Consider the following 576,716-nt stretch of genomic DNA (forward strand, 5'->3'; position numbering starts at 1 on the left):
TTTCTAACCTATAATGTTGAAAATAATAACTACTATCTTTTGGAAGTTGCTATACTTTATTTTTGTTGGTATAATATGAGGACTCAAATCCTCCCAAAGATTCTTAGGATATTATCTTTTGAGATTTCTTCTAACTATAGACTGACTTCTAAAGCTGAATGAGACATGAAATTTTACCTAACTCAATGGTCCTCAGATTGTGCCCCTGAGGAGCCCTGGGGCATCCTACCTGATATGTCAAGAGTGCCCAGGAATTGGTTAGATAAGGACCAAGAGAGAAATACTCAGGACTCTCCCAACTCTGGACCAAATTTAACAAGTTGAACTCCACATTTTCCGTTTCCATAATGGGCTTCCACATGTTTTGTTTTGGTTTTTAAGATTTACTTATTTATTAAAGAGAGTGAGGGAGCAAGCAGGGGGAGGGACAGAGAGGAGAGAGAGAATCCTGAAGCAGACTCCCTGCTGAGCACTGAGGCTGACAAGGGGTTCAGATCCAAGGACCTGAGATCATGACCTGAGCTGAAATCAAGAATCAGACACCCAACTCACTGAGCCACCCAGGTGCCCCTGGGTTTTATTTGAAGAAAGCATTCAACTCTTTAAAAATAAGAAATAGGGGTGCCTGGGTGGCTCAGTAAGTTAAGCGTCTGCCTTCAGCTCAGGTCATGATCCCAGACACCCCGGATCAAGCCCCGCATTGGACTCCCTGCTCAGGGGGGGAGTGTGCTTCTCCCTCTGCCCCTTACCCCGCTTGTGCTCTCTCTCTCTTTCTCAAATAAATAAATTTTTTAAAAAAGAAATATTTCTAAAAAATATTTTTAAATAATTTAAAAAATAAGAAATAATAAAAATTTTAAAGTAGACAACTTATCTGGTCCAGTATCCTCAAAACTGAAGATTTTACAAAAAGAAAAGTGGGGCCCAAACATATTAAGTGACTTGCTCCAGATCCCAGAGCCAGTCAGGGGCAGGACTGGAGCTGGACCTTTTGTTTACTGATTCTGGTTTGAACGGACTCTCCAAACCACCAAGGGCCCATCAGAGAGCTTCCACAGTTCTCAAAAAAGAGGGGTTTTGGAAATCTTAAGGGGAAACTAGCATCTGTTTATTTATCCATCCTTTATAAATTCTTCTATTTTCAGTGTCAAAGCCCTTGATACAGGGGCCATTTGCATTTTTTAAATAATGCATAGCATGCCACATGAAATAATACGGACAACAGAAACAAGGATGAGAGTCCACTGTTTACTCCAAAGTGCGATTTGCAAATGGAAAAAGAAATTAGCTGCTAAACATGTTACTCTGGTTATAGTCTGGAATCCTTCAACAGAGTAAAGCTGCCATGGGAACTGACTAGCTGATTTTAAAGCTTAAAACAGGCCTTTTACATTTACATATATATATACATATACATATACATATACATATACATATACATCAGGTTTTTTTTTTAAATATCAGGATGTTTGTTCAAAAATGCTATATAATTAGATGCCGGCCTTCTCTGTATCATGCCAGCTGTATTTTCTAAAGAGAATACACTGCAATTAATTTTTTTATCCAATTTGGTAGCTAACAGGTTAATTAAAGAGAGGCCCCTCTATTTTTAGCTGTTACTATAGCCAGACTCCCATTCAATCTAAAAACAGCCATGCCTTCTGCACCATTTTTAACCCTGCAAAGCTGAGACTCATGCTTATCCAAATTAAGGATAAGCTTAAATAGTCCATCCTCAGCCAAAACCATGGCAACCAGTACACAGTACACATCCTCCATCTTGCCCATCTTGCCTGGTAGTCCTTAACATTCTTTCATCACAAGACAGGAAATCTGTTTTGTTTGGTTGTCATTTAAGGACACATTTACACTCTAAGATGGCTAACCCTTTGCTTTTATTTAGGAAAGAAATGGATTGATGATGCTGTAAGCTTTACAATTAGGGAAGGACAGGAATAATTTTCATCATTTATTTATGTTTCTATATCCACCCCCTTATTTCAAAAAGAGACCTATGGTAACTCCCAAAACCTCCAAAAGGGAAGATGGCGAAAGTGAGAAAAATAACTAGAGTGTGGGCTTTCTATACTTAATGACCGTGTGCACAACTGGTTCTTACGTGAGGTTAAATAATAAAAATAAAATTGGATTCTGCGCAGTGACAATACCCAAGTATCCCGCAGGTACCCAAGGATCAAATATGGAGGGAGCCTTACTTTTCTAACTTGTTTCAAACTGAAAATAGCTTTCTGATTTTCTTCTGATAATAAGGTCAGTACATGTTCAAGTAGACAATCCACGCATTTGAGAAGGGTATTAAGAAGGAAGTAAAAATCAGCCCAGATCACCCAGAAGCAACAGTTACAATCGTGGTGACCATCCTCCCAACATCTCTCTGTACACAGACACATGCATGCTTTAATAAATGTATATAAATGCAGCCGTACTCCTACATAAGTACAGTGACCTGCTTTTCCCCTGCTTTTTCAACTCATTGTGAAAATCTTTCCATACCAATTAATATAGAATTGTTATACACTCTACTACGTAGAGGTACCGTAATTTATTTAATTAACCAACTATTTAGGAATAGTAAGAGTGTTTCGAGCATCTCGCTATTATGAACAACACTACAATGAAGATCCTTTTACAAACATATCTTTGTTTAATTGGTCAATTACCTCCACAGGATAAATTCCTAGATGTAAGATTGCTAAGTCAAAGGTGATATATTTTAAAATTTGGGGTCCATATCATCTGCACAGCACCCTGGAAAAGTTGAGTTAATCTAGATACATGCTTGTAGGAGATGTGAATAAAGTTTCTCCACACCCTCACCAATATTTGGCATCTCATTCTTTTTTAACTTTTTCTGTCAAGTAGACAAGTTGTCTATGTTTTGATGGTAGTAGGTCTTCTCCCATCAATTCATAACTCCAAGAAAAGGAGCAATATAATTAAATTAAATGAAATAGTTGAACTACATGATTTTGAAAGGCTCTTCCAGTTTCAACATTCTATAATTCTAGTAGTGCAATTGCTGGATCGTAGAGCATTTCTATTTTTAACTTCTTGAGGAACCTCTATACCGTTTTCCACAGTGGCTACACCAGTTTGCATTCCCACCAACAGTATAAGAGGGTTCCTCTTCCTCTGCATCCTCACCAGCATCTGTTTTTTCTGTTGTTTCCTGTGCTGTTAATTTTAACCATTCTGACTGGTGTGAGGTGATATCTTATTGTAGTTTTGATTTGTATTTCCTTGATGATGAGTGATGTTGAGCATCTTTTCATGTGTCTGTTGGCCATCTGTATGTCTTCTTTAGAATTTGAAGGGATACATGCACCCCGATGTTTATAGCAGCATTATCAACAATAGCCAAATTATGGAACTAGCCCAAGTGTCCATCAACTGATGAATGGATAAAGAAGATGTGGTATATATATACATAATGGAATATTATTTCACCACAAAAAAGAATGAGATCTTGCCGTTTGCAATGATGTCAATGGAACTAGAGAGTATTATGCTAAGCAAAATAATTCAATCAGTGAAAGACAAATACTGTATGATCTCACTCATATCTGGAATTTAAGAAACAAAATGACCATAGGTGGAAAAAAGGAGAGGAAAACCAAGAAACACTGCATGTTAACTAACTGGAATTAAATTTAAAAACTTAAAATAATACATACATACATATTACAATTAAAATTTTTAAAAAGATTATTATCATCATTAACATTATTGCTATCAATCACTAAACATAGGTAACTCATATTTTCTATGGTTCAATGTTGGTTTAAAATGGCACTTCTCAACTACTACTATTCTAGCTTAGTTACTGAGTCCTGAGAGCTAGTATATGGTATGAGCAAAAGCCTAGGACTCAAAAGTTACTGAGTTCTGATTGTTTGTGGTCAACAGGTCCAAATGTTGGTGCCGATGTGCATTCACAATATCCAGGATCTAGACTCGACATAACCACTCTTGAAAAGAAATCATATAAGGTGCATAATTTTATATTTCACATAGCTTTTTAATTTGACTTGTGTAAATATATGACAAGCTGCAATTCAACACTTTCTGTAGATGAAATATCTTCAAAAAAACAGCTGGAAAGACATGTACATTTACATTGTAAAATTCCTGTAAACCTCACCTTGTACATGAAGCTGGGCTAATGTCCATAATGACTAAGTATTTCAGGTGCTTTGGGTTAAGCTAAGAAAATGTTTATTTTTTCTTGTATTCAAACAATACATCTTTATTATCTTATGTCACAACTACAACTTTACATTTATTTTTTGAACTTTTTAAAAAAGATTTTATTTATTTATTTTTTTAAAGATTTTATTTATTTATTTGAGAGAGAGAGAATGAGAGAGACAGCACATGAGAGGGGGGAGGGTCAGAGGGAGAAGCAGACTCCCTGCCGAGCAGGGAGCCCCTTGTGGGACTCAATCCAGGGACTCCAGGATCATGACCTGAGCCAAAAGCAGTCGCTTAACCAACTGAGCCACCCAGGCGCCCTTATTTATTTATTTGACACAGAGAGAGAGAGTACAAGCAGGGGGGAGCGGCAGGGAGAAGGAAAAGTAGACTCTCTGCTGAGCAGAGAGCTCGACATGGGGCTCGATGCCAGGACCCTGGGATCATGACCTGAGCTGAAGGCAGACACTTAACCGACTGAGCCATCCAGGTGCCCCAACTTTTTTTTTTTAAGTAGGCTCCACACCCAGCATGGAGTCAAATGTGGGACTTGAATTTCCAATCCAGAGATCAAGACCTGAGCTGAGATCAGAAGTCAGACACCTAACTGACTGAGCCACCCGGGCGTCCCTACATTTAGTTTTATGACTTCATTATTAGACTACTGAAGTAGTGTTCTAACTACTCTTTTTGCCTCTGTGTTTTTAAAATACCTCCAATGCCACTACCAACAAAAATGAGAGCAGTAATAATAAAAATTATTAATAATTAGTGTTCATAATGTGCCAGATACTTTTCTAAGTGTTTTATAGAGATTATCCAAGTTGCTCTATACAGTGGCCTTATATGGTAGGTAATATTCATACACCACTTTATAATAAAAGAGATTGAGGCAAAGAGAGATAAAAGAACGTGTCTGAATCATCTATTTGGTAGATGGATGAACATCCAGTTCCCTGCAATAAAGAATTGTCTTCCTAAAATACAGCAAGAATATGTTTACTTTTATCAATGTCTATGGTTTTTCCAGGCTCTTGGATATGACAAGGCCTCACTGTGGCCTACCTCACTCTAAGACTAGCTTCTCTGTAGGAGAGACAATGGCCATGGGCAAGGACGTTTGGGCCTACAATGACAGCCCATTCTCAGGAAGAAGAGAATCATGCTCTTCCTTCTGATGTGCCATCTTTTTTTTGTTGTTTTCAAACAAATGTGTTATTGACAACAACAAAGGGCCTGACAAGATGCCACAGACCTCATACTACCTAGCTACATAAAGGCAGGAGATGATGAATGTTAAGTGCATTCTGGCTTGATTTGATTTAAAGAGATCACTTCCAAGAAACACTTGGAAACAGTACTTGAGGAATTAGAGATGTGCCCGACAGCTGGGGTTTATTGGAACAAGGGCGGCTTTGTTCTCTTTTATGTCTATTTGTTCACATGCATTTGTGGTCAGTAGCTGCTCATGCACAGGGCAGAGCAGAAGATGACACAACAGAGCACAGTAAAGAAGGGGGAGATTTTCTCCCACTAATGCTAAGAAGGAGGGATTGGCTGTCACGAGTCTATTTTTAGTAGTTGCAGCCATGGTGCTGAGTACTGAGTCCAGCCTGTCCCTGCAAATGACTTCATGTTTGGGTATCAACAGACATGTGTACAACCAAACCCATAACCTCTTTCTCTTGTGCACATAACTAGACTGTACTTCTCAACCTCCCTGGAGAATAGAGCTAATGGAATGCACGCAGAAGCGATGTGGGCCACTTCTGCCTCTGACCCATTAAGATTTCCATGGGTAGCTCTCCTCTTTCTTCCCTCATCTGCCAGCTGGATGTCCATGCCCAGGTCACCATGAAATCATGTTTGAAGAATGGAGGAGCCTCCATAGCCAGATCCTTGAATGATTGTGTGGAGCTAAGCTTGCCAGTACCAATACTCCTGTTGTTTGGAATTTATGAAAAGAAAATATAAACATCTAAATATCAGGCTCCTAAAATGTGGATGGGGAGCTGGGGGAGATTTGTCACAGCAGTTAGCCTACCCTGACCAACAGAGCATGCTAAGAGCCCAGGGAAAGAATGGACGACAGTCATTCTGAATGTGCTATAGTTCTGGCTGCCTTTCTCATCACCTCTCCTTTGACCTCCCCCTCTGCTTCCTCCCTGACAACTGACCCTGAGCTGGGGAATGATGAAGGAAAACACACTGGGTCATTACACACAAGCACGTGGTATGACTTTGGAAAAGACTCTGTAAAGATAGTGAAGAACCCACCCTCTTGAGGAAAGAAATGTTATCCCAACCAACGAGTGTTTGTTGGACATTTCCCCTAAAGAAATATTTTTCTAGGTGCTGGGAATACACAGGTGTCAAACTTCACCTCTACCTTGGAATTGAAACAAAACAAAAAAGATACAGTCCTATCCTTCAACAAGCTTGCAAACTGTCTGGGGAAGCATGATTCAAAAGATAGTTGAGGGGGAGGGCGCTTGGGTGGCACCGTCGGTTAAGCCTCCAACTCTTGGTTTCGGCTCAGGTTGTGATCTCAGGGTCCTGGCATGGAGCTCTGCATCGGGCTTCACACTCAGTGAGGAGTGTGCTTGAGATTCTCTCTCTCCCTCTACTTCTGCCCCTAACCCCCTTCACACTCTCTTTCTCTCCTCTCTCTCTAAAATAAATAAATAAATCTTTAAAAAAATAATAAATAAATAAAATCTACCTTCTTACTAGCTGTTTTCTATTTGTTTCATCGTTTGTCTCTTTTTTTCATTTTCTCTGTCTACTGTCAGTTTCATTGAGTATTTCTTAGAATCCCATTTGATCACTTCTATAGACATTACTTATATCATTTTTTAAAAATGTTTAGTGGAGGGGTGCCTTGCTGGCTCAGTTAATAGAGCATCTGACTCTTGATCTCAGGATTGTGAGTTCAAGCCCCACACTGGGCATGGAACCTACTTAAAAAATAAATAAATGAGGGGCGCCTGGGTGGCTCAGTCGTTAAGCGTCTGCCTTCGGCTCAGGTCATGGTCCCAGGGTCCTGGGATCGAGCCCCGCATCGGGCTCCCTGCTCCGCGGGAAGCCTGCTTCTCCCTCTCCCACTCCCCATGCTTGTGTTCCCTCTCGCTGTGTCTTTCTCTGTCAAATAAATAAATAAAAAATCTTTAAAAAAAAAAATAAATGAAATAGAATATTTCGTGGATGCCCTAGTTTTACAATATGCATCTTTAGTTAGTGAGAGTCTACCTGCAAATGTATTATACCACTTTACTTGTAGTATAAGGAACTTCTAACAGCTTATCCCTTGCTGTACCTGAGAATCACCAGAGGAGATGTGGAAAAATATACCAACGCCCAAGCTTAACCGAAAATAATTTTTTTAAGTGGGCTCTATGCCCAGCATGGAGCCCAGCACAGGGCCTGAACCCATGACCCTGAGATCAAGACCTGAGCCGAGACCAAGAGTTGGACACTCAACCGACTGAGCCACCCGGGCGTTCCCCTCACCCCAAAAATGAATTTAATCAGAATCTGTGGTGGGAGGTTGAGGGGGGAGTACAAGGCATCAGTGTTTTTCCCAAAATTCCCAGGAGATTCTTTTTTTTTTTTTTTTTTTTTAAAGATTTTATTTATTCATTTGAGACACAGAGATACACAGAGAGAGAGAGCATGAGCAGGGAGAGAGGCAGAGGGAGAGGGAGAAGCAGACTCCCCGCTGAGCCAGGAGCCCGATGCGGGGCTCGATCCCAGGACCCTGGGATCATGACCTGAGCCGAAGGCAGACGCTTAACCATCTGAGCCACCCAGGCGCCCCTCCCAGGAGATTCTTAATAAGCAGCCAGGTTGGACCACCAATCCCTAATGATCATGTGTTACCACCTACTGCTTATATGCGATGTATAGCCTGGGGATGAGTTTGATTATCTCTGTCATTGGAAAGGCAAAGTACATGAGCAGTGCTCACGCTTGGTAGCAGTACAATGACTGAGCACCTATTGTCCTCATACATTTATGTCAGCTGCCCACCGCCGGCAGGCTTTTGTGATCTCTGGTTTAGACTGTAACCATTAGAAGACACTGAATTATGGTGTAAGGAATGTGTAGAAGCATGTTTAATGGAAATGGGTAAAAGAAATTAATTTCTTATAAGTTTGGTATAACATGCCTCACTCCAATCCATCAAGGAAGGACCAGGCAGAATAATTTACTTCCTCACCCTGAAACTCTTCAATTTTTATAGATGGTAGTGTCAACAATCCGGGAGTCTGAAGGTGATTTAAGACCATGAATAATTTTCTAAGAACAAAATATCAGTGAAATCACTAACACTAAATCTGCCATTTTCCATAAGCAGCTTGATAGCATAAGTCCTAATATAAGTCCAAAGTTTAGAGGTTTGGCCTTTCTCAGAACACTAAGAAAAGGCTATCTTTAAAAAAACCCAGTTTTTCACAGAAGAAGGACTAGAAGCAACATTTATCGCATTTTGACCCTTTTATTTTAAAGGTTAGGAAACTGAGGGGCTCCCAGGTGGCTCAGTCGGTTAAGCACCGACTCTTGATTTCGGCTCAGGTCATGATTTCATGGGTGGTGAGATCAAGCCCCTGGTCGGGCTCCCGCTCAGCAGGGAATCTACTTAAGATTCTTTCCCTCTGCGCCCCCCCTTCCTTGTACTCATGCTCTATCTCTCAAATAAATAAATAAATAAATAAATAAATAAATAAATAAATAAAATCTTTCAAAAAATAAAGGTTAGGAAACAAGCTTGGAAAAGTGCTTTGTTAAAGTTCACACAACTAGTCAAGACCACGCAGCCCAAAGATTCTGATCTCATAAGTCTTCATTCTATAATATTTCCATGCTCTCATAAGATAAGCCTTCAGAATTGTTAGAACAGTTATTCTGGATAACCCCAGGAGTAGAGAATACAGTGGGGAAACAGTAACCTTTATATAAAATTTGTATATAGGTTTGATTTATTTCAAGTCAGTTCCCAAATTTCTCTGATTAGATTTTAGAAAATACCCATTTATAACAGTAAAAGTACTATTATATTTTTGTTCTGGACATTCTGGTAGGCATTTCTGAATTGACTGACTATTCCAAGTGGTCAATAAAGTTACTTTTAGGAGGATCCATTTCTGTAGTGTAGTTTGAGGACTATGAAAATCCTAACTACGATTGGTTAATACCATGTATAACACCGAATAATAGAAAACCCAAAGTTTAATTTTCTCTTTTACGGAAGTCTGACAGAAGATTGGTGTCTACCAGGTCAATTCCAGGATCTGTATGAAATCCAATAGTGTCAGAGACTCATGCTCCTTCTACCTTGTTACTATACTGAGCATTGCCTTCATTCCCAGGACCAGTTCATGGGCTGAGATAGCTGCTCCAGGTCCTGCCATCATATCCACATTCCAGCCAATAGGAAGAAGGAAAGGGGAAAAAGAAGGGCACACTCCCTCCTTTATGGACACATCCCTAATGTTGCATACATCTCTTCTATTTTACACGTTAACAAGAATGTTGTCACCCGTGAATGCTTCGTGCAAAGGAGGATGAGAAATGTTTTGATTCCCGATGGCCCAGCCAAAAATTGGGAGTGTAATTATTTTTTTAAGGGAAAATAGACATTGAGAGCAAGTAGTAGTCTCTATCATAACTTGTGAGAGAATCTTTTGTTTTCTATATATAAGTGAAAACCAACATTCTCAGTTGTTGAGAAAGCAAGATTTTTTTTTTTTAATGACCATGCTAGTGGTTAATGGTGATGTTCCTTTTTGGAACAGGATGGTGGTAAATGTTTAGTGGGATTTTTTTGCTGGGCTCCCTAAATTGTAATCAAGACCCAAAATCAAAACAAAAAGAGATGGGCACTTGCACTGTTATTTCTGAGAAATGCTTGTCTTGAACACAGTCCTTGAGAGACATCATTTCAGCAAAAAGGGTCCTACTCCACTGTATTAGTTTCCCAGGGCTGCTGTAACAAATTCTGGTAGTTGAAAACAACAAAAGTTTATTCTCTGACAGCTCAGGAGGCCTGAAGTCTGAAATCAATATCACTGGGCCAAAATCAAAATGTCATCAGGTCTTACTCCCTCTGGTAGTTCCAGTGGACAATCCATTCCTTGTCCCTTCTGGTTTCTGGTGGCTGCTGACGATCACTTGGCTTGTGACCACATACTCCAATCTCTGTTTCTATACTCACATCGTCTTCTCTTCCATCCCTGTGACCTCCCTCTGCTTCCCTCTTACAAGGACACTTATGATTGTATTTAAGGCCCACCCAGATAATCCAGGATCACTGTCCCATCTCAAGGCCCTTCATTTAACCACCTCTACAGAGACCCCTTTTCCTTATAAAATAATATTTATAGGATCCAAGGATTAGGGCCTGATATCTTTGAGTGGCCATCATTCAGCGTACTACATCTGCCAATAAGAAAATGTGAAGATGACTGGGAAAAATGAAGTCATCACCTTTTGGTGGAGGGCATTTCTTCTAAGGAGAAGTCATTTCCTGCCTCTCTTCTTTGTCATGGGGAAGAGGAGAGCCGCTTCCCCTCCTGGAAACTAAGGGAGGAAGATGCCAAGAGAATCATTCATTGGTGGATTCGTAGGTGCCTAGGAAAAGGGGAATTCAGGGGCACCTGGGTGGCTCAGTCGGTTAAGCGTCTGCCTTCGGCTCAGGTCATGGTCCCAGGGTCCTGGGATCAAGCCCCGCATCGGGCTCCCTGCTCAGCGGGAAGCCTGCTTCTCCCTCTCTCACTCCCCCTGCTTGTGTTCCCTCTCTTGCTGTGTCTCTCTCTGTCAAATAAATAAATAAAATCTTAAAAAAATAAATAAATAAAAGGGGGAATTCTGATTCCACTCCCTGGTTACATACATACCTATGCCTGCCAGTGGTTCTGCTCACCTGCCCCAGTGATCCAGGCTGAGGGGAATGATTAAGGAGACAATGCAAAGTAGAGGGTAGTCAGACAGAGAGGGGCCACTCCCCTTCCCTGCACCACTCCCATGGTTCTAGTTCCCAAAAAGCACAGAAAAGGATTCCCCACACACCTGCAAGTCAGTAAGTCCGGGGTCTACAGTCTGGTTGGGGATTGCTAATGCAGGGACCAGACAGGCAGGTACATTAAAGCCGTGGGGAGCAATGCAGGCAGTGGGGTTCATTTGGAGTCAAATATTGGAACATATTACCCACAACATCTGGGGAAGCCGCTTTTGGCACTGAGACGCCATCAGAAGGGCACTCTTCCACACTGAGTTCATAGACAAAGAGCTAGAAGAACAACGTGGACCACCCATGGAGAGATATGTAAAGGCATCAAATCAAATAAGGCGCTTGGTCTATCTTATTTCTTCTTCCTCTCCACCTTAGCAACAGAGTAGCCAGGACAAGGAGGTAAGGAGAGGGGGGGTGTGAAACCTGAGCCCAGGCACCTCCAATACCAGCCAGCAGAACCCGATAGTCTGACCAGTGCTACAGGAGGGAGAGAGAAGAGCTTTAGATCTGACAAAAGGTTACATTTTAAGATAAACAGAACTGAGTCTTAAAAACAACCGAAGGTGCTTTTAATTATGGAAAATGACCAAAAAACTAAAGAATCAGGCTGAAGTGTCCTTAAGAGCCCCTGTGACCCAGTGGGAGGGGGACTTCATTAGAGCACAGGTGAAAGCAGGGATCCGGAAAAATAAGTGTTCTATGTTTTTACCCCCCACTTGAAACTGAAACTTTCTAATAAACCCATTTTGTCTTTTAATCAAAATCACAACGGAGCATCAGCCTCTGCAAATCTGAGTGCGGCCTTGTCTACCAAGTCCCTCTTTTACTGTCCCCTGCCACCGCGTGGAAGCAATGATACTGTTATACTAAGCAGGTGATTTCCAAACTTTAGTCTTTTAAGTGTCATCTGCATGACATTTGCCATATTGTGATATCAGTAAACGTTATTGTTCCCTTTATAGCTTTCCTTTGAATTTGCTCACTTTTTAAATTAAACATTTTTAAAAGAAAAACTATGCCTCAATTATAACTGGAAGAATGGTCGTAATTGCCATAAGCACCACAAAGATAAAAAAGGATGTCCTCAAATACTATGGCCTGAGACTGAGCTTCAGCCTTTGTTTAAAAAGGAAGATTAGCAAAGGTGACGGGTCCTACAGCCATAGTAGGATCATAATGAGACTTCTTGTAATTAGGGGTGAAAGAATTGCAAAGGGAATAACTTTCTCACGGGGTAATCCGAAGTTATTCAACACTGTGACTGAGCAATAAGGTATGAAATGCCAAAACTTCAAATGAGAGGAAGGTTATTCCAGAATATAAAGATACCATCAGGGGCACCTGGGTGGTTCAGTCTGTTTGGCATCTGCCTTCCACTCAGGTCATGATCCTGGGGTCCCGGGATGGAGCCCCGCATGGGGTTCTCCCCTGCTTCTCCCTCTCCCTCTGCCCCCACCCCAGCTCGTGTTCTCTCTCTCTCCCTGAAATAAATAAATAAAATCTTAAAAAAAAAAAAATACCGTCAGTACATAGCTGCCTCCACCATCTTGCTAGCAGCTTTTACAACTACTTGGGAATTTACACTGGAAGGTGAGGTGTTAAAAGATGTCCTAGAATTTTAGAGCATGAAACGCTACAAATGTGCCCATTAGGACTCTTTCCTTGCAAGTGAGAGCAAAGAATTTATTGGTTCCTATAGCTGGTAGGTCTGGTTCAAATACTGCCCCCAGAGCTGCACTGGGGGACTCTCCTCTGTCTCCTTCCCTCTGCTTCCCTCTCCCTCCCATCCTCCCTTTCTCTCTCTCTTTCTCTCTCCCTCTGTTTCTGTGTCCCCTTACCTGTTGTACATGTGCTTTCCACAGAGAACAAGGTAGCTGTCAGCAGCACGGCAGAGCTGAGCAAACCCAGCAGAAAGAGTCAGTGCTAATAGCTCTAGCAGCTAGGTCCCAATGAGGATGCTGATAGGGCGGCATGCTGACTAGGTTTCTGTGCCCATCTTTGAATCGATCCCCATAGCCAGCTGGCTGGACACATTCTGGCCAGGCCAGAGTCACAGTCCCCCTTCCAGTGATAAAGGAGGGGCAGGAGAAGAGAGGGGACTGGGAAGATGGAGACTATCACCCGAAGGACGAGGGCTGTGTTTCCCACAGGAAGACAATGGAGAGGATGCTGGGCAGACAGAAATAACAGGTGTTCACAACAAACGCCTTCTCTGTGCCAGGTGTATGCAATTTGAAAAGAACCTAAAAGGTCACTTAATAATAATAACATTTAAAAATACAACGGGTAAATGTGTGTTGAATGGCTACTGTCTCCACGGGTGTGGACCCTGTCAATGCCCCTTCCTTGCATGCCAATCCCAACTTCCACACTGAGTCCCTGCACCTTATCGCCTAGAGCTTTCTCTGAATGCTGAAGCCCACTTCACCCGCCCATTGGGAATTAACCACCCACCCCCGGCAGCCCTTACACACGGTCTGATGGTAGGTGATGGATAAATACCCCAGCTCCCCAGCCTCAGGTAGGGGAGCTCCAGAGTTCCCTGGAGGGACTGAGCTCCAGTTGTGCACTAATTGATAGAACACTTTACAGCTTCCTTCCCTTCTCTGTCTCACTTATGTACTCCCTACTGGTGTTTCCTAGGATGACCTCCTTAATAAACAGCTTGTACTTGAATTTCTTGTCCCAGGGTCTGCTTCTGGGGAACCCAAACTATAGCAGCCAGGAGGCACTTAGATAAGCTATTTTTTTGTATTGCCTCTGAGCATTCTTACAACAATCACATGGACACTATTATTATGCTATGATATCTTACACACAAAGAAAGGGGGTCCTTGGTCAAGGCCATACAGGAAACAGCAAAGCCAGGATTCAAAAGTAAGTAGATTCCAACACACACTTAATGGCTATCCCATGCTACCTGAGAGTTTACAATATCTCTATAGCTGTCCAGCTTCCAGGATCACTGTAAATGAACCAGAGAAATTATGGTTATGTCCTGTAGAATCTGAAAGTAAAATGTGATGGGGCGCCTGGTTGGCTCAGTCGATTGGGCGTCTGCCTTTGGCTCCCCCCCCTCGTGTGCTCTCTCTCTCTCTCTCTCTCAAATGAATAAATAAAATCATAAAATAAATAAATAAATAAGTGGGAAATGTGAGCTGAAGAGTCATGGGTCTTGCACAGAGTAGTTGCTCATCAATGAGTTGGAATAACTCATTACTAAATTAATGGTTGAAATAACAGGTGGCAGTTTTCAGTTTACAGGACGTTATTAATGTTGTTCTTTTCTGCCATCCTTGAAAAAGAGAAGCTGCCCCTTCTCAAAATTAATTCTCCAGCATAAAATGTTCCTAAACTCAATGTCAGTGACAGTCTCTCTGGATTATGGTAAAGTAATCCTCTTCAGGGTGGGAGAAAAACCGGGCTCAACTGAGCTCTATTTCATTTTGGAAGAATAATACATGTTGGTCTTTTGGGGAAAAAAATATGACTTTAAAATATGCATACATTTATCTTAGACACTTAGACAGCTTAGGTTTGCCTAAGAAAAAGGATTTAAGTAAAGTCTCATTTACCCTTTCCATTTTATATGTCTATGATTGCACATGAAAATAATTTTTCCATCATTTTAGGTAGCACGTGCATAAAAGTGCAAACAAGCATAATGAAATGTCACTGAGATAATTGTCTATTTCCTGATTTAGCGGAATGAGCATTAAATCAAGAGTTGTAAAGCTGAGTTGTGGGAGCTACTTATTTATCTTTTCTGTGCTCCAGTAGTCTTTTCTGCAAGATGAGGGCTTTGGTTTAGGGATTACTGGCATCCTTCTAGCCCCAAAATTTTCTGACATGCAAGGAGAAATATTTGTTCACCGCCAGCCTTATTTAAGAAGTAAATTAAGGAGGCTTGGGGAATTACTCACTCTACCTTATTTGTCTATTTATCATACATAAGCATCTGCTTCACATGTTATAATTGACACAGAGGAAGTCCTTCTGTGCCCAGAGCACAACCAAAGTTTCTAGACAGTGTCCTCATTGTGGGAAATGCGTCCTGAATTTACTTCCTGACTCAGAATGTTTTTCTTTAATCTGAGGTTGCCCATAGGTATATACTTCAGTGGACATTTAATGTTACATGGCAAGAAGCTATTTTCATATTGTTGGTCAATTTAGATTTTGTTTAAAAACACGAAACACAATGAGCACTGAATAATTGTTTGCGGGCAAGGAAATGGAAGAACTCAAAAAGGGTAAGGGAAACCTCATATCTCAGCCAAGTCAAGTCAGAAATTGAGCATATCTGAGGGGGTCAGGAAACCCCCCACCCTTATTAGCTAAGCCTACTTGCTCGAATATCCTAAAGAAATAATTAATGAAGTCGAAATCTGCATCTAAGTTTCCAATGGTGCTCTCCAAACATTTTAAGTTATTAAGTCAAACCAAATGGCTCTCTCTCTTCTTTGGTGCTGCCTGCAGGGATGACAGCCATCTCCTACTCAGCATCAGACCTCTGGTGAAGCCCAAGATTGTTAAAAAGAGGACCAAGAAGTTCATTCCGGACCAGTCAGACTGATATGTCAAAATTAAGCGCAACTGGCGGAAACTCAGAAGCATTGACAATAGGGTGCTCAGAAGATTCATGGGCTAGATCTTGACGCCCAGCATTAGTTACTGGAGCAACAAGGAAACAAAGCACATGCTGCCCAGTGGCTTCTAGAAGTTCCTCGTCCACAACGTCAAGGAGCTTGAGGTGTCGCCGATGTGCAACAAATCTCACCGCGCAGAGATTGCTCACAGTGTCTCCTCCGAGAACCACAAAGCCACTGTGGAAAGAGCAGCCCAGTTGGCCATCAGAATCGCCGATCCCAATGCCAGGTTGTGCGGTGAAGAAAATGAATAGATAGCTTATGTGCATATCATATTTGTGTTCATAAAACCATAAAACTAAAAAAAAAAAGAAAAAGTGGCATTGTCTGTTTTTGACCACTTTTGATTTATAAAAGAGCAATTTTGTGTCATTCAGCCTAATAATTTAAAGTGTTTGAGGAGTATATTGAAGGCAGATATCCTAAAAGACAAAGCACTAAAGGATGCCTGGAGGGGAGATTGAATTCCTAAGGAAAACTAGATAGGGCATCAATAAAGGATGGTTTTCATTGGTGGCTTACAAAACCCAGTTGTGGTTGTTGTTGTTGTTTTAATTGATCTGTGCGTGGCAGTTTGTGAATCATAGATGTACTTATAAGAGCTTTACTGCAGCATCCCAGAAATCCATTAATTCTTAAAACTCCAAACTCTGCTTTTTTTTAAGTGAAACAAATATTACCAGGATAGACTAACAACTTGGTTATGTTTTTTTGGTTTTGTTTGTTTTTAATGGTGAAGCCACCTGTAAACAAAGAACACATTAGGTGGAGATTATCAAACCTTTAGGCTGAGCATTGCCCCTGATGTATTGTGGCAACTGATTGGCAGGGGAAGAACAGATAAAATGCTCTTCCTAAGCTATGGGGACAGGTTACCTAGTAACCATAGAATGATTAAATTCTGTTCACAGAGACTTGTTCTCTTAATTGGACAGAAAGATTTAAAGAACACAGCTGGAGAGCGACTGGAGCCATGGAGGACTGTGACAGGTGTCAGTGGGCCTCATATCAGCAGTTCTAGCAGCCTTCACTTAAGGGCCACAGTATGTGATTGAATCCTTTGTTAGTAATAAGCGGCTAAGCTGCCTACAGAGCCAGAATTCTGTGCTCTTCCCACCTATAGGAAAAATGAAGATAAGGTATGGAATGGAACACATTAAATGCAGTGCAAACTCCACGTGGCATTATAGTTCTGAGAGTGATCACTTTCTGTGTACAAGATTGTGTTTGTGCTCAGATATCAAAGTTCTATTCCTTACTAGAACGCAGAGTGGTCATTTGGGGTCAGTATATCCTGTTATCGCTCTCTTTTGTCTGTTAGGCACATCCTGCTTTATAGAGAATTATGGTCATTCCGTTCTCCCCTGCTTTGACAGTAAAATTAAGAAAAACCAAGTTCTAGGTTGACAATGATTAAGATTTTTTTTTTATCCATTAAGGACCTTTAGGTAACACAATCATTTTTTCCTGTGCTCAAAAAAGAACTCAACATGCATGTCACTAACTGTAATTGGAAAAGCTCTACCTGTGAGTCACTTTTAAAAATGTTTTCCATGGGGCACCTAGCTGGCTCAGTTGGTTGAGTGCCCGACTTTTGATTTCGGCTCAGGTCATGATCTTAGGGTTATGAGATTGAGCCCCAGATTGGGCTCTGCGCTAGGCGTGGAGCCTGCTTAAGATTCTCTCTCTCTCCCTCTGCCCCTCCCCTCCCCGCTTGTGCTCTCTCTCTAGGAAAAAAAAAAAAATGTTTTTCAGGTATACCTTATACTCCTTGAGTAAGATTTATAAGTTAATATTGCCTCGGTTTGGCAGCTTTCCTAACAGGGATGCAGCTTAAAATTTTCTTAAAGCCCCCCCCAGTGACAAACAACAAATTAATCCATAACATGCTAATACCTCCAAGCTGCAAGTTCTGTTTTCTCTTTTAGTATTAGATGAATCAATAGCTACAGTACTTTGATTGGAGAATGACTAAGAGATAGTCAATAGCTCACAGTCTCAAGTGCTCTTCAGTCACCAAAACCTAAGGGATTTTATTTTGAAACTGAAGTCAACACAAAGTGCACACCCATCCTGTAATTCTACTTCTCTTACTCTGCCCTGTTATCTATTTCTTTTAAAAAATTTTTTCCTAAATATTTGTTTTTGTCCTTCAGGGACTTTAGGGATTAAAATATGTTCATAAGAACCCAATGAATGGAAAAAGATTATCTTGGGCTTTTACATCTTGTTGCTTTTATTGCATTTATTGGATAATTTTCACTGTGGTGTTAAGCATGTCCCAACAGACAAACATGAGTTCCAGGAATCCTCTGAATTATGAAACTAAGGGTTATCTATAAATATATAGATTAAATGTATAAATAATAATATAATATGTTTTTAAAAATGTAAAATAAAATGCAATAAACAAACTATGTATTATATGTATTAGACTATATATTACGGTATGTGTGATATATAGTTTATTTTATTCATATCTCTAGTTCCAAAGGGTTTAGAGCTCCTCCAATAAAATATAGGTTTAATTGAGCCATTAAAAAAGCCACCTGCCTAAGAAAGGGAATTAGAGATAAATAGAAAAATAGGCTATGAATAATTATTGCAACTGAGCATAAATCTTAGTTTCAAGCTTCCTGTCAGCTAAGACAAAAAGGGAAACCCAATAATAAAAGTAAGCATGCCAATTCATTAGGGAAGAAAAAGATTTTCCATCTAAAATATATAAATTTCTAGATATCAATAAAAAATACATCATTGGAATAATTTAGTAACATGAAATTCATATTTAAATATACAATAAAAGGTCTTTAGGCATGCCAATTCTCCAAGTCTATTGCACCTGGTAGTGATCCCTCACCAATGGAAGGGTGTTTCTGGGAACTAACTCTACCATAAGCTCATACTGGCTGCACGCATCTGCCTATGATCACAATTGCCTCTTGGGAATAGCAACCAGAAAGGATCCTCTCTTGTTTATACACACTGAGTGAAAGCCAAAGACAAATTAAATTGAACTTATGATAATATGTTCGCTGCTAAAATTGGAGAGAAAAAAGTAAATTCTTGAAAGAATTGGAACAAAATACTTAAATAATGAAAGTAGATGGCTTCAGTTGAAGTTGGATACCAAGCAATGTTGTCTCCAGAGCACTCTCCCGGTCTTGGAGATTCTTTCCTATTCCAAAGCAGTATCTACTTTTCATCCTAAATTTTACTTTCATAAGAGTAGCTGGCATCACCTTTATGTGAATCAAGTCACGGTGTTACCTCTCCCAGGGGTGTTTGCCCTTTAAGCTTTCGCTCTAATTCGATTTAACAGATGCTTACTGGAGGCCTACTATATGCAAGCAAGGTACTTTCCAGATGCTAGTAGTGCAATAAAAGGCTTCATGTTCTTAGATAGGGATTTCAAGCATCAGTGAATAGGTAGGCAAGATAGTTTTCGTTCTCTGGGTAACATCTTACTCTCTGCCCCTGTATCCTTCTAAATGACCTTTGTTGTTGGGGCCACAGAGCCATCACACATACTTACACATTCCTCAAATTTTTAGTCTAATTTTCTCCTTTTCCTAATCTTAGAGAACCAGGAGTTCAGGTGTTAGTGTAGCTGAATTTCTGGCTTATTCCCCTTTCCTTGTCATAGGATTCCTGACTTACTCCCTTATGTCTGAATTTTTCTGATACCCCAGTTTTTCCTTAGAAGAGAGAAAAATATTATGTGTTGAAAACTTCATTTTAGGGGTGCCTGGGTGGCTCAGTTAGTGAAGCATCTGCCTTCGGCTCAGGTCATGATCCCAGGGTCCTGGGATCGAGCCCACATAGGGCTCCCTGCTCGGCAGGAAGCCTGCTTCTCCCTCTCCCACTCCCCCTGCCTGTGCTCTCTCTCTTGCTGTGTCTCTCTGTCTACCTCTGTCAATTAAATAAATAAATAAAATCTTTAAAAAAAGAAAAAGAAAACCTCGTTTTATTTTCCAGGCAGTGTACACAGTAATCCTTGCAACTACAATGTTAGTAGCGTCATTTACATTTAAAAAAGGAGGGCCTGAGGCTCAGAGAGGTTTCCAAACAAGGACCCAAGCTGGGAGGTGGCAGAAAAGTTCCACATATCTGACTCCAAAGCCAGTTCTTTTGCCATCACAGCAGCCGTTCTCAAAGGGGGTGCAATTTTGCCCTTCCCCCAAGGAAATTTGGCAATATCTGGAGACATTTTTGTCACAAACAGAGGTGGAGTGGTGGGTTACTACTGTCATCTAGTGGGTGGAGGCCATGGATGCTGCTAAACATCCTACTATGTACAGGGCACCTCCCACAACAAAGAATTATGCACCCAGCCCAAAATGTCCATGGTGCCACTAAGAGAAGCCAGTGCTACATTACAGAACGCTCCCTGCCCTATTCCGATCTCATTTCCAAGGATCCAAAGGTAGGTAACTGCTTCAAAATTAAACAAATTGTAGAAAGCGACAGACCAATCAACGCCTTGTTCATATTACAACTCTCTTCCAGAATAAAGAAAAACAGATTGGAGCCTTAAGATGAAAATGCTGGGTGTGCGGAGAGAAGAGGGGTAGAGCGCAGTAAGCAGAAAGGAAATGCAAACTAGTTTTTTAAACTGAGTTTAAAAATCAGGATGTAAATGTATAGATTTTTTTCATCCCCAGGATTTTCAATAATAATCCAAATGTTCACGCACTGCTTTGAAATTTAACTATTTGGACCTGGTTAAATTTACCCTGACCTCAACCAACATTTGCGTTCGATTTTTTTTCCGGGACCCAGGGGACGTGGATGCCAGATGAGGCCACCTTGTCTCCTCTTCCCGCAGGGACAAGACCTGCCAGGTGCTGGTGACTTGGCTCCTGACAAGAGCCCGCTCTGTGGACGGCTCGCAGGATCCCAGAGCCACAGACAGGCGTTTGGGACACTTTCCCAGCCCACGGCCCCCACCCTCAACTGCTCCCGCCCTCCCTCCGGGTACCCCCGGGGGCGGGGCTGCGGGAGAGCACGTCCTTGCGCCGTGACGTCAGAATCCCAGCGCCTTGGCCCCGGCCCTTAGCAACCGGCCTGGCGACGGTCTCCAGCAGCTGCGGCCCCGCGCCGGCTCCTGCGCGCCGATCGTGTGCTGCGGGGCCCGGCCCGGCCCGGCCCGGCCCGGGGAAGGACCGAAGGGGACCTAACGTGTCCCCACGGCGGCTGCAAGAGAATCTAAGCATGGATGGCAGCCGGAGAGGTAAAGGGAGCTCTCGCGGTGACGGCAGCCTCGCGCCGGCCCTCACTCCGGGCCTGGGATCCGGGATGCGGGTCGCGGGTGCGCGGGTCCAGGCAGCGCCCAGGGGGCTTCCGGTCGCCTGTTCAGTCGCCACTGTTGATCGAGGTGTTACCCCGCGCACAGGAGGAGGCCCTCCTTGCTCAGAATCTGTGGCCCTGACTGCTGGGACCCCGGTCGCCTGAACTCGGGAGCATGCAGCCTTTTTTACCTCGGTGGCTCCGAGGCAGAGGAACTAAATTTGTTCTTTGGAGTCAGACCTCCCAGAGCCCCAGATCAAGCCCCGCTGCTCTCCGCAAGGGTGACACCCAATTTCCTCATCTCTCGAATGTGGCAGTAAAACATCCATGTCAGAGTTCTTGAAAATTAAATGCAGATAATATAAATGCAGATAATAACTCCTGGCATATTTTAAGTAATCAGTAAATATGAAATCGTCCTTCTGTAATCACCTCCCTCCCCACAAAACAAGTAACCCAGGGTTTCTCTAACTTTAATGTGAATAGGAATCCTCTGGGAATCGTGTTAAAATGCAGATTATGGTTCAGTAAGTCTGGTGGGGGCTGAGATTTTGCATTTCTCATAAGCTGCCAAATAATACAGTGTTGCTGGCTACAGTTTTAGTGGCAAAGGACTAATCCATAATCACTGTGTACACCTGCACTTTCCTGAATACTCTCTGGGTCAAGTGGACATCACGGTGGAACTCTTGGGGCCATATAACTTTAAATCTCTGTGAATTGGCTCAATCCAAATAATTTGCATTTTCACATTTTCTCAGCAAGTAGAATTCTTGCCTCAAGCCAGATAAAGTAATCTCCAGATCCTCCCCCTCCCAATTATCACTTTTAAAAGTATCTTTAAACCAAGCTGCTGGATGGTTCCTTGCAATAAGTCTTGCTTTGAATATGAGCGTGCCTTTATTATGTAATCATTGGTCAAAATAAGTGCTGTTCTGAATATAGGAGATGACTATCCATTGATAGCAAACTGTATATTCTGACACTCTATCAACCTAAATTCCAGAAAAAGCAAACCAACATGCCTTTTTGGTTTTTAGAAATTTTGCAACATAAGCTACCCTTGCTGTGTACCAGAAATAATTCTCAAGCTATGTCTTGATAGGTATTATCCTCATTTCACAGCAAATAAACTAAGAGATCATAAATAACTTGCCAGGGTCACAGTAAGTGGCAGAACAAGCTTTATATCCAGATGAGGAGCGTGAACCCCTAAAGCCATTGTTTTTTGTTTACTATCCCATGGCAGAAGTGGGAGTATGAGAAAGGACGTATGTAAAATTTCAATTATACAGGCATACCTCGGAGATATTGCAGAATCTGTTCTGCTGCAATAAAGCAGGTATCTCAATAAAGTGAGTCAAATGAATATTTTGGTTTCCCAGTGTATATAAAAGTTGTGTTTACCCTACACTGTAGTCTATTAAGTATGCAGTAACATTATGTCTAAAAAAACAATGTACATGCCCTCATTTAAAAATACTTTATTGCTAAAAAATGCTAACCATTATCTGAGCTTTCAGCAAGTAGTAATCTTTTTGCTGCTGATGGGTCTTGCATTAATGTTGATGGCTGCTGACTGGTCAGGGTGGTGGTTGCTGACCATTGGGGTGACTGTGGCAATTTCTTAAAATGAAACAACATTGGGGGTGCCTGGCATGCTCAGTGGAGCATGTGACTCTTGATCTCTAGGTCATGAGTTTGAGCCCCACGCTGGGTGTAGAGATTACTTTTAAAAAATGAAATCTTTAAAAAAAAAAAAAAGAAGGAAGGAAAAAGAAGACAACATTGAAGTTTGCCATGTCGATTGACCCTTCCTTTCATGAATGATTTCTCTGTAGCATGTGGTATTGTTTGATAGCATTTTACCCACAGTAGAGCTTCTTTCAAAACTGGAGTTAATTCTGTCAGCTAAGTTTATGTAGTATTCTAAATCCTTTGTTGTCATTTCAACGATCTTCACAGCATCTTTACCAGGAATAGATTCCATCTCAAGAAACCACTTTCTTTGCTTGTCTTTAAGAAACAGCTCCTCATCTGTTAAAGTTTTATTGTGAGATTGCAGCAATTCAGTCACATCTTCAGGTTCTACTTCTAATTCTAGTTCTCTTGTTATTTCTGTCACATCTGCAGATACTTCCTCCGCTGAAGTCTTGAACCCCTCAGTCATCCATGAGGGTTGGAATCAATTTCTTCCAAATTCATATTAATGTTGATATTATTACTTCTTCGTACAAATCACAAATATTCTTAATGGCATCTAGAATGGTGAATCCTGTCCAGAAGGTTTTCAATTTACTTTGCCCCAATCCATCAGTGGAATGGCAGCTCTAGCCTTATGAAATGTATTTCTTAAATAATAAGACTTGAAAGTTGAAATTACTCCTTGATCCATGGGCTGCAGAGTGGATATTGTGTTAGCAGACATGAAAACATTAATCTCATTGTATATCTCCATCAGAGCTTTTGGGTGACCGGGTACATTGTCAATGAACTTAGTAATATTTTGAAAGGAATCTTTTTCTGAGCAGTAGGTCTGAACAGTAAGCCTAAAATATCCACTGAGGGGCGCCTGCGTGGCTCAGTTGGTTAAGCGACTACCTTCGGCTCAGGTCATGATCCCAGGGTCCTGGGATTGAGCCCCACATCGGACTCCCTGCTCAGCAGGAGCCTGCTTGTCCCTCTTCCTCTCCCCCTGCTTGTGCTCTCTCTCTCTCTCTCTCTTTCTGTCAAATAAATAAAAATAAAATCTTAAAAAAAAAGAATCCATTGAGCCCACCCAGAGACACCAAAAACAACAACAACAAAACACCCTATTCATTAAACTGTGTTATAAACAAATGTGCTGTTACGTGGGGATTGTTGTTCTATTTATAGAGCACTGACACAGCAGATGTAGCATAATTCTTAACGGCCCTAGGATTTTCAAAAATGGTAAATGAGCATTGGCTCCAACTTAAAGTCACCAGCTGCATTAACCCCTAACAAGAGAGTCGCCTGTCCTTTGAAGCATTAAAGCCAGGCGTGGACTTCTCCTCGGAGGCTATGAAAGTCCCGGATGGCATCTTCTTCCAATATAAATCTGTTTCATCTACATTGAAAATCTGTTTAGTGTAGCCACCTTTATTATCTTAGCTAGATCTTCTGGATAATTTGCTGCTTCACCTTATACTTTTATGTTATAGAGATGGCTTCTTTTCCTTAAACCTCATGAACTAACCCCTGCTAGCTTCAGACTTTTCTTCTGCAGCTTCCTTACCTCTCTCAGCCTTCATAGAAATAAAGAGAATTGGGGGCTTGCTCTGGATTGGGCTTTGCATTTTTTGTTTTTTGTTCTAGTTTTTGTTTTTTTGGATTAGGCTTTGGTTTAAGGGAATGTTGTAGCTGGTTTAGTCTTTTATCCAGACCACTAAAACTTTCTACATGTCAGCAATAAGGCTATTTCACTTTCTTATCATTTATGTGTTTCCTGGAACAGCACTTTTAATTTCCTTCAAGAACTTTTCTTTTGTATGTATAACTTGGCTAAGTGTTTGACACAAGGGACCTAGATTTGGCATATCTCAGCTTTGAACATGCCTCCCTCACTAAGCTTAATCATTTCTAACTTGATTTAAAGTGAGATGCATGCAACTGTTCCTTTCACTTGAACACTTAGAGGTCATTGTAGGGTTATTAATTGGCCTAATTTCAATATTGTTGTTTCTCAGGGAATAGAGAGGTCCAAGAAGGAAGAGATGTGGAGGAATGGCTGTTCGATAGAACAGTCAGTCAGAACATACAACATTTATCAAGTTCCCCTGGATTCAGATCCAAAATCTGAGTCTATTACACACAATTGTCGTGTAATCTTGGGCAAATTACATGCTTTACCTCTTTGTGCTTCACTGTAAAGTGGGGATAATGATAATACCTATCTCATAGGATTGTTGTAAGGATTAAATGAATTTATAGCTACCAAGTGCTGAGAACAGTACCTGCCTGGCACAGTTAGTATTCAGTATATTAGCTTTTGACTACAAGTGAAGAAACCCAATTCAAACTGGTTTAGAGATTTTTAGCTCCTGTAGAGAAACGTCTAGTAACGTCTAGTAATGTCAAACATGGTTAGATTCAGGGACTCAAATGAAATTACTGTCTTCCATTTCTCTCTGTTAGGCTTCATTCTCAGACAGGTTCCCTATACGGTACAAGACAGCCACTAGGAATGCCAGGCTTCTTTGTCTTACGCTGGGCTCCAGCCCAGTAGAGAGAGTATCTCTTTCCTGATAGTTCCAGTAAAAGTCCCAGGATTGTGTGTCATTGGCTGGACTTGGATCACATCCTTATTCCTGATTCACTGAACATAACTGGTCAGATTTGGGTTATATGCCCACCCCTGAGCTGTGGGATAAGCTCTACTTGAATTACTTGGGCTAAAAGTAAGGCAAGAGTGGTTCCCCAAGTGCAAGTTGAAGGTCCTATTTCCAGATAAAGGGACATGGGATTCTAGGCAGGCAGAATGTGAGACACTTTGTTTTCCCCCAGAGAAACAAGGTTTGCTGGAGAGGTTTTATTGGTCATTTTGCTTTCTTTGTGTGTTTAGGTCTCAGATCCCCTTCTTTCCTTGTAGAAACAAACTATGCTAATTTCATGACTGTCATTACCAACTCAAATGGTATCACCTTGACTTCTCTTGTTCTAAATAATAAGTTAATTTTTTTCCTTCCTGCCCTCTAGCCTGTGATAGAGAGGGATCTTCTCAGATAATCAGATCTCAAGTATTTTTTATTTTAGTCTGTTCTAGCAGGCTTTGTTCTCTGGTCCTGGATTTTAGTTCTATCTCGATACCTCTCTTTCCATTTTCAATCATCCATATTTCTTCCAGACTTTGTGTCCCTTCCACACCTTAGCTTATAGCAGCCCACCTGATAGCAGACTGACCATTTTACCATCTTAAAAACATATCTTAGGGATCCACTATTCTTATTTTGCGTGTTAAATTCCATTAAAATCTATAACTCAGCCTTCTTATCTTGAAGGTTACTCCTCAAAACACAATTCACTTTTAGGGGAGAGAAATTAATTTTGTGATGAGGTATATATCTAATTTTCTGACATTCCATCTTGTCTGAAAGATGAGACGCTGACTTTAGCGGAGATAGCAAGGATCCAAACAAGAGCGTAAGGGGTTGGACGAGATGAACCTTATATCTTTTAATAATTAAGTTCTGATTCTGACATTTTATACATATATTTTACATATAGTAACATTGTATAATTTCTAATTTACCAAACTACTTTGTGAGAGGATTACTTTCTTAAAATTATTTTTAAGAACAGACTTACTTATGATTAACTGAAATAGTTAATGTATATGTGTTAACTCAAAATCTCACTTCTATGTCTCAAAATCATTAAAAAATCTGGTGGGTCAGTGGTGTACAGAATAAAATTAATATATATCAAATAACATAAGTGAGGTATTTGTCATTTTATCCAGTGAAACTAAAGTCTCAGGGTACAGCTGTTCTGAGAACAACTTACTTTCTTAAAAGAGAAAGCCTTTTATCTTCTACAGCAATAGAATTTTTGTCTGTCTGATGTATCATTGCTGATTAGTATCATGATTGAATAAAATTTTAAACAATTCTGATAGCTAAAATCAAAGATACAGTTATTATTTTTAAATATTCAATATTGTTGTTTCTGTACAAGTTGTGTTTGATTTATCCTAATTTATATTTTTTTGTTAAAAGTCAGAGCAACCTCTGTCCTTCCCAGATACGGTCCACCATGCCTATTTAAAGGACACTTGAGCACCAAAAGTAATGGTAAGTGAGGTATTTAGTGGTAAAAGATTACGTGTGAAAAGGTTGACTGTTTCCTTTATTTGTAAAGTGTAGGACATGATGAAAAATTACTTCATTTAATCAGTATTGAACTTCATATTGTTAATTACAATTAAATATTATAGGAATTCTTGAGATGAGGGAATTTAGGAAGCCATCCTTTCAAAGTAGTGTTGTGCCCAGGATGTGGCCCTGGCCTCTGCCTGCTCCCTCCTGCGGCTCCAGCCCTGCTCTCCTCTGTGCCGGCAGACCTCCTGGCTTCCGGCACGCCTTCCTTGGTGAAGTGGTGATTAGGGGGTTAGTTAAAGACACTGGCACTAAAAAGGAAAAGTTGTGCAGAGAAAAAGAGCACTTGAAAAATACATTTTGTATCAGGAGTGAACACCTGTGATTTTACTTTTCCAACTGGATTTCTAGATTCTATGAGAAAGAAATCTGTATTTTCTGTATTTTCACATTTTAAAGCCTTTAAATTTTTAATGTGAACTTAAAATATATTTTTATAATGATAGATTCAAAATTTAAACTCTGGGTTTTTTAAGGCAAAATAGTTGAAAGTCTTTTTTTCCTTATTTACATGAAAAATCTTTGATACTGGTTCCTCTAAAAGTGAAAGAAGGATCACATTTTCAGTTAACTTATTTCTTGTAATAAAATATATGTACACATAGATCAGAGTCATCAATGTTGAAAAATTATTTTTAACTAAAAATTTAAAACTAGATGTAAAGAATACATACATTAGAAAAGCAGAAGGAACAACAATAAATAGTTGGCTAACTTTTTTTTTAAGAATATATATGCAACTACAAAAAAAAAAAAGAATATATGTGCAGAACTGGTACAGGTTTAGTGGATCTAAGTAGGAGGCTGCCTGGGTTCTCGTCAGCTGTGGGACCTTGAAGACCTTATTCACATCTCTCTACCTTAGTTTCCATTTCTATTAAATGGTGATAATAATGACTAAATGAGTGTTTACCTGTCAAGAGCTTAGAACAATGCATGCATGGTACCTATTCAGTAAATTTTAATAGTAGTAATAGTATCAAGCTTATCATTATTGTACATCCTTGTATTATGCATAGAATTTCCCTAGAAGGATGCATAAAAATAGTAGCAGAGTATACTTCTGGGAAGGGAAGGGAGGGGTCATGGCAGGAAGTTCACTTATTTTTCAATCTTTATATGCTGTTTTAGCTGTTGACTTTTTAAAACTATATGTATGTATTCTCAAAATCAGCTTTTAATGTTTAAAAGTTATGCCTACATTTATTTACATTTTATACATTTATACTTATATAAATTTCTAAGATTTCTTTTAAACAGTTTAGATGAGGTTGAGAAGTTTAATGTCATAGAATTTCTATGTGACTGTATTTGTCTTAAGATAGTCCTAATATTTCAAGAAGAGTGCGGTAAACTGATGGTGTTTTCAGGTGTAAAATTAGAAGTTGCCTCTCAGAAAAGAATCTTTGCATAGTTTTTGAGTTTCAAATTTGATTTATTCAACTATTAACAATGCTAACATTTTATAATCAGGCAAGTGGCTAAACATTTTTACGAGATTGAGGTCTGTCAATAAGAAACAGTTTTGTAAATACAATGATAGATTATATTCTAGAATCTCTTCCCAAACTCTCAGTCTTAGAAAGGTTTGAACCCAAGTAGTCAATAGCTTGTCAGTTATCGGTGCAAGATTAAGGCTAGGACATATTCAGCATCACAGATACGTCAGTATGTTCATGGTTAATTTTCAGAACATTTTATAAAAATGAGCTTAATAATCAGTATCTTGTTTATCTCATGATGATTTTTATATTCTAAATACATAATGATTAAATATGTTTTAATTTTTAGCTTTTTGCACTGACTCCTCCTCTCTCAGACTAAGTACTCTCCACCTGGTCAAGAATCACATGGCTGTTCACTATAATAAAATCCTTTCAGCCAAAGGTAAAAATGTGCAAATGTGAACTTTCTATACCCAGTTTAAACCTCAGCTTCCTTTCTAATTAGGGTAAATCTGTAGCAAAAATGAATATATATATAAATGGATTTGTGTTTGGTGTGGTGAGATATCAACTGTTAACTCTAACTTTTATACGTAGAAAATTCAGAATGCCATTTTTATTAACTATATTTGATATCTGTATAATAACTACATTATTACATTTTACCTGTGTTATCTGTAACACATTTTTGTGGTTAGATGTTGATCTTAATATAATAAGTTTGTAATCTGCTTTTTTGTTTTCAAATCTACTATAGAAATCGTACAAAGAGGATGCCAGCTATTACTTTTTTCTTTTTTGTTGCTTTATTGAGATAATAATATACAATAAAATGCACTAATTTTAAGTGTACAGTTAAGTGTTTTGGAACATATATACATTTGTATAATCACCACAACAGTCATCCTATAACAGGGATCAGCTAACTACAGCTCATAGGCCAAATTCTCCTGCCACTTATTTTTGTACAGCTCTTGAACTAAAAAATGATATTTATATTTATGTTATTAAATGGTCAGAAAAAATCAAAAGAACAATATTTCGGGGCACCTGGGTGGCTCAGTTGGTTAAGCAACTGCCTTTGGCTCAGATCATGATCCTGGAGTCCCTGGATCGAGTCCCGCATTGAGTCCCGCATTGCATCGGGCTCCCTGCTCAGCGGGGAGTCTGCTTCTCCCCCTGACCCTCCCCCATCGTGTGCTCTCTCTCATTCTCTCTCTCTCAAATAAATAAATAAAATCTTAAAAATATATATATTTCGTAACATGTGAAAGTCACATGAAATTCAAATTTCATTGTCCGTAAATAAACACAGTCATGTTCATTCTCGGATATATTGTCTGTGGTGGCTTTTGCTCTAACGAGCAGAGTGGACTAGTTGTGACAGAGGCCATAATCACTCTGTAAAGCCTGAAGAATTTACCATCTGTCCCTTTGCAGAAAACATTCACTGACCCCTGATACAGAACATTCCCATCACCCTAAAAAGTTCTCCCTAGTCCTTTGCAATCAATCTCTTCCCCCAATCCCTGGCAACCACTTATCTGCTTTCTATCACTATAGTTTTGCCTTTTCTAGAATTTCATATAAATGGAATCATACACTGTGTATCATTTTGTGTCTGGCTCCTTTCAATTAGCTAATGTTCTGGAGACTAATCCATGTTGGTATGTACATCTGTAATTCTTCCTTTTTATTGTTAAGTAGTTTTCCATTCAATGAATATACTACAATTTGCTTATGAATTCATCAGTTGGTGGGTATTTGGATTGTTTTGACTCAATTTTGGCCATTAGGAATAAAGCTGCTATAAGCATTCGCGTACAATCTTTGAACATGTGCTTCCTTTTCACGCTGATAAATGTATCACTACGAGTGGAATTGTGGGGTAAAATGGTAAGTATGTTTAACTTTATAAGAAACTGCCTGTTTTTCCAGAGTGAGTGCCATTGTGTGTTTCTGTCACTTCCGCATTCTCACCAGCACTTCCTTTGCCAGCCTTTGGCAGTCCTGCAGCCATTCTAGTTGAGATTTAGGTCGCTCATCAGGGCTTTAGCTTGTATTTCCCTAATGCCTAATGATGTTGAGCAACTTTTCTTGTGCTTATTTGCTATCTGTTCAGATCTTTTGCCCATTTTTAAAAATAAGTTGTTTCTTTTTTTAAAGATTTTATTTATTTGACAGAGAGAGAGCATAAGTAGTGGGAGCAGCATGCAGAGGGAGAGAGAGAAGCAGGCTCCTGCTGAGCAGGGAGCCCGACCTGGGGCTCGATCCCAGGTCCCCGGGATCATGACCTGAGCCAAAGGCAGACGCTTAACTGACTGAGCCACCCAGGCATCCCAAGTTGTTTGTTTCTTAATATTAAATTGTGAGAGTTCTTTGTATATTAAGTACAGATCCTGTATCAAATACATTTTCTCCCAGTCTGAGACTTATCTTTTCATTTTCTTTTTAAAATTTTTATAATGAAATAATTTTAGACTTCTAGAAAAGTTGTGAAAATAATATGGTGTCACAGAAACCCTTCACCCAGCTTTCCCTAATGTTAAAATCTTATATAACCACAGTACAGTTATTAAAACTAGCAAATGAATATTGATAGAATACTATTAAGTACAGATCTTATTTGAATTTCATCAGTTTTTCACTAAGGTCTTCCAAAAATTTTTGTTTTCTCATTTGAAGAGCTAAGTTTATAAATCTTAGTTCGCATTTTATGAAGTTTATATTTTTAAATGACTGAGAAATCTAAAGATAAATTGTATTTTGTGACATGTGAAATCAAGTTCAGCTTTTCAATTGCTTTAATAGTTTATACTTTCCATATCCTGTTTAAGAAATCTTTTCCTAACCTTAGGTCACTAAGATTTTCTTATGTGTTTTCTTCTAGAAGTGTAAGTTTTAGCTCCTACATTTAAGTTTGTGATCCATTTTGAGTGAGTTTTTATATAAAGTATCAGTTTTTTGCCTATGAATATCCAGATATTCCCAGTACCACTTGTTGAAGAGATTGTCCTTTCTGTGTTGAATTGCCTTTGCAGTTTTTGAAAGACAGCTGACCCATATTGGAGGGTAAATTTCTGGACTTCTCGGTTCTGTTCTAGATCTTATATGGGCACCTGGGTGGCTCAGTCGGTTAAGCGCCTGCCTTCAGCTCTGGTCGTGATCTCTAGGTCCTGGGATCAAGCCCCACATCAGGCTCCTTGATCAGTGGGGAGCCTGCTTCTCCCTCTGCCTGCCATTCCCCCTGCTTGTGCTTGCTCTCCCCCCAACCCGTATCAAATAAATAAATAAAATCTTTAAAAAAAAATACCATACTGCCTTAATTACTGTAGCATTACAATAAGTCTTGAAATCAAGTAGTGTAGAGCCTCTTATTTTGCCTTTTTGCGGAGGGCTTGTTTTGGGACTCCAATTACAGGTATGCTAAGTGCATGATAGAGGTAGGTTAGGTCACTGATGCTCTGTGCATTTATTTTCCAATCTTTATTTACTCTGTTTCATTTTAAGTAGTTTATATTGCTATGTTTTCCAGTTTTCTAATACTTCCTTCTACAGTACCCAGTGAGCTATTAATCCCAACCAGTGTATTTTTTATCAAGGGTATTATATTTCTTATCTCTAGAAGTACCATAAAGATCAAAACAAGGAACTGGAAATTCTGGAACTTTTTGTGCTTTTCACATCTGATATTTGTTCATTTATAACTATTAAGAATATTATTAAACAACTGATTTTTTTTCTTTCAGCTGCAGTAGACTGCTCGGTTCCATTAAGCATGAGTGCCAGCGTCAAATGTAAGTTATTTTTCACATCCTGACTTTTAAAAAACACTAATGGTTAGAGGAGTGATGGAGATGAAGGAGGGCACTTGTTGTGACGGGCGCTGCGTGTTATCTGTAAGTGATGAATCACTGAACTCTGCTCCTGAAAGCAGTATTTCACTGTAGGTTAAATAAACATTTAAATAAAACATTTTTAAAAACCTTGTGGTAAACTATACATAACATAGAATTTACCATTGTAACCATTTGGAAGTCTAACCATTTTAACCATTTCAGTGGCATTAGCTGTGTTCATACTATGGTACAACTGTCACCACTACCCATTTCTAGAACCCTTCTTATCTTGCAGAACTGAAACTCGTACCCATTAAACCGTAACTGCCTTGTAACTATCATTCTGTTTTCTGTCTCTGACTCTGACAACTCTGGTACCTCATGTAAGTGGAATCATCAGGTAGTTTTCCTTTTGTGACTGGCTTATTTTACCTAGCATAATGTGCTTGAATTTCATCCATGTTGTAACATATGTCAGAATCTCCTTCCTTTTTAAGGCTTTTTTGTTTATACAATCGTAAGTCAGTAGACACTTGGGTTGTTTCCACCTTTTGTTTGTTTTTAATAATTCTCCTGTGGACATGGATGTACAAATATCTCTTTGAGACCCTGCTTTCCGTTCTTTTGGGTATATGCCCAAAAATGGAATTGCTAGATCATACGGTAATTCTACTTTTAATTTTTGAGAAACCACCATAGTATTTTGTACAGCAGCTGCATCATTTTGCATTTCCACCAATAGTGTGCAAGGCCTCCAGTTTCTCCACATCCTCCCCAACACTTGTTATTTTCTGTGTTTTTGATTGTAGCCATCCTAGTAATGGATGTTGATATACTGCCTTTTGAGGAAGCATTTTCTAACTTTTAAAAATTATCCATAAATAAAAGAAGCTTGTATTTCTAAGTTTAAGAACTTAGAATTGAGCCCAGGCTTTGCCACTAAATTGCTGCGTAACTTTGGATAAATTATTTAACTTCTCTGGATTTCATTATTCCTACATATAAAAATTTGGATAGTACTAAAAGGCTTGCCAAGGTAAAGTTTTAGGATTCTGTGATTCTAACTTCCCTTGGTTTATTAAGGTTACTGAATGATTCATTAAAACTTCCATAACTGGCACTTTTCTTCAGATAAATACTGTCTACTGTTTGTATCCTAATAGCTTAACTGATAAACTTGATAGTATCTGAAAATCCATATATTGACCGAAGTTTTCTAAATAACCTCTACTAAGGAAATAATCAGACTCCGAAATTTGAAATTCCTATTTTAAAATGTTCTAAAAGATACCATTTGATGCCTTTGTTTGAGTTCAAGTCAGGAAATATATACTTAAAAATAGCAAAAGGACATAGATATCATAGCCTGAGAGAGGATTTCTATATTAGAAAGTAAGTATCAGCCCAACGTGTAGTGCGTGCTAAGTGGTGAATGAAAGAGAGAATAGGTAGAGAAATGCCCCTTAGGTGCAGTCTGGGAAAGATCAAAGACAGCAGGATCAGTTGAACCCGATCTCTTCTTATAGACCTTCTTAGTGGAAGAGCTAGGACTTTTAAGCTGAGCCAGTTGCCCCCAGCTGCCATTCAGTGAGCACGGTGTCCTCGTAGGCCCCATGCTTGGCACTTTGTATTCTTCCCCTTTTGTTCCTTTATTTGTAACAGGCCCTAGTGTGGGCTCTCATATCTGTGAAGGAATCTTGGAGGTCAAATAATTTTAGAAGAGGGGCAGAGGCATTTTAGGCAAGAGTCCAGACTTAAATATATATATTGAAAGACCAGATTGACCACAGCATAAAAGTTATGTGGGCAAGTCATTTTACCTCTTACCCTCCTTTCTTGTAAAATGAAAGGTAATTAGATAATCTCTAAGGATTCTTCCAGATTTTTAATTTCTGTGGTGTATTCTTTTTCTTCTGTATCATATTAATGATATTTTTATAGCACAAAAAACTGGTTCAGTGTTTACCAACTTAAAAAATCTGAACCATTTGGGGTGCCTGGCTGGTCCATCAGTAGAGCATGTGACTTATGATCTCAAGGTTCGTGAGTTCGAGCCCTATGTTGATTGTGGAGATTACTATAAACAAACAAACAATACATAAATAAACAATACATAAATTTAATCTTCAAAAAAAATCTGAATCATTTCAATTAAGATGTTTTTACCCTTTGCTGTTAGATTGTTTTGATAAGGAATAAAGGAATTCCTAACTAAAAAAAAAAAAATGTTTTTACCCAATTGTATTATCAGATAATCTTCTTTAACTAGGATCATGTCTAAATGGGAAAGTTTTGCTAAATTTTCACACTGATATTAATTTCCTGAACAATAAATATGTAAAATAAGATTATCTCTTTTTTTATTTAGATTGAGTAATAAAAAGCCTGCCTGAATGTATGTATTAATCCTCTTACTGAACCAAACCCTGGGATCTAAGATCCATGTTCACCAATTTAAAATAATCAGGCATTTTGCATAATATTTTGTTTAGTTCACTAGAGTTTATTCATTGATTAATTCAGCAAATATTAGGCACCTACTATGTGCTAGATACTGTTCCAAGGGCCCTTAGAACAAAAGGAGGTGGAGGTAAAAAAAGTACCTGCTTTTATAGAGCTTACATTCTAGTTGAAGGAGACAAATGATGAGAAAATACAAAAAAAATAAGTAAATACAGAATATGTCAGAGAGTGACAAATGCAATGGAAAAAAACCAAGCAGGATAAGGGAGATTGAGAGTCTTCTTGGAAGAGAAGGCCTCACTGAGAAAGTGAGCAGAAACCTGAAAGAATTAAGGGAGAGGCAAGTGGGTTAGATGGGGGAAGAAGGACAATCAAGACCAAGGAATAGCAAGTACAAAAGCCTTGGAATGGCATTGTGATTGGTGTGTTCAGGGAACAGCAAAGAAAGCTATCTAGCTGATGTGAAGTGGGCCAGCTGAAGAGTGTTAGGAGAAGAAGTTATTGAGGTGGGCCAGAGAGAACAGACTTGGTGGGCTGTAGCCAGTGCAAGTGCTTTGCCTTTCACTCTGCATGGAATTGGAAGCCACTGGAGGGTCTTGAGTAGAAGAGTAATAGAGCCAGTTTAACTTTTAAGAGCATCATCTCTGGCTACTGAGTTGAGAATAGCCTGTAAGAGGCAATGGTAGAAGCAGAATGACTAGTTAGGAGACAGGAATGCAGATAAGAAGTAATGGTGAGTTGGAGCACCCAGCTGACTCAGTCAGAGCATGTGGCTCTTGATCTTGGGGTTATGAGTTCAAGCCCCACTTTGGGCATATGTTACAGGATTTTTGTCCCCTTAGTGCCCACGGTTCTTGGTCCCGCCACTTTGAAGAATGAAGAGGTAGACCAGACAGAGTGGTGGGCTGGGCAGCAAAGCAAAGTTTACTGAACAATAGTAGTACAGAGCTCCCGAAGAGGGAGGGGTGCCCTTTGAGCTCCTAAGTGTAGGGGTTTTTATAAACTCATGAAATTATCGTAAGCATCCTGAATGTGGGCCCCTGTGCATTGGCTGCTTAGGTGTGCCAATCAGGGCTTTGATCATGCACCCATCCACCGAACAGGTTATTGTTCACGTGTTGGTGATCTTGTGGGCTGACATTTGGAGACGAAGTGATAGTGACCAATGTTTTATGGTGAATTGTTTTGTTTCAGGATGTTTTGCAAAAGCCATTTTTGCAAAAGCTGCTAGACAGTGTGCTCTTGTAGTCTTGTCTAAGCTGCAAAACAGGTGGTCTTGTCTAAGCTGCAAAACCGCAATAGTGCAGTTTTGTCTTAGCTGTCCTGGCTTTTTCCTTTCTTTTTGGGGACCCTGGCTCTGACTACCTAAGTGTCCAACTAACTCCTAACACATAGAGCTTACTTAAATTAAAAGAGGGAGGGAGGAAAGGAAGGAAGGAAGAAAGAAAGAGAGAGAGAGAGAAAAAGAAAGAAAGAAAGATTTGAGAATTGACAGCATATAGGTTGTATTTAAAGAATTGCTCCTATTTTTTGTTTTTGCAATTTAAATTTAGCTAGTGCTTATTTATCCAGGGTACTTTCTGCTTTCAGTCAGTTGAGACAAGAGGTTTTCTTTTTTTGCCATGTAAATGAAGAAAATCGTGATGGCTAGAAGAATTACAAAGATTGTTATCACCAAACTAAAGTGTAATTAATAATCATTATTCTTGTGTTATAGAGCTGATGTTCATTGTAATTAATATAACTAACTTAGAAACAGATTTTATAGACACTTAAAAAAAGAAATCTCTGGGTTTGAGCCATCTGTTTTTATAAGATACTCTCTTCTAACAGACTACTGACTCAATCATTTCAATCTTCATAGTATCTAAGCTAGAATAGCTCTACATAGTTTATTGAATTGTTTAAATAATCCCATATTCGAGGGGCACCTGTGTGGTTCAGTGGGTTAAGCATCTGACTCTTGGTTTCGGCTCAGGTCATGATCTCAGGGTCTTGGGATTGAGCTCCTGTTGGGCTCTGCGCTCAGCAAGGAGTCAGCTTGAGGATTCTCTCTTTCCCCCTGCCCCTCCCCCAGCTCGTGTGTGCCTGCTCGCTCACCCTCTCTCTCTAAAATAATCTTTTTTAAAAATCCCATATTCGAATGCATTAAAAGACTTTACTTTTTATAGCAGTTTTATTGACAAATGATTTGCATACCTCACTATTTTAGGGGCTTCTGGCTGGCTCACGTCGGTAGAGCATGTGACTCTTGATCTCAGGGTCATGAGTTCAAACCCCATTGGGCATAGAGCTTCCTTACTTAACTAACTAGATAAATAAGATTCACTGATTTTTACTAAGTTTAGAAGTTGTACAGAAATCATGACAAACCAATTTTAGAACATTTGTGTCAGCCCAGAAAGATCCCTTATAACCATTTGCAGCTGCTCTCTCTTCCCACCCCTGGCTTCAGGCAACTACTAATCTACCTTTTTTCTCTATAGATTTGCCTTTTCTGGACATAGACATAGTTGACACAGTTCGAGCCCCATGTTCATATAAACTGAATATGTGGTTTTTTGCATTACAGTTTTCACTTAGCATAATGTTTTTGAGATTCATCTGTGTCATAATTTGTCAGTACTTCATTCCTTTTAATTGCTAAATAGTATTACATTGTATGGATAATACTACATTTTGTCTATTCATCAATTGATGGATATTTGCATTATTTCTGGGTTTTTTGGCTATTATGAATAGTGCTGCTAAGAACATTCAGGTACTATCTTTTGTGTAGACATAAGTTTTCATTTCTTCTGGGTATATACCTGAGAATGGAACTGCTAAGTCTTATGGGAAAATTATATTTAATTTTTTGAGAAACTGCCAAAGTCTTTTCCAAAGGGGCTGTACCATTTTACCTTCTCACCTCCAACATATCCCTGCTAACACTTGTTATTAACTCCCTTTTTTTTTTTAGTTTATTTTTTTAGTAATCTCTACACCCAGTGTGGGGTTCAAAGTCCTGACCCTGAGATCAAGAGTTGCATGCTCTTCCAGCTAAGCCATCCAGGTGCCCCCCCATTGACTCCCGTTTTGATTTTAGCCATTCTAGTGGGTGTGAAGTGGTATCTCATTATGAATTCAATTTGCATTTTCCTCATGACTAATGATGTAGAGCATTTTTTCGTATGCTTATTGGCCATTTGCATGTTTTTGATAAATATTCAAGTCTTTTGTCCACATTTTTTAGAGGAGGTGGGGGCTGGCAAGAGGGAGAGGGAGAGAGAAAATCTTAAGCAGGCTCCACACCCAGCATGGAGCCCGATGTGGGGCTCAGTCCCACGACCCTGAGATCATGACCTGAGCAGACATCAAGTCGGACACTTAACTGACTGAGCCACCAGGCACCCCTGTCCATTTTTTAATTGGGTTGTCTTATTATTGAGTTGTGTATTATTTATATATTTTACATGGAATCCTTTATTAGCTATATGACTTGCAAGTATTTTTTTCCCCAGCTATGGCTTGCCTTTTTATTTTTTTAAGGATGTGTCTTTAGAAAAAGTTTAAAAGGCACCTGGCTGGCTCAGTCTGTAGAGCATGTGACTCTTGATCTCCGGGTTGTGAGTTCGAGCCCCATGTTCAGTGTAGAGATTACTTTAAAATAAAACCTTTTTAAAAAAGTATAAAATTTTTCATTTTAAGTCTAATTTTTTTTAATTGCTTGTACCTAAGAAACCTTTGCCTCACCCAAAGTCCTAAAGATTTACTCTTCTGTCTTTTTCTAAGAGTTTTATAGTTTAGGCTCTCACATTTAAGTCTGTGATACATTTAGAGTTGATTTTTGTGTATGGTATGAGGAGGCGTTACTTAAATGAACAGGTTGGACAGATTTGGTAATATGAAAGTATTTAAAAATTGATAGTCTTGAGGACTCTGTTGAGGATTTTTTTACTCACTTGTTTTACCTATAAGTAAGATAATAGATCTTTTTTTTTTAATAATTTTGTATTTTTCTACCATTATTTTTTTTTAAAAGATTTTATTTATTTGACAGAGAAACAGCAAGAGAGGGAACACAAAGAGGGGGAGTGGGAGTGGGAGAAGCAGACTTCCCGCCGAGCAGGGAGCCCAACGCGGGGCTTGATCCCAGGATCCTGGGACCACGACCTGAGCCAAAGGCAGACGCTTAACTGACTGAGCCACCCAGGCGCCCCAAGATAATAGATCTGACAGAGAAAATTCTATTTAATTCACTCCACAGATACTATCTGCAGTAATGTAGTTAATACATTAACAATAATTAATAATAATAATTAATATGTAATACTTTGTATTATATATTACATATATAATAGTTAATAACTAATCAGGCATTTGAGGATAGAATAAGCTGAAAGTAACACAGTTGACACAGTTGGGGCACCAACCCCCCCACATAGTCAGAAATCCCTGTATAACTTTTGACTCTCCAAAAACTTAACTACTAAGAGCCTACTGTTGACCTTACTGATAACATAGTCATGTAATACATGTCACACACAAAGTATGTATATATGTATATATTGTATTGTTACAATAAATTAAGCTAGAGAAAAAATGTTATTAAGAAAATCACAAGGGCGGCACCTGGCAAGCTCAGTTGGCAGAATATGGGACACTTGATCTTGGGGTTGTAAGTTAGAGTACCATGTTGGCTGTAGAGAATACTTAAAAATAAAAAATCTTTTTAAAAAAATGGCCAAGTTACTAATTAGGTTTAGAAAAAGAAAAAGAATCACAAGGGAGAGAAAATACATTTACAGTACAGTGTTGTAAAAAATCCACATATAAGTGGACCCATGCAGTTGTTCAAGAGTCATCTATATTCAGTCCACCTTTTAAAATAATAAATATATTTACTTTATCATGCTTATTTTTTAATAATTATAGTTCAAACTTTATTAGTTTGTTTTTTAAGCTTATAGTAATTTATATAAATTCTGATTCAAATCAAAGTGATTTGAAACTTAAAATTATCTTGTCCATTAAATTGGGATAAATTCCAATTTAAAAAGTATATGATAAATTTTTAATTTATATGAAAATACAAGTCATTTTGATTATGGTTAACCTTACATTTAACTTTGAAAATTTTTTTTTAATTTAATTTTATTTTATTATGTTATGTTAGTCACCATACATCACTAGTTTTTGATGTAGTGATCCACAATTCATTGTTTTCGTATAACACACAGTGCTCCATGCAGTATGTGCCCTCCTTAATACCCATCACCGAGCTAACCCATCCCCCAACCAACCTCCCCTCTAAAACCCTCAGTTTGTTTCTCACAGTCCATAGTCTCTCATGGTTCGTCTGTCCCTCCGATTCCCCCCCCTTCATTTTTCCCTTCCTTCTAATGTCCTCCATGCTATTCCTTATGTTCCACAAATAAGTGAAACCATAGGATAATTGACTTTCTCTGCTTGACTTATTTCACTTAGCATAATCTCCTCCAGTCCCATCCATGTTGATGTAAAAGTTGGGGATTCATCCTTTCTGATGGCTGAGTAATATTCCATTGTATATATGGACCACATCTTCTTTATCCATTAGTCTGTTGAAGGGCATCTCGGCTCTTTCATCCATTTTGAATTTATCTTTGTGTATGGTGTTAGAGAATGGTTGAGTTTCATTCTTCTGTATATAGCTGTCCAATTTTCCCAGCACCATTTATTGAAGAGACTGTCTTTTTTCCATTGCATGTTTTTTCCTACTTTGTCGAACATTATTTGACCATAGAGTTGAGGGTCCATATATGGGCTCTCTATTCTGTTCCATTGGTCTATATGTCTGTTTTTGTTCCAGTACCATGCTGTCTTGGTGATAACTGCTTTGTAATATAGCTTGAAATCAGACAGTGTGATGCCCCCAGCTTTGTTTTTCTTTTTCAACATTTCCTTGGCAATTTGGGGTCTTTTCTGATCCCATACAAATTTCAGGATTGTTTGTTCTAGCACTTTGAAAAAAGTCGTTGGAATTTTGATCGGGATGGCGTTGAAGGTATAGATTGCTCTGGGTAGCATAGACATTTTTAGCAATGTTTATTCTTCCGATCCATGAATGTCTTTCCATCTTTTTGTGTCTTCTTCAATTTCTTTCATGAGTGTTCTGTAGTTCCTAGAGTATAGATCCTTTACCTCTTTGGTTAGGTTTATTCCGAGGTATCTTATGGTTTTTGGTGCCATTATAAATGGAATCGTTTCTCTAATTTCTCTTTCTACAGTTGCATTATTAGTGGATAAGAAAGCAACTGATTTCTGTGCATTGATTTTGTATCCTGCCACATTACTGAATTGCTGTATGCGTTCTAGTAATTTGGGGGTGGAGTCTTTTGGATTTTCCACATAAAGTATCATGTCATCTGCGAAGAGAGTTTGACTTCTTTGCCAATTTGAATACCTTTTATTTCTTTTTGTTGTCTGATTGCTGTTACTAGGACTTCTAGTACTATGTTGAACAATAGTGGCTAGACTGGGCATCCTTGTCGTGTTCCTGATCTTAAGGGAAAGCCTCTCAGCTTTTCCCCATTGAGGATGGTATTCGCTGGGGGCTTTTCATAGATGGATTTTATGAACTTGAGGATTTTTCCCTCTATCCCTATACTCTGAAGAGTTTTAATCAGGAAAGGATGCTGTATTTTGTCAAATGCTTTTTCTGCATCAATTGAGAGGACCATATGGTTCTTCTCTCTCCTCTTATTAATGTGTTCTATCACATTGATTGATTTGCGAATGTTGAACCACCTTTGCATCCCAGGGATAAATCCCACTTGGTCGTGGTGGATGATCCTTTTAATGTATTGTTGTATCCTATTAGCTAGGATGTTGCTGAGAATTTTGGAATCCATATTTATCAGGGATATCAGTCTGAAATTCTCCTTTTTGATGGGGTCTTTGCCTGGTTTGGGGATTAAGGTAATGCTGGCCTCATAGAATGAGTCTGTAGGCTTTCCTTCTGTTTCTATTTTTTGAAACAGCTTCAGGAGAATAGGTATTATTTCTTCTTTGAATGTTTGGTAGAATTCCCCAGGGAATCCGTCAGGCCCTGGACTCTTGTTTTTTGGGAGGTTTTTGATCACTGCTTCAATCTCGTTACTGGTTATTGTCCTATTCAGGTTGTCCATTTCTTCCTGTTTCAGTCTTGGCAGTTTATAGGTTTCCAGGAAGGCATCCATTTCTTCCAGGTTGCTCAATTTATTGGCATATAGTTGTTGATATTAATTTCTAATAATTGTTTCTATTTCCTTGGTGTTAGTCGTGATCTCTCCCTTTTCATTCATAATTTTATTAATTTGGGTCCTTTCTCTTTTCTTTTGGATAAGTCTGGCCAGTGGTTTATCGATCTTATTAATTCTTTCAAAGAACCAGCTTTTAGTTTCGTTGATCTGATCTACTGTGTTTCTGGTTTCTAATTCATTGATCTCTGCTCTAATCTTAATTATTTCTCTTCTAATGCATGGCTTAGGCATTGCTTGTTGCTTTTTTTCTGGTTCTTTAAGGTGTAAAGTTAGTTGGTGAATTTGGGATTTTTCTATTTTTTTGAGTGAGGCTTGGATGGCTATGTATTTCCCCCTTAGGACCGCCTTTGCAGTATCCCATAGGTTTTGGACTGTTGTATTTTCTTTCTCATTCATTTCCATGAATTGTTTAAGTTCTTCTTTGATTTCTTGGTTGACCCAAACATTATTGAGCAGAGTGGTCTTTAGCTTCCAAGTATTTGAATTTCTTCCAAATTTTTTCTTGTGATTGGGTTTTAGTTTTAAAGCGTTACAGTCTGAGAATATGCAAGGAATAATCTCAGTCTTTTGGTATCAGTTGAGACCTGATTTGTGACCCAGTATGTGGTCTATTCTGGAGAAAGTTCCGTGTGTGCTCCAGAAGAATGAGTATTCTGTTGTTTTAGGGTGGAATGTTCTGTATATATCTATGAGGTCCATCTGGTCCAGTGTGTCATTCAGAGCTCTTGTTTCTTTGTTGATTTTCTGCTTAGATTGATCTGTCCATTGCTGAGAGTGGAGTATTGAGGTCTCCTACAACTAACGTATTGTTATCAATATGACTCTTCATTTTAGTTAACAGTTGGCTTATGTAGATGGCTGCTCCCATATTGGGGGCGTAGATATTTACAATTGTTAGATCTTCTCGTTGGATAGACCCTTTAAGAATGATATAGTGTCCTTCTGTGTCTCTAACTACAGTCTTTAGCTTAAAATCTAATTTGTCTGATATAAGAATTGCTACCCCAGCTTTCTTTTGAGGTCCATTGGCATGGAAGATTGATCTCCATCCCTTCACTTTCAGTCTGGATGTATATTTAGGTTCAAAATGAGTCTCTTGTAGACAGCATATGGATGGGTCCTGTCTTTTTATCCAACCTGTAACCCTGTGCTGTTTTATGGGAGCATTTACGCTGTTCACGTTGAGAGTGATTATTGAAAAATATGAATTTATTGTCATCATGTTGCCTGTGAAGACCTTGTTTTTATAGGTTGTCTCTGTAAATTTCTGTTCTATATCACTCTTGGGGTCTTTCTGCTTTTATAGAACCCCCCTTAATATTTCTTGCAGGGCCGGCTTAGTGGTCACATATTCTTTCCGTTTCTGCTGGTCTTGAAAGCTCTGCATCTCTCCATCCATCCTAAATGACAGCCTTGCCGGATAAAGTATTCTTGGCGGCATGTTCTTCTCGTTTAGTACCCTAAATATGTCTTGCCAGCCCTTTGTAGCTTGCCAGGTCTCTGTGGGTAGGTCTGACGTTATTCTGATGTTCATTCCTCTGTACGTAAGGAATCTCTTCCCCCTAACTGCCCTTAAGCTGGTTTCCTTGGTTCTAAGATTTGCAAGTTTTACTATTACATGCCGGGGCATTGGTCTGTTTTCCTTGATGTTGGAGGGGTCCTCTCTGCCTCTAGGACATGAATATTTGTTTCATTCCCCAGATTAGGGAAGTTCTCAGCTACGATTTGCTCAAATATATCTTCTAGTCCTCTCTCTCTTTCCACCCCCTCAGGGATCCCAATAATTCTGACATTGGAACGTTTCATAGTGTCACTTACTTTTCTGATTCTATTTTCATGGATTTTGAGTTGTTTTTCCCTGGCCTCCTCTTTTTCCTTCTTGTCTATTAATTGGTCTTCTAGATCACTAATTCCTTCTTCTGCCTTGCTTACCCTAGCTGTTAGATTATCTCGATTAGATTGGATCTCATTGATAGCATTTTTAAGTTCTGCCAGTTCAGCTTTCATTTCTGCCCTTAGAGACTATGTTGCCATTAATTGATTTCTCCATTCTAGCTATTGTCTTCACAGTTGCTACCCTGAATTCCATCTCTGACATCTTGGTTATCTCTGTATCCCTTTGTAAATCTGTGGCAAGAAGTCACAGAAGTCTTTGCTATTTTGGGGGTTCCTCCTCCTAGTCATTCTGTTGAGGGGTAGTTGAGGGAATGTAGAGTGTCCAAATTATTGACCAGAACCCAAGCAAGATGCACCTGTTTTCTAGGGACCTTAGGGTTGGTGGCCTCTCATTCTCCTAGCCTGTCTTCTGGGGGGAGGGGCCTGCCACGCTGTTACTCAGGCAACCCTGTTTGGGCAGAGTTGCCTTGCCCCCTGTGGCGGGGGATGGGCTCAGTGAAAACCAGTTTTTTGGGGCTTTTGTTCTCTGGTGGCTTTCCCTGGCGGCTTTCCAGGTCTTTTCCGAGAGTCAGAGCAGAAGAGATCGTTTCCAACCCTCTGCCTCAGAGCAGGGAGATCACACTCCATTCTTCAGTGAGCTCTCCAGGCCACACTATCTCCATTTCTGTCTGTGGTGCTATAAACTGCAGCGTCCTGGGTTGTGCGCCCCTCCGCAGCGCTCCCAGTCCTCGCCTCCAGGTCGGGCACGGGGGCTCATCTCTGCCCTTTGTGCTTCTAAAACTGCCAGCTGCCCCGAATTTGCTCCTGCAGCCCCGCAGCTCCAGGTTTCAGTCTGGGGGGTTGCCCTAAAGTCCTTTCCCCACGCTACCGGTCTGTGAGTCTGTGCCCTGTCCCCAACGCGGGAAGCTATCACTCACCGGCAGTGTAGGATCACCACGGCTCCCTCCCCCTTCCGTTTATCCTCTGATATCTGCCTGCAGGATCACGGCTTCCCGCTTCGTACCTCGAAACCAACCGCCTGTGATAGTCTGCTTGTAGGGATCCAGATCTGTCTTCTTAAATCTCAGGCTGATTTTGTGGGTTTTCAGAGTGGTCTGGTAGATATCCAGCTCAATTCTGGGGACCAGCTGGAATAGGGTCCCCTACTCCTCCACCATCTTTTCCTCTCCTCTTAACTTTGAAATTTGACTAGGTTTCATTTCACCATTTTTAGCCTTCATACAATGATAAATTTTTCATAACTCAATACCTGACCTAAAGCATTCTAAAGTGCAAAACCACTTTTTTCATTTACATTTCCAAATGAATAGCAGTTAAGAGAAGTAGAAATCAGTTATCCTAATTGAAAATGTTATCTTTTTAAAGTCTGTAAAACTTAAATTTGAATGACATGTGATGTTACTGACAATAATATTGCATTTGGGGGAGAGTGTATGGACTAATTCAGACTCTGCATTTGGTGATGACAGAGTCACAAAAAACACATCAAGCATTTCCCACCTTCAGTATCTCTGAATATGTGCTAGGAATTGCTTTCTTGAGCTCTTAGGCTTAGCCAATTTGTCACATCTTGTTTACGCTCTTTAAATAATGCACTTAAAGTTTCTGTAAATTAAATATTTGTTAGCTTCTCTTTATACAGAAAAGTACGTGGATTTTTATTTATATATCAATAGTGTAAACATTTTTAGCAAGAAAAAAAATGTGTTTTTTATTAGGCTTCCAAGACCAAAACCTTAATTTTTCTGTTTTCTTTATTTTAAAAGATTTGTTTTCCCCATCAGATGCAGACCAACAACGAAGAGAGAAACTCAAAAAGGAATTAGCACGAGGTGAAAGGGATTTGAAATTAAATAAAACAGCAATGCAGGCCAATTCTAAAAATAATTCCAAGTCACTATTTAACACTCTACAAAAGGTAAGATAGTATTTTTACCTGTTAAAAGCAGATGTTTTCTAAGATATTTCATTAGTGGCACAACCTGACTTTGTGGTAGAATGTTTACCATAGGTCAGAATCAGTAAACTTCTCGTTTAAAGAGCCAGGTAGTAAATATTTTAAGCTTTTCAGGCCCCACAGTCTCTCACAATTCTTGTGCCCTTGGGCAGGAGCCACAGACAAGATGTAAATGAATGGGCATAGCTGTGTTCCAGTAAAACTGTTAAGAAAGACAGTAGGCCAGATTGGCCTCCAGGCTATAGTTTACTGACCCCTGCTCTTGGTGTTTTGTGATACCCTTTAACATCTGATTGAGGACCTTCTCTTATTCCTAGTTCGCTGAGAGGATTTGTTTTTCCTTTCTCATGAATGGATGTGAATTTTATAAAATGCTTTTTCTGCATTTTTTTGAAAAGATGGTATCATTTTTCTTTTTAATCTGTGTATGTTGTGATTTATAGTCAAGTTTCTTTTTTTTTTTTTAAGTATTTTTTTTTAAAGATTTTATTTTTATTTATTTGAGAGAGAGAGAATGAGAGAGAACACATGAGAGGGGTTAGGGTCAGAGGGAGAAGCAGACTCCCTGCCGAACAGGGAGCCCAATGCGGGACTCGATCCAGGGACTCCAGGATCATGACCTGAGCCGAAAGCAGTCGCTTAACCAACTGAGCTACCCAGGTGCCCTATAGTCAAGTTCCTATGGTTAAAACAACTTTGCATTCCCAGTATAAACACAACCTTGTCATAATGCAATACCTTTTTTATACATTGCTGGATAAGTTACTAATACTTTGTTTAGGATTTTAGCATCTACTGCCATTATTGATATTGACCTGTCATTTTCCTTTTCCTCTACTCTGTGTATGGTTACACTAGCCTCATAAAATAAATTGGGTGCTGTTTACTCTTTTTCCATGCTCTGGAATAGTTTATATAAGTTTGGAATTATTTATTCCTTGAATTCGATGGCTCAACATTAAAATTATCTGGGCCTAGAGTTTTCTTTGTTAGAAGATTTTTGACTACTAATTCAATTTTTTGAATCATTATAGGACTATTTTTTAAAGTTATATTTATGTTGGAAGTTGTCCATTTCATCTAAATTTTCAAATTTTTGGCATAGATTTACTTAAATGTAATCTGTCTTAATCTCTCCTGAATGTGTATTATTTCCCCCTTTTTATTCCTCATGTTGTTTGTGCCTTTATTCTTCTTTCTTTGATTTTTTTTTTTAAAGATTTTATTTATTTATTTATTTATTTGAGAGAGAGAATGAGAGAGAGAGAGTACATGAGAGAGGGGAGGGTCAGAGGGAGAAGCAGACTCCCCACTGAGCAGGGAGCCTGATGTGGGACTCGATCCAGGGACTCCAGGATCATGACCTGAGCCGAAGGCAGTCGCCCAACCAACTGAGCCACCCAGGCGCCCCTCTTTGATTTTTTCCTCACCAGAGATTTGTCAGGTTTTTTTTTTTTAATCTTTTTAAAGAGCATTTTGTTTTACTTCATTAATTTTCTCTGTTGTATTTTGTTTTCTGTTTTTTAATGTCTGCTCTTATCTTTCTTTTCCCCTTTTGGTTTTCTTTGGGTTTATTTTGTCTTACTTTCCTACTTTTGCTTAGCTTATTTTCAGCCTCACTTCTGGACAGTATAAGCATATTTTAAGGTTATAAATTTTCCTCCACATGCTGCTTTAGCTGTATCCCACAAGATTTGTTATATGGTATTTTTATTATGATTCAATTCAGAGTATTTTCCATTATAATCTCTTTTTTAACCCAAGAGTCATTTAGAAGTATTTCTTAATATCTGTGTGTATTTTTTTCCCTAGGAGTTTTCTCTTGTTCCAGATTTCTAGCCTAATCATAGATTTATATGATGCTAATTTCTTGAAATTTGTTGAGAAATTTGTTTTATGGCCCAGTAGGTAGACAAATTTCTTAAAATGCACTGTGTCATTATGTGTTTGGAAAGAAAATATACTATAGTTGTTGTGTACAGTATTTAATACAGTGTATTCATTAGATTAAACTTCATATATATTCAAATCTTACTAATTTTTTTGTCTGATCAAGCTATCATTTATTAAGAGAAATCTTCCACATGATTATGTATTTAGCTATTTCTCTAAAAGTTAGTACTGCCAATTTTTGTTTTGTAGATTTTGAGTCTATATTATTATTTTATAAATACAGATTTAGAGATAATATATTTTCTTGGTGACTCAAACCTATTGTCACTGCTTTGAGATTCTTTATCTTAATGTTTTTTTGTATTAAAGTGTTTTCTGATAGTGATATAGTTAAACCAGTTTTCTTTTGATTAGTACTCCCTTGGTATATCTTTTTCCTTTTTTTAATCCTAATGTTTTAGGTAGGTCCTAAAGTTTGGGTTTTGTTTTGTTTTGTTTTTTAAGATTTTTTTTAAAGATTTTATTTATTTGTCAGAGAGAGAGAGAGAAAGAGAGCACACAAGGTGGGGGAGCGGCAGGCAGAGGGAGAAGCAGGCTCCCCGCTGAGCAAGGAGCCTGATGTGGGACTCGGTCCCAGGACCTGAAGCTAAAGGTAGATGCTTAACCAACTGAGCCACCCGGGTGTCCCTAAAGATTTTATTTATTTATTTATTTTTTTAAAGATTTTATTTATTTATTTGACAGAGAGAGAGAGCACAAGTAGGCAGAACAGCAGGGAGAGGGAGAGGAAGAAGCATGCTCTCCACTGAGCCTGACGTGGGGCTCGATCCCAGGACCCTGGGATCATGACCTGAGCTGAAGGCAGCCGCTTAACCAACTGAGCCACCCAGGCGCCCCTAAAGATTTTATTTTTAATGAATCTCTGTACCCAATGTGGGGCTCAAACTCACAATCCCAAGATCAAGACTCACATGCTATACCGACTAAGCCAGCCAGGTGCCCCGTAGTGATTATACTTTTTAACTGAAAGCTTAAAATATTTTTTTATCATAATATAAATTAATAATTATATTTGGGGATAAGAATGGAGTTTGTTAAAAATATATAATTAAATCTGTAAATGTAAGATGTTTTCTTTCATTTTTCCTTTAGCCACTGTAACCTATTCTGCCTCCATAAAGTAGTTCATTTATGTTTTATATGTATGTGTATTATATATTTTTTTAAACTTGCCTACATGTTTTATAAGCCTTGATGATAAATATTTATACAAATTCAGATTCAAGTTATTATTTTAGGTATATATCAATAATTAGGTTTTATGGTTAATAGTCACCTATCTTAATTATAATCTGCATTTACTGAAAACTTTGCTACAATTAAAAAGAAAATGCTAACTTGGGGCGCCTGGGTGGCTCAGTCGTTAGGCGTCTGCCTTCGGCTCAGGTCATAATCCCAGGGTCCTGGGATCGAGTCCCGCATCGGGCTCCCTGCTCAGCGGGAAGTCTGCCTCTCCCTCTCCCACTCCCCCTGCTTGTGTTCCCTCTCTGGCTGGCTTTCTCTCTGTCAAATAAATAAAATCTTAAAAAAAAAAAAAAAGAAAATGCTAACTTTAGGGGCACCTGGGTGACTCAGTTGGTTAAGCATCTGCCTTTAGCTTGGGTCATGATCCCAGGGTCCTGGGATCTAGCCCCATGTCAGGCTCTCTGCTTGGCGGGGAGTCTGCTTCTCTCTTCCTCTGCCTGCCGCTCCGCCTGCTTATGCTCTCTCTCTCTCTGCCAAATAAATAAATAAAATCTTAAAAAAAAAAAAAAAAGAAATGCTAACTTTAGCCTCTGAGCATATTAGCCTTTTATATACGTGAGATCATATAATCAAAAACCTTTTCTTATAATTGCCCATACACTCACGCTGTTCTTTCTCTCACACTTTGACTCATCTCAGGGGCCTCCAGTACCTTTCCAGTCTGAACCCTGTAACCTCCACACAATTATTCACTCACATCACTGGCACAGCACTTACTATATGCTATTAAGATTAATTGAATACGTGGATGTGACCCATATTCCTAATTAAATCTATGAAACATTTTTAAAGCAGTATAAAACCATGAAAAGCAAGAGCTACCAATTTCTTTTATAAAATATAATTTGAGGGCGCCTGGGTGGCTCAGTTGGTTAAGCGACTGCCTTCGGCTCAGGTCATGATCCTGGAGTCCCTGGATCGAGTCCCGCATCGGGCTCCCTGCTCGGCAGGGAGTCTGCTTCTCCCTCTGACCCTCCCCCCTCTCATGTGCTCTCTCTCATTCTCTCTCTCTCAAATAAATAAATAAAATCTTTAAAAAAAAAAAATATAATTTGAAACATTTTTGCAAAACAAGTGTTAATTGAATTTTTAAATAATTTGTACCCACCCTATTCTGCAATTGAATTGATTCCTCAGCTGCTTTAAAATCTGACAGTTGAAGGAGGTTCTGGTTGAGTGTCCTTTGGGCTCAGGCCATGGTCTCAGGGTCCTGGGATCAAGCCCTGTATGGGGCTCATGCTCTCTCTCAAATAAATAAATAAAATCCTTTAAAAATTAATTAATTAGTTAATTTTAAAAATCTGACAGTTGGAAAAATCTTTGTATATTATTTCTTCTGACATTATCCCTGAAAAAGATTTAGTACTCAGTTCTCTGATTATAAACTTTGATGTGTTCTTGACATGAAAACCTTATGAGTATATAAACTATGCAATCATTATCACTTTACATAAATTCTTAAATCACAGAAACAGTTCACAACAAATTGCATTGAACTGTAAAGCTGACTTAAGAAAGTGAAAGTGGTCAAATTACCACCAGAATTTTTGTTCCATTCACATGTAATTGATAAACCCTTTTCTGATTTTAGAACCTTACAGTTATCTGTTTTTCACATTTTGGTGAATTTACCAGTATGTTACATATTTTCTGTGAAAAATATATCCAAGCTTTCTGATATTCATAGCTATAGGAAACAATAATATAATCTCAAAAAAAGCAGATTGGTGCAATTGATTTCATACTATGTTCTACTGGTTTCCAAGGAAAGAAGTAGTATAGGATACAAGATAGGAATTATGAGACATAAAAATACAGGAAAGTTTCTTGCTTTTAGTCAATTCAAAAGCAATTTTTCCAGCCCATTTCAGACAGATGAGAGTATATTTCTGTCTTTAAAGACTTTGGTGTTTTATTTTGTTTATTAAATAACCATTACTGATAGGAATTTTCTTACAGGCAGTCTAATGCCTTGTGCGTTTCCGCCTGCTCTGATCTCAGCTTGTACTGTTCCTCTAAGTGTAAATAATTCCTGTGATTATTATTTAATAACCCTGTAGGATTTTTCAGATCCTACTTAGAAATTTTTCTCCCGGGAGCCAAACTTCTGTGGTATATAAGCTACGAGTCTTGTTTGGGAGCACTTTTTAAAACTAATATATTGAAATCATTAAAAAAGTGCCCTAGTGATTCAGAATTTAATGCCAAAATATTTCCTTGCCTTGAGTAATTTTGCCTTGTATTTGAGATCAGCTTAGAAAGTACTTGGAAAGGAAATGGTAGGTGACTTGACCTATTTTAGGCTTTAGTTACACTATGCAGTCTAAGTAAGTCATCTGCATTTTTCTTACTTAGATGAATCAGTACTTAGATTAGCTGACAGTTTCACCATCAGAAAAAGAGTTAAAATCAGTTTAAAATTCCTCATGGTGTAAAAAATCTAAAATACAGGGACACCTGGCTGGCTCAGTCAGTAGAGCATGTAGCTCTTGATCTTGGAGTCAAGTTTAAGCCCCACATTGGGGGTAGAGTTTACTTTTAAAAAAATCTAAAATATGTAATTTTCAGATGCGTCTTCATAATAGACGATATGATGTAATGAAGAGCATAGGCTCAGCCTGGTCTGACTCTGAGACCCTGCACCACCTGAGTTTCTTCATCTATGAAATAAAAGTAGTATTTGTATCACCACCCAAAAGTTGATGTGAGGATTAAATGAGTTATGCATGTAAATTACTTAGAACTATACCTTATACATAGCATAGTGACTTACTAGTAGCAGTGATAGAAGTTCTTAATTGTCCTCTTTTATCGTACTCAGTGGCAAGAACAGTACCTTTCATACAGGAAGCACTCAGCCATTCTCTTACTCAGCTTGTTCATCTTCCTCTTGTTTCTCTCCCCATGAGCTTGGAGGGCAGAGGTAACAGCTAACTCCTAGCCATGTCACCTCAGAATCTGTAACTTCCATGTAACTTCCCTCTACCTAATAAAGTGCCTCAAAGTCCTTTAAAGGATACACAGGTGTTTGGGACGCCTGGGTGGCTCCGTTCGTTAAGTGTCTGCCTTCAGCTCAGGTCATGATCCCAGGGTCCTGGGATCGAGCCCCGCATCGGGCTCCCTGCTCGGCAGGAAGCCCGCTTCTTCCTCTCCCACTCCCCCTACTTGTGTTCCCTCTCTCACTGTGTCTCTCTCTGTCAAATAAATAAATAAAATCTTTAAAAAAAAAAAAAAAGGATACACAGGTGTCCATAAAGTCTGGAATCATACTCATTGCATCTTGGGCATCTAATCTGTAAAAGAATAAAATATTATCTATGTTTTAAGACTTTGTGGATACCCTGTAGAAATGGCTCTTCCAAAATTAAACCAGAAAGAAATGGAGCAGTCCGAAACGTCTTCCCTTTCAGCTTTCCCCACTCATGAGGAGAAGTTGAGAAGTTCCTTTTCATTTCTTCAAAGCCTTGAAGTCCGAGGAACTGCTGACACTGGAGATTGCCATAAAGACATGATGGGAGGGGAAGGATGCCACCACCAACAGCATGATTGAGAAGGGTATTGCTGTTCACGAGTGGTTTGGAAATTTTCAGATAAAACTGAGATCTACCTGATCTCAGTACACAAGTTCAAGACCATAAATGTAGGTAGATGTTAGTAATTTTTTTTTTTTAGTTTCAGAAAGAAAAATGATTGCTGGGGCACCTAGGTGGCTTCAGCTCAGGTCGTGATCCCAGAGTGCTAGGATTGAGCCCCGCTTTGGGCTCCCTGCTCAGTGGGGAGTCTGCTTCTCTCTTTCCCTCGGCCCCTACCGCCCACTCGTGTTCTCTCCCACTTTTCTGTCTTACTCACTCTCTCAAATAAATAAAATCTTAAAAAAAAATGATTGCTATTACTTATATTTAGAATTATATTTTTATATATTAATAATTCAAAACCTTGAACAGAACTTCATATATAGTGCTAACATCTTCAGGAATATATGATCTCTAAACCCACTAAGGCAACTATTTTTTGGTGTATAATGTGGAGATTCCCAATTAGGTGAATTTGTAAACATAATTGATGACAATCAAACCAAATGTTCTTAGCCCTCAGGAGAACCACAAGATGAAGATGTGTTAATTGGAGAAGTGAATGGATTTCCATCCTTTACAAGGTCACCAAGGTCACCAGTAACTTCTTCAGAGAGACTACACCTAAATCTACCTAAATCTGATAAAGTCCTCACAAATGGTACCGAGAAGAACTCCAGTTCCTCCGTGTTCAACGTGGATTACACTGCCTCTGGGCCCAGGAGAGCATGCTCTGGAACTTCATACGGCAGAGGGCCCAAGAGCACATTCCCAAATACCCATCGGTTTCAGTTAGTTATTTCAAAAGCACCCAGTGGGGACCTTTTGGATAAACATTCTGAACTCTTTTCCAACAGACATTTGCCATTCACTCCACGCACTTTAAAAACAGAAGCAAAGTCTTTCCTGTCACATTATCGATACTATACGCCTGCCAAAAGAAAAAAGGATTTTACAGACCAGCGGATAGAAGCTGAAACCCAGACTGAATTAAGCAGGTATGGCACATTCACAGCCAGTAGTAAGTCCTTCAGGGTGTTGTAGAATTAAATAATATTTCTTATTTTATATCATGTACCTAATGTGTCAGACTTAAGGTCTGGTAGTGCCCTTTTGAATTGGATGAGATTAATGTGACTTTTCCTTTTGTATGTATCACTAGAACAATCTGAGTAATTGTTGAAAAGTAGTTATTAAACTTGCCAAGCTCCTTATAAACAGGAATATTACATATTTTAATTTATTGTTTCAAACATGGTATATGCTTTTAAATATACTTTCAGAGAATCCTTAAAATATGTCATCAACTAGTATTTGTGTAAATATGTCTATAGATTTGTGTGAAAAACGGCAAAACAATGGGCTGTCAAGGAAAAAAACACTGTTTCTCTGACTCTCCCTGGGTTCCCTTCCTGCAAATATTCAACCCCACTCTTACATAGCAACAACTCCCCAGGAATAATTTAGCCAAGTAGGATAATTTCTGGAAATTAAGTATAATTTGCCTCAATAATATTTTCATATTTGATGGTGCCTGACACATAATGAATATTAGGTAAAAGTTTGCCAAATGATTGAAGAAACAAACAAATCTTATAAAGTATTAAGTGTTAACTGATTTGTGATTGTTGTTCCTGGTGTTATTTAAACAACTATTTACCTGGTCCTACGTTTTAGTTATTTTTAAGAAAGCAAAAAAACAATTTAGGACTAGTATTCTTTTCTCTGGGTATAGATAAGAGGTACAGTAATATCAGATGAGTCTGCATTCATTTAATCCCAAGAATTAAGGAATGGGGAGAAGTAAGGAAAGCAAGCATATGGTATCCTTTTCTAATTGTATGTATGACAGCTTTTGAGGATTAATAGTTCCCATTTCCCTAGTCCCATTCTATCCAGTGGAAATCTAGCTGCTATTCAAAAAAAAAGGAAAAATAAGCTGTGTAATCCAAACCATGTCTATTTCCTGATTATAAAATTAGAAATTACACATTTTATAAGAATAGATGGATTTCATCTCTTATGTGTGAGAGGTTTTTTAAGACCGTAAACTTATCAGGGTGTTTGTATTTTGAAGGCTTGACAATTGCTCCTTTTTAAAATATTACAGCTTTAAATCTGATTTTGAGACAGTTGACACCAAGAACTTCACAGATGCAGAAGAGAACACAAAGCAGGTAATAAAAATGAGATCTCTTTGTGTGCCACATTGGAATTATAGCTGCTTTAACTTAATAAAATATATATAGCTGTTTGGACTTGAATAATCTTCTGGTGACACTTCTTGCAGATAATGTGGCCAGTATAGAGAAGGACTACCTATTTATACATGGCTGTAGCTCTGAGTGGCCAGATGGCTCCTGCCCAGTCTGGGAAATCATTTGATGCCAGCACTTTTTCTAGATGGTTGGTTGGCTGGCTAGAGAGATGAATAAATGAATAAAATACCTTAAATGTTGCTTTCAAAGATATAGACTTGGATCACTGAAGGAGCCAGAAAAACTATACAGAAGTTTTTAGTTTCTGTGCCTGTATTTTTTTTTTTTTTGATTTGCCACTGATTATTGGAAATTATATAAGAATAGATGGATATCATTCTCTTATATTTGCTTTTACTTTTTTCTAGACCATAAGGCTCTTTTTTTATAGTGTTTATGTTTTGAGTGGTTAGCAGTCATTTCTTTTAAAATATTACAGCTTTAAGTCTGATTTTCATATATTATTTTTATTTTGGGTGTATTAATCATACACTTGGGTCCTATTTTAAATTTATGGTTTATAAAAACAGTTTGTCTATTAAAATGTCAAACACAGGGGCACCTGGGTGGCTCATTTGGTTAAGCATCTGACTTCAGCTCAGGTCATGATCTCAGGGTCCTGGGATCGGGAGTCTGATTCTCCCTCTCCCTCTGCCTCACCCCCCACTCATGCACACTCTCTCCCTCCCTTTCTCTCTCTCTCATGAATAAATAAAACCTTTTAAAAAGAAGTATTTAATAAAATGTCAAACAGATTTCGGGGATAAAAGAATATAATCACACTGAACTTCTGTCTTCTCTTCTGAATATGGGTAGAGAATTGTCGGTTTCCATCTCGGCCATAAATACCTGTTTGACATGGGGCCCTGCCACTCAAAGCTCAAGGACAAATCGCTTATCCTCTGAGAGCTGAATTTTCACATCTAGAAAAACTACTTAACATGTAGGCTCATTGGAGGCATAGGCATAAAGTGCCTAGCCTGAGAAGGGCTCAGTAATGATGGCTGTGACTAGCTTGAGATTTAGGAAGACAGTTAGCTCTCTAGTTAACTAAATAAATTAAAGCAGAAGTCCATTTTCATGACATTGTGCTCCAGATGCTTATCCATAACCCTGTAAGACTCCGAAGGCAGTCACTTAACCAGCTGAGCCACCCAGGCGCCCTGTATCAGTCACTTTTTCCTATGGGATAACTCCACTCTGCTTCCTTGACTTTTTTGAAATTTGCTATTTTGCTTTATTTCTGCTTTCATAATGTATTTTTGAAGCAAAATAAAGATTGATTCTTCTCATTACATCCCCAGGCATCTAATTGTATGACATATGATATCAAAGGAAAAATAGCTCCTTTACCCTTACAAGGGCATGACTTACCGTGGGATGAGAATAAAGATGGCACTCTTCAGTGTTCCTCACCAAGGTAAGCAGGTTACAGAAGTCATTACACCTGTCTATTTAACTGCTTTCCTGTGTAACAGACATATAATATTTGCAACATAAGTACTACTCTAATTACACACACTGTAATCTATTTTAGTGTTACACAGTTCAGCGGCAGTGTTAGTTTTACTAAGGAAATTGTACAAAGTAGGTACTCAAGAAAAGTTTAAATGAATTCATTTTGCTAATTCATTAAGAAAGAAAAAGGCGATACTGGCTTGTATTATTTGCCATTGCTATTCATATGAAAAAGGATTTTCCTGGAGCACCTGGGTGGCTCGGTTGGTTAAGTGTCCAACTCTTGATTTCAACTCAGGTCATGATCCTGGGGTCATGAGATCAAGCCCCGCATTGGGCTCCATGCTGGGTGTGGAGCCTGCTTAATTAAGATTCTCTCTCTCTCCCTCTGCCCCCCGCCCCCTGTACACGTGCACACTCAGAAGGAAGGAAGGGAGGGAGGGAGGGAGGAAGGAGGAAGGAAGGAAGGGAGGGAGGGAGGGAGGAAGGAGGAAGGAAGGGAGGGAGGGAGGGAGGAAGGAAGGAGGGGAGGAAGGGAGGGACGGAGGAGGAAGGAAGGAAGGGGAAAAGAAGGAAGGAAGGGGAAAAGGATTTTCCTGAAGACAAAATCTGTGGCAGAAATAATACTGAGGAACCTCACGATTTGAGGATTCATAATTCATGATTTTGAATATTCACCATATGCTAGTGTTTTATCTGTCACTGCCGTGTACTGGCACTGTTTTTAAAAACTATGCATCATATTTAGTAATTATGGAATACTACACCTAGATAAAAATGATAGGTTAGCAAAAATGCCTCTGGTAGTTTCAGCTGTCAAATGTATGTCCAGTGTCAGAGATTGTATATGAGATGAAGGTGTAAATAAAGGACTAGAGATTAAAAAGAGGGCAAGAATGAGGTGTCATAGAGCAGACCAGAAGGCCAGCACACGTGATCCCTCAGAGCCTGCCCAGGTCCTCCCTCAGGCCCTTCCCAGGGAGACGGCACCTGGCAGGGCTGTGAGCAGTTCACTGCTAACCTCTCGTCTTGAAATTCATGACGCTTCAGTACTCATAACAAGATTTATAAGCTAACTCTTGAGCCACTCTGCAAATGAATATAAAGAATGGCCTAAAGAAAGGAATATTTATCTTTTCTAGTAGTTTCTATCTAAAAGAAGTAAAAATATTTATAATCGAGCATACCTGAATTAAAAGATTGGAATTAACTAATGATGACATAACTAAATATTGACAAAATTTATCATGATGACCAACTTAAAACAGTTTTTCATGGGGAAGTAATCTGTTTCCAGCATTATTTATATGTTAACCTTAGTCAAAGTGAAATTATGTGTACTAGGTAAGTGCTGTAGTCCAGTTTGGAAAAGGATTGTGGGAGCACCGAGGTGGCCCAGTCGGTTAAGCATCCCACTCTTGATCTCAGCTCAGTTCTTGATCACAGGGTGGTGAGTTCAAGCCCCACACTGGGCGTGGAGCCTAGTAAATACATACATACATACATACATACATACATACAGTGAATTTGTAGTCAGAAGACTAATTAAAAATATCTTTGCTACTTACTAACACCTGTCCTTGGCAAGTTACCCAACCATTCTGCCCCCTGGTGAACTCATCAGTCAGTGGAAAAAATAATACCTACCCAATATACCAGTCGGGGTTGTTCTGAATATTAGATCAGATCATGGATATGAAAGTACTTTAAAAATTCTAAAATACATTATTACTAATATATAATATTATTGAATACTTATTGCATGCCAGTCATTGTTTTGTTCAAAAATTGTAATTTTCTCTTTCCAGGGCAGTATGTCAGTATTCCCTGCAGCTTCCTCCAGAGAGAAAACTCCACTCTGAGTAAGATCTTTTTGACCTCTTCATTTTGCTTAGTGGAAATCAAGAATTAAGAATCACACAAACTATTATTAAATAAGTCAGGACTGAATACTGATTTCTCTTACAACTAGCTTTGGAGTTCAATCATATAATATACCCTAAATTTGAGAATGATCAGAATTTTCTGAAGTAGTCATCAATCACTTCATCTTTATGTCCAGGGGAAATTTGTCCCTAGGTTAATAATGCCTGCTGGTTGTTTTTTTTATATAATTAGTACCCATAAAAATAAATAAGAATAACAAGAGTTTTAGAGAAATGCAGACTTTGGATAGCTCAGGATACCCTTCCAGGAGTTTCTAACCACCAGGTCTTTACAGATAGCATACTTCTATGTTTTAATGTCGTTTTAGTTAAGGTACACTTTTTCAGGGAATATCATCTATTTTATAGAGTTTCATTTATTCTCAAACTTGCTGCTTAAATATTAGAGCCTGAAAATCAGTTTGAAAGTGTAACTTTTTATATAACATTTTAATCTTCTATTATCTAATTTTCTTAATTCCTCCCCTTACATTTACTTATTGAGTAATTGTGTGGTTACTTGCTGCTTACATTTCTATCAATTCACTGATTTCAGCTAATTAAAATCAAATTTATAATAATGTTCCATTTTCTTGTACTAGTTATTAAAATATGTTATAAGATAAAGAAATGTGCCCACATAATTAAAAATTATCACTATATTTATATACATAAATTTCTCTACTATCATATTTTTTTTCCTCTCCATACATTTTGAGAAAAAAAGAATAATTTTTTTCTGCTCAATAAATTTCCCAACCTTCAAACAAGATGCTCTTCTAGGAGCAGAAGAGGATTTCATACTTGAAGTTCTTGCTTCTCTGGATGAGTTTCGTCTTTCCCCTCCTCTAAGTGCCATGCACAGGGCTCACACCTCTGCTGCTTGACATGGTCAGGAGTCAGGACCTGTAAAATGCTTGTCAAGAACACACACCCCCAGTGGTTCACATTTGGTTGCCCTTTTGTCCTTGCTTGCTCTGTTTTGTTTTTTGTTTGTTTTGTGTGTGGGGTTTTTTTTAGTTTTTTTTTTATTGGTTTTTTGTTTGTTTGCTGTTTTAATTCCTGCTTGTCTGTTAGTACTGAATGGATGCTATACACATCTATGAAATTTTACTTGATTAGGGAACATTTTCTCATCTTTCTTTGCATAATTTAAGAATGTAGACATAAGGGTTTTTTTTATAACATTCCTCTTAAATGTGAGATAGCAGTATATTTGTCCTAGTAGTGGTAGATACTTCTAATTAGGTACTCGTGTTTCCTATAGTTTTCAGTGTAAGTAGGAAATAATTTTTATGCTGTACTGCTTTGTTTTCACAGTGAAGAAGAACTGTTATATCTGAGTTTCATTGAAGATGTAACAGATGAAATTTTGAAACTTGGTTTATTTTCAAACAGGTTAGATTTTTTAAATTATATTATGGTGGTTGAATAGTACATTAAATATTCTTCCTTATCATGTTAATTCCTTTAAGTTATTTCTACATATTAGGAAATGAAAAATTATATTGCTTTCTTGGGGAGGACATATTTAAAAAAAAAAAAGATTTATTGGGGCACCTGGGTGATTCAGTCGGTTGAGTGTCTGCCTTCGGCTCAGGTCATGATCCCAGCGTCCTGGGATCGAGCCCCACATCGGGCTCCCTGCTCATTGGAGAGCCTGCTTCTCCCTCTCCCTCTGCCTGCCACTCCCCCTGCTTGTGCACTGTCTCTGTCAAACAAATAAATAAAATATTTTTTAAAAATAAAAAATAAAAGATTTATTTATTTGAGAGAGAGAACGTGCAAGTGGGGGGAGGGGCAGAGGGAGAGGGAGACAAATAAACTTCTCACTGAGCATGGAGCCCGATGCGGGACTCAATCTCACGACCCTGAGATTGTGATCTGAGCCAAAACCAAAAGTCGGATGCTTAACTGAATGAGTCACCCAGGCGCCCCTTAGGGGGACATATTCTTATAATTGATAGCAAATTATAAAGAATGTTTAATTCTTACCGTATAAGGCAAGTTCACAGTTTGAGGGAGTTACAGAAAAGAACAGAGATTTTATTCATTTAAATACTGTTATTTCTCTTAGATGCAGAGAACAGATTGGTGGTTGCCAGTGGTGGGGGGTAGGCGAAATGGGCAAAGGTAGTCAAAGGGTAAAACTCTCAGTTATAAAATAAATAAGTCATGGGGATGTAACGTATAGCATGGCGACTATAGTTCATTGTACTCTGTTGCGTATTTGAAAGTACTTTGTGAGAGAGTAGATCTTTTTTTTTTTTTTTTAAAAAAAAGATTTTATTTATTTGACAGAGACACAGCGAGAGAGGGAACACAAGCAGGGGGAGTGGGAGAGGGAGAGGCAGGCTTCCTGCTGAGCAGGGAGCCCGATGTGGGGCTCGATCCCAGGACTCTGGGATCATGACCTGAGCCGAAGGCAGACGCTTAACGACTGAGCCACCCAGGCGCCCCTGTGAGAGAGTAGATCTTAAAAGTGCTCATCACAAAAAATTCTGTAACTGTGTGGTGATGGATGTTAACTAGACTTATTTTGGTGATTATTTTACAGTATAAACAAATATTGAATCATGTTGTATACCTTACACTAATATAATGTACATCACTTACACCTCAATTTAAAAAATCCATCACGGGGCGCCTCGGTGACACAGACAGCTGGGTGTCTGACTCTTGGCTTCAGTTCAGGTTGTGATATCAGGGTCGTGGAATCAAGCCCCGTATCAGGCTCCCCACTCGTCATGGAGTCTGCTTGAGATTCTCTGTCTGCCCCTCCAGCTCATGCTCTCTCTCTCTCTCTAAAAATTAAATAAATAAATCTTTAAAAATCTATCACAAAAAAAAGAAAAGAAGAAAATGAGGGATGCCTGGGTGGCTCAGTCAATCATCTGCCTTTGGCTCAGGTTATGATCCCAGGGTCCTGGGATCCAGCCCCACGTCGGGCTCCCTGCTCAGTGGGGAGTCTGCTTCTCCCTCTCCCTCCCTGCTCCCCCTGCTTGTGCTCTCTCTCTCTCTCTGGCAAATAAAGAAATAAAATCTTCAAAAAAAAAAAATAAGAAAATGATATCCATATTTGAAAGAAAGATGTAAAACTGTCTTTATTCACAGACATTACATCCATGTAAAAATCCCACAGAGTCTACAAAAAAAAAAAATTATAACTATGCAAAAACAAACACTATATCTCTTAGTTGTAATAGACTGGTGAACCAAATTTTTGCTTATTTGCAAAGATCCATCATCTCATTTTACTATTTGAAACTTGTCATGAGAATCAAAAGCAAGCATTTTTGTTAAAACTGTTACTAGTAAAGTGAGAACAAATTAAAAACTAGGTTTATACGCTGTAAGTGAAATGGGAAGTTTGCAAAACCAGATTAGCTTTGCATATCTTAAGGAAATTATGTGGTCCTGAATCAGCTTGAACATTATTTATCTAAAGTTCACTGGGCACAAAGGCGCACTTAACATTATGTATCATAGAACTCCATTATTTATACTACATGCTTTCCCTGTTGAAATATGTCAAGGACAACACTTCTAATGAATTATTTCTATTCTTATGTGAAGTTTTTTTAATTAAACATTTGTATTATTGCTGTAAAAAGATACACTAAAAGACCTAAGTTTATTATTTTTTGTTTTGTTTTATTTTTTAAAGATTTTTATTTATTTACTGAGAGAGATAATGATAGAGAGAGAGCATGAGAGGGGGGAGAGTCAGAGGGAGAAGCAGACACCCCGCTGAGCAGGGAGCCCGATACGGGACTCGATCCCGGGACTCCAGGATCATGACCTGAGCCGAAGGCAGTCGCTTAACCAACTGAGCCGCCCAGGCGCCCCTAAGTTTTTTTTTATAATAATTCTGTTTACTACTTTTGTTTAAAAAAGGTGGCTAAAAATGTTTTCATAATGGTTATAGAGTTTCAAATTTGCAAGATGAAAAAGTTCTATTGGTCTGTTTCATAACAATGTGAATATATTTAACACTACTGAACTATACATTTAAAAATGGTTAAATTGTAAATTTTATATTACCTGTTTTTTACCACCAGAACAAAAATATTAAGATTCCAACTGTAAATCAAAAAATAAAGCACAGGGTAGAAGCAAAACAAAAATAAAAACAAAAAACATTTGCATAGAACATGTGTTTATTATAGAAAAAAACTTAAATTTTTCTTTTAGATTATAAGGCTATTTATTGCAGCATTTGTGATAAAAGCACCAAAAAAATGGAACCAACCCATACATTGAATAGTAAAGGTTTGGTTGAATAAATTGTTGAATATTTACAAGAGCAAGTTCTGTTCAGGGACTTAAAATGATGTTTTAGAAGTGAATTTATTTATACAGAAAAATGTTCAAAATATAATGGTTGATGAGAAAAAACAAAATAGGTACCCAAACAGTATGTATTGTTTATAAAAGGTAGAATACAGATTTCTTGGGCTTTTAAAAAATTGCTAAGTTGGGGCACCTGGGTGGCCAGTTGGTTAAGCATCTGACTCTTGGTTTCAGCTCAGGTCATGATCTCATGGGTCATGATCTCATGGGTCATGAGATCGAGCCCTATGTCAGGCTCCCCATTCAGCAGGAAGTCTGCTTGAGATTCTCTCTCTCCCTCTGCTTCTGCCCCTACCCCCCCACTGTGCGTGTGCTCTCTCCTCTCTCTCTCTCTAAAACAAATATATAAATCCTTTTTAAAAATTGCTGAATAAAGCAGAACTACTAAATCTAAGATTGGCTTACTTCATTGGTAATAACAAATGGTAACAAAGGAGTTGTTTTTCAGCAAAGGTATTGATACATTCATGTGATGACAAGCATAGTGCAGTTGAAAAATAATTTCTCTGGAGCCAGACACATCTGGGTTAAATTCTCTTAATGGCTTGTGACCTTAGGAGAGAGGAAGTCATCATCTTAGATCATTTTCTCATCTTTAAAATGATCTTTACAATACCTTTCTCTCCAAATACTGGTCGTGATTAGAGGTATGAGTGTGTGTGTGGCACAAATGTCTGGCCCTTGGTGGTATGTGATGAGTGATAGCTTTTAGGTTATTATGTGGATTTACCATCAGTGGAATTTTTTTTCAAGTATAATTGAGGAAGCATTGTAAAATAACTATAAGAGAATTTCCTTTAGGGTTTGGTTTGGGGGGTTGTGTATGTGAAAGAGAAGGAGAAGGAGAGGCTTTTTGTGTTTGCATAGATGCGTGAGAGGGAAAACATGCTTTTTGGTGTGTGGCAGGGGTATTGTTGGACCTCTTTTAAAATATTTTCACAGAAATGTAAGTGTTATATAATCTTTCAGAAACAATGGCATCTGTTACAAAAGTTAAACAAAAACAAAAGCCATACTAGCTCCCAAATTGGAGAACTTGACAGAACAGGGAAGGATTAAGTGTTTAGCTTTGGAAAGAAAATACTCTTCAACCTTTAGTAGTTCTGTTATTGCATGGCTATTTTATATTTAATTGATTTTCTGATTTTGAGACATTAACATTTCTATTTATCATTTTTAGGTTTTTAGAACGCCTATTTGAGCGACACATAAAACAAAATAAACATCATTTGGAAGAGGTTTGTCTTTCTTTAGACATTCATTAGAAAAAATTATAATATGGAAAGAATTTTAAAGTTTTTCCATAGCCTCAAAGAATGCATTAAAAGCAAGTGCTGTTTTTCCCTTGTACCTTTTGTGTGTATGGTGGGGTGGGGGGGGTGGGTGATGAAAGAAGTATTAACCCTGCTGAGATGAGCAGCACTGCAGACAAAAGTAATTCGATTTGACGAGCCTAATTAATGTAATTATTCCCGTCTTGTCTTAATCCCAGGAAAAAATGCGCCGTCTGCTGCATGTGCTGAAGGTGGACTTGGGCTGCACATCCAGGGAAAACTCAGTAAAGCTGGATGATACTGATACGTTGAATTTACTTGATTTTGAACAGGCTGAGAATTCAGAAGAAAATGAAGATAAAAGTAAACATGATACCACAATTCAGCAGGAACGTCAAGAATACCAAAAAGCTTTGGATATGTTATTGTCTCTACCAAAGGATGAGAATGAGAGATTGTCTTCACCAAATGAATTTTTCCTACCCATCTATAAATCAAAGTACTCAGAAGGGGTTATAATTCAACAAGTGAATGATGAAACAAACCTTGGACCTTCAGTTTGGGATGACAAAAATCCGAGTGTCTCCGACAGCTTAACGGACCAAGAGACCTCTGTGAATGTCATTGAAGGGGATAGTGACACTGAAAAGGCAGAGACTTCAAATGAATTATGTTGTCTTAGCACAGAACTCTCCCCGGCTCTTCAGCTTCACAGTGTCCAAGGTGACAACAGTCATGACATGGCAGGACCGACTCTTAAAATCATGGAAATGAGCATTGAGGACTGACCTTTGGATGTGTGATCTTCATTAATAAATATCCCAAATGGCCAGTAATTCAATATTCCTTTTCCTCTGTTTTATTCTTTCATATATTAAGACTTCTGTATTTGCTTTCTATGCTCTATAATAAAGTACCTTAAATTAGCAGCTTAAAACTACACACATGTATTATTTATCCCACAATTTCTGTGTATCAGGAGTCTGGGCATAACTTAGATGTGTCTGCTCTGGGTCTCAAGGCTACAAGCCAGTGTCATTTGGGGCTATGGTCTCATCCGGAGACTTGACTGGGGCAAGAATCTGCTTCCAAACTCTTTGCAGGTTGTTGGTAGAATTCCTTTCCCTGAGCTGTAGCTCTGAGGGCTTTTTTTTGGCAGGCCATCGGCTGCCCTCAGCTTCTAGAGGCTGCCCACCATTCCCTACCACTTGGTAAGCAGCCACAGCATCACTGCTTGCTTCTTGAAGGCTAGTGAGATACTACATAATGTAATCACAGGAATGACTTTCCATCACCTTTGCTACCTTCTTTTAGTTAGAGGCAAGTCACAGGTCCTGCCCACACTTAAGGAGTAGAGATATTATACAAGGGTATGAATGCCAGAAGGTGAGAATCACGGGGTCCCCCTAGGATCTATTGGCCACGATCTCTAAAGTTGCTTTTCAGGGGACCATATTTTACCCAGACGTAAGTGATTTTGTATGCAATGGGAAATGGTTTATGATCTGGCATGGATCTTGAAACATTAAGCCTTATCTGTAGTATCTTTAATTTCTTCTTTCTCACTTTCCTGCAATATCTAAAGCTTTTGATCTAAGGCCTTTCTAGTTATCAGTGAGCTAGGCAGAGTGTCAGCTCTCCGAAAAATTGTCCCTTCTTAATGAGGGCAAACATTCTGTCAACCCAGTTTGATACTCTCTTGGCCCTGTAGTTCATGAGTGGGATGTTTACTCTTAAGATATGTCTCAGCAGGGGCACCGGGGTGGCTCAGTCGTTAAGCATCTGCCTTCGGCTCAGGTCATGGTCCCAGGGTCCTGGGATCGAGCCCCACATCAGGCTCCCTGCTCAGTGGGAAGCCTGCTTCTCCCTCTGCCCCTCCCCCTGCTTGTGTCCCCTCTCTCGCTGTGTCTCTCTCTGTCGACTAAATAAATAAAATCTTTAAAAAAAAAAAAAAGATATGTCTCAGAAGACTTACCTCTATTCATATTTTTTCAACTGCTTACGATAATGTAATTGAATATTCAAGTCCCAGTTTCATGCCTAGGGACTATGAAGGATAAAAAGATGAAACAAAATAATGATGATAACCCAGATGTTCTAGAAACTTAGCAATGGCCCCCAAGTATTCCAGTCTTCAACTCAGGCTTTTATCATCCCCTGCCCACACCACTGTTTCCACAAAGGTAGTGCATACCACTGGAGGTATTAGAGCTGATTTCTGGTGGTATATAGGTGAAGATCTATCTCACTCATGGGAAGCTGTCACCACTGTGTTCAGGATTCAGGCTCAGGGACAACCTGCAAAGTACAGTATAGGGGGGCTGAGCTCCCAACTCACTTCTCCCCCAATATCTTAGGCCCCAAGTCACCCTGCTGCAGCCCTTCCTCAGCCCCACCTACCCCTCAGCTCCCACCTGTGGAATTCTCCACCCCCCCCAACTTTCTGAGCAACCCCCTTCCTTTCCCATCCTACAATCCTCTTCAGTCTCCTAAAAGATCCTCAACCCTATGCTTGGCTCCCAGCCTGGGTCTCCCCATCAGTCACCCCTCTCTTTTTGGGCTCCATCCTTCTCTCAGACCCCAGGGCTCCTTTCTTCAATCCCAGCGTCACTCTTCCACAAACCCCTTACCCTATTATCCATGCAACTACCTCAGACTTACTGCCCTGGCTCCAATTTTCCTCCCTTTCCTGGAGCTGCCATCTTGCTTAAGGGGTTCTCAGTAACTGGCTTCTTGCTGGTTCTCCACACTTTGGGCTCAGCCTCAGACCCGCCATTTCCTGCTTTGCCATGTCTGGTCTCCAACCTCTAACTCTGGGTACAGCTTTTTGTCTCTAGGACCACGACCCATCCTCATTTTTGTACCTTTAGGGTATTTTGTTGTGGTGGTGGTGGTTGTCGTCGTCGTTGTCCTCAGGTTTCCCTTTAAAATTCAAGCATAGATGTGTTGGTTTAAAGAAATATCAAAAGTGGTTCTTGGTTCTGGCAAAAGTGCAAAGGTGGGAAGTGCATGTTAAGTTTGGGAAACACTGGCTTAGAGTCTTCCAGCAGCGTCTTAGTCTCTCCCTCTCCTCCCTCCTCCCGCAGTCCATCCTCCACTCTGCTCTCTGGAGGCGTGAGGAGTGAGCCTTTGAGACAGACTGCCTGGGTTTGATCCTTGCGAGCTGTGACCGGAAGCTGGGTCACCAGCCTCTGTGGGCGGCCTCGGTTGTTGAACGTGCGTAATTTTCAGAGCCTTCACTGCTGGGCTCTAAGAACTAAATAGGTTGTATGTGAATTAAATATTCACAGCTGCAATTCTAACGCAGATCATGTCACCACTCCCTTCAAAAACAACCACATTTGAGAGTTTCCTCTTGCTGACAAGATAAAGTCCAGGTCCCTTTCCATTCTTTATTAAGTCGTTCTCCTTCCCAGCTCATCTGCCATCCTCCCCCAAACATCCTAATTGTCTAGCACATCGAATTACTTGTTCCTTAAACATGGCAGAGGTCCTCTCTCCCTCTCTCTCTCTCTCTCCACCCCCCACCCCTTCGTACTTGCTACCAGCTCAGAATATCGTTTCCCCTGTATCGCCCTCTTGGGCCTTCGCTGACAGCCCAGATTGTAACACCATGAGACCTTGTCTGATTGCCCTAACGTTTGTCACACTTGCTCTGGGATCTGGGATCTCTCAGATCTATAGTATGAATTATAATATTGTTTATGTGCCTAGTTTCTCTCCGGTCTAGACTATGGGCTTCTTAAGATGAAAGACTTATTTCTCTTTGGATCCCAGGTCATTGTCTGCTTGAGAATGAATGCATTTGTTCACGGAGGGAGATAGTTGAAGCTCGAGGAGAGGCTTAGGCACAGGGGAGGTGAGGGGGAAAACACTCAAAGTGCAAATTCCCCCATGGAAGGGAGAATGTAGCAAACTGCTAAATTACAAGAAAATTTCCTCATTTGCTCACATTTTACATGGTATAAAATATAAATTAGCATCTTCCTGAGAAGCCTTACTTTTAAAACTCACATTTTTTTTTTCCCCAGTGAAGCCAACCAGAAAAGATCAGAGCGGCTTTTACAGGGCAAGACAGTTTGCCAAGTGGATCAATTAGTTGCGAGGTTGCCTGTGAATTAATTTACCCTGGGCCCTGGTTTAAGGGTTTGGACTAGATGATCCAAAGATTTTATTTTTTTTAAGATTTTATTTGAGAGAGGAGAGAATGAGCAAGAGAGCACAAGCAGGGGGAGCAGCAGAGGGAGAGAGAGAAGCAGAGCCCAACGTGGGGCTCGATGCCCTCACGGCCGGACCAGCGTATGAAGGGTAACCAGCTACTTCTAGATCTTCATTAGCTCAACGATAATTTCTAAAGCCCCTAGGAATTAAGCCAAGGCTAACTTTGGCATATTAAAACTAAAATCTTGGGACACCTGGATTGCTCAGTCGGTTGGGTGCCTGCCTTCGGCTCAGGTCATGATCTACCAGTCCCCCTGCTTGTGTTCCCTCTTCGCTGTGTCTCTCTCTGTCAAATAAACAAATAAAATCTTTTTCTGCAAAATCCCTTTTGCCACGTGAGGTGATGTTCACATCTGGCTGTGTAAGGAATCCCAACTTGAGATCTCTGGAACCCCTGTGGCTTTTTAAGTTACGGAAGCAGTGGTTCTCATGCTGAATGCACGTCAGAATCACCTGGAGAACTTGTGAAGGCCGATTTCTGGGCCTCCTCCCTGCTAGCTTTGGATTCGGAATTTTCAGACCTGGGACAACCCTGGAGAATTTGAATTTCTTTTTAAAAGTATTTTATTTATTTGAGAGAGAGAGAGAGAGAGCATGAGAGGGGAGAGGGTCAGAGGGAGAAGCAGGCTCCCCGCTCAGCGGGGAGCCCAATGTGGGGCTTGATCCCGGGACCCCGGGATCATGACCTGAGCGGAAGGCAGACGCTTAATCCCTGAGCCACCCAGGCGCCCCCAAGAGAATTTCAATTTCTAACAAGTTTCCAGTGCTGTTGTTGCTGGTCTAAAAAAAGCTCCACTCCAGGGCTGGGGGTGTGAGGAGTTCTCCTCTCCCCTCCCCTCCTCTCCTCCTCTCTGATTTTATTTATTTGACAGAGCGAGAGAGCACAAGCAGGGGGGAGGAGTAGAACGAGAGGGAGAAGCATGCTCCCCACGGGCTCGATCCCAGGACCCCAGCCGAGGGCAGACGCTTAACCATCTGAGACACCCAGGTGCCCCAGATTATTTAAAATAATCCAGCAGAGGGGATGCCTGGGCAGCTCAGTTGACTAAGCGCTCAACTCTTGATTTCAGCTCAGGTCATGATCCCAGGGTCGTGAGATGGGGCTCTGTGCTAGCAGCGGCGCCCTGCTTAACATTCTCTCTCTCCCTCTCCCTCTGCCCCTCCTCCCATGTGTGCACCCGGATGCTCGCACTCTCGCGCTCTCTCTCTCATAAATTAATTAATTAATATAAAGAATAATCCAGTGGGGAAATGGGACTAATTATATGCCTCCATGCAGTAAGATCTAGAGTGAAAAAAACACAAGAAAATAGCTTTAATTGTACTAATATATTCACACATGAGTTATATCTTCAATATTTATTTTTATGGCAAAAACTAATACATTCATTTCACATATATTACATACAGTCATTCAAACTTTTTTGCCCATTAAATGTACACAATTTTACAAACCAATGATGGTTTTTAGAAGAATTAAGTTCTTCTGATTATACATTTTTACATTATTAATCTTCAGACAGCACTTAAAATTGCTTTTTAAACTAGAAAATACTACTAGACAATTCTTTATACTAGCATGTTGAAAGGTAGAATTCCCAGTGCATTGCTTGAATTATAGGGCAACTTTCTAAGAAAATGTATTTCATATAAATTTTCTCCAAATTTTGGGTTTATTAGGCCTGTTAAATCATATCAACTTCTGTTGGAATTTTTACTTAAATAGACTTGCTATCTAGATGTTGATTTTTAAACTATGCTCTGCTAAATTCACTGTGGGTAGGGTTTGTATTGCTTCAGTTTTTAACCAGATCATACAACTCAGAAATATACAACAAATTTCTGGTTTGTTACAGTGTAATTATTCATCTGAGCCAAACTGCATCTTTATATCTCAGAATATTTCCTCCATTTAAGCACAATAGAATGAAACATTGAGGTGTTTTCATAGGAAAATATTCAACATTTGCATGATAAAAAATGTTTTATATCGTAATATAAAAAATTACATGAGAATACAGTAAAAAAGCAAAAATACATTCCAATGGCCCCGTGCCAATCAATCTGTTAAGGTAAATATCCAAGCTTTTAAAAAGGCTTGATATACTAATGAATATTTTTATTTTTCCCCTCATTTTGTGTTGCTTAGAAATTGCATATACTTATAATTGTGTAATAGCTCAATTCTATAAGAAATTAAGCTGCTTACTTTAATACAGAATTGAGAAACTCTAATATGGAAGGGTCCAAGCTGGTATTAACAGAAAAGTTTCAAAAGCATTAAGAATCATCCCTACACAATAACTACTGCTTCAATTTCTCTGTCCTGCCATAAAAAAACAAAACTATGCAACTAAAACCCATTAGAGCTCTACTGGCCTAAAACTTGTTACAAATTCTAGTTTGTTTGTTTTCTTTCAGCTTTTAACTCCTGAGGGTTAACCTGAATTTTGTACTATTTTTTAACCTTGTTTTAAAAAAATATGTTCTGGAAATAAGTTTGTCACCTCTGGAGAATATTTACTTTCTCAGGCTACTTGGGCTGAACCAGTATTTGCACTGGTTTTATTCCGGTAAAACCGCAAAACCATTAGATCCTTTGGGGATAGTTAACTCTAAGATCAAATTACATTTTGAAAAATAGCAGTATAAAATAAGGAAAAAGATCTTGTCTCATTCAGTGGTCCATTAATTTCAAGTGATTTCTAATAAACTTCTAGGACAGTCTCCCAGCACTTATGATCGCATAGGACCTATGACATTTGCATTCTTCTAAAAAAATGAGTGACTGAGCTTCTATCCCTCATTCATTTGTTCAGATTTTCTCAGCTGATGAGTGAGCAGGTTGAAACGGAAAGCCAGTCATCATTAATTCCGTACTAGTCTTATCAACCTACCCCCCAAATTGAGGCCAGATTCATGTTCTGGTTAACCCAGATAACCCGACCTTCTGAATTTCTTTGGCATAGACTTGCTCCTAGGAGTGAATACTGTAGATTTTTTTCCCCACAAGTTTTTAGAGTGTGAATTTAAAATACACATGCACACTTAAAATGCCCATCGTGTGGACATTTGACAACTTCTGTAGAGGACTGATACTTTTACACAGCTTAAAAACCAACCAGCTCGGTTAAAATTGTAGATTGATTACAGCAGCATCATGTTCTCCTATAGTGAGTGTGGAGACGCTGTATTATAGGTTCAAAGCCAGGGATTTTAGAGATTTTAAAAGTCTTTTTATATGACACGCCACAAAACTAAAGAAATAACTAAAGAATAATGATCGAGATTTATACAGCTAGTAATTTTCAGAAGGCAACATCCACACTGTTAGTTCCGGTTAGAAGTTCGAAGACAATTATTCCTTTCTTGTCATCCATCGGTACTTATCGATACTACTGAAGCATAATTTAAAATAAGTGGCTACTACCCCTTAATCCATCAACATATTGGGAGAAGTTTATGTTTACTCTAGATTTTTGAAAACTATGTTAATTTCCCAAATATGAGGGGTAATTTAAACATTTTGGAAACATGATGTGTAGCCAGACTGCACGTTCTGTACGTGTGATCTAGATACCCTCTGCGTGGGAACATTTGCCTTGGGCCTGCAAGGTACTGCGGACCTTGACCCTCCTTCTTGGCCCATCCCCTGCTTCCCATGTGATGCCAGTGCCAGGAAAGGGAGGGTAGTTCGGGGGCGACAGGAAAGGTAAGGAAGTTAGTGCCAATTCACCCTCCTTCACCCCGCCCTGCCTCACGGGTGCTTTCAGAGGTGGCATCCCCGCTCACGTCATCCCACGTCCCGATCCGTCCCCTGGCCTTCCTGAGCCGTTTCTGTAACACATGATGGGATCTCCCCTGATGTGGAGTTCTCTCAGCAAACGCTGATCTAGTTGACCAACTGCTTGCTGAGCCTCAGTCCCTCCCACCAGGCAGAGAATTCGTTCTCCCTCCTCACCACCAGGGTGCAGCAGAGAGAACATCTGCGTATTTTCCAGAGTTCAGATTACCGCGACTTGGTTCTATACCAAACAAGCTTTGGGAGGACAAACCAGGAGAGTTAACACCCACTTGGAATACTGTTTACACGGGGAAGTATTACTGTTTTCCTCAATAATTCCACACACATACATCTGAACTTTTAGAGCATAATTTTTATTTGGGAACTGCCTGTAATATACAGAAAACTATGCCACTTTAACCGCCCCAGAACCCCTTCAGCAGTTTCCTAAAATCCTCTATCCACTCATCCCCAACACATGCAAATTTTAAATAACTGGACTTTCGGATTTTTCCTCATTTCTCTATAATTGTAGATACTGGAACAGAGCCCTTATCTAGAGGAATATGAAAAACTCATGTTCTTTTGAGAAATGTTTTTCCAGGCAAATTCCTAATGTACCTATTCCTCTATTTTTGAAAGGTCTCTCAGCTCAATAAAGAGCTCCCTCCAATTTAGATCTCTTTTTTAAAATAAACTTTAAACTGGGGGGAAAAAAGATAGTTTTAGCTTGCTCCACATGAAATCTTGATGGGAGACAAGTTCCCTAAATTTATATCCTGAAGAGTTCCTTTAAAAAGTCCGATTTTAGGGGCACCTGACTGGCTCAGTCGAAGGAGCATGTGACTCCAGATCTCGGGGTCATGAATTTGAACCCCATGTTGAGTGCAGAGATTGCTTAAAATGAATAAATAAATTAAAACTTTAAAAGTCTGATTTTAAAAACAATTTACAACAAACAGCAATTCTTGCTTCCATTTGTTCATGCAAATCTCAAACCTGTTCCTACAGTGCAGCTGACCTCCAGTTGTACATTTTAAAACATGAGGTTTTATATTATATATATAGTATATACATATATATCTTCTAAATGTTGTGAATATTAACATATCAACCCATCCTAAAGGGGTTGTTTTCTTCTGACGATGAAAGCTTCACAGAGAAGTTGGCCTTGATTGCTGTCATCACTCAGTCCTCCCCACTGACACACTCTTCCTCTGTGTTTCTGCCTAGACCTTGCTCTTTCTGGAAGCTTCAAAGGAAGGACAGGTCCGTCCACCTTCTGTCTTAATTCTGCCAAAGGGTTTTGAAGGCTAAATACTAGGGTTTTCAGAATACTTCACAGTAGGTGTTCCAGAGGGAAGTAATTAATAATGACTGCACTTAACATTCTAAATGAACACTTTTCTGTGCTCAAAACTCTCAGCTAGAATATTTCATCAAAAGACCCCACTAATCAGGAAGACTGATGCCAGAGATGCCAAAATCAATCCATTGGAAAGCAGTGGTTTGTAACCTACTTTTTGTGAAAATGTACATTTTGGTAATTTTGCTATGAAATTTAGAATCTCAAGGAACTAAAAAGACACTGAGATAGTGAAGCATTGTATAACTTTGGCAGACAGCAACATTCTCCATTCGGTGGTGGTAAACCTATGAAGCCTAAATGTTGTACAGTTTGCTCTTGAAAATCACATTATTTCAAAGTCCAGTAATGTCGATTTTTATTCAGAAATACTTTCATATTCACTAACTGAAAAAGTTTAAATATTCAAAAGGGACAAAAAAATTACATGGGTCTTAGAAGCTGGTCAAACATGCGACATTTTAAGAATGACATTTAAATAGTGTAATTTAGCCCTCAGAAGTAATCTACTTATAATTATTACAACTGGAACACAAATATACCATATATTACTCTTTAGATTTTTGTTTTACAGTATGTTCTTGTCAATGGAACACTTCAAAATGTTTAAACCTGACAGAAAAGCATTTTTTAAAAAACGTACCATGGAAGAATAAAACCAAAACAAAACACTGAAAACACTCCCATCCTTTATTTGGTGTGGAGATGGGAAATATGATCATAAAAATCCTTAACCCATTCTTCTGGGAGCTCTTTCTCAATATTTACACTTGGGTCTACTGTTATTTAAACAGGACTCTTAAAACAATTTCAGGTTTAAAATTAACATCTTGTCCCTAAGTGAGCAATGTGCCCACTTCCAGTAGTCGTTTTCATTACTATCTCCTGAATGACCCTCTTAAGGGTTGGTTTCTGGGTAACCCGGAGATAGGCAGATCCACACCGTATGAAGCAAATCCTGTCTCCCAGCTGACAACGCACACTCAGCGGTCACATTCAACAGTGAGTTAAACTGCCTTCAGAGTGAACATGGGAGTCAGAGCCATCCCTTGGACACTGTCATTTGGGGAATAGCCCTGGATGTGGCATTTTGGAAGCTCTGCATTTTAGAGAAGCAGCCTCAGAAGAAAAATGAGATGGCTCCTCAGTGAAACGTACCCAGTAAGTCCTTACCTACTCAAGTCCCTCGTAGCCCTGACCCAAAGGCCACTCTCTCCCTCTCGAGCTCAGCCACCGGGATGCGATCGGTGCACGGGAACAGGGTGGGGGGCGGGGAGGAACCAAGAAGCTAACACTGACCTCAGGGGTGAAGTCAGGGGATCAGGGAGCTAGAACCCCAGCACCTCTTGAACAGCACAGCGATCTCTGGGGGCCCCACAAGTAGTCTGGGCTGCAGTTTTGGGAAATGAGGTGAAACTATTACTAACTCTTCCCTTCTTCCAATCAGAACAAAATAAAGCCTCTTCAAGGCTTCTTTTCATGGTAATATAAACCTGACTTTATTAGAAAAGAATAGAGGTTTAGGTATAAGAACTCTAAGGAAACAAAGTGAGTCACGGAGAGTGACGTGAACTTCCCGGGGGTACCTCCCCTCTGGGGGCTCAGCCGCCACCCCCGGGCCCCCTCTCTCCACCCCAGCCTCTCAGTCTGAGCCGAGTTAATACTGTACTTCTGTCAAAGGCATCCTGCGTTTGCCATCTTGCATTTCCACTGCACTTACTCTCGCCCTGACCACCCCACGTACACTTAGCCCTTATCTCTTCCAAACATTTCTGGATACTCACTGTTACCGTCTCATCTATCAAGCAACACATATACTAAAATTCAGATTTGTCTTTAACAACAAAGTGCTTAAAACCAACCTATACAATTGTTTTTCACTCCAGTTTCTACCAATAAGATCAAACTCGTTTAGGTTTACAAATAATACTGAAAAAAAATAGTGACTCTGAGTATTGTCTCACATTTCCAATAATGTGCCTTCATTCCCAACTTTCTCTTACAGTAACTCATTCATTTCAGTACCTTAATGAGCTGATCTCTTGTTTGGAAAATAGAAAAGGTACAAATATATAGAATATTTTAGGATAAAAAATTTTCTGAATATAAAAATGCTTCTATGTTTCAAAATAACACTTTTAGATTCTTCTTGTAGTTTTGCGTTTGGTAACTAAGCTGTTAGGGTTTTTTAAAAATAACAAGAGACAGTAGCATGGTTTTAAATACAAACTTACATAGGAACCAATCACACCTGTGGACCATCGCCATGGAAAGTTCAGTTTCTCAACAAGAAAACCCCAAATACTTTAGCCATAAAATAAAATTCCAAGATGTCCAAGATAGAAATCGATACGCCTTATTGATTGCCAGAGTTGCCCGGCACAGCTTCGGTACAACAGAGAACTGTCTGGAAAACAACCTCTACAAAGTGTGCAAGTGCTGCAAATTGGAGAGATGGGAGGGGGCCAGGCCCTGGGGACCGCGTGCGTCTCCTTCAGCCCTTCCCCGGCCCTGTGCTCTGCACGGCTCCCTGCGTGCGCCGCTGTCCAGGCGCCACTCGTGGCCGCGAGGAGGCACGAGTCAGGCGAGCGCTCTTGTCAGCTGTCAACATGTCCCACCATCGGGTCCCCATCACGAGCCGTGGGAGCTTATATGAGCCTCGAGCTCTTCAGGAACTGAATGAGAACTCGGTACACGAACGTGTACTGGCAGAGGGTCTGCACCATCATCATCCTCTGCTGCCGCAGCATGTCCAGCACCCGGGGGATGTCCAGCACCTGGATGGAGAGACGGCAATGAGCGGGACGCAGTCCCCCGCAGAGAGGGGAGCAGTCCCAGCAGAACTCCGGTCAAGACACAGACACTTTCCTACCTTAGCATCTTCTAGAAGAAGCCTCCGGGGAACTTGTTCAGAGAGAACTGGTAGGCCACCAGTTCCTTTCTTCCCCAGCCTCGTGCCCGGCCCGCTTCTCCCCCTGACCAACAAGGATCTCGTACCTCGTTGTGTTCCAGACAGGCGATCATGATCTCCGACAAAATGACGACGCCAGTCCTTCCCACCCCAGCACTGCAATGGACCAGCAACGGAGGGTTGGGGCTTCTTGGTTCACTGGTACTATTTGTATGGCGTCGAACAGACTGGATCTCCTCAAGGTATGCTGTGGAGTATCAATGAAACAGAAAATTATGCAGGGATTAAGGCCCATCAAAGTGATAATTTCCAGATTAGCATCACTGATTGGGAGGTCTCTGGATAAAGAGCCCTGGGTGCCAATTAACCCCCCCCAACCGCTAACCGACAGTGACAGTCACTGCCTCCGGCCCCTACAACATGAGGTGGAGCAGACAGTCTCTAAGGGTCCTTCTACTCTCCACCAAACCATACTCTAAAAACTTTTTTCTGTTAAGCCTCCTCTAAACACTTAAAGCCTTTACTTTAAAGCAAGTCCAGCGGCGCCTGGGTGGCTCAGTCAGTTGAGCGTCTGCCTTCAGCTCGGCTCATGATCCCAGGGTCCTGGGATCGAGCCCTGGATTGGGCTCCCTGCTCGGCGGGGAGCCTCCTTCTCCCTCTGCCTCTGCCGTGCCCCCCCAGCTCATGCTCTCAATCTCTCTCTCAAATAAATGAATAAAATCTTAAGAAAAAAAAAAATAAAGCAAGTCCAAAGCTTCTATGAGACATCATACAGGCAGTATTTTCAGGAGCCCAAGTCTTCCTCCGTGTGGGTGATTTAAGCAGAGGCTGCGCTGGCACGAAGGCACTTACATAAGAAGCCCGTGAGGCCCTCGGGACAGCCGTGCTCGGGCCAGTCTGTGTACTGGAGATGCCAGACCGTCCTCTCCTGCCCCGTGAGCAGGTGCTTCAGCTTCAGGCCCGTGGTGGCGTAGCAGCCGGAGTCGGTGCGGAACCGCGTTGTGATCTTAAACCTCCCGTAGGTGACGGTGTTGTGCCGGGAACCCAGCCGTGGCCAGTACCTGAAGCTCTTCTCCCTTCCGCCCTCCTGCGAAGGACGCGTGCGGTCAGAACACACACCAGACCCAGCCGCGGACGCCCTTTCACACAGAGCGCACGTCCGAAATGCCGGACCCCAACCCCACCCTGGCCCTCCTCCTTGAAAGGTCAGGAGCCCCCAGGACCAACACGAACTGTTCTCAGGCTGAGAAAAGCAGTTAAGGGAAATGAGCACTTACCTCTTCTGCGGTCACCATTGCTATGATGGCAATTCCCTGTTCCCACACCATCTGCCAAAAGTCCTGACAGGTACTCTGTAGTGGCCCCTGTGTGGCAATGTAATCCCACTCAATTCCACTGACAGAGACCTGCAATCAGAAAAGAGTTTTAAAAAAATTAATGTGCGGGGCATCTGGGTGGCTCAGCGGGTTGAGCGTCTGACTCTTGATTTCGGCTCAGGTCATGATCTCAGGGTTGTGAGATCGAGCCCCATGTTGGGGGCCGCGCTCAGTGGGGAGTCTGCTGGGGATTCTCTCTCTCTCCTTCTGCCTCTCCTCCCCCGCTCTCTCTAAATACTTTAAATATTAATTATTAATTAATGTGTATGTGTATATACGTATGTATGTATGCACGTATGCGCATTTGTTTATGGCAGTACTAAAACATGAACTGAATTATTCAGAATAAAGAGTTTTCTCTTATCCTTTTTCCTTGTTAATACAATTCCCATTACTACCTATTTATAAACTTACACACTCTGAATTCACATAATATCTATGTGACCTGGGACAATTTGCTTAACCTCTTTGACTCTCTGTTCCCATCTGTAAAATAAAAATGTCATGTACCCTCATAGGGCCGTCGGCAGAATTAAATGAGGCAATGTATGTGGTGCCTGTACATAATAGGTTCTCAATACATAGTTCTTATTGCTGTTGTTATGATTCTTTTTCTTATAAAAATAGTATCAACATAAGAGTATGCTAAATTTCAAACACAGTTTCCCCTCATGAAGTATTAAACACACTGGGAGAAGTAGGAACAATTAAGCCAAAACCGAGGTTAAATACCAGATTTCTAGGGCAGAAAAAATATTCCTGCTTAAAGTGGTCTCACCTCTGAACTTGAGTCAAGATCACCCCCCGGAACGGATACTAAGTTTCCACCTGAGGCTGCACCTCCTTGAGAAGAGGCTAAGGTAGCAGAGCGGTCGCTGGATCTGTAGTCAGGAGATCTGGGGTAAAGCCCACGCCTGCTGACATTTGGGGACCACAGTGGCTGCTTCCCAAGGGCCCCATGCTACTCCGCCCTCAGCCGCATCCAAGGCTGCCAGCCCGGAGTCTCAGCTGCATCCCCTCACTGACGGCAGGCTCACTCAGCGGCCAGCCCCGGGTGCTAGCAGCGAACAAGGGGGAGGGCTCTGTGGACAGGCCCGAGGGGGAGGTGTCAGCGCTTTATTCAGAGGAAAGCACAAGGAGGCCCCACGCTGGTAAGCGGTAGGTCTAGGAGTTCCGAGGCTCAGCCGCCTTGCACTGGTCTTCAGTTGGCCCCTGAAGATTCTGCAATACCCACATAGGACGACGACTTTATTCAGTTCTTATCCACCCCGTCATGAGACTGGATGAGTTATTCCACCGAAACGCTCAGTTTTTAAATAAATTATACCCATATTAAAAAGCGCATGCACAGATTCCCCAAGACCGCCAAGGGCACCCACGTTTGCAGGAAGACTGCCAGGTCTCTGGAAGCCCCAAGCGTGAACCCGCACTCATCAAATACCACTTGCAAACAAAATAGAATGTGGGAAAGAAAAACTCCTGACCGTGGATACTTCCTCATTCACTCCCAATAAGGAAGCTTCTCCTTTCCAAAATGAACGCACTGGGTCTCCAACCAGCACACACAAAAGGTACAATGCTGCAGAAGACAAACCGCCTGTCTCCTCACCTCCCAGTTGGGGATCAGCATCACCTTTTCCCATCTCACTGGGTGTAACATTACCCCAGTTAAATGGCATGACACTGTCTCCAAGGAAAAAGTGGGGCCGCTTCTCCAAAGAACACAACGATGCTGAGAAGTGATCACAGGGAAAAAGCAAAAAGAAGACGTCACCATCCTAAGGAAAAGCTTCGGTGAACACCATTAAAAAACCCAGACGGGGCGCCTGGGTGGCTCAGTCGGTTAAGTGTCCCACTCTTGGTTGTGGCTCAGGTCAGGATCTCAGGGTCGTGGGATGGAGGCCCTGGGTCGGGCTCCGCGCTGAGCTGGGAGTCTGCTCTGGACTCTCTCCCTCTCCCTTGCCCCTCCCCTGCTCGCTCTCTAAAATAAACAAACCAACCAACCCAGACCCCTTTGTCACGTAAGAATCAACGTAGGTATGTGATAACAGAAAACTAGCAATTCTGCCATTCTGGAGAGAATTTATGCCAGAAAGAGATCTTCAGATTTAGAAGAACAAAGGCCTAACTAAGGTCAGGCAGAAGAGCGCTCCCTGAGTCCTGGCCACAGTGCTGGGGGCAGAGGGGCTTAGCACGTGGGAGGGGAAGGCAGCTTCGGCTCTGCTGGTCAACACCTCCAAACCAGCTGTGGCGTACGGATTTCCCGGTTTATAACGTGAGTTCTCACAAAGGCTCCAACTAGGCTGTGTTTAGACTGCAGACAAGAATACAGTTCTTATCATTCTCGTAACTGAACTCGCAACTTCACAGCCGTCACGGCCTCACCACTGCTCTTACCTTAATATGTGACGCGTTGATGTAGCCCGTGTTGTTTTCTTTAGTTGGGACCAGCTCCACTCTGGCGTCGTCATAGGGAAGAACATCTTGGAATCGATTTCTTTCTGCGTTTTCAGGGAGTCGTGCTGTTGAGCACTCCCCATCAACTAGCCGTTTTTTAAGAATTTTTTCATATTCTGTGAATACCATTCCCTGTTCTAACCTCTGTTCCAGAATTTTACACTGTAAAATGGAACACGTGGAATAATGAGTATCGTCACATGTCCAAGCTGCATTCCGATGGCGCATCTGAAATCTTGTTTTCTGCTTCAAGTTTAGCATTATCTAGTACTGAAAACTCTAGATGACATCAAAACTAAATTTTCAACAAGCCGTAACAGTAAGAGTTAAAATAACAAAATCACCTTGTTGGTGAGAAGCAGAATGGAGAGTTCTGTTTAAGGGTGAAAACTGGCCGACAATAATTTGAATTCATTTTCTCTAAATCTATGGTCAGTTTTGTGACTCCTAAGGAAGAGAAAGTTCTCCTGAAGAACAGTAAACCCTAGAGTAGGAGAATCCGTTCCAGTCTCTATGAACAAATGCTTCAATTTTCTAATCTATGATATACAAAAACTGAAAAAAACAGTAAATATTGAAATTATCTCCAGAATCCTGTTGTAAGCAAATTTTTACTTAGCATTAATTCATGCCTGTCTGATTTTGATATAATAAAACCTCATAGCAAATATATGTTGGTCACAAAGAAAGTCATGAAAAATTCAGTAACTGTTTACACCTGAGATAAATTTTCAATACAATGAAGGCAGTCAATGTCTGCTCTTTCCCGGTTGTACTTATATGGAGTAGAATTCCTTGTAGAATTCCTCTTAACTTAAAGCCATCAAAAATCAAGACTGCTGCAGATGGCCGGAAGAAGGTAAAGAACATTCAGGAACAAAGAAACAAAAAAATCAACATTTACTCTAAAATTACCTATTAACAGATTTGCCCCAATTTTTTACATCCACATTATAAAATGCCTTAACACTCACGATAATTAGACGTATTAGCAAATTCACTAAAATCTGAAGGCATTTTTGTAGCGTGTTGGGGACTGTCCCAGAGAAAGCATACCGCTCGCTCCATACGTCTCGTACGTACCCTCTCGTCATTGGTGGCTCTGGCGGGCACTTCCTTTCCTTCATCAGGCAGAGGCAGTCGGGATAGGGAGAGTCCATTTAGGGCAGCCAATTTGAGAGGACCAATTTTTTTTGCATCTACCCGGCTCTTTTTCATTCCCTATAAAAATATTTATATGTATATATGAAATATACACAAATACACCCCCCCTGGAAAAGACACTTCAGGGGACTGAGGACTGGAAACAAATGGAAGGAGTGTTCTTCTTCGCCAACACCCACAGGAGAGGTTACAGCCACACAAGACATTCCTTTCAAGGCCAAAGCCCTGATAAGTCTTGCAGATAGAAGATTTTGAAATGCAATTCGTTTCAAGTCCCTGCGGTAACGAGAGGTGAGGCTCCAGGCAGGCAGCATTCCTTCACACAACTCCCCAATTTCAAAACATGACACGCGCACAAAAATCAGCGGCAGTCCACAGAAAGGGTTTTAAGTGCAGTCGCATGACTGCCATAGGCTTTTGTGATTTTTTAAAGATATAAACTAGTTCTTTAAGCCGTTCTGAAAAAATTCCATGGTTTCTGGGGTCGCTCTCTCTATCCTGCCCTCCGTTCTGTTGCAGACTGGGGTGACCTGGGTTGGCTCACTACCCCTCAGAACTGCCGCATTTTCAACCAGGGAAAGACAACAGGACTGAAATCTCCACGGTGACACCAGGAAGGCAGGGTACAGGACAGGGTGTGAGTCGCCTGAAAATGTGCGTCTCCTAATGTGACTACGGAAGTAACGATCTTCTGTCTTCAGCGGACAAGCCCGAGAAGGCGGAGTCTCCTCGGAAGCCACAGTCGCTACGACAGTGGCCCTTGTTTGCCAGCAATGGTTTTCTCAGTTCGACTCACAAATGAAACCAGCTTTACTCCGGCCCTAGCAGCCTGGGAGCGAGAGGCCCAAGCGTCACGATTCTGCCCCGCGCAGAAAACGCCCGTACGCTGCCGGTTACCGACTGGCTGGGGGGGGGGGGGGGTCTGACGCGCAGGGTTGGCCAGTTGCCATGGCGCGAATTCTCCCACCACGGCCAATCTCAAGCTGCCAATGTTGACACCAAGTGGCTCCCCAGACTCCTGAAAACTCAAGCCCGCCCTCGCCCCCCAGGACAGGGTCAGGAGGCCGCCGCACCTCAGGCCGGGGTCTAAAGCCCGCGCGTGAGGGAAGCCGCGCCGGTCAGCAGCAGCACCGCCCCCGAGTCCACGCGCGCCCTTCAGGGCACCGCCCACAGTGATTGACGTGCGCAGCGCCGGCCCGGACTAGGGGCGCACCGGAAAATCTGTACCTCGCTGTGGGAGCACTCCAACCAGCCCACTCTTTTTCAGATAACAATCAAGTTCCCGGAGGTGGAGAAGGGTGGAGAACTCCAAAATGTTTCTGCTTGTCTGCAATTTAGTTCACTGTTTTTAATACTAAACTCCCATAACCTGAATTCGCATTAGTATGTGAACTCAGTGTGTCTGTGGTAACAGTGAAGGTCATGGCAACCCCATGTCACTATGAAGAGTCCCAGGGGCTTAGCAGGGGGTTGAGCTCTTCAGTTCTCGGCAAGTCAGGATGACGCAACCGCACCGTAATGAGCTAACTTCGTCTGAGCATTTTCTGTGCGCCAGGACCTCACTTACCCTGCCACAACTCTCTGGGGTCAGCTTCCGTTACAACGGAGCGGAGTCAGAGAGATGGGACAGCTTGCCCAAGGTCACACAGCTGTCTCGTTATAAATGGTCATCAGTGTCAAAACAGTAAAAAACCTTTCCTTAAAGTCAGCTACGCCCCATCACAGAATTTACAAAGCATTTTTCCTGCCTAACCTTCCATGGGACTTACCACAGCAGGTAGAGCAGGGGTGACCGTCCCCATGCTACAGACAGAGATGTGGTTCTGGTGCTGCCAGGTCCAGCCCACGGGGCAGAGAACTAATACATGGGAGGGTCTAGCCTCAGACCCAGGTTCTTCCATTCCTAGGTCCTAGACCTTTCCCCCAAGCCACAGCTGCCATACACATTGGTCAAGCAAGGAGAATCCATTATGCCAAAGAAGGGGATCAAGAGCATAATCTAATCACAGAATTGTACTAATACTGTGGTCTTAAAAGTCAGCAAGGGAGAAAACTTGTATTTTTAGAGAACCAAACTGATCAAAAGCCTCAGATTTAGGGGATCTTGCTATATCCCATTCAAAAGGTACAGGGACAATATGCTTGAAATGGTGGACTGTACTCAAAACAAGTATCATTTGGGGAAAAGACTCAGGTCATACATAAAAATGATGGCTAGTTCTGGGACACTTGGGTGGCTCAGTTGGTTAAGCATCTGACTCTTGATTCCGGCTCAGGTCATGATCTCAGGGTGGGGAAACTGAGCCCCACGTCAGGCTCCATGCGCTTAAGATTCTCTTTCTCCCTCTCTATCTGCCCCTCCCCCTGCTCACACACTTTCTCTCTTTCTCTAAGAAAACAAAAAACCAAAAAAAGATAGTTCTTGATGTGATTAGGGAAAGAGTATTAACTATGAAAAGGACCCTGTCCAGCTGGCTCAGGGACTCAGGTAGAATTACCTTTCAGAGACCTATTCACACCCTGTTTCTACCCTGAATCATTGATCATGAATCCATACCTTCCACTCCAGCCAACCTAAGACCCTGGTCTTTACTTTTCAGGTAGGTAAGAATGTTACCAAGAATGTCAGGTAGGTAAGAATGTTTACCAAGAAAAATTAAAAATAAACTTAAAATTCAAAGCCCAAATTCATTAAAAGCAAACACACTTAAATCCACAGCACTGTTGTTAAGTGGTTTCAGTCTACCTCTACCAATCAATTGCATACTCACTGTAAAATTGTGTGAATTTTCTTCCAGTTTTTGAAGATACTACTATACTTGTGATGGGTCCTCAAGTCTGAGTATACAGGCTATCAGAGATGGGGGAGGAGTCCTAGCTGCTAGGGCACTGGGAGTAACTGGGAGACAGAATGGATAGGCTGATTAATCACTTTAGCTCGATCAGAGGGCAGGGCTCCGGGCGTGGAGACATGGGCAATAAGGAGCCAGAAGCCTGAGCAATGCAGCAAGATGACTTAGAGTGGCCGCGGTTAAATAACAAAGGCAAAGTGCCTGGGGACTCAAAAAGTTTCGGTGGAAAGACAGAAAACAGCAAGGCTTAGACAAGCAATAACTACTTAATAAAATATCATATACAATATACCTCAATGCAGAACAGTGTAGATGATCAGAGAGTAGGTTGCAGAGATAAACGTGGCTTTAAAATTCCAGTTCAGTCACCCACTAGCTGTGTGACCTTGGAAAAGTTACTTAACATCTCAGAGTCTGTTTTCTCTTCTGAAGGAACAATAGGCCTGTTGTAAGCTGGACATGCCTTGGAACATGGTAAATGCTCCAGGAATGGCAGCTAGAGATGATGTTATGCTTTTATATTTTGCCCCAAATAAATAAGAAGTGTACAACTCATGGTTATTTATTATAATGAGGATCAAAGAGCTGCGTTTTCTACAAGGAACTTCTTTGGGCTCTCAGTTCACTTAATCTTTCTTTTAAAGAGACCCGGAGCTCTTGGGTGTTTTGTCTTGACCAAGTGCCACCTTCCCAACTCCAGAATCCCTCTGCGGCTCTCAGAGATCATGGCCAGGCACTTCAAGCTGTATCCACACACTCTGACATCAGCAACACTTCCCTTCGGGGAATGCTCCTCTCAGACAACACGCCGCAAGCACAACGCAGCCCCGCACCGCTGCACCACCACACGGTGTTTCTAAACCGGTTGCTTAGCAACCGTACCTCAAACCAGAGAACACTTCCCTCCCTCCCTCCCTTCCTTCTTTCATCCATTCCACCCCCATCCACATCCCACTGCATTCCATTCACAGAGCCTCCTGAGTTTACCTTTTCACTCCTTCTAATTTATTATCTCGAGCAAAACCACTAAAAGTCTAATCGATCCCCCTTATTTCCATAGATAAACTCAAAATGTTCCAAATACGATGGAAATAAGGGGGGCGGGGATGAGAAGAGCTCGAAGACACAAAAGCTGAAAGGGCCAGAAAGGAGAGTCAAAGTGGAGACGCACGGAGCGGGGCGGCGCTCCGCACGTGCCGACGACCGGATGCGGGCACAGCCGCACACTCGGCTTACCCCTAGCGGCGGAAGGCCTTCCACGACGTTCTTCTTCCCCGAGAGGAGATCGGACACCGGCCGCTGCTTCAGGGAGTCCCTCCTGGCTCGGTAGCGCCCCGACGTGGTGAGGTCGGACTCGGACATGGAGGGCGTGAGCAGCCCCTCTCTGCGGGGCCGGGGGGCCTCCACGAGCGGGAACGCAGGCTCGCGGCCGTGCAGGGGGCCCGGGCCCGGGGCGGCGGTGGTGGGGGCGCAGGGGCCGCGGGAGGGGCCCGCCGGCGGCTCCGGGGAGTGGCGGCCCCGGGGCGTGCGGGCCTGGGGAAAGGGCACCGCCAGCGAGGCGATCTCCTCCTCCAGGTCCTCCTCGTCCTCGCTGCTGTGGATCAGCATGGTGGCGTCGGAGAGAGACTTCTTGTGGCCGTAGCCCAGGCCTCCGCGCTCGTCCGCCTGGTCCCGCTCGGCCCTTTCGGGGCAGCCGCCGGGCTGGGAGCCCACCGAGACGGGCCTGGGCGGCGGGTCGGCGGCCGACGCGGACAGGGTGCGCTCCTTGAGCCGCAGGCCCTCGAGGCTGTGCGCCAGCCCGGCCACCTCGATGCTGTTCCTCTTGTGCAGGTGCGCGCGCCTGGCGGCCGTGAGCGGCTCGCTGACCTCCTGCAGGGAGTGCGCCACCGGCAGGCTGGCCTCCTGGAACGTCTGCACCGAGTGGTGCACGCGCCTGGTGATGAGGTCGGGGTTGCTGCTGCTTATGGACAGGTGGCGGGACAGGTCCGGGGTGCTGTTGGCCGGCCGCGGGGGCGGGTGGGGCGGGGGCGGGCGATACACCTGCGTCCGCATGATGTTGGGGGCCGGGTAGTCCTGCGCCTGCAGCTGCACGTTGGTCAGCTCGGGCACACTGACGGCACCCACCACGGGCCGCCGCTCCGCGGGGTGCGGGTACGGGGACGGGCTGTGGAAACTGTAGTTCAGGCTGAACGGGTAGTGGGCCGACTGCGGGGAGGCGAAGGGGGCGTGCTCCCGAATTTCCGGCTGGCTGTAGACCAGCGCGTCGGGCCTGCTGTAGGCGTACGAGTTGCCGATGTTGAGGTTTCGCAGCGAGTGGCTCTGCCTTCCGGCGTGCACCATGCCTCTGTTGAGCTGCTTCATCACCGTCTCGTAATCTGGGGTCGGGCGGTACGACGGGGGGATCAGGGCGCTATGCCGGTGGGATGGCACGTAGTCGGGTCTCATGACGTCACTCCCCGTGATGCTCGGGTTAGAGGACATGGGGGACGGCTGCAGGTAGGGCTGCGGGTTGTTCAGGGAGTTAGTGCTGTGTGCACTGTATACACTGCCGTTTCGGATCCGACCACTGAGGTCAATCTGGGCTCGATCCAAACTTGTCAGAGAGTGACAACAGTATCCATTCTGGTTGGTTGCAAAGAGGTTATCTGGGAAACAAACACATTTAAAATGTATTTTAAAATGAGATTTTAAGATGTATAAATCCGACCAATTACTCTAGGCAAATACTGAGATAGGCCCTGAACGCTGATGACACTTTCAGTGTAGCTTACAAAAATCCATGCAGAAATAACCTGGCTTTACCCAGGCTCCCTGATGACTGTGGGCATATTATTTCCCAGAGTCCTGGCATCCTCATCTATAGAATGGTGACGGCTCACCCACCCTAAAGGTGGTATTCAGGCTTTGGCCCCTAGTAAAGATTAACCAAATCTAAATCCAATATTAAGAGTACAAATGATTATAAAATATTGTCTTTTTCTGAAAATCAAAAACGTGTGTTTTGCTAGAATTGAAACAGACTTTCAGGAACTCTGGGTAGCTGGAGGCAGAGATACTTTTCAAGGCATTGCACCAGTAACTGCTCTCTCCCCCTGGTGGGAATGTGGGACTCGCTGATGCTGAGCTAGTTCAAGTACCAACCATCTGTAAAAACCTCAAGTGGAATTCTGGGTTTTCTGTATAGGTTCTTCTAGAATGAAGACAAAAACAATAACTCTGCAGGCTCTACTTCTCCAGGTCCAACAATATCATCCGTTGCTGTAAACCTCACCAGGGGCCAGAAGCCATTCACACCTGCCCCCCACCCCCACTCTGGCCCCACACTCCAGGGGGATGGGGATCCACAGGCAGCAGAATCGGGAGTGCTGTCTCATCTACAGTGGCTGCATGTGTGCCTAGTGGGGCTGGAAGGAGGCATGTTTCTTCTGTCTGATCTGTAGTTCACCGGAAACACCATCACTACTGAGGGTGATTTCTGACACTTCAAAGAGTAGCAGTCAGGTCCCTCAGAGAACAGTTGCCTTTCAAAAGTATTCTTTCTGGGATTCAAGAGCCATGTAATGGTTCAAGTGACTAGTGATTATCAAAGTGAATATATCACCATCTAGTGTGGGGACGTTACTCAGGTGGCGTGCAAGCCAGGACGAAACAGGGCTCAGATGCATCACTGTATTCTTCCTGCTGACACCAAAGCTTCCCGGTTCCTGTACTGCTCCCACACCTGGAATGCTCTGCAACCTCCGGATCCCTGGAGCTCCCCTTTCTCACTGCCACCACAGCTCAGGTCCTGACCCAGCCTGTCTGCACAGCCATAAAACCCACCCCTCCTAGCCTCCCTGCCTGCAGGCTCCTCCCTACACCCCACAAACCATCCCTTTGTGAGCCCGTGTGCGTAAAAGACTATGCTGAGAACCGATGGGGGGAAAAGATGACTGGAATCCAGGTGAGTAAACGGGAGAGATGTATACAACAACCACAATTCAAGGACACGTTACACTGTGAGACTCAGTGTGACAGGGGTCCACATAGGAGGAGGGTAGGATCACTTCCAGCCTGGGCTGGGTCGATGGGGACAGGGAGGGGAGAATCAAAAACAGCCTCACGGAGGACACAGCATTCAAGTGGCCTGTGGGGGTGGGGAAGGTATGTCCAGCTTCCCGCAGCAGCCGTTGCGCACAGGATTACCCATCTTCACCCCTGGGTGTCTGTCAGGCATGGTCACATGACTAGCAGAGGTCAAGGGAAAGAGAGCAGAGGGTTGAGAGCCAGTTTCCATGCTCCCTCCCCACCACCCCCCAGACCAACATTCCAGATGGAAGAGGCTCCTCTAACCAGAACGCCTGAGGCAGGCAGACATGGAGCAGAGCCCTCCCGCTAACCTGAGCAGAAGTCACCTCTACTGCATAAGCTGCTGGGCGTTCCCATAGCACAATCTAGCCCCCCCCCACCCCATGGGACGGAAACAGGCGGGCAGGAGAGCACACAATGGCGTCATGTAAGGACTAAGGGCATTCTGGGTGACAGGGCAGCACGGGCCAGGCCAGGAGACCACTTCTGGGGGGGCATCCTCAGTTTGGCTGGAGTGTCGGGTAGCTGGAGACGAGTAAGAGAACAGTGGGAAATAAGACTGGGAAAGGGGCGTCGGGAAACACTGCGGAGAGTGTGCAACACCAGGCAAAGGAATGGTCATGGGGGAGCTGAGAGCCGGGCACCCATGTATCCGGTGAGCCAGGGAGGGCAGAGGTGGAAGCTGGCCTCTCGTGTGGAGCCACCAGCTAGTAGGGTGAGGCTGGACTGAACCAGGGGCAGAGGGACAGGGAGACGGAAGGGATATTGTATGGAGTTAGAGGCCAGAACGTGTGTGATGGACTGGGTGCTGAGGGGGAAAAAAGAAAAACAAAATTGCATGCAGTTTGGAATCCAGGTAACCAGGAGAGTGACGTCATCGCAAAGAGGAAATAAGGACGAGGGGGAAAGGGATGGGCTTGTGGAGCAGAGCAATGAGCTCAAATGTGACATTCTCATTCTCAGCAAGCTGTAATAGCTGATACTATAAGCCAAGTCCCCCGCCGAGGGCTTTTGGTGCGGTGGTTCCCTACCCTGTCACCTGTGGGGCAGATGGAGATGCAGGGCTGCAGATGGGAAATACAGATGTGACAGTCACCCCTGCCGAAATCTGAACTGTGGACAGGGCTGCCGTGGGAGCCTGCAAAGGGAGGGAAGAAGGCCACCCCCGGAGACCTTCCCAGACAGCGAACACCACTGACGGCGCAGGAGGAGGAGAGAGAACCAGCGCCCCGACAAGAGGTTTTTCGAGAGGAGAAAAAGCTCAATTTGCCAGTGAGGAGGTGGGGGGCTCCAGGGACTGAGAGGGCAGCTGGGGCAGCAAAGCAAAGTCGGAAGGAGTAAACAGGTACCCACCCACACGGGCACTGCTCTCAGAAGCAGCAGGTGGAAAAGGGAAGGGAAAATGAACTCAAACCATAGTTGGAAGAGAGAGGCGAGGAAAAAGTATTAGGGTATCTGCAGACTAGCAATGCAGACAGAAGAGCCTTTACCCAGCGGCGGGTGGGGCTGGGGGCACAGAAGCACACAAGGGCGGGGCACAAGGAGCCCGCAGTGAGAGAGAAAACAGCCCCCACCGAGGTGCACCCTCTGGGAATCCATACCCTGAAGCACGGCTTCCCTGCTGCCCACCTGCCTACCTCACTGTGCGGAAATTCTCCTCTGTGCACGGAAGGCCCGGCACACACAACACAGTCACAAACCACCTCTGGTCCCTTCACACATGGCTTCTCCCAGTTCCAAGTCCAGCCATACCCCTCCCCTCCCCAATGCCCCTTCCTCAGTCTGTGCCATGGTGTTCACTGTCCCCCAAAACCAGGGGCAGCAATCCCCATCAACTGCCCGCCTCCCTCTCTCTAGCTGCCGTCTTTCCAGAAAGCCTTTCTGGAAAGTCTTTCGTCACATAATCGCTTGCTCTCTCTCCTCAAAACAATCATGTTCTCTTTGTGTTTAAGCTATTTGTGTGCTAGTCTTATCCCCCACCAATTAGATCCTAAGCTTCCTAGGATGTGGAACTACTTCTCTGCATTAAATCTCCGTGGCCTCTGTAGGAGAGCCTCGTACACAGAGGAGAGAGTAAATGTCTCCTGAATGAATGCCTGAGGTTCAGCTTGGGAGGCACTGTCTTAAATACAGCTCCCTACACTAACTGAGTGAAAAATAAAAATAAATAAAAATGAAATGCTTAAACCCTTATAATGGGCAGCTCTCGGGCAGGAAAAAAACCAAAACGAGCCTGGGATATCTTATGCTGGAAATCAAGGAAACACTCAAAGGCTAATGGGAGAGTGTCAGCAGGACAACGGAGTTGGCTGAAAGGGGCTCCCAAAGGCCAAACTTGGGATCATTTGAGCATCAGAATTTGATACTGAATATTGCTACACATTTTCAAGAAACTGAATCTAATGACTGCTGCTTCTATGAATCCAGGATGGCTATAATCATGAAAACGATTTGGTTGTAACGTCAGCCAAAACTATCCTGGCTCCAAGATCTCCAAGTCTTCATAGATTTATTCAAATTGTAATAATTTTGTATGGCATTTCAGATATAGCGTACTTTACCTTGGGAGGAAGTGTATGGTTCTGTATAATGTCCATTATAATGCAGCTGGGGTGGGGGAGGCATCACATAGGGCTGGGGCTTAGGCTAAGGAATGGAAAGTTGGAAACAGGGTTAAAACACATCGCTGCCTATGTAATATATGTAAAGTAAGTCTCTGCTGGTTTCTTTCTGTCCATTAAAAAACTTCTAAGGAAGTTAAATATAATATATAGAAAATAAACATGAAGACCCTACAGCTCTTACCATATCTGTCACTTTCAGTGTCTCCCAGAATGACAATGCCAAGGCCTATGCACTGATACCAGACATCAGAGATCACAAGAAAACAAGCTGTATCCAAAAAGTCTTTAAGAGCAAGAAGGAATAGACAAAGTTCCCTGAATTCTTATGTAAACATGTGAATATAAAAAGTTTTTCTGTAGTGTATTTAATCTTATCAGGCAAAATTAGCTAGCATTTTAAATATCTAACTTCTGATTGCTCTTCACTAATAGTCAAAAATTTTAATACTAGGTTGGACCTAATATTTAAATATGTATAATAAAATAAATATTACGTAAATATTAGGGTCAGCCTATGGAAAATTGCCATTTCTTTGGTTAAAAACAATGGAATACCAGCACACTTTTGTGGTCCAAATAAAAAATTAATACTATCAAAAGCATCTTTTATTAAGGAAGATGATATCACTAAAAGAAAAAAAGCAATTATATTTTTCCTTCTTTCTTACCAGGGATACCCTTGAAGACGACCTCCTCCTAATTGGGTTCACTGTGACAGTCTGAGTTTGCCTATAAAAATAAGACATGTCATTGAGACATACATACACATAGTTTTCCTAATTCTGCCAAAATAAATTAATAAGAAGGTAAAATAATAAATCTACTAAAGCAAAAAGAAGACAAACTAATCCAGCCATATATCAGAAAAAAGGAGACTCTCTGTCCTCACTTGGGGCCTCCACCCTTTGTGGCTGCCCAGACCCCTCTGCCCACACTCCAGGGTTTGAGAAGCCTCTTCATGCAGGAACATCTGCCTTGACTGTCTGAGGATGGGCAGGTCTATCTTTTCCTGGGCTATCCAGGTAAAACCTCTGGAATGCGCATATGCAGAGAGGAAAAGCAGCAAGGCTTGATCACCCACAAACATCCCAGGGAAGCAAGACTCAGTGCAAATGCGTCTCTCCTGTGGGCCTGGGTCAGCACTGACCACCTCCATTAACAGTCCTGAGGGGTGACCGTCAACTGCCAGCCCAGAAGCCTGAAGCAATGGGAGATGCCTTTAGTTAAAATCCTCTTAACCACACATTACAAACATAATCAAGAAATAAGTTTATAACTTTGGTAACTTAAGAATCTGGATTTCCCATAAGGAACTAAGTTAGAGAAAGCAAAAAAGTAGATTTGGTTCAGTGGGCCAATGGTAAACCTATTTACTTTTCTTTGCAAGAAACTTCTCTCAGATTGGTTTTAAATGTATTTTTTAGAAAGGAACGAGGGGTGCCTGGGTGGCTTAGTTGGTCGTGAGTTCAGGTCCCACACTGGGCTCCATGCTGGGTGTGGAGGTGACTTAAACAACAACAACAACAAAGAAAGCAATGAGAATATTAAGAAGTGTGGACTAACATTTTTCAGAGAAATTGAGATTTTAAACTATTCCCATCAAGTTCCATCTTTGAATAAATAATTACATCAAAAAGGAACAAGAGAAAAAACAACTCGTGTAATTTTACCACTTTTAAACAGAGGCAGGATTTTTTTGTTCTTGTGTGCAGTTTATTGCAGATAAAATCTAGGAACCTAAACACATAGGATCCTTGGCTTTGTTGATGACTTAGGTAATTTTCCCCAAGTGCTTTTTCTCCCCTTTTCTTTTTAAGAGAGCGACAGAGAGAGCATGTGCACGCATGTGCATGGGGTTGGGGGGCGGGGCAGAGGGAGAAGGAAAGAGAGAATTGCAAGCAGGCTCCAAGCCCAGCGGGGAGCCCAATGCAGGGCTCAATCTCACCACCCTGAGATCATGACCTGAGCCAAAATCAAGAGTGCTCAACCAAAATCAATTAGGTGCTCAACTGACTGAGCCACCCAGGCACCCCCCCAAATTTTTTTTAAAGTAAGCTCTATACCCAACATGAGCCGTGAACTCGTGAGTCGCATGCTCTACTGACTGAGCCAGCCAGGTACCCGTCAAAGCACTTCTTAAAAAAAAATCTTTTACCATCTGTTCCTGGCTCATGAGCTTATGTGACACATAAATACTAATTACAAAAATATTTTGTGACTTTTGGTTATAGTATTCTAAGGACTAATTACTGGAAAATCCAGAAGCACAAAGTGAACACTCAACCTGTTTAATCAGCAAATTACCATAGTATCAATCCTCACATCTCCTAAATTAACATGATTCTTAGCATTCTAAACACTAGTACCTTATTTTTTTTTAAAGATTTTATTTATTTATTTGTCAGAGAGAGAGATGGTGCAGAGCAGGGGGAGGGGCAGAGGGAGAATCAGGCTCCCTGCTGAGCAAGGAGCCCAATGTGGGACTCGATCCAGGGACTCCAGGATCATGACCTGAGCTCAAGGCAGACGCTTAACCAACTGAGCCACCCAGGCATCCCCCACTAGTACCTTATATTCAAAACCTGAAAATTAGCTTATTTTGAGAAGACCTGAGATAAAATAAAACTAGTGCTTATCATTTCTGATTAAAAATGATCACCAAATACTGGGCTTGAATGAAACTAGGCTGGTATTGCCTCAGTAACAGAGTGTTAGAATAAGGGAACATAAGAGCAATCTGAAAAATGGTCTACCCCAGAATAAAAATTGATTATGTGATAAAGGTGATATTCCAGCTTAGCAGAGAGAAGCTAGGTTATTGGTACAATGGACCATTTATAAGAAGTTCAAGTCTCATAGCCTCATATAATGCCACATAAGAAAGTGCATAGCAGATGGATTTAAAAATTAAAAATTTAAATATGAAGTCATAAGTGAACTTACAGGAAATACAAGTGAATACTTCTATTATATATCATAGGCTGAAGACATAGCTAAACCCAAAAGTAATAATAGAAATTACAAAGAAAAAAAACTGAGTGTGTATCAGGAACTTAACATTAGGTGACTACAATTTGTTTTACTAGGTGACTTTTTTTAATTAAACGCTTTTTGAAACAATTTCCTTTCATCAAAATGTGTTGAGGTTGTTGCTAAAGAATAAGTGTCTCTATTCCAAAGAACATTCCATCTCCCAGAACTTATGTTACTCAACAATAACAAAATGGATGATAGTTCTATTAAGCCTGTATCGATCAGTAAAGCTCTATGGGTCCTAATTGAGGCCTCCTTGGTGGTGGGAGGTGGGATGGTGCACCCGGGTACTCTGGTTTTGTTAACTGCTCCTTAACTGTACATTAAAATAGTCATGGGGCGCCTGGGTGGCTCAGTCGTTAAGCGTCTGCCTTCGGCTCAGGTCATGATCCCAGCATCCTGGGATCGAGCCCCGCACCGGGCTACCTGCTCGGCCGGAAGCCTGCTTCTCCCTCTCCCACTCCCCCTGCTTGTGTTCCTTCTCTCGCTGTCTCTCTCTGTCAAATAAATAAATAAATAATCTTTTAAAAATAAATAAATAAATAAATAAATAAATAAAATAGTCATTAAAATCAGTGTCCAGAATTTGAAGGCATCATTTTGTAGCCTTGAGGTTTACTTTGCTGCTGCTTATTCTCCATCGTCAGAGCTAGGCTGAAGCAAAACTGGGATCTTTGAAATTTACATTTAGTCCAAAAGGACTGAACTTTTAAATTACTAAAATTCAACAGGCGCCTGGGTCGCTCAGTCGGTTGGGCAGCCAACTAATGATTTCAGCTCAGGTCATGATATCAGGATTGTGAGATCGAGCCCCGCATTGGGCTCTGCACTGGGCGGGGAGCCTGCTTAAGAGTCTCTCCTCCACCCTCTAAGCTTCCCTGCCTTGTGCTCGCATGTGTGCTCTCTCTCTCTAAAAATAAAAAATAAGGTACTATATATTCAAAATTCAGAAATGAGAAGGAAGGGCTGCCACAGAGTAATACTCCAACATGTCCAGACTTGCCCAGCCTGGGGCAAAAATAAACTTAAATGTGTCAAACACAGAATCCAAAAATGCAGAGCTTAGAAGCAGAGGCAGTAACTCCCACATGCACTATCTATTTCGGCAGCACCCAGTGCGGGGGCGACACTGTCCACTGCAGAGGCGACTTCTTACTAAACACAAACAAACTAACACGTCTTTCTCCTGCCAGATGGCTCCACTAGGCAGCCTCGCCATCGGTTCTAATACCCACCTCCTCCTTCTTCCTGCCGCTGTTCTTGTAACTGCAGCTTACAGGGAGACCAGCTAGTCTAATCCTAGCAGACAAGACCAAATGGTCTAACTGCTGGTGGGTGTTTTCCAGACTTTCTGGGCAGTTACTATGTTGACGGGTGCTGCTAAAAACGAGACAGCTGAAGAACTCTTAGGAACAAAATCACTGGAATGTGTTCCTTGGAGAAGACAAAAGGAGTAAAGGCTGCTAGCCCCAGTAAAATAAGTATGACTTCTACTGAAACAGTGCTAAGGACAGAACATGATTATCTCATGGAATCTGAACCCCAACACCAGAAGGGATGCCAGTTACTCTCCTGATTTTACAGAGGAGGAAACTGATAGGTAGGTTAAGGAAACTGCTCTTGGTCACATGACCAGGAAGTAGCAGAACCGGCACTGGAATCAGGCCTGTCTGTCGGATTACCGAGCACAGGCTCCTAACAGTCCATTATTTGCTGACCCCTTCCCTGGCCCCGGATGATCTGTAAGCTCCATGGGGGCAAAAGGACATAATGGTATCACTGGTGCCCGGCACACAAAGAAGCCCCAAATGTTTGTTGAGCAAACAAGTGACACAGTGAGTGAGGACGGAAGCAGATGCTAATTACTGAGCATTTACAGTGAAGCTATTTCTAAGAGTTGTTTCAATTTTGCTTTGTGGGCTTCTTTTCTCATAGATTTATAGCTAGTGAAGAGGAGATTTTGATGAACAAAAAATGTGTTGGATGGTGGAAATACCTAGAAAACGTCGGTCTCAATGACCTTCTCTGATGGGACAGGGCTACTCTATCTCCTTCCAGGCCTCCTCCAGTCCCTGTATTTTTTTTTTTTAAAGATTTATTTATTTATTTTAGAGAGAGTATGAGGGAGAGAGTGGTTGGGGGAGGGGCAGAGGGAGACAAGCAGACTCCCCACTGAGCGGGGACCCCCCCCCCAACACGGGGCTCCATCCCAGCACTCTGAGCTCATGACCTGAGCCGAAATTGCGAGCCAGATGCTCAACTGATTGAGCCACTCAGGCACCCCTCCTCTGGTCTCTTTAAACCCTACAGTGGGCCTAGAAGAAGGGGAAGCCCCATCCCCTTCCAGGAAGGGCCTTCTCCAGTCAGTGTTCTGGTCAGAGTCTCCACAACACAAGTGGGCGCACACCAGCCCTCTCACCTGCTGGTGACGGAAATTCAGCTCTCCCTCTAGATAAAGTCCCTTGCAACCTTGATCACATGGCTCTGCAGATTCGGGGAATACCGAATACCGTCCTCACCAAGATTCTGTTTCTCTCCCAGTCTTTTTCTTATGTAAATTAGAGAGGCTGATTACAGCAGGACCAATTCTGGGGTTTGGAAGAAGTTATCTGACGAAACAGACTGACCTTATCTCCTGTAATTCCTAAGCTAACCCTAAAGGAATATTAACATTCTTCTTCTCACATTTTTAAGGCTTGGGTGACATAAAAAGATGACTTGTTACTTGGAGATCTTGTTTAGCGCTCGCTTCGGCAGCGCGCGCACTAGAGCACCTTGTCTAGCGCTCGCCTCGGCAGCGCGCGCACTAGAGTACCTTGTTTAAAAGTGGAGGGAGGTGGCAAGATTTATGATGGGTCGTGTCATTTTATAAAATCTAAAATATAGTCATCTGGGTCAAGTTTGGGTGAGTCGCACAAGGCCATCCGAAACACCACTGAATTACGTAACAGGACTGAGGGGTGGGGGAGGGGACACTTTTAAGAGCAAAGTCCTCCTTCTATACAAGTAGAACCATCTCCCTGAGCCACCAGGTGCCCCAGGCTGACCCAGTCGTCCAGAATCCACTGTCCAATTTCAGGCCTGCTACAGTTCCATTAAATGCCCATCACACTGTAAAATGACCCATCTGGACAGTGAGAACAAATCTACCAATACTCTAGGATCATTGTATTAAATGTGACTGAACAGTCTAGGTTGAGAGCCTTAAAAAAAAAATGACCATAAAATTTAAAGCTATTTTTAGTTTTATCACCCATCAAAACATTAAAAGCTAAGAATTCATTTACTTCACCCGAGAACAAGTGCTAATGGTGAAATAAATCAGTTTCCCACAGAATGCAGCAGGTGTCCTCCATCATAAATAATTACACAGGAATAGCTCATGGATATGGACTTCTTAATCTACGGGATGTACAGATTAAAAACAAAACGTAGAAAATAGCCCTTTAAAACTAACTATTTCACTTTTGAAACTCTCGTGTTTTCTTTTTTTTTTTAAGATTTTATTTATTTGAGAGAGAGAGAGAGCAGAAGCGAGGGCGGCGGGGGGAGGCAGAGGGAGAGGGAGAAAAGCAGACTCCCCGCTGAACACATGGGGCCAAGTGGGGCTCAATCCCAGGACTCTGAGATCATGACCTGAGTTTAGTCAGCCGCTTAACTGGCAGCCACCCAGGTGCCCCCTGGGTTTTCTTTATATAGACATATGCAACTGAAGACCATAATAATGTAGTTTTATTCCTATATAGCAAGAAACAGTAATATTACAAAGCTTAGATTTCTACAACAGAACTGATTTTTTTTCCATCTGAACTTTAAAATCATTAGTAGGTGGTAATTTGCCAAAAAAAAAAACTCCTTAAAAAAAAAGGCATTGGGGCGCCTGGGTGGCTCGCTCAGTCGTTAAGCGTCTGCCTTCAGCTCAGGTCATGATCCCAGGGTCCTGGGATCGAGCCCCTCATCGGGCTTCCTGCTCAGTGGGAAGCCTGCTTCTCCCTCTCTCTTTCTCCCTCTGCTTCTGCCCCTGCTCATGGTCTGTCTGTCTCTCAAATAAATAAATAAAATCTTTAAAAAAAAAAGGCATTAACCACCAGCCAATATGGATGCCTACTGGAAAGAGATGATGTTTTGCAGTCTATTCAAAATGATTGCTTTGATTCTCCATTATTTTCCAGAAGAGGGATAACTGAGGTCATAAGGGTTCCACGCTATGAAGACCCTCAAACTTATGAAAAGGCTGTGCTCCTCCAGAGTGCATATCTACTCCCTGAATCTCAGAACACTGCTTCCACATAAAAATAATGTCACATGTGCTCAGGTAACCAGGCCAGCCCAGGAGAGCCCCAAATGTGACTGGCCTGGACTCCTAGCACCACTGAATCTGGCCACCAGGGGAAGCATGTTCTCACACAGACACGCTCAGACCTGCGAGCTCAGCGCAGCCAGCAGAGAAGGCTTCCCATATCCACAAAGAAAGCAGGGCTCCTCCTCCCCCTCAGGTCAGTTAGCGCTTTCTCAAATCCCATCGGCAGACCAGCAGTGGACTCAGAGAAAAGCATGGTTGGGGGTGGGGGGGTGTTACTCAGAGGGGAGAGGAGGACTGGGACCTACGGGCTAATCATTGGCTGGTTCTCCTGTAGGGTCACCCCGGTCACTTCCTTTTCTTTCATGAGTCCCAAAGATGGGTCTGCCCTTTGCACGGTTATTCCTAACAAGTTTTATTTCACACTTTGGGGTACCTATAAAAAAATAGAAAGCACTTCCATAGACTTTCCTCTTCCTTCTTGGCCTGAAGGGAAAATGTCCTCTTCAGATTTTTTTTTCCAATTTACAATCAGTGGTAAAAGGAAATCAACAAGGAGCAAACGAGCTCTTTCTTCTCCCCTCTGACGCCCATCACCGTCTCACTCAGGCTTCCACCATTCACTAAGCCTTGGGTGCCAGGTGGCCCGTCGGCCACTGGGGCGCTAGCAGACAAGCCGGAAAAGCCAGGTTCCCATAGGACAGCAGGTCCAAACCATGCCAGAGTCCCAGCCTGGGGGCGGGGTGGGGGAAGCGCTGGCTGTACGGCAGGACCACGACACTGCAGGCCTCTATGTCCCCGCACCTTCATCTACAAAAGGGCAGTAGGAATTGTACCGAACCGGGGTACTGTAAAGATGAAAGGAGATAAAAACTCTCCGCATAATGCTTGGCACAGAGAAAGTATCTACCGAATCAGAATCATTGTTATGCAAGTGGTAGGAAACAACCAGTACTTTGAGAATGGTACCAAGGACGAAGCAAACTAAATGTGTGGTGGCCTCCAGGACGGCCACACTTAAACTGGATCAGGACAAACAACGAAGAGCCTGCCAGAGATGGGGAGAGAAAGCATTCCAGCAAAGCCTGGGGCTGTGGGAGGCTTCAGCGTTGTGAGGACTATGGGCTCTGGGGCCAGGATCAAGGGTCAGCTGGGCAGATGAGCCCAGAGGAGGATCACAGGAGTCCTGCACTTCATGCCGTAGCTAAGAAGGGTGCGGAAAGGCACAGGCTCAAATGTCGTTCTGAGCTATCACTTTGGGTAAAGTGCTACATCTTTTGCTCATCCATCCAGAAAACTGGCTGGAGCCAGGTGAGATGGGGCAGGGGAGCCAGATGGGAGGCAGCTGCAGTGGGCCAGAGGAGAGAGAACAGCTTAAAAGAAGGTTGTGGGGATGGACCGCAAGACTTCCAAGTCTCAGTGCAGAAGCCTTTCCTGGCATGGCAGTTCTGGGTTAGGAACCCTTCTCCTAAGGGCTCCTACAGCACCACGGACATCCCCAATCAGACCTCTTAACATGCGTTCCTTCAACAAATTCAGAAGGCCTACTGCAGCCCAGCCCCTTGCTCGGCACCAGGAACACAGGAGTTAACCAGTGTCTGCCCTTTGCATTGCTGTGGTGCCTACCTGCTGAGAAGAGATGGAGGCAATAAACAAGTAAGCAAACAAATACACAAAGTCGGTGGGGCCAAGTCCTATGAAAAAGAATAAATCAGGGCAAGGGGATAAAGAGAGACAGGCAGTGGGCAGGGAGGGAGTAGCCAAGGCAGCCAGGGTACCTCTGATCAGACAACGGATGCAGTGGGAGAATGAGGCATGGGAAGGAAGAGCATTTCAGGCCGAGGAAGGGGCAAGCACAGCGTCCCTGAGGGCAGAACATGTTCACAGACCAGAAAGGATCTTAGCGTGGCTGGGACAGGGTGAGCAGGAGGAGGGTATAAAGGAAACAAGGTGGGAACCAGGCAAGGACCAGATCTCGGATGGTCTTGTACATGTTTTTTTTTTTTTTGTACTTTTAAGCATGATGAAATGCCAGTGCAGGGTTTTAAGGGCTAGAGGATCTGACCCATATTCAACTAAGACCAGTCTGGCTGACATATGGAAAGCAAGGTATAGGCAGGGCAGGCGCGGACATAGGGAGAGCGTCAAAAGGCTCCCGCCATCCTACAGCTGAGAAACACTGGCGGCTTGGCATGAGGTTGTTAGCAGATGAGGTGGTAAAAGTGGTCAGATTTCAGATACATTTCGAAGGCAGAGCTTGCTGATGAATTGGATGTGGGATGAAAGAAACAGGAATCAAAATGGAATTAAGTAGGCCTGGGGCCTGGGCAACTGTGTGAATATGGAGTGCTGCCATTTATGGAATGGGAAAGAACAGGGAAGAAGCAGATTTGGGGGCAGGCAAAGGAAGAGAGCATCAAGTTTGGGTTTCGACATATCACATCTGAGATGCCTCTTAGGTCCCCAAATGGAGATGTCAATAGGCAGTCGGCTGTGCTCAGGGAGAAGACTGAGCTAGAAATAAAACCGGATGCACTATTTGTAAACCTGAATCAATGTGAATGAGGAAGGCGCGGAAGAGGTCTGAGGATTAAACCAGCAAAGCTGACTGAGAAGAAACAGCCTAGAAAGAGGAAAAGCAGGACGGTGGGGTCCTGGCAGATGACGAGCAGCAGGGTGCAGGGAGGGAGAGGTGGCCAGAGGTGTGTGTGTGTGACAGCTAGGGGACGCAGGGTGGGAGGGAGGAGAGAAAGCAAGCATATACGACTCCTATGCAGAAACGTGCCCTAGAGGAGAGCGGAGATAATGGAGCCCTGGCTGGATGGCGTGTGGAGTGAAGGACAAGTGTTTCGAGATGGGCAATTTTATTACAGCATGTCCGTATGCTGATGGGAATGATCCAGCACAAGGCGGGAAACCCATGGGGACCAAGAACAATGTACATTAGGAAGAAAAGGTATAAATGCTTCAAACGGCTTGACAAGCTGAATAATCTTTAATTACTCAAGATGGCTGATTAAAAAAGAACATTCTCTTTTTAACTTTCAAGAGTTAATGATTTTAGTAAATAGGCAAAGAAAATCTTAGAGGCATATATCTGTAGTTATTAGAAGTTGTTCTGAAGGTAAAATGAAAATATTTTTGAGATTTTAACATGAAAAAGCAAAGAGTTTGTGTTAGTAATGTCATAAAACTGTTCTTTTCTACAAAATTTGCCTTTCTAGAGGTTACCATACAGCTCAAGATAAAAATGTCTAACCTCATTATTCTCTACCATTTCCATGAACAGGCTATACTCACAGGCTGCACTGATTCAGTCTGTAGAATTTGTGTCGTGCAACACAGAGTCTCCACACGTACTTTGCGGTTTCCATGTCTTCCTAGCAAATGAAATATTGCACAAAGTAAATGAAAACACATTTACAACTCGATGCAGAGTTTGTCTAAGGACAAGACATAATTGGGGGATATATTACATCAAAGTCACTTTTAACACACTGCGATTCTTTCATTTTCTAATGCTGTGCCTATCACATGAATGCCATAATTAGGATTTAAATTATGAAGACAAAAACAAAAACAAAAAACACTATTCTAAGGTTGTGACTCTTACACGGAACTGTTTCAAAGTGATGTAGAGATTTTAAAATTATGAAAATATCAACTTTTATTTTGACAAAGATAGGCAAAGACAATTTGAAACAAAACGTTTCAGTCAGTGAGTTAATATTGCCTTTATCAAGAGAGCAAAAGTGAGTAACTGTGAAATAGTATTTCTACAGAGCCCTTCCCTTAGCAATGGAAATTAAGATATTAGTACTTACTTTCTGCCCTATTTAGTCCCTTTAGTTTAATTTAAAAATCATCATACCACATAGTATTTATCCAAGGACTCATTCATTCAACAGCATTTACTGAGCAACTACTTTTTGCCAAGGGCTATTAAGCAAAATGTAATAAAATTTTACGTTTTATATAAGGATTAAGTATTACAATTTTAATGCCACCTCCCTCCCCCAACACGCACACAGAAATGCTAACTTGTTAACTTTTAGGAAGAACATTCCATGCAGATTCCTAATGTTTACTCACAGTTTGAAACTGGATGGTCTCCTCTTTATTGGCCAGCTCTAATGCAAAGAAGGACTTATTGTGGGACATGTTAGCAATATCATGCCACCTAAAGAACAACAAATAGAAAACAGCAATGTGAGTTCTATCTAGAGGATAGAACATATGATTTTTCCTTCTCAAGCTTGAGGTATCAAGTTAACATTTGTTAATCATTTTAGAGAGAAAACAGTTGTTTTAATCAGCTGACATGCATCTTCTCACTGAAGTGACAATAGCTAGTCGCAAAAAGTAAATGCACGTAGACTAAGTGAAGGCAAAGAGTACTTAAAAATGTAAGATCTCTTTATCCTCATTTGCCAGATTAGTTGGATCAAAGGTCCCTATCTTAGCTGGCTGTCAATGCCTCCTTCATTCATTTAACAAACATCTTCAAGGGCACCCATTATTAGCAGTGCCAGAAACTGTGTTAGGTTCCCAGGATACCAAGATCAGTGAGGCACAGTACAGTGCTTCCCTCAAAGGGACACAGTTGGAGGGTGGGTGAGAGAGAAGAGAGAGGCAAGCAATATCATTAAGTTTTGCAGGTATACAAGGCAAAAGGGAGGCACAAAGGTGGAGGACGGGGGCTCCGAAAAGCTTCAGGGTGAAGAGTAAGTTCAAATGCCAGGAACCCAAAGAGTGAACGACTCTGGATGAGTTCACTAGGATTCAAACTCCTATCTTATATTTTCTAACTGTATTTGGCCACGTTTAGATTTTATACATTAATATTTTATTTTATTACATAACTATATAATTTTATGAAGGGGAAAAATGGGTCTGAAAGAAAAATTTTACCCCTCTTTATCTTTCTCCATTACATTAGATTTATTTATTTTAAATTTATTTAAATAAATAAAATTAATTTGCAGTGATTCAATGTTCATTGTGGTTTTTTTTTCTTTAAGATTTTATTTTTAAGTAATCTCTATATCCAACATGGGACTCGTACTTACAACCCAAGATCAAGAGTTGCATGCTCTACCTACTGAACCAGCCAGGTGCCACTTAATGTTTAATTGTTAAACCTAAAGGTTATTAGCATCATATTGAAGAAAGCAATTTTAAAAATTCCTATCCAGTGAGATAGAAGCTGGCTGGTTGCCTCCAGTTTTCAAGTGGCCCTGTGGCCACCATCAGTGCTGCCCTTCTGGTGCAGTCCAGATCCTTCTCTGCCTCCTGTCCCCCAACTCACATGTTGGGAAGACTTAAATGAGCAGCTTAGGGCCATGAGAGCAACTGCCAAGGAGGAGTACTGCCCAACCCAGGGCAATATGGTCTAGGAGTGGGTGTCTGCTCCCCAAGCCAGGTACACTCTCCATGGTCATAATCGCCATGGAGAATTCAGAGCCCCAAAGGCAGTAGTGAAGCAAAAGAAATAAAGAAGAAATGTCAGCTTAGAAAAAAAAATCTTCAAAGGAAAAACCAGTTCTCAAGAAGAAATAGGATGGTTTTTAGAGGGCTTGAGGAGTGGGGAATTAAATTCCTTTTCATAAAAGAAGCTATTTAACACAGTGGTTAAGAGCTACTTGAAGTGGAGAATTGGAGTTCTTGGTTATGCCAGTTAGTAACTGGGTGACCTGAAGCAAATCACTTAATTTTCCAAGTCTCAGTGACCCCATGTGGAAAAGGGTGGTCATAGCGTCTGCTCAGAGTTGTGAAGATCACATGAGAAAGCATACAGAGAGCACTCAGCACAAGCACATGGTAAATACAAAGGAACCCAGAACGAAAAATGGTATGTTTTACTGCTCTACAAAAACAATATAAACTTTTAATTTTTCATCAAGAATAGAATCAAAGTAAATAGACTCTCAGAGTAAAATTGGAAATATTTCTATGAAATGACACTTTGGATTTTCTAGGGTATGGACTTTAAGGAATGAAAAGGCGGGGATTGAGCAACATCGTCCAATTTGCTATCTTTAAGATATAATTTGAAAAAAAAAAAAAAAAGATATAATTTGGAACCCAGAAATTTAAACCACCTGAAATTTCATTGTTTGGGGTTGGCCACTATTAGCATATTGCTATAGATCCTCCTTTTTTCTCTTTCTCACTACATACATTCTAAGATTTCCACAAATGACTAGTATCACATTTTTACAATCAGGAAAAAAAAATGAACATTATACAAAAGTATCTGAACTTTGCTTAACCAAAAAGAAAGAAAGGAAAAGAAGAGAAGAGAAGAGAAAAAAGATAAGAAAAGAGAAAAAGAAATTTGCTTAGACTTTGGGATTTTAGGAATTTTGGTACATAACTAGAGTCAGAGAAAGGCCCAGATTTTCAACAAAGAGACAGTCCTAGAAGCTAGAGCTGAAATTAAAAACTCACATCAAAACAAAGAATGGCCTCCATATGGCAAGAAAAAGGTCACACACTTTTAAGCATTTCATAAGCAAGCCATCATTACAAGCATTATTTTCCACACATTTGGTTTTAAAGAAAGTGGCTCATGAAAGAACCACTGTAGTCGGGGGTTATTTTATTCTAGGAAGGGTATCCTTCCATTTCCTACTGAGACCCTGGAGAGATTTGTGGGCCATATTACTAGTATAGGTACTAAAAACTGTCATCAGGAGGAGCCACCGGAAGTGCACAGGAGGATGTAAGAAAAGTACCTAAATATCACAGGAGGCCTTCCATTCTTGTGTTTCACAAAGATCCCTTCAAGACATGCTCCAATGGATATGTCACCGCCTTGGCTGTCCTGGAAGGAGAAAGCACAGAAAGCAGCAGTCCGGCAGTAGGTGCGTGAAAGGTGTGACAACCACACCCAGCTCCCTGGGCTGGTTTCCCAGACAAAAGATGCTCAGAAGATCTACACTGGAGGGCAAAGTCTGAACAGTATCAAGGAATCACCTTGTCAATAAGTATGAAAATAGGAAGCGTTGGGCTCCTTAAGGAACTAGACTTCAAGAGCATTTCAAAGAACAAACTGCAAAACAGGAATGTTTTACTGTGAAATTTTGGTCACAGGATCTCCGCTTTCAAGTTTCCAGACTTCCGCACATCTCCCGCCTCTTCGCAGCAGGGTATCCCTGGGCCTCCCCGCTGTCCTCTCAGGGCTCCTGACATTAATTTGGAGAACCCCGGCCTCTGCGCCATGCTCACCTTCGCAGGGTAGCTCTCTTCTCCGTAGCCATCCATTCTCTCTACCTCCTGCATGTACAGCATTTCCGCATCAGGAGCGGTGAGCCTTCTGCAACCCAAGAGATGGGAGATTGATCACCAAACCAAAAAGGGAAAAAAAGAACAAAAGGCTATTCTAAAAAGCTACATATCAATTTGGCATTAGACATTTACAAACATTTCAAGTTCTGAAGCATCTGAAATTCGTTATACCAACCCATCGACATCGACTGAAAACCAACTACGCGCACAGCACTGTGCTATAAACCCTGAGGGTTAGTCATAAGGATCCTCTCCCTGTACTTCAGGCAGGCAAGAGGGACACGGGGAATAAAACTCCCTAAAAAATCTTCACTGAAAGCTGGAATTCTTTCTAAACCGTTCAGTAACCACTCATTATCTAAAATATCAGGCATTACTAAGCATCGTGTGCTAAATGTCAAATGACCGGTGCAGGAAATAAGGGTTAAAAGACTGTAAATTACGAGGATGGGTAGGAAGGCCGTGCGGGTAAAGAAGGTGCTCAACTGCATGGAGACTCGCCTCCCTGGCCTCATCCTCTGCTGCTCCCCCAAAGCCACAAGGCAGCCCACACTGCAACCAAGCCATGATGTTCCCTCATGCCTCTGGGCCTCTGCGCATGCTCATCCCTCTTCTTGGCACACCTGTCATTCACCCGTGCACCTGATCAATCCCTAACATCCTCGAAGAGTCGGCCTATGTTGTCCTGTGATTGCTCTGAGTGTAAGTCAGATGCCCCTGCTCTGTGCAGACCCACCATATTCTATGCACACCTCCCCCACTGCACTCATCTCACATTGTTAGTTTATAATTACTATCCCAATGGGTTGTCCTGCCTGCCCTTTAGACTCCAAAGCAGGGAATACATTCTTTGATGGCAGGGAAGTGTTCTATTTATCTTCGTGCCACAGCATCCAGCCTCATACAGAATAGTAGTACTGAACTTTTTTTTTTTTTAAAGATTTTATTTATTTAAGGATATAATCAGATAGACCTGGGCTCAAATCCCAGCTCTACCACAGGTAACTGTGGACAAGTGATTTAGTCCTTTTGAGCTTGGTTTTTCCAATCTGTAAGAAGAGAATATCATTTACCTTAAAGAGTGGTTATAAGAACGTAATGACATCAAAAGTACTTGGAACTGTGTGGTACTTGGTTTAGAGGAAGACCCAGCATTCTCTGGGGGAGGATTTTTCTTACAGATGACACATCAGATGCACTACCAAAGAAAGTCATCACCGACCCAGAAGCAGGGGTCAGGGCAATAAGCACCACGTGGGGCTCTTGGCACAGACTCCCCCAGAAGACAGAGATGCAGCGTCCAAAGGTGTACCGATGGGGGGGGGGGCCCTATACGTGCTGCACCGTCAGAGAAAACAAGTCTCCCTGCTCTTGCATTAACCCACACGGCCTACGTACGTTACCACCAAAACCTTTAAGAGAGGAGTGGAGAAGTGGCGCCCTTCCCCAACCGGCGGCTTCCACTTCTCTCCGCTTCCTCACTGGTAAACATGGCTACTCAGTGAGCTGATAGGGGAAGTGCCCAGAGCAGCCCCTGGAGCACCATGAGTGCGCCACGCTGCTGGCGACCTGCAGTCGCAGTCCCAGCGACGGCAGCGGTAAAGCGCAAGTGTCACTGTGTCCATACACGGTTCACAGTCAAACCGGCTTTGCTTCCGTACTCTTGCCATTTCTTCTCTCTTAGTGTTACCTGTATTTCTGATGCAGTAAGGCCACTTTCTGGGTTGCTTCTTCCAATACTTTTTCATCTTGTAACCACCCCTGAAGAAAACACACTGCAGTAAGTATGGAAACAAGCCACTGACTGTTAGTGGCTCTTAGCACTCTCGGGCAAAATGCGGACTAGTATCGGTATGTGGGAGATTTGTTTAAGTATGTGATCATGATCTTGCTAAGGAATGAAGTAGCTTCTGCTCAGGAACCAAAACACCTGCCCTGCCTTCTCAGTTCATCCCAGAGAAAGTTCCAGCTGAGTTATGTCAGGTCGGTAACGCCAGTTACCATCAGCCAGTTCCGAGCCCAGCACATCTTGGGCACTGCCCGGCTGGCTGTGTAGACACTCAGAAGAGCATCGTACCAGCTCTCTTCGTTGTTCCAATGCGGTTTTCCTGTCAATCACATCCGTAGTGACTTTAAAATGCAGACAGCGCTGTCCTTTTGCCCTCTACTTTTTACACTGCTACTGAGAAGCCAAACTCACTCCCATGTAACTGTGAGGTTTTGAGCCTTCGGGTAAAAGCAAAACCTCTGTGTGGTTGCTCAGAAGTTGGAAGTGAATCCCTCTCTTAGACTCAGACCCAAACACAAAACAAATCTCTCTGGCTGCAGCCCAGGGACTGCACACCCTTCCTTTTCTGTGGGTTTACACAGACCAGTGAGACTACAACGAGGGAAGCATTTACACTTGAGTTGTTTATAAGAGGCAATTGATTTTTTTAACACTCTTCCAGCCTAGTAAGTCTACCATATGGACTTCATTTCAGGCGATATTAAGGATATGGAAATAAACTATTTATAAAAAGCCCAATGTCAAAAGAAGTTCTTACCACAGGAAACAAGGCAAATTTCTGAAGAAAGTCCTGGGACTCATACTGATCAAAGTCACCAAAATCAGCTATACAAAATGACAAATATTCACGTCAATTATATTTAATTGGCACAGGAAAACATGCACAACTAAATTCAATATGCAGTATATAGATGGTATGCTTATGATTTAGAAGTCAAATGTGCCTTACAGCTATAAAGTGTGTATTTTTTTTAAAGTGTTTTTTTTTTGTTTGTTTTGTTTTGTTTTTGTTTTAGATTTTTATTTATCCATTTGAGAGAGAGAGCACATGAGAGGGGGAGGGCCAGAGGGAGAAGCAGACTCCCCGCTGAGCAGGGAGCCCGATGCGGGACTCGATCCTGGGACTCCAGGATCATGACCTGAGCCGAAGGCAGTCGCTTAACCAACTGAGCCACCCAGGCACCCTAAAGTGTGTATTTTAAAAAGTCTTTTTAAAAATATTAATTAGATAGATTCGTGTGTCTTGACTTGGAAAAATGCCTACTGACAAAGTGAAAAAATAAGTTACAAACTATATGTATTATGATTTCATTTCTAATAATTAACAATGAAACAAAACATACTCTATAATCACATGTTCTTACTTATGCACAGGAAGATGTCAGGAAGAAACCAAACTGTTTATAGCAGGGATCACCTCTAGGGAATGGAATCAGATCACTTGAAGATGTTATAGCAAAATGTATTTGTTTAGAGATTTTTCGTTGTTTAAAAAAAAATGACAGTTCAGCAAAGACCTTATGAAAAGCTCTTAAAGCCAATGATTCTTCTGATTAAGTTTCAATTTCCAAGATTAAATGCCAGTTATCATTTGAAATAATGCCCCATCAGAAGTCTTCCCAAAGTATACACATACATGTAAATACATATTGACTGGACATGAAAAATAACACAACCAAGTAATTCAAAAATTACTTGTGAAATGCAAAACTTTATCTGTTATGATTGACAATGCTCTATAATCCAGGACAAGTGCATAAGAAACCAAATAAATGGGGTACACTCAGAGTATAAGTGAACATAAGGGCACCTGTGTGGCTCAGTCAGTTAAGTGCCCAACTCTTGATTTCAGGCCGGGTGATGATCTCGGGGCCCTGGGATCGAGCCCTGCATCAGGCTGCACACTCAGCAGGCAGTGTGCTTGAGGATTCTCTCCCTCTGCCCCTCCCCACCCCTCTCTCCACAAAAATAAATAAATAAATCATTAAAGGAAAAAAAAGTGTAAGTAAACATAACTTTATCAACCTCATTGTTTGATCTTTCTTCCTAAAATATTAGTTAGCTATAGATCAAGTCCTTGAACTAGAGGAATACATATTATCAAATGTTGTGTGTGTGTGCGTGTGCGTGTGCGTGTGTTTTCTCTAATTTCGGTCTGTTTGCTCTATTGACATATGCTAACATGCTTAACCTTTCGAAGTCTCTTATTTCACGGAAGTAATCCAAATTCATTTTTTCCTACAGAAAACTAATTTCACTAACACATAAACACTGTTATAGAAACAGTAACTTTAAGAATCCCTTGCTGTTTTTGTTATAACACATTTTTTTTAAGATTTTATTTATCCATTTGAGAGAGACAGAGAGTAAGGGGGAGAGGGAGAGAGTGAGAGTGCATGAGCGGTGGGGTGGGGTGGGGCAGAGGGACAGGGAAAAGCAGACTCTCCGCTGAGCAGGGAGCCAGATGAGGGGCTCGATCTCCCAGGACTCCAGGGTCATGACCTGAACCGAAGGCAGACATTTAACGACTTTTTTTTTTTTTTTTTTTTTTAAAGATTTTATTTATTTATTTGACAGAGAGAGACACAGCGAGAGAGGGAACACAAGCAGGGAGAGCAGGAGAGGGAGAAGCAGGCTTCCCGCGGAGCAGGGAGCCCGATGCGGGGCTCGATCCCAGGACCCTGGGATCATGACCTGAGCCGAAGGCAGATGCTTAACGACTGAGCCACCCAGGCGCCCCCGAAGGCAGACATTTAAAAGGACTGAGTCATCCTGGTGCCCCAAAACACGTTTTTTTTTAAAGATCTTTATTTTTTTAAGTAATGTCCACATACAACATGGGGCTCAAGAGATCTGAGATCAAGAGTCGCATGCTCCACCGACTGAGGCAGCCAGGCACCCTTGTTATAACACACATCTTAATCTCATATATGTATTACATTATCGATTGCCATTATTTACCTTGAACAGCTAAGCCTGCTAGCTGAATTGCTTGTTCTAATGTACAAGGAATGTTTCCTTCCAAGATATCTTTCTTCAGCTGCAGATAATACTGATACCTACAAAAAAATGTCAATTTTAAAAAAGTCAATATTAATATTACCTCCAATGGAGACACAATGCATTTTACAGTAATTCGGTAGAGGAGCATAAACTAGTCAAAGAAAACCTTAACCCCAGATGGCTTCAAAAAATGACAAGAATGCCCTTGACCATATCTATGCCTCCACACACATACATGGGCACGTGTGTGCGCACACACACACACACACACACACACACACACACAATGTAATGAATTTGTTGAGTCCCTTATCCCTAGCTGTAGTTATTTCAAAGCTACAACCACCTAGAAGACAACTACAACTGGTCACCTTTCTAATGCCCTGTAAGACAGTTCCTACGTTTTGTTCTCTTCAGTTGGAGAAATAGAGAATCCATGGCTAATCTTTACTTTAAAAACTCTGACTAGTAACCCGGTAATACAAGACTTTGGTAGAAATTACTTGTTCTGATGAAAGTTCCCTAGCCCTAGAAAGTAAAGCCAAGAGAAAACGCTTCCTGATATTTCAAACCAGGCTTATATTAAAATATTTTTTGATGAACTCTCCAAAAGAACAGCTGCTATGATGCTTTCTTAATATTCTTGTAATGTGGGTTTACTTCTGTTTACACTTTCAACATCTAGGGCATGAGTTACCAGCACAAGCTTTAGTCAAGCAGATCTAGTTAAATTCCAGCTCCCCAATGTAGCATGTTGAATGAACTCGGGCAAATCATAATCTGTGGCTTTAAATGATCACCAGTAAAAGAGGGGTGCGATCACCCCTTCACAAGGTGGAACATATTGAGCAGTCAGCAGTGTTTCATCCGTATCTACTCCATTCTGACAAAGCTCTACAGTGACTTAATGCTGCCTTCCTTTTATTCATTCATTTAACCTATAATTACTAGGGCCTGCTATGCATCAAGCATTGTGCTAGATGCTGGGGATACAATGTCGGATGAAGATCCACCACCTCTCTGCCTGCATCGTCGATACAGCCATCCTGAATCCAGGTTCTCTCCCAGGTTTGGCATCTGTGAAGTACAACCTAGTCACCGTTCATATTTGAATTCCCCTTGGAGCCCATCCCTTTCATCATTTCATAGGTTTCCTAACATCATCCTCTTTTATTTTAGCTAGCTCTGAGGTCTCCGTTCTTCATTACCCAAAAACCTGACCAAAACACCATCCATTCAGATGAGAATTTAGATCCAACTGATGCCCTTCCGCCTGCTAGTAGTGGAACCGATAGATTTCCCTCAGCTGAGAAGCAGGATGCTGGTAGCTCTGGGATCTAGTCAAAGAAGAAAACGTCACACCTTCTACGAGGCAGCTCCTTTCAGAAGCCTATTTAAAGAAGGTTGTATTGAGAGAAGTCTATCTCTTGAACATGTCATCCACATACGCCACTCGAAATATATTCTAGGTTCTTTCCTTAAACCGAATCACTGGAAAGCAACATGCCTGGACCAAATTAACTTAGTCTTCCACAGAAATGTAGTTTTGTTTTGTTTTGTTTTTTTGCTTTGTATTACAATTTTTTATTGTAAGAGTTGATTCCTCCACAGTTGCTCTAAATTGTTCATTGCCTGTTCAATGTCTTTTACATAAATCCCACCTGAAAATTTCCTTTTAAATGATACACCAAGAAAATCTGTCATGTTTGCAAACGGATATGCTTTTTATCAGATAATGGTTGATGGGACTCAGAGTATTCCTTCTTTTGCCTTGACTGCCATGAAGCTCAGAGCTAGAATCCAGGCACAGGCACATTGCTTCCCCTCTCGTTACCCTCTTAACCACTGGCTCCACCATGTAACAGCAGCCACTTGTACTGAAGAGGCACTGAAGCTCAGACAGGAAGTAATATGCTCAAAGCCACAAAGGGAGCCTGAGCCGGAGTGTGAACCCAGGTCAGAATGACTGCAAAGTGCATGTGTTTAACTGTCACAGATCTCCAGTTACGGACTTTTCAGTATTGGGGCGCCTGGGTGGCTCAGTCGTTAAGCGTCTGCCTTCAGCTCGGGTCATGATCCCAGGGTCCTGGGATCGAGCCCCGCATCGGGCTCCCTGCTCGGCGGGAAGCCTGCTTCTCCCTCTCCCACTCCCCCTGCTTGTGTTCCCTCTCTCACTGTGTCTCTCTGTGTCAAATAAATAAATAAAATCTTTAAAAAAAAAAAAAAGGACTTTTCAGTATTTTTATCCTATCTCTTTAGTTTTTTTATCCTAGAGTCCATATGAATACAATGGTTGAGAGCAAGGACTCAGGAGTCAGCCTCCTGAGTTTAAATCCCAGCTCCACTACAGACTGGCAGTGTGACCTTGGGCAAGAGAGTTAGCCTTTCGGTCTTTCGGTGTCTTGGCTTCCTCAACTACAAACTGGACAATAATACCTACTTTGTAGGATTTGTTGTGAGGATTAAATGAATGATTAAGTATAAAGTGCTTGGAACAGTGCCTGACATAGAGTAAGAAAGGGAAGCGGTTGCTTTTATTATTATCTTTCATTGTATTGTCCCTAAAATCCTTTAGTGGAAGCAAGCAGGGTGTGTGTATATATATACACATGCATATGTATGTATATATGTTTATATACATGTATGTGCGTATCCATACGTGTGTGTGTATGTGTGTGTGTGTATATATATATATATATATATGTATATATATTTACTTAAAAGGAAAGGGCCAAGAAATTTTACTTCAAAGGTATTATCACTTTTTTTTAACCACTTTTTGCTAAATTATAATATGTTGGTGAGGCTAAGGATAGTTTACAAATATGTTTTTTCAATGTTTATTACAAAAAGAATAATTAAAAAACAACGCAGCAATAAAATGTAACATGCAAACTTTTACTCCTTACAAACAGTTCTGAATTCAAGAAATTGCACATCTTAATTCTAAACAAAAATTCCATAAATTTGCCCAAAGCCAAATGCTGATTAAAACTAAATGGGTAAGTTTTATCTAAATCTTACCAACTTATCAACTTTCTAATATAAAATATTTTTACACAAGAAATATTACATTAAATAATTATAATAAATTAGGTTGTCCCATTTTGCCCAACAGAAATTTCAAATAATATATAAAGAGATACAGTCTTTTTCCTTCACTTGTTTTTCTTAGGCTAGTATTAGAAGGCTAATGTGGAGGTATTAGCATTTTTAAATTTTATTATGGAACTTTTGAAACAGATAGAGAACAAGTCCAGTGAACCCACACATCCTTATCATGCAGCCTCAAACATCAACTTGACCCACACCCTGTTTCTTCCACCCTCTCTCCTTCCCCACCCAAGGGCTTTACATCAAATCCCAGATATCATAGTACAGCACTACAAATATTTTAGTATATATCCCTAAAAGGTAAGCTTTAAAAGAACAAACACACACACACATTTTTAACATACCCAACAAAATGAGCAATAATGCCCTAATGCTACCCAATACCTGGTCCATGCACAATTGTTGTGATTGCTTCAAAAATGTATTTTTTTAAAAAGATTTTAAGTAATCTCTACAACCAACATGGGGCTTGAACTTACAACCCGAAGAACAAGAGTCACATGCTCTACCGACTGAGCCAGCCAGGAGCCCCTCAAAAATGTATTTTTACAGTTAAAAAAAAAAAAAAATCAGGGTCTAAACAAGTTCCACAGAGTACATTCGATTGACATTTCTCTCTTAATTTTAAAAAGAAAAATTCCTCTTCTTTATTTTCATGTTACTTGTATTCAAAATGGTGTGATGGGTCATGTAGAAGTCCCCACATTCTGGATTTGTCTGATGGCACTCTTGTAGGGTCATTTAACATGTTCATCTAGTCTCCAATTCTTCCTGTGAACAGTTAGGTTTAGAGCTGTGTTGTCTAACAGAACTTTCTGCAGTGATAAAAGTGATGTCTATCTGTCTTGTCCAATATGGTAGCCATTAGCCACATGCGGCTACTGAGTACTTAAAATGTGGCTAGTGTGACTGAGGAACTGAGAAAGGCCTCTTAAAGGAATGTGACCTTGCTGAGAGTAGAACCCATTTTACCCTTTTGCTGCCTGGAATACGAATGTGATAGCAAGACCTCTAGAATTCTTTGACAATGAGATTCCCTTACACATGGAAAGAACATGCTGAGCAGAGTAGAACAGTAAGAAAGAGCATGGGTCCCTGAAGACTTTGTGGAGCATGGCTGACCTCTGGACTTCCTTTAAGAAATGAAAGATATTTAGGGTTTTTGGTTATATGTAGCCAAACTTAATCCTTACTGGTACAACTTCTCTAACAGGTTCTCTTACACCTCATCGATGTGCACTCCTACTGATGCATCTACCAGGCCTGTCTCCCTCTCCTTCCTACAGCTAATGCCTTTGTTCAGGTCCACATTCCAGATTAATGTCTAGATTATGGCATATACATTCCTAACTGCTCTCCTGAGTATATATATAGTCTTGCCACCTCTAAGCTGCCTTCCATGATGGGTGAAGTTGGTAAAATACAAATGTCATCTTTCCATTCTGTTAAAATTCGAAAATGTCTTTCCCTTTGTACCATGACTATGACTAGGACATTCCTATTTTTCAAATCTCCTCTCCCCTCTCCAGGTAATATCTGAAATTTCCGGAAAACATCAGTGACTTTCATTCTCCCCCCACTCTGCACAAGCTACCCCCTCTAACTAGAAAACTCCTAAAGTCAAGTGAAAAGTCAACTTCTTTACCTTCCCTATTCTTATTCCCCGCGCCCCACCCCTAGGAATCTAGTGTTTTAATGAAAGCATTTATCATCATAATATACTGTAATTGTTTATTTACATGGGCTGTCAGTTCCACCAGACTCTGAGTAACTCCTCCAGGGTAGGATTAAAGCCTATTCACTTGTATATTCATCTCCCACAGTAACAAATGTTCTTACATCATCCTGTTATATCTTCAATGAATGTTTAAATAAATGAGTCAGTGATCAGTTACTATTTTTCCTCCCGGGTTCTACTTCACTCTTCAATATTTTTATCCCAGATCAGTTTTATAGTCAGGGCATATTTATCCCTACTACCTGATTCTTGCTTCTTTGGTTTTCTATCTTCTTCCAATAATTAACTGGCCAACTCAGTACTCAAAAAGAATATTACACAAACACAGGGCAGTACTAGGTTCTTACTATCTACAGGGCACTGTTAGATATTGTGCGAAAGGTAAAGCTAAGGAAAACAGAGGTTTAAAATCCAAGAAAAAGATAGGATCTGTACACAAATAACTATAAGGAAAGGCTATAACAGCTTCCATCTTAACACAAGTACAAGCGAACTGTAGGGCAGTCTGGAGAAGGCAAAGGTCATTCCAGCCTAGGGATCACAGAAACTTCAAGGAGGAGGCGCCTTCTGAACTAAAATTCAGAGGAAGAGCAGGATTCCAGTACATAAATAAGAAAGATCTAGGACCCAAAGATGAAAAGGAGTGCGGCATGTTCAGGGCACTGGAAGTAGTCCAGCTTGGCTGAAAAGTAATGTTAAATAGGGTTCAAAAGATAAGGTAATGGTGGATTTGAGAGAACTTGAAAGGCAGACTCCCGGATCCAAATTTTATTCCTAGTTCTGTGTTTTGTCTTCAAGAAAACAAACAAACAAACATATAGTTCCTCTATCCCACTCCTTAATCTGGTCTTCCCTTTCTTCCCTTCTAAGTGCACTTAGTGGCCTCTTCTTCTACCCTAGACACATTCACCCTCCCACCTAATATACAGCTCCTAGAGCCAGAGAACCGGAAGAACCCTTCTGCACATTTCCCTGAGGAATGAACACAGAATCTGCGACTTTTTAAAAATCTCCTCTCTCATTTCAGTGTTACAAAGATCAGAAACAAATCAACAAAAAATTTGAAGAGGACATCACTACAAGAAGAGTTCACAGCCCAGAGAAAAACATCACCTCCCCTTTTAATCGCTCCTTTGTGCCTAGTGAAACCATAACTCATGCAACACGCGGTAAAACACTCTGACATACCACATACCACAACCTCCACGTAATAATGTGGCTGCATATGTGCGCAGGAGGGCCAGTGTAGTCTGATCTCCTGACTCTAACCTTAGTGTCCCTTCTTTCATCTCATCAGATTATTTCCTAAAAACAAAGAGCGTGTTATTTCTCACCTGGTAATCTCCTGCTGCAGCTGTGAAACTGAAGGCACATAAAATACCACTCCAAAATAGACGGTCGGTTCCAATGCATATTTATCCAGCTGCTTCTTGAGAGGTTTTTCCAAATCTACCCACCGGCGCTGATTTTGCTTGTTGTGGTACCAGAGGCTGAAGTAAGTGATCTGGAAAGAGGGAAAAATCACTGAAGAAGGCAGAAATGTACAAGAGAATTTCTATTCTTCTAATTGCTCTGATCCACGACCTGGGACCAAGTGACAGCAGTCTCCTATTGTTTCTTTTCTCAAAAAGGGATAATACCAAACCTGAAGAAAAGAGGCAAGACCTCTCTCCCTCTCTCTCTCTCTCTGCAGGAAAAAGAGGTGAAAAGTCAACTACTCTTGCAAACTGTTTCTTGAGCGCTGCACAGAAAAATGCATTCATAGCCTAGAAATCAGAATGTAGCAGGTGCTACACCATCTTACAGAGTTTTAACAGCAACAACAAAAAACATATACTGAACAAATGTTTAGTTTTAAAATTATCAAAATACTAAATGTATCATAATTGATATTTCGTAAGTATAACTGGGGTTTTATCTAGAATACTGATTAATCCAACTTTTCAGTACTCTTGAATTTGGCTTCTATACATAAATTATTTCATGTAAATATTGTAAATTCTAGAAATATAGGTACAACTGCAACTCTTCTTTGCCCCCAAAAGTTTATTAGATACAAATTTAATGCAATCATAACATCACGGAGGTAAATTCTCACACATACACACATACACAAAAAGCTCTACATAAAGCAACAGGATAAGTATATCACTTGAAGGTTTAAAAAAATGTCCAGATATTAGCATTTAGATCTCACTCGCTGGTTAATGAAACTGTTCGGGGAAATCGATACTTGCTCTGGGCTTGGTCAACCTGAAAGGTTATTAATGCACTTAAGCACTGAAATGACAGCCTCGGGCCACTGCTAATATTTACCTCAAAATCAGTTTACAGATCAAGGCAACTGGAAAAATTCCCTGCTTTGTTCTGGACCCTAGAGCAACACAGATGAACAGAACTTTCTACGATGATGGAAATATTCTGTCTCCAATACAGCAGCCACCAGCTGCCTGTGACTATCGAGCGCCTGGAATGTGGTTAGTGCAGCTGAGGAACTAAATATTTAATGTTATTTAATTTTAATTGACTTGAATTAAATAGCTGCAAGCATCTAGTGGCACTGTATTGGAAAATATAGCTTTAGAGCAACAATAAAATGAGAAATAATAATATTCAGGCTATAATTTTAATCTGTAATCCTCATTCAAATAAAAAATGAATTTTTAATTTACAGGGAAAAAGTAATTATACAAACATACCTTTAATATTTATTTCATCTTACAATTTTGTTACAAGGGAAGAACTATACCTTTAGAATGAGTCTATTAATCAAATAAACTCAACAAAAGTGAGGAATGTGTTCATTTACCCTTTATAACCAAACAGCCAGAATAGCGCTGGAATTCAGTAAATTTTGTTGAAAAAACGAATATTCTCTTGCTTCTTAGTTGCCACCCAAGCCATCACATACAAATGAAATATTCTGAACATTTATTATGTACCAGGTTCTGTCCCAAGAATGACAACAATATCATATATTAAATCACCACAACCATCTTATGAAACGGATATCGTGCATGTGTGTGTGAAACACTAAAGCCAGTGTTTGTCTAAGGATTGTCCCTGGACCACTTCTACCAGAATTACCTGGAGAGCTTCTTGAGCTCTACAGAGCTATTCAACTCCCAAGTAATTCCTGTGCCCATTCATGGGTGAAAACCATGACATGAAAACCATGACTACCCGACACTGCCCCTCTAGCGTTATACCAGAGATGGTGTATGAACAACCTATCCTCAAAAAGCTGCATAGAAATCACATTTTTTAAAATCCAAACACACTTTAATATAGCAACAAGTCTGAGTCTTATTGTGAATTATTTTCTGAAGTTATAATTATGTTTATAAAATGAATTACATGTTACGTGTAAGGATAGAGTATCTATCACGTTTATAGAAAACAGGTACTAATTCCTTCTTTCTTTTGAGCTGCAACGTACGAAAAATCCCATTTAACAAAGAAACTGATGCTTAAAGTCTGAAGTCCTGGGTTTAATTTCTGTCACTTGCTAACTGGGAAGTGGAAAAGTCAATCAGACCAATTCCATTTTCTCAAATGTAAAAGAAGGTAATAATAAGTGTTAGTAATACCTCCTTCACACCTCCATCATGGGAACTCAATGCAAAACTTAAATGAATGCATTTTACCACTAGAAAATCACTGTATTTTTTTTTAGATTTTTATTTATTTATTTGAGAAAGAGAGACAGAGACAGCAAGAGAGAGCATGAATGGGGAGGAGAGGGAGAAGCAGGCTCCCTGCTGAGTAGGGAGCCCAACTCGGGGCTCAATCCCAGGACCCTGAGGATCATGACCTGAGCTAAAGGCAGATGCTTAACCGACTGAGCCATCCAGGCGCCCCTAAAAAGATTTATTTATTTATTTTAGAGAGAGAGAGAGAGAGAGGGCAGAGGATTAGAGGGAGAGGGAGAGAGAAAATCTCCACCAGACTCCCCGCTGAGCGCAGAGCCAACACAGGACTCATCTCACAACCCTGAGATCACAACTTGAGCTGAAATCAAGAGTCCGACATTTAACCAATTGAGCCATCCAGGTGCCCTGAAAATCATTGTTATTTTTAAAAGATTAGTTTGCCCACTCTACTAAACATCAGCAAAATAAATTATACACTCAACTCAAAAATAATTTTCTAGGGGCGCCTGGGTGGCTCAGTCGTTAAGCGTCTGCCTTCAGCTGAGGTCATGATCCTGGGGTCCTGGGATTGAGCCCCGCATCAGGCTCCCTGCTCTGTGGGAGGCCTGCTTCTCCCTCTCCCACTCCCCCTGCTTGTGTTCCCTCTCTAGCTGTGTCTCTGTCTGTCAAATAAATAAATAAAATCTTTAAAAACAATAATAATAATAATTTTCTAATTACTTCCATATATATGGACTTATTACAACACATTTTGTTAATTGTATTTATGTTTTGTTTTTCATCTTAGAATTGGATTGAATGTACAATGTTTGGTCTATAACACATACTACTGCTATGAACTTGATTCTACAAATACTTATTTTTTGCCATAAGCCAGAAAGCTGGGCATCCCTTAGGATCTAAAACTATTTGGGTCATAACAGTATGTCACTTTTTCTTTTTTTTTTTGACAGAGAGAGACACAGCGAGAAAGGGAACACAAGCAGGGGGAATGGGAGAGGAAGAAGCAGGCCTCCCACAGAGCAGGGAGCCCGATGCGGGGCTCAATCCCAGGACCCTGGGATCATGACCTGAGCCAAAGGCAGACGCCCAACGACTGAGCCACCCAGGAAGGAGCCCCACAGTATGTCACTTTTAACCAAAATTAAAAGGTCTTAAAAATACTCTTTGTATATATTAATTTTCCCCTAAAATATAGTTGGACTTCAATGCTACAAACACAAATATCTAAATAGTTATAAAACTATAGGTTTACTACAGGGGCACCTGGCTGGTTCAGTTGGTAGAGCATGTGGCTCTTGATCTCAGGGCCATGAGTTCAAGCCCCACATTGGGCGTGGAGCCTACTTAAAAAACAAAACAAACAAAAAACACTATAGGTTTACTGTATAATTTGTTGTTGTACCTTGTGAAATGGATCATGAGATAATTAAAAGAAAAAAACCTGAATAATCTGCTAGCATTCTAAAAAAGGCACATTCTAAAAGAAACTAATTCTTGGGCGCCTGGGTGGCTCAGTTGGTTGAGTGACTGCCTTCGGCTAGGGTCATGATCCTGGAGTCCTGGGATTGAGTCCCACATCGGGCTCCCTGCTCAGCGGGGAGTCTGCTTCTCCCTCTCCCACTCCCCCCCTCTTGTGCTCTCTCTCTCTCTCACATTCTCTCTCTCAAATAAATAAATATCTTAAAAAAAAAAAGAAACTAATTCTTAAAATATGCTAAGTTTATTTTAGCAATGCATTTATTACTCATGTCACATATAGACAGAAAATCAAAGAGAAAGGGAAATACATTTGTAAAATTACACCATTAGTTTTTTATGAATTATATATCTTATAAAGGAGTAGCAAGGACTTTATCTAATTGTGTAAATGGCTGAAAATAATAGATATAGCAAATTATTTGCTGATCAGCTATTATATTTTTAGGAGAGTCTAAGGTTTTTGACATTTGAACATTAACTGATTATATGTACTAAAGTATTTGCTTTGGTACTTACCCCTGTGTTCAAGTTCTATCTTATGAAGTAGTTAAGCCTAGCCAAAATCAAGTTTATAACTTGTTAAATACTTCTAAGGAGGTATTATATTTCTAAAATTGCCTCTAGAGGGGTGCCTGGGTGGCTCAGTCAGTTAAGTGTCTGCCTTTGGCTCAGGTCATGGTCCCGGGGTCCTGGGATCGAGCCCCACATCAGGCTCTCTGCTCAGTGGTGAGTCTGCATTTCCCTCTCCCTCTGTGATCTTTCCTGCTTTCACTCTCTCTCAAATAAATAAATTCTTTTTAAAAATAATCAATCAATAAATAAGTAAATAAATAAATAAAATTGCCACTCGAAATGTTTACATACACATGGGTAACTAAAATCTCATAACACTATAATCCTTAGATTCAATGCTTCCTTAGAATTTCTAGACATACATAATGAAATAACAACATCTGATTGCATGAGATTTTATGACTATAATACAGTTTGTTTCTAAGATGGATAGGTAGAGTTTGAGCAACAAAATGTTGTGATTAAATTCTCATCAGGCGGGGTGCCTGGGTGGCTCAGTTGTTAAGCGTCTGCATTCGGCTCAGGTCATGATCCCAGGGTCCTGCCCTGCATCGGGCTCTCTGCTCAGCGGGAAGCCTGCTTCTCCCTCTCCCACTCCCTTGCTTGTGTTCCCTTTCTCGCTGTGTCTCTCTCTGTCAAATAAATAAATAAAATCTTAAAAAAAAAAAAAGATAAAATAAAATAAATTCTCATCTGGTGTAAAATTTTCTCTACAAGTCCATTTTGGGGGCTTTGTCTTAGATAACAATCTTGAGCATCTGGATAATTAACTTTCCAAAATAATTTAAAGCCCATCCAAAAAACAAAGTGGGGGGAGCAGGAATCAAAGAAGAGGAGAGAATACTTCCTACCTCATCTATAGGCCAGCATTATCCCGATACCCAAACCAGACAAAAGACACCATTAGAAAACTATAGAATAATATCTTTTATAAATATAGATGCAATAGACACAAACTGAATCCAACAGCATATCAAAAGGATCATACACCATGACCAAGTGGGATTTATCCCAGAAATGCAAGAGTAGTTCAACATACAAAAGAATCAATGTAACATATTGTTAATATGAAGGGAAAATACATAATTTTCTGAATTGACACAAAAAAAGCATTTGACAAAATTCAAAACCCTCTCTTGGTAAAAATACTCAGAAAACTAGGAATACAAAAGAACTTCTCAACATCAAAAGCATTTATGAAGAACCCACAGCTATCATACTCAATAGTGAAAGATGGAAAGCTTTCCCCCTAAGATCAGGAGCAAGACAAGTATGACCATGTTCACCACTGTTTCAACACTGTACTGGAAATTTTAAGTAGGCTCCAGTGGAGAAATTGTAACCCTTATACATTGCTAGTGGGAATATAAAACGGTTCAGCCACTATGGAAAACAGTTTGGCAGTTCCTCAAAAGTTAAACATACAATCATCATCATCATGATGAAAATGAAATAAAGGCACCTGAACTGAAAAAGGAGTAAGTAAAACTACTTCTATGCACACAAAACATGATCCTATCCATTTAAAATATCCCAAAAAGCGCCCCCTCCCCAAAAAAAGACTAGAGCTAATAAACTCAGCAAAGTTGTAGGGTACAAGATCAACATGCATAGATCAGTATGGATTCTACACACCAGGAATGGAAAATTTAAAAAGGAATTCAAAAAACAATTTCATTTATAATAGCATCCAAAACAATAAAAAATCTAGGAATAAATAAAATGAGGTGAAAAATTTGTATCTTGAACAATACAAAACATGGCTGAAAGAAATTATTGCTATTGTTTTTTAAGTAGGCTCCATATCCAACGTGAGGCTTGAGCTCATGACCCTGAGATCAAGAATCGTATGTTCTCCTGACTGAGCCAGCCAAGTGCCCCTTCACTGCTGAAAGAAATTAAATGAAAAGACTTCCAGTGTTCATAAACTGGAACACTTAATATTGTAAGATGGCAATACTATCCAAAGTGATCTACGGATTCAAATGCAATCCCTATCCTTTATTCAGAGAAAGCCAATTCTCGAGTTCATATGGAATTGCAAGGGGCCTCAAGTAGCCAAAACAATAATGAAAAAGAACAAAGCTGGAGGACTCATATTTTCTGTTTTTAAAACTTACCACAAAGCTACCTTAATCAAAATAGTGAGGTACTGATGTAAGAGAGACACATAGATAAATGTTATAAAATTGAGTCCAGAAATAAAACTGTGCATCTATGGTCAACAGGTTTTCAGCAAGAATGCCAAGACCATTCAGTGGAGAAAGAATAGTCTCTTCAATAAATGGTTCTTTTTTTTTTTTTTTAAAGATTTTATTTATTTATTTGTCAGAGAGAGAGAGACAGCAAGAGAGGGAACACAAGCAGGGGAAGTGGAAGGGGGAGAAGCAGGCTTCCCACGGAGCAGGGAGCCCGATGAGGGGCTCAATCCCAGGACCCTGGGATCATGACCTGAGCCAAAGGCAGACGCTTAACAACTGAGCCACCCAGGCGCCCTTCAACAAATGGTTCTAAGACAACTGAAGATCAACATGCAAAAGAAAAGGGATGCCTGGGTGGCTCAGTCAGTTGAGCAGCCAACTCTGGATTTAGGCTCAGGTCATGGTCTTGGGGTGATGGGGTCAAGCCCTGCATTGAGCTCCATGCTGGGAATGGAGCCTGCTTGGGAATATCTCCCCCTCTCTCTGTCCCTTCCCCACTCACATGTACGTATTCTCTCTCTCAAAAACAAACACCATGCAAAACAATGAAGTTAGACCCTACTTCACACAGTATATAAAAATTAATCAAACTGAATCAACAACCTAAATATAAGAACTAAACTGTAAAATTCTTTAGAAGAAAACAGAGGTAAATCTTCATGACCTTGAATTTGGAAATGGATTCTTAGATGACACCAGAAGTATGAGCAAAAAAGGAAAAAACAGATAAATTTGACTTTATCAAAATTTAAAACTGTGTGTATCAAAGGAGTACATCGAGAAAGTAAAAAGACAACTATAGAATGGGAGAAAATATTGGCAAATCATATATTTGATTAAGGGTCTAGTATCTGGATATATGAATAACTCTTACACAATAAAAAGGCAGACAACTCAACTAAAAAACAGACAAAGGACTTGAAAATACTTTTCCAAAGAACATATGCAAATGGCCAATAAGCACATGAAAAGATGCTCAACATTCTTAGTCACTGGGAGATGCAGTTCAGAACCACAATAAGATACTATTCCATGCCCATTAGGCTGGCTATAATTTAAAAAATAAAAAGTGCTGGTGAGAATGTGGAGAAATTGTAACCCTTATACATTGCTAGTGGGAATATAAAACGGTTCAGCCACTATGGAAAACAGTTTGGCAGTTCCTCAAAAGTTAAACATACAATCATCATCATCATATGACCCAGCAATCTCACTTCTAGATATATACCCAAAAGAAATGAAAACAGGTACATGGATATTCAGACCAGGAATACATGCAATAGCCAAAAGATGGAAACAACCCAATGTCCACCAGTAGATGAAAGGATAAATGAATTGTGCAACAGACATACAGTGGAATATTATTCAGCCATAAAAAATGAAGTAGATGCATGCTAAAATATGGATAAACCTCAAAAACATTATGTTAAGTGAAAGAAACCAGGCATATAAGGTCACGTTGTATGATTCCATTTATTTATTTATTTTTAAAGATGTAGCCTTGTTTTTGTATTTGTTTTTTTTAAGTAAACTATGCCCAACATGGGGCTTGAACTCATGAACCTAAGATCAAGAGTCGTATGCTCTACTGACTGAGCCCGCCAGGCGTCCCACTATATGATTCCATTTAAATGAAATACCCAGGGCGCCTGGGTGGCTCAGTTGGTTAAGCGACTGCCTTCGGCTCAGGTCATGATCCTGGAGTCCCAGGATGGAGTCCCGCATCGGGCTCCCTGCTCAGCAGGGAGTCTGCTTCTCCCTCTGACCCTCCCCCTCTCATGTGCTCTCTCTCTCTCTCTCTCTCTCAAATAAATAAATAAAATCTTTAAAAATAAATAAATAAATAAATAAATAGATAAATAAATAAATGAAATACCCAGAATAGATAAATCCACAGTGATAGAAAGTTAACTAGTGGTTGGTAGAGGGGGAGGGAATTCACTGCTTAAGAGGTACAGGGTTTCCTTTTAGGGTAATGAAAATGGTTTGAACTAGGTAGAGGTGGTGCTGTGAATGTATAAATGTCACTGAATTGTTTAAAGTGGTGAATTTTGTTATGTGAATTTCAGTTCAAAAAAGTCTTTTTTTAAAGATCAGATATGCTCAATTAAAATCAAGTACAGAATTTTAAAACCTTACTTTTTAAATATTTAAATATATCAAATTCATTTCATTTGAAAAAGTCTAAGGAAAAAAATGAGCCAGAAATAGATGGATCTAGCCAGGAGTTAATATTTCCTATTTCCCAATACCTATACTTAGGTCAAGATTTTGTACAGTTAGACAATATCTGGAAATACCAATTCTCTGAACATAACTGAATAACACAGAATAGGCAAAAATGTGTTTGTGTAATGAAAAATATATGTCGGAGTCAAAGTTATAATAAATGTCCCAATAAAAAAGAAATTTGTCTTCTTTATGAGCTTTTTTTTCTTATTCCATGCATATTTTTAATGAGTTAAGTGAGTTGGTTATCCAATTCAAAGTAGGTTAAAAGATGACAAATTAAAGGAAAAAGGGGCTTATTAAATAGCATGTTGGCAGCAGCAGGATGATGGGTAATATTTTCTCCAGCAAGAGAGAGCATATACATACTAACAAAAAATCCTTTAAAGAGAAGTTATAAAGAATTATAAAAGTACTGTAGTCTGGAATTATTTCTCAAAGGAACAAATAACTTGTAAACATTAGTCATGTATTTAACCACAACCACGGTTGTTCTTTTAAGAGGAATCGAGAAGTTTATAAATCCTTCCAAAGACTGGCATTAAAAATAGTTGTTTGGGGGGCGCCTGGGTGGCTCAGTCGGCTGGGCAGCTGACTCTTTCCATTTCGGCTCAGGTAACGATCTCAGGGTCTTAGGACGGAGCCCTGCGCCAGTCCGCCAGTCCCCGCGCTCAGCAGGGTCTGCTTGAGGATTCTCTTTGCCACCACACCCCCTCTGGCTCCCCGCTCATGCTCTCGCTCTCTCTCCCTCTCTCTCTCAAATAAATAGATAAGTCTTAAAAAAAAAGTTGTTTGGACAAAAGAATAAGTCTTGGTTTTTAGGCAAAGTTATGAAGATTGCTTCATTTCCCAAAAGTGATTAGAAAAATAACTTATTGTATATACAACTTCACAGTACTTTAGCCAATTGATTGCGGTTTCATTTCTTCACTTTTAAGTTCAACCACATTTTCCAAAGCCATGACGGAGATTTCAACTTTTGCTGTTTTGGTACCCGCTCTTACTTAGATTTTCTCTAAGGGGCTATGCCTGCAATTCCAATAGCAGCCTCTAGCGCCGTGTAACGCCAAGAGCGCTAGACTGACGTCACAAGGCTCCACCTCCTAGTCCTGGCTCCGCCCCTCGCCCGCTCCTGAGTTAGTCGCTGCCTGAGTTAGTCGCTGCCTGAGTCTGCTTCTTCATAGGGAAAATAACATGTACCCTGCCTTCTTAAGAAAGTTGTGGTGAACTTTGTAAGTTATCACTGTGCTGATAAGTTAAAAGCACTCTTGTTATATTTGCTGAGTACGTTAATTCACCAGATAGGATCTCTCCAGGTGTGACTGAGAAAATAGCACAAAACTTGAGTCAAGCATGCTTCTTCCTTGAAAATATGACCAAGTAATAGTCAAATTTCTTTCTTTATCTTTTTTATTTTTTTTTATATTTATCTTCTTTTGTAAAAGATTTCTTTATTTGAGAGAGAGAGAGTGCAAGTACGAGTGGGGGGGGGGAGGAGCAGAGGGAGAGGGACAGACCAGAAGCAGGGCTCAATCCAACAACCATGAGATCATGACCTGAGCCAAAGGCAGACACTTAACCAACTGAGCCACCCAGGCCCCCTTCTTCTTTATTTAAAGTTAAGATACACCAGGACCTTTTCTTAAAAGAAAGAAATATAAAAACCTTGGTACAGACAAGCTCCATGTGCCTTAAATCTCAACTATTATTAACCAATTGTTTCTTGGTCTAGGATACTTTCCCAGAATCATGTGTCTTCTTTTGAGTCCAAATCTTCTGGGTTATGCATGCACTGTCTTATTTATAGGCTTGGTTTAATTGTAATAAAAATTTCCCCCATACACCAGTCTTTAATTACTGGCTTTTGGTTCATGCCTCCCACCGCTCCTTATCTAACTTCCCAGTACCTTTCTCAGATAAGAAACTTTACTTCCACGTGGCTTCTCTTTCTCCACAGCTCTGTCTACTCTCACTGGTGACACAGCAAGCTGACCTGACCTGTGGGAAACTCGTTCCAGTAAAAGTCTCTAAACCACTGAATCTTCTAGTATCTTCTAGATCAATGCTCAATTACCACCGAAAAGATTTTTGTGAAACTTCTCCACTGTCAGATACTTTTACCCTCACCCTTTCTTTCCTATCTTGTTCTGAACATGTCAGTAGTTTTCATAAAGTTATTCAATACTTTCTTCATAGCTATTTAAAAGTTTTCACAGCTACTCCCCTAAAATGATACACAGACTTGTGCCTGCTGTGTAAACTACAGTAAAAGCAAAAGTTACACTTACAAAACTTGCCTTCTTTTCAGACACAATATGGCTGACTTCCTTTAAATGAACTAATATTTACCCAGAGAACAAGGTGATTTGATAATTAAGCTTTTTGTTCAGAGGGAAAGACAGTTTACAAATTTTTGAGCTTGGGTAAAAGGTGTCCCCCAAATCACAGTCATCTAAAGAGACACAAGCTATTACAAGCAGGTCCACATCTTGTCAGAATGTAAACCCTTTCCTAATCCCCCAGTCATTTCTTGTCTAATTATTTTAAGAGTCTTTTAGTTGTACTATTTTTAAAGCAGAGCAAAGGGACACACGATTTAGCTGGAAGGTTTTTTAAGCCACTGATGCACTGAGTTTGATAAAAGTTAATCCCATATAAAATTGCAACTATAATTTTATCCTGATGCTTTTCTTAGACTAGGCAGAAGTCAGAAGACTTTTCATCAGGAAAGTGATGAGAGAAGATAGATCTAGATAAAGCCTATCCGAGGCAGAGATCATCTAACAAGGGTAGTTAACAAGTATTAACCTAATTCAAGCCCGAAGCTTACCTCTACACCGAGTGTGCCATAAATGAAGCATTGTACCTCTTCCTTTTGACAGAGAGTATGGTGGTCATGGTGCCTTAAGCAGACAGTGTTTTCTCCCTTGTCTGTTTAATTTTGATCCATTTTCTTCTGTCCTTGGTCAAATAACGTTTTATCTATTTTATTTCATCACTATACCCTAGCACATATGAGGACTAAGAAAACAACAATCAAAAGTACATTTTGGTCTTCTCATTACACTCAAACTTTTATTAAACTGAAGTCCATGTAACTGAACTCCTCAAATGGCCAGATCTTTGTTGTTGTGGCAACATTTAACTTCTAGGGAAAGAGTCAAATGATAAGCTAATTTCAGGGATATGTTGAAAGAAAAGTCCAAGGCGTGAAATGGAATCACTACTTACATAGGTGAGCTCTCATATATTTTCTATTTACTATCCTGGACAATAAGATGCTACGAAGAATACAGTGATCCCCAAACACAGTAAGCTCATTCTTCAAAAAATATCTTATATTGTGGGGCACCTGGCTGGCTCAGTCAGAAGAGCATGCGACTCTTGATCTCAGGGTCCTGAGTTTGAGCCCCACGTTGGGTGCAGTTTACAAAAAGTAAACAAACTTTAAAAAAATATATTATACTGTACTTTCTAAGAAAAATGAACTGTCTTCTTTTTTTTAAGATTTTATTTATTTATTTATTTAAGAGAGAGAGAGAGAGAGAGAGCATGAGCAGAGGGGAGAGAGGCAGAGGGCAAGGGAGAAGCAGATTCCCTGCTGAGCTGGGAGCCCAACATGGGACTCGATCCCAGGACCTCATGACCTGAGCTGAAAGCAGACACTTAACCGACTGAGCCACCCAGGTGCCCCGGGAATTCAATTTTAGAACTATAAATGATTATGGGCCTAAATACATTTTAATGAAGAATCAAATCAATGTTCATTTCTATTGCCTGAAAGAATATTACTCAACTATTTTCCACTACCTTAAAAAAAATAAAAATACAACAGTTCCACTGTTCTTAAATTAGTATTACCATGAAAGATCTGAAGATTATAAAATCAAGAAAATTTTTCTTGTGGTTAAAATCCTAAACAGATACACATGAATAAACTCCAAAGAGTTCTTAAAAACTATACTTGTTTTCTTCATTAATCAAAATTCAAAACTCATGCTTTCATCATACATGAAATAACTATTTTTTCCACATATTTTACAAGGTGATTTTCTAGTTACAGCAAATACTTCTTCCATATACACAAATGCTCCAAGAGCAAAACTGTTTCCTTTTTTAATATAGAAAATGATTTTTTCCCTTTTTTATTTATAAGGTTCCCCTTAACAAAGGCCACACTTAAGGATTTAGTGGATTTCCTTTTAAACTATGTTCTTCATTGAGGACCAAGGCACAAAAGGTACCTAACTAAGTAATGGTGCGCAACTCAGAAATATACACTCAATATTTTTAAATTGTTTAAATACCATAATGCCAGGGGCGCCTGGGTGGCTCAGTCGTTAAGCGTCTGCCTTCGGCTCAGGTCATGATCCCAGGGTCCTGGGATCGAGCCCCGCATCAGGCTCCCTGCTCCACGGGAAGCCTGCTTCTCCCTCTCCCACTCCCCCTGCTTGTGTTCCCTCTCTTGCTGTGTCTCTCTGTCAAATAAATAAATAAAAAATCTTTAAAAATAAATAAATAAATAAATAAATAAATAAGTACCATAATGCCAGTTACATTTTATTGAGAAGTGCTATTTAATATGCATAAAATAAGATACTTTTGTTATTGTAGAAGAGAATGATCTGGAAATAAATATGTATTTGCTATTAAGGATAATAGGAGGGGCGCCTGGGTGGCTCAGTTGGTTAAGCGACTGCCTTCGGCTCAGGTCATGATCCTGGAGTCCCGGGATCGAGTCCCACATCGGGCTCCCTGCTCGGCAGGGAGTCTGCTTCTCCCTCTGACCCTCCTCCCTCTCATGCTCTCTGTCTCTCATTCTCTCTCTCGCAAATAAGTAAAATCTTAAAAAAAAAAAAAAAAAAATTAAAAGGATAATAGGAGTTATCCTCTATTCAATTTATCCCATATCCAATTATTCTATATTCAAGAAATATAAAAGTCTCAATGGACAAACAGACAGTAAAGATAATCATGACTTGCAGAAGAGTAAAAATGGAGTAAAATGGAGTAACAATTTACAGTGGCCCTGTCTTCATGCTCAGAATTCACAAACAGCTGAGTGAAACGCTTGGGTGGTGTGAAATGCTGTGAACAGCTGGAAACACCCCTGCATGCATGGTGGCTAAATCACAGTGATTCAGCTCCATCCGGGAATGCAGCAAGCACTGCAATGGGCCCACTGGTTCTACCACCTTTTCTTGTTTGGATGCAGATTCAGACTCTAGAAACCTCCAAGTTCAAACAACAGCAGTGCAAGGAGCTACTGCTTTGGAAAATCTCTCAGCAGAGAATTCCCCTGGGATCCATTTCATCAGCCCAATACTTCCAGCTCTGCCAGGCAACAGGCTCATGGAAGGTTCCCTATCAAACAGCTCTGCCCTCAGCACTTCAGGCATTCCCCATGGTGTCTTGCTGGCCTAATTATGATTTATGTTTGTTCTCACACTTATCTTTCTGTGCCTCATGCAACTTCAAAAACATATTTTAAGCAAAATAATAAATTGTAGTAATTAAAATAAACGATAACAAATATCTCAAGAGTACTTAAAACAATCTCCACCAGATTTGGGAGGTTGCACTGCGCCAAGCTGTCCTTGGAGGCACCAACTCCAGGGCGGGCCACCCGTCACCTGCCCAGAGTTACACACTGGGAAGAAAGCTGCTGATCAAAGCGGAGCAAGAACTACTCCAGTTGTGCTTTCTGCCCTGGAAGCATGAGCAAAGTTCCTTCACACCTGTGTTACCCATCTGTGAAGTGGACAGGAGTGTAATAGTGCCTCCCTCAAAGGATTGCTGGGGACCAAAATAAGCAAAAATATTCAAAGCACTTAAAAAAGTGTCTCACACAAAGTAAGTGCTCAAGTAATATTAGCTCCTATTATCACAGTTTTCAAGTCCTCCCCTAAATGGCATAAAATTTCATATTACACCTTCTTTAGTATAGGAAATTCTATACTTAACTATTTCCTTCACTAACCAGGTTTCATTTTTGGTAACTTTTCTGTTCTTTTTCTTTCTTCCCTTTTAAAATAAATTATTAGAAATAATTTTTAAAAACTTTTAAATAAGTTATTTCCTTTTTTTTTTTTTTTTAAGATTTTATTTATTTATTTGCCAGAGAGAGAGAGCGAGTGAGAGCACAAGCAGGGGGAGTGGGAGAGGGAGAAGCAGGCTCCCCGCTGAGCAAGGAGCCCGATGTGGGGCTCGATCCCACCTGGGATCACGACCTGAGCTGAAGGCAGATGCTTAACCACCTGAGCCACCCAGGCACCCCTATTTTCTTTTAAAATAATTAGAAAATACCAACACTTAGGGCTCCTGGGTGGCTCAGCTGGTTAAGCATCTGCCTTTGGCCCAGGTCATGATCCCGGGGTCCTGGGATCTAGCCCTGCACTGGGCTCCCTGCTCAGCGGGGAGCCTGCTTCTCTCTCTCTCCCTCCCTCGGCTGCTCCCTCTGTCACTCCCCCTGCTTGTGCTCTCACTCTCTCTCAAATAAATAAATAAATAAAATCTTAAAAAAAAAAAAGAAAATACCAACACGGATTGCTTTTCTTTAGGAAAATGAAAATGGCTCAGTGGAAAAGCAGTGTGGTGTTGAGGGGAAAATGCTAAACCGGGAGCAAAGACCTGAATTCTAGTTGGGGGCTGTCACTGCTAGTTGCCCCAGCCAGGGACTAAGACTAGAGTAGTGTACAGTGAAGTCTGCATTCTAGTAGTAGGTGACATATTATACAAATACTGTATAATTTTAGATGCAGTCATTATTAAACATGATTCATTTTTATGTTATCATACTGTAATATAGAATTTATGTGTTCTTTTCCTTACATTGTCATTCAAACAAATTTGACTTCAAAACAGGTACCAGTCATAAAACTAAAGACAAGTCAAATATGTACTTCTCTAAATATTACCTTTGGTGCAAAATAGGAGTGAATGAGAATTAAGGTTATTTTCTAGATAATTCACACCAAACTCTGGGAGGAAGAGAAAGGATGTTATAATGGATATCTTAACTCTCAGAGGGGTAGCTCTGAACTTAATTGGCTGATATGACTTAACATATTAACACCTCAAGTCATATTTCTCCAATCCATTTTTTCCTCGGTAAATTATTTCAACTAATGCGAATTTATATGATGAAAAGGAAAAATGGAAATGACTAGAGAAAAATAACTCTACATTAAAAAACAGTTGTTGGGGTGCCTGGGTGGCTCAGTCATTAAGCGTCTGCCTTCAGCTCAGGTCATGATCCATCCTGGGATGGAGCCCGCATTGGGCTCCCTGCTCGGCGGGGAGCCTGCTTCTCCCTCTCCCGCTCCCCCTGCTTGTGTTCCCTCTCTCGCTGTGTCTCTCTCTCTCAAATAAATAAATAAAATCTTAAAAAAAAAGAAACTCCCAGAGTTGCCAGTTAACAAATGTTCTGCATCAGGACCTCCCCTTGGTCTGGATGCTGTCCATCTTTGGTCCACTCCATCACTGAGATGGTGGGAGAAGGAAGGAAGTCCATTACATTCAGGAATAAACTAAACATAGGTAAAGCACCTAGGACAGTGCTGGCATCTAGTTAGTACCCAGTAAACAGCCATCATTCTTACTATCATGTGCTACCATCTCACACATGGAAGAAACAAAATGCAGAGAAGTTAAGTTGGTTTTCTTGGTTCATACAGGTAGTGTGCAGGGACTTGAACCCAAGTTCATGTGGCACCAAAACTCCACCTTGTTGCCCACATAACCTCGCTTTACCAACTACAGTTGAATCTAATGGTACAAAGTTCAATTGGCTGAAAATTCACTTGACATCAAAATGAATTTGTCAAGTCAAAGCCTGAGCCAGCTACACAATTGGAACATACTGAACAAAGGCAAATTGTTTTTATATTCACAAAGAAAATGAGCCACTACCAGGCAGCATGAAATCACTTGGTATATTTTCTTAGCCTGCTCAGTTAAAGCTCATTCAAAATAACGTAATTATGCTGTCCTATTTATAAATCTAAACCCTGCATACCTTTTAGTGATCTCATTTGGGCAATCTACTACAGAAAGGTAAACAAACCCTGCATGGAAAAGTTATCCCTAATACATGTTGCTACTTCTCATATAGGATTTGTGACATGCATAGTTTCTTCTAGTGAAATCAGCATCTTAAGCTAAGTCTTGAGAATTTAAATTGCCTCTGAATATTCTGTCAGTGCATTAAAAAATAAATATAAGTGACATTTATGTATGAACAAACTGTGGAGAACCAAACAGGAAGATATTTGCTAAACCAGCATACTGTTAAGAAAGTGGTATGAGGAGGGCCTGGGTGGCTCAGTTGGTTAAGCGTCCGACTCATGACCTCAGCTCAGGTCTTGATCTCAGGGTCAGGAGTTCAAGCCCCGCGTTGGGCTCCACACTGGGCATAGAGCTACTTTAAAAAAAAAAAAAAGGTGATATGAGCAAAGGGCTTGTTAACAGAAAAAAAAATAATAACCACAATGCAGGGTGTGTTTCTGACAAGAAGAATGAAATATAGGGCTCAACAACTGGCCAGTGAATTTGGCTAATGCATAAATGAGTCATCCATTCGTTCATTGAAAAATTGTCACACACCATTGCTTAGGTGGGCACAAAGGTGCTGTCTGGTAAGGAAGACTGACGTGGATCAGAGGTGTAATGAAGAAACTCCCACTCACAACCTCCTCCCTTTCCTCCTTGAAAAGAGCTTTTCCCTCAAGAGCAAGATGTCCCTGGAGCACCTGGCTGCTCAGTTGGTAGAGCATGTGACTCTTGATCTTGGGGTTGTAAGTTCAAGCCCCATGTTGGGTGTAGAGATTACCTAAAAATAAAACCTTCAAAAACAAAAAAAAAAGAGTAAGATGTCCCAGTGAGGAAACGAATACCTCAAATGTCCTTTCCTGAGATCTGAAGATAAAGACCATTCAAAAAGGACATTTGCGGGTGCAGGTGGGGAGGAATATACTTAAGAGGCAAATTATTCTCCCAAAGATACGAAGGTCTTGAATTGTTCACAAATATTCTATCCTACCAGCACCTTTATCTGGAGAAAGAAAGATCAGAGAAGAATGGTTAAGCTGAGGGGCGCCTAGGTGGCTCAGTCGGTTCTATCTCTATCTTTGTCAAATAAATAAAATCTTTAAAAAAAAAAAAAAGAAAAGAAAGGTTAAGCTGAGAGCAGGGGAAAGACTGCCTCATCTATAAGAGTCTTCTAGGCCCACAGCCTGGCTCATAAATGAATTGGCAGAGGGGGCATCCATGAACCACCTGAAATTCTATGCAAAATTCTGCATTTTTGTCAGATTCTAAAGGGGCCATGATCTCTATAACTTTAAAAGTCAAAGGTCAAGCATTAGTCTGACAGATACAAACTCAAATTCCGACTCTTCTGCTTATTAGCTGTGTGATCACCCAGATTAGCGGAGCAAATCACCCAATTTTTCAGAACTTCTGTTTCCACATTTTAAAATGGGAAAGTAATGCCTAATTCCACGTGAGGATTAAATGCGATAAGGCATATTAAGCTTCCAGCACAATAATGTTCATCCACCCAGAAGGAGGGCAGCAGAAAGCCACTAAAACTTTTAGTATTATAAGGAATGAAATCTGAAACTTTATACATCAAAGGCAATGACAGAACTTAGTGAGATCCCCAAAACACCATCAGTTCCCTACGCCCACCATTTTGTAACTCACAAACCTCCGCACATGAATAAATTCATGCTTAATTCCATATGGTGATGAGACTACACGACTGTGGCAGATTGTTGGTGAGAGAGACTCAAGGACCTCCCTAATGTCTCTGAAGTGGAAAATCCAATACTGGGAGAAAAACATCTCCCACTATTAGCCCTTAAATTTATTAGAAATTAAGTGATAGTTGAAATTCTGTAATAACTTGTGTGATGTTACTTATATTAAAATGTGTAACATTTACATGTTTGCATTTATAATTCCTCTACTTATTTATATAGCTGGGTTTTTTATTTTATTTTATTTATTTTTTTAGTAATCTCTACACCCAACATGGGGCTCAAACCCATGACCCCAAAATCAAGAGTCGCATGTTCTTCCAACTGAGCCAGCCAGGCACCCCTATATGGCTAGTTCTTAATTATCTAGACCAAATGAAAAAAGTAACAGAAAATCTGGGGCACTTGAGTGGCTCAGTCTATTAAGCAAGAGACTCTTGATTTCAGCCTGGGTCATGATCTCAGGGTCCCTGAGATTCTCTTTCTCCCTCTGCCACCCCCCCACTAACTCACATTCTCTTTAAAATAATCTTAAAAAAAAAAAAAAAGTAACAGAAAACCTAAAAATCAAGAAAAATCCTTGCTCATTTTAATCAGTTTTTTACTTTGGAAAGTTTTCTTTATCTAGGTAGAGAAGCCAATCTAAAATTTACATTTGTTTCAGATGGTCCAATAGATCTAACTAAAGATATTTATTGATACTTGTCTATACATCAATTTTATCTGATTTATAACCTACATACCTGAATAAATAAATATTCAGCCCAAAAGGTTGAAAAGTTTGCAGGTGTTATACTTTTTTACCTTACACATATTTCAGTTATTTTTAGAGTCCAACTGAAAACAGCTAGTGCAGAAGGAAATACGCATGAAATTCTTGAGGTCTACTCAGATAACAGTCAAGATAAGGTCAGTGGATATTTGGAATACCTAAGACACTAATTTAAAATAAAACACTCTGATGGCCAAGAACACTTTCTAAAGTTGTGCTTGAGAGTAATGGTTTGCATTATATGCTTGATCCCTCTCTATACCAACAAATCCCTTAGCCAAAAAGTGTCCCCATCAGCCAGAAAGCATTACGGGAACAATCTGTTCAAAAGTAGCTGACATTGCCTTGATATAGCAATCTTACCTCAGGGAGTCCCTAAAGCCTGATTATTTTCTAAGTGTTTCAGAAGAAGCCACAAAGTGAAAAAGAAATAAAATTCTCAAGAAAAAGGTACTTTTCTACCTGTGTTCAAAGGTTTGTAAATGTTCAACTCTCTCCAGGAAATAAAATCATATAGCAAATAAAGGCTGACTTAACTGAACTACTGCCTATGCTTATCAATGTAAATTCAAAACAAGACCCTTAATTTTTAAACTAAGTAGACATTTATTCAGCAACATCGTTCTGTAAGGTACAAGCCACTATTACAGACACCGGTGACGTAACAGTCCTACTCTGATAGAGCTTACAGTCTAAAGAATAAAAATTTGACTTATGTGTGATACACTTCAAATACAATTAAATTTTTTTTCTGAAGATCTGTGATAAACCACCGCAGAGCAACCAAATATCAAAGCCTAATTATAATCTTAAAATGAGAGGCCACAGGAAGAACTTGCAAATTTTGCTTGATTTTTCACCTGATGGCTTAGTATTGATCTCAACTTTAAAACTGTAGTTATGTATGTGCACCATATTGTAGTCAGTGAGGATCTCCCTTCGCCTATACACACACAAAACACTCAGAAATAGCTGAGTGTTATAAAACTAACACATAATGTATCACAGCAAACACATGAAAAAGTCATCTTCAAAAGAATTTCAGAAGGGGCTCCTGGCTGGCTCAGTTGGTAGAGCATGTGACTCTTGATCTCAGGGTCATGAGTTCAAGCCCCATGTTGGGGATAGGGATTACCTAATAAATAAAATTTGTGGTTTTTTTTGTTTGTTTTTTTTTTAAAGGCCTCCAGGGTTGGGGCACCTGGCTGGTTCGTTCACTAGGGTAGTATGTGACTCTTGATCTCAGGTCCTCAGTTTGAGCCCCATGTTGGGCATAGAGAGTACTTTAAAAAAAAAAAAAAAGCTTCCAGGGTGTTTTAAGTTCCATTTCCTAACTGGACATTTAAAAATCCCACCAACCACATGCGAATTAAGGTGAATAAAGACTTTATGATAAAGGAAGGTACCCTGTACAAGAAATAATAATTTGCAATGAATCTAATTAGAACCCATGACAACATGATAAAAATATGATTATCAAAAGTAATATAAGATTTAAAAAGAATGCTTGGGGAACTCAATTGGTTAAGTGTCCGACTCTTGATCTCAGCTCAGGTCTTGATCTTGGGGTCATGAGTCCAAGCCCCGCATTGGTCTCCATGCTGGGCGTGGAGCCTACTTTAAAAAAAATAAAAATAGGGCGCCTGGGTGGCTCAGTCGTTAAGCGTCTGCCTTCGGCTCAGGTCACGATCCCAGGGTCCTGGGATCGAGTCCCACATCGGGCTCCCTGTTCGGCGGGAGGCCTGCTTCTCCCTCTCCCACTCCCCCTGCTTGTGTTCCTGCTCTCGCTGTCTCTCTCTCTCTGTCAAATAAATAAATAAAATCTTTAAAAAAATAAAATAAAATAAAATAAAAATAAAAAGAATCCTTGAGAAAGACATACCCTAAAGAAAAAAAAAAACTTAATCCAAAATTTCATAAAACTTTTTTTTGTTTTTAATCATAGGTTGACAGCAAGAGGGAAGAAACAGGCTAATAGAGAAGTAAAAACCTACTGAAGTTCTGTTGTTTTTGAGGGGGAGGGCAAGACGGCAGTGACACTGTACAAATTAATTTCCAGTGCCGTGAAAAAGAGATTCAAATATGACTGCTAAATTAAAATGGTACACTAAAATTTTAAGTTTAGTAACGTAAAAAGTGTGATTACCAGTGGCCACTATACTTGTTTTTACTATAAGAACATTTTATGAATAAACACTGCTTTTTCCACTTAGTAAGAGAATACAAGATATTTACAAAAGAATTAATCTGAAGAGAAGTTGGTCAGTTACCACAACATGGAAATGGGAGTCACGAATTACAACAGTAATGAAGAGACACCCTTGCTGAGAGTTTCTCACATACCAAGCCCTCTGCTAAATGTTTTTCATCTAATACTGAATCCTCACAGCCACCATCAAGTAGATACTACTATTATCTACCGTTATCCCCAATCCACAGATGAAAAACAGTAGACTTGAAAAATTCCAATTCCAAATGTAATTGGACAAAATCACTTTTTAAAAAATGTTTTTATTGTAAAAGTTCCTTTTTCAGTCTCGTATTGTCTTCTTGCAGATAAAAAATCTCCATCTATGTGAACTGTTATAAATGAAGGAGAGATGTGCATAAAGTGGACGGGACAGTTGATTTATGAATTATGTGACGAGGTGGTGTATCACTTGGACTGGATCACATAACTAATAGGTCACATAACTAACAAATGGCAGCACTGGGGTCCAAACTCAAGTTTTTCTGATTCAACTTGCAAATGTCTTAACCACTCTATTAAGAGTCTTCTCAAGAGGCAAATAAAGGCAGTGCCCACCTAAGCATTGCCCAGAAAGGATACCCGGACTCAAAGGAACCTGTCTGGTTCCGGAGGCAGCACCATTCCCCTTATGAAGATAGGGAAGGTTTTCAGGGCAGTTTCATTCTCTGGTTCCATGCTCACCAAGCAACTTCTAGTTTGCACTGGCTCCCATGTGGCCTGCCTACAGGGGAACATGGCCTGGCCAGAGAACACACATACTTAGGGCTCTTGGTGGTTCCATATCTCATTGTAAATTATGAAACTGGCATCCTGCTTTTATATAACCTTCTCAGTCAGCTGGGGTAACGCATGTCTTACTCCCAAAGACAATAGGTTTTTGGGTTTGTATGTTTGTTTTTAAGATTTTTTATTTATTTATTTGACAGAGAAGAGCGCGCGCACAAGTAGGTAGAGCGGCAGGGAGAGGGAGAAGCAGACTCCCCACTGAGCAGGGAGCTGGATGTGGGGCTCAATCCCAGGACCCTGGGATCATGACCTGAGCCGAAGGCAGATGCTTAACCAACTGAGCCACCCAGGCATCCCAACAATAGGTTTTTAAGCTGAACCCCTTGCTCTAAACTGTGCTGATTCCATCAAGGTTACCCTGCCCCGTGGGAGTGGTTGTGCCCAGCTGACACCCTCTTGTCTCATCACCTCCATCCAAGCTCTGTAACATATACCTTCCAAACTGGAGAGAGAGTTTCCTAATTCCCCTTAAATTCTACAAAGGCTTTCACAACCTCTCTTGAAAATGTGTTATGAAACTCAGAATGAATGATATGCAGAAAATTTCAACAGCTCTGAGACGCTGTTGCTATAATGAATAGCAATATTTTCCTGTGGGGATAATGTTCCTCCATTTTTAAAAGTCACTCTTCACAGCTCAAATATGGTGAATTTAGAAAAAGTTTCCTTTCTCCTTCTTGGTGCTCCATTCTAGCTCCTTCCTAAGGCTCGGCCTCCTCTATTCAACCCCAGGAGTCGGCTACGTCTTCTCTCTCTCTCCTAGACAGCCTCATGCCCTCTCCCAGCTTTGATGAACTGATGTAGACTGATGATTCCCAAATCCTGACCCCGAGCTGAGCTCCAAGCCTGGACATGCCTCTGCCTGCATAACATCTCCAACCCACATCCCTAACTGAGCACTTCCAGAACTGATCTCACCACACACCTCTCCCTATCCCCCTCAAACCTGCTCTTCCTTTCATGCTTCCTCTCCCAGTTACAAGCTCCACCATTTACTGAAACCTGAGTATCAACCTGGACCCTCTGGCTAGCCCTTCTCCACACTTGGCAGGTAGGTCCTGAATATTTCCAGATTCCAGCCACTTCTCTCCATCCCCATCCAGATCCAAGTGACTATCATCTGCACCACAACTACTCCTTTCTACTCATTCTCCAGAAGGCCCACTCTTCACAAAAACAATCACACCAAACCCCCTGTTTAAAATCCTTCACTAGGGGAGGGGTGCCTGGGTGGCTCAGTTGTTAAGCGTCTGCCTTCGGCTCAGGTCATGCTCTCGGGGTCCTGGGATCGAGCCCCACATCGGGCTCCTTGCTCAGTGGGAAGCCTGCTTCTCCTTCTCCCACTCCCCCTCCTTGTGTTCCCTCTCTCCCTGTCTCTCTCTCTCTGTCAAATAAATAAGTAAAATCTTTAAAAATAAATAAACAAATAAAATCCTTCACTAGGGGAACCTGGGTGGCTCAGTTGGTTAAGCGTCTGCCTTCGGCTCAGGTCATGCTCTCAGGGTCCTGGGATCGAGCCCCACAATCAGGGGGAGCCTGCTTCTCCCTCTCCCTCTGTCTGCCACTCCCCCTGCTTGTGCTTGCTCTCTGTCAAATAAATAAATAAAATCCTTTTTAAAAAAATAAAAAATAGGGGCACCTGGGTGGTTCAGTCGTTAAGCGTCTGCCTTCAGCTCAGGTCATGATCCCAGGGTCCTGGGATCAAGCCCCGCATCGGGCTCCCTGCTCTGCGGGAAGCCTGCTTCTCCCTCTCCCACTCCCCGTGCTTGTGTTGCCTCTCTCGCTGTGTCTCTCTCTGTCAAATAAATAAATAAAATATTTTTTAAAAATAAAGAAAATAAATAAATAAAAAATAAATAAAATCCTTCACTAATAGGGCACTTGGGTGGCTTAGTCGGAAGAGCATAAGACTCTTGATATCAGGGTTGTGAGTTCAAGCCCCATGTTGGGTGTGAAGATTACTTAAAAATAAATAAAATAATAAATAAAATTTAAAAATAAAATAAAATAAAATCCTTCACTAACTTACCTACTACTTTCATGACAAACTCAAAGCCTTTAACAAAAACCCAGCATTATGTGGCCCTGTTCTCAGCCTTTCCTCTCCCCACCTGAGGCTCCAGGTAGAACACCTGCCTCATGTCTTTGGCCTGCAGTTCCTTTGGTGGAACAGTCTTTCCAGCCTTCAGCAAGTCCACCCTGCACCATCCCTTTCCCCTCTGCTGCCTCTCCCTATTGTCCATAGCACCCTCTACTTTCCCTATCATAGCATGGATCAGCCTATTTTCTTACTGGTTGGTGTCAACACTAGCATGAGCTCCTACTACATATGTCCTTGGCACCTAACAGGTCTTTAATATCAAATAATCAAATGATTCTGAATAGTCACCGGGGGCACAGTTTATCTATTCCTAACTTTTTATGAACTACAACAATGGGATTTCCAGTTAGGAATATAACCTGGGCATTTACAGGGAATAACCAGTTTCTCCATCTTTCTCTTACCCCAGAACCAAGCAGCCAAAGACAGGAAGGGTCTTACATTTAATTAAAGCCCTTTTCTTCATAGGCCTTACATAGCATTTTAAATTTAAGACATTATGTGGATCCCTGAGGACTCTACAACTTCCTACAGACGAGATTAGGGGTTTTCCAGGGCAAACCTCCCTATGATAACTGTAACAGACTGTTGTTACAGCTTTAGCATTGGGGCACCTAGCTGGCTCAGTCGGAAGAGCATGTGACACTTGATCTTGGGGTTGTGCGTTCAAGCCTTACAATGGGTATAGAGATTACTAAAAAAAAACTTAAAAAAAAAAAAAAAGGACAAAGTTAAAAAAAAGGGGGGGGGGTTGGCTTTACATGCACTTTAAATCACACAACCACTCTTGAGCATTAGGCACCACTGTTATCCCCATGGTTCAGATGAGGGAACTAGATCCCAGAGAGTCACATAACTCATCCAAGGTTAAACAACCAGTTGGTGAAGAAACCAGAATTCAAACTCAGACAATATGTCTTTACAATCTTGGTGTGGCCTGTGCAAAACAGTCAAGGAATGTTGAATGAATGAATGAAATCAGTAAACTGTACTAGGTCAGGATGACGCATTTGGGATTCTATTAGAAAAGGGGAACTTGGGGGGCTCCTGGGTGGTTCATTTGGTTAAGCGTCTGCCTGCAGCTCAGGTCATGATCTCAGGATCCTGGGATCAAGCCAGGGATCATGCTCCCTGCTCAGCAGGGAGTCAGCTTCTCCCTCTCCCTCTGCCCCTCCCCCCTGTTCATGCACTCTCTCTCTCTCTCTCTCTCTCTCTCTCTCTCTCAAATAAATAAAAAAAATCTTAAAAAAGAAAAGGAAAAAGGAACTTGGACAATCCTAAACGCATTACTATTTGATTTTGGATTACATTTTATGGGAATAAATATAAGCATTTTCAAAACTCAGCACTATTAGTGATCTTATGGGGCACACCCAAAGAAAGACCTCTTGCTCTGTATCTATTCCTTCTTCACAGGGAGGGGGGCTTGCAGACTTGGACATCATGGCCAGCGACATACTTGGAGAACACAGAGCCAGCATGCATTAAAATGTCTGGGAAGGAAGAAGGCACAAAGCGAGGCTAGAGAAGCCTGCAGCCTTTTTTGGGGGGGGGTGGGGCAGGGGGGTGGCTCACCTCCCGCAGCTCCAGTCTTTGGGCCACAGCTTCCAGGCTCTCCTGGCCAGTGCTCTCCACGGACAGCGTGAACTCCACAAATTCGTTATTGAGCAGCTGGATGCGGGCAACCAGGCAGCTCTTGCTGGACACCGTGTAGCGCCGGGTGCGTTTTAGTTTCAATCCAAATGGCAGTGGCATCTTCTCGTCCCTTCGAGCGTGGCGGAGAGGTTAAAGAGGGAAAAGCCCCGCCACCAACGCGGAGGTGGTGATGGCGGGAGAAAGCGATCCTCTCCCGACGGGAGGAGTACTGCACAGTCTCCGGCCGCTCACCCAGCCGCGGCTGCCGCCATCAAAACGCAACTGAGTCCCCAAAGGCCGGGTGAAGGGAGCATCCACGCCAGTGCTGAGGAAAGAGGAATACCAATTACAGGGGCAACAGCAACTTCTGAACGGAGTTTTTATTTTTATCCCCCTCCCCGGCCGCCTCTGAGTTTTTTAAAAAAATAAAAATCTTGGGGGCGCCTGGGTGGCTCAGATGGTTAAGCGTCTGCCTTCGGCTCAGGTCATGATCCCAGGGTCCTGGGATCGAGCCCCGCATCGGGCTTCCTGCTCCGCGGGAGGCCTGCTTCTCCCTCTCCCACTCCCCCTGCTGTGTTCCCTCTCTCGCTCTCTCTCTGTCAAATAAATAAAATCTTAAAAAATAAAAATAAAAATCATGAAAGCTGTATCCAAAGAATAAGCTTTCCGGGTCTCCTGGAAAAAGAAGGCCTGAACAGGATCTGGGAGGCAGTGAGGAAGTTTATGGTCGCACTGCCTTAGCCCCTGGGTCAGACTCCACCCCTCATTGAACCCTACAAACAGCGATAACCACCTACGGCTATCTTCGGGATTAAACCAGACAGTGGCTGGCACTACTACCGCCAAATGTAGTAGCTAGCATTAGTATGGCTCTACGTTAAAGTTTTGTTTTTTATAGTTAATTTTTTCGGCTCCCTAAGACGCCAAGTGTCGGGGTTCTTTAGCCCTTATGGGAGATAACAGCAAAACACCTCCAAAAGCCCTCGGTGAAAGTCTAAACCCCATTAGACAAATGAACCCTGAACCCAAAGGGGAGGAATAATCCCCGGTAACATATGGCAACTGTGAGGTTCAAGCGAGGTGAAACGCTTAGCAAGCACTGGTAGGGCCGTTTCTGCTTTACAAACATTTACGTCACCAAATTGATTGACAAGTCATAAAGACCCTACCAATGCTTGTTACCCGATTACCACCAGACGCAGGGAAGTTCTGAAAACCGTGGCCCCGGCTTCCCAACAGGTGGGGACGCCTGAGAGGCGGTGGGCCTTCACCGGAGCAGGGCCGCGGCCCAGAAGCCGAGGCGGAAGAAGTCTTGAACGCCATCCTGGACTAACGAGGGGCGGACCCGGCTCAGCAAGCCCCCGAAGCAGGGGGAGCAGCGGAGAACTCCGGCTCCGACTCCCCCCACCGCGTCCTCCCCGCCGAAAAGCCGGCGGCGTTGCCCGGCCAACGCGCAGCCTCAGAAGTCCCGGAACTCTCCGCCCGCCGCCGCGTTTCCAGACGGACGAGCTAACGAAGGACTGGCTCCCGCTGCCCCCGGAGGGAACGTTTAAAGAACCCAGCTCGAGACCCACAGGAGGTGGAGGGGTCTGGGCGGGGTCCGTTTGGTTCCGTTTGGAGCCTCAGGACACCTCCACCCCCTATACGTGATTTACGACGTTTTTAAACACACCTGGTAACTCCTGGGCTGGAGCAAACAGCGTGAGCGGCGGCTGGGGGTTTTTACACTGCCTGGGTTTTTTCCCCCTAAACGAGTCAACAAAATCCCGGGAGGGTTCCTACCCTTTGGGGGTTTGTTTTTGTTTTTTTCTGAGCAGAGGCTGCCCCAGAAGACGAGTCGTTCAGCGAGGCTCGGCCGTGGCTGTGGCTGGCTACCCTGAACTTGGGCGGGGAACCGCGCGGAGGGGCAGAGTCCGCCCCCAGTCCTCTCATCTGGGAGACACAGAACCCAGGCCTCGAAAGGAGCGACTTTCTCAGCTTCACACGGGGATGGGCTGAGCTGGGAATGGATCCCAGGTTCCTCATTCCCAATCTTCTGCTCTTTTCCGTTTTCCTGACTGCGTCTCGGTTTCAGAGGTGATGGGCACACAGGGCTGGAGTATGGCAGAACTAGAGAATAGAGAGTAGCTATTTCACTAGGCTTTGCCAGAGTTAACATTAAGTAATTCCACTCCACAAAAGTGTACTGCGTCTCTGAGTACAAGGCAGCGTAGTGGGCAGTGTGAGAAATCTAAGACGAACCCTAAGCCGTCGCTGCCCTTAAGGAGATTACATGCATGCTATAATTATATACATGGCTGTATCTCTAGTAAGGACCGCACCACGGTTTTCTCTGTTTGTGTTCTTGCTTTTGTTGTTTGTGTTTTGGTTTTTTTGCCTTTGGAGTTCTGGTTATGCCCAGGTAGCCAGAAAAATAAAAGTTAAAAACAAGGACTAGAGGAAGAAGGCCAAAGGAAAAAACCAGGACTACTTAAAGCACTGTTTTTTGCTGAGTACCTTCTATAAGTAAAAGCACCATACTAAGGGGGGGTAATATAAATATTATAAAAAGATATGGTCTCCACCTGCAGTTTTCAATGCCCTTTGCTATGTCAGTGTATAAACTAGTTGAGGCAAAATGAAAAAAACAAATCAAGAAATGAGAACTTTAAATAAGCTTTTGACCAGAAAATTGCCTGATAAGCTATCAGTGTTTGTATAATACAAATGTTAAAAGATTATATGTATGTAACATACCACACCGCATATACTATTAAATACCTTTCATGAGATGATAAGCTATCAGTGTTTGTATAATACAAATGTTAAAAGATTATATGTATGTAACATACCACACCGCATATACTATTAAATACCTTTCATGAGATGAGGTGGTGGATTTCAATTTTACATACAAATTATGGTTAACAAAAAACGGGACAGATTAAGTAGTGTGATGAAGAGACAAGATACTGCATTTATGCAGAGGAAAGATGAGTATTTGCATTGAGTGTTCAAATATGGTAGACTCTTCATTACAAAGATAGACCTAGGCCTTGAAGGCAGTAGGTATTATACTATATAACTTAATTATTAACTTAAGCTCTGATTAAGCAGAGTAAAATTTTCAGTTGTTCCTGGGATTTGAAATGTTTTACTGCATCAGAGATAAAGAAAAGCCAATGTGTTCTCTTTACTTAGGTAGATTTTATAATGTAACAGAAAAGATTGAGGGGTGAATGTGGATGTCAGGGTGCATTTTTCCCCAAGATCCATCCACAAGAATAGCTTGCTTTTTGCTTATTTATATAAAACCTACTGTGTTAATACTGTTTAATAATTTAGAAAATTATCAATGATTTACACCTTTTAATTTTCTGTTATATACAGTTTTCACTAGCAAATCATGTCAAAGTTATTAATGTTCAAATGGAGTAGAAATATAAGTTGCTTTTTTGGGGGGTCTGTTTCAGATGTAAAATAATATGGAATAGCGGCTCCTGGGTGGCTCAGTGTAAAATAATATGCAATAGCGTAGCCTGGGCTGCTCAGTCAGTTAAGCGTCTAACTTCTGCTCAGATCATGATTGGAGGGTCCTGGGATAGAGCCCCAGGTAGGCTCCCTGCTCAGTGGGAAGCCTGCTTCTCCCTCTCCCTCTGCCTGCCGCTCTGCCTACTTGTGCTCTCTCTCTGTCAAATAAATAAAATCTTTTTAAAAAAATATGCAATAATTTGAAAGATCTGAAATTATAACTTATCTACTAAAGAGGTAATTCATAATTTGCTTGTGAAGGAAAAAAACTAGTAAATACTTTCTCTACAAAACCATCCTGTTATGTAATAAGGGACACATGTTAAGTTCTGTTCCACTTGTCAAAAGGCAGTCTCAGATATTTGTGAATTCATTTTAATGTTTCCACATTCCCTTTCAAAACTTTCTCAAATACACTGTAACTCTGAGTCCTGTCGTTTCCCCCCTTGCTGCCAAGATCCTCCCCACATGTAATTCTGCCACTGATACTGTAATCACAGAATATATGACATCTTTAGAGTAATATATAGATCTATAGTATTAAATCAAACATATTTCTCATGGCCAATATGCGTAAATACTCGAGAATAAAATACCCTAGAAACAAAACAACTATTATCAGAGTAAAATTACTGTCATATCCCAAAGTTAAAAAAAAAATCTGTCAGCAACTAATTAGGCATACAGCGGTTGTCAGAGCACAGTGTTTTGAATATGTTTGTGAATATACGCTATTATTATAAGGCTTTCTCAGCATAGCATAAAAGAAAAGACGTGCATGCCAAGAGCGGCCAATCTAATCAGGATTTGCAGAAATCACAAGTCGGAATTTGCAGACCCAAGAATTCTTTTTTCCAGAGTAAACACTCTTTACTCCAAAAACAAGTCATCACCAAACAATCCTTCCCTACTCGCCTTCTCGCCAGTTATCTGGCACATTTCTCATTTAATATACCGAGAGGCAAAAATATGCCTAAGACTGTTAAAACCCTGATCCAGAATTACGCCGCAACAATCAGCCAAGGAGTTCAGAATAGAAGTTCAAGACCCCTTTTAGAAATGAACTCAACTAGATCACGGAGAACCTGGAAAGGGAAGACTTTTCTCTTTGTTAACGCTCCTGCCACGGGTCTGGAAGCCGGGACCCATCGTCCGGGAGGGACTCCAAGGCTCGCCGACGCGCTCCGGGGTCCCCGCTGGCGGACACACCCCACCGCTCGGCCCCAGCGCCCGCCCTTCGGCCGGGGCCCCGCGCCCTCACCTGCTCCCGCTCCCGCATCCTCGGGGCCGCGCGCCCCGCTCAGCGGCCCGCCTCCCGGGGTCCCGCCGCGCAGCAGCCACAGCCGCGCCCGCACGCCAGCCCGCGCCGCGGCGCGCTCATGGGGTTCGCGCGCCTCACTTCCTGTCTCCCAAACCTCGGCCGGCAGACCATTCCCCCGGGCACAGTCCGGCGGCGGTGGCGGCGGCGGTCACGGGAAAGGCCCGGAGGTGGGACCGGCCGGCTGGGAGCGCCGCACAAAGGAATCGGGCGGGGGCTGGAGTGGCAGGAGGACGGACGGACGGACAGACGAACAGACGGGGCACGGGACGCGCGGCCGGAGCAGCGGAGCGGCCGGGCCGGGCGTCCCTCCCCCTGGGCCGGGCGGGCGGGGCGGATCCGGGGAGGCGGCGGCGGCGGCCCGTGACCTCAGAGAGTTGGAATGCGGGCGGCGGGGCGCGGGGGAGGTGCGGACAGCTGCGCCCGGCCGCCGGGGAGGGGGCGCGCCGCTGCTTTTTTTTAAATCATATGACCGCTTATTTTAAGAGTTTCCAAATAAAGCAAGGCTTTTAATAAAAATGAGGGGGGGGATATTATTTCGGTTCCAGGTAAAGGGTCCGTAAAATGCTATTATTGCTGGAGTTATTCCTTTACTGTTGTACATTTCTGAAAACAATTCAAATATTCTATTTCTTACTTCCATGCTTACGTCTAAAGATATACCCCATAAAAAAGGAAAAACACTTTAAAGTACTGGGTGAGAAAGTCCCCTTCTCCCCCCAAAAAGGTTGATATGCCTCAAATAACATCTCGGTCTCCGAAAGAGCTGAATAAATATGCAACAGAGTAGAGCTATTAGGGATGGGGACTCCATGGTCAAGTTGTCTAGGTTCAAATCTCAGCGCCAACACTTTATAGCTGGGTAAACTTGTGCAAATTTCGTAACCTCTCTGTGCCTGCTTCCTCTCTTCTAAAGTGAGAATAATAATAATCGCTGTCCAGTAACTTGTGTAAAATACATGTGAAGTGTTTCATTTAACCCTAGACCCCATTAGCAGTGTTTATTATTACACGGTATTGTATTTTTAAGCCGCATTATTGTAACTGAATTACAGCACTTAAGCGGAGGAATAAAACTGTGTGACCCTAACACCATCACAATAGGTTATTTGATCTTTACCTGGCATGTGGTTTGAGTGATTGGAGCAGGGAAGCTTTTATTTGGCAAATTTTAATTTAAATGGTTTTTAAAAAAACGGTTTCTGGAAAGCTTTTTGGTGTTAGATTTTATTCAACTCTCATTTTCATCAACAATTAGCCGTACTTACTATGCCTATGTCATGGCCCCTGCACACAGAGGACTTCTGGTCTAGTGGAAGATGCACACACCTACACACCACACATACATCATAGAGGTATGAGCGCTCTGGGAGAACAAAGCCGGCCAAGATTCAAGGCAGGTGATGGAGCTAAAAGCAAGTTAGACTACATGTGTTTCTGATAGAAAAATTAAATTAATTCTGTTTGTAACTGATATTTCAACAGTACACCATGAGGGGGTCAAATTGTGTGTGAGGAAAAAAAAGAGACATGAAAATGAGTCCCTTTTCTGGTCTCCCGAGCTAGAAAAATTGAAATTATGTGAGACCCTTCTCCCTTTCTCATCTCCAGCCTACCATCAAGACCTGGTATTTCCTCCTTTGCAATCTCTCAGGATTTCTTTCTTTCCTCTCTGCCTCCTACCCCCTTCCCGCAATTCTAAACCAAACCTTCATCATTTTACATCCGGATTATTGCAACAAGGGTGGTCTTGCATCTGGTTTCTCAGTTCTCTCTCCTTTACATGCAAATACCAAGCTTACCTCTCTCTCTTGGGTCTATCACTCCCAAGGGACCCCCAAGGCTAGCTTTTCTGCCTGTCCTTTAGGGCCTTTCTAAGTTGCTCTAGCCTCCTTGGCCATTCTCAATTTCTCTCTTCCCCCTGAATGCCCCAGTCAAGCTATTTCTCCTGGCCCATAGCACCTCCTGCCCGCCCGCCCCCTTTCATTTTTCTGAGTCTTGCCTTGCTCTCCAAGCCTCAATTCAAGGCTCTCTGCTTCCAAGACACCCCATTCCACAGTGATCTCCACACTTGGCAAGAGCTTTAAAAACTATTTCATGAAGGCTTCTTTTATATCTCCTAGAATTCCTAGGACAACTACTGGCAGAGAGTAAGTACTAAATAAAAACGTGTTAATTGAATCGGGAAGAAAATAAAAGAATTTTAAAAATAGAAAATGATCATAAAACCCAAGCGATATTAGACAACAGATTTGAACTTCCTCCCCCTCACTGCATCGGTGTCATTTGCTGACCAAGTACTTAAACTCTATTTTCTCTCAACCATGTTAATATGACAGTAACTCCCCCGTGATAAGCCACATGAGCAGCCCCTTCAAAGCATCAGACTTGAAATTATTATTGGTTAAGTTTGAATGAAGAGAAATAATTTGTATGGTTCAACCCCAAAAAGTATAAAAAGCTGTCAGTGAAAATCTCCTTCTCACCCTGCCTGCTAGATACCCAGCTCTCCTCTTGCCAGTAACCAGTGTTTACCATAACTTTCTGTATCTATTTAGAGATACTCTGTAGAGGGCGCCTGGGTGGCTCAGTCGGTTAAGCGACTGCCTTTGGCTCAGGTCATGATCCTGGAGTCCCGGGATCGAGTCCCGCATCGGGCTCCCTGCTCAGCGGGGAGTCTGCTTCTCCCTCTGACCCTCCTCCCTCTCGTGCTCTCTGTCTCTCATTCTCTCTCTCGCAAATAAATAAATAAAATCTTAAAAAAAAAAAAAAAAGAGAGATACTCTGTAGATAAATAAGCCATTACATATCTGTATCTTTACCTCCTCTTGTTACCCAGAAAGTGGCATAGTATAAATACTTATCCACATGAAGATAATTCTTAATAAAATAATTAAGATTTAAGGGGCCCCTGTCTCAGTCGTTGGTAGAGCATGAGACTCTTTATCTTGGGGTTGTTAAGTTCGAGCCCCATGTTGGGTGTAGAGATTAGTTTAAAATAATATCTTTAAAAAATAAATAAAATTTAAAAAAGAAAGTCCTGAATTAAAAAAGATAATCAATAAAAAGGAAAGGAAATTGTGGTTTTGGTGGTGCACTGACTAATATTTTCTTAGGAGTTAAGAAATTCAGGGCGCGCCTGGCTGGCTCAGTTGGTGGAGCATGTGACCCCATCTCGGGGTTGTGAGATTGAACCCTGCATTGGGTGTGGAGATTACTTAAAAAAATAAAATCTTAAAAAAGAAATCTGCTCTGATAGCTTGGAGAGTACCTACTATAGCTCACTATGTAAATTATCATCTTCTGCAAGAATCTAAACTGAATGACTGACCCTCTCCTCCCACCACATAGAGATAATGATTCCCAGAGGGAAGGGGTAGGAAGAGCCAGAAAGACAAATAAGATGTATGGCTCTGTCCTCAAAGACTTAGGAGCGTGCGCGTGCACACACACATACACGCACTCCAGTACTATATATATGCATATATATTGTAGTAGGGGAATATATTAATGAGAATATATTTTAAGGGGGATAGTCATGTCTGGTTTATCACTGTGATTAGCTTCTAGCTGAGCCTGGAAGGACAAACAAAAAAGCTCACAAAGAACTCAAGGAAAAGAAGAGAAAAGCATTCCAGGCTGAAGGAAACCACCCCCAAACCCTACCTCCCTCCCTCCTGCCCACCCCCCCCACACACACACATATACAGGCTTGCAAAGGATGAGCACATGCCCAACGTCCAGCTGGAATGCTGCCCTGAGAGCAGGCTGGAGGTAGGAAGAGGCCAGTGTTAGAGGACTCAGGGCACCATGGAGTTGGGCTCAGGCCTCTCTGACTTCAAAACTAACACTCGTTTTGTCATCTTCTCTCTTTAAAAGACAACCCAGAACCCTCTTAGCCTGCATTGTGGTTTATTGAAATTTAGTCCTCATTCTATCCCCTACAGCAAAATAGGTCATTCATCCTGAACTGGAGAGCCCTTCCATGCCAGAAAAGAATTCTCTTGGTCTAGCTTAATCTTTTTCAAGGTAAATACCCTTTGCTCCTTTAATGGTTTCTCTCTGGTCATCGTCATGATCATCTTCCTCTGGATGTGATATGGTTTATGAAGCTGCATCTTCCAGGGAAGCACCTTGAACAGTGTTGGATCACTGAACACCATCGGTTTAGTGGGTTGTACCCTGTGACACTGTAACTCCTCCTGAGGTCTAAATGTGTGGGTTCTTTTTTTTTTTAAGACTTTTTTTTTTTTTTAAGATTTTATCTATTTATTTGAGAGAGAGAGATAAGGAAAGAGAGCACAAGCTGGAAGAGAGAGCATGAGGAGGGGGCAGAGGGAGTGAATTCTTTTTTTTTTTTAAATTTTTAATTTTAAGTGAGCTCTAGGTCCAATGTGGGGCTTGAACTTACAACCCAGAGATCAAGAATCACATGTTCTACTGCCTGAGCCAACCAGGTGCTCCCCCCACTTTTTTTTTTTTAAGTAAACGCGTTTTTCATCTCCTTTTCTTTATTATTATAAAAGTGTGCATTCTTAAGCAGCTTTTAAAAGTATTGTTCTGACAGTTAACCCTTTCTTGAATACATTTTTTAAGGATTTATTTATTTGAGAGAGAGAGCACAAGCGGGGGTGGAGGGGAGGGGAGGGCAGAGGGAGAGGGAGAAGCAGTCTCCCTGCCGAGGGTTCTGAGGACTCAATCCTCAGACTCTGGGATCATGAGCTGAGCCAAATGAAGGCAGACGCTTAACTGACTGAGCCACCCAGGCACCCCTTGAATACATTTTAATAAAAGTTTCCCTATTCCAAATACATTTTAATGAAAACATTTTCTATTCTCTGTAAAATGTTCTTTCAGTATTAACTAATATTGACTAAGGATTTTGGAATCGGTAATGGATACAAAAGTGTTTTCATTCTTAGTTCTGAAATGGTGGATAAATAGAAATAACATACTATCTTTTGGATTGTGAGTGTCATGAAAGCAGGGACTCCGTCTTGCTCATCTTTGTGCTCTGGCTCCCAGCACAGTGTCTGGCTCTGAGAAGGCATTTAATTTTTAATCAACAAACAGTGCTGCTGTGAGCCAAACACAGTTTAAAATGCTTCCCAAATTTTAATTTATTTCATCCTCACAACCCTATGAAGGAGAAACTGCTATCATACGAATGTCACAGGTGAGGAAACTGAGGCACAGAAAGGCTAAGCAACTTGCCTAAGGTTTAGGAGGGAGTAGCAGGGCTGGGATTCAAACCCAGACAGTCTGGCTCCAGTGTCCTTGTTCTCACTTTGCTCTGCTGCTTCTCATCAATGTTGGATGAGGGCAGGATGGTTGGATTAATCCATGAGGAATGCTTTTGTTAATTTAGGTCATTTATTTTATCCTACAAATATTTCATAAGTGCTTCCTATGTGTCCAGCATCCTGAAAGAAATTTTGGAGAAATGGAGAACTACAAGAGTTTGTAATTTTGTTAGAGAGGACACATACACAATTAATATTGCAGAGGGTATATTAAGTGTCATACTAGTAGCTCCCACATAGATGCTATAGGAATTCAGAAGGAAAAAAATGATTACATAAGATAAAGGGCCGTGTGGCAAACAGACCCTAGGTGGCCCCATGATTCCTGCCCTGCTGTTTACCCCCTGTATAACCCCCTCACCCTGACAGTGGGCAGCACCTGTGACTTGCTTTTAGTTAATGAATATGGCAAAAATAAAGGGGGGGGGCGGATTTTGCAGATGTGATGAGCCCATAAATCCCTTGATTCTGGGGTCAGGCCCTGGGTGGCCCTAAGTTACCCAACAGAGTGAGAGCCCCGAGAAGAAGAGGAACTGGGCCTTCCCTGAGCTGAGAGACTGTCTTGGTGGACTTAAGTTAAGTAGCCATGTTGAAGAAGCGCATGGCAAGGAACTGTGGGCAACCTCTATGGCCTGAGGGTGGCCTCAAGACAAACAGCTAGGAAAAAGCTGGGGCCCTCCCTCATAAAGTTGCAAGGGAATTAATTTTGCTAACAACACCAGTGAGCTTAAAAGTGGAGTTTTCCTCTGTCAAGCCTCCAAATGAGAACACGGCCTGTGACTGACACCCCAACAGCAGCCTTGTGAGAGCCTGACCAGAGGACTCAGTTAAGCTGTGCTCAGATTCCTGACTCATGAAAACCATGAGATGATAAATGTGTGTGTTTTAAGCTGCTAAGTTTAGTGTGTGGTCATTTGTTATTAAGCAATGGATAGCTAATAGGGACCACTTCCAGATTTAGTGGATATGGGGGAGAAGGGAGCCCTCTCTCTGCTTATTCCTAGATTTTATGATCATGGACAGGGAGAAGTAAGCTGTTATTGATAGAAACAGGGACATCAGGAATAGAAACCAATCTGAGTGGGGGACGGGAAAGATAATGAAGACGTAAATTTTGATGTGCTGAATTTGGGGGAAATACAAATGCCTGAAGTCATCTGGAATTTGGGAGTGGAGTTTAGGGGGAAAGTCAGGGCTGACAGAAAATTCGGTTATTCTCAGCATAGAGATGACAGCTGAAATCCTAAGAATAATAGAGTTCTCTAAAGGAAGGGTTTCAGAAAGGAAGGAGCAGGAGAGTGACTGTAAATCTTGGGGAAGGGCCACCGAGTGGGGGAGGGGGGAAGGAAGGCAGAACCCGACCCAAGGGAAGCAGTACTTGTGGAATCATTAGAAAGGACTGTGATTGGGGTGCTTGGGTGGCTCAGTTGGTTGGGCATTCAGCTCTTGATTTCCTCTCAGGTGGTGATATCTGGGTGGTGGACTCAAGCTCCACGCCTGCTCAATGGAGTTGGCTTGAGATTCTCTCTCTCCCTCTCTTTCTGCCCCTCCCCCCGCTCTCTCTCAAATAAATAAATATATAAAATCTTTTATTTTATTTTTAAAATATTTTATAAGATTTTATTTATTTGACAGAAAAAGAGAGAGAAAAGGAACACAAGCAGGGAGAGTGGGAGAGGGAGAAGCAGGCTTCCTGCTGTGCAGGGAGCCCGACCCAGGCTCGATCCCAGGATGCCGGGATCATGACCGAGCGGAAGGCAGACGCTTAACGACTGAGCCACCTAGGCGCCCCAAATAAAATCTTTTAAAAAAAGAAAAAAAGAGGACTGTGATTGATTGGTTCTCCTGCGCGGGATGGTCGGTTCCCTCCAAGTGTAATTATAATGCAACCGCTAGGAGGCAGTCTATTTTACAGGTAGGAAAACTAAGGACTTAAAGGTTTAAATCATCTAAACCATTATCACATTAAAAGCCAGCGAAAGCTGGAGTCTAACTCAGATATCATACCAAAGCCAGGGATCTTTCCGCTGCATTTAATTCATCTTTATTTTCCAAAGAGCGTAAAATGAGTAAGTGGGGGCGAGGAAAGGGGAGAGCTCTCCAGGTGCCGGGAGCGGCGGAGAGAAACCGAGGGCATTCTCCGGCCGCTGCTCTCCTAGCCGCCAGCAGAGGCCGCCCGAATACAGACTCCGCGGGCCCGGGTGCGCGCAGGCGCAGGCGCAGGCGCGCTCGACTCTGCTCTCCCTGGCGCGCCGGGCCGGTGGGGGCGGGTCACGCAGATCGCGCGGCCGGGAGCTGGTAGCTGGCGGCTGCGGCGGCGGGGTTGCGGGGCCGGGAGCCGGCGCGGGGCTCTGGGTAAGCGAAGCGCCGCGCAGTGCTGAGCTCGCCGCCCGTCGGGAGCCATGGAAATCGGCACCGAGATCAGCCGCAAGATCCGGGTAAGGCCCGCGTCGGGCGGGGGCGGGAAGCCGGGCCTCAGCGGGCGGGCGCGCGGTTGTCAGGAGTAACGGGGACTGTGGGCCCGGCCTGGACGCCGCGGCCTACTCGCCGCCGGGGGCTCTCGGCGAGCTGCGGGGTCGGCGAACGACTCCTCCTCGGCCTGGGCCGCCTCGGGCCGACGGGCCTCAGAGAGCTCGGCGGGCGAGCGGGGCCGCGGCTGCAGAAAGCCGCCGGGAGCGGAAGGAGGCGTGGAGCGCCGGGCGAGAGACGCGCTCGGCGGCGGCTGGGGGGGCCCGCGGGGACGGGGGAGGGGCCCGGGCGCCTCCCCGCCCCCACCTGGGACCTGGGCGCCGAGGGGGCGGGAGGTGCGCGCAGCTGCCAAGTTGCCTCTGCGTTACGGAGCCGGGTGTTTTTCCGCCTTTTCTCACACGCACGTTTGTCTTTCTCTTCTTCCCTCAGAGTGCCATTAAGGGGAAATTGCAAGAATTAGGAGCTTATGTTGGTAAGTTTTTTGTTGTTGTCAGCGTAATAGAATTTAGACTTTGCTGCTAATTGAATTTTAGTGAATGCATTTTTTTTTTTCCTTCGTACTTTCGACTTTGGAGAAACCCCTTTTTACTTTCAAATCTGATTCTTTGCGGTTTCTTTCTTCTTTTTTTTTTTTTAAAGATTTTATTTATTTATTTGACAGAAAGACATAGCGAGAGCAGGAACACAAGCAGGGGGAGTGGGAGAGGGAGAAGCAGGCTTCCCCCGGAGCAGGGAGCCCGATGCGGGGTTCGATCCCAGGACCCTGGGATCATGACCTGAGCCGAAGGCAGACGCTTAACGACTGAGCCACCCAGGCGCCCTCTTTGCGGTTTCTTATTCTTACTGTCTTTTCTTGAAAGCTCTATATGCAACCTTGCCCCCCCCCCAAAAAAACCGCCTTTTAATATGGTGCTTTTAAGATTGTTTAGCCTCCTCTGTTGAGGCTCTGTCTTACTCTCCATGTTTATTTGATTTGATTCTGTTTTTCCTATTCTCTTTGCTTTCCTCTTGATCTTGTTTCAGAACTTATTTTGCATATGAATGTTTTCTGGCAGTTGCCTCTGCTGCGGTTCAGTGAGTTTTATTTTCAAATCTTTCTTTTTTCCTGTCTCTTTTCCTCTTAGCACCCACAGTAATGTTTTCTCTTTTTCTTTATGCTTTTATGATTTATAATTTGAGTGTTTACTTTGGATCAGGCACTGTGCTTAACCATTGTCTATGCGTTAGGTCATGATAATATCCAGGAGAACACTGGAAGGTAAGTGGTAATACTCCTACTTGTACAAGCAAGGAAACTGAGGCTTTGAGTGCTTACTTGAGCAATGCTTTATGGATTGAGATTTGGGTCTGTTTGGCTCCAAAGCTGGTGCCTCCTGGAAAAGTAATTTACGACATGGTTCTCAAGGTGTGAGAGATGCCAAGGGTCTCTGAAGTCAAAACTATTATCTCATTGATACTGAAGGGGTACTTGCCATTTGGATTGTGCAAAAGCAATGGTGAGTTAAACTGGTGGGACCTTAATCTGGAGATCTCACTGCAAACTCTGTGAGAAATCCTATCACCCCTCTCCTGGGAATTTTTTTAAAAAGCCAGTTTCACTTAATTAGTGAAGCAGTAAAAATATTTTTTTTAAATCTTGGCTCTTGCCTACTACGTCTTTTAAATGTGTGATGTGAGAAAATAGGAATTACTCATGAAGTACTTCTGTGTATTAAAACAGGTTGGTTTGTCTAAAGGGAAAGGATTTGTGTGATTGAGTTAGCCACCTTTTTCATGGAACATTATTTTTATCTCCTAACACTGACAAACTAGACACACACTTGGATATTTGGCAGACATTTTCTTGAAAGTGAACAGAGGAAAAGAACTGATACACTTTGTTACCAACGACAAAAGTTGAGCTGTCAGGTGAAAATAGAATTTTGAGAAGTTTGTTTCTGCCTTCATGAATTTGAAAGCTTCCCAGTACTTAAAAGAAGTTCTGATGATAGGGCGCCTGGGTGGCTCAGTTGGTTAAGCGACTGCCTTCGGCTCAGGTCATGGTCCTGGAGTCTTGGGATCGAGTCCCACATCAGGCTCCCTGCTCAGCAGGGAGTCTGCGTCTCCCTCTGACCCTCCTCCCTCTCATGCTCTCGTCTCTCGTTCTCTCTCTCTCAAATAAATAAATAAAATCTTTAAAAAAAAAAAAAAAAAAAAAGAAGTTCTGATGATAGTAACAAATGATTCTTTTGTATCTTGTAATGAATTGTATCAACATGTCAGTGATTTGTATAGCTCCCTGAACCAGTAGTTTTTCAAATGATCAATGCATGATGTTACAAAATTATACAAGGGAAAAAGATTCATTAAAAGTAGAGGATGGATCAGTGGATTTTCATGTAACAAGGTACAAAAAGGTGATTGATAGAGTTTTAGTTTCCATATTGCTGCCTACCTTTAAGAAACTACCACTTGTTGAGTTTTGATGTAGTATCACAGAAGAATGTCCACATTATCTGAAAAGGCTTTTAAAATACAGTTGACCCTTGAACAACTTAGGGGTAGGGCTGCTGGACACTCCCCTCCCTGGCACAGTTGAAAAGATGAGTATAACTTTTGACTCTCTCCAGATTTACCTACTAATAGCCTACTGTTGATCAGAAGTCTTACTGTTAACATAACCAGTCCGTTAACACATATTTTGTATATTATATGTATTCTATACTTTGTTTTTATAGAAAGTAAGCTAGAGAAAAGAAAATATCACAAAAGTCATAAGGAAGAGAACATGCGTTTTTGATACATGTATCAAAAAAAATCCAGGTATAATTGGACCCAGGCAGTTCAAACCCATGTTCAAGGGTCAGCTATACTTTCTTTTCCAACTGTGTATTTGTGAGGCCGGATTTTCGTCATATTCTTCAATTAGAGCAACATATCATAACAGGTTAAATGCAAAAGTGGAAATTGAATCCAGCTGTCTTTTTAAAAACCAGATATTTAAATATAACTAGTTTTATGTTATTTTTTTGGAAAATTTATTTTTTATAAAAATGTTAATTATGTCATATAAATGGGTTTATTAACATGTGATAAGTGTGTTATTTTAAATAAGATTTTTAAATTCTCAGTTTTTCTAGCATGGTAATTACCAATAGATAGTTCACATAAAAGTTCTTTTTTGTCGTTGGTAACAAAGTGTATCAGTTCTTTTCCTCTGTTCACTTTCAAGAATATGTCTGCCAGGGTGCCTGGGTGGCTCGGTTGGGCGACTGCCTTCGGCTCAGGTCATGATCCTGGAGTCCCGGGATCGAGTCCCGCATCAGGCTCCCTGCTCAGCAGGGAGTCTGCTTCTCCCTCTGACCCTCCCCGCTCTCATGTGCTCTCTCTCTCTCTCATTCTCTCTCTCAAATAAATAAAATCTTTAAAAAAAAAAAAAAGAATATGTCTGCCAAATATCCAAGTGTATGTCTAGTTTGTCAGTGTTAGGAGATAAAAATAATGTTCCATGAAGAAGGTGGCTAACTCAATCATGACCTGAGCTGAAATTAAGAGTTGGAAGCTTAACTGACTGACCCGCCCTGGGTCATCAGAGCATAAAGCGAACCTGAGGCCCAACGGTTTGAGAATTACTAATTTGGGGTGCCTGGGTGGCTCAGTCGGTTAAGCCGCTGCCTTCCGCTCGGGTCATGATCCCAGGGTCGTGGGATCGAGCCCCACGTCAGGCTCCCTGCTCGGCAGAGAGCCTGCTTCTCCCTCTCCCTCTGCCTGCTGCTCTGCCTACTTGTGCTCTCTATCTCTCTGTTAAATAAATAAATAAAATCCTTAAAAAAAAAAAAAAAGAATTACTAATTTACCACATGCTGGGCACTTTTTATAAATTATTTGTCAAGATTGTTCTAAGCTTTTAACAGATAAGAGAATTGAAGCTCAGAAGTAAAGATGAAGCTGAGCTAGAATTGATTTATTATTTTATTTGTTCAACACTTGATGGATACCAGCTATGTGTCAGGAACTTGTTTGGTTCAAAAAGAAATGTACAGAAAACCTGTAGCGTAAACTTTCTTAGTTCTAGCACATGAAAGCACAAACACGTGTTAATTGAGTCTAAGTTCAGTCTTACTGATGATTCCTATCATTTATCAAAAATCTCAAACCAAGAATTTTGAGTCTATTAAAAACTTGGTTTATAAGCTTAATGTTGTTCAATATGAAATGAATTATAGTAAAAATATAAATAGTTTAAAAAATAAAAATAGTTTGATTTTCAGAATATTTTCATATAGTTATATTTGTTCCTGAACACAGTGTAAGTGGGAATGGCAGGTAGTAGTATTCCTTTTACAACTAAAAAAAATGGAGGGGTGCCTGGGTGGCTCAGTCAGTTAAGCATCTGCCTTCGGCTCAGGTCATGATTCCAGGGTTCTGGGATCCGGCTCCCTGCTCAGTGGGAAGCCTGCTTCTCCCTCTCCCTCTGCCTGCCGCTCCCCCTCCTCGTGTGTGTGTGTGCGTGCGCTCTCTCTCTCTCTCTCTCTCTCTGTCAAATAAATAAAATCTTTTTTTTCAAAGAAAAAGCACTAAAAAAAATGGAGTCTTGGGAGTAGCAGAGCTGGTCAGTAGCAGATTTAAGACCAGAGAACTCAGGTCTTCTGTGCCCTTGATACCAGCAAAGGCATAGGAGTCACTCCTGTGTGCTCCTCTGGAATCCACTGAAATCTCTTCCAGTGATTGACACATTAGCATGGCTTCCCAACTTGTGTCTGTTTCTTTTTTTTTTTTTTTTTTAAAGATTTTATTTATTTATTTGACAGAGAGAGACACAGCGACAGAGGGAATACAAGCAGGGGAAATGGGAGAGGGAGAAGCAGGCTTCCCGCGGAGCAGGGAGCCCGATGCGGGGCTCGATCCCAGGACCCTGTGATCATGACCTGAGCCGAAGGCAGACGCCTAACGACTGAGCCACCCAGGCGCCCCAATGTCTGTTTCTTGACTGGACATTTCTTGAGGGCAGAGACTTAGTATTTGTGATGTCCCAGTGGCCTAGCAGAGAGTATGATTTTTTTTTTTTTTTAATAAGTGTTGATTAAGTAGAAAAACGGGTTACAGTTACTCTGAAATAAAAGTATACGTTACGAATTTAGGTTTACAGTTAGCTACCTGATTGTATGTTTATAAATCATTGTCTTTCTGAAAAGGATGACTTTCTAATCCCTCTCTCTAAGAAAGTCCTGGAAACCTTTAAGGTTATGGAAGCAATAGTATTTAACAAATATTTGAGTATTTATTTTCAAGGCATGGGGTGGCGAACAACTCTTAGGAGTGGTAACTTCTCATTTGTGTTTATTTAAAATGGAGCACTTCAGTGGGAAGGCGATTACGGTTCAGAGCAGTCCTTCATTCACATGGTATTTTTTATTTAAAAAAATTCTTTTAGTATCGTTGACAACTTCATTCACATTTTAGAAGCCTGAACTTTGCATAAACCTCCAAAACACTCACTTTTTTCCCCAGTAGAGATTTCAAATAAATTTGAGAAATCCGAAATCTGTGGAAATGTATCATGAACACGTTAATTTTTCATCAGATTCTTATTTTCTGTTTTGTATACTGAGGAAACAGTGTATGATTTTCCAATGGCTTGGTTGAGATATAATTAGTATATTAACATTGGTATATTAAACTGCGTATTTGAAGTGTACAATTCGGTAAGTCTTGACAAATACACATGATAATTAGACTAATGAACGTATTCATTACTCCCAGAAGTTCCCTGGGGCTCCTTTTTATCCTTCCTTTCCGCCTTTCCCTGCCTTGACCCTGTACTGGAGCAGCCACTGATCTCACCTAGAATGTTAGAAAATGCAAGCTAATAGTGCCAGGAAAGCACATTTTCTTTCTTTCTTTCTTTTTTTTCTTTCTTTTCTTCTTTCTCTTTCTCTTTCTCTTTCTCTTTCTCTTTCTCTTTCTCTCTCTCTTTCTTTTTTTCTTGATTTTATTTATTTATTTGACAGAAAGAGAGGGCGTGCACCAGCAGGAGGAGCGGCAGGCAGAGGGAGAGGGAGAAGCAGGCTCCCCACTGAGCAGGGAGCCCAATGCAGGACTTGGTCCCAGGACCCTGGGATCATGACCTGAGCTGAAGGCAGACGCTTAACCCACTGAGCCACCCAGGTGCCCAGGAAAGCACATTTTCATCATTGACATTGTGAGGGAGAAAATCTGTGAAGGCTGGCAAAGCATTCTAACTTTTTTTTTAAATTTTTTTTATTGTTATGTTAATCCCTATACATTACATCATTAGTTTTAGATATAGTGTTCCATGATTCATTGTTTGTGGATAACACCCAGCGCTCCATGCAGAACGTGCCCTCCTCAATACCCATCACCAGGCTAACCCATCCTCCCACCCCCCCTCCCCTCTACAGCCCTCAGTTTGTTTTTCAGAGTCCATCGTCTTTCATGGTTCTTCTCCCCCTCCGATTTCCCCCCCTTCATTCTTCCCCTCCTGCTACATTCTTCTTCTTCTTCTTTTTTTCTTTCTTAACGTATATTGCATTATTGGTTTCAGAGGTACAGATCTGAGATTCAACAGTCTTGCACAATTCACAGCGCTTACCAGAGCACATACCCTCCCCAGTGTCCCATCACCCAGTCACCCCATCCCTCCCACCCCACCCCCCACTCCAGCAACCCTCAGTTTGTTTCCTGAGATTAAGAATTCCTCATATCAGTGAGGTCATATGATACATGTCTTTCTCTGTTTGACTTATTTCGCTCAGCATAATACCCTCCAGTTCCATCCACGTCGTTGCAAATGGCAGGATCTCATTCCTTTTGATGGCTGCATAATATTCCATTGTATATATATACCACATTTTCTTTATCCATTCATCTGTTGATGGACATCTTGGCTCTTTCCACAGTTTGGCTATTGTGGACGTTGCTGCTATAAACATCGGGGTGCACATACCCTTTCGGGTCCCTACTTTTGTATCTTTTGTTGACCTTTCCTGGGTTACCAATGGTAGTCCATAGGAGGTAGGTGCACTTTGCATAAATAGGCTACCAGGCTTATTTGCTGTAATTGCCAGAAACAGTGGGAACCTTTTGATACTGTGCAAAGAAAATAAATGACTGTCTTCTTGTTCCCACTTATATTCCCTCACATCATATTGCATGATTTCATTAAATATTCAGATTTCTTCAAGAGAACAAAAAGGCAGCCTACTGAATGGGAGAAGATATCTGCGAATGAGACATCTGATAAGGGGTTCATATCCGAAATATATAAAAAACTTACACAACTTAACAACCCCCCCCCCCAGAAAAAAATCCATTTAAAAAATGGACAGAGGACCTGAACAGACATTTTTCCAAAGAAGACATACGGATGGCCAACGGACACATGAAAAGATACTAACATCACTAGTCATCAGGGAAATGCAAATCAAAACCACATATATCACTTTACACCTGTCATAATGGCTGGAATCAAAGAGAGAAGAACTTGGCAAGAATGTAGAGAAAAAGGGACCCTCATTCCGTTGGTGGGAATGCAAATTGGTGCAGCCACTATGGAAAACAATATGGAAGTTCCTCAAAAAAATTAAAAATAGGGGTGCCTGGGTAGTTCAGTCGGTTCAGCATCTGCCTTCAGCTCAGGTTATGATCCCAGGGTCCTGGGATTGAGCCCCACGTCAGGCTCTCTCCTCAGCAGGAACCTGCTTCTCCCTCTCCCTGGCGCTCCCCTTGCTTGTATTCTGTCTCTCTGTCAAGTAAATAAATAAAATCTTCAAAAAAAATTAAAAATACAAGTATTATATGCAGTAATTCCACTATTGCGTATTTACCCAAAGTAAACAAAACCACTGATTCGAAAAGATAACATGCTTCTCTATGTTATATTGTAGCGTTATTTACAATAGCCAAGAAATGGAAGCAGCCCAAGTGTCCATTGATAGATGACTGTATAAAGAAGATAAGAGATATATATACGTGTGTATATGTTTATAATGGAATATTATTCAGCCATTAAAAACAATGGGAACTTGCCATTTACAACAACATGGATGAACCTAGAGGGTATTACACTAAGTGAAATAAGTCACACAGAAGGACAAAACCATATGATTTTCTTATATGTGGAATCTAAAAAACAAAATGGGCACCTGGCTGGTTGAGTCAGTAGAGCATGTGACTCTTGATCTCAGGGTCGTGAGTTCAAGCCCCACGTTGGGTGTAGAGATAACTTAAGTAAAAAATAAAAAAACTAAAACCAACCCTGACTCTTAGATACACAGAACAAATTGGTGGTTGCCAGAGGGGAGGTAGGTGAGGGATGGGTGAACTAGATAAAGGGAATTAAGAGGTATAAATACCTAGTTATAAAATAAGTCATAGATGAAAAGTTCAGCACAGGGAGTATAATCAGTTTTGTAATAACACTGTATGGTGACACTAACTCTCCAGAGGCAGGGTTGCCACCTAGACTAAAATTTTTTGCAACATTTTTTTTTTGTTAGTAAAATTGCAAGAGATCTAAATATCCAGTGACATAAAATGAATGAATTGTATGTTCATACCAATAGAGCAGTAAAAAATTTAGATTTCTCTCTCTCCATTTGTAGATTGGGCTAAGTATATTTGTGCTTTTCTTGAACTGGATTTTTGATAATTCTCCTTGAAACAAATGTCTTATAGTACTTCTTTTTTTTGTCTGATAGTACTTCTGAAATGAACCTTTCTGCCTACTTAGAAATACGAATCTTTAAGGTATTAAATCTGAAGGAATTTTTTTGGTGGGGATTAGAGTTCTTGATAAATGCCTTTGCTTCCTTACCTTTTTACTGTGGTGGTGGTGTTTTTGGTCCTAGACCTCACCTTCATAATCATTGTGTTAGGAGCATATGAAGTTGAAATTATTTAAATACATTTTTTAAATGATAGTTTTTGGGTGGTTTTAGTTTATTTGCTGTTGGTGCAAATTGGTTACCCTGAGATAATAGAAATCTGCCTTTACTGAGGATAAAGATGTTCTCTTGAGAAATGAATATCATTTTGAAACATAGATAAACACAAAACTAGACAAAACTCAATTACTATTCTTGAGGAATGTCCATATGCTTTCTGGAAGCTTCTCTGAAATTGATGAGCATTATTAAAAAGATAAAAAGACAATGAATATACTCTCAAGTTTGATACTGTAATTCACAATATCTAGTTTTATAAGTATTTGTTAGATATTCCTAATTCCCATCCTTCTAGTAATTGAAATACCTATGTAATGAAGAGGGGAAAAACTATACTTTCTTGTCCAACATAATTCTAGTAGAGCTGAGATATTAATTTTTAGAGCTATATCTATATTTTCAAGTACATTGACTTTTAAGTAGAAGACAATATTGAGGAAAACATAAAGTTTTTATATACTTTTCCTTTTAACTAGATGAAGAACTTCCTGATTACATTATGGTGATGGTGGCCAACAAGAAAAGTCAGGACCAAATGACAGAGGACCTGTCCCTGTTTCTAGGGAACAACACAATTCGATTCACCGTATGGTATGTTTCTGAATTTTTACCCCTTAGACCAAAGTTTGGCACAAGTCAGAGTAGGTATTCTGTCTGAAAAGAGGTTCTTGACAGGAGAGTCAGATTCACTGTGGAGAGGGAGGTAGTGAGCCATGAGAGCACAGCTTCTGGAGCCAGACTCCTGAGGTTGAATCCTGGATCTGCCTCTTGCCTTGGTTTTTCCATTTGTAAAATGGGATTAATAAATCCCCTTTATAGGCCTATTGTAAGGATTAAATGAAATAATATGTGTAATGTACTTGTAGCTGTGCCTGGCCCATAACAAGTCCTTAGTGTATCTTAACTGCAGTTGTTATGTTTTTTTGTAAATGTTTGCATCTTATTCCTTTCCCCCAACCAAAACCAGTTTACATGTACTTTAGGGGCTGGGTTGACTTCCTAAATTGCTTTCTCTAATGAGTTAACCTTTAGGAGGCAAAGTTTTTGGACAAAATTTCAAATCATTTTTAAAAGTTTGGAACTTTCTGAAGTTTGGAATTTTAAAAAGACCATTTTATGTTCAAATATAAATTCATGTTATAATTTTCAGTGTTCTTTTTCAAACCAAATATTGTCTTTAGTTTAGAATAGTGACTAAAGGCATAAGATTCAGTTTAAGAAGGCAGGTTTGAGGTAGAGTGAGGGTGGCGGGAGGGTAATGATGTGACTGAGAATAGATCAGGAAGTACTCCTATAAGCGCCCTCACTCTGGGAACCACCAATTACAACACAGGTTGATAATGGAGCAAAAGTTGAGTGAGCAGAGTGGCCTGCTTACTTTGAATGGCAAGAGACTGGGAGAGGTAATAGGAGGCATTAAAGAGGGATATGAAACTGGTTAATTTCTTGCCTTTAAACTAAAGTTTATCTTGAAGGTGTTTTTGCCCCTGTGGGCTACTGTATGCTTTGCAAGTCTTGTGAAGTTTTCTTGAAATTCCACACAGAATTCTCTATGTTAGATTATACAGTTTTATATGACATTCAGTGCAGTGGTTGATCCTCAAATTTTTTGGTACAGCCAACTACTGCAGAGTGGGTGTCCTAACCCACTCATTACACTTAGTCCCCAGAATTTCCCAAAAAAGAGAGAGAGAGAGAGAGACTGTGGTACTTTTGACTGGGGAAGTTATCATGATTACCTTTTTTTTTTTTTTTTTTTTTTAAACTCTTCTGCACCCCAGGTATTTGTTTTGTTTCATATACATGTTTTATGACTTGACTTTTGGTTCAACCTTTGTATCACTTTTTGGGTTTGAGTCCCACTAATATACTATGGAAGATTGACCTAGAGATCCTTTCTTAGATAACTTGATGGAATGCCTGGGACACATTTCTTACATAAAGGACTAAATGAATTTGAATTTAAAATCAAATTAATTCAATTTTCTCATCTTGTCATAAATTCCTTAATATGTACTGATGCAAGTTACGGTATCTCTGTTTGGGCACTTTATTTCCCTGGTTAAGTGTTCATTGACATCAGCCTCAAATGGACTATTATGATTGTTTGGAGCCCTGCAATAATTGTGTCCAAGGGGACAGTAGCATGTGACTGGGTTCTGGGTGAAACATTATAATGAGATATTTCTGGTATTTTCAGGAGGTACGGCTCTTGGAAGGGATTGTAAGGCAAATTTGCTTTGCACATAACTACTAAAATAGGCTATATCATAAGCAAGGTTGTAACCTGTGCTTGTTTACAGCATTAGTAATGAAGTGATATGTTTTGATACTATTTTTCAGGTTTTCTCACCTCTCAGAATTAAGTTGTTCCAGAAACCGTATAAATAGATAAACTTAAACTCTGCTTTGTAGTAATAAGCTATATTACATATTTCTGATATTTTATCTTTTACCATATGCTACACGGAGTCTTTAGTCCTTATAAAACAAAATTACATTCTTTGTAGATCAAGACTGTGGTCAGATAATATCTTTGCCCTTATTTGTACAGAAGATAGATGTTGAAAGTAATGATGAAAAAATAATGATTTTTGATTGGCTTCTACAGTATTCATATAAGCCTTTTTAAAATGGCATTTCTTTAACTTTGATACTTTTTGTCCACTAATTGCCATTTATCAGTATTTATATCTGAAGGTAGATTCTATAATGTCATCAAATTTCAAGTGATAGTTGAAATCTTGATTGAAGGAAGCTTTAATATTTTTGTTTTTTTTCTTTTAGGCTTCATGGTGTGTTAGATAAACTTCGCTCTGTTACAACTGGTAAGATTCATTCAAACGTTTGGAATTTACTATAGCATTTTCTTTTAAGATTGTATTTATTTGCAAGAGAGAGAGATCATGAGCAGGGAGAGGGGCAGAGGGAGAAACAGACTTCCCGCTGAGCAGGGAGCCCGATGTGGGGCTCGATCCCAGGACCCTGGGATCATGACCTGAGTCGAAAGCAGACACTTAACCGACTGAGGCACCCGGGTGCCCCTAACGTTTTCTTTTCTTTCTTTTTTTTTTTTTTAAAGATTATTTATTTGAGAGGGCGAGAATGAGAGAGAGAGAGAGAGAGAGAGTACATGAGAGGGGGGAGGGTTAGAGGGAGAAGCAGGCTCCTCGCCGAGCAGGGAGCCTGATGCGGGACTCGATCCAGGGACTCCAGGATCATGACCTGAGCCGAAAGCAGTTGCTTAACCAACTGAGCCACCCAGGCGCCCCGCCCCTAACGTTTTCTTTCTAAAGCCATTTATACTGCTTTGGTAAAAAAAATTCCATAAATTTGAAAATAATAGTTTCTTGGAACTTTCTTAGTAAGCTCATGAATTATGAATTCAAGAGTAATGAATTTAACATAAAGATAATTTAAACAAGGGAAAGGAAACTATGCAATTTATTCTAAGGAGATAATTGTAAATGTGTGCAGTGTTTTTAGCTTCAAGGATGTTTTAATATTTTATTTATTTAGTTTTAAAGATTATTTATTTGAAAAAGAGAGAAAGAGCGCATGCACAAGAATGTGGAGGGAGTACAGACGGAGAGAGAGGATCTCAAGCAGACTCTGTGCTAAGCACAGAGCCTGACATGGGGCTCAGTCCCACCGCCCATGAGATCACGACCTGAGCCGAAATCACTAGTCGGTTGCTCAACTGACTGAGCTACCCAGGCATCTCGAGGATGTTTTAATATTTTATAATGGAAAATTATTTGAAAGTTCAGTAATAGTAAATTGAATTAATTATTATATTAACTACGTATGGAGTTAACAGTCAGCCATTAAAAATGTTGTGGAAGAACACATTGCTTTTAAATTGGTGATGAAGAAGGGAAAGGTTCAGAGTTAATAAAAACAGCTTAAAAGGACCATGTGTTTCTTTTTCCAGACCCTTCCAGTCTTAAGTCTTCTGATACTAACATCTTTGATAATAATGTGTCTTCAAACAAGAGCTGTTTCAGTCGGGGAGATGAGAGAAGGCATGAAGCTGCAGTGCCACCTCTTGCGGTTGCTAGCACTAGACCTGAAAAAAGAGATTCCAGGGTTTCTACTAGTTCACAGGAGCAAAAAACCACTACTGTCAGGTAAGAGTCCTGTGTAGACCTGCTGTGGGTAGATGGGTATGTGTTTGTGACCTTGACATTAGTTTTTAGATCTTTAAATTTTTGTTTTCAGAAATTTTTGGAAATACTGAGGAGGTTGTGAGCAATTTTTTTTTAACAAGATAATGATAAGACCTATGTATGATTATCTTTTACCTCAAATATAGTAAATCAAAGTTTTAAAAAAGAAAGTAATTTTAAAGTAGTTTTTAATGGAATACGTGAAGGGAGTATCTAAAGTTTTTCATTAAAATTTAAGTATTCTTTGAAGATTTGAAGATACTGCTCTTAGTTGGTTAAAATTTTGTGTGTATGTTGTTTTTAAAAATAGACAGACTTATGATGATGGAGCTGCAACCCGATTAATGTCAACTGTGAAGCCTCTGAGGGAGCCAGCACCCTCTGAAGATGTGATTGATATTAAGCCAGAACCAGATGATCTCATTGATGAAGACCTCAATTTTGTGCAGGAGAATCCTTTATCTCAGAAAAAACCTACAGTGACACTTGCATATGGTTCTTCTCGCCCTTCTATTGAAATTTATCGACCACCTGCAAGTCGAAATGCAGATAGTGGTGCTCATTTAAACAGGTTGCAATTTCAGCAGCAGCCAAACAGTATTCATGCTGCCAAGCAACCTGATATACAGAACAGCCGGGTATATGAAACAGGACGTTTGTGTGAACCGGAAATGCTTAACAGCTTAGAAGAGACTTACAGTCCTTTTTTCAGAAACAACTCAGAAAAAATGAGTATTGAGGTTTGTATATATATATTTATTTATTTATTATTATTATTTTTTTAATTTCTAAAATTCTTTTATTTTTTTAAGTAGGCTGCATGCCCATCATGGGGCTTGAACGTACAGCCCTGAGATCAAGAGTCACATGCTCTACTAACTGATCCAGCCGGGCGCCCCTGCATATGCTTTTAAATTCTGGCTTCTTAGGCTGAAAATTGGCTTTTCTTAAAACTGACTATATCTGAAATAACTAAACACATATTGCAGGTTTACTTTAAACTGATTTCTATGCTACTCAACATACTACACCAGATTTTCCTCTCCACAACTGGCTTCTACAGATATTTTACATCTTGTTTACCTTCCTGGGATGCCATCATTTGAGATAACTGTAACCTTACCTTATAATTTTGGTGGAATTTTAGGTCAGTTTTAGATTTTCCATGGCAGTTACTAGGAAACAACTAAGTAATTCCATTTTATGAGTTTCCTCACCGGTGCTATATTCTGCTGTTTATAAATGAATGTAAAGCACTAGTTTTTGTTTTAGCTAACAATTGGCTATTAGGATAATATTTATTTTTATAAGAAACCAGGAAATAGCTTGTGAATTCTTAATATGATTGGCTTTTTCTTGGGGAAAAAAAATAGTGTTGTAGAACTTTATTTTTTCTCTGAGACTAGGTAAGCGTAAATTTATCTGATTGCAGGAAGAAAACTTTCGGAAGAGAAAGTTGCCTGTGGTAAGTTCAGTTGTTAAAGTAAAAAAATTCAATCATGATGGAGAAGAGGAGGAGGAAGATGATGACTGTGGGTCTCGTACAGGAAGCATCTCCAGCAGTGTGTCAGTGCCAGCAAAGCCTGAACGGAGGTACCTTGACCATTGTCTGTAAATTAATTAATTGCCTGATGGAATCTTCTGGGTTTCTTGAAGGAGGATATCCTGAAAATAAAATTTTAATAGCATGTAAGACTTTTCTATTGGTTTTTGAGAAACAGATTAATGAAAGAGAAGTTGTTAAAATTGGAGAAGATTGCAGAGAATACTAAAAACTGGAATATGGTGGGGGGAGGGGGTGATCCAGACTCATTATTTAAAAAGTTAAAAGGTTCCAATCTAGTTGACATTTCCTGAAAACCAGAACTAGTCTGTACAAAACCTAAGAGAAGGCTGTAGCAAAGGCCTAATGGATAGCTAGCATGTAAAGAACTCAAATCTAAAATTTAATCAAAATACTTTTAACTTTTTTTAGACCTTCACTTCCACCTTCTAAACAAGCTAACAAGAATCTAATTTTGAAGGCTATATCTGAAGCTCAAGAATCTGTAACAAAAACAACTAACTATTCTACAGGTAATTTGAATGTATTATGTTTATATTAAGTGAGTTTTCTTTAACTCTTGAGGAAGCTAGAATTGATTGCTTCCCAAGTTGTGGTATAGTAAAGACACTTGCCAGATGTCAGGACCAAGAAGAGGTTCAGAGAACGGTTTTAAAAGGAGATCACTTTGAGAAACTTCTAGCTGTCAGCGTAATTTAGTTCTTTGAGCAACTGTGTAATGCCTTTTATTCCCTCTTTCTAGTGTGTGTGAAATATATATTAAAATTTTTGTAGGGAGTTTTGATAAAGGTGGGACTTTCATATTCATGGCATTGGAGTCAGCATTTGATAGGAATTTATGATCTGTAAAAGGGAGCAGAGTTGGATATTAAGAGGTCAGAGTTAGAAAAATTTGGCTAGTGCGTGAGCAGATTGGCTTCTTTGCTTTCAGTAGAACCCATTAAGGAATATAAGACAGAGAATTGACTCACTTGTGATGTCCCTTCCCCAGTTCTAGTGGAAGTACTAAATTATTTTACGAGAGAATATAAGGGTATTGCATGTTTTTAAAACAAAAGAAATAAGTCATGTATAATCTGACCTTACAGAAAGCTTGTTCTGAAATCAAACTAAATCATGGATGCCATATTGCTATAATTCTGTACTCTGCCCCATGTGCTGAAGCCAGTGTGTAAAACTTTTCGGTTAATAAAAACTGATGATTGCCCACTCTAAAAATTTTTATTTTATCTTTGCTATGGATTTGATGACTGTTCTTTTAGCATTTTTCTGCTTTCTCATTCTCTTTTGTATCTCTTTTTGTGACCCCTTCCTAAAGTGGAAGTAAATTATGTTATCAGCTTTTGAACCTCATAGGTATCTGTCCTCTTGCTTCTCCTTTCTAACTTAACCTTGAACATAAACAGGTTTTGGCATATATAAGGATTATCAGGCAAAGGCCAAAACTAGACCTAATCTATTTACATTTCATTTCTTTGCCTTTCCACAATTGAATAGTTTGTTTGTTGTTTTGTTTTTTTTTAAGATACTATTTATTTGAGAGAGAGCATGAGCAGGGGTAGTGGGGAGAGGGAGAAGCAGGCTCCCCGCTGAGCAAGGAGCCCTGTGCAGGGCTCGATCCCAGGACCCTGGCATCATGACCTGAGCCAAAATTGAGTCAGATGCTTAACCAACTCAGCCACCCAGGTGCCCCCCTGTTTTTATAATAGTGGGAGATTCCCCAAGTATTTTTGAGAACTAGCATTGAAGTTCATTCTCGACCTGTATTATGTAAATTATAATTTAAAGTTGTTACATGATCATGAAGCAAAGTTTAAACTACATTTGGTTAGGGCGCCTGGGTGGCTCAGTCGTTAAGCATCTGCCTTCAGCTCAGGTCATGATCCCAGGGTCCTGGGATCGAGCCCCACGTCGGGCTCTCTGCTCAGTGGGGAGCCTGCTTCTCCCTCTCCCTCTGCCTGCTGCTCTGCCTACTTGTGCTCTCTCTCTGTCAAATAAATAAATAAAATCTTAAAAAAAAAACTACATTTGATTAAAAATGAATGCCTATATATGGCAGTGTATTTATGGCATGTGCTTTAAAATGTATAGATGAAGCAGGTATCTAAGAAAAAAGGTGTTATCTGTGAACTGTTTCAAATTTTTCATATGTTCTAAACTCAAGGAGGCATTTATGTTTAAGAGGACATATTCACTGCTCAGTTTTGATGTATTACTGCATCTGCATTTCCCATCTTTTTTCCTTTTAAAAAGTCTCACAGAAACAGACACTTCCAGTTGCTCCCAGAACTCGAACTTCTCAAGAAGAATTGCTGGCAGAAATGGTCCAGGGGCAAAGCAGGACCCCCAGAATAAGTACCCCCATTAAAGAAGAGGAAACAAAGGGAGATAATATAGAAAAAAGCCAAGGTAATAATTTAAATAATACGTCATTCTCCACTCTTACACTTTTTCATGAGGCTTTAAACATTTCCCAGTGGGTATTTATGAAATGTTAGTTCTATGAGAAAACTGGTCATTAGGCCCAAAAATAGGATGAGAAGGCACCATGAGGAAAGTCTAAGCCTACACATTTCAGAATCTTTAAAAGTCTTTTTATTATAGAAATTTTTAATGTTCTTAAAAGTGGGAAGAATAGTGCAATGAATTCCCATGAACCCAGTTACCTGGCCTTAATAATTACCAGTATTTTGCTGGTCCTAAGAAAGTTTCTACTTAGAGATACATAGATACTTGCATTTTTTCTTCTTTTTGTTAATCCTACCCCTGTTCTCTTGAACTGGGAATTGCATCTTTAAATCTCCCTTCTTAGCATCCTTTCTTTGACCTGGCCAGTTGTCCCAGTGGCCTTACTTTATTCTTTTGTTGCTGGCAAACTGCAGTTAGCCTCGAGCTGATCTTTCTGCCTCCTTTCTCTCAACCCCCACTAACTCCATCTCTAGTACACTTTGCCTGTCTAAAGTGTGCTCTGATCATGTGACTTCTTGAGAGCATTATAATGTTTCCACCTCATGCATTGTCTGGGATTGATGCCATTAGCTTGGCCTTTAGGCAGTTTTGGCTGTCTGGTCTCTGGGCCTGCCCAGTCATTTTCCACTGCTCTCTGACCTCTTCCTATCAAGAAAGGTCCTAGTTTCCATCTTTTTCTTTTCTATTGAGAGCTAAATTAGAAAACCCCACCAAAACTGAATGCTCGTCATGTTATTTCTGACTTATACTTTTCTAATGCTGGCATGCATTTTTTCATTCCTCCTTAACTGTTCTTGAAACTGTTTCAGGTTCATTTCAAATTTATTTGTTTCATGAGGCCTTAATGATTCCATTCTGTTTGTCTCTTCATTCTCTCTTTAAAAAAAAAATCCTTGTATTGTGCATTTTGCCATGTCAGCATTATGTGCAAATCCAATAAATGATGGACCTGAGAACAGGAAAATTCCAAAACAGCCAGTAGGTACTAACTAGAAAGCGTAAGTGGGCCAGTTTGTAAAGAGCAACTGGAAAGCATTTGAGCTTCAGTGAGGGTGAGAATTGCAGTGTATTGAAGCCCATCAAACAGGTTTAAATCCAAGATTTCATATATTTTTTAAAAGATTTTATTTATTAGAGCATGAGCAGCAGGGAGGGGTAGAGGGAGAAGCAGACTCCCCGCTGAGCAGGGAGTCCGATGTGGGACTCGATCCCAGGACCTGGGATCATGACTTGAGCTGAAGGCAGATGCTTAACCGACTGAGCCACCCAGGCACCCCCATGATTTCGTATTTTTTAAAAGTGAATCTTTAATTGGTCACCTTCTAGAGGTATAATAGATACTAATTCATTGTCTTGAAAACTGGATAAATAAAATTATTGAGCATTTATGCTGTCTTTCTGTTAAAGAATGGTATCCCTGTGTAACCAAATAGTATAGGAGTTAACATCTGCTTTTGTAAATGTAGTTTTATTGTATTCATTCATGTATATATTGTCTCTTGCTGCTTTTGTACTATATCCAGAGTTGAATATAGCTGATGAGGAAAGCGCTTTTTTTTTTTTTTTAAGATTTTATTTATTTATTTGACAAGGAGACACAGCAAGAGAAGGAACACAAGCAGAGGGGTGGGAGAGGGAGAAGCAGGCTCCGGGGCTCAATCCCAGGACCCTGGGATCATGATCTGAGCCGAAGGCAGACACTTAACGCCTGAGCCACCCAGGCGCCCCCCCCCCCTTTTTTTTTAAGTAAACTCTATGCCCAACGTGGAGCTTGAACTCATGACCCTGAGATCAAGAGTTGCATTCTTCAGACTGAGCCAGCCAGGCACCCCTAGAAAAAGCATTTTTAAAAATTATTCCAGCTAATAAGTAAAAACAGAATGATAGGATTATAGCTTGTTGGGTTCCCCCCCCCCTCAACTCAGTGAATTAATCTAGGCACTGATGATTAATGGCTACTAAAAAAAGCGAAACAGTCATTTCATGCCTCCAGATGAAAGAATAAAACTACCTTAGTCTTGGCAGCAGCTCTTTCTGCCCATAGGTCCTGTCCCCATGCTTTAATAAAGTCACCATTTTTGCACCAAAAAAAACAAAACTACCTTAATCTTGCCAGAGAATTTGAACCTGGGTTATCAGGGCTCTGATCCAGCCGTCAACTTGCAGGAAGTACAGAGGCCCGAGGAATATGTTGGTTGTCACATCATGAATATGCAACAGGCAAAGAACAGTCTCTGGGACTCCATATAGGTCAAACAGCCTGAGAATTCTAGATTAAAAGACAAAATAACAAGGTGCAAGGTTAAACTGTAGTGTCTAGAGATACACACTTGTGTGCCACAAAGAAATTTTAGGTTACTATAAGGCATAAATGGTTACTTTAGGAGAGGACTGATCGAGATGGAGCAAATATGGAAAGGTTTCTGGGGTGGTTGGCACAGTTTTATTTTCTGGACCTGAATGTTGACTGTAAGGATGTTTTGCCTCATAAAATTCATTAAGCTACTGTTTGTTTTGTGTGGTTCTCTCTGTGTTTTGGTTTTAAAGTAAGAGGTCAGAAATTTGAAATGGAATCAAGTACATCTGATGAGGACTTACTCTTTCTGAATTGGTTTATTCGCAAGTGCAAAGTGACATTCTGCAAACAGCGATTAATTACTGTGCTTACTCACTGTTTTACAGCTTTGTGACTAAAATCTAAATATGCATACATATATTGGCATGAGTTAGTGTTTTTTCATTTCTCTGGTCTCTGTATTTTTACTAGCCTAACCACCTCACAGTATTCATGTTATTTCTCTTTTTGTCTTGGATTAGTCTGTCACCAGAAGTTTATTTTGTTAATGTGTTCAAAGACTTAACAATAATTCTGGCTTTATCGATTCTCCTTTGATGTCTTGGTTTTCTATTTCTTTGGTTTCTGCTCTTATTTTTAATATATCCACCTGTATTTTTAATTATTAATTTATCTCCGCTTGTCTTTTCAAATGTAAACATTTAAGCTGTAAATTTCTCTTGAGGTGCCATTTCTGTTGTGTATCACAAATTTTGATATATAATGTTTTCATTATCAATCTAAGTATCTTTAATTCCTATTATGATCTTCATCTTTGACCCATGAGTTATTTGGAAATGTTTGTAATTTATAGTATACAGAGGATTTGTCTTTTAGTCTTTTATTATGTACTCTTGACTTGATTGCATTGTGTCAGTGTGATTTGTGTAATACATATTTTTTGAAAATTGTTAAGACTTAAGACATTAATTTTGCACATCTTCCATGTGCATTTTGAAAGGAAATTGTTGGATTGAGAATTTTGCATTGAGTAGATAAAGCTCTGTGGTTACGTTGTTCAAATCTTGACCTTACTGAGTGTTTGGTTTGCTTGACTTAATGAGAGAAGGTCTTGAGATTGTCCATTACAATGACAAATTTATCTTAATTTCTCTATACTTCTATCATTTGTTTTCCATGCCTTGGTTGTCAGTCTTCTCTGACCTTCTCTTTAATGCTTTAGGCAGATATATCTCTTAAATATTATAAAGCTAGATTGTTGTTTTTGTTTGTTTTGTAAAGATTTTATTCCAGAGAGAGAGAGTGGGGGGGGTAGCAGAGGGAGAGGGACAAGCAGACTTTGTGCTGAGTGTGAAACCCGATGTGGGGCTTGATCTCAGGACCCTGAGATCATGACCTGAGCCGAAACCAAGTCAGACCCTTAACTGACTGAACCCCCAAGGTGCCCCTAGATTGTTGTTTTTTTAACCCAATCTGAGTTTGCCTGTTAATGGAGAGTTTAAGCCATTCATAGCTCTGTCATCTTTTCTTTCTTTCTTTCTCTTTCTCTTTTTTTTTCTTTTGCCAAAGATTTTATTTATCTGACAGAGAAAGAGAAAGCACAAGCAGGGGGAGTGGCAGGCAGAGGGAGCAGGAGAAGCAGTCTCCCTGCTGAGCAGGGAGCCCGATGCGGGCTCGATCCCAGGACCCTGGGATCATGACCTGAGCCAAAGGGAGATGCCTAACTGACTGAGCCACCCAGGCACCCTTCTTTTTTGATTCGTATTGGCCTTTCATTTTTTTCTCCGTTTGCCTTTAAGATTCATTAGTTACTATTGTTGATTGCCCCAGCTCTGCATTTTTTTTTTTTTTACTAGTTTAAACACTCCATTTCTGTTCATTCAGTGGCTAGCACTGAAATTTTACCATGCAAATTTAATTGCATATTCCATAAGTTAATGTTCTGATCCCATTTCCAAAGTAAATGAACTGTAGTTCCAGTCTTTACCCTTCTGGCTTATGTTTCCAGTGTTTCATTTTAGTCATTTTTTAAATGCATAAGTTGGGCACCATTATTATTTTACCCAGGCAATGTTTACCTACGTGTTTATCAGTTTTTGTTCTCAAATCTTGAATGTTATTAGGGGATATCATCTTCCAATGTTTTGAAGTATTTTTGAAGTGTATTTTTTGGCAGTTTCTTTAAGAATGGGTCTGTTGCTCTAAATTTGCCAAGAGTCTGTTTATCTTTGTGATTTTTCCTTCCTTGTTCTTGTGCAGTAATTTTGCTGGATAATAACAGTTATTCTCAACACCTTGTATGTATTATTCCGTTGTCTTCTGGCTTCCATTATTGTTGAGTGGACTTCTGTCATTCTAATTGTCTGTCGTTCCTTTGTAGGTGATCTGTCCTTTCTCTGGCTGCTTTCAAGATCTTCTCTTTGTCTTTGATGTTCTGCAGTTTCACTACGATGTGTCTAGGTGTGGATTTCCTTTGGTTTTCCTATTTTGTATATGTTGTATAAAAAACATTTAAATAAAATATTTTACATATGAAATAATGTTTCCCATAGAAAATTTGGAAAAGCAAATCTTTGTAATGTTTGTTGATAGATTAGAAACTAATCAAATAGCGTAGAAAATTTAAAAATAAAAAGCAGTGTTCTTTGCTTCATTCTTCTCCACATTGGTTCTTCCCAGACAGCTACCACTTTTAAATGCTTGTGTTTATATCTTTAATTTTCTCCATGTCAATAATATGCTTTATACCACTACTTTTTCATTCACTAACTATAGGTGGTATCTTTTGTTTTTTTGCCACAATATATCAGGATCTAACTCAAAACTTTTCCCTGCTTTTCAAGCCCATATAGTAAAATCACTGTTTTTGGTTCATTTATTGCTTACTTTTGTCATTTTAAGTAATACATCTAAATATTTTTTGTGTGATTACTGTAATTCAGTATGCTTTGTTCTTTTTATTTATTTTTAGATTTTATTTTATTTTTCTAAAGATTTAGTTTTTGACAGAGAGAGAGAGAGAGAGCAAGAGAGGGAACACAAGCAGGGGGAGTGGGAGAGGAAGAAACAGGCTTCCCGCTGAGCAGGGAGCCTGAAGTGGGGCTCGATCCCAGGACCCTGGGATCATGACCTGAGCTGAAGGCAGACGCTTAACAACTGAGCCACCCAGGCACCCCATTTATTTATCTTAGAGAGAGAAAGCAAGCAGGGGGAGGGACAAGCAGACTCTGCACTGAGCTTGGAGTCCAACATAGGGCTCAATCTCATGACCCTGAGATTATGACCTGAGGTGAAATTAATAGTTGGACGCTCAACCAGCTGAGCCACCCAGGCACCCCTATTTCAGTACACTTTGATCTTCCTAAGGATATTTATGTCCCTTTATAAACTCTGATGCATCTTTTCATACCACACCTTCTAAATTCTGTACTTTTTTGTTGGGGGAGGGAGGAGGGAGAGGGAGTGAGAGAATCTTAAACGGGCTCCACACCCAGCACAGTGGGGCTCTATCTCATGACCCTGAGATGATAACCTGAGCCAAAATCAAGAGTCAGACGCTTAACCAACTGAGCCACCCAGGCGCCCTAAACTCTGTACTTTTATATTGCCGGAGAGGATCAGATACACATTTTGTTTTGTTTTCCTTGTTAAGACTACTATGCTTTGTAAGTTGACTCTAAAAGTTGAGAACCAATAAGCAGCGTATTTACATTATTAGGATTATATAAATAGGGGTGCCTGGGTGGCTCAGTTGGTTAAGCGTCAGACTCTGGATTTCCGCTCAGGTCATAATCTAAGGGTCATGAGATCAAGCCCTGCATCAGGCTCCACGCTAGGCATGAAGCCTGCTTAAGATTTTCTCTTCATCTCCCTCTGCTCCTCACCCTGCTCAAGTGTGAGCATGCACTCTCACTCTCTCTAAATAAATAAAAATCTTTTTTTAAAAAAAAGACTATTCATTAGAGGTCCAGCTTTACATTTTGTCTGCAGCTCTTTGCTAGGGGTTCCTTAGAGTTGTTTTTCTGTTCTTGAACAATTTTTTGTTTTCCTTAGGTTACCCTTCTTGTGTTGCCTATCTTTATTATAGTCTAAAAATCTGTCATTTTATGCTATTACGTCTTTGAGTTCCACTATTTTCTTAGGTACCTCCATTCTAGAGCCTCTGCCCTCTCTTGCTCATCTGACTGGTTGCTCTCTAGGTCTCCTTCAAGACTGTCATTCCAGGACTTACTCCTTCCCTGAGTTTGCTCTGCATTTTCTGGATCCCACTGTCTTCTCCGTATATTCTCCCGTTTTGTCATCACATCATGAGGAAACTTAAGAAAAAGTATGGGACGTAAATTTTTGAGTACTTAGAAATCTTATAATTTTATTTTTATTTATTTATTTATTTTTTTTTTTTTAAAGATTTATTTATTTATTTGAGAGAGCGAGAATGAGAGAGAGAGAGAGTACATGAGAGGGGGGAGGGCCAGAGGGAGAAGCAGGCTCCTCGCCGAGCAGGGAGCCCGATGCGGGACTCGATCCAGGGACTCCAGGATCATGACCCGAGCCGAAGGCAGTCACTTAACCAACTGAGCCACCCAGGCACCCCGAAATCTTATAATTTTAATTGATACTTCGGATAGGTACAGAATTCTAAGTTGAATTTTTCTCAAAATTTTGAAGGCATGGCTTCATGATCTTGAAGCTTCTAATGTTTATGCTGAGGAGTTGGTTGCCCATCTGATTCTTACTCCATTATAGAATACCAGGGATTTATTTCTCTGGAGGGTTTTAGGATTTTCTGTGTGTTCCTGATGTCTGAAATTTACTGTGATAAACATAGGTGCTATAATTAGTCACTTTTGGGCTAGATACTTGTGTACTTGTGTACTTTTTAGATTTGAAAATCCATGCTTTTAAGTCTGGGAAATTTAAATTATTTCTTTAAAATTTTTTCTCTTTTGGAAATTCTGTTAGTTGGATGATAAACTTCCTGCTTTGATTTTCTCGTCATTTTTGTCTTGATCTTATTCTACTTTGGGATATTTTATTGACTTTATTATCTTTAGTCCCCCTGTTTTTGTTTGTTTTTTAAGGCAAGTGTATTTTAAAATTTCCTCAAGCTTTTTCTTGCTCTATTTATGTATCTTGTTTTGTGGATACAGTATCATTTCAGATTTGTCCAAAGAACATAAGTACAGGGTTGTTTTTTTTTTCTTTTTAAAGAATTATATTTTGTACCCTAATTGATGGTTTTCTCCAGAGTCAGTGTTTGGTTTTTTGTTTTTCCCTTTTATTTGCAGGCTCTTTTCAAAAATGTGTGTAGACATGTGGGTTCCTAGTTTAAGAAAAGGCAGTAAAGAGGCTTACCTAGAATTAAGTGGGCTGAGCTTTGCTGTGGGCAGGTTTTGTTTTAAATTAGGCAGACAAGGAGGTGCAGTTGGCCTTGAAATTATAGAGGAGCTTTGTGGAGGTGGTTACATTCCCAGTAGCTATCTAGATTCTCCCCAGATAATTTGCTGAGTTCCTTCTTTTTAAAACATTTAAAAAAAATTTTTTTTTAAGTAGGCTTCATGCCCAAAATGGGCCTTGAACTCATGAACTCATGACCCTGCGATCAGGAGTCTTATACTCTACTTACTGAGTCGGGCAGGCACCCCAGAACATTTGAATTTTTAAAAAATGCATGGCTGTCTTATTTGCAAACCCTTGTTTTCTGTTGCGCATCCTTTGTAGTCTTCTTTGCTCCTCACTTCTCACAGTTGGATGGCCCTTTACTCCTTTCATCCAGGTTATATATCTCCACATTGTCAACTACGAAGTGTGTATCTCCAGCCAAGACTTTGCATCTGAATTCTCCCAACTGCTTATTCTACATTTCTTCTTGGATATGTAATAAGTAAACTGATCTAAAGCCTAACTACTAACAATCTTTTCTTCCAGTCTATTTTTCCTACAGCCTTACTCATTTTAGTTAATGGCACAGCACCACTTTTCCAGTTGATCAGGCCAGAAACCTAAACCTGTTCTTTCTTTCAAACTTAGGGCCATTCTTCCTTGCCTCTCTCTTTTCTTTCCTCTCTCTCTCCTTTTACCTTCCACCTTTAGCAAATCCTGTTCACTCTTCCTCATCACCTCTGCCTCTAGCATCCTAATTTAAGCCATCATCCATGACTTGCCTTGATTATTGGAAGAGTGTCCTTACTGGTCTGTCTGCTTTCACACTTGCCCTCCTACAGTCTGTTCCACACAGTAGCAAGTGATCCTTTTAAACTGTAAGTGAGATCATGCTACTCCCCTTCTCAGAACCCATTGGTGGCTCTCCATTACACTCCAAGTAAAAGTAAGATTCCTCCCTGATCTTGTCACCTATTATTACCTTTTCCCTCCCTCCACTTTCCTTCTCCTTGATATCCCCTGGACATACTTGCTGTGTTTCTCTTTCAGAGCATTCAAAGAAGAGCATGTGTGAGATGCTTTCAGCCTTTCCCTGGTATATTTTTTTCCATACGTACACATAACTCACTCAGAAGTCATCTCTGTGAAGCCCTCCCCAGCACCCCCCACTCCTTAACCCAGTCTTCTAAAGCTTTATTTTTTTCATAGCACTTCTTACCATCTAATACATATTTTATGTTTTCATAGTTTAGATATTTTTATCCAGACTCGGGTCATCAACACAAAACATGTTCTGTTTTACATATATTTTGGGTTTTTTTTGAGCTCCCATCTCCTTCCCCTCCCACCAGAATATAAGTTCTCTGTCCAGGGATTTTTGTGTTATTCATTGCTGTGATTGAGTGCCCAAAACGGTGCCTGACATATAGTAGGAGCTCATTGAATCCTTTTGTCTTTTTTTTTTTTTTTTAAGATTTTATTTATTTATTTGAGAGAGAGAGAACACAAGCGAGGAGGAGCAGAAGGAGAGGGAGAAGCAGACTCTTCACTGAGCAGGGAGCCTGACATGGGGCTCGATCCCAGGACCCTGGGATCATAACCTGAGCAGAAGGCAGATGCCTAATGAACTGAGCCACCCAGGCATCCCTAAATCCTTTTGGCTTAACGAATATGTCACTCTGCCTTGCATCTCACTTGCAGCTTTCCTAGGGTCTCATTTTGGCTTTTCTGCTCTGCCTCACAGTCAGTATTTGTCCATATATTTTCTGTTTTCTAGAGGTTATGGAAAACTCATCTGCTATGATGCCCTTCCTAATCTACAATTCTAAATCAGTGATCTCCTTATATGATTTTTTGTGTACTGGAATCATTTTTTGCTACTACACTCTGTATGTATTTGACTTAAATATATCCACACTATTATTGGTATGTATGTTAGAACGTGTAAAAATAGGACTCTAAGGAGGATAGAGATATAAGTATTTCTAATATAAAATTTCTGGTTATTTTCTTCCTGTCCCTCAGTGGATAATGTTAGAGACCCAGTTTGGAGTCCCTGTTGTATGTGTTAGGAGATTGTCCTTTTTAAGTTCTTTACTTCATTTTTACGAACTCTGCAGAAGAAGAAGCTATAAATGCATATGCTCAGTGTGTCCTGTTGGACTGGAAGCCCTTTGTGAAGGAGTCTTAATAAAGAGAGGATTTTTTGTATTCAGACAAAATGAAAATCTCCCTTTTGTTCTGCCCATTGCCTTCCTCAGAGATAAGCGCTATACTTAAAACAGTTTGGTGTAGGGGCACCTGGGTGGCTCAGTGGGTTAAATGTCTGCCTTCGGCTCAGGTCATGATCCCAGGGTCCTGGGATCAATCCCCACATTGGGCTCTCTGCTCAGTGGGGAGCCTGCTTCTCCCTTTCCCTCTGCCTGCCGCTCTGCCTACTTGTGCTCTTTCTCTGTCTCTCAAATAAATAAATAAAATCTTTAAAACAAAAACAGTTTGGTGTATATCTGTAGTCTCCTTGGCATTTTTTTCATATGTGTGTACGTGTACATCCTTTCTGTGTAAAGTAGAATTACATTATATTTATATGCACATACCATATATGTCCATATAAAATAGGAATTGCATCACATGAATTTCTCTGTGACATGTTTTATTTCACTTAATATGTTATGGGGAAAAGTATAATGGCGTGATTATGAGTATGGACTGAAGGAGTCAGACTGCTTAGGTGTTAATCCAGGCTATGCCACTTACTGGGTGACCTTAACCTTTTTGTACTCCAATTTCCTTAAAATATGTAATTGTCTTCTGCTGAGATACTTCCATTGGAATCCATGGAGGGAACTTATTTTGCGTTCTAAAGTTGGGTTGGGCACAGTGGGTGTGATAACAGAGGCCTCAAATGAGTTTTTTTTAAGGCACTTTGTTACTCATCTTTGGTTAGACCTCTTTCCTGCTTTTCTCTTTGATGTGTTGTTTGCTGCCCTCTAGTGAAGCAGCTGGTTTTCAGGGGGCGTTTGGCTGAGGATGTGCTGCTGCTGCTTCTCATGCTTTATGCTGTAGATATCATCTGTCCCAGCTAGGGCTCTTAATTCTATAAGAATCCAAAGCCTTGTAAATTTTGAAAATTATTTTCTATCTAAAGATTTTAAAAATTAGATTAAATTTACAGATACAGTGGAGAAATGAATAAAGATTCTTAAATAAATTTCAGCACTTTCTGCTGTTATTGTAAACATCTGTTTAACTGGGAACCCAAAGGCTACAATTCATTGTAAGAATCCTTTTGTAGGGACTGTTGGGGGTCATGTCCACCATCTTACATCCTTATATTTTGCAACTTATTTGTTGCTTGGCTAGTAAACCAAAGTAAAAAAGACCTTTCTTAAATTAAAGCCATAGAAAGAGATCTTTCATGTTCATGGATTGGAAGACTTTAATATTGTTAAGATGGTGATCCTCTCCAAATTCATTTATGAATTCAACTCAGTCTATGTTGAAATCCTGCTGGCTTTTTTGCAGAAATTGGCAGGCTGACCCTAAGATTCATATGGAAATGAAAAGGACCTAGAATAGCCAAAACTACTGGAAAATAAAGTTAAGAGTACTTACATTTTCTAATTGCAAAACTTACTACAGAGCTATAGCAACTCACTGGCACTAACGTAAGGATGTACAGACAGATCTGTAAAATGAAATTATCTGGAAATAAGCCAATACATTTATGATAAGTTGGTTTTCAATAAGGATGCCAAGACAGTTCAGTGGGGAATAAATAGTCTTTTCAACAAATAGTACTGGACAGCTGGATATCCACATGCAAAGAATGAAGTTGGACCCTCACCTTACATAAATTAACTCAAAAAGGGCTACATGCAAGAGCTAATTTTATAAAACTCTTAGGGAAAAAATAGGTGTAAACCTAAATGAGCTTGGATTAGGCAATGGTTTCTCAGATAGGACACCAAAAGCACAAGCAACCAAAGAAAAAGATAAATTGGACATTATCTAAATTAAAAATTTGGTGTTTCAAAGGATACTCTGAAAATTAAAAGGTAACCCACACAGTGGGAGAAAATCACTTATCTAATAATAGTCTATCATTGAACCGAGGCCAATTCCTCATTTCTCTTTATCTGTAAATTCCTACCATACCATATCGATGCAGCTGAACTGCATTATTTCCATATATATTTTAAAGGAGATTTGTCTGTGATTGTGGGTCCAATTATCCTCCCTACCCTCCCCCTAAAAAGAAAGTGCCAAATATCACCCTATACTATTTTCAAGGGTAAATGAAACTCAGGATACTAGATAAAAAAAATTTAAAAATAATTCGAAGCCCAAAAATTACGGTTTAATAGATGAAGGGACAGTAGTCCATTAAATTCACATCATATCCAGGTATAAGGGACTTAATGTCATTATACTGATTTTTACTTCAGATCTTCAGTGCTCCTTGTCATATGAGGTAAATAATAGAAAATTCTTTGTTTGTCACATGTCTGCTTTCAGCCAATCAGAAGCCAGAATTATTTCTTAAGCAATAATAGGGTTCATTGTTTGGAGAGGAGCTTTAAGTAGGACTTACAGGATATAGGGGGCTTCATATTAATTAAGGCTTCTTAGTTGGAGCAAAGAGAACATTGGTCTGGTTTGTTTAGCATTTTCAAATTTACTTTGAGTTCTGACTCCAGAAATGTACAATCCTGTCTTTTTAGTTGGTTTTAAAATGTTATTCACTCTTAATACTTTTTAAAGTAGCAGCCTTAATCTCTGTTTTTATTTTTGATGAAACAATTTAATGGGCTGTGAAGGAAAAATTACCAAATTTTAAGAGGGAGAGAGAATTTTATGAAAATGTCTTCAAGGTTTCCATCACCATCTTTACCGATTTTCTTCTCACCTGGGCCAATTGACTTAGGTTCTGTAACAAGTTCTTCTTGTTCACTGAATGAGCTAGACAATATTTCCCATCTTTTAAGGAAAATATCAACTGATATCAATGAAATTAAGGGAATGAAAGCAGCAATTTTGACAGTGGAAGCAAATCTTTTTGATCTAAATGTTAGAGTGTCACAGAATGAAGCAAAAATTTCATCTTTGGAGGTTAAAATGAATGAATGTTCAACATCAACATCTGAATGCAATAAACAGTTTGAAGATCTTCAAGAGGATGTAGATTTTGAATCACAGTCAAGGACTACTGATGTAAAAATAATTGGCTTCCTTAGAAACATTGAGAAAGGTAAATGTTTAGTATTGGATATCTTCTACTTAACTCACCCTTGGATCTCTGTCTTTTTATGTAACTTGATTAGTTCTCATATGGAGGCAGCAAGTCAAAAAACTTGAGTTTCTCATGGATCTTTAATGACAAAACTGGAGTCCATATGGTTAACTTAGAAGCCTAGAAGCAGAATTCTCTTTAGTGGATCTCTATAAAATGTTTTGAAGGGAGAGGTGAGCATAGAGAAACAAAACTTGAAATGGGAGAGAATGGTCCTCTTTCGTGTTCTGTCTCGTGAAATTATTTTAAAATGTGTAATTCTTTCATTATTCATTGTGTTAAAGAGATCTGTTGTAGTATTAGAATTGAAAGAGCTTCTTCCAGTAACCATAATATGTATCAGTTACCCAAGCTGTCTTACAGGAGTACAACTTGACCAAATGACCTCTGCATTTCAGGTCAGCTCATTGGGATTTACTGTGTTTTTTTACCATGATAATTTTGGAAGGAATTAACTTTTTTTGACACACCACTTAAGAGTGATATATCTTACATTTTAGAAGAAAATAGCTGATAGAATTTTGAATTGAGCGTTTAAAATTGAAAAACCCCGGACACCTTGCTTGGCTCAGTCGGTGAAGCATGTGACTCTAGATCTTGGGGTCGTATGTTCGAGCCCCACATTGAGTGTAGAGATTACTTAAAAATAAAACCTTTAAAATAAAAGAAAATTGAAAAACCCCTTTTAATGAAACATGGCAGTTACTTGCCAACTAATGTACTGAGTGAGCAAAGGCTGTCCTTACGAAACTATTAGTAATAAATATACTAAAAATTAGTATTCAGGCATCCTACTAATATTTCAGTATTTGGAACCCTATCAATCACATCCCTTTCTACACTGTACCACTTTTTAAAAATTTTTTTAGGGGCGCCTGGCTGGCTCAGTCGTTAAGCGTCTGCCTTCGGCTCAGGTCATGGTCCCGCGGTCCTGGGATCAAGCCCCGCATCGGGCTACCTGCTCGGCAGGAAGCCTGCTTTTCCCTCCACCACTCCCCATGCTTGTGTTCCCTCTCACTGTGTCTCTCTCTGTCAAATAAATAAATAAAATCTTTAAAAAAAATAGAATTTTTTTGAAGATTTATTTATTTTAGAGAGTGAGAGAGCACGAGGAGAGGGAGAGAGAATTCCAGGCAGACTCTGTGCTGAGTGCAGAGCCTGATGTGGGGCTTGAGCTCATGACCCCGAGATAATACTTGAGCTGAAACCAAGAGTTGGACGTTTAACCGACTGTGCTGAGGCATCCCTACTTTTTTAATTTTTAAGTTTATTTATTTTTAATTGAAGTGTAGGTGACAGTACTACATTATGTTAGTTTCAGGTGTGCATAGTGATTTGACATTTATATACACATTATGAAATTCTTACCACAATTAAGTATAGTTAGCTATTTGTCACCATACAAAGTTATTAAAATGTCATTGACTATATTACCCATGCTGTACTTTACATCTCTGACTATAACTGGAAGTTTGTTCCTCTTAATCCTCTTTACCTATTTGCTTCTCTCTGCTGCAGCCACTAGTTCTCTGTATTTAGGAGTCTGTTTCTGTCTTGTGTTTGTTCATTTGTATTGTTTTTTAGATTCAAAATAGAAGTGGAAGTAACAGGGCATTTGATTTTCTCTTTTTTCACGGTAGCATAGTACCCTGCCTCTAAGTCTATCTGTGTTGTTGCAAATGGCACGATTTCATTCTTTTTTATGGCTGAGTAATACTCCTGTGTGTGTATATATGTAGGTGTATATGTATGTGTGTGTATCATATCTTTATCCATTCATCTGTCAGTGCACACTGAGATTGCTTCCGTATCTTGGTTATTGTAAATAATACCATAGTAAACATAAGGGTGCATATATCTTTGCAAATTAGTATTTTCATTTTCTTGGAGCAAATACCCAGAAGTGGAATTATTGAATACCATAGGATCCAGTATTTCTATTTTTAATTTTTTTAGGAACCTCCTTACTGTTTTCCACAGTGGCTGCACCAACTTACATTCCCACCAACAGTGCATGAGGGTTCCGTTTTCTCCACATCCTTGCCAAGACTTGTTATTTTTTGCCTTTTGGATACTAGCCCTTCTGACAGGTGTGAAGTGATACCTCATTTTGGTTTTAATTTGCATTTTGAAAAATATTTTATGTATTCATTAGAGAGAGCAAGCACAAGTTAGGGGAGAGCCAGAGGGGGAAGGGAGCCTTCCTGTTGAGCAGGAAGCCTTACCTAGGTCTCAATCCCAGGACTCCAAGATCATGACCTGAGCTGCTTTGTTATCAGGACTTACTTAATTGACTGAGCCACCCAGGACCGTTAATTTGCATTTTTTGATGAATATTGAACATTTTTTCATGTGGTAGCCATCTCAATGTCTTCTTTAAAAAAAAGTCAGTGGTGCACTTGGGTGACTCAGTTAAGTGTCCGACTCTTGGTTTTGGCTCAGGTCACAATCTCAGGGTCCTAGGGTCAAGCACCAAGTCAGGCTCTGTGCTCAGCATGGAGTCTGCTTGAGATTCTTTCCTCCTCCCGCCCCTGCTCCAGTGCTTTTCCTCCTCTCTTATTGCCCCTGCTTGCGCATGTGCGCTCTCTCTTGCTCTCTCTCTCTCTCAAATAAATAAAATCTTAAAAATGTGTATTCAGGTCCTCTGCCTTTTTTTTTTTTTTTTTTTTTTAAAGATTTTATCTCTTTGACAGTGTGTGTGCCTGGCACAAGGTGGAGGAGAGGGAGGGATCAGCAGACTCCCTGCTGAGTGCAGAGCCTGAAGAAGCGCTTGGCCTGAAGAAGAGCTTGTCCTGAGCCAAAGTCAGACACTTAACCAACTGAGCCACCCAGGCGCCCCCCCACCCATTTTTTAATCAGATTGGGGGGTTTTTGGTGTTTTATGAGTTCTTTATATATTTTGGATATTAATCCCTTACTGGATATATCATTTGGAAATATCTCCATTCACTAAGTTGCCTTTTTATTTTATTGATGGTTTCCTTCACTGTGCAGAAGATTTTTTAGTTTGACGTAGACCCAGTTGCTTTCCTTTTGTTGCTCTTGCCTACAGAGACAAATCCAAAGAAATGTTGCTGAGAGGGATAGCCAAGAATTTACTGCCTATATTTCTGTTGAGTTTTATGATTTCAGGTCTTACACTTTACATTTAATTGAGTTCATTTTTGCATATGGTATGAGAAAGTGGTCCAATTTAATTTTTTCTCTCATGTAGCTGTCCATATTCTCAGCACCATTTATTGAAGAGACTCTCCCCTGCTGTAGATTCTTGCCATTGTATTCTTTAAGATTTTATTCATTTTGACAGAGACAGCGAGAGAGGGAACACAAGCAGGGGGGGTGGGGGAGGGAGAAGCAGGCTTCCCGAGGAGCAGAGAGCCTGATGCGGGGCTCGATCCCAGCACCCTGGGATCATGACCTGAGCCGAAGGCAGACGCTTAACAACTGAGCCACCCAAGTGCCCCTTGCCATTTTTTTTTTTATTTTTTTAAGTAGTCCTTACACCCAACATGGGGCTTGAATCCACAACCTGGAGATCAAGAGTTGTGTGCTCTTCCTACTTAGCCAGCCAGGCGCCCCTCTTGCCTTTTTTATCATAGGTTAATTGGTAAATATGCACATTTTAACAATATTATTTCTTCCAGTCCATGAGCATGTTGTATCTTTCCATTCATTTGTGTCCTCTTCAGTTTCTTTTATCTGATAGTTTTCAGAGTACAGGTCTTTCACCTCCTTGGTTAAATGTATTTCTAGATATTTTGTTCTTTTTGGTGTAGCTATCAGTGGGATTGTTTTCTTAATTCCTCTTTCTGCTGCTTTGTTATTAGTGTATAGAAATGTAATAGATTTCTGTATCTTAATTACGTGTCCTGAAACTTGACTGAATTCATTTCTTCTAATAGTTTTTTGGTGGGGTCTTTAGGGTTTTGTGTATATAATATGTCATCTGTTTGGTTTTTTTTTCTATTTCTTAATTTTCTTTCCAATTTGGATGCCTTTTATTTCTTGTCTGATTGCTGTGGCTAGGACATCCAGTACTATATTGAATAAAGGTGGCGAGAGTGAACATCCTTGTCTTGTTCTGATCTTACGATGTTATGAGTATGATGTTAGCTGTGGGTTTGTTATATATGGCCTTTATTATGTTGAGGTATGTTCCCTCTAAACCCACTTTGTTGAGAGTTTTTATCATAAATGGATGTTGAATTTTGTCAAACGCTTTTTCTGCATGTATCGAGAGAATCATGATTCTTACTTCGCCTTTTATTTTGTTAATTTGGTGTGCCATGTTGATCGATTTGCGGATATTGAACCATCATTGTATCCTTGGAATAAATGCCACTTGATCATGGTGAATAATTATTTTAATGCATTGTTGATAACACTTAATTTTGTTTTTGATAACACTTGTTTTAAATCTGCAAGTGAGGGGCGCCTGGGTGGCTCAGTCGATTAAGTGTCTGCCTTCAGCTCAGGTCATGATCCCAGGGTCCTGGGATCAGTCCCACATCGGGTTCCCTGCTCAGCGGGGAGTCTCCTTCGTCTCCCTTTGCCCCTTCTCCCTGCTTGTGTTCTCTCTCTTTCTCTCTCCTTCTCTCTCAAATAAATAAAATCTTAAAAGAAATAAATCTGCAAGTGAGTACTTACTATCGCCTAAGCACTGTGGAGGGGGGGAGGTTTGGAGAAGTGTGACATCCTCCCAGTCTTCACATTGAAGATCGAGAAAATCCGTTCTTTGTCACTGCTTTGTTTTATTTTGCAGTGTAACTGAGGAAATTAAGAACTTTTTAAAGAAATCATAAATACTCTAGCTGAGTATCTTTTCTTATAGGAGATTCAGATAATTTTTTAAAAAAAGATTTTATTTATTTGACAGAGAGTGATAGAGCACAGGCAGAAGGAGCAGCAGGGGAGAGGGAGAAGCAGGCTTCCCTCTGAGCAGGGATCCCAATGCGGGGCTCGATCCCAAGACCCTGGGATTATGACCTGAGCCGAAGGCAGACGCTTAACTGACTGAGCCATCCAGAGGATTGTTTTCATGCTGATGTAGGATCTGGACTCTAGATCTCTTGAATGTCATACTTGTTCATTGTTTTCTTTGTATCAGTCTAAGCTTACAGTTTGTCTTTTGGGAATTCTCTGATCAGATAACTCTGCTGTGTTTTGTTTTACAATTCTAGGGGTGTGGCATGAGTTGTAATGGTGAGAGCCCAGGTCATGGAGGGAGAGGTTTCTTATTTTGATCTTGCACTTGGCTGTTGCCTGTCAGTTATGGCTCAAGCTCTGGGTCCACGCAGCACCTCCTCCTGGTTTTTCCAGCCTTTACCTTTATTCCCAGGCTTTACCTCCAGTCCAAGAAAACTGGCTTCCAGACAAAGGGAGAACTAGGAAATGTCCTACAATGCCATTTTTGGTTTAACTCGGAGTACAGATTTTTGTCTTCAGACTTTTGGTCTATAAGTATTATTAAACTGCAGTGTTGAAGCTAATCAATTATTTTTAAGACTTCCAGTTAAAAACCCAGGAAGATTATTTCAGGCTTCATTTCTGGGAAACATACATGCTGGTATTGTTTGTTTTTTAAGCTTAGTAAAGTTTTAAAATTTGTTATTCTAGGAACTCAGCAGAGGCAGTTGTTATCCCGACTGCAAATTGACCCAGTAATGGCAGAAACTCTACAGATCGGTCAAGGTTGGTAATAATCTTAAATTTTCATTGTAATTTAGCATTTTTCAGTTGCTATTTCCATTTCTTGCACCTCATTTAATGTATCTTGTATATCTTAGATCCTGCCCTAAGATGCTATATTTAGATTGTGAAAATATTTTAGGGCCAGGAGACAAGATCTGCATTTTCTTCATGTTTTATGGTGTTTGTATTTTTCGTCTCATTCAGAAACTTCCTTGCTTTGGTGCTGTTTCACCTGAGTCCCTGGAATCTTCTGGCTGTCACTCCCCTCTAGGGACAACTCAAATCCTTACCCTGCTCTCCTTTCTACCCTACTTTTCCAATGTCCTGAACTGCTTTACTGTCCTGTAGCCTGTTCAACCTTATCCTCACTTTTATTTCACTTTAGAATCTCCTCACCAGGGCCACAGCGAGAACTTGTTGTTCTTAGAGTCCCCATAGCTTAATTTTTTGCCTGTTCCCCCCCCCGCCCCCAGCATAGACACGTAAGCCAGGGGCTACCTCAGGACAGGGCCAGGTGCCTTGTTTATCTCTGCATTCTCCAGTGCCCAGCCCCTGCCACATGCATGTACAGTCCCCAGGAAATGCTGCCTACATGAAGGGAGCCATTCGACGCCTGCAATCTTCAGTTCAGAAACCTTCTTTTTTCTGTTTCCTTCTATTTCCCCTACACCTGCCCATTGTTGGAATCTCTGTTGCCTTGACCCCTCCCTGTGGCTCTTCTTCCCCTTTGGTCAGGCCCCCACAGTCAATAGGTATATTCCCTTACCCCATCTAGCTCTGTCTCAGAAAGAGGAACTTGTCCTCTCAGGGTTGCCTTCCACCCAGAAGCCAGATCCTCCCCGGTTGATGAACACTGGAGTGCCCCCACACTCCTGTAGTTTTAGTCTCTGCCTCTCTCCTGGCTTCTCCTTTCTAAGTGTTTAGATACTCTCCATTCTTGATTTTGCCCTGTCATCTCTCCACATTCCATCCTGCTTTCCACATAAGGGTATTTTCTTTCAAAATGTCTGGCAGCTAAGCTCTGTGTATGTTGTATCCACTTCATTGGCACTTGCACATTCTTTTTTGTTTCCTTTAATGTTTCTTTTTTTCCCATGGTGCACGTACAGTTTGAAGCATCTAGTTCTACGAGGCTTATGATTGACTACATTCTTTGCTTACCTCCTGTCATGGTTTTTATTCCTGAGAGCCCTCTTGTTTCCTCATATTCCTTTTACTTGTTTTTCACATACTGACTTTGTTTCATGTATGCAACACTCTCTGTTATTTCTAATATCTGTATCTAATATCTGAGGATATTAAAGATAGTTTTGGGTATTTTTTCCCCTCCCTTCTTGGTCTTATTTTTTCCAAGTTGTTTGTTTCAATTGCTGTCTTTTGTGACAGGTTTTCCTCAGATGTCTGGGGATCCTTGGTTGTCTTATATTTATGAGTGGGACACTCTAAAAGCTGATTGGCATTCTGGGTTCATTAGTCAGGGTGGAGGGCTTTTGACTTCACATCTGAATATAGATCCTGCAGTGGAGAGTCATTTGTCTCTCTAATTTAGGGGCACCGTGAGGTCACCGTCTTTAGGCTTTTCCTCTTGGACTGGTTAGCTTCTCCAAAGAAAGATCTTTCAAAGTAGTGGATTGGCTGTCAAGTGTTCTGGGAGCTAAGTGAGGAAAAGGGGCTGGGGGAGGCACTCAACTTTAATTACTATGTGATGCTTGCTTAACACCCCCTCCCAGTTTTCAGAATGGTACTTCTTTCAATGTGGCTGGCATCCCTTGGTCCAGAGACTCTCTGTTTTGACCTTTCCAAGAGTCTTAAGCTTCCCTCTTCTCCAAGGGAGAAAATAGTCAAGGGTTATCAGGAAATCTAAATGCTTTTAAAAATTTTAATAGTATACATTTAGCTTATTTTTTTGCAGCACTAATCTATCAAAGTGGTGATACTTCATTTATAGGCCACTCCAATATTGACCATCGGGGAGGCATGTCTCCAGCTATTCCAAAAAACTTGAATATAGAGGTAGGGGAACAGGTGTGATAGGGATCAGAAATGAAGAAAACAAATTCCTAGTTTAGGAAGACATAACTGCTTCTGGAATGGACCTTGAACACACCTGTATTGGCCTTGTCTTCCACCTCTTCCCAAGGTCCCCTGTGCTGCCAGTTACCCAGCCTTTGGAGAATCTTGGGATCCACATTGAATTGTTTCATTATTGGCTTAAGACTCAGCTTTTGAAGATCTTAGTTTTTCACTTTCAAAATGTGGATGTCTCCTTTTACAGTTGTTTTCTTTGTGAGTTTATGTTTCAATGAATTAACCCTTTGTTGACATTTTAGTGGGGTTTTAGGAGGAAACCAAATGCATGGGTTCAGCCGGTAGTCTGTACCCAGAAGATGTCACTAACTCTCGCGTCTGTCTGCTCCTCTTTGACCCAGGTGATACCGTGAACCTTGTAGAAGTGACTAGCGGCTTATGTGGAATGAAAAGCTGTGTTTTCAGTGCTCACTTTTCTAAACTCTGTAGTATGTGACACATCGTTCCCATGTTTTCTTAAGTCTTTGTTTGGCTTCCAGGACTTCACGATCTCTGTTCCTCTACTAATTCCATGTCATTCTCCTTTATCACCTCCTCTCCTCCCGTACTACCCCTCGAAATGTTCATTTTATCCTGTGTCCTGCCCTTAGCATTATTTTCATCTCTTTTTATATTCTCCCAAGATGCAAACTGGTAGAACTGCTTTGCCTCGGAAAGGGCTGGGTGGTGAGAAAAAGGGCAGCAGCCTTGGACTAAGTTCTAGACTCTACCTTTGCTAGCTGGGAGCCCCCAGGGAGTCACTGAAGAACAGCGAGTTGCCTGTTGGTCTCCTTTGATGGAGGAGGGGAGTCTCCTGCTCAGGCTCCCCGTGCGAGATGGCAGCGATGAATGTGTGTGCTTTGATTCAGCGCTGCTTTGACCTTCAGTTGGAATGCTGCTGCTCTTATTTCTCTCGCCTCTTATTTCAACTTCTAAACGTCTGAGAGCCCCACAAAGACTTCAAACTAAATAAATCTAAAATTGAAATTTATCCTGCCCCCTTTTCAGTCTGCTCTTTCTCCTGTCCCCTGTTTCCTGGATCCAGTTTCTCCTTCCGCTGTCCTCCATCTGCATCTTTACCCTCTCCGGCCCTCGTGGGGGAAGGCAGCTCTGCTTCGTTCCCAGGATGGGAGTTGAACATGCAGCTACTGTGAGGTGCCAGGGCTGCTGAGGTGTGTGCAGTGTGTCTTCTCTCCTTCATGTGTGGGCTCAAATAGGACAAAGATTGAGAATCTTTTAATTCAGAGCCTCACTGTGTCTCCTGGGCAACAGCCTAGTAACTGAGCTCTAGGACTGCCTTCCATACTACCTGTTCTTCCAAAAACCAGTTTGATCGTATCATTTCCCTTCTTAGAAACCTCTCTTGATTCTTGATGACTTCTAGATCAGAATCCAGACTCATTGACACATACAAGATCCTTTATGCGTCAGCCTTCCCTGCCACTCAGCCCTCCCTGCACACAGCCCTCCATCCACACCACGTTTCTCAGCAGGTCTTAGATTCCTTGTGTCTCATGAAAGCCTCTGCCTTCTTCCGTGCGGTTTCCTCTGCCTGCCACGCTCTGTTTATTGTCCAGCTCCTTGCTCCCCACCCTGGTTAGCCTGTTCATTTCCTTTAACATCTGCTTCAGATGTCCATCGTCTGTAGGCTTTGTCTGGATTTCCTAGCTCGAGTAGGTTTCCTGTATTCTACCAAAACTTGGTTCTTACTCCTTTAGGATTAGCTTTTAGGGTATGCTGTTCTGAAATTGTGTGTACATCTATTTTTTCTTCTTTGTGTACCTAGCACAGTGTTCAGTTCTCAGGTTTTTGGTTTGTTCAGTTGAATGAACATGAATGGACATCCTGTAGATATTGGTCTCTTATTTGCCTATTAACCTTAAGAGAAGTGCAACTCACTAACTTCTGTCAGTTGATGGCATAGCAGTAGGTCACCCATCTCCACTCTGGGCTCTTGGCATATTTTATGAAGTAGTCAGGGTTAAGAAGCATATTATAGATGGCATGAGCTGTGGTTATTTGCACTGATGGTCAGTGTTTTCTTTGCTGTATTTTTTTTTTAAATGCCCATTCATCTTAAAATTCCTTTCCAATACAGTCTTCTTGGTACAACCAGGCAGAAATTATGCCAGGTGAATTCTTTTCATCAGGACGTGTTCTCTCTCAGTGGTACTGTGGGAAATGAACAAAACATTTTAGAAAAATTTTTAAGCAGCCTTCATATCATAGTTTGAGGGAATATGAGGATTTTTCTTTATAATTTTAGAAGATATTATTGTACTTAGAGTAAGTTTGTATTGTTCATATCCCACTAGATGCTTCACATAAGAACCTTTCTGTACCGTAGGCAGGGAGTATTGATTAGAAGCCCTAGCCCGAGGAAAGGAATACTTCCTTGAAAAGGTGTTTGGCACAGAATTGCAGCGCTATTCCTGGGTAGAACCGTTGTGATTTTCCTTTGAAAAAATTACAAATATATAAAAGATTGACATTCTTCTCACGTGTGTGATGTTGGGAATGCAAGGTATATTCAAAAGTAAACATTTATGGCCAATTTCTTTGGCTCAGATTACTATGACATGGAATCCATGGTCCATGCAGACACAAGATCATTTATTCTGAAGAAGCCAAAGCTGTCTGAGGAAATAGTAGTGGCACCAAACCAAGAGTCGGGGATGAAGACTGCAGATACCCTTCGGGTACTTTCAGGACACCTTATGCAGACACGGTAGATGGTTTCTTTTTCTTGTGTAGCTTTTTTGTGTTGATTAGATAGTGCAGGTTAATGTGAGTTCCCAGCTTCCCTCTTCCCCATCCCAGCCCCCAGTGTAGAGTGCTTTTATTGAGTCAGTCGGTAGGCTGTGAATAAATAGTAAGCCAAATTCAGTTTTCAGAAATTACAGTTCATCTTTCTTGTTCAGAAATCTGTTAACCTACAAATAAGTCCATGTATGATTTAGCTCTGTAAATAAGATTCTTTCCTTTAAGCACATCCAGGAAATGAAATTTAAAAGCCAGGTGATCAAAATCAGGAAATCTCTGCAGTTAGATCAGATTGGGGTGATTCCTCCCTTAGAAAATGGACTAAATATTCTATAAAGTAACAAACATACAGATAATAAAATCAGTGTAAATATAGAACTGCTGGCCACGTGTTCTGAGCATAGATGCTGATTTTTCAGTTTATTTCTATGTGACCCTGTGAAGATCAAATGGACGATGATGCTCAGGGTGGAGGGGAGATTGTCCTTAGTGCAGCCTGGAGGGTCGCTGGCTGTGCCGCCACAGCAACTGGCCATGGCCGTGGTGTCGTGGCGGAAGCCACCAGGGCCGTACCTGGAAGTCCTCCTGAGTTTATTTGTTTGGTTTTTTTCCTACTGAAGAGACCACCACCAAGTAAGGGAGCGATAGTTCTGCTGCAGAGCACTGTAGGAGGCTCAGCGTTTTGTATTTGTTTCCCTAATTCTATGGTATTTTCTATCTGTCTGGCAGAGATCTTGTACAACCAGATAAACCTGCAAGTCCCAAGTTTATAGTGACGCTGGATGGTGTCCCCAGCCCCCCAGGATACATGTCAGATCAAGAGGAGGACATGTGCTTTGAAGGAGTGAAACCTGTAAACCAAACTGCAGCCTCAAACAAGGGACTCAGAGGTCTCCTCCACCCACAGCACTTGCAGTTGATGAGCAGGCAGCTCGATGACCCAAATGGTAGCTTTTCAAATGGTGTGTTGAGAGCTCAGATTTTCCCTTTCCAGGGTGCTGTCATTGTGCAGGAAACCTGGGACCGGTCTCTCTACCTGGAATGAATATTGGTTGGAGGCCTTGCTCTTAATCGTAATTCAGTAGCCGCCTCTTTTCTTCTCTCAGACAAAACAATGAGTTCCATCCGTAGTGGGCACTGCTCCCGGGCTGCCATGGGCTCAGCCCTGAGAGCCAAAGTACCTCTTAACCATGCCTGTGAAAGGATCAGCCTTCGTTCTTGCTACCTTGTTTCCTTTTTTCCTTTAGAAACTATACTTGTTACTGTCCCTTTGTTGTAACAGTAATAGTCTCTTAAAATTAACCTGACAGAAAAATGAATTTGGATTTTGATTCTATTTATACCTCAGTGAAATTCCCTTGAAAGGAATTTCTCACCTAATCTATCAAGATACTGCTGGGAAGTTTAGCAAAGCCTTATGTTTAAATTAATAAATACTGAAGCAAAGTATTTAGTAGACACGAGATGAACTCTGTTCAGATAACAGCCTGCTTTTAGGCAGATGAATCGTTATCACTGGCTGTTCTCTCCCTGGGCCCAGTGTCAGGTGCACAGACTGCTGGACGTTTTCATTTGTGACAAGAGAATGGTAGTTGTGTTCCTTCTGTCTTGTAAGATGTTTAGAAACACCTTTATTGGGAGGGGAGACAATTACTGAAGCTTAAAAATGAATAGTAGTGAAGCGAAGAAAAAACGGTAATGGGTTTCGATATTTTTCCAAGTTAATCCTCTTGGCAGAAACATGAAGATGTATTCAATACCTTTTTCAGTTGCTAAAAATATCATAGCTTTTAGAGGGAGATCATGAGTGAGTGAGGAGATACCACTGTTGAATTGAAAGCTTTTTCGCCTCAGTCAATAATATAATGTCCTAGTTTTGAGTGGTGGGGGGAATTGAAAGTCTGACCATATCAAAAGGAAGAAAAAATTTTAAATGGTAACACAGGTGGTTAAGAACTGCCATAGTCATGCAGTACAGATTTCCTGAACCTGTGTATTTTGTTTCAAATGAGAGAAAAAGTTAGGGTCTAATTTTGTTTAAATGTAGATGTCCATGTTAGGCTTTATTGGTGTATATGTCCTAGCAGCGCCCCTCTAAGTAACACGTTAGACTTCTTGCCTCGGTTTCACAAGTGCCGTGGCCCTTCTGGAGGCCAGGGGGATGAGCGCGAGCCTCCTGTGCCGTTGCTTTGATCTGGGACTCTCACTGTTTCACTGCTGCTCGAGGATGAAGCTTTGTAATAGTTGGAACATAAGTGAGGCCCGAGAGACTGAATAACAGTCACAGAGAGGCTCTGGTCCTTCTTGCTCTTCCCCTCCAAGCAGGGAATTTGAAACTTGGTGATTGCTTTTGCTGGCTTTTTGTCCAGTGTTTCAAGGGTGCTGTCAACAGCACTCCCCGCCCTCCCCCGCCCCTTGAATGGCAGCACAGGTTTTATAACTTGCAATAAAAAGTGAATTTGCGGGCGCCTGGGTGGCTCAGATGGTTAAGCGTCTGCTTTCGGCTCAGGTCATGATCCCAGGGTCCTGGGATCGAGTCCCGCATCGGGCTCCCTGCTAGGCGGGGAGCCTGCTGCTCCCTCTGCCTCTGCGTCTGTCTCTCTCTCTCTCTCTGACTCTCATGAATAAATAAATAAAACATAAAAAAAAAAAAAAGTGAATTTGCCTAATCTTAAACAGGAAAATTTTTAATGGCTTATGAGGTTAATGTTGGGGAAAACCAGAATCGAGACCTCTTGTATATATGACCCAACATTTCCATTAGAAAGATAGTGTTTCCTTGTATTTAACTAATATTGCCCATGAGTATCTAACTACTTCATTTTCCAGCCAACCTGTTCTTGGGTATTCTGTTAACTTCTTTCATTTGGCCTGGGTTCCCATGTATATACCATAGTCTAAAGTATGTTCTTTAGGAGGAGGGTAGGACACATTTCCTGCAGGCAGGATATTAGACACACTTAAAATTGGAGAAAACTGCTCTTTCCGGCCATGCAAGATTTTATTGGAGACTAAGAATACCTTTATATCCTGGAGCTAAACAGTGACTTTTACTGTTTTAAAAGTAGCATGGAAAACTATATATCAGACATAGTTGTGGGTTTTTTGTGGCTTTTTTAAAGATTTTATTTATTAGCATGAGCAGAGGGGAGGGGCAGAAGCAGACTCCCCACTAAGCAGGGAGCCTGATATGGGGCTCGATCCCAGGACCCTGGGATCATGACCTGAGCCGAAGGCAGATGCTTAACCGACTGAGCCACCCAGGCGCCCCTAGCATAGTGTTACAGTAGCCCTTTCATGGTCCTCCTGTCTAGGCTCCAGGACTGGATTTGTGTGCCTTGTTCTCCTGTAATGAAGACTGAGGTTGGGTCACTAGATCAGTAAGTTCTCAGAATACCAGCTGCTGCACTGTTAGGTTTTGATTGGTCGCCTACTTTGTATTTTTGTTTCCATTCAATCATAAAACTCTAAGGAAGACATTATTTTCTTTTTGCATAGATAAGGAAACTGAAGTTGAGGTACTAGGTTAAGACTTGTCCAAAGTGTCTAGCTCAGCTAAGTTACAGAGCCAAATTTGAACTGCCTGATCTCAGGCAAGAGGAATAGAGCAATGTGGCTGAAATGATGTTTGCTTTTATAGTTACGAATGTGAACCCTAATTTGTAACACCCATGATGCTTTTTTTTTTTTTTTTAAAGCTAGGGTGTTTTGGTCCAGAAGTTGTCAGGTTGTTATGGCCTTTGGGTGTGAATTTTTGGCCTTTTTACATTTTAAATGGGCATTAGTTGCCTGCATTTAAGCTTTGTATGTCATATAAAAAGGTTTTTGGCTTTCTCTGAATCGGGAGACAATCTGGAAGCACAGGCCCACTTTCCCACGCCCTAGTAATTGACATTGTCGTTGGACACGACCCCGAGAGGGAGTGGCAGGCAGGCAGTGAGCCCTGTGGATGGTGCATGCACTTGCTCTCCTGGTTGCTCTTACCCACCTTTGTTTCCTCCCCACCAAGGCTGTCTGCCACCGATCATCTTCTATCCAGCCAGGCTCACTGCTGGGTGATCTAGCGGGCCCCTGTAGGTAATGACATTTGTGACACATTTTAAGCAAGAAACTTTTCCTCACATTGATGTGAGTTTATCACCTGGACTTAGAACTGTGTGTACCTCAGTGAGTGGGAACACTTTTGTGTATGAACCACTCATAATGTCTGAACGTGAGAATTTGTTCACATTCTTTGTTGTTGTTGTTTTTTTAAAGATTTATTTATTTGAGAGAGCATGAGGACGGGAAGGGGCAGACGGGAGAGGGAGAGAGAATCCTCAAGTCGACTCCCTGCTAGGCTTGATCCCAGGACCCCAAGTTCATGACCTGAGCCAAAGTTGGATGCTTAACTGACTGAGCCACCCAGGCGCCCCAGTTCATATTCTTTTTCACCTTGTGTTTGCAGTTTTCATTTCATTTTATTGGCTCCCTACTTGGACATCCTTCCCCACCCCCCTCATATTTTAATTCAGCTCTGAAATAATATTGAGCAGGGGGCTTGGGGTGAGAGCTTTGGCTCTAGTTGCAGCATCCCTCTCTGGTTTGCTTTTTACAGTGAGAACTGCAGTGTGCTTCCTGGTGACCTTTTCTAGCAGGCTCTTACCTGTGTTACCCAGAATATTGGACTCCTTTATTTTGTATGATCATAGACATGGAAGAACATAAGATTTTAAGACTGGGTTTTGAGGGAAATGTATTAAAGGTGCCATATACGGAATTGATCATAATTAATGAGATACTTTTAACTTTTTCCCCTTTTTAGCTGAGATGAGTGAACTGAGTGTGGTCCAGAAACCAGAAAAACTTTTGGAGCGTTGCAAGTACTGGCCTGCCTGTAAAAATGGCGATGAGTGTGCTTACCATCATCCTGTTTCACCTTGCAAGTGAGTAGCAGCAGCAAGCTGATTCTGATCTGCAGGTTAATTTCTAGATCTTAGAGCTGGTTCTGTTTGTTTTTCATTTCTGTGGATCAGTTTGACTCGTATAACTAAATGCAGTGACACTTAACCATTGCCCTCCCAGAATAGCATCCTTGTGTAATATATGTGTGTGTGTTTGAGGGAGTGGGGAGTGGGAGAAGGCTTCTGTACATTTAAGGAGATGGTTATATAACTGCCCTGGTTTGAATGCATTGTATTCATGTACATATCCACAGCTTTCAAGGCACTGGGGACACAGTTAGTTACAGGTAATGTGACAAAACATTTTGGACTTGGGTGTAATTTTTCCTTACCAGTTGGCTGGTTCAATGGCATGATCTTTGAGAGGTGGCTTTTAGATTTTAAAAAAATATCTATTTTGGTCCTAGAGGTGGAATCTCCATGTTTTGACTTAAGAAATGTGGATGTGAGAATAATATGGATGTACATGGAGGGGGAGACCACAGAATGAGTCTTTTTGGAGTGGTGCCTTGCACATATATTATGCTCAGTATATTGAGTTCATAAATTACTGCAAACATAGATCTTACAGAGGAAATGGTATGATTCTTAACACAAAAAATCCTTTTGTCTCTCATGGTCATGGCTTGAGTTGAAAATCTTATTACCTTAGGCTTCAGAATAGACTACTGTGTCCTTTTTTGAAATCTGGCCTCATTTTTTTTTTAAGATTTTTTAAAAAATGTATTCGAGAAAGAGCACAAATGGGGAAGGGCAGAGGGAGAGGGATAAGCAGACTCCCCACTCGACTTGGGGCTCAATCCCAGAACCCTGGGATCATGACCTGAGCCAAAGGCAGAAGCTTAACTGCCTGAGCCACCCAGGTGCCCCAGATCTGGCCTCATTTAAAAATTGAGTTTCCCGGGGCATCTGTCTGGCTCAGTCGGTAGACATGCGACTCTTGATTTCTGGGTTGTGAGTTCAAGCCCCACATTGGGCATAAAGCTTAGTGTAAGAAAAAATTGAGTTTCCCTTTTTTCTATTCTGTGTTTCTCAAAAAAGTAGTGATGGAATATAATGAGCCTCTCTACAAAAAAAAAAAAAAACCTAATGCATTGAGAAGATTAAATGTGAATAATGTTTTTGTTTTATAGAGCCTTCCCCAATTGTAAATTTGCTGAAAAATGTTTGTTTGTTCATCCAAATTGTAAATATGATGCAAAATGTACTAAACCAGATTGTCCCTTCACTCATATGAGTAGAAGAATTCCAGTACTGCCTCCAAAACCAGGTTAGTGACACTGTGTAGGTAAAAAATAGAAAATGACATTTTGTGATTATCAACTGAGTTTTTTTTTTTTTATTTTTTTATTTTATTTGTTCATTTGACAGAGAAAGACACAGCCTAGAGAGGGAACACAAGCGGGGGGAGTGGGAGAGGGAGAAGCAGGCTTCCCGCGGAGCAGGAAAGGACCCTGGGATCATGACCTGGGCCGAAGGCAGACGCCCAATGACTGAGCCACCCAGGCGCCCCATCAACTGAGTTTAAAAGAAAAAAGGAATAGTTTTAGAAGTTATCATGCCAGAATCAGTTAACCTACCTAACCAGTCTTTAAAGAGTAGGTGTGCCTATTCAGTATCATTCTGAAATATTTTATCTAATGAATATATAAATCTTATATTTTTAAAATGGGTCCATAAAAACATCAGTAGATTGCATTACAGATGATTTTGCCGAATTTGATCAATCTTTGCTCTTATTTTTGTCAGCAGTTGCAACACCAGCCTCACCTTCTAGTAGTCAACTGTGCCGTTATTTCCCTGCTTGTAAGAAAATGGAATGTCCCTTCTATCATCCAAAAGTAAGAATTTTCATTTTCCCAAAAAATGATTTAGTGACAACTTTTCAATTCTGAGGCCTGGAAGAACACTAGCAAATTGATTATCTTGTGTGTCCATGGTCTTCCCCTGCCCGCCCCCCCCAATTTCTGTTTTTGTTAAGAGTTAATGTTCTGGTCTTTCAGACCTTGTAGTTCTTGGTCTGAACCAGAGGTTAATGTTCTAGGCTCTCAGAGTGAAGCTTCCCTTTGCTTAGTTTCCATTCCTCTCTGCACCTAAGCATGTGGGTGGGGTTTTTTACCCCCACCTCATGTCAGAAACAGATGATGAAGTCCAGTTGTACTTGTGCTGATGGTTTTAATTTTCTGTGTGCTATAAAGATGGATGTGTCTCCACCTGTTGAGTTGCTCAGAGTGAATGATCTCTCTGGCCGTCACTCCCCCCCAACTGCAGTTGGGCATAAATGAGGGTGTCTGGGGCATGAGGGATAGAAGGGATGTTGGGCTGATAAGGAGGGTGAGTAGAAGTTGGTACTGTATACTGAGGTTACTTTTGAAATCTTTAAAATATTGTTAGATTGTATCTCTTGCCCCATTAAATGTTTCTCTCAAATTGCCTTTTTATTTGTATTAGCTTTGCAAATGTTGAGACTGTTGTTTGTATTTAGCACTGCAGATTTAACACTCAGTGTACAAGACCTGACTGCACATTTTATCATCCCACCATTACTGTGCCACCACGACATGCCTTGAAATGGATTCGACCTCAGACCAGGTAGACTTGGGGGAGATGATCACTTTGATTTTTCTCTACTGTTTCAGTTATACATGGTCCTTGGAAAATGTTGTTTCCAGATTTCGTTTTACCAGTGATTGCTGCTTCACCTTGCGTATATACTGCTTAAAAATCTCACATCAGTTTTCTTGGCATTAGTAATGTAAAACATTGGAAGAAAGTTTTAATGTGGCCTATAAATTTAAATACACATCATTATACTTACATTGTAAATCTGTAGAACAAATATTTGTTGTGTGAAAATACTCCTTAGCTGGGTATGTATGAATGTAAAGCAGTTAATTAAAATTTTTTGTTTACTCAGTGAATGACAGTCCTACTTGGCAGAAGATTGTGGAGTTTCCATCTACTGGCAAAAATATTCTGCAGAACTTGTCAAACCTTTGAAACTTGGAATATATTGGTTTCATAATACGAAGTTTATTGCCTATCTGAAGTGTCTAATTTTTCAAGTTTGTAAGTTTATTAAGTGGTTTTAACATTGGGTATTTTTTGTTGTTTGACTATGAAAAGACCGTTTAAGAAAAAGCTAAATTCTATTAAAGCATTTGAGGCGTGTTTGTACACTGCTATTTCAGGTTAGTGTCAGTACTGGGGCTTCAGTGAGAGGAGCATCCTTACTCTAATCCTTGGGAAAAGTGAACAAAATCCAACCTTTTAAACAGAAGACTGGCCAGAAGTGTGGAGACAGCTTAAAATAGTCATTCAGTCCTGCTTTTAAATGATTTAGTTTGAAAAGCATGAGAACACAGGCTTCTTGGGTTGAGTGCTGCTGTGGTTGTACTAACGGTTCTTACCTTCTGGGATAGGGTGGGTCGGGTAAACACAGAATGGCAAATGCAAAAAAAGATGAACAGTTCCTTAAAATGCTTTCATTTACTATTAACATACACTTTTTAAATAAATATTTTGGGGCTGCATTATCACAAAATTATACAAAAATTTTTTTACAATGCTATATACAGAAGGTATCAGAAAACAAACTTCAAACTCACAAGATTGTAACTACATATATTCTCACATTCTGAAAAAGTAACAGTTTCAGAAATAACCACAAAAAATTTTTTAAATGTAAAAATTAGATTTAAATAGTACATTTTAAATGACTAATTACAGAAACCAGATGGGTAAACTGCAAAACAGGACTAACCTCTCGGACTACTGAATCCGTACACAGGCTTCTGTGTGTGGTTTTTGAAATAGTTAAGGCAAGAAGTGTCAGATGCTTTAGAATTAAATAACCAACGGATCACTGATCTTAAAGACTTGATGTACAGCAATTTTTAAAAAAATAAAGCTAAAAGTTGGTTAGAACAGATCGAATTAATGCAAAAGAGAGACTCAAACATTCTCAGGACCAAATTAACTATAAAAAAAAAAAAAAGTTCATTGACTAGTTAGTTATATACCCGAGGGATAACAAAACAGCATGTGTAAAAGTCCATGTTTAAGAGCATAAAACCAGCAGTCGTTTTGTGGCCATTGCTTTTCCACTGGGAGAAGAAAGAATTAACCAGTTATTAAACCAGCTGTAAGTTGCACTTTGCTGTGCCGATTCCTAAGAAAAACCTTGAAACCATGGAAGAGGAAAGACCGTGCCCAGGATGGCACAGAGCTCTCACCGAGTTAGGCTGGGGTGACAAGACTCCTGAATTTAAGGCGTTTGTTCATTCCAGTGCTACTTAGATTTCTTCTGCAAAGATGTAAACCATCTTAAGTTGTATTTCTAGAAATCCACTACAAAGAACATAAACAGGAAACGGGGCCTAAGTGGTTTGGTTCAGGCATTTCACAAGTCAAGAACATGCTAAAATCGGATAGTTTTTGCCATTTAATAAACACTGCCTGGAAACCCCTTTAAGGGTTTAATGTTACCTTCCAGCTGCTGTGTTTTACAAGCAAGCTAAGGTTGACTCTAGACCAAGTTACCCAACAAATGTTTAAAATGAACCACCATCAAAAAGCATCGCAACAAGGGAGGGAACCAGGTGGCTAGTGGCGGGGGCGGCAGATGCAGTGTGCTCGGGCGTGCGCTTATGTACGGAAACGGGACTGAAGGGGCCAGAGATCTCAGGTGACAAATTGAGGAGCTTAGTCAAATACTGCACACAAAAGTAATTCTCTGGGTTAAAAAAATAAACACAGGGCAGAATCTTCATAACCTGTGTGGTTATTCACCTTCCCTTAGTTGATGGCTGGAATAAACAAGGTGGTGGTGGGAGAACTACTTAAAATCAACATGAGTTTTAGTCGTGAAACTGATAACAGTCATTAAAGCTGGCTTATCAGGCTGGCCACTCGGGGGAACAAAAATGCAGCGGAGGCATTTTTGTCCTAAGTCTTTTACCTAAGGTTATAATTAGCGTTTCTACATGTACTGTAATAGAAATGGAATTTCTCTTTAGTCAAAAGCTGGGAAGCTTTGGCTCAGAAGGAAAATTTGAACAGGCTCAAAGATAGAGGGGGCGAGTGGGGGGGTGGTTCAGGGGAATTTCTTTAATTTATTGAATGGCTCTTTATAATAATATACATGGACAGAAATTTAATATTAGTATATTCTAAAATTGGGCTTAATTTAGGAGAATCCATTGATGTGAATATGATCTTATGTTTCAAGCTTCTTAATGCCTTAATCAGTCCTTCAGACACAGCTACTGTTCAGAGCTTTAAAACTGACCATGTTCAATCACTGGTTAGGCTTTTTGTGATACAGTTCAGCCTACAGTTCTGTTTTCAGTATTTACAAGGTGTTGGGCATACAAAATAGGTATCAGGAATCTTCATGTCTGGTCAAACCAGACTGAGATTTCCAGAAACCTGAAGGGGTCTGTTATGCTACAAAGATAATTAACACATTAAAATAAAATTCATAGGACCAATAGAGCATCTTAAACTTTTTCACACTTAGAAAAATATATTTTTAAATAGCAATCTACATAATCTCCCATCTTCAGGAAACTACGGACAGGCTAAACAGCAAATTCCTGAACGGCAAGTACTGATCTTTGGCAGCATTAAAGTGAATAGGGATAAATATCTAAGAGTTAAGCCCTAATCCACCAAAAAGGAATTTTAATGGACAAGTTTTACAAGTGGACCTGTATTCATTCCTTTTGGAGGTCAGCCTATGGGGTGGCATACGTCTAATAAATTTTTCCAGTAGAGAAAAAAGCTATAAAAATTTTATTTCAAGAGCTTACTAAATTGTTTGACTTTGTAAATGTGACCTTGAACACTTCAGTCTACATATTAAACAAGTGTTTCTATTACACTACATCTTTAAATATTCGGTATGCTCTCCCAGCTAACTACTACTGCTGTCCAGAACTTTAACCTGTACACCCCTGAAAAGGACTGTTCGTCATACTACTTTTTCATTAATGAGGCTATAATCATGTTATATTTTCATGTTAATTTTTCAGCTATAAGATGACTTCCGAACAGAAAAGGATCGACAGCTCAAAAATGAAAATGTAGTGATCATATATTACTAACTTTGGATTTGTTCCTGAATGTAAAACTGCCAGGAAAAAAAATGTCCTTTATAAAAAGAGGTTTACTGATGCTTACGTAGCATTATCTTCTCCAGTAAAGCTCGTGTGTGTTTCCTTAGGGAAAATGTTTGCCTTTTAAAAACTGTGATCCTCTAAGGTGATGGTGTGTTTCCTTTCCTTATGTAAACACAAGGATAAAATAAGTCATTAAATAATGAACCTTGAAAATAAAATATAAATTCTAAAAAAGAAAAACAGTTTTGCTAAAGAGACGAAGAAAATTAAGCAACTTGGGTTTTTAAGGTTTTGTTTTTTGAGAGGCGCTGTCCCCTAAGCCTTCCTAGCAGGTCTGCCAAGTCTGCACACTCCCCCAAACTGGGGGGCTGGCTTTCACCGAGTATTTATTCAATCCTTTCTTAAAGTAATTGTCTGGCAGTGTATGGATTATGGACAGTTATCCAGTGCATACAACAAATATTTTGAACTTATCTGTCTTCTGTTTGGATGACTCTGGGCATTTATCCCTGTTAACAATCCTAAGTTAGCACCACTTGCCCATGCAAGGTTTGGTTCTGTTTTTGTTTTGTTGTTGTTAGTTTTTCCTCTTCTGTAATTCTGGTCTCTTCTCAGCATCCGTATCTTTCAGTGAGGCATATGTACACATTTCCAGACAAATAAACTGCAATCAGAGACAAAACAGTGAGTTCATTATTTTCCTAGATTTTCAGAAGTTTAATGAGCTTTCAAATCAAATGTATAAAATTTTTCATTAACTCCTTTTATTTCGTACTGCCCCACGTGCTGTGCTGCCACGGAGCCAGCCGGTTATGCCGCCTTCGTCTGTGGTTGACTCAGAGTCTGTTACCTGAGGCAGTGATCCCAGGGCTCTTAGGAACGAGCAAGAGAGAGTCTGCTCTTCTTGGGCTGAGACAGTTACCCACCTGCAGTCATCACCTCCGGCACTAACGACATGTCGATCGCCGCTGGTAAATCGAATATTGGTCACATGAGGTGAATGACCCAAGAACCTTTTGTGCTTTGCCTGAAAAACGATGAGAAACAAAGCTCAGGACGTTGTGTGAGGCACACAGAAATCAGAGGTTCCTGTCAGGAGCCCTAGATCTGCATCCCAGGGGCCGTGAAGAGAGGCAGGCAGTTGGGACCACAGCCAGTGCTACTCATGTTAGCCGATGGATCTGCACCTAACACAAACCAGGTTCTCGGGGCAGGACTCTGAACATTTTCCTCTGAGGAAAAGCATTTGAAACTTCGTAACTGAGTGAAGGTTTGATAAAAAGGCTAATCACAGCGTTATTAGGATAGTTTGCAAAGATGGTGTTACCTGGGGGCATGGGGAGATGATTTCTAAAAGCTTTTACTTCAGAGTAAGGGATTTAGTAAGTTTTGAAAAAATTTTAGGAACATAAGTGTTTCCAAATCAGGAGACAGTAACATATTTAGCTATTAAATTATGGGGGAAGAAGTAGTAATGATCAGATGTCTGAACTGCTAGTAAAATTACATAAAAAGCAAAACCAAACACAAACTTACAAATTTTTCAGGACACGGGAAGTCAAATAACTTAACCATGCCAAAGTCATCTCCTGTTACAAGGCTGATTCCTGAATGAGATACGCAGGCACAGTTGACATTGGCTTTCTCAGTGTGTCGGGACCAGATTCCCGTAACTTCATCCCCTAGAATACTAGAGGGAAGGAATAAAAGAAAATCCATAGCAAACATGTACCACGCTAAAAAAGTTTTTTGGTAATTAATCTCTACTTAATTATGTTACTTTAAAATTAAAAGATGCTTATGCTTTAGGAATTTGATAGATTAAAAAGATGACTACTCATGGTTACCTGTTAAATAGCAAATTTATAAGGTTCCATTTCTAATAACTGCAAGATAGCGTTCCTTTAGATAAATAACACAATTGCTTAACAGTACCCAGTATGTGGTTTTATTGCTTGTTATTAAACCTAATGTGTTAAGGAAAATATCAGGGCATCTTTAAAGGCTTTTAACCTTGATAAAGCATTTGGGAATATGTTCAATGAAGAGGAGTTCCAGCATGAGAGACTATATCATCGGCCTCTTTGGAAGAATTCAAGATATGGTAACAAACATAAAACTCAACTACTGTTCCCTAGTGGAACGGCTCTAACTGTTAAGCAATAGGGTTTTCCAGTTTTCCTGGCTGACCTTCAGTCAGTTCTTACCTAGTCCATGTAGCCCAAGTGATCCTGTCCATGGCGGCCTGATCCGTAACAGGTTTTCCTGAAGGCACTTCATAGACATGTCGTTTATAGCAACCAGTGGAGACCTTGCATGGTATTAAAATGGGACAAGAATTCCATTAGGCGAGAGACACATCAGAAGGCTATAGGATACTAGCAAAGGGTGCTATCTGATTTACATTTCTAACGATGACTACAGAAGTCTGTTAGAAAAAATGGAGAGGACTAATAAGAATAGGATATTAATGCAGAAACAGTGAAGAATAAAGTCAAGAGTTGAGAAGCTCTGGAACTCAGGAGTTTTTTCAGAAAGTTATCGCCCAACGTGTGGCTCGGACTCACAACTCCGAGATCAAGAGTCGTATGCTGAGCCAGCCAGGCTCCCCTAAAACTTGGGTTTTGTTTTGTTTTTTAAAGATTATTTATTTATATGACAGAGACACAGCGAGAGAGGGAACACAAGCAGGGGGAGAGGGAGAAGCAGGCATCCCGAGGAGCAGGAAGCCCGATGCGGGGCTTGATCCCAGGACCCTGGGATCATGACCTGTGCTGAAGGCAGACGCTTAACAACTGAGCCACCCAGGCAGCCCTATATGAGGGATTTTTTTTTATTTTTTATTTTTTTTAAAGACTATTTATTTGACAGAGAGACAGCGAGAGAGGGAACACAAGCAGGGGGAGTGGGAGAGGGAGAAGCAGGCTTCCCATGGAGCAGGGAGCCCGATGCGGGGCTCCATCCCAGGACCCCGGGATCATGACCTGAGCCGAAGGCAGACGCTTAATGACTGAGCCACCCAGCACCCCTAAAACTCAGTTTTAAATGCATCCACTAACAGTGTTAGAACAGCTAGTGTAAACTGGGTTTTATAGTATTGGTACCATACCTGGAGATATCTGCTATCTGCAGAGAAGTCCATTTGAATGACAAAGCTGGGAATGTCTCTGCAGTAGCTGATTCTGTTAAGGGTGGGGCCCAATGTTAGGTCGTAAAAATCCACGGAGTTCTCACTAGAACCTACAGCCAGAAACCGGGAATCTGGACTGAATCTGGAGAGGTAAGAAAAGACGTGAAAGACACGTTAGACCGCATGAAATTACATAAACGTTTAAGACCAGTGACTTGCTTTCTACCTCTCAAAAATAAGTATGTGTGTGATCGGGCCTCAAGTAGATTTACCCGACAGACACAACTGATTGTGTATACTGAGATTATATTTGTGTTACATGAAACAAAAAGCTTGTATTTCACTTCAATTTTAAGTGGCTCCTGAATTTTCATCTGATTCCTTTAAAAAGATCTAAGTTTTGAAAAAGCCACTAACAAATACATAACTCTTTTAAGTTACATAGTACACCAAATTTACCAAGATAGGATTCTTTCATCTGGAAACATGGTATCTTCACAGCAAACAACACAGACCAGATGAATTTGCCTCAGGTTATCCGATGAAGTGACACTGCCTGAGGTTTAGAAGTGTCTTAACAGACAAACACGTGCCGGAGGTCATGGGAAATCGTACGGGGCAACTCAGGTGAGGTTCTCTAGGGAAACGGGCCTGCAGGAAGTTTATATGTTGAAATTCTGAGGAAGGTTTCATGTGTAAAAGGGTTTTACTAATGAAAATGCAAGCTTTTGACAGAACTGGATTCAAAAATCTTAATCTTGATCACAGAAGTACTCAGTAAGTGGTAACCACTGTCAAGATAAGCTGACGCACTGGAAATACAGAAGTTCAAGAGTTTAAAGTTTAATTCAGATTCTGGGGCATAGATGTTTGATGAGTATTAATTTTTTAAAAAATATTTATTTGAGAGAGAGTTGGGGAAGGGGCAGAGGAAGAGGGAGCAGCAGACTCCTGGCTGAGCAGGGACAGAATCCTGAGATCAGGACCTGAGCCAAAGTCAGGTACTCAGCCGACTGAGCCACCCAGGTGCCCTGATGAGTACTGATTAATTGATTTTATATTCAATTAAGAGGTGGGGTTATAACTTTAGTTCTCTAGGCTGACAACTCATGAAGGACAGATGGCTCTCTTCTGTACACTGGAACATAATTCTTGGATGGATCAACTCGCTGGACACATCCAGTGTGATACTTACCATCAAACTCCCTGAGTACATGCTGTTATAAGGCACCGTGGCTGGTGCCAATGGATTGATAATTTAGCAAGCAGTAAGTATACAAACGGCTACATTTCAGCATACAATTTATGATGTGATTAAATGCTACAGGCACTAAGAACCTGTTTTCAAATGTAACCCAGGTCATTTAAGAATATATATACCAAAAATTCTATTCCATTTGTTGACTAACCTGATATCATGGATTGCACATCGTCTATCTCTCTTCTTTCCCCATATTTTTAGAGAGCTCACCAGTAAAATAATAAATTCTCCGTTTTTCATTCCAATAGCCACCATATCCCCTTCAGGGCTGTAACACACGGTACGAGCAGCATGTCCCAAATTCACTTTGTTTAACATCTTCTGCATAGGAACCAAGAGTCATAGAGAACTATATTAAATAGAGTACTTAAAGTAAACCAATTTCTTTTCAAAATTCTCAAATAGTTAAGTGCTAGCAATTTAGGACTTCCACTGTCCTTAGAAATTGTAACTTTAAGAAAGAAAACTGTACCTACTTTATCAGCAATATCCCAGAGTCTCACTGTCCCATCTTCTGCAGCAGAAAGGAAAAAATCCCGGGAAGGATGTGTCACCAGTCCCCATATGGGTCCATCCACATGGCCATTAACTAAAATATTACATGCTGCATTTTTCTCTCCAACTTCAATGATCTCCGCATTCCTTGTCCCAACTAGGATCTTGCCCTAAAGCACAAATGGGACCAATACATTTAATGTAATTCAACAGTTGCTTTCAATAACTTAAGAAGGACCCTACTGACCTCGTCTCGAAGAACGTTCTGCTGTGAGTGCTCTAGGAGCAAGCCAGGCATTAGCTCCTGCGGTTTTCTTTGACTAGAAGCACATCCGCAGGAGCACTGGGCTGGCCTGTCTGGCAGAGTCCGTGCTAAAGAACAGAACTGCACTCTAACATCTGGCTTTGCCAGTCAGAGTTTGGACTTGGACTCTAGTTTAATCTGAAGAGCTCCAAGGAGGTGTAAGTGCACTGGGATCCAGGAAGAAAGTATTGGATTTTAGTTAAAAGGGAAATTAAACCAATAGATAACATGGACTGAGAATAATACATGTATATGACTTATGCTTATTGCAAGTTCATGCACGGTCAAAATTTTTTATAGAAATGGGTGTTTAAAAAAACAGACGGGGCACCTGGCTGGCTCAGTTGGTACAGTGAGTGACTTGATGTTAGGGTCGTGAGTTTAAGCCCCACGTTGGGGGGTAGGGGGGCGTACTTTAAAAACAAAACCAAAAAAAGACAGCTGCTCTAATCAGAATGAGTCGACTGGCGAGAAACTTCACTCCTGCCTACCACAGCTGAGTTAGCGGACTCAAGAACCTACGGAGGTCGACCTAGAGTACAGAGAGAGGAGAGCAGCTCCCTGTGCTCCGGCCGGCCCGGGGAGGCCGAGGACAGCCAGCAAGCAAACTCCTCTTATCTACCACTCGTCAAGTTCCCGAGGGGGGGCGAACCCCACGAAAAAGTGTCCTCTACTTTGTGCCGCCCCGTAATGGCTCGAGAAACAGCTTACTTTGCCTCTGCACACAGAACGAACACAGTCCGTGACTTGTCCGGTCTCGAGCCTGAAGGCGCGGCACCGTCTCAGCTCCTGATCCCACAGTTTGACTGCTCCCCCTTCTTTTGACCTGATAACAACCCAAACCCAAATAAGCATTTGTTATTAGCTGTTCCAATCATTTTTGAAATAAATACTAAATTATAAGCAGAATAGTTAAAAAAAAAAAAAAAGAGGCCCTAATACTTTTTACAGCAATTTTAAGATACACAGTATTTCAGTCATTCTGTTTAAGCAGAATTTACTTTTACTTCAGTTTTCGGACATAAGCATAATCTTATTTAGCTCCCATCCCCCACATAACGTATCCATCCTCTTGATTAAGGAAATGTGTAAAATGTGTAACGTTAAAATGGTAATGAAAAGGTAAGGCGAGATAACCGGATTACAGATGCTATGCTCTAGACGAAATTTTTATTTGTTCCTCCCAGGACGAAAACACCCAACTGAAAGCACTCAGTGGCTGCCCACGGGCAGAGTGCGTGGCGTGCGGGAAAGCCCAGCATCAGAGTAATACGGGAAAGACAGCATTTAGCCCATTTACGGTTTTTCGCTTGGGAGAACTGAAAAATGTAGAACTTTATTTTCTGTGAGATGAATTGCTTGTCTTAGGACAAAAACACGCCCATGTAGGACAACAGTCTTTCTTCATGTGAAAGAAAAGCTACTGCATTTGTGTTTCATATATGCGGCTTCTCTCAATCCTGTCTGGAAATGTACTTACTTCTTGGACACGCAAACACTGCATTTTTATATGAATACATCGGCAGAAAATCAGTTCTAAGTATCTGGCTTCTGGGAGGTTTTCAGAGCACTCAGAAAAAGGCCTTTCCTTAGACTTAAGTTTTGAAGCCTTGTATTACACAATTTTATGTCACAGGTTTGCCTCAAGGAAAAGCACACAAGGCAATTTGTTTCTAGCATCCTCTCATCTTCTGCTGAGGCAGCCAGCGGTCCGCACCTTGCCCCCGAATGTCCGTCCGGACAAAGAAGAGAGCAGGCAGGCCAGGTGCATCCGGGGTTTGAGGGCAGAGACTCTCCCACAGGCCCCCTCTTACCCAGCAAATATGGACGCAGGATACAGACGTGACGACAATCAGTTCTCTACCTGCATCACAACTACCTCAGAGAAAGTCTCATCCTGACTGCTGGGGTCTAGGCTTCTCTACAGCATGAAAACAACTGCAAGTGGCCTACGACCAGAATGTAGGCAGCGACAAGGCGGCAGGGAAGAGGCAATACTGGTGAAGCACAGGAGGAGGACGTGCAGAGGGGAGAGTCGGCGTAGCCCAGAAGGAACTAGACTGCTGAGCGGCAAGCCGCGGGCCGACCGACGCGCAGGGAGGCCGTGCAGGGGAGCAGGACTCACGGCCTCTCCTTGCCGCCGGTCACGACCAGGCCGTCCCGAAGCGTGGTGTACATGGCGAACACGGGCCCGTTGTGAGCTCTGGCCACGATCCTACACAATACGTGATCTCTCCACACACACACATCTCCACTGACGGCACCTGTAAACGTCAAGTTATTCTGAAAAGGAGTGGGGAAGGGGGAGATAAACTCATCAAAAGTTCAAATAGAGACGAAACAGACGCAACTCTCTACCGTAAGGGGGGGCCTACCTCGCACACGGCCCAGCGGGGGGAGCCGGGCGCCCCGAGCCAGAAAACCCCAACTGGCTTTGCCAGGGCCTGCCGTGCGGCTCTGCTGCATGTTCCCCGGACTAACCTGGGACAAGACTTGTAACCTCTAGGAGGATCCGCTTTTTCATGTGTAAAATGAGGGAGTTCAGGCTCCAAGGTCCCTTCCAGTTCTAAAATATTATCATTCGGGTTCATATCATCCCTTTGGGCTGCTTCCCTTCAGCTGCCCAAGAAATAACTTGAGGTCATTAGTCACAGAGAGTCAAAGAGGAGTAGGAGTAGGAAGTGAAAATAACTTTTCACTAGGTTGGTAAAGTATTTTGTCACAGAAGGTAGAACTATAGGATTTATAAATAGAGCAAAGCTGTGGGAACTTTTAGGTTTCACTAATTCATGAAGTTATATATGAACTTAACGTTTGCCATAACTTCTTAAAATCAAAAGCAAAGTCAATGCAATACAAAATAAGATAAATCTGATAAGGTACCAAAAGTAATAGCGCTTTAGATCACTGAGAATTGCCATCCTACTGATCTAGTTCATTTATGTGGAGACTGGAGAAATTAAATTCCGCATCATGTGCTATTTTCATCCATTTTAGCTTCACTTTTGGAGCAACTGGTACAAGATCTTTCACCAGAAACAATATGGAGAGAACCAGCAGGAAAATCAATTTTGAATTACAACAAAACAAAGATTTTCTTTAATCTTTCTGAGAATACTATATGGTTGGTATGTTTAATTTCCCTACAACAATTTTTTTTTTTAAGTCATCTCTACCCACAAGGTGTAGCTTGAACTCCCGACCCGGAGATCAAGAGTCGCCCACTCCACCGACTGAGCCGGCCAGGTGCCCCTCCCAACAACAATTTAATGTGACTTCGCATTCCGCAGCATTTATGCCTCTTCTCTGTACCTTATATTTGGATAACAATAATTATATTTGTCATTTAGAAGCATCACTAATCCATGCCTTATCTGCAATTAGAATGTGAATGCTTCAGTATTTTACTTCTCTTGCTTTTATAGCCCCTCAGCAAAGAAGATGTTCAAAAAGGCCTAAACTGGACATCAACCCATCTGGCTACATAACAAAACACTCTGATCGCACTGCTGCTTCAAACATCAGCCAATTGTGACTAATATTTTAGTCTTCAATTTATTTTCTATCAGGCATGGGCAACTGGCTACGTAAGAAATTTTATACACGAAGAAAGTTAATCTACACGGACAAATTAAATGCCAGAAGCATCTGAATATGTGAGTTCTTCTTCTAGAAAGGAATTACTGGTCTTCTATAAAGAATGCCCAAAATGTTTAATGGAAGTCTGACATGGTACAACCAACATTTTCAATGGTCTTTTTCTCAAAAACGTGTGCTTAAAGGTTCTAAAAGTATAATTTTCTTCACATTCTATACCCACATAAACAGTAAAGAAATCCACTTAGGTTTTTGATGCACCCAAGGATTTTTTAAAAAGCCTGGCCAGGGCAAAGGGTATTAAAGGAAAGAGATGCGGATCATGAACCGCCAGCCCAGATGGGATGGGGGAGGGGAGGGAATGGCTCTCTCAAACACTCTCTGTGGAAGCCAGGAATTGTGCTCTCCTTCCTCCTCGGAGTGAGCTGGGTGAGCGGGGCGAGCGGACAGAGAGGCACCAGCCCAGAGCACTTCCAACTATGTGCTAAGCGGTGCGTTACGATGATAGAAAGCAAAGGAAATCCTAAACCCCAGTACCATCTTAAATAGTTGAAAATTACATTTGTTGATTCATCTTTCTGTATTCTGACAAATCTTTAGGAATATGAGGATCTCCTAGGAGGATAGAAATTTTAGGAGTTTTAGGGTGACAATTACAAAATTAATGAAGGCTTTTAAGAATGGCAGTGGCCTAAGGACTCAAACGTTTCATTATAATCCTTCACCCTCATTAATCTTCTTTCCCACTCCCTGATTTCTGAGTCTCAGAGTCTGAAAGGGGAAATGTATGCACTGACCAGGACATCCGTAATGATTAGTGGGTCACAATCCACAGAACAGCGTATGGTGGCTTATCTATCTAAAGTAAGAAAATTCAAAGTAGTCCAATTTCTGTAATTCCAAGATACTACTAGCACAGGCATTTTAAGAGACATACTGCACCAAATGCAACAGCAAGCATGGTCTGCGTCCGCGCATCCTCCACGGTGCTCAGGAGCCCTTTTTTGCTAAGAAGAGCCCTTCCTGCCAGTGTCCAGAACTTCACGTGTTTGACTCCCACAGAGACAAACTGGGAATCTGAATCTGGTCGGAATTCGGCCACAAAAATACGCTGGTTGTGGCCAGCTCTGCTGGCAATTTTGGTACCTGATACAGAGAGACAACAAAATTAACAAGGTTAACAGTTATTCGGAATATATAGTTCAAAAAACAAATACTTCTGAGGGGGCGTGTCCCTCGCACAGCTACCGAGCAATCACAGGACCTGTGCAGAGTCCTTTGGACATATTTTCTCAAGGGATATGTGTATTAATGGGAGCTTTATTATCACTGAAGGGCCATTCCAGATTTCAGAAATCATTCTCTGTGGCTCTGTGAACTTCACTTTTTATAGCAGCTATATAACTGAAAAGTTTTGTCTAAAGTATAAGTAATATTACCCTATTGATGTTCATTGTCACTTACAATATACTTCATTTCCATTCTTGACTAAGACCCTCCATAACCAACCAAATAATAACTGGCAAAGAGACTTACATATGAAAGGAAATAGCAGCGAATCATATATAGTATTAATAACTTTCATGAATTTATGTTTTGTGAGCTTCTTTCACTGAGTTTTTAAAGTGGAACATACCAACAGTAACATCAACTGTGTACTGTATAGGGCTGAAATGAAAAATGATTTCAATCACCAAGTTAAGGCAAATACTAGAGAACTAATATTACCCTAGTATTCTTATTTTTTTTTTAAATTACAAAAGGAAAAAGAGCCCTACCTTCCTGCCATCTCCAAATGGTAACAGTATGTTCTGGGTCCAGCCCCACAGACAGCAGGAGTTTTCCAGTAGCGCTGAAGCTGACTGAACACACTCCCTTTGAGTGGTAGCATCTCAGGATAGACAAAGTCTGCTTGTTCACCGCATCCCAGATGTGGATGGAAGGAGCTGTAGCTAAATAAAGATAAAATCCAAAAGTTGTAATATGCCTATTACAAATGTTTCCATTTCTACAGCTGATGCATATTTTCTGAAACATGGAAAAGTATGTACCAAAGGCTATGTACTTAATAAAAAATAGCTCAAAACTAAGACTAAATTAAAAAAAAAAGAAACGAAACAGACTCATAAATACAAAGAGCTGATGGCTGCCAGAGGGGAGGGTGGTGGGGGATGGGCAAGAGGGGGAGGAGGGGGGCGCAGGAAGGGAGTGGGAGAGACAGGCTCCGGGTCACGAATAAGCCACGGGGAACAGAGGTGGCCGAACCGTGACGGCAGCGCAAGCATGGTCACACGTGGCAGCCACACTTGTGGCAAACGCAGAACGCACACCCTTGTCCAATCACGACGCTGGACGCCTGAAACTCACTTAACATTGTGTGTCAACTATGCCGCAATTAAAAAACTGCGCACACACTCTCTCTCTCAAATAAATTAAAAAACAGTTTACCATATAATAAAATAGGGTATTTTTGTGTGAAAAACTGAACATAATAAACTTAAGTACTGGACTAAAACTAGAATGTCCCTTATTCAATAAAAGTCAAAGGATATGAAGAACGGGCAAACTTAGTAAGTGTAGCAGCATCAGCAGTGGCCTCAGAAACTATGGAGAGCGCCCAAATGTCCATCAACTGATGAATGGATAAGGAAGAGGTGGGACACATATACATAGTGGAATATTACTCAGCCATCAGAAAGAACAAAATCTTGCCTTAGGCAATGCTGTGCATGGGGCTAAAGAGTATTATGCTTAGCAAAACGTCAGTCAGAGAAAGACAAATACCATATGATTTCACTCCTGTGTGGAAGCTAAGAAACAAAACAGATGGATATTTGGGAAGGGGAAAAAAAAAAGAGGGAAGCAAACCGTAATAGACTCTTAATGACAGAGAACAAACTGAGGGTTGATGGAAGGAGGGGAGGTGGGGGATGGGCTAAACAGGTTATGGGTATTAAGGAGGGCGCTTGTTGGGATGAGCACCCGGTGTCATATGTAAGTGATGAATCACTAAATTCTACTCCTGAAACCAATATTACACTGTATGTTAACTAGAATTTAAATAAAAATTTGAAAAAAAATATATACTAGTAGATCAGTCTATAATTTTTTGCCAGTAATAAATATTATATAGGTCTTCTATAATATAAAAAACATTTTTACATGTTCACAAAAAGCACCTCTCAGCAATCCATATACTTTATTTGCCTAAATGTGATGAGGTAGATAATGGACTTTCAAGAAACATCACTCAGTTTTGTCTCTAAATTTCATATGTCACAAATTACAAAGACTTTCATTTACCTAAAATTTAGCTAGCAAGTAATCTTAAGTTGAATTACTGAGCTTTTCAAGCTTTCGTATAAAGTTAAATGAGATGGTAAGGAGTGTACACCTAAAATTTAGGTTTTAAAACATACAGGTAGGACCATGTCATGGGATTGCTAATATTCAGACTGTTCTGAACTTATATCAGTAACAGGATTTAAGATTTAAATCACTACAAATTTTCAAGGCCTTTCTAACTTACTGAAGAAAGATTAAATTATGTTCATTAAGTACATTTTATTTTCTCCTATGATTCAAAAATGGTCATTCATGATACTGGAGTAACACAGATCCTGCTCTCACTCTTCCCCTTCCGATGGGCCACCAGCTAATGGGTGCCCATCCTGGGCCAGGCCTGGTACAGGGGACACATCTAGGCCCCAGTTCTAGGCAGATGTATTTTCCCATGAAGTCAGTCAAGCCCTAAGTCACACACACCTCAGAGCTGGCAGAGCCAACAAAGGTGTGCTGTCCTCAGAGTCCATTTCTGTTCTTGCTCCTTCTGTTACATCAAGCTATCTCTGGAAAATCAATCCCACTGTTTTTTTTTTTAAGATTATTTATTTGAGAGAGAGAGAGAGAGAGAGAACAAGCGGGGGAAGGAGCAAAGGGAGAAAGAGTGGCAGACTCCCCGCTGAGCAGGGAGCCTGATGTGGGGCTCGATCCCAGGACCCCGAGAGCATGACCTGAGCCAAACGCTTAACCGAGCCACCCATGCGCCCCTCCCACTTTTTTTTTTTTTTTTAAGATTTTATTTATTTATTTGACAGAGAGCGCACAAGCAGGGGGCGTGGCAGGGGGAGAGGCAGGCTCCCCACTGAGCAAGGAAGGAGCCCAATGTAGGGCTTGATCCCAGGTCCCAGGATCATGACCTGAGCCGAAGGCAGATACCCAACCAACTGAGCCACCCAGGCGCCCCTCCCACTGACTTTTTATAAGCATTCTTAAACTCTAAGAATGACTAGAAGGGTCACATGGGAGCTTGTGATAGAAATGTTCTACATATTGATTTAGGTGGTGACTGCACAGTTTTGTACAACAGCCAAAACCTTTTGAACCTCTGCTTTAAAAATGAAATAAAAATAGAAAAGATCTGTAAACAATAAATCAATTTAGAAATTAAAAAAAACCTCAAGTCTCTAGTACAGAGATGCCTATAAGGGTCTCTTTCAATTACTAATTGGATCTCATAAGAATCAAAGTTTTAAAGGATATTCTTTCTCCGTCCTCTACTTTGCCTTTGGTGCAGCTATAAAACTCTATTTTAAAACAAAATTTTCACATGGGTCATTAAGTGAGCCAACTGCAGTTCACTCTTCAGTTTCTGTAGTGGACAGCTCTTTGCTGCATACCCACCATCCATTACCTCCTTTCTTCTTAATAAAGCTATACTTCTATGCAGGAATCCATTCCTCCCTATGTAGAGCAAGTGATTCAGGGGAAAGACACTGCTTGCTCAATTGATTAGTCTAATGCTCTTGTGATAACCTCCCCTGCACCCCAACCCCTCACGCTCCATTCCCCACCATTCCCCACCATTCCCCACTCCCACCTCCAGCAAAGTGATTTAGTTCAGTAACCCAGATTTAGCCAATCAGCACATGGTGTTCCCCAGGTGTTCTCTTAGTACAGGGTTTGCTTTGGGTCTTAAAAGGACTCAATCAGCCTAAAAGGAAGGAAGCATGAACTTTTAGCTCATGGTTGTGAAAAGGGTTTTTATCCTTTTTCCCACTAAATGAAAGCAAAGAAGCATGTAACTCTAACTGGTACGGTAGCCCTTTTCTGACCACATGCAACCAATCTTAGGGCTAATAAATTTCCTTATTTTCTGTCAGAGAGGGCACATGGAAGACCGCTAAGGTATTAATGGACAATTGCCTATTGTGACAAATGGTAACTATGATGGGGGGTCGGGGGGCCGGAGAGTTCTCTTTGAATCCCCTTAAGGATCAAAATGTCAAATTCTTAGCACTGTCTTAGGTACACTGAAAAAGCTTTATCAGACAAAAGATGTCTCCTTACTGTCTACCCAGAAGACACGTATTCAAACGGTAATTACACCACGTATTTTCTAATATATATTTACTCTCCCATGTTCCAAAGTGACAATTTCAAAATTTTACCCCCACCTTCTTCACCACCTCCTCACTCTCAGCTATTGAAATGAAGAAAATAGAGCTTCCTTATTCCCGCCCTCCCCCCCCCCCCCCCCCCCCCCCCCCCGGTCTTCTTGCCTTCCCTTCAATCCTTATGTCTGTGAATAGTTTCTTGCTGCCCAACTCTTTCTCCGGAAGTATTCTCCCATCTCACTGAGCCTGCTGCTCAAGCAAAAAATTAACAGCCTTGGTTCCTCACTTTCTGTCACACTCACATCCAATTCTTCAGAAAGGATCACTGGCTTTACCTCCAAAATACATCCCATCTTTGTCTAGTTCTCTCCGTTTTTATTCCTACCACCCCAGTTAAAAATGTCTTTTGCTTGGACTATAACAGCCTCCTAACTTTCTGATGACATCTCTTTCCCCTCTATATCCTTTGCAGAGTGATTTTCTCCAAGTATAAATTAGATCACCTCACTCCCTTGCTTCACACTCTCCATGATGGATTCTGCACTGAGCATGAATCCAAACTCCTCTCCATGACCTGCAAAGCCCGGTGCAGCTGATTCCTACCCCCCTTTCTCCAAGTTCATCTCAGAGGCCTTACTCCTCCATACTGACCTTCCTGTTTCTTGATTTACCTTTATGGCCTGCACAGGAAAGAGTTAATATAAATAAGCCTGAAGTTACTATCATTAGAAGGGCCTGCTTGCAAGTGTGTAAGAACTTGACTTTTGAAATGGTCCCTCTGTTGATGTAAGGCTGTTTGATCTACCTGGGGCGCTGAACACCTGCTCTCTTCTGGGTACTTCAGTAGTTGTGGCTGGTCTGTGCCTATGTGAGCAGCCCCCAGTAAAAAGCCTGGACTTTAAGGTGGGAGTAGGCTTCCCTGGACAAAACCCTGTTCCCATGCTGCTGCATCTGCTGCTGGTAAAGCACATTTGTGTGTGACCCCTGGGGAAGGGTGGTGAGGGAGACAAAGAAAGCCTGCGCCCGTAGCCTCTAGACTCTACCCTGTCTTTTCCCCTTGCTGATTACTGTAAGAAACTATAGCCCTAACTATCTCTGGGCCCTGTGACTCCTTCTAGGGAATTACTGAGCATGGGTGGTCTTGGGACCCACAAACCAGGCCTCAGCCTGGAGTCCCCAGGTCATCCCTTGGCTATCATTTTTTTTGTATCATTCTTGGCCTGGCTGAATGTTACCACCTCTGAGAAAACGAACACCTTGTTTACTGACATCATCTTGTTGTTTTTATCATATTACCACACCTCAGATCATGTTAGTTTTAAAAGTTTACTTATTTATTGCCTGTCTCCCTATGGAGCTGTAGTCTGCAAAATTTTCTGTATAGGGTCAGAGACAAAATTGAAGATATTATGCAGGTACTTGTGTAATAAGAGAAAACAAATTTCCATAAAATTTTTAGTGATGAAATTCACTGAGTAAAATTTTTTTTTAATAAAGATGTAATGAGAAGAATGAAATTCTTTTTTGGAGATAACAATGTCACTGAAGTGAGGTTCAAAGTCAGAGTTCTTTATCATTAAAATCAATTTCAAATGTTTGCCTGTAGTAATTTTACACATCGCAACTTTGAAAATGTCTTATGTAGATAGTTACTGACAAATTTGAATATTAATGCACAAGCACATGATCTTAACTGAGCTATCAATCACTTAGAAAGCATTCAGAGCATTCTATTAGGGTCTTGTCTTGATTATCTGCCTTTTAGCATGTATTACATTGCAGAGTAATTACCATAAACCGAACGTTAGGTGGAAGTTCTTCAGTTTCAGTTAAACCAATTTTTGAAAATGGACATTTTCTTTGCTTTTACATCAAGATCTGAAAAATGCTGTTGGAACTGTAGTTCGAAATAGAAAATACATTTGCTACAAATGGGACTCTCACTTCTTGTTCTAATGTTTGACAGCATGAGAAGCATATCATGCAGGTTGGCGTTACTTGCAATTACGTCAGCCACCACCAATGAGCTCCCTGTAGGTGTAAGTTTCACTGCAAGTGTAACTGCAGGTTGTTACTGTGATTGTAGTTTCCTTGTAATTTCGGGTGGAATTCATTAGGAAACATTATCAAGTCTGTAGCAAAAACTAATTTCCAAGGCCATTCAGTTTTCCATAATAGAGATGGACAGCACTACTTTCGTCATTCAGAAAAATTACAGTCTTGGTTCTGAGCTCCAAAAATTGCAATAATGCTACTATTGCTAAACCACTGAACTGCTGTGGATAGGACAAGTCAGGATATTCAGCTTCTATTTCTAACATAAATTCACGGAAGTGATGAGGGTTAACTCTATGAGAACAAATGACATTAACCGTTGACTCTCAATTACAAACTGTGGTTGTCAATAACACATGATACACTGAAATGTCTTCCACAAACTACCTGATGAATAACACAATGAATAACCATAGCCTTTAAACACCTTAAATTTTTGCCAGCTTTGTACACTTACCAACTGTCCTTTTCTCTGCTCCAGCTCCACATATATTTCTACCATCAGTTATCAAATATCTTAGCAGATTCCACTTCTTAATGTTTTCTTAACTTCTCTGACAATATTATCTTTTGTAGTTGTTCCACGGAGACTATTCTTAGAGGCCAACTCCTCAGTCACTTCAAAGTTGGCACTGATTCCTCAAGTAAGCCACAGGCAACATCTGTCAAGCCATCAAGAGCCAAGGGAAACCATTCCCAATTATTTGCCTTTTGTGGGGTCTTGTTTTTAATTGACTACTGAGTCTGTTCCCAACGTCCTCAACTCTTTCATGATTTAATTAACTCACAGTCAGTAGACAGCTTCTCTTGACTAACAAATAAGCCATTCAGAAACTTTGGTTGCGGGATCATTTTATGTTTTATTTTTGTGAAGAAATTCTGTTGTGATGAGAGATTCTCACACATATTCTTTTAAATTTTCTAATTTTTCTGACTGTTGGTTTCCTGTGAGCTGGAAATACTATGATAAAGTTTCGTGTGAAAATGTTACCATATATTGTATTCTTTTAGCCCAGCTCTAGTGTCACTGCAGGATAAACACAACGTTTTACCAGGTAATGTGATAACAACACAATCCACATCTCACTGTGCCTTAAAAGTGTGACCTTCGGGTACCTGGGTGGCTCAGTCGTTAAGCGTCTGCCTTCGGCTAAGGTCATGATCCCAGCGTCCTGGGATCGAGCCCCGCATCGGGCTCCCTGCTCAGCCGAGAGCCTGCTTCTCCCTCTCACTGTCCCTCTGTGCTCTCTCTCAAATAAATAAATCTTTAAAAAAAAAAAAAAGTGTGACCTTCAAAGTCCACATTCCTTTTTTGCCTTGTTTTGACATGATGGATATACACTGGTTAGATAACAAAACACAATGTTGTGGTGTAGCTTGCAACCTGCCACGTTACAAGTGCACCGCTGCCCTCGGAGTGTGCCAAGCAGCAGCGCGAAGCGATGAGAAGGGGGTCACGTGTGGTCTCCGGCGCAGCTGCTACACACCGACGTAGCACAAAAGCCGCCACAAACCATGCGGAACTGAATGAGCCTGGCTGTGTCCAAAACTTTTCTTTGGATATTGAAATTTGAATTTCATATTTTCATGTGCTGTGAAATTTTCTTTTGATTTTTCCCAGCTGTCTAACTTAGTAAAAACTATACTTAGCTCATGGGTTATACAAAAACAGGCAGTGGGCCAGATTAGGCCCCAGGGCTGCAGTCCGCCAACCCCTGCTCTTGAATGTAACCAAGAAAGCAAAAACACTGCCTGTTGTGTTGGATAAATTTGTATTTAACAACCAAATCACAAAATCATGCTTTATCCTGGAGGAGAGGGAAGTAGATACACATCATGGGGAAATATTTGTGTATCAAGCTGCTATTTTTACTATATTATGTAAACTGAAAATTGAATTGAAAAAGCCTAGTGAATACCTAAAAACAATGGACACATTGCTTGGTAGCTTTATAGAGTCACAAAGCTATGGTCAAGATCAGTAATAGAAAGTTATTTTTAAACCTTAAGTGATCTGTTGATCTAGTATGTACAATAATTGGAATGATATATAAAAATAACAATTAAAATTTTACTTTTAGGCAATATAATTTATTGATTCATATTTAAGATTAATTTTACTCCCACCTCACTCTTAGCAGCTCTATGACACTGGCAAGTCAATACCTGCCATGAAGGATTCTGGCAATGACTAAATAGGTAATACATGTAAAGTGCTTACAACAGTGCTGGCACACTAAAAAGGTCAAAATATATTAAGTTTTAAAAATAAACAACTCGTATTGTTATTGCAGATAGGGTTCAGTATCATGACATTAGAATATATTTTTCATTAAAAAAAAATCCAAAATAGGCTCACGTATTGAATTTCTCTATAAAAATTTGGGCTATCATTACTAAACAATATAACTAAAACAGAAAATGATGAATTTTCCTTACCTGACATGTCTGCTAAATCACCTATAATGGAAAAGCAGCAGAAAAATAATTTTCCATAAATAAAAGCAAAATTTATAAAATTATCACAAAATAATTTTTACACAACATAAATCATAAAGTATCATATGCAAAATGAATTTTATTATGTTAAACTAAGTAAACTAAGTGAAGCCATTCATTTCAATTATACATATATATTTACATTTCATGTATATGACCGTTCAATCTTTGGATATATCTTAATTTAGTTTACAAAATGCTCTGTTAATAGACTGAAGTTTTAATGTATCTCTGCTTGGCCCTGAGAGTCCAAGATTCTAGCCAAGGGGGAAAAAAAATGAATGTAACTGGCTAAAATACCACAAAGGCAAATATTTCCCCTATGACTGACCTATATGATTTTTAACAAAGAGAGCCATAAACATTTTAGACAGTGTTTTGTGTTTTGCAGGTATTATACAAGCTTGGCAGGCAAAGTAACTACTGATTCAATTCTCTTTGGGTTCAGAACAGAAACAGTCCCTCACTCTTTGGTCTTCTCTTGAGTCTATCTTATACTTTATTAGCCATCAGTAAAAAATTTCTCTATCTATTCTGTGGAAGGGTACGGTGGGGCAAGGCATAGGGCTGCATATATGATCTAAAATTCACCTCTGTACTGCCTGGACTTTGACTTGGAAGGACGGAGATGGGGAGATAATTAGCCATTCCACATTTCCCTACAGTGCTGCCTTTCAAAATAAAAGGAACAAATGCAAATACTGAATCATTAAGTTGTGCGCCTGAAACTAATATAATGTAACATGTCAATTATATCTCAATAAAATAGGGAAAGGAAAAGAGGGCCAAATTTCATGAAAGATTATATTTGTGACCACAGCATTTCTTAATCAAAAGAGAAAACCACAACACTAATTATGTTAAGCAAAGCTGCTTAAAAAAGGGAGAGAAGAGAAAAGAAAAGAAGGAGCAAAGCTGGGAAATGGAAGAACCATACCTTCTAGAATTCTATTCACAGTATACAAATTCCATTAACATAGAGATTTTGTCTTTTTTTTGGTAAGCTGCTTGTATCCCAGCACCTAGAACAATACCTTGTGCATGGTACATGTTCAGTAAGTTTGTTGAATAAATGAATTTAGCTTAATAAAAATTAGCTGAATAACCATATGCCAAGAGGCACTAAACTAGGCTTTCATGACCAAAATGGTAACATTATCTTATTTTCTGTGCAGAGTAAAAATAAGACTTTAATTTTTAAAAATGTAGTGAAAAAAAGGGCCTAGACTCAAAGATTAGAATCTTTTGTAAGTAATGCACAAAGTATCAGTCTTCTTCTTGTTAAAAATAGAAAAAATTTACAGAAAGGAAGAATACTAAAGTGGTGTAACTGCAGAACTAAGCAACCCAGAGATCAAGTTTCTGATTGATCAATTTAGTATTTGTATGAAAAATGAAGATATTAAAAGCATAAATTAACCTACCCAAAAGAAAAAGACACCTGGAAAGCTGGCTTAGCAACTGAGGCCCACCGAGACCCAACAAACCCAATGACATCAATCATTTTTACAAAGTACACCAGGAGTTATGAAGTTCTGATTGACCAAATCTGTTATGTAGTATTCGTAGTGATCACTGATGGGTGGATATGTTCTAAATAGACCTGCTATTTTCTCATCATTTTGCTTACAGAGTGATGTCCTTTGAGTTTTTTAAAGAGTTAAAAGAAGACAGACAGGGGGTTTTAAAACAGTTGGCAACTTAGATCAGTACCAAAGAAAAGAGGCAGAAAGATTTACCAGCATGGTCACTTGGCTTCTCTCTTCTTTCTACTCAACCCCAGCTGCCACAGATGCTGTGCCCCTGTCAGTCTAGTTACTTCCTGGCTCCCCTTATTTACCATTTTCTCCTCAAATTCTTCCTTTCTGCTTAATATGCTATATTAAAACCTTTCTGCTGATCAGAAATTTCTGCTAAAGGACTAAATCCAACTATGTCAATCACCATAAAATAGTTTATTAATTCTGAACTGTCTGCACCAATTAAGATAACCAAAGTGAGAGAAAGGTACCTGGAAACAATTTATGGTAAAACTGGGTGTGTGTTTTATATACAAATTTTGTACATTTTGAACAATACACAAATATATTTTGCTTTTTTTCTCTAGGATATTGAATTAATTTGAACAATACAATTACTTAAAATTGTTTCTTTTTAAAATATAGAAACATACCTACTTGGCCAGTTGCCACTATGTTGATAAATTTGGGATGCTGATTTACAGTGAGGCACAGTATATCATCATTATGTTCCTGATAAAAACTCTGAGTCCCTATAAAAAAAAGAATTTGAGAATTAAATCTGAAAACTTTAAGGTATAACAACATAATGCATTTATCCAGAACAATGAACTGCTCTGTTTAACTTACTTAATACATATTTTTTGAGCACTCAATGTGTGCACATCATAAGGATGGAAAAATGACTCAGAAGTCTTTAAATGGTTAGAGTCCTGAAAGGCATAAACCATGTAACACAAGGCTAAAGACATCAAGTGCCAAAAGAGAGTTAAAGATCCAAAGGCTATGGGAATTCTTATTTTTTTTAAATTTTATTTTATTATGTTATGTTAATCACCATACAATACATCATTAGTTTTTGATGTGGTGATCCACGATTCATTGTTTTCATATAACACCCAGTGCTCCATGCAGTACATGGGGAATTCTTCTTATTGTGGGCATTTGGCACTCTTGGCCTATCCTCCCTTCTGCTCTCTCTACACCCCACCAGTAGAAAGGTGATTAATTACAAATCAGAAAATTAAAGAAAATTACAAGTATAAACATGAAAGTGTATTTACATATTCCTTTCTAGATCACCTTTTCTTATTCTCTATTCTCTTTGAAGGATGGATGAAGCCTCAAAGAGGATCATCTAAGTATTTTTTAAATGACCCAAATTATTAAACTGAAAATCACCACTGATTTCTGTGTGATCTTGGTGAATCCTTTTCTTTAGGAAACTAAAATAGGACTATCATATTAATGATTAATACAGAATAGGCATGGGGGATTAGGACTCACATAATCTATTCTTTACCTATTCAGAGTGAAGCTATCAAAGGAAAAAGCCAGGAATGTTTGAACTAAATAATCTCTATTTTTATTCCAACCTTAGACTTTATGAAGTTTATAATTACATATAAGAAAACAATTCAAAATTAAATAGTGAATGTCACTAGCAGGATTATACATCATTGGTCATCAAATCATAAGAGAACTTTATTTGCTTTTCAATAATCCAATCAGTTAAATAAACATCAAGAAATATTTTCTCACTATGAATCAAACAAAGTATCACCACAGTAGAGCCACAGGGAAACAGCTTTCTTACTATCTTCCTTGGCTTTCCAAGGCCTCAGTTAAGAACACTGCCCACCTCACCCCACTCCCAGCAATCACTCACCCAACATGCTACTTTTAATCATTACCTAAAAGAGACAACCACTAAACCATCCATTTTCATGTTAAGGTTAGGAAATAAAGTTACAAATGGTTTCATTATAAAACATGGTTTCAATGTATAGTAAACCTTCACTTTACTAATAGAAACCTATGAGTACTTTTCATTATGAAATCTTTTTCTGCTGTGTTATACATTCTTAAGACTATAAGTTTGGTTATTTGAAATATTACTAGAAAATTCAATAGTATGAAATATATTCTGGACTTATGCAATTTAATTATTTATAGCTTTAACAAAGAAATGTAAGATTATAAATAAGTGAATTCTAAAGTAAAAAAAAGTGGAAGATGGAGAATCAGAGTTTCCTACCTGTAGCAACATTATGCAAAATTCCAACGGATGCAGTGTGATAAATTATATCATCACCATCATTTAGATAGTGAACATTATTCCTACAGTCTCTTCCTCGATAGCCAAAAACAAGCTCCAACACAAGGTCCTATAACAACAATAAAACCATTATACAATTCCTTATCTCTAAATGTTCACCATTATTTTTGTATATAATATTGGTATCATCAGTCAAAATGGAGGATGCATTTTGATGTTTTACAAACTTCAAATACAAAATTAAGTAGACAAACTTCTCCGTAATGTGCTTTGGGCAGCTGAAACACACACTCTATACTTTCCTACACAAAGTTATAGAAAAGGAAAAAATCACAAGGTCATTTGACTTCAAGAATGTGTTGGGGTGCCTGGATGGCTCATTCGGTTAAGCATCTGCCTTCAGCTCAGGTCATGACCTCCAGGTCTTGGGATCGAGCCACATGCTGGGCTCCCAGATCAGCCGGGAGTCTGCGTCTGCCTTTCCCCCTGTTTGTGCTCTCTCTCAAATGAATAAATAAAATCTTAAAAAAAAAAAGAGTTCATGTGTTAAACACTGAGATACTTCTTGTGTCCAAAAGAATTATTTTGATTTGTACTGTTAGTAAAAATACGTAATCTGCATATATAACTCAGAATACATTATGTCCAAGTGCTGTACATTTGAGATGCCAAAGGGTATATCAGCGTTGGTGCAGAAAACTAAGTACACCATCTCTGATAACTCATGCTAAAGTGCTAGCAGGTAATCTGCCACTGAAAGTGTCCCTTTTCTTTGACCTGTGGGCTTCGTGGGGTAATGAGTACAACAATCACTATCCCACAGATTTAGGCCTCATTTTTTATCTGATTTAGCAGTTTGCTTGTGGCTGCTGATACTGGAATTAAGTGCCTGGGAGAACTTTCTTGCTCAATTACTGTGGTAAGTTCCTTTGTTTGAAAGTAGAGCCTTCACTGAACCCTACAGTGAACAGATCACATGGGGTATAAACTGACTTATAACTTCAAACCACTAAGTATAAAGCACCACCAAGGCACCTGCACTCCTATAAGCCATAGGTCTTTCACATATATTTATATTTACAAGTTGTCTGAGAGTTCAATTCAGGGTATTATTCATGGAAAACTTAAAAAAAAAAAAAAAAGACTAATATAAATACAAAGAAACGAAGGATATCAATCCAAAACTCAGACTTGACAACTAGGCAATCAAAATTTTATGACCAAACAAAAAAGATTCTCAGGGACACCTGGCTTGCTCAGTCGGTAGAGCATGTAACTTCATCTTGGGGTTCGAGTCCCATGTGGGTGTACAGATTACTTAAAAACAAAATCTTAAAAAAAGATTATTCAGTATGTTTATTTTCATAAAACCTAATGACAAGATTTGGCTGTCTTACAAGAAGGGAATGGAATGAATTCTGAATACATTTTAAAGCACAAGTTAACACTGGGGAAGGGGTTCTCCTTACCTCTATAGGTCTCTTTTTCTTGCCAACATTGTTTGTCTGGAGTTTTTCTGGCCTTGGTGGGGCTCTGCTCACGGGGGGCCTGAAATAGGAAAGTGGGAATGAGGAAAGGCATCCATCATCAGGCGCCTTCACTGAGCCTCCCTCACCTGCCCACTGGACAGAGAGGTCTGACACACCTTCACAAAAATGAACCCAGTCTGTGTCCCTCACTAGACCGTGCCCTCTTTATCTTGATATCTTCTAAAGCCAGAAGGTGGAAAGAAGATATTAGAACTTTAATTCATTTTATTTTAACTTCTTTGGTGTATGTTTCATAATGTAAATAACATATTAGCACAAGAGCAGACTGTTTATAGATAAATATACAAATGTTAGTTTAACATACTCAAAAACTTCTTGATGGGATGCATTATAACAAAGCCTAGATTACTGCTCTACAGTGTCTACCACAGTATCTTGCACATGGCAGGTGTTCAATACATTCATCTTGAATTTTGAAAATATTTTCATGAACTTTCTAAACTGTTGGCAATATAAATTATGTCGGAATTCAAATTTGTACTCATTACTTGCTCCACCAGGCCCTTTAACTTCCCTTCTTCCTGAAGTCTCTAGTGAAGTCAAGCAAACATTTTACAGTTACATAAAATTATAAATCATACAACACTCTCTAAAAGGTAATTATATTACTTACTATTGCCTTCAACTCCTTCTCTTCTTCTCTATTCTCATTATTCACTAAACATTCATCAACTTCACCTAGAGAGTAGCTCTCACATCTAGCCCCCTCTTCTCTGTTTCCACTACTAGTTCAGGATCTATTTATAATGTCCCATTAGGTGTACAGAGTTCCCATTTTGAATCATTTAAATGTGGAGGCTCTTAAAATGCCTAGGAATAAATTCAACCAAACAGGTGAAGGACTCTGAAAACTATAAAACACTGATGAAAGAAACTGAAGATGACACAAATGGAAAGACATTCCATATTCATGGGCTGAAAGCATTAATATTGTTAAAATGTCCATGCTACCCAAAGCAAGCTACAGATTCAATGCAATTCTTATCCAGATGCCAACAGCATTTTCCACAAAACTAGAATAATACTAAAATTTGTATGGAACCACAAAAGACCCCAAATAGCCAAAGCAATCTTGAGATAGAAAAACAAAGCTGGAAGTATCACAATTCCAGATTTCAAGCTATATTACAAAGCTACAGTAATCAAAACAATAGGGAACTGGCACAAAAACAGACATCTAGATCAATGGAACAGGATAAAGAACCCAGAAATAAACCTATGGTTATATGGTCAATTAATCTATGAACAAACGAGGCAAGAATATGCAATGGAGAAAAGACAGTTTTTCAATAAATGATGCTGGGAAAACTAGACAGTTACATGTAAAAGAACTGGACCAATTTTCAACCAATTTCTTTGCCACCAGCCACAGCAACATTTTTCTAGGTATATCTCCTAAGGCAAGGGAAACAAAAGCAAAAATAAACTTTGGGACTACACCAAAATAAAAGGCTTTTACACAGCAAAAGGAACCATCTACAAAACAAAAAGGCAACTTACTGAATGGGAGAAGACATTTGCAAATGATATATATGATAAGGGATTAATATCTAAAATATATAAAGAGTTTATACAACATACCACCAAAAAAACCCAAAAAAACAAAACAAACCCCAATCTGATTAAAAAAATGGACAGAGGCCCTGAACAGACATTTTTCCAAAGACGACATATAGATGGCCAACAGACACATAAAAAGATGTTCAACATCACTAATCAGCAGGGAAATGTAAATCAAAACCCCAATAAGATATCACCTTACACCTGTTAGAATGGCTCAAGTAAAAAAGACAAGAAATAATAAATGTTGGTGAGGATGTAGAAAAAAAGGAATCCTTGGACACTGTTGGTGGGAATGTAAATTAGTACAGCCACCATGGAAAACAGCATGGAGGTTCCTCAAAAAATTAAAAATAGAAATACCATATGATCCAACAATTCCACTATTGGATATTTAACCCCCTCTAAAAATGAATACACTAATTCAAAAAGATATATGCACTCCTATGTTTATTGCAGCATTATTTCCAATAGCCAAGATATGGAAGCAACCTGTGTCCAGGGATAGACAAATGGATAAGGCACACACACACACACACACACACACACACACACACACGACTATTATGCAGCCATTAAAAAGGATTGAGATCTTGCCATTTGTGACAATGTGGATGGACCTAGAGGGTATTAGGCTAAGTGAAATATAAAAAAAAAATGAATCAACAAACAAAAAGCAGAATCAGACCTATAAATAAGAGAACAAACTGACGGTTGCCAGAGGGGAGGGGTTAGGAATGGGCAAAATAGGTGAACGGTAATGGGAGGTACAGGCTTCCAGTTATGGAATGAATAAGTGACAGGAATAAAAGGCACAACATAAGGAATATAGTAGGGGCGCCTGGGTGGCTTAGTCATTAAGTGTCTGCCTTCGGCTCAGGTCATGATCCCGGGGTCCTGGCACTGAGCCCCACATTGGGCTCCCTGCTCTGCAGGAAGCCTGCTTCTCCTTCTCCCACTCCCCCTGCTTGTGTTCCCTCTCTCACTGTGTCTCTCTCTGTCAAACAAATAAATAAAATCTTAAAAGAAAAAAAAGGAATATAGTGAATGATATTGTAATAGTATGGTATGGGAACAGATGGTAGCTATACTTGCAGTGAGCAGAGCATAATATATAAACTTGCCAAATCACTATGTTGCATACCTGAAACTAAAGTAACTTTAAGTGCCAACTATACTCAAAAAAAAAATGTGGAGGCTCTTTTCCTAAAATCCTTTGTTTAATTAAAAAAACCCATCTCATTTGGTTTATTTTTATCTCAGATAACCATTATTCAAATGTTTAATAACGGGAATACTGGATCTAAATCAATCATGCTATCAACTCCCCTTCCAAAATTTTTTTTTTTTTAAGATTTTATTTATTTATTTGACAGAGAGAGACACAACACAGTGAGAGAGAGAACACAGCAGGGGGAGTGGGAGAGGGAGAAGCAGGCTTCCCGCTGAGCAGGGAGCCCAATACGGGGCTCCATCCCAGGACCCTGGGATCATGACCTGAGCCGAAGGCAGGCGCTTAACGACTGAGCCACCCAGGCGCCCCCCCTTCCAAATTTTAAGTGAATATTCAATTTGTAACAACTAAAGCAGAAAATGACATGAAATGACTTTGCTATGGGAAAAAAAAATCCAATGTGTGATTAAGTGCATAAAATTAAAGGATAAAAACATATTTGCATTTTCACAAGGATTTCCAGGTTACACATCTATAAAAGTGGATGAAGTGCTCCATCTTGAACACTCAATATAAAAGAAGTGAATACTTTCATACATGACATGAAGTAGTTATGTAGAAGCAAATAACCATGGCTGGTGACATAAAAATTGCATGCACTTAAAAGAATATATAAAGAACTCTTCAAATTACAGAAATTACAAAGGTTTGGTTTCAAACCTTTTTCATATGTTTTGAACGTAAGTAATAAATATAATTCAATTTATAATATTTAACATTTAAAAATGTTTCTCTTAGGACCTATTTCTTTATTTAGAGAGGGAGAGAATCTCAAGCAGGCTCCACGCACACTCTGATGTGGGGGGCTTGATCTCGACCCTGAGATCATGACCTGAGCCGAAATCAAGAGTCGGTCACTCAACCAACTGAGCCACCCAGGAACCCCTCCTTAGGGCCATTTTAAAGAATGGCCTTGGCTTTTCTTCTAAGTCAGTTTTGTTGGTGAACTTCATTGAGTGTTATCATCTGACAGCTTTAATTGTAACCCAAGCAACAAACAGGTAATTTTTATCCATACAAACCTGTGTAACAGTTAAGTGTATTTTAATTTTTTAAAGATAACTTATATATTTTTGTTTAAATAAAGTTATACAACTTATAAAATTATACAAGTTGAACAAATAAAGCTTTGGTAAAGCAATTACTTATGTAGCAGAAATCCAATAATTAAGATGCTATTTGTTTCAGTGATACTGATTTTAATGGAGAAAAATGTGGAAAACTGTGAACAGAGGTAAAGAACACCAAGTAACACAGCTCATTAATGGGAAATATGAAAGATGATAAAAAATACAAAATTAGGTCTCATAAAGTATAACAAAGAGAGAGGATTACCTGGAACCTCTTTTTAGCAGCAGATAAAAAAGGAAAAGATTACAACACAGATTTGAATTTAAAACACTAGTAAAATACTTCTGTAATAAAATATTTTTACAAGTTTAATGCAGGTAAAACATACTGCATATATTAAAGGGCTATTGTTTTTATTTATTACCACATAGAAGGCTAAAGTTACTCCATTAATGGCAGGGAAATCAAAAGAAGGCGAAAAAAGAAAAATGAGAATTGAACATGTTCTATGTTGTAAACTTTAAAGCCTACTGTTCTTATTTTTCTACAGTGCACTCTGAATTTCAAACAAAATACTGAAGCTTATCCTTGTTCTTAAGTGTGGGAGTAAAATGGTAACAACCAACTTAAAAGGTTGGTCGTACTGAGATGCTATTAAGGAAACTGTCTAAGGAGGTGAAGCAACCCCTCCTCTGACCCAGGAGGGTTTCTCAGTCAGCCAGTCCAGCCTAGCAGGCAAAGTGAGTCACTCAAGATCATGCTAGCTTTGGGATTTTGCTAGTAAAGGAGGTAACTTAAAAGAACCCCTTTAATAACATAATGACCAAAAGAGAATTGGAAGAGATCACAAAGGTGATTTCATCCACCCTCCTACTGAAACCAGGAAACTTCTTTACACGTCCAGAACATCCCTTTGTAGCAGTGACGGACAAATGGTCACCTAAGCTCTTATGAAAACCGCTTATGAAAGGGAGGTCACTTCATAAAATTCACCCACACCCAAGACAACAATTACATCTCCACTTAGCTTTGTTTTCAAACAAAGCTAAAGTGTTTCCCACTGTAAGTTGTTAGTGTCCCTTTAAAATCACTCCTGAATAAGCTACTTCAGATCTGACGCTAGATCTGAATGTTTTATTTGTTAAAATAGTCTAAGATATGTGGCCTTTTTGAAGTCACATCACACTCTAGACTCCTATCTTTGTACATATCACCCCTGTTTAAAACAAAAATGAATTTCTGCTGCTACCAAATAAATTAAGGAGTACCTTATATCTGAGTTTCTGTACAATCTGGTCTTATATCTATTTTTTTCATCCTTATCTCCCACCATTTACCTATTGGTACCTTTTTTTTTTTACTTCTAAAACAGACTTTTTCCACACTGTCCTGTTTCAGAAACTGCCTGAAGACATGTTCATCTCACTAAAGCTAGTTGTGAAAAGTGTCCCATAGAGTCCTTTTATGCATATACCATTTTATTAAACATACAAATATCATCATTGCCCTGTTAATGTTTTTAAATGAAAGTATAAATATACATTAAATGAAGCTAACAGGCTTATAAACTGCATCATTTTTCACTGATAAATATGTGTGGCTATTTTTATAAACCTCTGAAACTTAAGGGGTAACTAAAACTGTCTGGAGTTTGTTATAAAACCAAGTGATCATAATGAAGAACCTCAGCAGCACCCACATACTGCACATGTAAATGCAACTTTTCTGTAGGACTTAGTTCACTTTCTAATTTTTTCTTGACAAATACAGTTCCATGTTTTATAGGGAAAAAATCAATACCTTAAAATATAATAAAGATCAAAACAGAACAAAGAATAAATAATGGAATAAAATATCTTATTTAATAAAACTTACCTTACTACCCCCTGCCTTTGAAAGGAACAAGGGAAAAAAAGAAACATTGAGGATGAATAACATGCAGCAGTTAAGTAAACAGAATAAAGGAAACAGCAACAGAATTCTAAGGAAATACAAAATGCCTAAATTTTATGCTCCACTGTTCTGAGTATTTTTATTAAAAAATATTGGAAGTTGGACTGACAACTACTTTAAATATATTTATAAGATTTGCTACAAAAAGAAAAACATAAAATTATTATAGTCATTTAGGAAAAAAGGCCTCACAAAAGTATCAACCAAGTAGAGCAGTTACCAATGTCATCCAAAACCTTTTAAGTAGATGTTTGACAAGTATTTGTTTTCAGTTTATAAAATGTTGTTTCATATTTGATAGCAATATTTTATTTAAAATACAAAAACATTATAGATAGACTATAATATCGCCTCACAAATATATGCAAAGTTGGTAAAAAGAAGTATCTTCATTTTTTTCTCCTTTGATAAATCTCTCATTTTATGAAAATAAAGACTCCTAGTTCTGAGTCATTTTGGACTCGGCCTCAGCATTTTCAAAAGAATTCAGCAGAGTTGAAATTATAAAATAAACTGAGAACAATGCAAAATAATTTCAAAAATAATTTTGAAAATGTTAGCTGCAAAAAATGCAAGCTAACAGCAAAGATTATGAAAGCGTCAAGCATTTTTCACGAGCAGAAAAATACTTCCATCTGTCAGAATTTGGGTCACTTCATTAATAAGGGAGGAATTTTAAGTGTTTTACCATGAATGACAGACTGCAGATTAAAATTTGGTCACATTTTCTGATATACCTAATTTATCTGATATTTTTCTTAAAAAATAAATGAAAAAGATTTATGGGAATGTCTAGAGTTTCTTCCTCCCTATAGTACACTTTTCACTTTTCATTATCTGTGAGATATAATTTAAGTAATTTTAAGCACTATACTGCACATATTCTCACCAGAACATCCACATTTGCAAACTTACATGTATTTCTCTGATTAATAAATATATAGATATTGTTTACTACTTTGTGGATATTTAATTTCAGAAACTGTTTAAATTTATTTCCCTCAGGTGACTCTCTATTTCATTTGCAGGGAGGGGTGGTAAAGACTTACTACCTAAATTCTTTAATACATTTTATTTCATTTTATAAAATACTCCATAAGTTAGTGACGGTAAGGCTCATTTAACCTCTAAGGAAACAGAGGCTTAGAGGCAACAAATAGTTTTTCAAGGTGACACAAGAGGAAAATGATAAAAATTAGTATTTTAACCCATTTGTCTGACTCCAAAACCATGTTCTTTGCACTGTAAGATACTGCCTCCCACTAGATCACTTCAGCCTTGAATCTTGGTATTTAAGTTATGGTATGCTCAGATTTCTTAAAACATCTAATTTATTTTAGTTTATTTTTTAATTTTTATTTTTTATTTTATTTTAAAAAAGATTTTATTATTTGTGAGAGAGAGAGCACAAGCAGGGGGAGCAGCAGGGAGAGGGAGAAGCAGGCTCCCCGCTGAGCAAGGAGCCCAATGCAGGACTAGATCCCTGGATCCTGGGATCATGACTTGAGCCAAAGGCAGACGCTTAACCGACTGAGTCACTCAGGTGTCCCAAAACATATCTCTAATTTAATACTTTGCCTCTTTATACGTGATGACAAAATGGACAACTACCCCCTACCCCCCATCTGTAAAGGTGACGCCAATGCTATTATTTGGGTACTCATCAGCAAATGGGCACCTGGAAGAGGAGCTGTGGAGACATCATAACTCAACACTCCCCTTAGAACGTCTGTGGGAACCTGTGTGGCTAGTCAGTTCAGAGACCCTCTAGATCCCCCTTCTCCATCAGGAATATGCACCTCACCCTTCCAATTTCATTCTTCTCCCTGAATGTTAAGTCCGTAGTGCAAATTCAAACCCCTCTGCCAGTGCTTTCTTGTACTGTCATCTCTATCTAGCTGAGCCCCAGGAGTCTTCAGCACTACTCTCTCTGACTAGACATTCACTCAAATTTTCCACAAATTCTGTTCAATGTGAGTGAACTCCCTTTCATTTTTAAATTTTCCCTCAAATATTCTTACCAACTTCTCATAACAAAGTTTTCCTCAACACATCTTTGGACAGAAGAGGTCACTGCTGTTCCCACCTCCCACTCCTTCTTGTTTCCTCACTGCAGTTTCTGGATAATTTTTCCTTTATCAATTCTTAAAAATTCTTCACTTCTGAAGTCCACGTCACTCACTGATCCATACACCTCTTTACTGTCTTCCATATTCCCTAATGATTTTTAAAGCATCACGTGATGTTAACAATTCCTCTCTTGATCTGTCATCTAACTCAGAGACTTTATTAAAACAGTTTTCTCTCCTTATAAAATTGCTGTTGGCATAGTCTTTAGTTCTGATGTGCTGCTTCCAGACAAAGACCAGTAATTCCCATTCTCTAATGGGAAGCTATACTTCAATTTGCCTCTTGGAAAAATTTTTGTTTTTTATTATTTTTTAAAGATTTTATTTATTTGACAGAGAGCACAAGAGAGCACAAGCAGGGGGAGCAGTAGACTGAGAGGGAGAAGCAGACGCCCTGCGGAGCAGGGAGCCCAATGTGGGCTCGATCCCAGCTGGGATCTTGACCAGAGCCGAAGGCAGACGCTTAACCATCTGACCACCTAGCCAATCCTGGTGAAATTTTCTATCCTTGATTAGAGGCACATGGATAAAAATGCCTTTTCAAAATTTAATCCTATCTCTGCTCAGGTGCTTCCTAAAACATACTTGGTATTGGATTCAAATTTTATTATTTCCTACAACCCTATCACATTTATTTATAAAAGTTAGCAAATAATATTCCTTTAATCATAGACACTTTGTATATTCCCTAAACTACTTGAAAGAGACAGTGTCACCACCAAAAAGTATTTAAGGACAAACACGTTTTCTAAGAGGTGCTGGGAGCTGGAAAATGCAAGAGTACCACTGCTACTTAGTTTTTACAAAAATTCATTCAGTTAAACAATTAATTTTAATACCAATATATTTTTCTTCATTTAGTTTTAAATTTTATTGTTACCTCTCATCAACTGAGGGTTCTTTTTGTTGCAAATGAGGCTTGACTCCAAACATTGGGCGAATATTTGTTGATAAGGCTCTAATGGTGTAACTGATTTCATTCTCCCTTGTAACATCACTGTCATAGCCTGCCATCAAAACATAAGAATTATTCTCTAAGTTGCAACTGAGGAGTTCTATTATGATCCTATAAATTGGATACAAGGATGTTCAACAATATGAAAGTTAAATAAATTATGAAATAATTATGAATAATAAATTATGAAATATACAGCCAGTAAAAATTATATAGAATATTTAATGATATGTAACAATGTTTTAAAAATATTACTAAGAGATAACAACCTATTAAATATAAATTCAATATATCATTTTTGTTAAAAAATATAATGTATATAAATGCAAATACCCCTGTGGAAACACCTCAATATGTTAACAGAAGTTACCTCTGAGTGGTCAAATTATGGATACTGTGCTTATTTTTATTGCAAAATGTATTTCCTAATTTTTCTGTAATGAGCTGGTATTATTTGTATATTAGGAAAAATTAAAATCATTTTAAAATATGAGGTTCAATACCATAACAAATTTTTTTAAAGATTTTATTTATTTGAGAGAGACAGAGTGAGCACGAGTGGGGGGAGAGGCAGAGGGAGAAGCAGACTCCCCGCTGAGCAGGGGGCCCGACGCAGGGCCTGATCCCAGGTCCCTGGGATCATGCCCTGAGTTGAAGGCAGACACCTAACCAACTGAGCCCCCCAGGCACCCCACCATAAAATTTATTTTAACAGTACTTACTTAAAGTAGGATTATCATACATTTGTAGATGAAGAATATTTAAGTCATCAATATATGCTAGTCTGTTATTTTTGAGGCATAAAACCAATTTTGGTGTTAAACAGACCACAAACACTAAAATCACAATTATTCAAACATTATTATTACTTGTTTAACTGCTGTAGTTTAAATCAGTGTGCTAAATTGTGTTTTTATTAAAATATTTAAAAATGACATACCCCCATCTTCTTCCGAATCTGTATCAGATTCTTCACTATCACAAGGCCTTTTTTCTCGATAGCCCTCAATTTCATTTGTCCAAACCATTAAAGACATATCTGCACCTCCTAAGGTAACCAACATGCTGTCATCGTAAGTCCAGCGAACATTTGTGACATGTGTACTATGGGCCACATACCTCTTAAATTTTCCAAATTTTCCCTAAAGATGAAAAAAAAAATTCAGAGTCTTTGAGAAATGTTACTACTTGAAAATGGTCCTATTCTTCAGGCATCTATACCATCTAGAAAGCTGAAAATAAAGTTTCTGACCAATTAATGCTTTATTGGAACACATTCTTATCAATTAAGGTTCTGCCACTTAAGTGTACCTAAAACAGGGATGGGGGGAATATTTCCTCAGGTGCCTGGGTTCTCTATGAGAATTTTTAAACTTGTTTTCATTTCAATGCTGATCTAAAAATATAAATATGAGCAGCTACTTAAGATCTATACCATAATATGATTTAGGTGCCCTATTTCAAATTTATGTTTATGTTCATGCCAGATTATAATATACAGCTGACCTTGAACAACACGGGTGTGAACTGCACAGTCCCTTATATGTAGATATTTTTTGATAAACACAGTATAGCACTGTAAATATATTTTCTCTTCCTTATTGTTATAATATTATTTTTGCAATAACATTTTCTTTTCTCTAGCTTAAGAATACAGTATATAATACATACAACATACAAAATATGTGTTGACTGTTTATGTTATTGGTGAGGTTTCCAGTCAACAGTAGGCTATTAGTAAAGTTTTTGGTGAGTCAATGGTTATATGCGGATTTTTGACTGCACAGGGATCGGTATCCCTAACCCCCACATTGTTCAAGGGTCAGCTGTATATCTGAATCAGTGACAAGAAATAAATGCATCTGGACTTGATATATGAATTTTATTTTTGTGCTAAATGAAAGCCTAATGTTTCCCGGTAGCTTGAATAGAGGAAAGCACTAAGAGAATTCAGTCATCACACAGCTCACCACATGGGCACACAGTACTCCAAAAAGTCTGTGCAGTCTAGTTTCAGCAAAATAACATCATTCATTACATTGAATCAATGCTGTCTATTTTAGTTTTATAGGTATTGTATTTATAGTATTTTGGATCTAATGGTTGAAACATTTTAACGGACTGAGCCACCCAGGCGTCCCATGGTTGAAACATTTTAAACTTAAGGCTGTAAATATAAAGAGTTTGAGTTTACTATTAATGGTATATATTTAATCAAAAGAATACCAAAATTACTTAAGTTAGTGTTAGGGATAAAAGAAATGTTTCCTCTAAAAGGGACATTTATATTACTCAATACTGAGAAACACTGTACAATATAACTTAAGGCACAGGATCATAAATTATAAGACTACTTCTAAATAAAAGCTATAAATATGTCAAAAATAGTATATATAATTCTAAATCCTTCATATTACATACATAATATTCATATTACAACAAAATACTATGAAAGAGCATTACCTTAACCATTTTTATAATTATGATCATTAGGGGAGTTAAAGAAAAACACATACTTTTGCAGGATATCTAAATAACTTCACAAATCCCAAATCATCCCCAGTAGCTAGGATCATTTTGTCACTGGTGAGGCAAGAGGCAGTTATGTCTGTGACTTCTCCAATTACTGGCCAAATTCCCTCACAGCATAAACCAAGCACACTTGTCCATGATGCCCAACAAATTTTTTCTACCTAAAAAGAAAAAAAAGGCTGTAAGTTTGTAATATCTAAACCTTAAAAACTGACAACAAAAATCTGAATATTTTTCTTTATAGTTATATATGTCACAAGTAAAATTAAAATTTTAATTATAACAGTTAAATTATTAGTTGTCTTGGTTTTGTAGCTTCCCAAGTCTGCTAATTCCTGTAGAAAATATTTAACATAACATTATTCAAGATGTACTTATTACGTACCCACTGTGTGTTCTAGATGCTGAGGATTCAGTGATAATAAATAAGACCATTTCTGCTCTTAGAATAATCAATAAATCTATACTTCATGTCTAAATTTCTAATACTTTAGAGGCTTGTTTTCCAATTAATCATTACTGGATATTAAGAACCTTTACTTAGAGTCTCTCTCGTCATTAAGCCACTTTCATATTCAATTTGTTTAGCCTCTCTTCCTTGGCCATATCAAAAAATTTTGCTAATACTGTCAGTCACAAAAGGAAACACATTTTTTCTTTTTTCTTTTCTTTAAACAGGAATTTGCCAACAAGCATCTTAGGCATATAGGCTCCAAAAGATTTGACAGACATGCAGTGCTCCTATCTAAGATAGCATGTCTTCTAATTGCCTCCTATCCTTTGAGGAAAGTAACTGGATGGGAGCATACCTAGATGTAAAAGTTGATTTATTCCCCCCCCCCTTTTTTTAGAGAGCGCGTGTGTGTGCATGCAAGTGCAAGTGAGGGTGGGGTGGGGGCGGTGGGTGGGGAGAGGAGAGAGAGAATCTCAAGCAGGCTCCATGCTGGGCCTGACACAGGGCTCCATCTTACCACCCTGACATCATGACCTGAGCCAAAATCAAGAGTCAAATGCTTAACCAACTGAGCCACCGAGGCGCCCCTGTTTTATTCCTTTTCTTATACAGCATCTTTTCCTTTACTCATCTAATAGACTAGGACAGAAAATAAACTCACAGAAAGAATAGCCATGATTTGAATAATGTGAGAAAAGTCTTCATATGTAAATGACAGAAGGTGGGCATCAGTGTTCTAACCACTTAGTCATATCAACAACATTGCAAGCACTATTATCTTCCTACCTCCACACTGGGGATGGTTTGTTTTTTCCCTCTGGGAGCTTCAAAGAATAACTGTTCTTTAGCACCAGTGTTGACCTGTAAAAGCTTTCCTTAAAAAAAAAATTTAAAAATATATACATATATAAAATATATCTATATAGTTAATGGGATGTTTAACTTTTTAAAATATTTTCTTTCATAGTTTATTATATTTAAATTGTTTTATAATCGTAAAATTAAATTGTTTCATTAATGTAAAATGACAGAGTCAATCCTATTTAAAAGCATTCAGTGAACATTAGTGTTTTTACCACCTTTCTCCCATTAAATTCCTTTTTTTAAAATTCCAGTGCAGATAACAGTGTTATATTAATTTCAGGTGTGCAATATAGTGATTCGACAATTCTATACATTACTCAGTGCTCCTCATTTAAGTGTACTCTTCATCCCCTTTGCCTATTTCACCCATCTTCCCATCCCCCCCCCTTTTTTTAAAGTTTTATTTATTCATTTTAAGTAATCTCTACACCCGACGTGGATCTCAAACTCCCAACACTGAGATCAAGAGTCACATGCTCTACCAACTGAGCCAGCCAGGCACCCAAGTATTTTATTATTTTTGGTGTAATTATAAGTGGGATCGTTTTCTTAATTTCTCTTTCTGCTGCCTCATTATTAGAGTATAGAAATGCAACGGATTTCTGTATATTGATTTTGTATCCTATGACCTTACTGAATATGTTTATCAGTTCTAGTAGTTTTTTGGTGGAGTCTTCAGGGTTTTCCATATATTGTATCGTATCCATATCATATCCATGCAAAGAGTAAAGTTTTACTTCTTCCTTAGCAATTTGGATCCTTTTTTTTCTTTTTCTTCTGTCATTGCTGTGGCTAGGACTTCTAATACTATGTTGAATAAAAGTGGTAAGAGTGGACATCCTTGTCTTGTTCCTGACCTTACAGGGAAAGCTCCCAGTTTTTCACCATTAAGTATGATGTTAGCTGGGGTTTTTCACATATGGTCTTTATTATGTTGAGGTATGTTCCCTCTAAACCTATTCTGCTGAGGGTTTCATCATGAATGGATAGTGTACTTTATCAAATGCTTTTTCTATATTGAAATGATCATAAGGTTTTTATCCTTTCTCTTGTTGATGTAACATCTCATGTTGATTGATCTGCGAATATTAAACCCTGCTTGCATCCTAGGAATAAATTCCATGTGATTGAGAATGATTTTAATTACTGTTGGATTTGGTTTGCTAATATTTTATTGAGGATTACTGCATCTATGTTCATCAGAGATATTGGCCTGTAGTTCTTTTTGTGGTGTCTTTATCTGGTTTTGGTATCAAGGTAATGCTGGCCTCATAGAATGAATTTGGAAGCTTTCTTTCCTCTTCTATTTTTTGGAATAGTTTGAGAAGAACAGGTATTAACTCTTAAGTGTTTGATAGAATTCACCTGTGAAGCTGTCTGGTCCTGGGCTTTTGTTTGTTGGGAGTTTTTGGATTTCTGATTCATTATCATTGCTGTTAATCAGTCTGTTCAAACTTTCTATTTCTTCCTGTTTCAGTTTTGATAGGTTATATGTTTTTAGGAATTTATCCGCGTCTTCTAGGTTGTCATATTGTTTGGCATATTATTTTTCATACTATTCTCTTACAATCCTTTGTATTTTTATGGTGTCAGTTATTATTTCTCCTCTTTCACTTCTGATTTTGTTTGAGCTCTCGTTTTTTTTTTTTTTTTTTTTTTTTTTCCTTTTTGGATGAACTTGGCTAGTGGTTTAGCAATTTTGTTGATCTTTTCAAAGAACTAGCTCCTGATTTCATTGACGTGGTCGTTTCTTTAGTTTCTCTTTTGTTTATTTCTGCTCTAATCTTATTATTTCCTTCCTTCTGCTGGATTTGGGTTTTGTTTGTTCTTCTTTTTCTATCTTCTTTAGGTGTAGGGTTAGGGTGTTTGAGATTTTTCTTGCTACTTTTAGAACTGCTTTTGCTGCATACCAAAGATTTTGGATTATTGTGTTTTCATTTTCATTGTCTCCATGTATTTTTTAATTTCTTCTTTGATTTCTTGGTTGACCCAATCATTGTTTAGTAGCATGTTATTTAGCCTCCATGTACTAGTATTCTTTCCAGTTTTTTTTCTTTTCTTGTGGTTGATTTCTGGTTTCACGGCATTATGGTCAGAAAAGATGCATGGTATGATTTCAAACTTTTTGAATTATTGAGACTTGTTTTGTGTCCTAATATGTTATCTAACCTGGAGAATGTTTGATACGCACTTGAAAATAATGTGTATTCTGTTTTAGGATGGAATGATCTAAATATATCTGTTAAATCCATCTGGTCCGGTGTCATTCAAAGCCACTGTTTCCTTGTTGATTTCGTTTGGATCTATCCATTGATGTAAGTGGGATGCTAAAGTCCCCCACTATTATTGTATTACTATCAATTACCTCTTTTATGTTTGTTATTAACTGTTTTATGTAGTTAGGTACTCCCAAGATGGGTGCAGAAATATTTACAATTGTTATATCTTCTTGTTGGATTGTTCCCTTTATGAATATATACATCCTTCTTTGCCTCTTGTTACAGTTTTTTAAAGTCTATTTTGTCCTGGCTTTCTTTTCACTTCCATTTGCATAGGAAATGGTTTTCCATTCCTTCACTTTCTTTTTTTTTAATTTAAATTAAATTAGCCAACATATAGTACATCATTAGTTTCAGATGTAGTGTTCAATAATTCATCAGTTGCGTATAACACCCAGCGCTCATCACATCACCATTCCTTTTCAAGCTGCATGTGTCCTTAGGTCTGAAATGAGTCTCTTATAGGCAGCATATAGATGGGTCTTGCTTTTTTATCCATTCTGTCACCCTAGTCTTTTGATTGGAGTATTTGTTCATTTATATTCAAAGTAATTATTGATAGGTAGGTACTTATTGCAATTTTGTTACTTGTTTGTGGTTGATTTTGTAGTTCTTCTCTGTTCCTTTCTTCCCTCACTCTGTTTTCTCATGGTTTGCTGGCTTTCTTTAGTGATATACTTGGATTCCCCTCTATTTTTTACATATCTACTACTGGGTTTTGATTTGCTGTTACCATTAGGTTTGTATACAACATCTTATGCCTACAGCAGTCTATTTGAAGTTGATGGTCGCTTAAGTTTGAACTCATTCTTTACTCCTCTCCCCACTTCCCTATTTTAGGTATATGGTGTCATACTTTCCCTTCCCTTTCTTTTATAAATCCTTTGACTGATTTTTATAGAAATATTTAATTTTACTGCTTTTGTGCTTCCTACTTTTCTTACTCTAATTTATGGTCTTTTTGTTCCACTCAGAGTCCCCTATAATAATTCATGGAGGGCTGGTTTAGTGGTCATAAATCCCTTTAATTTCTGTTTGTCTGGGAAACTCTTTATCTCTCCTTCTATTCTGAGTGATAGCCTTGCTGGATAGAGTATTCTTGGCTGCAGGTTTTTTTCTTTCAGCACTCTGAATATATTATGCCATTCCCTTCTGGCCTGCAAAATGTCTGCTGAAAAATCAGCTGATAGCCTTATGGGATTTCTCTTGTATGTAACGGTCATCTTTTCCCTTGCTGCTCTTAAAATCTTCTCTTTATCAATCCTTTTTGCCATTTTAATTACTCTGTGTCTTGGTGTGAACCTCCTTGGGTTGGTTTTGCTGGGGGCTTTCTGCGTCTTCTGGATCTGGATTTCTGTTTCCTTTCCCAGATTTGGGAAGCTTGCAGCTATTATTTCTTCAAATAAATTTTATTCCTCCCTTTCTCTTCTCCTTCTGGGATCCCTGTAATGCAAATGTTATTACTCTTAATGGTGTCACTGAGTTCCCTAAGTCTGTTTTCATTTATTATTACTATTTTTTCTCTCTCCTGTTCAGCTTGATTGCTTTCCATTATTATGTCCTCCAGGTCACAGATCCATATTTCTGCTTTCTCTAGTGTACTATTTATTCCATCTAGTGTATTTTTAATTTCATTTATTGAGTTCTTCATTTCTGATTGGTTCTTTTTTATGTTTTCTATTTCTTCATTAAGGGCCTTATCGAGGTCATCTACTCTTTGTTCAAGTCCATTGTGTCTCTTTATGACCATTACTTTAAATTCTCTATCAGGCGTGTTCATCATCTCCATTTTGTTTAGTTCTCTTGCTATGATTTTGTCCTCTTCTTTCAACTGGGACATGTTCCTGTCTCCTCATGTTGTCTAATTCTCTGTTTCTATGTGTTAGGAAAGTCAGCTACGTCTCCTGCTCTTGAAAGCAGTGGCCTTATTGAAAAGAGGTCCGGTGGTGCCCTGTAGCACCATGTGCCCTGTTTACCGGAACCTGGTGTTTCAGCAATGTCTCCTGTGTGTGTTGTGTGTGTCTAGTGTTGTTGCTGAGCAGCTTTTGCCTTTAGTCCAGTCATCTGCAATGGCTCTCTTTGCTGATTGTGGACAGGTTTATCCCTGGGTTGTTAATAGGCCAGTCTGGGGCCACCCTGGGCTTGAGTTGAGTCAGACCAGGTTTTTGCCAGAGATGTAGTAGCACCAAACTGTAGGGCACTTTCCCTTGAGAAGCTTTCATAGGTGGGCAGGGCTTGCAGTCAGATGAGATGTCTGCCCCCAGCCCACTGCTGGGGCTGCAGTTGGACTAGTATGTATGGTTATCTTCTTCTCTCCCCAGAGTTAGGAGTCTCTTTGGAGTGGTGCTGGGCCCTGTCAGGGCTGCTTGCACCCTGCCAGAATTGTGGCATTACTCTGGATGGGCTCCTGCCAAGGGTGTATTGGAGGGGGCATGTCCCCAGGAGCAAGCAGTGTTCGGGTGTGTGGTGTGAGCAAGGTTTGTGCGGGTCTGCTGTGGGAGAAGACCTGGAACCCAGGTCTGGCTGGAGAGGATGTGTCTGCAGAATGTAGGGGCGGGGTGCATTGTTAAGCAAGTTAGATGGAAAGTGTTCCTGCTTCACTGATTCTTGTAGGTAACCCTGCATCTAGGCTAGGGACAGGGGAGGGAAATGGTGCCTGCCCCCTCTTTTGTTCTTAGTTTCGCAACTCACATGCTCTAAGATTAGTAAACAAATCTCCTTTCCACATACCCCAGGTGTTTTCCAAACTGCTGCTTCCAGGGCTGTTGTTATGCTGTGTCTTTAAGGGTGGAGACTCAGTTTCCCCTCACTCTCCTGGCTCTCCCAGAGCCAAACCGGCTGATTTTTAAAATTCTAGGTGTAAGCCTAGAACTAATTGTAAGAACTTGTGGAATTCGACCCCTCTGGTTTTCAAAGCCAAATGTTTTATCTTTTCCCTGTGGGCTTCCCACTGTGATTGTCTGTTTCTTTCCCCTCTCCATGCCCGCAGTGTCCCTTCTCCCTCCTGCAGACAGTCCTGTGAATCCATTTAGCTCCCAACTGCATCTCCATCCTTCCTATCCTCTTCATGTGGCCTCTTCTCTACGTTTAGCTATGGAGAATCTGTTCTGCCAGTCTTCAGGTCATTTTCTGGGTTATTTACACTGATGTGGGTGTTAGTTTTATCTGAGACAAGGTGAGTCTAGCACCCTCCTACTCTGCCATCTTCCCCAGAAGTAGAATGTTTAACTTTTATGGGAAAAATTAAGCTTAAACATAAAAACCATTTTCCTTACAGTCAACCACATAAGTAATTCATAAATGGTTTAATTTTTGTGTATGTATATACATAAAAACTATTTCTGTTGTTACGCATATAAAAAAACCCTAGAAATAAATTTGAGGATTTTTTTAAAAAGCTTTTTGTTTAATTATGTTTGGAAAAACTTTAACAATACTAGATTTATGTAAATGAATACATGAAACAAAACTATAGAGCATTTAAAATATTTAGCACTTATCTAAATTATTAAACACTGCCATGTGCAATGCATTCTACTGAAAAAACAAAGACACTCATTAAATTCTGTATGTTATACAATTGTGATTATTTTTAAGAAATGCGTTTTATTGAATGATGGGGAAAGGACATTAAAATCCTCATTAATGTATCTATTTTCCAAATTTTCAATTATTATTTATACTAAGCTTATCTGACAAGAGCCAGAACAAATGACTAAAAAATTTTACATAATATTTAATTTACTTTACAAATTAAAGAATTTGCCACTTACTGTACTATCTCTTGAATTATATAGGAAGTATTGAAAAATCTAAACTCACAGCATTCACCTTCAGATGTGAAATAAAGGAGTGGAAAGTAATTTTGAGAATGTTTCTCACAATGATTCTGAACTCATCTGTTGAATCACTGTTTCTCTAAAATAGCTATACTAAATCAAATGGAACTTTTACCAAATAGGTTATTTAAACTCTTACCTCTAATATCCCAATCAACATGGGTTATGTAACTGGTAGCGCCTTTGCATATTCCTACTCGTTTACTACTCATCACATTGTATATATCTATAAAACTGTCATGGGATGCTACCGCAAGGTATTTCCCAGAACCTGTAACAGAAACATATTTGCTTGAGATTTTCTATCTTTAGAAATATTTTTTACATTCTACAACTAGAGTTAATTTTCTTAACATTTTTTTGGAGGAACTCTTAGGTGTTTTGTAAATTATAACAAAACCTGTATCAAGTGATAATCTGTATTTTTTCAAGCATATTATGACTAACAAAATAAAATGTTTTCTTTAGTGTAGTGAGACAGTTCAATGGAAAGAAAAGGCCAAAAATTATATATCATATAATACAGTTTGTGTTTAACTAAAAAAAGTTTTTTAAAAAGCCCTCTAAATTTAGAAAAAATGAAAGTAAACCAACATAAGTAAATTTTGCCTTAATGTTAGTACTTCCCACATTACAGTGGGTTTCTTCAGAGATAATACCACGGAAATTGCTAAAGCAAAATTAGTGCAAAATTTCAAAAGTACTAAGAATATAATGAAGACAGTTACCCAATCCTTCTATGTTAGAAATGAGGAAAATGAAACTCAGAACAGTTCCTTGGCTTGAGCCTATTTATTTAGTGACAGAATTGGTATTAAGCTGGATATTTTGCCACTGATCTAATTCAGGAATTTTACCTTTTACCATACTGTCTTTTCTCTCAAAAAATTAAAATTCCAAGATAAAATAATGGTTAATAAAAATTACATATTGATATATTTGCCCACGGCCACCCCAAGTTAATAATCAAATATGATTTCAATGATACCTTACCTGGTGAAAATCGAATATCTGAAATAATATCTTTTCTGTGGTGAAAAGACACAAGATCCTCTAGAGTATCTGCATTTGCCATTAAGAAACTTCCATCATTCAGACCTACAGCTAAAGCTTTACCATCAGGAGAAAAACAGCAACATCTCCCACCTAAAAAGAGATCGAGAGTATATATCACGCAACTTTCTTCTATTTAAAAAAATTATGTGCTTAAGGAACCTTTAATTTCAAAGAGAATTCCTGTATTCATTATGGCCTCAAATCAATATTCAAAAGCAGTCAAGGGATGCAGGCAACAAAGTTTTCTACTGAAATCAGTGGTATGAAATTCTAAGCAATAATTAATACAAACCATTTCCCTCTTCTGAATGTAACAAAAGTACTAACGTTTAAAAACTTAAAAAATCAAGTTGATGAGAAAAAATGAGAGATTTTAACATAAAAAGCCAATGACATGTGGAAATGTCTTTTAGTGGGAGGTTGCTACCTCTGTAGTTTCTATCCAACAAATCAGAAATATAAGGAATAAGTCCATTTTTATAAAAATGCTTTCAAATTTGAAAAAAATATGAAAATATTTTTGATATATATTTTGATATAATATGAAAATTATTAAACCTAGGAAGATCTATCCATGCATGAAAGATCTAACCATGCATGAATAATGATGCTAATATTATTAATTTTAAAAAATAAGGGTTAATATATATTGGGAAATAAATAAAAATGGGCTTGTCCTGACAGCAAGGGATATGGCAGACATATTCAAAAGCCCTAAGACTTCTGGTGTCTTGCATAAAATTTGGAGAGGGAGGGATGGGGTACAGCTGTCACAGAATGAAAAGTTACAGAATGAATTGAGAACAAGTCATTTATTTATCTTTTAATTATCAAGAACATAATGAAGAAATCTGGAAGTATTTCTCATATTTAAGAGATGATGGCAACCTGGAGCAGGGTAGCTGGAGTGGAGGTGATGAGAAAGGTTAGGATTTGGATATTCTGAAGATAAAGCTGGCAGGACTCTGACTAAAGGGAGGAGCACAGGAGAAAAAGATAAAATCAAGGATATTTTTTTTTTGAATGGTGATGTCATTTACCAAGATGGAAAAAACTAGAGGAGGTCCAAGTGTTCATTTTTTTTTTTTTAAGTGTTCAGTTTTGTACCCATAAAGTTAAGGATACCTATGAGAAATTCAAGTGAAGACATCAAGAAGGCAGTGTGGTATAATTACACTTCTCTGGAGCTCAAGGGAGAAGACTAGACTAGAGATATAAATATGGGAGACAGTAGCATACAGACAGTAGTCACAGTCATGAGCTGGATAAAAGCTTGTTATTAATTTATTGCCTCTCGGCTCCAAATTCACCCTTTTCTTTCGGGCTATGTGATACTAGAACTAGGCCCTATAGACATTTTTCCTTTTCCAGCTACTTTGATTTTGTCCAGTAGAGGGTACTGGAAGGTCCTTGCAAGGCCAAAGAAGGAAGGGATTTTTCTTTCTCCTGGTGTGCTGGAACTGGGAGGGCAGATTAACAACAGGGCAAGGGTAGGTATTGGGGCTGGGGCTGGGATGAGATTTTTTTTCTGCCACCATAGCAAAAGATTTCCTAAACTAGCCCTCTGGCAAGTTTCTTTTCTATGGCACCCACATCTCTCCAAAGAGATCTGAATCTCAGCCAGGGAAAGAGGAAGGGGTCCTTCCTTAATCAGCACCCACCAATCTACAGGTGGCAGCTGCTTTCTGCAGTTTGCTTCTATACTCCTTAGAATCCTCTTTACCCCTTTTAGTACTTAATCACCTTTTATTGGCTAACAACACTTATTCAATATTAAATTTTCCCTATTCCAACTTACTAAGGTCGTTCTGTTTCTTCATTGGTATAAAATTGGTACTGAAGTAGTCACAGGAGACAGATCATTAAAGATGGGATTTTTGGAACTGGTTGAGTCATGCCTTTGGGTTTAAGCACAGTGCTGAGCCCTTGCCAACGGGAAATGGGATGTTAGTAATCCAGGGTATATGTATGGGCATAACAATCAAGTTATCTCCTGCAGTTAATTGAAGTAAAATGCCCTCGGAGTCCAAGAGGCTGCTGCCTTTGACCATCACAAAAAGAATGATGACTGCAAGGACTATGCTGTGCAAAAGATTCCACTGAGTGCATGGAACATTTAACAGAAAGAAGTAACAAACTCAGATCCTTAAACTCTCAGCACGAGTCATGGTCTGACTAGAGACCATGGGCTGATGTTGCTAAAAATTAAACACAAAATTTAATTGTGTAGGTTGCAAATTTACAATGTCAGCTGAATTCCCAGTTTCACCAAGTTTCTTATGTGATGGGGCACTGATTGGGAAGGAAGGAACTTTGAACTGTGGAATGGGAGCATCTGGTTAGATTCAGACAAAACTGAAAATCTTGAACTTCTGTGTTTATTCTGAGTCTCACGGCCAGCGCCAAGTTTGCTGTCTTGTGCCTGGGAAGACTGACCTTCTGGGGTAGATGCCTTGCAGGGGATGTTTAGCCTTCTGAAGAACTATCACAACCACTTCTCTGCTGTCACTAGACCCCTACCTTGGATCAAATCTCAGCATGCTCTAGGGCAGAGGTCGGCAACAAACCTTTTCTTAAAGGACCAGAGAGTAAATATTTTCAGCGTTGCACGCCATATGGTCTCTGTCACTACTACTCAACTCTGCTACTGTAGTACAAAAGCAGACCTAGACAATACATAAATGAATGGACATGGCTGTGTCCCAATAAAATATTATTTACATAATCAGGAGGTGGGCTGGATTTGCTGACCTCTCATAGAGGAAGGAATCCAAAAGCTTAGGGAGGTAAGAATGTTGAAGTAGATTTCTCATATGCAACCTGTATACTTGCCCACCAACTACACTGCCCCCCCAAAGTCTAGAAAACAGTCCCTTTAAAAGCATTGAGAAATACATTAATCAAGGGCAACATCTACATCTTTGAAAAGCTCTGTGATGTCCTCCTATGTAGATCAGGAAAGGGAGATGTTTCCATTAATATGGGCTCCTTGATTCAATAGGGGTCATCTAGGAAAAGCAGAAGCCAAGTAGCAGCACTTAAAAGAGCAGATTCTTTTACCAAAAAGGGCAGCAGGAGTGTCCTAATAATCAGAATGTTTTGGCCTGTGGAGATTTCTGTTGGTGACTAATCAATCATGGTGTCTGCAGGAATGAAATAGATGAGTAGGCTACTAGATTAGTGTTTGATCTATATAATAGAAAAAACTCCAGACCTGGTGGCTAAAAAACCTGACTTCAGTTACCATAATGGAAAGTCACAGATTCTCAGCCTGTTTTCAGACCTGAGCCAATTCATATACTCAGAGCCCCTTGATTAAAGGGAAGGCTAAGTCCCATTGGGAAGGACCCTGTAGCAATGCCACAGTATATTAAGTAAATCTTTCTCCAACAATCAGTGGTCACAAATGGTTCAACTGAAGAAAAGGAAATACTCAAATGTTCAGGAATTAGTAAACAGGGGCTCTGAACTAACACTAATTCTGTGGATTCCATCCAATTCCTGAATTGTAACAGATACACTTGGCAACTTGTAGAATCCACTAGATTGTCTCTGTGATCCATGGGATAAGGGTCATTACAACAGGAAGAAATAAGTGCAAACCCCTGGAAATTCCTCTCTCAAGATCATAAATTAGATGCAAAACTGCAAGCCTGAGAATTGCAAAAATTAGTGGCATTACCAAAGACTGAAAATATGCACTAGTGAAAACACCTATCACATTTAAACTTGACTGTTTGGTCTATGTGAAATAAGATGGATTTTAATTTTTTTAAAGATTTATTTTAGAGACACAGAGAGAGAGAGACCCCCACCACACTCTCACTTTCTTTCTTTCTCTGGGGCAGAGGGAGAGGAAGAGAAGCAGACTCCCTGCTGAGTGTGGAGCCCAATTTGGGGCTCGATCGCAGGACCCTGAGATCATGACCTGAGCTGAAATCAAGAGTTGAATGCTTAACCAACTGAGCTATCCAGGCGCCCCTAAGATGAATTTTAGATACTAACTATGATAATAAATTTAATCAGGTAGCGATGCTAACTGAAGATACTCTTTCAGATCTTTACCAGCACAAACAAACATAGCCCTTAACATTTTGCATGCAGTTATTGCCCTGGTTAAAGCTTTTTTTCTCCACCCCCAATCTGTAAGGACCAGCAGGGTAGTCTGCTTTTACCTGGCTTGTATCTGTGCACACCTTCAAAGCCTTGCCTCAGGGCTATTCAACTCTCCTGTTTTTTGTTTTTTTGCCATAGTATAGTCCACAGAGATCCTGATCATCTTGACATTCCACAAAACATCTCAATGGTCCACTACATTGATGACATTATGCAGAATGGATCTGGGGAGCAGGAAGCAACAAGTACTTTAGATGTCTTAGTAAGACATAACTGAATCAAGAGAGTGGAAGATAATTACCACAAAAATTAAGGGACCTGCCACTTCAGTGAAGCTTCTGGGGATCCAATGATATGGAATACGTCAAGATATTCCCTTTAAAGTGAAAGGTTGCTACACCTTCCAAAACCTACCACAAACAAAAGGAGTAAAATGTCTGTAATGCCTTTTGGAAGCCTACACATTTGAGTGAGCTGCTTCTACCCCTTTATCAAGTCACTTAAAAGGCTTCCAGGGGACTAGAACAAGAGGAGGCAAGCTAATCTTCCACTTGGGCCTTATAATCTAGCAAATTCAATGATACTCAAAGTGTCTGTGGTAAACAAGGATGCTAGCTCTGGAAAGCTAGTAAAGGAGAATTGTACTGCAGATCTCTTAGATTTGGGAGAAAATTCCATACCCTCCTTTACAGATACCTATTTTCCCTTTGAGAAGATGTTTTGGCCTTGCTACTAGGCCTTGGTAGAGAGTAAATGCCTAACTATGGGATATCAGGTGACTATGTGTCCTAAGCAGCAATCTATGATCAAATGGAAATGGTATATAAAAGACCAGTCTTCCACAGATCTGGAAGTCAGAAGTAATTTGCACGAACAAGTAGCTCAGAATCCAACAATAATCCCTGCTACAATACCTCTTCTCTCTCTCAATCTATACCTATGGCCTCACAGGTATTCATTAACGATCAGTTGACTGAGGAAAAAAAAAACTTGAGCCAGATTTACAGATGTTCCTATACAGTAGATGTTGGTATCTACCTGAAATCACTATAGCTCCACTCAGGGGTGACCCTGAAGGATAGCAGTAAAGGTAAAATTTCACAATGGGTAGCACTTCAAGCAGTACATTTGGTTTTCCACTTTTGTGGTGAAAGATGACCAGATGGACAGATTTACACTGACTCATTAGCATCTGTTAACTATTTGGATGATCAGTTGAGGACTGGATTCTTTCAGGATTAGAAGATTAGAGACAAGGAAATCTGGAAAATGAAACTTTCAGAAAGGGCAAAAGATATGAAGATTTTTGTGCCCTACGGAATGCCAAACAAAAGTGTCCACTACAGAGGAGACTCTCAATGATCAGGAGAACAAAATACTATGCTCTGTGGACCTCAGAGAAGTGTCTTCTTCTAGCCAGCTAGCACTTACTCAGTGGGCCCGTGGAGGCAAGGACAGTGTTTATGTTTGACTTAGAAAACATGGACTCTCTTTTCCAAGGTTATCTTGCTACCACTACCACTGAGTGTCTAATCTGCTAACAGTAGAGACCAAGTGAACTTCTGCTATAACACCATTCCCCAGGGAGACCAACCAGCCAGCTGGTAGCAAGCTGATTATATTGGACCTCTTCCACTATGGAGGAGGCAAAGATTCATCTTTATTAGAATAGACATGAATTCTGGATTTGCCTTCCCTGACCATTATGATTCTGCTAGCACCACCATCCATGGACACATGGGACGCCTTTTCCACCATCACCAAATTTCATGCTTCTGATCAAGGAACCTATAGCAAAAAATGTCCAGCATTAGACTCATACCCATGGAATTAACTAGTTTTATCACAATTCCCACTACTCAGAAAAAGCTACTAACAGAACAATTAATTAACAGTGGAATGGCTTACTGAAAACTAATTTATGGCACCATCTGGGAAACAATACCGTCAAAGACTGGGATTTTGTCTTACAGGATGCAATATATGCTTTGAATCATAGACCATTACATGGTGCTGTCGACCTCATAGCCTGTTTACATGGGTCTGGAAATCAAGAAGTGGAAGTGGGAGTGACTCTTCTCACCATTCAATCTAATAACGAACTTGCACAATTTTGTTTTGCATCCTGGCAACTCTGAGCTCTGCTGATTTAGTCTTATCTCCCAAGAGCAGGGAGAATTCTTTCACCAGGGGACAGAATGCTTCCTCTGAATGAGAAGGTGAGACTGCCACCTGGTCATGTTGGGCTCCTTATGCCAGTGAAACAACAAGCAAAGGGGCTGTTACTCTTCCAGCTGAAGTAATTGATCCCAACTGCAGAGGGGAAACTGAGTTATTGCTACACACTGAGGGCAAAGGGGACTATATCTGGAACCCAGGGGGACTCATTGGGACATTTCTTAGTCTTCCATAACCAATGGTAAAACTTAATGGAACAGCAACCAGGGAAAAAAACAGGTAGAGATACTGAGATTTCGTATCATTTAGCAATACAGGTTTGGGTTACCCCATGAGCCAAATAACTCCAACCACCTGAGGTTCTGGCTAAGGACAAAGAAAATATTGGGGTGCCTGGGTGGCTCAGTCATTAAGCATCTGCCTTCGGCTCAGGTCATGGTCCCAGAGTCCTGGGATCAAGCTCCCGCATCGGGCTCCCTGCTCAGTGGGGAGTCTGCTTCTCCCTCTCCCACTCCCCCTGCTTGTGTTCCTGCTCTCGCTATCTCTCTGTCAAATAAATAAAATCTTTAAAAAAAAAAAAAAGGACAGGGGCGCCTGAGTGGCTCAGTCATTAAGCATCTGCCTTTGGCTCAGGTTATGATCCCAGGGTTCTGGGATCGAGCCCTGCATTGGGCTCCCTGCTCCACGGGAAGCCTGCTTCTCCCTCTCCCACTCCCTCTGCTTGTGTTCCCTCTCTCGCTGTGTCTCTCTCTGTCAAATAAATAAAATCTTTAAAAAAAAAAAAAGGACAAAGAAAATATGAAATGGGTAATAGAAAAAGGAAGTCAGAGATATCAACCATAGCCCATAACCAGTTATGGAAACAGGGACTATACATAAACGCTTATTATGTGTATACATAAACTATTTACTTCTTTTTTAAAAAATATTTTTTTTGGAAGATTTTATTTATTCACTTGACAGAGAAACACAGCAAGAGAGGGAACACAGCAGGGGGAATGGGAGAGGGAGAAGCAGGCTTCCCTCTTAGCAGGGAGTCTGATGCGGGGCTCGATCCCAGGACCCTGGGATCATGACCTGAGCTGAAGGCAGACGCTTAACGACTGAGCCACCCAGGTGCCCCTTAAAAAATATTTTATACAAGTTTGTCGGTGGTTAACTTTACAATTTAGTCTTTTTTTTTTAAAGATTTTATTTATTTGACAGAGAGAGACACAGCGAGAGAGGGAACACAAGCAGGGGGAGTGGGAGAGGGAGAAGCAGGCTTCCCGCCAAGCAGGGAGCCTGACATGGGGCTCGATCCCAGGACCCCGGGATCATGACCTGAGCCGAATGCAGACACTTAACCAACTGAGCCACCCAGGTGTCCCTGTCTTGTCCTTTTATTGAGTATTACAATCATATCTCAAGGGAAGAGTAGACTTTTTTAAGAGTAGACTTTTAAAATTATGCCTGGGAGTAAAGAAAGACGTCAGGAAATAGACTTGTGTATGCTCCCTGGGTTCTAGATAGAGGGGAAAAAAATCATACTTGAGGACTCACAAATGTAGGGTGGCTTATACAAATCCTAGATTTCAAGCTATGCTAATTACAGGATTCATGCAATCCTAGTTAAAGAAATCCTTAGTAGTTCTCGATGGTAGCAACTTATGCACCTGGGAGAAGGACACAAAATCACTCTGGAAGAACACCTTTGATCCAGACCTCAGAGAATCCCCCTACAGGTAAAGAAAGCCCAATTAAACATAAACTTACAATCCAAATTTTCAAGCACAAAAGAAAATGGCACACCAGGAGGGAGTCAGCAGAAAAATAACCCCTAAACAGCAGAAAGAAAAAACACAGCATAGTCAGATCCCAAAGGATGTCAGATAACTAGATTTTATATTCTTTATCTGATAGGTAAAGATTAAAGACTTAAGAGAGGAAAGCTAAAACATAAACAAGGAATGACAGGTTATTAAAAAAATCTAAGGTGAATTCTCAAAATCAAATACCTAATAGGTAGGTTACACAGCAGATGTGAAAGAGAAAGAGCTGCTAATTATTCAGCCATCAAAAAGAATGAAATCTTGCCATTTGCAACAACATGGATGGAGCTAGACAGTATTATGCTAAGTGAAATAAGTCAAAGAAAAATACCATCTGATTTCATTCACATGTGGAATTTAAGAAACAAAACAAATAAGCAAAGGGAAATAAAAAGAGAGGCAAACTAAGAAACACACTATAGAAGTAAGGTCATGCACAAAATAAAAGTACAGATACGAAAAAAGATATTGTAGGCAAATGGAAACCAAAAGAAATCTGGGCAGCTATACTTTTATCAGACAAAACAGACTTTAAAATAAAGACTGTAATAAGAGACAAGAAGGTCAATACATAATGATAAAGGGGCCAATGCAACAAAAGGATGTAACATTTGTTAATATTTATGTACCCAACAGAAGAGAACCTAAATACATAAAGCAAATATTAACAGAACTAAAGGGAGAAGTAGACAGCAATACAGTAAGAGTAGGGGTCTTTAATACCCCATTCACATCAATGGATAGATCATCTAGACAGAAAATTAATAAGGAAACACTGACCTTAAATGGCATGTTACACCAGATGGGCTTAACAGATATTTACAGAAGATCCATTCAAAAACAAGAGAATACACATTCTTCTCAAGTACACATGGAACATTTTCCAAGATAGATCAATGTTAGGTCACAAAACAAGTATTAATAAATCTAAGAGGACTAAAATCATATCAAGCATCTATTCCAACCACAACAGTATGAAACCAGAAATTAATTACGTGAAGAAACCTGGAAAATTCACAAATACATGGAGATTAAACAACATGCTACTAAACAACCAATGGTCAAAGAAGAACTTAAAAGAGAAATAAAAAAAATACTGAGATGGGTATTAAAGAGGGCACTATTGAATGGAGCACAGGGTGTTATACACAAACAATGAATCATGGAACACTACATCAAAAACTAATGATGTAATGTATGGTGATTAACATAATAAAATAAAAAAATACTGAGACAAACAAAAATGAAAATGTAACTTACCAAAATTTATGAGATAGAGCAAAACAGTTCTAAGAGGAAAGTTCATAGTGATGAATGCCTACCTTAAGAAACAAAAAAAATCTGAACTAAATAATCTAACTTTACACCTCAAGGAACTAGGAAGAAAAAAAAAAAAAGAACTGAAGACCAAAGTTAGTAGAAGAAAGGAAATAAAGATTAGAACAGAAATAAATGAAACAGAGACTAAAAAGACAATAGAAAAATCAATGAAACTAAGAGCTGGTTCTTTGAGAAGACAAATAAAATTGACAAATCTTTAGCTAGACTCACCAAGAAAAAAGAGAGGACTCAAAATCAGAAGTGAAAGAGGAGGTGTTACAACCAATACCACAGAATAAAAGGATTGTTTTTTTTTTTTTGTTTTTTTTTTAAAGATTTTTTATTTATTTGACAGAGAGAAAGGCAGCGAGAGAGGGAACACAAGCAGGGGGAGTGGGAGAGGAAGAAGCAGGCTTCCCACGGAGCAGGGAGCCCGATGCGGGGCTCGATCCCAGGACCCTGGGATCATGACCTGAGCCAAAGGCAGACGCTTAACGACTGAGCCACCCAGGCGCCCCCAGAATAAAAGGATTGTAAGAGACTACTATGAACAAGTATTTGCCAACAATTGGACAACCCAGAAGAAATGGATAAATTCCTAAAAACATACAACCTGCCAAGACTAAATCATGATGAAATAGAAAATCTGAACAGACTGGTTACTAGCAAGGAGATTAAGTCAGTAATCAAGAATCTCCCAATGAATAAAAGTTCAGGAGCAGATGGTTTCAGCGGTGAATTCTACCAAGTACCTAAAGAAGAATTAATACCAATCCTGCTCAAACTCTTCCGAAAAATAGAAGAGGGAGGAACTTTTCCAAACATATTTTACAAGGCCAACATTACCTCAATACCAAAATCAGAAAAGATGCCAGAAAAAAAGAAAATCACAGGTCAATATCTTTGATGAACATAGATGCAAAAATCCTCAACAAAGTATTAGCAAACTAAATTCAATAATACATTAAAAGGATCATACAGCATGATCAAGTGGGATTTATTCCAGGGATACAAGGATGGTTCAACATATACACATTAGTCAATGTGATACACTACCATTAGCAAAATGAAGGATAGGGGTCCCTGGGTGGCTCAGTCAGTTAACCATCCAATTCTTGATTTCAGCTCAGGTCATGATCTCCGGGTTGTGAGATCGAGCCCCATGCCAGGCTCCATGCTGAGCATGGAGCCTGTTTAAGATTCTCTCTCCCTCTCTCTCCCTCTCCTTCTGCCCCTGCCCCCTCACTCTCTCTTTCAAAAAAAAGAAAGGATAAAATTCATGATCTCATTAGATGCAGAAAGGCATTTGACAAAATCAAACATCTGTTCTTAATAAAAACTCTCAACAAAGTGGGTATAGAAGAAGGCTACCTCAACATAATAAAGGCCACATATGACAAGCCCACAGCTAACATCATACTCAATGGTGAAAGGCTGAAATGTTTTCCTCTAAGATCAGGAACAAGACAAGGATGTCTACTCTTGCCACTTTTATTCAACATAGTGTTAGAAGTCCTAGCCAGAGCAATCGGGGGTGGGGTAGGGGAGGGGAGAAGAAAAAGAAAAGGCATCCAAATTACAAAGAAAGTAAAACTGTCACTATTTGCAGATGACACATCATATATAGAAAACCTTATGACTCCATCAAAAACTGTCAGAATAAAATTCAGTAAAGTTGAAGACTACAAAATCAATACACAAAAATCTGTTGCATTTCTTCATAATAACAAACTCTGAGAAAGAGAAATTAAGAAAACAATCCCATTTATAATTGTATTAAAAAAAAAAAAACCCACCTAGGAATAAATTTAACCAGGGAGGTGAAAGACCTATATACTGAAACCTATTAAGACATTAATGAAATTAAAGACAAAATAAATGAAAAGATATTCTGTGCTCACTGATTGGAAGAATTAATACTGTTAAAATGTCCATATCACCCAAAGCAAAATATAGATTCAATGCAATCCCTATCAAAATTCCAATGGTATTGAGGTGTCTGGCTGGCCCAGTTGGTAGAGCATGTGACTCTTAATCTCAGGGTAGGGAGTTCAAGTGCCATGCTGGGCATAGAGTCTACTTAAAAAATTCCAATGGTATTTTTCACAGAAATAGAACACTCCTAAAATTTGTATGGAACCACAAAAGACCCTGAGTAGCCAAAGCAATTTTTGAGAAAGAACAAAGCCGGAGGCATCACAAGCTCTGATTTCAAACTATATTATAAAGCTACAGTAACTAGAACAGTATGGTATTGGCATAGAAACAGACACACAGATCAATGGAAATGAATACAAAGCCCAGAAATAAACCCATACATATATGGTCAAATAATTTAAGACAAAGAAGCCAAGATTATACAATGGAGAAAGGATGATCTCTTCAATAAATGGTGTTAGGAAAACTGGCAGACACATGCAAAAGAATGAAACTGGACCACTATCTTACACCATTCACAAAAATTAACCTGAAAGAAATGTAAGACCTGAAACCATAAGATTCCTAGAAGAAAACACAGGCAGTAATACGCTTCTTGACATAGGTCTTGCTGATTTTTAAAAACCTAACACCAAAATCAAACACAACAAAAGCAAAAATCAACAAGTGGGACTACAACAAGCTAAAAAGTTTCTGCACAGCAAAGGAAATCAATGAAAAGGCAATCTACCCAACGGGAGAAAATAGCTGCAGATCATATATCTGAGTGGGGGCTTTTATTCAAAATATATAAGGAACTCCTACAACTCAATAGTGAAAAAACAAACAATCCAATTAAAAAATGGGCAGAAGATCTGAATAGATACTTGTCCAAAGAAGACATACAGATGGCCAACAGGTACATGAAAAGATGCTCAACATCATTAATCTGGGAAACGCAAATCAAAACCACAATAAGATAGACCTCATACCTATTAGAATGGTTATTATCAAAAAGACAAAAAATAACAAACGTTGGCAAGAATGTGGGGAAAACAGAACCCTCATGCACTGCTGTGGGAATGTAAACTGGTGCAGTCAGTACAAAAAACAGTACAAAAATCAAAAATAGAACTACCATATAATCCAGCAATTCCACTCCTGGGTATTTATCTGAAAAAAATGAAAACAATAATTTGAAGGATATATTCATTCCCATGTTCACTGCTGCATTATTTTCAATAGCAAGGATATGTAATAACCTAAATGTCCATTGATGGATGAAAGGATAAAGAAATTATGGTATACAATGGAATTTAATTCAGCCATAAAAACAAATGAAATCCTGCCATTTCTGACAACATGGATGGACCTCAAGGATATCAGCTAAGTGAAGTCAGAGACAGACAAATACTATATGATCTTTTATATGTGGAATCTAAAACAAAACAAAAACCCAAGCTCACAGATACAAAGAATAGACTGATGGTTACTAGAGTTGAGGAAGGGGTAGGGAGAAAAAAAATGGGATTTGATTATAATTAAAAGCTAAGACCAGGGAGTACAAGTTTCTAACAGAAATTTCTAATACATCATTACACAGAAAAGTGTGAAAGGTTAGCAATATTTAGAAAATACTGGCTTGGGCGCCTGGGTGGCTCAGTTGGTTAAGCAACTGCCTTCGGCTCAGGTCATGATCCTGGAGTCCCGGGATCGAGTTCCGCACTGGGCTCCCTGCTCGGCAGGGAGTCTGCTTCTCCCTCTGACCCTCCCCCCTCTCATGTTCTCTCTCATTCTCTCTCTCAAATAAATAAAAAAATCTTAAAAAAAAAAAAAAGAAAATACTTGCTTTATAGATATTAACATCATAGACATTAGTTCATGTTACATATTTATATTTCTGGTTATTCTAGAACTTGTTACTATAAATGAAATTACTTGTTTGGCAAAATTCTCATAGGACAATCTACATTAACTATAATGACCTTTTAAGATTTATTTTAGAGAGAGAGAGCGAGCATGCGAGCAAGCAAGGGGAGGCGCCAGGGGAGAGGGAGAGAGCATCCTCAAGCAGACTCCCCGCTGAGCATGAAGCCTGACAGGGGGCTCATCCCAGGACCCTGAGATCATGACCTGAGCTGAAATCAAGGGTCGGATGCTTAACTGAGCCAACCAGGTGCCCCTATGACTTACTTTTATAAAACGTTAAGCCTCAGCATCGTAAAAGTTGTATACTCATTTGCTGAAGAAAATAGTATTTGCTTACTGAATGTTTGAAGGAGATAACTATTTCATAATATTTAAACCATTAGGACTTCAGTAATTTTGTAATTAACTCAACCAATATAAAACCACACATAACCTTTTAAAGTTAAGAAAATCCACCTATTTTCCTTTTTTTAAAGGTTTTTATTTAAATTTCAGTTAACAGGGTAATATTAGTTTCAGGTGTACAATATAGTGATTCAATACTTACATATAACACCCGGTACTCATCACAACAAGTGCACTCCTTAATCCCCATCACCTATTTAACCCATTCCCCCACCCACCTCCATTCTGGATCCTCCATCCTCCATCAGTTTGTTCTCTATAGTTAAGAGCCTGTTTCTTGGTTTGCCTCTTTCTTTTTATTTCCCTTTGCTCATTTGTTTCTTAAATTCCACATGTGAGTGGAATCATATGGTATTTATCTTTCTGACTGACTTATTTCACTTATCATAATATACCCTAGCTCTACCCATGTTGTTGCAAATGGTAAGATGTCATTCTTTTTTTCCTATGGCTGAGTAATATTTCATTGTGTGTGTGGTATGTATGTGTATATATATATACACCACATCTTCTTTATCCATTCATTAGTCGATAGACACTTCAGCTATAATTTGGCTATTGTTGATAATGCTGCTATAAACTTTGGGGTGCACGTATCCCTTTGAATTAGGGTTTTTGTATTCTTTGGGTAAATACCTAGTAGTATAATTGCTGGATCATAAAGTAGTTCTATTTTTTACTTTCTGAGGAACCTCCATACTGCTTTCCACAGTGGCTCCACCAGTTTGCATTCCCACCAACAGTGCAAGAGGGTTCCCCTCACGTATTTTCCTTTTGAATCAATGGTGACAAAAATAAAAGTGAAGAATATTTAAAAACAAACACACAGAATTATGTGTTTTCTCCATAACCTAATACAAAGATCTATTCCTAGGAGCAGCCAATAATACTGGAAGATAATTTTTCAGGTCTGATGCAAGACATAAATCCACAAATTCAGGAAGCACAACAAATCCTAAATAGAATAAGTAAAAAATGAAGCACATGCATAATGTTATTGAAGTACAGAACTACAGAACAAAATAAGAGAACGACGGAAACGAGGGGAATAATAACTCTCAACCAGAACTCCAGAAGAGGTTAAATTAGCATTAAAGAATGAGAGTAAAAAAATAAAAACATAGAGTAATAGTATACCAAAGGCAGGGAGGGAGGTGGTAATAATTCACCCAGAGTGGCAAAACCCCATCTATCAAAAATTTTAAAACAATAATAATAAAGCTTAATAAAAATCAGTTTGCTTTTTAAGGAGAGTGGGAGGTACAACCTTCCAGTTATGGAATGAGTAAGTCACAGGGATGAAAGCATATGGAATACAGTCAATAGTATTGTAATAGTGTTGTATAATGACAAATGGTAGCTACATCACAGCATGATGTACAGAGAAGCTCAACTGTTATGTTGTATAGCTGTAACTAATGTAACTTATGTATGAACTATACATCAACAACAAAAAACAAACTTGCTTTTTAAGAATTGCAATGTCAGGGGTGCCTGGGTGGCTCAGTTAAGTGGCCAACTCCTGGTTTCTGCTCAGGTCATGATTTCAGGGTCCTGGATTGGACCCCCATATCAGGCTCTGTACTCAGCAGGGAGTCTGCTTAAGGATTCTCTCTCCCTCTCCCTCTGCCCCTCCCCCTGCTTGTACATGCGCACACACGTTCTCTCTCTCAAAATAAATAAATCTTTAAAAAAAAAAATTACAGTGTCCATGATAAAATACTTTTGCTGCTGCAACAGACCACTCCTACCACCCTATACCTGAAATGACACTGGTTCAGACAAAGAAGTCTTTATTAAAGAAACTCTAAAACTATATATATTTTTTATTTTTAAGATTTTATTTATTTATTTGAGAGAGAGAGAGAGAACGAGTCAGAGGCAGAAGGAGAGGGAGAGGGAGAAGCAGACTCCCCGCTGAGCAGGGAGCCTGATGCAGGACTCGATCCCAGGACCCTGGGATCATGATCTGAGCCGAAGGCACACGCTTAACTGAGCCACCCAGGCCCCCTTCTAAGACTATATTTTAGAAAAAAATGATAAAAGAAAAAATATCTGAGATACAAGAAGAAAATATGAGCAAAGAAATGTATAAGTATAGATAGACCTAAGTAGACACTGACTGCATTAAAGAATAACATCCGACTGAAGAGGGGTTAAAAAAAACCCAAATTCTCAAAAATTAAAGATAGAACTACCATATGATGCAGTAATTCCACTCCTGGGTACTAACCTGAAGATAATGAAAACACTTACTCAAAGAAAGACATATGTACTCCCATGTTTACTGCATCATTATTTATGATAATTAAGATACAGAAACAACCAAAGGCCCAATGATGGAAGAATGGATAAAGAAATGGTGCATAAACATACACACACAATGGAATATTATTCATTCATAAAAATGAATGACAACCTGCTAAATACCATACCATCTGATCGATATGTGGAATCTAAAAACCAAAAACAAAAACAGGGGTGCCTGGGTGGCTCAGTTGTTAGGCATCTGCCTTCGGCTCAGGTCATGATCCCAGGGTCCTGGGATCAAGCCCCGCATCGGGCTCCCTGCTCCGCGGGATGCCTGCTTCTCCCTCTCCCACTCCCCCTGCTTGTGTTCCCTCTCTCACTGTCAAATAAATAAATAAAATCTTTAAAAAAAAAAACAAAACACAAAACAACAACAAAAAAAAACAAGCTCATAGATACAAAGAACAGATTGGTGGTTGCTACTGACAGGTGGGCAAAGTGGGTGAGGGGATCAAAAGGTACAGACTTCCAGTTATAAAACGAGTAAGTCATGGGGATGTAATGTACATCATGATGACTATAGTTAATAATATTGTATTGTGTATTTGAAAGTTGTTAAAAGAGGAGATCTTAAAAGTTATCATAAAAAGAAAACATTTTGGGCGCCTGGGTGGCTCAGATGGTTAAGCGTCTGCCTTCGGCTCAGGTCATGATCCCAGGGTCCTGGGATCGAGTCCCGCATTGGGCTCCCTGCTCCTTGGGAGCCTGCTTCTCCCTCTGCCCCCCCCCCCCCATTCTCTCTGTCTTTCATGAATAAATAAATAAAATAAAATCTTTTAAAAAAAACATTTTGTGACTATGTATGGCAATGGATGTTAACTAGATTTATTGTAGTGATCATTTCACAATATATACAAATATTGGATCATTATGTTGTACACCTGAAACTAATAAGCTGTATGTCAATTATACCTCAATTAAAAAAAGAAAATCTGAGGGGTATTAAAAGCAAGTATGTTCCAAATTTGACTGGTAAGGACCTCCTATGGCCTTGTGAAGAAAAGAATAGTTGATACCGTGATTTCCTATGTAGACAAAGGTGTGACTGTGGTTTTGTGATCTTACTGTATGTAAACCTTCACGTAGAAAATTCAATACAGAACCACTGCGATAATATTTGGTAATTTTCTCTAGTTCTCAGGGAGAAAAAACCACCAAAGAATGAAAATGCTGGACATTCATAACTCAGAGAGAGAGAGAGAGAGAGAGAGACGGGGCAGTGATTGGGGTTCAATTATTCTAGAGATTGTGATTATTTTTAGATTTTTAGTTAAGTACAAATATTAAATACAGTAACACTAGAAGAAGAGAATAGACTCTAACTTTTAAGTCAATAGATGGAAATAAAAATAAAGTAACTAAATTACAAATTCATGTTACCTAAGTTCAACTTGGCCTTTATTATGGCCTGACAATCCTTTCCATCATCTGCTGATCCTCATTTCTTATAGTCACAATTTTCAACCTTTTCAACAAGAGCTCCTCCTTCAATGCCTCCATGCTATAAAATAACATTCCCTACCACCTCATTAAGAAATGTGAAGTTATCTGTACATCCTCATTTGCCCTAGGTTAATAATATCTGCCTTGCTCCAAAAATGGAACCCCTTAATCTCTCTATACTGATAGGCTAGCTTCATTTGACTCCTACAAATGTGCTCAGTTCTGTTTCACCCTAAAATGTCCTCCCTTCAGTTCTGCTACCCCTTTTTAAATTAAGCCTTCTTTCTTAGTTTCTGATTATGAATTACACATATTTCATAATCACAAAGGGTGGAAAATTTAGCTTCTGTTTTCTTCTTGTATTCTTGTATTTTTTTCTTTCCAACATAACATTGCAAACTGGCTCAGGATAGGTATGATCAGAGGAGGTCCCACAGCAAAGACTGGGTATAATTAATTTTCTTTAAAAAGCATCATGAGCAAGTGCACATGGAATGAATATTTAAAGTCTTTTTTATATACCTACTATTGCTTTCTTACATTTGTGAGGGTTAGAAAACTGTGACAACTTAATCTATGTTCAAGCCTGAGAGCCTCTTACCCTTTTTCAGTTTCCGGACAGCCAACATACAATGACTAGGAGAGAGATCCCATATTCTTAAGGTTTTATCATCACTTACAGTAGCACAGATGGGCAGGTAAGGATGTGTAGCCAAACCCCACACCTCTCCTTCCATGTGTCCCTACAAAGAAAACACAGTTAAGATCAATTTAACCTAAATATGTGCGTATTTAGAAGAAAACTACAGACAACAACTGACAATATATAATGATAGGATAATGAATAATAGAGTAATCTAATAAACTTTTCTCTTTATCTTTGGAGTATACCTTAAAATAATTTTGTATCAACTTTATCTTCACAATTACAATACAATCAAGTTAGCATCAAAATTAATTTAAAAGCCTAAAATTTCACTGAGTGGAGAGAATAGGAATTGGCTGCCTTGGAATGTTAAAAATTACCATACAGGAGGAACTTCCTTTATGAGAGAGTAAGGAGCGCTGCAGACCAGCTCCCCAGTGAAACTGATGAAATTAATAAAAAAAAATTAAGGTTTCTGGAAATGGTTCTAAGAAGTTATGACAAAAGAAACATTTATTCAAAAAATCTGCTAAAATCTGGTAAGAACGATGGGAGTTTTGCAGTATTTGAACTGAGACCCACTCCTTTCCTCCCTCTTTCCAACTCACTGACTTGAAAAGTCCACACCAGTCTGATGTAACCAAGAACACAGGGTGTGGGTACTCTCTCTCCCTCCCCCCTAATATAATGGACTGTCTTCCCAGAAGGGGCAGGTGACTGGCATTTCTCATCCTGCCCCCAGCTACTTGCTAGAGGCTAAATCCTTGATGAGTGCTGCACACAGGTAGGAATTCCCTTCTGCCCACTCCTATTCTGAGAGGGAGGCTCTACATTGGGGGTCATGCCACTAAGAATACTGGGGCTTCAATATCAATTCAAGAAGACCTAAGGCTACTGCTCCCTACTACCCCCACCTTAAACTGAGCACTCAGCTTCTAAAGCAACGGACACTCAGAAAGGAGCACTCCATTGTCCTCACCCTCAACTCCAGAGCTTTGGATCAGAGATTGTGCCTTGAGGAAGAAGCAAGCAGTAAAACAGCTCCTAATCTCTTCTCAAAGGAAATGACTTCATTTATTACACAGTGTAGAAAAGTTCAAGCCTAAAGATGCTCTTGAAAACAATGAAGGTTATGATGAAAGGTAACTGGAGGTAACTGGTACTTATTAGCTATATAAGCTAAACTGAAGGCCAGTGAGTTTGTCCAACAGAACCAGGGCAATCTCAGAGATACCTGGGAGGAGACTGCTTCAAGTCAGAATAAATCTCAAACACTAATCTAGGGAATGGTGTCCCTTTTAGGGAGCCTGAATTTGATTAGTTTAATCTGTGGAGCAATTTATGCTCTGGGGTAAATGTTGAAAACAGAGCAATCAGCCAGCAACTTAATGGACTTAGTGACTGGGTATGGACAGGGAAAAAGACTATCAAAGAGGAGAGACCACTTCCCAAATCATTTTACGGAGCCAAGATGAGTCTGATACCAAAACCAGACAGACATCACAAGGAAACTATAGACCAATTATCCCTTAAATACAGTCTGTGGATGCTAAAATCCTCAAATATAGCAAACTGATTCCAACACATACAAAAACAATTATACACCACAACCAACTAGGGATGCAAGGTTGGTTTAAAAGGTGAAAACCAATTAATGTAATACACCTTATCAATAGAATAAAATAAAAACCACACTATCATCTCTCAATAGACAAAGAAAAAGCATTTGACAATGGACATAATCTTTCATGATAAAAACTTGCATCACACTAGGAACAGAAGAGTAATTCTTCAATCTGAAGAATCTGAAAAAAGTAATTCTTCAATCTGAAAAATCCAGTTAGCATTAAATTTAATGGTAAGGAGTTGTGAGTTCAAGCCCACGTTGGGTGTAGAGGTTACTTAAACATAATGGTAAAATATTGGATGCTTCCTCCCTAAAATTAGAAACAAGACAAGGATGCTCTCACTACTTCTATTCTACACTGTACTGAAGATTCCAGCCAGGATAATTAGGCAAGAAAAAGAAATAACAGCCATCCTGACTGGAAAGGGAATATAGTAAAACTATATTTGCAGCTCATGATCTTATATAGAGAAAATCTGAAAAATCCACTAAAAAACTATTAGAATAAATGAGGTCTGTTACTAAAAAAATAACTGTGAGATCTGTATACTGAAAACCATAAAACTATTGAAAAAAGTTAAGGATCTAAAAAAAATGGAGAGATCTCATGTTCATGGATATAATTTAATATTGTTAAGAGATGCTACTCCCCAAACTAATCCATAAAATACTGCTACAAAGAATGCTGTACATGTTTTTTTTTTTATACATCTGAATGTACTTCTGTTGTGTACATACATCTACACACTTTTTTAATTCCAGTGTAGATAATCATATGGTGTTAGTTTCAGGTGATTCAACAGTTCTACATATTACTCAGTGCTTACCAAGATAAGTGTACTCTTAATCCCCTTCATCTATACCACCCATCCCCCAACCACCTCCCCTCTGGTAACCATCAGTTTGTTCTCTGTAGTTAAGGGTCTGTTTTTTGGTCTCTATTTTTTTTTCCCTTTGTTCATTTGTTTTGTTTCTTAAATTCCACACGTGAGTGAAATCAGATGGTATTTGTATTTCTCTGATTGGTTTATTTTGCTTAGCATTATACTCTCGAGCTCTGTCCATGTTGTCATCTTGCAAATGGCAAGATTTCATTCTTTTTCTATGGCCGAATAATATTCCATTGTGTGTGTGCGTATATATATACATATATATACATATATACGCACACACATCTATTTTATACATTTATCTAGTGATGGACACTTTGGTTGCTTCCATAATTTGGATACTGTAAATAATGCTGCAATAAACACAGAGTGCATGTACCCCTTCAAATTACTGTTTTTGCATTCTTTAGGTAAATATCCTGTAGTATGACTACTGAATCACAGGGTAGTTCTAGTTTTAATTTTTTGAGGAACCCCCATGCTGTTTTCTAGAGTGGCTGCCCCAGTTTGCATTCCTACCAACAATGCACAAGTGTTCCTTTTTTTCCACATCCTTGCCAATGCTTGTTGTTTCTTGAATTTTTGATTTTAGCCATTATGACAGGTGGGAGGTGATATCTATCTCATTGTGGTTTTGATTTGCATTTCCCTGTATATCTCCACACTTTTAATTATTATAGTTTTATATTATCTTATTTCTAGCATGGAGTTTCTAAAAAATTTTTGCACTATTTTTGGGTATTTTTTTCTTCTAGATGATTTTTTAAAACTCTTCCCAGAATTTCTGAAAAATCTCATTTGGATTTGGTTTATGATCATATTGAATTCATAAGTTATTTAGCTCTTTTAGGTCTTTAGTAAACTTTATAGTTTTCTTAACACTGATCTTGCATATTTTTTCCTGGTTATTGTATAGTTTTTTTTGGGAGTACCATTTTTGTATCACATTTTCTAATTGGTTATTGCTGATTTGAAGAAATGCTATTGATTTTTACATGCTGATTTTGAATTTCACTTTACAGGACTTCATAATTAGTTCTAATAATGTTTCAGTTTATTCTCTTGAATACTCAGGGTATAGGGTTATAATATCTGCAAATAGTGACAGTCTTATCCATTTGTTTCCAACACTTACACTTTATAATGTTTTTCTAGATTGGCTAAGACCTCTCACACAATGTTGGACAAAAATGGTGAGACATGGTATCCTTGTCTTGTTTCTGATGTTTAGGAGACAGACAGTAGATATTTAAAATCTTACACACTATAATATAAAAAATAATAGGATGTCATTTATCACTTCAAACCTTTTCTTACAATTATAAAATTGTCTTTTTGAAAAGTTCTGTCCGTGGATTCATCTGTAAAAGTGTACTTGTGCTAATATTTTCTAAGAGATCATAAACATGTTAAACACCATGACTCCATCATCTTTTTACTTAAAAGGAATATTATGTGACTGAAGTTAAAGAGTAAGACACCAACCTTTGACAGTAAATTCAATATAAAACATTTTGTTATTTGCTTACAAATTCTCCTTGGCACATCAGGATTTTATATTAACATTAAAGCATGTGCAGTGTTCTCCTCTATGTGTGCTCTGTGGTGTTTTAACAGAAGTGAGGTGGGGGGGGAAGTGGGGTTGGAGAAGAAATAAGTCTGTAATAAGAAAGAATGTAATTCTTTTTCAGAATAAAAGGTAAACTCAAAATTGGTGTTACTATATAGAGTTGCAGGAGGACACTTTCAATAGGGTAGATCCTACCTCATTTGCTGAGTTTTATAGTATTGATTTGTCTCCCTACTTTCAGAAAAACAATACATATAGGAAATGTAACAGCATTGCTGATAAAAATGTTAAGGATCAGCCGATCCTGCTCTTTCATTTTGTATTTTTACCATACAAGTGTTTATATTGTTAGATTTTTATTATTAATATTTTCAGTGATGTTTTCAGCAATAAAATTTTTAGCACACATTTATTTTTTAAGTTAGAAACTTAATAATGAAAATAAAGAGTTTCAAAGAAAAACAACTGCCTGAGGTTCAACAAATATACTTCAAAGAAATAAAAATAAATATGAAATAAATTGACTTGGTTAAATTAATTACAACTGTTTTTTCTTTTCATTGGTTTCTTGTTTTACTATAAGAAATTACTTAAAATATTGGCAGTTATTCCACATGATAACATGCATATTTATTTACTGGTATCTATTCATTTAGCTGTAATTAAATTAAAATGTTTTGGTATATATTATCAAATATCTCCCTAATTAATTTAGCATTATTTTTCACTACTGTTAACTTTTGGTTCTTCGGTATTGAATCAATGGCATACAAAGAGAAAAAAGGTATATTAACTTTTCAAATTACCTGGACCAGAAGTGTTATTGGGCCACTTTTATCCACTTCTAGTATTTCACCATTCTTTGTGCCAACTAAAATATGACCATGTCCTAATGATATGGCACGTATAGATGGGTTATCTTCCAAGAGAAGACCTGAAATGTTAAATGGAGATGTTCTTCTAGATTTAAAGTTACTAGAATACAAAGATGTATATATTGCCAACGATGCTATTTTGACAGTGAAAATCACATTACAAGGTTGCTTTTCCCTGTATTTTAAGTATTCTAATAAATGCACTGAATTTACTAATCTCAAAACAATTGCTAATCTCAAAACATACTATAATTCTCTATTATCCCAGATCTTTTACTACTATTCTGATGACTGTTTCTTTTCCTCTTATATTTGCCCCTCCTCATTCACCTCCTTACCTTCTTAGAGCACCTACAATATTCTGGTAATTTTAATTCAATTCAACTTAAGATTGATTCATTTATGTCTACTGTATCCTAGGAAGGCTTCCGAGATGTCTGGTAAACGTAACAGAGACAGCTCCTGCCCTTACAGACCACACAATGAAGAAAACAGACCCTCTGTGAGGAGCGTATTGAAACAGGGACAATTGTAAGGGAATTTTCCCTTTTTTGAGGGGGTGGAGGGGAGATGGAAGTGTTAGAAATCACCCTATTGAGATCTGAAAAATGAGTGTACGGTCAGGTAACTGGAGGAGGCAGGAGGGAGGAGAAAGGGCAAATTCTAGGCAAAGTAATGGCATACAGAAAGGCCTGCAGGTCAGAGACAGTGTGAGGTTGTACCTTAATACACTGAAAGAAAGGGTAAAAGGAAGGGCATGCAGCGATAGACAGGCAAGGTCAACAAAACAAATGTGAAACAAAATGCCAAGTTTAAAAACAAATTCCTGACTGGTAGTAAGTGGGATGCTCATGTGGCAATTTTCTTTGAAACATTAAAAATGATCAAAATTACCATGAATAATCTTGTACTTGGTTAATATTTTACCATCTGTATCAAAGAAAATAGATTTTTGAAAGGACAGTAAGGATTGTGGCTCTAGTTAAATGGCTTCTCCCATTAAATTCTGATGCCTATCTAGTAAAGACAGAAAAAGGTAGTCCATGTGTTCCACCTCAGTGACCACACATGTTAATGAGCAATTAATCTTTTATCCTACAAAGGAAATTAAATCTCAAATCACTTATTATTTTTTTAAAGATTTTATTTATTTGACAGAATGAGAGAGCATACGTAGGCAGAGCAGAAGGCAGAGGGAGAAGGAGAAGCAGATTCCCCACTGAGCAGAGAGCCCGACGTGGGGCACAATCTCAGGACCCCGGGATCATGACCTGAGCTGAAGGCAGATGTTTAACCGACTGAGCCACCCAGGCGCCCTCAAATCACCTTTAGATCCTGGTGCCAAAGCGGCTCTTTTTATAGCATAGGTCTTGAGACATCTTTCAAAGGAGTCATCCCAAAGAGCTACTACACCATCTTTTCCTCCAGTTACGAATCCCTTTGAAAGTAAAAGCTTCAAGTTAATAAAGATCTAAATATTTTTAAAAATAAGAACCTTCCGTATGTTGAAAAATTCTAGAGGAAAGAACATTAACAGCTAAAAGTTACAGCTTGTGAACAAATTAGCATTAGAATCAATTGGGTTTTTTTATATGTCAGCACGGAATCTGCAAAAATATTTACAGGGACACTAAACAATCTACTTTTAGGACTTTAAGAACAAGGTTTGTAATCTGCAACCATAAGGTAGCTCTAACACTTTCAGTAAGATACATATTTTCTCTTGGAAGCTTCATAACCTCATCCTTCAAAAAGAGGATCATGACTAGTTACCTCACAGGATACGGTGATAATAAAGCACTTAAGCAATTGTTGACACAGAAAGAGATTAATAAATATTAAGTTAAACTTTTTCTTTTTTAATAGCAGACCCATTTCACTGTCTTCAGGAGTTTGAAAGAGGAATAAAAGAAGGTAGGAAGACTCTGGTTCAGAGTCTGGGTGGCTCAGCTAAGCAGAAAGACAATATTCCTTTACCTGTGAAAATGCTCTACAATCCATGATCAAATTATGTTTAACTTAAAAATATCTTCAGAATACTTACTTTTTCCAATGCATGCATACTAAACACTGGCCCATCATGTGCTTTAACTGTTTTCACAAGAAAGACATCTCTCCAGATGCACACGTCTCCTGTGGATGTTCCAGAAAAAGCCATCTCTTCTGTCCATCCATACACCGCACACATCATCGTGTCATTTTTCCCCAGTGTGCCTACATAGCCTTTTCTTCCAATCAGTCCTCCCCCTGGTTCATAAAAAATATCAGAGAAGTACCACTTTTGAAAGGTATAAAATTCTAAAGTGATAAAATTTCTTTCCTACTGTAATTGTTTAAATGTGTAACAGTAAGGAAACTTTAAAAGAAAAATGCAGGTCGGGGCGCCTGGGTGGCTCAGTTGGTTAGGCGACTGCCTTCGGCTCAGGTCATGATCCCAAAGTCCTGGGATCGAGTCCCACGTCAGGCTCCCAGCTCATTGGGAAGTCTGCTTCTCCCTCTGATCCTCTCCCCTGTCATGCTGTTTCTCTCTCTCTCTCTCAAATGAATAAAATCTTTAAAAAAAGAAAAATGCAGGTCTCTCAATCAGTAACTTGCCTGGCTGAGACAGCCATATGCATGGCAGCTTTTAGGCCACAGCTCTTTGGATAAAAACATGTACACTAAGTCGGCTTTGATCAATCCTCAGCACTTTTGATTGTTCTTCATAATTTTTATTATGACATATTTAAGAAAACAGAAAGATATAAAAAATACTACAGGAACACATTCCCCTCTCAACCTACACAAAATTACTGAAACAACCAAAGCATGATACCAATCCCATCTCCCTTCTTCACCCCTTATTATTCTGAATGTGATGTGGATTACTTTCATGCATTCTTTAATACATTTTATTACTATTTTTAAATTCTTAGGCAAAAATGTCATATTTTTCATGTTTTAAAATTTTCTATAAATACCATCTTACATGTACAGTTGACCCTGCACAACACTGATTTGAACTGCACAAAAGTCCATTTTTGCACATTATTCAATAGAGTACTATAAATGTATTTTCTCTACCTTGTGATTTTCTTAATATTTTCTTTGTTATAGTTTATTGTAAGATTACACTATATAATAAATACAGCTTACAAAATGTGTGTTAATTGTTTATGTCATTGGTAAGGCTTTGGGTCAACAGTAGGCTATTAGAAGTATTTGGGGAGTCAAAAGTTATATGCAGATTTTTGGGGCACCCAGGTGGCTCAGTCAGTTAAGCGTCTGCCTTTAGCTCAGGTCATGATCCCAGGGTCCTGGGATTGAGCTCCGTGTCAGGCTCCCTGCTCAGCAGGGAGTCTGCTTCTCCCTCTTCCCCTTTCCCTGCTTGTGCATGCTCTCTCACTGGCTCTCAAACAAATAAGTAAAAATATTTTTAAAAAGTTATATGCAGATTTTTGACTGTGCAGGGGGTCAGTGCCCTAACTCCCTGTGTTGTTCAAGGGTCAACTGTATTCCTTTGCAACTTGCTTTTATCACCAATAATCCATTATGAAATTTTATATATGTTGATTTATACCTCTACACTATGCATTTTCATAACTATATAAACATTCCATTATATGAACCTAACAGTCTGTTCATTTTCCTATTAATGGGCACTCAAGTTGTTTCCAAGCATTTGCTATTGAAAACAATGCTTTCTTTTTTTTTTTATTATGTTATGTTAGTCACCATACATTACATCATTAGTTTTTGATGTAGTGTTCCATGATTCATTGTTTGCATATAACACCCAGTGCTCCATGCTGCTTTAAACGTTCCTGCAAAGGTCTCTTCTACACAAGTGCAAGATTCTCTAGGAATGCCTAGGAATGACCACAGTGTATGTGCAGAAGGGAAAGCATATAGATAAGAGGTATCATCTGTTGCCAAACTGTTCTACAAAGTTGATACACCAACTTACACTCTCATTAATAGTGAAAGGAGTTCTTCTTTCCCACCTTTCAGAAATACTTGGTATTGTCAGACTGGGGGATATGAAATACCAACTGAATTTTATTGTGGTTTTAATGTGCCTTTCTCTGATCATTAATGAGCTTTGTCATATTTTCCAATTTAATTGGCCATTCATTACCTAATGATATCTTTTGCCCATTTTTTTCCAACTGAACTCACTCATTCTTTTATTCAAGAAATATATATGCCAGTCACTATTCAAGGCACTGGGGTAGAGCTACAAACAAAACAGACAACAAAATTCTCTGCTCTGTTTCTGTTCAAGGCAGAGGGATCAGCAATGGCCCCCAAATACAGGAATGTGACATGAACCTTCAAGGAACAGTGTCAGGGGTCAGCATGGTGTAGCAAAGAAAATAAGGGAGGTAGTAATGGGAGATGAGGCCACAGAGGTCAAAGGCAGTATTATAGGCCATCATAAGGATTTAACTTTTACTCTGCATGAGATGGGAAGTGGTTAGTGGAATTAAATCTGGCATATCATTTATTAATAGGTTCATTCTGATTTCTGGGTTGAGAGTACATCAGAGAATGGCAAGGAAGAAAAGAGTTAGATGGCTATTTCAATCATCTCGGCAAATGATAAGAGTGGCATGGACCAGGGTGGTAAGCATGGAAGATGATGAAAAGTGGTCATATTCCAAATGTATACAGAAGACTGCCTTTTTTTTTTTTTTTAAGATTTTATTTATTTACTTAGAGAGAGAGAGAGCATGAATGGGGGAAGGGGCAGAGGGAGAGGGAAAGAGTCTCAAGCAGACTCTGAGCGCAGAGCCCGACATGAGGCTCAATCTCATGACTCTGAGATCATGACCTGAACTGAAATCAAGAGTCAGATGCTTAATCGACCGAGCCACCCAGACACCCCTGTCTTTTCTTAACATAGCAGCCAGAGTAGTTCATGAACTTGTAAGGGTAACTAAGTAGAGTGGTAAGGGAAAAAAAAAAACAACAGGTTAGACTGCTCTCAAGAGAAAGGAGAAGATAAATTGCAAAATGAACATGTAAACAACAGTGTAAAGGTATTATAGTACATATATAAGAAACTGATTAGCAACTTGAGGGTAGAGTTGAAGGAGGGTTTTCATTTGGTTTTATTCATTTAAGATAGAGAAATAACCCCATACTTGTATGCTGAATGGAAAGAGTAAGAGGGAAAAATGATGATGTAGGGGAGAAAGGGAAGAAAAACTGGATTGATGTTCTTGAGCAGATGAGAAGAGAAAGGATCTAGTACACAAGTGAAGGGACTGGCTTTCCCTAAAGCACAGACCGTCTATCTGGAGCAGGAGAGGCAAACTACAGGCTGTGGGCCAAGCCCTGCCACCACCTGTGTTTGTACAGAGCCCATAGGTTAGCACTGTGAGCTACAGAAGCCATGCCTGTTTCCTTCTCTACTCCCAGAGCCTGCCTCCCTGACATTTGGCTTCCAACTAGCAGCTGCCCAGGGTCTAAGCTGGTTGTGATCTACAATTTGAGGACTTTGCTAATGGCAACTGCTGAGCACCTAGCAGTGGAATTATAATCCCCAGGAGTTGCCTTAACTCTGGCTAGCTGCCCAAAGTGAGAAAGTAGGGCTGTCTGGGAGAAGAAGAACACACTAGGACCTATGTGTCATTGGGGCATGACTATGGTTCCTCCAGCCCAAACTGCCAGTCCCTTTCACTGCAGCAAGTTGATCTTGGAGACAATGTCTCCAGTTAATGGCAACTGGGTATAAAGCAGGGCAGGAGTTTTCATTCTTGTTCTGTAAGTACTTACATAATATTTTTTATTGTGTCCTTGGGCCTGGGATGTCTAAAATATTTGCTGTCTCACCATTTACAGAAAGAGTTTGCCACTGCCAGTTTAAATAATCAATTGGGTTTTCTGATAGGGCGTAACATATTCCTATCGTACCAGGTCACATCATCACTGCACTCAAAAACTTTCAGTGGCTGCCTGCCCCTACCAACCATGGAATAGAGTTCAAATTTCTTAGAGGACAGCTTAATAATTTACGAGTTGGAATTCTCAAAGCCTAGTTCTGAGACAGGAGGTAAGAAGTTCCCTTTTAGCCTTAGGCCGAATCCATTTTTACTTAATTTACATCAAGTTATGCATTTAGAGGCTTAGACAGCACTTACTCAGATTAATAAAGAGGTTACTTATTTCTCAGTTTGCTAGTGAACTCCGTGGATCAGAACCCCAGAAGTAAGGAAGGTTGAAAGGCACATCAAAGTTTTAACATTTATCCTTATGGTTCAGTTTCAGGTCTACTATGACTAATCAAACTTAAGAAAAAAAGTCATTCAATTGTAAATCTCTTCATTCTAAGGCTATTTACTTCTTTTGTCTCTTATTGCAAAGAAATTTATAGGCTTTTTGTTTTTTTCAAGACAAATAATAAGCATTACTTGCTTGGTATTTGCAATTCTAAATAAATAAGGCATTCTAAAATTTTATTTAAATATATGGGAATAAAAATGTGAAAATACTTTTTTACTTTGTAAACGTATATACACTATGATCTGATGAGTTTGTGATAAAGTATTAAATCCAAGTGTGAAAATCAATTCATGTTCTATGTAGTTTACAATTTGAAAGTAACTTGAACTTGGGAAATGTCTTCACTAAAACTATTGTTATTTATGTTTTACTTCTTCCTATATTTGTGTATTTTATCTGAAAGGTTTAAGTATGCTGAGACTTTGATATCAAACTGGTGGAATTTATAAGTGTACTATTTTATTTAGAAAAGAGACATTTTTTTATTTTAAAATATGAACTTCCACAGCTCCTAATCTACAGTTACAAATGACTAGTTATACAATATTCCGTTTCTGTATCATTTTATAGCATAAAAGAACTTTTACAAAATTTTTCATTTTCAGTTTATACTAAAAAACATGTCTTTAACAGAAGAAGAAAGGAGTCTGGATATCACTTGATTAATCTCATAAGTTAAACACTTTTTAAAAAAAGATTTTATTTATTTATTTGAGAGAGGAGAGGGAGTGTGCAGGGGGAGGGAGAAGCAGACTCCCTGCTAAGCAGGGAGCCCAAAGCGGGGCTCAATCCCAGGACCCAAGACCATGACCTGAGTTGAAGGCAGATGCTTAACCTACTGAGCCACCCAGGTGCCCCAAGTTAAACCCTTTTGAAAATATGAATACTACATTAATGTAATCAATAAATAACAATAAAATCAACCTTACATTTGTTTAAAATATATCAAGACAGTTGTGAATCACTGGAAAAAACAAATATTTTGGATAATTTTAGATTTTCATAAACAATAAAAAGGTAACAGTATTCTTGTATACTCCTTGCCCAATTCCCCCTAATGTTAACACCCTACATAACTACAGACTAAGAAACCAATATGTTTGGTGCATTTCTATTAACTGAACTCATTTCACCTGTTTTCCACTAATGTCTCCTTTCTGTTCCAGGATCCAATCTAGAATACTGCACTGCACTTAGCTAAATGACTTTTAAAAGTAATAATTTCTTTCAAAGGAGTAAAAAAGAACTTCCTTACCTGCTCTACGCCAAAATTTCACGTGTTTAATTCCAGCTGTAATTAATTTATCAGGCACGTATGGGTTCATCTTTACAACAAAAATCTTATCTTTACTCCCTCTGAAAAAAAACCAAAATGTTTTAACTCTGAAGATAAATCTCTCCTATAATAATCTTTTGCCTAATAATCCATACCCTATTTTTGATTACTCCATTACTGAATCCTTTGCCCACTTATCTCTCAGGTTTGGGCTATGTAATCATGCATTTGTACATTTGTTATTTTGTCATAATTTTAATTTAATTCTTCTCAACGTAATCTTCAAACATAGGAAAGTGAGAACTGAATTTCTTTTGGATAGCACCTACTATAGTACTGTGCATAGGGAATTGTGGCATGAATCAGTTACAGAAAAAATTCTTATAATACTTTTTTACAGCTTAATATAGCCATTCCAAACACAAAGTTCCTCTTAAACTATGTTTTATTTGGCCATTGTCTATGTACTGAAAAAAGCATTTATCTCTATTTTAAAAGTGCTTTAATGTCGCACAATAGGATGTTAAAAAAAATAATCTGACACTTGACTATTTCCTCCTTTAAAGCAATTGTTAATATTTTTATTATAAAAATAATACATGCTCATAGTGCAAAATTTAGAAAATGGAAAATGCGACAGAAAATACACATAATCTATAGCTTCTTTATGATATACATGTGTACGTATCATCTGTCACTCAAATATAAGATTTGAGCATTTCCAATGGTTACATCGTAGTTTACTGTACAGAATTCACTTTCCCTATAAATTAAAAATTTAGGTAACAGCTACTTCCAGTGTCTTATTACAGTAAAAGCAGGTTCACAAGGGATAAACCTACTAATGAATTCTTAAATCATTTGTCTTTTTACCATGATTATACTATTTATTCAATGGTAATAAAGACAGCAGCAATTTAAAAAAAAGGTTACGTTTGTTTGATTTCAAAACTGTTTTAACTGAAAAAACTTTTAAGTAATTTCATTATTTTGCCAGTGTGATATCAAGATTTTTCCCCACCTTGCTACCGAAAGTTTCTCTCCTTTCTTCCAGTCCCACAGCACAACAGTGTGGCTATCATCTATTCCAACTGAAGCCAAGCGTTTCCCATCCGCTATAAAAATCAGAGAGAGAGAGACTGACCATTAACATTCAGAAGATAAAAACCATTCAGTACATATTCTAAAACCACAGCACCATATTTAAAATTGTATAAAATGATGTTAAATGTTAGGCAAGCACACACATAGCTATAAAAAGAACCAGAATTCGTAAGCAGGGGAAGAATAATTTCTTAAAGGATCTAAATATTGTCAACATCTTTTTTTGACCTTGTTTTCCTTATTTCTCCACCAGATTAGAATGGAGGGAAGGAGGAAGGTAAGTGGAAAAGAGAGATTTTAAAATGAGAAGGAAAGGAAAATAAAGAAGGAAAGATTTACTTCAATTAAATTTACTGTAAGAACTCTATTGTGATATAGGACTCAGTGATTATGAAAAGTTAATTGAATGAAAAAAGATGTAGGTTACAACCATGTTTCGTCATTAATAGGACTGTTTTCAGTTAAGGTCAATTATATTATTTGTTACTATTATCAAACAAGTAATGAAGGTGTTGGACAAATGACTGAACGAAGTCAGTCATGCTGACAGCTGTGCACATGTTTACAGGTTGCAAAGGCTCAAACTACAGTTAAACATTTGCCACTCTGCCACTTTTTGCAAACCTCATTTCGTTATCATTCCTAGTGATATTGTTCTTGTTGACTCCTTTAGTTTGCCATTAATCTTATTTCTTGACTTTTAGATCCCTAAATGCATATTTATGCTTCCCCCCATATTGACTCTCATTTCAGTTAGAGCAGCAGAAAGTACAAATTTACTGTTCCTTAAAATGAAATCCTCTATCAGTGGTATTTCTACCCTCTTCCCAATCCACACCCTAGCTTTCATTGTAGCTCCATGTGTATTTGTTAAACTTTTTTTAAAAAAAGATTTTATTGAGAGAGAGAAAAAGAGAGAGAGAGAGAGAGCACATGAGCGGGGGGGAGAAAGAGAGGGAGAAGCAGACTCCCCAGGACCCTGAGATCACGACCTGAGCTAAAGTCAGACGCTTAAGCGACTGAGCTACCCAGGTGCCCCTAAACTTTTAAATACACAGCAAAGAGCTAAAATGGTTTGAAATTATTTTTATAAGATAGCTTGGAATTGTCACTTTGTAGAAATGTTATAAAACACATATTTCAATGTTCACCTCTTTCTTTCTTAGCTTTTACCCTAAACATTTTCAGTTTACTCTGTGGCTGTAAAATATTGTGACATTGGGGTTTGCCCAAAGTGGGAGATACATACCACTAGTGGGTAATTCAGATGGTTTTAGATGTTATGTAGACATTTTTACATAGAAACATGTTTGTATTAATGGGTATTAAAAATAATACTCATTAAATTATAAGCCAGCCAGCAAACCCACACTCTCTGTTTGGTTAGCACTATACACTTGAAAACAACTGTGAAGGTCATAGCTACGTGACAAGTTTAGGTAACACCAATTTAGACTATAATGCTATATATCACCTCTGCATTTTGGTCATTCTTACTGAGACAGAAAGCATCCTTACCTGAGAAATCAACAGCACAGACACCATATTGGTGGCAGCCTTTTAATACTGACAACGGTTTAATGGTCTCTGTATCCCATATGTGAATTGAGGGATCCCTACCTACCTACAATAGAAAGAATTATAAAAGTCATACAATTACTTTTCATATCTATTAAAAGGAAATAAAACAGGAGATTTTACAGTCCTTGTCTTATCTGTTACAGGCATTTATCAAATGAAAAATATAAAGCAGATCATATATGTGACTGACATTTCTTTCTTATATTTTTTGAAGTGCTAATGAGGCTAGGCTTACTGCTTCTAGAAATGTGCTATGTGACTCACAAATCTGATCCTATACATCACAATAAAGATAATGCTTACTGAGTGCCTATAATTGGCTGTGTTCCCATGCTAGATACAATGAGCATAAGACATTCAGGAAAATTTTGCAAACTCATTAGGAAAACAAGATATTTTCAGTTAAATTAGAATATCTGATAACATAGGCTTAATGAAGATGAAAAGATTATAAGGAATTGGAAGAGATGATACTTGACCTGGGCCTTCAGAAGCTCAGTCTCAGATAAAAAGAGAAGCAAGTACATTCTAGGCCAGGATAATGGTATAAACAGAGATACAGAGGGGTTAAAGTACCAAGCACATAAATAAGACTGTGAACAGATGCTATCACTTATGTTTTAACTTGGGTTATATGTTCACTAATATACAGGTAAACTATAATTCGTAATTATTCCTTTAGACTCAAGTGATCACTGTCTTTAACTATGAGGATGAAGAGATAGAATAGCTTTGCCTGTAAAGACAACTCCCAAAATAATGAATATAGCTGACAATTATTAATTTTGACACTGATTTTATATAAAGACATAACAAACGACAAGACCGCCATCAGCCAATATTTCATTAGGTTTTTTAGCCAAATGTTCCCCGTGACTGTTTTCTATTGAACTTCTGCAGAGCATGGTATTTTTGTTTTTTAAAGATTTTATTTATTTATTTGAGAGAGAGAATGAGATAGAGAGAGCATGAGAGAGGGGAGGGTCAGAGGGAGAAGCAGATTCCCTGCTGAGCAGGGAGCCCAATGCGGGACTCGATCCCAGGACTCCAGAATCACGACCTGAGCCAAAGGCAGTCACTTAACCAACTGAGCCACCCAGACGCCCGAGCATGGTATTTTTGAGAACTTTGCAGTACCATTGTCTCTAGGTTCTCTGATCTCCTGGACTCTTACTACTGGGTTTCCTTTGCAATTTCATCACCTGTCCCTTAAATACAAACTTCCCCAAGATTCTGCCTTTAAAACTCCAGTCTTTTCATTCCACATTTTTGCCTTGGGCTATCTCAATTCCAGTTTCAATGGTTAAATCAACAAATGACTCCCAAACTCTTCTAATCACTGAACTCTTCTGAATTTTTTTTTTTTTTAAAAGATTTTATTTATTTATTTGACAGAGAGACACAGCGAGAGAGGGAACACAAGCAGGGGGAGTGGGAGAGGGAGAAGCAGGCTTCCCGCGGAGCAGAGAGCCCGATGCGGGGCTCAATCCCAGGACCCTGGGATCATGACCTGAGCCGAAGGCAGACACTTAACGACTGAGCCACCCAGGCGCCCCTTTTTTTTTTTTTTTTAAAAGATTTTATTTATTCATTTGACAGAGAGAGAGCACAAGCAGGAGGAGTGGCAGGCAGAGGGAAAGGGAGAAGCAGGCTCTCCGCTGCGTAGGGAGCCCGATGCGGGACTCGATCCCAGGACCCTGGGATCATGATCTGAGCCAAAGGCAGACGCTTAACTGACTGAGCCACACAGGTGGCCCTCTTCTTCTGAATTTAAGACTTACATTTCCAACTGCCTACTGGACATCTCACATGGAAACAATGATGATGATAACAAAGGCTAGTATTTATGGAGAACTGACTTATGTCCCAGAAACTTTTCTAAACACTTTACAAGGACTGACTCACTTAACAATCAAAGCAATTCTAGGAGATAGGCACCGACAGTATCCTTATTTTTTTTTGAAGATTTTATTTATTTGAGAGAGAGAGAGCACAGAAGAAGAGGGAGAAGCAGACTTCCCAATGAGCAGAGAGGCTGACACAGGGCTTGATCCCAGGACCCCAGGATCATGACCTGAAATGAAGGCACCCGGGCACCCCAGTATCCTTATTTTGAAACAGGCATAGAGAGGCTAGGTAATTTCCCCACAGCTAATATGTGAGGAAGCTTGGATAACACCATGTTCAGTGCTGGTGAAACTAATTAACAGAATGAGTGTTTTTAGAGCCTACTTGGGGCATGTCAGTCAGGGATGAGGGGAAAAGGGTGAGGTTAGGCAAGTTTTCAGATATGTTACTTAACCTAAGTCTTAAAAGGAGTAGAAATTAGATAAAGTTGGAGGGTTGAACAGAACTGGAGGGTAAGAATTTTCCAGAGGAGGGAACTAAGTAAAAGATGTGAAGCAGTACTATATATACATGGACAAATTCTAAATAGCTCAAAAGGCAGGAGCATAGTTTACAAGGAGGTAACTGGTAAGAGATAAGGAGTCTATTGGCCTAGGTTAAATGTCTTGAACTGCATGCTAGTGAGCTTACACATTAGTGTAAGAGCTACTAAGAAGAAGATAATACAGAAGAAAAGAAAGATTATTAGTGGATTGGGGAAACAGTTAGGTGGAAAAATCTGAAGATGTAAGACTAGTTGGTTGGTTATAACAAAAGATTAGCTGAAAAGATTCTGAAGCACAGAACTGCCAGCAGAGATAAGGTAAGATATAAATACAAAACGACAAAGCAGAGAGACATTCATGGTAGAGAACTGAACTATATTCAGGGAAAATCTTGGATGTTACTCTGGGACTGACTGGCTATAATGTGTGAGGGAGAACAAGTCAAACTCTAGGGCTTAGGCAACCAGGTTAATACAGCGTCACATTCTAAGTAGGAAATACAAGGAAAGCTTCACCTCATTTATCTCCATTCTGGACATGCTGAATCTGAGTTACCCATAAAATACCTAAATGAGTATGTTTTTAGTAAATTTTTAGTGAATTGTATATAGACAGTAATTCATCCAACTCATACTAGATTGTGAGCTCTTGACATGGCAGCTAATCTGAATTGTGCTTCCCCATGACATTTACTGCTTTTTAAAAAAATTTTTAATTCAATTAATTAACATATAATGTACTATTGGTTTCAGAGGTACAGGTCTATGATTCATCAGTCTTATATAATACTTAGTGCTCATTACATCACATGCCCTCCTTAATGTCCATCACCCAGTTACCCCATCCCTCCACCCCCTTCCCCTCCAGCAACCCTCAGTTTGTTCCCAATGACGAACAGTTTCTTACGGTTTGTCTCCCTCTCTGGTTTCATCTTATTTTTTCCTCTCTTCCCCTATGATCCTCTGTTTTGCACCCCAATGTTTACAGCAGCATGTCCACAATAGCCAAACTATGGAAAGAGCCCAGATGTCCATCAACAGAGGAATGGATAAAGAAGATGTGGTATATTATGTATATAATTTTTCAACTTTACTGAGATATAATTGGCATATAACATTGCATAAGTTTAAGGTGTGCAACCTGTTGATTATATAAATTCTCCTTTTACTGGAGACAGACTCAGCCCAGAGACAGCATAAGAGGAATGTGCAAAGAAACCTTACTCTAAGAATTTTGTCCCATATATACCTTCTCACAGTGTGTCGCCCTTGGAAGCCTAAAACTGCTTTCCTTTGTCCTGTCATTTCTCTACCAGTCTACTGTTTTCTATATATGCTGAAATTCTAAGCCACCATTTTGAGTTACTTGGGTTTAGATTTCTCCAACGTGATGTGCTCTACACCTGTTAATAAACTTTTTGTTTTTCTTTGTTAATTTGGTTTTTTATTAAAGACCCCCGCTGAAAACCTAGGATGTCTAGAGGTAAAGTTTTGCCTCCTCTGCAGTAGGTATCCAGGGATGTCCTGTGGGCATATTTTTAAATTTTATTATGTTATGTTAATCACCATACATTACACATCATTAGTTTTTGATGTAGTGTTCCATGATTCATTGTTTGCGTATAACACCCAGTGCTCCATTCAGTACGTGCCCTCTTTAATACCCATCGCCAGTCCAATCCATCCCCCCACCCCCTCCCCTCTAGAACCCTCAGTTTGTTTCTCAGAGTCCATAGTCTTTCATGGTTCGTCTCCCCCTCCAATTTCTCCCCCTTCATTTTTCCCTTCCTACTATCTTTTTTTTTAAAACATATAATGTATTATTTCAGAGGTACAGGTCTTACACAATTCACAGTGCTCACCATAGCACATACCCTCCCAAATGTCTATCACCCAGCCACCCCATCCCTCCCACCCCCCACCGCTTTTAATTTAATCTGGCCTGAGTTCTCTCCAATCCCAGACTCATGGTAGCAAATGACCAGTTTTTCTACAGCCTTCATTAGAGTAGTACCAGAATAATGTTCCAAATCCTTGCCAAACACAATGGGTAAATAATTGTGCCCTAAGAAGAAACTTTTCTATAAACTAAGGCTAAATGGTGCCCCTAAAGCCCTCATGAACTCTTTTAATTAATTCTTCATTATGCCTCTAAGATTTGAATATTTTAGGCTACTCACAATTCTTTAAATAAGCTGTGTTTTGTGGGATTTTTGCCCCACGTTTACAAATAACACACTTAGAACACCTTCTCCTACCTCCCCTGTCAAGTAAACTACTCAGCTTAAATGTCCTCAGCTCCATGAGGGTTTCCCTGATTCTATTTGGCACAATTAATCAGTCCTTTGTTACAATGCAAAAGGAATTTATGCATATCTCCACATTAGTGGTTCTCAGCAGGAGGCGATCTTTGCCTCCCAGGCAACATTTGACACTGTGAAGACATTTATTATTTTTGCATTTTTAAAAATTTTATTATGTTATGTTAATCACCATACATTACATCATTAGTTTTTGATGTAGTGTTCCATGATTCATTGTTTGCATATAACACCCAGTGCTCCATGCAGAACGTGCCCTCTTTAATACCCATCACCAGGCTAACCCATCCCCCCCACCCCCCTCCCCTCTGTGAAGACATTTTCGGTTGTCACAACTGGATGGATGCTGTTACTGACATCTAGTGAGTAGATGCCAGGGATGCTGCTAAACATACTACAATACATAGGATTGCACTGTACACAGCAATGCAATTATCCTCACAACAAAGAATTATCTGGCCCAAGGGATGCCTGGGTGGTGGTTCAGTTAAGCGGCTGCCTTCGACTCAGGTCATGATCCCAGGGTCCTGGGATCAGGTCCCGCATCCGGCTCCTTGCTCAGTGGGAGACTGCTTCTCCCTCCGCCTGCTTCCCCCTGCTTGTGCGTGCTCTCTCTCTGACCAATAAATAAATAAAATCTTAAAAAAAAAAAAAAAAAAGAATTATCTGGCCCACGATGTCAGTAGTGCCAAGGTTAAGAAGCCCTGCTCTATACTTACAACCTTGTATCATGATTTTTCTTGCATGTATGTCTTCTCCTTCAGAATATGAATGCTTACCATGGCAAGAACATGTCTTATTTATCTTTATATTCCCAGCACATTTCCTGGTACACACCATGTGCTCTATGAATTTTTTCAAGAAATGGAAGAAAGGAGGGAGAAAAAGGAGGGAGGCGAGGAAGGAGAAAGAGAGAGAAAGACCAAGAGGGAGGCACAAACAGAGGGAGGGAAGATGGAAAGAAAAAGGGAAGAGATTTCTCACCTTTCAGGAAAGCTGAATAGAGTAATGCAAGTTGCCCAGCCCTACCTCAATATACCCTAGAAGGTATATTTACACAGTGTTTAAAAAGCCAGACACACTAAGGGAGCTTTAAGCCTTACCATTTATTAGCTGAAAGATCTTTGAGAAAATAATTTCTTCAGACCTAAACTTCCTCATTTGTAAATGGAAATGATTTCACCCTCACAGAGGTGAGGAGTAAAATACAGTTGTAAAATACAAGTGATCTTTGAACAACATGGGGGTTAGGGGTTCCAATCCCTGCACAGTCAAAAATCCACATATAACTTCTGATTCTCGAAACACTTAACTATTTTTTTTTTAAAGATTTTACTTATTTATTTGAGAGAGAGAGAGCATGAGCGGGGGGAGGGTTAGAGGGAGAAGCAGACTCCCCGCTGAGCAGGGAGCCGGACATGGGGCTCAATCCCAGGACCCTGGGATCATGACCTGAGCCAAAGGTAGATGCTTAACCGACTGAGCCACCCAGGTGCCCCTCAAAACACTTAACTATTAATAGCCTAACTGTTGACCAGAAACCTTACCAATAACATAGTCAGTAAACATAATTTTGTAAGTTACATGTATTATATACTATATTATTATGATAAAGTAAGCTAGAGAAAAGAAAATGTTAAGAAAATCGTAAGGAAAACGTTTATAGTACTGTAAAAAATCTACATGTAAGTGGAGCCATGGAGTTCAAACTTATGTTGTTAAGGGTCAATCATATATACTAAGAAACTAGTAAAGTGCTTACATATAGAAAGAATATTTATAAATATCACCCTTTTCCTCCTTCTCTAAAAATATCCATATAGAGAAATAGCAGTTAAGACTTTTCCCAGTGTTTTCTATTTCAACATTTCTGCTTTGTACTTTGGTAAACCTGATTAGGTAAATATCATGGCTGTAAAATAAAAAGTCATCCTGTGTGTCACAGAATGTGTGTTAATTTTATTATTTTAGATAATTCAAAGAAACCAGATTTCTAGTCTTTGTTTTCTATGTTTACTCACAAATTTTAAAAAAATATATCCTGACAGAAGACAAGCCAGAGCTCTTAGTTCCAAATAAAAAATAATAATAATCAAAACAGTATCTCAAAGGAAAAGTGTAGGAAAAAAGTTGGAATAAATTTTATTTGTAATATGAAAATAAAATTCCATTCTTTGTTTTTTTTTTGTTTGTTTTTTTTTATTTTTTTTTTAAAGATTTTATTTATTTATTTGACAGAGAGAGAGATAGCGAGAGCAGGAACACAAGCAGGGGGAGTGGGAGAGGGAGAAGCAGGCTTCCCGCCAAGCAGGGAGCCCGATGTGGGACTCGATCCCAGGACCCTGGGATCATGACCTGAGCCGAAGGCAGACGCTTAACGACTGAGCCACCCAGGCGCCCTAAAATCCCATTCTAAATAATTCATTATTCTTCATTTCCTAGAAAACGAAAGATAGATTTTTTTTTTTAAAGTGGACTAAACTAACTGTAAATCCAAACAAAGGTCTAACCTACCTGCCCTGTTGCCACATAGTCTTTCAAAGGATGAATGGCCAGGCAGAGAATATCATCATCATGGCCCAGGTAAAAGCGCTGTGTGTTCTGCTGTCGGTTGTAAATGACACCCACTGCTGCTACGTGGTACACAATTTCACCGGTTTGAGTATAAAACAGATTACTTCGACAGTCATAACCTCTGTAACTGAAAATAGAAAACGTATCATATAGAATTAACCGTAGCCTTTTATCTGGTAAATACAGACTACACAGAGTAGCAGGTACCTGTAGGTCATTCAATCTCCAGTTTTACAAGATACTAAACAACTAAAACAAAATACAAGTATCTCGAATTCCATAAACTTTTATGAACTTCTCTGATTGCAAATAGCTAAATCCAAGCTATAATAATGAATGAAAAAAGGTATATATAGTATACTACTATTTGCATAAGTGTATTATTAAATTTGTGTACTATAGAACAAAAATTGATGCTCTTTTACAAATGAAAGGGTATAGAACTGCTCTAGGAGGGTGAAAAATGATGCCTGGGAGGACAGAGCTGGGAAGATTTTATTTATTTATTTTTTTTGAAGATATAATTGGTTTTATTAAAAGATTCATGAATCTGGCAGTCTCCCATCTAGCAAGCAGAGGGGAGTTCCCTGGGAGAAGGATATTCAAACTGTATGCTTTTATACGCATTGTTGAACCATGAGAATATACATTCCAAAAATGTTCAAACAACAATTTAAAAATATTATACACAGCCAAAAAAAAAAGCTGAATATTTTTAAAATGGTCAATACAATTCCATTTGTAGTAACCTTTCTTTGAGCTTCAAAGAAACTCAATGTACAATATGTAACTGCATGGAAATACTGCCTATTTTAACAATGGAGATAAAATATTCTTGCTAAATGAATCCTTTTTTAAATTCCTGAAAGCATTATCAGTCAGGTAAGAAAACGATTACTAGGTAGAAGGGACAGGAAGGGCTGAATTGGAGAATCTGTTGTTCTAGGATGAAATGTGAGACTTGTATTGCTGATGTTCTAAGAAAATCCAGAAACCATATTTTACTAAAATTAAAATATAAAGACCAAATGCAGGGCCCCAAAAAAGGTCACAATATAATTCCAAATCAGAATTATTTAGGGGAGATAATAATCTCTCATATTTTACTTACTTTCATTTGTTTAAAGACAAGAGATCCATGTCTATAAATATTAATACTAAATTTTCATAAGATAAATTATTATAAACACTCATATAGTGCTTATTATGTGCAGGACAATATTCTAAGTCACCACAAACACTGACTTATTTACTCCTCATCAGAACCCTATGAAGTAGGTACTGTTACCTTCATTTTACAGATGGGGAAAGAGGCACAGAGAGGTGAAGTGATTTGCTCAAAGTCACATAGCTACTAAATGTGAACCAAGATGCAAACACATAAATGAAAAACAGTTGTTTCATACCCGTGAACAAAGTGTAATCGAATACTATTTCCTGGAGCCCGCTCTCTTCTTTTAGAAGTACCACTTTTTTGTTTCTCCTTGTACTGTTCTTTAAGCTGAGGTAGATCTTCTTTGTAAACCTTTAAATAATGTACATAAATAAAAATACTATTAGAATATAAATAAAGGTGTTCACAAATTCCTAATGTAACTTTCAGACACTTGGTTACTATTGATCACTAAAGTTTTAACACTTATCTTAAATAGGAAGGTATTTTATGAAATTTCCTTCCTTGGAAATAACAAATTTACATTTTCTATGTATCACACTGACAAATATGTATTCAGTGTTTCACAAAATTCTTATACTTCATAAGAAAATATTTTAAAGAGAATAAATGGGAGTGTACTGTGACAAAAAGCTATAGGCAAACAGAATACAGGCATATTTGAAAATCATGTGATGGTAATAATTACCTGCCGACGGTAGGTAAGCTGGGTCTCTTGTTCAATTTCAGAATCCAGCTCTGGAACATCAGACAGATCTGAATCTGATTCATCACTATTAGAGTCAGCCAGACTTTCTGCAGTTTTTAAAAAATGAAACATTACTTGTTTGAAGAACATTCATTTTCAAAACAGCACTGTAAAATTAATGATTAAGAGCTGTGCCAACTGACAGGGTGACAAGCCATAAAACCACCAAATGAAATGATCTATTCAGGTGACACAGATGTCAGTAAACTGTACTACAGATTACCTCCCTCTTCACCCACTGCAAACTCAACACTACTTTAAGTTCCTTCACTGGCACCCGTGGCTGCTACATCAAACTTAAATGTTGGTGCAAACATAAGTGAATATAACCTATAATTAACGTGAAAAATATCTAGAAAATACTATATGCAACAAATGAATTGACATTAATTTTTCTTTGTCAAAAAACCATATATGAAACCTAGATACCTATCTCCCCAAGAATATATTAAATGTTTGTTTTGATAATATAATGGTTTCTTCACTCATTGTTGGGTGGATTAAAATGCATGCAAAAGTACTTTGTATTGCATGCTCTGACATCTGACTCTAAACATATATGCCTAGTATTTTAATTTAAAATTTCCACTAGTAAATTTAAAATTTCCACTATACTGTTAATTATAAGGCTAGATTACACTTCAATAGTAAAATTGTTACTTTGGGGTTAGTGAAGTTTTTTGACAGAGAAATTCTTTAGGCAGTGTGTACTACTCACCTTGGGGTGCTATGTGAAGAGCATCTTTTAGTTTTCTTTCAGGAATAAATTTCCACTGAAAGACAGAGTGATCTGCTCCACCAATAGAAATAACCCACTGATAGTCATGTGACCACCTGACATTCGTTATGTGAGCCGAATGGCCAATATATTTTTTAAACTTGGCCCCTATAACAAAAATGCCTTTAAATTGATAAACAAATGCCAACACATGAAAATACCACTTCAAACAACAATTTCTATCCCTGAACCACCAATACATCCTCCCTCCATTATCTTAATTATGATCAAAGGGTAAAAATATTAATTCAAAAGTTTGTGGAATGAACAAATGAATGAGTCTACATCAAAGGATGTAAATATTTGCTCTACTGATTCACAGTATAATTTGGTAGGAACCACCAGGGTTGTGAGGCATTTTCTTACTGCTTTGAGAAAAGCCTGGAGCCACAAAGGCATCAACGATTTCCATATAATGAAATTTGAATGTTCTGGCCTGAGGCCTTTGGTCCTAAGTGAAACTGAACCAGTCTACGCCACCCCCAGGACTCCAGTCCTAGCAGCCAGAGGATCCTTTTAAAACTTAAGCCATCAATAAAATACTTTCAAACTTAATACAGCAACATATAAAGAGGAATACACAACCTGACCAAAAGGGATTTATGCCAGGAATGCAGGTTACTTCAATGGTCAAAAATCAATGTAATACACCATACTCATCAAAATAAAATATGCCCAGTTGTCCCAAAAACTGTCCCTTATAGTAATTCTTTAAATTTATATGTTTTGTATAATGTTCTTCAACGTAAGTTTATCTAATGTGTTTCTTCATGATTAGATTCAGATGGTGTGTTTTTTGGCACACGTGATATTGTACCCTTTTGGATACATCATTTCAAGGGGCACAGTTCTATCATTAGTGATGTTAAGTTGTATCATTTGGTTAAGGTGGTATACACCAAATTTCTCTAACTGTAGAGGAACTACCTAACTTTGTGGTTAATTTAAAAAAAAAATCTGTGTGATGACAAGAACCATTTTTGTGGTTCCAAGTTCAGAAAATATTCTCTATATCCTGCTAGGATAAACCTGATATTTGGCAACATATACACACCTCTGTTAGAGTATACTGGATACAGTAATGTTTGGCTTCATTTTGAGAGTGTTTTAAATTTTTAAATTAAGTTATAGAAGTCCTGTCAGGATGACGAAGCTCCATCAATCAAAACCTGGAGATAAACTTTCACATTGGCCATGAATTTAGGGATAGCCATCTTAATCAAAGCATAAAAGATTTGACCAAAACTCATCTAAATTACAATTTGCTGCTTAATAGCAATGCTGTTATTTTAGGAACCAATTTTTTTATGCAGCTTAATAGAAGTAACTTTCTAGATGGGTAACTTGCCACAGTTCACCTAGGAAAGTCTAATAAGGTAAGATTTAGTCCCATCCCTCTATATGAGAATGCATTATTTGCCCTTGAAGAGGACTTAGGCTATTACTTTCTTTGATGGGGTCTTTTAAGTACTCTTAGCCACCAAAGAAATTTGGAAACCAAATTCCAAGTTTTTAAGATGTTTAGGTACATGACAATGTTACGTATATGAGCCACTATTCGAATTAACCAAACTGGGCAATAGCCCCAAGAGAGCTGTAAATAATCCTGTAAGCCCCTTCCAAATTATATTCTGTGACTTTTTAAAGATCAATCCCTCTCTAAGAAAGAACCAAGGCAGGGCGCCTGGGTGGCTCAGTCGTTAAGGGTCTGCCTCTGGCTCAGGTCAGGATCCCAGGGTCCTGGGATCGAGCCCCGCATCGGGCTCCCTGCTCTGCAGGAGGCCTGCTTCTCCCTCTCCCACTCCCCCTGCTTGTGTTCCCTCTCTTGCTGTGTCTCTCTCTGTCAAATAAATAAATAAAAAATCCTTAAAAAAAAAAGAACCAAGGCAGCTTAACAAAAAAATTGTAGAATAAGTCTAAGGGAAACCAATTATTTCTAATCAAAGGGACTATTTTAATAATTATCTAATAACCAGAACTGCTTAACTATGATAAACAGATATTTTAAAAGTGAACTAAATGTCACATCTTTCATCAAGTGACTCTGACTCACCAAGACCAAGTATATTGTCCTACATGTCTCCAGAACTCCCTGTGATTACACTTATGACACTGAAAAGTAATGGTCTATTTACTTATTAATTCTTGTAATAAACTATAAGCTCCTTAGGACAGGATGGCATCTTGTTTACTCTATATCTCTAGTGCCTGGTATGTAGGAAATATTCATTAAATACCTGAAGAAAGAGAAAGAAAGAAAAAGAAAGACAAAGATTACATTTCCCCTTACTATGCCTGTAGAGTTGAGTTGGAATACTAGATTGTAGAGGAGGGAAGAAGAGGAGTGAAGGAAATGAGAGGGCATGAACATGACTCCAACCCTTTTAATTATAAAAGGGGACAAAAGTATGATGTGTAAAGAATATTGGAGTTGAAATAAAAAGACTAGAGCTTAAGTGTCAGCTTGATGGCTTAATAGCACAGGAGCTTGAGCACATCACTTAACCTCTCTTGGACTCCATTTCCATTCTAATATAAATTAGGTTATAAGCTCTCAAAGTCCCTTAACTATGAAAACTCTGGCCTATGACAGGAAATGATAAAAGAACAGTTAAGGTTTAAAGAGTGTGTCATCAAACAACTAGTATCTCAGAGAGAAGATTTATCAAAGCAAGCTAGAATGGTCATAGAAACTTTCCTAATTTAAAGGAGAAGGGGATGATAATTCTTGGTGAGGGTAAAGCAATATACTGAAATATTTGTTTTGATGATCCCATTTCTTTTCTAATTTGTTTTAAAGTATATTTTAACACAAAATTAATATGAGCTAAATCTCTTCAAAAATTATAGCCATATGACAAAAGATTTTTTCCCATTTAACTATGTTTTAATGAACTTAATCCTTTTTTTTTAAGATTTTTTTTTTATTTTTTTATCACTTCTTGGCCTTTTGGCTAAGATCAAGTGTAGATTTTTTTAAGTAATCTCTACACCCAATGTGGGGCTTGAACTTGCAATCCCAAGATCAAGAGTCACATGCTCCTCAGATTGAGCCAGTCAGCCACTCTGACCTTAATACTTCCTTATAAAATATATGAGACTATCTTTCCAACCTCAGTGTAATAATATTTTAAAACACAAAACCAAACTATTCATTAAAAAAAGAGATAAATAGATTCGACTACATTAACAACTGGTCAAGAAAAGACAATAATTATTATAGTAAGTCATTGTGATAATTATAGTAAGTCAAAAACTGGGAAAAGACATTTGCAACCCATAAAAATGACAAATCATTTGTATCTAGAGTATTGGAAAAAACTTCAAAAAATTAGTAAAAGAAAACAACTCTATAGAAAAATAGGCAAGAGATATTAACCTGTACTTGACAGAAGAGGAGAGGAAATGCAGAAAACCAAAAAATAATGGGAAAGATGATCAATCTCATTAGTTAGACAAATGTAAATTAAGACCACAATGTGACATCATTTATACTAATTAGATTTACACAAATTAAAAAGTGTGGCAGTGCCAAGTACTGAAAAGGATGTGGATCAACAGGGTTTTTAAAATGGTATAACTACTTTGGGAAAAAAGTTGGCATTTTCTTATAAATTCTCTATGACCCAGCAATTTCACTCCTAAGTATACATCTTTGAGAAATTTGCATCTAATAGCAAATGTCCATCATAGGAGAATAAATGCATTAATTATATCATATATTCACAACACAGTATTTTATCACCAGGAAGAATACACTAGAACTACATGCAACAATATGAATGAATCTTAGAACACAAGTCCTGAGTAAATCTCCAACATAAATATGTTTTTGTTTGATGTTTGTTTTTTCCAATGAATTTTCTTATCAAATCTAAAGAAAGATTTTTATCAAATATAAATTTTCATTTGTCAAGGAGTAGAGAGAAAGTGTTGGCAACTAGTAACAGTGATGGAGGTGTTAGCTTACAGCAACCCTGCCTTCATCTCTCCATCCTCCTGTACTCCCACCTCCTCACCCTTTACCATAGCCCATGTGCTGCTGCCGGGGAAGAGTCTGATTATTTGAGAGAAATTACTGTGAAGAGCAAAACAATTTAGATAGAAAGAGGATAATAATGGGGGAAAAAAGGAGAAGTAATGCTTTGGGCTAGGATTCAAGGGGGCTAAATGTGGAAGAGGATCATTCTCATTGAGCTAATCTCATACATTTTGTGTGTGAATTACAACGATTCTACAATATAAGCTACTTCGATTATTTAACTTTCACATTTTGTAAATGTTGCACTTCTTAGAATGTAATGGATATTACTTAAGTAGATATCTAAGATGTATTACTACAGTAGACATACTCTTTTCCCAAACTTAAGTTGGATCAGTAACACAATTTAATGTATGAAAGAATGTACAACATCATAACTAATGTAAAAGGTAATTTTTCTAGTAATACTAACTTTATGCAAGTATGTGAATTCAATAAACACAGAATCTTAAAATATTTCTACTAACTCTTTAAAGATGCAGTAGTTATATTCTATCTTCTGTTTTCCCAATTACTTACACAGTCTCAAGCTAACTCACAAGTGCCTAGAAATAAAAACCCTTACCATAAAATAAATTTCTCACAAATATCTAACAAAAAGAAAAATAAGGAAAACAATTTATATTCTTGAAGCAGTGACTGAACAATACTAACTTTTCTGAGACTTCAGTAAAATATTCCCACAATTCAGATTACTACACATTTTAAAAATGAAATAAAATTACTGTGCAAGAAAAATACTGTCAATAAACTGCAAAACATAAAAACTGTCAATGAATCCCATTCACTCGACTAAGAATGCTCGGAAAATTTGTTTTTGCACAGAGTCAGTATATGAAACACTGAGTAGAAGCAATGTCTAAGATTAAGATCATCGTGATCAATCTTACTGAATCTCACACACTTTCTACTAAGCAAGTCTCATTTTGAGTCCTAATAAAATCTGTTGTGCCTAGTGACTCTCATGTCCTGGCTACATGGTGGGATCCAGAAATAGGGTATTTTAATTATTAGAGAATTATCTAGTCTTTATTAACACACTTTTAGCATTACATATGGATGCAATTTCACATGCAACTAGGAAGCTGACACCCTGCAAGTAGGAATCAACAACATGGCATTAGGTGGCAATATCTGGAATTTACTACTTTATTGTAAAGGCACAAGAGAAATCCTAGCATAGACTTCTGGGAAAATCAGCCCCTTAAGTTTGACATCAATGAACTACCTAGTTACAACTATTCCAGCTATTCCCATAATCACCTTTTAATGAAATGCAATTTAACATTCATTCAAAAGCTTTTATCAACAACCAGGTAAAAAAATCATTACTACTTTTGCTACAGATGTTAATGCTCTAGTAATACACTCACTGCACCTAATCTAAAGCTCCATACTATAGGAGAGAATTCTTTGAAAACTAAATCTCAGAAAAAACTTTGCTTTCCCTGAACAGTAAAAAATGCTTTTTTAAAAAAAAACAGCTATGATGAGGAGCGTGCCTGGCTGGCTCAGTCAGTAGAGCATGCAACTCTTGATCTCAGGGTCGTGAGTTCAAGCCCCATGTTGGGACAAGTTTACTGAAAAAAAAATAAAAATAAAAATAAAAAATAAAATGTGTGTCAACCATACTTAACAAAGTAAAAAAAAAAAGTTTAAAAAAAGCTATAATGAAAATTACTTTATGCCCTGCTTTATTTTATTTCTGGTTTCTAGAAAATTAATTTCCTGATACTAATTTTGTATCCATGTAATTATTTTAGAACTTATGGACTTGTTATAAGCTGACTCAAATACTTTATGGAACAAGGCATGGGATAAATAAATAACTAATACAGCATTTCATTTAATTATCCCTAAGTCTATGAACAGAATGATTAATATCATCATTTAAGAAGAGATCCAAGAAAAAAAGGTGATATATAAAATGTGTAGAAAATAACCAATAAGACCCCTTATTTTCCTTTCTTTCTTTTTCAGATTTTTAAAATTTATTTATTTGACAGAGAGAGACACAGTGAGAGAGGGAACACAAGTAGGGGGAGTGGGAGAGGGAGAAGCAGGCTCCCCGCTGAGCAGAGAGCCGGATAAGGGGCTCGATCCCAGGACTCTGGGACCATGACCTGAGCCAAAGGCAGCCACTTAACCAACTCAGCCACCCAGGTGCCCCAAGACCCCTTATTTTTCTTACTCTGTCATACAAAGTATACAAATGTCAAAACAATATATGTTAAGGATCTAAGCAAAAAACACACCTGCATAAGAAAACCAACCAACCAACCAACAGGTTCTAAACTGTGACCTGAACCTGTATTTTGAAAGAAAAGATACCTTTTCTCAAACAAGGATATCGGAATAATTTTATAATTCCATAGTCATCAGCTGTAACTAAAACTTGGCCAATATAATTTCCATCTACTGAATTTATGTCATTGATATCTGAATACTTGGGCCAAATTCCATTTACTTCAAGGCCTGAAACACATGTCCATGAAGCCCAATGAACACCTTTTATTTCTTCGTTTGTCACTTCTTTTCCTCCTAAAAAGAAATCATAGTCTTAATTAAGAAGTTATTTAATTTTTTCTCAAATGTACTGGTAAGTTATAAATACCTGATAAATTATACTGATAACATGGTAAACTCCAAAATTTAAGTATCTTCCTACTACAGTTAAAGGAGAGTATTATGAATAAGTAGGTGAATATGGTAAGGAGAGAAGAAAGTTAAATGCAAGGAATTAAAAAAAAAAAAGCTACTACCAAAAGTATACAGAGACACACACAGATTGGATTCTAATATAGCTCAGCAGGTTCACTCATGTGGAGAATAAACAACCCTATTAAAATCATGCTAGATTAGTGACAACAGGTAAGTCAGAAGAACAAGTAAAAGCTATATGAAAGTGGCAAATCAGCTATTAAGTAAGAAACCTAAGAAGATGCATGGGTGGGAAAAAAAACTGAAAAGGACCAAGAGGGATGGATGAGCAAGGAATAATACATTAGGGAACTGGACTTTAGGATTCAGTCACTTTTCATTACAAACAGATTATTAATGAAAAACTGTTGGGGAGATGCATTAATTTAATTATGTACCTAGTCTTATTAAGTTGTTGGAAAACAGTGACTAATTCATTAAGTATCATACTAAATGACGTTTTTGATGTTGCTTTTATTCTTTTAAAAAATCTTTGATGGAAACTGTTTTTCAAATTTAGTTTGTTAGCTATATTATGGATACTTGCAAAATTTATTTGAGGTAACCAAGAAAACCTCAATTTGTGGTCAGACATTTTTAGTAATTATATTTAATTAGCTCCACCCATAAAAATGGCATTTTGACTTTATAATATACACTAGGACTTTACCAAATACTACTCACTCACATAGCATGGAATTCGACATAAAGTAGGTCTGTCTTAGATCTTCCAAGCAAAGTTTTAATTACAAAGGATTAAAATTTAAGGATTTCAATATAATAGGACAGCCTTATAGAAAGATCACAATGATTAGCTCAGATCTTCTTTAATTTCCTATAATCAAATGTATTTTACATTCTTCTCCTCAAATTCTAAAATATTTTATAGGGACTAAAAATCTACAAATTACATACAATTTATTAGAAACTTTTACCTGGCATTCTATAAAAAAGTCTTTTCCCATTTCCATCATTTGTCTGTAAATATCTACTGTCTGAGGACCAGTCCAGATGAGTGATGAAACTAAGTGATCCAACACATTCCCCCAATTTTTTATAACGTTGCGCAACACCATAGATATCAACTGAGCTGTCATTACATCCAACAGCAAGGTAAGTTCCATCTGGTGAGTATTTTAACTCATGAATTGCCTCCTTCCTATCTTTAATATGTACAACTTCGGTCATATCTCTGCAAACAAAAAATAATGATAAAACATGAAATCAAGTCATTACAGAATTAGTTCAGTTTCAAATGTGTCTAAAATGGCTGGAAGGCTACATCAAGTATTTATAAATCACAAAGCAAATATACATGAGATAAATATTAATTCAGGAACAATTACTTTGTTGAACAAAAATAAATGAGGACAACATATGCTGAAAGTAAAGGAAAATGCTGAATTTCAGTTCTTTAATTACTTTAAAGTAGTTTAAAGATTCATTCTAAGTTTCCAGAGTCATACAATAAAGGAGATAAAGTCACAGATTTTTATGATGAAGCTCCTTGGAAATACTGAGTTTATGAAAAATGTATAATTATAAACACAGTGATTTTCAAATAAATTTTTGTAATGAGACAAATGTATAAAATTACATTCAGGAAATAAAGTAAAGAGGAATTGATTTGTATTATTTCAGTAACACATTTGAATGCTTATCTTTATATAGCTACATTATTTTTATTTCAACTTCTTTGACCTTTTTTAATACAAATTCTTCCCAATTAGAGACCATGTCAACAATAAAGTTAAACACTTTTTCACTGATTCCTTATAATTGAGTTTCCAAAATAATACTGTATTGGTAACAGTCGTACAAATGGATAAACACTTAGTTTAACACCACTGAATTTCCAAAGTTGTGAGGAGCTGGTGGGGAGGAGGAGCAGAGGGAGGCAGTGGAGGAGAAGGGGCAGGAGGAAGTAAGAATTCTTATTTCCAATTAGTGTCAAGAACTTTTTTCCATTTAAATTTTGCATTACCCACCTGAAATGCTCCATGTAATTTTTTTAAAAGTTTAAATGGATATTTCTCAATTTTTAAGGTTTCTAAGTGGACAATTTAAAGCAATCAAACTCAATTTTTTTTTCAGTAACACTAACATTAGTTTTAGTTGTTTTTTAGGCACATGGGATACAAAGATGAACTCATCTTCTGTGAGAGAGGGACAGAAAGTACTGTACTTTACAAGTGATAAAATGTTGTGAGTGCTCAAAAGGTACGTGGGAAATTCTATAAGAAATACTGAAAAGGGTTAAGACTAGACTAAAGGCAGGAAGGGACCAAGGAAGAATGGCATCTATATTTTGAGCATAAAACCTGAGGATCTGGCTAAGAATAAAAGATGAGGAAAGGTTTTCTAAGAAGAAGACACAGCATGGACATATGCAAGTATAAGGCACATTTGGAGAATAGTAGATACTACAATGTGGATATAAGACTATGTGGGAAAAGTAGTGACTTGATGGGGTTAAAGAGATAAACTGAAGACAATGTGTGACAGATCTGACGTGTTGCCAAGGAATGTGGGCTCTACCCTGGTGTTAATCATATAAAGTAAGAGATGAAAATCAGCCCCTTAACTACATAAAAGGGGATCAAAACAAGACAAATGAAGAAAAAAACTTTTTTAAAAAAAAACTTTCCTGCAACAAACTGAGGGTTGCTGGAGTGGTGGGGATTGGGAGGGATGGGGCGGCTGGGTGATAGACATTGGGGAGGGTATGTGCTATGGTGAGCGCTGTGAATTGTGTAAGACTGTTGAATCACAGATCTGTACCTCTGAAACAAATAATACATTATATGTTTAAAAAAAAAAAAAAAAAGAAGATAATAGGAAGGGAAAAATGAAGGGGGAGAAATCGGAGGGTGAGACGAACCAGGAGAGACTATGGACTCTGAGAAACAAACTGAGGGTTCTAAAGGGGAGGGGGGTGAGGGGAGGGGTTAGCCTGGTGATGGGTATTAAAGAGGGCATGTACCGAATGGAGCACTGGGTGTTATACGCAAACAATGAATCATGGAACACTATATCAAAAACTAATGATGTAATGTATGGCGACTAACATAACATAATAAAAAATGTTAAAAAAATAAAAATAAAAATAAATAAAAAAAATTTTAAAAAAGCTTTCCTGGTCAACATCACTTTTGCCTTAAACCTTGCAACTTACAAGGTTTTCCACCTAAGCACAGACTTGTGCAGTTACTTCTACCTTTCCCAGTGACCCCTTCCTTTACGTTTTAATACAGTCCACGCATCTGATTTCCCTTTCTCCATATTTAATCCATCCACCTACCCATCCATATCTACAAAGAACAAGATTTTTAAGAAAATATCTAAGGCACTATTTCATAGCTTTTACTTTTTATGCCTTTATTAAAGATTTTATCATTCTAATTTTGTTCACAAACATTAATTTAAATGTTCCCTGAAAATTCTTCAGAACTATTTTGGTATATACATAGCCTTTTTTCTAGAGACGTAATTGCTCCCAAGTAATGAGAGAAATAAGTGTGGTTTATGTCCTTGTTCACCAACACACACACAGGTGTGCACGCACATGTGAACACACACACACAATTCTGATGGACTCTTTTACAGTATGTATTATGCTACTACATCAACATTACGAATTGTGACTATCTTCTCTCATGAAGAAGTTTGACAAACTTATAGGAAAGAAGACTATTAGATGAAAGTGTATTAATTTTTTAAAATTCTCAATTAAGTCTTCTGGAAAACTGATATGTGAATTCCATGGTTTCTTTAGGAAACAGAGGGAGGCTGTCCAAAGCCTGGGAATATTCATACATTAGCAGTTTGTAACACATCACAGAAGTAAAGTACAGTGTTGATCACAGCGTAGAACAGACAGTTGTTTGTTAGTGGAGACAGACCAAAGGAAGTAGAATTTAAACTTCATTCTGAGGAATTAATGAGATTTAGCTTAGCAGAAGCCAGGAATTGGGAGGTGAAGGGCCCACGTTCCAACAGAGATGTGAAAGAGCTTGACAGCAAGACTGAAGCTCTGCTTGTTGTCAATAAAGTGTAGCTGGACTGACAACAAGCAGAGGGGTTAGAGTGTGAGATGAGTCTGATGAGACAGGCTAAGGGAATATCATAAAAGGCCTCACAAATCTTAAGATTTTTGGCCTTAATTTATGAGTTTAAGTTAGGGGAGGATGAATCAATTAGATCACTTGTCTGATTTGACAGTAAAAAACAAATCCAGGTAGTATAACAGTAGGATTAAGACTAATTAGAAGGCTATTACAGATGGTGGTTGTTCAGACTTCCGAAAAAAGTGGAATGTTTTAAAATATATAGTATTATAGTCTATACTATTATACTATAAAATATATAGTATATGTTAAAGATATTGTAATTTTAATCTTACAAACATTAATTAAAATGTTTCTGAAAATGAGGCAAGTAAAATCAACAGAATGTGATGGGGATTGGACATGGTGGGTTAGAGAGAGAGAGGTAACAACCATAATTCCTAGGTTTCTGCTTGGTACAAGAACCTGGACAATGGTGCCATCCCTAGAACAGGGCCCACAGACAGAGGATCAGCCTGGGAGGGAGGATCATAAGTTCAGTTTTGGAAATGCTGAATTGCAGATGCCTTTGAGACATCCAAGTGATGTTAAATAAACAAATGGATATACACAACTGAAGTTCAGTGGAGAGATCAGGGCCAGAACTAGGTATCTGGGACCATCAGGCTACAGGTGGTAACTGAAGCTGGAGGCAGGATGAGATCACCTAGGGGAAAAACAGAAGAACAGAAAGCCCAGGTCTGAGCTTTGAGGCCCTCCAATACTTACTGGTAGGCAGAAGATAAATTAGCCTATAAAGAAAATGGAAGCAGGAGAAGTTAGCTGAAAAGAGAAAGAGAATTAATATCCAAAGCCTGGGAAGAGAATGCTCTGAGAAGGAGCAAGTGGTTAAGGGGGCCATATACTGCTGAGAATCAACCTAGATGAAAAGTGAAAAATGTTTCCTGGCTTTAGTGACACGGTACTATTAGCAAGAATGTTTCAATGTAAAGATGAAGGCCAAAGCTATACTGCATTGTGGGTATTAAGTCAATAATTGGAAGAAAACAGAGTAAATTACATAGTTTTTTGAGAATTTTACTGTGAAAGAGTAGAAATGTGATATAACTAGAGGGGATTTAGACTTGAGGTAGGAATTTTAAGACAGGATATACTTGAACATGTTTTTTAATTAATTAATTTTAAGATTTATTTATTCGAGAGAGAGCACGTGAGTGTGGGGGGAGGTGGGAAGAGGGAGAGAGAGAATCTCAAGCAGACTCGCTGCTGAGTGCAGAGCCCGACAAGGGGCTCGATCCCAGAACCCCAAGATCATGACCTGAGCCATAATCAGGAGTCGGATGCTCAACTGACTGAGCCACCCGGCACCCTACTTGAGCATGTTTTGATAGTGCTCTTTCAGGGGAGGGCTACAGAGGGACAAAAACTTTTGATGTGAAAAAATAATGGACATATACAAAGTTACTTTTTAAAGCCAGGAACAACTTTTGGGACTTAATTATTCCCAAGAAATGGAACAGACAAAATATAAGTAGGTTGAAAAAAGTTTTTAAATGAATGTGTAATCACTTAGGGAAAAACTCTCCTAATCCTTTTGCAGTTAATATAATGTGGTAGTGACACTGTCAGAAAGAGACAAATGGCTAGCTACTGGTAGAATATGAAATGAAAATGCGGGCACCTAGGTGGCTCAGTCGTTAAGCGTCTGCCTTCAGCTTAGGTCATGGTCCTGGGGTCCTGGGATCGAGTCCGCATCAGGCTCCCTGTTTGGCGGGAAGCCTGCTTCTCCCTCTCCTGCTTCCCCTGCTTGTGTTCCCTCTCTCGCTGTGTCTCTCTTTATCAAATAAATAAAATCTTTAAAAAAAATTAAAAAATAAAATGAAAATGCTTTTACAACTAAAGTCTATCCCATACTCTTCAGGAAACCTTATTCTATCCCCACGAAATTTATTAATTGTGCTTATCAAGCTCTTCCACTGAAGTCTTCCTACCTACTTATGAGAATAAATGAGTGACTCTGAGGAGTTTGGTGTGGATAATACCATGCAGCCCAATACAAGTCAAAGTTTTACATATATGAATCTTTTAATTTGAAAAATATTTGCATTTTTTCATTTGATTCCATGATACGTTTAACATAAAATTGGTAACATTGGCAATTGCACTACTGGGTATTTACCCCAAAGATACAAATGTAGGGATCCGAAGGGGAATGTGCACCCCGACGTTTATAGCAGCAATGTCCACAATAGCCAAACTGTGGAAAGAGCCAAGATGTCCATCAACAGATGAATGGATAAAGAAGATGTGGTATATATACACAATGGAATATTATGCAGCCATCAAAAGGAATGAAATCTTGCCATTTGCAACGACGACGTGGATAGAACTGGAGAGTGTTATGCTGAGCGAAATAAGTCAATCAGAGAAAGACATGTATCATATGACCTCATTGATATGAGGAATTCTTAATCTCAGGAAACAAACTGAGGGTTGCTGGAGTGGTGGGGGTGGGAGGGATGGGGTGGTTGGGTGATAAACACTGGGGAGGGTATGTGCTATGGTGAGCGCTGTGAATTGTGCAAGACTGTTGAATCACAGATCTGTACCTCTGAAACAAATAATACATTATCTGTTTAAAAAAAAAAAAAGGAGATAGCAGGAGGGGAAGAATGAAGGGGTGGAAATCGGAGGGGGAGATGAACCATGAGAGACGATGGACTCTGAAAAACAAACTGAGGGTTCTAGAGGGGAGGGGAGTGGGAGGATGGGTTAGCCTGGTGATGGGTATTAAAGAGAGCATGTTCTGCATGGAGCACTAGGTGTTATACGCAAATAATGAATCATGGAACACTACATCAAAAACTAATGATGTAATGTATGGTGATTAACATAATAAAAAACAAAAAAACAATAAAATAAAATTGGTAACATTTTTTATCAAAAGGAAGAGATGCTCTAGAAGTTATGTGACTTTGTGTTGGCACATCACCTTGTACCCCAAATTTAGAATCAGTGTGTTAGGATCTGAATCTATTCTATGTTTCTCCAATCACAATGTAACTACTCCTGTGAGGGTACTTTAATACTGCTGTACTCATGAAGTCTGCTTCATGATATGAAGAATATGTACTGCAAACCAAGAAGAAACAGTGACCAGGTAAATCTAGGATTAAGAATATTTTGTGAGTTAAAATTTTGTGGTTAAGCTACAAAGGCATTTAATAGTTATAATCACCATTCCAATGGTCCTGTCAGCAATGTTGGACTCAGTTGCTGAAATAATGACTTATTAGAGATAAGAACTTATTCACCCAGTTACTTGCATACAGTAATTGAAAAGGCAAGTAAATGTACAATTACCAAAAATAATCACTATTTTTTAATGCATAGAAGCTATATGAGAGGAACTCTTAGGGGTTTTACAAGCATCTTAAATTCTTGTTGCAAAACAATGTAAATGTACTTAATGCCACTGAATTTTGAAAGATGGTTAAAATGGTAAATTTTATATTATATATATTTTATCACAATTAAAAAAGTAGTACAAGAGAAAAATCTCATATCTCATTGTAAAAACCTGTCCCAAAAAGAGAATCAGCAACTAGAGAAACTCAGAGGTACAAGAGAACATGATGTATCTGAAGCAGCAAAAGATATTTTACACAGTTGAAAGAAAGAGACTGAGGCAGAAAGAAACAGGCTGGAGAGATGGGTACTACTGGCTATGTTAAGGATTATGAACTTCAACCTAAGGACAGTGTAAAGCTTTTATCATATTTTAGAAAGAGGAGGGCTGCAAACAAATGTGTTTTAAAAGGCATCACCATAACTGTAGAGTAAAAAAAGTCTTGAGGGAAGCAAAACAGGAGGTAAGGAGACCAGCTGCAATGCTATCTCACCAATCCAGTGAGGAGATGGCAGAAGCCTATACAAGAGTACAATGGTGAGAATGGGAGGAAGCAGATTAATTTAAAAGCTCCTTGGGAAGTAGATTCTCCAGAACTCTGTGATTAACTAGACAAGGGAATTAATGGTTTCTGGATTGGGCAACTGAAAGGGTCTTCACATTCACTAAGCTAGAGAAGAAGGATTTCATAAATACATATGCTTGTGAACACACATGGATCTACAGCAAAGTTTGTTTTTGTTTTTAAGAGAGAGGGTGTAATAGTTGGGGTGGGGGAAGTCAAGGGAGAGAGAGAATCTTAAGCAGGCCCTACACCCAAAAGAGGTCTGATCTCACGACCCTGAGATCATGACCTGACCCAAAATCAAGAGTCAGGCACTTAACCACTGAGCCACTCAGGCGCCCCTACAGCAAAGTTTTTGTTTTGTTTTGTTTTGTTTTTAAAGATTTTATTTATTTATTTGACAGAGACAGACACAGTGAGAGAGGGAACACAAGCAGTGGGAGTGAGAGAGGGAGAAGCAGGCTTCCTGTGGAGCATGGAGCCCGATGTGGGGCTCAATCCCAGGACCCTGGGATCATGACCTGAGCCAAAGGCAGACGCTTAACGACTGAGCCACCCAGGCGCCCCCCTACAACAAAGTTTTTAATAGCTATATAGAATTCAATTGAATGCACCGGACCTATAATTCAACATGAGATGCAAACTGCTTTAACAAATTTGTTTAACTTTTCTAATTATGCAAACAAACAAGAAAAGATGCAGGCATTTTTTTTCCCCAAAGAATAAAGCTGCAAATAACAACAAAAAACCTTTCACCCATTTTTAACTTCCTCAAAGTCACCACCACCCCCCTCCACCAATGGCAGAGGATCATTACTAAAAATCAATAATACCAAGGAATGGAAGTCAAAACCCAAATTTACAGCTCAAAATTTTAGCCATTAATCCACTAAGCATTCTTAAGCCCCAAAACAAGGTTTTTGAGTTAACAATTTTCCAACAAAGCCATTTTTATATATTTAATATTTAATAAAACTAATATCTGAAATATATATGTGTGTGTATATGTTAATATGAAAGGTGGGTGAAAATGAAATGGCTAAAAACAATGAGTATTGCATATTATCACTTAATAGAAATTTACTATCTCTTTCTATTTCTACCCCAATACCATACCTTACTCTAAGTACAGTGAATGAGCCATCCTTCATTCCAAGGGCAAGATGGATTCCATCTACATTTACAGCTGCACAACGAATTGGTTCTTCCATATTACACCTTGCTATTAGTGCATGATCTACTAGGCTCCATATCCTGTAACATTTAATTAAAATAAAAGAGTAATTAACTAATGTATGCTTAAAAATGATGAACTCTATGAAAAGATTTTGGTTAAAATAATAATCTAAGAAAGTAATATAAACCTAGATTTTTAACTATATGCTTTGTGGCAAGGAGTTCTAATCTATGAAAAAAGGAATACTGTTCACATTTAAAAGACAGGAGTTTATAGAATCTTTTATTTTTTTTAAAGATTTATTTATTTGAGAGAAAGAGAGAGTGTGAGTGGGGAGAGGAACAGAGGGAGAGAATCTCCAAGCTGACTCCGAGCTGAGTGGGGAGCCCAAGATGGGGCTTGATCTCACAACCCATGAGATCATGACCTGAGCCAAAACTGAGTCGGGACACCTAACTGAGCCACCCAGGTGCCCCTGGAATCTTTTATTTTTAAAACAATGTAATGACATCAATAGAGAAGAAGGATTTCATAAATACATATGCTTGTGAACACACATGGATCTACAGCAAAGTCTGACATCAATTTTTTCCAATCATTTATATGTGTGTGTATATATATAGTATAGTGGTGTGTATATATATATATATATATAGAGAGAGAGAGAGAGAGAGAGAGAGAGTCTTTTAAGAGTAACACTTAAGACTATGCAAATTCAGTCTGTTCCACACTCAAATGTTAGAAATCTATAACAGAAAGTAGAAAATGCCAATTGTTTGAAAATTAAGAATTATACTTCTAAATAATCCAAAGGACAAAGAAAAAAATATTAATGAAAATTAGTTAATATTTTGAAGTTATAATAAAAAATTTCATATCAAAACTTGTGGGATTCAGCTGAAATAGTACTTAGGAGGAACTTTAAATACAGATAACATAAAAACAAATGCTACAACTTAATGAACAGATATCTACCCCAAGAGGTTAGGAAAAGATCGGCAAAACTAGATTTTTAAATGTTTTTATAGCACTATCTTTTTCAAAAAATTCTATTTGTTGATGTTTTATGGGAAAAATGATTTTGTACATTGTGTTTATAGCTAGGAAATTTGTTAAATTATCTTTTTAATTCCAATAATTTCTCTGTATTTTCCTTTTTATTTTCTACATATATAATCATAGTATCAGCAAACGAGTTGCTTCTTCCTTTCCAATCCAAATATCTATATATAAATGTATTATACATATATATTTAGCCTTACTGTACTGACAAAGACTTCTATACCTGAATATAATGATGACAAATACAATGGGGAAAGTGGACATCACGGTCTTCTTTGCATTCCAAAGGAAAATTTTCAATATTTCAACAATAAAAATATTTACCAAAGACTTTATGCTCCACTACAGGGGTCAGCAAAAACCATAGCCTGTGGGCCAAACTGGAACTACTGCCTGTTTTTGTACAGTTTGGAAAGCTAAGAATGGTTTTTACATTTTTATTTTTTTAAAGGAAACTACCCTTTTTTAAAAAAGATTTTATTTCTTTGACAAACACACAGCGAGAGAGGGAACACAAGCAGAGGGAATGGGAGAGGGAGAAGCAGGCTTCCCGCCGAGCAGGGAGCCCGATATGTGGCTCGATCCCAAGACCCTGGGACCATGACCTGAGCCAAAGGCAGACGCTTAAACACTGAGCCACACAGTCGCCCCGATTTTTACATTTTTAAATGGTTGAAAAAAATTAATAACATTTTGAGACATGGGAGAATTACAGGAAATTCAAGTTTCAGTGTCTGTAAATCACGTTTCATGGAAACACAGCCACACTCTTTGTTTACATATTATCTATGACTGCTTTCATACTACAGAGGCAGAGTGGAGTTGCTGCAAAAGGGATGGCAGATAGTATGCAACACTCACATCACTTTGCGCTGCTTCTTCCACGCACTACAAATTGCAGGGGCACAGTTGATAGAATTTCAAGTGCTAGGTGTGTTAACCACATACACCCATTGTGTCAAAATGAGAAGAAAAAGAGAAAAGTAAATTTGAAATTTTGCATTTTTAGGGCATAGTGAAGTGTAAATGACAGTTATTGAATTAGACAGTAAAGCACTGTATTTATTATGCAATGACACTATAGTTGCCCTAAAAAATACAGAGATAGATGAACATTACTAGACTAAGCACTCCTTGCAATATCTTTGACTCACAGGAAAGCAATGGTCAGAAAAATCAGAATTTAAAAATTAAAATGAGATGTCAACAAAAGTGTTTCTAAGTGGCTTGTTAGCCAAACAAGGAAAGCTATTTATTGGTAATGGATTAATTATATCACTTTAAATTGCAGTGGCTAAAGAAATGTGTCCAGAGAAAATAAATTTAAGATTATTAGCCTTTACAGTGAGAACAGTTTCTCAAAAACTTGAGGGTGTTGGGAAAACCACCAACAGTTAATTAAAAAACAAGACAAATAATGTTGAGTGGTTTCCTTGGATTGTGATGAGTCAACAGATGTTACCAATATTACTCAGTTGTTTATCCGAGGAGTCAATGCCAAGTTTGAAGTGATGGAGAATTAGCTTCTATGACTAGTCAGTGTGGAACAACTACAAGCTAGTATGTTTTCAAAGACATAAGTGAGAAAGAACTAAACCAATACAATGTAGGGTAGAATTAGATGGTGTTGAAAAACATGGATAGAAAAAAAATGGCCTAGGTAAATTTACAAAACCTGTAAAAATGTAAGGTGTTTAAAAAGCCTATGATTATTCATTGCATTATTCTTTAGCAAGTATTTTGCAAAAAAAAAAAAAAATTGAATGTGTTTATGAACCAATAATGTTAACGATGAACTTCATTTGGTTTTGGGGATATAATCATTGTTAGTTCGAAGTTTTATCAGGAACAGAAGTTCAAAAACCTGACTTGCTGTACCACACAGCAGTTAATGGCTTAACAGTGGTAAAGTTTTATTGCACTTTGTTGATCTCAAAGTCAAGAATGAAATTTTTCTGAACCAGAACTGCCCTTAACAACTGAGTAGCTTTGGAAATGAGCTTTCATGCAGATTTGATATTGTGTCTTAATGAATTCAATATAAAACTATAAGGCAAAAGCAGCACTTACATGTAAAACTTATACTGTGGTAAAGTTATCTGGACAAGAACTAATGCTGTTCATTTTTTTTTTTTTTTTTTAAGATTTTATTTATCCCCCTGACAGAGAGAGAGAGCACAAGCAAGGGAAGCGGCATGCAGAGGGTGAGGGAGAAGCAGCCCGAGGCAGGGCTTGATCCCAGGATCCTGGAATCATGACCGGAGCCCAAGGCAGACCCCGGTGCTCCAGAACTAATGCTGTTTAAATAACATAATTAAGCAGTTTTATACTACTCTTCCTGTGCTATCAAAACTTGAAATAAGATTTCTATTCCCACACAAATTTGCAGGCGATTATTGCCCAATGTTCTAGTAGAGTATGCGGACCTACTCTCCTTGGATGGGCCCTGGGTCTTGACATCTGCCCCTTGCCCTGGGAGAAAGCCACAAAGTCCAAGTTTAGTCAAAGGAAGAAAAATGCCCCCAGGGCAAAGTGGCACTGGCCCACTGGTGCTCCTAAAGTCCCATTTTCTTTCACAATTTGGCTAGTAGATCCTTAATATCTTGACTGTTCTTTGAAGATTTTACATTCTAACCAGCATTTTTAGATGTTTTCAATGTGAGTTCCTTCCAAATTACTTGCCACCAAAAACAGAAACAGAAGTCTGATCAATTACTTTTAAAAAGATCAGTTACCTTTTTTCCAACAGCTATGCAGCAACTGGTAATAACAGTACTCCTAAAATGAACTGTAAGATAGGTCCTAGCAAAGCACATGGGTAAAGTGTAGCCCCACACTAAATTTCCAGGTGGACACAGAGCTATGTGATGTGATTTGGGAAAAAAGAAAAATCTAAAAATTCTCATTAGGAAAGCAACAATTTAAAAAAGGTTGAGAAACACTGATCTAGATAATAACCATCAATGGCTGCTAATATGATTTAAAAAAGAGATTACATGTTAGATATCATCAGAGATACACATTACCACCAGGAAATATTCTTGGTGAAAATTCATAACTGTGTCTCATCAAATCTCTAGATCTACTTATCAGTTTATATAATACAGGGAAGAAAGAATGTATTAAAATACATGGAGTGTGCAATTAGCCAAATCCAGAATGTGGGGAACTCTGGAGGGCGAATACTTGGTTTCTTCAACAAAAAAATTGTAAGAATAAAAAAGGGGGAGGGAGGAAGGAAGCTACAGAATACAAAATTTAAAGGACACATCAACAACTGCTCTATATGGACCTTCTTTGGAGCCTAACTCTAAGCCAAAGGAATGCTGTGTGAAGACAGTACTGTGGTGATATTTAAAGTTATCTTTTACACAAAAACATTTACAGATGAAATGGGGGGAAAAAACAATGACAAGGTGGGCAAAATATCTCAACTCATATAACTGACCAGCAGTTCTTAAAAATTGGAAGACTTATCAAACCACGAATTGATGAATCGCTGATACTCGGTCCTGGATAAGGCATGAGAATTTGCATTTCATATAAGGAATACTGATGCTGCTGGTCCAGGAACCACACGGAGAACCACTATCATAGACAATGGGCTAATTTCTTTAAAATGTAGACAGATATTAGATTATATTTTAAAGTAATTAGAGAAAGAACAATGAACTAACAGAAAATAGGTAAAGAGCTTCACCAGACAGGTCAGAGAAAAGGAAATACAAATGTTCTCTAAACATATGTAAACATACTCAACACACCTCAATAGGAGAGGTGCATGTTTTCACAACATAACAGGAAATCACTTCTTACCTTTTGGGATAATAATCAGTGCTGCCAAGGGTATGCGAAAATAGGCACTGCCATGCATTGCTGACAGGTATATAAATTGTTATTACCTTTGTATAAGACATTATCTATCAAAATTTAAAATGAATAAATCATTTGAACACTCAGAAGTTACCATAGAGATATGCATATTTACACATGTATACAATAGCATAGGTAAAAGAATATTCATTATGAGCACTGTATTTAATAGCACAAAACTGGAAGAACCTAAAGTCTCATCAGTAATGGGCTAGGAAACACCCAAAGAACAAATAATCTAATCAAGAAATGGGCAGAAGACATGAACAGACGTTTCTGCAAAAAAGACATCCAAATGGCCAACAGACACATGAAAAAGTGCTAACATCACTCAGCCTCAGGGAAATACAAATCAAAACCTCAATGAGATACCACCTCACACCAGTCAGAATGGCTAAAATTAACAAGTCAGGAAACAACAGATGTTGGCGAGGATGCGGAGAAAGGGGAACCCTCCTACACTGTTGGTGGGAATGCAAGCTGGTGCAGCCACTCTGGAAAACAGTATGGAGGTTTCTCAAAAAGTTGAAAATAGAGCTACCCTATGACCCAGCAATAACACTACTAGGTATTTACCCCAAAGATACAAATGTAGTGATCCAAAGGGGCACGTGCACCCCAATGTCTGCAGCAGCAATGTCCACAATAGCCAAACTATGGAAAGAGCCTAGATGTCCATCAACAGATGAATGGATAAAGAAGATGTGGTATATATATATATATATATATATATACACACACACACACACACAATGGAATATTATGCAGCCATCAAAAAAGGAAATCTTGCCATTTGCAACGACGTGGATGGAACTAGAGGGTATTATGCTAAGCGAAATAAGTCAATCAGAGAAAGACAATTATCATATGATCTCACTGAAAGAGGAATTTAAAAAACAAGACAAGATCATAGGGGAAGGGAGGGAAAAATGAAACAAGAAGAAACCAGAGACGGAGACAAACCATAAGAGACTCTTAATCTCAGGAAACAAATTGAGGGTTGCTGGAGTGGAGGGGGGTGGGAGGGATGGGGTGGCTGGGTGATGGGCACTGGGGAGGGTTATGTGCTATGGTGAGCGCTGTGAAGTGTGTAAGACTGATGAATCACAGACCTGTACCCCTGAAACAAATAATACATTATATGTTAATAAAAAAAAATAATGGACTAGGAAGATAGTAGAATAGGAGAATTCTGAGTTCACCTCCTCCCATGTATACCTGGAAGCAACAGCTACACATAATGCAAGTCACTCTGAAAATAACCTGAAGATAAGCAGAACAGATCAACTACAGCTAACAACATAAAGTAGCAGCCAAAATGAGAAGGGTTGGAGGACCAGAGACATGGTCAGGTACCACACCCCCAGCATAAGGACCCACAAGCAGGAGGAATATCGCATGTGCGGAGGTCCACCCTGAAGGGCAAAAGGATCAAGCCCCACATTAGGTACCCTAGGCCCTAGGTACCTACACTGGAAAGATGAGCCCCTGTAATATGTGGCTTTGAAAATAAGTGGGGCTTAACTACAGCAGTTTTGAAAATCAGCAAAACTTAACTCCAGGAGAGCCAGAGGGTTACTGGGAATCAAGACTCTGCTCTTAAAGGGACCAGCACACTTTATCACTTGGTCAGAGACCCAGTGAAGCAGCAGCAGTTTGAAAAGCACCTGGTTTACATCTGAAAGAGAATGATTAATTTTAGGGTGCATGCTGGAGGGGCAGGAATCTGTAGGAACTTTCTCTGGTAATGGAAGTACTAGCAGGTACTATTTTCTTGCCCTCCTTAAGCCTAGCTGACACTCTCTATTTATCTTGCTAGCACTACTTGCCCTACAGTGGGATTGCCCTACGGACCCACTTCACCCAACCTACCTGCCCTGGCAGGTGCCTCTCCAAAATGACTCCTACTCCACCACACCTGGTGAGCAGCCTCAGTCAGGGCTGATGTCTCCCCAAAGTGACAACCACCCTGCCACACCTGGTAGCCTAGCCCAGACAAGTGCCCCTCCAAAATGATTCTTGCACCAGGGAAGGGGGGCCAGCCCCACCTACCAGCATTCCCACATCAGCTGTGGCCCAATCACAAGAGGGTGCACACAGCCCACACAGGGGACACACCTGGGGCACCTGGTTCTGGTGACCAGGGGAGGTTACACTACTGGGCTCTGCAGGACACCTTGTACACAAGGCCACTACGTAGACCAGGAAAAACCAGGAAGTGTAGCTGAACTACCTAATATATAGAAATAAACACAGAGAGTCAGACAAAATGACACAAAGGAATATGAATATGTTCCAAATTAAAGAACAAGACAAAACCTCAGAAAAAGAACTAAACAAAATGGAAGAAAGCAATCTACCAACAGAGAGTCCAAACTAATGGTCATGAAGATGCTCACCAGGCTTGAGAGAAGACTGGATGAACTTATTGAGAATTTCAACAGAGAGAAAATACAAAGAAAAAAACAGAGCTGAAGAATACAGTAACTGCAATAAAAAATACACGAAAAGGAAGCAACAGCAGATCAGAGGATGCAGAAGAAAGGATCAATAATCTGGAAGATCAGTAATCTGGGTCATGGAAACCACCCAAGCTGAACAGCAAAAAGAAAAAAGAGTTTTTAAAAAAAAGAAGACAGGTTAAGGGATCCCTACAACATCAAGCATACTAACATTTACATTATAGGGGTCCCAGAAGGAGAAGAGAGTAAGGGGCAGAGTATTTGAAGAAATAATAGCTGAAAATTCCCTTAACCTGAGTAAAGAAACAGACATCCAGGTCGAGGAAGCACAGAAAGCCCCAAACAAGTTGAACTCAAGAAGTCCACACCAAGACATATAATAATTAAAATGGTAAAAGTTAAAGAGGGAATCTTAAAAGCAGCAAGAGGAAAGCAACTAGTTAAATACAGGAGAAACCCCATTAAGGAAATTAGTTGACTTTTCAGCAGAAACTTTGCAGGCCAGAAGAGAATGGCATGATACATTCAAAGTGCTGAAAGGAAAAAACCTAAAGTCAAGAATAATCTACCAGGCAAGATTATCATTCAGAAATGAAGAGACAGTTTCCCCAACAAACAAAAGTTAAAGGAGTTCATTAACACTAAGCCAGCCTTACAAGAAAGGTTAAGGGACTTCTTTAAGCAGAAAAGACCATGAGTAGACAAATATTATGAAAGGAAAAATTTTCACTGGTAAAGCAAACACATAGTAAAGGTAGGATATCAAACACTTATAAAGCTACTAATAGGGTTAAAAGATAAAAGTAGTAAAATCAATTATATTTACAAAAATTAGGTAAGGCATACACAGAATAGAAAGATGTAAAATACAACATCATGCACATAAAATATGGAAGGGAAAATAGCTATGAAGTGCTTTTATTTATTTATTTATTTAAGTAGGCTCCATGCCCAGCCTGGAGCCCAACTCAGGGCTTATCTAACAACCCTGAGATCAAGACCTGAGCTGAGATCAAGAGTCTAACATTTAATCAACTGAGCCACTCAGGTGCCCCTGCAGTGCTTTTAGAATGGGTTTGAACTTAAGTGACCACCAACTTAATATATGCTGCTTTATATTAGGATATTATATTTAAACCTCATGGTAACCACAAACCAAAACCTAAATAGATACACAAAAAATAATGAAAAAGGAATCTAAGCATAACACTAAAGAAAGTTATCAAACCACATGAGAAGAGAGCAAGAGAAAAAGGGAACAGAGAAGAACTAAAAACAACCAGAAAACAATTAAGAAAATGGCAGTAAGTACATACCTATCAATAATTACGTTTTCTTATTTTTTTCATTTTTATTTTAATTTCAGTGTAGTTAACACAGTGTTATATTCATTTCAGGTGTACAATACAGTGATTCAACAATTCCCTATATTACTCAGTGCTCATCCAAGGTAAGTGTACTCTTTTTTTTTTTATTAACATAATGTATTATTTGTTTCAGGGGTACAGGTCTGTGATTCATCAGTCTTACACAATTCACAGCACTCACCATAGCACATACCCTCCCCAATGTCCATCACCCAGCCACCCCATCCCCCCACCCCCCTCCACTCAAGGTAGGTGTACTCTTAATCCCCTTCACCTATTTCACCCAGCCCTCCATCCACCTCCTCTCTGGTAACCATTTGTTCTCTATAATTAAGAGTCTATTTTTGGTTTGTCTTTTTTTTTTTCTCACTTTGTTAATTTTTTTTTTTCCCCTTAAATTCCATATATGAGTGAAAGCACATAGTATCTGTCTTTCTCTGACTGGCTTATTTTGCTTAGTATTATAGTTTCTAGATTCATCCATGTTGTTTCAAATGGCAATATCTCATTTTTTATGGCTGAATAATATTCCATTGTATGTATATACCACTTCTTCTTTATTCATTCACCTATTGATAGACACACTTAGGTTGCTTCCATAACTTGGCTATTGTAAATAATGCTACAGTAAACACAGGAGTGCACATATCCCTCTGAATTAGTGTTTTTGCATTCTTTGGGTAAATACCCAGCAGTGCAATTACTAGATGGTAGGGTAATTTATTTTTTTCAGGAACTTCCAAATTGTTCTCCACAGTAGCTGCAGCAGTTTGCATTCCCAGTGCACAAGGGTTCCTATTTCTCCACATCCTTGTCAACACTTGTTTCTTTCGTTTTTGATTTGAGCATTCTGACAGCTGTGAAATGATCTCATTGTGGTTTTCATTTGCATTGCCCTGATGATGAGTGATGCTGAGCATCTTCTTATGTGTCTGTTGGCCATCTGGATGTCTTCTTTGGAGAAATACCTGTTCACATCTCTTGCCTACTTTTTAATTGCATTACTTTTTTTTTCATTGATGAGTTGTATGAGTTTTTTGGGTTTTTTTTAAAGATTTTATTTATTTGGCAGAGAGAGAGACAGCCAGAGAGGGAACACAAGCAGGGCGAGTGAGAGAGGGAGAAGCAGGCTTCCCGCAGAGCAGGGAGCCCGATGTGGGGCTCGATCCCAGGACCCCGGGATCATGACCTGAGCCGAAGGCAGATGCTTAACGACTGAGCCACCCAGGCGCCCTGTATGAGTTCTTTATATAATATTAGATACTAGCCCTTCACTGAATGTCATTGGCAGATATCTTCTCCCATTCAGTAGGTTGTCTTTTAGTTTTGTTGGTTGTTTCCTTTGCTGTGTAGAAGCTTTTTATTTTGATGTAGTCCCAATAGTTTATTTTTGCTTTTGTTTCCCTTGCCTCAGAAGACATATCTAGAAAGATATTGTTGTGGCCAATGTCAGAGAAATTACTGCCTGCACTATCTTCTAGGATTTTTATGGTTTCAGGTCTCACATTTAGGTCTTTAATCTATTTTGAGTTTGTTTTTGTGTGTGGTATAAGAAAGCAGTTTCATTCTTTTACATGTAGCTGTCCAGTTTTCCCAACACCATTTGTTGAAGAGACTTTTTCTCATTGTATATTCTTGCCTCCTTGATCGAAGATAAAATGATCATATAATCGAGGGATTCTGGGCTTTCTATTCTGTTCCACTGATGTGTCTATTTTTGTGCCAGTGCCATACTGTTTTGATTACTATAGCTTTACAATGTAATTTGAAGTCCAGAATTGTGATACCTCCAGTTTTCTCTTTTTCAAGATTGCTCTGGGTATTTGGGGTCTTTTGTGGTTCCATAAAAATTTTAGGATTATTTGTGCTAATTCTGTGAAAAATGCTGTTGTTATTTATATAGGGATTGCATTAAATCTGTAGATTAGTTTGGGTAGTATAAACATTTAACAATATTTGTTCTTCTAATCAATGAGCATGGAATGTCTTTCCATTTCTTTGTGTCATCTTCAATTTCTTTTATCAAAGTTTTATAGTTTTCAGAGTAGAGGTCTCTCACCTCTTTGGTTATGATTATTCCTAGATATTTTATTATTTTGGGTACTATTGTAAATGGGGTTGTTTTCTTAATTTCTGTTTCTGTTGTTGCAATATTAGTGCAACAGATTTCTGTATGTTGATTTTGTAACCTTACTGTATTCATTAATCAGTTCTAGCAGTTTTTTAGCAGAGTATTTACAGTTTTCTATATATAATATCATGTCATCTGCAAAGTGTGAAAATTTTACTTCTTCCTTACCAATATGGATGCCTTTTATTCCTTTCTCTTGTCTGATTCCTGTCTAGGACTTCCAGTTCTATGTTGAATAAAAGTGGTGAGTGTGAACATCCTTGTCTTGTCCCTGACCTTAGGGGAAAAGCTCTGTTTTTCCCAATTGAGTATGATGTTAGCTGTGGGTTTTTCATATATGGTCTTTATTATGTTGATGTATGTTCCCTCTAAGCCTACTTTGTTGAGGGTTTTCATCATGAATGGATGTTGTACTTTGTCAAATGCTTTTTCTGCATCTATTAAAATAGATGTAGATCATATATTATTTATCCTATCTCTTATTGATGTGATTTATCACATTGATTTGCAAATACTGAATCACCCTTGCACCCCAGGAATAAATCCCACCTGACTGTGGAATGATTTTTTTAATGTATTATTGGATTTGGTTTGCTAATATTTTATTCAGGATTATCACATCTATGTTCATCAGAGACACTGGCCTGTCTGTGGTGTCTTTACGTGGTTTTGGTACAAGGGTAATGCTGGCCTCATTGAATGAATTTGGAAGTTTTCTTTCCTCTTCTACTTTTTTGGAAAAGTTTGAGAAGAATAGGTATTAACTCTTCTTTAAGTGTTTGATGAATTCACCTGTGAAGCCTCTAGACTTTTGTTTGTTGGGAGTTTTTGGATTACTAATTCAATTTCACTGCTGGTGATCAGTGTTCAAATTTTCTATTTCTTCTGTTTCAGTTTTGATAGGTTTCATGTTTCCAGGAATTTATCCATTTTTCCTATATTGTCCAGTTTGTTGGCATATTATTTTTCACACTATTCTCTTATAATCCTTTGCATTTCTGTGGTGTCTGTTGTTACTTCTCCGCTTTCATTTCTGATTTTGAGTCCTTTCTCTCTCTCTCTTTTTTTTTTGATGAGTCTGGCTGGAGGTTTATCAATTTTATTGATCTTTTCAAAGAACCAGCTCATGGTTTCACTGATCTGTTCTATTGTTTCTTTAGTTTCTGTATCATTTATTTCTGCTCTAATCTTTGTCATTTCCTTCCTTCTGCTGGATTTGGGTTGTGTTTGTTCTCTTTCTAGGTCCCTTAGGAGTAGTGGTAGGTTGTTTGAGCTTTTTCTTGTTTCTTGAAGTAGGCCTGTATTGTTATAAACTTCCCTCTTAGAACTGCTTTTGCTGCATCCCAAAGATTTTGGACCACTGTGTTTTCATTTTCATTTTCATTTGTCTCCATGTATTTTTTATTTTCCTCTTTGATTTCTTGGCTGACCCAATCATTGTTTTTTTTTCTTTTTACTTCCAACATTTTATTTAAATTCAAGTTAGTTAACATATAGTGTAGTATTGGTTTCAGCAGAATACAGTGATTCATCACTTACATATAACACCCAGTGCTTATCACAGTGCCCTCCTTAATGCCTATCACCCATATAACCCATCCACTGACCCACCTCCCTTCCAGCAATCCTGTTTGTTCTCTATACTTAAGAGTCTCTTATGGTTTGCTTCCCTCTGTTTTTATTTTATTTTATTTTTCCTTCCCTTCCCTTACATTCATCTATTTTGTTTCTTAAAATCCACGTGAGTAAAATCATATGGTATTTGTCTTTCTCTGACTGACTTATTTCGCTTATTATAATACACTCTAGTTCCATCCACATTGTTGTGAATGGAAAGATTTCATTCTTTTTGATGGTTGAGTATTATTCCATTGTGTGTGTAGATATATATGTGTATGTGTGTGTATACGCACACACACACCCCCCCCACATCTTTTTTATCCATTCAGCAGTCAATGGGCATGTGGGCTCTTTCCTAATTTGGCTGTTTTTGATAGTACTGCTATAAACATTGGGGTGCATGTGCCCCTTCGAATCAGTATTTTTATATACTCTGGATAAATACCTAGTAGGGCAAATGCTGGGTCATAGGGAGGTTTATATTTTTAACTTTTTGAGGAACCTCCATACTGTTTTCTTTTTTTTTTTCTTTTTTTTTTAAAGATTTTATTTATTTATTTGAGACAGAATGAGAGAGAGAGAGAGCACATGAGAGGGGGGAGGGTCAGAGGGAGAAGCAGACTCCCTGCCGAGCAGGGAGCCCGATGTGGGACTCGATCCAGGGACTCCAGGATCATGACCTGAGCCGAAGGCAGTCGCTTAACCAACTGAGCCACCCAGGCGCCCATCCATACTGTTTTCCACAGTGACTGCACCAGTTTGCGAGGAATATAGTCAAAATTGTAATAACTTTGTGTGGTGACAGAGGATAACTATACTCATTGTGGAGAGCATTTTGTAAAGTATATAATTGTTGAATCACTATGTTGTACATCTGGAACTAATGTAATACTGTATGTCAACTACAATTTAAAAAAAATTATTTGGTCGAATATATTACAGTATATCCATGCAATGGAATATTTTTTTTAAAAGATTTTATTTATTTTTTGAGAGAGAGTACAAGTGTGTGGGGTGGGCAGATGGAGAAGCAGACTCCCCACTGAGCAGGGAGTCCAACATGGGGCATAATCCCAGGACGCCAGGATCATGACCTGAGCTGACGATAGACACTTAACTGACTGAGCCACCCACGCATCCCATGCAGTGGAATATTATATGGCTATTAAAAAGGCAGAAATAGCTGTGTACATTTTGATATGTAGCTAACTCCAACTTATGTCATTAAGAGAAAAAAAATCTTATAAATTGTTAATTCTACTAAGTACCTATTAATTATGTTCATTTGTTACATTGTAAGCTGTTAATATTTAAATTGAAGTGTTTTTATTAAGTTTTTCTTATGTTTGTCTAAGGATAAATTCCAGCCTATGCAATTACATTTTCATTTGCTTACCTGACTGAACGATCATCACTTCCAGTCACAGCCAAAGGTTTTGTAGGATGGATGGCAAGTGCCCAAAGTTCACCTTCACAATGCCCTTGCATAATTAGGAAAGGTTTATTTCTTTCATGCACCACAATTTCGAAAATTTCACTGTCCTGTGTTCCAACTAGAATGTGGTCACCTCTCCAACAAACACTCCTCACAGACAAACCTAATCAAAAGTAAATTGTATTTACGATAAATGCTATTATGATATAATGCCAATCTGCTAAATCAATTTAATTTTTGTACCTTTTATACCTTAGATGTAAGATAAAAGGAATCTGCAAGTCTTTGATCCATACATTTTCTTCAATTATCCATGTTGTTTGCTATATGGAATGATACATCTACATAGCAAATGATATGATATACCTAATTTCTATGCATCCTTCAAGACATACATTCTTCTTCCTTACTAGACAACTTTAGTCATAGTCTGACCACTTCTTCAGCCAAAGTCTTATAACAACATAGTCTCCACCATGCAAAAAGTAACTATTCAGAAACTACCTTTAATTGTATTATTTTTTCTCTTATAATAATCTGACTTTTCATGTGTCTACATTTCATTTCTTCCATCTGCTCACAAAATCATTAGAAGGAGAGACTTCTATTTTTTCCATATATTCCACAGTCCCTTTTGTAACCTCAGGAAAACTAGTGTTTCTGTTTCCTCATCTGTATAATGTGGCCAACATAAAGGTGCCGTGGACTTCACAATGTTCTTGTGAGGGCCAAATAAGAAAAAGTGTCAAATTATTTTGCAAACTTTAAGGTACAATAATGCTTAGCAAACCTAATGAAAATAATAAAACAGTTAACATTTACTGGATGATTATTTTGTGCCAGACACTTTTAAACATTTTACGTATATTAAATTAGCTCATTTAATCCTATGAGATAGTTATTCTCACTTATGGATGAGATTAAATATGTAGCCCAAGGTCACACACCTAGTAATTGACTGAAATAAGGCTTAAACACAGACCTCTGCAACTTCCAATCCTACTCCTACAATACCACACTAGTGAATAATGCTTTTTTAATAGTGATTCTGTTTTATTATATCAATTTTTTAAATCCCCAAAAAAGAAAGTATCTCCAAATTGCTGACAAATTTGGATGAAGGAAAAACACATCTACATGCATTTAAATGATCCTGAACAAAACTTTTCCCAATCCTCAACATACTTTATTTTCAACAGTTTGCTAAATAGTTACATTTAGCATTCTAATAGTAAAATATTTTTAAAATCCAAGGTTACCTAAGCAAGCACTTATCACATCTCTAAGTCCCATTTTAATAAGCATTAGATATACAAAAGAATCCTTGTCATAACAGTAAACCTAGACTGTCTTTAGGCAAATTCACCTCTCCAATAAAAGGAATTCAATTAAATGCACAGAGTACAAAGGGGCAAATTTGAGTCTCATTTATATTTACAAAACATACATTTATATTTACTAAAAGAAACAGACAATCTTTGCTACATTTAGAATTTGCCTAGTAGTGAGACATTTGTTTTGTTATTACCTTTGTATCCCTGGTCTGTTTCCCTGAGATCAATCACAGTAATCGGTTTAAAAGTTAAATCCCAAAGACGAATACAGCCATCTCTGCCACCAGTAGCAAAGCCTTCTTCACAAGCATTCATACTAAAAATTCCTGCCTAGCAGAGAAAATAAATTTAACAATATATACTCTTTAAGAAAAATCTACTGTGTGTAGGTAGAAACCCCCTTTAAAAGATTTTGATATGACATCGGAATAAATGGAATAAATATCAGAAAACACAAATGAAAATCTAGAAATAACTCTCTCTCTTGTGTGTGTTTGTGTGTGTGTGTGTGTGTGTGTGTATGAGCACAATATATGACCAATGATACGGGCATAACATAAAGTTAAACCTACACCACGTATAAAAATGAATTATAGACATAAAATTCTTAAATGTAAAAAAATAAGTAAGTTAGAAAAGAGTCAGAAGAACATTTACGTAACTTTGAACTATGAGAGTCCTTTTATGCAAGGCAGGTTACCCACAAGCCACAAAGGAAAACAATTTTTCATATAAGATATCATAAGCAAAGACAAACAAATTGGGGAAATATCTGCAACGTGTAGGACTGTTTAAGGGTTAACACCCCTTATATACAAGTGAGTAAAGAAAATCCAACAACAAAGGTAACAAAAAAGAGCAAAGGGTAAGAAAAACCAATTAACAGAAAAGGAATTTCAAGTAGCCAATAAATATATGAAATTTCACAAATAGGAAACAATTAAAACAAGAAGTTACTACTTGCAGCCAGAAAACAACCCAAAATTTTAATGGTGGTCACATCCTGTACTGAGGAGTATGAGGAAGAAACTGGTATTTTTATATACTAATGAGGAAAATGTGAGTTGCCACAATCTTTGTGGAAAAGAATCTGGTATTTCTGGTCTTCAGATATTTTGCTCAAAGCAAGTCTTGTTCTAAGTGGTTCTTTAATATATTTAATAAGTAATATATTATTTAATAGTGGGTCATATTAATACATTTAATAACTTCTCTACTTGAGATCTTACTGCTAATCATGTGGCAGCTCTGCATTCTCTAGTTCCCTTCTCTATGTAAGGGACCCAACTACCCAAAATCCTTAATCAAAAAAAAAAAAAAAAAAAACCGCTACAAGGTTTTCACAACAGATTTTTCCCCGATTTGTTAACTTTTTTATATGAAAATCTCATGAATTACAAAACTTAAATTCCTTTGCCACTCACTTAATGAAAGAATGATATTAAAATTTAAAAGGTATATTTTTTCTAGAATTGTCCCCAAATTTCCCACTGGTAAACTAGCCATAAGAGTACTAGCTTTATTCTAATGTAGTTAACCTAGAATACTTTTAGGTTGAATTTAACAAGCCTTTTATCAACACTATTCTGAGAAAGATACCATATTAGAGCAATGGTTTGAACAAGGTACTAATTATGCTAATTTAATAAATATCCATGTGTCAAATTGCATAATGTTTCTTCATAGTAACTGAATTGACTAGAAAGTCTGCTTTCTATATCTTTCATTCTAAGACAAGAAGGTAAGTAGTTATCTAAAAGTATTTAAAATATGTAAATATACTTACAGTATGGGCTCCTTGTATTGTCCTTATAAGATTGATTCCTTTCCAAACATATATATCCCCATTAAGTGCACCAGAATATGTTAATTCATCCCTTGCACAGGCCAGGCACAAAATTGTTTGAAGGTCACCAGTCTTACCAAAGACCCCTCGTTTTGGGGTCAGAGCATTTCCACATAAACTCCAGAACTAAAAGGTACACAGTATAATCAAATTACCAAAGAATGTTTATAAATAAAGTAAAATATTTCTAATACTTTGAAGCTACATTAGAGCAGCAGACTAAGAATTACCTAAGAAATCCCCTTATGAAACATTAGCATTCAAATGTTCACATCCTCATCCTAGTGTTGTCAATAGCTAGATTATAGCAGATAAATCACTGGTTTCAATCCTTATCTATAAGAATAAGGGGGGTGAACTAGATTATTTTTAAAATAGGCTACGTTTCCCTCCTTTGGTCTCTGAAAAAAATCTACTTGAAACTCAGACAAGTAAAAGAGTTGGTTATGCATTAGCAATGAAAATGAAGATAAGACACCATACACTAATAGGAAGGAGGACCAAACCTAACGTTCAATCTTTGATGAAGTAAAGATGGGAAAAAAATGTTGCTCTCATTGATATTTTCAAAGCTGAGCAATTCCTTTACTTGTAAAGCTTAAAAATAAGAGAGATACACATTTGGGATAATTTGTTCATTTTTAGGAGAAAACGGAAAGTCAAACATAAATCTTCATTACCAGGGTTTTTATTCTTTTATGTGGATTCAGGTAAATTTTAATAGTTTGCAGAAAGAAATAAAGAAACAAAAATGGAACAGGGCAAGGATATACAGAATAGTTTTGCATAAAGAAATCTGGCCCAGAGAATAAACTCAACTTTATAATAAGTAAATTACCACTTAAAGTAACATAATTTGTTAATAATAAAGATCTTACCTCTTTCAGATCTTATTTTAAGACCTAAAAATCTTAAAACCTGAAGCCTCAAAAAACTAAAAATTATGATGCTTATCCATTCAAATAACTAATGAATGCTTTAATCAATGAAACTTTGATTTTTAATTCTAAAAGCTCCATGATTCCTGTGCACAAGGATAGCTAGTTCTCTTCCTTTCAGCAAATCCCTATTTCAGTCTATTATTTTCATCTAGGTGAGTGATTCTCAACTTTGGCTGCACATTAAACTCACCTGAGGGAAATTATAAAACATGGTATGCCTGGACCCCCACCAAAATAAACTGAGAGAGAATCTCTGGGGAGTCAAACCCAGGTATCCAAATAATTTTCATGCTCAGAGTAAAGGAACTATTGTTTTATAGTCCAGATCAATGCCATCTAATAGAACTTTCTGTGGTGATGAAAATATTCTCTCTGTACATATACTGTTTAATAGAGTAACCACTGGATACATGTGGACCTTAAGCATTTGAAATGTGACTACTGGGATGACTGAAGAAATGATTAAATTTTATTTAATTTTAATTAACTTAATTTAAATAGCTACATGTGGCTAGTTGCTACTGTACTGGACAAGGAAGTTCTAAATCATCTTTGGGACTTAGTGTCCTCACACATACTGCCTGCAAAAAGATCTACCCTACTTTTCATTGACTCTACCAAAAGAAAAGAAATTAACTCATAGTAAAAATATAGTTTTTTTAATTAAAAATATAGTTTAAGTCAGAAGAATAGTTTGTTTAAAACCTGAAAATGGAACTTTCAGTTTCATTTACAATATAAAACAGTAAAATCTGTTTATTAAGTTGCCAATAATTTAAGTATTTTATATCAAGTACTACATCAAACATCATCTTGTTCATCACAGATGAAAAAGACAAAAATTTCTACCTTCACAGTGCTTATACTATGTACCTGAAACCTAACATAGAGGCTTTTGCTACTGAATATTTATTCAAAAATATTTAATACTATTCATTATCAAATCAGTACCAGAATATCAAAACCAGAATTGCAGTGGCAGCTAAAGATGCTTTGGAGAAAATGTGGATGGAAGTGAGCATATCAAAAAAAGAATGTGAACACAGAATCTTACCAGGAATTAACTGTTACAAGGAACTGTTAAATCAGATAATGGAAGAAAAACAAGTATTTCCAATCTGCACCAGGGATTTAACAGTAACTGTAAACCTAAGAATGAATATCACCACTGACTATATGGTTTCAAAACCTGAACTGTAATTGTAAAACAAAACCCAGAGCTTTCATAAGCAAAATAAACCGTGGCTACCAAAGGCTAAGGTCAAATCAGAGAGTAAATATAGAGGAAAAGACAACACTTTCAGAAAGTTGACCATGTGCTAGGACCTATGACAAGCACTTGAATAAATACTGCCTTATTTAATCCACTTTATAAGCCACAATTCTAAGATGTGAAAAAAGCTCAACGAGGCTACATGACTCATCCCAGGTCAAACAGTGCTAAGTGTAAGTGGTAAGGCCAACTCTGCCCATGCTGCTTCTGCCACACCACCCTATCTCTGTGAAAGAAACCTCTTACTTTTCTTGGTTTCTGATGCTCACATTTTACTCTGTAAGTGAAACATGAGAAGACAAGATGAACAGAGTAAAGCCTACTTCACAAGACTATAAATTCCTTTATGAATAGTATTTTATTCATTCCCTACTCATACCTATATCCCTTACAGTGCCTCACACACTATAATGACACAATAAATATCTGTTACGTTGAACATCAGAATGTTAAAAATGTTGACATTTAAAAAATAAGTACTGTCAAAATCCTAAGACTACTCTATGTTGTAAATAGTGTGGTATGTACTTGGCAGCAGAGAGTAAGTATACATGACTAATATAAAACAAGACCCTTCTAGTACCTTGATATGTTTTACACCACAGCTGACAAGTTTATTTGGCTGGTACAAATCCCAAGAGATATCAAATATCTGCAAACAAATCAGATTCATGGTTAAAATACTTATTTTCAGAATCATTTAAGAATCCATCCAAAAGGCCAAAAACCCCCAAACCCTACCTATCATAAAACAATATTCCTCACTAAGTAATAATCAGAATCCCACACTTCACAATCTTATGAGAAATAAATATGTAAATGATATGAACAAAAACTATTTCTTAGCTTCTATGAACTTTACAAAACTAGTGAAGTGAAAATTAATACCTCTATTTTTAATTTTTAAAAAAATTTGGTCCATAAGTAACAAGAATAGTTCACCAGAACTAGGGCATGAGGCAGGTACCTACATAATTTTTACAGAGGCAAGATCCTGAATGGAATGTACATTTAACACTTATACAGCTAGAAATAGAGAACTGTAAGTAATTGAAATAGAGTACATTTTTATAGCCTTCTATCATACAGAACTACTGACATAAATAATCATAATATTTATTTCACACTATAAATTCTGCTTTTATTTTTTAGCTTTGTTGTTTATGGGTCAAACAAAACTAACCTATACTTAAGGTTTGGAGATCCCAGGCTTTGTTCTTGTCTAAAACTCCCAAAACTCTAAATACATACAAACCATTTTTGTTATAAGAGCAAACAATAAAAAACCCAGCTGAAATAAAATATACATTAGACTCATGCACTTTAATAAAAGAAAAACTAACATTTGAAAAATAATTTCATAGAAGAAAAAATCATTGTTAGTCTTTACCATGTTTCTTTGACACCTACCTGCATAATCACCTAACATGCTTATTACCTTTAAATATGTACAAAATTATTCTCTTCAGTGATAATAAAGAATATGTCTTATAAATTAATGTTTAACAACTCACCATTACACAGATTATATGAAAACCGTATTGTGCAACTTTAAAATACTAACCACCAAAACAAAAATTCTGACAGTACCATTTTTCATAATAATCAATTTACTAAATCCAAAGTGTGAAATGCTTTGATCTAAGTCAGAATACACAATTGTCTAATAAAATATACCTAACACTTTAATGATCTAAATTGTGTTTGTGAGTGTGTAACAGGCCCCTTTGAGAATCTGCTAAAAGACAAGTGTATTTACCAAAATGCAAATACACACAAAATTTTCTATATAACTTTTATAGATCCATAGATTCCACTCCCCCCACCCAGAATTAATGACTACATCTCCTGTGCTGATTCAGATTAGAATTTTACTACACACACACAAAAAATGAGAGATTAAGGGTTTATGATAAAGTTTTTGATGTATGTTTATAAAAGTAGTATAATATTTAAATAAAAAGCTGACTACAAAGTATTTTCTATATTAACTTAAACAGCTTAGAATAAGGAATATACTTTTAATAAGTTTCCAAAGTAAAAAATGTTAGGTCTCTGAAATTTTTTAATAATATATAATTTCAAATTCACACACAATATCATGTTTCACTTTAATTACGATATGTACCTAATAAACCAGTGATAAACAAAACTACATAGACCCTAGGCATGAGCCGTTCAATTTTTAAATGGGGGTCTGAATAACTTAAAATTCATCATTTTCACTGAAGCAAACAATGGTTAAAAGTTTTGTGCTAACACTTCACATATTGAGTCATATCTTTGAGTACTACTATATATATACAGTTCTAAAATTTTATGAGTATTTGCAATTGTACTTTAAATTTTTAATTACATATGAACTATCTGGCAATAACAAACCATGGAAACATAGAATCCCCTGGCTCTCCTCTTTTTCCCATCCAATACCCAGTAGAAACCCCAAAGGAGAATACTTACTCTATCTGTGTGACCAGGGGCCATAGATAACATTTTTCCCCTCTTCCAATCCCAAACACAAACTGCATTCTTTGAATCAAGTCCAACTGAAACCAAGCGCTGAATTATATCCAAGAAGTCCATGAGGGAATAAAAAGGCAAACAAATAAAAAAGGAACCAAATTATAAATGGCAAACAAATTATACTCATGGGTACTATAAACTTACACATCAAAACTTACACATTTATATTATACAGACTTCACAGAGAAAGGCTGGATGTATTTCATCTTGTTAATATTCACATACGTGTAGTTCTTCACAATAAGGAACAGAAGAGACTTCCATCCTAACGGTAGGACTGACAAAATACCCTAAACATCTCTCCTGCTAAAAACTAAAAATGCTGGATAAAATGTACATGGATTTTATGTTTCCTGTAAATGTAAATGGATTCTATGTTTCCATAATCTTTTTAAATGCACTGCTGAATTATGTCAAGGAATTATGAAATCTGGAACAAAAACAAAGAGATTTCAGACAGGAATCCTGGAGGGTAAGAGAGCTCCCACAACCACTTTATTCTAAAGGTACCAGCTAACTCCTGGTAAGCCTGGTTTTTGCTCTATAGGCTGGACAAAAATAGGAGATAAAGTTTAGGGCCAGTCCAAGGTGTAGATTTGAACTTCAGACTTCTGACTAAAGCAGTGAACTCCTCAGAATAAGGGAAAACAAGAAACTACTCCTTTAAAAAAAAGGGGGGGGGGGCACGGCAATGCATGAAGGGGAAGACAATCCTCCCTGAAAACTGATAGTCAAAAGCAGCTTTCACACGGTCATAGGGCCTAACTCCACGTTAATTATGAACCCCTCAAGTGGAAAATTTCAGAGTGGTCCTGAGGGTTTCAGTCTTCAGGCATTTTCAACAGTGTAGCACAAATATAAATCCTACCTGGAGAACTGACACTTCAATCCATCCCTCAAAGAATTCCTACAGGTAGCAATTCAATAAACATAAAAATAAACACCCCCAACCGCCATAACCATAGGAAATAAGGGACTATGAGTAAGAATCAGCAAGACAAATAGCAAAATCAGTTCTAGAAAACATCAGACATTGGAATTATGAGGGGAAGAGAGAAATAAAATTAAGGTTTCAAAGTATCTTCATATGAGCAAAGAATAGGAGACTGTGAAAAGTATTCAAGCAGATCTGAAGAAGCAAATGGAATTTCTAGAAATGAAAAATAAATGAAATTTAAAACACAGTGGAAAAGTTAAATAGGCAATTAGAGGGAGATGAAAATACAGAGTTAAGGAGACAGTGAGATGGAAAGTGTGAGAGGGGTTAAGAAACACAAAATATGGACTTCCAGCCATGAAGGAGTATCAGGGTCTGAACTTGCCCCCATGATAAACAACCAGAAAACTATAAAATGTATGAAACAAATGCTTTCAGACATTCATAACAGGAAGTGAAGCACTGTGAGCTCTGAAAGAGGGAGAAACAAGGTGCAGGTACTTGCTCCAGCCTTCATCTAGGAGACAACTTGCAGATTATAGCATAGAAAGGTAGAATCCAAACAGAGCCCAGCAGACTTGCTGATTTGAGAAGACAGAGCCTGGAATTCAGAGAGGTCAAGATGGCTAGAATTTGCAGAGCACAGAAAGAGCTCCAGAAAATTTGTTTATGGGTCCCCTTGAGAACACCAATCTTTGCATGCTTAGGGTGAAATCCATGAGGCCACACAAAGAACAAATTCTGGAGGAAAAAAAAAAAAAAAGCAATTACTGGGGAGCTGAAGCCAAAAAATTCCCAGAGATCACAAAGGGTCAAGATCCCTTGAGTTCCCAATAACCAGAATGTAGATATTTCTTTGAATTCACTAGGTATTCAATGGGGACCCCAGAAGGGTCACAACTTAGTGGTGAAATTAAACCAACAGTTCTGGAGGAAGAGCTACTTCAGCCCTGTCCCCCAAAAGTGTGAAAGCAAGCTTTCACAAGGATCAAACTGATCCACAAGGAACTTAACTACCTGCCAGAACAATGTCCAAAATATTTTAAAGGAATACAACAAAATCTAGAATTCAGAATGTAACACAATGTCCAGCATCCAATAAAAAATTATTGGACATGTGAACAAAGAGGAAAATGTGACGAATAATCAGGAGAAAAATCAGTTAATAGAAACAGACCTAAGAACCACAGAAATTATTAAAATTGAGACATTAGCTATTAAAATGAAAATGTTCAAGATGCTCAAGAATTATTTTATTTAAGATTTTGTTTTTAAGTAATCTCTACACCCAATGTGGGGCTAAATCCCAAAACCCCAAGATCAAGAGTTGCATGCTCCACTGACCGAGCCAGCCCAGAGCTTTACTCAAAAATTATTTTAGAGCAGAGGCTGCTGGGAAGATGGCAGAGTAGGACGTCCCTGGGCTGACCTCTTGCCGCCTGGCCGCCTAGAGAGCACCCACGTCGGCATAAATAACCCAGAAAGCAGCCCGAAAACTGGCAGAACAGACTCTCTGCAGCCCAGCATAGACAAGAGGCCACAGTGAAGCAGATCCACCCCCTCCCATCGCTTTTGGCAAGATCCCGTCAAAGCAGTGCCACAAGCCTGGCAGTGTGAGCGCGGCCCAGACAAGGGTCAGCACCACTCCAAAGTGAGTCCTACCCCAGGGAGAGGGGAAGATAACCACACACCCGTCTGACTGTGACCCCAGCAGTGGGCTGGGGTCAGGCAGTGGGTCTGACTGCAGGCCCTACCCACCAACAAAAGCTTCTCCGGGGACGACACAGGGACAGTGCCTGCAGTTTGGTGCTACTGCCTCTCTGGCAAACGCCTGGTCTGACTCAACTCAAGCCCTAGGCAGCCTCGGAGCAGTCCACTAACACCACGGGCACCCGACTCTGCCCATAACAGGCAGAGAGCCATCGCAGACAACAGGACTGAAGGCAAACACATCCTAGCCACAACGGTAGGACACCCCTGGAGCAACACACATAGGAGACACCCCCTGAAGCACCAGGTTCTGGGGAACAGACATTGCACTGCAGGACCTCTTCTTCATAAAGCCACTACTTTCAAGTGCAGGAGACGTAGCTGACTTTCCTAACACAGAAAAACAGACAACGCAAGAGACAGAATGAGGAGACAGAGGAATATGTCCCAAATCAAAGAATAGGACAAAATCAGAGCAAGAGACCTAAACGAAACGGAGGTAATATGTCTGATAGTGAATTTAAAGTAACGCTCATAAAGATACTCGCTAGAATTGAGGAAGGACTGCAGGACCTCCATGAGACCCTCCACCAAGAGATAGGAGACATAAAAAAGAACCAATTAGAGCTATTGGACTCACTAAATGGAAATAAAAATAGACCATCTGGAATAAATAGCAAGCAAGAGGAAGTAGAAGAAAGGAACAGCCACCTGGAGGACAGAGTCATAGAAAGCAATCAAGCCGAGCAGATGAGAGTGGGGAAAAAATACGCAAAATGAAAATAGACCCAGGGAACTCAGCAACACTGTCAGGCATAACAGTCACATGATAGGGATCCCAGAAGGAGAAGAGTGAGAAAAGGGGGCAGAAGATTTGTCTGAAGAAATAATAGCTGAAAACTTCCTGAATCTGGGGAAGGAAAGAGAAATCCAGATCCAGGAGGCACAGAGAGCCCCCAACACAACTAACCCAAAGAGGTCTGCACCAAGACACAAAGTAAATAAGATGGCCAAAAGTAGTGATAAAGAGAGAATTTTAAAAGCAGCAAGAGAAAGGAAAGCAGGTACATACAAGGGAAACCCCATACGGCTATCAGTGGGTTTTTCAGCAGAAACTCTGCAGGCCAGAAGAAAGTGGCATGATAAATTCCAACTGCTAAAAGGAAAAAATCTGTGGCCAAGAATACTCTATCCAGCAAGGCTTTCATTTAGAACAGAGGGAGAGATCAAGTTTCCCAGAAAAACAAAAATTAAAAGCAAAACCAGCCACGTCCCTGTCACACACAAAGCCATTGGCCTGTGGGTCCCAAATTCACAGTCCAACTGCCCTCCTGCCCAAGTCAGCATGCACGGTCTGCCACCTGCTAAATGCCAAGTCAACATGCCTTCACCTCAGATTGCCAAGGGCTCAAATTGACACTCTTCCCCTCAAATTTCAGCCCCTGTGCTCAAGTTTGTGCACAAAAAGTGGGAATAATTATAACAGCAGAATGACGCAACCCAAACATCTATTTCTGTGGAATATAGAATGGATAAAAGGAGTGTGCTAGGCTGAGAACATCTCCAAAAAGCACATCAAAGAACAATACATACAGCAAGATTCTGGTTAGTAAAAAAAAAAAAAAAAACCTGGGAAGAATAAAACAAGATGAAACCAGAGAGGGAGACAAACCATAAGAGACTTCTTAAGCATAGGAAAGAAACTGAGGCTTGCTGGAGGGGAGGTGGGGGTGGATGGGGTAACTGGGTGGTGGGCATGAAGGAGGGAACATGATGGAATGAGCACTGGGTGTTGTATGCAACTGATGAATCACTGAACTCTACCTCTGAAACTAATAATACACTATATTGTTAATTAATTGAACTTAAAATTTAAAAAAAGGAACCCCCCCCAAAAAGAATTATTTTAAAACATACAAGGAATAAAATGAGAAATAAAAGATATAAAAGAACATGTAGAACTTGTAAAAATAAATATTAAGTTATGTGAAATAAAAATTCACTCCATAGGATTAATAGCAGCTTAGAGCATTAAGAAAAGATACGAGTCTGTTGTCCTTCTCCCTCTGGTCCTCCCCTGCTCACACTTTCCAATCTCTCTCTCTTTCTCTCTCTTTCTCAAATACATAAAATCTTTAAAATGCTGAGGGGGAATAAGGTAACATAGAATAGTATACCTAGCAAAATTATCTTTTGAAAATTGGATCACAATAATGTTTTTCAAGTAAACAGAAGATGAGAAAATACACCATTGACAAACCTGCACTAGAAGATATGATAATGGAAATTTCTTCAGGCAGATAGAAATGATACACTTGTGAATGAAGAATGCCCAAATGGCAAATATGTAAATAAGGCTTTTCTTGTTTTTAATTTTCTTTTAAAACTGTTTAAAGCAAAAATAACAGTTATGAAATTTACAAAATATGTGTAAGTAAAATGAATAATAGCACAGTAAACAGAAGGAGAAAGGAAACAGTATAATACATATATTTTTCCACATTCTTTCCAAGTGCATATGAGCTTCATGAAGATCACAAAATAAGCCTAAATAAATTTAAAAAATCAAAATACAGACTATGTTGTCTGACAAAAACAGAAATTAGAATAACAGGAAGTTGTACAGAAAATCCTCCAAATGGGTGGAAATTAACAATACACTTCTAAGTAACTGAAGGGTTAAAGAAGAAATCATAAAGATCAGCCCACAACACACAATTTGAAAAGCACTGGTTTAGAAGCAGGGGCCAGCAAATTACAACCCTCAGGCCAAATCCTGCCTGCACCCTGTTTTTGTAAATAAAATTATATTAGAGCACAGCCATACCCATTCTTTTACAAGCTGTCTGTGACTGCTTTCCCACTACAATGTAGAGCTGAGTAGTTGAGCCAGAGACAGTATGGTCTACAAAGCTTAAATATTTCCCGACTTGTTACAGAAAGTTTACGAATCTCTGATTTAAAGCATAGTTGCTGATACCAGACTGCCTAGGTTTGAACACTAGCTCCATTTCTCACTAATTGGATTACTTTTAGCAGTTATGCAGCCTCTCTGTAGCTTAGTTTCCTCACCTATTAAGTGGGGATAATAAAAGTGTTTCATAGGGTTAACATGGAAATTAATATATATATGAGAGTTACTATATGATTAATGTTATATAAATGTTTGCTATCATTATTAGTTTACCATAACCTTAATTAGCTTTAAGAACCTATGCCCTCAGGGCATCAGGGTGGCTCAGTTGAGTGTCTAACTCTTGGTTTCAGCTCAGGTCATGATCTCATGGATTGTGAGATCGAGCCCTGAGTTGGGCTCCGTGCTCAGTAGAGAGTCAGCTTGAAGATTATCTCCCTCTGCCCCTCCCCACACTCACACACAGGCATGCGCGGGTGCGCGTGCGCACACACACACACGCGCTCTTTCTCTCAAATAATTAAATCTTTAAAAAAAGAGAGAAAGAAAAGAACCTATGCCCTCTTCCTGTCCGAATGAGAAATGCCATCTAGTACCCAGTTAGAAACAGATTTCTGCAAAGTAGAAATACTATTTAAATCCTCAAATGGGTGGAAAGAATGGCTCCCATAAAAAAGATACAGTATATACATAGTATATATGGCTCTCCATCAAATCATGCTGGCAGAAATCTCAAGGGAACAAGAGGAGAGGATTTGCTTTCTTGAGAGTCTTTAATAGTTGGGAACTATAAGGTATCAGTATCTAGCTGAAAGAGGGGTGCCTGGGTGGCTTAGTGGTTAAGCATCTACCTTCGGCTCAGGTCATGATCCCAGGGTCCTGGAATCTTGCCCCGTACTGGGCTTCCTTCTCTGCCGGAAGCCTGCTTCTCCCTCTCCCACTCCCCCTGCTTGTGTTCCCTCTCTCGCTGTGTCTCTCTCTGTCAAATAAACAAATAAAATCTTAAAAAAAAAGAGATCCTTACCTACTGTGTTGAGATTAAAATTTCACAAGTATCAAGTGAGGGACAGTTAGAGAGGCACTGTCCTTTCTCTCTGACTTGGCTCATCATATACACACAGCAAACCACACTTGGTCAAAAGCTTTAAAACTCCATGTATCTCTATAGAACCTCCAAACATCCAGCTCAGTATAGGCAGTAACAAAAGAGATCTGGGAGCACTTGCTCTGTAGCCCTGATAAACTTACATAGCCAAAATCAACCTCCCTCAGCATAGGTTAAGCAACAGCAGAGAGGATAAGGTAGAAATAACCAAGCCAATACTACTTCCTCTCCTAGCTGTCATTTTTTACTTTATCACTTTTTCTCACATTTAACCCAGCCTATGTAGATGAGGAAGAAGATTAGGTCTTCCAGTAAAAGTAATGCTTTAGGGGTGCCTGGGTGGCTCAGTCAGTTGGGCATGGGGCACTCCTCCCCCTCCCTGCCCCATGAGCGCTCTCTCTCTCTCAAATAAATAAAAATAATTTTAATTAATGCTTTAACTGTACCTTGGAAGACTGAGGAAGATCTGGGTAGAAAAGTACGAGAAAGTGTTTCAGACCAGAGGACACCAAGATTACAGAGATCATGGTGCTGTCAGGAAAAAGCCTAATTCAGGGTGGCTGAGGGGAGGAGTGCCACCTGGAAAGTGGCAGGAGACAAAGTTGGAAAGGTAGGCCAGAGCCAGAGAAAGAATAAACTTTTTGTTTTAATAGAGTTGGACAAAGAGATATTCACTTTTAAATGTGTAATATATGGTATATTTGTATGACACTCAAGGGACGGGGTATCTAGAGTTAAGGAGAGAAGCTGGGGCAACTGTTAGCTGACGTGGGCGTTAAAATCATGGCTCTAAATGATCACCTAGAGAGAATAAGTAAAAAGAAAAGAAGGCTACAGACTCCTAAAGAACACTGACATTTAAGAAGCAGACAGAAGGAAAAGCTAAAGTCAGAGAGGGAGAAAGAAAGCCAGATAAAGAAGCCTCTATTCATCTTCCCAAATTCCTCCTTGATCTTAGTCCCAAACAAAATCTTGGTTCTGTCCATTAATTGAATTGGAAATATTTATTAAAAAGTTCTAGCACACTAAATACTCAAATAAGAAAAATATCCCAATAGACACAACTAGATGATCCCATAAGTTCCTGCAACTGTGAAACATATTCAAATAAGGAACAATTATACTTAAAAGATTTTAGTAGGGGGGTCCCTGCGATCTGTGTTCATTACATAAGAACTAATTGTCATAATGTTACAAAGTAAAATCACAAATTTTGCAAAAGATGCAGGGCTTAAGGGAGCAAATACTGGTAAAATTATAAATAAAGCCATCAGAAATTAGGATCTGGCAAAGAAATAGAAAAAGACTCAAGAATAATACATTAGGCACTTGAGATATGTCCTGATATCAAGAGATTGCTAAAAGGCACTTGAAAAAACCAGTGAACTCCATTATTTTTACAAAAATTACTCTCTTCATAATCATGTGCCAACAGTCAAAGGTAAACTAAAGCATTTTATTTTGTAACTGACAAAATTAGGTTAAAAAAAATTAACACTATTCTTATTTATTCTGCAAATCACCAGAGCTGTAACTATAGCTTAGATTTTAGTATGAGAAATGTTTTTATAATGTATTGTTGTATTTTCAAGACAAAGTACCACTCAAATTTTCCTTCTTTCCACTAAGAAATCTGAGTCCCTGTTTGGTGTGCATTTATATAAGTAGACTTTTCAGGTTCTAATTATTCTCAATAAGGCAGACTTCTGGTATTAGAGTGGATATTCAGTCCATTTAGAAGAAAGCCTCTGGGAAAATAACATTCAGCATTACTACCAACAGAGAAACTCATTCATTGGATAAATCTTAACAGAGCCCTTACAGTTTCAAATCTAGTAGAAATGTAAAAATCACACAATATTTCCCAGTTGATATCTCATGAACAGTTTATAGATATTAGTGAATAGATATGTTCTCAAATATATTTTTTAACTAAAGCATTTTCTCATTAATATAATTTCAGAGATACTCTTCTTAACTTAATCTTCAATTGGCAGCAGTTCCTTATAAGTTTTAACTATATTTAAGATGGATGAGTTCCTTCTGAAATATCAATCACTACCTCCTAAGTTCCATGTTTGGGAGGCAGGAGAGTACTGCGGTTAAAAACACGAGCTTTGGAGTGTGACTGACCTGGGTTTCCGCTCTGGCTCCATTTACTAGCTGTGTAACCTGGGGCAAGTTATTTAACCTCTCTAAGTCTCAGTTTCTTTATCTGTAAAATAGAGATAATAATAATATCTATTTCATAGGGTTGTTGTGAGGATTAAATAAGATAAGGTAAGCTTAGCACAATGCTTGGTACTTAGTATGTGCTCAATAACTTTTAGCTGTTATGTTTTTTTATAAGCTTAAATTTTTAAGTAACACTTTTTCATGAAGATCTGTGATAATAAAATACATGTACCCAAGGCTTTTCTTATAAGTTACTTAAAATAAGCAAAATTAAAGGCCTTTCAACTAGGAAAAGCTATAGGCATGACTTCCTTGTCTATATTAAAGAAGTTCCTCAACAATGCAATATCTTACATTTAGAAAGAGCAATTCCAAAATTAGGAAGAAAACATCTGTGTTTAAAGTATACAGAAGCTTATTATAGTTAATACATCTTGGACTTCATAACACTTTTGGTAAATGATTAAAAAAAAAAAACTGTGGAGGTTTGTTTCATAAAATTTAATCTCCTGTGAGCTAGGTAAAGAGTATTAATCTCTTCCTTTAAAAAAAAGAAAATAGGGGTGTCTGGATGCCTCAGTCTTAAGCATCTGCCTTCGGCTCAGGTCATGATCCCGGTGTCCTGGGATCGAGCCCCGCATCGGGCTCCCCGCTCCGCGGGAAGCCTGCTTCTCCCTCTCCCACTCCCCCTGCTTGTGTTCCTGCTCTCACTATCTCTCTCTCTGTCAAATAAATAAAATCTTTTATAAAAAAAAGAAAAGAAAATTGATATGAGGACAGTAAGGGACTTGAAAAACAATAGCAAAAATGGGACACGAGTTAAGGTTCTATAATTGCCAATCACTGCTACATAGTGATATTAAACCTAGAAGCACATTTTTCCCCAAATGAAAGGTTCCAGTTAAGTCTTTAAAGATCTCTTACCAGACTCTTAAGTCATATTAATCTATGCTACTCAAATAAGCTATTCCTCAGAGTTATAGATAAAATATCTACTTATCATTTTCAAGGGAACACAATGTAATCTGTTTCTGTAAAATCTCAATCTATAAAATTAATTTTATGAACTGAAAAGCAGGTAACTAAAATTTTTCTAAAAATTAAAATGATTTTTAAAGTCTAATTTTAACATAAAAATTTAAAGACTATAAATTAACCATATCTGCAAAATTCAACTTCTTACTACTTCTTAAATATGTGTTAGGTATAACAAGTTCCATGACAGTACCACAAAAAAGTTCTTGGCATGTTTAATTTTTTTTAACAATCATTAACTAGAGGTAGATAATAATTTGGGAACTGATAAGTAAATGGAATGATAATTATATCCTTTGTTTTCAACTTTGATTTTGTATAAAAATAGCTCATATTATAGGAGTTGCCTCTATTTTCAATAAAAAATGTAATTTTAACAGAAACCTTTAAAATAACTGAAAATTAAAATGTATACAGCTCTACTTTGAGAAACCTAGTTTTCCTAAGATGTCTCCCATCTGTCTTACCAACGTACACTACCTGGAAAAGAATTATTTATATGTAAAATTTTCTAGGACAACCAGGTAATATTCTACTGAGTCAGAATCTCTTTGGCTTTCATAATAGCATTAATTAAAAAGTTCCCGATACATGAAATAAAGACTCCTTATTGTTCTTATTTTTCTTATGTTCATTAACTATCCACCCAACCTACCTACCTCTACCCTTGAACAAACAGGTACTTTTCATCTATTGCTTTCCAATTTAATATTTATAGATATATAATCATTTTCCTATGGTACACATTTTTAAGATATAGTTAGGAAAAGAGAAAAAATATCACATACCTGTCCATCTAAGTCGAATGCTAAACAGGCTATACCATGTGTATGAACATCCTTTAGAACTGATATGGTCTGCACAGTGTATGAATCCCAAACACAGATATAAGGCTCTTTCCCAACTTGTCCTGTTGCTACTAATACTCGTTCAGGATGCAATGCAAGGCTGCAAAATAAATAAACAAATAAATTGACTTAAAATTGCTTATAGAGCTTTTATAGTATTTGATACATGTAAACTTTATATATACCAATGCAAAAATTAGATGTTATCCATTTAAAGTAATATTGATTTAAAATAACTTCTACAGGGGCGCCTGGGTGGCTCAGTCGTTAAGCGTCTGCCTCCAGCTCGGGTCATGATCTCGGGGTCCTGGGATCGAGCCCCGCATCGGGCTCCCTGCTCAGCGGGAAGCCTGCTTCTCCCTCTCCCTCTCCCACTCCCCCTGCTTGTGTTCCCTCTCTTGCTGTGTCTCTGTCAAATAAATAAATAAAATCTTTAAAAAAAAAAACTTCTACAAAAATCCATGCTAAGAGTTATTACTTGACTAGTATATATATGTGATAAGCAGTTTGATGATAGACTTCATAATCTCTGTAATATGATACAGTGTAAACTTTGCAAGAAAAGAATTCTCACAAGGGATCAACTGCACCACAGTAACAAATTAGTAGCAACCTCACCATATGCCATTTTCCTATTTGGTATTCATCTGTTTTTAAGCCCTCTCTCCCATTTTACTCTTTTATTGGGTAGCATTAGACCAAATCTTAGTGTCCAAAAATAGTATTTAGCGGCACTCCTACAGTAATACTTTAATTACAAATCCCATTCTTAATTGAAGTAAAACTGCTATGTAACATAAGTTTCAGGTATACAATATTATAATTAAATATCTGTATTAATCTCAAAATGATCACCTCCAAAAGTCTGGTTACCATTTATCACCATACAATTGACTTCCTTCACCCATTTCGCCCACCCCTCAACCACCTACCCTTGTAGTAACCCTTGTAGTACCACCACTACCCTTGTGATAACCACCAATCTGTTTTCTGTGTATGAGTTTGTTTTTATTTGTTCTGTTTTTTTAGATTCACATATGACTGAGATTATATTTTTTACTTTCTCCTTCTGACTTAGTTCACTTAATACCTTCAAGGTCCATCCATGTTGTTGCCATCTGATTTCACTCTTTTTATGGCTGAGTAGTAGTCCATTGTGTATATATAACATATATATATGTATATATAAATCCTAAATAAATAAATATATATATAGATTATATAGATTATAATACAATGTATATATTACCCATTCATCCACTGGTGCACATTTAGATTGTTTCCATATGCTGGCTATTGTAAATGATGCTGTAATTAACAACAGGATGCATATATCTTTTCGCATTAATGTTTTCATGTTCTTTAGATAAATGCCCAGAAGTGGAATTGCTGGATAGTATGGCAGTTCTTTTGTCAACTTTTTAAGGAATAGCCACAGTGTTTTACATAGCAGATGCACTAATTTACATTCCCAGGGTTTTATTTACAAGTGTTCCCATTTCTCCACATCTTCTCCAACACTTGTTTTTTCTTGTCTTTTTGATGATAGCCAATCTACCCTTGTGAGGTGGTATCTCATTGTGGTTTTGATTTGCATTTTCCTAATAATTAGTGATGCTGAACATCTTTTCATGTGCCTGTTGGCCACTGATTTATCTTCTTTGGAAAAATGTCTATGCAGATCCTCTGCTCATTTTTTAAATCAGATTTTTTGTTAAGTTGTATGAGTTCTTTATATATTTTGGATATTAATCCCTTGCCAGATATGTAATTTTGGCAAATATCTCCTCCCATTCAGCAGGTTGCCTTTTCCTTTTGATGATGGTTTCTTTCACCATGCAGAAGCTTTTTAGTTTGATATAGTTCAATTTGTTTACTATTGCTTTGGTTTCCCTTGTCTTTGAAATCAGATCCACAACTACACTGCTAAGACTGATGTCAAGGAGCTTACCAACCTGTTTTCTTTTAGGAGTTTTATTGTTTCAGGTTTTAAAGTTTTTAATCCATTTTCAGTTGATTTTTGCGTACAGTATAAGATAGTGGTCAAGTTTCATTCTTTTGCATGTGGCTGTCCAGTTTTCCCAACACCATTTATTAAAGATACTGTCCTTCCTCCATTTTATGTTCTTGGCTCCTCTGTCATAAATTATGCATATATGTGTAGGTTTATTCCTGGGCTCTCAATTCTGTTTCATTGATCTATGTGTCTGTTTTTTGGTTTTCTTTTTAAAGATTTTATTTATTTATTTGACAGAGAGAGACACAGTGAGAGAGGGAACACAAGCAGGGGGAGTGGGAGAGGGAGAAGCAGGTTCCCCGTGGAGCAAGGAGCCCGATGTGGGGCTCGATCCTGGGACCCTGGGATCACGACCCGAGCCGAAGGCAGATGCTTAATGACTGAGCCACCCAGGCGCCCCTGTGTGTCTGTTTTTATGCCAATACCATATAGTTTTGGTTACTATAACACAAATCTCATTTCAAGAAACAGAAAAGTCACCCATAGTTCACAGAAAATAATCTGAGTCTTTAAAAACAAGACAAAGACCTAACAGCTGGTAATGGTTTATGTACATCAGCAGAAGGCAGAGAGTGAATATATATTTCTCCATAAATTTTTCTACAAGTAGATTTAGATTATGAGATTCACCTTTGGGAGGAAAAAAAATCACTCCTGGCATCAGAGTGAAGGATGAATTCAAAGTGGGAAAAGTTAGGAGCATATTAAGACAGAATCAGTTGGGGACTCCTGGATGGCTCAGTTGGTTAAGCATCTGCCTTTGGCTCAGGTCATGATCCCAGGGTCCTGGGATCAAGTCCTACATCAGGCTCCTTGCTCAGCAGGGAGCCTGCTTCTCCCTCTGCCTGCTGCTCCCCCTGCTTGCTCAGTCTCTCTCTCTCTCTCTGACAAATAAATAAATAAAATCTTAAAAAAAGACAGAATCAACTGATTGGATGTAGTGAGTAAGGGAAAGGGAAGGGTCTAAGATGACTCTAGGATTTCTGGCTTGGGCATCTGAATGGCTTAGATGGTATTCATCAAGTCAGGGAATACTAAATGAGTAACCAGTGGGAGGGAAGATAAGTGGGAATGGAAGGTCGGTTCAACATATAAAACAAACCAATATAATATATTAAGAGAATAAAGGTCAATCCTAAAATAAATAAATAAATAAATAAAGGTTAAAAAAAAACTCACATACTTTCATCTCAACAGACAGAAGATGCATATGACAAAAATCCAACCTCTTTTGTGATAAAAATATACAACTATGAATTAAAGAGAACGTTCTCAATCTGATAAAGGGCATCTATGAAAACCCACAGCTGTGACCACATTTAATGGTGAAAGCCTGAAAGTTTCCCCTCTAAGTATAGGAACAAAACAAGGATGTCAGCTTTTGTCACTTCCATCCAACACAGTACTGGATATTCTAGCCAGGACAATTAGGCAAGAAAAAGAAACAAAAGGGAGAAGTAAAACTGTATCTACTTGCAGATGACATTATCTTGTATACAGGAAATCCTAAGGAATCACAAACAATAATAAAATAAATCCCAAGTAAAGCTAATAAATGAGTTCAGCAATGTGGTAGGATACAGATCAATATAAAATATCAGTTATATTTCTGTACACTAGCAATGAGCAATCTGAAAATTACATCAAGAAAACAATTTCACTTATATTAGCATAAAAAAGAAGAAAACACTTAAGAATAAACTTAACAAAAAAATACAAGACTTAGGGGCGCCTGGGTTGCTCAGTCGTTAAGCGTCTGCCTTCGGCTCAGGTCATGATCCCAGGGTCCTGGGATCGAGCCCCACATCGGGCTCTCTGCTCAGCAGGAAGCCTGCTTCTCCCTCTCCCACTCCCCCTGCTTGTGTTCCCTCTCTCGCTGTGTCTCTCTCTGTCAAATAAACAAAATCTTTAAAAAAAAAAAAAAAGGTACAAGACTTGTACACAGAAAAGTACAAAATACCATTAAACAAAATCTAAAAGATCTGAATAAATGGAAAGATACATCATATTCCAAGCCTGTGATATAGTTAAAATGGCAATACTTCCTAAATTGATCTAGAATTAAAACCAATCCATGCCAAAATACCAGTTGCTTGTCTTGAAGACATTCACAAGCTGATTCAAAAACTGAGAATAGCTAAAACAATCTTGAAAAAACAAAATTGGAAGATTCAGACTTCCAATTTCAAAACTTACTATAAAACTAGAGTAATCAACACAGCATGGTACTGGCATTAACAGAGGTGCAGATCGTGAAACAAAACTGAGAGTCCAGAATTAAATCAATACATTCATGGTCAACTGACTTCCATTGAAGGGTGGTGCCAAGATAATTCAAAGGAAGAAGATGGTGTTAGGACATCTGAATATCCACAATGCAAAACAAAGAATGTGGACCCATACCTTAAACCATATACAAAAATCAATTGAAAATGTGAGAGCTAAAATAATAAAATTCTTAGAAGAAAACACAGGCATAAATCTTACTGACCTCAGATAAAATAAGGGTTTCTTAGATATAAGTGACAAAAGAAAAAATAAAATGGGCTTCATCAAAATTAAAAACTTTTTTTTAAAAAGATTTTTATTTATTTATTTGAGAGAGAGAGAGAGAACGACCAAGAGAGCACAAGCAGGGGGAGCAGCAGAGGGACAGGGAGAAGCCCTGCTGAGCAGGGGGTGATGCAGGGCTTGATCCCAGGACCCTGGGACCATGACCCAAACAGAAGGCAGACACTTAACCGACTGAGCCACCCAGATGCCTCCAAAATTAAAAACTTTTATGTTTCAAAGGACAACTATCAAAAATAAGAAAACAAAACACACAAAATGGGAGAACATAACTGCAAAGATTTGATAAGGGACTTATATCTATAATATATAAAGAACTCAACAATAAAACCACAAATAACCCCATTTTTTAAATGGACAAAGGATTTGAATAAACATCTCCCCAAGGAAGATAGACAAAAAGCACATGAAAAGATGCTCAACATCATTAGCCAGCAGGAAAATGCAAACCTAAATCTCAATGATATACCACTTCCATGATAAAAAAAAAAAAAAGACAGTATGGATGTGTGTGTGTATACACACACACACATGTACACACACATATATATGTAAATGTAAAATATATGTAATTTATATTATTATATGAAGTACTAGCAAGGATGTGGAGAAAACGTAACTTTCAAATATTGCTGTGGGACTATAAATTCTACTCCTACATTCCCAAGAAATGGAAACATATGTCTACAAAAAACTTATACACAAATGTTCACAGCAGCATTACTCATAATAGCCAAAAAGTGCAAACAACCAAAAAGTTCCTCAACTGAAGAATGGATAAAATGTGGCATATTTCCATGCAATGAAATATTATTTGGCAATAAAAAGGAATAAAGTCCTGATATACATTACATGAACATACCCTGAAAGCATTTACATTAGATATATAAGGGCCACATATTGTATGAATCCATTTTGATGAAATGTACAGAATAAGCAAATCCATAAAGACAGAAATGAGGATAGGGTAGGTGCGTGTTTAGATTTATAAGAAACCACCAATTTCCCAAAGTGCTTGTGCCATGTTATACTCCCAAAAGGTATGCAATTTTTTTTTTTTTTAAGACTTATTTATTTATTTGACAGAGAGAAAGATAGCGAGAGAGGACATACAAGCAGGGGGAGTGGGAGAGGGAGAAGCAGGATTCCTGCGGAGTAGGGAGCCCGATGCGGGACTCGATCCCAGGACCTCAGGATCATGACTTGAGCCGGCAGACGCTTAAGGACTAAGCCACCCAGGCGCCCCAGGTATGCAATTTCCAGTTGCACCATATTCTCATTAATACTTGGGGTCATCAATCTTTCTTATTTGAATTTTCCTGATGAATAATATTGACTAATGTTTCTTATAATCTGCTCAAGTCTTAGCCATCTTAATTGGGTTGTCTTCATAGTTTTGAGTTTTGAAACTATTTTATGTATTCTCAATACAAGTCCCTTTGTCCAACGTGTGATTTGCAAATATTTTCTCTCAGGCTGCAGCTTTTCTTTTCATTCTCATAACAGTTTCTTTCATAGAGCAAACATTTTTATTTTTATGAAGTCCATTTCATCAATTTTTTTTTGTTTTATAGACCATGCTTTTGCACAACCAAAGGTAACAAAGATTTGCTCTTAAGTTTCCTTCTAAAATCTTTATAGTTTTATGTTTTACATTTAAATCTATCATCCAGGGGTGCCTGGGTGGCTCAGTTGTTAAGTGTCTGCCTTCGGCTCAGGTCATGATCCCAGGGTCCTGGGATCGAGCCCCGCATCGGGCTCCCTGCTTAGCGGGAAGCCTGCTTCTCCCTCTCCCCCCCACCCTCCCACTTGTGTTCCCTCTCTCACTGTGTCTCTGTCAAATAAATAAGTAAAAAATCTTTAAAAAAAATAATAAATCTATCATCCATTTTGAGTCAATTTTGTATAAGATGTAATGTAGATTGGCTTTTGCTTATTTTTTCATATGGATGTCCAATTTGTTCTAGCACCATTTATTGAAAATACTATCTTTTCTCCATTGAATTGTCCATTTTATCAAAAAATCAATTGACTATGTTAATTTGTCACAAACTGTACTTTATAATTTTGTTCCACTAATCGATGTATCTATCATTTCACTAATACCACACGGTCAAATTACTGTTGCTTTATAATAATCCTTAAAATTGAGTACTGTGAGTCCTCCACCTTCCTGTCTTTTCAAAATTGTTCTGGATATTCTAATTGCTTTATTTTCCCTATAAGTTTAGAATCAGTTCGTATATCCTAAATACCCTGTTGGGACTGGGATTAAATAAACTCTATAGATCAATCTGAGAAGAATGGCCATCTTTACTACATTAAGTCGGCCAATCCATGAACATTATATATAATCCATTTTTAAGTTCTTTGCTTTGTTTTTCCAGCTTCATTTTATAGTTTTTAGTATACAAATACTGCATAGATTTTGTTAAATTTATGCAAGATTGTTTCTGAGTTCTTATAAATGGTATTGTTTTAAAATTTCAGTTTCCATTTGTTAATTGCTGGTATGTAGAAATGTGATTGATTTATGCACATTGACCTTGTATCTTATGACCTTGGTAAATTCACTTACTAGTTTTAGGAGTAGTGTGTGTATGCTGTAGATTATTTGGAAATTTCTATGTAGGCAATCAAATTATCTTTTTCTTCCCTTCCTCCAGGTCTTTTATTTCTATTTCTTGCCTTATTACACTGGCTAGATCTTCTCGTACGATGTTGAATTAGGAGAGGAAAGAAAGGAATTATCTTTTTCCTGGTCTTATAAGGAAAACATTCAGTCTCTCACTATTAAGCATAATGTTAGCTGTAGGTTTTTTATAGATACTTGTACAGTTAAGGAAGTAGCCTTCTATTCTTAGTTTGCTACTCATTTTAAAATACACGAACAGATGTTGAGTTTTGTCAAATTCTTTTCCTGCATTTATTGAGATGATCATGATTTTCCTTCTTTAGTCTCTTAATACAGTGAATTACCTTGATTAGTTTTCAAATATTGAACTAACCCTGTATTCCTGAAATGAACCCCTTGATCATGATGTATTATTCTATTGATGGATTTTATTTGATTAGTTTACTGAGAATTTTTACACCTATGTTAATGAGGAATAGTGGTCTGTAATTTCCTTTCCTTCTAATGTCTTTGTCTGGACTTCATATTAAAGTAATGCCAGTCTCATAAAATGAGTTGGAAGTATTCTCTCCTCATCTATTGTCAGTAAGAGCTGTGTGGAATTGGTATTATTCCCTCTTTAAATGTTTGGCAGAATTACCAGTGAGATCATTTGTACCTGGGGATTTCTTTTTTGAAATGTTTCAAACTACAAATCCAATTACTTTAATAGATAAAGGGTTATTCATGTTATCTATTCTGCTTGGTAAGTTATGATAGCTTGAATCTTTCAAAGGAATAGTCCATTTCATCTAAGTTGTCAAATATCTCTATGTATAGTTGTTCATAGTATTCCTTTATTATCCTTTTAATGTCTTTAGGTCTGCAGTGATAGCTTGATGAATATTGGTAATTTCCATCTCCTTTTTGTTCTTGGTAGTCTAGCTGGAAATTTATCAATTTAATCAGTCTTTTCAAAAAACTAGCTTTTTGGGGCTCCTGGGTGGTTCAGTTGGTTAAGCAGCTGACTCTTGATCTCACCTCAGGTCTTGATCTCAGGGTCGGGAGTTTAAGCCCCACACTGAAAAAACAAAAACAAAAAAACACAAAACTAGCTTTTGGTTTGATTTTTCCCTACTGTTTTGCTGTCTTCATTGCTTTCTGCTCTTTATTATTTCCTTCTGTTTGCTTTTGAGTTTAGTTTGCTCTTCTTTTTCTAGTTCTAAAGGTGAAATCTTAGATTACTGATCTTCAACCTTTTTCCTTTTTAAATATATGCATTTAACACTATAAATACCCCCCTGAAACAATGCTGTAGCTGATTTTCACACATTTTAATATGTTTTCATTTTCATCCACTTTAAAATATTTTGATTTTCCTGTTTTCTCTGAGTTAGTGATTTTTATTTCATTAAGTTTAGAGAACACATTTTGTATGATTTCAATTCTTTTAAGTTTGTTGAGGTTTGTTTTATAGGATATGACCTATACTGTTGGTAAAACTTCCAATGGCATGTGAAAAGAATGTATATTCTGTTATTACTGACTCATGCTATTTGCTATGCCATGGGTAATAAAGTTCTTTATCTCTGACCCAGGAATTTCATGACTATGCTGACACCCAAGAAACAATAAAAGTCTAACTTATCAGTTTGTAAAAAGGATGAAAATATATTCCATACTGTTTCCTATGATGCTATGACATATTACCACAAGTTGAGCATCTTGACATAACACAAATTATCTAAAGTTCTGCAGGGCAGAAATCCAGTTATAGCTGGGTACTCTGCTTAAGGGTCTCACCAGGCTGGTGCGCCTGGGTGGCTCAGTCGTTGAGTGTCTGCCTTCGGCTCAGGTCATGATCCCAGGGTCCTGGGATCGAGCCCCGCACTGGGCTCCATGCTCAGCATGAAGCCTGCTTCTCCCTCTCCCACTCCCCCTGCTTGTGTTCCCTCTCTTGCTGTCTCTCTGTCAAATAAATAAATAAAATCTTAAAAAAGAAGAGTCTCACCAGGACAAAACCAAGGTATCAATACAGCTTCATTCCTTTCTGGAGTCTCTGAGGATGAATCAGCTTCCAAGTTCAGAGTGTTGGCTGAATTCAATTCCCTGTGGTAAAAGGACTGAAGCTTTTGTTTTCCTGCTGGCTGTCAGCTGAGAACTTCAACCTCCCTAAGGCTGCCTGCATTTTTCATTATATTGCCGCCTGCATCTTCAAACCAGCAATGGCACAATGAGTCCCTCTTTTCAAGTTTGGAATCTTTCTGACTTCTACTACATCTCTTCTGATTCCAGCTGGAGAAAGCTATCTATTTTTAAGGGTTCACATGATTAAATTAGGCCCATCTGGGTAATTCAGGACACTCTCTTAAGGTCCATACCTTAATTATATCTTCAAAGTCATGTTTGGCATTTAACAACATATTCGCAAATTCCAGGGATTAGGGAATGGATATCTTTGCAGGGGTGGGGACTGGGGGCGGTGGGGACTGGGCGTGGGGTGGGGATGGGCACAATCTGGCTACCACACACTCAAGATACTGAGTTCACTAGGGAATTCTTTACTTCCATTTTAATATTTTTCAGTTCTAAATATTCCATTTTTCTACAGCTTCTACTTCTTTACTGAGAACTTGTAACATTTGTTTCACGAGCATTCCCCTTTACTTCACCGAATATAGTTGTAACAACTGCTCTAAATTCTTTGATAATTCCAACATTTACATCATCTTGGGGCTGACAACTGTTGTCTAAGTTAAGAGAATTTCCTAATTTATTGTGTGATAATTTTGGATTATGTCCTGGACATTTTGAATATTGTGTTATAAACGCTGAGCCCTGTTAAAATCCTCTAGAGAATGATGATTTTTGGGGGGTTTTTTTGTGTTTCATCTGGCAAGCAATCCAGTTAGGTTCAGGGTACATGTCCCAATTCTCCTTCTGTGATTCCAATGTTAGAATTTTTAAAGCCTTTGTAGTAGTACCAGATGTACACACCACAGGGGCCAATCTGAAATCTGGATGATTGTAATTTAGTTCTCAAAGGCTTTGGTATGCTGTTTCAAATTAGTTTCAACCACATGCAGTGTAAGATTGAGTCTGGGACATCAACTGTAACTCTTTAAGATCCCTTCTTGAACTCCCTGCTCTCTATAAACTTCCTTTCTCTCCATCTCCCAGGGGCTCTTCTTCATTGTACTATGACTAGAAGTCCAGAGTATGAGCCTCTGTACATTGTCATGCACTTCCTACAACTGGGTCTGACTCTGGGCAAAAAGCACTTGGCTTATGTTTTAACTGGTTATCATATTCCTGCATTGTAAGAGTTCTTGATATATTCTGGATACAATTCTTCTCTCAAATATATGTTTTGTAAATGTGTTTCCCAGTTTGTGGATTGTCTTTTCATTTTCTTAGTGGTATCTTTTAAAGAGCAGAAGATTTTTTTTAAAAAAACTTTATTTTGGACTTATTTTAGATTCATTAAAATGTTGCAAAAATAGTACAAACAGTTCTCTTATATCCCTCACCCCACTGTCCTAATATAAACATCTTATATACCCCGGGTATGATGACCAGAAAGAGGAAATTAACATTAGTACTATACCACCCTCTAAACTACTTATTCAAAATTCACCAGTTTTCTCACTAAGGTTTTTTCCTGTTTCAAGATCCTATCCAGGATCCTAGGCTGCATTTAGTTGTTATTTCTCATTAGCAACTTCAGTCTCTGTAACAGTTCCTTTGACTTTCCTTGTCTTTCATGATGGTCACTTTTGAAGAATACTAATCAATTATTTTGTAAACTGTCCCTTGATTTGAACTTGTAACATGTTTTCCCATGATTGGAGTGAGATTATGCATTTCTCGCAAGTATACCACCAAATTTTTATTTGTTCTTCTTAGTGCACCACATCAAGGAGTTCAATTAAGGATGTCAATATGCATTATTACTGATGATGTTTACCTCAATTCCTTGGATAAGTTGGTGCTTGCAGGGTTTCTTCACTGTAAAGTTACTACAAAGTTTCTTGTAATCAAAATGTATTTTAGGAGAGATGCTTTGAGGTTATGCAAATCCTGTTTCTCCTCAAACTTTCATTAATTTAATTTTATTCTTTTTTAAAGATTTTTTTAATTTATTCATCTGAGACAGAGAGCCAGTGAGTGAGAACATGAGCAGGGGAGAGCGGCAGAGGGAGAGGGAGAAGCAGGCTCTCCACTGAGCAGGGAGACCGATGCGGGACTCGATTACAGGACCCTGGGATCATGACCTGAGCCAAAGGCAGACACTCAACCAACTGAGCCAACCAGGTGTCCCAACCTTTCATTAATTTTAGCATCTATTACTAGACCTTGCCTGAAATCGTTACTACCGTACTATTCAACTTATGTGATCCTCTTAGTTCCCTCTTTTCTCCTACATTTATTAATTGGAATTCTATCATAAGGAAGAAATATCTTTTTAAATTTTTTTTAAAGATTTTATTTATTTATCTGAGAGAGCGAGAGAGAGAACGAGCAAGGGAGGGGCAGAGGGAGAAATAGAGAAACAGACTCACTGCTGAGCACAGAGCCCAACAAGGGGCTCAATCCCAGGACCCCAGGATCATGACCTGAGCCGAAGGCAGACACCTAACCAACTGAGCCACCCAGGTGCCCCTATCTTTTTAATTTTTTTAAAAAAAATTTTTAGTATACTTAACACACAATGTTACATTAGTTTCAAGTGTACAACATAGTTTTTCAACTTCTATGTTATGGTATGCTCACCATAAGTGTAGCTACCATTTGTCACCATACAACACTATTACAATATTAATATTATGCTCTTTTATTCCCGTGACTTATTCAGTCCATAACTGGAAACCTGTATCCCTCATTCCCCCTGACCTATTTTGTCCATCCCTCTATCTCTTTTCCCTCTGGCAAATATCAGTTTGTTCTTGTATTTTTAGTTTGATTCTATTTGTTTGTTCATTTGTTTTTTAGATTCCATATGAGTCAAGTCATATGGCATTTGTTTTATTTCACCCTCCAGATCCATCCATGTTGTTGCAAATGGCAAGATCTCATCCTTTTTTATGGATGTGTAATATTCCTCTGTGTGTGTGTGTGTGTGTGTGTGTGTGTAAATATACCGCATCTTCCCTATTTATTCATCTATCAATGGACACTTAGGTTGCTTCTATACTGGCTATTGTAAATAATGCTGCAATAATAAACATAGGGTTTCATATATCCTTTAGAATTAGCGTTTTTGTTTTCTTTGGGTAAATACCTACTAGGAATTCTTGGATCATATGGTACTTTTATTTTAAATTTTTTGAGGAACTTCTATACTGTTTCCACAGTGGCTGTACTAATTTATATTCCCACCAACAGTGCACAAGGGTTCCTTTTTCTCCACATCCTCACCAACGCTTGTTATTTCTTGTCTTCTTTATTTTAGCCATAGGAAGAACTATCTTTTCTCTCTTATTTAGTTAATCCATTGTTTATATCAGTTGAATTCATGGATATTTTAATTCAAGGGTCAATAACAAACTTTTTCTGTAAAGTGACAGATAGTAAATATTTTGGGCTTTGCATGCCATACAACCTCTATTACACCTACTCAACTCTGCTGTTACAATGTCAAATCAGCCACTGACAATACGTAAGCCATGCAATCTCATTGGGAGCAATATCACTTCCATGAGGTTTTGTAAAAATTGGTCCTTGTGTGAAGGTCTTACTATTTTTATGAATAAAGCATAGATACATATAAGGTACATACATTGATATACGGTATATCTGTGGTAATAGAATTTTGTGGTGAGTTGGGGCAATTAAGAAAAAAAAAACACCTAAAAGGGCTTCTTAGAGGAACTATTAAAAAAAAGATTGCAAAAACAGTGGCGCCTAGGTGGCTCAGCTGGTTAGGTGTCCGACTCCTGATTTCAGCTCAGGTTGTGATCTTAGGGTTGTGGGATCAAGCCCCGAGTCAGGCTCCACGCTCAGCGGGGAGTTTGCTTGAGATTCTCTCTCCCTCTCCCGCTGCCCCTCCCTGCACACTCTCTCTCTCTCTCAAATAAATCAATCTTTAAAAAAAAAAAAGTTGCAGAAACAAACAGTCATGTTTGTTTTCCAATAAAATTTTTACAAAAATAGGTAGCAGGCCATATTTGGCCCACAGTCTGTTTTTTGACAATTCCTGTTTTATTCTATGGGTTAAAATTCAATACTATCATTATTTATCTTATAGCTCAAATTGTTCTTTGACCTTCAGGAGATCCTTCAGGTTGGCTCCCTTATTTTTTCAACAAGCCACTATCTCTTTTGCATTTACCTACTTTGAGACACCACAATATATTCAAGGCTCATCCAGTATTTTTCCTGCTCCATCCTATAATTAACTACTTCTCTAGGAAGCCCTAGTTCCATTTATTGGAGAATGGTATTTAGAGAACAAGATCCGGGCAGTCAATGTGGTCATTGTTATGGAGTGTTATTCCTTCTAGGCTGTAGACAGAACTAGGAAATATATGTATATATACTAACCCATGTATATACATATATCTATATTCTGTATTTATGTGTGTATATATCTAAAAACATAAATTCATATTGATACCTCTGATTCTAATCCAAAACCACAAGCTTCATTGAGCACTTCTCCCTTTATGTATAACTTCTTCCTCCAAGAGTAAGAAATTAACCTTTCATAATCTAAAGTCCATTTAAGTGTAATATATCCAAAGTTGTTTCAGCATTGCTAGCCCTGTGAGAAACAATTTGACTAACTAGATTATACCATTATCTATAGTTCTTTTCTGTCTTTATCCTTACAGTATTGTCAAGATACTGTTTTCACAGTTCTTTTAGGTTAAGTTGCTCCCTGCAAAGCTCAGTGATAGAGAGGAAAGAGCTTGCAAAACTGTGGGTAGAGGGGCGCCTGGGTGGCTCAGTTGTTAAGCGTCTGCCTTCTGCTCAGGTCATGATCCCAGGGTCCTGGGATCGAGCCCCGCATCGGGCTCCCTCCTCGGCGGGAAGCCTGCTTCTCCCTCTCCCACTCCCCCTGCTTGTGTTCCCTCTCTCACTGTGTCTGTCAAATAAATATTTAAAAAAAAAACAAAAAAACTGTAGGTAGAATTTCTTTTTCTCTTTTTACTTACAGTTATTTTATTTTACAGTCTTGGTATTCTCTGTTTAAGTAATGGTAAGGCTAGGGCTTTGCATAGAAATTTCATACTTGTGAAGTGATTATGCATTGTTTGGGGAAGAGATTTTGGAAGGCTACTTACTACACATCCACCACTGTCTTCAGTTACCTGGAAGTTTGAAAGTTTTAATTTTATTGCAGTTCAATTTATAATTTTCTTTTTAAGTCATCCATTTTATGCCCTATTTCCTATACTTTTCTTGTAAAAATTTTATTGTGTTATCTTTGATGTTTAAGACATATGACCCAATTTGAGTTAAATTTTGTATATGGTGAGATATAGTTGAGGTTCATTTTTGCCCCCTTGGATATTTGGTTATTTTAACATCATTTCCTGAAAAGGCTGTCTTTTAAGCATATTTTATATGTTAACAGGAACCATCTAGAAGTATCATCAAAATACTGATATAGGTGAATTAGGAGAATCTGTGGAGCAGGCAAAAAAGGGCAGGATCTCATGCACAGGTGGAGGGATTAATATAAGACAGGGGCTGGATGTACTACTGAAATCTGAAAGTTCTGATGGCTCCAATATTCTTTTTTTTCTTTTTAAGTGACAATGTAGATTCATTCTGGACTATCTACCATACTCACAACTCCTATTTCTACCAGCTAACACTTCCATAAGTAGTTAAACCTTGGACTAAAATTAAAAATGGGGCATCCTTAATTCACTATTTATATATTGACTTCCAAGTAATCAAATTCATCAGCATTACTAAGCAACTAACTAAAATTTCCCTTCCTCACAAAGACTTATTGACTTGAGTGTAGCATTAAGGAATAGACTCTGTAAATGACAAAATACTCAAAATGTATTTCTCCTCATGACTGTAGGCACTTTCATCTCAGACCAAATAATATAGGAACTGATACAAGTTTGAACTACCTTCTTTGTTACTAGAAGCCTACATTGAGATAAAGCCACCCCAATGAGCGAGCCTGTTTGCCAGGGCCGGCTGGGCTTGGAGCTGAGCTGGGCACACGGGGTAAGCAGATGAAAACATATGACTCCACTGTGCTAATGTTCTTTGACCCCGGCTGCACAACTGCCAACAAATAGTGTGAACTTGTAGCAAGTTCTCCAACTTCAGTATCTTCTGGTTAATGTTTCCCCTCTAGTTAATCACAGTCAGGACTGGAACCCAGGCTGTCCAACTCCCAATTCAGTGTTCTTTCTCTGCTAGGATATCCTTGTCATGGATCTGAAAAGGGATGTTGGAAATATATAGTTGCACTGGTGGAAACATCTGAATGCAAGAGCTGTAGTAGGCCTTGTAACTTATTTTGCTGCTACATTACACCCTGGGCATCTGGATTCTGAGTCCAGGATGGTTCTAATTTTCTTAATGAGAAAGAAAGCATGAGTGTTTTTCTAGTTATTCTTGGAATCAATATTACAATTAAGCTGTATTCCACATATTGCCTAGTACATTGCTGAACATATAGAACTCAACACTTACAGATGAGAGGGCTCAGAAATAGACCCCCATAAATATAATCAACTGATATTTGACAAAGGAGCAAAAGCAATACAAAGATAGTCTCCTCTTCAGCAAATAGTGCTAGAACCAGAAAATTACATGCAAAAAAGTGAATCTAAACACAGACCTTGGGGTGCCTGGGTGGCTCAGATGGTTAAGCATCTGCCTTCGGCTCAGGTCATGATCCCAGAGTCCTGGGATCGAGCCCCGCATCTGGCTCCTGGCTCAGCGGGGAGACTGCTTCTCCCTCTGCCTCTCCCCCTGTTTATGCTCTCTCTCTCTGTATCTCTGTCTCTCAAATGAATAAATAAAATCTTTTAAAAAATAAAATAAAAATAAACACAGACCTTACCACCCTTCACAAAAATTAACTCCAAATGGATAATAGACCTAAAGATAAAATATACAACTACAAAATTCCTAAAAGACCAACATAGGAAAATACCTAGGTATGGTGGTGCCTTTTTAGATACAACACCAAATACATGATACATGAAAGAAATAATAAACTGGACTTCATGAAAATAAAAAACTTCCACTCTGTGAAAGACATCAAGAACATTTGAAGACAAGTCAAAACCTGGGAGAAAACATTTGCAAAAGACACATCTGATAAAGAACTGTTATCCAAAACATACAAAGACCTCTTAAAACTCAACAATAAGAAAACAACCCAATTACAAATTAGGCCAAAGACCCTAACAGACCCCCTCATCAAAGAAGATATACAGATGGCAAATAAGCATATGACTAGATGCTTCACGTCATATGACATCAGGGAAATGCAAATCACAACAAGATACTACTACATGATTAGAATGGCCAAAATTCAGAACACTGACAATGCCAAATGCTGATGAGGATGAGCAAAAGAGACTTTCATACATTGCTGGTGGGAATGCAAAATGGTACAGCCACTTTGGAAGACAGTTTGGTGGTTTCTTACAAAACCAAATACACTGTTACCATACAATCCAGCAACTGTGTTCCTTAATATTTACCCAAAGGAGTTAAAAACTTCTGTCTACCCAAAAACCTGCACATAGATGTTTACAGGAGCCTTATTCATTATTGCCAAAACTTGGAAGCAACCAAGATGTCCTTCAGTAGGTGAATGGATAAATGAACTTAGTACATCCAGACAAGGGAATATTATTTAGCACTAAAAGGAAATGAGCTATCAAGCCAAGAAAACACATGGTGGAAACTTAAATGCATATTACTAAGTGAAAGAAGTCCATTTGAAAAGGTTACATACTGTATGATTCCAACTGTATGACATTCTGGAAAAGGCAAAACTATAGAGACAGTAGGAACAACAACTGATTGTGGGGGTAGTTAGGGAGTATACGGGCAGAGCACAGAGGATTTTTAGGTCAGCAAAAATACTCTGTATAATGATGGACATATGTCACTGCCCATTTGTCCAAACCCAAAGAATGTATAACACCAAGAGTGAATCCTAAGGTAAACTATGGATTTTGAGTGATTATGATGTTAACGTAGGTTCATCCTTGGTAAAAAGTGTACCATTCTGGTGAGTGATACTGATAATGGGCTATATATGTGTGAGGTAAGGGGGTATATGGGAAATCTGTACCTTCCTCTCAATTTTGGTGTAAACCTAAAACTGCTCTAAAAAAAAAAAAAAAAAAGGCTTAAAGGGAGGGGCCCCTGGCTGGGTCAGTCAGTAGAGCATGTGACTCATGATCTCAGGGTCATGAGTTTAAGCCCCACGTTGAGCACAGAGCTTACTTTAAAAAAAAAAAAAAAAAAGACTTAAAAGGAAATCTCTAAAACACAATAGTAGTATCTCCAGATTGCAAGATCATGGGTAAATATTTTTTTACAGCTTTCAATTTTCTATAATTGTATTCTATAATATATATCACTAATTTAAAAAATATAATAACTACCCTTTGAGGGGGAGGCCTATGAAGCCTCTCATACTCATTACGTCAACCTCAGACTCCTATGCAGTCTCTTTATGGTTGCAAAAATTGCCCTTTGCAAGTGCATGTCATCTGAATCTAACATCCAGGTCACAGGTAACATTCCTTACCATGCTAGTAGAGCCACCTTCTTTGGTGTTTTATGTGTTAAATACATTGTCCACAGATTAATAATTAGAAAAGTCACACTGCAACCAAGTAATGATGACTGTCTGTAGACTCTGTAGTTAGTTATCACCTATGTTGTAAGACTTAGAATGGCCTTTTACTTTCCATTCCTGGTTGGGAATTATGCCCTGCTCCCTGATCAACCATCTCTAAAGATATGGACTCTGAGGTGGTTAAACTTGATTATATTATCACCTTGTGGCTAATTTAAATCACACCATGAGCAACATCATACCAAGTAAAAACTGCAAATTCTTTAGAGTAACTGCTTGTGGCAACTGTAATTACGCTCCATAGGCTGAAATGAATACACAATGAGAGCTTCCACACCAGAGGCAGTAGTGTCCAGGACTGTATCTCCTGACCAAGAAAGTCAGTCCTACCCACAGTGAGGAAAAGAGATTCCAATGGATTGGGGGCAGAGGATGGATGTCCTCTACACTGGGAGGTGAAGTAGGTACATGATTCACAGGAAGAGCAGCACGATTTCCTTGACAAGGTGACTGTGCATCCCAGTTCGTCTAAGTGATTTGGGGAATGGGCTATGTACACTTCTCTTGCCATCGATTTATTTTGGGTCTTTAATTTCAATTAGGTGCTCCCTGTTATGCCACATCCCATGCTTCTAGCATCCATGACAATGACCACTCACTTTCTTGGGTTCTATCAGAAGGCTGACACCATCCATACCATGGCAAATTTAATACAACCCAGAATTCTCACTTCACATCCAACCTCTCTCTGCTTTATCCCTATATTCCCCAGCTTCTGAATTAAAAATCAGGTATTCTCCCCCCAATTGTGAAGAACAAAGTAATTTTTAGAGTGAAATCTGAGTTAACAACTCCTACAATCACAACCTCTTGTTTGCCAATCCAGCATTATAAGCTGCCCATCCCAGAAGAAAAAAAATTAAGAATTTTGTGGTGTTATGAATTGAGCCTGACTATAGACTCCAAAAAAGCTAGATCCGGTGTGCAATGTCCATCTTTGGTCCCATGCCTATCTCCTCATTCTAGCAATCAACCAACACCAAGGAGTTAGTGTTTTTCCCTATGCTTACTACTTCAGATAGATATACATGCCAGTGTCATAAGATGGACACTATATTCACACGTCCATTTAACAATTGAATCCACCTTTAAATAACATTGGCCAACAGAAGGTAATACTTTAGAAAGGAAATCCAGACACTATTAAGGTCTTTGTACCAGTTCTTGGTGTCTTTGGCCAATATGGTGATGCCATGTGCCACTTATAATTAGAATAGATACCACTGTAGCCTAAGCAACTTGTTTATGCTGGTTAGGTGTAACCCTTGCCAGTGCTATGCTGTCTCAGAATACTGATCCATGTTGAAACACAAGTTCTCTAGCAAGGAGAACTTGCTGGTCTCTAGGACTGAAGTGACTTGGCCTGCTGTTAGTGGCTGCTTTATGCTTGGGTAGTGGCAACACGTAGTCTCAAGCCCCACAAAACACATCATCCCAGCTACCTTCTCTGATTGGACATGAACCTAGTGTGTTATTTGAACTGTCTATGCAAGTACATCCACTTTAGAATTTCATAGGGTGGAGATGATCTGTCCTTTTGATGTATTCATGTTCCTTATCAAATATTAACATATTTGGTCTATCTCTGAGTGCAGACTCTGGCTCCAAAATGGAATTTATTAATGGACAATCTTGGGCTTTCCATGGTCCAAATTACTCAGGCAAACCCACTGCAACTGTTTTGAGTCTGTTGAAATCATCACCTGGGGCACTGAGTTACACCTCACTTGATACCATCCAGGATGCACGTAATTTTGCACATTAAGTGAACTTTCTAGTTCCCCAGTGAGTAAGCATTTTTCTGGATTGATGATGCATGATATCTATCAGTGTTTTAAGTCCCTGATGATACTGAGCAAATCCGTCAGCAAAAGACCATACTGAGGATTGCTTTTTTTTTTTTGGTAATAAATCTTCAAACATGGAGATTTATGCTATCCAGCATGGGGGGACCTTAGACAAGATCTGAAGTTTGTTTGTTTTTTAAGATTTTATTTATTTATTTGACAGAGAGAGACACAGCAAGAGAGGGAACACAAGCAGGGGGAGTGGGAGAGAGAGCAGCAGGGTTCCCGCTGAGCAGGGAGCCTGACGCGGGGCTCGATCCCAGAACCCTGGGATCATGACCTGAGCCGAAGGCAGATGCTTAATGACTGAGCCACTGAGGCACCCCAAGAGGTCTGAAGTTTTAAAGGGATTTCAATACTTAGCAAATTATCCACATCATTATATAATGCATAAAGTAAGTGAATAAATTTGACCAGGCTCTGAATTTTTTTCAGGTTGACTTCCTAGCCCAGCAGCTAAACATGGATTACTACTATATTTACAACAGTGGTTTTTCAACCCTGGCTGCATTAGAACAATCTAGTAAGCTTAAAATTTTAAAACAGAAGCAAACACCAACAAAGAAACTATACTCAAGACCTACCCTAAACAAATTAAATCAGAATTTCCAGGAATGAGATTCAGCCATTGGCGGTTTTATTATGTTTGCTTTGTTTTTTAACCGTCCAAGTGATTCTAATATATAGCCAGGGTTGAGAATCAGGAATCTAGAGCAGTGGTTTTCAAACTTTAGGCTATATCAGCATCACCTGAAGGTGATCAAAATGGATTGCTGGGTCTTGCCTATATCTACAGTACCTGATTAGGTCTGGGGGGAAGCCTAAGAATTAGTAGGTTTCCAGGTGATACTATGCTGCTGGTTCAAGGACCACACTTTGAAAACCACTGATCTAGAGCATGTTTTTCAAATTTTAATGTTTACAAATTATCTGAGACTATTAAAATACAGTCTAATTCAGTAGGTCTGGGGTGGAGTTTGAGATATGCATTTTTTTTTTAAAGATTTATTTATTTGGGGGGCGCCTGGGTGGCTCAGTCAGTTAAGCGTCTGCCTTGGGCTCAGGTCATGATCCCAGGGTCCTGGGATTGAGCCCCACATCCGGCTCCGTGCTCAGCAGAGAGCCTGCTTCTCCCTCTCCCTCTGCCTGCCTGTCTGCCTACTTGTGATCTCTCTCTCTCTGTGTCAAATAAATAAATAAAATCTTAAAAAAAAGACTTATTTGAGAGGGAGAGAGCGCGTGCATGCATGTGTCCAAGTGTACGCGCGGGGGAGGTCAGAGGGGGAGAGAGGGAGAGAAGGAGACTTCCCGCTGAGCGCAGAACCCCAACACAGGGCTCAATCCCATGACCCTGAGATCATGACCTTAGCTGAAATCAAGAGTTGGACGCTTAACCGACTGAGCCACCCAGGCACCTTGAGATCTGCATTTCTAATCAGCTCCCAGGTAATGCTGAAGCTCCTATGAGGCCCACACCTTTGAGTAGCAAGGAGCTAGAAATGACAGTCATGTGCCATCTATCACACAAACTAAAAGCTGCTGGAAAAATCCTGAAGAAGGCCAGTTTTGTATACTAATAAAGAAGTGACTCATTTTGACCTCCTGCTCATCCCTGTTCCAGCAATCACCTGGACATAGTCTCCTGGAAAGTCTTATGATTATAATGTAATTATTGTAAAACAGCTAGCATCTCCACTAAGGTGAAGCATTCCTCACTTTACTTGATATAGCTGATCACTTCCTTCTCTTGAAATACTCTTTTCATTTGACTTCCATGACCCCACACTCTTTGGTTTTCCTCCTGCCTCTCTGGTCACATTTTTTTTTTATCAGTTCTTTTTCAAGTTATACATTTAAATGTTGGAGTGCCACAGGAATCCATTTTTTTTAGATCTTTTCTCCATCTATACTTAATCCCTCAGTGATCTCATTCAGGTTCATGGCTTTATTAAACATCACCTATATACTAATAACACCTAAATTTATAGCAGCCTAGACTGCTCCCCTGAATTATAGACACATGTTCAACTGCCTAATTTACAACTCCATTTGATTGTCTATTAGTATCTCATATGTAACACTTATAAAACAGAGCTCATGATCTTTCTTTTCTTCCAAAACAGAAAATTTGCCCTTCCCACAGTCTTTCCCAATTCAGTAATTAGAAATTTCATTCTTTCAGTTGTTTCAGCCAAAAACATGATTATCATTGACATTTGTTCTGCTGGCACAAGTTGTATCTGATCCATCAGCAAATCATATTGCCTCTATCTTCAAAATATATCTGACCCTTTCTCACTACTTGCACTGTTACCACTCTGGCCCAAGCCACCCATATCTCTTGACTAGATTATTGCAACAGTCTCCTAAATGGTCTTTCTTCTTCCATCCTGCCCCTCTCCCTCAGTCTGTTCTGAACCTCGGAGCCAGAGTGACCTTGTTAAACCATTAAGGCAAATATGTCACTAACTTGATTCAAGTGTTCCAATAACTTCTGGTCTCAAATGGGAAGGCTAAAATAAAATCCTCTCAGCCCAGGAAGTCCTATGCAATCTGCCCCACCACCATCACTTCAGCAGACTCATTTCTTACTAATATCACCCAAATTCACTACACTCCAGCCACACTAGCTTTCTTACTTTGCCTCACACACATGAGGCATTCCACTTCAGGGCTTTTGCACATGATAGTTCCTTTGCTTGAAATGTCCTTCCTTTAAAATACCCACACAGCAGCACATTCCTTTATCTCCAAGTCTCTACTCAAGTGTTATACTTCACAGTGAGGCCTTCTTGACTACCATATCTAAACTCTTCCCAGTAGTCTCTAGTCCCTACCTCACTTTCCGGTTTTTGTTTGTTTTTTTAGCCCTTATATACAATATACACAGTTGGCCCTTGAACACAGATCCACTTATATGCAGATTTTTTTTTCAATCAATATACTACAGGGCTGTATTTTCTCTTCCTTAGGATTTTTAAATATATTTTTTAAAGATTTTATTTATTTATCTCAGAGAGACAGACAGATGTGGGGACCAATCCCAGGATCCTGAGATCATGACCCGAGCCAAAGGCAGACACAACCAACTGAGCCATCCAGGCTCCCCTTCCTTAGGATTTTCTTAAAAACCTTTTCTCTTAGCTTACTTCATTGTAAGAATATAGTATAAAATACATACGACATACAAAATATGTATTAAGCAACTGTTTATGGTATTGCTAAGGCTTCTGGTCAATTTGTAGGCTATTGGTAGTTAATTTTTGAGGGAGTTAAGTTACATGCAGGTTTTCAACTGCATGGGGGGAGTCAGTGCCCCAACCCCGGCATTGTTCAAAGGTCCATCCCGACCTTTGAACAATGAGTCACTTCTTTATATATATAAACACCATATAATATATATATTATATACTACACAAACTATATATGTATATAACATATATGTATATAGTATATATATAGTATGTATAGTATATATATTATATAAAAATATATATACACCAGATAATATATTTCTTGTTTATTCTGTATCTTCCCCCAGTAGATATAAACTCCATGAGGGTAGAGAATTTCATCTCTTTGGTTCACTGCTGTATCTCTAATGCTAAGAATAGCCCCTGGTAAATAATAGGTACTCAGTAAATATTTGCTGACAGAATAAGAAATACACATTTCCATGCTAAGATGTGTCCCAAATGCCACTGAAGAAAGTGTCTTAAGAAGGTGAGAGTGACCAACTGTGGCAAATGATGATGATAAATCAAAAAAGATGAGAACAGAGAGTTAATGGATGTGGCAACGTGGAGATCATTGGTGACCTTGACAAGGGCTGCTATGGTGAAACAGAAAGGACTAAATGGGAGGAAAAGAACTGAAGGGGCACCTGGGCGGCCCAGTCAGTTGAGCTTCTGATTCTTGGTTTCAACTTGGGTCGTGATCTTGGAAACGTGAGACTGAACCCTGAATTGAGCTCTGCACTCAGCGTGGAGTCTGCTTGAGATTCTCTCTCCCTCTCCCTCCATCCCTCCCACTCTCTCTCTCTCTAAAATGGATAAATCCTTAAAAAAAAAAAAAAAAAAAACTGAAGAGCGTGAGTACAAATAACTCTTCCAAATATTCTCTCTTAACATGAGACCACTGCATATGATGCTATACCTTCCCAGGATGCTATACTTTCGCTCATTTCTTTTGATGACATTTCCTCCTGTTTTCCTTAAAGACAGTTAAAGTACTATATTCACTAAGAAACATCATTTTGAACTGTTACGTCCCCATGTACATACCAGATTACAAGTATACCAGTGCTATCCCTAGTACACACAGTATCCTAAGTAATTCTTTACTGGACTGATTGTGTCTTTAAACTCAGAATATCTTCAGGCAGGATCCTTACACAAAGTTAATGCTCAATAAATACAGGTATCTCCCGTTTTTTTGAAAGTTCACGTTACGCCACCTGCTTCACAAAAGGCCTACATTAGAACCTGTTTTCACTAACTGAAAGGAATCAGAAAAGGAATTTAGCTTTTACAAAAAAAGGCGAAAAGCAAAAACAGCGTTTTGTTTTACTACTGCAAGCTGTTACAGAGCATAGACCCCAAGCAGGGAGAGTGGCCCCACCAAAACTCCTTGCTTGGATCTACACTCAGCGTCCCGGCATCAAGCCATCACAGCTCTGAACTGTGTCTGTGAGCACGTGTGCTTTGTATCTCAATTTAGTTTGTGCATCCATTAGCAAGATGTGTCCTAAGGTATCAGAAAAGCTAAGAGAAGTTATTTTGGGGGTCTAGGAATGCACAAAAATTTTTCCATATAAATTAATGGTAATTGCTTCTTTGCTTTATACCACTGTGGCTTAAAAAAGTTTCATGGGAACATGCTACTTTCAGATAGTGAGGAAACCTGTATTTCTTTGAGGTGTTTTTGTTTGTTTTTTTAGCCCTTGAAAAGGCCTTGAACAGTAAGTTCTTAATGGTTCTAAGAATTTATTATTCTATGTTTTCTTTCATTTATATCCAAAATATATTTTGTTAGTTCCCTGCATATTCAATTAGACCTTATAAAACAATAGTAATTATAATGCAAATCTAAAAATTTGACTTTTCCCTTAATAAAGATACATTTTACATTTATGACAACTTGAATTATTCCAGATAATTCCTACCTTTCCCTGAAAACATCTTTTAATTTTATCCCTTAAACTATGCACTATTTATAAAACAAATAATAAATATTTTGATACCCAAACACATAAGAATACAATACAATAAGAATATAGAATACAATCATTATATAGTTTGTGAAAGTTAAGCTCACCAAATTCTAGTAACTTAAACATAGGAACATTTTACTAAATCTGTATATATTCTAATATATTTGGAAGTACTGCTTCTAGATATTACACAGCGCTTAAGAAAATTACGGTATTAGGTTTCAAGGGAGGGTTTATATCCATTTCTCAAACTGCTTATGTTAAAAATTCTAAGCATGCATGTTTTGGGATACAGACTGGCAGTGAGCTTCCCAAACAATCATCTGGGACACTTCAAAAAAAAAAAAAAAAAGATTTCTGGACTCCAACCCTAGAGGATTCTTAGTTCACCTGAGGAAAAGTCTAGAAAATTGGCAAAAAACACTTTAAATGATTCTGATGATCAGCCAGGTATGGGAAATATTGCCCATATATCTGAAAACATAAGTAGACAACAAGTAGATTTGTAGTAATTCCTTCCAGACCTTAAAAAGTTGCACCTTGAACCCATCCTTGAAAGAAAACACAAAAAAATATTAATCCACCATAAATCAACAGACACTCTGAATTGTTTTCCAACTACAATTTGACTTGTATTATTCAATTCCTATACCATAAATAGAGCTGTTAAAAACCACTTTTACTAGATTACAGTGAAGCTTGATCAGTTTTTTGTTTTCTTCTTTCCTTTCTTTTCTTTTTCCCCACTGAATCCATCAGAGTCCACTGCTTGGCCACCGCTGGGGAGGGAAAGCCATGAGGTCAGGCTTCTCCTCACTCACCAGGTTCTTACTGGTCAGTTAATTAGTTTTCTTTCTCAAGAACACCACCTACCACAATTGAAGAAAAGAGCTACTATACTTTTCATTTTGTCTAAAGAAAAAAAAAGTCCCATCCAAAAGGAATGAATAATTATCATCATTCTAACCTGCAACCATATAATATGGTATGCTCCCCAAAGTATCTCAGATGCATTATGTAATTTAGGCTCAACACTAATTTGTGAGATACTTTCACTATGTTTAGAAAAAAAGGGGGGGCGCCTGGGTGGCTCAGTTGGTTAGGATAAGTGTCTGACTCTTGATCTCAGCTCAGGTCTTGATCTCAGGGTCCTGGGATGGAGCCCCCGCTCGGGTTCCCTGTTCAGCAGGGAGTCTGCCTGTCCCTCTCTCTCTGCCCTCCCCCTACTCACGCATGCGAGTGCTCTCTCTCTCTCTCTCTCAAAACAAACAAACAAACAAAAAAAACACAAAAACACTTCAATTCTATACCTAGAAAATACAGAAACAATGGGCACAGGCAGTTCAATATGGAGGTTCACTTGCATAAGAAAACCAGAATCAAGTACCAAAATGCACCAAGCTAACAATAGTCCATCAGTGGTCTTCACTGGTGATAAATAATTTGAAAATGGCCAATAATATCCACCACTTCAAGAACGAACTTGACAAAAAAGTGTTGGGAAGTAACTAGAAAAATAAATTTTAGGGGTGCCTGGGTGGCTCAGTTGGTCAAGTGTCTGACTCTTGATCTCAGCTCAGGTCTTGATCTCAGGGTTTTGAGTTCAAGCCCAATGCTGGCCTCCATACTGGGTGTGGAGCTTACTTCAAAAAAACAAAAAACAAAAAACAAAACCTGAAGTTATTGCATCCTTTGGGAAGACAATTGGGAAAAGTTTCAAAATATAGACCAAGCTATAGATGTGCATCCTGTGCTAAAACTAGTAGCCTAGAATTTTACAATTTTATAATTTAAACCTGTAACAAACACTTAACAGCTGGAGAATTTTATCAATAACTTGAAACACACACACACACAAAAAAAAAAACAAAGAAAAATTGACCCCAAGATTCCTGTATTATTCCTGACAGTGAAATGAATTTCTACATGATTCTGTAGTATTGAAATAAATATAACTAAAGGATAAATTACTAGAGAAGTATATACAGATACATGGCAAAAAGAAGACAACTACAGATAAAATGGTAAGACAAGTCAGGTGGCACCACTATTGGCCATACGAGATGTAGTAAGACAGGAGAACGGTAAGCAAATGACAGTCTTTACAATCAATATAGCACCTACATTTTCAAAACCTAAGGACAACAATCTGCTCATTCTGGAATAATCTTAGCTCCAGACTAAGTCATATTTGACCAATAAATTCTACGTAAGTTTCAACCAAATATGGAACAAAACATGAAAAAACAGTATTGACTTTTTATTACTAAAGCTAACATTACAGCAACATTGTTTTCCAGCATGTATCACATTTATGAGTATTACATTTTTTGTTGTGACATAATCGCAAAGTTACTGGAGTAGTTTCTATACTTACATTTCAAACCCTACATTGAAAAAAACTGAAAGGTTTGAAAATTTGATTTCACAAACAAGAATGATCTGTGTCATTATTGTTTGAATTAAAATTTCCAGAGCTCTTTCACTGATTTTTAAGTTATAATCTCAGTACTGTATTCAATACATGCCACCAATTTCAAGATGCTACATGATTCAGATTTCACTACCCCATTGCAATTTGGGGGGAAACCTTTTTGTTATAAATTATTTCAAGGATGAATCATTTGCATAAAATCATAAGCATGTATCCAATTACGGCAAAAATTAGAGTAGTTTGTCATTTTGAGATACATGTAAGGGCTGTGCAACTCTATATACCAAAAAAAGACAAACGCATTACCTTCCTTACAGTCTACTAAAACACAATTATAAAAATTCAAGCAGTGTGACATATAGCTTTAATTGCTGCTGGAAGAATAAACAAAACATAATTTACCCCATCAAATAAATCATATCTAGTTTCAGAAAGCCTTAGTACTACACTGCTCTCAAATACCAAGGAGCAAAAACAATAGAAGTGCACCGTGAGAAGACTTCAAAATCCTTCACACGTACCCCACCTACTGAATTCAACCCAACAGACAGTATCTGGAAAAGGGCTTCAGTCAAGGCTGCTTCAACTAAGTAAAACTACCCTCCCCTGTGGGGAGACCTAACTTCAGGAAAAGAAGAGAGAAACTGTAAACGACTGGGGAAAAGGACAAAGAACTGGGGTAAATTCTACTCTTGGGGTGAATAACAACCAACGAACAAAAACACCACTTCATTCCCTATTCCATAATTTCAATTTTTGCTCTCCTTATCTTTAGTCCATCTTGCTCTACCTTTAGGTCTCCTTTTCCCTTTTAAAGACCACAGTTGTACAAATACACCACAAACTAGAACAACTTTGTTATTTACAGAATGTAAGTACCAGAGCATCTTGCCTACAAGATATCAAACAAAGATATTGGACTCGAAATGCCCAATTAAATCCTGTGAAACATAAATAAAGGAGTAAAACTGAGCAACCAAGTCAAATCACGGAATCTCTTTTAAAAACCCAGAAGCAGCACACAAACACAAAATTCTCAAAATGTTTTTAAATATATCCTCCTGTCAAGGACAAAAATGTTGTGCTTGAAGCATAATCAATGGCCTAGAATCATTTCTGCAGCTTTTAACTTTGTCAAAAAAGTTCCGCTGAGACACTGATTGGAAATTAAATTTCAAATATACCGCTCACTAAAATGTAAACAAGCACTCACAATTTTAACACCCAAAGAATACTTAAAATGGGGAAAAAGGTGATTTAAGTAAAAAGCACAAAACTGAACTTATTCAGGAGTCCTTTAGAGAAAACGAGGATTGGAAATCAATGGAATCATTTTCAGCTGCTGCTTCAGATTAACCCCTACCAAAGTGCCCTTAGGTGTGCACATTTTTAATTTCCAATGAATCACCTGAAGGCTGCCGGGGTTTCTTTTCTATCTGCTGATAACAGCAGGCAGGGAAACCTGAACTCACTATTATGGCCACGAGGTGAGTGCCCTCCAGGATGCCACCTGGGCGCACATCCCAGGTCCTATGTTTTAGAGCGGACAGCTTGCGGTGCTTTTATCAGTTTCCTATTAGGTAAAGGATTTTCCCCTTGGCTCTTTAAGAACTCGTTTAATAAGAAATCTCTGGCGGGATTTAAAGGAATAAACTGCTTATCAAAAGAACCTTTTTTTGCAGTTTTCATAAATTTGAAGGAGGGAGAAGGGCACAAAGCCATAAAACCGAACGCCCAGGTGTCACCGCACCGACCCGAGGGAGAGACTCCAGAACACGGAGATGGGGAAAGGCGTTTGTCGGGTGTCACCAGGTCCGGGACAAGACACTGGCGGGTTTCTGTCTGGGGCGATGCTCCCTGCAGGAGCCGGTCACGGCAGGCGCCCAGAACGACGCGCAAGTGCCAACTCCGCGAGCGGTTCGCAGGGCTGACGGCCGCCCCCGCCCCCGCCCCCCGTACCTGATGATGTCGTCGCTGTGTCCCCGGTAGAACTTCTGCCGGTGCTCCCGCGGGCTGTACACCACGCCGACGCCCGCCACGAAGTACACGATCTCCTTGGCCGCCGTGTAGTAGAGGTTGTTGCGGCACTGGTGGCCCCGGTAGCCGTACACCCACTCGAGCCGCAGGTGGCAGTTCGGGGCGCTCCGGGCCGCCATGTCGGGGCGCCCACCCCGCCGCTCCGGCTCGGGCCCGCGGCGGCGGCAGGCGGCCGCGGCCCGGCGAAGAAAGCCCTGCCGCTGGCGGCCGGGACTTCCCGCCTGCCGCGTCCTCTAAGCCGCGCCGGGCAGGTGCATGTCGCTTCTTCTGGCCGCCGCCGCCTTAGCCCACGGGCGGGAGGAGAACCCTCGCCTCGCGGAACATGCTGAGGGCCGCGGGCGCCGCCGGCCGTCAAGTGGGGTGCCGCGCGCCCTGCGCCCGCCTCGGCTCGTCTCCGCGGCCCGCAGCTCCCAGGCTGTGAGCCGAGCCGAGCGAGGTCCCGCCCCCCGCCTCCACTCCTCAGCCGCCGCCCGCGCAGCCGGCTCCCCGCGCGGGTCACCCGCGGCGTTCGCGCCCGGCCGCGACCTCGTCCCTCAGCCTGGCGGGCCCGCGCCGCGCGCCCCCGAGCCGAGAAAAGCGGCGGCGCGGCCTCGCGCGGCCCCGCCCCCAGCCGCCGTCGCCGCCGACGCCGCCCGCGCCCGTTTCGCCCCGCCCTTGCCAGCGGGGGACCGTGAGGGCGGCTGGAGCAGCGGGCGACCACCGCCGGCCCGCAGCGATTGGGGCCCTACCCCCTCACCCTTACCCCGGCCGGGCTGGGCGTCGCCTGCCGGTCTCAGGCGCTGAGCCCTCACTGAGCCCCTCAGACCCCTGGCGGACCCTCGGCGATCCCCCGCCTCCTGCTGCTGGGAAACGGGGAAGCGCCACTGTCTGGAAAGGCCCCTGCCCGACCAGGGCTACGTCTGTGTCTGGGAGAATTACCACCAGGATGCTAATCTCATTTTTTTCCTGGTACTTCCTGTGTGTGTGTTTTTCTTGCTGCTTCATACTGCTCACTATACCAGACGTTGGGGAGAAAACCCGACTTTCTAAGTGTAGGTTTTCTTCTTTGTGCAGGTGACCTTAAAGCAGACAGTAAGATGTAGATCATAAAATGACACTCTAGGTCCGATTTCTTAATAAATAGCTATGGTACCTGAATTTATTTTTTTAAATTACTATTTCGAATACCAATAAACTGTTGATATTTCTTGCATTGTAGTAATGGTGAAGTAAGATGGCTTGAGTATTGTGATCCTGGAGAATGTTCCAGAAACAAAATTACTGGGAGCAATGAATTCCTCACTATGTCAGTTCAGCTCCTACCCAGCCCCCTTTCTCACAGGATTATGCAAAGATTTACCAATACCTGTAAAAGTAATTAGAAATCCATATTTTTATTTTTATTTTTTTATGTAGGCTCCATGCCCAGCATGGAGTACAATGCGGGGCCTGAACTCAGGCCCCTAAGGTCAGGATCTGAGCTGAGCTAAGAGACGTTCAACGGACTGAGCCACCGAGGTGCCCCTGAAATCTATACTTTTAAAGGTTTTAAGTGCAGGATGATAGCCACAAACAAATACTAACCCATAAAATACTGAGAACTCCATGTCTAAAAAATCAGTTTTGGTTTCCCTGGAAAATACCAAAACTTGGAAATCTGACAAAAACTAGAACAAACTTGTATCCTTTCAAGAAATGTGTCTGCACAAAAGTGTTGCTTTCTATAGGATACCCATACCTAGGAATGGATGTTACCCAGTCTCTACTTCCTCAAAGATGTAAATTACCAACTTGAGTCCAGAGGATAGCTTTCTACCTTTTGATTGTGACTTCTAGTCTACAGGAAGGGAAGGGTCATCTCATAGCAAGGAATTTACATAAATGTCATGAAAAGTAAACTCCAAAGGTGCAAGCAGATTTGGTGAACTCCACCAGAAAGGCTGGAAGTAAAAATCAAATCCACTGTACTTCCCAGTATGTGATCATCTAAACAGGGCAGTGAGGAACTACGATGCAGGAAAAACTGCGCATAAGGACTTCATATAGTTTCTAAGCTTTCAGATGTCCTCAAGCTTATTATTTTTGCTATTTCCAGAGTGATTAGCTGTAAAACTTTTGTAATGAAAAGGGCCCTTGTCCTAATTTCCAGGAGCAGCCAAGAATTAGAAGGGGGTGGTGAGCAAGACTGGGGGAAACGTGCCCCACTCCACAGCTTGTCTTTGACTCGGGATAACAACAATCTCAGGAGAAAAGAGGGATTCAGATTGAGCACTTGCTGAAGAAAAAAGAGAACCCAGACCTGAGAAGTGGCTCTAAGCCATAAAAAGGTTCTCTGGACAAAGACACATACAATTTCTCTTTGAGGCCTGTATTTGTTTTTTTGTCTTTTTCTTAAGAATATGTTTGCTAAATCACTCTAGTGAGTTCCCTGAAAACCCCTGGTGAGAAAAAGAAAAACTTATTATTTAAATTTAAGCCATGAACTTAGAAAAGATGAAATATTTTGTTGCCATAAAGTTGTGGTACATTAATTCCTAGTTACATGTAATTTTTTATGATGTAGGATGGTGAGGAATAAGAAATACTCTTTTCCGTTTCAGATTTTTCAGTACAATGTCTTATGAATCCCATGATACATATTTAAATACTCATATTAATAAGAGATTTAAATAATTTATTTTTCCATTATCATATTTTCTGTTACAATTTTTAATGACCCAAGGGTGAGTGTGAAGCAAAAACATGCTTAATTAAAGCATCCTCAACTGACAACTAAAGACCAAAAGAGACAGCTGAGACAGCTGGCTGAAAAATGAAGCATTCATGAATGCTACCAGAGAAAAAAATAAACCTGATTAGTTCTTCCCCCTACAATTTTATTTTTATTTTTTAAAAGATTTTTATTTACTTATTGAGAGAGAGAGAGAATGATAGAGAGAGGGCATGAGAGGGAGGAGGGTCAGAGGGAGAAGCAGACTCCCTGCTGGGCAGGGACTCGATCCTGGGACTCCAGGATCATGACCTGAGCCAAAGGCAGTCGCTTAACCAACTGAGCCACCCAGGCGCCCCCCTACAATTTTATATAATCTGCTATTACTAACACCATATCAGAGAGTTTAATCAAACTTTTATTACTAGATGAGATTGCACCATCAGTAACCTTTGAAAATAGTGCAAATAAGGATGCAGGAGAAAGACCCCCCAAATTCTATACATCAACAGGTGGACATTTGTGAGACATTTTAAATAAAAGCTCTAATACCCTTTGGTAATCTATATCATGAAACTCAAGTTCCTAGTATGGATTTTTATATTCTAGACATCTGAAATATTTCTAAAATTCGACTAAATAACATTATTTGCTGGCCACTGATTTTGGTTAGCCTCAGGTCGGCAAAAGAAATATAAGGCAAAGTATATAAAAGATAAAAGCCAAAACTCATGATAATAATTCTAGCTAGCTAATTCAGCCAATTTATAAATTGTAGTGGTATTTTAACAAGCTGTCCGTAAATATATTTCTTTAACTATACCTTTAATTAACCTGTTTTATATGCAGAGCCTAACACAGTGCCTGGCACTACAGAAGGTATTCCATACACACTTGTCGGCCACTAAATATAAAAGAGAATACATGTGTAGTCACAGTAGGATTCCTTTTAGTTTTATCTTTTTTTTTTTTAAGAGAGAGAGCATGAGGGAGGGGGTTGTGGGGGTGCGAGGACCAGAGGGAAAGGGAGAGAGAACTTAAGCAGGCTCCATGCTCAGCATGGAGCCCCATCCTGGACTCTATCCCACGACGCTGAGATCACAACCTGAGCTGAAATCAAGAGTCGGTTGCTCAACCACCGACTGAGGCACCTGGGCACCCCCTCTTAGTTTTTTCTTAAATAGTTGAAACTTTTGAAAAATGGAACATTTTTCTGATCCCCCATACTGTATTAGTCAGGACTTCTTTGGTTGTACATGACAGAAACCCATTCAAAATGGCTTAAGATAAAAAGGAAATTTTAATGCCACATAGGATTGAAACCTAGAACTGGCATCCTAGGACTCAAGTGAGGTTTTCAGAACCAGGTCATCAGTTCTATTTTCCTTTGGGTTGACTCCATTGGCAGACAAGAAAACTAGCTGCCAACATCTTCAATTCTACATCATATTCCCTTGGCAAATCCCTATGGAAAGAGCTTGTTTTTTGTTTGTTTGTTTATTTTTTTCTCAGCAGTTCCATTGGAAACTCCTAGACTTCAGCCCCATTGGCTCTGATTGGCTGAGTTTAGATATGAACCCACCCTTGGATCCATAGGGTAGTGCCAGGTGACTAAAACCCAGGAAGGGAGAGTGGGAAAGAGGTGATGCTCCCAAGGAAAACTGAAGTGGTATTACCAGAATAAGAAGGAATGGAAGCCAGCAGTGTCTACCCAGTGACTTGGATGCTTTAGTACTACCCAACCTCCTTTTACATAACTGAATACACATGCAATCTAAGCTTTTGAAAAATAACAGGTGTTTGCTAAATAAATGCAGCTTTAAGACAAAACTTCTAACCAGATTGCCACCCAAATACCCTCCTCTGAAAAAAAATTCTAAAGCTAGCCCCAGATGCCAGGCAGACCAAAGCAACAGATGCTGTCCGTCAGTAACCATATTTTCAAGTACCTGTTAGATTTCACCTAAAGCCTCTAAAAACTGGTATATGATTTAAGTAAAAGAAGTCTCAAACCAAGTTGTCATCCACACTTCTACATACCTCGCCATTTTCTTTTTCCATATTAACAGCATCAGTATTCCTCCATGTAGGCAGGTTGGAAAGCTAGGCAGTTGTCTTTGGTTCTTTGCTGTTTCCCACCTTCCATATCCAGTTACCAACTCTGTTTGACTCCATTTTAGAAATATTCCTAAACTCCATCCCCATCTCTACATCCACACCTTCTCAATATCCATTGCCATAGCTTAGTTCAAATTCTAACGATCCAGTCCCTAGATTCTGCAGCCCGAGTTATCTATAAAAATCATGGATGCCTCTCCCATTTCAAGAAATTTTTCTAGAAGCAGTTTAGGCATTTTGCGCCTTGAAAGTTCTTATCTGAATAGCCAGGGGAATTTTGAAAAAGAAAACCAAAGGTGGGGGCATCACAATGCCCGACTTCAAGCTGTATTACAAAGCTGTGATCATCAAGACAGTATGATACTGGCACAAAAACAGACATCCCAGAGGGAGAACACAGGCAGTAACCTCTTCAACCTCAGCCGCAGCAACTTCTTGAAAGACATGACTCTAAAGGCAAGGAAAACAAAAGCAAAAATGAACTCTTGGGAGTTCATCAAGATAAAAAGCTTCTGCATGGCAAAGGATACAGTCAACAAAACTAAAAGGCAGCTTACGGAATGGTAGAAGATATTTGCAAATGACAAAACAGATAAAGGGCTGGTATCCAAGATCTATAAAGAACTTCTCAAACTCAACACCCCAAAAACAAAAAAATCCAGTCAAGAAATGAGCAGAAGACATGAACAGACATTTCTCCAAAGAAGACATATAAATGGCCAACAGACACATGAAAAAATGTTCCACATCACTAGCCATCAGGGAAATACAAATCAAAACCTTAATGAGATAACACCTTACACCAGTTAGAATGGCAAAAATTAACAAGATAGGAAACAACAATTGTTGGTGAGGCTGTGGAGAAAGGGGAACCCTCTTACACTGTTGGTGGGAATGCAAACTGGTACAGCCACTCTGGAAAACAGTATGGAGGTTCCTCAAGACGTTAAAAATAGAACTACCCTACGACCCAGCAATTGCATTACTGGGTAGTTATCCCTAAGATTACAGATGTAGTAAAAAGAAGGGGCACATGCACCCCAATGTTCATAGCAGCAATGTCCACAATAGCCAAACTATGGAAGGAGCCAAGATGTCCATCAACAGATGAATGGATAGAGAAGATGTGGTTCATATATACAATGGAATATTACTCAGCCATCAGAAAGGATGAATACCTACCATTTGCATCAACATGGATAGAACTGGAGGGTATTATGCTAAGTGAAATAAGTCAATCAGAGAAAGACAATTATCATATGGTTTCACTCATATGTGGAATATAAGAAATAGTGCAGAGGACCATAGGGGAAGGGAGGGAAAACTGAATGGGAAGAAATCAGAGAGGGAGACAGACCATGAGAGACTCTGGACTCCGGAAAACAAACAGAGTTACAGAAGGGAGGGAGGTGGGGGGATGGGGTAACTGGGTGATGGACATTAAGAAGGGCACATGATCTGATGACCACTGGGTGTTATATGCAACTAATAAATCGTTGAACACTACATCAAAAACTAATGATGTACTATATGTAGGCTAATTAAATTTAAAAAAAAAGAAATGATCTTATCCTTTGACTCACTAATTTCTCAGCTAGTTACCTGTCATAGTGTAATAATAAAAAAATGCAGATCAAGACACATGTACCAGAATATTTACTATGGCATAATTTAGAACAATAAAATTAAGGAAACCTAACCATCCAACAATAGATAAAACTTTAAGTAAACAGGTTCAGCCCATATGAAAAATATTATAAAACCAAGAAGATGAGGTTTTCAAGTAAATTTTGGCAACATTAGAAATTTCCCATAATAGGATATTAAAGTTTTTTTAAAATCAGGATTTAAAAAATGTAGAAGAAAGAGGAAGAAGGGAGGATTTATTTGTCCAGCTCCATCCTCTCCCGTTGGTTAAAGTTTACCTCTTGGGGAGTTGGACTTAATGCCCACACTTCCAGGTTGCATCATCCAGCTTCTTCTGCGATCTCTGGGCCATGGGCTCCCTGAGCCCCAATTCCCAGGGGAGTAACGCAAAGAGTCCCAGATGGTAATTACACACACAGTGAGTTTCATTAAGGAAAGGAATTTCAACCAAGGTCAAAGAACCTAAGTCTTTTATAATGGGCAGTAAGCTTCTTTGACTCTTGTCCACAAGGGAGGCATCATCTTTATTCTACTGGACAATAAATAAACCTGCTTTTTGTTCCAGAGGGAGACACTATCTTTGTCTTCCAAGGTTGTTCCAACATCCTTGAGAAGATAGTCTGGAACAAAGGCAGTCAGTGCCTGTGCAAACAAGATGTGCAGAAACACAGGAGACCCATGGAACATTGTCTCCTAACATAGATCCAACCTGCAGCAGCCAAGTGCTTACTTCCTGAGTGCAAATGCTATCAAACTGTGATCAACACGTAAAATATATTTCTGCAGCAACTGAAAATATTGACTTAAGCTGGTAGTGCGACATATTATTGTCAAAGACAAAGCTATACACTTATTCTGAGGACAGATTTTATTCAGTAATACTATTGCAATAGGGAAGAGGGTCCAGTGGTCATTGAACTCATCTTCCCTGAAACAAAAGGATAGAGATTTTTCAAAGGCTGGGTGTGCTAAGGAAAAGGCAGGGTGTTAAGAGGCATTAGTCCATGTGACTAGGACACCTGGATTTGTTAACTGAAGCTTATCTGGAGGAGAAATAAACTCAATCTTTATGGCAGGAGTCAGTGGTGCACGTTGAAGCAAGGCAGACACCAAAGTTAGGTCCTTATCCTCCATTTAGCACTTATCATATTGAATTTTAGGAAATCGTTTATTTATGCAGATGCAGGGACAGAGGGTGAGAGTTACCTCCCTGAAGGTTTGCATTTCAAAGAGACAGCTTTCCAGTCCTTCAGGAAAAATTTTAGGTGATAGATTTATATCTCAAAGGGCAGAAAACAGATTTATAATTGCAAGCTTTCTAAAGTAACTGCTCTAAGAGGGAGTTCACAGCCCTCTTACAAGGTTTTGGCTGGAACAAATGGTAAATTCTGCTGGCAGCACTGATCTTTCTCAGGCAGGCATTTTAAGGGAGCTGGGATAATTCTAGGATCATGGCCTTTAGTTACTAAAGTTATGCTAGAATTTGTCGAGTCTCTTAGTGCAGAGGTTTAGATGGAGTTATTACATGCCAAGCATTCTGTGGTCCTCAGTACAATGGTGTATAACTAGCTACCAGTAGGAAGTAAGAAATATATCTTAACATCAGTCTAATAAAGAAAAAATGAGACAATTTTGTGCAATGAACTTTTAATAGAACACCTTCAAGGCCATAAGATGCTTGCACAAATACTGAAAGATGTTATTTTATACTGTAGTAGTGATTCCTCTGTAATTATTGTTGACTTGTTTCAAGCTGCTTCATGTTTATAATGCCTTCAAATAGATCACCAAAGCTTCTACTATTTGAAAGCATGCCACAGAAAGAAGAAGGTTAAGAACCACCACCATAATCATTCCTAAACATAAATTGAGTGCCCACATGTGAATCACTGGGGTTGGTACTATGGAGGAGTAATCAAGGAAAATGAACCTGCAGTCTGTGCTTTGAAAAATTTATGTTCGAAAGAAGAAAACAAGATAAAGATATAGCTCCCCAGCAGCTATAAGCTCCTCGAGGACTTTCACGATAAAGAAATCAGAGCAAGGGCAGAGCAGGAAAACGGAGAATGGCCCCCTTCGTGGTGCAGGCACACAGGCTTGCTCGGTGATCCCCTGCTTCTGGGGGATAGGCAGAGAACTCTGCCCACTTACGTGGACAGTAGGATTCAGATAAGTACTTTTAAAAACAAGTGAAAAAATATATAAACAAGTGAATTAAATATAAATATATACACACATTTTAATAGAACTAAACACCATATCTTAAAAATTACAAAATAATTATAGAGTAAACATGCTCTTATCAAGAGACTTTTTTGAATTCTATTGATCATTAACACCTACTATATTTTTTAAAAATAATGTAGGAAAGATAAGAGACAAAAGTAGATTTACTATAGGTTGTGCAAAAAATTATAAACTTAGGTAAAAGTATTTATGAAAAGATAAGTCTTAAGCTGATTTTGATGTAGGAGGCTAATTCCTGGAGATGCAACCACAGTTTAGTTGTAGATAGTACAGTTCCAGAAAAAGGAGATATGATAATTGGAGCTAAAAGAAGATAAAGCCAGGATATATAAAAGACAAGACAGTAGTAAAATACCATATATATTTCAAAGTCACAGACTTTACTATCCTAGTAAAGTATTTTAATCAACAAATAAAACACTATCTCTAAACAATATCTTTACATTTTGTTATTTTCATTTTTATTTTGTTCTACGCACCCTATGAGCATTCAACAAATATCTGATTTACATATTTTGTAGCCCTTTAAAACTAAATATACTTGTAATAAATGTTCCTGAATACAGATTTACTCATAATTTATTTTGCAACATAATGCCATGTATTTAAATGTGACTAAATAAGTTAATTTAAAATTTCTTTTGAATTACAACTTATATCCATCTAATACAGTGTAGACAGGTCACTTGCCAATAAATACAAAATATTGGCCTATCACTGAGTAATTCAAATGTTATTTACTCTCTTATGTGTGGTTCCTTCTGGTACAGTCTGGTTTATCTTCAAGAACTTAAAGGCTTTAATATGCTAGCATAATAAAATTAAAAAAAATAAATTAAAAAAATACAAACATTGTAGGATCTCAACTGTATGTTGCTTAAATATTATTCTTTGCAAATCAAGTTACAGTTACTCCCCCTACCACCACCAACATTAGAAATTCTCCAGCAGCTTCCCACTGCTTAAAATTAAGACTAAATCCTTAACCAGGCCAAGAAGCCCAGCATGGTCTGGCTCCCGTCTCTCCACCTTTATTTCTCTTCCAGCTCACTCGGCCTCCTGCCACCCTGGTCTTCTTGTTTTCTTTTGTTTCCTAGAACATGCCCTATTACCCTGCCATGGGGACTATTTATATGTTGATCCTCAGGTGCTGGGAGCGTGGCCTGCCTCTAGGCCCCTTAGCAGATTGACTGGTACTCTGTCGCCATTCTTGAGTCAATCCTTCTTGAAGAGGCTACTCTTCTCATACACTCTTATAACACCGGGTGTCTCTTTCTTAATACTTACCAAAGTTGTAATTTTATATCTCCCTGCATAATTCATTTATGTCGGTCTCCCCAGCAGCTATAAGCTCCTCGAGGACTTTCATGATAAAGAAATCAGAGCAAAGGCAGAGCAGGAAAACGGAGAATGGCCCCCTTCGTGGTGCAGGCACACAGGCTTGCTCCGTGATCCGCTGCTTCTGGAGGACAGGCAGAGAACTCTGCCCACTTACGTGGACAGTAGGATTCAGACAAGATCCAGTGCTGAGTTACAAAATCCATTAGTCCTTAGGGAGGGGCAGGGAATCCTCTTGGGCCCAGGAATACCATATAAATACCAACACAAAGCAGAGGTCTGATACTGCTGGGCTGGGAACAGAAAACTACCCCCAGAAAGACCACACAGAGATACAAGGTAGCATTTGACTGTCACGGGGAGAGGGTAAGAGTGCAAAAAAAGCCTTAACTGCCCGGGCCCAGACTCACAGACCTGCCTAAGCTCCAGAGGCTGGACAAAAAGGACCAAGAACATCTTTCCATTCCCACCACAAGCTTAAGAGTAACAAGCTTCAGGGGTTGACTGGGGCAAGGGCAAGAACATAGAGAGAGACCCCGCCTGATCTGTTACAGTCCTGCAGGGTCTACTGAAAACAGAGGGTGAAGCAGGAGCAAATTAACATTGATATAGTACCATTATTGAATCTACAAACCTTATTCAAATGTTGCCTTTGTCCAATTAATATCCTTTATAGGAAATATTTTAAAATTTCAAGATATGATCCAGGATTCCATTCACATATTACATTTTAGTTTCTATGTCTCTTTTCATCTGGAAGTTTCTGGGTCTCTCTTTATCTTCCATCATTTTGACATTTTGAAGAATGCAGATTATTTTGTAGAATGTTCTTCAGTTGGGTTTGTCTGATGTTTTTCCTCACTACTAGATTCATGTTATACGTTGTTGGTAGGAGTACAAAAAGCAATGTTGTGTCTGTCTCAGTACATCAGATCCAGAGGCAGATGATATCTATTTGTTCCATTATTGGTTATGTTAACTTTGGTCACTCAGTTAAGTTGGTGCCTACCAGGTTTCTCCACTATAAAGTTATAATTAATTAATTACTATCTTGTGGGGAATTAATCAGAAAATTCTAACATAAAATCTTGATTCATAAGCATTGAAAAATAAATTGATAATTAATATTTGCAGTTTGGTTCACATAATCTTTCAAGGTATGCTGTTCATGAAAGGTGTTTAAGGGATAATAAAAAGATTATAACCTGCTGATTTAGAAATATCACTATTTTGACCTCTGATTGATAAAAATACATGTGACAATATTTTTAGTCTGTTCATGATGTTCACTAAAGTCTGTAGAGAATTTTCTATGAATGCTTAGAATAAAAACCTCATTCTTAAGAGTAATTGGCTTTGTTCAAAGGACAGTCACTAGTTTATTATGCACTGAAAAAAATTTTAAAGGTCACAATGAGGCATTTTGAACACTGGCACATCTTTTTTTTTTTAAAGATTTGTTCATTTATTTTAGAGAGAGAGAGAGAGCGGGGGGGGGTGCAGAAGCAGAGCAAGAGAGAATCCTCAAGCAGACTTCACACAGAGCACAGAGCCTGATGCTGGGCTCATGACCCCAAGATTATTATCTTTTTTTTTTTTTAAAGATTTTATTTATTTATTTGACAGAGAAAGAGAGAGAGAGAGAGCACAAACAGGAGGAACAGCAGAGGGAGATGGAGAAGCAGGCTCTCTGCTGAGCAGGGAGCCCGATGTGGGGCTCGATCCCAGGAGCCTGGGATCACCACCTGAGCCGAAGGCAGACGCTTAACCGACTGAGCCACCCAGACGCCCCTCATGACCCCAAGATTATGACCTGTGCCAAAATCAAGAGTCGGACGCTTAAACAACTGAGCCACTCAGGTGCCCCTGAATAATAGCATATCTGAATGCATATTCTTTCCTCCAAATTAACTTTTGTTGTTGAAATTTTTTATCCTTTTCTATTAAATTTTAAATATCAGCTAATACACAGTCCCATAAATAAAAATCTAATTATGGAAAGCAAACATTATGAATATTTTATAATTTATGTTGATCCATATTCTAACAGGGTTGACACAATGACAGGACTCTTGGAAGACTTCAAGAGAAATAGGCTCATTTAAATCATTATTCAAAGAGTTATTTGAGTCCTTTCCTCTTTCCTCCTGAGCAAGACTGGGGAAAAAAGTTAAAATTAAAACTTCAATAAATGTGAACAATAATTTAGAGCATTAGCCTAAAAGTAGAGAAACAAGCAGAAACTAGACAGAAGGGGGAAAACTCTAAACAATTATGAAATTAGATTCTGAAATTTATCTGTAAGAAAAGCAGTGTTAACATTATAACATTGCTGCAGAAAGTAAGTAGTCAATTAAGAAGGCACATATGCAATATGCTCATTTCACAAGAGTTGTGGACTGGGGTGCCTAGGTGGCTTAGTGGTTGAGCGTCTGTCTTCAGCTCAGGTCATGATCCCAGGGTCCTGGGATTGAGCCCTACATCGGGCTCCCTGCTCAGCGGAGAGTCTGCTTCTCTCCCTCCTTCTCCCTCTGTGTGTGCTCTCTCTCTCTCTCTCTCAAATAAATAAATCTTAAAAAAAAAAAAAGAGTTGTGGAATAGTCCCCCAAAAAGCAATCATTTGGCTAACTAATAATCCTTCTCAAAACAGGAATTAAATGAAAAAAGGATTAATTAAAATAATTCAGTAATTCAATGGCATTGATTGATTTCTTTGTTAGACAATAAATGAACTTTAATTGGGTTCCAGTGAACTGGAAGATCAAAAAGAAGACCAGCATCTCCAAAGGTATTATATAATACTTATTATTACATTGTTGTGGTTGTTTTTATCAGATGTGAAGAGTAAAGATTGTTTTAAACAATGTCACACACAGGGTGCCCGGGTGGCTCAGATGGTTAAGCGTCTGCCTTCGGCTCAGGTCATGATCCCAGGGTCCTGGGATCGAGCCCCACATCGGGCTCCCTGCTCGGCGGGAAGCCTGCTTCTCCCTCTCCCACTCCCCCTGCTTGTGTTCCCTCTCTCGCTGTGTCTCTCTGTTAAATAAATAAATAAAATCTTAAAAAAAAAAAAAAAAAAAAAACAATGTCACACACAATGGTAATACATCTGCAGGAAAATCTGTGCCACAGAATGAAAGTTCATATTGGTTACACATAACCATGGGATTGGCCTTCTGGAATAACAATAATGAACAAATAAAAAATGGGATGGGTTAAGTACGGATTTCAGAAAAAGTGTCAGAAATAAAATATTCTGTGGTAGGAGGAAAACATGGGAAGGCTCTCAACTCTGTAATCATAAATTAAGGGGTTTATAGCCTTTGAACACAATACACCTTTAAGAAAGATTAGGAAATATACTGTTAAATCATTGACATCATCTCATACAAATTTTGAACATCATTATTTTTCTAATACTTATTGCTTCATATCTTGTGAAATATTGTGTAGACAAATTATAAAGGAGATAGAAACAACATGATCATAGAGAGTGTCTTACTGCATGTAACAGAAATATAAAAGTAGTTTTATGTTTATGTTTTATATAAATAAAAATTAGTTGTCTTCCTTTTGTGTCAGTGGCTTAATGTACAGTTAATAAAGTGATAGAAAAATATGTGTTAGCTTTGAACCTTTCCAAATGTTGAATGTTGTAATGCTCTGTTGTTTTGAAATTCCAATAACAAAAAACCCTGCATTTTCATTTTGCACTGGGGAAATTATGTAACTAGTTTTGGTGGTCAGGAATGATCACTCTAATAACATTTGATGTGGAACATGAAGGAAGAGAGGAAGCAATTCACATGGACATCTGGGAAAAGAGTCTTCCTGCTAGAGAAAAGAGTAAGTGCAAATAACCTGATACGGGACCGTGTGTGGTCCATTCAAGGAATAGCATAGAAGCCCATGTGACTTGGGTACAATGAGCCAATGTAAGGGGGCATTAGATAAGTTTAATCTTATCTAATGAGGTGGGTGAGGGGGTCTTATGAGTTAGCGTTCAGAACTTTGGCTTTTAAATCTGAATGAGATGGCCAACACTGGAGGGGTTTTGAGGAAAGAAGTGACATGATCTGACTTAGGATATTTTGAAAGAATCACTTTGGCTGCTGGGTTGAGTAGTGTCAATAAAGGGACAAAGACTAATGCAAAGCTCCCAGGAGCCTAAAGCAGTGATTGATATAAGAGATAAGGATAGTTGGGGCAAAGTGGTTTGGTAGAGGTGGATTCTGGATCTATTTTTGAGGTAGAACCAACACTGGGTTTGCTAATGAATTTGCATGGGTATGTTTGAGAAAGAGAAGATAAGCATATATGTAAGTCTTTTGGTCTAAGCAACTGGAAGGATGGATGTACCATTTTCTGAGATTGGAATGACTTCAGAAAGAACAGGTTGGGTAGCGTAGGGAGGAAATACCATGTTTATGATATGCTAAATCATCACATACGTGTAGCCATTTCTGGCTTTTCTATTCTATTCCATCAATCTACTTTGTGAACCTATTCTGGTACGACCTTGTTTTGATTATGTAGCTTCAGTGTACGTTTTTGATATCTTGTAGGGCAAGACTGTCCTTATCATTATTCTTTCTCAAATTTTGGGGGGGCTGTTCTTCCTGATGACTGTCAGATTCAACTATTCTAGTTATTGAAAATACACTGAGGGCGCCTGGGTGGCTCAGTTGGTTAAGCGACTGCCTTCGGCTCAGGTCATGATCCTGGAGTCCCGGGATCGAGTCCCGCAGCAGGGAGCCCGCTTCTCCCTCTGACCCTCCCCCCTCTTGTGCTCTCTCTCTTTCATTCTCTCTCTCAAATAAATAAATAAAATCTTTAAAAAAAAAAAAAAAAAAAAAAAAGAAAATACACTGAATTTATAGGTTAATTTGAAGAGAACTGAAACTTTCCACTATATAATCTCCCTATCTAGGAACATGATATTTGTTTATGTTTCTTTTTATATGCCCTTCAGTAAAATTAGTAGTGTTCTTCATGTGGGACTTCTTCACATCTTGTTAATTTTGTAGAAATGGATATTTGAATTCTAATTATGGGAGAAAAAGGATGAGTATGAAGATATTAGCTTTGCTGCAATAAATGATCCAAGCATCTCAGTAGCTTACAATAACCAACATTTCTTTCCCATTCACATTGTTTGTAGGCAGTTGTAGGTCAGCTACTGTGATGTGGCTTAGCTGTACTTTGCTTTACACCTCTTCTCATTCTAGGTCTCAGGCTGAAGGAGCAGAGGGAAAAGGGCAAAGCCAACCACAGAAAGGCACTTAAAGTTTTAGAACATGTAGTGTACTTTTTCTCCTCATAACCCACTGGTCACAGCAAGTCATATGGCCAGGTTCAATGTCAATGGGGGCCAACTCAATGTCAAGTCACATGGCAACAATGGGTGAGGATGTTTAATCTTCTTGCAGGGGAGGAGTGAATGAATAACCAGGGATAATAATACAGTCTGCAACAATATCCTGAAGGAAAAGGAGTCATGTAATGGAATTCAACAGCCTACAAATGCTTAGAACTTTAGAACTTCCAGAGTGGGGGCACCTGGGTGGCTCAGTCGGTTAAGTGTCTGCATTCGGCTGAGGTTATGATCCCAGAGTCCTGCTCAGTGGGGAGTCTGCTTCTCCCTCGCCTTCTGGTCCCCGCCCCCCCCCGGCTTGTGCTCTCTCTCTCTCTCTCAAATGAATAAATAAAATCTTAAAAAAAAACAAAACAGCTTTAGTGTGAAGTGGACAATTTTTTCAAGATATTGAGGAAGGGAAGGGGAACGCTAGTAAGTGTAAATATGACACTTTCACAAGAAGACAAAATACGTTCCACCATGCAGCTCTAGACATTCTCCTCTTCTCAGAGCCAGTGCGGGGTCAGGGATGGGTGGTCAGGATGTAAGTGAGAGGAGGCAGTCTGCTGGGCAGATGACTCTTCTGGACTCATTCTTCATCACGTCTGTGCTAAATTTGTCTAGTAATGAATACCATGAGGGTAGCACTCTGCTATTGACCCTAACAGCAAAGAGAGGGCTGAGGCCAGAGATTATGAATAGAATGGGATAAAGACGCAGAAGTTCTCGAGATGACAATTTTCTGTTTGGTTTTATGAGAAGTATAGATATTATGTTCAATTAAATAATCCTTACTACCAAGTGTCAATATTTATCAAAATGCTAATCAATAGTTGGATCGTTAAACTCAAATAGTAACCTACAACTTGTATTATTTAGTACAGTATTATTGGAAAGAAAGCGATTCATTCAGCAAATATTTTTTTGAGGACATATTATGTGCCAAGCGCTATTCTAGGCACTGGGGATACAGCAAAGTGTCAACTCTTGGTGCTTGCGTTCTGGGGAAGAGAAGGTAGGGGCAGACATAGATGATAATGTATAGGTGCATACTTACGAAATCTGTTAAGGGTAGGTACTACAGAGAAGAAAGTGGCAGGGAAATGAGATGGGCTGGTTTGTAGGGAGGACTTCTTTAATGAATAACATTTCAGTGGGGATCTTCCTGAAGTGACAGAGTGAAGGGAACTCTTCATTAAGTGACAGAGTGGGTATGTGGGGGAAGAATGTGGCTGTCAGCAAAGACTAAGAGCAAAATCGCCCTGCTAAGCCCAGTCAAAGACCAGCAAGGGGCCAGTGTCGCATGAGTGGAGTAAGCAAGTTGATAAGGGGATGAGATACTGTCAGAGAAGTAGCCAGGAGCTACAGGACTTCTGAGTCTTTTTTTTTTTTTTTAAGATTTTATTTATTTTTTAACAGTGAGAGAGACAGTGAGAGAGGGAACACAAACAGGGAGAGTGGGAGAGGGAGAAGCAGGCTTCCCGCTGAGCAGGGAGCCTGATGCAGGGCTCGATCCCAGGACCCTGGGATCATGACCTGAGCCGAAGGCAGACGCTTAATGACTGAGCCACCCAGGTGCCCCCTGGACTTTTAAGTCTTGCTGCGGAGTTTGCATGGTGGTGTTAGAGCATTTCTGGAACTTAATTTTTTTAAAAATGAGCAGTACTCTAGCCAAATCAAAGACACTTGCCCTCCTCCCATACATGTATGTAACTGACCTTGTGGCAGATCAGAGTAGAAGGCAGCGATGTATTAATACAGCATGTACCGCATTTCTAAAATCTGTACTTTTATTTTGTATTTTTAAAATTTGAAGTATATTGAAGTATAGTTGACACACAATGTTGCATTAGTTGCAAGTGTACAACGTACTGATTTGATAACTCTATGTTACACTATGCTTACAAGTTTAACTACCATTCATCACCATACAACACTATTACAATACCATTGACTTGATTCCCTATGCTGTACCTTTCACCCCTGTGACTTATTCATTCCATAACTGGAAGCCTGTATCTCCCACTCTCCTTCACCCATTTTGCACATCCCCCTACCCTTGCCCCTCTGGCAACCATCCGTTTGTTCTCTGTATTTATGAGTCTGATCCAGCTTTTTATTTGTTTGTTTTGTTTTTTTTTTTAGCTTCCACATATAAGTGAAATCACATGGTATTTGTCTTTATCTGACTGACTTATTTTATTTAGCATAATATCTTCTAGGTCCATCCATGTTGCTGCAAATGGCAAGATCTCATTCTTTTTAATGGCTGAGTAATATTCCAACATATCTATACATATTATATGTACACACACACACACACACCCCACATATTCTTTATCCATTCATCTATAGATGGACACTTAGGTCACTTCCATATCTTGGCCGTTGTAAATAATGCTGCAGTAAACATAGGAGTGCATGCATCTATTCAAATTACTGTTTCTGTTTTCTTTGAAATATCCAGTAGTGGAATGACTGGATTAAACGGTATTTCTATTTTTAATTTTTTTGAGGAAACGTCATACTGTTTTCCACAGTGGCTGTAGCAATTTACTGTACTTTTATTTTATATTTTAAATATTTATACTAGGATTCTCTATATGTAAATGTCATATGATAGGTAGATTTTGTTTTGATCCTTGTCATTTTTTTCAGTGAAAAGAATCTAGGTCTATTTTTCTTTTTTTTTAAAGATTTTAAAGAATCTGGATGACCCCTTACCAGTGAATAGAAATAAGGTACTCTTTCATATCATGTCCAACTGCATGAGGACAAGATGGAGTCAGAAGTGGTTGTCTGTCACGTAAATAGAATTTACACCAACAGAGGTCTAAGCCTATTTCAATTGTTAAGAATTAACTCATTTTTCAGACTTCAGAATCTGATTTTCAGAGTACAAGAAGCTTGATGGGAAAAGCAATTGAATGTAATCAGGCTCTCTTTATGTGCTTGGTTTAAAATTGTTTAGGCTGTCGTATGTGATATGAATCAAAGGGAATTGATAAATATTTCTAAGAACACCTAGATGGCTCACCTGAGTGGATGCATAATTGCTTGTGAAATTCAGACTGAAACAAGCAAATTTAGAATAAAAGGGAATGTTTAATAATTGTATTTTCACTTTCTTAAAGCCTTTGCCAAAATAACAGGTAATAGCTTCATTCAAGAGCCACAAGAAGAAAATAGATCCTGGCAGATGGTCAGTAATTTGAGGTTAATGGAGGGCAGCTCAGGTGCAGAAACTGAGAAGCATTATCTTTATTTTCAAGGAAGTCACTGGTTTTATAGGGCTTTTTTGATTTGGGGTTTACTATAGTAGCAGCAGAGTATTAAGAGAATATTTCCCAGTAGGTTAGGAAAAATTATGGTTCAAGCATTTGAAACATCAGTAATATTGGAGTGTGACTACCTTTCATAGCATAAAATAGCTTTTCTATGAATAAAGGCTCACGTAAGTTTGAAGACTTGGACAAGATGTGTGAAGACTGTGAAAAAAGATTTGTAAATAGAGCTACAGAAATTAAAACTGTGCTATACTTTCAAAAAATATTGACCTCATGTCAATGACCCTGAACAGACCACCCAGAAACAGTATTCCTTCTATTCTAGAATTTATCATATAATGAAGGTAGCATTCCAAGGCACTGATTCAGAGTGTGCAATAAGTTACAGAATATGAAATATTAAAAAAACAAGAACTTTACAAATAACAAAATTTCCTAGAAAGACAATTATCTGCAACTGGCAAACAACAACATTTTGGCTCTGCCTTTCCAATAGCCAAACTTCTTTGTTCATTGCATTGACTATAATTTTCTGAACAACATTAAATAATAGTAGTGCTAGCTGTCTTATTCCAGATTTTACTGGGAATGTTTCTAAGGGTGTATCGTTGAGTTGAGTATCATGATGTTGGCCATGGTTTAGGATAGGTATATTAGTAGTTTACCAATAGTTGTAATCTCTTCTCCCATCCATGATAGGACAGAGCTCTAATAATCACTGTACCCATAGCTTAGAAAGTGTCTGGCACAGGTAGGCATTCAATAAATGCTTGGTGAATAACAAATTATCAAGGGGATTGTATCAGAAGCTATGTGAAGTGTCAAAGAAATCTGAAAAAAATAAAAAAGCTTATTTGAGATTTTAAGAAAAATTTATCTAGCAAGATTGGAATTACACATATAGAAAAGGATTAGAAAAAATACCCACTGGCTTAAAACAAACGAACTTTTTGATAATTTGTACTATATATATATATTAAAATATGTAAAAATCTTTAAATTGATCATTTTAGAAAGTAAAGACCAAAAATCAGTTTGATAGACTTTTAACCCTTTAAGGATTATCCCTTTTTAATTCTTTTTGAAAAGAATCTTCAAATTGCTTTAGGTAGACTATATTTATATAGACTGATCTTCAAAGGCTTTGGCATTTTAACGAAAACAAGTTGTATAGCACTAAGTTTTGACACGGTCAAAATTAGTTCCCTAAGCATTTAGATAGATGTCAAAATGCATATTCAAACATTAAACTATTTATTTCAAAATATAACTGTCAATTTTGAATTTGGTAGAAAAGTATAGTATTCACCGAACTTCATTCAACGAAAATCTATGAGATGTCTATTATCATGCATCCACATGTGCTAGGCTTTTGGGAAGGTATGGATAACATTAAAGTTTACTAGGGACAGGGATATTAAAATGTAGCACAACAGGTTTTATATAAGAGGAGTATTGAGAGTATCCTATAGACAGGTCTTTGGAGAATCGGTAGAGTTCTAAAGAGAGTTGAATTTTGGCTTTGATCTATGCCAACCAGACAAAAGAGATGGGGGAAGGAGATAAGACACTGCAGCTATTGGACATCATATGCAAAAGCAAGGAAGGCTGAAAGTACATGAAGTGTAGAGGGAATAGGAGAAATTCGGTGTGGCTAGAGCATCTTGTACACTTGAAAAAATACAAGTTGCACATTTGGTGGGGGGTGTGGGATCTTGACTAAATATGAGGTCAAATCTTGGTTCCGCCACAAACTAGCAGGATGATTCAGCAAACAACTAAGTCTAAGTTTCCGTGCTTTCTTTGTAGAACGAGGACAATAATAGTACCAAGCTTGCAGGGTTAGGGGGGAGAGTTAAGAGCATGTATAGAACCTTATATTGTGTCCAACCCACCCAGAGTGAGAGTTCAATAAGTGATAGCCATTGTTATATTGGTAAATAGATACATCTGTTAGTGACTACTCTATTTTTTAAAAAGATTTTACTTACTTATTTGAGAGAGTGTGAGAGAGACAGAGAGTGAGAGAGTGAGCGAGCATGATTGGGCAGGGGCCGGGGGAGGGCAGAGGAAGAGGGAGAAGCAGACTACCCCCTGAGCAGGGAGCCTGATGTGGGGTTCAATCCCAGGACTCCAGGATCATGACCTCAGCCGAAGGCAGATGCTTAACTGACTGAGCCACCCAGGCACCCCAGTGACTCCTACTTTAATACTGAGTAGCATTTGCTTATATATTGCTGAGAATTGTTCTAGACTCCATGGCTTTTTTTTTTTAAAACTTAAAAAGTAGAATAAGTACCATCCTGGTGCTAATAATGAGCTCACTTTTTCAGTAGAGTCCAGGAGTATAAAACTATCACTTCTCCCTGAGCAAAAACAGGGTAAACATGTTACTTCAGATCATATCCATTTTAGAGAAAAATTTCTACTGCAGAATCTAGTACGATATATGCAACTATCAGTAGTAGAATCCTATAGCTTAAAAAAATCTTACAGTATCTATTATATGGTGAAACATCATAAAGTATAAACTTCTATTCATTCAAGCATATGCATGTGGCTTTGCAAGTATTTTAAAATCATTTGCATGAGTGACTGTTCCTTGAAAAGAATAACCTAATATTCCCGTGTCTATTTCTTAGGTCTGATTCTCACCTCAGCCAATTGCACTCAGATTTCTTTGCCTGTTCTCTCTTGACTCCACTGAAGTATCACTGAGAAATATTGTAAATAGATGACTAATGGCCAAATCTGGTAATTTTTTTTTTTTTTTTTAGTTCCCATCATCTCTTGCCAGAATTTAACATGGTTGAACTGCTTCTTCTTTTTTGAAATTCTCTCTGTACTTTGGCTTCATGATGCCACACTATCTGGTTTTCTTGTATCTGGTTTCTTACATGTCTGATCGTTTCTTCTTGGTATGTTTTATCTTTCCTCTTTCATTACCTGTCTGTTTTTTCCTTTTTTTAAAAAAATTAGTTTCAGAGGTAGACTTTAGGGATTTATCAGTTGCATGTAACACCCAGTGCTCATTACATCCAGTGCCCTCCTTAATGCCCATCACCCAATTATCCCTTCCCCCCCGCCCACCTCCCCTCCAGCAACCCTCAGTTTGTTTCCTAGAGTTCAACATCTCTTATGGTTTGCCTCCCTCTCAATTTTCATCTTATTTTTCCTTCCCTTCCCCTATGTTCTTCTGTTTTGTTTCTTAAATTCCACATGAGTGAAATCATATGGTATTTGTCTTTCTCTGACTGACTTATTTCGCTTAGCGTAATACCCTCTAGTTCCATCCACGTCGTTGCAAATGGCAAGATTTCATTCTTTTTGATGGCCGAGTAATATTCCATTGTATATATAGACTACATCTTCTTTATGCATTCCTCTGTCGATGGACATCTGCATTACCTGTCTCTTAATTTTGGTAATCTGCAGCGTTCTGTCTTTGGTTCTTTTCTTTTCTCATTCTACTAACTCTCTATGGGGGGTAATCTCATCCTCTCCATTGCCTTCAATGAGTAGATACAAAATTATATGAGTCTCAAATTTTATCTCCATCCCCGACCTCTTTCCATGGCCTCTTACATGCATCTATTTCCAGTTACTAACAGAGTATCTCCATCTGGCTGTCCCAGAGACAATAAAATCATTATGCCCCAGACTGAATTTAGTATCTTTTTTTTTCTCAACCCATTCCTTCTCCTTCACTCTAATCTTGATGACTGGCCCCCCATCCATACACTCACAACCTAGAAACCTGGGAGTTAGACTAGCTTTCTCTCTTTCCTTAGCCAAATGCCCTCCACCTATCCAATCAGTGTCCAGGTCCTACTGATTTTATTTCTTTAACTTTTTTTTTTTTTGCCTCTTCTGTCCATGCCCATTATTTCCAGAATCTTGTACCTTAACTATTGCAATAGTATCCTAAGTGATCTTTCTGCCTTTACTATAAGTCATTCAAGTTGTTTTTATTTCCTGATAAAATTTTCCTGGTGGCTTTTCATTGAATGTGCAAACTCCATTATGTGATATTCCACACTCTTTTATTTTTTTAAAGATTTTATTTATTTATTCAACAGAGAGCCATATATATAGAGAAAGCACAAGCAGGGGAAGCGGCAGGCAGAGGGAGAGGGAGATGCAGGCTCCCCGAGAACAGGGAGCCTGATGTGGGGCTTGATCTCAGGACCCTGGGATCATGACCTGAGCCGAAGGCAGACGCTTAACCGACTAAGCCACCCAGGTGCCCCCATAAATTTCAACCTCCAATTTCTTTGGTATTGTCTCAAAGTACTCTTTCTCTGGCATGTAATAAATGTGTCTGACTGAAAATTGAGGTGATCCCTGGTTACATACATTGTTGGTTTCCATCCCAATGTGTTTCTGTGTTCTTTGAAAAGATGATGTAATTATGCCTTACCTAAATTAAATTGGCTTGATCTCTATAACCATCCCATAAGATAGTCACTACGTCATCATCATCGTTGTTGTAGTCATCATCGTCCCCATTTTATATGTAGTGGAGAAATGCCATGGTGGCCTCTAAGTACACAAACTTGAAGGCTAGCCCAGAAGTCCTGGAATTGAAAGGTTCATAGACCAAATTAAAATGCTCAAACCAGCTAGTTTGTTGAATCAACTTAAAATCTACAGCGAAAAGCAAAGGGAAAGGTTAAGAGTTTAGTGCAAATAGGTGGAAGGACCACATTGCCTGTGGGTCGCTCAAAGTTCCTATGTCCTGACTCTCTTTGCACCACTTTCCTTTACTGCAGATGGTGTGGTTACAAGGAGCAGAGTTAAGGGCAGGCAAGAAAGTTTAAAGATGGAAGAAGCTTTGTGGTGCCAATACATGCTTGCTCTGTTGGAGAGATGAAGAGGCTTCTAAAATATGCATGGCTATGGCTGTAGCTCTGTGATAACCCGGTGAGCAGCAGTATGTATTTTAAGCAGAGGGCAAGTGTGCTAGAATGTGTGATACCAATGGGTAGCCAATTTGAGTTGATAAAGCTGATCCATGCTTTATGAATATTTAAGGTTTATTTTGCTTTCCATCTCTGTCTATCCGCAAGTAACACTTTCATTTTTTTCATCCTTTCAGTGTGTTTAACACATAAATGTCTATTCTATGTTTAACATGTCCTATAGGTCTATAATATACTTACTATCTATAGTTAACATTTCTTATGAGTTTCATCCATCCCGTTTGTTTTCCTTGTCCTTTAATGCAGAATCAAAAATTCTTAAAGAACGCAGCAAACACACATCATATTATAGATGAAGCACATACGTGCGGCACAGGACTACTATACCACTTGCCCAAGATCCCCACATTTAATGTCTGGGAGAGTCAGGAGTTCAAATATAGGAAATGCCGCTCCACAGCCCACTTCTTAACCAGCATCCTATATTGATTCCTAATTTGCCTGAGAAAACACAGCTAGTAAGTCTGACCTCAAATCCAATGCTCTTTCCGCTAAGTACCCTTGGGGCTGGAGGCCCCTTTTTTTAATCTCTGTGTTTTCACCAAGCATAGGGCCTACGCAAATACTTGTTGACCAAGAGAAGATCCCATTTTAACTTTGCTTTTCTTTTGGGTTAAGTTTAAATGGCCCGAATAATACCCGTTTAAGGTTGAAGAAAATTTAAACTTTGGCGTTTAAAGTTACATTATCTTTGGCATTTGACTTTAAACCGAATTAACCTAAAGAGATACCTAGTTGCTGGAGAGCAAAAGATAAGGATCCATGAACTGAGATCTAGCTCTGATTGTGAAACTGACCCTTTCAAAGGGATTAAGGTATCTCTCTGCTTCATTTTCTTCAGTACGAAAATGGCTCTAGTAATTCCTATCTACCGCTTTCACTAGGAACTGTTACATTTGCTATTCTTCCCGTTAGTTGCATGCCATTTAAAAAAATGGCTTCTGCATTATGGATTAGAAATTATAAAAAATGTAATAAAGTCTATCTATACATTCATACAATTGATTAACATATTTACATGATTAAAAAATAACAAATGTTTATAACCTTTTAAAGGCACAGTTTATGCTACATTTGGACATGTTTCACATCCAGCAGTTTGCTAAGTAATCCACAATTTTCCTCATCCATTTGACTTCTCTAAAAGAAAAACAAATAGCAGACTTTTGAAAGAAGCTAAGATGAATTATTAAGGCCCTAAAATATTTTTAATGCCTCTTTTTAAATTCCATACTTATTTATATATTTATGTATTTATGTATGTATGTATTTATGTATGTATGTATTTATTTATTTATTTTCCCACTTACAAAAACCTCATTCCTGTGTAGGAAGTTGGCAATAATCTCAATATATGCAAGACCATGTAGAACTCAACATGGTGTTCAACACTGGCTGCTATTAGGATCGACTGGGAAACTTAAAAAAAAAAAAATACTGATGCTTTAGCTCTATATCAAACCATTTATTTATTTATTTAACATCAAACCATTTAAATCAGAATCTCTAAGGATGGAAATCGGGCATCTGTTTTTAAAAGATTTCCAGACATTCTACAAAATACTTGACCAGTACTCTTCAAAACTGTCAAGTTTATTATAAACAAGGTCTGAGAAACTGTCACAGACCAGAAGAAGGAAGGGAGACATAATAACTAAATGTAATAACATATCTAAAGTAGGATCCTGGAATGGAAAAAGGATATCAGGGAAAACCTACTGAAATCCAAATAAACTGTGGAGTTAATAGCAGTGTGCCAATATTGGTTCCTTTGTTGTGATTTTATGTACCATAGTAATATAAAATGTTAACAATGTTAACAATAGGGGAACTCTAAAATAAAAAATTTATTTTAAAAATCTAATATGGAGCTGGAGTTGAGAATTACTTATATAGCATCTGCTTATACTGTATCAGAAAACAAAAAGTCCCTTTGAAATATTGAGCTCAAGTGCAATTGGCAGCATGTGTGGTCCTAAAACCTGACTCCCAGAAACAAGAGGCTGCTTAAATACATTTCTAGAGGCACTTTGAGGGAAACAAAAATGGACTAATTACAATAAACATAACTATTTGCTTCTGAGATGCAAAAATTCAAGAAAGACTGCTTAGTAAAGGAGAAAAAAAACCACCCTCAACCCATTTCTCAGGTTAGAAAGGTAGTTTTATTTTGATATCTATGAAAGATATAAGTATCTGGCTTAAATATAATGTCTGCATTATGGTACCCTAGTAGTTTGAGAAAATTGTGAGTGATTTATCTTTGCTAAGAGTTGTTGTTTCTTATCTATAAAGGAGATTTAGACCTGACCAGAAAGTTCTTCAGTATTAAGTTAATTTTTCCTCTCTTGCCTCTCCCGCTGTGGTAGGAAGGAGGCAAGGAAAAAAGATCTGCTAGTCCTCCATAATGAAGTCTACCTGGATTTAGCCCGGTCACACTTCTTTTTTTCATAACCATTAAAGATATTTGTCATCTGTGTAAATCTCTAGAGGGAAGTCAGAATTGTGTCTAAAGAAATCATTCTGCACAAGTAAGCATTTGACAAACAGCAATTGTTTGGAGATGGCGTTTCAAAAAGCTCCCTTTTAATTTTTTGTGTTGCATTATTTTGTTTGCAAAAACGTCACCAATTTGTAATCCAGAATCTGCATGCATCGTTGAATAAACGGTATTAACAGCCTGTAGTCACCCAGATCACAGTGCAGCTCCCTAAATTCATGAGACTTCAGGTAAATAATTTCTCTCCTCTGAGCCGATCTGTTTCTCACCTGTAAAATGCGTCGGTTGGACTAAGCCGTATTCAATGCCCCCTTCTATTCGAACACAGATTTTTTTGAGGACTTGAAACAAACTGGAGAATTTTAGGACATAGGTCTTTGGGTTCTGGTGGGCAGTATGGTATTGAAGAAACTGTTCTCATGCTTGTGTTTCTAGAGTCTGAACGGCAAATGACAGGGGCAAGGATGCGTACACGGGAAGAGTAGGACAGTGACCCGTATGAGGGTCAACTCCTGAGAATCTTAGATTCGCTAAGTAAGCAGAGCGTTCGGCTGCTAGGCAACCGCTCCTCCTTTGCGAGAGTGGAGGACCCCAGTCGGAGGTGTCTAAGTCACTACCTCTTAATTTAGCCATGGTGCCTTCTTCTCGAAATTAATGAAATATGTATCCTTTAAAAGCACACCCTTTTTGCAATCAAGGTTTGACAAGCCTTGTAGCTGAGTTCTGCTCGTGCTGGGTTTTCTTTTTCCTGTTCTCAGGCGCGATGCGGGCACCTCTCAGGCAAGGCCCTTGCCGCCGAGCGTTGCCCGGCAGAGCTGGACGCCTCCCGCTCCCCGACCCCGCCCTCCCTGGCCCGGGCCCCGGTCGTTCGTGGGCCGCGCTCCGCCGCCATGGGCTCGGAGATGGAGCCGCTGCTCCTGGCCTGGAGCTATTTTAGGCGCAGGAAGTTCCAGCTCTGCGCAGATCTGTGCACGCAGATGCTGGAGAAGTCCCCTTATGACCAGGTACCAGCCGGACCCCGTCAGCCCTGTGGATCCCAGCGAGAGGCAGAGGACACTGGGGGTGCCGGGTGGGGGCTCCAGGGAGGAAGGCCCAGGGCCAAGTTGACCGTGTGGTCAGCACAGGCATCTGGAACGAGACCCCCTAGGGCCGTGGCCGGCTAGTCCCTGTCGGCGGCGTCCCCGAGTCCCCGCGGGACCCTCGAGTGCTGTGTCTTGGCCGCCCCCTCCTCAAACTTCAGCAGCTCCTTTCCTTTACGGGTCCCTTAAAGGAACACTTAAAAAGTCACCGAATTTTACTTGGGTGCAGAACTTTGATAATTCATTTATACTTGCATATGGATGGACTCGGAAGCTCGCTGCGTGTGCGTTATTAATTTCTAAAACAATGATGTATAAACAAAGATCTGTAACTTCTCATCTCTTGTTGAAATAGCTAGTTTTGTTTTTTGTTTTGGATCAAACGTTGTGATCTCTCCACTTCATCTTTTTTTTTTTTTTTAAAGATTTTATTTATTTGACAGAGAGAGACACAGCGAGAGAGGGAACACAAGCAGGGGGAGTGGGAGAGGGAGAAGCAGGCTTCCCGCAGAGCAGGGAGCCTGATGTGGGGCTCGATGTGGGGCTCGATCCCAGGACCCTGGGATCATGACCTGAGCCGAAGGCAGACGCTTAACGGCTGAGCCACCCAGGCGCCCCTCTCCACTTCATCTTAAGATTGTTGTCCCAAGAGTGAAGGAGGCTTTGATTCTGGGACATGAGTGCATTTTGAGGCAAATAATACAAGTTAGAGAAATGCGAATCTAGGAGGGGAAGAGATACATTTACTATTAGGAGTGGGGAATGGGGGGAAAAAAGACCCCCTAAAGGAATGATGACAATGGTTTTAAGAAAACTTAAACTTTTACTGTACTACAATAGTAAGATGAATTAAGATATTAAAGAGAGAGAATGGTCATATACTCCCGTGGTAGGTAGTTCCTGGAAGAGGCAAAAAGGAGAAAAAAGGAGAATAAGAGCAGAGCTGTGGCAGTTTGTCAGTGCTTCTAGTAAAAACTGGTTCTCCAGCTTTTCCTCTAGTGGTGTTGCCATCGGAGATGTTAGGAAAAAGGGGCAATTGAGGGGAGTTACATAAGTGGAGGCATATGTGTGAAGACTGTTACTAGGCTCTGCCTTAGTTCCCAGCAAGGGGATGGAGGATAACCTGTTGAGGTGAACGTTTTGACTTTCAGATAGAACAATCCACGTTAGTGGGAATTCTAAGCTAGATTCTTTTTTTGTGTTAGTTCATGTTAGTTAATAGGACTGCGTTTTTGTTGGAGAAGCTCTTTTTTTTTTTTTTTTAATTTAAGATTTATTTCAGAGAGAGAAAGTGAGAACATGCAGGGGGGTTGGGGGGGTGCAGACAGAATCCTCAAGCCGACTTCCTGATGAGCGGGAGCCTGATGCCTGGCTGGGTCCCAGGACCCTGACCATGACCCCAGCAGAAATCAAGAGTTGGTGCTTAACCGACTGAGCCACCCAGCTGCCCCAGGAAGCATTTTTCTAAGTGTTTCTTGCCACAGTAGTCCCACAGATGCTGCTCAAACCCCCCCCAAAAAAAATTCCACAATCAAATATGTCTGGGAACGTTACAAAATCTTGACTCCTTTACATTTGTACAACAAAAGTTTGTTAAAACTCTATGTGATGTACCAGACATTGTTCTAGGCACAATGGTTTGCAATGTACATGCTGTACAATGTAAAGTACAATGTAAAGTACATGCTATTTCTGTTTTTCCATCGATTTAGGGCAGTTTCCATTCTGTGTTCCACACAGCAATAGTCCCAAGAACTGTTGTTCAGTGAAAGGAAGTTTCCTCATTCAATGCATTTGGGAACTGTATATTCCCTACTGAGAGATTCAAGATTCATACTAAAGGCCCTGGGTTCTGAAGAAAAGAAACTTAATTTTGCCTAATTTTGATTAATACAATAGTTCTGAAACTTATTTTTGGTAGTGGGCAAGGGTCAGATATCTTCATTGTTATCATACTAGGGAGACATAGTCTCCTGGGGAAACACTGTTATAGGCAAAGCAGTACTATTTTTATTAATGGTTAAGATCCTATAATCTTGGGGCACCTGAGTGGCTCAGTAGGTTAAGCGTCTGCCTTCGGCTCAGGTCATGATCCCAGGATCCTGGGATCAGCCCCACTCGGGCTCCCTGCTCAGCGGGAAGCCTGCTTCTCCCTCTCCCTCTGCCTGCCGCTCCCCCTGCTTGTGCTCTCTCGCCCTTTCTCTCTCAAATAAATAAAAAAATCTTTAAATAAAAAGATCCTATAATCTTAGTAACATAATCATAGTGCATTCAGTACAGTACTGTGCCTGTGAATCCAGATTTAGTTTGTGCTAGGCACTGTGATCAGAATTTTATATGTGTTCAATTAAATGACCTTTTGTTGAGTGCTTATCACTTGCCAGGCATGAGTTGTGTGAATTATATGGATTTCAATGCTTAGAATAACGTTGCAAAGTAGGTGACAAAAATAATAGCTAACATTTATTATTTACTCTGTGTCAGGCTTGGTTCAGAGGGTTTTATAAGTCATCTCATTTAATCCTCAGCCATCTTAGGAAGTTGGTACTATTTCCCCCATTTTACAGATTGAGTACATTGGGGCACAAGGTGAAGTAATTTGTCCCAAATTACAAAGCTGGTACACCCATTCTCTTTATCTATATTATGCTGCCTCTTTGGCCCTTATGTAGCCAGATTTTTCATAATGGTGTGTTTCTCAACTTTTCCCAGTACATTTTCCCATCTACTGTGCCTTTTTCCAGATTTTAGCTAAATGGTAAAGAATTTTGACATATTTGTGTACTTGTATTAAAGGCTCTGGAAAGTCCTGAAGGAAGGAAACCTAACCAATTTTGATTGAGACAGTGTTCTGAAACTTACGTGATCTCTGGTGCCTTTTTTGGAGGCAGAGGGACAGATCTCTCCCTTATTATCTTGGAGAGATCATTTTGGAAGGTGCAGGGCAAAGCAGCAGTGTTTTCATTAATGGTTTAGATGGGGCTGTAGAGATCTTCTTGCTCCTTTTTATCTAGGAAGAGTAAGATAAACAGATTAAGGACTTTGTCTACAACTCCTGAATTAGCAGCTAAATAAGGTAAGGGCTTGGGTCTTTTTATTTGGTTTCTTGTACAGCTATCATTAGGCCTTATGGGCCCTCTTGGCAGATTAAAGACTTGTTACAAGGTATGTTTGGTGGAACTGTGATTTTGATAATGATAATGAAGAAAAAGACACAGGTTTATATAGGGAAATATTGCTGTTGGCATTGGTTAACCATTTGACATGGTTAAGATCATCAGGGTAGTAGGTCTTGTTAGGTCCTGGCCTATTCTATTGGCTTATTTGTTGTGGATTTCAAAGAATAGTCTATAATGTGATACATAGTTAATGTCTAATACCACAGACATTAAAAAATCTTATTCTTTGTTAGTATTTTCTTGTTATGAGCAGGGGTTGATAAGTTTAGCTCCTACAAATATCAGAGTAGGCCTAGGAGAATCAGTACCAAATCTAGAAGAAATTTATGATATTCTTTTCCTTTCTAATCCTTTTTATTTGTTTTGCTGAGGTAGTTAAGTAGGAACTATATATATTGCCAGAATAATGCAGTATTTTGTCAGGAATAGAAGTTTAACTTGAGTTACCTTACCAAACTGGGCTTTTGATAGCTGGATAGGGCTGCTGAAAAGTTTATAGGGTTCATTCATGTTAGTTATTTTTTTAAATTATTTATTTATTTATTTGACAGAGAGAGAGCACAAGCAGGGGGAGCAGCAGGCAGAGGGAGAGGGAGAAGCAGGCTCCCCGCTGAGCAGGGAGTGGATGCAGGGCTCGATCCCAGGACCCTGGGATCATGACCTGAGCTGAAGGCAGACGCTTAACCGACTGAGCCACCCAGGTGCCCCTTATGTTAGTTATTTTTTGACTCAACCTTTAAACACTATGCTTTTCCACTGTGTGCTTTTCTTTTTTAAGTAATTATTTTTAATTTTTTAATATGAGTATAGTTGGCACACAACGTTACATTAGTTTCAGGTGTACAACATAGTGATTCAACTTCTCTATACTATGCTGTGCTCACCCCAAGTGTAGCTACCATCTGTCACCATACCGTGTTATTACAATATCACTGACCATATTCCCTACGCTGTACCTTTTATTCCCATGACTTATTTATTTCATAACTAGAAGCCTATATCTGGCACTCCCTGTCACCCATTTTGCCCACTCCCTGCACCCCTTCCCTCTGGCAACCATCAGTTTATTCTCTTTATTTGAGTCTGTTTCTGTTTTCTGTTTGTTTGTTTTGTTTTAAATGAAATCATATGGTATTTGTCTTTTTCTGACTTGTTTTACTTAGCATCGTATCCTCTAGGGTCCATCCATGTTGTTGCAAATGGCAAGATCTCATTCTTTTTTATGGCTGTGTAATATTCCATTGTACATATATACCACATCTTCTTTATCCATGGATATGGTTGGTTCTATATCATGGGAATTGTTTTTTTTTATAATTTTATTTTTTTTAGAAGATTTTATTTATTTATTTGACAGAAAGAGAGACAGGGAGAGAGGGAACACAAGCAGGGGGAGTGGGAGAGGGAGAAGCACTGGCTTCACGCTGAGCAGGGAGCCCGATGTGGGGCTCAATCCCAGGACCCTGGGATCATGACCTGAGCCAAAGGCTGACGCTTAACCGACTGAACCACCCAGGTGCCCCTATATCATGGGAATTGTAAATAATGCTGCAGGAAACATCAGGGGTGCAAATATCTTTTCAAATTAGTGTTTTCGTTTTCTTGGGTAAATACCCAGAAGTGGAATTACTGGATCATATAGTATTTCTATTTTTAATTTTCTGAGGAACCTCTATACTGTTTTCCACAGTGGCTGTTCCAACTTACATTCCCACCAACAGTGCATGAGAGTTCCTTCACTGTGTGCTTTTCTTATCACAAATTTGTGTACTTTGTACCCATATGTTATTTCATTTTGGAAATATTTCCTGGTATGATCTCCCCCGGTATGTAGAAATCTTCCCTTTTTCTTATTTAATTAAAACATTTAAAAATATTTATGTTGGAGTGATGATACAACTAATGAAGAGCCTTAGGAAGCTTAAGAAGTTTCCTTTGATTAAAAACTTGAAAATTCTCTTTCCTTTCCTTACAACATGAATCCAGGATGGCGTATCTGCCTGGCTATGGCACAGAGACTGGTACACAGGGGCTCTCATTAAGTATCTGCCGAATGAGTGTATTGATTGTATTAGTGTTTATGTGTGTGTGTGTGTGTGTTTTAAAGATTTTATTGTTAAGTAATCTCATGCCCAATGCGGGGCTCGAACCTACAACCCCGAGATTAAGAGTTACATGCTCTTCTGACTGAGCCAGCCAGGCACCCCTATTGTGTTTTGATGGCATTATCCATGTGTACCACCTTCCCTCCTGTTTACAAAGATCATCTTAGTTGCCTGAGGACCTTTGTGTCCTTCCACCCCCATAGGTTCCTAAACATATATTTACCTTTTCAAATAAATGTAATTGCATTATGGACATTCTTAACTCATTTCTTGATTTGAGGGTCAGTTTTTTGTTTTTGTTTTGGCTCAGGTCATGTTTTGGCTCAGGTCATTATTCCCACTACAAAATAGAAATGATAATTATGTGATGTGCTAGAGGTGCAAACTATCACCATAATGGTAGTCTTCTTACAATATATAAATATAGCAAGTGAACATGTTGTACACCTTATTATTTATTATTATTATTTTTAAAGATTTTATTGATTTATTTGAGAGAGAGAGAGAGCATGAGCGGGGGGGGGGGGGTGGAGAGGGCAGAGGGAGACAGAGAAAGAAGCAGGGAGCCCGACGTGGGCTCGATCCCAGGACCCTGAGATCATGACCTGAGCCAAAGGCAGACGCCCAACCAACTGAACCACCCAGGCACCCCCACCTTATTGTTTTTTAATCAGTTAAGAAAATTCTTCCTAGATTCCTCCACGAGAGTGTTTCTGATAGTAGTTATCATCACTGGCATTTCTTATGATACTCTCATTGTTTCAGTGGAGGAAGTTAAATGATGGTGAGACTCCCAATCTATGAAAAGCTAACAGAAATGTGATCAGAGAAGAAGCAGATGGTCCTCAGCTCTGCAGTTAGCTGATTTATCTTCACATGCTCCTTTAGCCTCATGGGCTGTTTTTTTTGAGGCTTCTACATTTTAGAGTATTTTTTCCCCACTTTGAATTACCATTCCTGTGCCACCAAACTGATTTTAGAACAAATGAATTACTTTGAAGCACTGTCTGGACACACGGAAGAGCAAGGAAGTTAAAATATTTTTATGTGTGCCAAATGGATTCAGTTTTGCTCTCCCAAGACAAAAATAGCTTTTGTTTTGGATGTTATTTTTCACTTTTGGTTTTGCTTATTTTTGTCCCAGGTGAGGAGAACCTCTCTAAAGTGATTTGTTATTTGTTAATCTTTCTTTAAGCTGGTCCAGGGAGCTTCTCAACCCATTTTGGTTCTGATACATCAGGCTTTTAGGATAAGCCCACCTCTGAGACTATTCCTTTTACATTTATTTCTCCTTTAAGAGATACAATTTTGGTATACTATCATCAAAAATATTTAAGTTGTGCCTTGTACTTTCCATTAGGACATCTGGATTTTATTCAGTTCTGATTCTTGCCAAAGTCAGGGTAGTTAGGCTAGTCAGGGAGGTATACTATGGAATAGCATGTTTCCTTAGAGTAATACATTTTAATTTGGACACAAAAGGACTGAAGGATAGGTTGACTGTAATAACATGGTATTTGGTAATGGGGAAAGGTTCTTGAAGAAGATGGATTGTGAACTGTTTTTCCCAGGTGCAGAGTAGTGAGAAATAAGAAGGCAGGGTCTGTAAGCATGACTTTAAGGTTCTGATCTCTTGAGAAAAAAGAAAGAAAGATAACTGGTTAATTTATTGTAGCCTCCCTGCTTGATAAAATACAGTAAGAGCAAGAAATTCATAGAGAGGCATTGTCTTTTTTCAAAGTGTTCTTTAAATCGTGATTGAAAAAGTGGTTATAAGTTGTAAGATATAAAAGGGAGAAATGCAAAATGGTCTTCCTTCCACACAGCAATGTGACCTAGAGGGAATGCTTGCTGTTACAGCTCATGTCCATCATCCTGATTAGTTCCTTAATCTGATTACTGTTCTTTGTGTTCCATATGTCAGATGCGTGGCTTTAAAACCAGCCCCAGTTTTTTTTAGCTCCATTATAATTAAACAGTTCATAAAACATGCAGGTTTTTCAGGCAGTGAGGTTTTTAAAAGACAGTATGCTTTTATTATAGGGTAGATTTCTGATAGATTTTCAAATTATTAAAATCAGTGATTCTGGGAGTGGGAGTGTTGGCTGTATATCAGAATGGGAATTCACATTCTCCTCCCCAATCTCTGCTTATAATGAGAGATGTTACAGAGAGGAGGGGATTATTATTGTAAATGATTTGAAGATAGAGAAAAGGCTGAAAGCCTGGCTTAGAGGAAAGACATGGAACCAGGGGTCCCCAGTGAGCTACATCTTAGCAGTTGATTGAGACAATGATCTGGTGCTCCAAGCCTAACAAAACAAAACAAAACCATCTTTCTGTATAATTATCTAATTTATTTCCTCTTTGGGGCCATGGAGACAGCCAAACTTAATCTTTTGATTCTTATACTCTGTGGAGCAGTTCATTTAATGAATTTGTATTCCCGCTGAATTATAGATTACATTCCTACTTGGCTACTTGGTCCCTAGATCTCCCTAAACCTTCTGACATCCATCCATTTCTATGTTCTCTTACATTTTTTTTTTTCCTTCTTGTTACTGTTAACTTCTGAATAATGTCTCAGTGGTTTCAGAGCAAAGCCGGGTCAGACTCATTAGCCAGCGTAAGTATTGGTGGCAATTAAGAAGTCACATTCAGAATTATCTAGAGATTTGATTCCCTGAAGTAATACAACAACCTAAGAGAGAGAGCCTTACCCTGGGGAGGAAGGAAGGAAGCAAACTGATGTGATGCTAATTAGTATTTGCTGGTTCTAGGCAGTGTCACTCCGCTCCCCGTCCTCTCACTCACTCACTTTGAAGCAGAGTCAAAGGGAAGTCTTAATTTGATGTGCCACGACTGGGAGTTAGTTCTGAGTTCTGAGAGGGAAGTAATAGCGAGTTTGGTGCTTTTCTGTTCATTATAGGATTGTTTTTATAAAGAAATTCTATGTGACTGATACTTCTTATTGAAAGTGATAGCACCTTACTTTTCTTTAACTATGATAGCATATGTGAAAAGACTCTGAAAATTATGAAGTATTCTTAAAAATGCAAGGTTTTCTTTTTAAAACTATCCTATAGACACTATTGCTCCAATTCGAGAGGAGGACTAGTTTACAGAGGTTGTATGATTTGTTCAAGGTCATGCAGCTAAGTGACTCCCTGAGGATCAAGCCTAGCTCTTCTGACTCTAGGGCTAGGCCTGGTGCTTCCTTTTTTCTTTTTTTTTTTTTTTTAAAGATTTTATTTATTTATTTGGCAGAGAGTGAGAGAGCACAAGCAGGGGAAGCAGCAGGCAGAGGGAGAGGGAGAAGCAGGCTCCCTGCTGAACAGAGAGCCCAATGCGGGGCTCCATCCCAGGACCCTGGGATTATGACCTGAGCTGAAGGCAGCCGCTTAACGACTGAGCCACCCAGGCACCCCCTTTTTTTTTTTTTTAAGAGGGAGAGAGAGAGAGAAAGTTGTTGGGGGAGGGGGAGAGGGGAGAGGGGGAATCTTAAGCAAGCTTTAGCAGGCACTAGCATGGAGCCTGACACAGGGAGCCTGGCACGGGGCTTGATCTCACAACCCTGACCTGAGCCGAAATCAAGAGTTGGACACTTAACCAACTGAGCCACCCAGGCTCCCCTAGGTTCAAGTGTGTTGATACCCATGGAAATAATCTGCTAGACCAAATGAACCTAACTTGTGATTCCCTATTTGGGTGGATTAATTTAAATAACAGACTATAATTGAGAGACCCAAAGATGAAAGTCCCAGTGATTAAAAAAAAAAAAAAGTTTTGCCCTATCTTTAAATTAAAACATCCTGACTCTTCCTTCTTAGTCCTGCTACTCCTGATGGATCTCCAGTCCAGACTAGCCATACCCGGCCTTGGTCTCCCTCACCATATAGTAGCCAGCTTTCATGCCTTGCTATGATCTCACATACTCAGCCAAGTGCAGGCTCTTGACCCGGAGTGTCTGGGTTCAAACACTGCCTGTACACCTTGACCTCAGAGTTTCCTCATCTGTAAAACGGGGATAATAATATGCCTCAAAGGGTTGTTGTAAGCGTTAAGTTCAGTAAGTGATCACAAATGTTAGCTGCTATTTTCTCTATATAGCTAGAGATATTTGCAAGTAGGATTCTGTCATTGATATTTTTCTGAAAGGATTGTTGGTAATCTGGGAAGCATCTGTGAGGAAAATGTTCAGTGAAATTGATGATAAAGTGATGTTGAATATAGTTCATAGATCCCTGGCACTCAGTAATTTCCAGAATAATCTCCTTCCCTTTTCTCTGACTCCCTTATCTCCCATGTATTCCGTTTTTCCCCTCTCCCTCTAAGTCATCTATAACTGGCCCCTAATTTGAATATAGCATCTGATACATTGTATTGAAATTTATATAATTCTGTGCCTTCCTCATAGAATGTTTTAAGCACCTTGTGGGGTGCCAGGGATGTCCGGGGCATGTTGCGGAACTAACGTGTTCTCTGCCTCACTCCTGGTTCCAAGCCTTTCTCCTTCTTCCATCTAAGCAACTTCACCTGTCTCTCCACCTTCCCATCCTCTGGGCCTCTCATTGTCTTCTCTGACCTTCTCATTGCTTATCATTTCCCCACATGCTCTTTACCTGCATGGTAAATCACAAATGTGTTCCTGTGGGGCAGAACCACCACATGGAGCACAAAGACCTTTATCAGTGAACAGAACACTGAGGCTGAGCTGGCAGTTTGAGTTTGGGCCACTGGAAGCATCTTCTTGCCCTTGGCAGGATAACAGGCTTCCAGCTTTTACTTACGATTAGAGGCTTCTAGCTCTTATACCTGTTTTGTGTTCCTTTTCAAGTACTGTCTGGTCAACGTTTTTTTCCCTTTCTGTATGGAACTTATCTTGTACCTCTCCTACACTTTATGCTTCAATCCTGCCTTATTATGTCCAGCTCATTTTTTAATCTCCAAGATGCACTGGCAAGGAAGAGCTCTGGCTTCTTTGTGTGACCTTGAGCAAATTATATGACCTCTCTGAGCTGGTTTTCCTCATCTGTCAAATGGGTAAGAACACTGACTTGCCTCCCTCCAGTGGTTGTCTCGAGACTCAAATGAGAGACATGTCTCATACAGACATGACTACAAATAGAGGAAAGAATAGACAGGTTATTTCTTCTGTCGTCTCATTGCCTGTATCGGTATGTTTAAGTATGCACTGTGGGTTCTAGGCAATCTGTACTTTTCCAGATCTTCCTTATACACACTGGAATTGAAAACCTCCAATTGCCACGTATTCTTAGCTGCTGTTTTGTGTTTGGTTCAGCTGCTTGCCAAATATTCTCTAAATCCCACCCTCTGAGGCCTTCACTTTTTCTAGCCTAGCTTAGCCTTTGCCTCTCATGTTCCTACTGTGTGTTGTGCTATCATTGTGCTGCTTATCATTGTATGGTGACCAGATGGCTTACACATTTCTTGTGCACATAATATATTCTTAAAAAAATATTTAGGGTATTCTTCTTGGGTTTTAGAGCTGTAGAAAGCAAGGCAAGGAAGGATTTTTTTTTTCTTTCTCTGTTTTGTTTCTTAGTAGCTTCCCTAATAAAACATGCTGCCAATTAAGTGTTCAATGCAGGTTGCTAACTGTAGATATATAAATGTAGATGTTTTGTAAATAAATTTGTTACAAGTCTGACTTTTTCCTAGTGGATTTCTATTTAATTTGGACAGAAAAAAACGCTGAGCTTATTAGCACCTGACACTAATATATATGACATAGTCTATTTATAAACATTTCTCAGAGTACATTACAGTCAGAATTAATTTTTTATCTTCAGCCACTAATCCCATTATATATATGTGGAGCAGAAAGGTTTATAGTATGTGGATTTTCTTCCTCCTCCCCAAGTGATTAAAGTCTGAATGTTTTAACCACCATGAACTTATTTTTGAGTATAAAGAAATGTTTCCTTGGTATACTTGTAAAATTATTTTAATTTCTGAGAGTTTGTGTCTTCATTAAACAAGTAGTTAAGATAACTTCTCTGTGCTTTAAATGAGGTTAGAGTAATTAGAATTTCCTACGTGTAGAAAATCCAGCACTCTTCAGTGTATATTAGTTTTACACTAATACCAATATTAGTATTAGTATATCTCAAACTCTTGAAAGCAGTTGTGGAGAAAGATTAAAGTTAATATTTGGATTTTTATTGAATGAGTTTGAGTCCACCTACACATACCTAATTCGTCACTAAGACTTTTTATTGTAGAAACTGTATTTCTTAAAAATGTTTACTACCTTCTTAATGCTTTCCAGGAACCAGATCCTGAATTGCCAGTGTCTCAGGTAAAGGTTTAGCTGCAACCTTTAGTTTAGAGAATACTATAGTTCCAATTGCTTACTTGTTCCTGTAGATTAGAAAGCTTGCTGCATATCTATTAATGCCATTATAAAAGTAGCCATCTCTACCAGACATTCTGTACCTTTTTATGTAAAGTATTATATTTCCAATATTTTTATGTCTATGGATGAGTAGTCTTATGTTCTTAGGACTTGGAGCTTAAATAGAAATGACCAATATTGACCAGAGGATGAGAAAAATAGAGGAGGAGGCAAGGGGAACCAGGAGCTTAGAAAGGGAGCCAAGAAGTCAGCAGAGCCCCAAGTGTCCAAAAAGTCCGTGATGGATAGGACAATATGTTTTGAGTAAAGAGTGCGCTGACTCTGCTTGGGAAGGGCTTGGTTTTAGACAGTGGTGCCCGCCACCACGAGGAAGAAAGGAAGGGACACTGGCCAGATAGCCATGTCTACTAAACCATTGTGGTTAGAGATAGGAGGTGGCCACAGAGACCTGCTAACTGGATAAGACACAGTGAATGAGTCTGGAGGGAACCCAAGGAGAGGAGGTGAATCTTTTAACTCAAGAGGGTTTCCAGTAAGTCTGGGAATAAGGCAAAGGGATGAAAGTGCTACAAATCAGAGAGCTTAAATATTGCCAGGTGTTTGCCCTGTCACATAAGAGAGAATTGTAACAGTGGTTTTTAGGTAAATAAACAGTTTGGAACCTCATATGTGGTTCATATGAGTAATCATCCAACCTTTTAGAAGAAAGCAAGATACAAAGTACTCTGATAGAGGTCTGTGTGGCATTAAACAGGCACCGTAAATAGGTTAAAATGTAGCACTCTGTTCTTGAAAAGGATTTAAACATTGTCTACAATGTTCATAATCATGATTTCCAAATTGATAGATGGTACAAAGCTGTTTTTTGCATAATATATGTACAATTCGTTTGAGAAGGACCTAAATTATAAATAGAGTAAGTAATGTGCTTTTTGTTTTCAGTAATTTTGGAAGATTTTGTTAAAATTAAATTAAAACACCAGTAATTGCATTGTTGGTATGGTTTTAAAACTGTAAATGGTGTTTGAAAGTTTCCATCCAGCGCAGGGACTTGATGAAGGATCTGTATTTAGTATTAACTTTCCTGTTCTGTTACCGTAGACTGAATTATCCACTGGATAGTGATGTAAAAGAATAAAAAGGGAACAAGTCTGACAGGATTCTTTTGAGCTCATTATTTACACATTTTGCCTTCCCCCTTTGCACATTTTTACAATTTCAAAATAAATGAGGCTTTACAGTAACAATTTGATATTTTGTGTCTAAGTTTTCATTTTCATAGAGCAGGCAGAGTGTCACATGTTACTGATTCTTATGATGGCTCAATCAGGTTAGACAGGCTGTTCTTTGGCGGCCTTATTCTAATAATAACCTAACAAAATTGTTTCTTTTATGTCTTAAACTAGTGGCCTCAAATTCTGTCTTAAAAGGAACAGGACAATTTAAACGTGTTTTGCTCAGTCACTAGAGTTTTTACCTTTTCATATATTTATTTTCAAAAATTGGATCAACCTCACAGAAGATAGTACAAGCAAGGCATTATATCCCTGATGATATTGCCTCAAGAGTAATGTCATGTAGACTGCCTCAGTAGGTGAAGGAGATGGGATTATGTTTCACAGACAAAGAAGGACATAATTGACATGATGATTACTCACTTAGATAAGGAGAATCTATGCTTTTCCCTTTAGAAAAGTTCCTACACTTCTATGATTTTTGTTGATTTCACTATACTTCCAATGGATAGGTATTCAAATGTATTTACTACATGACCCTATCATTTAGTAACAACCTAAACATATCTGATAGCACCAATTTATATTTTTATTCAGATGCAAGGGGCAGTTTGGGATCATCCATTGTGCCTTGTTATGCATTTTACTCTAATCACTGATTAGTTTTGAACTTTTTTTTTTTTTTAATTTAAACAGAGGATTTTAGGGCTGTAAAACATACTTGGCTTGTTTCCAAAATAAAATAAAAAACTTTTTTTTAAAAAAGCCAAAGCCCCATCTGCTGTTTTCATCAAAATCCTAAGAATTGTTCACATTGCCAAGAGCAGTTCTTGAATACAGTCTGATGTTTAATCAGGCAGTGATATGTGATTTTCAAGGTCAGTTTTGTTAGGACAGAAGGAAAATCAGGAAGATTAATATTCTCAAATACTGATGAAATTTAAAATTAAGTAATGGTTTAAGTAGATTTTACTATAGATCTTTAAATATACAAGATTCCCACCATTATTTCTACTTCTGAAGAATTAGGTTCTAGAAACTGAAATAAATATAGATCTATTTACCTTTTTGGAAAAGTGAATTCTTATGGAATAACATTTTTTAAAAAATGTGAAGCATTTATTCATTTGGTGGGTAGGGAACAGTGGATTTACTTTGTTTTGCTTAGCCTAATATTAAAAAAAAAGTTGTACCTTCTTAATATTTGAGAGGTTAGTAGGCAGATGGATGTCAGGAAGCATGATGGAGTGGACTATAACAGTAGATACATGCAAATTGTTAAAAAGATATGTGCAGGGATAATTAATGCCCAGCTATATAAATGATACTATAATAATAAAAACTTGGCTTTTAAAAAGTCGATTTAACTAGAATTCCAAGTCATAGTTTTGAAGCTTCATGAGCTCCTCCTCATCAGGATGAAAGTCCATATATCTCACTGTGGCGTACAGGGTCCCTCATCCGCCCTTTGCCTTTTTCTCCAGCTTCTTCCCTGATTGCTGCTTCAGCTGAACCTGATTCAACCATACTCAACTGATTTGGATTTGCCAAACTTGCCACCAGCCTTCAAGCTAGGCTGCTCTAGTCCCATTGCTTTGCCTAGTAAACGCTTTCCAGTCTTGGCCATTAGCGAACTCTTTTCTCCTACCTTTCTTCCACCCCCCACCCTCCACCCCACCCCAGGCAGCTGGGTGTGTCTTTCTCTCTTCCCATAGTATGCTCCAGACTTTTATTATTGCGCTTTTCCTACAACACTGAAATTCGTGTGAGCTAGACCTGTGGCTTACTCATCTCTGTTCCCAGGACCTGGCATGTATGTAGCAGGTGCTCCCTGGTAATATGGGAGTGAACCGGCGGAGCCCACATCCTGCTTTACTGTTTCAAAGCAAATGCTGCAGGTCCTTCCTGTCCAGACTGCTGAACAAGGAACACCCTTTTGAGAAATGAAAGCCATTAGATCCTTGCAGGGCAGTCTGAGCTGTGGGGACTCAAGATAAATCAGGATTACTTATTTCCATCTTTGAAGTTAAATTAAACCATTAGTTCAAGCCAGGGATGACTTCCCTGACCCCTGAGCATACTTGTATAGATCTGCCAACCTTCCTGATCTTTGAGGATTGAAAACCTCCAATTGTTTCCACACTTTAGTGGATCCCATAATTAGATGCAGTTCCAATTGGAATTGATTTTTTTTTTTTTTACAAATTAAGTCTTTGATTCCATATTCTGCTCATTCAATTGTGTTAAATCCACACAGTTGAAATATTTTATTAAAAGTTATCTGATGAGAATCCAGTAAACCTTACCCAGGAAAGTATAAGCTAAAAAACCCAATCATCTAACCAAATATAATTTCATTTTAGGAACCTAAGGATGCAATGAAGGCAGCCTTCTTTATTCCCATTAAAGTGAAAGTATGAAGAGTTTCTTCTTTCCTTACAAATTTTTGTCTAATATATGCATTCCAATTATTTTAGCCCACAAAAAGATCTCTCCTTTTTAATTCCTATAAAACTATTTTCTATACCACACACCGGTCACCTATCATGCGCTGCTTTGCCTTGTCACTTAATTCAAGTAGGTGATGTGTTCAGGGAAATTAGAATCCCAAGTTTTAATCTTCTCATGTCTCCTTTTTAGAACCTAGCCCAGTGCTATGTAACTAGGAGGTGCTCAATAGATATGGACTGACTGACTGAATGCATCTCGGGTTCTTTACATGAGGACTTATTTGTTCTCTGCTTCTAGTCTCTAGTGAAGCGGAAAGGTAAACATTTCTGATAAGGCTGTTTTAAATGTTTAACAAGATATGTAACTGTGCAGACCTTGACATCTAATTTCTCAAGGTAGAGCAAAGCTGATATCCAGATTCCTTAATTATGTTTTCCATTCCCCCTCCCCCCCATAGCAGTTTTTCTACTGGCTAGATCACAAAGCAACCAAGATTGTGTTGATTAGTTACTGGGAATTGGGAGAAATTGATCTTCGTTCAATTCAACGTTTTTGGAATACCTAATGTGTGCAAAAACCATAGGTGTTATGGAAAATTCAGAACTGAACAAGGTAAAAAGGCTTGTGTTCTGGGGAAGGGAGGGCTACCCTGTGCCCAATAATTACAGAGTTTCTCGAATATGGTAAGTACATATAATAGAAGTGTAAAGAGAATACTCTAGGACAAAGACAAGAGGTAAGTAGGTTTAGTAGGTTTAGTAGGTTTCCCCATCAGGGAAGTCTTCATGATGGACTTCTGGTCCTGAAGGCAGAAAGAGCACTGTGGTCGTAGCTTAATTAATTTGTTTTCAAATTACTATTCCAGTAAAATTTTCTCTAAAGATCTTCTTTTACTTATAAAAAGGCATGTTAGAAGACTACCACGTAATACCACACTTTTATTTACTAGGTAATTGATCTAATGGGTATTTCTTGATTAGTAATGACCTTGCCTTCCTGTCTTAGTTTCTTGACATAGTCCTTTAAATTAGTATAATGCACTAAGTGGTAAACATGCCCAATACAAAGTTAGACAATAATAAAGCTTCTATAGGCAGTACTTCTTCTTTTTTTTTTTAAGATTTTATTTATTTATTTGACAGAGACACAGCGAGAGAGAGAACACAGCAGGGGGAGTGGGAGAGGGAGAAGCAGGCTTCCTGCCGAGCAGGGAGCCCAATGCGGGGCTCGATCCCAGGACCCTGAGCTGAAGGCAGTCGCTTAACTGACTGAGCCACCCAGGCGCCCCTATAGGCAGTACTTCTAATACTACTTAATATATGCTTTATTTTATCCATGCTTATAGGCAGCTTGGATTTTAAAGGCACGAGCACTAACCGAAATGGTGTACGTAGATGAAATTGATGTAGATCAGGAAGGAATTGCAGAAATGATGCTGGATGAAAATGCTATTGCTCAAGTTCCACGTAAGTATTGGTTTTTCCCTTAAGTAAATGAAATGCCCTTAGGAGGAAGAATACTATTTGTATATAAAAGAAACACAAGACATATACATGAAAAAACATTGTATCAAGTAAATGGTCTCTATCCTGCCATATAGTACAAAGACTTTCCTTCCCCAATTCAATTATATTATCTTAAACTTAAGATGTGAGATTGCTGTATAAAGCCATTTTTTAATAAAAGCCATATTATGCATTTAAAAAGATTTTATATTTAAAATGCATTCTAGCTGAACTGCTTATCTAAGTATATCAGAAGATTGTTTATCTGAGAGTTGCAACCCAGGAAGCACCCAAACAACAGAAGTGTTCTAAAAGGATTTAAAAAAAAAAAAAAAAAGATCACTGGAAAAAATCACTTCACTGTAATAATTGAAGGTGATTTGCTCTAATGCTTGATGTGAGGTGACGGGGTGATACGCTGGCCTGTGAATGCTGTTGGGATTGTCACAGAAGCCCAGTCCCCAGCTTGCGGATGTGCTGGTGCAAATGGTATTTAGTGATTACCACATTTGGTGGTCTTGCTGGTATTTGATAGTTATAACAGTTATCAGTCATTTATATGTTTTGAAAGATAACTTTAAAGCTTCAAATGAAAATTGAGAAAAAAAAATACGTATGGTTCATGTTAAAATTCTTTTTTCCTCATCATTTTGCTCTTTTGGAGCTAAAATGTCTCAATTCTAGATTTTATATCAGAAATAAACTGAGTATAGAGCTGTCTTTTGGTGCTTTGGAGCTTGCTGGCCTTGAGTTTGAACCCCAGCTCTACTAGCAGGTTGACCTCTTTGCTTAACCCTCTAAGCCTTTGCTAAACGAGTGAATACTGCCTACCTTACAGACTTAGTGTGAGGATTACATGTGATAACATAAAATAACATGATAGATGTTCAATAAATACCAGTCTCAAACACATTTCCCTAAAATACATTTCCTGTTATTAATGTCCTTTGCACCAGGCGGGCGCATTTCTGAAAATTACGTTAGCTGACAATTTTTACAGATTAACAACTAACATATTAATTGATTTTGCCATCTCATCTCACAGGCCCTGGCACATCTCTGAAACTCCCTGGAACTAATCAGACGGGAGGGCCTAGTCCAGCTATCAGGTGTGTACTTCTGTTTCTTTTTTTTAAGATTTTATTTATTTATTTGACAGAGAGACACGGCGAGAGAGGGAACACAAGCAGGGGGAGTGGGAGAGGGAGAAGCAGGCTTCCCGCTGAGCAGAGAGCCTGATGTGGGGCTCGATCCCAGGACCCTGGGATCACCTGAGCTGAAGGCAGATGCTTAATGTCTGAGCCACCCAGGCGCCCCTGTACTTCTGTTTCATACCCTCTGTCCTTAAATAGTGACCAGACTGTAGAAGAATCTTCCTTTATTGACCTTCTTTGTATTTTCACAATGTACACTTTTCACAGGCCAGTCACTCAAGCTGGAAGACCCATTACAGGTTTCCTTAGACCTGGCACACAGAGCGGAAGGCCTGGCACCATGGAGCAGGCCATCAGAACTCCCAGAACTGCCTACACAGCTCGCCCTATCACCAGCTCATCTGGAAGATTTGTCAGGCTGGGAACGGTAAATTCTGTCAGCTTTACCATAGTTTGTATTACCAAAGTAACTTTATGTTATATCATTTTTTTGCTATTGTTATAGTGGAAAGTTATATGGAAGATTTTTTACAGGTGATGCGTTTTTTACTTATGTTGCCTTTATAACTTTTATGCTCATTAAGCTCAATTTATGTTTTAAGAGAAAGTCTCAGATCTCTTGTTCTGTCATTTTTCCCCATAGGCTTCCATGCTTACAAGTCCTGATGGACCTTTTATAAACTTATCTAGACTGAATTTAACAAAATATGCCCAGAAACCTAAATTGGCAAAGGTATGTACTTAAAATGATTGTATGTTATGAAGTAATGTTAGATGTATTATCATAACAACATTGTAGGAAATAGAAAAAAAGTTATGAAGAAAAGGTGATGTCTTGATTGAAATGGAAATGTTTAATTACTGAACTATGTAAAATTTCTTAGTCTTTTGAGTTAAGGAAAGTCAATCAGAAATAAAGTCTATATACCATTATTATAGGAAATTCTTTTTCCTCTGATAAACAACAGCAACTTTTAAAAAAATTTATATTCTAATTAGTTAACATATCGTGCAATATTGGTTTCTGGAATGGAATTCAGTGATTCATCACTTACATACAACACCCAGTGCTCATCCCAACAAGTGCCCTCCTTAATCCCTGTCACCCATCTAGCCCATCCCCCATCCATCTCCCTCCATCAACCCTCAGTTTGTTCTCTACCGTTAAGGGTCTCTTATGGTTTGTTTCCCTGTCTTCTTTTCTTTTTCTTTCCCCCTTCCCATATGTTCATCTGTTTTCTTTCTTAAATTCCACATATGAGTGAGTTCATACGGTATTTGTCTTTCTCTGACTGATTTGTTTCACTTAGCGTAACACTCTCTAGCTCTATCCATGTCATTGCAAATGGCAAGATTTCATTCTTTTTGATGGCTGAGTAATATTCTATTGTGTATATATACCACATCTTCTTTAACCATTCATCAGTCATTGGACATTTGGGCTCTCTCCGTAGTTTGTCTATTGTTGATAAAGGAATAGCAATTTATAACAAAGAAAGCAGATATGCAGCATCATCTTTGTGGAAGGAAGCTTAGAAGGTCATCACTGTGTGTGTGTGTTTTCCTTTTTCATCTTGGACTACTCTCAGAAAAATAATTTTCTATCCTTGTAGAATTTTAGGACTGTCAAAAAGGAAGATAAAAAAATATGTACTTCTAATTAGTAATGAGGCAGGCATCTCCCTATCACTGACTGGCTTGAGTGATCCTTATTGAGAATTACGTTAATAATTCTAACTACTCAAAGACTAGTTGCTTGGGGCACCTGGGTGACTCAGTCAGTTGAGCGTCCGACTTTTCCTTTAGGTTCGGGTCATGATCTCAGGGTCATGAGATCGAGCCCTGCATCTGGCTCTGCACTCAGCAGGGAGTCTGCTTGAAGATTTTCTCCCTCTGCCCCTCCCCCCACTCGCATGTGCATGCACGCTCTCTCCCTCTCTCTCTCAAATAAATAAATAAATCTTAAAAAAGATTAGATGTTCCTTTAAATTAAAGAGAGAGAGTGAAAGTAAGTGTGTGTATGTGTGGTGAGAGAGAATGAGAAAGACAGAGAGAAAGAGCCTGAGAGGTCCATAACCTTTTCAGTGTAAAGATAAACTTGGAGTTGAGCTTGGAATAGTTCAGAGACATGAGCACTTAGCTGGTGCTGAAACTGGTCTAAGCCTAGCCCAGGTTCGTAGCTGTAAGCTCTGTGAATTCTGTGCATGAGTGCTGAGTTCATTCTGAATCTTAGTTCTAATGGTGTTTAACATATTTACTAAATGTCAGACACTAAGGAATATAAGAACGGATGCTAGCCATACAGAGTTGAAATTAAAATCAGAAAAAGAAATGTCAGTTGATAGGGAATTAGTCTATAATAACACTGATGACATTTTTCTTAATTTCTTATTTGACAGCAATCTGGTCAACTTCATTTTACTAGAATTGTCAAGCTATACTTATTTCCCTAACCTTTGTGAGAATGGAGTATTAACAGCAACTCATATGGAATATCTGGTTCCCCTGCCTTTTTAGGCCATTTATTTGAGGTAGCTGGATGGCTAGTTGGCACCATTGCTGTTTTCTTTTTTAAAGATTTATTTATTTGAGAGAGAGAGAGAGAGGAGGTGGGGTGGTGCAGAGGAAGAGGGAGAGAGAGAAACTTAAGCAGACTCTGCGCTCAGTGTGGAGCCTGACGTGGGGCTCGATCCCATGATCCTGAGATCACGACCTGAGCTGAAACCAAGAGTCAGTCGCTTACCTGACTGCGCCCCTCAGGCACCCCACCCTCCCATTGCTATTTTCTGTTGGGGGAGTGCAGTCTGTGACGGCATCTCCCTCAAACTAAGATGCTTCTAGAACAGACCTGGTCTGTGGTAATAGATTTAAACTGAACTAGATTTTGTGCTTTTTTAGTGTGTTGTAGAAATAATGCCCACCTTTTCTGTCTTTGGTTTCCAATTCGCCTTTACTCATCAGGACTCATTTCTCATAAAGATGGCTTGAGTTGTCTGTGGTAACTTTTCACAGCAATGGTAGCACCAACTGCACTCTTACCTTTTCTTCTTTATAACACAAGTGGAGGTATAGGTATAGTTTTTAGAAGAAGGGCCTTGTCCTGATTTCTTTCTTTCTTTCTTTGGTTGCCTCTTAAGTCTTCTCTGGTAATAACCCTGATACGCTAGCCTCTTTGCAAGTGTTCAGTAATGGCTTTACGGACAAACGTGATACCACCAAGGGGTAGTTCAGGAAATGCTTATTTATCCAGATGAGTTGAGTGAAGTCATCTACACCTCCCATTTTACACTTAAGCTCTACTTTGTTTCAAAAGGAACTTCCAGATTTTCCCCATGTCTAACGTGTCATTATCCATATCATAATCACTATGTCATATATGTAGAGTGTGTGAAAGAATGGGCTGAATCTGTTTTAGGATAATTCCAAAGTTGGTCTTTTCATTTGTCTTTCTAGTAAAATAGTATGTGTACTATGAAAAACACTGTTTAGTTCTTTGAGTTTTCCAGTTTGTATTCTATAAAAACAGGAATCAGGTATAAATTGCTGTATTTTAAAATGGTGATTGTAACAGATAATGGATAGACCATTTACTTATAAAAGTACTTTGAAAGTACCTTCTTATTTTGGTTCAACCCAGCTGCTGTCAAAATGGTGTCTCAGTTTTGATATAACAATAGAGTGCTTTTGTTAAAATAAAATCTAATGTATTTTTGGCATTTTTTTTCTTCATAGGCTTTGTTTGAATATATCTTTCATCATGAAAATGATGTTAAGACTGTAAGTTTTGAATTCATGCTATTTTCTCTTGTGATTTTCCTGACTTTGGGGATTTTGATTCTGAAATGTTCTATTTCTTACCTTATAAACAGAGGGAATTATTAAAAATTGGAGCATTACTAATACTTTCAAATCCACTGTCAGTTTCAATAGGAAAATTTGTTATAAATATAGAAGTGGTAAGAACTGTGCCTGGTCCATAGAGTATGTAGATATCCATTGAAGAGCAAGATACAGATAATTGAGAATATTGCATAATGTGCTTGTGCTACAGGTTATTTTTCATCCTAATAGTTGGCACTGTTGATCCATTCCTTTCCTGTAGTCCATATAGTGTATTATTATAGGTTTACTCATATGAGTATTTCTGGTTTCTTTGTAATGCACCCCTTCCCCCTCCTTCAACATTTTATGATAGAAAAATTCAAACACACACAAGTAGAGAGAATGATATAAAGTGCCAGTATCACCCATCACCCAGCTTCAGTAATATTCAATCATTTTGGTAGCTTCTTGTTTAGTGTGTTGTAGAAATAATGCCCACCTTTTCAGAGTTTTAAGGGTATATGCATAGTTTTAAGGGCAGAGTTTTAAGGGTATATGCATATGACTTCATTTGTTTCACTTTTTACATGCAATATGCAAATGACCAGTTACCTCACAAATTCTGTCAAATTGAATGTAGTTAATTCCGCAGTGTCTGATGATAGTATTTTTCCTCATTTTCTTATTAGTTTAGGGAAAAAGCTTTATAACCATATGTTAAATATTCAGGAAAATAAAAACGTTTTCCTCAGTTGTGTTTTCTATGTGTCAACCACTGTGCTATGTGCTAGGAAAACTAATAAAAATATTTTTTTTTCCTGACTCTATAAGCCATGCAATCTAGCTGAGAAAATAAAATTGGCATAATGAAACAAAGCGGCAATTGCCAAGCTGTGAAACTGTCAACAGGTAGCAAAGGGAAAAAAAACCAAAGGGGTGATATTAGTAAAGAGCCACAAAGTCAGTCAGATTTTTGGGGGGAAGGAGGGAAAATAAATGTAAAAAAGTGTAAAAACATGAGCAAGGTATGAAGTGAGAAATAAATTGTCCATCTACTAAGAAATGGGAGCATCAAAGAGACATTTTATTTTTATTTATTTATTTTTTTTTTTTTTTTAAAGATTTTATTCATTCATTTGAGACACAGAGATACAGGAGAGAGCATGAGCAGGGAGAGAGGCAGAGGGAGAAGGAGAAGCAGGCTCCCCGCTGAGCCAGGAGCCCGATGCGGGGCTCGATCCCAGGACCCCGGAATCATGACCTGAGCCGAAGGCAGATGCTTAACCATCTGAGCCACCCAGGCGCCCCCAAAGAGACATTTTAAAGAATGAAGTGGTGGAACATGATGATAGATTAGATGTGGAGGATAGAGGAAAGACACACATCAAATCTGCCTCCTAAAGGTGCTACGAGAAGGATTGTTTCACTAACAGAAATGGGATAATTAAGGAAGGAAGTAGTCAGTTTCTACGGAAGCTGGATAATTCACTTGAAGGCATTTTGAGTTTGAAATTGTGACAGACTATCCAAGTGAAGATACCACTGCACGTCTTGGAAGATGTGGTACTAACTGTTGGTGAGAGCCTGCACCCCATACACACAATGTGGAAGTTGTCTGTCACGAAGTGCTAGTGCATGTGGCCATGTAGGGAAGAGAGGAAACCCAGGTTGGAGCAGAAATCATGCATATTTCTGTAAGTAAGTGGGTTTAGGCCATTTTTACTTAATATAAAGGTGGGCAGAGGCTTTCAATGTGACATGTAAAATCATGTAGTTAAACTGTCCTTATAAAGAAACATCCAAATTGAGAAGAACCATGAGAGACGATGGACTCTGAAAAACAAACTGAGGGTTGTAGAGGGGAGGGGGGTGGGAGGATGGGTTAGCCTGGTGATGGGTATTGAGGAGGGCACGTTCTGCATGGAGCACTGGGTGTTATGCACAAACAATGAAGCATGGAACACTATATCTAAAACTAATGATGTAATGTATGGGGATTAACATAACAATAAAAAAATTTAAAAAAAGAAACATCCAAATAAAGGAGTCAATCTCTACATAGCATAAAGCTGTATCTTGACTTTTTTTATTATGTTATGTTAATCACCATACATTACATCATTAGTTTTTGATGTAGTGTTCCATGATTCATTGTTTGCATATAACACCCAGTGCTCCATGCAGAATGTGCCCTCTTTATGTATCTTGACTTTTTGAGGATTAATTCATTTATTGAAGAGACATGTATTCTTTCATCTAAAAATGTCTGAGCCAAGACAGTGTGCCAGCCACTGTTCTAAGGCCTTGAGATCACAGAGTGAAGCAGGCAGACAAAATCTCTGCCCTTTTGGAGATCATACCCTGATTGTGCAAGGAATAGAGACAACTAGCAAATTTAGAAACACATCACGTGTCATGGGATAATAAGTACTATGAGAGCAACAGAGCAGGAAACCAGGCAGGGGATTGGACAGTGCTACAGGGGAAGATGCTATTTTGGATGGGGTGGAAGGTGGTCAGTGAAATCCACTCCGAAAAGACACTTAAACAGAGACCTAACAAAGGGGGGGCGGACCCTACAGTCTCATGTAGGAAGAATATGTAAGTCAGAGAGAACTTTAACTGCAAAGGCCCTGAGTGGAGGCACGCTTGGATTGCTCAAGAAACAGTAAGGAGGCCAGGGTGGCTGGAGTGAGGTCTGTGAGGGGAGGAGTTGCAGACAATGGGTTCAGAAAGTAGACAGATTGTACACTGTTTGTAGATCATGGTGATGGTGTCTTTATCAATAGATTCATCTTGAGGATGTCGCTCTACATCGTGGCATTGATATAATGGTGTTGAGGAATAGGAACCACATTGAAATAAAATAGGATTTATTCTCTGCACTAACTGAACTTATATACTAAAGATTCTAAGGATTCTAAGGACTCTAAAGAGTCTAACAGACTTTAACCTTTACGTATTATGTGAGTATTTTAGAATGCTTTCACTGTTCTTCATATTCATTGATTGAAAAAATATGTGAACATCTTAAAATCTTAAAATTTGAAAACGTTAAACAAATAGAGCAGTGACTTTCAAATCTTTTCTTTAAGCAGCACAACCTTTCTCTTCAAATGACATCTCATGCAGACCCTGCTGTATAAAACAGACAAAAGCAGGGCTGCTTGAATTTAAGCAGAAGTAGCAGACCAAGAACACACCCACCAGGACTCCTCCTTACTCCTCCACCACGTGAGCTTCAGCCCCTCAAAGCCTAGGGCTCTTAAGTAGTTCCTAAATCCTACTGTTTCTGCATCACCTGGTGAATTTTAAAATAATGGATTTCTGGATCCGTGCTTGACTTCCTGAATCAGAATCCCCATGGGTATGTCTGGTAAATCTGTTGTTAATAAAAGCTCCACAGGCAATGTGAGTTTTCGGCCAGGATTGGGAACTACTGCTGAAGAATATGGTTTGAAAGGCAATGATTAATAGAAGGCTGGAATGCTAGGCCTTCTAATGTAGGAAAATAGAGCTGGGAGCATGAACAGGACTTGAAGGCCAGAGCTGTGTGTAACAAATGAATAGGAGGGAGTGTGTCTCCTGGCTTAATGGAGGAAGTCCACAAATTAAGAGCAAAGGCACAGCAAAAGTGATTGTCAAATAGATCTCAGTAGCAAGGAAGTGATACAAAATTCTGTTTGAGAGCTAAAGTCCCCACCTACAAATTTTATATTTTTATTCTTAGGAACAGTGAAAGACTCTTTAATACTCCAAAACCAGGCAACATTGTATGCAATTTTTGACTCTTCTTGAAATAGATCCTTATGCTTCATTAAACAACACTGCTGAGAAGATTTGTTTAAAGACTTTCTTACAGACATTTGATTAGTGAAGAATTTTTTAAAAAATTAAACCAGTAAGCAATAGAATAGTTCACAGATTTGGTTGCATTTATGAAGCAATCACAAAGGATAAAGACTTATTGATTCATATATATCTCTGCACAGTGAACAGAAACAAAACAAAACAAAACATAGAAGGAGAACGGAAGGGTGAATTATGTACATGAGCATGATTTAAAAACGTTAGTGTTTGTTAAATAGGAAAAAGCTTATCTGACTTTGTCAGGAAATGTTTTATGGAAATGGAAATGATCCAGTAACAGAAAATTTACACTAGAGAAAATGCCAGTAAACAAGCACATTAGAGATGCACTTTCTAACAGAAAAATGTAAATGAAAGACATTTTGGACTTGCAATTTTGCATTTATGAAATTTAGGGAGAATGCTGGGAGAGAGTAGAGTAATTGTTATACTGATATATTTTAGATGATATTTTAAATGGTATTAATATAAAACAGATAGCTATAAACATACTTATTCCATTTGTTTCTGTAATTTCCCTTCTCAAGAAATTTCACAAAGAAGTGCTGTATTTGCAAAGATGTTCACTGTAGCATTGGTCATAGTAGCAAAGCAAACTGGACGATAACCTATATGTTCAATGATAGAAAACGAGCTTAGTAAATTATAATACACTGCATGCCGGGCTTTTATGCAGCCATTAAAAATCATAATTATAAAAATTAGGCAGAAACAGAAAAGTGTTTATAATGTTAAGCCAACAAAGTATACCCTTTAGCACGTACGTTAAATTGAATTATCACCCTAAACGTATGTAACATGTACTAGAAGGTATTACCAACAAATGGAAATAAAAGTATTACAGGGTTGACATCTATTAATTCTACAAATATTTGTTAAATGCCTACATCCTGCCAACAGCTTACATTACAACAGTAAATAAAAAAGCTATTCTTCATGGCACTAATGGAAATTATCCAATTTCACCAAAATTTTATCCATTTTTTCCCAAAATTTTCAATAATGTTATAGCAACTTTTCATTTATAAGTTTAGCTACGGATTAGGAGCCGTGATAAATTTAAATGCTTGTAATTGTATGCTTCTTGTTGTTTTCATCTGCTTACCCTCAATACACATATTTTATAGAACATGAAATTAAGCAATTTTTGTTTTTATTTAGTAAAAAGCACAAATTGTTCATTCCTCTGTTTTCCTTTTATTAATTTATTGATTGGCTTATTCTTTAAACAAGGAATTATTGAGTGCCTGTGTATTGGTGCTGTGATGGATGTGAGCACTATCGAGTAGGACAGATGCCCTGTATCTGTTTTTTTACTCTGTTATGGGCTCATCACATTAAAGTTCTGTTACGGATCAGCTTGTTCCATTAAGATGTCATTTTGGATTTTTACCACAAATGTTATTTTCTCAATGGAAGAAGGATTTAGGTAATGAGCAGAAAGCATGCATTTGTGCATTTTTATACCTTTTTTCCCAAACTATGTTTTACAGCTGTAGCTGGAAAAAGAAAAGAGAAATTGTCTTTTTAACATGTTGAAGAAATCAGAGGTACTTTTGTATTAGTTACTTTGGGTGGCCTCCAAATTTCTTTTTCAATAAACTATTTCACACAGATACAGAGAATATTATTGACAAATAGGGAGGGTACTGTGAAGTCGTACTTAAATGTTAAGAAAGAATGAAATTGATCTTCCATGGAAAACTATACTCCTGTCTTTCCATTCTTAATGCTTTTTCCATTTGTGTGGGCAATACTGACAAAACTAAGTGCCATGTGGGGTGGTGATTCTGTATTTGTCTACAGACAAATCTGGAGGATACTGTAGGTAACTAGAGAGAATATTCTGAAGTGATAGTTAAGCGATAAGTAAAGTTGATTTATGGAAAACTGTACTTCTGCCTTTGAGTTCTTATTAACTCTCTTCCCTCCTCACTTGTGCCTTTTGGGGTGATACTGGCAATACTGGCAAAATTGAAGTGGCATGTGGGCTGATTCTGGGATCTTCATTTCCATACGCTCCTTAATCATCCTAAAGTTGTTGCAGCTGTAACAACAGCCAAAGGATGGCTGGTTTTTAAAAAATATTAGTGGTGGGAGCACTGATACTTAGAAATACACTGGGACACTCGGTTGGGTGTATTCACAAACATTATGTAGTCTAGATCTGCCAAGGTCCCCTCTCCTTATGGACTTTTATAAACTTATGGCTTTTATATGACATTCTAGGCCTTCATTAATATCTAGATATTAGATTGATTAAATCATTCAAAGATTCTTAAATATTATGTAGTCATTTATTTTTAGACATTGGAAAAGACTTTAAAGAAATATACATCTGTCATTACTTTAACATTTTAAAATGTTAATAGCTTTTCATTATGAATCTTATTACTATGACAGTTTTGTTTGGCTCTTAAGTTATTTTCAATATAAGTCAGAAATAAGGAGTAGAATTAATTCAATCAACACATCATTCCTGAGTGCCTCTTAACAGCATAGATACATATCGGAACAACAGAGATGTGTAAGAAGGGGTGCCTGTCCTCAGGGAACTTAAGGCCCATTTGAAATGGTCACAAATAGTTTTGTCTAGTGAATCCTCAGTGTTCATATGACGAATGATCACTAAAATGTATATTTTTTTTTACAATTTTTATTCTATATCAACAATTCATGGTAATTTCCTTAATCAGTTCAGCACAAACATAGACGTCTTACGTAGGAAGACTTGTTTTAGGACCATAAGCAAAATCGGCAGCCTGTAATAAGTGCTAAATCTAACCTTGGGCAATTAGAATATGTGACAAATTTAGAGTGACATATTTTTCTGAAAAACTAGAAGGTCTGTTATATTAAATAGGAGAGTGAATATGATCTATCTGCTGGAAGAGTTCTTTATAAATATTAAGTTAAAATTAATATGTTCAGATATTTACAATGCAGTCCTGAATTGAGCTGTTCGAAAATATGGTTTTCCAGTATTTTCAGAGATAATGCTAATGAAAGTTATACTTTTTCCCTGCATTTTTTTGCTTCCACTTTTATTTCTGGCTTGGGGAAAAAGGAAAATAAGCATATGAAAGTAGTGTGTGGCTTGTTTTTAATTCCCATAGCTTTCAAATAGAGGTGTTGATTTTTTCAGGTCCATTAGAACATCAGTGTGGTGACATCATCTCTTTATAAGGAGTTTGCATATTTAGAAGTCTCCCCTGGAGCAAGAAGAGATGGGGAAACACAAGGAAAAGTTATTAATTCTGCGGTAGGAGATCGAAGGAACTCATCTGGCTTGCATTTCAGGAAAGAGTTCATATTAAGACATGGACAGTAATATGGGATATATTCTGAGCTAATAGAACTGAAATCTGAGAGTTACTTTAACTATTGGATATCACGGTTATACTAACACTGGCTAAAGAATAAGAGCTTTCTAACCTTGAGAGAAAGAATAAATATAATAAAACATGAGAATTCTCTTTTAACTAATAACCCGAGTTTTTATTCACCAGATCTTCACCTGAGCTTCAAATTTGTGTAAAGATGGATTGCTTTCCTTTTTGTCCAAAAGGTTTCCACTTCTTCTGTATAAAATCCTAATTCCTATTTAGTCATCTCATGTCTGATCTCGAATAAACACTAGAAGGAACAAACTAGAAGACATTAGAGAGAAAGGGATAAACACATGTAAAATAAGAAAGCAGCTCAGAAGATCTTTTTCAGTCTGCAGCAAAGGCGAGTCTGACCCTCAGCATCACTAGATGTGAGCTGGGGTCAGAATGATAGAATAGTGGTGGTGGAAGACAATGGATATCCAAGTGCCTTTGCTCTTTTGACGCTTCATGATCCTGTTCTCTAGACCTCCTTCTCTCTGCTTACTTGCTCTTTCTCTATTTCTCTACATCTGTCTTCAAGTGGGGCCTGCAGTTGTTCCTGGCTGACACACCAAAGGCTTGGCTGCCACTGAGTTTAGAGGCACTTTGAATCATTGGACGGTAGATAAAGGGTGGGGAGAGCATACAACTTAGGAGATTTTTTAATATCCATTTTGTGCCTTGTATATTAAAATTGTATTCTAATATATGGTACATCTGCTTTTCTTTGATCAGTTTTTACTATTCATCTGCTGCCAGCCCTCCGGTCTGGAACTGATTATTTAGGGAAAATTGGTGGAGCCATCTGGAAACATGAGCAACTTGAGTTTCTGTCTGATTTCTAATGCATGTTTTGATTGATGCTAATTATATGGTTTATTTCATTATTTATTGTTTCTGTTCATTGTTCGAAAAGAAAATCCTAATCCAAAATGAATTGTTTTCAAAGGCTTTGGACTTGGCTGCCCTTTCCACAGAGCACTCTCAGTACAAGGACTGGTGGTGGAAAGTGCAGATTGGAAAATGTTACTACAGGTAAAATTTTGAGTATTTGTGAAGGGCTTAGACATGGTGGCATATTTTAGAGTCTCAACCCTGATCGTTACTTTTTTTCTGGGTCAATTTCCTTGGGAAGAAATGAGAACTATGTCTTTGACTTAGGTGAGAAAGCATTTAAACACGGTAGCACTAAGAACTGATACCTTTGGAATAATAAAATGGTAGTGCTGGGCAGAGGAAACTCTGAGACCATCAGATCCAACACCCCTTTTCAGATGAGGAAGCTGAGGCCAGAGAGAGCCTGGGATTTGCATCAGGAACTACTTAGTGAAAGACTAGTTAGTAACGGATCTGTTGGATCTGAGTCTGTTGACTCCCCTTCCTCTTCTCCAGCTCTCAAGTCTTTTTATGTCCCCTGATGCCTCCCATCCGTAAAGTGCTTCCCAGCTGAAAGCTTCCTTGTCCACATGTTACATTGTCTCACTTAAATCTCATAGCACCTGGAGGTAGTTGCTATTATCATTAGCTCTTTGTCCAGATGAGAAAAATTGAGCCTCAGAAATATAAAGTGACTAGTCCACAGTCACACAGCCTGTAAGTGGCAGAGCAAGAATTTGAGCTCAGCTTTCTGATGCCAGTTCTCTTACTACTTGCACAATTCTAGTGTTTCTCTAGGATCTGAATACTCTTATATTAATTCACTTAATGTTTAAACACATTTTTTTGGAGGTAGGGAGAGTGCACACGCAAGAGGGGGTGGGGCAGAGGGTGAGACTCTTCAAGTAGATTTCCCGCTGAGCATGGAGCCCCACACAGGGCTCGATCTCATGACCCTGAGACCGTGACCTGAGCTGAAATCAAGAGTCAGATGCCTAACTGACTGGGCCACCCAGGTGCCCTTAAACACATTTTTAAGCAAGTTAATTGAGAGGTCAGAAAAGTTGTAATTAATTTTATGAATATTATACAGCAACTAGTAAATGAGATCTAAAACGTGTTGCCTGGTATTGAAATGCATTTGGAGCATTTGAAAAATAGAGACAAACGGGCAATTGTATTTTATAAATATAAATACATCTTTTAGTATTCAAAACAAGGTAGACCAGTTACTATGAGCATCCTTTAGTACTTATGAACTTTACTTATCAAACACTGTGAGGAAAAGGAAATATATAAATGGAATGAAAAGGATGTTTATTCTTTTTTGGTTGAAATTAAGACTACTTTCCACTTAGATATTTTACATAGAACTTAAGTGTTTTTTCTGTTAGGCTGAGGAAGTAGTTTCTACTAAAAGGTAATTTTATAGCATTATACCATTAAACTTTTATGAATATAATTTCTGAAGGCAAGCTTGAAATCTGAGCTTCTAAACAAATCTTAAGAAATCTTTAATAATTAAAGAAAAGCACAATTTGGATTCCTTCTGCCATCTGTATAAGATGGCATTTAAATGAGTGTACCTTGCCATATTAATCACTGCTCTCCTCTGTCCCTTAATAGCCTCTCATCTTTAGTATGTGCTCAGCACTCCTGCATTCACTGACTCACTAAACTATTTAACGAGCCAGGCACAGGGGTTGCAAATATTTATTAGATAGTCCTTCCTTCATATGGTTTACAGTCCAATGGGGGAGAGAGGACAGTAAACAATCATAAGCATGGCTCCCACTGTGATAGAAGCAAGTGCAGGAGGCTCAGAGAAAGAGCTCCTAACTTGGACTGGAGAGGTCAAGGATGGAGCCCCAATTGACTTGTGTCTCTTGCTCCTGACTGGTAAATCCTGCCAGTTCTTTGTCTACAGTAGCTCCCTACTGCCCCATTCCCACTCCAATGCCTGAATTCTGACTTTCGGTTTTTTTGAATTGTTCCATTAGCTTCTTATCTGGGTTCTCTGCCCCCCTCCCAAATCCTTCTTATATACTACCATCAGAATAACTGTTATGAAAAAACAGCTCCTGTTGAATTCTTTGACTAATCTCCACTACCTCTAGGATAAAGTCTGCATTTTAAGTGTGGCATGTCTGATCTTGTCCCAGTCCATGCTTGCCCCTCTCACTCCCTTCTCCCATTACTTATTGTGTCCTTCTTTCCAGTTAAACCAAACAACTCAGCATTCCCCTCCCATGCTGTGCACTCTGTGTGTCTGTGCAGATAGTTTGCTTCCATCTGAGATGTACACCCCCCACCCCACCCTGTCTAGCTCTCAAAATCTTGCCTGTCACTTCCTCCCTGAAACTATCTTGGTTCACTCCTCCTCTGTGCTTTCAAAGCACTTTTTTTTTTCTTATTAGCCATAATATGTTTCCATTTATTTGTGAACATGTTTTGTTCCATTCTTATTGGTGCCTTTAGGACATGTTTGTGATCTTCATTTTTGCGTCATGAAATGTGCATGCGTTGGTGCTTGACAATATTTACTGAATTAAATTGGAGAGAAAAAGTTGGCAGTCGGTGGGGTTATCTTGGGACTTTGACTCTCTGATATTGGCTTGTATTCATGAACTTGACTGACATTTTCCTTATTCCTAGACTTTCTTTGTACGTGGCCCACTTAATTCCTTTGCAGAAGAACCCATGTGGTTATTCCTTTTTGATAGTATTAGAAGTTATCTCTTGAGGATGCAGTAATAAAAAAATGTATGACCCATCCTTCCTTCCTTTGGTTTCCAGGGTAGCTAAATGGCTTTGATTGCTCTTTTTTTTTTTTTTAATTTGTTTATCTTTCCATCACCATTGTTTAAAAAAATCTATTTCTGTTTTCATATTATTGTTTTATATGTATCTTATAGGATTATATTGTAATCCCTTTTAAATCATTTTTGGGAAGAGACATCATAGTAGATAAAAATACACAGACTCTCATGGATAATTAAGTGTGGCTGAACTTCAGCCACATGCCTAAGATTTGAATGCTCAGTTGAAGCTTTATATAGAACTATGCTGTTTTTCAGAACTTGAGAGTTCTTTGATAACATTTTGTGAATACTCCTGGTAAAAGTTGTGGGAGCTTTGAAGGGGGGGGGCTTCTGCCATTTCACACATTCTAACTTTAGGGTAGTTTGGGGGGTCCCTTTTAACCCCATTAATCCTACATCTCCCTACAGCTGCTCGGGTGTAGCCACACCAGTGCTCGAGGCTTAGACAACCAGCTAGAAGGTCAGAGTTCTTCTGTCAAGGCTCCGAATGAAAGTAGCACAGTGGAACATCCTGTGAAACACTCATTTCACAAAATGAAAGCATCATCAAGTGCCTAAGCAGCTCTTAGCTCGCTAGGGATGAGTAGTTAGGAGAAACCCGACAGATCCAGAACAGGCTGAAGTGTGCTTTAATGACTGACTGAGCTTTAATGCTCTAATGATTGAATCAGTAGTAATAAAATGGTCCCTGGGCAGAAGAAACGGGGCTGATATCAGGACAGTTGTAGTTAGGCAAGGAACAACTCTCAAATCTGTAGACTAGGACAGTCTGTATCAGATACGAAGATAAAAAAGGAAAAGAAAATGTTTCTAGAATCATAAAATGGTAAAACTATATCACCGAAGAAGCAATTACTACTTACATCAAAACTGTTTAAAAAGGGCTTTAAAAATGGGCCTTTGTTGGGGTGCCTGGGTGGCTCAGTCGTTAAGCGTCTGCCTTCGGCTCAGGTCATGATCCCAGGGTCCTGGGATCGAGTCCCGCATCGGGCTCCCTGCTCATCGGGAAACCTGCTTCTCCCTCTCCCTCTCTCCCCTGCTTGTGTTCCCTCTCTCGCTGTCTCTCTCTCTCTGTCAAATAAATAAAATGTTTAAAAAAAAAATGGGCCTTTGTCTCAGAGTAGATGATGTTTTCAAAGAAATGCCATCCCTAAGTTCTTCCAATAAAATGGAGACCCACAGCGTTTACTCAGGTCACCTGTTGTATGTCCAGCTGATTATAAGCTCTTTGGGTGGTAAACTGATGCGCCCTGGCTCGATGGCAGCTCTGTTAGTCCTGCTGTGTCCAGGCTGCAGACAGACTTGCGACACACCCCTGGAGGGTTACATGGACAGTGAACATGGGAAATAGGCAACTTTGTGCTCAACTAGATCAACATGATGCTGATAATAATTTCTATGTGTGTATGACATTAGCTTCTTTAGTACATGCTTACTCTTAGAGATAGAAATGTGATTTGTCTCTATTCATATCCTCAGTGTGTGAATAAGTGCTGTAGTATTTATTTTTAAGTTGAATGTCTCATTTTTAAAATGGCTGTTCTTAGGTTAGGAATGTATCGTGAAGCAGAAAAACAGTTTAAATCAGCCCTGAAGCAGCAGGAAATGGTAGATACATTTCTCTACTTGGCAAAAGTAAGTAAGTATTCTTGCCTGGAGTGAAATCTGTCTTCTCAAAATAAATGTTCAAATTCTGGCCAATATATACGGAGAGTTGCCAGTTTCTTCAGGAATAGTTGGCAAGTTAATGTGCTCAGACTTATTTTTCTTTATAGCGAGTGGAAAAGTGAGAACATATGGAGGGTAACTGTCTCAGGAGAAATTGATTGCCACGAAAAAGAAGAAAACCCCTTTGAAAGATTGCCCATTAGAGCAGAAGAAACTGCCACGAGCTTATTACCACCCCCGTGGGTAACGGGCCCCAGAGAGGTCTTCTTTTCTACAGCATGCCTGTCTCCCACCTAAGCAGACTGCAGAGAACCGGAATTGTTTTTATGTAGGTCCTTGGCTTCTTGGCTCTGCCGTAATAACAAAGACAGTATTTCCCCTTGATTGAACACCTATTCAGGAGAAGGTATTATATCCGATCTGTTCTACCCACAGGTGAATTTAAGCCTCATAGCCACCCCGCAAGGTAGATTTGTTACATTTCCTTTGTACTCTTAGGACAGTGGAGACTTAAAGAGGCTAAGTAGAATTTTCAGGGTCACTTGGCTGTTCAGAGCCAGCACTCCAACGCAGGTCTTCCTCCTCACTGCCCCATACTGCCCCCCACAACCACAGTGGAAGTGAAGGGCTGCCAGAATTTTCAGTCCTGGGAAAAAGTTACTTCTTGGCCCTCTCCAGGGCTACTTGAAGCATCTGATGAAGTGCTGGTTAGGACATCATCTTGCTGTATCTTGACTAATTTTTTAAAATTAAAAAGTATGCAAAAGGGGGTTGAAAGAAGAGCTATAAACGGAAATGCCACTACTTCCTAAATATGGCTTTATTAAGAATTTGCACACTAAAAAAGAAACAAAATGAAAGTTGCACTCTATAAACTTACGGTGCTAAATAATCTTGATCTGTTTACCGTAGTTTTCCATCTTCTGTACATTATATATAAAACCTAAAATTCTTAAAGAAGTTTCTAAGCATCACAGTAGACTTTTAAACTTTTCAGATACCTTGAAAGTAAAACTCAGGTCACACTATTTGGCTGTCATCTTCTTAACTGATGTTAAGGTGTTTTAAAAAAATGTGCTTTTTAACTATTTCGTTGAATACATGGTTTGACATATTTTTCCATAAATTGATTTTCTTAAACCTATTATTGCCTACATGACTGTCTCAAAGTAAAATTTACTTATTTTCTTTAATATATGAAAGAATAATTGCTATGAAATAGAGATCAATCTGATTGAGGAACAATATTATTTCTGAAAATATTGGATTAATTTTTTAAAAATTAAATGTTTTATATTACTTGGTATATTTTGTTGTATTTAAAAAAGCAGTTCAATGGTGTATAAAGTAAAAGTTGAAATATTTTCTTCCATACCTCTCCCTTTAATCTCATACTTTAGCATTAAACACTATAAACAGTTTTTCTGTGGATCCATTTGGGCCTTCTTCAAAGCACAGTCTATTTGAAAAGAAATAGAGGATCCAAGATCATGAGAAAAAATGTCATAATCTTATGTTTCCATGCGTAAAACTGTAATTCCCTATTTTAGAAATTCCCATGAAGTATATGATTTATTTATGCTAATGTTCTAATTGCTAATTAAGTGGAAGCCATCAAGTGCTAACTTTCTCAACCCCCTGACCCCATTCCTCACAAATCTGTTCCTCCTCTATTTCCGAGGGCCCTTTTCCAAAACCAGCTTCTCCACGGGCTCTCCACTGCTGCTCTTTCTCAGACCTTCTTGTTTGTTGGTCCTCCCCTCTTTCTCCTGTGTCTCCAACTTCAATCTCCTAATTGGTTTCTTTGTGCCCGCTTATAGACATACTCCCGTCTGTTCTATCCTAAACAGATTTTCCCTCATTCCTTTCTTATTGAGTTACTGCTCAATCTCTAAGGCGATAGCAAGCCTACAAAGAGCGTTTGTTGAAGGAATAAATGAGTGGATGCTTCATATATGACATGTGAAGATAAAACGAACATCACTATTGAAAATTAATCCACGTTTCTGAAAACTTTTTACTTGTCATATCTAGGAGATAATCTGTTACTAAGCAATAATTACAAACTTGTCATAACAAATACTGTTATTTTAAGAACCAGTACTTTTATTGAAATGTATCTTGGTTTTAGGTTTATATCTCATTGGATCAACCAGTGACAGCTTTAAATCTTTTCAAACAAGGCTTAGATAAGTTTCCAGGAGAAGTAACCCTACTTTGTGGAATTGCCAGGATCTATGAGGTAAGACTTATATTATTCAAAAAGTTGATATGAAATTGAGGTTATATGCAACTTAAGTAAGTTCATAGGCCCTTGGGATCCTAGCAAGGAGAACAATTTGTAAAATTATGATAACTGGCCTGTGGTTTACTAACAGAGTAAGAGATTTTAGTGTATGCATTTAGTCAAACTAAGTTTTTATTATGATGTATTTCAAACATACAGAAGAGTAAGGAGCGTGGTATGAGATAGGGATTTAAATGAGTTTCCCACTACAGATAGCTATTTGTCCACGGGTGCCTGGGTGGCTCAGTCAGTTGAGCATCTGCCTTCAGCTCGGGTCATGATCCTGGGGTCCTGGGATCGAGCCCCGTGTCAGGCTCCCTGCTTAGTGGGAAGCCTGCTTCTCCCTCTCCCCAACCCCACCCCCTGTTCGTGCTCTATCTCTCTCTCTCAAATAAATAAAATCTTAAAAAAAAAAAAAGATAGCTATTTGTCCAGCACATCTATTGGTCCTTCTCCCAAGGTCTGTAATGTCAAATATCAACTTTTTTTTTTTTCTATATATAGTCAATATGTTTTGGGGGCTTTCTATTCTTTTGGTCTGTTTGTCTATCCTTGTACCAGTATTATACCATCTTAATTACTACAGCCTCACATACTACCTGGTATGGTTCTTTATCAGGAATGTTTTGTCTATTTTGGGCTTTTACCTGTTCTTACAAATTTTAGAATCATGTTGTCAAATTCCATGGAAAGCCCCATTGAGGTACCCTTCCCACTGCCTAATTACTATAGCTTTACAGTAACTCCTGATCTCAAGTTGGACAAATTCTACCACCTACTCTTCTTCACAGCTGGTTATTTTTGGCCCTTTGCTCTTCCATATTGATTTTAGGATTGACTTATCATGAACCATTAAAAATCAAAACAATTCCTACAGGCATATTGATTGGAATTGCATTGAATATATGAATGATGGGGGTGGGTGGGCTGCCTTTCTTCCCACTCTTCATCATGGTAAAATTCTCCATTTATTTAGGTCTTCTTCAGTGAATATTTTATAATTATCTCCATGAAGATGTTATATTGGGGGTCCCCAAAACCACCCTGCGTTTCAATGATTAGAAGGACTCAGGACTCAGCATTCAGTCGTCCTCACAGCTAAGATTTATACCAAAAGGCTATAAAGCAAACTCAGTAAAGGGAAAAGGTACATGGGTCAAAGTTCAGAGGAAATCAGGCACAAAAGCTTCTAGGAGTTGTCCACTAGTGGAATCACACAGGACACACTTTATTCTTCCAACAAGTTGTGACAACATGTGTGAAGCACTGTCCATCAGGGAAGCTCATGAAAGACTTGGTACTCAAGGTGATTCCTAGGGCTTGGTCATATGGGCACCTTCTGCCTACCATGTACCCAAATCCCAGACTCCACCCAGGCACCCCCACATTAATTTTTTAAAGTTCATTTGATACTAGAAAACAGGCCTAATACTGGGGTGCCTGGGTGGCTCAGTCAGTTAAGCATCTGCCTTTGGCTCAGGTCATGATCCCAGGGTCCTGTGATCAAGCCCCACGTTGGGCTCCCTGCTCAGCAGGGAGTCTTCTTTTCCTCTCCCTCTGCCCTTCTCCCCTGCTCATGCTCTCTCTCAAATAAATTTTAAAAATCTTAAAAAAAAAGAAAATAGGCCTAATACTCAAATTTTTAAGTTTTAATACCTTATCCTTAAATTCTCTTAGATTTTCTAAGTAAATAAAATAGTCATTATCTGCAAACAGTTTTATCTCTTCGTCTCAATTATTTTGCCACTTAATAAAAAAATCTTATTGTTTAGGACTTCCAGTACAATACTGACAAGAAGCATCTCTATTCTTAAATTCCTTGAAATTCTAGGTACAATATTTTTAAATTATTTTGTTAGGAAAAGAGTGGAAGATATTAATAGTTGCTATATCTGGGTAATAGTATATGAATGAACTTTTATTTTCTTTTTCATACTTTCTGTATTTTCCAGATTTTCTGTCATGAACTTGCATTCCTTTTAAAATGAAAATCAAATTTTATTTTTAAATTGTCTAGAAATACTGTTTCCCCTTTTGAAATATAATTCTGATAAACACAGAAGCAGAAGGCTTTGATCATTCAATAAAAATAAAATACTGTATTTGTATCTCTGTATCTGTCCTTGTGTGACCTTAAATTGAACATGAACAAAATTTTGACCAAGAAGCTTAAGAAATAGAACTGTGGTATTCATACAGATCAGTGCCTGCCTCAATATGATCAGAGCTCTCGGACCTTTAAGCTCCACCTTCTGCACATTTCAGTCCTTCTTCTCAGGCAGAAAGCACTGGCAGAAAGAGCTAGACATCTATGGAATCTTTGATGGTTGCTAGTTGGAAGAATTCCTGCCAACCTTCTGTTATAGTCACTCTGGCTGAGACAGGGAGGAGACCCTTAACAGCTCCCTTCATCCTTCCGTGCTCACGGTCTGACCAGGACTTGAAGGACCATATCCTTTTTTAGAAGTCTACAGGGGAAGGTTTGGGGAGAAAAGTAGAATTGGAGTTGGCTCTCAAAGTGGAGAAGAAAGCATCCAAGTTGTGGGGACAATTTATCATCCACAGAAAGCATGATCAAGGACTAAGTGCAAATTTAAAGTAGTGAGACGCAGTATTTCCCCTTGAACCTAACTGCTAATTTCCCTTGTGCCAAAGTTTACCATACGAAGACAGATTTCCAGTGTATTCCTTTTCTCTTTATGTGACAGTAAATTTGGAGTTACTTAGTAAATTTTGTCCCTTAGCACTGCAGCCTACAATACATATGCCTTAGGGATTTTTGTATGTACATCAGACTTCCCTGGAGGGAGCCTCTTCCTTTATGTTCTTTTTTATTTATCACATTCATTTTGATCTTGTATCTTTTCAGTGTTTTCCTGTTTTAAAACGAACATGTTGTGCTGCCTAGTGTTCATTGCTTATTGTTTAAAATGATTTATTCTTGCTAAATTTGGTGGTGGTTTTAATTGTTCTTGAGGAATTCTGTTTATCCATTCAAAAGGCAGGTCTCTGAACTGTTTTTATTGAAGATATTTGAAATTTGAAATGTTACCCTAGAAGAGATTATTCTAGTAGTCCTTGAAGTTTACTGTGTGTTCAAATAACTTTAGGAATGGTTGAGAAGGGTGGCCTATCCTCTGCCTACTGAATCAGATATCCTGGAAGGCAGGACTCAGGCAATTATTTGTATGTTTGAGCTCACTAGGCGTTTCTGACATATAACAGAGTTTGAGAACCACTGCAACATTCACCTCAAGCTATTTGCAATTTTATTTTAAATAACTTAAATTATAGTATTTTGTGAATTTGTTCCAAAATAACCACTATCAACATCACTTATATGATACCATAGTTATTTATATACTTGAGGTGACATTTATAGATTTGAAAATATTTTTTAAATCTACATTAACAAAATTTATTCTAGAGTTACTATAATTTAAACAATTCTGATGCAGGAATAGATTAAAGGAGCAAAATAGAGTCTATGTATGTTCATACATATGACAATTTACAATGTTTTAAAGACTGCCTATTTAACCAATTGGATTATTAGATTATTTAAAAAAAATAGAGCTGGAGGAATAATGATTTCTTATACTAAAAGAGTCTATTACTGCCAGATGACTCACAGATTTAAAACCATGAAAGTTCCAGAAAAAAGACACAGATGAATTATTTGTATAAACTTGGAATAGGAAGACCTTTCTAAGTGTGATAGAAAGTCGAAAGCCATAATAGAAAAGACTGAATTTGAGAAGATAAAAGTTAAATTTTCTATAGAGTTAAATAAGTGTTCTATAAAGTTAAAATTTTCTATAAAAACAAATAGAAATAAAACCAAAACAAACAGTATAAAAATTACCAGCGGGGAAAATATTTGCCATACCTGAGACAGACAAAAGACTACTTTTAATTTCCTCAATCTATACATTGCTTAAAAGCTGCTGAATTTCAGGTGGTTTCCAGGTTGTGGGAGAATTACACACACACACACACACACACACACACACACACACAAATGTGCATGAACACAAACTTACAGGTTCTCATTTAGTTAAGATTGTAAACACTTATGGAAACAAGGTGTTTCCTCAGAGCAGTTGTGGGTTGAAATCGTGGTGTGGCTTTTGCATTAGCCCTTGTTTTCCTACTGGCCTGCATTGTGGCTGCTGATCCTCTTCATGCAAGTAAAATCACCCCAGAGATGAGACAACAGCCAATTCCAGCTACACCACGGCTACACCACTGCCTCTCATACTGGGGCTCGGTAAGACCCATCTAGAAGACCTTAAACCATCTATACTTTTCCTCTGAAGGAAATGTTTATAAACACCAGGACTTCCTGGATTTTGAACTTAAGTCACATCAGCAGACTTGTTTAATCTGGAAGGAGAAAACAGAGTCAGTGCCCAGGGATCTCTGAGGCACACGTCTGCCCCCAGCTCTCCTGTATCCAGGAGGGCAGTTTCCAACCCAAGCCCCCATAACACAAGCTAATAGTAAAAGAACAAAAGATAGGATAGAAAAATGGGCAAAGGACATGAATCGGCAGTTCACAGACAAGGAAATATAAATAGGTGTGTATTAAATGCCTAACCTCAGTCATAATTGAAGAAATAAAAACTAAAATAATGAGATGCCTTTTTTGACTTAATCAGGTTGACAGAGATGGAGAAGTTCCAGGACATGTAGGGTTGTCAAGGTTGTGAGGAACACACCCCACATACGAACACTGATGCTGGGAGTGTATGTTGGCACAACCCATTTGGAGGCTGTTTGCGATTACTGATGAGATTTCCAAGCGTGCATACTCTTTGGCCCAGCAATTTCATTTGTAGGAATTTTCCTTAAGGATGCTTTCATATAAGTTCAGAAAATATGTACAAGGATGATTTTATAGTATTTTTTATAGCAAAAAAAAAAAAATGAAACAAACGAATGCTTCATCAAAAGGGGGCTGGTTAAATAAACTATGGTCTATGTATTGATAGAAAACTATGCAGAAATAAAAAAGTAACGGGGTAGAACCCTTTGTGCTGATATGGAAAGAGTCAAGACACTGAGAGTAAAAACAATGAACCGTGTATCAGAATGTGTAGAATGATTATGTTATGGTAAAAACTTGCATACATGTATGTCTACACACATATGAACAAAGTTTCTTGAAAAATACTCAAACTATTCACAGAACCTCTGACTGGATTTGGAGAGGGGACTATTACTTTTCATTTTATAACCTTTTTCAGTGTTTAAATTTATTTAGCATAAGCACATATTTTACAATAACACGTTTAAAAAACTACATATGGGGTTGCCAAGAACACAAATTAGTTTCAGTCTAAAATTCCTCAAGATTACATAATTATGTGCCCATCAATCAAGTATACAAACATTCCAAGGTAATTTTATAGAACTGAAAGCCTTGAAACAATTATCCATTCAGGCTGGAGTCTTTTTGCATTGGGCTGAATCGTGTTCCTCCCAAATTAATATGTTGAAGCCCTAACCCCCAGTGTGATGGTATTTAGAGATGAGGCCTTTCGAGATAATTACGTTTAGATGTGGTCATGAGGGTGGGGCCCTCATGGTGGGATTAATGCCCTTAATAGAAGAGACACCAGAGTGTGCTGGTGCTCGCTCTGCCTTTTGAGGACACAGTGAGAAGGTGACCCTTTGTAAGCCTGTAAGAGAGTCCTCACAAGATCCCCGCCATGCTGGCACTTGACCTTGGACTTACAGCCTCCAAAACTGTGGGAAAATGAAGTTCTGTTGTTTAAGCCACAGTCTGTGGTATTTTGGTATAGGAACCCGAGCAGACTAAGACACCAACTTGGACAACAGTAATACTGAAGCCTTGCACTATAGGATGTTGTTGCCCTGGAAACCAGAAAAGTCATGTTCATGGGGACCCAGGCTGCTCAGGGCCATTAGGTTCAGTGGTCAGGTTGCTGCCTAGGTGTGGAGATTATTCTTTGGAAGGACAATATCTTAGTTTTCTCAGGCTGCTGTAACAAAATACCACAAACTGGGAGGCTTAAAGGACATAAAATTTATTTCCATAATTCTGGAGGCTGGGAAGTCTAAGATCAAGGTGCTGGCCAATTCATTTCTGAGTGAGGGCCCTTTTCCTGGTCTGTAGACAGACACCTTCTATCTATACCCTCATATGGTAGAGAGATCATCTCTCTGGTCTCTCTCTCTCCTTCTTTTTTTTAAGATTTTATTTTTTTTTTGAGGGCGGGGAGAGAGAGAGAGAGCACGCACGAGAACAAGCAGGGGGACGGGCAGAGGGAGAAGCAGGCTTCCAGCTCAGCGGGGGCTCGATCCCAGGACTCTGGGATCACGACCTGAGTGGAAGGCAGACGCTTAACCGACTGAGCCACCCAGGCGCCCCTCTCCTTGCCTTTCTTCATATGTTACATTTGCCTGACATTATATTACCTATTTGTTCATTCGCTTGTCTTCCTTACCAGCTGTACCCTCCTTGAGGATAGCAGCTTTGTCTTTTTGTTCGTATTGTGTCCTCAGGGCCTAGAACACAGTCTGGCACATGGTAGGCTCTCAATATTTGTTGAATGAATGAACATAAATCAGCCAGAAGAAAAATAATTTCCTGGCACTGAAGTACTGCTCTTCTGTCTTATTGGAGAATAGGAAATGAACAATATTTCATCAGCAGCGGAATACTACAGAGAAGTTTTGAAACAGGACAATACTCACGTGGAAGCCATTGCGTGCATTGGAAGCAACCACTTTTATTCTGATCAGCCAGAAATAGCTCTTCGGTTTTACAGGTGTGCTTTACACTCTCTGCATAGAACTTTCCTGTGAAATATTGGTGTAGCAGCAATAATGATGGTGTGAAAATGTAGACACATAATATATAGGCCATGTCTGTAGGAGACTAAACATTCAAGCACCCAGAGGTTTTATGAGCATTCAAGTGACATCTAAGAATTTGAAAATGTGCAGATATTTGGCATCTTGCAGAAACATACCTGGATAATTGAGTTTTTAATGCCACGTCATTGTATGAGTTAGCCATTTTCTTGTCAATGAGTAACTGTTTAATAGTTCCTGGAAACACTTCTCCCCATCACTGCTTCCCTTAATACCACCACATGGCCTATAAAGACCCCGAAGCTGAAACAGTGACGAGATTTGCAAAGAGCAGTGGGTCCCAGGTTCCAAGCCCTGTCGAGGACCTGAAACAGGTTTCCCTGTTCTGTGAAGTATTGTCAACTCTTGTCCAAATAAGTTTTCAAAGCCTAAATAAGTTCTGGTCTCTGGTTCTCTTTTGAACACATTCTTATTTCATCCTACAGATGGCTTCTGAGATTAATTTTTAAATTTTGATTTCCTCTTCTGCCCTTAGGTAATATACAAGGAGATAACTGGCTGCTGATGAGAGTTCTTTCCAAATATATGTCGGCAGCATAAAATATGATAAAATGCGTGTTGTTTTAGGCACAGGCAGTTGCCTCTGCTCTCCCACCCTGAAAATGGGTCATGGGTTCCTCAGGGCTGCTGAAGTGGATTTTCATTTGCTTATGTGAATGGTCTTGTCCTTTGGGATTAATGATGCATAGAAACAAATGGGTTTTTTGAGCTCTAGCATGAGAGCTGAGTGGATAAGGTAGGGATCGCACTGATGGTCTTGTCTTCCTTGGTGGAAGCTCACTGGAAGGTCAGTAGACACATCTAAACCACAAAATACTACAGATAACCAAAACCAAGATTCAATTTAGCTGAGAACTTGAAGGTAAATCCTAAACACAGCCCTCAAATTAGATTAGAACGTCTCAGGGGTTTACTGCTTGACACCAAACCTTTATGAAGCAAAATGTTGTGGGTTTTACTTTACGTGACACTTTTGTAGCTTGGTTTTCTCTAGCAGAATTTTTTTGGGGAAAAGAACTACGCAAGCTGATTCTGACCTTGCCTCTGGACACATTACCCATGACCAGTACCTTTAAAAAAGACATGCTTTTGTGTTTGCTTTGACATTTTTTTTCCATTTCCTGTAATACCTTCTATTCTTTGGGGATGTTAAAAATTATAAAACATTTCTAACTTTATAAGAAAAATAGGTCTTAATATTTATCAGGTTGGTCTGACACCAAAATATGTGTTCTCCTTTTCAAAAAGGCGACTCCTGCAGATGGGTGTTTATAACTGTCAGCTCTTTAACAATCTGGGGCTCTGCTGCTTCTATGCCCAGCAGTATGATATGACTCTGACCTCGTTCGAACGTGCCCTTGCTCTGGCTGAAAATGAAGAAGAGGCAGCCGATGTCTGGTACAACCTGGGCCACGTAGCTGTGGTAGGTTGTTTCCCTCATGCAATTTCTGGTATAGAAAAGGTAGCCGCAAGTTTGAAGGAATGTTCGGGTATCGTAAATCCAGGTTTGGTTAGTTACGGTCTTCTGTAGCGACTGAGCGATTTCTGAGAGTCACCCTAGAATGTATTTTCTCAGGTTAACACCTCGTATATACGATTCACACTTGATTATGATCAGTACTTGTTGCTTGGTAGCAGAAAAGACACACTCGAGGCAAGAAGGGAGGAGATGGCGGGCGGAAGTGTATGGATCTGTGTGTGCGAATACATGCTTTTCTGTTCAAGGGCATAGGGGATATGAACTTGGCCCATCAGTGCTTCAGGCTCACTCTGGTCAACAACAACCACCACGCCGAGGCTTACAACAACCTGGCCGTGCTGGAGATGAGGAAGGGCCACGTCGAGCAGGTCAGTGAGCTACTGTGGCACAGCGGACAATCTGCTTTCTTCAGAGAGGGGCTGTCAGGTGTAGCTGTCTTCACATGCTGCAGTTTATTTTTAAAAGATGTCTTTGAGAGAGAGAGAACACAAGTGGGAGGGGCAGAGGGAGAGGGAGAGAGAGAGAGAGAGAGAGAGAGGGAGAATCCCAAGCAGACTCCCTGCTGAGCACAGAGCCTGGGCTTGATCCCAGGACCCTGAGATCAGGACCTGAGCCAAAATCAAGAGCCGGTCTCTTAACCCACTGAGCCACCCAGGCCCCCCTTACATGCTGCGGTTGAGAAATGAGCTCTAGAGTCTGACTGGCTAGATTTGAATCCCGGTTCTGGCACATATTAGTGATGTGACGTTGGACAAGTTACTTAATCTTTCTGTTTTCTCTTACCCTTTGGTTTTATCAGGACAAGTCTGTACGTCCCTGGTCTTCCCTGCCTTAGTGAGCTGTTGCCCCGTTCCCGGTCCCCCATCCACCAGCTGGGTGCTCCAGCCAAAGTCCTAGGAGCCCCACTTGAAACCTCTCTGTCCCAGCCGCCTCGCGTGGCCACCCCACACCCCATCGCGTTCGGCAGGCCCTGCCAAGTTTGACCTCCAAGCCCCACCCCGGACCTGGCCGCTTTACCCCACCTCTGCCACCCTTCTCCAGACCCCACTCCTCTCCTGCCTGGACTCTACGACAACGGTCTCCTCGCTGGTCTTTTTGTCTCCACTTACGTCAGCAAGTAATTGTACCCTGTAACACGTCCTCCTCTCAACAGCGGAGGGATTTTTTAAAAAAACAAGAATGATTTATCACTGCTTTGCTCAGCATCCTCCGAAGTCTTTCCTTTTCATTTGGAATGAAATGTGGATTCAAATCTTGGCCTACAGGGTCCCACATAATCCGGCCCCTAGCTCCCCCTCAGACCACATCTTTCATCACTTCTCCCTTCTCACCGACTTCCGGACACATCAGCTGCCTCCCCGCTCTGCAAATATGCTGTGCCCGTTCTTACTTTTCAGCTTTTGGAATGTTCTTCTTTCAGATCCCGCAGTGACTTTTCTCCTTGTCAGTCGGGTCTTAGCTTAATCACCACCTCCTTGGAAAGGTCATCTCAAACATCAGTCTAAAGGAGCCCTCAGGCACTATCACATCTCCGACTCTATTTTTTCTTCACCATACTTATTTTATCAGATATGTTCATATTTATATGTAGAATGGAGCATGGCAGCCACGTGAAAATAGGGACCTTCTTTGTCTTCCAAGTGCTGTATTTTCAGCATCAAAAACAGTGCCTGGCGTGTGATGGGTAGTGGGCCCGTATTTGTGGAGTGAACAGACAGCACATAAAGTGAGGTAACAGCAGGACCTGCAAGTGTTCTGTGAGGATAAGCAGATTATGCATGGAAAGCGCTGGACATGGTAGCCTAGGGCTGAGCACACGGTAGATGCTTAATAAATATTATTATTAATAAGTTATATTATTATATATTTATAATAATAAATTCTATTACTAAAAAGTTTAAAACGCTAAATATACTCCTACAATATTACTGACAATCAAGGATAGATAAGTGCTACATTCTAGACTTTAAAGATGAAGAAACGGGGACTCAAGGAAGGTAAGTAACTTTACCTGCGGAAGTTACCTTCTAACTTTATTTAAAAAATAGGTCTTAATATTTATCAGGTTGGTCTGATAAATATTAAGGGATATATAGCGTTAAATATAACACTAAATATAGTGTTAACCTCCCGCCTGGTCTCCTAAGCACCGTGATGAACTTGTACCACAACAAGAAAAGAAACATCCTTGGATGTTGCCTTTATTTCGTAAATTCCCCCAAAAAAGATGGGTTTGTATTTTGTCAACAAAAACTAACTACAGAGGACTCTTGACCAACACAGGATTAGGGGTGCTGACCCCCCATGTGGTTGAAAATTCAAGTATTACTTTTGAACCCCCCAAACTTAACTACTAAGAACCCACTGTTGACTAGAAGCCTTACCAAGAATGTACACAATTAACACATTTTATGTCCTACGTATTGTATACTGTATTCTACAGTAAAGTAAGCTAGAGAAAATAAGATGTGATTAAGAAAATCATAAGAAAGAGAAAATACATTTATAGTACTGTATTTATTGAAAAAATCCACACCTAAGTGGACCCATGCAGTTCAAACCCGTGTTGTTGAGTAACTGTACTCTAAAATGGGAACTTGTTCTGTGACGGCACTTTACCTATGTCCATATGAAACAAGTGTTTTTGTGATCTTCTCTGTTCCCGTGTTGGTGCTTTTGTTTCCTACTTGTTACAGTTTCTCTACTAAACTGATTTGAAAGGTTTTGGTGAAAGTTTTCATGCTACTAACCTCTATTTTATTACTAAAAATTATACCTCGATTAAAAGAAAAATAGCTAATCATAAAACAAAAATCAGTATCTACCATCCCATTGGTTATTTTCCATTAAAAAAAAAAATACACACATTTGTCCATAGGTCATGGGTGGAGGTTTTGGATTTAGTTAGAAATTGGAGGGATGGTCAGCAGCTTGGAATGGTGAGGTTGTGGTCCTAAGGATCCTTTGAGCCTGTAGGGGATGCCAACTTTGTTTTTTGAGTACTTGAGAGAACAGAAGGCTTGTCCTTTTCAGTTGCATTCACATGTTATTTTGAGGTCAGCATTGTAATAAATGCTCATCACAGTCTTCTAGCACAGAACTTGGAGCTTGGAAATTTATTATTATTTTTTTATTGTTTTTGTTGTAGCATTAGAGAACAGGTAATTAGAAGCCTAAGAAACCAATCAATAGCAATAAAAACGAGGTTAATAAGGCTTTTTTTTTTTAGCATTGAAAGGATTATATTTTGATTTGTCATATTGAAATACAAACTTTACAAGAACCGTGGTTCTCGACTTTAAATCTACTCTTAAGTTTCTTCATATTTTGAAGCATTTTTATCATTAATTTTGGGAAGATGTAAGTATTAATTGTATTTCAGTAAGTCATATTTCACAAGGAATGTCATCTGTATTTATCACAGGATCATGTTTATTAAGGTCCTATATCTTGGGTAAAGGATTCTTTTACCAAAAAAAAAAACAAACAAACAAAAAATACCAAATCACACACACACAAAAAAGTCACAAATACCGTGCTGATAGATGCTCATATACCTTTGGTTTTCTCCCCCCCCCTTTTTTTAAATACAGGCAAGAGCACTGCTGCAAACTGCATCATCTTTAGCACCCCATATGTATGAGCCACATTTTAATTTTGCAACGGTCTCTGATAAGGTATTCTCTTTATCAATTCATCATCTGATCTGTTTCTTTTTCTTTCCTGGTTTAAAAAAAAATACAGCTAAATAAGGAAAGATAAATAAGGAAATTCTAGTAATGTTTTGAAAGAAATGGTTTTATAAATATCGTATCCATCTGTCCTTCACTTCAGGGGACAGTTTAATAAACCTTAAAGAAATTTATCACTGAATATGGACAAATATTACAGATTGCATTATAGATTATTATCAATTGCAGAATTATTTTATTTTTAAAATAGGACATTTAGTCATGAAAAAAATACTCATTGGGCGCCTGGGTGGCTCAGATGGTTGAGCGTCTGCCTTCGGCTCGGGTCATGATCCCAGGGTCCTGGGATCGAGTCCCGCATCGGGCTCCCTGCTCAGCGAGGAGCCTGCTTCTCCCTCTGCCTCTCTCTCTCTCTCTGTCTCTCATGAATAAATAAATAAAATAAAATCTTTAAAAAAAAAAAAAGAAAAAATACTCATTAAGTAATTCCTGGTTGAGGAAGGATTTAGTAATTGGCTTTTATAGCAAAGAAGTCTGGTATTTTATTGTAGACCTTGATGCTGCCGTCCAGGCTCTGGCGTAATTGCTATAAAATTAGGGATATGAGAGGAAGCTATTTTAGCTGTGAACAATGTGGGCAAAATAGAACTGTTAATACCGTGTTACGAGTCAGTTAATATCCAAGAGCTAAAAGGAATCATGCCATTTTCAATAAGAACAACAAATAAAAGGTATCCAATAACTAACTTTTACTGAGAAATCTTCCTTTAACATGGAAAGTGAGTTTGAAGGGTAAGGAGATGGCTAAAAGTGTTTGCTGATGTAAAGACTCTTGCTAGACCAGAAGACGTTATGAAAATGTCATTTTTCAAAGCACAAACACGAAGCCATCCTCACTTTCATTTCTGCTTTGGAACTAAGCTGTCATTCCTAAGCTGTCATTTTTGAGGACTTGTCCAGTGCCAGCCACTGTCCCTGGGGCGCCACACACCCTCTCTGATTCTCCCAACAACCTGTCGCGTAGGTTTCCCTCACCTTCCTGACTCCTTTCTTCATACAACTGATGTTTCATTTATGGAGCCTCTGCTGTGTGCCCGGCACCGTGGTTGGCACAGAGGATGTTAGCAGTGACTAAAACAAAGCCTCTACCTCATGCAGCTTACATTCGAATGGAACCCAAGGCTGGTCGAGCTTAAAAGACTCCCCTAGAGTCCCCTAGGGTCACATGGCTGTGGTGGGGTCGGAATTTATACCCAGCACCCAATGATGCCCATGTGTTTTCCACTGCTCTGTGCTGCCATTTACTTAAACCACTTTCACTTTATCACACTTTAATAATATATAACTCAAAGGAGATTTTTTTTCAGCAAAAGGTTATATTTTCCATAAAAGAAAATGGTATCTTAAAAAGAAATGCTATGGGTTTTAAAAAAGGAAACTTATGTTTTTAATATGTATTACGTTTCAAAAAAAAAAAACAAAAAACCTGCCAGAATTGAATTATCTAGGTTTTTTGTGTCCATGGACACACTAAAAAGCTCTTGGTTTTTATAAATGTATGCGTGAATCCAGATCTATTCAGAGGGATCCAGATACTGTGTGCTTTTCTTTGGGACTGGACTTTAATACCAGCTTTATTGAAAATCAGAGATGCCCTTAATAAACTTCTAAAGCCAGATGTCTTCCCCCACATTACTCTGCTAGCTCCATTTAAAACCTCCCTGAGCATGTTATTGTATCTTTTTTTTCTTTAAAGATTTTTATTTATTAGAGAGAGAGAGAGCAAGAGAGCACAAGTGGGAGGGGGGAGCAGCAGAGGGAGAAGGAGAAGCAGACCCCCTGCTGAGCAGGGAGCCCGACATGGGACTCGATCCCAGGACCCTGGGATCATGACCAGAGCTGAAAGCAGACGCTGAACCAACTGAGCCACCCAGGTGCCCGCATGTTATTGTATCTTATATACAATCATTTTTGCTTGAATTTTCTGTCTAAAAGATAATGCCCTAACCAAAAAATCTTTATGGTACATTACAAATAGTTGTCTTAAGGCTTTTGGAAACTATATAGAGCTGACTGGTGTAGTATGCCAATGTTATTTTATTTTTATAATACTACCTGTGACAGGAAAAGAAAACAAGGTTTACGAATTCATAACTAGACAGCCGTAATGGAGCAGAAATTATTTGTATAATTGGTTATTTTATTTTTCTCGTATTTTTCAAGATTGAATTGTAACCTAGGTGAAAGAATTCTAAAATCAAAGTGGCATAATCAAACGCTTTACCCTTAAAAACCTTTGATTTTCTACAGTGTACAGATATTATATCTTTTTTTTTTTTTTACTTTCTTACTCTTTTTTCCTGATCTCACTCTGTGGTCTTATTCCGGTATTTCTTACAGATTGGAGATCTACAGAGAAGCTATGTTGCTGCTCAGAAGTCGGAAGCAGCATTTCCAGATCATGTGGATACCCAACATTTAATTAAGCAGCTAAAGCAGCATTTTGCTATGCTCTGATTGTCCCACAGACCAAGTATATCCTTATGAGGGGGCATTACACAAGGGAAAAAGTAGTGTTTTTATATATATATATATATATATATATATATATATATATATATATATATATATATATATGATATACAAACCTGTGCTTGATATTAGTGAAGAGGACGTAAGGGAGTTTACATAATAATTTATAATGCAAACATTATAATAACTTGTATAATATTATAAAAGATAGGATTTAATATTTGTAAGTAGATCATGAAAACTCCGATATTTTATGATAGATGTTTATAAAAATGTTTACAAAACATTTTCATGAATTTCCTCAAATTTTTATAAATGCATATTTTTAATGTCGTTAATTTGTCCATTAGCTAACATGTAGCTTCAGAGGTCTGAAATCTGCCATTAAAATTGCACTTTTATGGCTAGAAGTGTGTGTATTCATCCCAATTAGAGCTTAAAAATTGTACTTAAAACTATTTATCAAATGCTTTTTAAGACACTGTACATTTTCTTATATATTATGCTTTAAAATAAATCAGTGTATAATACACCATCATTCTGTCATTTTTCATGAGTTTTAATTTTAGGCATCTCAGATAAAACAAGTTTTTCAGAAGTCCCATGACCTTAGAAATCAAATCATAATTTTACTTGATGTAGCACCAATTTTGTATTTTCCCGAGAAGCTACTTATGGAATATCACATTGTCAATGTAAGAATATCAGGATTAGAAATGGAGTCACAGGCCCAGAGACTCACCGGCGGTCAGCCCTGAAGTTAGGTCAGATCCCAGGACTGTGCATTGCAAAATCCTGGAAAGGCTCTTGAACTCGTCTCTCCCATATTTAGTGGAATTCGCATCAATGTGTTCACACAAGGAAATGTGTCCAAGGGACAAAGCCACTCAAAATTGGAGTCTGGACTTTGGGACCCCTCCAGGTTATTTTTTCCAGTTTTTAATGTCGTGAAAACTATTTTACAGATACTTATTTCTGTTTAGATTCGTGTAAGTAGTACTACTTAGCTGACAGAACAAAAAGTTGGGAATTCGAGGAATTAGAGCACATTAGAGGCTGGCAGGGACTTCAGAGGATGTGTAGACGAAGGTCTTTGCGGCACAGATGACCAAAGCAAGGCCTGGGGTCCCACTGCTGGGTGGTAGTACCGTGACAACTAGAACCCAAGACCTTGTTCTTGTGCTTTACCTTTTTCTGCTTCTCCAGCATATGCGAGTGCTAGCTTTTGAGCTCATAAGAATTTCCTCAAGCAGGATCCAATGTCCTAATACTGCATTCAATATTTAGGTTGAAATTTTGTAATGTGAATCATTTTCTTAGTTAATCTAAAATAAAAGCCAACAGCTTGCATCTATGGAGGATGCTGTATGTGTCCAGCACTGTTCTAAGCACTTGATGGGGATTAATCCTTTGATTCCCGCTCCAGTCCTATAAGGTGCTGTTATTCCCATTTTACTTAGGAGAAAAATGAGGCACAGAGAAGTCAAGTAACTTGCTCAGGGTTATAAAGCGAGTAAGTGGCAGAGCTGGGATTCAAATGCAGGCAGTGTGGGCCCCGAGGATGTGCTCTTACCCCTCAAGGGAAATCACCTCAGGGTTTCTCCTGTCAGTAAAGCTACTCCCATTTAAAATGAATGTTCTACGCATTAGTAAAATTGGATAATAAGGGAATATTAACAGCAAAAAATAAATGAGTCCGTATTCCTAAGGTAATCTGGAGATATTTTTGTCTTGAGTTTATGTTAATTCGAGGTGAACACCAGTGCAAAGAATGAGTCAGATGGCTCCAGGCGGAAAGATGGCAGAAAAGAACACTGTGCAGCCGAAGCTACGTACATCTTTGTAACAAAATTATGTCTGGACTGCGTCGCTGGCTTTAGTGCCAACATTTCCACAGAAGGAAGGTTAACGATGGTCTGCTACCCTGGCTAAAAAGGTGTTCAATCCATATACAAATTGTTCGACCAAAATAACGTCATTGAGCTTCCCACTGATGAGAAGACCACTGCCAGCACAGTAATTGTTGGGGCTGGAAGTTCTTCCTTTCCAACAGGTCACATCTGAACCAGTCCCCAATGGTACTCATTGTTCTGTTACATTTCTGAATGGCATGTCCCAGCATCAGAGCACCCAACATAATTTATGGCCTAGAGACAAGAAAATTCATAAAGAGAGCACACCCCTACACTTTTAATGTGGTTTCCACCACTAACTCTTAACATGAGGGATTTCTATCAAGAGCTTTCAACTGGGGTTGAGTTTAAGCATTCCAAAAAACCACAAAGATTTTTGAAATACAGTGGTAGGACCCAACACTGGAAAATAATGAACCCAGAAATGGAGTTTAGTTAAAAAGCCATTACTGGACAGTTTTAAGTTCTAGGGAATAAATGGGAATGGTCCGCGGATATGCTCCAGACTCCCAAAATGGTTATCTAGGCTCAGATATTGGGAGAAAAAATTTGATTTAGCAATTTGAAAACAACTGCAGTTTTACATCCTTCCACATAGATGGCATTAGTCCTATTTTTGGCTGACTAAACACTTAACATTTTGAGAGATGCTGTGATTTTATGTCCTTGATATTAAAGCCAAATTCTTGAGATGAAAGAATAAGGATTAATAAAGGTTAAATTATAATCCTTGGGGACTATACTGTTTCCTGCACTGTGATCCTTCTCCTTCCCTGAATCCTGACCTATAAGGAGTAATTTGTTAGTGAAGTGTAAAGGACGGAAAGTCTTGGAGAAAGCAACCACGTTATCCTAGGGAAGAGAGGGCCAAACCTAGATAGATTTGAGGGAGAAAGATTTTTTTCGTATTTAAATAAAGTGGACCCTTTTCTGGTGTTTGAAACTCAAGTTTCTGTGGGCTCCAACACTTTACAACTGCCCCTGCCTCACACCTCACATGCTGCTCTGATCTAATAGCTTCAATTTCTTTCTTTACAGGATTGTTTCTTTTTTTTTTTTTAAATCACAGTCCCTTTAAACCTTCTCCCTTTCAAGCACTACCCTATCTCCTTTGTCACAACATTTTGAAAAGGCAGGTAATGTTTGTTGCTTACTTCATGTATTCCTTGACCCTCTTCAGTCTGGCTTCAACTCCAATCACTACTGCAATTCCTCCCACTGAGGTCATTAATAACTCCCAATTAGCAAATCCAGAGGATTTTTTGTTTTGTTTTGACATAACAGCTTTTTTTGATATCATTTATATACCATACAATTCTCTTTTAAAGTGTACCATTTGATGGTTTTTAATGTACTTACAGTTGGGCAACCATCATTATAATCAATTTTAAAAGACCTGTATGCTGAAACTATAAGAAAACTACAAGACATTCATGAAAGACACCGAAGATGTAAATAAGTGGAAAGATATTTTGTGCTCATGAATTGGAATACTGTTAAAATACCCAGGCTACCCAAAGCAATCTACAAATTCAATGCAATCCCTATCAAATTTCCAATGACATTTTTTTCACAGAAATAGAAAAAACAATCCTAATATTTGGAACCAAAAAGAGCCCAAAAAGTTAAATCAATCTGGAGAAAGAACAACAAAACTGTAGGTATAATGCATCCTTGACTTCAAACTATATCACAAAACTGTAATCAAAACAATATGTTTTGGCATAAAAACTGGTACACAGATGAATGGAAAGGAATAAGGAGCCCAGAAATAACCCACACATATATGATCAATTTAGGACGAAGCAGTCAACAATATGCGATGAGAAAAGGACAGTGTCTTTAACAAATGGTGCTGGGAAAACTAGACAGCCGCATGCGTGAATGGAACTGGAACACTTTCATACCCCATGCACAAAAATCAAGTCAAAACAGAATACTTGACTATAATACCTGAAACCATAAAACTTCTAGAAGAAAAACAGAGGCGGTAAGCAACTTGACATTGGTTTTGGCCATTTTTTGGATCGGACACCAAAAGCACAGGCAACAAAAGCAAAAAATAAACCAGTGGGACTACATGAAACTAAAAAGCTTCCGCACAGCAAAGAAAACCATCAACAAAATGAAAAAGCAACCTACTGAACAGGAGAAAATATTTGCAAATCATGTATATAATAAGGGGTTAATTTTCAAAATATATAAAGAACTCATACAACACAATAGCAAAAAAATCTGATTAAAAAATGGGCAGAGAATCTGAAGAGACATTTTTGCATGGAAGACATACAGGTGGCCAATAGGTACACGAAAAGGTACTCAACGTCACTAATCATCAGGGCAATGCAAATCAAAACCACAGTGAGATATCATCCCATACACGTTAGAATGGATATTATTATATGACGAGAAATAATAAGTGTTGATGAGGATGTGGAGAAAAGGGAACCCTCATGCACTGTTGGTAGGAATGTAAATTGGTACAACCAGTATGGAAAATAGTATGGAGGTTCCTCAAAAAATTAAAAATAGAACTACCCTACGATCCAGTCATTCCACTTCTGGGTATTTATCTGAGGGAAGCAAAAATACTAACTTGGAAAGTTATCTGTACCCCCATGTTCACTGCAGCATTATTTACAATAGCCAAGACATGGAAGGAAACTAAGTGTCCACTGATGGATGAATGGATAAAGAAAATGTGGTGTCTATATACAATGGAACATTATTCAGCTATTAAAAAAAAAAAAAAAGAAATCCTGCCATTTGCAACAACATGGATGAACCTTGAGTGAATTATGCTAGGTGAACTAAGTCAGAGAAAGACAAATACTATGTATCATTTACATGGAGAATCTAACCCCTGCCCTCCCCAAAAAACCCCTGAACTCATAGATACAAAGAACAGGTTGGGGGTTACCAGAGATGGGGATGGAAGGTGGGCAAAATGGGGGAAGGTGATCAAAAGCTACAAACTTCCAATTATAAAATAAGTCCTAGGGATGCAATGTACAGCATGGTGACTATAGTTAATAATGCTGTGTTGTATATTTGAAAGTTACTAAAAGAATAGATCTTAAAAGTCTTCATCACTGAAAAAAAAATGTTACTATGTGAGGTGATAAATGTTAACTCCTTATTGTGGTGATCATTTTGTAACATATACATATATCAAATCACCACGTTTTATGTTTGAAACTAATATGTTCTATGTCAGTTATATCTCAAATTTTTAAAAAATTTAATGGAAGTTTTAAGGTTTTGTATTATGAAATGATGACTTTTTGCCTTTTAAAAGGCTATCCTACCAGATCAGACACGTGGAAATTTTTCCTATAGGAAGTGCTTAGTTATTCTCACTAGTTTTATATCTTAGAGCCACCTACTTTATTGTATTTTGATTTTTTCTTTTCTGTGGAAAACAGGTGTAGGTAAAAGCCAGGTGCAAGTAAGAATTTTGGATGGCATTGGCAGAGTAAGTACAGGAAAAGTTAGAGAAGCACTTTTTCTTCCCCAAGAAAAGACTTTTTTCAAAGTTATGTGTTGGCTGAGTTATTAATTTCCAAAAATTTCAAGAACTATATATAGCACTTAAAGGCAAATGGATTTTGTTATAAATTGAATTCTCTCAGCTCTTTGCATCCTCCCGGCGTCAGGTTCAAACCTACTTGGAATTCTGCAATTTTCACGCCTTCCCTATATGCCACCTGTGCTCCAACCAAACACAATTAATAGTTTTCAGCATATTCGGTGCATTTGAGGTTTGGGGGTATGGTTTTCTCTCAGCCTTGAATGCTCCTAACCTCAACCTCTGCATGTCCAAAGCTTAGGATGCCTTCAGATGCAGCTCCCTCAGAAGTGCACCCTGATCGAGTGGAATGAACATCCCTTACCTCTGAAGTCCCACAACAGCATGCCTGTACTATGCAGGTAACAAAGGAAGACGATAAAGAGGGACACGGGAACAAAGAAGAGACAGTGCAAACTGAAAACAAACAGTACGGTAGATTTAAACTTAACTACATCAATAATCGTATTAAATGTAAATGGCCTGTCTTAGCGCAGGTGGCCACAATAAGCCCACCACAGACGGGGTGGCTTAAACAAGAGAAATTTATTTTCTTACAGTTCTGGAGCCTGGGAAGTCCACGATCAAGGTGTGAGTCAATTCCGTTCCTGGTGAGAGCTCGCTTCCTGGCTTGTAGATGGCCGCCTTCTTGCTGTGTCCTGGCGTGACAGAGAGAAAGAGAGTTCAGGCTGTCTTTCTCTTTTTATAAGGGCACCGACTGTATTGAATGAAGGTCTCAACCTTATGAGCTCATTTAACCTTCATTACCTCTTTAAAGCCAGATCTCTGAATGTAGTCCTACCAGGGATTAGGGCTTCATGGATGAATTTGGGCAGGCACAATTCAGTCCATAGCCTGGTCTAAATTAAATGCAGTTATCCCCAGTTAAAAGGCAGAGATTTTCGGATTGGACAAAAAAGACCCAGATACATACTACCTACAAAAAACACACATTAAATGTGAAGACATGAATAGGTTACAAGTATAAGAAAGATACACCAGGGATGCCTTGGGGGACTCAGTCGTTAAGCTTCTGCCTTCGGCTCAGGTCATGATCCCAGGGTCCTATATTAATTAATAGTCAGGTGAAGAAGGTTTCTGAGCAGCCCGAGGAGAGAGCGGGTAGGGAGGGGCCTTCCAGGTAATGCTAATGAGCGAACATATTTGGGGGCCTCTAAAATATGAATTTGTCTGGGTGAGAGTTGGGCAGTAGCCACAGGAGTAGGGTAGGCATGAGAGCAAAATTTGGAGGCACAGGGAGAACTGGAACGCAGAAGGTTTTGAATCCGTAGTTAAGGAGTTCAAGCTTTCCCTGAGTTCAGGTTGATGAGGAGGCAGGTGTTTTGTAAGAACTGATCTGGAGGCAATGTTTAGGATCAGGTGGAGAATATAAAGTTGGATATAAATTTTAAATTAAGTTTTCTGGGAAGAGTGTGAAAATGGATACACTTATACTAGATAATAAATAAAAATTTCTCAGCTGCATAGTACATGCAACCAATCAGATATGCCACACTTCTGTGTGGTTTCACCCTTTTGTCCTCCCATTTGCACTCAAAAGCATAAAAATGGCCTAGATAGCCCCAACTCATGAAAAGAACACTGAATATCACAGATGGTGCTTCATTAATCATGGTTTGCAACGATAGTTTTCTTAGCAAGATTGCTGTCTTTTTATAAATGCAGGGCTACTAGTTATGTGATACTTTTGTATTTCATGAAACAGGAATTTGGGGGAAATAGAAACAGTAATACTTCCCCCAGGCTACAGTTTTTTTCCATTATGATATTTGTTACAACATTAGAATTAGTGTCTAGAGGGAGGCTGTGGTTACTCTGATGTATTCTAAAGTTTGAGAACCAATTTGCTAGGTGTTTTGTTTTTTTTTTTTTAAGATTTATTTATTTATTTTGGCGGGGAGAGAGTATGGGGAGAGAGGGGTAGAGGGAGAGGGAGAATCTCAAGCAGACTCCCCACTGAGTGCAGACCCCCGACATGGGATTGGACGCCAGGCTTGATCTCATGACCCTGAGATCATGAACTCAACCAAAATCAAGAGTTAGATGCTTAACTGACTAAGCCACCAAGGTGCCCCGCTAGGTGGTTTCTAAGAGCACCTTTACCTTTAAATTCCTCAAAAGACACAAACTATTCAAGTTCCCTCAAGAAGAAATAGATAATCTAAATAGGCCTATATCTATTAAAGAATCTACCTATTACTACAATTCGAATGAGAGGTGTCCAGTAGAGGTCCAGTGGGAGGTGTCCCAGCTTCCTTTAGAGAGAGGACTTCAAGCTGAAGGATCCAGACTACCCTTCGAGACCCTCATGAAATACTTGTGATCAGAGGTAGGGAGAAGGAACATCATAAAGAGAGGTAATTACTACGAATTAGGTGCCCACTGCTTGTAATCTTTACAACTCTACAAATTAACTGTCATGATTCCCATTTTCCCGGTGATAACCTCAGAGGGGTTACATATCATGCCCAAGGTCACCTAGATAGTAAAACGCAGAGCTGGGGGGAGGGGCGCCTGGAGGGCTCAGTCGGTTGAGTGGCTGACTTTTGATTTTGGCTCAGGTCATGATCTCAGGGTCCTGAGATTGAGCCCCAAGTCAGGCTCCATGCTCAGTGGGGAATCTGCTTGAGGTTCTCTCTCTCCCTTTCCCTCTGCCCCTCCCCCTGCTCTCTCAAGACATGAGGGTACAAATGGTTCACACACGATGAGAGGTCTCCCATCAGAACATGTCCTGATATTTCCATGAGTTCTATAGGTCACAAAGTGCCTTTATGATCTTCTCTGACACTCTCAGCAACCCTGTGGGCCTGGCCGTCCAGCAATTCAGATCCCCATCTTACAGATGAGAAACAGAAAGTTCAGAGACATAAAATGGTCCCCCCACAGCCACACAGCTGGTAAGAGACTGAAAGAGGACTTAAATACGTCTATTCCCCACTATACCAGTACATTTCCACTTTCCCAACCATGCAGCCTGCTAAGAATGTAGACACTAACTGGAAGGCAAAGCAGAATGTATTCAACTTCCCAGGCTAGGGAGTCCTGTGATTGGAAATGGTCACCTCAAACACCACTGAGCACGTCTTAGTTCCGTTACAGTGAATAAGCATGCACGATGTTCATTCATTCGAAAGGAAGTGGGAGAAAATCCCAAATGACTCTGACAGAAACGGGATGCAGTACATCCCCTCCATGCTGACCTGCCAGGCTTACAGGGAGCTTATTTTGGTTTAATAGCCCCCGATAGGATGTCAATCGGAAAAAAATTTCTCAGGAACTTCCATCGAAAAGAACACGATTTCTCATGACTGCACTGTGTTCTTGATTTCCCAGGACAAGACTCCTTAGTTTCATGTCCTTGAAGCTCTTTAGCCAGTAGCTTTTCCAGGTGCACAATGACAGTCACTAACAGGGGCTGGCAAGATGGCAGAGCTGAGAAAGTCACCCCAAGAGGTCCCCAGTGAGCATGACATTGAGGCTGGAGCCTTCTGGTTTGTTCTCTTTAAAATAGCCACGTGGATCTTGCAACTAACCCCCAAGCATATCTGTATTTGTTTTAATATAAAAATAACATATCCCTCACATTTTCACACAAAGCAGCTGTTCCAGGGCGAAGGTCTATAATTTAGCCTGAGGCTTCTCCAGCGGTACCCACACTATCCTTCTATTTTCTCAGCTTGAGGCAGAAGAATTAAGTGGGTGGAGACTGCCCTGTTTAGTGCCTCCCTCCCCTCCCCCTCCCCCTCTGGCTCACCCAGCCTCCTTTCCTGCTGCTCAGGTCTCGGAGTTCTGCCCTACCCTGCCCAGCGGCATCTCCTGTTCTAGACTTTTGTACCCCTTCCCCAATATTTGCCAGTTCTGTCTTCTTGCCTCAAGATGATGCTAAAATTGCTCTTAACATTGGCCGCTTGATGCGTTTCTCTCTCCTAAGTAAAATACTTGTAATTTTTACATGGGACTTCAGGCATCATGGCAGAATGATATGAGAGACATTTGGGGGCTGGAGGAGCCCCACGGCATCCCTAAGCTCACACCATGAAAGCAGCCACCTTGCAGGGGCACTGCTCTTGCAGATCCCCAGCCTGGGAGGGCGGCTGGTGACGTTAGCACAGCAAAGAGCCAGAAAGCTTTAGGTTCTATCTATTCAAATAGCTTTTCTGGGCTTTCACCATGGTATTGCTTGGAGCTGTACTCAGTGCAGTTTAATTTTCAAATGGGATACAGGGATAGGACAACGATGACAGCAGGATTCAAAGAAAGGTTGACCTAAGCCCATGTTTCTAGGAGACCAGAAAATGGTGGCTCTACTTGGGTTTATCCTTCAGGTGAACCATTGCTCATTGAGATTTGAATCTGTTTCTCGTATATCCTGTTAAAAAAAATCTCAGGGCCTACTCTCCCATGAATAAAAGTGTTAATTACATTTTCAAAGCTGTAAACTCAACGCAATGTGTTTGGAAGGGGGTAGGAGGATGAATAAGTGTTTGGAGACACTTTCTGGGCTGGCTTTGCTCGCACATCCATTTCTGCCCACATGGTGCCACACAGATTACACCTTTGGGGTTCTGCAGGGTATTTTCTTGGTGTGTGTGTGTGTGTGTGTGTGTGTGTGTGTGTGTGTGTGTAGGTATAGGTGTATATATGGTGGAGGGGATCATATTCTTTTTTTTTTTTTTAATTGCAAGTTAATCTGAAGATCCTAGAAGTTACTATGTAGATACCATTTGGGAAATCAAAGTCTAATATTTGTTTTTTTTTTTACAAAAAGATTTTATTTATTTATTTATTTATTTATTTGAGAGAGAGGGAGGACACACGTGTGTGCATGAGTTGGGGGAGGGGCAGAGGGACAAGCAGACTCCCCACTCACTGAGGATCCCAGGACCCTGAGGTCATGACCTGAGCAGAAGTGAGATGCTTAACTGACTGAGCCACCTAGGTGCCCCATTCTAGTAGTTTTAAATACAGAAACAATCTTTATAGCCTCATATTAGCTGCCTCAATCTATCACATTGAATAAACATATTTTTATGGTGCCAGCAGAGCCCATGATGTCCCTTGGAAGTATCTGCTCCTTATCTGCAGACATGCTTTAAACAACACGTCCCTGTTCCCACCCCTCTGTCATAGCCAGTGGGAGTGAGTAGCAAATTCCTTGACCAGGAGCACTAGTCTGGTTCTCCCACATGCTGTTGGTGCTAGATCTGAAAGGCAGCGAGGAGTTGAGGTGGCCCTGGAGGAGAGCCAGAAAATATTCCTTTTCTTTCTTTCTTTTTAAAGATTTTATCCATTCATTTGAGAGAGAGAGAGAGAGAGAGAGAACACGCCGGAGCAGAGGGAGAGGGAGAATCACGCTCCCTGCCGAGCAGGGAACATGACATGGGGCTTGATCCCAGGCCCCTGCGATCATGACCTGAGCCCAAGGCAGACGCTTAACTGACTGAGCCACCCAGGCACCCAGAGAATATTCCTTTTAGCGTCTCTCTACTGATTTGGAAGTTTTACAAGCTCTTTCTGTGTCTTTTTAGTAGTTCTTCTTCTTTTTTTAATATTTATTCATTTATTTTAGAGAGAGAGTGCATGTGCACGTGAGCATGGGGAAGGGCAGAGAGAGAAGGAGACAAGCAGACTCACCCCACCCCCCACAGGGATTGATCCCAAGACCCCGAAATCATGACCTGAGCCAAAACCAAGAGCTGGATGTTCAACCGACTGTGCCACCCAGGCGCCTCCATAGTTATTCTTAATATTAAAAGGCATCCTCAACTTAAGCCTCTATTTAATATTTCCAGTCTTTTCCTATGTATATCAAACCCCTCCAATCTGACACGGTAACATTAGCTCAGTGCTCTACTTCATCTTCTCCTTCCTTCTCCCTCACTCCCCTTCCCATAATGGTCCAAGCCTTTGTTGACCTACAATGTCATGGCACAAAATCCAGAACCATGTTATCTTATCTTAATATACTTTTATTTGGGGGAATCCCACATTGCAGGAAGAAGTCCCAAATCAAGCTATCAGCAAGGTTCTGCTGCCTCTGAAAGCTTCTTCCTCGGTGGCCAGCAATCCTTGGCATTCCTTGGTTTGTCGCTGCATCCAGATTTCACCTTTACTATCACATGGCCTCCTTCCCTGTGTGTCTGCATGTGTCCACTCTCCTCTTATAAGGACATCAGTTATTGGATTTAGATTCCACTTTAATATGACCTCATCTTAACTAATTACATCTGCAAAGGCCCTATTTCCACATAAGCCATATTCTGAGGTTCTGGGTGGACATGAATATTTGGAAGACGCTAGTCAACCCACTACAGGGGATCATGTGTACAGGGTTGAATGGTCTCATTCTCTGAATGAAATCTGTCCTTTCCCATCACCTTTACTGGGGCCAGCCCTCTCTGAAAGAGGATGTTCGGGTCATCTTGGGAACAAAAGTCTTGCTGGATTGTGTAGGTAGAACGCTGCTCTGGGCACAGTGGGTCAGGATGGGGAAGTGCTCTTATAAAAGAGAGACTGAAGTTCCCTTCTGCAAATTGGAAAAGCATGGGCTGCACGCCCCGCAGGGCCTGGAAAAATAAACCACATCCTCCCCCTCTTTTTTGTGTCCTTGATAAAGGGCTCTGACTCAGAGGAAAAATACACAGGCTGCCAGGGGCCATGTTTACACTGAAGTCCACACGGGAGTAACAGAAGCCTGCTGGGAGGAATTAGGGCTGTTATGTATGTGGCAGAATCAGTGTGAACAGTGGCCCATGCCTTTGTCTGTGCTGAACACGTGGGCTCAGAGTTCTGGGCCATGGCTGGCACGTGAAGGGACATTAGCAGGCAGTGAGAAAAGGTCTGTCTTGGGAAGAATATTTATTTATTTATTTATTTATTTATTTAAGTGTGCACGTGCACGTGTGCGGGGGCAGGGGAGGGGCAGAAGGAGAGGGAGAGAGAGAATCTTTTTTTTTTTTTTTAAAGATTTTATTTATTTGACAGAGAGAGAGATAGCGAGAGCAGGAACACAAGCAGGGGGAGTGGGAGAGGGAGAAGCAGGCTTCCCACTGAGCAGGGAGCCCGATGTGGGACTCGATCCCGGGACCCCGGGATCATGACCTGAGCCGAAGGCAGACGCTTAACGACTGAGCCACCCAGGCACCCGGGAGAGAGAGAATCTTAAGCAGACTCCTGCAGAGCGCGGTGCCCCATGCCGGGCTGGATCTCACAACCCAGAGATCATGACCTGAGCTGAAATCAAGAGTCGGATGTTTAACCGACTGAGCTGCCCAGGAGCCCCTGTCTTGGGAAGAATATGTAGATGGCAGCTATTTATTTATTCAACAAACCCTTACTGAAGTCCCATTATGTACCAGGCACTGTCTTATACTGTGTCTCTTTTTCAGTATAACTCAAAGACTATGTAGAGGCATATTTCCTATGGTTAAATCCTCAAAATGTGTGGAAAAGCTCATGTGAAGATGACACAGCTTTGCTTCAAGCGGTGTTAACTAAAGCACAGGATGTTGATATAAAATAACTAGGCATTGGGCTCAGAGTTAAATGGGAAATGTCAGAGTTTGTATGAGGCTCAAAGAGTCGGATGAAATCAACATGAAGTACAGAGCAGATGACACTGAAATCTACTAACCTAAGATGATCCCTTAGCCAGGGTTGCATTAGGTGCTGTGGAAAAGCCTAGAAAAAAGAAACAGTGAACTTTATCATATATTCAGGAAAATGTGTTGCTTTTTGGGTTTATGTAAACGGAATTGCTAAAAGGAAAAAAGTTTTAACATCTTCCACTGAAACAGCTTTGCTCATATACCTTAACAATGTGCTTCTCAGCTGGATAATTTTTCTTTCTTTTTTTTTTTTTTTTAATGCTTCCATTTACAATTGCTTCAAATATTTTAAAAAAGATTTTATTTATTTATTTGACAGAGAGAGAGAGTACATGTGGGGAGGGGCAGAGGGGGAGGGAGAGGGACAAGCAGACCCCACAAGCAGCCTGATGCGGGGCTCCACTTCAGGGCCCTGAGATCACGATCTGAGCCGAAACCAAGAGTCAGACGCCCAACCGACTGAGCACCCCAGGCGCCCCTGGATTATTTCTTTTATCTCAAAAGTGTGAATTTCGATACAGGCTCTGGATGCTCGTGGAGGCCCAGGGATTTCTTTCTCTTTATGGGCACCTAATCCATGTAATCATTCATTCACGCATGTTTTTGGAGTGACTACCAGGGGCCAGGGACTAGCTGCTCATGGAGTCATAGCATTTTGCAGCCAGAAGACCTTGCACAAAGTGTTTAGTCCCTCCCCTTTATGTCTCAGAGAAGGACATTGCTCACAATGTTGAAAGGCCTGCCTCAAAACCACCATCGCCCGGGGGACCAGGTCTGCTGAGCCATCTTGAATGCTTTCTTTTTTTTTTTTTTAAGATTTTATTTATTTGAGAGAGAGAGAATGAGAGCATGAGGTGGAGGGGCAGAGGGAGAGGGAGAAGCAGGCTTCCCGCGAAGCAGGGAGCCCGATGAGGGGCTCGATCCCAGGACCCTGAGATCATGACCTGAGCCGAAGGCAGATGCTTAACTGACTGAACCACCCCGGTGCCCCCATGTTGAACGCTTTTTGTGCAAGGCCATTGTTATGGACTGAATGTTTGTTCTCCCCCCCAAATTCGTATGTGGAAGCCCTAACCACCCAATATGATGGTATCTGGAGGTGGGGCATTTGGGAGGTGACTAGGTTAAATGAGGTCATGAGGATGGAACCCCCATAATGGGATTAGTGCCCTTATAGGAAGAGCAAGAGACACTAACACACACTCTCTCTCAGCCATGTGAGCACACAGTGTGAAGGCATGCTTACGTGCCAGGAGGAGGGCCCTCGCCATTAATGGAATCTGCCGGCACCTTAATTTTGGACTTCCCAACCTCAAGAACTGTAGGAAATAAATACCCATTCTTTAAGCCACCTAGTGTATGTATTTCGTTATAGCAGCAGAGCTAATCTTGCCTTATTATCCCCTACTTTTTTTTTTTTTCTAAAGTCCTGGTATCAGCTTGTTTTTCTATTACTTCAAACAACTCCCTCCATCTGACCCCATTCTCTAAAGCAAACCAAACAAGAAAGCAAAACAGGGTTTGAAATGTACTTGTAGAAGTCAAATCCAAATACTGAAAAATGAAGCAACAAACAAAGTCTAAATGACAAAGATAGTGGACCCATTTCAAATTATTATCAGCATGGTAAAACCCAGAACAATGCAAGAATTCAGGTGGTGCTGAGAATTTTGCCCAGGTGTGACAATCAAAATCTGTGAGTGTAAATAATAGGAATGGAGCATCTCTTAGGGCTTTTCCAACCTAAAATTCTATGATCCAATTTTTTCTTTTCTTTTTAAAACCAGTAATTTTGTCTATATGATATAACTGACCCACAGGTTGCTCTTTTTCAAGGGATAATTAGCAACAGGTTTAATTAAATTCCAACAATTAATTCAATTCCATCCACTACTCTGCAGCCCAATATACCATATACGTAATGATTTTATGTCTTTCACCCAAGATACACATGTATGTATGTACCCTTACGGCAAAGTAACAAAAGTTTCCATAAAACCTATATGACTTCTTATTACAGCAGCTCTGGAGATGTCAAGAGAGAAAATCCATTTTTTATGCAATCTCAGCATCTCAAGGAGATTGGGCTTTCTTTTCACACAAGAATGGGAATCTTCTCTCCCAAATCATTATTACAAGGTTTTTGCAAAAGTAATGTCTATTTTAATATGAGCCCGTCCGGAATTAACTTTGTCTGCCTGTGCCTATGTTTGATATTCAGGGTGTAGTAATTTCGTATCAGGTACTCATAAGCATTCCAGATATGTAACTAGCTCAAGAGCACCCAGTTAAGTAGCAGACCCTAGTGCAGCCACATTTTCCTACCCCAAGTCAGCTGAGACTCACTGGCACATCACCGAACCTGTACTCATACACTTCCTATAAGAGCTTAACCTTACTCGTGGGGAAAGCTTCTGGCTGCGCTGTGTTTCTTATAGTGTGGTGTGAAGCCCATCTGAATGAGAATCTCCCTGGGGAGGGTGTGCTTTTTAAAAACCATATGAGACTCCTGACTCTGGGAAACAAACTGAAGGTGGCAGAAAGGGAGGTGGGTAGGGGGATGGGGTAAATGGGTGATGGGCACTAAAGAGGGCACGTGATGTGATGAGCACTGGGTGTTATACACAACTAATGAATCATTGAACATTTTATCAAAAACTAAAGATATACTAAACATTGGCTAATTGAATTTAAATTTTAAAAAATTAAAAAAAACCCCGCGATTCCTAGGCCCTATATCCATCTCTACTGAATCAGGTCCTGGGGAAGGTCCCAGGCATAAACATTGTAGGCATGCTCTGTGGTTGATGCTGAGGCTTATTAAGGTGTTAGGACTGTTTTTAGAAGGGACATTGATTCGTAGCAGGGTGATCACCATAGCAACCTAGGAACCCATCACCTGAACTGTATTCCATATGATTTCATGTTTACTGTCTTCTACTTTAAATGATAGATCAGAGAGAAATAAAACCCACAAGGATCTGGGCAAGTCATCATTTATTCATTAACACAAGTCCATGTCCAGAAACAGCCTGACATGACAACTTCTCTAACCAGACAACAGAATGACAGGGTCGTGGATCCCCTTCAACAGACCAGAGATGTGCTTGCTCTTATTGTGGCCTCTTCGGGGACACATCGTCATTCTGCCAGCTTTCCAACGTGCGACATGGCAGGGTGACCCCCGAGGGAACTGCTGTGTGCTCATTCTATCCCAATCCCTCACCTCATCAAGTGCAAGGATCCATGAATCAGACCACAAATCAGAGATGGAAATAAAAAGACATTCAGAATAATTTTAGGAAGAGACAGGACGGGCCACTTTTAGAACTCCAGTACCAAAACACAAGAAAGGATGAGAAAGAGAGCGAGAGGATGAATTTTCCATCTTCCATTTTCTGAGCTTGGGTGCAACAATTCACTCCCCATAAAGCAGTTTGAATAAAGCTCAGGTGATGGGTCTTCAGTTGCCATGGCAATTACTCGGCTGTGTGCAGCCACCTAATGCTTCTCTAATTTCCCTGCAGAAATGCACCCAAGGTCAGCAGAGAAAACACAGGGCCTGTCCCAGACTCCCGGGGACAAAGTTGGACTCTGCCTGGCACGTGACCAAACTGTCTTTGAAATCCATTCCATTCCTTGAAATATTAGTAATCATTTTGACATGACATAAAACGAGGCAGGTTGGAGCTTTGGCTTGCAGGAAATAGAATTTTATTTTTACAGAACTCAAATTTCCATCTTTATCCCAATGGGGTGGCGGGAAAATCCAATCAGTCTTTAGGGATCACTGCACTTTCTCGGGGTTATGTGAAGGTGTCGGTGGGGGGCGATTACAGACGACCCGTGTGGGGAGGGGACATCTGGGCACAAAGGCTGCTGCTGAGACCTCTCTCCTCCTGTCCGCGGGGCTGTCCTCAGTCCTGCACCTCTCTCTGCTGCTCCAGCCCCCCCGGGTATGTACCTCTCGGAGAGGCTGTTTTTCATCCCCTCTGCACAGATGCAGCACTGGGCATCCCCCATCAGCGGTCTTGAGGTTTCCCTGAGACTCTGCCCATGAGGCAAAATGAAGGGTTCACTCTCTAGAACTCACCAAACTCAGCTTTCATCAGTTTCCTTCAATCCCCTCAGATGTTTTTCTAGTATGTGGGTAGGGAAGAATCCTTCCCCCTTTCAAGTTTCTCCCATGCATTTTGTCTACACCCTATCCTTTCTCTTGCCCGTGGGCTTAGAGTTTTAGAAACTCGGGAAGACTGTTTTCTGCCTAGCTGTACTTCGCCCCTGAGACATTTAGTCAATAAATGTTTATTGAGCATCCAGTAAATGCTAAGTACTGATCTAGGCTATGGAGACGTAGTAGTGGGAAAAATACGTGAAAATCCTTGTGATTATGGGGCTTAGGTTCTAGCAGGGGAGACAGACAATAGTCAATAAATGTAGCAACAAAGGAGAAGTGTGGAAGGGAAGCAGCAAGTTGCAATTTTAAATAGAGAGGATGGGGTAGGCCTTGTGGAGGAGGTGACATTTGAGCACAGACTTTGGGAAGCTTGAGGGAGTCAGCTAAGTGGGTGTCCTAGGGAAGAGTGTTCCAGGCAGAGGGAACAGCTCAGGCGAAGACCTTAAGACAGGAACATGCTCGGTGTTGTTCAAGGGCAGCAAGCAGACCAGTCTGGCTGAAGTGAGTGAGGGGAAGAGTAGCGCAAGGTGAGGCCAAAGATGCGTGTGCACGTGTGTAGGAGAGTGGAGGCGGATGATGGCACATCATAGGGTCTTGTACAAGCCACTGCAAGGGCTTTTCTGCGTGGGGCGGGGGCGGGGAGGCATCATTGCAGAGTTCTGCTTAGGAACATAATTAGGACTTCGGTTTTAAAAGGATCACTCTAGCTGCTGTGACGAGAACAGACCCTAAAGAGGGAAAATAAGGAGACAGAAAGCCATTGCAGAGACCCCAGGTGTGAGATGGCGCTGGAGGAGATGAGAAGTGGTCGGATTCTGGGGTTCCGACCCTCCTCCACCTCCGCCTCCACCAGATTTTTTTATCATGGTCTCTAAGTTTCTTCTTTTTCCCCACGGCTGGGCGGTCGGCACAAAGCGGTGTTTTATAGATAACATGTGATCGGTCTTCCCGCAGCTTTGCTTCCTGACAAGCAGAACGCCCTTCAGGGATCACGCAGGCTGTCCTTTGTACCATAGCCCTTCCTGGTAACATGAGTCATTTTCAAAAATGCTGTCTAGAAACTTGATTTGCAGATGACCTCACCATATGAGTCCTATGATCTACATTTCTTTAAATCCAGGAGGATATGTCCTATTACATGCTGTATCAATTAAGCAGTTCTTTCAATAAAATAGTTTGACTTCCATGTTCTGTAGCAATTGTCTCTCTCAACTGCTATATAACAGCCCAACTATTATCTCTGAGGGCCTCCTATGACTTTCGAACCAAATCTCAGCTATTTGCTGGGCATATATCGGTGTCCGTCCTATGCATGACTTGGGAGATTGTTCCTCTGGTTTAAACCACAGGAATATCGGGGGTAGTGGGGCAGGAGGGACTGGCATCTTACTATTACTTCAGCGCTTTTTGGTAACATTCATTCAGAATGTAGCGGTTTCTGCTTGGGAGCCAGTTAAAATGCAGTTGCGGGGCGTCTGGGTGGCTCAGTCATTTGAGCGTCTGACTCTTGATCCTGGCTCAGGTCATGATCTCAGGGTCCTGAGATCGAGCCCGGTGCTGGGCTCTGTGCTCAGCAGAGTCTGCTTGAGATTCTCTCTCTCCCTCTCCCTCTGCCCTTCCCCCACCCCCGCACCCTGTACTCTGTCTCTGTAGAAGAAAGCTTATCTGTCTGTCTTCACTACTTCAAAATCCTCAAGTAACAATCCAAATATCTTGGTTTCATTCATTTGTTTTTGTTCTGGGTCTCCTTTCCTAAGTCTCTTCAGTTTATTAGGTGTTGAGCCAGTCAGGGTTCCTGGCTGTGAACAATAGAAATCAAGCCTGGCTAACTCGAGTGAGGGTGAGTCACAAGGATGTGAGATGCAGCCTGGAAATGATGAGATGGCTGGAGAACCAACCTGGAAGGACAGGCAGGGGCTGGCGGGGAAAGGGACGGTCAAGGCCACTGCGATACACCGGATTTTTGTGTTCCCTCCAAATTCATATGTTGAATGCCAGTGTGATGGTATGAGGATGTGGGGTATGCGGGAGGTAACTAGTTCATGAGAATGGGGACCTCATGAATCAGATTAGCGCCCTTATAAGAGACCCCCTAGAGCTCTGTAGCTCTCTTCCCACCATGTGAGAATACAGCCAGGACACAGCAGTCTGCAGTCGAGAAGAGGGCTCTCACCGAAACCCAACCATTTCCTTGGACCCCCACAGCCAATCTATCACCAAGTTCTACTGAGTCTTTAAAATGTCTCTTGGCTCCTTATTGGTCATTGTTAATTATGCCATCTTTGTCGACACCCTAGTGACATACTGCCTGAGATCCGTAAAACTCTTAAGTATTCTCCTTGAGTCTAGTTCCTCCCTGCCCCAATGCATCCACGCCACCCGATACAGCGTTTGCCAAACCCAGATAACCACCTGGCTTTCTTAAAAAGTCCGCAGCAGACCCAAACAAGGTCTTTAGCCTGCTGTTAAGTGCCTCTCTCTCCCTCATCTTCATCCCTGCAGCTTTAGTCTGCACACGTCGTGCTCCCATCTCAGTATACTTCCACCTGTGGTTAGAACCTTGCAATCACCCCCTCGCTCCCTGCAGGAATGAATTCCCCTCTGCGGCACAGCACGCGGGGGCTCCTCGCCTGCGCCTGCCTATGGTTGGCCTCTCCCGCGTAGTCCCAAGCTGTTTTTATTCCTCAGTGCCTCTTCTGTTCTCTCAGACTAGGATGCCTGCCCATATTGTTCTTCTTTACAAACTCTTATTTATCCTTAAAGATTTAACTCATTCCTTTAGTCCATAATTACTGAGGACCTAATGTATGTCACATATTGTCCTGGGTGTGGTGAGCAAGTCAGACAGGATTTCTGCTCACGGATCTTATGTTTTAGGAGGAGAAGACCAACAATTAATTGGAAACAAATAAATGAGGTAGCTGATGATAATGGTAACAATGCTTAAAGAAATAAAACAAGATGTGCTGGAGAGCAGAGGGAGGCACGTGGCCTTTACCCTTGTGTTTCGAGAAGGCTCTCTTAGAGAAGGTGCCATTTTATCTGAGACCTGAATGAGAGAAGGAACTAGCATGCAAAGTTCAGGGGAGAAGATCATTCCAGGTCGAGGGAACAGCAAGTGCTAAGGCCCTAAGGCAGGAAAACTAGCTACATTGGAGGAACAGAGAGGAGGCCAGGGGGCTGAATGAAGGGAAGAATAACAGAAATGAGCCCAGAGAATTGGTAAGGGTCAGATCATACAATGTCTTATAATGCATTGAAGGAATCTGGATTTTTTGCTTTCTCCAATGAACCTTCCCTGACCTTCTTTCACTAATTTAAGCACCATTTTTTATCCTAATTGACTCTACTACTGAGAACACCTAGCTGGCCACCAGCATTCTCATCTCAACTTTCTTTGTGGATCTCTGGTCATTGTTTCATGTATTCTTAGAAAATGAAGCAAACTGTTTCTTTGTTTTAAAATGGCACTAGATTAAGAGAAAATATAAATGAAAACTGAAAAGGCAGTGAGGATATGCATAGGAAACATGTCAGAACAGGATTCTCAGTGAACACATTATATGTATTTGCAAATTTGGGGACTCCGAAGTCTCCAGAGACTGTCCTCCTGAATGTCTAAAGGTCTACTCAGCCATGACTTACCAACTTTGGTTATAATCTAGTGGTCTATTTTTTCTTTCCTTTTTTTTCTTTTTTCAACTAAATTATAAAATCCTTCCAATGTAGATTCCATGTTTGAAATTGCTATACACATAAACTTCCACACAGCACCAAACACACTTCTGGTTTCACCGTAGATGCTTACTAAGTATCTAAACAATTCTACTTCAGAAATCTTTGCTTACACTGACGGAGGGATGGTGTAAAGATAGCGTATAGTAAATGATGGTGGGGGGTTATGACCATCCAGCATTTGGGGGAGAATGTCCTAAAATATAAATCCCTCCCCCCCACAAGCCAAATAGAAGCCATCCTTCCTTTTCCACCTGCCCTTGCAGGTAGGGTGCAGACACGTGACCTTGACTTCTCCAATCCGATGTGCCCACGTGACACTTTAATTTGGAAGAAAGCAATGGGAGGAAACAGCTGTCTCCCAGAATCCAATTTTCAGATGACAGGGCAATGAAGGAATCCAGCTTTCAAAAAGCTGGAGGGAGCAGGAAGGAGAGGTCTGGCATCCAGAACCTGGGGTAAGATGTGGCAGCCATACATAGTCTCTGTATCTAGTGATAGGGACCACGTCCTTGCCTGAGCTGCCCTGCAGCCTGGCTCCCATGTTCATCGACTCTTATTTAGCCTGACTCTAGCCCTCCGGGAATTTCTGTAAGCAATCTCATCTCCTTTAATAAATTCCGTTTCTGTGTAAACCGCTGGTATACCTTCTGTTTTTCTCAACTCAGAACTCTGGTTGCAGGCAGGGTAGAGTTAGCAGGGAGACTTTCAATTAAGCATTAGGGTCGAAAACGAATCAGGAATTAAAAACAAAAACCTCCACAAGTTATCATTTAAGCCAGTGGGGGCACGGTAGCTGATTTATAAAAATTCAATTTGCTCACTGCTTCTTAGAGAGCAAAACTATTGAAGTCGCATTGCTTTAAAATGGAAGGCGGGTATGTGGCAACTGGAAACTCGTAAAGACATTTTGACTGTAGAGGACCCCAGTGGGATGGATGCATAGGCAGAATAAGGCTACTCTCTCACTCACTTACACTGGCTCGCTGCTTGATGGTATTACATCCTTTTCCAACACGAGCTGTTTCTCCTCACCTGCAGACCCCCGAGCATGTGAGTGTTTCTATATTGAATTCCTGGCAACTGAAGGGGAGGTTTTGAACTCCTTGGCAGAGCTGGTATTCTTGTATTGTAAACGGTTCAGGGTTACCCCCACGCCCCGCCCCCAGACTGTTTTCATAGCCTGTTCTTCATTTTTTATGTAATCACAGTACTAGGTATGATGGGTTCCAGGAATATAAGCCAGCATCAGTCTTGGGCTAAACCCTGAGCTAGAATCAATCCTTACGTACGTCTATCAATAACCCTATAAAGGGGGCATTATTTCTCCTACTTTCCAGATGGGAAGGGAGACTCAGGAAACTGGCGTTTCTTGCCCAAGTACTTGGGTTGTGGAACCAATATAGTAGGAGGTCACCATCGTCATCTGTTGAGGCTGCTAGAATAAATTAGCAAACTCGAGGTGGTTTAAACAATAGAAACTTGTCTCTCACATCTCCGGAGGCTGGAATTCTGAGATCAGGGTGCCTGCACAGTTGGGTTCTGGTGAGGCTCTTCGACTGGGTTGCAGACTGCTGACTTAGCATGTCCTCACATGGTGCAAAGAGACTGGGAGAACTGCCTGGGGTCTCTTTATAAGGGCACTCACCCTGTTCACGAGGGCTCCACCCACGTGATCCAATCACCAGCAAGACTCTACCTCCAAACACCATCACATTAGGGGTTAGGATTTCAACATGTGAACTTTGGGGGAAGTCACGCATTCAGTCCGCAGTAATTACCAAGAGCGTTTAAAAAAATAAACGGAACATCAGAGTACATCGTGCTTCTCCAGGGTCTTATTTTATGAAACCCTAGTCTTAGTTTTTTTATATCCATGCAGATGTAAGTACTGGGTAGTGATGTAAAATATATTTCTTATCGCAAGTTGCAGCAAAAGCTGTTTGAAAGCTAATGGTTGTAGTCTAAAGTCTTCAAGTTACAGGGGAAGGAACGGATGCATAGAAAGATGAACTAAATTGGCCAAAATTACTCAGTTGTTAAGAAGAAAAGATAGGGCGCCTGGGTGGCTCAGTCGTTAAGCGTCTGCCTTCGGCTTAGGTCATGATCCCAGGGTCCTGGAATCGAGTCCCACATGGGCTCCCTGCTTGGCGGGAAGCCTGCTTCTCCCTCTCCTGCTCCCCCTGCTTGTGTTCCCTCTCTCGCTGTCTCTCTCTCTGTCAAATAAATAAATAAAATCTTTAAAAAAAAAAAAAAGAAGAAAAGATAGACCCAGCCATGAGGCTCCTGCTAGTCCGTTTTTCTATCCCCACACAAAAATGTTCACTATAATCCCTGTCTTTTCAACCTTACAGAATTGTTATAGAATTTAAATAAGATAATTCAAAAGATTTTTTTTTTTTTAAACCACAAACCATGAAACAAATACAAGGTACAATTTGTATCAGTCAGGGTTATCAGTCCAAAGACAGACACCGCTCTAGGTCTTCTGGCCGAGAGGAATTTAAATAGGATTTAGGTCACAGAGTTATTGGAAGGGCGGAGGGAGCAGAGAGCAGGGAAGGATGATGGTATCTAGAGCCCAGAAAGCGCAGAAACAGGCTGCCGGCCCCGCAGGGTCCCATGGTCTCCGTGCTTGCTGGGTGACCGCTGACAGAGGCAGAAGAATGGTTTCTGCTCTCTTCCTCCCTTCTAACCTTGGTCCGTGCTTCCTGGCAGCAGCACCTAACAGAATCGTTCTGCTTGTTGGGGTACAGGAGACCAAGTCAGGAATGTGGCTGCACACCACAGAGGATGCCCAGCATAATGTTTAATCCAAATTTTCTCTTCGCAAAAACAAATAGTATTTCTCTGCCCCCTCCACAGTTAATGGGGCCTTCAGCTCTCACTAAGATACCCTCCTGCTATTCCTATGGGTCCTGTGGGGTGTCTCTGAGTGCTGGTGAACACACCACTCCTGGGTACTATGTGTCGCTGACCCGGTCTTCTCTGGAGCCCCGGTTCGTGGTATCTGCTGCTGGCGAATTTCGTGGTACCTGCTGCTGGCGAATTTCGTGGTACCTGCTGCTGGCGAATTTCGTGGTACCTGCTGCTGGCGAATTTCGTGGTATCTGCTGCTGGTGAGTTTCCAGGCTGGTGTGGCTGTGGCTCTCCCACGGGCCCCACCACTAAAGGGTCCGCACCCACTAAAGCTCAGGGGCTGCCGTCTGTGCTTGTGCCCATCACCCGGGGTGCCCCTACCACCATCTCTAGGAGGCGTCAGTGCCTCCATGATCTGCCAGCTGAAAACAACAGCATCAGCTGCTCAGGCCGTCTGACCCACGGCTCTGCCCCCACGAGGCTCTGCTCCTGCCATCTGCCAAGTCTGCGCGTTATCCTGGGGCCAGCTCCCCACCCAGCCTTACCGCTCGTGGCCGCGTCCAGCAGCAGGCTCTGTGGATGTCACGGGAGCTGTCTTGTACCCATTCCACACTCCACTGCTTTGTTCTGGACACGGCTGTTTTCGTTGCCCTGGAGCTACTGTCACATGTGACTCTGCTCCCGTATGTCACAGTTTTTGTTTGAAAAAGTGATCTTCGGGTACTCTTTGTTTTTAAGTTCATTGCTCATTTTTCTCTGAGAACAGGACCAGGGGAGCCTGGGCTCAGAACCGTACACCCATGCCTTTGGGTCAACAAATAGTTGTTGAGACCTGGCATTGCCAGCCCCATTCTAGGCTCTGGAGGTAAAGTAGCGAACAGAACAAAGTTCTGGCTCTTGTGGAACTTACGGTCAGATTGGAGGTTGACAATAAAGGCAGACCATAAACAATTTTATAATATATCAGGGGGTAATGAACTGTCATGTATCCCAGTGGGAAATCGAGAGAAAGAGAAGGGGGGGGGAGAGATTTTAGCAGTGGTTAGGGAAGACCTCCATGATAAGGTGACATCTGAGCTCTATTTTTGCTAGGGACTAAATTTTTGTGTACCCCCACCCCCAGCAAATACATATGTTGAAACCTAATCCCTAATCCCCAATATGATGGTGTTAGGAGATGGGACTTCTGGGAGGTGATTAGGTCATAAGGATGGAGACCTCATGAGTAGGGTTGATGCCCTTATAAAAGAGACCTTGGAAAGATGATCTCTCTCTCAGCCATATGAGGACACATCAAGAAAGCAGCTGTCTGCAAATCAGAAAGGGGGCTCTCATCAGACGCTGAATCTGTGGTATCTTGATCTTGGATTTCCCAGTCTCTAGAACTATGAGAAATAAATGTTTGTCGTGTAAGCCACCCAATCTGTGGGATTTTTGTGATAGCGGCCAAAGCCAACTGAGATAGCTCTCTATCTATTGGCTCTTGCCATTTACGCTGTTTCTGTCCACATCCAATTATCTCAGTGATCCTCCAGCAGCCAATCCTCAGGGATACTCGGGGCACAATATCCGCTGGTCAAAGAGAATATTAGACGACCACAACAGCCACAATCACAACTCCAACGGCTAAGATATTTTAAGCATCTCTTATGTGCCAGACACCGTCCTAAGTGCTTTGCATATATGATCTAATTTAATGCTTATCTCCATTCTATGAAGAAAGTAACATTGTTATTTCCACTTCATGATAGGAAAATGGAAACATAGAAAGAGGGAATTCCTCACTCAAAGTCAAACACAGACAGTCTGGCTTCAGAACCTATGATTAGGGGTTGTCCTGTATGACATGAAGGCTGACAGAATGAGCTGTGGGAATATCCAGGTGAAGGAGGTTCAGATAAAGAGAACAGCAAAAACCCTGGGAGGTAAGGCTTGGCATCCTGGAGAAACAACTGGATGCCAGTGTGGCTGGAGTGGAGTGATAGAGATGTTCTGGGCTGAGTTGTGATGCCCCCCAAATCCATGTCGAAGCCCTAACCCCCAGTACCTCAGAATGTAACTGTATATGGAGATAAGGTCTTTAAAGAGGTAGTTAAGTTAAAATGAGGTCTATAGGGTGGACCCTGATCCAATACGACTGGTGTCTTTGTAAGAAGAGGACATTTGGAAAACAGACATGCACGCGCATAGAGAGACAAGCAGGTGAAGATACAGGGAGAAGGTGCCATTTGCAAGCCAAGGAGAGAGGCCTCAGAAGGAACCAGCCCGGCTGACACCTTGAGGCTGGACTTGCAGCCTCCACAACCGTGAGAAAATAAATGTCTGTTGTTTTAGCTGCCAGTCTGTGGTATTTTGTTAAAGCAACACAAGCAAATTGAGATAGGAGGGGGAGAGTGGAATGAGGTGAGGACAGGGGGCCCCAGCGCAGATCCCTCAAGGCCTTGGTGGCCATGGTGAAGACCTTAGATTCTGCTAGTATCCAAAATCTATAAAGAACTTATCAAACTCAATACCCAAAGAACAAATGATCCAATCAAGAAATGGGCAGAAGACATGAACAGACATTTCTGCAAAGAAGACATCCAAATGGCCAACAGACACATGAAAAAGTGCTCAACATCACTTGGCATCAGGGAAATACAAATCAAAACTTCAATGAGATACCACCTCACACCAGTCAGAATGGCTAAAATTAACAAGTCAGGAAACGACAGATGTTGCCAAGCATGTGGAGAAAGGGGAACCCTCCTACACTGTTGGTGGGAATGCAAGCTGGTGCAGCCACTCTGGAAAACAGTATGGAGGTTCCTCAAAAAGTTGAAAATAGAGCTACCATACGATCCAGCAATTGCACTACTGGGTATTTATCCCAAAGATACAAATGTAGTGATCCAAAGGGGTACATGCACCCCAATGTTTATAGCAGCAATGTCCACAATAGCCAAACTATGGAAAGAGCCTAGATGTCCATCAACAGATGAATGGATAAAGAAGAGGTGGTATACACACACACACACACACACACACACACACACACAATGGAATATTACTCAGCCATCAAAAAAATGAAATCTTGCCATTTGCAACAACGTGGATGGAACTAGAGGGTATTATGCTAAGTGAAATAAGTCAATCAGAGAAAGATAATTATCATATGATCTCACTGATACGTGGAATTTGAGAAACAAGACAGAGGATCATAGGGGAAGGGAGGGAAAAATGAAACAAGAAGAAACCAGAGAGGGAGACAAACCATAAGAGACTCTTAATCTTAGGAAACAAACTGAGGGTTGCTGGAGTGGAGGGGGGTGGGAGGGATGGGGTGGCTGGGTGATGGACATTGGGGAGGGTATGTGCTATGGTGAGCGCTGTGAATTGTGTAAGACTGATGAATCACAGACCTGTACCCCTGAAACAAATAATACATTATATATTAATAAAAAGAAAAGAAAAGACCTTAGATTCTATCTGAGAGAGGCAGAAAGTGATCTGGGGGTTTTGAGAAGAGGAACGACACAGTCTAACCTGAGTTAAAGTCTCATCCTGCCTGTCAGAGGCCAAAGGGGGAATCACAGGGTGGAGGACAACGATCGGGGTGAGAGATGGTGGTGGCTGGGATCAGGGCCATAGCCGTGGACTGAGGGAGGGGTGAGCAGATGCTGGATTATTTTTGGAAGTGGATTTGCTGGTGGATCAGATGTAGAGAGTGAGAGAAAGGAATTACAGATGCCTCTGTGGCTTTTTGGTCTCAGCAATTGAGACATCTGATGGAGGGGAGACATCAAGAGTGAACTGTTGGTCATCCAAATGGAGACGTTGAGGATGCAGCTGGACACAAGAGTTGGGGTTTGGGCTGGAACATGTGGGGGTCCTTAGTGGATAGATGGTACTTAACTCCATCAGATTGAGATTTCCTAGAGATCCTCTAAGAAATGCATGTAGCTAGAGACAAGATGTCCAGTGACTGTATCCTCCAGACTCTGGGGATGGGAAAGCCATGGGGATGCGGCAAGAGAGGCTGAGGAGTCGCCAGTGAGTAAGAAGGAAAGAAGAGAGCGAACGGTGGAGCCTAGCGAAGTGTATCTCAGTGGGGAAGGTGTTCGGCGGGGTAACATGAGTCTACTGACGCAGTAAGAGGAGAGCTGAAATAGACCACTGCATTGAGAACCCTTTCACTGGCGGGTAGTGATGAAAATCTGACCTGAAGGGGTTCACGAAAGACTGGAAGGAGCCAGCGAGTCTACTTCTGTAAAAGGGAGAAAGAAAGGGGCCGTACTGGGATTGGAGATAGGAGGTCAGTGGAGGTTTTCGCTTCCATGTTTTGTTTTGCTTTGCTTGCATTTCATGTTTGTACACTGGTGGGAACGGTCCAGTGGAGAGGGGGATCTTGGTGAGGCAGGAAAGAGAGGGGTCACTGCAAGAGGAGAGAGGGAAAGTGTTGCAGGGAAGGGTTTAGCTTTAGATGAAGTGTAGAGTTCTATCCATAGTAACTGGAGGAAAGACAGAGCGCAAGGGCCTTAGACACTGCCACTTGGGCAGATGTGTTGGTAGGAGCATATGACTTTTGCCTCTAATTGCTCCTATTCTTTCAGGGAAATGTTTATTTCCTAGGTTAGGGTCCTCGGCTGATAGTAAGGAGAAGAGAGGAGATATCGGAGGTTTGAGGAAAGAGGAAAAAGTGTGATTATTCAGGTGAACGCAAGATGGGATTGTCAACTGGCAGTGAGAGACCCTGTGGGGACAGATGAGGCCTTGAATGTGAGAACAGACAGCGTGGCCACGGGCTTCTCTCCCGCCACAGTCACTGGTTTGGGCGCAGGTGCAGAGCAGGTAGAGGAGTGGCCTTTTGTGAGGAAAGAGAGAGAATGGCAGAGGCAAGGCAGTGACCATGATGCGCTGTTGGATTTCAGCCTGGAGTGACAATAGGCAGGTCACCGGTGAGGGACAGTGGGAGAGAGGTAGGACCAATGGGCTGGGGGGCCAGTGAGTTTGAAGTGAGGGGATAACAACATGTAAGTCATCTTCCATCCATTACGGGGGCCAGGTGACTGGACCAACCTTATGATCCATGTTTTTGTTGCTGTATTCCTGAGAGACTGAGACCCCTCATACAAACAGGATTCTGACATTCCCTCCCCTCCACACACGGGGTGCATTTGGGCTATCTGCTCCATATTTTGAACTCTGTATATCCAACTTGGAATTTCTCGTTAACACGCTATGTCTGGATCTACCTTTAAGTGGACCACTTATAAAGATGTTTTTCCCCCTGTAGCCCTAAATACCTCCTTACAAGCAAGGTGACTCATCTGAGTTGGCTGTCTTATTTAATCAAGCTATTAAAAACCAAACTGCAGTGTGAAAAAGTACAGGCTCAATTTAGGTGCCAACTCATTGAAAAATTGGCCCTTATAGGCTATAATTAGGAGAGAAAGAGCCCACAATTGATCCAAATGGAATAAAGGATCAGGAGAGGGACCTGAGGGCCCAGGGGACAGGGAAGTGCCATCTGTGGATGCTACCCTTCGCTGAGGTGCTTCATTTTCCTTCTCTCCTCATCGTCTCTGCCAGCGACCACCCCAACCCCCCAGGAGCTGCCTCTATCTTTGTAGCCCCTCCACTGAAGCCTGAGGGTGCAGGGGGGTTAGGGCAGAACCTAACATCCAGGCAGAACCTAAGCAAGGGCTGGTGTGAGTGGAGTGAGCCTGGGGCCCTGCTGAAACCACAGGATAAATCACTGGGGAGCCTCCCCTACTCTCTGTTCCTCTCCCCTTCCAGGACTTTGATCCAAAGCAAAAGAGGCTTCACTGACCGTCAGGGTCAACCTTCAGAGGAAAGAGACACAGGAAGTGCAAAAACAGCAGGGATGGAGGTAGGAGTTTTGTAGGAGGCCCTGCCCACTGCAGTCCTGTAGAGCTGGCTCTAGTCCCCGACCCTGGAAAGAGAAAACCCCAGGGGGCTGCCTTCCCTGGAGCTCCTTTCAAGTCCCCCAAATGATTTTCACACCATTGTACTGAATTCCCCACCCCCAGCCACAGCACTGAGCAAAGGTGACTGTCACCTAGTTCTTGGTGATCCCTCACTGCCATGGTGGTTACAGCACACTCAGGATGTTTCGAGAGGCAAAAGGCAAGCCCACTTTTCCTTTATCCCCTCTGCACATCTTTGGTTCTTAATAGTCACAGAGGAAAATGAATTCAGCTGGTTTGATCACCAAACAGAAGGAAACACACCTATAAGCAAGCGAGTATCAGGTGCAGCCTACCAATAGGTGGGGTGTCCGTGTGTGTGTGTGGGAGGGGGTTGGTTCATGTCTCACTGTCTTTCTGATGTTTCTCCTACACTGGGGCCCACTCTGTCTTAAGTCATGGAATGGTGTCTGAATTGCCAAAGTGGTCTCTCCTCCTGTGTATTGCAGGGAAGGTCTCCTCGGAGAAATGAAGCAAGTTTCCCAGGTCAGACCTCATAGTAGAAAATGGAGAGGAAAAAGCATTCTGGGGCTGCAAATGAGAGTCCTCCAAATAAATTCGGAATTACATTGAGTACCATATCCTCTCCCCGCGGTTCCTATACCCAATGGTATGTTAGTAAATGTTTAACAATTGGCTCTCTGGGGGGTGGAGGGGAGGATTTATAGTCCGTGCTGATTGCTGTGGTATAAATCCTCCCACCACGGCCACTTCCAGACTTTCCCACGGGAGGTCACTGGATGCAAAGTTGGGAAGAGACGCGTACTGTTGGCTCCTGAGAGTCACTGTGAGGTGGCTGTGGCACACAGGGTTTTGCTGGCGACAATGTGAGGGCAGGCGGGCTTCATCTCTGGCTTTAATTAAAGCTGCGGTAGGACCCAGAGAAGCAAGTGGTATAGCGATGTCAGCCTGGAGAAGGAGTTGGGCAGTAATGTGATTCTGAACCCAATTCCAACATGGGATGGGAGGGTTTCCTCACACCACCAAGCAATGCTCCAGACACCAGCTGGGTGTCTTATAACTGAACTCAATTCTGACACTACCTATCTATCTATCCAAAGATACCATCAGATTCCCTAGATTAAGGGCTCAGTCTCAAAGACTGTCCCCTGCCCCAATTCAGATGTCAGTTGCAAGCCCCAGTTGTCACCTGTACTTCTGACCAAATGAGTATAAACCAGCAGTTGCAACAACCCCCTCCTTGGGTTTGATTAATTTGCTAGAGCAGTTCCCAGAGCTCAGGAACCCCATTTACTCATCAGATTACTGGTTTATTATAAGATGATAGAACTCAGGAGCAGCCAGAAGGAAGAGATGCATGGGGCGAGGTGCGGGGAAGAGCACAGAGCTCCCGTGAATGGTGCTCAGCACACACTGTTTGAGTGTTGCTGAGTGGCTCTCTAACACCTCTCTAGTGCTCCAACCCAGCACAGCCCAATAGAATGTTCTGTAATGATGGAAATGTTCTACATATGTGCTGTCTGAAAATGGTAGCCACTAGCCACAGGTGGTTACTGAACACTTGAAATATGGCTATTGCAATCAACAAAGTGGATTATAAGTTTTATTTAATTTTAATAATTTAAATCTAAATGGCCCCACATGACCGGCGGCTACCATAAAGGATGGTACAGCAAATAGCTTGCAACTCAGTTACGACTTATGAACCAGCAGCTATGGCATTAGCGTTTGCAAAGCACAATGACACAAAATGCAGTAAAACAGGGCATGCTGGTACCTGGGAGCCTGCGAGACATTCAGACTCTCAGGCTCGACCTCTGACCTACAGAATCAGAATCTGTGTTCCATTCCCATGTGTTTGTGTACACATCAACGCCGGACGAGCTCTGATCTAAAAAAATGGTAGCACTTTCACAAACTTTATTTCACCTGATCCTCATATAAAAGAATCCACATTGTGGTTATGACGCTTCCCATTTTAGACATGAGGTCATTAAGCCTCTGGAAGGTTATGTGATCTGCTCAAAATCACTAAAGGGGAAGGAGAGACTGAAACTCCAAGCCCAGCATTGCTTCTGCTATGGCACATAGTAGAAACTGTCTAGTCCCAGGCAATTTTGTCACCACTGTTTCTTCCAGTACTGTTTTAAAGATTTTATTTATTTATTTATTGGGGGGGAGGGGCAGAGGGAGTGGCAGAGGGAAAGAATCTCAAGCAGATTCCTGGCTGAGCACGGAGCCCTCAGTGGGGCTCAATCCCAAGACCCTGAGATCATGATCTGAGCTGAAACCAAGAGTTGCACACTTAACTGACTGAGCCACCCAGATGCCCCTCTTCAGTACTGTTTTAAATGGAAGACAATCACAGCACTTTGCTGCTGGAATCATGAGCTATAGATGTGATAGTGGAGATGGATTGTGGAATGAGATAGAATTGGAGGGGCAGGTAGGGAATTAGCCATGAGTTCCAGTCTCTTCAACAAGTACATCGAGTGAGGAGGAATGAAGACAGGGCTACCGGTAATGTCAGGCTGGCTTTTAACCAGAAAAGGAGGTCATTTTGCTGCCCAGGTTCTATTTAGATGCATAAGCCAAGCTGCAGCTCCTTTTTTCTTTTGTTAGTTCATCATGTGAAAGGGTTACAGAGATTTTCAACAATTTGGAAATTAAATATTGATTGGCTTGGTTAAGAATTTCCTCTGGGAAGTCCCAGGAATGAAGGGTGAGAGTGCTTCCTCCAGAATGGCTGAAGGTGAGGTAAAATGACAGAGAAGAATGAACAGCGGTTTCAAATATGAACCCCATGCCTGGCCAGCAGTCAGTAGAACATGCAACTCTTGATCTCAGAGTTGTGAGTTCAAGCCCCACATTGGGTGTAGAGATTATAAATAAATAAACTTAAAAAAAAAAAAAACCCTGGAAACCCCAAATACGGACCCCAAATCAAAAGGTCACAAAGACTGAGACTCTAAATTATAAGACTTTTTTTTTTTTGCTGTACAGCAGGGTCTCATGGAGGCATCTCTCTGAAGGAAGCTCCAGGTTCATATTAAATAAATACATAAATGTATTTAATGTTGATAAGTGAGTCTCCCAAGCAAAATAAAGAAGTCTGCAATATGTATGTGTTGGTCAGTTACTGAGTTTTCTTTGTGGTCACTTTCTTCTTCAGAGGAACACATTCCCTGATCAGCTTCACACTATTTCATCAACCCTGTCTTTATAGAACTCACACCCTTAAGTGAAGAGCTAGGTTACAAATAATAACAGCTAAAGCTAGGGGTATGTAGTCCTGGTTTGCAAACCAGTAGTGAGAGAGCAAGCAAGAGAACAAGTAAGTAAACAAAGAGGAAAAAAAGGAAAGTAATAAGATTCAGTTATCAACCAAGCCCTGAAATGACAGGCATCACTTCCCTGTGACCCACCTACCCCATGACCTGCTTGCTTTTGCTCTGTTCCCCTTGCATGGAGAATGGCACCCGAGCTCAGAGCCCTGTGGTCACTATGGATTCATCTCTGTAGGCATTCTTGACTCATCTCTCCTGCAATTTTCACATGTAATTGATCATCAAGTCTGGCCAGCTCTCGCTTTTAAATAACTCTATTATGTCATTTCTATTCTTAGGGTTATAGTTCAGGTCTTTATCATTTTACCTGGAATTCTGCCTCCTAACTACCCCCTCCCAACTCCATCTTTAATCTCATCCCTTAATAATCCATCATTTCTGGAAAAACAGAAAGCTAAGTACCAAGGATAAACAATCATCTATATTTCCATCATCCATAACTGTCATATTGCATTAAGCCATTTATAAAATGATATAACAGTCTAGATAACATCCCCTTTATTCACTAACTCCTGTTTGCTTTCCCCTTCTTGCTCCTCCAGAGGCAATTACCATCATAAGTTTGGTGTGTATGGCAGATTGAATTACTTTTTTCACAGTAATTTGTTGCCTCCTCATCCTGTTGTTCTCCCTGGAGGCAGAGTATAAACCCACCATAGTCCAACAGAGCCTGGCAGAGCTGAGCAGAGCCATGGCCAACCTATAGCCTTCATGTAATGTGAATTAAAATAAATATTTGTTATTATAATCCACTAAGATACTGAAGTTATTTGTTACCCAGCAAAAGCTAACTAATTCAAAATATTTATGTATGTGAAGGTTACAAAATGAACACAAATGTATCTATTGTGTTCATTTTGTGTATTTTGATATATATGTGTTCATTTTGTATATCTTGATATACATACATATGTATCTGCCAGCAGTATATGGTTCTGCTTGGTATGTGTTCCAAGTTTTACACAAATGGTTACATTCTCTGTGTATTTTTCTATACCTTTTTTTTTAGAGGTGGGGGAGGGGCTGGGAGAGGGAGAGAGAATCTCTAGCAGACTGCCCGCTGAGCGAGGAGCCTGACATGAGGCTCGATCCCATGACCCTGAGATCATGACCTGAGCCTAACTCAAGAGTCGGACGCTTGACAGATGGAGCCACCGAGGCGCCCCTATATTTTTCTGCATCTTGATTTTTACATTCAAGATTTGTTTTGGGGCGCCTGGGTGGCTCAGTCGTTAAGCGTCTGCCTTCGGCTCAGGTCATGATCCCAGGGTCCTGGGATCGAGTCCCACATCGGGCTCCCTGCTCAGCGGGAAGCCTGCTTCTCCCTCTCCCACTCCCCCTGCTTGTGTTCCTGCTCTCGCTGTCTCTCTCTCTGTCAAATAAATAAATAAAATCTTTAAAAAAAAAAAAAAGATTTGTTTTGGATCTCTCTCCATGTGGATGTGTATGGATCTAGATCATTCCCTTCAACAGCTGTCAGAGAAATCTTTCCAAATCACAAATTTAGTTCTGTCAGTTCTCTGCTATGAAGAATGACAGCTGAAGGCAGTCACCAACAACACTCCCAGCAGTGGGGCAACAAGCCTTTCCTGAAAGTGATCTAGGTGATACCTCACAGCCCCCACCACCCTTTGTAGCTAGATCCACTCTCATGTGCATCCTGGAAGCAGCTCCTTCCAGGGTCCAGGGGCCCTCTTTCCAGGGGGAAACTCAGAAAAGGAAGGTTTGTAAGAAGAGCTAGAGTCCCTGGTCTGCATCTGGTCTTAGAACCACAACAGATACTCATCATCTCTCTCCTCTACCATCCATTCTATTCCTCCACCACCCATCTTCACACCCTCAGCCAGCATCTCTGCTGATCTTGAGGGCTTACTCAGCAGTGTGACCCAGATTTGCATCCCTGAGGGGTCTGTGCCCCTGGTCACCATGCCCTTCTCAGGCTGGGCTTGCTGCCCTTGTGCACTCATTGTTAAAATGGTGCACGTACCAAAAGGCGCTCAAGTGGATTGGCTGGGTGCCAAACATATTCCTCCTTGCCCCCATCGCATGGTGGCAATCCAAGTAGGTTTTGCACAGAAAAAAGTGAGTAAAACCCAGGAAACTAATACTAAATCATTTCCTAACTCCATCCTCTGGTAACCAGTCCATTATTTTGATTTCCTCTCCATTGTTCAAACTAGGCTTATTTTAAAATTCTGATAATTATATGTAGGTGTGTATAAAATTATACATATATGTGTATGTCTATATATCAGAGGCTTTAGAAAAATATAGGGACACCATAAAAATCACCCAGGACACCACCATCCAGAAGGAAATACTATTATCCTTTTGTTATCTTTCTTGGCGATCTCTTTCTCTATGTACTTAATTTTTCTAAAATGAAAAACTACACATAAAAATTAGTCTCCTGGGGCGCCTGGGTGGCTCAGTCGTTAAGTGTCTGCCTTCGGCTCAGGTCATGATCCCAGGGTCCTGGGATCAAGCCCCGCATCGGGCTCCCTGCTCTGCGGGAAGCCTGCTTCTCCCTCTCCCACTCCCCCTGCTTGTGTTCCCTCTCTAGCTCTCCCTCTCTGTCAAATAAATAAATAAAATCTTTAAAAAAAAAATTAGTCTCCTGCCTCTTTTTCAAAAATGTGGCAATATATTGTGACTACTTCTCAAACCCTCTATCTTTATACTATATTCAAAGGGCAAAAGAATCAGGCTGATTGTGGTTACTTCCAAACAGCATCCCTTAAAGTAATCTTTGTGATAAGAATTGATTGACTTTGAAGAACTACACAACGTTATTTCAATTTGGAAGGCCAAGAAGTAGCATATACAGTACGGAGCATAATACAATAATAACTACCATAATAATAGGTGCATTATCTCATGTAAGTCAGCAGCTACATTATGAGTTCCGTGTATGTTATTACTGTTACTGTAGATGAGAACTGAAGTGTAGAGAGATTAAATCACGTGCCACGGGCACACAATTAGAACCCAGAACTGAAGTTCAAATCCAGATTTCCTGCCCTTAAATCCCACACTCATAACTACTAAAGGAGGTTAAGACGAATTTGCTGGGGGGGACAGAAGCCCAGGGGACACAGCTACCAGGGATGGAAGAAGTCCATGGTATCGAGTGAAGACAGGGACGTGCCAAAGAGCTGGCAGGGAGGTTAGGTGTCTGATTTCGGGGGCTTCCTGAGGGCCCAGGAACTCTGACCTGTAGGTCGGTGGAAGGGACATGGCAGCACGCCGGCACAGCAGTTGGAGCCCCGGGGGGCAAGGGCCTCAGCAGGAAGGCAGCCGGTGGCTGGAGTAGGTCAGAATGCCAGGTGTGAGGGAGCCGGTGGAGGAAGGTGGTTGGGAATGCAGGAAGGTGGGAGCTAGAAGTCAGGCCATCAGAATGTCCTCTTCCTTCTCTTTTCCTACCCACCACCCACTCTGGGTTACCCTGCCTCACTGTGACAAGGGAAGGACCCTTGGCAGAAAAGAGGGAAGACAAACCGGTGGCACAGAACAAGACCGATGACACACCTTTACCAGAAGACATGTACCAGAAGGTTCCAAAAGCACCATTCAATATAGCCCCAAACCAGAAACTATTCAGATATCCCTCCAATAGGATGCATAAACAAATGGTGGTATAATCACACAATGGAATACTACACAGCAATGAGCCTGAACAAACTACAACCACATGTGCTAATAAAACAGATGAACCTCACAAACATCACGTTCAGTGAAAACAGACCCGAAACCATACATTTGTAAGATTCCATTCATTCCATTCCATATCAGAACAGTCAGAACTATTCTAGACCCTTGAAGTAAGGTCATGCTTGGGGGTAGGGGGTACACAGAAGGGGTCATGACGGGGCTTCTAGGGGACTTGTAATGTTCTTTTAAAAAATTTTGGGTGCAGGTTGCAGTTGTGCATGCTATTTTATCTAAAACTCCAACAAAGATTTATTTGATTAAAAATGAGAAAAGAAGTAGGAGAAAGAAAAGGAATGAACAAGAGCAGCAATGATAACAGACAGAAAAACTTAAATCATTATGATGAAAACATCAAATTTCACTCCACTTCCATCTATGGGTAGAAAATTGCACTTTTTCGGCCACCTGTTTCTATACAGTTACCCCAAAAAGTGTCCTAGCCCAGCGATCATAAGAGAATCAGCAAGGGAGACGTTTCGTGTAGTTAAATAATTTACAAATGTTCCAGCCCACTCTGGAAGGTTCAGAGCTATGGGCTGCAGGGCACAGTTCCAAGTAGCTTTGAAGTCCTATTACATTATTTCTATGTAATGCAAATTGACAAGGTCTCTCAATTAGGCAACTAACTAGAAAATGAGGTCTGAAAGGCAGCTTTATTAGCAGCTAGGAGTCTGGTCGGAGAGACTTCCCTGTTTGTGGCCAGGGCATGGGTGGGGAGTACATTTTCCATGCAGGGAATCAGGATGAGAGCAACAAGGAGGAGAAGATCAAATGGAGAGGCCAGAGAATAAACCTGGGGGTTGATAATCTTTCTGGGTTTTACTTAACAAATATTTGTAGAGTGGTTTCTATGTGCCAAGCACTAAGTACTCACTCTATAAATAAAGAGTCATTTAATCCTTCCAACAAACCTATGAGGTGGGTGCTATTACCATTGCTCTCATTTTAAAGGCCACACAGCTGCTAAGTGGCAGAACCAGAATCCAAATCCAGTTAGATTCCCGTGTCCTCATTCTCACCTCTGAGCTCTGCGGCTTCACCCAGCAAGATGGCAGCATGACTCTGAGGATGAGGACCTTGGTTTTTCTTGCCGACTTCCCCACTGGCAGACTCTGGTGGTGGATCTGGCATCTGCCTGCATGCTGTGATGAAAGATTGCTAAGAAGACCGCCACCCCCCCCCGCACCGCCCCGCAACTTCTGTCCCTCCCCCAACATATCTTCCATGTTGTACTATTACTAATGCCTGAACTTCCATCACTGATATTTATTCTTTTGGGTTAGTGCTCTGTTGCCCCCAGGGTACCTGATAAAAGTGCAGATAGCCCTGCAAAATGTCTGGGAATCAACATCTGAGTGTAAAACTTCACCTAGTTTTCAGGAAGGGATGAAAAAGAACACTGAAGGCCCAGCAGGCTAGGAAGATACCCAAACTGGTGGCGGGGCCTCACTGTTCTGGCTCAGCGAAGTGGGTCAATGGCATTTCTTCATCCATCCACTCAGCTCCTGCATTTGAGTCCTTAAATAGATGCCAGATCTCCTTCTAGGTGTCACATGGGACACGACGGCTTCACAACCCTCATTATCCTTTACGTGCTGCCTATTTAATTCACAAAACCCTTTCTCATGCAATCCTCCAGGGTACTTCTTATTATTCCCAATTATCCGTGAAGAAAGTTAGGTTCACAAAATTTTCATGAACTTCCCAGGGTCACTTGGTTTCTGAACAGCTGCTCTGGGATTAGGATCCATGTCTGCGACATCTCAGGGGAGTAGCTGGGGAAGGAAAGGGGAAACCATTCAACCAACCAGGGGTGGGTTTTTGGTTTTGTTAATTTGTTTTTACTGTGGTAAAATACACATAACATAAAATTTGCCATCCCAATCATGTTGGAGCATATAGTTCAGTAGTGTTCGTGGCTTTACACTGTTGTGTAACCCATCTCGAGAACTCTTTTGATCTTGCAGAACGGTAACTACACCCACTGAATAACAACTCCCCATTCCCCTTTGCTCCCTGGAAACCATCATTTCACTTCTGTTTCTGGGAATTTGACTACTCCAGGGACCTCACATAAGTGGAATCATATACTATCCGTCTTTTGGTGACTGGCTTCTTTCACTTAGCATCACGCCCTTGAGGCTCATCCATGTGGTAGCCTGTGCCAGCGTTTCCTTCCTTGTGAAGGCTGAACAGCATCCCCATTGTATGTATGTAGCACCTTTTGCTTAACCTTTTCTCTGCCGATGGGCACCTGGATCATTTTACATCTTGGCTGTTGGGGATAATGCCACTATGAAAGGACAAATGTTTTTAAGATCAAGTATTAACATGAAGATGATCAAGCCTGGGATGAGACCTTAGAAAAGGCGTTGGGAAAGCCAAGGTCAGTCTGAGGAGTAAGTGACTGAGTCTTTAGGGGTCAGATCACGAGACTTCCGGGGCAGCAGTCAGAGTGAGGCGCCTTCCTGCGTTCTGTGCTGGGGTCCTCGCCCTCCCGCAGTGCAGTCCCCGCCCCTGGACTCTCTTCTCTTCATGGGAGGACTGGCCAGGGCCTCCAACACCTAGTTCAGTTGAGCAACTTGTCCATTTGGAGATACGGTCCAGGATGCCACGGGTTGCCCTGAACTTCTCAGAGGACTAATTCTTGATTGTCTGTTTTCAGGCCCCCGTGGCTGACCCATCACCTCCAGCTTGACCCCCAGCCACCACAGTTGGGGTCACGGCAGGTGACATTCCCTCCGTAAAGACACCCCACAGCTCAGGCTCCACACTGGCAGTGCCAAAGGACCACCATCCACATCCAAGTGAACATTACGGTAGGATAGAATGTCGGATAAAACTAGCTCTTAAAATTCCAAGAGGAGGGCGCCTGGGTGGCTCAGTTGGTTAAGCGACTGCCTTCGGCTCAGGTCATGATCCTGGAGTCCCTGGATCGAGTCCCTGGATCGAGTCCCGCATCGGGCTCCCTGCTCGGCAGGGAGCCTGCTTCTCCCTCTGACCCTCCCCCCCTCTCATGTGCTCTCTCTCTCTCATTCTCTCTGTCTCAAATAAATAAAATCTTTAAAATAAAATAAAATAAAATAAAATTCCAAGAGGAAGAGAGAGAAAATAATGACTTTACCTAACTCTCTATTATCTATAACGGGCAAACTTTAAGACTCCCATTAGACACATTGTGTTTCAAACACAAGCTGTTTATGGTGTAAATGAGCCAAAGTCACATTTCCCATTTCTGCCTTGGCCACTTAGCTTGGCAGGGAGGAACATGCCTTTTTCACCACCACAGAGTTAACAGACAAGCTGGGATCCTCCAAGGACCAGGCTGGCCACGGGACGGATGGAGAGGGAGGAGTGTGGATGGCTCCAAGCACACATTCTCCCGAAAGCCAGGGATGCCTCTGTGACCTTATGAATGCCTTCCACTCACTTGCTTGGACAGGTGAGTGTGGGCCAGTTTGGGAAGAAGGCAGGGCTCACACCCATGTGTCTTATTTCACTGTGGGCACATTTTTTCATCTTATCTCATGACAAGATCCATCTTTGTAGCATCTCAACATGGCAAGCGGCCTCCAAAAGGACAGTCCATAGACCGTTTCCCTTTCGGGTCAGAAGTCCCAGGCAATCCGTCAGTGGCCTGGTCTTTGATGTACACAGGCTGCAGAATTTTGACCAATACTCTACATTTCCTTTCCTTGGATCCTCAAGACCGCTCTGTAGGCAAAGGAAAGCACTCGACAAGGACAAGGAACCAGGGAGGGGGAGTTGCCTAGTTACAGCTCTGGAGTGAGGGTGCAAGGCTCCGTCCTGCATCCGGGGTTTTGGCTGTGGACCCTCCACTTGGCTCTTCGTCTCTCGGACTCTTCTTTGTGTGGTGGAAATACAGTTCTTTGGAATCAGCAGATGGAATAATGGGCCGGAGAAACATAGGCGGCGCCTGTGCTGTAGGAAGGTGACCGTGAACCCCTCCCTGAGAAATCACTGGGGTTGTTTTACGGCCCTGAGTCTGCAGCTCTGATCAGCCCTCCCCGTGAGCACTTGGACGGGCCCAGAGCGTGCGTTGCCACGGTCTCTTCCAAAGCGAGCCCAAAGTCCTCTTTGGGTCAAACAGAGATGGGGCTTCTGCAGAAGGTGAGATTTAAATAAAAAGCAGAAATAGACACTTGGAGAAAGGGCACTTTATTTTTAGAAAAGAAAAGGAATTAGGAGATTAATGGTTGCTATGGCAACAGCAGAGCACTGCATATATTCTATAGGCCCCGCTTCCACCAGGATTCAGGGAACAAAACGGCTTCCCTGGCGACTTCCTGAGAAAATATAGATGACAATAAAAAGGCCGCCCAGAAACAGTCTCTGCCGTTAGTTCAAGTGCCATTTCCCTGCCACCTTACTCCTGTGGAGCTCCGTGCTCCACAGCCCTGCCTTCACTTAAAAACCCATTTTAAGGTTTGGCACAGAGTCCATGGTCAATGAATGTCTTCGGGTTTTTTTCTCTTCTGTGTTCCTAATTGTGCTTTCAAAATTGAACGGGGGGCAGCAGACTGAGGAGCAGGGCTTGGAAACCAGTGGTTCTCAATCTAAACGGGGAGATGATGTGGGCAGCATCCGCAAGCCTCTACATTAACTGAGAAGGATACACACATGGATTGGTTGCTAACATTTAAACAGATGCAGGCTGCACATAAAAATTCACATTTCTGTCCTTTCTTGAAGATTTAGAAAAGCTGACCCTCCTGGATCTTCCTTTTCACGTAGCAAAAACCAGCCACAGCTCACTCATGTCTTGATCACAATCCCTTCTGTTTATTACCCTTGGTACTACTGCCTGGTCTCTGTGGGCATTCTGTTTGGAACCCCCACCTAGTTACAGCCAAAGTCCCCCCTTCAAGGCTTCTCAAACTTTAGTACACATCTGAGTTACCTGGAGGGCTTGTGAAAACAAATTGCTGGATCCCACCCCCAGAGTTTCTGTTTCTGTAGTTTTGGGATGAGGCCTGAGAATCTGTGTTTCTTCCTTTTTTTTTTTTTTTTTAGTGGGAATTTTTTTTTTTAAGATTTTATTCGTTTATTTGTCAGAGAGAAAGAGAGAGAGAGCACAAGCAGGGGGAGCGGCAGGCAGAGGGAAAAGCAGGCTCCCCATTGAGCAAGGAGCCCAATGTAGGACTCAATCCCAGCACCCTGGGATCATGACCTGAGCCGAAACCAACTGAGCCACTCAGGTGTCCTGAGAATCTGTGTTTCTAACAAGTTCCCAGGGGATGCCTTTGCCCCTAGTCCAGGGACCACATTTTGAGAACCACTGCCCTAGATTAAGGGTTCTTATAGTCTTGTTAGTCAAGACTCCCCTTTTTTGAATGATTTTTCCTCAAAGAAATTTACATCAAGTTTAATAAGGTGGGGAAAAGTTTTCTTCCTTGCCATTCGCTGGAGGAAGAGAGCCATATTGTGCAGGGGGAGAAGAGACAATGGTCTAGCTACAAAAGCTGTTGGCTGGACTGCTTTGCTGAGACAAAGCCAGAAATGAAAAAGGAAGAAGGGAAAAGGGAGACAGAGAAGAAAGGGTTTTTTTTTTTAATGTGAAGTCAGTAAGAGGAGGGGTCCTGGCCAGTGACACCTCCATTCTTGTGACCCTCAAACCTCAGCAAAGTTAATTAAACCCAAAAGTGCATGGTGTGAGTGGATTGTGTGTGCATGTGTGTGTGTGTGTCTGTGTGTAAATGGTGACAAAGCTCAGACCAAAGTGGAGTCAAAGGGGAACCAGCATGGGAGCCAGTGTGGGTAAGGTCACCACAGAACCAAATCCCCAGAGGTCTGCAGATGCCTAATGAAGGCTTTGGACTTCCTCTAACTATGGAATTGAGAGATTTGAGGCAGGTTTCCTCAGATCTCAGAGCCCCCAGCTGACCTCTGGATTCCATAAGAAAGATTCCACCCATGCTATGGTCTGAATGTTTGTGCCCCCCGCCCCACATCCCTTTGTTGATATCCCAACCTCCGAGGTGATGGTATTAGAAGCTGGGGCCTTTGGGAGGTGATGAGGTTCTGAGGGCAGAGCCCCCATGAATAGGATTAGTGCCCTTACAAAAGAGACCCCAGAGAGATCCCTTGTTCCTTTGGTCAAGTGAGATTACAGAGAAGTGATGTCTGTCTAGGAAGTGGCTCTCACCAGACACTGAAATCTGCCAGCACCATGACCTTGGACTTCCCAGCCTCCAGAACTATGAGAAATAAATGTTTGTTGTTCATAAGTCACCCCGTCTATGGTATTGTTGTTATTGTCATCTGAATGTATGAAGACAACCTGAGTAAAAATGTATAATTCGTTTTGCCCAATTTTAATCATCAAAGACATGTATGGCAAAGAATCTGAGCTTCTGCTCAACATGAGTTAACACCTGGGTTGACTTAATTTCAGACAAAAGCCACAGCTCTTGAACTTTCGATAGTCTGTGCAAGTTTATAGAGCTATTTCTTTTCTTGAAATACCAATGATAGCTCTTGGGAAATCCATTATTTCCTTTGCAGACCTTTAGGGGTCTGGGGAGGCCTGGGGATGTCTCCTGGCCCGGTGTGGGGTCTAACACAGAAGGGCATCCTGTGATGATGGGCCCTTGGAGCTCCATGTTGAAGGCCTGGTACCAGGAGGGATATTCAAAATGATTATTTTACTTGATGTCTCCAATATGTTTTGGTCTTGAGCATATACAATTACATATATGAAAGCATTATGTAGATAACATGTTAGTCACATACCTTTCCTTTACTGACCACCTACTATGTGTCAATGCTTTATGTGTACTTTCTCGTTTAATACTGACAAAACCCGGAGACGTAAGCATTTTATTTCTATTTTACAGACAGAAAACTATGCTCAGAGAGGTTTAGTAAATATCCAAAGGTCATTCAGCTGGTAAGTGGTGGAGGTGGGGATTTGAACCCAGATCTGTCCAACTCCAAATTCTCCATTGTTTTCTTATAACCACCCCACTGCTCCCTGCTTCTCAAATGAAAGGGACTGACTTTCTTACTTCTACAGGTTTTGAGTGTGGTAAGCGATATTCTGGTTGACTTACATTTTTTCAAAGTTTAAAAACTATCCCCCAGCTCCAAGGAAAGCATAAAATAAGAATTTGTACTACATCTGTTTGAATAATAACACTGCATTCCTGAGCCTAACCCTAAAGGAGTCTTCTCTGTAATGACGGTATTTGAAAATGGCTGTGTGTTCCCAGCCCTCTGTGATTTTTTTTCCAGGGAGCAGTTCCAGCAGAACATAGATTTGCTTTGCAAGTAAGAAAGTTCCACTTGGCTCACAATGAATTTAATCTCTCAATTTTCCTCAGTTGTGGACATGCAAGAATGAAATTCAAATGAGATGCTATGATAATGACCCTTCTTTCCTTAGCCTTTCTCACAGCTGGGCTTTATTTATGTGCCCATAAACCAGCTCCTCTTTGCAGCACGGGAGTGACTACGAACTGGGAAACTGAGCTAGACCCAAAATAGTAGCCAAACCCTCCCGGTTCTGCTGCGCTCATCTCTGGTTGCCATTTTGTTTGGAGGGGAAGAAAGAGTCCACGTAGAGGGGCAGCTGTTGGTTTTTCCTCTACATAAAATACTGTGTGACAGAACTGAGGGGAACGCTGTCATCTTGCCATGAGGTTTCTATGGAGAGAGCTCTCTGGCATTGGGCATCCTGTTAACCAGAACTCCCAACAAATAAGCATTCCTGCTTCTCTAGAATAAACTATGTAGAGATGCTTAGAATTTGGACGCTGAGGAAGAGCTTGAAGTATTGTAATGGTCACTCACCTGTATCCCTCCCATCCCACTCTCTTCAAGGTCACTCTCCACAGTGGCCAGTATGATCTTTCTAGCATATGAAACTGAGCAAGTCACATCCTGGCTTCAACTGTCCCCCTCTAAGGTCTTTTATGACCATAGCCCTGCCGACTTTTCCAGTCATGTGTTAACATGTCTTCCTGCTTCCGCATGCTTTGAACAGCCTAAACTGGATCATGTCGCCCCCCGCTGCTCAGACTCCCTTCACCACCACTGCCGTGGCATCCCCCTGCATGCAAAACGAAACCCCAGGTCCTTACACTGGTCTGGGAGAGCCTTTTATTGGCCATTTTGAGGTTTTTTGGGGGGGTGGGGTGGGGCAAAGTCCCTGTTCAATTCTTCTGCCCACTTTGTCTATTTCTTTTAAAAAATTTATTTAAATTCAATTTAGTTAACATATAGTGTATTATTAGCTTCAGGGGTAGAATTTAGTGATTCATTAGTTGCATATAACACCCAGTGCTCATTCCATCAAGTGCCCTCCTTAATGCCCATCACCCAGTTCCCCTCCCCGCCCCTCCAGCCACCCTCAGTTTTTTCCCTATAGTTAAGAGTCTCTTATGGTTTGTCTCCCTCTCTGTTTTTATCTTATTTTTCCTTCCCTTCCCTTATGTTCATCTGTTTTGTTTCTTAAATTCCACATATGAGTGAAATCATATGGTATTGATCTTTCTCCGACCGACTTATTTCACTTAGCATAATACTCTCTAGTTCCATCCACGTCATTGCAAATGAGCACTCTGTCTATTTCTTACTGATTTTCTGGAGTTCTTAATACAGTGTGGATACAAGTTCTTTGTTGGATATATGTTACGTATCTTCCAGCCAGTGGCTCGCCTTTTCACTCTTCCAATGTTCTGTTTTTGCCAAAGTTTTAAATTTTAATTCAATTCAATTTATCGTTTTTAAAGTTAGTGGGTTTTTTTGTGTGTGCTTTGTTTAAGGAATCTTTGCTTATCCCAAGATCGTGAAGATATTTTCCTATCTTTTTTCTACATACTTCACGGATTTTACTTTCACATTCAGTTCTATGATCTACCATAAAGTAATTTTTGTGTATGCTGGGAAGTAAAGATTAAAATTCATTTTTTTCCCCTGTATGGACATCCCAGTGACCCGGCATCAACTACTGAAAAGACCAACACTTCTCTACTGAATTGAAATAAAGCTTTTGTTGTAAATCCGGTGTCCATATATGCCACACCTCTGTGCTTTTGCTGCACGTTCTTCCCTCTGCGTGATAGGTCTTCCTTGCCCTTGTCTATTATTTGAGTCTTTCTCATCTTTCAAGACTCCTCCTAAATATCATCATGCCTGCGAAGGCTCTCCTGTCCTCGACACCCACCCCACTGCTCCCCAAGCAGTCTCCGATATTCTTGGCCACTGCATCATGCCCGTGCTGCCCCTGCCCACTGCCTTATGTGTGTGCCTCCGTCACAAGACTGAGAACATCTCCAGGGCAGGGTCTGGGCAGTATTCATCTCCAGAGCCTGTGCCTAATACTGTACCAAACGTAGATGACCAGTCAATGTTTGTCCAGTGAGTAGAGAACTTCTGAGCAGCTAAAAATAAAAAGGTGAAATTCCCTTCAGTGAATTAAAAGTAATCTGTGCTGCGAGTCTCACTCTTCGAAAAAAAATCAGTATTCAATGACCAGTATGTGGTATAACCCAGTGTTCAGGGGTAGAAGGGTAGTTTGTAAGCCAGTCACTTAGATGATAAAAGAGAAGGCTTAGTCATGAACGGGGGAAAGAAGGAAGGAAAGAAGCAAAAGCAAGGTGTTTAAACCAGAATATTCCTAAGGACATAAAATAGAAAGTATCTGACTAGTGCTATATGAATTAGTGTATTTTTCCTTGTTCTCTGCCAAGTCATACCTCAATTTGCCATCCACACCCCCACTTGTAATTGACATAAAGCACTGTATTAGTTTAAGGAGTACAACGTAATGATTTGGTATATGTATATATTGTGAAATGATTACCACACTAAGTCTAGTTAACATCCACACCTAACTTGGTTACAATTTTTTTTTCTTGTGATGAGAACTTTTAAGAGCTACTCTCTTAGCAGCTTTCAGTATATAATACAGTATTGTTAAGTACAATCACAGTGCTGTGTATTACAACCTCAGAACATATTAACCTTGTAACTGAAACTTTGTACCTTTTGACCACCTTCACCCATTTCCCCCAGCCCCAGATCCCTACCTCTGACAACTACCAATCCACTCTATTTCTGTGAACTCAATTTTTTTTTTAGATTCCACATATAAGTAAGGTCGTACAGTATTCGTCTTTCTGTCTGTTTCACTGAGCACGATGCCCTCAAAGTCCATCTATGTTGTTGCAAGTGGGAGGATTTTCTTTTTTTTATGACTGACTAAAATATTCCTTTTATATATATACCACATCATCTTTATCCATTCACCCACTGACAGACACGTAGGTTGTGTCCATGTCTTGGCTAGGGTAAATAATGCTGCAGTGAGAATGGGGGTGCAGGTATCTCCTTAATGTCGTGATTTCATTTCCTTTAGTCAAATGCCATGCCATAGTTCGTAAGTGCCTTTCATCAGAGTCATAATTTCGAGGAGCCATCATATGGTGTCCCTGGTAGAAGGATGGAATTTGGAATCAGGTCTGAGTTCTAACCCATCATAGATACCTGTAACGTGATCTTAATTTCTCTCTCCCTCAGTTTCATCATCTGTAAAATGGATTGTTGCAACGCTTGCATGAGACAAGTATGCACAGCACAGATCACAGTGCCTGACATAGTTGGCACTCCACAGAGGGTGCAAATATTTGGGAGCTCTTTCCCCAGTGCCTCATTCACAGTCTGCAAAGATGAGAAGCCGCAACAAGGACTTTCCCAGGAAACTTACAAAACTACAAAAAGATCTTTATGTTGCCGTCATTTCAACGGAACCAAGGCAAGAGCCGACATTCATCTCTGTTCATTTATCTCTATTTGTTAGCGCGATGACAGTATAATTATGTGCTGGGAGTGCTTCTGCTTTGTGGCAGAGACTGTGTATCCCAATGCCCGTTCTTTCCTCCGCCCTTTTAGAGTAGAGCTTGTTGCCACTCCCATATAATTTGTCGGAGCATGTGGCCGTCTTGCCGAAGGCTGCATTTGCCAGCCTCCCTTGCAGCTGGGTCTGGCTCTGTCATTAAGTTCTCTCCCAGGGTGCTTGCTAACCGCTTCTTTTTTTCCCCTCTGGGCTGAAATGCTGATAGGATTTCCAAGGTGAACCAGCTGCGATTATGTGGATAAGGAAAACACCCTGTGTCCCAAGGGGGAGGGCTAAGCAGTAAGATGGAAGACACGTGGGTCTCTCAATGACCTGATGGAGCAACACTGCCTATTCTTTCTAGATGGTTCTTATGACAGAAATGAAGAAATTGCTATCATTTGAGTTGTGTTCGGGGAGTCTTTTGCCATAGCAACTTACTATCAACCTGAACTACTGCAAGTACCGTGTATTTTTTGGCCTGTATGTATATCCTCCTCCACCTCCGCCAGAACATTCTCCCTCTACCCTTCTACCTAATTAGCTCTTTTTCTTCTTTCAGATCCCAAAGACCTCTTTCTTTCCTTTCTCCTTCCTTCCTTCCTTCCTTTTCTTTCTTTCTCTCTCCCTTCTTCCCACTCTCTCTCTCTCCATCCCTCCTTTCTTTCTTCTCTTTCTTTTTTTGAAAAACTATGTCCTCCAAATTCAATCCACCCAGTGTGAGCAAGCTAGGGAGGGAAAAGAATTCTGGAGAGGAAGTTCAACTTTGCACCTTCAAGGGGAAGGCTGTGGCAGACTGCAGCTGCTGCACAGACACATGGGGAATGAGGCTTCTGTGGGATGCAGTTTGTTCTTGGCCTTCAGTACCGAACTCCTTAGCGGGGCAAACGCATCTCTTCCCAAGACTCTGCTGTCACAGCATGGGGCCGTTCAAGGGACTGAGAGCCTCCAGTGTATGGACAAGAGTTCTGAGGACAATCACCCAAATGGCAGGGCTGTCTCCCTGAATCCACTCTTGAGATGGAAGCTTTTGCCAAATGCAAGCTCTTCTGGTGGAGCTGGAAAGGCTAAAACCGGGCCATTGCACAAATGTGGCCACCTTGAGCCCCTCTTCCCTTCATTTCTGGGGGAGATGAAGCCACCCCAAAGAGACACCGTCATCCCTTTGCCTCCCACCAACCTGCCGCAGAGATGCAGAGCTTGGCCATGGGAGGGTAACAGGGCTACAAGCTACCTGCTCCTGAGGGCAGCCTGTGGGACATGATGTCCTTGCAGGAAGGAACAAGCAGTTGCTTGGGGCTGCTTCAGGGCTATCAAATTATGTGTCCTTGTGAGCGTCCTCCTGGGAATTCTAGAGGTTCCAGCCTTGCAGGGGGTGAACTGGGACAGGACGGAGCTCTGGCCTCCCATCAAACCCCCAGGTCGGGCCAGAAGGGCCTTGCTACTGCTTCCTCAGAAACCAGGTCCTCTCGGGCTTTCTCTGCTGGCTGAGTGGGCAGCAGGCCTGGTGTAGGGACAGTACAAGGATTGACTCGGCCGCACCTGTCCCTGTCCAAGAGTCAGGAGGTATGTGTTCGAGTCCCAGTTCCCAGCCCTACAGCTGAGAGAACTTGAGCAAATTCTTCCAATTCTACACGCCTCAGTTTCCTCATCTGTAAAGTGAAGGTAAAAAAACTGGCCCCACCTTTAACCAGTGAGACGGTCTGAGAATAAAACCAAATAGTACATGTGAGAGCACTCTGCTGGCTGGTTCAGTTGGTGGAGCGTGCGACTCTTGATCTCGTGGTTGAGAGTTTCAGCCTCACGTTGGGTGTAGAGATCACTTAAAAATAAAATTTTATAAAAAATAAAGAAAACACTTTGTAAGTTTAAAGCCTTGTGCAGATGCAAACCTTAGGTCAAAATAATGCATCTTATTGTTGGGATATTAACAGTATTCTATGAGCCCGTTCAGAGGGCTGTCCCATGAATTTCACTGGGTAAGCAGATCCATGGAATACTTCAGGGTTCACCTGACAACCCATCAGTGCCCCTGGGAATGTCTAGGATAAGTTACAATAAAACAATATGAATTCAGTGATGTGTAGGTGAAATTGGCAAAATGCGTCTTCTCCATTCTACCAAAGTCCTGACTTTGTTTAGGATTAATTAGTTTGGTAATACTGGAGGCATAGTTAACCCCCAAATCTCAGTGACTTAACCACTCTGTGTCCCATGTGATTCGGGAATTTAAGTGCTGGGCCCTCATAGTTTTCAGATTCTCGTCTTTGATTAAATTGCGTTTATCTTGTCTGCAGTGACTGTATTTTTTCTTTCTCTTCTGCTGATTTCAGGAGGGTAATCAAGGGCAACTGATCCAACTGTGTGACTGGACATTTTGGTGGTTTCCTACTATATTTTTCTATTATAAATAATGCCTCACTGAACATTCTTGTCCTTAAGTCTTTGATTTAGTATTTAGTACAAAATGAATGATTTAAGATAAATTTGCAGAAGTGGAGGGACAGGATCCAACAGTCTGCGTGCTTTTAACGCTTGTGATAAGATTTGCCAAACTGTCCTGCAAATGGTACCATCAGCTCTAAGGAGGAGTCTTTTCTACTCCCTGTCAACTCTGGATAGCGCAGGGGAGTTGCATTATATACGCATTTACTTGGAGGAATGCAATTCTATGTGCGCAGCAAATCTTCCACACACACACACACACACACACAAACCATTTTCAGGACAAACTGGTAGTTCAACTGCTGCCCTAACCTTGTTGGAAAGGCAGTCTTACTGGAAAGAGGGTCTCCTGAGAGGTACTACAGTGATCAGTCCACACAGCTGCCACAGAGGTGTCCCTGTTCGTGTCCACAGAGGTCCTTCATGTCTGGGGGCTCTCCCCACGACTGCCAGGGCGCAGCCAGCCGCCTGCCTCGCCTCACCAACCAGCCATCCCCTCTTCGGGTCCTGCTGGCTGTAGCAGGAAGCCGACCGCAGGGTCCCCTGTTTAGGAACACACCCATGCCTGTAACTTCATCACTGACCCTTCATTTCCTCTTCCCACAGTCTAAGGAACACCCGCTTGGTCTTCAGAAAAAGCCCCCCTTCATCCAAGATTTGGTGGAGTCCTTGTCTTAATCAGCCCTGGGCTGGGGGGGGGCCTAACAAAAATACCAGAGACAGTGGGGGAGGGGGAGCTGATGGACAACAGAAGTGTATTTCTCCCAGTTCTGGAGGTGTAAGTCTGGGATCAGATGCCAGTATGGCCGGGTTCTGGTGAGGACCCTCCTCCAGGCTGCAGACGGCTGGCTTCTCGTTGTATCTTCACATGGTGAGAGCAGAGAGGGAAGCAAGCCCTCTTCCCGGCCTTACAAGGGCACAGATCCCATCATTGAGGGCTCCACCCTCATGAGCTCATCTAATCCCATTTACTTCCCAAAGGCCCATCCTCCTAATCCAGCTCCGCATAGGGTCTCAACAACATATGAATTGTCAGGGGACACCAACATTCATAGCGGTTCTCTTCAACCACCCACCTAGCCAGGGCCTCAGGCTTTTGGAAACCAAAGCCAGGGGGAGGCTCCTGGGTCGTTGTCACTGGGAAGGCCTGGCTGCTTGAATGAGAAGGGCAGTGAAAGAAAATAGCAGGATAAACAAAGTTATTATTAAAACAAAATGCTCCTGCCCCACATCTCTCAGCTTATAGCAAGCTGCTCCTCTGGGACACCTCGTCTTTTCATGGGAGGTCATAGTGTCAACTCTATTATCATTTGGAACCTATTATTTTCAATGACCTAAAATAAATTTAGAATATTAGACGAAGCAATCATTCTTTTTCTTTTTTTAAAAAGATTTTATTTTAGAGAGAGTGCACGCAGGCATGGGGAGAGGGGCAGGAGAGGGAGAGAATCTCAAGCGGACTCCCCGCTCAGTGAGGAGCCCAGTGTAGGACTCGATCTCATGACCCTGAGATCATGACCTGAGCCGAAATCAAGAGTCGGATGCTCAACCGACTGAGCCACTCAGACGCCCCTTAAGCAATCTTTCATTCAGATAATAATTATCAAATTATTTTCTCTACAGGCTTTACAGCTTTGAGTTTATAATAAAATTAACATGACTTGAATTCTTACTCATTTTCAACATTGTATAGGGATGCAGAAGAGAACTCAAAAATTTTTTGAACATCAACGTATTTATTATGAAAATTGAAATGTGTACCAAAACATAACAAACCTCAGAGGGGAAGAAGCTTGTCTGAATTCTCTACTGCTTCCTTTTTTCTTCCCTTTTTTTTTATTGGATTAAAATACACATAACATGAAGTTGACTGTCTTAGCCATTTCTTAAGCGTACACGATGTACACTAGGTACATCCACACGGGTGTGCCACCATCACCACCATCCATCCCCAGAACTCTTTCATCTTGTGAAGCTGAAACTGTACCTATTAAAGAATAACACCCCAGACTCCCCTCCCTCCCCAGCCCCTGGCAACTCTCATTCTACTTTTTGTCTTTGTGACCTTGACTACTCTAGGTACTTCATGTAAGTGGAATCCTTATCTGCCCTATTGTGACCAGCTTATTTCATTTAGCATACTGTCCTTGAGATTGATCCATATTGTAGCACATACGCTCCTTTTTAAGGCACAATAATATTCCATTGTGTGTATATACCATATTTTGTTTATTCATTTATCCATCGATGGACACTGTGGTGGCTTCCACATTTTGGCCGTGAGTAATGCTGCTCTGACCACGGGTGTACAGATCTCTCTCTGAGACCCTGTTTTCTTTTCTTTTTTTTAAAGATTTTATTTATTTATTTATTTGACAGAGAGAGAGAGATAGCGAGAGCAGGAACACAAGCAGGGGGAGTAGGAGAGGGAGAAGCAGACTTCCTGCCGAGCAGGGAGCCCGATGCGGGGCTCGATCCCGGGACCCTGGGATCATGACCTGAGCCGAAGGCAGACGCTCAACGACTGAGCCACCCAGGCGCCCCTGAGACCCTGTTTTCAATTCTTTTCAGTATATACCTAGAAGTGGAATTGCTGGGTCATATGGTAATTCTATTTATAATTTTTTTGAGGAAACTTCATACTCTTTTCCATAGCAGCTACACCATTTTACACTCCCACCAACAGTGCACAAGAAGAACTCAACCTGGTCCAACAGAATCATACTGCTCACCTACTGTAAGTCTGGGATCAGGGCTAGACATGGTGGGGGCCAGAGATGGAGAGCATGCTGCCTTTATCCTAAAGAGTATGCAAATTTGGGGCACCTGGGTGGCTCAGTCGTTAAGCGTCTGCCTTCGGCTCGGGTCATGATCCCGGGGTCCTGGGATTGAGCCCCGCATCAGGCTCCCTGCTCCGCGGGAAGCCTGCTTCTCCCTCTCCCACTCCCCCTGCTTGTGTTCCCTCTCTCGCTGTGTCTCTCTCTGTCAAATAAATAAATAAAATCTTTAAAAAAAAAAAAAAAAAAGAGTATGCAAATTTATCTTGCTAATTAGATTGAGAGGAGTTAGTTTAAATACTTACTGCATGTTAAAAGATTAAGTTTTTAGATAAAATACGCAATTAAAATACTTTTTGGAGAAAATAAACAGAGTATGACCATCTGGTTGTCTGCTTCCCCCAATCAGGGAGGCAATAACCCAGCCCTCTAGGATGCCTTCTGAGAGAGAAACCTAGAATATTTTGCTATTCCTTCTCCCGTCTTCAGCAGCCAGCTGAGACAGGTGATATTTCAGAACAGGAGATGCAGACAAGTGCTATGTTCACCCCTCGAGACATTCTAAGTGCTAATTTGGACCAGGTCAGACTACCTGGGGTGCATACTCATACCTCATTAATTTTGCCCTTGCAAAAAGGTCTTCACGGAGTTGAAAGAACATTAGGAATGTTTTTGGAGGTGGACAGATGGGGGCTCCCATTCTAGCTGCTTTGCCTAATGGCTGTATAATCTTGGGTAAAGAACCCATACCTCTTTTTTTTTTTTTAACTTTCTTTTTATTATGTTATGTTAATGACCATATATTACATCATTAGTTTTTGATGTAGTGTTCCATGATTCATTGTTTGCGTCTAACACCCAGTGCTCCATGCAGAACGTGCCCTCTTTAACACCCATCACCAGGCTAACCCATCTCCCCACCCTCTCCCCTCTAGAACCCTTATAAAAGCATCCCTGAGTCCTGTCTCTGCTGGAAATGAATCATCCCCTCCTCTCTGGTACCCCCCAATACCAACTTCTATTACTGTAACACTTGCATCTTACCATGCCTGTTCATTTGATCACTGGCTTGTCTTCTCCTAGCACCTTGGCATCAGGGAGCACGGCTGCATTGTACCTGTACCCCCAAGACACTGCACAGAGCCTGGCACATAGTGGAGGTGTTAGGAGGCACACCTACAGCTGACGCTGTGCAGAAACTGCCACACGTGTTAGGTAACACTGTTAGGGACCCACTTAACTCAAACTGTGACATGGCCTCTGATAGTATCATCCAGTATTGCAGAGATCAAAGTAATGAGAACTCACAAAGCAGAACCAGATTCTAGCCTCAAAGCCATCATTCTGAGAGCTGCTTTGTATCTATCTTTCTCTAGCTCACTGTGATGTGATTCTCAGTTCTGGTCCCTATACAGTTCCTCCAAGGAGTAGGCAGTCCTGGAAGGGAGTCAACCTGGGCACCAAAGGACTACAGAAATCAGAAATTCACTTTTTATTGTCTTCTCCTATATCTTATCAGTGAAAGAATTCTAGAAGTCTGGAGGCAGGGGCTCTTGGCAGTTTGGTTTGTGTGAGGCTGAGTATGTCCTATTTTTAAGGTTCACAGGCTCTAGGCTCATTCTCTAAAGAGTAGGTGCTATTCTTCACATCCCCATCCACATTCATTCCGTCTAGCCCCCAAATTACTCTTTAAGTGTTCTAGATCAGAACCCAACCTCTCCATAGTGGACTGAAAGGTAGTACCCCAAAAAGATATGTCCATGTCCCAATCCCAAGAACCTGTGTAACCTTATTTGAAAAATGGATCTTTGCAGATTAAACTAAGTTACGGATCATGAGATCATCCTGAATTACCTGGATGGACTCTAAATCCAATGACAAGTGTCCTTGGAAGAGAAGGAGAGAAGACACACAGAGGACAAAGTGGTACAAAGATGGAGGCAGAGAATGGAAGGATGGAGCCACCCCAGAAGCTGGACAAGGCAAGGAATGGATTCTCCCCTAGAGCCTTTGGAGGGATTACAGCCTTGCCAACACCTTAATTTTGGACTTATGGCCTTCAGAACTCTTAAGAGAATACATTTCTGTTGTGTTAAGCAACTAAGTTTGTTTTAAGCCACTAAGTTATGGCAGCCCTAGCAAATAAATACACTTTGCAAGTTCCAGTTTCCTTAGCTGCAAGATGAAATAATAATCTTTCCCACCAGATTTATTATATGGATTCAATGAGAAACTGTAAGTCAAATTGCCCATATCAATGGTCCACATAGTAGGTCCTCAATAAATGGTAGCCACTAGAGTCTTATGCTCCTGACATTTATGGAAGCTCATTTGAAAACCATACTTGGGGATTTCACTACAATGCACCCACAAGACCCTGGATTGCCCTCTCAGAGTTAACCTGGGAGAGAAACACTTGATGAAGAAGGGCAAAGAGGTGAAAGGTCACCCAAAAGAGACAAAGCCTTCTCAGATAAGCAGGATATCATTAAAGAGTGCTGTGACCCCAGAGAGGTTTGGGCAACCATGAGGGCTTAAAAAAAGAAGAGCAAAGGGGCAAATATTGGCCATTCCTATTCAGACTGTGTTTAGGAAAGAAGGGTCTCAGCCAAAAGGTTTCTATGATTTCCAATCTCTAGGTAAAACTATCCCATCTATATGGTAATAGATGGTCTTGATACCATTAAATATTTAAATATTAAATATTTCAAAGCAACCTTTGGATTTCCATGTAGATCTGCTTATGAGGAAAATGAATTAATTGTTGGGAGTTTTGAGTAATCCTTACCCCTGTGATATAGATTTTTCGTGACAGATCCAAAGTGTGGCTTTGGATGGAGATTTGGCTTCCCAAGTATCTTAACTGGAGAGAATGCACAGATGGTGTCAGCGAAGGCACTCTTAGTCTTCGTGACAACTACTTTACTTACTGTTGGTTCTTGTCCCCATTTCATATGCATTTCAGTTAGGCTGAGTTAGTCTTCCAGGATTTGATCACACCTGGCATCATTGAGGCCCCAGGGCCTGGCATGCATCACACCACTATGACATTTCTGGTCCATCCTTTCCTCTGATGCCCACAGAACCACTTTTCACACCCCCTGCAAAACTCATCAAGAACATTCAATTGTGCCTTTCACTGTTTCCAACATCCATAGTGACCATGTTTTCTAAGACAGAGATTGGACATGCACGGCTGAGTATATGTATGGAGAACACTGGGATAGAATATTTAATAATGAAAGTAACTGAAAATGCAGAACAGGTAACCATTATTCTTATATGTGGTGCTAGCGAGAGAAACATTATAGAATTCAATTCCAATATACATTTTGCTTCTACTGAAGAATTGACATATTTGCTTCTTTGGTAAAAATAATGCTTTCTTTTCTGTGGGCTATCAAGAAGCTCAATATTAAAGCTGTTAATCATCGTAACTGCATGAATTCTTTTACTTTCCTTGTCCTTAATTTTCTAGTTCTCCCCCTCAGATTATACCACAATTTTAGCCACTCAGATGGCTGGCTGTCTATCTATTCATGGCAGAGACTGACTGGTTCCACCCCACATCCGTTCTCCTGTTCTTCCTTATTAACAAAAGCTCCCTTTCAGCCATGTGTGGCCATGTGACTAAGTTTGGGCCAATGAACTCTAAGTGTAAGTTTTGTGTGGGATTTCCAGGAAGGCCGCTTATAGGGTGCAGAGCCGTTGGAGAGGGAGACTTTTGTCTTTCCTACCTGTTGACTAGGTTGTATCCCTGGCACACCAGCAGCTATCCTGGACCATAAGGTGTCCCAAAGGCTAGAAGCCAGCACTGGGATGATGGAACAGAAAGATGGGTGCTGAGTCCCTGACACCTGGAAGGTCATCCTATCAGCTCTGGCCACCTAGCTAGAGGTTTCTCTTAGGTGAATCAGAAATAAACTTTGACTTTTTTGAAGGCATTCTTATTTTGGGTTTTCCCATAAAACTGCTACACTATTATTTTACAGCATTACCCAGAACTCTAGCAAAAATTAATTTCAGATTCACCCCATTTTTTAAGACAGACCACTCCAAAAATATTCTCCAAATTTAATGAAAATCTGGTTCAATATTTTTGTGTGACGTGGTAATCAGACAAACATTTAATTTTATCTATATAGATGTGCCCTCTGTTATAGGCTGATTCAGACACTTTTTGGAAGGGGGCAGAGTATAAATAAACAAACAACAGTAATAGTAAGTAGGAAAGTATTTCAAGAGGTAGCCTCCATCCATCTTCTTTAATGAATATATGAAAAATCTTGAAATTAGCATAGTACTTGTATCTAAAAGAAAGTGTCTAATGAATATTCTATCGAGGATATGGAATCACCCCTTAAGACTTATTGATATCATTCACCTGCAGAGAAAAGTCACTTTTTCATAGATTAAACCAAGATAAATACCAGCCCACTGTCTGTCCAAAGTGTTATAAATTTTGTATTACTGAACTAATGAGATTTAATAAAATCCAAATTAAGTCTTATAATACTTTGGAAAGAATCTTACTTTCCTCTCAACCCTAGGTCTTCCCACTCATCTTCAAAGGAAGCATTAATGAGAAGCAATAAATCCCAGCATGATCGTGATTAAATTTCATGAATTAAACAGAGGTAATTTTGCAAAATGGTAAATTCAATCAGTAGAACAGACACTTTTCTTTCTCAGCCAAACAGAGGGCCAAATGTGTCTCCAGATCTTGGCATAAATGATGACATTTTTATTCTTCCTATAAGTGAGTATAATGCTTTTAAATACCTTCCAGAGTAAATTGCAAAACTGTAATTAGTGCCTTTAAAAATATAGCTTAGCACTCTTTCCTTCCCTTCCTTTTCCCCCCTACCTCCATTCCCACCCTCCAACACATATAATACAAATTTGGTGGCTATCTGGGCAACACTGAAGAATAATCATGACTCTGATTACAGAATGCAGCTTTAAAATTCTGGATTCTCTAAGTGAGAAGCACCAGCTCGGAAATAATTTCTCCTAATCACTATAGGTTTTCCAGCGTCTTGGCAGTTAAGAAACACCAGCTTGCTGACAGCATTTAAATGACCTATATTTGTGTGAAAGCCATGTGGTCCAGCCCAGCAGGATTAGAGACGGGAGAAGATGCTCTTGGCACTGATTGCTTATCAGGAGAAGCCGACTCCAGACCCTTCCTGCTTGGTTTCTCCATCTCACCATCTGCATAACTGCTGATTCATTAGGCAGGTGTCTCTCCTGCTGCTGGAAGGGACATTTGTTCCCTATAATTTGCCACTTTTCCAAATGGTGAAGGGAAATTGGACTCACGGCTGGATACTGCGAGTGATGTGGATGACTAATGCCAGCACTCTCTGCATGTAAATGTCATTCGTAGAATCAAGGCTCAAATGGCTAATGGCTTCCCAGCTAACCTGGAGTGGACACCTACAGGAGAAACCAGCAACCATCATGACATTTTGGGAACAAGCCTAATTTAAATGTTGCATCCTGTTGTCCCCACATTTATCAGACTGTGCACTTGAATTTTGGTTTGGAGAATATTATCACTTGCCTAGAGTGTGTGTCTTATAAACATGTCCAAATCACTGCAGAAGCCAGGAGATTGAAGGGGACAATGCCCACACATACCCAAGGAGAGTTCAGGGCTGAGAATACTTTACATTCAGCAGGGCCTAACAGACTACTTCTTAGTGCCGTTTGCCCTTAATTTTGGCCAAAGTTCTTCTCTTTGCCCATAGCTTTTTTCTGTCCTATTGTTGGTTCTGTATCTCCTCCCATCCCCAGACACAGGCGCATGACTCAAGATGAGATCATCATAGTTCCTCAAACCCCTGGACACAGTGATTAGACTCAGAGGTGGGCAAATTGAGACAGAGTCCTTGCCTTTTGCATGAAAAAGCCATTCATCCATTCATAAAATTTTTACAAAGCCTCCACTCAAAGAGAAGCATTATTTAGGGTGCTGGGGAAGTAGCAATAAACAAGACAGATGTAATTCCATGGAGTTTACACGATAGGGCATGGAGCAGGGAGGCAGACAATAAACAAGTATATGAACAAGATGATTTGTGAAAGTATTGCATTAAGGAGGATGTAAAAAGCACGAATGACAGGGAACAGGACTAACACCCACAGAAAAGTGGAAACTGGAGGGGAAGGAGGCCCTAGGGGTGCTCAGGTGTTGGCTCTAGCTGTCTTTTTTTTTTTTAATTTTAAAGATTTTTATTTATTTGAGAGAGAGAGCATGCGAGCACAAGCAGGGGGAGTGTCAGGCAGAGGGAGAAGCAGGCTCCCTGCTGAGCAAGGAGCCCAATGGAGGACTCGATCCCAGGACCCTGGGATCATGACCCGAGCTGAAGGCAGACGCCTAACCGACTGAGTCACCCAGGCATCCCAAGCTCTAGCTGACTCTTAAGGCCAGTTTCACCCCTGCTCTTCCTGGGTTTTTAGATCATGAGCCAACATGATAAAGCCAGCTCAATCTCCACTATACATCCCTTACCCACTCTTTGATGCCAAGGTCTTGACTTGAGAATGGTCATTCAGTCAGCAAGCCTGTGCTGACAGCCTGGTGCTGGGTATGGGGGGGGGGGGTTTCAAAGAGGAGCAGGTCATGCATGTTCCCCTTAAGCAGTTTTCCATTAAGTGTGGGCTGGGGAGTGGGCATAGATGCACCTGGACAATATCGAACTGCAATTGTGCCATCAATCTATTCCTCCCTACCTTTCTTTCTCAGCAAGTAGTTCCATCTACCAGGCTGCTCAAGCCAGAAAAGCTCAGAGTCCTTGATTCATCTCTCTTTCTCTCACCTCCCATTTCCAATCCATCAAAATTACTTCTTGAGTCCATTTGCATGGACACCACACTGGCCTAATACCACCTCTTCCATGGGCTGTGACAATACCATCTGCACTCTTCTGGAGAAGAGACAGCTTCCTTGGAATCAAGTGAAGTTCCAAATGGAAATTGGCTGCAATAGGAGAGGGGATGATGGCAGCCAGGAAGGCTTCCATTACTGACCCCAGGAAGCCACAAAGTCTATTGCATTCCTAGACCAAACAGAAACAATGCTCGGATCTTCCAAGGCATTTGATAATTTGTGATGGGACTCTCATGAGCACAGGTATGAGAATACTTGATGAAATGTTAGCACTGGAAATCACTTTTTTTTCTAAGATTTTTTATTTATTTGTCAGAGAGAGAGAGAGTGAGTGTGCACACAAGCAGGGGAAGCAGCAGGCAGAGAGAGAAGCAGGCTCCCTGCTGCGCAAGGAGCCTGACCTGGGACTCGATCCCAGGCCACTGGGATCATGACCTGAGCTGAAGGTAGACGCTTAACCGACTGAGCCACCCAGGCGTCCCTGGAAATCACTTTGAAGTCACCCAGACCAACTACCTCCTGGTACCAGCGGGGAAACTGAGGTGCAAAGAAGTTAAATGTCTTATCTGAAATCACCATAATTACTTAATTATATATACAATGTCTCATTCCAAAACAGATTTAAGATACCTTATCTGTGATTTAAAAGACTGTAGGCACAGTACTTCTTCAAGACATCATCACAAAAATTATTTGTACAAACTGGGTTTTTTTGTTTTTTAAAAGATTTTATTTATTTATTTATTTATTTATTTATTTATTTTAAGATTTTATTTATTTGACAGAGAGAGACACAGCGAGAGAGGGAACACAAGCAGGGGGAGTGGGAGAGGGAGAAGCAGGCTTCCCGCGGAGCAGGGAGCCCGATGCGGGGCTCGATCCCAGGACCCCGGGATCATCACCCGAGCCGAAGGCAGACGCTTAACGACTGAGCCACCCAGGCGCCCCAACAAACTGGGTTTTTGATAAGAATCAGGTAGCAAGGGTGCAAGGATATGTGTGATGAGTACTGGGGAACATGTACTATGGGATGGATTAAGTGCTGAGACATAAGCCAACTCTTGAGACGGTCTACACCCTTTTGTGAAAATGCAGCCATCCCACCTCCTCACAACTCACTGTAAGTGCGTGCCCCTGGATATGGCCAAGATTTACATTAGAAAACATCTCTGGTCCCACACTATGCTGGCCAAATAAATGATTGAGGGCCTCAGTGTTCTGCTAGAGAAAATGGCTATGGTCATTTTAACTTAAGAATTTTAGGGGCGCCTAGGAGGCTCAGTTGTTTAAGCCACTGCCTTTGGCTCAGGTCATGATCTCAAGTTCCTGGGATCGAGCTCAGCGGGGAGCCTCCTCCTCCCTCTCCTTCTGCCCCTCCCCCCAGCTCTTGCTCTCACGCACTTTAGATAAAATCTTTAAAAAAGAAAAAAAAAAGGAATGTTCAAATTAGTACCAACTTGGCCATAAAAATAAAGTATCCACTGAATATCCAATATTATGCAGTTAAATCCTGCAAGATAAACGAACTGCAAAGTCTGCAAATGTGCAAATAAATGAACTGACTTTCTATTTGAAGTGGAGAGCTATAAAACAACTAAAGTTGGGGGAGATCTACTCCAATGAGATTTTTTATTTTGGAGTGGTCATTTGATGTCATTATCTTCCACTTATTTGTCTGTGGGACAAATAATTGGCCTAAGCCTCAGTTTACTCTCTCTGTACAGCTGGCCAGTAACATTACTGATGTTCCAGAGTTGTTGGAACAGATGAGATAGTTCATATAAAAGGTTTAGCATAGCTTTCAATAAATGTTAACACTGTATTATGAAAGGGCTATATTAAGGTCAATCTTCATCCATGACAATAAAAATCGAGTAATCAGTATACAGAAGCTTGAGGCAAGGTGCTGGGAATGTATCCAGGTCATGCTAAAACAGTCTAGGCACTGAGCAAGCTCTAGACAAAGTCAAGATAAAAGCTAATTATCTGCACAATGCAGGACATCTGTCATCAGTTCAGCAAAACTGGGATGACAAAGTTGAGTAGGACATCATCCCTGCTTTTGGTGTCCTCCCACGTAGAAGGAAGGTAATAGATTAGTAATGGAGGTCTTTCCGTACAGAGAGAGTTTTCATAATTGAATTAGATATTGACCATAAGGTCAGTGAATTAAGAAACACAATTTACATTACCCTGATTGCCATTGGAACAACAGGCTTGTCCCTGGGGATCTGTCCTTGATGAGGAGGATGACAGGTAAGAGGAACAGAGCATGAGGACACACACAGCAGTGTGCGTGCTTCTTCCTTTCTACACCAGTTCATCCCTGTGGTTCTTTCACTTACTGTGTTATGAATTGTGATGTCAGCAAAGTTGCAAGGTCAAGGCCAAGATGACTGAGGTTTGGAAGGCTCTTGGGTGTGTGGCTTATGAGTCAAATGAGATGTTTGGGTTCATTTTTGTCTTTCTTGATCAAGCAATTTGATATTTTAGCTTGTAATGAAATGCTGTGATTGCTGTAAGTCACCTTTATTACTGAAAATCCTGCAGGAGAGCTAACTTTGTTATTGTAAGCCTTGAACACACTAACTGCAACCCCTTTTATCTCTCACCAAATCAATTGGTTTTTAATTCAATTTTGATCAAGTCAATTTTCTTAGGAACCCAATTATCTTTTTATAGCGTATCAGACTGTATAAATACTCAATGTGGGAACGGCTACGGCAGTGGAATGCATAAAAGAGGAGGGTAACCCAAAATAATTCTGCCTTGGGGTGTGTGGGCGTGTGAAGGGAGTGTCAGGGAGGCCCTGGAAAAGAGCTGACATTTGAGTTGGAGGCCTGGAATAAGTACCTGCTTCCCTGGCAGATGGGATGGGAAAGGCTATTCCTGGCAAAGGGAAGGGCTTGAATGTACGAAGCCTGGAGAAGTGTAAATGCACGCCAACTACAGGAGATGGGGACTGGCCTGGCTGGTTAGCATCTGCTGGACAAATGTAACTGAATGCATAGCAGGTGCTGTGTTCTGCAAAGGCCACCGGCTGCAAAGAACAGAGATGATGCGGGAAGGCAGGCTGGAGCCAGGAGATGGCTGGGAGGCTTTGTGCTTCTTGCTTTGAGGTTTGTACTCCTGAAGACAGTGTGGTTTTTAAGCAGGGGAATGGTGGCATGAGAACCCAATGCAGAAGAGCAGGACCAGGACTGTAAAGAATGGATGGAAGAGGAGTGGCCAGACGGATATGCAGTAGTCCAGGCTGGTGTAGTTGGGGGCAGCAGTGACGTGTGATTTGGGGGAGCCCCGCTGACATATGCAGCCCTCTTTCCTGCTGCCCACAGGACCCACTTCCCCAGATTTGCAGCTCTTCTAGCACCTGTTCTAATTTGCAAGCAATTAAAAAAAAAAAAAAAACAACAAAAAAACCCCAACCTAGAAAGCTAAATTGGACTCTGGTTCTCTCAGAGCTGAAATTACTTTAGCAAAGATAATGGCTTCTTTTAGTTTGTAGGGTTTCGTCTTCTCTTCTAAAGGTTAAAAATAGAAAACAGATTAAAATCCTGAGTATGAATCCTAAAAAGGATTTCTACTCCCTCCCTGTGGGGTGATAAATTTAAAGGGCCATGGGATCTAGAAACTGCCTGAGAGACGCTCTTTTGCTCGATGCGTTCTTTTTTTAGTCAAAGAGCTGGCCATGTGCTCTTGTACAGAATTGGTCATCATCTGTGAAGCAGGTTTATTCTGTTTTGCATAGCAGACCTGCTCCTAATCACTTCTGCTCTTATTTCAGGTTAGGTGGGGGGGCAGGGGGTGTGTAGTGAGAAAGGAGAAGAGGGAAGCCTATTTTAGTCTTTGCTTCAAAAATTAACTTGGCTTCCAATGAAGATGTCTCGTCTATTAGCTTCATTCCCTTGGGGCATGCCCAGAACTGCAGCATCTCCTTTCCACTCCCTCAAATGCTCCTCTGTCCCAGAATTGCAACCCACTTTGTGCTGCTGTCCTCTCCCAGGATGACCACTCAGGAGCCCCTGATTGGGGGCGGGGCTCTAAGTGGGCCTTTAGGCTCACATTGGGTGAGCCAACTAATCCAGCCTGGAAATAATGAAACTCATCTAAAAATCTCTCTTAATCCCTCTTAGCCCTGAAACCATGGATATTAACTGCAGGGAGGGGTAGGGGAGTGGAGGGAGAGGGGGCATCAGAGGCTCTGGGCAATTTAGCCTCAGTGGTTATGTAAATCAGAAAGTGAATCCTAGCACATTCCGTTGCTGGGAGAAGGGAAAAGGGGTGGGGGAGAAGGCGGGTGGCTGGCAGCCCTGGTTCCTTGACATCCCCCTGAGAAAGATCACCCTGTGCACAGATGACAAGGCACATGTCAGCATGCTTAAAGCCTCCTTCATCCTTCCTGAAATTTCTGATAAAATCAGAAGTTGTTATTGTCGGTTATCTCAGGAAGGTGTTATTTTAAAAATAAGCTGCCACTGACTTAACTTTCCAAAACTCCTCTGCAATATTATTATTCTTTTATTTAAGCCCAGAAACCATTTTTTTTTTTTTAAATCTATGCCCTTCGGGCCAAGGATTTTTTAGAGTCAGAAACAGTCTACTTGGGATTGCAATGAGTCTGTTTTTTCCTACTTGGCACACCATCCTGTCTCTTGTAGTAATTGATCCCTAACTTTCTCTTAGAAAACCAATCTACGCCCCCCAATACCCTTATTCTCGATCCCTAAGGCAATTTTCAGGCCTTCCTTGCTAATAAATCTCAGTTCTGTTTGGGGAACAATGGACAAAGACTAGCTTCCACAACTTCCCTTCCAGCTAGCGGTGACCATGAGACACAATTCTGGCCAGTGAGATCTACATAGAAGCTTGAGGAGGGCTTCTGGGAAGGCTTCTGCCTTTCGTGATAAAAGGGGGACAGATCCACTGAAGCAGCCCCTCCACCTTCTTCTTCCCTCAGATGCAGATGTGAGCGGCAACACCCCGTCTGTTGGAAAAGGCCAATAAAATCACAGTTCATTGGTCCTTGATTTAATTTCATGCTGGTGACTGCTTGCCTCTGGATATATTATTATATGAGAAAAATAAATTCATGCTTGTTTCAGCCACTGTTAGCCAGGCATTCTGTTCCTTGCCGATGACTGCATCGCTGAGACACTTGAACTTACGCTAACAGGAAACCAGCTGCTAAAGCACTGCATTCCCAGAAGGGCAATTCACCCCAAAGTCCATCTCTCCTATGTTGATGGAAAGCATCAAGGAGAACAAAACCCAGGGCAGCTGGACTGGCTGGTCAAGGGGCTCATCCCACTATCAGTGCAGGGAGCTTCCCCATCCCCCCTCCAACAGGATACGGTCTAAACTACGGACTAATCACCGCTGTTTTCTGTTTCCCTTTGTCAAATGAATGTTTTAATAGCACTTACCCTGTTTTTTTCTTCGCTAGTGTTATTGGGTGGGCAGGGAAAAAAACGTCATTTATTCAAAGGCTATAGGACTTGAAGAGCCACACTCAACCTGATGGAGAAGATCATGCGTCATCATGAAAGCCTGGAGGGGCGCCTTGTGGGCTCAGTCAGAAGAGCATGCGACTCTTGATCTCGCGGTTGTGAGTTTGAGCCCTACGTTGAGTGTAGAGATTACTTAAAAATAAGATCTTAAAAAAAAAAAAAAAGAGGGATGCCTGGGTGGCTCAGTCGGTTAGGCATCTGCCTTTGGCTCACATCATGATCTCAGGGTCCTGGTTTCGAGTCCTGCATCGGGCTCCTTGCTCAGTGGAGAGCCTGCTTCTCCCTCTGCCGGCCGCTCCCCCTGCTTGTGCTCACTCTCCCTCTGACAAGTAAATAAATAAAATCTTAAAAAAAAAAAAAAAAGAAAGAAAGAAAGTCTGGAAGTACATGGATACAGTACCCAGACAAAACTTCAGGCTATGTCTTTTTAGAGAACGAGATGACGGTATTTAGTGTTGCACACGGAGCAGCTACATTATGTTTGGCGGGGCACTGTGAAGCTGGGTTTATAGGAAGACTGTTGTATGGGAAGATTATCAAGAGGTGGACTGTAGTAGGATCCAGGATTTTTGCATTCTCAGAATGCACTGGCCCTTCCTCTGAGAGCAGTACCCAGACTTTTCTTTAGATAACTATTTCTCCACTTTCCGCCAATGCATTTTGGTGGGGCTGGCCATATCCCCAGCTCCAGGGGTGGGCATGTGATAAAAGTCTAGACAAATCAGAATATTTATTCTTCTGGCCACTTTGGCTGCTTTGGGGATGAGCTCATGCCTTGGTGCAGCCTAATGAGAGTCAGCATGGAGAGTTTTGCTGACATTATTAGGAAAGAAGGTAGTTATTGGTAGCCAATTATTACTGATGATCATCTGAGCTCCTGAATCCAGCTGACCTGGACTCTAACCTTGGACTTTTTAGTTATATAATGTAATAAACTCTCTTTTTTGTCATTTGTATCAGAAAGTACGCTAATTAAAGAATTATCTAGTTTCACTGCCTTATTTTATAGATGTGGAGTACAAAACTTATGCAGGGTAAATGACTTGCGTAAGGTCACGTAGCTATGCAGTGGAAGAGCCCAGACTAGGATCCATGCCTCTGACTTGTGGACCACAAGCTCTTTTCCTGCCACCAATCAGCAAGTGGACCAGAACTATGGGCATTCACAGGAGGGACAGGTGATTTCCAATTGAGATGAGCAGGAAATATTTCACAGAGGAAAGAATATGGAAACTAGGAAGGCCTCTGACGTTTTAGATCAGTGGGAAAAAGGGGAAGGCACGCTAGGAGAAGGGGATGGTGTGAGGACATGTGTGGAGATGAGAAAGCCGAAGGAACATTTAGGGAGGAGCAAATACCAGTTTTCCTGGATGAGAGTTTGTAGCGGGGAGCTGTTTATTGTCTCAAATGGGAAAGAGTGAGAGAGACCAAAAGGGGAAGAGAAAAGGCAAGAGAAGGGAGAAAGGAGAGGGCAAGGGGAGAGGAAAAAAAAAAAAAGGAAAAAGAAATAAAGTGAAGCAAGAGAAACAAGAGAACTAAATTATATATTTATGCACCTATTCCGTGTTCCAGAAACTACATGAAGTCCTTTAGGTCTGGCTTTCAATTCTCACAAACCTTAAAGGAGTGTTTCTAGTCCCCATCTTATCGATGGTGAGCTGTTACACAGAAGCCCATGCTAGAAGGCCAGAATGCCAACCCAGACCCCCTGCTCACAAAGCCCCCCTCCTGCATCACTGGGGTCTTTAGCCACACAGCTCAGGGCGAGGAAAGAGCAGTGACATCCCAGTCAATTCTACAAGGACAGAAGCACTGTGAACAGAGTTAGCCCAGGTTGGTGACTCAAATCCACTTGATTCACCAGATTTGCCCTTTTTAGAAGCCAGCAAAGTCATTGCTTTTAGTCTCAGGAGCATCCATAATTTATTACTTTAACACAGCAACCAGTCTCCCTCTGCCTATGGAAACCGATGCTCTTACCTTCCAAGCAGAAGACACATCTGCTGATAAGGGACTTCCCTGTAATAGGTCTGCAGTTTGGTCTCAGAATGCTGAAAACTGTGTTTCCATTTGAAGCTGTCCTGGGAGAGCTCCTGCAAGCAGGACCACTGCATTTTCTTGGGGTCACTAAGGATCTATGCTCTCCTCTCCTTGCTATGGAGGACTGTTACCTCCTGAAGGTTTGTATCTCCCCAAAATTCATTTATGGAAACCTCATCTCCAAGGTGATGATATTTGGAGGAGGGGCCTTTGTGGAGAGGACCTTAGGTCAGGAGAGTGAAGCCCCCATGAATGAATGATATTAATGCCCTTATAAAGGGAGTGCCCTTGCCTCTTCCCCCATAGGAGGGCACGGCAAAAAGACGGCCATCTGTGAACTATGAAGCAGCTCTCACCAGAGTCTAATCACCTTGGTCTTGGACTTCCCAGGCTCCAGATCTGTACGAAATAAATTTCTGTTGTTTATAAGCCCTCGAGTCTATGCTATTGCGTTACAGAAGCTCAGACAGACTAAGACGAGAACTAAAGTTGCCACACAATCTTTGACATTCCTCCCATTGAGAGGTGGGTCCGTCTTCTTTTCCCTTTACCAACAGAATAAGCAAAGTAAGTGCTGTTGTAGCAGTTTCCAGGCCTGAAGGGATGACATCTCCTACTTTCTGTCTCTGGGAACAAGTACTTTTGGAGCCCTGTGCTGTGACTTCTGCTAGAGAGGCCACGGGAGAGGTCCTAGGACGACATGGGAAGACAGGAATCCAGCTGTGCCCACCAGGCCCCAGACGTGTGAGCGAAGACTTCCTGGACCCTCCAGGCCAAACCATGCACCAGCTCAATGCCACGTGCAGCAGCACTGCCCAGCTGAGGCTCACCCACATTTCCCCCATAAATCGCGAACATAACAAAATGATTAAGTAATTGTTATTTAAGCCATTTGGGGCTTTGGCTACACAGCAGTTGACAACCCGAAGAGAACATCACCAGACAACGAAGGCTTGCATGGAGAGAGGAGCGGAGAGGGGGCTTCTGAGGAGGGTCCTCCTTTGAGAGGAGGATGTCAACAAGGTTCCACTCCTCCTTGAAATAGTCACAGAACCAAAAGGCTACAAGAAAGGTGTAATTAGAGGCCTCTCCCCGCTTCCACCCAGCAATACAGAGTAATTTGGAGAGCAGGAAGCTAACTGCAGGTGTCCTGGAAATGAGCATGTCAGCATGTGGGTTGCGTGAACCTCTTCTGTCATTTTGAAAAGGCCTTCTCACCTAGTGCCAAAAGAGTGGCTGGCTGGGACACCACGCTGAGGCTTCTGCCATCCTATGGGTTGAGCCCTTAATTGCCCATCTGAAAAACAGGGTGCATATGCCCTGGAGCCGCTGGAACCTGCAGCAAGGATGCTTAGGGGTTGGCGAGAGAAGGTTCTGGGAGAACTGGACGAAACTTGGCATACACAAGAAGAGAAATCCTCTGCCCCGAGAGGATGTGGATTTTGATGTACAAGGTGCTCTGGAATCCTAGGCAAATGTGACAAAGGAATATTCTTCCTACAAGGTTGTTAAAATGCATAATTATTCCTTCCTTCCTTCCACAGATAAGTGCTGAGCCAGGACAGGGACTTAGTAGCTCCCAAGCCATTATTATTATTATTATTATTATTATTATTATTATTATTATTTTGTAAGGATTCCTGATACAGATACAAGCTGAAATAAGTTTGGATGAAATGATAGGCTATTTCAAATTTGCTTCAAAATAATCCTGGGATAGGGGAATATAGACGCTGTAAGATTTGCCATGAATTGACTAGTTAGTCTGACCAGGAGATGGATACGTGGGCATTCAGTAAACTCTACTTGTGTATATGTTTGCAATTTTCCATATTAAAATTAACATCAAAGCTCCGAGCAAGGTGCACGTGGTTCCTACGTGCCACCTGAAAGGGCCAGGAGACTTCGAATGATGGCCAAAGTGGGTTCCAGCCGCCCTCCCACCCCGCCCCACTTATCTAAAGGGCTCCCTGTGTCCACCCTGGGCTGCTCAAACCCATGCTCCAAGGGAAGCTGGAGTGGGATCTTCAGACGACACATCCAATCATACCCCCACTCTTCACCTAGGGAAGACCAAGGCCAAAGTCCTCTCCAAGGCTGTGGAAGCCCCGTCCCTCCCTGCTCTGCAGCCTGCTGTCTCGCCTTCCCCTCCTACCGTCTGTACTCCAGCCAAAGCCAGTACTAGTTTCTTAAAAACTCTTCAGCTTGTCACCCTCCCTCCTGCCTCAGGACACCTGCTCATACCGTTTCCTCTTGGGGAATGCTTTCGCACACTCCCTCACTCCCTTCACTCAATTAACTCCCTCTTCTTCCATTTATGGGTCAGAGGTCAATTCTTTGGGGTGGTAAGCAGAACCATGCCCTCCCTCCCCGCACAGATGTCCATGTTCTAATCTCCTGACCCTAGGACTGTGTCACCTTCCATTGCAAAAAGGACTTTGCAGATCTGACTGAGGTATAGATCTTTTGATGGGGAGAGAGATGATCCTGGATTATCTGGGGAGGCCTAAAGTAATCACAAGGGTCCTTTTTAAAATGCAGCGAGGAGAGTCAGAGTCAGGCGAGAAGAGACCATGGAAGCCGCCCAGGTCAGAGCAATGCAAATGCTGGGTTTGAAGATGGAAGGGGCCGTGAGCCAAGGAACACAGGTGGCCTCTAGACGCTGCGAAGGCACAGCACACTTTCTCCCCTCGGGCCTTCAGAAGGAACACAGCCGTGTGGACAGCTTGATTTTAGCCCAGGGAGGCCCATTTGGGGCCTCTGACTTCCGGAACTATGAGAGAATACATGTGTGTTGTTTTAAGTTACTAAGTTGGTGTTGATTTGTTACGGCAGCAATAGGAAATTAACGCAGTTGAGGAAACCTTCTCTGACCCCGCCTCCTGCCCCTACTACCACATCAGGCACCCCTCTCACACAGTCATGCCTCCCTGCGGCTTGTCGGTATTTCCGTGAGTGATTTTTGTGTGGCATCTTTTAACCCCACTAGACTGGAGCTTTCGGAGGCAAGGACGCTGGTGATGTGTTCACCCTTGAGTGTCCAGAGCAAAGCCCTTGCTCCATCAAGGGAGGCTGGGGGCTGGCTGTGACCAGCCTCACTGATGGGCCAGCTGAGCCCCAGGCCCCAGCTCTGGCCATTGTGCTTTTCTTGTGTTTCTTCAAGTTTTGGTCCCATATGCACCCAATCCTCCCAGGCTGAAGTCACGTCAGTATCTCCTCCACAACCCCTATGCTTTCCACATCCTATTCCTGTGGCTGGGGCCACAATCCTAAGAGGCTTTGGGGTCATATCAGCCTGGTTTGGGTTATGGCTTTGTCACTTACAAACTGTGTGACCTTGGACAGTTTTTTACCCTTCGGAGCCTCAGTCCCTTCATCTATATAATGGGGACACAATACCTCTTATGTGGATTAAATAAGAAAACAGAAGTATCTAGCACAGAACCTGAGCAGAAGAGCTAAACCAGGGTGTCAGTTCCTCCCCCTTTTCCTGTTGCTGGGCTCTGTTCATCCACAAGGACTATCTTCTGCTGCCCATTGTGGTCATTTCTGATGACTCCCATCTTCCCCACTTGCCCCAGTCACCTGTCCAATCCAACCACAGCCTTCTCTTAGTCCTCCAGGACCCAGGCCCTGCTAGAGGCCTGGAACCAAAAACAGTTTCCATGATGTGGGGAACAGTATTAAATTCTAAGGCCCCAACCTAAGTGAGCCCTAGAGCAAAGGGTCTCCTAGCCCCTCAGGCTCACTTCCCAGGTACATGCACTCACTGGTTTGCTTTTGTCCAAAATGTCCCTTGCAACAATAGGGAGGAGAAGAGGGACAGCCTTCCTAAAGTGACTGGTATTTTGATATTGGGCCCTAGGATCCCAGAGTCAGCCCTAGCATCCATGTCAGTTCTCATCTGTCCTTGAACACACTCAGCCACATCAGCTGCCTTTGACTTCTGGGATCAGAAACAATGGAGATATATAAGTCCCTGGGGATACTCCCACCTACTGAGGAGAGGCAGCATCTGATTAAGCAAAGAGTGTGGACCTAGGAGTCAAGGACAGGATCACAAAGCTGAAGTGCAAGAGAGTCTGTCAATACATTTTTCAGTTGTGGGATGTGAGGCCTGTAGAGAAGAAATAGGATCCAGCTGGTTACTAGGAGACACTATGTCACCAATTTCCCAGGGCAGGGCTGTATTCTATCGCAACTCTTTAGGCTTCTTTACAAATGTAGGAAATTGTTGGCTTACAAGAGTGAATTCCTAGGTGAAATTGGCTTCAGGCATGATGGGATCCAGGAGTTCAATTCATGTTCTAAATCTCTATCACTCAGTATATTGACTCTGCTATCTCTTTTTCTCTTTGTACATAGGCCTCATCCTCTCCTGCCTTAAATGGAACCTTTTCCCAGAGCTCTTTGGGGCATGGCCCAGAGATAGCTCTTCCTGGAGGCCTCTTCACCTGGGGAGGCCATTGTCCCATGAGGCCTGGGGAGGTTGTGTTTCCCAAGAAGATCCTGGGATGGAGGAGGGTGATGGTACAAGCAGGAGAGAGTATATATCAAATTACTATTCTCCACATTCTTAGCATAAGGTTGCTAGTGTTATTTTTAAAAACATGACCATGTATTTCACTGTTTTTAAAATCAATTACATAAAAGAGGGCACCTGGGTGGCTCAGTTGATTAAGCAGCTGCCCTTGGCTCAGGTCATGATCTCAGGGTCCTGGGATCGAGCCCCATATTGGGCTCCCTACTCAGCGGGGAGCCTGCTTCTCCCTCTCCCTCTGCTCCCCCTCTTGTGCTCTCTCTCGCTCTCTCATCTCTCAAATAATTAAATAAAATCTTTAAAAAATCAATTACTTAAAAGTATTGCAAGTACTGATTTTTTAAAGAATCAAATAGTATAGGATGATATAAGAGAAAAATGAAAATTCTCTTCCCCTTGCCACTTAATTCCCTATCTTCACTCCCTAGAGATGACACTGTTAACAGTTTCCCACTTATTTTGCCAGAAAATTTTCTACAAATAAAGGTATGTCTATTTTTTAAAAAATACAAATGGGATCATACTATATATATTAGCCCCAATTTAGCTATGTTTAAGCCATTGTTTGCTAAACTTATCTGCATAGAAAATTTTTATTAACATCTCTATTAACATCCTAAAAAGCAGTTTGGAAAGTACCAAACTTATTTATTAAACAAACAACATCTACTCTGTGCTAGATGGTAGAAAATAAATAGGATATTTGTTCCTACTCATAGATTTGCTATGTACTAGGGGAATCAGAAGTAAATACATGGAGACTATACAATGTAATATGTTAGAATATAAATATACACTATGGACAAGATTCTAGAGATTGACTGACTCTGCCTGGAGGGAAAGCAAGAGGCTTTAAGGAGGAGAGGCCATTCGTCATTGGGTCCTAAAGGATGAATAGGAGTTCAACCAGCTGGCCACCAGGGTGGGCATTCTAGGAAGAGGGAGCTTGTGCAAGAGGATAGAGCCCAATGTGGTTTCAGAATAAGAGCCTGGGGAGATGAGGCAGGGTATGAACTCAGAAAGAAAGTCTGAGGCCAAGGGTTGAGACACCTGCAGGAATTTGGGCTTTAGCAAGCCTTGGGTGATATGAAGTCACTAACTGTTTTTTTTTCCCCCCAAGTATAGAAGACATGACTGGATTTGTATTTTAGAAAGACTAACCAGGCCCCAGTATGGAAGCTGGATTGGAGGTGGGGTGAGCCCAAGGACAGGGAGAGCAGTTGGAAGGCCATTGTAATGGTCTAGGCCTGAAATGGTAATACTGTTTAACCAAGGCGTTGCTAATGGAGGGGAACAGGCTGGGACATGTGGGAAGCCTGTTAAAATGTTCAATCAGTAGAACTTGGCAACTGACTTGAAATGGGGTTTCTGACAGTAACAAGTGAATGGTGGCTCCATTAGCAGAGGCTCAGGAGCTCTGGTTCTCTACTGACCTTTTGTTTCTCTCAGCTGCTGGGGGAGTCTCCTGGATGATGAGTCCCATGAAGGCAAGTATCATTCCTTTCTCATCTTTGTAGATCTTCCACATTAGCCAAGGCAGGACACATGTACAGAGTTGCTGTTTAGAATTTGCTTAATAAATGATGGGCCATGGCATCCTTCTTTGCTAACAGGAAGAACGAATGGACCGGGATGACACGGCTGGAATGAACTGTTGCTTCTGCCATCAAGGCTGGGTGTGACCTGGCCCTGGCCTCCCTCACTGACATCATCTCCTACTGCCACCCTCCTTGATGAACACATTCCAGCCAGTCTCTTGCTCTTCTTCAACCATCAAATTTATTCCCTCATCAAAGCCTTTGAAATTACTGTTCCCTCACATCCTTCCCTTAATATTTTCAAAGAGCTTGCTCCTTCACTTAATTAAGTTCTTCAGTGAAGCCTTTTCTGGCTCTAAAATAGCTCCTCAAACCCGTCGCAACTCTATCCCCTTAACATGCTCTATTTTATCCATAGCACTAATCACTCTGGAGAGTCTATCTTATATTAATATATAATTATATAATATATTAACCATAATTAACATGTTATAAATTACATATATTGGGTATGTTACCTATATTATAGAATACATATTTTGTATTAATACAATATACTATATATTGATAATATGTTAATATATTATGTCACTCTCACTAGTTTATGAGCCCCATGAGAACAAGGACCTCACAACTCTTATCCCCTGCTGTATTTCCAGGGCCGGACCAGAACCTGGGGCACAGAAGGAGCTCAATAAAACCATTGACTGACAAGTGAGAGAAGAGATTGACCTCTTGGAGATGGTGGTTTCAAAGACTCCTTCAAGAGTCTTTTCCCTTTATTTTTTTCATGCTTCCCCCAGTGCCTTGCACCCAGGAGGTCTTTGTATATTTCTAAAGTTGACTGAAGGCTAAATTCTGGGTATTAAATTTTTTAATAAAATGTATAAGTTTGTTTTAGATTACTGCATGGCTTTTGCTGGATTTTATTTACTTATTTTTATTCCCAAATAGTATCCTCTTGACTCTGCATGAAGTGCCTTAAGAATTTATCAAAGAGGGAGGGGGGAGGGGGGATTGGTTAGCCCGGTGATGGGTATTAAGGAGGGCACGTACTGCATGGAGCACTGGGTGTTATACGAAAACAATGGGTCGTGGGTCACCACATCAAAAACCAATGATGTATTGTATGGTGACTAACATAACATAATAAAATAAAATAAAATAAAATAAAGAATTTATCAAAGAGAGCCTGGTTGAGCTGCCTTGCGTTCCTGCCTGTGTCACTGGCCTGGGAGCTCCTGGGTGGGGGCTGAGGTAGGTGGGCTGTCTGCCTGGACTTAGCACTGTTTGCTGGCTGTTAGTCCAGGCCTCAAACAGCTGCAGCCGGGTGTTTGTCTTAAAATTCATGCCCATGTCAACACTGTTGCCATCCTTCTCAAACTCTCATTACCATTTTCATGATCTTCCCTGCTCTGCATCAACATTTGACCTTTTCTGACCTATCTCAGTCTGCAGATCTACCCTGAGGGTTATAGACTGGCTTATCATTCCAGCTGACTCCCAATTTTGTCAAACTTCAGGCAAGAGCTTGGCAGCAATTCCTTGTACAATTTCTCTATTAAACAGATTTCATTTGGAGTAAAGGCACCAAGAGATCCCAATGTGGACTTTGGGGTCAGCCAGACTTGAATGGGAATCCTGACTCCACTTTCTAACTGTGTGAGTTTGGCCAAATACAATGTCCTCTCTCATTTCAGTTCTTGTCAAATGTAATTTTTAAAAGCATGATTCTTATACAAGGACACAGTGAACATATGTACAAGATTTATTTAACCCATTGTGATAGTTAATTTTATGCATCAACTCAACTGGATCGTGGGACACCCAGATATATGTTTAAACATTATTTAGGGTTGTGTCTGTAAGAAGTTTCTCGGAGAGATTATCATTTGAATCAGTAGACTGAGTAAAGCAGACTGGCCTCCCCAATGTAGGTGGGCCTCCTTCAATCTGTTGAGGGCTTGAATAGAATAAAAAGGTAGAGGAAGAGATTTATTCTTTCTCTGCCTGTCTGAGCTGACACATGGATCTTCTCCTGCCCTCAGCACCCCTGGTTCTCAGGCCTTCAAACTGCACCATCAGCTTCCTTGAGTCTCCAGCTTGCAGATGATAGACCATAGGGCTTCTCAGTCTCCATAGTCACATGAGCCAGTTCCTCATAACAAATTTTATTCTCTCTCTCTCTATATATATACTATTGGTTCTGTCTCTCAGGAGAACTCTAATACACTCATTAAGGAGGGAATCTGCAGGATGGTGAAGCTGGCTCAAAGAGCATTCAAAACAGATATTTATTCAAGATATTTGGAAACATATTTAGTCTGTCAGGAAAGGAATGCTGACATAAAACTGCTATGTTAGATACAAAAATATTGAATATTCTACAGAGAAACATATCTAATCTTTGGGGTTATCTTTTCTACTGGAATAAGAAATACAGGAATAATTTGCATCTCTACTGAACAAAATATTTGCAGCTTATCAGTCTTTCTCAAGCTAAGATAGAACTTTGGACAGTACAGACTCTAATTAATGGTAAATAGTAAATGAAACAAAGATACATTTTCCTAGAGTTAGATAATCCTTGGGAGTAGCTGCTAGACAATGCCCCAGTATGACATTAAAGGACATGCAACAGGGGTGCCTGGGTAGCTCAGTCAGTTAGGTATCTGTCTTCGGCTCAGGTTGTGATCCTGGGGTCCTGGGATCGCGCCCCGTGTGGGGCTCCCTGCTCAGCGGGGAGGCTGCTTCTCCCTCTCCCTCTGCCCCTCCCCCTGCTCATGCTCTCTCTCTCTCTCAATAATAAAATCTTAAAAAAAAAAATAAAGGACATGCAATATTCTTTGTCTTTTTCCATGTTTTGAATCATTTTAAGTTTCCTAATATAAAATAGGGTACTCTGAGATACATTTCATAGTATATTGAGCCACATATGAGGCCCTTCTTGGTCAACAGGACTGATGGCTTACCAGGCCACTGCCAGTTATTAATTCCTTATTATGTATTAATAGCATCATGGGGCAGAGAGGTGTCCGTCTTCCAACCTTTGAGGTTCTGAAGACCCCAACCTCTCCCCTTTGTTCCTCCAGCCCTAGGGGTTAGTAGCTTCTTCCTGCCATTACTATCCTCTCTAAGTTACTTCAGTGGTCCCTTTTAGCTTTATCCTTCCTTTGCCCTCTGCTTAATAAATTCACAATATTCTCTGTTAAAATAACTAGTATGGTTTCTATTTTCCTGACCCAACCCTGTTACAGGGAGAGCAGAAACATGTATTTCCTCCATTTCCTGGTGACAAGGAAATGTCCTATTAAAAACCTGATGACTCCTAAAATTACATTAATTATTACATTCAGAACTGTTAATTTTTCTACTTCTGGAAAGCCTTTGTTGATTTTCTTATAAACAACACACTCTCAAAGCACTTTGCATATATTATCTCATTTAATCCTCAAAGCAATCCTACAAGCTATTTATTACTCTTAGCCTCACTCTAAAGATGGAGAAACTGAAGTCCAGAGAGGCCAGGTAGGCCCCACCAAGATCCCACTAGCAAATGTGTGAGTGGGGGATTCAAACCCAGGCTGTCTGAAGACACTCTCCTTCATAAATTATGTCATGTGACTCATAGGTTCTATTTCTGTTGTGACAGTGTAAAAAGGGCAAACTCCTCATCAAGATAAACAACAACAACAACAACAAAGAAAACCTATAAGCAGTGGAGGCATTTGAAAAGAACCACTGGGGACTCAGAGACAGAAGACACAATGTCGTCACAAGCGGTGACTGTTCAGGACCACGGACAGTGGCTGCAGTGTTTTCCCCATATGGCCATGCCCATGCACCCACTTGGCAATGCAAACACATTTCTTGCTGTGCAGTCTGCTGTGTATCCACTCTGTAGGTTGTATCCTGCATGGGAGTGCCTGGCTAAGGGGATGAATGTGGGCTCATTAAGAGAGAGATTAAGAGAGAGGCTTGGAAAGCATGAGGATGTTAGATGTTTGAGGAGAAATGAGAGTAAATAAGTGAAAGCAACCTCCTCAGATGTGACGATTTTGCCCAAGGCTGGCCCCAACCTTCGCTTTGAGACAGCAAAGGGAGACAAGACTTGGAATCAAAAGACCTGGTGAACAGCACACACTTTTTCTTAATAAATGCTTATTAATCTTTAAAAAAAAAATCTCAGCAATCTAGGAAGGGAAGATTAACTTCCTTAATCTGATAAAGGGCATCTACTAAAAAAAAAAAAAAAAAAAAAAAAAGACGGGTTAAATTCTAATCATTAGACTTTGAACTTGAAGGCAGAAGTTGCATTTAATTCATTTTTTACTTTTTAGCTCTGAGCACAACATGAAAGGTGATTGTGTATTAAACCAAACTATCTACAGATTCTATGAAATCTTAGGCCAATCCTTCTAGAAATGTCTAAGATTGTCTCCTCACCTACAAAATAGGGTCCTGTTTATTCATAGAGTTATTGTGAGGAGAAATAGCTGTTGTATAGTTTTAATGGTACAATTGACGGGCCCTGTTTTTATTTATGCAGGGTAGAATATAATGTGGAATCCATTGGAAAGCATTTTGGGAAATAGTAGCAGATTTAAAAGGCTGCCACTATAAATGCTGTATGAAAACCAGAATTCTATACTGAAAGAGAAGGATTCATGAGATACTTTAGTTATTAAAATGGTGTAAACACATTCCACTTCAAAAAACCTTTATTCAACTTAGTAAATGCAACCTCTATACCTTCTGAAGGGAAGTCTTCTCCTCCTAATTTTTTATTGGTTTGAAAAGTCATTATTTGACACTTTGTTAAGGTCCAGAATTCAAAACAAACCCACCAGGCAAACTCCACCAGGAGATGTAACCTCTTGCTCTCCAAATCCAGACCAAAATATTAACAAGTTGCAGAAATTATTTCAAAACCATGTAGTAATGATAAGACCATGGCAGGTGGTAAGAAAGTGAGGGAGACAAGAGGAGGAAAGGGAGAGAGACAGGAAAAAAGACCAAAGCTTCCTGAGCCCAAGCAAATTTAGAAGCTTTTCCGTATCAGGACACCTGCTGTTTAAGACTAAAATATCCACTTTGAGGCTTTAAATAGATGAGCACCAAAGTGACACCACTGATGTCATTCTGGAAAACACTGATCCATTAGGGTGATTTTTCACAACATTCTCTCCAAAGATGTAAATGTTATGTTTCAAATGAGGAAGGGAACAACACCAGTCCAAGTCACACTTCCCCAACTATTCTTTTTACAGCATAAATTAATGATCTCACGGTTTGCACTGACAGATACTCAGAGGTGTTTAATCAGATGTCTCTGACAAAACATGGCATTTTTAAGGCTGGCACATTTACAAATAAAGAAAAAACAGCCTGTAATCCCTCATAAAGTGGAGCCATGGTTCAGCTCCATTTGATGAAATGACATTATCTTGAGCACTTGCTCATGAATGCATAAACAGGGCACAGCTTGGGAAGTTTAGGTACGTGCAGAGCATAAATATTGCATGGGATACATTAGCCAGGGCCCACAAGGAAGAACATCTCAACCTTCCTATCCCAGGTAAAATGAGGAAGGGGGAAATGGTACAGCCAAACCAAGAGATCACCTATTACCTTCCAATGAGTTTGGGTCATGCAGAGAAAAAGCCTTCACCCCCACAGAGGAAGCAGGGGTGGGAGAATAGAGGTAACGGAGATAGACATTTTCTTGAGCAGGGGAGAATCTGTGCATGCAAGAGACAGGTAATTATTATCTGCCCTGATTGCTGCCTCATTGGAAGCAAAAGGATGAAAGTGTTCAAGTGTATAATGTCTCCCGGAGTTGGGCCTGGACATTTTTGGTAGTCTATGCACAGATGCAACAATTACTGAATGCTCACTACATGCTGGGACTGTGGATACAAAGGCAATGAAGATACTCCTGCTGTTGAGGAGCTCACAGTCTCAACAGGGAAAAACATAGTCAGGGCTCTTAGTGGTAACTGAACTCAGTTCTGGCTAAGTTAAGCAGAAAAGGAATTTATTAAAAGAATATTGAGAGGCTTAAAGACTGGGACAGAGCATAGGACCAAAGCTTGAAAGCATGCCCCAGCTTGCACTGCTGGTACCACCAACACAGGACCCCAGTTGTGGCCACTGGAACAGCTGCCACTGCTGTAGCCATCCTCATCAGCATGGGGTCCCCATCTCTCTGTAATATAAATTTCTGGGTCAAGCCGAGAGAAGGGTATATACTGGAGGAGACAAGTCAGGAGCCCTCGCTTTAGTGAAAGGAAGATTGGGTGAATGTGTATCTGGCATTTTCTGATTCTGTAGTAGGAATTAGGACTTATAGGAAATGGGGGATGCACCAAGTATCAGAAGAGGGTTCAGATGCTAGGTGGCCAAAAGGAAATACAAATGTCCACTACAGATCAATAAAATATATATTTCACATTATGGAAAGTGCTCAATAGAGGCACACACAGGGAGCTTTAGGAGTACTAAGTAGGGAGGAGGGGAACTTGGCCAACTAGTGCTGGAGGGAATGATGCAGAGTCTGGATGAGGAGTAATAGTAACCCAATGAATACAGGAAAACGGGCACTGTAAACAGAGAAGAACACAGGCAGTTCAGTTGCCACAGTAGAGAGGGTACAGTGGAGATAGAGGAGCTAGAGCCTTACAAAGGAGTGCAGAGAGGACCTTGCATGCCATGGTGGGAGCTTAAAGATATGGTACAAATTTGTACTCTACAAGGACAATTTTGGCAGCAACATGGAAAGGGGAGCAAGGCAAGCAAACCTAAAGGCAGGAAGGCCAGTAGGATATTGCTGCAATTGCTAAGTGTGGGATAATAAAGGCCTGAGCTAGAGCAGAAAGGAACTGGGTAGATTTGGAGAATATCTGTGAAGCCAAAGGAGCAAGAATTAATTTTTGAGTAGTTGTGGAGGGTGAGGGAAGATCCATGATAACTTTTAAGTCCAGGGTGGGTGACTGGGAAGGTGGTGGTGTCACTAGCCAACAGAGAGAAGAAGTAGAGGAAGAAGAGACAGTTTCATAAAGGAGAAAGAGGTTCAGTTTTGGACAGATTGAGTGGGAGGTGTCCATGGGATGCCCAAGATGTCAAGTCAGCAGTTGGATACTTAAGTCAGAGTTCAGGAAAAAGATTAGAGTAAAAGTATGATTTGGCATGCCATCCTGGTGGTCAAGATTAAAGGGGGACCATTGGCTTGTCCAAGTCAAGCATGTAGAGGAAGAAGGACAAGAACAGAATCCTTGAGCACAACACCCATGTTTAAAGAGTGGACACTGGAGTCAAGGAAGGAGCCAGAACATAAGCTGGAGAGGTGGGCCATTCCAATGACGTGTGGTCCTAAGTGTTAGCTATCGCTGAGAGAACAAGCAGGAACTGGACTGGAAAACCCCTCTTTGGGTTTAAAACTATGGAGGCAATGGGTAACTCTAGTAAAAGCAGTTTCAGCAGAATGGTGACAATGAAAGCCAGATTTCAGGGGGCTGTGGAGGAAATGAGAAGTAAGGAAGTAAAGACAGTAAGCATCAACTACTTTGTAAGAATCCTTGTCAAGAAGCAATGGGGAGAGAGAGAAGATTATTGGTAGAAGGGATAGGAGGGTCACAGAAGGTTTTCTTTGAGGTGTGAGCAATGTGATGGACAGAATGTGCAGGTTGAAGGAACACAGCTAATAGAAAGAGAACATGTAGAGATTTAGAAGAGAGAGGAGAGACTTGCTGAAGCAAAGCCTTTGGGTAATGGAGAAGCACACTGGGGAGGGGTTGGGAATTAACCTTGGCAAATAGAGATGCATCTCAACATCTGACACTGGTGAGGAGGCAATCAAGGGTACAGATAAATGAGTAGATGAATAGGTAATAAGGCTAAGCTGCTATAACAAAGAGACCCCAGAATTTAGTGGCTCAAATAAGACAGCACTTTATTTTTCTCTCATGCAATGGTCCAGGAAGAGTAGGCAGACTCTGCATCACAAAATCACCCAGAGACCCAGGCCAGCAACGTAACCTGCCATCCTCAACATGTGGCTATTCCCAGCCCATGGGAAGAAAATGGATGAGCAAGTCTAGGGTGAGATCTTTAAGAAAACAACTTACACACATTGCTTTTGCTCAACACCTATTACAGAGAACTTAGTCACACGGTTGCCCTTACCTGCAAGGAAGCTGGGAAATGCGGTCTCTAGCTGCACAGCCAACTGCCCAGAAAAACATGGAAAATAGATCTAGGGGGATGACAGTAGAGGAGGAGAGAATAGGGATGGACAGGTGATTTGAAGGGAATGGGGAAGGTATGGCATAGCCGGTGAGGGAGACAGAAGGACAACTCACAGACTGTTGAGTGATCCTAACATTCCACTTGGCTGGTGGGGTGCCATGTGGGGGTGCCCATCTGTGTCAGTACAGCTTTGGCAGAGGCCAGATGGCAGCACTGATTCAGATGTGGAGTTTGATAGCAAGGAATAGATTTCAATTCTATAGAATCCCAGCAGGAAGTAGAATTGAAGGTCAATGCAGCACTGAGACTTCCTAACAGACTGTACAATGGGCATGTATCATGCCTATTGTATTAGTGTATATCCAGTGGGGATAAATGGTATATAGGCTAGTGTTTCAGGCTAGAGGGAGAAGCATGCCGGGCTAGGGATGGGTGTGAGAAAATAGAGTAATCAAGCTACTAGGGATTTCTTGGAGGTCAAAATGTACACATATTTAGGTTCTAAGAAGGGGAAGGACAAGAGACTGTGTTCAGAGTGAGGGATTCTGAGTTTTAGACTTTGGAAGCAGTTCAAGAAATAACAAGGTCTGGGGGAGAGAAAGGGGAGAGTGGCTTAAGTAGAGGGAGGTGGAGGTTATTAAGATTGAGGCCAGGGTATTAGGTAGTTAATGGCATTCAGGATGATGGCATCTGGTAGAAAGGAAGAGCAAGATCGAGGTGCCAAGAGACTGAAGAGCTTGGGGGAGTGGCCGGGAAACCTGGACAAGTGGGTGGGGGAGGTGTGAGTTTCAGGGGAGGGAGGCAGAAGCTTCCACAAGGGCAGAAGCAACAATGTGGCATGCAACCCACACCTAACGGAATGCTGAGCCCACCTTCAGGATGTGAGCTGTGCGAGAAAGGACTCCTGTATAGTAGATGGCTATAGGGGAAGGAGTGTCCTTGGAAAAAGCCTGTTGTAACTAAGGCACAAGACACGGAAGTTAAGGATGCCAGGGAAGTGTGATGTTTACCATGGAAAATAGCAAAGTGTAAAGATCAGTGATGATGAGGGTGGGGGAACAGGGACTATAGAAGGACATGGGGGAAACAGCACTAAGGAGCTGAGATGGCCGAGAGGAGACAGGGTTAACGGGGATGCAGAGCATGGTTGGATTAGCTGCTCAAGGTTCCCAGCGGGACCCTCGTAGCTGCCTAAGGCAGTAGTGGCTGCTGAAAAGTACTCTTGGGCACTTGCAGCTTCAGTGAGGAAAGTACTGTAGTTGATGAACAATGTCGGTTTTGCATATAAACAGAGAGGTGAAACAACGGAAGACATGAAGATGAGCAAGTTCTTCAAAGCAAGCAGTGTTGGAAGACTGGCCATACCTCTTGGTCTAGAGGCACCCCCTGAGATCTCCCCCACCCTCCACATCCTCTGTTTCTATAACTTCTGCCCCTGTACCCCACTCCAGGGGTGCACTGTGTCCTATCTCAGGCACATTTGTAAACCACACTAAACAGATTCTTAAACCTCTCCCTGTCTTCTCTTAGCAGAACTAGGTTGAACTAAAATAGCAACTAGAATCTTAAAAAAAAGAGAAAATACTCATATTACAGATTTAGCCAGATAGCTATCGCATGAATGAATTAATCCTTTCAGACATTCCCTGCCCCTCTTTGAGTGATTGCTGAAGCATTATTTTACCCCTTTCCCTCAGAGATGAAATTATTTCTACCTTTACTTTATCAAAAAAGGGAAGTTCTGCCCTCAAGCATCAGAGCACTTCTATATATGTACTCACACTGATTTACATGTGAACCCAGCCTTGCTGTCCTTCTTGCCTCTGGTTATAGAGAAGGGGGAGTTCTTTTGTCCTTGAACTCACCCCTCTGCCTAAACTCTTGACTCATCCCCTTTGTATTCTAAATTCCCTGACCCTTGTTCTCTGTTTGTGCTACTGATGAAGACAGAAAATATAAGAGGCTGAGAGTGGGGGAAAAATTGAGTTCAATTTGAAGTCCTTGAGTTTGAGGTATTTATGGGTCAACTATGTAGAGATGTCCACTAGGTAGCTGGCTATCCTGGAGTTTAGGAGGGAGGTCATATAGTGGTCTTCTGGTAAACCTGCTCTCTGAAGGAAAAAAACCCCACAATATGTAGCATTCGCCAATTTCTGTGGTGTCAATTCAGCTACCATGGCCGATTTTCAGGTCACCAATGGCTTAAAAGCCAGTTTGCAAATTTCCTAAATATTAATAATCAATCCTTGTGAGTACATCCAAGCCAGCTCTAGCACCCCACTGGAAGGTGAGATTAGAGAGAGAGATTTTAGAGACAAAGATGGCCAATAAAACCCTGAAGTATTTAAAATGGAAAGCACATGGCATAAATGATGAGGAAGGTCAAAGCCCCAATCCCATAATATCCAGCACTTCCCTACACCTTCCTGGGGCAAAGAACCACCTCCACATCAAAAGAATGAGAACAGCTGCATGGGATCTTATATTCAGTATGCAGAACCCCTATCGGTTCATAGGGGAAAAATAATTTAATCTCTAAGAATGAATGTTCTAAAAGCCAGTATCAAACAAGGTAACAGCCACCTGCAGAAGATGCCCCACCTCAAGGCACAGTCTATAAATGCACCGCCCTGGAGGCCTGAAAACCATCAGTCCAAGTGGGGCAGCCTGGGAGAGTTCTCAGGACCTACATATCATTGGAGCAGGATGACACTCAACAGGTAGACGGCACCTGGGCAGGCTGAAGGAAGGATGCTGTCATGGAAGGACAGTGTCTCCATAAGGCCTAGAACTAAGCAGTAAGGAAAGGGCCTTAGCCAGTCTGTCCACCACTGGCTGGTCAGCACCCATATCCTGATATCCCTTCAATGGAGTTGGTAGCTTTGGGCTATAAAGTGGCTTTTCATCATTCCCCTTAAAAATCCGCTGATCCTCTGTGCATGGATTGCACACCCACTGAGCTCCCGTACAGATTTACAGGATTCCCTGCAGTGGTAAAGATGCTGCAGGACTTGAATATTCTATACTATCTGGCAGACATATTTCCTATCTTCAGCACTCCAGTTTGTCAATTGGTCAGCGTCTTATGAGTTAGGTGGAATCAGTCCTGCTTGAATTTAATACACTCTGGATTAACTACCGCTATCATCATTATGACTTCTACCTTAGCTCAGCATTGTCTAGCACAGGTAGTCCCAGGCACTGGGCAAGCACTTGGCATACATGATCTCAATTTTTCCTTAGGACAGTCTTACCAGGTATGAATTGCTAACCCCATTTACAGATTAGGAAAGTGAGGCTCAGAGACTTTAAGTAACTTGGATTCTCTGAAAATGCAATCCTGAGGGTAAGACCCTGGGCCATGAGACTCCACCAAGGTCAACCCAAGGCCTTGCCAGAGCAGCCAGCAAAGCTAAAGCTCCTGCCCCTTCATAACCACATTTTAAAGCAGCAGGTGCTATTACTCTGGGCCCCGGGCAGGTGGTTGTGCTGCCTCCCTCAGGGAGAACACTCATTAGAGACAAATGAAGAAGTAGCTAAGGAGCAACAAGTGAGGAGATTCTAGCAAACAAAAGGGTTACTTGATTGCCATGGCTACTCTGTGTTTAGGCAGAGCCCTCTAGCTATCTTTATTTAACTGTGACAGAGTAGGCTGGCTGTTTCCCAAATAGTCTGAGATCTGTTATTGTATTAGGCTTCACTTGGGCATTATGACCATTGTCAGGGCATCTGGCTTTCCTCAGGGCTAAAATATACTGACATCCTGGCAGGAGGGAATAGAATTAACCACAACATTTGCAGTAGGCCTGGTCCTAGGAAGACCTGGGTATAGCAATAATAATAATGGTGGTAAGGATGGCAACAGCAATGGTGGGAAGAAGGAGGAACAGATGTAATTTGTGGAACACACACGAAGTGCCAGCTTCTGTGGGGGGCTCTGTCGACAGTCACTGAGCAGACAGCTCATTCAGGAAGTTATGGGCACCTGGGATGTCCCAAATGGGGCAGGAAAAGTACTGAAGTCAGTGGTTCTTTTTCTTTATGAGTTGTGATCTTCTTCAACTGATTATCATAGGAATTTTCCTCTCAGGCAGGCAAAGTGCCAAGGGTGAGCTGCGGACATTCAGGGAGAGCACTAAGGGGTCATCTGGAGGGCACTGCAGCCGGTGAGTCAGAGAGGAGGTGGGTGGCGAGGCACCAGCTTGTGCCCTGACTGCATTAACACCTTGGCCCAGTTCACACCCCACTTGTGTGGGGGGCCAAGAATGAAAAGGCCTGACTGAATTTCAATCAAGATGATGCCTTCCACCTCCTCGTGACAAGACCAGAAGACAACGTGAACCCCAATCCTTCCTCCCTCCTACCCAGAAGGCCATTAATTGCTCTCAAGGACAGCTCACACTGGCCAAGAAACACTCATGCATGCAGTGCACATGCACCGAGTTCCCAGCCTAATGGAGCTTCCTGACCCCTGGCCAACAGTGACCTTTGCCTGACAGAGCCCATTCCACTCACCTCTGTGCCCTCCCCACCTACAAGCCCAGTTGGTATGCTGGTAAACCATTCCATTCCAAATAGAAGGGTAGTAGTAGGGAGAAGGGACTTCCTACCTAGTTGGTAAGTAGCTTGATCCTTCTTTATTTAACCTATTTTATCTTCTTAATGGAACCTCGAGGTCCCCACCTGTCCCAAGAGTTACTCTTTCTCTGGTATACTGAGGGGAAGGGGTCTGTCTCACATCCACTCCCAAGTCGGGTCTGTATCTCCATCACTTCTCTCCCACACTATATCTCATGGGGGACTCTGTCTGTCTGGCTGAAGCCAACCTCTGTCCCTTCCCAGTGATACCAAGACTCGAGGCTGAGCGAGCACCTGCTGTACTGACTACTTGGGGAGCATCCCAGGCCCTTCTGCTGTAGCAGACCCAGCAGATACCTGAACCACCGTCCGTTAGAATTCTTTCCCAAAAGGTGCCTGGCCCCTGCTGCCAGGAACCCCCGTCCTTTCTCTGCCTGGCCCTGCTGTCTCAATCAGTACTGTGGCCCTCCCAACCCAACCCATCCAACCTATTCTTCCCCAGTGCTCTCCACTTTTTTTTTTTTTTTTTTTTTAGTATGAAGAGGAATTTTAGTTCTCTTTATGCCATGCTTTTTGAGGTTGCATGCTGAAGACTGTTTTTTCACCACCAAAGGCTCACCGAGAAATGTGCTGAATAAAAGGCCTTCTAGTCTGGAGGAAAATCTCCCTTAAGGAAGCAGATGTGGCCACAGGCAATTGTGGTTGGAGACTTCTGTACTAAATCACTCTTTCCTGAAAGGTAGTGAAATGGGTGCATGGGGATATCCCCAGTAAATATTCATTCATGCGAACCTCCTTGCTATCATTGTTCTCAGATCTCTCTGGCTGAGTAACAGCTGAGGTACTTGTGTGTCTATCCATCTTAGGCAGGCCTCTGCTGAACAAAGAGCTTCCCCTATGTCAGTTACTCAATGTAGTAAGTTACTTCTTATTAACATACAGTTCCAGTGTGGAGCAGGTAGGGGGCGTTCTACTCCACACTGTCTTCCAGGGAACCAGGTTCCTTCCATCTTGTGGCTCCCTCCAGCTCTGGGGTCTCAGAGTCCTCTCCATTCAGCAGGTAGATGGGGCAGAAGAGCAAGGATTGCTTAGGGGAAGTTTATATGGGTAATGCCTGAAAGCCGTGGTCATCATTTCAGCTTATATATCTTTTTTTTTTTTTTTAAAGATTTTATTTATTTATTTGACAAAGAGAGAGAGAGTGAGAGTGAGCACACAAGCAAGGGGGAGCAGCAGAGGTAGAGGGAGAAGCAGGCTTTCCACTGAGCAGGCAGCCCAATGGGGGACTCGATCCCAGGACTGTGGGATCATGACCTGAGCCAAAGGCAGAAGCTTAACCAACTGAGCCACCCAGGCGCCCCTCAGCTTACATACCTTTTCCCAGAATTTAATTACATGGTCACCCTAACTCCAAGGGTGGATGGGAAATGCAGCATAGCTGTCCAGAAAGAAGTTTAGATGTGGGTGTTAATGGGCTAGAGCAGTCCCTGCCACTATCCTTCTGGGGTAGCATCCCTCTATCCAAGTGGGAGCTCCCACTGAATTTTTTTCTGGATAACTCCACTGCAATCAGAGCAAAGGTGTGGACAGAGGGCAAGTCTCCTAAGGTTAGAAGGAAGACCACTGAGAATTTTGATAATTTGGCAACTTACTCCTTCCTGTTTTCCTCCAAACACAGGAGAGAAACAGTCATTTTTCTTTTCTCTTTGCTCTCTTATGCCTGGAAGTCTTACCTTCAGAACTTCAGGAGGGACTATGTTCACCCCAAGATAAAAACAAAAACAAAAATAAAAAAACCCTAGTGAAATCATAGCAACTTAGTGGGAGGAGAATGAAATGTTCTCAGCTCTCTCTTGCTCCTAAAGATGTGAAAGGAATATAAATAAATGTAGACAGTACAATTTACTTTGCTGATGCACAAAAATTATAGGGTTTCAATCTGCAGAAAGAGAATGAAGTTTTTTGACACTAGGTAAGTACATTGTGTACAGCTGACTACTGATTCTCCCAGGAATGAAACTCCCTGGAGAGAAGGCTTGAAGTCCAGAGAGAAAGGGCAGAAGGAAGGTAACCATTCATTCTAGTATGCCCAGGACAGTTGTAGATCATGCCTATTCTCTCACTGCAGTCACTTAGAACCCCTTTGCTCTCAAAAGTGTCCCAGCTGGATGATAAATCATATGGTCACATGGGGGCATTTGAATACAGGGTAAATCTGTTTACATAGAACACCACTATGGTAAAACTACATTTATAAACAACATCAGGAAAATGGTTAAATAAATCATGGTTTATCACTAAGGAGAAAGCCATCAAATCATGACTATGTGCAAAACTTTGGACCCACAGTATTGCCATGACCTCCTAACTGATTTCCTTGTCTCCAGTATTGCCCCTTCTCATGTGTTCAGTTGTACACTGCACAACTCTAAAAGGGACTATTCCTGCAGAACAGGATAGAAATGATACTTACACTAGAGTTGTGTACTACCCAACCTGCCCAACTGTACAGGGCAGTCCTGAATGTGTTTCCTACCCTGCAGCTTCAATGATGGTTCTTAAAATGAATAATAGTAACATAGGGGGTTAGGACTTCCATGTGTGAATTTGGGGCTGGGACACAATTCAGTCCCTAAGAGAGTATAAGCTCCCACACACGCTGAATTACTCTCATATCATGTTCCTCAAACACCATGCACTTGCTCATGTTGGGTCTTGCCCTTGCCAGGAAAAACCCTTCCTTGTACAGAAACCATGACTCCCATTCCTCCCAAATCCCTGCCATATACTCTTATTCACTTATCATATTGCACGGTCTTCACTGTCTGTCACTGCCTGTGTTGTACTCCATTGAACCCGTACCATCTACCAGTCAGTCTGGTGCTGTAATACATACACAATAAATACTTCTTAAATTTAAGTTGAAAAAGCAGAATAAAAATAGCATGCATATGGGGCGCCTGGGTGGCTCAGTCAGTTAAGTGTCCGACTCTTGGTCTTGGCTCAGGTCATGATCTCAGGGTTGTGAGATCGAGCCCACATGGGGCTCCACGCCCAGCAGGGAGTCTGCTGGAGATCCTCTCCCTTTGCCCCTCTACCCATGCGCTTGTATGCATGCTCTCTAATAAATTTTAAAATCTTAAAAAATAAAAATAAAAAAATTAGTATGCATACTGTAACTATGTAAAAACACTTGAACAAAGGAAAAACATGAAGGAGTTGCACCAAAATGACAATAGTGGTTGTGTTTGTGTGGTGGAATTACTGGCAGGTTTGTCTTTTCCCTATCCCAAGTTTTCTCTAACGTGATTACTTTATAACTTTAAAAGGCATCATAGTTTAAAAGTACACACAGCATGACATTTAAAATCTCAGCCTGAAGCTGGCTTGTTTCAGGATATACTCCAAAAGAGCTGATTTCCTTCTAACAAAAGATTCTGAAAGATGCCCTGGAGTTGCCCCTAACAGGATTTGACATATACGTTGTTAATTGGGGGGTGTGACCTCCCCGGATAATGGTTCATTACTCCTCTGCGGGGTTTCAATAATGAGCACAATAGTCACCCTGGCAGGTGGGAATTCTCCAGATGGTGAGCCTGTCCTGGGGATATTCATTACTTAGATGTCCTATAGCTCCAATGCTGGAAGACCAGGGAGGTCTGGATATTTTTTATTGAGGTTAAGCTACCTGGCATTACTGCCTAGTTTTTAGATTCACCTAAAGGGAGAGAGAAAGCCAAATACCTGGGGATATTTATAGCCCAGCATAAAAGCCTCTCTGGGTCTAAAGAGTCACGCACCCACTGGTGTTCAGTAGCTGAACATCCATACTGTATATGTGCTCTTGGGAGAGGGGTCAGTTGGAGATAGAAGTTAGAATTACTGAAAGTAAACAGATGATGTGGTGGGTTGGTTATGGTGGGATACGAGGATAAAGAGCAAGAACAACTAACATGTATTAAGCTGTGTGTGTGGCAAGCACAGTGCCGTGTCCTTTGATAGACCTCTTTGTAGCCTTCCTAACATCCCTTACCATCCCCTCCTTCCCGGCTGCACAACCACCTGCCATTGAAAGGCTGAAAATGCCAGAAATCTGATTCCTTAGGCTCTCCTTCAGCTAGAACATGTGATCCTCAATTTGGCCAATGAGGCCCAAGGAGAAGACTGCTGAGGGCTTCTAGGAAGATTTTCCTTCCCAGTAAAATGTGACAAATAGGAGAGAGTGTTTCTTTCATCAAGCATTGCCATGTCTACATGCAATGACTGGAACTGTGGCAGCCATCTTGTGAGGATGAGGGAGCAAACCTAAGTCCAGAGTCAAAAGACCCCAAAGATGTCAGAACAGAAATGTGGAAAGAGCCTGAGTCCTTAACGCTATTGTTGAGCTAATGAACCAATGCTGGAATGGCCCTACCCCTGAAATTCTAGCCATGTTAAATAAATCCTTTTTACTTGGATATCCTGTGACTTACAGCATCCTGTCCTCCTCTGATCTTCAGAAGAACCCTATGATGATTGTGTTCTTGTCCCCATGTTACAGGCAGTATAAATCTCTCATTCTCAGGCACTTCAGACCCCACCTTGTGCCTGATCTGCTCCCCTGCCCTCCTCCTCCCACCGAGTGTGCATTCCTTGCTGGTCTGCACCAGAACTCCCTCCAGAAATCTGGAACACAGCTTACTTCTCCCTTGGCCTGAGCCTACCTTCTGGACCTGGCCTCGGCCTGACCAGCATCCAAGGGGAGCCTCTGGTCAGCACATGTCCCTGTACATCCAATGATGGGGGTTTGGCCACCCCCATCTCAGCATTGTTTGCTCATGGCAGAACCAAGCTGCTACCCCTTGCCTTGGTGATCCAAAAAGATCACTCCTGATAAACATGATGTATCTCATGATTCATAGAAATACCTGATTTCCTGACCCCTGCTTGGCAAGACTTTATAGATATTGAACTCATTAATCCTCATTACATCACTAGAGAGGGGAGGTTATTTATAACCTTACATAGATACAAACTCAGACACATGGGTCCCACAGGTATTTTACTGCTTGGATGGGCACACTGCTATTTTAAGAACCAGCCTCCAGGTCTACAAAAACAGACAGGCATTCCAGGTTCTACTAATTACCTCTTAGGAAGCTGGATAGGGGAGATTTCACAATATTGGGAAAATCACAGGGGTCAGAACTAGAAGGAATGTTAAGGGTCATTTATGCTAACTCCCTGTAGACTACTTAAGCCAAGAACTTCTGTTTTATGCATCTCCATAGGCCCTGTGCTTAGCACTGAAAAGTACCTGGGGCATGAGCTGTCCCAGGGAAGCCAGATACACTGTCCAAGCCCATAGCAGGTGAGAGTGGGTGGCGACCATCACCAGGACTCCTGGCCTCCAGGTCAGGGCCCTGCCTGGGATGCTGGTCTCCCTCTACAATAAAATCAGTGCTCTGTTGGACAGGATAGAAACCTTCAAGAGGCATTCTATTGCAAAGATGACTCTAATCCACATGCAGCCCTAACTGTTAGATCTCCTGGCAGGATGGCCTTAGGCTGTAAGCCTAGCAGAATGAGAGACTGGCACTAGAGGTCGTCATTCATTCAAAAAGCATTGACCTAAGTTGTTTTTCACTGTGAGGTGGGACTTGCAAAGACCTTGTTAAAATTTTTGTCCAGGGACCTACGGGAGGTGTCTGAGAGGTAAGAGGGTTTAGAGGTCTCATCTGTTTCCAAGGCCATCCAAAGATACAGTGTTCAGTGGATCCTCAGCATGGCTGATCCAGGCAGAAGGTGATAAGGGAGGGCCCTTCAAGAAGCCAACTCCATTATTATCCACAGCTTTGCCTCCAAAATGTGCCCCAAATCTGACCGCTTTTCTCTACTGTCCTCAACCTAATCCAAGCCACCACTACCTCTCACCTGGACGACTTAGGAGCCTCCTCAGTGGTCTACCTTCTCCCATTCTCAACTTTCTTCCATTCTTGCCTCACATAGCTTCCCACCTCCCTTCAGCTGAATTCAAACCTACTTCCCATGGCCTGTGAGGCCAAACATGAGCCAGCTCCTGCTACCTCCTGTTGCCTCCCCTCCTGTCACCTCTCCCTGGCTCTCTGTCTTCCAGCTACACTGTCCTTGTTTACAACTCTGGAAACCTACTGGTTTTCCTCTGCCCAAAGAACTCTTCCTCCAGATCTCCCTCTGGCTGCCTCCAGCTTGTCATTCAGGTGTCACACCAACACTACTTCTCCCACCCCCTCAACCCCTGACATACATTGTTAGAACCTAATGCCATCAGATCTTATCTAGTTTCAGACTTGGTTATATCATTTTTGTACTAGAAGCTCTATGGGGTGAGGGTCCTTATCTGATCAACATTATCCCTGTCTCCCACACCTAGAACAGTATCAGCTCATTGTAAGTATTTAACGAATAGCTGTTGAATGAGTGAATTATCTGGGGATTTGGTCATATTGCAGGTCAAATGTATTCTCCAAATTTCATGCAGTAAAACTCATACGGAACCTATAATGTTAATAATGATGATGATGATAATACATATGGCAGAGACTCATTAAACATTTTACCCCTAACATTCCCCAGGCTCCCTAGCATTCAGTAGACAGATTCTGAATAATGAAACATATTAGAAATCACATGTGTCACTTCTGAGTGGGTTTCTACTATCTCTTATTCTACTGTTGCATATTCCTCTCGGTGTAGCTACCAAGTGGTGGGTCCCTGCATGGCTATGTGCAACACAGACCCCTCTTCCTCCTTCCTCCACTGACCCATGGTGGGGGCTTGGCTTGAATAAGAAATGAAGTTCATTGAGTAAAGCCATCAGGCTTCGGCAGCTAACACAGCATGAGCTCCTACTGCACACTGGGACCTGTGCGTATATTATCTCATTTACTCTTCAACGTACCTTATAAAGTAGATATGGTTATTATTGTCATCTTACAGATGAGGAAATGAAGAGACAGAGAGATGGAATAACTTGCCCAAAGTCATAGTCATACAGTTAGAAAGTGATAGAGCTGTGATTTGAATCCAGGTAGTCTGACCCCAGAGCCCAGGCTTTTCATCACTGAAACTACACTTTTAAGAAACATTCGATCTTGTGGAGTCAAGTTTTGCAACAGCAAAGGTAAAACATAAAATCCTTTGCCATTAAGAAGTCTCTCCCTGATGGTCATCATAAGAATATATCTTTGCGATGAAACAAATTTAAGGAGATGTGATTCCTGACATGCTTCTCTTTGTCTTGTAATGAGCAGTAATTGAATGATGCTGCCAAGCAGATCTGCCTTATGGAGCCAGTCTGCTATTACATCGACTAATTTTAAAATGTATGGAGCTTCCTGCTTCGGACCTGAGGCCATATTGATTCTGGAATATGCACCACTAATTGCTGAGAGCCTACTGCTAGGAAGAAAATAAAAGAAAAAAGCTCTCATGTCAATATTTGTTACTAACCTTGACAAATAAACATTTTAAGTGATGGTGACTTTTTCCTCTTTTAAGGCTTTAATTACTGGCTTGCACACACTGCAATCATTTTGTTCTTGTTTGTGTTTAATAGTCTGTAATCCATTTTAATTACATTCTTTGCTTATCAAGATTAGACTCCTGAACAAGGATAGAACAGAATTTAACTTCTGCCTCTCCCCCTTCCCCCCTTCCTTGTCCAGTGCCTGAGAAATGTTCTGGGATGTGACAACATCTTAAAGATAAAACTTATTCTTTAAGTTTACAGCCAACAAACAAAACCATTAAGAGAAAGTTTCTCTCTACCTTTTCCACTCTGTCAGTCCATTGACTAAAGGGGTTGGACAAATCTGCTTCCTGTACTAAATTTAGAATGTGAGACTTGTCAAGCATTTTGAGAAGGGATGTATGGTGGGGGGAAGGCAGGGGACACCTAGGGTGAGAACATTTTTTTTTCCTTGACCTGGATGGTGAGTACAGCAGTGTTTTGCTTTGTAGTAATTCGTTGATCTTATGCATTTATATTCTGGGCACCTTTCCACATATGTGTTGCATTTTTATGAAATGTTATTTAAAACACTGAACATAGCTGGGTTTTCAGGGTTGTTTGAGCTTTTAAGGGCCACCACTTGAAGAGAGTTGCCATACACTGAATGTTTGTGTCCTCCCAAAATTCCCATGTTGAAACCTAAATCCCCACTGTGATGGTATTTGGAGGTGAGGCCTTTGGGAGGTGATTAGATCATGAAGGTAGAGCCCTCATCAATGGAATTCGTGGCCTAATAAAAGAGACCCCAGAGAGACCCCTTGTCGCCTCTCCCATATGAGGACACAACTTGAAGACAGCGATCTATGAACTAGGTAATGGACCCTCACCAGACGCATCTTCTGGCACCTTGATCTTGGACTCCCAGGCTCCAGAGCCGTGAGAGAGACATTTCTGTTGTTTATGCAGACACTCAGTCTACGGTATTCTGTTGTAGCAGCATGAACTAAAACAACAGCCAAGCTCTTTCTAAAACTACTTCCAATATTTCCATTTTTAAGATCTGTATTTACCAGAGTAGGAATTATAAGGAAGTATGCCGGCAATGCAGAAAGATACCACCAAAGATACTTTTTTTTTTTTTTTGCTTACCTAACAGTCCAACGTGGGTGCTCCTGGTCAGCGGAAGGACCTTCTACACAGTGATTCAGGGATCAGGTCTCACACCTCACAGCACATCTGACAAAGTCTCAGCCAACTCGACAAGGAGAGCCAGAGCAATGAGTGCCCATCGGAAGCCTCTTGTGTTGGGGAGAAATGGCCATGCTCATTGGCTGGGGGATGCCCTGGAAGCACATAGCTTTAGCTCCAAAGCTAACCCTGCTCCTTGCAGCTAAACGGCAGTTCTTTAAGATAGGTGTGATACACCCCCAGGACTGGCACACTCTGCAATGGAAAGGGAAACATATATATGAGTACATATTAGGTGACCAGTAAGCCTCTCTGTCACAGTAGTGCAAGCCAATCTGAATCGGACTCCAGAACTATGTTGGCCTAACTCTCCTAATGTGCTCAGCTTCCTTCTACTGCTCCTGAGATGTCCCATGGCCTCATTGTCTCTGGACCATTGTGGGGCTGTTTACTTTTATTCCCCAGTACTCATTCCCCTGTTTTCTGATGAAAGTCCCAATTTTTGTGTGGAGATCCAAAGCTCTCTAACTCTTAAGCCATGTGGTTTGGTTGGGTCTCCTCATCTACACCACCCCAGCTCCATAGTTAGACAAATGCTGTAGGCCTGAGCCTGTCAATCAGTCCTACTCTGGCCACCGTAAAGGTTTCAGGGTTGGACACAAGATCTAACCAGAGACTTCTGCTAGGTGTGCTGGACTAGAAGAGGAGGGCTCTGAGAGGATGAGGGGCGGGTGCTGTATGCAGCCATCCTGCCACCATGAGGGGAGAGCGTGAAGTTAGAACCATCTTGGGGAGTGTGAGGCAGAAGCCAGCATGACGGAAGGCGGAGTCGGAGATGAAGGCGGATAAAAACTGAGTCTTGATGAATATATCTGAACATCTGCCAATAAACTCCTTTTCTACTCAAGCTAGTTTGAGTTGGTTTCAGTCCCTTTAAAAGTGTCCTAACTAAAGTCCAACGATCAGACTCAAAATAAACTCAATTTGGAAATATTTTCATTTTATTTACCAAAGTCTCTAGATTCAACCATCCGATCAGTCCTAGATGCTTAATAAACATCAACCAAGTGCTTTCAAAATAAAAAGCAGAATTTTTGTTTTAATTAAATCCATGCAGCAGTCAGGTTCTGCCTCCTATCCACCTCCCACCCCACACCTAACATTTCAGAACTTCCACCTACATGTTTAGTAGCTGAGGTCTCCCTTGGAAAACATGCTGAGTGACTGAACTGTTTATTAACTCTGTTTCCCATATGACTCTGACTCCTTGAGGGCAGGGCTTGGAGCATCTCATATTCCCAGAGCCCAGCACAGAGCCTGACAGGAAGTGGTGGTTCAATCAGTTAGATCAAATGATGCCCAGTCCATCCCCAGCCTTGAAACGGAAAGGCAGATGCCCTCCCACGCCCTGTCCAGTGGTGTGTATGACTCATCAAGTTCCTGCAGAGAGGGTCATCCAGGGCCTACCTGGAAGTGAGTCAGCAACATGACTGACAATCTAAGGCTACCTGGTGTGGACCACCAGCCTCCTCAGCCATATGCCCCCCTCCTCCATTATCTGCCCCCTCTTTTTCTTTCTGACTCCTTTTTACCTCCTCAATTCCTTTTCTTTCTCCTTTCCAAGACCCTCTGACCCTGCTCCATGCTTCTGCTACAAATGCAGAAGTGCTCCCACAGACCTTGTCCTCAGGGCTCTGCTAGAACTAGTGCCCCACAAGTCAAGACACATGACACAGGAATACCCGGGAGGGTACTCCCCTGTGTGAAGACAGATTTCATAAGCAAGCACTCTATAATCTGGGAAACAAAGGCTAAAAAGGGACTTGCATGAAAGTTTGGTAGGTCAATCATTCCCTATTGCTATGAAACTACCCCAGAAATTAATAGTTTAAAACAACAATATTTATTATCTCTCACTTGGGGTTGGGTTCATGAATTGGGACAGGGCACAAGGGGACAGTCTGTCTCTTATCCATCATATCTGGGGCCTCAGCTGGAAAACTCCAAAGACGATGGCTAGAATCCTCTAAAGGCTTGTCTACTCACATGGCTGGTGGTTGATCCTGGCTGTTGGCAGCGTCCTTAGCTGGGGCAATTGGCTGGAGCACCTGATAGGTCTTCTCCAAGTGGCCTGAGCTTCCTCACAACATGGTGGTTAGGTTTCCAGGGCAAGTATCCTGAGAGAGAGAGAGGGAGAGAGAGAATCAGAGAGGGAGTAATGTAGGACAAAAGCTGTATCCTTTTTCTAACCTAGCCCAGATGTCAAACAGCATCATTTCTGCCATGCTGGTCAGAACAGTTGCAAGTGTCCACCCAGATTCAAGGGGAAAGACACAGACTCTCAGTGGGCAGAGTGGCATGGTCTGAAAAGCATGGAAGTCCAGAAATACTGTTGTATTCTAGGAAATACAGTTTCATTCTAGGAAAATACAGTATGTCACAGGTATTAACATACAGGTCTTGCACAAATGTCCTCAAAAATGGTGAAACACTCTAATAAAAGCTAACTTTAATTGAGCACTTATTATAGGTCAAGAACTGTGTTAAGCACTTTACTGGTAGTGACTCATTTAACCCTCCCATCAACCCATTGGGTTGGGTGCTATTTTTAGGTCAAATTCACAGGTGAGAAAATTGAAGTTCAGAGAGATTAAGTGATTTCCCAAGGTCACAGAACTAGTTGGCTGCAGAGCCAGGCTTTGAATCCAGGTTGCAAAGAAAAAGCACCTTCATAAAGGTCAGAGTTACAGGGACAGGTTGAAGGAGCTAAGAAGCCACTATGTATCTGTCCAGACAGGTACTTCCAGACATTTTTTAGGCACTCTACCGCAGATGCCTCATGCTTAGTGGTCTCACTCCGACTACCACTGAGAGGATTAGCTCTCCAGAGACACCAGCCAGCTTCACATAGGGGGCCACCTGACAACATCCCACTCAAGCCCATGCCTCCCACTTCCTGAGCTATGCCCTTTTCACTGGTGCTTAGGGTCCTTGCAAGCACAGGCTTGGAAGCACAGGGGAGTTCATGCCCATGGCCCAACCTCTGACTCATGGTGGGGAGGCAGAATGGATATAGCCATCTTTGCTCCCCCCAGCTAGTCCCGGAGATGCAGGTCACGTGACTTCTCAGGCACCGGTAGGGGCAGCCAGTCACCTTTCCTGCATTCTTGCTTTGCATCTTCATCCTCCCTGCTTCTCGGTCTCCCGTTCTTCACTTCTGCACCCTGGACTCTCACTATCTACACCAAGTCCTCACGCAGACCTGCCTTTGGGGGAGTTCAAAAAAACATTGACCTTAGGAAATGCAAATTCCCAAGAGGTGCTACCGACTAAAGTTGGGCACCAAAGTCGAGACTATTGGAAACAAACATCACTTTGGAGATCCTCTAAAGCAGGGATGGGAAAGCGCCACCAAGCAACGATGTGCTGGAGCTTGTGAGAGTCAAGAGCGCACATGATTCCAACAGTGGGTCTGGAGACTCTGGGACGGAAGCTGGAAATCAGCCACGGTGGGAGTACTGACACCACAGAAATGGGCAAACACAGCAAACGAGGACTTTTTTCCACAGAGAGCCTGTTGTTGAACACTTAGCAGCACACAATGCTGTCAATCCACCTGCAACACTGATGCATAATGGCCACCCGGAGCAGTGCCCTGGGAAGAGTCCCAAGGCTATTAACAATGTCTGTTTGCCATCTCTTGTCCAAACCACGGCTCTCATTTTTACACCTGAGATATAGAGGCCCAGAGACTTGCTTAAGCTTACCCAAAAGTGACAGAATCAGCCTAGGAGCCAGGCGTTTTTCCACTTCATACGCAAGGTATGTCTGTGGAGACTAGGTCTGTTACCTGGCTTCAGGCACAGCTCTCATCCCTTGGGATGAGAAGTTTGAGACGCACCCCTCATCCTGAGTCAACGACATTCCTACGCTTGGGTCCTTGTTCTTGCTCACGGTGGTATCTCTCCACCTTCCTGACTATCTGATGGGGACTGGATCACTGGCAGAAGCCACGGTGGCTAGGTCATCTTCACTCACGTGCCAAAAAAAGACAAAGAAAAAAGAGGGAGACTTAGTTTCTTTTAAAACATTAGCAGTGGCCACGGTCTGTCTCATTTTTTGAACAATGAGCTTGAAATCTGTCTCCTGCTCTGGGAGAGTAGGAACATGAATCATTTACCTTTGCTGAAGTACAGAGACAATGAAATCACCAACAAAATATTAAATTACCCATCCCATGTTCAATATTTTAAATGGCACCATAAGCATCAGTTTGTTCACTCGAGCCAGCCAGACCCACTTCTCCTCCCCCAGCTTCCTGCAGAGGCCGAAAGCCCGCGCCAGCCACGCAAAAGCCTCCTGCCTGCTTGTGAAGGTCTTGCTTGCGAATGTCTCCACTCGGTGCTGCTGGCACCTTACGGTCCCCGTCCCACAGCCCAGCCAGAAGTTTCCTGCAGCCCCGCTGACAGAACACTCAGGTCCCCAAGAAGCCGAGCCCCTGAAGCCAGGTCCAGAGCGGGGACCGTGAAGTTACTGAGGTGGTCGGAGCCACAGAACCGGGACTGGAATCCGGGTTCTCTTTCCCAGCTCTGTGACTTGGGGACATTCATTCCACTTCTCCTCGGTTTCCTCATCTGTAAAATAGGGGTGGTGACTAGAATGGTTTTCTTGTCATGAGCACTAAAGGGGTTGTGGATATAAAAGCACTTTGGAAATGGTAAAGCACTACATAAAAGCTGGCTATTATTCATTTTCCATTAATCGTATAAAATAATGAATTACAGTATCTAATTAAGGGGTAGGAAAAATGACTAACGTGTGATTATTCCCAGATTTCTTCTCCTCTATTTGCCTATTAAGCCCTGAATTTGCTCACTACCTTCCTAAAAAGGAAGTATTATTTCATGATAGGAGAGAGAATATGCTAATTTCATATTAAGGAGATGGAAAGGGATGCTGGGGGACACAGAGAGAGAAACCACACGGGAGTACTGGGGGTATGGAGAGAGAGAAGTTTACAAAGTATTGTGATACATTATGATGGAACTAAGCCTTTGATGTTCTCTAACAGATGCATATATAGGATTTTAGTTACATTTTAATTACTCCTGTTTGTTGGATTAGGAATGTAACACTGTTCCTAGCCTGGACCACATGGGTCTCCAAACGTATAGGGAAATGATCATAATAGCCAGGAGTGGTTGGTAAATTCTGTCTCCAAGCTCAGGATGTTCAAGGTCAAATCTACAACAAAATGAGATGAATTACCCAGAACCAAACGACAGTCACTGGGAGTTTTGTAGAGTGGAATTGTGGGTCCGGTGACTCTGCATGGCTGAGGGGAAATCTCCAATCTCTACCTCCATCCAGGACCTTCCACTGTCCATGAGAACTCTCAAGGTCATGTTCAAACAAAATCAGTTTGCACTTGTTTGCATAATCAATTTTATGGCAATGATGGAAAATTCTGAAGGGGAAACAAACTCACAATCCTCCTGACCAGTTTTCATTTTTCATCTGTGATTCAGCTCAAGAGGATATTTTTAACCTCTTCTTGCCACTATGAGCAAAAATTGGAAAGGTTTTCTCACAGCTGGACCAAGGACTAAGGTCTGGATGTTTTCAGACCAAAGGAGTATGTTTGGGGAAAAGAAAAGAAATGGCCGAATATTTCCCCAGCCTCGGGGAGAGGCGCTCCTAACCCTGCAGGGCTTCTGTCACTGTCCTCCACGTGTCAAGTAAGGACACAACCCAGCCTCACTTGGGCATAAATCGTGAGTTACAGGAGCCCGAGCTCCAGAAAGGTAAAGAAGTTATTCCCCAAGACTGAATTTTAATTGTGCTGTCTGAGCTGTTAGACATTAGATCACACTCCAAGAGGCAACAGTATTTTGATTAAGCATCTTTACCACTTTGGCAAATTCTTTAGTTATTTGTCTTTAATTTTATACGCAGACCTCAAGTATCCCACTGCTGGGGGCTGCTCAGACTCACACTGGACGCTCTGAATTGACATTCTTCCTCCGGAATCTGCCCTTCTTTCTGGGGCTTCCCTCCTGCTCAGTGGTACCTGGCAAATCCCCCAGTCAGTGCCTATTTATTCTCCACTCCAGCCCACCTGCTGCCGAGTCTCGTGCTCCTACCTATACAAGAGCCCCCACATCCAGCCCTACCTTTCCATCCTCACAGCTCGGGTTCAGGCCTGTGCCCATCTCACTGGGGCTCTCCCAAGTCTCCCAAATGATTTCCCAATCAATTCCCAAGGCCATCTTTTTCCAGGCACAGATGTCACTGTGGAGAAGATCAGGTCTTACCCAACCTCCCATCTCAATCCCCTCAGCTCCTGCTCCTGGTAGGAAGGCTCTGCTTGTCCTGGTCCAGTGTCCTTCTGCCCCTGTCCTCCCTCTAACTGGATCCCATGTAGTGTCTCAAACATGCATTTAAATCCCCACCTTATTACCTTTGATCTTACTTTTCCCATCACCCAGGATGCTTTCCGTGCCCCCCACCCCATGCTGGGGCCTTTATTTCCTTCCTCCACCCATGCCAATCAATATTACAATGTCCAGCTTCAAAACTACCTGCCACACAAACTCCTCTCATTGCGGCTGGAATGAATCTCCCCTTGTTCTAGGATTCCAAAAGCCCTCTGTTGGTATTCCTCACTCATTGGCAATTGGTAATTTAAGCACGGATAGAACTTTGGAGCTTACAGGACATTTCCAAATAACTCATCTTATTTCACTGTAACACAGTGAGACACATTTTACAAATAAGAAACCGAACAGGGGTGGAGGGCTGGGAGTGGGTTGGTAGGAAGAATGTGCCAGAGACTGCTACTGATGCACTTTTCCTTCCTGTGATGATAGACTGTGTCAGGTGGGAACATGACCACTAAGCTAAGAACTAATTTCTCAGACTTCTCTGCAGTCAAGTGTGCCCATAAGACTAAGTTCTACGCCATGGGATTAGAATGGGAGTGACGAGTAGAACTTCTGAGTCCAGCCCTTGAAGGGCGGACTTCCCATCCCTCATTCTTCCTCTTTGCAGGCTGGAATGTAGACACAAGAGGAACCAGAGCACCTGATCTGGGCAAGCTGGAAGCCCTGATTAAGGATGGCAGAGCAGTAGGACAGAAGGAGCCTGGGTCCCTGATGATTGTAGAGACACCACACCAGCCCAAGATGACCTCTTAGGACTTTTTAAAAAAGATTTATTGGGGTGCCTGGGTCGCTCAGTCGTTAAGCATCTGCCTTCGGCTCAGGTCATAATCCCAGGGTCCTGGGATCGAGCCCCGCATCGGGCTCCCTGCGCCGCGGGAAGCCTGCTTCTCCCTCTACCAGTCCCCCTGCTTGCGTTCCCTCTCTTGCTGTGTCTCTCTCTGTCAAACAAAATCTTTAAAAATAAATAAATCTTAGAGAGAGAGGGAGTGCACTTGTGCGTGTGCACATACATGTGAGGTGGGGAAGGGCAGAGGGAGAGGGAGAGAAGCAGACTCCCTGCTGAGCGCAAAGCCTGACACGGGGCTCGATCCCACCACCCTGAGACCATGACCTGAGCCAAAACCAAGAGTCAGATGCTTAACTGACTGAGCCGCTCAGGTGCCCCCCTCTTAGGACTTCTAAGTGAGAGAAATAAATGACTGTATTGTTTAAGCTGTGACTGTTGTGGCCTGTTGTTATAGCAGCTAAAGTGATGTTAGCAAATACAAATAACTTGTCCACACTTATTGGGGAGTTAATGGTAGAATGAGTATGACCCTAGAACCTGTGATCTTTCCGGTAGGTGACACTGCACACATTTATCACAGGTCATTTTTGTCCCGGATGCACATCCCTTCTTTCTCTTCACCGCTCCATCTTTACCTCATTGTAAGCACCTTGCTCATTTGTTAAAGGAACATTTACTGAGGACCTAGAATGTTTGAGGCACTGTTTCAGGAGTTGGGGATAAGACGTGAATTCTATCCCATTCTTGGGGAGCTTACATTTTAGCGGAAGAAGAAAGACTACAAATACACAACATGTCAGGTGAGGGTCTCAGCAAAGACCATTCCAGGCAGAGGGAACAGGAAGAGCCAAGGTCCTGAGGCAGGAATATAAGTGGTTTTCTGGCAGAGCTGTGAAAGGACAAGAACCTTTAGATACCCTCGCACAGTGTCCTGCATATAGCAGGTGTTCAGTGTTACTGATGGTCAAGTGAATGCATTGGACAGGACAAATCTCTCAAGCTTGACACCTAGACCTCTTTCCCAGCTGTGTTCTAGAGCACAGTGGGATTGGACTTGCCCAGAATTTTCAGGGGCCTGGCCTCTGCTGCTCACTTTCTTACCACAGCTCCAATAGCCCGAGGTAGAAGTTTCCATCTTCAGCTGGAAAACTTCCAATGCATAGCAAGTCATGGGGACCTGTTCCATCCCCTTCAGAGGCCTTTGGATTTTTTATCTCAGCCTAACTATTGGTTATTTCTACAAATATGCTGTGTAACAAACCACCCCAAAACTCAGTGGTTCGCTACAGGTGTTTGTTTTCTTGCTTTACTGCTCTGCAGGTCAGCTGTGGCTCTGCTGGGCTTGCCAGGGATTTTTGAGGCTTTGACTCAGGCTGGCTTCAAATCTGCTACTCTACAGTCAAATCCACAAAGACCCAGAGAGATGTGTTGCTGGTGAGATCATGTAGCTGGTTGTGATAGAACCAGTTCTCATCACTTCCAGATGACCCTTCAAACTAGGAACAAACTGATAAACACTGAGAAAAGGCATCTCATTAATTCCCACCATCTTGGGATGAGTGGCTAACCAGGACAAGTTTCCTTATGACATGTAACAAACACACAATAACATAAGCACATTTAAGGCCTCTGCTCATGTCACATCTACTAAGATGCCATCAGACAAGTCATATGGCCAAGTCCAGTGTCAATGAGGCAGCAGTATATCCCTCCCCCACAGGAAGGGGGAGGAGCATGATGTTTGTTCACCAGGAATCCAGTTTATCACAGCATATATGCTATTTGGCTCTGCTCAGATTTGGAAGTTTAATCTTTAGCCAGAGATCTCCCCAAATCCCATGCTTCTCCATGGAGACTTTCTCCACTCTCTGGAAGGAAAAAAAAAAAAAAAAGCCTTCACTTGAGGGACTGGTTGTTGGGACATTAGAGGCTGTGCAGTGACATTCTCCTTGGGTGGGGAGGGTGTGTTCCTTTCCAGGCCACCAAACCCCACTCCCACTTGGAGCCCAAAGCTCAGAGATCCCTTTCAAGGCATATATAAAAACAAGTAAGACATTGATGGTAAGCAAGGCCATGGGGAGATGGGGAGCAACTCTTCATCAGCTGCTGAGGGGACCTCAGAGGCATACAAAAAATAGCTTTCCAGAATAAACTATAAAGACCAGACCCACATTATGCTAAATGAAATAAATCAGAGACAGACAAATACTGTATGATCTCACTTATATGTAGAACCTAAAAAAGCTGAACTCAGAAACAGACAGTCCAGTAGTGGCTGCCAGGGGCTGGGGGGTGGGAGAAATGGGGAGATGTTGGTCAGAAGGCACAAACTTCCAGTTGTAAGATTTATAAGTTCTGGGGACCTAAGGCATAGCATGGTGATTATAGCTAATAATTCCGTATTATATACTTAAAAGCTGTTAAGGGAATAGATCTTAAACATTCTCACCACAAGATAAAATATAATTATGTGATGGGATGGAGGTGCTGGTTAAGGCTATGGTGGTAATAATGTTGCAATATATAAGTGTATCAACTCAACACATTGCACATCTTAAATTTGTACAATGTTATATCTCAATTATATCTCAATAGCTGGGGATAAAAAAAAAAAAAAGACCATCCCTAAATGGGGCAATTTACAAAATGTGGCACTCAAGAGGATAGCCAACACCTGCCTGTTGGTGGCAGGGACTTGAGGCTGTATTGGTTAATATTTGCCATTGGATCTGGTCTGCCTCTCTAAGGATCTGGAGATAAATGTGTTGTTACAGCAAAGTGAGTGAACTGTAGTGAGGGTGAATCACACGCTCTACTAGGCAGCTTTACTTGGAAATATGGATGGGGAAGAATGGTCAGTAAATATCAGGAGGGGAATTGATGCGCTCTCTTTCTTGGTATTTGTTCTCTCAGTTTGCTCTTAATTTGAAGGCTCATTTGGGAGTGAGAACACCTGGTTATTCTAGGCTTTGACCTAACTAGCTGTGTGATCTCACTGAATTCAGGTCTCCTTTCTGGACCTTAGTGGGTTTACATAGTAGATGTTCCCAATCTGGGGTCCCCAAGTCCCAGCAACAAAGGAATCTCTGCAAGTGCCCCTAGAGGGGCTGTCAGTCTTGGGTGACTGATCTGGAAGGACTCGCCAGAGAAGAAATTATTGGAGCCGGTTCAGAAAAAAATGGAGGAGTTCTCATTTTGAGGGAAAGAGAAGGCAAAACAAAGATCTTGCTCTGAGCATCTATCATATGTAGAGGTTTAATATATGTGACTAGATACTAGAACAATACTATTCCAGCATGAATTTTAAGTGATAAGCCCATAGGATGGATGCCAAGAGTTCAAAGGGATGTGAGAATGATACCTCTCATAGTGCGACTTGCTAACCTATCATGATAATCTGTTCCTGGATCCCTCAACAGACCAGGGATTTAAATTAAAGTGAGGGAAAAGGTGAGAGGATTTCTTAGTTGCCTCACTGAGTCTCCAATGGGAGGGATACAGGTATTGCCTTCTGATCCCAAGACCAGGGCTTTGAACTGCTGGAGGCCCAGAGGCCTGGGGCCTGGCTCACACCCGAGGATCTTACATGGACCTAGGTGGAGGATGGTGTTCACCCCACTCAGGATGAATGCTGATTAAATGCTCTGGTGGGGCTGCAGGACAAGACTGCCATGTTGGATTTGCTATCTCCACAGGAATGGTCAGAGCAGGGGTGAGAGAGTGCTTCCCCACGCCAGAAGCAGCCATGCTAGAGAGTCACCAGAATAGCAGAGCACAAAGTCAAGGCCATCGGTGGATTACTTTATTTCTAAAGCTTCACTGTCTTCTGAGGGGAAGGCAAGGTATACGGAGCTGCCTGCTGCATGTCAGTGGGCTAGGAGGGATCCCTCAGAACACAGATGTACCAGCCTGAGCCAAGGGGACTGCAGGAGTCGAGGCTCAGCAGGACCTCTCAGAAGAGACCAGAAAGGTACCTGCAAGTAAGAGCCAGCCTTGACCATCACCAAGCCCAGAGGGAGCAGAGTCACCCAGAAGAGTATGGGCTGTCCTCTCCCATAGCTCTCCTCCCTCCCCCAGGAAAAGTCCAAACTGTGGTAAAGAGTGGATGAGGAGCTGAGAAGCAAGCCAGGGGGAGGAGGAAACAACAGTGACCCCTTCCCCAGTGCGGGGGACAGCTTGAAGCATGCCTGAGCTAAGTTGAATAGCTTAGACAGAGCATTCTAATTCCTGAACTTGGACTCAGACTCAACATCATCACAGCACTGGATTATTCAAAGGTGAGCAGAAAAGTCAAGTGACTTGCTAGAAGAGGTAGGGGAAGGTACCCCTACTGAATAAAGTTCAAGGGATGTGGGAGACAAAAAATAAAGGTGTGTTTTGTTAGATCAGCAGTCATGCTTATTCAACACTGCAGGTGCATGTGTGTTAGCTCATTTGGTCCTCACTTTTCTTTAAGATGAGGTTCCCAGGGGTGCTTAGGAGAACCCTCCCTGGGAGGTTAATGGTGTGCTGGGGAATAAAGGTCTTCCCCTGAGGAAATGAGCTTGATCATTTAAACAAAATTAAACTGGCTTCTTTATCACAGGACTTCTTAGAAACTTTAATATGCTAATATGCGATTTGGACCTACAAGAGGTATACTTCATAGCATTTCTCATGCTCATCTCATCACACATTGTTTTTACTATATGCAGGGAGAGGCTTCAGTGAAGGGATTGGAAAATGCTGCCCCATAACACCGAATACCATGTCTATTTGGTAGATGAAAGATGTTTTGGTTGCATCTTTTATTTTCCAAGAATAGAGACGTATATCCAGGTCACCTTAGGAGAGGATGATTTATTAATAGGAGGATAAACATGGAAATAAGGAAGTCGAAAATCTCAAGCAGAGGGTCAGGCCCCACAGGGACCGGGACAAAATTTGGGAATTGGAAGGTCATTCAAAAGATAATACAGCTCTTTGTCAATAATTTCTTGCACAGGACACCAAGAGGAGAGGCAATAAGAGAAGAAATGGACAAACTGGACTACATCAAAATTTCAAACTTCTGCATCAAAAGACACAATCAGCAGAATGAAAAGGCAACCCATGGAATGGGAGAAAATATTTACAAATCTTATCTGATAAGGGGATACTATCCGGAATATATAAAGAACTCCTACAACTCAACAACAAAAAGTAAATAACCCAATTTTAAAAATGGGCAAAGGACTTGAAAAGACATTTTTCCAAAGAAGATATGCAAATGTCCAATAAGTACAGGAATCAGCGCTCAGTCATGATCCAATCAGCCCAGGCCAGGGTGGTGCTATTATATGGTATAGAGAATAGCTAGGATGTACTACGGCAGAAATGGCTAGTTTCCAGGTAAGATTATTCTTTACCCAGTGAGTTTTCAAAAAATAGTGCTGGAACAACTCGATATCCACATGCAAAAGAATTAAGTTGGACCTATACCTCACACCTTATACAAAAATTAACTCAAAATAGATAATAGACCTAAATGTAAGAGCAGAAACTAAAATCTCTTAAATGAAAACAAAGGCATAAATATTTGTGACCTTGGATTAGACAATGGTTTTTTCTATATAACATCAAAAGCACAAGACACAAAAGGAAAAATACATCACCTGGACTTCATCAAAATTAAAAACTTTTAGGTTTCAAGGGACAACCATCAAGAAAGTGAAGACCCACAAAAATGGGAGAAAATATTTACCAAATCACGTATCTAATAACAGACTTGTACCTAGAATATATAAAGAACACTTACAATTCAACAATGAGAAGACAAATGACCCAATTAAAAAATGGTCAAAAGATCCAAACAGACGTTTCTCCAGAGAAGATAAACAAATGACTAATCTGCTAAGATGTTCAACATCATTGGTCATCAAGGGGATGCAAATAAAAACTCCAATACTACTTCGCATCCACTAGAATGGCTAGCATAAAAAGCACAGAAAATAACAAGCATTGGCAAGGACAGGGAGGAAATCAGAACCCTCATACACTGCGGGTAGGAATGGAAGATGAGGCAGCTCCTTTAGAAAAGTCTGACAATTTCTCAAAAGATTAAGCAGAGAGTTACCAATGACCCAGCAATTCCACTCCTAGGTATACACCCAAGAGAAATGAAAATACATCCACGCAAAAACTTGTACACAAATTTCCACAGCATTATTCATAATATCCCAAAAGTAGAAACAGCCCAAATGTCCGTAAGTAAATAAACAAATGTAGTACACCCAGACAATGGAATAGTACTGGACGAGGCAAAGGAACCAAGTACTGGTCCATGTTACGACGTGGATGAACTTTGAAAAGATCATGCTAAGTGGAAGAAGCCAGTCACAGAGGACCTCATATTGTAGGATTCCACTTAGAGGAAATGTTCAGAATAGGCCATTCTCTAGAGAAGGAAAGTAGATCAGTGATTGCCTGGGGGCTGGGGAGGCTGGAAGGGAGGGAGTGAGCAATGGGTAACAGTCACTGGGGTTCCCTTTCTGTGAGGATTGGAGAGGTTCTAAGATTGATAGTGGGGATGGACGCACAGCTATGTGAATAGTTTGGAAGGCAAGACTGCCTGAAATAAAAAGCTCCTCCGGGAATGAAGGGGAGAGGATACAGGAGGGACGAGCTGGGAACAGACTGGGGAGGCTGAGCAGTTGGGGAGGCTATGCTTTGTTCTGCAGGTAAAAAGCCATGAAATGCCAGGATGAAAGGAATACTTGGGAAAGATGAATCTGTATGTACATTGTGCTGAGTGGTTAAGGCAAGCTAAATTTGCCCAGTGGGAGAGCAGAGAACAAATAAAATCATGAGCTCAGACATTAACTGTTCCAGCTACATAGATTGTCACAAACAAACTGTCCTCAAGTTGACTCTGAGAATCCTCAAAGAGGCCGATAAGAGCAAGATGCATTTATTTACACAAATGTGGAGAGAAGCGGGTGTTTTCATTAGACAAAATGATCCCTCCGCTCAGCCCATCCCCATCACTGCCTCGTGGGAGACGAATGGCTTACCATCTATCGTCTGTCCTAGAACATACTCATCCCATCATAGGTTTCTGGCTGACTCTTTGCTGGTCTCAGAAGGAATCCATGTTACAGCCAGAAACTGGCCCCCGTGCACTGATTATCTAAAAGAAAAGCTGGACAGGGACGCCTGGGTGGCTCAGTCGGTTAAACATCTGCCTTCGGCTCAGGTCATGATCCCAGGGTTCTGGAATTGAGCCCCACTTCCAGCTCCCTGCTCAGCGGGGAGCCTGCTTCTCCCTCTCCCTTTACCTGCAGCTCCCCCTGCTTATGCTCTCGCTCATGAGCATATGCGCTCTCTTACAGTGTGCCAAATAAATAAAATAAGTAAATAAATGTAAAGCTGGATTTTTCTATTACCACTCCTTTTCAAGGACTTCAAAACTTTTATTAAGGCATTGGTTTCTTAGAACTTTTCTGGAAAGTGGGTGGAGCTATAGGGTATCCCCATTTCTCCGTTGGTGAAACTGAAGCATGGTGCTTAACCTGATTCTTTGGCACAGCCTAGAATAAAATCCAGGTCTCCTGACCCTCTGACTAGGACAACTGCACCGCAGTGCCTTCTTCCTAGCCCGTAACAATTCAACTTTGCCCTCGATGGTGGATCCTCAGGTGCCAGGGTGCTCCAATTTGGCTTCTGCCTCCTTATCCTCTCAGGGTCGAGTCTCCACCCCTCCTCTGCACTGCTTATAAAGTTTGTCCTCTTTCTTGAGCCCTTCTTGAGCCCATCATGAAGGGTATTAGATTACCCAGTACACTGAATTTATACGGTTTTTAAAAAAATAATTGGGGTGATCCTAGCTTAAGTGTGAGCTCTGACATCAGACCAGTATGACAGGTCAGCCTGGGGACTCCTTGTGCCCCAGCTTCCTCACTTATAAAATGGGTGTAAAAATGCCACCTACATCACAGTTTGTTGGGTAGATTAAGTGAGCATAAACATATCAAGCAGTTAGCGCAGCACTAGACCAAGTACGTGTTCAATAAATATTAACTAAGAACACAAAAGCAGTCTTCCAATATTTAAATGGCTACAGAAGGTGAGACAAATTTCATGTGCCAGAACTAAGACAAACAAGCAGATTTATCCTCCCAATAAAGCGCACTATAACTACCAGAGATGGTTAGCAATGGAATCAGCCAGCCAGAGAGTGAGCTCCCCATCCCTTGAAGTATTTATGCGGAGATCCTGAGGACCTCATGATGCTGTAATAGGGACTTCGGTTTCAAATGGGCAACTGGACCAGGTAAATTCCAAGGATTTTTCTTCTGGAAAGCTTCCAAAGGCTTTTTGCTCCCTCCTCCCAGTTTAGACGGTCTATGAAATATATGGGCAGAGAAAGGGGAGAAAATCCAGAAAGGAAAGGTTCTCTTCGAAGCTTACAGAAGGCCAGAAAAGCGAAAACAGCAAGTTTTCAAGCCTCTGGTTAGACATTCTAGCGGAGTCTGCCCCAGTGCAGCCAAACCTCGGGGAAGACCAGGACTAGGGAAGACAGGCCCGGGAGGGCTTGCAGGTGAACAAGGCAATGGCTGAGGGGGTGGGCTGCCCCTTCCTCCCTGTGGTTATCAGCTCCTGCCCAAGGAGCCCCCAGCCATCGCCATCCTCCAGAAAGGAGAATTACTTCTGATCAATGAGATCTCTATTCCCCTTCACCAGCACCAAGCCCCGAGAATGGGGAAACGGAAGCAGCTTCCCACACATTCAGAACCTTCCCTGAATTACAGTCCTATCACCCGCAACCAAAACATATGAATTTTGAGAGGGCGCAAACATTCAGACCATAGAAGTCTTTTTCATAGTGCCGTTGAAAGAGAATGTCAGGTTAACCTAGGGCTGAGGAGACTTTTGGTGAAGGTAAATAATAAACACAGAAACTTGTTTGGTCTTCTCTCATCATTCTCACTAGTTACCTATGATCAGAGCGACCGAAAAAAAAAAAAAAATCAGATTCTAGCCCATGTTGGGTGCAAACTAGGTCTCTTGCATCATATAACTGAGCTAATTTTGAAGGCATAGGCTCTCCTCAATTCTTAAAATAAAAAGCCCCCACACTCCTTGTCAGTCATGCAGCCAATTAAGAGGCCTCGAAGTGACAAGCTTCGGATTGTCAAGGTAGATTAAAGACACAGAAGAAGTTTCTGAGGGTTGGGATAATTAGACTGTCATGCTGTTGCCTGGCCTGATCCACTTGCCTGGGAGGGAGATGTGGAGGAGCCCAGGATTATTCTAACAGGTGGCTTAGAGAACAGACTCCCCTCTAAGCCTCACCTGCTCAGCCCAGAGCTGGAATTGGTAAGCCAGAACCAGGGAATGAGCAGGGGGAGGGAGGAAGGGGAGGGATATTCCTGACAACTAAAAATGGACAAGGTGGGGGGCGTCAGTCAGTTAAGTGACCAACTCTTGATCTCAGCTCAGGTCTTGATCTCAGGGTCATGACTTCAAGCCCCACGTTGGGCTCCACGCAGGGCATAGAGCCTACTTAAAAAAAAAAAAAAAAAAAAGACAAAGCGTACTTTCTATCAAGCATCTACTTGCAAAGCACAGGCACCAAAAGGCTGTGTCTGAGAAAGGATTTATTTGCCCTACAATTTACTTCCTTCCCAGGGAGCTCTCACAGCCAGATTTGAGCCTTTGAGTGCATGTATCAAACTTCAGATCGGATTCCTCCCAGCCCCCAGGTCACAGATATCCCCGTGAACGTTGGCTGCTTACCTCACCTCAAGGACCAGGAGAGCCCCAACCCAAAGAGACCTTGCAGCCTCCAGAGACCAAATAGCCACGCGGTCCCGAAGTTATATCCAATTATGGGTCCCTCCTCGCCAACTGCTTTGCGGCAGGGAGTCGCAAAGCTGGTGCTGTAAAAATCCCAAGTTTAGGTGCAGCTGAGGTCCCCAGGGGCAAATCTGTAGGGGTTACTGGAATCGAAGGAAGGTGGAAAAATGGTATTTGTCCGTATCTTCTCAGTGAGATCTGTGGGTGGTTGGAGGAAATATTTTAATATGCTGTTTGCAACAGACGTTAGCTGAAGCCACCTTCCCTGGAGTGGGACTCATAAGCAGCCAGGCTTGGAGCATACTCTGCTGGGGGAAGGGTTACAGGCCAGGGGCCGGAGGGGAATTGTCTTGGCCCATGGAGGAGGGAGCAAGGAGTGTGTGTGTGCTGGGGGGCAGGGAACAGCAACCCTTCTTTTGCCCCTCCCCCCTATAGCACTAAAGCCTTCCCTCCTGTATTAGCTACCTGTTGTTGCTATAACAAATAAAACAGAATTTTTTTCTCTTACAGTTCTAGACTGCAAGAAGTCCAAAATGGTTTTACTGGGCTAAAATCAAGGTGTTGGCAGATTACTGCTCCCTCTGGAGCTTCTGGGGGAGACTCTGTTTCTATACCTTGTCCAAATTCTCCAGCTGCCTCCCTTGGTTCATGGCCACTTCCTCAGTCTTCAAAGCCAGCAATGTGGCATTTTCTCTCTCTGCCTCCTTCTGCTTCCATTACATGATCTCTTTCATCAGTAATCTAATCTCCAGGTCCCTCGTATAAGGACAGTGATTACATTGGATCCACCTGGCTAATTTCCTGGATAATTTCCCCCTCTCAAAGTTCCTAATTCAATCACACCTGCAAAGACCCTTATTCCATATTATGTAACTTTTTACTGGATCCAGGGATTAGGACCTGATGTATTTAAGGGGTCATTATTCAGCCCACAACACTTTCTAATACAGATGGGAAAATTATGTCACACTGAGGGGAAGCAGGCATTCTCAGAGCGTGGTGGTAGGAGTTTGGATTGATGCGTGACAGACAATCTGGCAATCTCTATCAGGAGTAAAATAGCCTTTCTCTTGCATTCAGCAGTTTCTTCATCAATTCAGCTTCTAGGAATTCATCACAGAGATAAACTTGAAAATGAACATACAAGGATTTTTTTTCCAGCATTGTTTATAACAGCTTAAATTTGTAAACAACCTAAATGACCCCAGCAATGGGGGCTGGTTAGATAAATTAAGGAACATCCATAGGATAGCATACTGTGCAATTGTAACAGAATGAAGATAATGAGATAGAGCTATGTGAGCTAATATGAAAGAGCCTTCAAGATAGGGGAATAAAATGAGGTATAAGACAGGGTAGAGTATGTTTCCATTTGTAAAAATAAAAGACAAGGAGTGTTTGTATATATCTAGAATGTTCCTGAGGGAGATAAGGACAGGCTGTCCTCTCTTGAGAGCATCTGGGGGGGTAGAAGCATGGGGAGAAATAGTTTAAACTTTTTTACCATGAACATTTATTACTTTTTCAATTGAAAACAAAGCAGTTAATGAAAAAAAGAGAATGAGGACACTGGTTTGAAAGAGTTGACAAATTATTAGCCTGTTCAAGGCACCTACACTTTTTGATCCTGTCCCCCCAACTCCCCCACCCTCATCACCAAGGACAAGGTACCACCCGTCTCTTCCACACACAACCCACAGGCTTGTATTGCCCACTCATGTCTCCTTTCTTCCTCAAGGCCCTCATGGGTGTCCTTTGAAGCCAAATTAATTTCACTAGGTTACAAATGGGGATGGGGGGGCCGGTGAAGATGCGGGGGTGGACCATAAGTAATTTTCTCCTGTCACAAACCAAGGGGAAATAGGGGTGGGCAGAAAAAGAATCTCAGCCTAGAGTCTAACATTCCAAGGTTCAAATCCTGGTTATGTATGTGACCTTGAGCAAGTCACCAAGCCACTCTGAGCCTCAGTTTCCTCATCCAAAAAAAAGGAATAACACTATAAACTCAGGATTATAATGAGAATCAAAATGAAAAATGAGAATAAAGAGGATGGTGCTTTGGAAACTTGACAGCACCCCCTAAGTTAATGCCCTCCTCAGGGAAGGTCCTGAGCCCACACTCAGACCTCACTGGTAGGTAGATGACATAGATGTGAGTAGAGTAATTCCCACAGGGTTAATAGTATAGGATCTCGAGGGCTGTGGCTGCTAGGTTACCCAGAATGAGACACATGGCCTCTGCACTTGGGTTTCTAGTCCATAAATTAGAGAATTCATAAACCATAAAGTTATTAGACAAGGCAGTACATGGTTTAATTAACTTCACAGTACACCAGGAACCTCTCTAAATTAAAAAAAAAAAAAAGTCTATTAGGAACCCATGGCCTCTTGACTATTGATACTGAATGAACAGAACTGCTCCAGCTCAAACACAACCAGTCTTTTTGGGCTCGCACACCGAAACCATTGCGAAATTGGGTGCCCAGAATCAGAGGGAAAACAAATATGGAAGACAGTCATGAGGTATAAAAAACCAGTCTGGCTGATGGTCCCAGGGGTCGGGTAAGTGAATTGGAGATAAAGCCACAGCCACATGGGACAACCAGCTCTGCCCCAGGCCTGTGGATAGGTTCAGAGCTTCCCATGTCTGCTGCTGCTGGGTCCTGTGAGCACAGGCCTGGGATGCCTGGCTCCGCACAGCACTACGTTGTCCACATCCTGGACCCCGTGCCAAAGCAGGCAGAGATGTCTGCCTGGGCTCCAAAGGACAGCCTCTCTCAGAAGCTCCCTGAGTCCACTGTCCGTATTCAAACAGCACTCCACCAAGCTTTTCATAGGGTCAACACTATTCAGTTTCCTTTGCCTAAATTTAAGGTGAAGAATTCACTATCCCTGGAGGTGACATTACAGTGGTTGTCTTGCACCCAAGTGCTGACCTCGATACTTACTAACGAGATCATGTTGAGCGAATTATTAAACTCTCTAGGACTTACTTTCCTCATCTATGAAATGGGTATATTATAAAGTTTTCTCAATTCCAAGATGGCACTTTGCAACATTTCTGAAATCATGTTGCATCTTCTGATTAAAGAATGTATTTAATTTGTTAGTTTCTTTTATTCCCCAAGATTCTTGTAATATCACTGATAACTTTTTTTTCGACAGCTTCATTAACATTAGCAGCTTTATTCATGTACCATACTATTCACAATTTTAAATTGAATAGTTTAGGGGCGCCTTGGGTGGCTCTGTCAGTTAAGTGTCTGCTTTCACCTCAGGTCATGATCCCAGGGTCCTGGGATTGAGCCCTGCATTGGGCTCCTTGCTCAGCAGGGAGCCTGTTCCTCCGTCTTCCTCTGCCCCTTCCCACTGCTTGTGTGCTTGCTCTCTCTCTCTGTTAAGTGAATAAAATCTTTAAAAAAATTTTGAAACAATCAAACAGTTCACTGGTTTTGGTAAATTCACAGAGTTATGCAACCATCACCAAAGTCAATTTTACCACCCCAAAAAGAACACCTGTACTCTTTAGCTGTCGTTTCCCACTCTTTCTGTCTACAGATTTGCCTATTCTGGATATTTCATATAAACAGTGTCATACAACTGGTCTTTTATAACTTTTTCCCCTTAGCATGTGTTCAACGTACATCCATGTTATGGTAGCATGTATCAGTACTTGATTCCTTTTTCATTGTCCAATAACATTCTATTATATGAATATGCTACATTTTAAAAAAGATTTATTTATTTATTTATTTATTTATTTATTTATTTGACAGAGAGAGACACAGTGAGAACAGGAACACAAGCAGGGGGAGTGGAAGAGGAGAGGGAGAAACAGGCTTCCCACTGAGCAGGGAGCCTGATGCAGGGCTCTATCCCAGCACCCTGGGATCATGACCTGAGCTGAAGGCAGATGTTTAACCGACTGAGCCACCCAGGGGCCCTGAATATGCTACATTTTATTTATCCACTCATTAGTTGGTTATTTCCACTTTTTGGTTTTTATATAAATAATACTGCTATGAACATTCACATATAACTTTTTGTGGACACATGTTTTCATTTCTTTGGGGTATAGAGGTACAAGTGGTGTTGCTGGGTCATACAGTAGCTCTATGTTTAGCTTTTGAGACACTGCCAGACTATTTTCCAAAAAGGCTGCACCATTTTATATTTCCACCAGCCATCTATGAAGTCCCAGTTTCTCCACATCTTTGCCACCATTTGTTATTTTCTGTGTTTTTTATTATAGCCCACCTAGCGGGTGTGAAGTGGTGTCTCACTGTGGTTTTGATTTGAATTTTCCCGGTGACTAATAGCAGTAAGCATTGTTGCTTATTGGTCATTTCTATAACTTCCTTGCATATCTTTTGCCCATTTTTTAAATTGGGTTGTCTTTTTGTTATTGAGTTGCTGGAGTTCTTCATATATTCAAGATACAAATCCCTTCAGATATATAATTGTAAAATTTTTCTCCCATTCTGGGGGTTGTCTTTTCACTTTCTTGATGGTGTCCTTTGATGCAAAAAAAAAGTTTTTAATTGTGATGAAGTCTGATTTATTTTTCTGATTGTCACTTGTGTTTTTGGTGTCATGTCTTTTTCCTTTGCTGTCTGGATACATTTATTTCTTTTTCTTTCCTAATTGCCCCCACTAGAACCTTCAGGACAATGTTGAATAGAAGTGGCAGGAGTTGACATCCTTCTCTTGTTCTTGATCTTAAGGGGAAGGCAATCAGTCTTTCACCATTACATATGATGTTAGCTATGGATCTTTTATGGATGTCCTTTATCAGATTGAGGAATTTCCCTTCTATACTGAGTAGTTTGGAGGGTTTTTTTTTTTAGCACTTTTATCATGAAAGGGTGTTGGATTTTGTCAAATGCTTTTTCTGTAGAGATAATGACATAGTTTCCTAGAGCTCTCTCCAGTGTTTTGCTTGGGATAGTTGTTTGGACCACTTAATAACTTTAGCACCAAGAAGGAACACCTAAATCCTGCCTAGCTGCTGACCATCTGAGAGGAGATAAGAAACCCTTTCTCATTATACCCTTAATTCTGGTTAACTTGGACCCTACTTGAACTTCTAGGAGCTTAAATGAAGTTTAAGGGCTCCTGTCACCATGGATGATTGGGGCCTGGAAGATCAAGATTAAGTTTCATGAGATCAGATCAGATTCTTCTTTGCCTTCGGAGGAGGAGATGGTGTTAAGAATGGGAAGTTGCCTTTTTTTTTCCTCCATCTTGACCCATGTCTAATGGGCACTTGAATCTGGGTATAAGACATACTCTCCATTGTTTTGTAAGTTTTTCATAGGTCTTTCTTTTGTCCCTGCAGTCAGGCAGTAAACTCTTTGAGGGCAAAGACCAAACCTTAAATTTCCCTTGAAGCTTTCACAGAACCAGGTAAAATATCTGTCACCTAGCACAGATTTGATACACACTAGGAATCTCTCCGCCTTTTAGCAAAACTGTCGGAGGTGAGACTTGGCCTATCTACCACCTAGTGTATGGTGGATGCGAGCAGACAGATCCTGAGACAAGAAGCTGAGACACAGAGCCCTGGGGTCACCCAAGTCACTGGTTTCAGCTGCCCTCACGTGGCTTTGCAGCTTCCTAGGCACAACATCACAGGAGGCCTTAAAGGAGTGAACTGAATGTGGTGTCGAAAGAGAAGAAACCGCGCCATGCCAACATTCTTTCAAAACTGCCTGAGAAAAGCAAGCCTGATAAAAGAGACTTTGTCAGTATCTAATGTCACAATGCAGATCAGTCCAAACCGCATTGCCTGTCACTCCCGAAGCAGTTTGAAAAGAGATATTGACAAAGCATGGCATGATGGCATCATTAAGTGGCACTGTGACACCTGCCCCCCAGGATATGACAAATGCCACCCTGGGCTCAGAGAAGCTACATTGCTGGGAGTGTTCTCACCAGCTGATGGTAACATGACAAAGCTTCTGAATGAAAAATTCCTCTTCTCTCCTCCAATCCTCCCCGACAAAGTCTGATTTGGGCCATCCCTAACATAGAAACCAGAACACACTGCTCACCGAAAAACAGAAAAGGAATGGTTCCTTCTATTTTGTGAAGATTAAATCCATGTCTATGACTTGGCCCAGTTCCTGGCATGTATTAAATACCCAATGCACAGTCATTCTGGTTCTATTAGCATGACTCTTATGGGGCTTTCAGGGTATCTTTGAATCCCAGTTCTCAAGTCAGACAGTCCTTCAAGTTTCCTTGGTGAAGATGACAAGGGATTTCTTGCTTTTGTTTTAGAGAAATCATCGGGATGTCTGTGAGCCATTTTGCACGGGCTGTGCCCTGTGCAGACAGGTGAAATGAATTAGTCCCCAGAGTTCATGGGCAGGTATGTAGCTCAGGGACTGAGCAAGGCAGGTGCTAATCAGTATTCATTTCTGAAAAGCCAAGGTGCCCATAACACGTCAGGTGCTGTGCTAGGTGCTGGGAATACCGATGTGCATTGGCCAGTCTCTGCCTTTAAGGAGCTCAGAGATGAAGTGGAAGAAAAGGTAGGATATAAACCCGCTTTGAAGGCAGATGGGATGAGCTGCTCTGATGGATGGTCTGGCCGCAGGAGGGCTTCCCAAACGAGGTGACGTTGCAGTGCATCTAGCAGGATGAATAGCTCATCAAGTAGACAAGGAGAGAAACTCTGAGAATCTGGTTCTTTATCTGTAATTTGAGAAGAAAAAGAAGAGCTTTCCCACAGGCGGAAGGAGGGTCTAAGGGCCAATGGTGTGGACTCTGAATAGGCCTGGCATTGACTCTTGCTCTGCCGCCAAGTTTTGGGGAAAAGAACAACCACAACCACCACCACAAAAGCAACTAACATTTAAGCCAAAGTCTTTTTTTTTTTTTTTTTTTTTTTGTCTGCAAAAAAGCGAAGACAATAACAGACCTACTTAAAAAAAAAAAAACACAGGTAAGGCATTTGACATGATGCTTGGCTCGTATAAGCACCCAGTAAATGGTAGGCTATTACACCTGTCACTGGGGGCTGGTGAGGATGGAATGAGACACAAGGTGTGAGAATGATTACTGAAACGAAATCTCTGGGATTATTATTCCAGGCAGAGAGACCATCTCATGTAAAACTGGGGAAACTAAAGGAGCTCTGACTGTTTCTTAAAGGAAGAGTCCTTGAGTGTGGTCAGGATGAAGAATGCATGTGGGAAGAGGGTGGTATTTGAATTGAATGATCAATCAAAATCCAAACATCTTGCTTTAATCAATGAGTTATGTGATCAAACAGAAAGTCACAGAAAATCACAAGGGATAAAATTATTATGAGCACAATTCTATTCGAGCTGAGATCTTTAAAACATTTTTTAATAATGAAATATTCACATAACTATTAATAACATAATATCAATACATAACATATATAAAAAATATAAAGAAAAATTTAAAAGAACAATACCCATATATTCCCCCACACCCAGATTTAACAGATGTCAATATTGTAGTATTTGCTTTAGATCTTCAGTTGTGGGTTTTTTTTTTTAAGGAATGAAATGTTATGGGTACTTCTAAAGTACCCATATGGGTACTAAAGCTTCACACTCACTCAGTTATGTGTATTGCTCCCCTGTATGTTTTCACACTTTTACTATATGTATGTAACATAAACAACATATAATGTTCTCAGGGTTCTTAGCATTTCATATATGTAATACCATACTGTATCATTTTACAACTTGCGTGTTTCATTGGACATTGTTTTCAAGGTGGCCCCATGTTGTTAGAGTAGATAATGGTTCATTCATTTTGGCTGCCCTATAGGATTTCCTTTGAGGTTTATACCTGGGCCCAGCAATGCTGCTTCTAGATGTCTCCCTAGGGAAACCTTCAGGTATGTGCAGAAGACAGGAGGCCTCAAGAAGTTCACTGCAGAGCAGTTCATAATAGTGGAAAAAGTGTGGAGAAACAATGCTAGTCACCTACTGCTATGTAACAAACCTCCTAAACTTAGTGGTTTAAAACAACAATGATCACTTATTCTGTTGGTGAATCTTCCATTTAGACAGAGCTTGGCAGTAAAAGCTCATCGTTGCTCCATGTGGCATCAGCTAGGGTGGCTGGAAGGCTAGGGGTTGGAATCATCTAAAGATTCAGTCATTTGCTCACATATCTGAGGACTGATGCTGGCTGTCCATCAAACTGGGAGCTCAGCTGGGGCTGTCGGCTGGGGTTCCTGCTCTGGCTTCTCCAAGTGGTTGATTGGCTTCCCCACAGCATGGCAGGTGAGTTCCAGGAACAAGTGTCCCAAGAGAGCCAGGTGGAAGTGCGTGGCATTTTTATGATCCAGCCTCAGAAGTCCTATCCCATCGCTTGTGCCCACAATTAATTGGTTGAGGCAGTCACAAAGGTCCACACAGGTTCAAGAGGGGTGACAAGGGTACATTGGAAGAGCATATGGGATGGGATGTCTTGTGGTGACCACTTTTGGAAAATACAATTTGCTGCCAAACCTAACTGCCCATTGTATGGGACACATGGTGTGGGACACATAAATACACACAAAAAAACCCCTGGTTTATTTGCTGTTGTTTTAAAAGCCATAAAAGGGTGGGTATCTTTCTACAAGACATCAACATAACTCCATGCAGAATAAAAAGAATAAAGTGTTTGGGGGAAGAGTATAATAGGGACTTTGCATTGGTCTCTATGTAGGATGAAAAGATATTACTGTCAGACGCAGAGAACATCTTCCTCCCATAGAGAACTCTTAGGAACAGGCACGAGGGAGAATTCATTTTTAAGGTGGTTTTCTTTTTTCCCCCTCCTGTATGGTGTGAACAAAATCTCGTGGTTCTAAAAGGACTCTGACAGAACAGTTGCCAAAACTGTATTTCCTCGAAGGCACATCTTTGTACTCTCTGGCTCCAGACAACCCCTAAGAGAGACTCTGAATGTCTTTCACAGCCCCACAGTGGGGGAAGAGGTAACCAGTGATAGGAGGCTTGAGGTTGAATCCTGACTCTGCTAGTTGCTCTCTGTGGGACCCTAGGCAAGATATTTAACTTCTCTGTGCCTCAGCTTCCTTCTGTGGACGAGTGAGGTGAATAATACCACTTATAATGTTTTTGTAAACACTGTGTTAATTCAGTGATTCTGCTCAGATTTGACAAGCGCTTTTAAAAGCATTAGCTCCCATCCAAGTACTAACCAGGCCCGACCCTGCTTAGCTTCCGAGATCAGACGAGATCGGGCGCGTTCAGGGTGGTATGGCCGTAGACATTAGTTCTTAGTAGGAGTCACAAGGGAGAGCAGATTCTGAAAGTTCAAAGTGACTTGCACCAAATCCGGATTTAATCATGATCACTATCCCCAAGAGTGACGCCCAGAATCCTCCTAGCAGGCCAGATAATTAACCTTGGGTTCTCAAGGTTCTTCTCTGTCTCCATTCTTTCAGGTGCGAGCGTCGAAATAGTCAAGACAGGTGGCAGGAGAGTTCCCGCGTTCCCATTTCACAGACGAGGAAGCTGCGGGCGAGCTCCTGCAGGGGGCGTGCTGGCTAAGGAAGAGGCTAATCCATTTGATGTGCGTTTTCTTCCCAAATCCCCAGGTGTCCCCGATCCGGCTCAATCACGAGCTCCTCGCCCCCGCCCCCCCAAGGCTGGGGGTTGGGGAAGCAAAAGGGGAAATTACTTAGTGCATTTGACCTCACATTCTTAGCTCTACATCGTCGAAGGCCCACAGGGTTCCTTTCGGAGGGAATTTGGCACGAAGGCTGACCCAGGGTGAGCCGCAATAAATACGAGCTTAAAGTGGGGGTGGGGGCGAGCGGGAGGATCTTCTTCTTCCACCCGCCGGCAGAGCGCGGGAAAACTCCCAGGTCTGGAGTGTCAGCGCGGGGGCGGAGCCATTCCCGGAATCGCTGGCCCTGGGACCCGGTGCCCCTGGAACCTGGACGGCCCTTGTTGCCCAGGATGCTCCTGGCTGCCCTTCACCTGTAACCATGTCCCTCTGGCCCCCTCCTCGGGGGCTGCCCGTATTCCTCCTTCCCCTGCGGGATCCGAAAGTAAACGCAGAACCTGACCCGCTATGGGCGATCTGCTCGCCAGGGTGGGCGACTGGGAACACTCGAACCCGTGACCGCGTTTACGAGACCAGTGCGCTCTAACCCTGCGATCTGGAGCCGGCAACTAGACGCTGGCCACAGCCTCCTCCAGCTGCGGGAGCGGGACCGTGGCTGGCCGAGCTGCCACGCGAGCGCAGGGAGGGGGCACTGCCCCTGCTCGGTCCACTCTTGTACCGGCTGGCGCGAACCGCTCCGCGACGCGAGGATGTGCAAGAAGACGGGGACGGGGGGTAGTGCTGGAAGAGATGCCCTCCACCGCTGTCCCCCCTCCCAGCAAGTCTCGGGCAGGGCTTGGCTGCGCGGCCCGGGGCGCAGGCAGAGCGGCGGCGCTTTGATGTTGTGCGGCCACACGGTGGCGCTGCCGCACCGCCCGCTCTCGGAGGCACAGGCTGCGGGGCGCCCCGCGCGGGGCTGGAGTGGCGAGGAGGTTAGGGTTAGGGGAGGTTCGGCGCTTCTCCTCCCTGGGGGCTAGTGCGGGAATCCCGCATCTTCGAGGTGCGGAGGCAAGGTGAGGGTCATTCCAGCAAGTTCCCTCCCACGCCCCAAACACGTGCCTTCTGGACCCATTCACTTACACTGCCCCCGGGCCTGAGTCCCTTAAAGGTGTTCTAGGCAAAAGTGCCTTCCTTTACAAATAGGGAAAGTGAGGCCCAAAGAAGTAGGAGTCCTGGCTTTAGTCTCAGGTGTGAAGTCCAGGCAAGCCACTCTCCTGTGCTAAAAGGAAAGCTGGTACGCACAACTAAGGGCAAGGGGAGGACCCGCGTGAGATTTATTCCCAGTTCTGGGGACTGCGCCACCGCCTGGGAGGTTGAAGTTAACCTGTTGGACATACGAGGAAATGAGGCTCAATATTGGCCAAAGCCACAATGTTCAGAAGTGGTATTCAGCCCCAGGACTGTTACTGTCTAGTCTGTGAACTTCCTGGCCACAGAGTCCTGCCTCCTACATCCGTGGCTTTCAAACACCTTTTTGGTTTTTGATAGTGACCTACACCTACCGGTGTCTCTATAACTGAAAACAACACTTATCCTTAGCGTGATACATTCTATTTTCTTTTCTTTTCTTTTTTATTCTATACTATGTCTTTTCTACATTTCTTTCAATGCTAGGTATGATCTGCTAAAAGAGTATCCCTACTCATTAGCAGGTCCTTAGTTAAAGTTTGAAAATCACTGTCATGGGCGCTTGCTGGGCTCTCCCAGCTATAAAAATCTATGGAAACTGTCCATGTAGGAGGCCAAAGGCAAGACCAAGTAAAGCTCCTGGCAGATGGTGCTTCTCTAGGAATCACCTAGAGGTGTTGTTAAAGGCCAGGTCCTGACTCAGCATTTCTACCAAGCTCCCAGGTGATGCTGACCACCCCCACCCAGAGCGGCCAGGTCTCCTCCACTACCCCACCATCAACATGCTGCAGCAAAAGGAATTCTGACACTACATTCTGTTGTACATACAAACATTCATTTATAAGTAGGCACAAAAACTAGATTCAGCCTGCTTTTATGAAGTCCCAATTCTCTGTCCTTTTAACAAGAACCTTTAGGAAGGGCTCTGTGGCAGAGTGGTAAAAACCCACTGTCCCCTTCTTTCATGGTCCTAGCATTGAAGGTAGGCAGAGACCAGAGACCTAACTTCCCAGTCTTCCATCCAGGGTGGATCTGAAAGGAAGTATGAGCCAATAGGAAGGAAGTAGAGGGGATATATGCAACTCCCAGGTGAATCTTCTGGGAGATGGCCCAACTTACCCAACTTAAAAGGCAACTTCAAACTTATACTCCAAGTTGAGAGTCCAGCTGTGTGCACCTGAGCTTCCTTCTTTTCCCTTCCCATGAGTAGGAAGATGGAGATTGCATAACTCAGCTCTGACCCTGCAAGGCCATGCCCTATGAGCTGACAGAGCACCAAGATGGGAGGAACCTGGATCTCTGAGTCCCTGCCTGGAGCAGAGCTGTCCCACCAGCCTGGGTCTCTCACCTAGAGATGGTTATTTGAGAGAGTCATCAACCTCTTTAAGCCGCTCTATTTTGGGCGGTGGGGAGCTCTTTGTTACAACAGCATACCCTAACATAGATTCATCTGAGGCGAATGCGATGAAATCCTTAGGGCAGAACCAACTGACTTTTCCAACCAATTAGGTGACAGAATCCTCTGTAGATGCGTGTGGGTGGGCAGGTGGAGCAGAGGAGTGAGGATAGGACCAAAGTTCTGGACTTAAAACATTAGATCCTAGGGCTACTTTCATGTAAACATGGAGAGATGCCTGTATATCTTTCTAGCTATCCACGGTGCCATTAACACTGCTCGTTTAGCCAACAAAAAATATCTAATCGTTCTTAATTGAACTCTCTGGGGAAGACTTAGAAAGCAATATTTGAAACTTAGATCCTTCACAAATTTACTAATTAGCCCTCTTCCCCCTTGGTCACCACTTAAAGTTAACTTACATACACATATCCCTTCTATAGCCATACTGAGGTATTTTCAAGTAAACACAGACAGAATTTGACCTTGTATATTCTCATTCAGAGTACTCTTACAGCCCACATGGCTATTCACCTCCCTCTCATCATTTTCTTTATTACAGTAAAGAAATCTGGCTCGAGCCCGGTTTCAACATCTGCCCCCACCCATTATCTGTGGTAGTCCTCTGGGGAGGACCTTCCTTCATCTTTGTCACCCCATCCTATTTCTTGCTTCTCCCAACTCTCTGGATCCTCTTTGAGTCTCATGCCCTAGGGTTGTCCTTTTTCTCTGACCCACATCCACACAGAAGTCACTTTTACGGAGAGTTGGTGGGTGATGGGGTTGGGGTGCAGTTACCCTGAAGTGTGGTGCCCCTAATCACTTAGAATTTAATATTGGACACCCCTATTTGCATCCTTCCTTTAGGATATTCCTCACTTCTGGGCCTCCCCCAGCTGCCTTCTCTCTCCCTCAGCCTCCTTACATTTTATGGTTTTGCTCTCTGTCCACCATTCTAGTCCTCCCACTGCTCCTGGGTCCCTTAATCAGAAAAGAAGCAAGCGCTCTCAGTGTGTCAAAATATTGGTTTATCTTTTCATATCCCCCGTGCCAGAGGGAGTTTTGTTTAACACAAATAAACATACAAACACACAAATCCGCAAAATAGAGCTCTTCCTGTCTGGCCAGCTCACAAAAACAAAACAAAGCAAAACCTTCTTTCCTCTCCCAAAGACACACAAACCTGACCCAGGTATTCCTTTGCTTATATCTCTGCGGTAGCTCTTCACTAGCCTGTGCTCATCACCATTGCTATGGTTACGGAGCCCTCTGTGACCGGGTCCTGCCCCCTCCACTTCAGCCTCATGTCTCACTGCTTGCCCACAATACATCCTGAGCCACTCCTGCCCAGCCACTTAGTGTTCTCTGGATGGACACAGCCCAACGATCTCACCTTCGCTCACTTGCTCTTTTGCACCCCTTACCATCTATGCCTAGACTGCCTCTCCCCGAACGCTGCCCCGGGGCTCCTGCCTCACCTCGACTGGGAAGCCCTCCTTGGCTTCTCAGGCTGGGGGAAGGGCTCCTTTTCGGTGGTAACCGCCTCTGGATTGTTTGTTCTAGCACTTAAAACTCACCTCAGGACTTTTAGCCCTACTTGTCGCTCTCCCCTGCTAGATGGAGCTCCTTAAGGGCAGGGGTACGTCTGGCACAGTATCCTAAAGACAAGCACAGTGGAGCCCTTCAATGCCCACGTGTTCAATAACTGAGTGAATGTGTGAGGCCAGCTGCTTACCTGGCAAGGTAAAATCTGACTAGACGACTGTCTGGAAGGGGTGGAGAAAGGGAAGGGAGGTCTTGGGAAGCA

General features: G+C 40.4%; 5 protein-coding genes and 2 long non-coding RNA genes across 31 annotated transcripts; 5 read left to right on the forward strand and 2 right to left on the reverse strand.

The window, feature by feature from the left end:
• Nucleotides 1-20,898: 20,898 nt before the first annotated feature.
• On the forward strand, nucleotides 20,899-64,899 carry SPATA7 (spermatogenesis associated 7). 8 transcript variants are annotated; one of them, XM_036087739.2, is made up of 12 exons: nucleotides 20,899-21,106; nucleotides 26,901-26,975; nucleotides 28,851-28,946; nucleotides 32,254-32,301; nucleotides 45,734-45,885; nucleotides 53,211-53,692; nucleotides 54,805-54,871; nucleotides 56,257-56,372; nucleotides 58,219-58,272; nucleotides 59,656-59,733; nucleotides 63,869-63,926; nucleotides 64,181-64,899. In XM_036087739.2, exons 1-12 carry the CDS (start codon nucleotides 21,088-21,090, stop codon nucleotides 64,748-64,750), a joined length of 1,815 nt encoding a protein of 604 aa, XP_035943632.1. In that variant the 5' UTR covers nucleotides 20,899-21,087; the 3' UTR covers nucleotides 64,751-64,899. The 8 variants fall into 8 exon arrangements, with proteins under 8 accessions (XP_035943632.1, XP_035943635.1, XP_035943636.1 ...); XM_036087741.2 differs by having other exon boundaries at nucleotides 20,900-21,106; nucleotides 45,752-45,885; XM_036087745.2 differs by lacking the exon at nucleotides 20,899-21,106 and adding an exon at nucleotides 30,301-30,400 and having other exon boundaries at nucleotides 26,960-26,975.
• Nucleotides 64,900-72,322: 7,423 nt separating this feature from the next.
• PTPN21 (protein tyrosine phosphatase non-receptor type 21) lies at nucleotides 72,323-147,632 on the reverse strand. Of its 6 annotated transcripts, none has more exons than XM_078054075.1 (19): nucleotides 147,268-147,632; nucleotides 142,437-142,821; nucleotides 116,387-116,556; nucleotides 110,159-110,256; nucleotides 107,955-108,022; nucleotides 107,099-107,169; nucleotides 105,349-105,436; nucleotides 104,856-104,944; nucleotides 102,211-102,298; nucleotides 101,419-101,498; nucleotides 91,454-91,514; nucleotides 90,723-90,807; nucleotides 85,330-86,738; nucleotides 81,161-81,298; nucleotides 80,018-80,239; nucleotides 77,522-77,650; nucleotides 77,097-77,331; nucleotides 76,331-76,491; nucleotides 72,323-76,110 (listed from the first exon to the last, which is right to left on the reverse strand). In XM_078054075.1, the coding sequence occupies exons 2-19, from the start codon at nucleotides 142,614-142,616 to the stop codon at nucleotides 75,982-75,984; spliced, it is 3,501 nt and encodes a 1,166-aa protein (XP_077910201.1). In that variant the 5' UTR covers nucleotides 142,617-142,821; nucleotides 147,268-147,632; the 3' UTR covers nucleotides 72,323-75,981. The 6 variants fall into 6 exon arrangements, with proteins under 6 accessions (XP_077910201.1, XP_077910204.1, XP_077910203.1 ...); XM_078054078.1 differs by lacking the exon at nucleotides 147,268-147,632 and adding an exon at nucleotides 144,169-144,319; XM_078054077.1 differs by lacking the exon at nucleotides 147,268-147,632 and adding an exon at nucleotides 143,695-143,831.
• Nucleotides 143,947-145,360, forward strand: LOC118547831 (uncharacterized). 2 transcript variants are annotated; one of them, XR_013440803.1, is made up of 2 exons: nucleotides 143,947-144,197; nucleotides 144,314-145,360. It is a non-coding gene; the product is annotated as an uncharacterized LOC118547831 (long non-coding RNA). The 2 variants fall into 2 exon arrangements; XR_004923290.2 differs by having other exon boundaries at nucleotides 143,947-144,171.
• A 7,242-nt stretch (nucleotides 147,633-154,874) lies between the features above and the next one.
• Nucleotides 154,875-207,482, forward strand: ZC3H14 (zinc finger CCCH-type containing 14). Of its 10 annotated transcripts, none has more exons than XR_013440804.1 (18): nucleotides 154,877-155,065; nucleotides 155,526-155,568; nucleotides 164,518-164,632; nucleotides 166,829-166,869; nucleotides 167,976-168,171; nucleotides 168,521-168,950; nucleotides 169,643-169,803; nucleotides 170,186-170,286; nucleotides 172,028-172,183; nucleotides 190,831-190,905; nucleotides 195,541-195,700; nucleotides 196,465-196,697; nucleotides 200,540-200,660; nucleotides 201,812-201,948; nucleotides 202,428-202,519; nucleotides 203,164-203,270; nucleotides 203,596-203,747; nucleotides 206,714-207,482. XR_013440804.1 is itself a non-coding variant. In XM_078054086.1 (18 exons), exons 4-18 carry the CDS (start codon nucleotides 164,541-164,543, stop codon nucleotides 203,600-203,602), a joined length of 2,109 nt encoding a protein of 702 aa, XP_077910212.1. In that variant the 5' UTR covers nucleotides 154,880-155,065; nucleotides 155,526-155,568; nucleotides 163,796-163,844; nucleotides 164,518-164,540; the 3' UTR covers nucleotides 203,603-207,482. The 10 variants fall into 10 exon arrangements, 9 of the variants coding, with proteins under 9 accessions (XP_077910209.1, XP_077910211.1, XP_077910210.1 ...); XM_078054086.1 differs by adding an exon at nucleotides 163,796-163,844 and having other exon boundaries at nucleotides 154,880-155,065; nucleotides 203,596-207,482; XM_078054083.1 differs by having other exon boundaries at nucleotides 154,875-155,065; nucleotides 202,431-202,519; nucleotides 203,596-207,482.
• EML5 (EMAP like 5) lies at nucleotides 204,144-372,734 on the reverse strand. Its single transcript, XM_078054081.1, has 44 exons — nucleotides 372,130-372,734; nucleotides 342,555-342,714; nucleotides 331,828-331,926; nucleotides 329,951-330,019; nucleotides 327,094-327,279; nucleotides 325,502-325,637; nucleotides 323,935-324,136; nucleotides 309,963-310,100; nucleotides 301,741-301,997; nucleotides 300,437-300,646; nucleotides 294,004-294,171; nucleotides 293,226-293,332; nucleotides 292,770-292,888; nucleotides 291,300-291,490; nucleotides 284,014-284,115; nucleotides 282,413-282,506; nucleotides 281,371-281,471; nucleotides 275,893-276,095; nucleotides 275,175-275,286; nucleotides 273,780-273,907; nucleotides 268,842-268,983; nucleotides 250,749-250,901; nucleotides 249,895-250,026; nucleotides 243,560-243,648; nucleotides 242,304-242,480; nucleotides 240,728-240,929; nucleotides 239,713-239,839; nucleotides 236,626-236,640; nucleotides 235,015-235,023; nucleotides 230,805-230,883; nucleotides 229,315-229,444; nucleotides 227,711-227,809; nucleotides 225,478-225,498; nucleotides 217,366-217,539; nucleotides 216,525-216,733; nucleotides 214,116-214,273; nucleotides 212,702-212,816; nucleotides 211,668-211,856; nucleotides 211,340-211,512; nucleotides 209,910-210,072; nucleotides 209,008-209,111; nucleotides 208,337-208,490; nucleotides 207,727-207,827; nucleotides 204,144-207,464 (listed from the first exon to the last, which is right to left on the reverse strand). The coding sequence occupies exons 1-44, from the start codon at nucleotides 372,324-372,326 to the stop codon at nucleotides 207,428-207,430; spliced, it is 5,931 nt and encodes a 1,976-aa protein (XP_077910207.1). The 5' UTR covers nucleotides 372,327-372,734; the 3' UTR covers nucleotides 204,144-207,427.
• Nucleotides 372,735-398,523: 25,789 nt separating this feature from the next.
• Nucleotides 398,524-451,319, forward strand: TTC8 (tetratricopeptide repeat domain 8). Of its 3 annotated transcripts, XM_036085528.2 has the most exons (15): nucleotides 399,213-399,375; nucleotides 411,027-411,056; nucleotides 416,145-416,265; nucleotides 417,350-417,413; nucleotides 417,726-417,885; nucleotides 418,102-418,191; nucleotides 421,191-421,235; nucleotides 429,471-429,556; nucleotides 433,767-433,854; nucleotides 436,019-436,129; nucleotides 442,832-442,971; nucleotides 444,326-444,500; nucleotides 444,803-444,925; nucleotides 448,151-448,234; nucleotides 450,650-451,319. In XM_036085528.2, the coding sequence occupies exons 1-15, from the start codon at nucleotides 399,262-399,264 to the stop codon at nucleotides 450,764-450,766; spliced, it is 1,548 nt and encodes a 515-aa protein (XP_035941421.1). In that variant the 5' UTR covers nucleotides 399,213-399,261; the 3' UTR covers nucleotides 450,767-451,319. The 3 variants fall into 3 exon arrangements, with proteins under 3 accessions (XP_077910217.1, XP_035941421.1, XP_035941422.1); XM_078054091.1 differs by lacking the exons at nucleotides 399,213-399,375; nucleotides 411,027-411,056 and adding an exon at nucleotides 398,524-398,601; XM_036085529.2 differs by lacking the exon at nucleotides 411,027-411,056.
• Nucleotides 421,243-422,031, forward strand: LOC144378876 (uncharacterized). Its single transcript, XR_013440805.1, has 2 exons — nucleotides 421,243-421,750; nucleotides 421,817-422,031. It is a non-coding gene; the product is annotated as an uncharacterized LOC144378876 (long non-coding RNA).
• Nucleotides 451,320-576,716: the final 125,397 nt, after the last annotated feature.

Source organism: Halichoerus grypus, chromosome 8, assembly GCF_964656455.1.
Source record: "Halichoerus grypus chromosome 8, mHalGry1.hap1.1, whole genome shotgun sequence".
NCBI classification, from domain to species: Eukaryota; Metazoa; Chordata; class Mammalia; order Carnivora; family Phocidae; genus Halichoerus; species Halichoerus grypus.

Coding starts and splice junctions, on each gene's coding strand:
- PTPN21 (XM_078054075.1), bottom strand. CDS start 142,616: ATGCCACTGCCATTTGGATTGAAACTAAAACGCACCCGGCGCTACACG. Junction 110,257..116,386: donor CTGCAGCAGGAGATTACCAG/GTGAGAAATAAC, acceptor ATTTTTTTGTAG/GTATCAGTATTATCTGCAGC. Junction 102,299..104,855: donor AGGCCTCCTGTGATATTTAG/GTACTTTTCTTA, acceptor GTTGTTCTTTAG/GTGGCATGATATTGCTAACA.
- EML5 (XM_078054081.1), bottom strand. CDS start 372,326: ATGGCGGCCCGGAGCGCCCCGAACTGCCACCTGCGGCTCGAGTGGGTG. Junction 250,027..250,748: donor AGATATTCGATTTTCACCAG/GTAAGGTATCAT, acceptor TTTCTGTTACAG/GTTCTGGGAAATACCTTGCG. Junction 240,930..242,303: donor TATTTAGATATCCTGCAAAA/GTATGTGTTTTT, acceptor TTTCATCTTTAG/GGAAAATTTGGAAAATTTAA.
- ZC3H14 (XM_078054082.1), top strand. CDS start 155,030: ATGGAAATCGGCACCGAGATCAGCCGCAAGATCCGG. Junction 155,569..164,517: donor AGAATTAGGAGCTTATGTTG/GTAAGTTTTTTG, acceptor CCTTTTAACTAG/ATGAAGAACTTCCTGATTAC. Junction 170,287..172,027: donor AACAACTAACTATTCTACAG/GTAATTTGAATG, acceptor CCTTTTAAAAAG/TCTCACAGAAACAGACACTT.
- SPATA7 (XM_036087739.2), top strand. Junction 45,886..53,210: donor TATTTAACACTCTACAAAAG/GTAAGATAGTAT, acceptor AAATGTTCTTAG/CCCTCAGGAGAACCACAAGA. Junction 63,927..64,180: donor ATAAACATCATTTGGAAGAG/GTTTGTCTTTCT, acceptor TCTTAATCCCAG/GAAAAAATGCGCCGTCTGCT.
- TTC8 (XM_036085528.2), top strand. CDS start 399,262: ATGGGCTCGGAGATGGAGCCGCTGCTCCTGGCCTGGAGCTATTTTAGG. Junction 416,266..417,349: donor TGCTATTGCTCAAGTTCCAC/GTAAGTATTGGT, acceptor CTCATCTCACAG/GCCCTGGCACATCTCTGAAA. Junction 444,926..448,150: donor GGAAGGGCCACGTCGAGCAG/GTCAGTGAGCTA, acceptor TTTTAAATACAG/GCAAGAGCACTGCTGCAAAC.